Source organism: Taudactylus pleione, unplaced genomic scaffold (genome assembly GCF_031769625.1).
Source record: "Taudactylus pleione unplaced genomic scaffold, aTauple2 ptg001123l, whole genome shotgun sequence".
Lineage (NCBI taxonomy): Eukaryota > Metazoa > Chordata > Amphibia > Anura > Myobatrachidae > Taudactylus > Taudactylus pleione.
Window position 1 is genome coordinate 4,008,073 of NW_028285524.1, and position 576,716 is coordinate 4,584,788.

Genomic DNA, 576,716 nt, shown 5'->3' on the forward strand with positions numbered 1-576,716 from the left:
AGACTGTGAGGTGTGGTCATTTGAAAATCCCTAAATTGAATCCAGTTTTACCCCTGCCTTTCTGTAACAGCCCTGTGTTACTCCCCATTATGCCGGTCATGGGGGAATTAAAAAGATTGGGCGCACACACAAAGGGGTCTATTCATAATGTAAATTATAGGGGTCCGGACCGTAAAGTCTCGGTCCTACCTGTATTCTCTCGGCAACAGATAAGTGTGGTCACCACCCATTGTAAACCAGTTTTTTGCAGATCCCACCATCACTGCACTGATTCAGTGGTTCACCAATGCCATCAAGCTTCATTCTACTATTGTGTGTGTATATATATATATATATATATTATATATACACAATCCCCTACATATCCCACATAACTCATCATTTAGAATCAGGAGTGTTCTCTTACACCACTCATTCAGTCACAGAAATGGGACGGCATGTGCGTATCTGCCCAGCATGTACAGTAAGTAGGGGGATTTCCGAACATTAACCTGAATTGGCATTGGAGGAACTTCTGAGCAATTTGTCGTACAAAACAGGTTTCTTGTTTTTCTCTACCACTGATTACATAGCCCGTATTCAATTAGTTTTGCCTCGGCAAAAAAGTTCCACCTACCCGTCTTTTCGTGTGTTTTGGAGGCGGAAACTTTTAGTGCGCGCTCCCGATTTACTCCGTATTCATTTACCAAACAAGCGAAAGCGGGACCTGGCGAATGTGAAACAGGTGGAAAGTGCAGGATGAATTGGGGGTATCACTCCGTACCCCAGAAAAAGATGGTCTGGCTTCGGAAATCATTATGGTAGTTTAGTTTTAGCCCTAATTGAACTAGTTAGGGTTCTTAAGTTGTAGTAATTGCTTTCTATTAGCGTCTAGGTAAAAGTGGTGAAGAATGGTATAAAGCTGTGTTTTTTGAAGAAAATAAGTAGTCCCATCAAATTTGGGGTGCTTGAAAATGGGTACTAACATATTTTTATGTCTCTAAAGTGAAGTTTTATAAAAAGTGAAATTCCTCCGTCATGCAAGCACCTGCAATCCCCAAAACACTTGGCCCCTTCTTAGAGCACCCCAGAAGCTTATTTTGCTAGTTTTATAAAATGTCCCCCACTTTTTCCATTTTCGCCCCCAAATTTCAAAGGCTTTTTTTGGGGTGTCCTGGGAATTTTTTTTTTTTTTTTTGTGAATTGTCCTTTGTGGTGGTGTAACAAGGGTTCTGAGTGGTTTCCCAACATCTGCACCCCAAAATATAGATTTTGCATTTTTTTTCTCCAGCCATTCAGTGGAAATAAAGTTTTGCCTACTTCAGTGCATTGACTTTTCGCATAGGTGAAAACAGACTGGAATTGAATACGGAGATACATTTTTAGGTGAAAGTTTCGCCAAAAATTGGGGAAAACGGCTTTTTCGCTCCTAATTGAATACGGCCCTTAGTATCAAGCACAGAAGAAGATTACAGTTATTTACTAGGGAAACATTTTTATTTGTTTTAAAGGCAGCATTAATACTTTATTTATGCAAGGGGGGCTCTCTAGTATTAAACTGAGGGGGGGCATATATATTATTACTATAAATAAAGGTGCCATCTATACTAATCAATCTCATGGGCCCATATACTGTATATGATTTCAGCCATATCTGCTATTTATGACTCTAAAAGGGGCCATGTTTGCTATTTATTAATCTTGTGGTGGGTATATACTGTATGTATTATTGTACTTCACTCATTTACTAGATGGATTGTTTTTCTTTCTGCCTTCTGTGTTTTTAGGGATGTATTTATTGTACAGTATATCAGTCAGATTTGTTCGGTTTTCTTTTTGCCCTGGGATTGGGACATGCTGCAGATCTGCTGGCCTCTTGGCATTGGGATAAAATATATACCGAGAATCCATCTTATGCACAGTTGCCGAATGTTAAAATTGAGCTCTGAAGCTCTGATGCAGGTGGGCAGTGCGGGAAGCTTGGCATGGACAATTATGCCATGATTAGTGGCATCGAGCAGCAGTGAGAGACACGATGATGTAATTCATTGTGGTTCACTCATTTCACTGTCCTAGAGAGATTACTAAGATTTGGGAGTCTCCTGGACAGTCCAGGAGAGAAGGCAAGTATGATACTGTGCCTACAAAACACCATATGATTTAGACATCTTGAAAGTAAGATAGGGATTATTGCAGGTAGCCAAATATATATTAATTTTGTTATTATTATTATTATTATTATTTACAACAGGCCAGTACAAAGTTATTACATTTCCTTGGTGCGATGACTCCTCACCTCAACCATGTAATTTCCCACTGACTTCTCAAGTTTTTAACTGTTTTATATTTGGGAGAAGACGATTATGTGGGAGGTAGGGCAGAACTGGCTCAATTCAGTTCAACGCGAATTAAATAGAACATGAAAGGAGCTCCCGGAACAATTAAATTCAGAGCACTGTTCTGTTGGAGAATACTCGTTTTCACACCTCACACATGATGTTTAGTTGCGAGAACCGGCACTCTCCGACATAAGTTGCTGGCGCAATGCTGTTTCCGCCGTGCTAAGGGCAGAAAACGGCATTGCGCCAGCAGTTTTGTCGGATTTCTGCTCGTACCCCAGGAGGAATGCAAGAAGAAATCCTTCAGTTGGGCTACACAGCGCTGTGAATTGAATAGCTTCGGGAGCTCCTTCGTGTTGGCATAAATAACTTCGGGAGCTCCTTCGCATTGGATTGAATAGATCCGGGAGCTCCTTCGCATTGGATTGAATAGATCCGGGAGCTCCTTCGCATTGGATTGAATAGATCCGGGAGCTCCTTCGCGTTGGATTGAATAGATCCGGGAGCTCCTTCGCGTTGGATTGAATAGATTCGGGAGCTCCTTCGCGTTGGATTGAATAGATCCGGGAGCTCCTTCGCGTTGGATTGAATAGATCCGGGAGTTCTTTCGCGTTGGATTGAATAGATCTGGGAGCTCCTTCGCGTTGGATTGAATAGCTCCGGGAGCTCCTTCGCATTGGATTGAATAAATCCGGGAGCTCCTTCGCGTTGGATTGAATAGCTCCGGGAGCTCCTTCGCATTGGATTGAATAGCTGCGGGAGCACCTTTTGCGTTGGATTGGATAGCCCTAGGAGCTCCTTCGTATTGGCATAAATAACTTCGGGAGCTCCTTCGCATTGGATTGAATAGATCCGGGAGCTCCCTCGTGTTGGATTGAATAGATCTGGGAGCTCCTTCGCGTTGGATTGAATAGATTCGGGAGCTCCTTCGCATTGGATTGAATAGCTCCAGGAGCTCCTTCGCATTGGATTGAATAAATCCGGGAGTTCCTTCGCGTTGGATTGAATAGATCCGGGAGCTCCTTTGCGTTGGATTGAATAGATTCGGGAGCTCCTTCGCGTTGGATTGAATAGCTCCGGGAGCTCCTTCGCATTGGATTGATTAAATCCGGGAGCTCCTTCGCGTTGGATTGAATAGATCCGGGAGCTCCTTCGCATTGGATTGAATAGATCTGGAAGCTCCTTCGCATTGGATTGAATAGATCCGGTAGCTCCTTCGCGTTGGATTGAATAGATCCGGGAGCTCCTTCGCGTTGGATTGAATAGATCCGGGAGCTCCTTCGCGTTGGATTGAATAGATCCGGGAGCTCCTTCGCATTGGATTGAATAGATCCGGGAGCTCCTTCGCGTTGGATTGAATAGATCCGGGAGCTCCTTCGCGTTGGATTGAATAAATCCGGGAGCTCCTTCGCGTTGGATTGAATAGCTCCGGGAGCTCCTTCGCATTGGATTGAATAGCTGCGGGAGCACCTTTTGCGTTGGATTGAATAGCCCTAGGAGCTCCTTCGTATTGGCATAAATAACTTCGGGAGCTCCTTCGCATTGGATTGAATAGATCCGGGAGCTCCTTCGCGTTGGATTGAATAGATCTGGGAGCTCCTTCGCGTTGGATTGAATAGATTCGGGAGCTCCTTCGCATTGGATTGAATAAATCCGGGAGTTCCTTCGCGTTGGATTGAATAGCTCCGGGAGCTCCTTCGCATTGGATTGAATAGCTGCGGGAGCACCTTTTGCGTTGGATTGAATAGCCCTAGGAGCTCCTTCGTATTGGCATAAATAACTTCGGGAGCTCCTTCGCATTGGATTGAATAGATCCGGGAGCTCCTTCGCGTTGGATTGAATAGATCCGGGAGCTCCTTCGCGTTGGATTGAATAGATCCGGGAGCTCCTTCGCGTTGGATTGAATAGATCCGGGAGCTCCTTCGTGTTGGATTGAATAGATCCGGGAGCTCCTTCGCGTTGGATTGAATAGATTCGGGAGCTCCTTCGCGTTGGATTGAATAGCTCCGGGAGCTCCTTCGCATTGGATTGAATAAATCCGGGAGCTCCTTCGCGTTGGATTGAATAGCTCCGGGAGCTCCTTCGCATTGGATTGAATTGAGCTCATAGTTGCTCTAAAGTGCAGAAAACTGTATTCTGTTAATGTGGTACTTTGAACATGTTAACATACAGTGGAAATGGACTATTTGATTAAGTATAAATTCAATAATTTCAGGTATATTAAATAGCCTTGATCAATTGCAATATTACAGTCAGAGTGGAAATGAACGTGTGCTCCTCCGCACTCTCTAGGAATAATATCTGCAGAGAAGTGGTAAGATCCCTACAACCACTAGTAGAGGTCTTCACCTACAATATAGCAACTGCCTTCCTCTAGTTCAGACGCCCCAAGGAATTCAGCCCTAGGTAACTTCTGCTACGTTTATTCACTAATGCAGAAATCTAGAAGCATACTGGACCAAATCTGATTTTGCGTTGGACCCACGCATTTTGCAGAGATGACTCCAAATGCGGAAAGCACAAACTTGATAGAAGATAATGTGATACTGGGTGAGGTGCTTGTTTCTATGGCTGGGCTGAGTCTCTTTGTAGTTTATTGCAAAACACTTGTGGTAGGAGGCGTCCTGTGTATAGTATGCACCTGAGGTGAGGGGATTGCTAAAAAATAATTCTTCGAGAACTATAACTGGGTAGCAATAGTAGGAGCCAATAGTTAAAATTGTAGACATCTCTTTATACAAATATTAATGCCAAAAACTTTTTTTTCTTTTTTTTTTTAAAGCAAATTAACAATGACTTTGATAAAGTGCAAAGTTATTCATTTGCAGTTTGGTGAAAGAGGAATATTTTCATGATAACAGAGAATAATTCATCTGACGTTATATTAATGTTTAGCAAAACACACATGCAAAGTAAGTGACTTCCTCCGCAGATAACAGATTATTTTATGTGATATTATACCTTTGAATGCACCAATATATAATGTCGCCTTAAAACACTAAGAAAGACTCTGCGGGGTAAAATGGTCTGCACTTTGTTTATACAGTTAGTTGGGATCCATTAAAATGGAACAGCATCAAAAGCGGCTTTTCTCCCTGAGCTGAGAGACAATTGCGTGATTCTTGTTAGCAATAATTCACTGCACACTAACACGTCCCACCAGGCTGCCCAAAGGACATGCATAAAACAACAACGCTGGTTACATAAGGCAAATTACTATTCTGAGTTTTAAAAAAAGTGGCTTTAATGGGCATGCTCTTATGAGAACTATACTAAGTTAATACCAGTTTTCACTTTCTGTTATTTGGGATGTAGTTGGCATCCAGGCGCACACAATGCTGACGCTAAAAACCCCGTAGCTTAATGTCAATAGCAATCAGAATCCCGGCTCCAGAATCCTAACGGCTGCAATCCCGACAGTAAGTTTTAGGGTTAGGGGGAGGGTCAGGGTTAGGCACTAGGCGGAGGGTTAGGGTTAGGCTGCGGGAGGTGAGGGTTATGGTCAGGCTGCAAGGGGATGGTTAGGGTGCGGGAAAGGTGGCTTACCTTCATGCATTGGGATTTCCACCGCTGGGATTACACTACTGGGATTCTGACCGCTGGCGTCAGGATCGTGTACTCAGCCCTTTTGTTTTGCTTGACCAAGATTTCAAAGCCTTCTAGAACATTTGGTGCACCTCCATCCAGCACTGATATATTTATGACAGCTTTATAACAACAGGTAGAAAAGAAATACATTTGATTGGTTGCCACGGGTGTAACGCCTTTCCTGCACCATTTCCTGTGCAGCAAATTTGTTTGTAAAAAATTCCAACACCTCTAGAGTCCTTCTCAGTGGGTTCATATTATTCTTTTTTGCTACGTTTCATGATGTCATGATCATGGTTATTGGAACACATGTATGGAGGGTCTCCCTCCTCTCTCCCCGGTGGCCGGCCGGGTACTGACTGACCGCAGCAGTAAATTCGGGGCACTAGTCTGTGCCCAGAATCTACTACGCATGCACAGGTCACCAGGAAAATGTCGTGGTCGCCATTTTCCCAGCGACTTCACTGCGCATGCGCAAAACACTGAAAAAATGGCAGCAAGCAACCATTTTCAAGATGTTTTGTGCAGCGCTACAGCTGTCGCGGGACTTCGGAGGGTTAAGTATTAAAAAAATATGAGTGCAGGGTGTGCGGTGTGGCCCCCCAAGGGCCCGTGTGCACTGCACTGCACACCCTGCACCCATTATAAATACGCCCCTGTATATGGATCAATTTATGGGCAGTAATCTATGTGACAAATGGCCCTGTTTGATGCTTTGATGTTTCACAATGAGGCCTCTTTTACCAGTGGAGTCACCAGGGTTATAGTCACCCAGTGTGTACTCCTCGTATCCAAAACGCCCTCGTGTATGATATTTTGGGGACGTGACCGCGTGTCACACCCCTGTTCTTGTCACTCCTCTCCCGACATAGTGTGGATACCACATGCATCACTGTTATTTTGGTATCACCCCCCAGATGGTGTCACCCGGTGCGGCTCCCTCCACGCCCGCACTCCCTATGACCTCACTGCTTTTACTTTTTTTAAGCTGCGTTCACTATACAGTGCCAGCCGTGGTTCATTAGTATATATATAAGAACGCTTAGACCTAGCAGAGTAACACAAGATGATGGCAGGTAGCCAACAGCAAACACAAAAGCTGCTCTCTAACCAAACCGAAATAAAACTCACAGAACGAGTAGATGTGCTATGGAAGGAAGCATACCAAGACATTTACATGGGTTAAAGGAAGTATAAGCGTGATTTAATTTCTCTTTTAATCTTTTTAGTATGCAAGTTAGTACATAACAACCCCCAATTGACTATTTTGTCATTAAGATATTTCTTCCTTTGTTTCATTATCTGACTCTGGAGCCCAAATGTCTTAAATTTTCAGTAAACAGTCATAAAGAGAGATGCAGTTTATTGCTTCTGAACAGGAAAATCCACCAGAGATATGAATACTTCATCATTTTAAATATCCAGAAGAGCGTGAAGCATTCAGATATTTATTTACAATTTGGCAAATATACAGGAAATGTCATACACTTTTATAGAGTATATATAAAACAATCAGGATGATAGAAATGATATAATACAATTACAGTTAATAAACATTTGAAACAATATAGAACTGTAAAAAGCATCACAAATCGCCTCTATATTGGCAGAAATTCCAATCAAGCACAGTCCTGCCGATGGCAGCAATTAATGACCATAGAGAGGATTCAGTCACTGGCTGCACTATTATAACATGAAATATATATATTAAAAAAAATCTTTACAATTACACATTTTTAAAAACTTGTCTAGGTTGTCAGTGTTATTCCCCATTATCATCATATTCTTAGAGGAAAAGCTTTTATATCCTGTCACACAGCAGGGGTCTGTACAGACATGTGCTCCTATCCATAGCAGGTTGTCAAGCGTAATTCTCTATATCTGAAATTTTTTGCAGTATTTTGAGCAGAAAATTCATATCCACCTAACAGTGAGTTGTCATTGTCTGAATATTACCGTGACGTCCGCTGACATCTACTGAGTATAAAGTCTTTGTGTTGCTAAAACTGCTCATACAGAATATTTTGCTACAAATTACGACAATTTAAGCATGCATATACACTTTTATGAATAAATCTCCCTTTCAGGTGATTATTAAAGAAATACGAACAAAATGATTAACATGGAAAACATTTAAATTTCATGTAGAAAATATGCATATATATAATATCATTTAGGTTATTTGGTATGGTCAAAATAATTGTTGGGAATAAATAGGCAAGGTCCTTGCCACTGACTGTAGTCAAGTTTATATGTAACTGATATGGTGCATACACACGGTCAGATTTATTATCAGATATGAATAATAACTATTTTAAAAATCATTCAATCGTTCATATCTTTGACATTTAGGGCATGCATCGACCAACGATGTAGATTCCCGCATGTCAGATAACGATCTCAGACATCGACTGTATTGCACACAGATTTGGACAATTTCATTCATTTTAATACTGTCAGAAATCGTTCATCGTTCATGAAATCGTTAGTGAAATCGTTCATCGTTGACATAGCAAGTGTGACCGTGTGTATGCACCATAAGTCTTCATGAACAACAGCAATACATAGCACCCCTACTGGCTGGGATTATGCACTACCTGTCATCAATGCCTATTACCTATTATTCAGAGACTGAATTGAATTATGAAGACCCTTCTGCAGATGGCGTTACCCACCGGGACGAAGCACCGAAATGCATGGCATTCCGGTGCTTAGTACATATGGGAAAACCGCCAAAAACTGCATTTTCTGGGGTTTTACAGCATTTTTCCATTTAGTACTCCCCGCCCAATAACACAAAACAGTAAAAATTAATTTAGCTGAAAATACAATCCCCCCACCGCCCCCCCCACTCCCAAATAATCCCAGCCCCCAGAGATGCCACCCACTTTGATAACCATTGGCCTAAGGATGTGGAATAAGAGGACAGTGTTGTTTTTTTTAATAAATAAAAATTAGAATCTTTGTAGTATTTTATATCTACAAAGAGTTATTTATTTCTCTTCATTATTTCATGACAGGTAGAAGATAGAGAAAGTAAATATTTTAATATGCATTCTCCTAGCAGGATGAGATATGTTATAATCTGTTGAAAGGAATAATATCTGTATGACAACATTGTGCTCTGGAGATTCATTGTAAATGGACAGTTATACTTCTCCATATATAAACGGAAGGGGTTGTTATTCTGTGTGCGTCCCTGCATCACGTGTTCCGGAAGCAAAGGGTGGTGTTAGGCGGCTTTCCAGCTGGTGTTCATAGAGCTCTGTCAGTCCCATCTAAGCACATCAAGCACATTACCAAGGAGATTGGTCTGGGCGCACTACAATCCCAATCATAACTTGGCCACCGAACTTGGTTATAATGTTATTTCTTGCATTTTAAACACACTTTTGTACTAAATATTTATTTATAATCCAACATTCTGATTAAGAAAAATTCTACTGGATACTAGTTGTTTAAATTTTAAAAGTAGGGACATTTCTTGGAAAAAGAATATATATATCGCAGGAGCAAATCTGGGACTGTCTCTAGGAATTAGCTACAAATGACAAATATAGTTCCCATTATCTGATCAAGCACCCCATAGGGGTATGAAAAGTTTATGTCATTAGGCATACTGTACTTCTTGGGACCCCAAAATGGAAAGCTGGGACAAAATAGGCCATGCACTTTGTCTATAGTCTATTGCCATGGATGGTGTACATGCTGATGATGTCTCAGTCAGTCACATTATGATCCTATGCAGAGTTATTTAAGGAAAACATACTGCCCAGGCATATAGATTACTATATATATGTGCATGGAAAACTTCAAAACTTAAGTGGTGTATCAAACCTTGTACTCGTTATAATGTGTGATACATCCCCTCCCCGCACTCCCATCCTTAGTCTGAGGGAGAGGAGGAGCAGAGGGGAAGAAGGGAGCTGCAGTAATTGGGATGCGGCACATTATTACACCTCTCTACTGTTGTTCCTCTATCCAGCACACAGCGCCCCAGTCGGCAGTGATAAAGAAATGGACTTCATCAATAACATTTACACGACTCAATAATTAACTATATATACTGTATATTTTTAGCAACTACTGGAAATTTACTTTTTTATATTAAAATGCAGTGAAATAACATAACACAGTAAGATGCCCCATATTATCCCACCACTATCATTTATTTATTGTGATTTTACCTCATAAATGACAAAAATCAAGATCTTTTCTTAAAATATTTAAGCATTGCCTGATAACTGAATTTTGTGATGAGGTGACTGGTCTTTATTCCCTTTACTACCTATTCCCTTTATGGCAGCATCATTCGTGAGTTTTAAACATGGCCTGGTCCCTGACATGCTAAAATTACAGAGCTTGGGGTCCCGCACTATTACTTGGCCTCACACCATCTATAAAACATGTAAGATCACAATACAAAAAGGATGGTAGGGTCAGAGATATCACCATTCCTGGGAAATACACCTGTAAATTCTATTTGTTGTGAGAGGAGTGCGCTACTGTGCAGACTCCAGTCTTCCTTCCTGGGAGGCTTCATGCCCTTTCCCAAGATGGCCACTCAGCTCACTACTGAGCATGTGCAGTGGCCATCTTGTCTTTTGCTGTGTGGTGTGACATGGTGGGAGACAGAAGTCTCCTACTAAGCTCCTATGAGAGACCTGCCTAATTACATGCATATGAAGCTATTCCAGCATCCCTGCACTGCTACCCATATGCAACACACACTCACCGGCTAGTGAGCTCTATAGAACCCCACTTCGCTCAAACCTTGCGCCATTACCAGTGTGCATGTAACAGTGAGCACGGCTGTACCTACTATACTTCAATAACCCAACACCACTGGTTGAGTAACCAGGCTGTTCATAGTTTGAGTCATCCGCTGGTGTGTGTCAACATAACTCTGCAATAACAACACCTGCACACACATCATTTTCAACACTATTGTCATCACAGTTTTCCATTTATCCCATGTCACACAATTGGAGGACTGGGCTATATGTGTTGTCAACTAGGCCCCTAAGGCTGTCTGAGACATTGCGAAGGCCTTGTTGCATACGCCAGGAATCAGGACCCAGCCATATTTAATTCCCATAATTAAAGTAAAAGCAGATAGATGTTGTAGAACAAAGACAGTGCTGCATTTTTATATAAATTACATTTCTTCATTTATAATTTAATAGCTGTTTTTTACGTCTGTTCAAGATTTCAATAAAGTTTGTTTTGACACAGAACCCTGAGTCAGTTCTTAATGGCATCTACAGAGACAGATGTAATTGTTCAGGAACAGTTTTGTTGATTATAGGTTTCAGTTAGCACAGCACAAAGTACAAACCATTTTATCTGCAACAATATAGTCTTCTATTTCTGCCGTAATAGGAAAGTTTCCCTTACAAACAACAAGCTACTCTAAAAGCGCCTTTTCTCTCATATGCAATTTAAGAAGAATGAGGTATTTTTGTAGTTTTCTATACATTTGTTTAGACCTAACCAAAGTATGTAATCAGTGATGCAATCAGATTTTTATTATAGGTGCTAAATATCGCAGCTACTGTAGTGATAGGAAGACATATTGATAAGATTCATGGGCTAGGACACATCATTATTATTAGCTGAACACAAGCTGCGCTCAATGATTTAGGGGTCCATTCATCATCCTCTAAGTTTTGTTTTAACGCCCTATTTAACATATTTATGTAGATTTTAAGACAGTGGGCCTGGTTCAGCATGGATCGCTATTGTAATCGCAGCAGCGATTATGCACAGGGGTCTGCTGCGAAAAATATGCCAATGAATGCAATCACAAGGCCGTCACGCAGTCAGTATAGAGACACCCGCTACCGCTCTCTCACATCCGTAATACCTCGCAGTCCTGCATATACATCGGGAACATCGAGTAACATCGGCCCCTCACACACAATTACAGCTGATCTCACCAGCCGCAGAAACTGCCAGTCTTGTTGAACGCAGGGAGTACACAAGCTGCGTATGCCGTCTCAGTGGCTAATTTATGCACGCACATGCAATGGCGTTTAAACGCACAGATACGCCTGCATTTTTCCGACCACTCCCCCGTCACCACCCCCAAACGCACACAGCCGGTCACTCACACTGCGATGACTTTCATTCTGCTTAAGTGATCACAATGCTAACTCATGCACCATTCACATGCGCAGTACGCACCACCGATCGATCTGTGTATGCTGTTGCAATAATGAGTCATGCTGAATCAGGCCTGTGTCGAATTCATGTAGCTTGTAAACGCAGGAGATATCACGGATATCTCCTGGTTACAGCCATGTTGTGTTAATTTCCAAACCCCAATACTTTATTATGAGGATGTGGGAATTGCGCCATGGGTCAAGTTCCGTACAGGTATGCATGAGATGGTGTACAGCCTCCAATAGTCTGCACAAGCTGCCGTTTACACATAGGGATCTTTTCAGATCCCCCTCGTTTCCACCGCTTCCACCACTCCGTGTTCACTGCACCCTCCACCTCCCTCTGTGTCGAATCTCTTCATGTCCTGTTTGCTGAGCTGCAGTGTCCCTGTGCCTTTCCCCACTGCAGCCTCCTCTGGACCCCGGCGGTCAGCGGACCCCATTACCACCGGATCTGGGGGACGGGGCCTGTGTGAGTGACAGCTCGACTGCTGGTGCCCGTTAAGCAGACAGCGGATGTCCATGGCGCAGGAGGAGAGCAGCAGGTGAAAACTCCCTAACTTATGAAAAGCTGTCTCGCAAAATGACAGCTTTTCGGAAGAAATACTTATGTAGAGGAGGGATGGTGAATGCCTCAGTTATTTAGGTATAAGTCGATGACAGTTCTACACTAACACCTCATTTTTAGTTTTGATGAATAGACCCCTTAGTACCACTTCCTACCTAGGTCCTAAACCATGTCAGTAAGTGAGAGCTAGGGCATCATTCATGGGTTCAATCAGGTTATTGTTAGTCTGTCAGTTCATTACTATTACGGTATGTTTGCTAATGTATAACACCTACAGTAAAATAAAGATTGCAATCATGGTGACATGAGGGCACAAAACTACATTTATCTAAATGTAAAATAATACACTGCTGAGCACACCACTTATTTGGGTCTAAGCAGATGTAACAGAACATGAATAGTCACAATACTATGACAGTACGGTGACAGAAAGCTGATGCAAACCATCAGCTTTTTTTATTACTATTTTAAGCACCGATTCCAACACCAGACAATGGCCGATTATTTTATTAACAGCATTTATTTTGAGCTTGATACAGGGGCAGAAGTGCAGTGATAGTCGGGGTGGTATGGGGCCTGGGAAGTGAGGGAGGTCACCTACCCAGCTTCCAGTCAAAGCTGCAGTGGTTTTGGATAAGTTTTTTTTTTTTTGTGTGTGCAAAGGGCTGGGACCGGATTTGCCGCACAGTGGGCCAGTCTATGGGCCAAATGTACAGTAATAGGGTGAGAGTTTAGAAAATATGAGAGAAAACTCACATTTTTAAAACTTGGCCAATGTAATAGGGTCCAGGAACATGCAAAGCCGCAACCCCTCTGAAGAAATCCTAAGTGAAAGAAACACGTTAGGGAATACAAAGTGCTTTTTATCTGACCGCATATCATCTGCTGACACACAGTGCTCCATCTGACCCCCTGACCCCTCCCGCTGCATTTACGGCTCCTGGAACAGCGTGACCCGCAGAACATATCGCTCTCCGGCACAGAGGTAAAGCTCCGCTTGTGCCAGCCCTCTGTTAGTCGTACACACATGGATCCCCAGCCAGCCGCTACATGCAGGAATCCCGACCATAGCGCCACAGCTAACCGCTATCGCCACGCTGTGGGCTCAGTGGCCTGGTGCGCTCGCCACATGGTTATATCCCCCCTCTATGCACACTTGGATGGTAGGGAATGACGTTGGACACTGGCTGATGACATCACCATAAAGAAATGGAAGGGGTTCTATCTCATTCCGTCGCTATACGCACGGACTCCCGGTCCAGCGGCATGGCTGTAATTGAACTCCAACTACCCAATAACTAAAAGTCCCACAGATGAACCTGAAAAATGGAGGTGCTGCATTGCTGTAATAAACACTCTAAACTAAAAACTAGGAGGTTACTTTATTATTTCTACAAGTGTATTTGCACAAAGTGACTTCACTTACTTAAAGGGATCGCCAATTTTTTTCACGCTTTACCTATAAATGGTGGAATAATTTTTAAGCTATATGGGGTCACTTGCACTAAAGTGATTATTAGAGCAGCGTGTTTTGCTAATTATTGTTTATGGATATATTAAATGCTATTATTGGTGGTCAGATATATATATATTTTTTATGCATTTTTATCAAAATTGAGAGAGATATATCTTCTAATGACTTTATAGAAGAGGCACCTCGGACATAATAATTGTTGTTTTTAAACAGCCAGATGCGGCTGTTTCCCTTGATATAAAGAGAATAAACAAAAAGGTTTGGCTTTATAAGAACACACAACTACAGAATTCTCAACATTGAGCTTGAACTGTGATTATCCTGAGAATTGCAACATGAAGAGAAACATTGTGTCAATATTGATGTATTGCTTTGATACATGTGTTCTCATTTCTGTGTTTCTGAGGGCCTGATTCAGACCCGCTCGCAAGCGGGTCAATGGTGGCCCAGTGCGCACGCACGGCGTGCGCAACGCTCGTGCGCGAGCCCTGTAGCGAGTGAGACCTTCACTTGCTCCGGAGCTCGCAGCAGAACGGGGCGGCTGTCGATGTTGATCGACAGCTCGCCCCGTTTTGTAGGCGGGTAGGGGAGGGTGGCTGAACAAACGGAGGCATTCCCGAAGGAACGCCTGCCGTTTGTGGGCGGCCCTACTGACATCGCTCGTGATGTCAGTAGTGGACTTCCGGCTCTATTAGAGCTGGAAGTCCACTTGGCATTGCGAGTGCTGAGACCCTACCAGAAGGGTCTCCTCGCAATGCCGATGGTCGCAATAATCGCGAAAATCGCCAGGCCGCTCGCACAAGCTGCGCGAGCGGCCTGGAGGCCGGAATAAAAAAAAAATACTCCCCGCCCTGATTCAGAGCGAGCGCTCGCAAATAGCGGGTGGCTTTGAATCAGGCCCTGAGTCTTTTTATGAATGGTAATACATTTTAATTAAAATATATACATTTTTACACTTCACTATACTTTGAATATATTTTTTTTACCTGGCATATATTGTTTTATATCTCTGTATCTATACTTGATATATTACTTAGCCTGGTTAAAAATCTTTATGTCATCGCATGTTTTTCAGACTCAAAAAACCAGATGTTTTCCCTTTGTGAAAATACAACTCAACCAAAGTAATAGAGTGAGAGTTTACTGTCACATTTTCTAAACTCTCACCGTTACATTGGTCCCTATGTCTCTGGTCAGCCACATTTGAGAAATGTAAGTCTAACTGTTCACCCTTCTGTGGTGTTCTTAACAGGTGAGAGAGTCAAGTGGCCCACAGGGAACATATGGCCTGATTCTGACCAGCTCGCGAGTGCTGAGCTCCGTCGTGAGCATGCGCGAGACCCGAATAACGATGGCCAAGCCGTCATTAAGGGTCTCGCACCAAAGGGGGCGTGCTGTCGATGGTGATTGACAGCACACCCCCTTTGGTGGGCGTGCCGTGGGCGTGGCTGCCCAGACGGAGGTTTTCCTATGGGAACGCATACCGTCTGGGGCCGGCGGCCCCACTGACATTACACTACATGACACTAGTGATGTCAGTGGGAGTGCTTTTGGCTCTGATAGAGCCAAAAGCACTCCTGGGCTTGCGCGAACGAGACCCTACCGCAGGGTCTTGTCGCAAGCCTGATGGTCGCAATGGTCTTGACCATTGCGACCATCATTGTGGCCGCTCGCTATAGCTGTGGGTGGTCACCCACAGCTATGCGAGCGACCAGGAGGCCGCTTCAAAAAGCAGGGACGGCCCTGATTCAGAGCGAGCGCTCTGTCAGTGCGTCCGGCTCTGAATCAGGGCCATAGTGCAAGCAGAGTGGGCTCTTGACGGAAGCATGCAAATTCCATGTAATTTTTTCCATTTCTATATTCGGGTATCGACACTCTGTCGACAAAGTGACTGCATACCCTCAAAAAGTTATAGTTAAACCACTGGCTTAAAGGTTTCCAAAGTCTGACGAGTGGCTTCATTGCACAATGCTACAGACAGGCAATGACACATGCACAACAGATAATGCAGTCACCTTAGTGGTTTATTTCATTTAGATTCTGTTTTAGTTACTACTGTATACGTGGATAACTTCTTTGCACAACATGATAGTGGTGAGATGGAAGTCTCACTTGAAATACTAAATGAAAAATTGATTAGGAATTAGCATTTTAAATAATACCTTGTAAAAAAGGGGTTTATATTGTAAGTTATTCATTTATTATTATTATTATTATTTTCTTTTTTCAAAAAACCCAACTTGGGGAACGTTTGCTCATCCCTAGTCCTGGCTTTAAAAAGAAATGAAAATATTCCACTTGGGAATCGTCTCCGCCATACTAATAGCAGCCAATAGTACAACATTGCAGAGTGTTGCTCCCAGCTCCCCTACAGATACAGATGTAGCCAGAGCTATCCCAAAGTCAAAGAAAACATCAGGTAATCAAAGTCAGCTACGGCTTATCTGGTATCATCTGCTAAAATGCATTCCTAGGTGTTATGGGGCCCGTACATCTGACACCAGGGAATCGGGGAAATCCATCATGTTGTAAATCATCGATTTACCGATCCTGACCAAAAGATGATGGGGACCAGCGAATCAGATGGTTTTCCCTGATCCGCTGATGGATCACCAATCATCCATGTCCTCAGATCAGCGTTTTTGGGTGCCGGTCGGACTGGTAGAACGGGGAATTGGGCCCATAGATGTATGGCCTTCATAGAATGTTTTATGGCTAACAATGACTGCATCTGCTGAGAAGGGTTCGTACAAAGATTACTAAAACTTCAAAATTGATTACTAATCAACTGATTGGCTGCTCTCATCTTGGCGCACCCTAGAGAAAAACTGGCCCCACTGTTGGTAGGAGTCACACACTTTTCAATATGCAAAGAGAGCTGCAGATTACCTCCTTAGGGGCATATGTATCAAAGCTTGATGTGAGATAAAATTGTGAGATATATATCACCAACCAATCAGCTGCTAACTTACATTTTGCAGTTTGTGTTTAAGAAATGATAATTTGGATCTGATTGGTTGGTGATATATATTTCACAATTTTATCTCACATTAAGCTTTGATACATATGCCACTTAATGTGAGGGAAGGTCCGTCCTATCTGTAGTGGTAACATTCCAAAAACTCATTAACAGACTATTTCAGCTGTGTTTCTGCCCATAGTAATGTTGGTGAAAGCTATGAATTGGGATTATAATGAACATAATAAAAGCCATAGACACATTAATAAATGTATATACATTATGTGCAATGAGCAGATTGCTATCGAAAAATCACAGCAGAAAATGATGGTAATATTAAGAAGTGTGTTTATGCAAAAATCAAGATTTCACAGGTGTCTCTACTTTTCATCCAGTCAGTTCTTTTGGATTATATTGCAGTTATATAAGGATATGTATAAGCATTTCAGTAGCCTCAGAGGAGATTATGACATGTTATACTTGGCTGCTATGCATATACATTTGCAAAACTTTATCTTCACTTAAACATAGTGATGACATGCAAGGAGCTAAAAAACACATTTAACCTCACATTCTGACTCGTTAAGGGACCATGATGGACTGTTTACCTCTATATAATACCAATGTATAATCAGGCGTGGTACAGCTAAAAGAACATAATAATACATGCTATTGTTATTATATAATTAGTAATTACATGTCAAACTCAGGTCATTTAAAAATACACATATTTACAATGCGATTAACCTAAAGTTGTTTCCCAAATATTAATATTTAACAACAAAAACAAAAATGACCATATCTTATTTTTTTCTTATTGTCCATGGCGCAAATTACAGTAACTACTGTAAACACAATTGGTGCAACAAGTAATCATGTGACTTCCCCTGACCATGTGACTGCTGACAAGCAGTTATCACAGTGCTGTTTTCTGTTCTAAGAATAGAGATTTTTGTGCATTTAATTAACATTATGAACTATAGAGGGGTTTGGATTGCCAACACAAAAGGATTGGAATAAGAGAAACAAATGTGCAAAATATTATTTGCAATGCAAGTATGAGTTCTCCAATCACTAGATGCACCTTGTATGCGGTATAAGCATTGCAACTGGGGATATACTATGGGAATTCTATGTATCCTACAGTTTGTGTAACATACAGGTAGCGTACATTTGTAAAGCAGTTTCAGGTGTTTATTTGTCAAGTAAAAGTGCAGATTTTTCTATACTCCAGACCGGAGTTGTGACTAAACTAAACTTTTTGGCATGAAACACGTGTTGAATTTACATGACTAAGGGGCCTATGTATCAAAGCTTGATGTGAGATAAAATTGAGAGATATAGATCACCAACCAATCAGCTTCTAACTTACATTTTGCAGGCTGTGTTTAAGAAATTATAGTTAGGAGCTAATTGGTTGGTGAAATATATTTCACAATTTTATCTCGCATCAAGCTTTGATACATATGCCCCTTAAACACAGATATTGGGTATATTTACTGAAGTGCAGGTTTTTAGAAGTGGAGATGTTGCCCATAGCAACCAATCAGATTCTACTTAACATTTATCTAGCACCTTCTAGAAGATAATAGCTAGAATCTGATTGGTTGCTATTAGCAACATCTCCATTTCTAAAAACCCGCACTGCATTTTTACCCATAATCTCACGTGTGAACAAGCCATTACATGCTGGTTGAAGATAAGCAAAAATGTAGTATGTTGTATGCCTTTCACTGGGGGCACATATATGAAAATTGTTCCCCAAGTTTTTTTGTGCAAAAAAAAAAAATAGTATCAGCCATAATAACCAAACAAAATGTAGTTGTCAGTTTTATAGTATAGCATAACTCCAACATTGGTAGGTTCAGAATCAGGAAGGTCTTTAACTATGGCATACTGGGGGTGTGACTACATCATAGTGGGTGTGGTCATGTCCCCCATGGGTCTGCTTATCAGAAAAACACCATTTATTTGCTGCATGCAGCTTAAGTACATAAACTGCAGGGTAAATACCTCCCAACCGCCTGCAAATCAGGACAAATGTGTAGATCACAGTACCTTCATATCGGGACTTTCCTGACACAATTGTGACAGCTGGGATGTGTGGTATAGTTTACAAAATGAAAACAAATGTCTGATTGCTATGGGTAACACCATCTTTGCCTGTGGCACAATTCCTTTAATGTCTCTATATTTGTTTTGATATTTCCTCTGCTGTAGATCATGCAATAATGTACAGTCTATAGAGCATATTCACAGAAAGAACTGTAACTACTGTACTTTAGGGCATAAAAAGCTAACAGGCTCTGTAAGTTGTGTATTTGTTCCTGGCTATTTAACGAATATCAACACTTGATTAATTGGTCTTGACCATGATCTGGATGAATTGAGCCAACATCAGAAGTCACGGAGGAGAAGCGGTGAGAGCGGGAACACACCGGTAAAGGAATGTGGTAAAAGCTGCACGAATGAGCCATTGGGAAGCACAACAGTCAGCTAATTTGCTGCCTTGTTAGGATGGAACCAATTTCATAAAACAGAACAGTGATTGACCGCTCAGGAAGGCGATAAGTGTCATTCAGTTGGTTCAGCTGAACACCCTGGAGCAGAATTACATTTTTACAGTACACAATATTTTCCCTTACTAAACTCATTGCAATACTGCTTCCTTTCTGTCTCGTTGACACTGACGTGTTTGTTTAAACAGGTCAACGATCTTCCAGATTTATGATACATTATGAATGATGAACAGAGGCGTATATCAGCATTACAGAGGCGAGGAAGGTGCATGCCCCTCCCCTCTCCTCACCCATTAAATTCAAGTGTAAGAATAAAATGTGTTTCCAGGGAGCACTTGTCGGAGACTCTGAGCTGCCGTTAATGCCGATTATTTGCTGCAAAATAGGGCAAAGTAAAAACAGTAGGAAAATGACTGAAGATTTTGTCAGGATGATCTAATCTCCAGATAACTTCACATTCCCAACACTGGTTTCTATTCTTTGTAGACTGTGGGCAATGAAAGACATTGGGGTGTATGGACTAAGCCTCAGAGAGTGATAAAATGGATGGAGATAAAGTACCAACCAATCAGCTCCTAACTGTCATTTTTCAAACAAAGGGGTCGATGTACTAAGTCTTGGAGAGAGATAAAGTGGGTGGAGATATAGGCCCTCATTCAGAGGCGCTCGCAAGAAGCGAGCACTCGTTCTGAATGAGGGCGGCCGCTTCTATTTTTAAGTGCGGCCTCCTGATTGCTAGCTAAGTTGTCAAGACCATCGCGACCATCAGGGCTTGCGACGAGACCCTAAGGTTGGGTCTCGGCAGCCCCAGGGAGCTTCCTGCTCTGATCGAGCAGGAAGCTCCCCACTGACATCACTGCTGATGTCAGTGCGGCCGCCCACAAAACGGCAGGCGTTCCTTAAGGAACGCCTCTGCATGTGAAACCATTCCCCCGCCCCGCCTACAAAACGGGCTGAGCTGTCGATCAACATCGACAGCCGGCCCTTTTGTAGTGAGTTCCGGAGCGAGAGAGTTTCTCTCTCGCTCCGGTGCTTGCGCACGTGCAGTGCGGCCTCTGAGCGTGCGCAGGGCCTAAACATCGACCCGGTTGTGAGCGCTCAGCGCTGTATGTAATGTGTTAATGAGGAGAAGACCTGCAGACATAACTGTGATGAAGCTTAAAGAGTGGAGAATAGTCTCAGGTCAACTAGAAGAGTGAAGATGATGTTGAACAAAGAAGGAATGAGTGCAGGGAGTAACACAGCGGGGAAGCAGAGGCATATCAGTGGGTGAGGTTAGTGAACAGACATTTTAATAGACTGCAGAGAAGAGAGACAATTAAGGTTAAAATGTTTGAAATAGTCCAAATGGCAATATGTCATCCATACATTCAAAGAGCTTTTAGTGATTGTATGTAATTGTTATAGAGCTGATAGATGACAGCAGCGAACAGGATTGGGATGTTTAGACAGTGGTAGAATTGTTGAGCACAACAGGAGTTGGGTGCAGCACAAATGCGTTAGATGGATGAAACACAGTGTAACTAACATATAGGCATTTGGTGTGAATGACTTCTGTAGCAGTACCAGAGATGACACAAAGCAGTGGATTGATTAGTACACAAGGAGGTGGACATGTAGCCATCACACTGACAATGAGTGGCGTAGATGCAGTAGAAGGACAAAGCAACCAGTGGAGAGACATTACTCAGTATGTAATCCTTGTTCTTACACTTTTTCTCCCTTTAAAGATCTGATCTATATGATTTTAACACTAAACAAAGTCAACCAATAAACTCCTTATGCATTCTCATCTTCTAGCCATAGACCTCGATGTACTATGTCCATGACCAACATGTTCAACAATCCTACAGAGCAACTTTATTCACTGACCATATGGGCAAAGTGGTGCCTTCAAACTGCCACTCACCCAACCAATATGCCATCGGATGAGTTCTGCAGTTCAGCAACACATCACCACGACATGCTTGCACCTCACTACTCTTCTCTTCCACACCAACATGTCTAACACTGAGAGACTACATCTCGGCTACAGGTGAAATAACCAAAAGCCCTGGTCCAGTTGGGAACATATTTAAAAATAATTTTTGAAGGCTTTGTGTTAAATAATAGCAAAGTTCCAGAAAAGGCTTTGCCTAGATCAGTGACAAATTATTTAGTGAAACAGGGGTCTTCTTCTGGGGGCTGCTACAGCATCTGTTGTTTCATCTGCACAGCTGGAAGACAGTAATAGATAAACCCACCCAACGAGAATCAGGCACTGTGTGAACGGCTCTGTGGCTTCCAGTCTTGTAAAAAGACAGGGGAGAAAAAATCAGATAGGTAGCAGGGGGTATTATTATTCAACACATGGAGAGTACTCTCAATGTGCAATTTTCTGTAACTACTGTATCCTTTGAAGGCAAAGGAAAAGGTATTAATTTTACACAGTTACACCTCTGGGTCTGACATTTTCCACCAAGCAGGAACACTGATTCTTGTTACCACTGTATGATGGAAATGACAAGACACTGTACAGACCTCATGTTAGAACAGGGTAAACATCTTCATGACTTAGAGCCTGAGTTACGCAATTGTTGCCACCAGTGAAATATTCATATCCATGACATTGGGTATTATACAGTAGAGCATTTAACGAGATCTAGTAGGGGGTTAGGGTTCCGGTATGACACTTGTTTTATATATAGTGCACCATGATGTAGGTAATTATATTTTGACTGATCCTCTTGCCTCATCCACGATTCCAGAAGCTAGCAGGTGCCAGTCAATTCAATTGTTGATTACTTTGTGTTCTTAGATCAAAAGTCTAATCCAACAACAGTACAGTGTGTGCAGTGACTCATTCAGTTTGCTTTTATGTAACACAGAGTCAGTTCCTGAGTCCTAGTTCTGGGTGGGGCACCAGTGACCTTCAGTTGTCCTTGCTGTCTCCATAATCGTTGCTCAAAACGATGAGTATCTGTTCCTCACAGTTCTTCCGCAGGTCTCTATTTAGATCAGTCCAGTTCATTGCGTGGATTTTGGGTTCACTGTATCGACAGGCCAGGTAACGCAGGGAAGTGCGACGGAGGCTGATTCTAGGTTCTCCCAGCAGATAGCTGCACCTTGGACTCAAGGCATCAAGTTGAGACAATACTAAGCCAGCTTTCCTGAGAAAAGAAAACAATACAGACCAACTATGACAATTATGTCTATGTTACATTTCATTTCAAATGGATATATTGCATTTTATATAACTATTTAGTACTCATCTCACCTAAGCATAACAGACAAACAAGTTTTGGTGTAGAACCAAAATCTACATAAACATCTGCAAACCTGTCTTTGTAAGAGATGTAAAGAGGAAGAGAGATTAAATTAAAAACATATTAAAGCTATGAAACAATAAAGTGACCAGGGCTATAGAAATTGGTTAAAACAGAACTTGATAAATGTTGCTTTCTCTATTCAAATCTGCACCCAGGTTCTGTAAGTCTTCTCCTGCTCTTCATATAACATTACAGGGGCGGATTTACCATAAGGCAACCTAGGCGCCGCCTAGGGCTCGTCGGGTCCTAAGGGGCCCCGTGGCCACCCCCCCCTCCGAAATCTGGCCCTGGGGAATAGTCTGCTGCTCTGTGTCTGAACTGCTGCTGCTTGCAGCCTAGGACCGGCCGGGGGGAAATATCATACACACACGTCAGGGCTCTGACTCTGCCTCTACCATGCAGGGGGGAGGAGGACTCGGAGGCAGAGTTACAGTCCTTCAGCTGGCAGACAGCCCAGGGATGTGAGTTCAGCCAGTCTCCTCTGCTGCCCCCCGCATTGTAGCCAGCCCCCCTCTCCGCAGCAAAACCCCCCTTTCTCCCCACAGCCTCCGCTGCTGTACTAGCCAGCCCTGCAGTCACCATACATGTTGTTTGTCTGAGCTGCCTCTTCTATTGCAGCCAGGCATTGTAGCCAGGGGAGGGTTAGGGTTAGGCACCGGGGAAGGGGAGGTTAGGGTCAGGCACTAGGGGGGAGGTTTGGGTTTGGCACCAAAGAGGGGTTAGGGTAGGGATAGAGGGAGGGAGGGTTAGCATACCGACCAACAAGTGTCGGTATGTTAACCCTTTCGAGATGCCGGTATCAGGATTCTAAGTGCCGGGATCCCAAGCCCCGCCATCTCATACAGATTCCATATATATATATAGATAAAATGATGTGTGTATATAATATGATGTGTGTATCTTGCTCCATCGACACCTACTGTAATATATGCACAGGATTTTTTGAGGGAGGGGGGCCCCAAACCACTATCTTGCCTAGGGCCCCATAAGGTCTAAATCCATCTCTGATAACATACAATAGTCATTAGTTTAATTCTTCAGTCTTTACCTTGAATTCACATTATCTGATTTAATATGAATGAGTTCCGCTGTGCATGTGCGAGCTGGGTCACCCGTACGCAGATCCTGCCCCAGAGAAGTGGTAAATTAAACCAGCAAGCCCTGAGCCCGTGTTGCTGAGACAACTGACTATTGCACAGCTGCTCAATCTTATTTTATTCATATAAAAAGCATGGTTATCACTGCTTGTTAGTAAATAGGCCCCTCAGTGATAAGCTTGAGATAAGCCAAGCTAATCACTGGCACACTTAATGCTTACTTTCAGATACAAGTTCTTGGTTTCTTTACTTCTATTAGCTAAGGGTCCTTCAGTAACGTCAGTGACATTTTAACAGGCCACTAAACCCCTAAATGGAAACTTTTAGATATGAGCCATGAAGGTAAAATGCATTGTCCATGTGTTATTCACCGTCTGCTTGTTTAGTAAGAGAATTAACTTTCACCTTACATATAAATCTGCTACAGACCAGTGAAAAAAAGCTGGAAGGATAAATTTAGTTAATAGAAAGACGGTAGCTATTTCATGTATTTTATTTATCAAAGTCATACACAGCATTTGAAATACATTAATTGCAAACATTGGCCTGTCTGGCTATTTAATGTGCATTTCTTCATAAATAGCTTTGAAACCATTTTATGACCTGGTCCAATACTATTAATCAAGAGCCGTAACTAGACTTTTTGGTGCCCTGTGCCAGAAAGACCATTGACGCCCCCCTCATAATGCACCCAAAAAGGGCCAGGGCTTCATGGGGAAGGGCCAGGGAAGAGATATGAGAGGCCAGGAGATGCTGGGGATGAAATAAGAGGAAGCTACAAGCAAGAATGAGAATAAACATAAATTTGTCAGGCGCAAACAGCTCCCCTGACCTGTGGTGCCCTGTGTGATGGCACCGGCTGCACTACCCTAGCTATGGCCCTGCTATTAATATTCATAAAACAGTAACCAATCAATGCGCCTAATCATTTGACCACTGATGAGTCACATTAATTATTCCTGATTAATTGGTAGACTTCATCTTCATCCATGTTGGTTCAGTCACAAAATGGCTGCTTCTATTGTGTATATACTTTTTGCTCATCCATGTTGGTTCAGCAACAAAATGGCTGCTGCCACTGTGCAATACCCCCGCTCAGCTGTGTCTTTGAGAGAAGGAATGAGAAGTAATGGTGCCCACACACATACCGACTTGCTCCCAATCAGCCGATGTACACGATTTCCCCTGAACTCTCCCCAGCAGTCGTGGTCACGATTTGGAGTTAAAAATGTCCAATCTGACTAAAGATCTATCTTGCAGCCAATGCATTGTATCCCAGATTGGCTAATCTGCCCTACAGCACGGCAGATCTGAAGATGCGAGGTACGACGAGCGGGGACGCGCATCGGCATCGTGATCAAGAGTAGAAACTCACGATTTGGCCATTTTTTACATTATCTGTCGTCACGATTCGTCTAAATCGGCCAAACTGGATGAAAAGTCGGTATGTGTGTGGGCACCTTTAGGACTGTTTCACTTAAATATTCTTTCCAGGATTTTGATTGCATTTTGAATGTCTCTAAATATCCACAGGGACTTATTTAGAAGAAAAAAAACCCTAAACTTATGCTTGCGATTTTTAATTTACTACCCAGCTTCCAAAATGGGGTCTCTGTATTTTTTATGGTTGCAAATGCTGTAGAAAAATAAGCTGTAAGTGTTCAAAAGTCCAAGGAAAAACAACCCTGTAAACAAGCCATGACGCATCCACTTCTCTATATTTAAACCGCATTCAACAAGACAAAGCTTAATTGCATTTTCTAAAAACAATAGGTGGCTGTAATTGACAGCAATTTAGTTAGTTTGTTAAAATATTCACGTGCCTCACAAACCTCAATTGAAACAAACTACAGGCATGTAAAATCCTTGCTTTAATGGAACAAAGGACAGAACAAGGCTCTTAGAGGCCTATTTATCAACAAATATTTGTGGGATATCCTCCAAAATATTAGTTTTTGGCAGGTACCCACAAATATAAAGGTATCCCCAGGATGTATGTACAGGGGACAGCGGCAGTTATCGGAGATATCAGATATGGCCGCCCTCCTTTTTTGACCGCAAAAGCACCTTCCTTAGGTTGGCACCGCTAGCTAACACCATCTTCATAATGCACAATTGACCAGGGGAGGGATCCGTTGGCGATGGCCGCCTGCACATGCGTGGTCAGGATACCGCTCATACGTAAGTAACGTGGTAGGATGCTGGAGGAGGAGTGAAGTGACCGCATTAGACATCTCTTCACTTCTAACCAAAGATGGTTTAAGAGAGAAGGGGGACCGTGTGCAGCCTCCCTGTGGGCCCCCTCCTCTGGGGCAGTAGACTATCAGGGGTACTCAATATGGGAGCGAAAACATTGTTTTTGCGTTAATATCGGAAGTATGACGTCATTATCGCAGGTTTTACTTTTACACTGTATTCAATTTCAAAGACTTATCGCAGTTTTGAAAAGTCTTTGATAAAAAACGGGGATAACTTTTCACCATTGAATAGGTGTCGAAAAAAAGTGCAGAATTGGGGTTTAGGGGTGCAGGCTTAAAAAAAATAGCCTGCACCCCTGGGAATGACATTTAAAAAAGAACTGTGTCAAAAAAAGTATTAAAAAAAAATAGGGACACCCCAAAAAATTAATTTAAAAATTGGGGTGAAAAAAAAAATGGGAAAAAATTGTTTAAGAATAGGGAAATAGGTTCAGGGCTATTCTGCATGTAGGCGGCAGGTGTATTCTAGAATAGAATTATAGCGGCAGGTGCACAAATGCAGCATTTTTAAAAACTTACTTTAGGGACTTATGCTAGTACCCATTTTCATGTACCCCAAATTTGATGGGACCACTTAAAAAAATGAAAAAAATAACTTAAGTGCTCTTCTGCATCACTTCTTCAATATCGGGAAAAAAAACACCTGCTGCGGCTATTTAAATCCCCGACTTTCAATTAAAGGCTAAAACGGGGGTGCCCATAGTGTTCCCCCATGTTTTTAGAACTTTAGGAGGGTCTTACAATTTTTTTAAGGAAAAATTCGTAACTTTACGCAAATCCAACTTCGGAGTTTCCCGTTTTCGTTAATTTTATATTGAATACAGGGATAAGCGGGAGCGCGCCCGATACTTTAATGCAGGTAAAAACTCTGATATGAAACGTTAACTTCGACAGTGAAGTTAACGTTTCATATTGAATACCCCTCTATGGCTTGGTGCAGAGTCTGCTGTGCTTGTGCAGCTCTCTGGGAAAATGGCTGCCATACCTTATTCCCTGGGATATCTCTAGTGTGAAAATCACCAGGAAAATGTCCGCTGTGATTTTTGCTGTTGTGCAGCTCCGGGCCGCCAGCAGACGCAGGACTCTGGAGACCGCAGCGTGAACCCATATCGTGCCACGTCGCAGGCAGGAAAAGAGGGCCAAAATAGGCCACACCGTGATCCAAGCCAACCACACACATATTTGATGAGTCCACACCCTAGCCAGCAGGCCATACCCTTTATTTGCTGCTAAAAATCAGGGAAGAACAGAAAATAGGGATTGTGTATAAAAAAGAAATGTAAAGATTATTTTTGTAATTATTTTTTAAGAAGCTAAAGCAGCAACTGCCATTAACAATCTTTTATGACAAAGCACCCACATAAACAGGCCTGAGATGTAAAATAAAGTATATACCTGGGCCCTAGCTCATCTTCACAACGCCAGGTGAACTCCCCAAAACTCTGGAAGTGCTGGTTGTAGTGGAATCGTACACGGTGTAGGCTGGGGGACCCCAGTTCCAGCAGGGTGTTGTATGCGGTCTGCTGTTCTTTACCACTGGTGTAACCATTGAAGAGGTTGTAGATCTTATCAGCCACCTCTGGGAAAGGGGGTAGAGTAATCAACACAACACAGTAAAATATACATCGCTTGCTTAATAGCGCATATCTTGCAATCCATTGCCAGCGTAATGTCCACACGGATTCGGATTAGTTGTTATTTCTCACAATTTTTCCCAAACTCATTTATTTTTCTTTTAACAGCGGAGATTAAAAGTACTACACAAACCGTACAGGAAATGCATCAAGACAAAACAATAACCCATTTTAAATGTTCTCGATCATCTTTAACAGTTTATTAACTTCAGTCTTAATTATATTTAATTGGTTTGCCATAGCAGCTAAACTTCATGGATCGCTGTAACAAGTATCACTGAATATACAAAATATAGCAGTTAAGGTCATGTAACTGAAGGAAGAACATTCAGGCAATTTATAACATTTAATTAATTAGAATTGCCAAGCAATTCGCTCGCAGTTGCTAGAATGTTTTTAGGCGTTTGGGGATTTCATGAGGCAGAACCATTCCTGGGCTAGGTAATCAAGCCTGTCGTGATGAGCTGCTAGTAATGAAACATACATTCTGGGGGCTCATTATATGTTGGGGGTGCTGGATGCAACAGACTTAACCAGGCGTCCTGTGGCATTGCCATAGCGATGGAGCACAGATCTAGGGCTCATTCACCTATTTGCGCTGGTAAAGCACATGAATATTACAGTGCATTTAGTAATGTGTTTTTAACTGTTTTTTTATATAACAATATAATCTATTCTACTGGAGCTGCATTAACACATGAGACATCGCCTGCTGCTTTTTTTTTTATTTTAAATTCAGTGTTACACTTTGAGAATGGAAATCTGGAAACCATGTCTGCACTGTTGACTATTTATTGTCATTTTCATGCATTTACTATTGTATATAAAGGGCCTGATTCAGACCCATGCGCAAGCGCATAGTGCTCGCAAGCGGGTCGATGGTGGCCCAGTGCGCGCGCATGCGAGCCCCGAAGCGAGTGAGACCTTCACTCGCTCCGGAGCTCACAGCAAAACAGGGCGGCTGTCGATGTTGAAAGACAGCTCACCCCGTTTTGTAGGCGGGTAAGGGGGGTGTCTGAACAAACGGAGGCGTTCCCGAAGGAACGGCTGCCGTTTGTGGGCGGCCCTACTGACATCACTCGTGATGTCAGTAGTGAACTCCTGCTCTATTAGAGCTGGAAGTCCACTTGGCATTGCGAGTGCAGAGACCCTACCACAAGGGTCTCCTTACAAAGCCGATGGTCACGATAATCGCGACCATCGCCAGGCCACTCGCACAAGCTGTGGGTGGTCACCCACAGCTGTGCGAGCGGCCTGGAGGCCGGAATTAAAAAATATAGGGACGCCCTGATTCAGAGCGAGCGCAGGCAAATAGCGTGCGCCTCTGAATCAGGCCCTAATTCCAGTTGGGTTACGTACTGTACATCACCGATGGCGTGAGATCTTCGCATGCACTGGTGCCGCATCTCGTTCTGCAAGATCGCTCACAGTGCCCCCTAAGCTTCGGCCATTTGGGGGTGAGAACTGGGCGGCGACGGACAGCTTTCTCAAAAAATGGGGGCATGTCGGAGCTGCTTTCGAGGCATGCCTGCACCTTCCGATGCAGCTTCACTAGCCCAGGCAGCGTGAAAACACTGCCCATCCTGAGTAACCTGAGGGAGCCCCTGTCTCTGCACGTGAATGTTAATATATATATTCAGGCTGTATATAATTTCTTATTGCCTTTGAATAGTGGCAATAAGAAATTATAATTATCAGGTCTGAAACACGATAATTGATAATTATGTCCCTAATTCTTATTCCAGTGGAGATAGTTACAGTATAATGACAGCAGCAATGATGAAAAAAGACACTACCTAACAATACTATAAAGGAAACAGAGACATCCGCTTCTAATAAATGCCAAAGGAATAAATCAGAACGTAAACCACAGTAAATAATTAAACTGCTCAGTGCACATACAGTATACTGTACACTACAAACTCTGATCTCTTAGCAAAAGTCTCCCATGATTGATAAAGACATACTACTTCTATTTTTATTAAATTAATTTGTAATCTTGGAGTGGGAGAGTGCACTGACGCCTGTCCGGGATACCAGTTATCCTTATTATAACATAGTAATCATATTTTTCTTTTACTTCTTAGGTTTGTTCTTTTTTTTGTGATGCATGTTAGATGTTTTTCTTTTAACATCCTCTACCTATTAATTTATTTACAGCCCAGAGCACTTAGTTATGAAATATGTACAAGGTGGTGGATGGTTCGGAGTCATCCTCAGTACAATATCCTAACTTATACTGAGTATGTACTGCTCTGTCTAAGAACCTGGAAATACTCTGAGGACAAACATGGAATCGTATGCAGGAGCACTGTACTGGCTTTAATGTGATCCAATGCATAAGTGTACAAGAAACATTACAGTCATTCCCCTAGATGCCGTGTTGACCTTGTATCGCAGGAGGCTTCAGACAAGTGTGTATAATGTATTTACTACTACATACATAAAACATTTAACAACAACCAGAAATGCACAGCAAAGATAGAGGAATGCATAACAATCAGCACAAATATATCAGCATCCAAAGTTATACATACACACACACACACACATATGCAGAAACGGTGGCACCCGGGTGAAAAAGTTAGATACACATGCAGGTAAACACCAACGTTTTGATGCTCCTTTAATTTATAGTCATCAGTATCACCGATGACGATGCATTAAAGGAGTATTGAAATGTTGGTATTGACCTGCACAAGTATCTGACTTTTTCATCCGAGTGCCGCCATTTCTGCCTGTATATTTGGGCTGCTACTTGGAGTTCCCATGGAGGGCACTGGGCCATTTTTTTTTTTCTAAAAATAGTTTTTGGAACCTTACTGTGGACAATTCTAATTTATATTGAAAAGTGTAGATTTGTTGCCTTAGAAATAAGCCAGGCTTCCCTACTCTACAACTGCATGAACCCATACTGTAAGTAAGCATGGACCAATTAGTATATTCAGCTCCCGCAGTTCTACATAAGCAATGAAACAGGATGAAGAGGTCAAATAAGGAAAGAATGTTCCCTAAAAGCACTAGACAAAATATAAACATTATTGGTTTGCTAGAGACCGTATACCTGTCAACATTCCCATTTGGAATATTAGTTCTAATTAGGCTCTACCCCAATCCACAACTTGGACCACTCATACCAAACCCATTTGAAGGTGGGGTCACAGATCATTCCGGTTGGTCACTGCGGGCATTGCATTTGCATTGGTGAAGGTAGCATTGCTTATGGGTGTGCCTGGTTCTTATTTCAGAAGACCACCATCACATTGCTTATGATATTTTATTATTATTTACTACTTTATGTAAAGCAGGAAATAAAGTCATAATTACTAGAGTCCTATTAGATAAAAGCACTATGTAAATACAATTTTTATCGCTTACAGGGGAAAAGTTAGATTTGACTTTTTCATTAATGGTGTTTTGTCTTGTCACATGGCTTATAATGCATCCGGTTTGGTAAAGCATATCTCATGTATCTGTTAAGAGGTGATTGGAACAAAGACCCACAGATCTCTTGAGTAGGGATGGCCATCAGCCATTGATGGTTAGCAACCATCAATGCTTTATTGCCGATGGTAGATGGTTTCCCTATCATGGTGGAAACCCGAAGCTGCGCATCATGGGGGAAACCAGATGCAGTTACATCGATGGTGAAGGTCCGACAGCAGAGGTGTGCTAATACGCAGCACAGTTTGCACACACGTGAGCACCAACCATCGATGGTACAACCACTGATGTGTTTTTTTTACCATCGTCAGAAAACTATCAACCTTCAATGCTTCTACGTACAACCTTACTCTGTAAAAGTAATTCAAGAAAAGTCTCAAGACTGTCAGTATAAAAACAAATATGAAATTATGTAAAATAAAGGATCTATGATGTTCATTTCTATGATTATATACAAAACTGTCTAACCAGCCTGATTACTAAAGCAAAAGATTCTATACAGACAACTGTGTCCACAAACATAGCAATATTAATCAATGTCGATGATTGAAAAATTAATAAAAGAAATGTGTGTGGACACAATTAGAATACAATGTCCTAGGTTATATTATGCATAATAACGGTTACCTTGCGACTTTACATCATCCACCTCCGGGCAGGGCATGCGTACGGTCATGTGACTTGGCTCGGAGCGCCTGCCTGTGTTATCAACTCCCCATAACGTGAACCTGGTCAGGAGAGGAGATAATCTCGAATTACATTGATCACTGCACATAACATGCTGGGAGACTGACTATATGGAGGAACAATATGGGTTAAGTTATAGGGGGGATTTGAAATAGTCTGTGATGCAGGCTGCAAATGATTACGGACTCCAATTTAAATAGCAGACCCCCCAGGTGGGTTGCAAAGCTTATGATACTTTGGCCAAACCAACACCTCCACTTGAATAAATATTACCAAAGATGATTAAATGGGAGCAATATGAAAAGATTAATTTACCAAACCAGGGTTATTAACAGGCCCACAAGCCCTAAGGCATCAGTATGTCACCCGTTAAATAATACAGGGACTATTAATAGCAAAATCTATTAACCTTTTTTTCCCACAATGCTCCATAATAACTCACTTCAGTGATTCACTTTACTAATGCTAAAGATGGTCAATTTAAATGAAAATAGATTCAGAGCACTTTAACTGGCAGGGTCTGACTCCATTATTTCCCTGGTAATCAAGTAAGTCTGGGATGCCGCAGAGGACTCACATGTAGGAAGTGTCAGACTCCAGGCAGCGGACGACAATCGATATCACCGAGGAATGTTTGTCGGGTACCTGAGCCGGCATCACACATGGAGCTTTGGCTCCTGAGATGATATCTTCCACAAAGCTCAGCACTGTCTCTGTAATATGGAAACGTGAGAGGAGAGCAGGGAGAGATTGGTGTGGGATGGGGTTACAGATGGAAATGACAGCTATGCGTATATAAAACATCACACCAAATAAGAAGTATTTATGTCACTGGTTCTAATTCATGAGGAGTAACAATTTAACGTAATGGGAAATCTTTTTAAAATAAATCAGTTTTCTTCTGATGATTCTCCCCTTTAATATGCCTATATTTGTGGGAATGGTCTATGTCAGACTAATGTCTTCACTAGCAATAGTTATCTTGCACAACCTAACACCTGCAGGTTATAAGGAAATAGACTGACAAACAAAAACAGGTTAAGTGGGATGTACTGTATCTACATGCATGGCAATTCAATATGAATGGGGATCATTAATCCCTACTAACACACACAAATCCTGGTTTACAGTTAAAAGCAAAGATGCTACATTTGGGTACGTGCAAAACGTGACTGTGCACTTATGTTTCTATGGATGGAAAAGCCAATGTATTTATGTATATATATATATATATATATATATATATATATATATACACATATATATATATATATATATATATACATATATACATATACATATATATATATATATATATGTATGTCTGGTGCAAAGATGAGCTGTCAGCATCATCAACTAAGAAACTTGCACCAGGCCTAAGGGAGGCACAAAGATATACTCCTCCTAAAGGGCATATCTTAAGTATACTGTATGTGTAAGTTAAAGTCTGATGCATCCCTAAGGGATGCTGTTAACTAGCATCTCTGCAACCGTACTGTACTGAACCTGCACGTAAACCTTCCTGGCTCTCTCCCAGTGGACACCAGTATGAGAAATGCTCAACTGAAAATACAGAAGTATGATAGCGCAATGCTGCAAATCTTATGCATGTCACAGTTTAACTCTATTCAGGTGGTTGAAGCAAACATAGGGCAGGGACCATGATGTGTTCCTTTGCAATACAATAAACTAAAAAAGTGCTGCCCTGAAAAACAATCTCCTGCCATGGGCGTTGATACCTGTCTCCATTTTGGAATGATCCATTCTATCAGCAACCTTCTCCTGGCTAATGAGATAGTCCACTATCCGCGCTCCAATGGGGGATTCTGAATGCAACCACTCCAGCACCAGGAGTGAACTGCTAGGTTCCTGCAGCATGGACAGATGCAGCCTGGGAAAGAAGGGAGAGAGAGACTTGCAGCCTGACTGACTGAAGAGAAATGAACGATACACTTCTAATTAAGTCACAACATGGCGCACCCACGAAATGAGCAGTTCTGTGCCCAAGCCCGCCAGATACCTGGAAGGTCACATTGGATGGGCTCTGTCATTTAGTGGGTGTTTTGAATGACTAGCCCTGGAGGTTAAAGGTATTCCCATCCCTCCCAGATACATCAAACAGTGACATCAATTTAAGATCTGTTCTGCCAGAAAATAACACCAAACACTGCGATTACACCTTTACCAAGTTATTACTGCTACCTGAGATATATACTGATTTTTATAACTTGACATACACATGCAGAATACAGTAAGTCAGACCAGTGGCATCACTAGGGGGGTGTGGGCCGCATCTCGTTGCACCATTCATGGGGGTGAGACCAACATAGCTAAGCAGCTCCCAGAGTGCAGGGGAAGCCCCCCAGTGTGACCAGAATGGGGGCGTGATACATGGTCACGCCCCCCAAAATGGTATACATCAGGGGGCTGTGGCCTCGTGGGCACAAGTCCACACCCACTTTGACTGAGTGCTGCACCGGGTGTGACCACCACCTGTAGTGATGCCACTATGGCAGACGGTTTGTCCATTTTGATCAAACTAGCCAACCACTTTACAGTATGTAGCCCCAAATGGATTAGATCCAGCAGGACGGAAAAGTAAGCAGTAAGATGACTAACATTTGTGTTTGTGTGGTCACCTGCTGGTAAGTGTTAGGGAATATGTGCAGTCAATTGGCCTGCCACTATGTTAAAGTAGAATATACTGGTTTCTATATATCCTTCTGCGATTTTTAATATAGGGTCCTAACAGGATCAAAAACAGACCAAGACTACATTTCAGCTATGACATCGCAGGCCCAGCCCCTGTGTATGAATATAGCTAGCAATACAGATAGTATTTCCATAGAGCAAGTCTGACAAGCTGTCACTCACACTGTGCCTATTTAACTAACTGTGAACACTGCAGTTATTTCATGTGTATCATTCAACTAGGAATTTATAATATATTAACGTAAATAGTGGTTTGTTTGTTCTTCAGGTACAAAAATCTTTAATAGTGATTGTGAAGTGATGTTTAATGAAGATTATCTAGTCACCGAATAATACAAACAGCTTTCAACTTATCAGATAACTTATCAGTTATTGATATTTCCAACAACAGATCCCATTTACACATGTATTAACGTGTTTGTGGGTTGATTATCCAAATTTACATATAGTAGATTAAATAACTTTAGGGAATCAGTTATTGCTGCTTGAAGTGTTTTGGACGCTGTGTTTGTAGAGGTTTACTTTGTATACGTTGTAAGATGTCAGAGTACATTAAAGTGGTTTTCCATCTTTAGATAACTTTGATTGATTGGCTAGTCCATGCCATTCCTCAACTTTTACTAAATACATTGTTCTATTACTCTGACATAATTCATATCCAAGTGCTACAGACATAAATAACTCTGCCAGGGTTATATAAATCACTTGGTAAAACAACATACAAAGGAAGATAGAAACAATGTATTTAGGAAAAGTTGCAGATGGTGAAGAGCAAAGGAATAGACTGATGTCTAAAGTTGGAGACAAGCTCTGCACAAGCTCTAATGATGCTCTCCAGAACTGAGCGATTCTTCAGACCTCACCTGGTCCATTGCTGTAAAAACCAGTTGTCAGTATTTAAAAACCAGCTTTGTGTATAATTCCTTCAAGGTACATGGGGATCTTTGTAGGCTACATCCAGTGGAATTGGTATGAAATACTGATGGACGGTATGCCGGCTGTCTGTACACTGCCAGCGGCATCCCGATGTTTCAAATCCCGACAGGGGAATGGTGAGTAATGTTACCCTGTCCTATTTAACCCCTAACCCTCCTTTCCTGCACCCTCATACTAACCTTCCCTACTCCGCACACTAACCCTTCCGGTAAGTGCCTAAACCTAACCCTCCCCCCTTAGTGCCTAACCCTAACCCTCCCCCCTTAGTGCCTAACCCTAACCTCTGCCCTGTGGTGCCTGAACCTAACCCCCCCCTGTCTAGAGCCTAACCCTAACCTCCCCCCTCCCGCAGCCTAACCCTAATTCCCCCTGGGGCGCCTAAACCTAACCCCCCTAGCAACTGATACTTACCTTTCCCCATTCTCCTTACGAATTGGGATGCCGTCTGCCGGTGTTCTCACGGCGATTGGGATTCTGGTGCCGGGGTTCCAGCAGACGGCATCCCAGTTGTCGGGATCTTAACCACATCCCACATCCAGTCCCCCATAAAAAAAGAGGCCATGTTCCTTATGGTATAAATTAAAATGTGTTTTTGATTTTAACCTCTCTCCTAGGGGTAAATTTACTAAAGTGAGAGTTTTTAGAATTGGAGAGTGAGAGTTTTTAGAATTGGAGAGGTTGCCCATAGCAACCAGATTCTAGCTATTATCTTCTAGAAGGTGCTAGTTAAATGTTGAGTAGAATCTGATTGGTTGCTATTGGCAACATCTCCACTTCTAAAAACTCTCACTTCAGTAAATATACCCCCTAGTGTTTTCCAATGTCTGGACTTGCTGTGACTCCCGATGTATCCTACATACTGTTCTGGTATGAGGTTCTGCATACAATGTGTGTGGCACTACAATAAAGAAAATCACTGCCAGTTCGGAATGCTAGAGGTCTGTAGATTGCATGATTTCTGGTACAGTCATTGTACTGCTTTGAACTTAGGCCCAGATTTATCAACGAGTGATGTTCTTGTTATCACTTGTTACTAATCTTAGATGGTGCACCAACCAATCAGCTCCTGTCATTTGTTTGCAAAATGGCAGTTAGAAGCTGATTGGTTGGAGCAGCATTTAAGATTAGTAACGAGTGATAACAAGAATATCACTCGTTGATAAATCTGGGTGAAGTTTAAAACAGTCATGGAGCTTGTTCTGACACCACAAGACTATGGTGGGAAGGAAAGTATTGTTTGTGGGTTCCTGATCCAACCTGTAGTGCAGTAGTAAGATATCTATATCTATCCAGCTGTTGTGGAACTACACATCCCAGCAGGCCCTGTCACAACAGCTGGAGAACATCGGATTGCCAATGCCTGCTCTATAAATTGCATTATTGAATAATGTATGTACTTAGTTAATTTATTCATTAACTTATCATTTATCTAACCAATTGAACAACAGAAATCAGAAATGCAAGATCACAGATGAGATCATGGGTAAAACAAAGAGCATTACAGAGAATGAAACATTAATTCGGAGAAGGGGCTCAGTGGCACATACAGCTTACAAAATAGGTTTAGTAGGCTGTGATCCATAACTTAATAAAAAGAAAATGATTGCTCATATCCCACAAAGCTCAGAGGTGTGTGAAACAGAACATGAGAGAGAGAGAACTGTCGGAACATAATTATCAATAAAACATGTTTTATTAGATCATATAAAAGATGAGACGGCTACAAACAATAGTCCGTTAGGGAGTCAGGATCTGTGACATGTCACAGCCCTGAGCCCGCACTAAAGATGACAGCAATCTGAGAGAGGTGGTGAAAGGACTGCGGGAGAGAATTACGTATGTGGATGAATATAAAGGACAGAAAAGAGCCAGGAATAGGACACACATCTCCTGCAGGATAGAAACAGCATGAGAGAGTATGACACGGCAGCTCTAGCTGCAGACATAATCTAAAATGTGGAACCTTACACAGGCTGAGGTAGAGGGGCACAGGTTGGAAGTCCATCCACACCAAAAGCAGTAGAGTCGCAGCGACACCAATCCTCAATTACGTCCCCGCGGCCAGAGCACCAGAGAGAGCTGAGCACCGCTTCCTGCAGCAACTGAGAGACAGACAGACAGACAGCTGAGCACAGAACCCTGCAGTAACAGAAAGACAGACAGACAGCTGAGCACTGAACCTCACAGTAACAGGCAGACACACAAAACAACATCGCATGCAGGTGCAAATAAGCAACCATCTAAACACATAAATTAGTAGTCCTACAGTTACACACCGATAAGTCACCATAGAGCACTACAATGAGATAGCCAGATAAATCCCTATAGAGCACTAAAGTTACATAGAGACAGACAAATCACCATAGAGCCCTACAGCTACACAGTCACACAGGTCACCATAGAACACTACAATGAGATAACCTCTAAGTCACTATAGAGCACTAAATTTACATACAGACAAATACGTCACCATAGAGCCCTACAGTTACACACAGACAGCTAAGTCACCATAGAGCCCCACAGTTACACACAGACAGATAAGTCACCATAGAGCCCTACAGTTACACACAGACAGATAAGTCACCATAGAGCCCTACAGTTACACACAGACAGATAAGTCACCATAGAGCCCTACAGTTACACACAGACAGATAAGTCACCATAGAGCCCTACAGTTACACACAGACAGATAAGTCACCACAGAGCCCTACAGTTACACACAGACAGATAAGTCACCATAGAGCACTGCAGGTATACACAGATAAGTCAACATAGAGCCCTACAGTTACACACAGACAGATAAGTCACCATAGAGCCCTGAAGTTACACACATATAGATAAGTCACCATATAGCCCTACAGTTACATGCAGACAGATAAGTAACCATAGAGCCTTACAGTTACACACAGGTAAGTCAACATAGAGCACTGCAGTTATACACAGACAAGTCACCATAGAGTCCTACAGTTACATACAGACCATACTCATCTACTCTCCTGGAACATCATAGTCAGGAAACTTACAGTTGCTCATGGACAGCTCATTCAGCATGAAACACTGAAGCTGCACATGCTGGTCAATAATAAGTGCTGCAGTTGCACATAAATGAATAACAAGAGGCTGCATAAGCCTGAAGGAAATTAAACCCTGATGTGGTGTTTGATGTATTTACATGGAAAATTGGTTTTAACTAGGAAAGGGTGAATATGTATGTGTGGTGTTTGGTGGAGTCACTGGGATTTAGGGGTGGATTGTTTGGTCATGGTTATATAGGAAGTTGATCACTACCTTCAGGTCTCTTTGTCCTGCTGGATATTAACAAGGAGAAGTTGTTTTTATTGCTTTTCGTTCTATTGATTACTTGCTATCCCAGAGGAGCTTTGTACGGTCACATTTCGTGAAGGCATATGGACGTGGCACCCTGTTGAGAAAGACTGAGGTGAAGCTGGCCTTCCACCATCTGCCATCACATTTCTGTTCCTTTCAGTTTATGGGATTAATGCTTGCTGATAGCTACTATATAGATAAATGGGGATGTACTTAGTATGCCGGCGTACAGGATGCCAGCCACCGAAATCCCGACCCAGGACTAAAGATAGGTGTCGAAATCCCAATGCCAGTTTATATCCCGATGCTGGAATCTTGTCAGCCGCCATCCCAAAGGTACACCGTGGTGTCTTAGCTGTGGGGTGGGGGTTGGGAAGAGTTAGGTTTAGGCACCACATGGAGGCTAGGGTTAGGCTTTGGGGGGGAGGTTAGGGTTAGGCATTAAGGGGGGACAGTTAGGTTTAGGCACCAAGGGGGGAGGGTTAGGTTCAGGGACTAACGGGGAAGGTTGGGGTGCAAGACAGGAGGGTTAGAGGGAAAAGGGGGGAGGGTTAGTATACTTACCCAACCTCTGTTGGCATACTGAGCACCGGGATGCCGCTGTCGGCATTTTGATAGCAGGCAAACCCGACTGCCAGTATTTTATACCCCACCCAGATAAATGCCTGCACCTCTCTTGTGCCTTCTTTGAAGATTTCAATCCCTTCCTCTTTGGACATCATGGCTGGGACAGACGAGTAGGGAGTGGCCAATTATCTTGATGATTTCCTGATGGTGGGGCCATCTGATTCTTCTCTTCATTTGGATCAAATGTTTTTGGACCGTGCTTTGTTCCAGCATTTTGGTGTGCCAATTTCTAAGAAGAAAACTTAAAGGCCTATGACCTAACCTATTTGGGTATCAAGATTGATACCATGGATTGTTGTTCTCCATAGAGAAGTTTATCAGATTGAAGGATTGTGTCACCATCTTTTGTATGTCCCAAAGGATGACCTAGCTGTAAGTCTATTTTTTTTTTACCTTTACACTTTCCTTGCAAGATACCTTCCTTGTCAGGGCTAGTTGATGATACCAACCTTATAGGGAATTTTGGATACCACCCTTTTTGGGATTCAAGGTGGCGTTAAAGTTGAAAGGGGATGGCTGCCATGTTTGCCAGGGTTGTGCTATAAGCACCCTTTTTGTTGATTAGGTAGTGCTTTCTTTGCCACCAATTTTATTTTTTAATAAAGTTTTACCCCTTTTTTCCATTAGCATTTTTCTTAGTCTTTATTTCAACTTTTGATTTTTATTATGTTATTTACATGTTTAGAAAAAGACATACTCCATTAGAGGTTTAATTATACCACATACTTCTGTGGCTACACACAGAGAAACAGATCAACATACTGTAGAACCTGATGTGTAAATAAATCAGCACAAAACCCTGCAACTACTGTACAGATGCAAGGATATGTCAACATAGACCAAAACAAAAAACACCAACATAGAAACCTGCAATTACATATGGAAACAGATGTCAACATAGAACAACACACACAGACACATCAATTTAGAACCCTGTAATTACATATGGAAGGATATGTCAACAAAGACCAACACAGACAAACAAATATATATAGAACCCTACAAGCAGACACAGAAAGATATGTCAGTTTAGACCAACACAGGCAACATGTCTACACAGAACCCTGTAGTTATACATGGACAGATATACCACCATGTATAGGTTTTATGGACATATATTATGTATACACCACACCATACAGTTATACCTAAATGGTCATTAAGACCTAAAGCCATTGAATAAGGACACATAGAACAACCAGACAAACTGGACCTATAACAGATTAACAATACATATGTTCTGGTCCTAAAAGTAGATACAATTGTGCATATGTGGCTGGTGTTATTGGGCTAGGACTGAGACCACAAAAGGCCAAATTCATCTAAGAAAAAAACGAAGCCAAATTGTATTGCCAAATGTGGAACCATTTAGAAAACTTTGCCAATCTCTTCTCCACAATCTTGGATGTAGCTCTATTTGTTAATTGTATGTGGATGAGACTAATGCAATGATAATTATTAGAATTATTAAAACATAAAACTAGCAACAACAAAAAAAATATGGAAATAAATCAGACAAACAGACAAGATTGATTAAATGTTAGTGATTCCCAAAGAGTAAATACGGTCAGGACACCAACTATATAAATATTTATACTGTGTCTTACACTGTAGTTGATGTCTTGACCATTTTACACTTTGAGAATCACTAACATTTAATATACATAAAAAAATATCCTTTTGCAGTTATGCTACATGTATAACCAACTAAACATAATATTGTGCCATTTGCAAATATGGTCTGTAAATTGTACTTTTTGCTGCAGTTTTAGCCTCTTCTCTAGTGAATTTGATGTTCATTATGGGAACTGCACTGGTATGTGAAGCTCCTGTACACAAGACAGGGCCATTGGGAATTAAAAATAAAAAAGGAATTGATTGGGCCATTGTAAGGTTGTTTTAAGCATTAAATGGATAATGCAAAAAACAAGATTAATAGCTATAGCTATAAACTGATAGAGTTAATTATAAACATGTCCTTTATGTCCCCAATTAAAAAAATCTCTCTTTTAATTTATTTACTGCTTAGATGTATTTACTGTTGCACAGATAGATATGAGGAAATATTCCACATTTCAATTTGTGTAATCGTGATATTGGGCCAACGCTTCTACTTTCACCAAATTGATTCATAAATCTTTCATTAATAGTTAAAAAAAATAATTTAGAAAGAAGTTCATTTATAAAATTGTTTATATATGGGATAATATAGCCAATACTGTGAAATATAATTATATTAAAAGTAATTGAGGAATTACCTGAACATGCAGAGAGAGCAGGTATTAGGTGCTTTTATATATCACTCTGAGATGACTTATAATGACCCTTATATTTCAAAGTAGAGGGGGTTTTATTAATAACATCATTTTAGACAAACAAAATAAATAATTTCATATATTAGGCTCCACTGCATTAAATTGTGCTTTGGTATGATTATTTTTGGGCTACCTGTGAAATTTGAGAGGATTCTGTGTTGGTTTGCTGCATATATAATAATAATAATCCTGGCACCAGAATCCCGACCACCGGCATCCCGTAGGTAAGTATAGGGGTTAGGGGGAAGGTTAGGCTTAGGCACCAGGCAGGGGGAGGTTAGGGTTAGGCACTAAGATGGGAGGTTAGGGTTAGGTACTAAGGAGGGAGGGCTAGGGTTAGGCACTGGTGAGGGGGAAGTTAGGGTTAGGCACTAAGATGGGAGGTTAGGGTTAGGCACTAAGGAGGGAGGGCTAGGGTTAGGCACCGGCGAGGGGAAGGTTAGGGTTAGGCACTAAGATGGGAGGTTAGGGTTAGGCACTAAGGAGGGAGGGCTAAGGTTAGGCACCAGCGAGGGGAAGGTTATGGTTAGCCATTAAGTTGGGAGGTTAGGGTTAGGCACCGGCAGGGGGAAAGTTAGAGTTAGGCACTAAGGGGGTAGATTAGCGTTAGGCACTGGGGAGGGAGGGTTAGGGGTAAGGGTTAGTCTTACCTTACTTACCTAAGGGTGTTGGGATTCTGACTGTCGGGATGCTGCTGTCAGTATTCTGACCAGCGGCATCCCGACCGCCAGGATCCCATACCAACCTCTTTTTGCTTTGCTCCTAGCTCTGAACCATCCCCAGAATATGAATAAATGTGACTTATAATGACCCTTATATTTCAAAGTAGAGGGGGTTTTATTAATAACATCATTTTAGACAAACAAAATAAATAATTTCATATATTAGGCTCCACTGCATTAAATTGTGCTTTGGTATGATTATTTTTGGGCTACCTGTGAAATTTGAGAGGATTCTGTGTTGGTTTGCTGCATATATAATAATAATAATCCTGGCACCAGAATCCCGACCACCGGCATCCCGTAGGTAAGTATAGGGGTTAGGGGGAAGGTTAGGCTTAGGCACCAGGCAGGGGGAGGTTAGGGTTAGGCACTAAGATGGGAGGTTAGGGTTAGGCACTATGGAGGACTAGGGTTAGGAACCGGTGAAGGAAAGGTTAGGGTTAGGCACTAAGATGGGAGGTTAGGGTTAGGCACTAAGGAGGGAGGGCTAGGGTTAGGCACTGGTGAGGGGGAGGTTAGGGTTAGGCACTAAAATGGAAGGTTAGGGTTAGGCACTAAGATGGGAGGTTAGGGTTCGTCACTATGGAGGACTAGTGTTAGGAACCAGTGAGGGGGGAGGTTAGGGCTAGGCACTAAGATGGGAGGTTAGGGTTAGGCACTAAGGAGGGAGGGCTAGGGTTAGGCACTGGTGAGGGGGAGGTTAGGGTTAGGTACTAAAATGGAAGGTCAGGGTTAGACACTAAGGCGGGAGGGCTAGGGTTAGGCAACGGCGAGGGGGAGGTTAGGGTTAGGCACTAAGATGGGAGGTTAGGGTTAGGTACTAAGGAGGGAGGGCTAGGGTTAGGCACTGGTGAGGGGGAAGTTAGGGTTAGGCACTAAGATGGGAGGTTAGGGTTAGGCACTAAGGAGGGAGGGCTAGGGTTAGGCACCGGCGAGGGGAAGGTTAGGGTTAGGCACTAAGATGGGAGGTTAGGGTTAGGCACTAAGGAGGGAGGGCTAAGGTTAGGCACCAGCGAGGGGAAGGTTATGGTTAGCCATTAAGTTGGGAGGTTAGGGTTAGGCACCGGCAGGGGGAAAGTTAGAGTTAGGCACTAAGGGGGTAGATTAGCGTTAGGCACTGGGGAGGGAGGGTTAGGGGTAAGGGTTAGTCTTACCTTACTTACCTAAGGGTGTTGGGATTCTGACTGTCGGGATGCTGCTGTCAGTATTCTGACCAGCGGCATCCCGACCGCCAGGATCCCATACCCAACCTCTTTTTGCTTTGCTCCTAGCTCTGAACCATCCCCAGAATATGAATAAATGTGACTTATAATGACCCTTATATTTCAAAGTAGAGGGGGTTTTATTAATAACATCATTTTAGACAAACAAAATAAATAATTTCATATATTAGGCTCCACTGCATTAAATTGTGCTTTGGTATGATTATTTTTGGGCTACCTGTGAAATTTGAGAGGATTCTGTGTTGGTTTGCTGCATATATAATAATAATAATCCTGGCACCAGAATCCCGACCACCGGCATCCCGTAGGTAAGTATAGGGGTTAGGGGGAAGGTTAGGCTTAGGCACCAGGCAGGGGGAGGTTAGGGTTAGGCACTAAGATGGGAGGTTAGGGTTAGGCACTATGGAGGACTAGGGTTAGGAACCGGTGAAGGAAAGGTTAGGGTTAGGCACTAAGATGGGAGGTTAGGGTTAGGCACTAAGGAGGGAGGGCTAGGGTTAGGCACTGGTGAGGGGGAGGTTAGGGTTAGGCACTAAAATGGAAGGTTAGGGTTAGGCACTAAGATGGGAGGTTAGGGTTCGTCACTATGGAGGACTAGTGTTAGGAACCAGTGAGGGGGGAGGTTAGGGCTAGGCACTAAGATGGGAGGTTAGGGTTAGGCACTAAGGAGGGAGGGCTAGGGTTAGGCACTGGTGAGGGGGAGGTTAGGGTTAGGTACTAAAATGGAAGGTCAGGGTTAGACACTAAGGCGGGAGGGCTAGGGTTAGGCAACGGCGAGGGGGAGGTTAGGGTTAGGCACTAAGATGGGAGGTTAGGGTTAGGTACTAAGGAGGGAGGGCTAGGGTTAGGCACTGGTGAGGGGGAGGTTAGGGTTAGGCACTAAGATGGGAGGTTAGGGTTAGGCACTAAGGAGGGAGGGCTAGGGTTAGGCACCGGCGAGGGGAAGGTTAGGGTTAGGCACTAAGATGGGAGGTTAGGGTTAGGCACTAAGGAGGGAGGGCTAAGGTTAGGCACCAGCGAGGGGAAGGTTATGGTTAGCCATTAAGTTGGGAGGTTAGGGTTAGGCACCGGCAGGGGGAAAGTTAGAGTTAGGCACTAAGGGGGTAGATTAGCGTTAGGCACTGGGGAGGGAGGGTTAGGGGTAAGGGTTAGTCTTACCTTACTTACCTAAGGGTGTTGGGATTCTGACTGTCGGGATGCTGCTGTCAGTATTCTGACCAGCGGCATCCCGACCGCCAGGATCCCATACCCAACCTCTTTTTGCTTTGCTCCTAGCTCTGAACCATCCCCAGAATATGAATAAATGTGAAATATATTCTAACTCATTATGTGACAGACAGGATATAAAATAAAATGCCCATGGTAGTGGAAGATACAGTATAATCATCTTTAATGACTTGTGATGTCAAAGAAGTTTATACAAATATTACTACCAGGCCTATTCAGCTGGTGCTTTAAAGCCATCCTGTGTCACGATTTAAACTCGCCTGACAAGTGCTACCTCCACTAACAGCGCAAATAGACTTGATCATTTCAGAAAATGGAATAAGATAGCTCTCTTTGGATGCAGGTGTATCATATAAATGAAGTTCTTAGATGAGGTAGTGGTGTTCCCAGTCTTAGTACAATGAAATAGCGCCACAGGATTAAATTCCAAAATATTTCATGTTCGTTAACTTGAGAATGATCAAATATCTCCCAGATGAATGTGGTAATTACAGCAAGAGGCTTAGCTTTTTAGCGCGTTTCGCTAGCAAACAGCCTGCTTCATCAGAAATGTGTACCCGAAACATCTTGTAATGGACATCAAAGAACATACTTTAGAGATTTAACCCCATTGTTTCAGGTGGTTTAAATTATAGAGTCCAGCATTTGTGCTGCATCTAGGCGGCATTCAAATAGCAGTGTTTGATCATTTCAGAATAGCTTTTTATTTTGCCCCGCCACGGGTTACAGTTTTGTTTTTAATTTTTTTGTGCATTACATATACCTGACTGGACAAGACTAAAAACCTATTTTATTTTCAATGTTGAATTCACAAAACAAATATACTAGCCCTGAAACTCAACATCTCTCTATAGCCTGTATTCCGTGGTAGGGCGCTATTGTGAAATGTTCCCCTTACCTGCTGAGTGGCATTATTGTTAGTGACCAGCTCATATATGGGGACTGTCTTCGTGACTTCTAGAAGTACAGGCTCAGGGGGCGCATCAGGGCTTGCGGTGACGTGACACAGCTGACAGTAAGAGGAGCATCGGCCGCGACTCTGGCACTCCATGCGCAAACCTTGTACCAGCTGCCTGGTGCCAGTGTCCAGGAGACTGGTGATGTATTCAGGAAATGTCAGCACTTTCGGTTCTCTCTCCCGCTCCTCTGACTCATCTGATGGGGTATTTCCTGTGGAAATTCATTTAGAGTAAGAGACGTGGCATTTTATGATGAGGAGTTGTAATGTGTCATTTTTGGGCTTGATTCACTACCGTATGCAACAGCGATTACGCACGCAATCGGGCGATTGTTGCATTCTGCGCATGCATCGCAGTGCGCGAACCGGCCTCTGCGATCAGGTCTGCGATCACAGTAACTACGCAGATCCATCGCAGAGTGATTGACATGAAGTGCCATTTGCGAAAGGTGATGGGGCTGGTCTGCGAAATGCAGGCGTCCCAGTGCGTTTTCACGTCGTTGCGGGGGGCATGCATAAATTAGCCATTGCGATGGCCTATGTAATCTGAGATTTCATAGCGTGCGTGGAAGTTAACAATTTCTGAGTAAGGTCAGAGCTTGTGCAAGTCTGCGTGAAGCTGCGATGGTACGCGATTGTACCAATGGTTTTGCAGTCTTGCTAAACAGTACGTATGTGTGTAAGTAAAGTGGGCGTCCCTGTGTAGTGCTGTGACAGGATAGCAATCGCAAAGGATTAGCATACTATCGCAGTTGAACTGTGTGCGTAATCGCAATTGCATACGCAGTTGCGATCCATAGTGAATCAGACCCATTGTGTCATGTTCCGGTATACGTAATTTATGGTTTAACATAATGTATGTAACTTATGCAACAAATAAAAAAGAAAAACAACTACTGCATGGACCATTTGTGGCCAATAGGTGTAATATTCAGTATTTCAATGGTCATTTGATATTTCAATGGTAATTTACCACCACAGAGAAAAAGTATATACAGGTCTATTAGCCCGCACTAGACTGATAACAAGGTAATTGTTGATTGGCTGTTATAGGCTATTATGCATTCATCATTTGAATTTTGATAACAAATAAAACCCTTTGATGTAAAGTGTACATTACAGTTTCTGCTCTGTATATCTGTCTCTGTTGCCACTAATCTTCTTTCACTTACTTCCTCCTTTGCTTTCTCTCAGTGGACGTCATCTCCCACCCACTGTGGTAGACATTCGCTTGACCAGGTCTTCACTGGATTCTGCTCCAACTCTAGTTTCTTTAACTTGACTTTCACGTTCTCTAACCACAAGGTTCTCTTTCTTTCTCTCTTTCTTTCTTTCTTTCAGGCTCATCTTACTTGATGCCTTCATGCTGTAGCCAAATACACACACACACACACACACACACACACACACACAACGACAACACCTAGATACTCTGAACCCGATGAACTTCTCATTTTCATTAATACAACTGTTGTACTCTTTACGAAAATGTATTTGTCCTGCCCCAATCAGACTGCTTCTTTCTGCAACAAAACACTTACTCAGCTCAAGACAATGCAGCTCCAGCTACCATAAATTATCTCCAGCAATCTAAACCTCAACTATAGCAAGAGTGCCCCTGCACAGCTGAGCGCCGCTCCAGGACATCGCATGCCAAAGCCACTTTCTTCCAGAATAAATGTTTCCTTCATCTTACATTTCTAATACCCACCCAGTCTTCTAACCTGTCACCTCTTTTCCACTGTCAAGCCCCTTCTTTACCCACCTGCACCTCCATGTCCTCTATCCTTAACAATCCATGATTTTGCTACCTACAGATGTGTCCACATATGGTACATCTATCCTCCATGCACTACAAGTCTCAACACACATAACGCGTGAGAGCCGTGTGACACGGTAGCACCGAGCGTCTTTTTATCCGACTTTTTCCCTTAAAATGTGTCTTATTTACAAAGTGATGCAAACAGGACGCACAAGCAACATATACTGTTTAAACTGATATGCAACATGCCTATATTCTGTGTGCGACTGCATGCAAAATACTACGTTTACAGTGTCACAGACGTTGAAGGGAAAAAGTCGCATGAAAAAGACGCTTGGTGCTACCGATGGGTTGTTTAACGAAGAAGTGGGCTAGAAGTATGTGGACACATCTGCATATTAAAGACAGAATCAACACCATTTGAAAAGATATTTCCTCATGAAGCATCCCACCCTCCTTCTGCTACACTCCCCTCACCCACAACTCATTCTCTCTGTAACCCAAATCTCTGTCCTCAACTCACCCTACAACCTGCCCTTTTAACCATTTATCTCCCAACCTCTCTTCTTCCATTAAACGCCCACCTGCAGCTTATCTCTTCACCCTGTTTTTCTCCCCTGGCACACTTCCACACTCTTTTAAACAAGCACTGATCTCACCAATCCTAAAGAAAAGATCTCCCGAACCACCCGCTCTTTTCAACTGCTACCCTATTTCTCTTTTCCTCTTTGCCTCCAAACTGTGTAAGTGACTTGTGCAAAGCCATCTATCACACTCTGCTTTTCTCAGTCCTTTCTCGATGCTCTACAATCGGTTTCTGCATCAATACTCTACAATTGGATTCTGCCCCCAACATTCCACTGAGATGGATCGAGGCGATGCGGCTGCATAAATGAGGACGACTCTGACAACAGACAGAGATCTGCATTTTTCCCTGAGCAAGCAAAGCGGCTGAATTGCGTGTGACTGCGAATCAGCCCCACTGTGTCCGAGATTAATATTGGGCTCATATTCTTCCGTCAAAAGATGAGAAATATACATTTAAATTTCCAGGAAGGTACAGGTTAAAATAAATGCACTATGGAGTTGGCACATTCTCCAGGTATTTGTCAGATGATCTTCAAAATACATCAACATGTTTGTGCAAACCAGCGGCTGTAACACTGGAATATTCTGCAGAAGTCAGTACAGTTCGAGGCGCACGTTCAGCGGGGGAAAAACAGCAGAACCACATTAATTAAATGTGAAGGCTACATTGTTTTCTTCATGTATTTAGCACATGTAAGGGAAAACTAGTTGCACATGCAAATAAAATGCTGATGCAATAGTCACAAATGATTCAGAGACAGATGTACAATATGGACGTTTTTATTTTGGGATCTGTCTGTGTTGAAAACAGTAAGATGTGAGATGTCTCACTGCTGGATACTAGGATTCAGACAGATATTCCAACATAGCAGTATTGAGGCAAATAACCAGAAGTCTGTAACACTGTTCATGTTGTTACAGATAAAGCTGTTTTTTTTTGTTTTGCTTTTTCATGTAAGTAAAGAAGGACAGTTTAAAGATACACTGTAATCAGAATGATGTATTGTTTGCATTTCAGTTGAAGGAGCCTATTGATCAACACCCATTTTCAGGATTCAAATTTTAAGTATCTCCTGGCTGTATCTATGGGAACTGAAGAACTGAAGAAGATATTGTAGATATCTGCTGCAGTTCCTCATATTCAATCACAAAAGCAGCCCCGATAGGTTTCTATGGGGGATGCTTAATTGCCGAATTTATCAAGCAGCCTATGGGATACCTTCCGCAGAATTTGCCAGGAGAGGGATCTGTAGGATCCCTCCCCAGCACTCTCCACTCGCACATGTGTGGTCAGCATCCTATCAGGAACAGTCTCCTGCGTGTGATTATTAATACATCCTGGCAGTACTTAATTTCTTATTGCCATGATAAGCGGCGATAAGAAATTATAATTATATCTAATAATAATAATAATAAACTCTTAAAACGTATAATTGGCTCATTATGACCCTTGCTGCTGCATAGATGAAAGTTAGATTTGCAGAGCTCTAACTAAGGTGGAGCTACGTTTGCCCCACCCAGGCCGAAAAAAAAAAAGGGGGTACAGGCTACTGTATTACATTGACATGATTATGATTTACATTATTTTTATGAGGCAGAGAGGGTGCGCAATGAGCAATGAGGGGCTCAGATGTTGGGGGTATGGCCATGCCCAAGAAAAAAAACTCAATGCCGAGGAGGGGGACATTCTTCTCCCTCGCAATGCTGGCTTTGGCCCCTGTCATGCCCCTCAAACAAGCCCAGGCCAGGATAATTATTACCAATGCCCTCCATCCTTTCGGCATCCTTGTGGGTGTGTGCAACCTGCTCATCAGCACCGCAAGTCCCCCCATGCAGCTCCAGCTCAGAATCTACAATGGTCAGAATAGATCAGATTCTTTTCTCATTCAGGGCACTAAAATATTTAATAAAGGTTCTGATAATATGTTTGCATGGTTCTCTTCAATAAATATTAATGAATAAAACACAGAGACTAGAGGCAGAATAAAAAGGAAGTTTGAACAATCTTCAGTCCCCCTTGTATGCAAGTTGAAATTTTGACTCAGTGACTTCAGCACTTAGGGGGAGATTTATGAAAATGGCGAGTATGTCAGCTGCTACGATACGCATTTTGGGTTGTGAACGCCTGCACTGCTTCATACTGCTCCAATGCGCACGAAGAAAGGAGGACAAAGAAGAAAGGAGGATGGATAAAGAATAATGGAGGAGCAATAAGCTTGCCTTCTCACACTGGATGCCCGTCCCGTCTCTCTTTCAGCAACTAAGTTATAACGGCCTTCAGAAATGGCGTTAATGTTTATTTAAATATGATGAAAAGCTTTTTTTTGCTTAAAAAGTTACAAAATTGGTTGGCCGCTATAGCCGCTGCCGATATTAGACTCTCAGGCGCTGCTGGAAAAATCTCAATCTACATGGAAATATGGAATGTCTTTTGATACATATGGAGAAGCTGTAATAAACACCAACATTCGTTCTCTATTGCTATACATTTACGTAACAGCACATTATTATAAATTAGTGTTAGTTCATTGGTTTTACATTAAATTGAAGCTAGTAAGAGTGCGATAGGGAATTTACAAAGTAAGGAGCTGATGTTGGACAGTAATATGTGCTCCTGCATTGTGTATATTCTCCCTATGCAGAGATATACGTATCTTGCGATGTACCCACACTATGTGCACGCTTGGTTTGATACTAGTACTCATCAGCCTATACTAGGTGTTAAAGATATGCCTGGGTAGCAAGTGATGGTGGGTGGGAACAAAGTACCAGGCCTGTCTGGTAGATAGAGCCAGCCAAGGAGGCTCCCCATCAGCATAGAAGGGCGCATTCTTAGGACACTCTGCACCAATCTCCCTGGCTCCCTGTGACATCATGACTTCACGTGTGCCGAGGGGGAAGTAGTTGAAATCCCGATAGTCAGAATCCCAACGACGGCATCCCGATGATAAGTATTGGGGTTAGGTTTATGGTGCGGGGAGATAGGCATAGTGGTATGGTTAAGATACTTACCGACAGGTGTCGGTATCCTAATCCTGTTGGGATGCCGGTGTTGGTATTCTGACTGCTGGGATCCCGAGCGCCGGCATCCTGTACCCAACCCGTGCCAAGGACATGGGGCAGTGCCAGCTCAGGACGCAGAGGCTTCCTATTATGACACTGGCATGTGCAGTATGAAAACACACAACATACACTCCACAAACAGGCATATGTACAACTCATCAGGTCCTTCGTGTCACTGCAGCAGGACTGATTAAATGCTCTAGGAAAAGCGCTATGTAATATGATGGAGTGAAATAAATAAAGGTTAATAATGATGCTATGTATTATACTTTTGAGTAAAGCCACACAACCCTCTAGTGTGCTATACCAGCACTTCAAGATATTTTGCCACTCGCCGCATTCAATCTATTCACAGTTTTACAATCTAGACAATACTTAAGTATCATGTCACTCACTGATATATTTCATCATATTTCTCAGCCATGCTGCCTCCCGCTTATGGGAAAGATCCTGAAATAAATGTGAGTAGTTCAGTTTGTCAGAATAGCTAAATCAGATCATCTCTATATTCTGAGTGAATTTACTGCCACCGCTAATGAGGAGCAGCTCTGTCTTGTAGACACCTACTTAATATACATAGGAAGAGTCTTTTACTGATATTTACAATAAAAACAGCCTTGTACACATTGTAACCACAGAGGTTCATCCACAGGACTGTTTCCCATCGGCAGAGACTGAGCTTTGTCAGCGGTGCCACATCATCTGGTATCAGGATTAATGAGACGGAGCATCTTAGACAAAGTACAGACAGTCCCAAAGTGGCAGTGTATCCAGTATTACTGGCTTCTGAAATGTAGTTTAGAGATTTATCAAGGGTGCCACTCCATGGTATGTGCTCAGTACGTTACCTAGTAAAGGTAAATAAATCCTCTAAAACTTTTTTTTTTTTTTTTTTAAATACACTCTATACACAGGTAGTATTTTTTCTCTTAAATCTGCCATATATACTGACGGAGCGAGTTAATTCAAACAAGTGGCACAAAGCTGTACATGGCGGTGCAGAGTATGCGCCTCATAGCTCCATCATGTACAGTGTATCTGTGGGGTGGATATGCTCCATGTGGCTTGGGGGGGAGGTTTAGGCTCCAGGGCCGTAGCTAGGGTAGTGCGGCCGGTGCCATCGCACAGGGCACCGCAGGGCAGGGGTCGCTGTTTGGGCCTGTCAAATTTCTGTTTATTATCATTCTCACTTATAACTTCCTCTTATTTCATCCCCAGCATCTCCTGGCCTCCCCTATCTCTTCCCTGGCCCTTCCCCATGAGGCCATTCCCCTTTTTTGGGTGCATTATGTCCCTTTGAAAAATGGAAGGCGCCATTGCTCTTTCTGGCATAGGGCACCGAAAAGTCTAGTTACGGCTCTGTTAGGCTCCATGTGGCTTGGAGGGGGCCCCCACAACTTAGATGTCCCAGGGCCTCCACATGCCTTAATCCAGCCCTGAGGCAATGTGCGCTCGCGATGAGCATTGGCACACATCATTACTGTACACGAACATTGCACATTTCACTGCACACCTCCCTGGTGTAGCAGTTACCATTTTGTGGTAAGGCTTTCCTCTCTGTATTTGTAATTTCACTCTTTGATGAATTTCTATTTAATTGAAACAACTGGGACGACAATGGTCATTTCATTCCAAACTATATTTGGTGATATTGTTTAAGTGGCCATTAATATTATACAATGAATTATAACAGTGCCATTGATGCATTTCATACATTTTTTGCTGTACAATACACATAAATACATAAACAGAATTTGAATCAGAAACAACAGCATATGCATTAAGGACATTTTTTTCTTAGCTGGCTTCACATCCCCTTGGGCAAAGCTACAATTACTTACTGTTAATTAAATGTGATGTGGGCAGAACTTTTGAGGTGCCTTTTGCGGTGACTTCAGTATAATGGCGATATTTTACCCCCAATTGCAGGGGCAGTCAGTCCTTTTTCAATCACCCCATATTTATTAAAAATACGGCCAGTCCTCCAAAATGAACAATCTCTATTGTCACATATCACCATGGCAATAAGGACCCCGGCTCAGATATGAGCCCCGTCTGGCGATCAGTGAAAAGTAAAGTGATCTCACAAATATATTATAAGAAGAGAGGGTGCTCACCAACAGCAGCAATAAAAGCTAATTCAGTGTTCCTTCAATCAAGATACATACTGTGACTTTTTTGACCCTGTTGTGCAGCCGTGAAAGTATAATCCCATCAACAACTCAGGGGGGAGGCTGGGTATATCTTGGGACACCACTTTGGTTTCTATTCACTTACCAGGACCAGGCATTACAAAGTACACTTGGTGCCAACTGAGAGTAGGGGGCGAGGGCACACAGTAGGGGGCGAGGGCACACAGGAATTGGTATCGGAGGCCTGGTGGGACAGTGTAACATTAGTTACTACAGGTGAGATGGGTAAGTGTGTTACTTCGGAGGTGTGGGGGGTAAATGAGTTACTACACAGGTGAGGGTGGCCAGATGTGCCTTATGTCCCTATGGGACATGACCACACTCCATGAATGGGATGGCTAAGCCCCCTCTGATGGGACAAGCTTCTGGAATAAATTCAACCTGTACCCTTGGACTATAAAAAGTTTGTGCATCCCAGCTTTTACTCAATTATCGAAACCCAAGAATATTATGCCACAACTGCATCCCGAGCATAGAGATAGGACTAGAAACAAAATGTGATTTTATGGCTTCATGTTTTGTTCATTACTTATATTTGTATTTTGTACCTTTTTTATTTACATTTTTTTTAACAAAGGAGAATGTTTCTAGTCTCCCCTGTTCCCAGGAATCATTGATTCAGTGCAAAGTGTATCTGACGGCATCTCACACGCTATGTCAGACACAGTTAGGTGCAGCATACAGAGGATCAGTACTGTCATGCAGGGTAGATGGGAGATCGCTCAGTGGGGAAACCACCGATGACATCTTTCTTGTGACTTCATAGGATTCCCTGTAATCAGTGGGGAAGTGCAGGCCTTACCGCTGAGCACTCACTTCATGCACCGTCTACACAGTGTTCCAGTGGCCAAGAACCAAAAGAAACAGATCCTGGCATTTTCCCTAGAACCCAAAGCTGTCACTAACATGATCCAAGCTCTGTGATTTCTATGGTCTGCTACAGATCCGTAACTAGACTTTTTGGTGTCCTGTGCCAGAGAGAGCATTGCCCGCCCCCCCCCCCCCATTTTTCAAATAGGGACTCAAGATAGAGCACCTGAAAAAGAGCCCTGGCCTTATGGGGAAGGGCCAGGGAAGAGATAGGGGAGGCCAGGAGATGCTGGGGATGAAAGAAAAGGAAGCACCAGGTGAGAATGATAATAAACAGGAAAACTGACAGGTCCAAACAGCGCCCCCTGCCCTGCGGTGCCCTATACCATGGCACTGGTCGCAACACCCAGGTTACGTCCCTGTTCTGCTAAATCAAAGCTGCCTATGTCTCTGACCTAAATGTCCTAATGATCCCTATGTCTCTGACCTAAATGTCCTAATGATCCCTATGTCGCTGACCTAAATGTAACTTATTGGGGCTGCGGCTGCTGTAGGAAATGAAGGGACGTGGCAGATATGGAGAAGTCTGCTGCAGTCCCTCTATGGTACATTTGGGAGAAACTTAATATTAGTTGGTACCTCCAAAAAAATTTGTGTTTTCAGGAAATATCCTGCAAATATTATTTGATAAATGTCTAGATCAGTGGTTCTCAAACTCGGTCCTCAGGACCCCGCACAGGTCACATTTTCCAGGTCACCCAGCAGGAGCACAGGTGTATTCATTACTCACTGACATATTTTGAAAGATGCACAGGTGGAGGTAATTATTTCTCTTGTAATTCTGTGAGGAGACCTGGAAAACATGCACTGTTTGGGGTCCTGAGGACCAAGTTTGAGAACCGGTGATCTAGATCTTTAGTGCCACAGAATACATCCATAAATATGAATAAAGGTTATGGTAGAAGAAATCACCTTTACCGGCATTTACAAGGTACAGGTTTGCACAGCAAGGGGCAGAGCCATGATGCAAATCACGTCACCATGTCCCCAGCAATTGTTCCTAGTGATCAGTAGCCTTTTTGATTTGTTTGACCCTTTATATATAAGGGATTTGGTAAAAAATGCTGAATTCAGAAAGTTGACACCAAAATGTTGATATGGTCTGAATGTTGACATTTAGGGGCCCATTTATCATTCAATATTTGAGGTAAAATCCCAAAAAGCACACGTTTTCGGGGGTTTACCTCAAATACTAAGTATCCCCCGGATGTATGAAGGAGGGACTGCAGCAGGTATCTCCGATACTCCGATACCTGCTGTGATCCCTCTATTGCCGCTGGCACCCGCCTCCCCTATAGGTTTCTATGGGGGATGCAATGCTGCCAAATGTACCAATATCCGGAATGCGAAGCATTCTTGATATTGGCCCCAGCAGCTAACGCCATCTGAAGATAGCGTTAGCCGCTGTAGCCTATAAGCACTTAACGCATATCAGCCAGCGGAGGGATCTGCCAGATCCCTCCACCGGCAATGGGCGCCGCTCAAGTGCAGTCCACGGGACTGCGCATGTGCTGCAGCCTTGAATGCAGTTTTCGGAGCCCGTCACCCTGCATGTGTCGGGTTAATACATCCGGCCGCTATGATCGCATTTTGCAATGTGATCATGGGCGGTACTGCATGCCCTGATTGCATTGCAAAATGCGATCATTAATAAATGGGCCCCTTAGAAAGTCAGCATGGGGCTAAATGTAATAGACTGCGAGCCGGTGCCGCTGCGGGAATACATGTGAGCATGCTCGTATTTTTAAAGCAGCAAGCATGTTAAAAGCTATACTAGCTTGGCTTTTAACATGCTTGCTGCTTTAAAAATACGGACATGCTCGCATGTATTCCCGCAGCGGCGCCGGCTCGCAGTCCATTACATTTAGCTTATGGTCTGAATATTGACAAGAGGAAGGTCGACATGGATGTTATGTCGACATGGTGTTTTCATCGCATTTCCCTCTACCCTACCCCGAACTGCAGCCTGTCTGGATGTCAACATTATGACTACATAACATATATTGTTTTGTTTGTTTAAACCATTCCACTAATGCTGTGGACACTTGGTGACGCCAGAATGGGATTGAAATACCAGCGGCTAACCCTAACCTTCCCTTAGGGGTGCCTAACCCTAACCTCCCCCCCTAGTGCCTAACCTTAACCTCCCCCCATGGGTACCTAAACCTAACCCCCCTCCCCGCACCCTAAACCTAACCCTCCCGAAGGGTGCCTAACCCTAACCTCCCCCCATGGGTGCCTAAACCTAACCCCCCTCCCCGCACCCTAAACCTAACCCTCCCGGGGGGTGCCTAACCATAACCTCCCCCCCTAGTGCCTAACCCTAATCCCCCCCTTCCCCTAGCCTGACCCTAACCTTCCTCGGGGGGGGGGGGGTGCCCAGGGGGTCCCTAAACCTAACTCCCCCATCCTCAGCTGCCCCAGTTTACTGTTCCTCTATTACAAATACTCTTTCAATATCAGATGCACCTTCTCTGATATGCACGTCATTCACTATGTACTCATCAACGTGGCACACACCCTTACTATCCTGGTATCGGGGAGAAATGGCCTGGTCTGAGGGTGGTGGGAGAGTCTCCTCAAATTGTCATGGGCCTGATTCACTATGGATCGCAACTGTGAATGCAATAGCAATTATGCACACAGTGTCACTGTGATATTATGCTAATCCATTGTGATCACTATGCCGTCGCAGAATAACATAAGGACGCCCACTTTACCTTACACACATCCGTAATGTTTAGCAAGACTGTGAAGCCATCGGTAACATGGAGTACAATCGCAGCCTCACACACACTTGCACAAGCTCTGACCTTACTTAGAAATTGCTAACTTTCACGCACACTATCAGGCCTCAGGCTGCGTATGGCATCGCTGTAGATAATTTATGCACGCCCCTGCAACGGCGTTCAAACACACTGGCACGTCTGCGTTCTGCCGACCACCCCCCATCACCTCCCACAAACGGCACTTCCTGTCAATCACTCTGCGATGGGTCTGCGTAGTCACCGTTATCGCAGTCCCGAATCGAAGTGGCCGGTTCGCACACGCTCACTGCGATGCATACGCAGAACGCAACAATCGGCCAATTGCGTGCGCAATCGCAGTTACGATCCTTTCTGAATCGGGCCCTCTATCCCTAGTTGGGAAGTTATGATATCAGAACTAGCATTTTTTAAAAGCAGAAGATAAGTTCCACCCTAAATTTCCTTAACCACGTCCCTGATCTGCCCAAACTCCACCCTGCTCGGCTCCTCCATCCACATTTATGTTATTCATTTCCAAATTCACCAAAGGCCATAACCCTTTTTTGGATCTGACAGCCGAGTCAGCCCCCAAAATCGAGACAATTCAATATGGCTGCTTCCACTTTGTTCCTCCGTGATGTCATTGTGTTCCTCCGTGATGTCATTGTGTTTCAGTGAATTGATAGGCTGCATTCTTATTAACATTGTTTCGCTTCTTACATGAGTAGATATAAATGTAATGCTTAATCAAATTGCTAGAATTCAATGATAATTTGGTCATTTACCATGGTAAAGTTATTTATTTGTATGTAAGTCGTGTCATTGGATATTGGTTCAGCCCCCGCAATAGCTTCTACCACTATATGTACAGTACACTATGGTTACACTTTTAAATGGACATATTCACTGCAATATAAACAACTATGACAAACCCATTTGTGTCAAAAAGCCTATTTTTAATTTCTATTGAAACATGAACAGATGAAGGGTTATTATCTATGACCTGAAACGTCGGCTTTATCCTGCCTGATTTGTGTAGCGTACGACCACTGTTAGGATTGCAGTTATTATTGTCACAATTGCTGTTAGTCATTATAGATAAGGATTCAGCTGAACAAAGAGATCTATATCTGTAGAAGACTTCTAGGAGAACAATTAGGGCCTGACCTAGAGGTGGACACAGTGCTGTCTGCGGCAAAAGCCGTCTTTATGCTTATGCCACGACCGATTCTATTCATACTGAGACGCCAACTTGCAGCTACGCTAATCTATCTTGCTGTGTCTTTAGGCGTACCATCGCTTCACCATTGGTCATACCATCCGAGCTTGCACCAGCCCTATGGTAGGTACAATTTCTCCCTGTGAACACGGCATCCTGTATCAGCGCTACTGTCTCTTTAGATGGAGTCGCTATTGGCTAAACATTTACGTCTGCCTATCCACCCTACTGTTACCTCCCTGAAACACCCACTGAAATCCTCGGCTCTAGAGTCCAAATTTGTCCTGCTTATCCTGATGGTCATCGAGACGGATGCGCACGTGCAATGCAACTCGGGACTTAGAACATCAGCCAACTGCGCCAACTAGACCCTTAATGATTTAGAATAAACCTAACGGTTACATACAGTATCTTTGTTAGTAAATGTAGCATGCACTGCAAGGAAGAAAATGACATTATTTAGTAAGAACTTAGAGGCTTCTGCCTTAATGTTACCCTGCAGCAAAAAATGACCCCTTATTGTTCATGCAGCTTTTGGATTCAGATTTTAATAATATGTACAGTACTTGCACCATACTATCATTGGGCTTAAAATAATTCCTCAAAGAATAGTCCAACATAACCTGTTAAGGAAGACAAGTGTTTGGAATGAGCCGTCTTCAATACAGCAATATGTAACATCATACTTACCTACTCTCCTGGAAGTTGCGGGAGACTCACAAATTTTCGGGTAGCCCCTCACACACAACCGAAAGTGTCCGGTTCTCTCCGGGAGAGGAGATATAAAAAGTCAGCAAGCATGTGTAACATGCTGATGTTTTGCCCGGGCTGCCCTGGAGATACCGGAAGGGTTAGCTGAGAGGCCTGGGTGGAGGGGACATAGCACTGTGAATCGTCTTATTGTAGCATCTCCCACTGTTGTACAATACCACGATTCAGTGCATTCTGTGACTGGGGTAAGGGCATGATGCATTTCACGGCGAATCACATCATAGAGCACCCACGAAACCCATTTCACGGCGAATCACATCATAGAGCACCCACGAAACCCATTTCACGGCGAATCACATCATAGAGCAGGATTTGGAGGCCGGTGTACTCTCTTGGGAGGCCAGGTGAGCTCCCCGAAATTCGAAAGTCTCCCCTTCATTCTGGGAGATTAGGCAACTGTGATATGTAAGCATGGGGTCTATTTACTAAGCATTGGATGGAGATAAAGTGAATGGAGGTAAGGTACCAGCCAATCAGCTCCTAACTGCCATGTCACAGGCTGTGTTTGAAAAATGACAGTTAGGAGCTGGTTGGCTGGACCTTATCTCCGTCGACTTTATCTACATCCAAGGCTTAGTAAATAGACCACTATATCTTATATGACTGAAAATATTTAGCTAAGTCATTAATTTCTTTTTCAACTCTTAAAACATATTTGGTTTTTATTTGTCACCTTGTGTAGACGTAGATCTTGGACTCTTTCTTACCTTTACTTATGTCTTCAAATTCAATCCACAGCTGTCTCTGAACTTGCCGGTTGGGGTACCAGATGGAGCAGGTCTCCTCAAACCCATAGACTGCCTCCTGAATATAATGGTTTCCATACTGCTCTAACAGCGGCACAAATTCCAGGCGTGACATAGCTCCGTCAAGTGCATGAAGAGCGTGAGTGAAGGCTGGCAGGAAACAAACAAGTTAATGTATGAACTATGAAATATATAGAGGTAACATCCACAATCTTCCCTATGTCACCTTGTCAGAAGGGTTATATCACTACAAAGAATAGCAGAAGCGAAGGGGAACACCATTTCGGCTTTCAGTACCACTGTGATAAAAATGATTACAGTAGAACAGGAAACCAACACAAGGCACCACTGCTCCTGCAAAATAACTTTTGTGGCGCCATTCTAACCACAGCCATATTTCTGTACCAGCATTCTTTCAGTTCTCTAAAATGACATTAAGGGGGTTTCAATTTTAAAAAATATATTTTGAACCACCCTTAGTTACCTAAAATAGTACTTTCATGGGATCCCTTTCCATTCACCTCCACCATTTGTTGCAGTCAGTATGGTCCCAACACTTATATACAGAGCCAGATTCAATCACCCATTTTCTGCAGCCAGAACGTGCCTATTGAGAGGTGAAGAGAAATAAGGCCACCGGAATTGTATTTATGGGTATAGTGAGGGTCTTATTTAATCTGCCCCATAATTTGGATTTATGTGGTTCACTTACAGCAATTCTTGTGTCCAGGCGAGTAACTAGCAAACGTTGCGCCCCACAATTTTTCTTCCTTTTGACGGGACAGGGAGATGTGTATCAACAGTGCATTGGCTCCTATACATACTCAGAGAGACGCGTGGAGGCCACAAGACCCACTCATCGCCTCCAGGGAGCTATAGCAGTTCCATGGGCTGTCATTGTGGCATTTAAGCCACTGCTTTGGCCTCTTTACAGTAGGAAAGACTAGACCCGCCCTAGTTAGCCAGTGTAGCGCCGACCACAGTGAGTGCGGTCAGCGCTACACATTTACACAGGACCGGCGCTAGGCTTCCAGCGCCGGTCCAGTGCTGCACAGCTGAGCCCCTTCCCTACCCCTGAGCGCTTGCCCAATAGCGCCAGGAGGAGGGTGGCAGGCGGGCTCAGACTGGGCATAACACACACATCGCCGCCAGCACTGGCGGTCATGTGTGTGTTAATCAGCAGCCAATGAGAGTCAGACAGACTCTCATTGGCTGCTGCTGCTGCACACACATCACTGCCGAGCGGCAGCGATGTGTGTGTGAATCAGCAGCCAATGAGAGTCAGATAGACTCTCATTGACTGCTGTGCGTCCACTGCAAGAGCCGGGCTTCCGTCCGGCTCCTGCAGTGGTAATGGGAGAAACGTCATGAATTCATGACGTCTCTCCCATAATGCAGAGCGGCCCGACCCGGGAGGATGGACTTGCAGACGGCGTAGGGAGCAGGAGCGTGGATAAAGGTAAGTATTTCTCTTTTATTTCATTTTAGTGGGTATTTGGGGGGGAAGTGCGCTCTATTACAAAGAAGGGGACTACTACTGGGGGCACTGCTGTGGGGGATACTACTGTGGGCACTGGTTCAGGTGGGGGGGGGGGCCAGTACTGGGGACTACTACTGGGAGGGGGATACTACTGGGGCACTGCCTTGGGGGGGGACCACTACTGGGGGGATACTACTGGGGGGGATACTCCTGAGGGCACTACTTCAGGGGGGGACCACTACTGGGGGGGATACTACTGTGGACACTGCATCGTGGAGGACCACTACTGGGGACTACCACTGGGGGGGGATAATACTGTGGGCACTGCATCATGGGGGACCACTACTGGGGACTACCACTGGGGGGGGGGGATACTACTGTGGGCACTGCATTGTGGGGGACCACTACTGAGGACTACTACATGGGGCACTGCATCAAGGGGGACTAATGGGGGGAGGGATCACTACTGGGGGCACTGTATAAGGGGAACAAATGGGGGGCTGCATAAGGTGGACCACTACAGGGGGCATTGTGTAAGTGGCACTGCATATGGGGGACTACTACTGGGGGCCTGTATAAGGGGAACTAATCGGGGCCTGCATAAGGGGGACCACTACTAGGGGCACTGCATACGGGGGGGACTGTATAAGGGGCACTGCATTAAGGTGCAAATGGAAATAAATGTTCCCAGTTACAAGAAAGGGGTGTGTGTCATGTCGACATGCCCTATTTTTCAGTGGCCATGCCAAGTTTTCGCCGCGCGAATAGGTGTGTGGGTGGGGGGCCCTCCATTTTCAAATTTGCCCTGGGCTCCAAATACCCTAGTTACGCCACTGCCCGCTTTTCCCTCCGCTCAGGACCCATGACTGCTGAGGCACTATTCTCCTGGTGATGTCTGTGTGCATGGTGATATATGTGGTGCAGATCTCCGAAAACATGGTGCTTGCGCCATGTTCTCGGGGGTACCTGCGGCACAGATGGAGATGTAAGCCTTTTGAATGGGTGCGGTGTGCCCATGTATACCACCCACAAGCCAACAAGAACTGAATAGAAATTCATGGGAACAACAACAAAATGATTATAGATCATCTAACAAGAGATTATAAATGCTGTTTGATCATAGATGTATTATTTTGGTGCTACCAAGGTTCCCTAAGCATAAACATAATCCCTTTTACGTATTAACCTTTCTTTTATTTTGATGTAGTTTGGTACAAACAGCTCATTACTGCAGTTACTACTGTATGTTTTATCATTTTTTTTTGTTTTAAAAAGGAAAATATATTTTCTTCTAGTATTAATATATCATAATTGATTGGCCCCTTTCTTAGCGATATTTTTTTGCCTTTCCGCAGCCAAGAACACAAGGTCAATTTTAATGAGTAGCTTTGTTTATCCAATAGCTCATATTCTCATCAAGAAGCCTTAACGGGCCAGGTTACGTGACATATGCAGGCAAAGTTGAACCAATTAGTAGCTTTGACATTTTCACTCATTTATTTCAGTTTTAGGATTACTCTATGAAGATCGCATTATTCCTAGGTCTTGTAAAATTGTATTCAGATTGGTCAAGGTTTAATGAACTCTACACTCCATGCCCCCCAAAAAAGGAGGTCAACTGTGGCCGCAGCCGACGTATCATTAAAACCTAGACAGTCCGTGTGCTCGGAAGGGCTTATTGACAAAATCTCAAAATACTGCTGAATGGGAACTAAGTGCTGCATCTTATCTTATTTTGAATGGCGTTTGTTCAATTCCTATAATACATAATACATATCCATTTCCGATTTTGTGTCACTGTGCTTTCTTTCATTTCCTTACCTTGGGAGACAGTGGGTTGGTTGAGGCGGACGTGATACATAACAGACCGCACGACCCAGTGCTGAATTAAAGGATAACCAGTCACCTCACTGAAATTGACCATGCCTGTAAGAAAAGACAGTGTCATAGCCCAGAGAGATTGATCTTGCAGGTCATGCATCACTTGAAAAGCAGTTGCTTTTTTTTTTTCCCCGTTAAAACACCTACTGTTCTTCTTACAGCCTGGGTTTTATTTACTGACCTGTTACTTAACATTTTATAAAACCTGGTTGTTATTTGGAAGATCAAAAACTCAATAACCTGCAGCACAGGTTCTCAAACTCGGTCCTCAGGACCACAAACAGTGCATGTTTTCCAGATTTCCTCACAGAATCGCAAGTAAAATAATTATATCCACCTGTGGATCTTTTAAAACGTGTCAGTGAGTAATGAATACACCTGTGCACCTGCTGGGTGACCTGGAAAACGTGAACTGTGTGGGGTCCTGAGGACCAAGTTTGAGAACCACTGACCTACAGCAACCAGTTGCTTTTATTGCCTAACACAGAGGTTCCTATACTCGGTCCTCAGGAGCCCACACAGTTCATGTTTTCCATGTCACCCAGCAGGTGCACAGGGTTATTCATTACTCACTGACACATTTTAAAAGATCCACAGATGATAATTATTTCACTTGTGATTCTGTGAGGAGACCTTGAAATCATGCACTGTTTGGGGTCCTGAGAACAGAGGGCCTGATTCAGAGCGGGACGCTCTGAACGAGCGCCTGCTCTGAATCAGGGCGTGTTTTTTTTTTTTCGTCCGGCCTCCTGGACGCTCACATAGCTGTGGGTTACCACCCACAGCTTATGCGAGCGTCCATGATGATTGTCGCGATGGTCAAGACCATCGCGACCATCGGGCTTGCGACGAGACCCTGCGGTAGGGTTTCGGTGACCGCAAGCCCTGGAGTGATTTTGGCTCTATCAGAGCCAAAATCACTCCCACTGACATCACTAGTGATGTCAGTGGGGCCGGACCCAGACAGTAGGCGTTCCCATGGGAATGCCTCCGTCTGGCAGCCACGCCCCCGGCACGCCCACCAAAGGGGGCGTGCTGCCACTCACCATCGACGGCATGCCCCCTTTGGTGCGAGACCCGGAGCGACGGCTTCCCCGTCGCTAGCCGGGTCTCGCGCATGCGCACGACGGAGCAGACTCCGTCGTGCGCATGCGCACTAGGGCTTGCGAGCGGGTCTGAATCAGGCCCAGAGTTTGAGAACCTGTGGTCTAACACAGAGTTTCTCAAACTCCGCCATTACAGGTCAGGTTTTATGGATATCCATGCTTGAGCACAGGTGCCTTAATTATTACCTCAGTCAATTTGATTTAACCATCTGGACTCAAGCATGGCTATCCTTAAAGCCTGGACTGTAATGGCAGAGGTTTGGTAAACTCTGGCAGATGAAAGCAAAGTTTTGATACAGGTTCCTATAAATCTGCATTTCTACTCTTTGTATGGAACCCCACAGCTGTTGTGTTGGTGAATATATAAATCTATATACTGTGAAATCGACCCTTTGAAGATGACACTCACATGTAATTTTGGTTTACTTTTTACAGTCTGCTTAGCTTGTCGGGACTGCAGACAATCTTCACACAAACAAAAATAATTCCCTCTTGGAGATCCCTAGCACTAAGCTAACATAGCCCAACTGACTGCCAGAGTGGCCAGCTGGTGCGGACTCATGGCCTGATTTAGAGCCGGGCGCTCTAAACGAGCGCCCGCTCTGAATCAGGGCGTTTTGGGTTTTTTTGGAGCGTCCTCCTGGACGCTCACATAGCTGTGGGTTACCACCCACAGCTTATGCGAGCGTCCATGATGATGGTCGCGATGGTCAAGACCATCGCGACCATCGGGCTTGCGACAGGACCCTGCGGTAGGGTCTCGGTGACCGCAAACCCTGGAGTGATTTTGGCTCTATCAGAGCCAAAATCACTCCCACTGACATCACTAGTGATGTCAGTGGGGCCGGACCCAGACGGTAGGCGTTCCCATGGGAACGCCTCCTTCTGGCAGCCACGCCCCCGGCATGCCCACCAAAGGGGGCGTGCTGTCACTCAACATCGACAGCACGCCCCCTTTGGTGCGAGACCCTCCGTCGTGTGCATGCGCACTAGGGCACCATCGACCCGCTTGCGAGCGCTCAGCACTCGCTAGCGGGTCTGAATCAGGCCCTCAATTGCCCGCTCACAGGAAACACAAACCTTTACTCTGAGCTCCTCCCACAGCTGTAGCCTGATTGTCAGGTATTAAACCTATGTCTTTTCTCCCTGAGGCTGAGCGCTGCTTACGTGACGCCTCTATATAAACTAATTAGCTCAGGTATTCTGCTTGACTTGCCTGACTGCAACGCCACTGGGCACTCTAACAGCAAGGAAATGTCACTTAGTAAAACATGGTAAGTCACAGGCTTTGCCACCATATATGAAATAATAGAAATTCCAGTTGATCTCTCTTATTATTATTTTTAACACATTCTGGCCTAATTATCTTTGTTTTCACCCAGGGGTGTTTCAAGAGAGGAGGGGGCCCATGTCCAGGATTTGTGTGTAGGCCCCGTGGCTTGAGGCTAGTAGGATCAGGTACTGTGCCAGAGTCTATTGTGCATGGACATACAGATGTGGCCACATGGCATGGATGGCGCAACTACTGTGCCCGCATCTATGGCATGCGCATGCACACGCACGCCATAGACTTCTGGCCGTGCCTAGTCGCAGCCCGGTGAAAGCTCCGCTATGCTGCGATGCGTGATGCTGTTCGCACGCATTGCGGTTACGCTGAAGACGGCTCCATCTGTATCTAAAAAAAAATGGCACCAGTTCTTATTCTGCCAATTCAGAAGAAATCACAGAGAAAACAGAAGTATAGTCTATGGGTGCCTGGTGAAGGGTGCGGGGCCCCCTGACCATTTTGCACACACTCTACACCCATTATAGATACACTACTGTCGAACCACCGTTGATCACTGTAGTTTTCAAAAACCCTACTCTTGCTACAATCTCATCGGAATTTCAGACCCTCTGCTTAGCAGGATTCTCCCCTTGACTCTGAGAATGTAGCTGACTATACTAACTAACTAACTAACATTCTGGGACACCGATAGCCAAGTCTCAGTGTTTGCGACGGGAAAATAAATCAATGAGGTTGCAAATATTTGCCTTAAGGAAAAACTAAACTCCTAAATGAAAAAGATCAGATATGAACTATGAAGATAAAATACTTTGTTCCAAGTTAACCTCACATTTCACTGCAGCCCAGTTAAAAAATATTCCCTTACCAATCTACTACTGTGGCTTCATATGTCTACATTTAAGATATCAGACAGTCAATAAGTTGACAGTCAATAGGTCGACTGGGTTAAAAGGTCGACATGGTTAAAAGATGGAAAGTGAATTATGTCGACAGGGTTAAAAGGTTGGCTTGGTTAAACGGTCAACATTCAAATGGTCGACACAAACAAAAAGGTTACCACATGATTTTTTTTTTCAATTTCTTTAGCCTAACCCTAACCACTATGAAAAACAATGTGTCAACCTTTTTTTTGTGTGTCGTCCATATGAATGTTGACCTTTTAGCGCTATTGACCAATTAACTGTCAACCATTTCACTTGGACGACCCTTTAACCCTGTCAATCAATTGACTGTTGACATTCTGGTGTCAACCTATTGACTGTCTAACTCCTTAATGTAGACCTACCATCTGGATACACTCTGGTGCAAATCTGTAAACCGTTTGGTAGTAGTCCACCAAATCCTGAGGACGGTCCAACATACTGTAGGAGATACCAGGGAACTAGAAAATAAGCTAACAGGGTGCTAAGCCTTCAAGACTGGTTTCCCTCGAGGTGAAGTTGAATATATACTGTAGCTGCACAATGTGCTTCTTAGGCCTGTGCATAGCCTAGTTAATGTTGTTGGCAATGCAGAAGATGCAGGATCTTTAAAATGTCACTGAGAAGTCGAAATAAACCCATCTAAACTTGTTGATATGGGTAGTGCTGTCACCCACATTTTTGCCCAAATGGTGAAAACATTTCTAAACAGCTGGAATTGTATGGTTACAGTTGTACTGTCATAAGTAGTTGGTGATGAAACATCTGTCCCAGCAACGTTTATATGTAGGTTGCCATAACCCATACCCCATACTGTTGGGAAGTATCATTCCAGACTCTTCAAATTTGTTACAAAACTTAACACAGGAAGGTAAACCTGTGGATGCACAGCTAGCTAAGCGTTGTACTGCAGGCCGTGCTAGTGAGGCAATTTTTTTCTGAAGTCTTTAAATGAAACTACAGGATCCTGTATCCTAACCTGCTGAACATAACATAGCCCCAGTTAGAACAACATAAGCATGAACCATGGGTTATTGACAGTATACTCTATAGGGGTTATTTCCCATTGGCTTAAATGGCGCACCTGACACCCGGCCACTTTTCAGTGTTTAATGGAGAGTGGCAGGCGCGCCATATAGGCCAAAGGGTACTTATAGATGGTGTGGTTACAATAACTTTATATTGGACTTTGTGAGAAGTACTATAGCTGCCGCTATAGCTCTTCCTGCTTCACCTCTTATTGCAGAAACGTTAACGCAGAGATCTCACTGACGGATTGGTGGAGAGAAGACTCCCCACTTCGGCGATCTGTGCAAGACCCACAGCGCATCAGCCTAGTGCTCTGTCTTACCTCCTGGCCGGCCCCACTGCGCATGCGTGAGATCATGCAAACATCGCAAGATTTCCTATCTGATAGGTTGTTATGGGCAACATCTCCACTTCTAAAAACCTGCACTTTAGTAACTATTCCAAAAAGTGTAGGTTATTATTGTGCATTTGGCACTTACCACCTCTTCCTACATCTCCCTCTTAGACACTGTAGTTCAAACAGATGTGGGTTTAACAGCTAAACCCATATGTATAATTGGGTTAGGATTAGGCAAAAAAAATAAAAAATCTTATTGACACCTCAATAAAGATTAACAAAACAATTAGCATAAAATAAACAGTACAACAAAACAATCGGGACAGCGCTTAATAACATCCAAATTGTGAAATGGCAAATATAGTCTACAGCAGTCAGAACTGGTCAACAACCTTTGGTTTTAATTGTATATAAAAATAAATACATATAGATTTATAACATTTTGCACAACATACTAATACGGTTGCTCATAAATAAATACTGATCAACCTTTATCAACCAGAGCCAATATTCAATATTTCAATATAAAAAATAATAAAATATACAATCAAGCATGTGAAATGTAAAATATTGTCCCACAAGAACATATGATAAAGAAATCTATATTAGATCTCCTTGAGATACATGTATATTCCTCAATTTGATGTTATAACTCCAGTTAAGGAGATGAAAAGAGAAAAAAAAGGATTTTTAAAAATAGATACAGGAGATCTGTAATAGATGGTGTGCACACGGTTTGAATGTCTCGTTTAGAAACTGGCCGTCTACATAGAATTGAATGACTTTAATTAGGTGTAGTCTCCTGCAGTATCACGGCATCAGCCGTACAATATATACCTGGTCAGCTGAATAGTTCCAGATATCAACCCGATTCGTGTAGCCTCACACCAGCAATCGCACTGGGCTCCCACAGCCGTCCAATGATCTGGCTTTGGAGTGTGCTGGAGACCCGCAATGAATGTAGCTATGAGCGGCGTGCAAATTTACCGCGTCTCCTCCGTCTTATCAGCTGAATGGATCCAGGTGGTAGCATAAATCGGTTAACCTTGCACCAGCAATGTCACTTGGTTCCTGCAGTATTCCAACAGCCTGGCGCTGGATTGTGCTTGAGACCCACAATATACGGCGTAAGTAATTGCCGCATCTCCTCTGTCTGTGGATATATGGACCAGATTAAAACACCAGGGTCTCGATCACAGTTTGGTTATTCATTTTACAGAAGTCCACTGACGCGTTTCGCCCTTACCCATGAGGGCTTTATTAAAGATAAGGGCGAAACGCATCAGTAGACTTCTGTGAAGTGAATACCCAAACTGGTACCCAAATCCAGACACTGGTGTTTTAATCTGGTCCATATATCCACAGACAGCGGAGATGCAGCAATTACTTACGCCATATATTGTGGGTCTCAAGCGCAATCCAGTGCCAGATCATTGGAATACTGCGGGAACCAAGTGACATTGCTGGTGCAAGGTTACCTGATTTATGCTGCCACCTGGATCCATTCAGCTGAAACCGTGTGCACACCATCTATTACGGATCTCCTGTGTCTATTTTTTAAAATCCTTTTTTTTCTCTCTTCATCTCCTTAACTGGAGTTATAACATCAAATTGAGGAATATACATGTATCTCAAGGAGATATAATACAGATTTGTTTATCATATGTTCTTGTGGGACAATATTTTACATTTCACATGCTTGATTGTATATTTTATTATTTTTCTATATTGAATATTAGCTCTGGTTGATAAAGGTTGATCAGTATTTAGTTATGAGTAACCTTATTAGTATGTTTTGCAAAATTTTATAAATGTATATGTATTTATTTTTATATACAATTAAAACCAAAGGTAATTAACTAGTTCTGGCTGCTGTAGACTACTATTGCCATTTCACAATTTGGATGTTATTAAGCGCAGTCCCGATTGTTTTGTTGTATTCTGGTTCTGTATTTAGGTGTTCACACACCTAATAGTGTGGACGTGCAGCTATATACTTAGATAGTCAATTAGAGACCAGCAGGTCCCCCATATTTTGACATATTAACTATAGAGACTCTAAAGAGTTTAATTAGCACCGAGGTCAATTGTTACTGTATAAAATAAACAGTACAGCAAAATGCCATGTGCAAAAAATGGGCAAATTATGATTTTATTCCAATACAATTGCTTCAAATCATTTTACAAGAGTAACAAAAATATGACTTGTCATCCCATCACCATAGAGAAAGAAAAAGAACTGGTAAATGAAAAAAAAGACAAATAATTGTTGGGCTCCTCAAATCCACATTGAAATATTTCAGTGGACTGTTGAGGGACTTTTGTGCTACTAACATTATGAACCAGGGCTGTAACTAGGGTAGTGCAACCTGTGCCAAAGGGGGGCACCAATGCTCTTTCTGGCACAGGGCACCAAAAAGTCTAGTTACGGCTCTGTTATGAACTATAGGAAAGGCTTTCTGCTGTTATAAGAGGTGAGCTAATATTGCACAAATCAAGTTTTGTGTCAGTCTGTTTTGCAGAGGTGCAACGTTCCATCTATAAAATCCTATCATTTGTAGTCTAAAAACTAAAGAGCTGGGATGACGATGGTTAATTCATTCTGCTGTGCAGTGTGGTTTGGATAGGCCTGAGAATACTTAAAACCAGCAGAATATATGGACAAATGTGGAATGAGGCTAATATTTTACAGTTGTCTGTGCCAGAGGAATCTGTACCAAGTTCAAGGAGCAACACTATTATTCATGTAATTGTAAAGTATTTTGTTAAAATAAATAATTGTATTAAAAAAAAAGGCCAGTTGATTTTTTTTGGCCATGACACATGGCTCCTTATCTGTCTTGTTTCTTTTATACTGCTTTTTTTTATGTAATCTTATCGATCGTGCCAATAATTCTGGAGCACACTGTAGATCCACATGAGTTGTATTTGTGGTGTATGGCACCCCTCATTTGGATATGGCATCCATTAAGCAATGTGTTCTAATATGAGCACTTTGCATTGTTTGACTTGGATATAGAAAAAAATTAAAAATATGTAGAGTCAGGTGCATAAATATTGGGACATTGACAAAATTTTCACATTTTGGCCTCTATTCACCACCACAATGGATTTGAAATGAAACAAACAAGATGTGCTTTAACTGCAGATTTTCAGATTTAATTTGAGGGTAATTACATCCAAATCAGGTGAACGGTGTAGGAATTACAACAGTTTCTATATGTACCTCCCACTTTTTAAGGGGCCAAAAGTAATGGGACTATCAACTCAAAAGATATTTCATGGACAGGTGTGGGCTATTCCCTCGTTATTTCATTATCAATTAAGCAGTTGAAAGGTCTGGAGTTGATTCTAGTTGTGACATTTGCATTTGGAATCAGTTGCTGTCGACTCTCAATATGAGATCCAAAGAGCTGTCACTATCAGTGAAGCAAGCCATCATTAGGCTGAAAAATCAAAACAAACCCATCAGAGAGATAGCACACAGCCACCCCAACACAGCTTCCCCCATCTCCCACCTCACACAGAACTCCCGCCTCACACAGCTCTCCTCCCTCACACAGCTCTTCCCACTCACTGCTCACCCATCACACACAACTCCTCCCTCACAGCTCCCCTCATCTCATAGGTCTCCCCCCATCACACAGGTCTCCCCCCTCACACAGCTCTCCCCCCTCATACAGGTCTCCCCCCATCACACAGGTCCCCCCTCACAGCTAGCCCATCACACAGGTCTCCCCCCTCACAGCTAGCCCATCACACAGGTCTCCCCCCATCACACAGCTCTCCCCCCTCACACAGCTCTCCCCCCTCACACAGCTCTCCCCCCTCACAGCTCCCCATCACACAGCTCTCCTTCCTCACAGCTCCCCCATCACACAGCTCTCCTTCACAGCCCCCCCATCACATACTGGAGCTCTCCTCCCTCACACAGCTCCCTCACAGCTCTCCCATCACACAACTCCCCCCATCACATTCTGTAGCTCTCCCCTTCACAGCTCCCCCCATCACACAGGTCTCCCCCTCACAGTTCCCCTCATCACACAGTTCTCCACCCTCACAGCTCCCCCATCACACAGCTCTCCCCATCACAGCTCCCCCATCACACAGCTCCCCCATCACACAGCTCTCCCCGTCACAGCTCCTCCCTCACACAGCTCCCTCATCACAGTTCCACCGTCACACAGCTCTCCTCCCTCACAGCTCCCCCATCACACAGCTCTCCCCCTTCACAGCTCCCCCATCACACAAGTCTCCTCCCTCACAGTTCCCCCATCACACAGCTCTCCTCCCTCATGGCTCACAGCTCTCCTCCCTCATGGCTCACATCTCTCCCCATCACACAGATCTCCCATTTTACACTGCCACATGGCATTCATCTCTCGTGCCTGTAGGGTTGGCAGTCCTCATGGGTTGGATCTGTTCAAACTGGAAAAATGATTACATGCGGGCTGATGCAGAGATGAAGTCCACCGGAATTGCTCATGCAATCATCAGTAAGTACTTGCACCAGCCCCATCCTTATGCACCAGCCCTTATCCGTAATGGATAAACACCTGCATTATTAATGTTGCACAACAAAAAATACAATGTTCTAATTTGTTTCAATATAAGCTAACACCTGTGGAAAGGATATTGTTGGAACCTTTATAGACTCATTTGTATCCTATGTTTATTCATCTATAGATACTGACGACAGCTACAAAGGAATAAGCGCTCATTTTACTAAAGTTGTCTTTTAGCAGCATAATCACGCTACTGATTCGATATTCAGGTTTTATATGTTTGTCTGGTATCACTAGGTTGTTCTGGTGAATGTTTTTTACATATGTGTGTGTGAATTAAATCGCTGAATATTAGCTAAATATACAGAGAGCGCTTCATTATTCTATATATCCTTCTTATCTCAGTAGGGGTCTAGTTTTTGGTTTAATACAAGATAATGAGCTGCCTCTCCTGTCCATGTGTGCTTTGATTGAGCATTATATTGTGGTATGCTTTAAAGTGACATCTTGTTGAAAGGACATGGGTCCTTTTTATTTAGCATATAGGTCAGATAAAATAGATCAGACAAGCACGATGGATTCAGTCCCTTGCTTTACAGTGGAATAGAGAACCCTTTCTTCCATGCGCTGTTTGTAAATAGTAATTGAAGACAAATTGTATGACTCTCATAAACTCATGCTGAAAAGCCACATGACACTTATTCACCACATTAAGCAGTCACATATCAGATACACAGACCAGTGAGGGATCTTTGTTACTGTGTGATGATTATTGTGTGGATTTATGTGAAGAGCTGTGAAATTACCCCTCGGAGCACAAATGCAACCATTAATTTATGACTTAATTGATCAAAATCATCAAATAAGTTACTCTGCAAAGTTGTGATATCACATAATCCATCTGAAACCTGGTAGGTGTCAAATACGGCTAGAGGTGCAATTAATTCAGTACGTAATTCGATTTATGTAATGCCGACTTTGAACACATCAATACAATATATACATTTTTTTTTAGACGAAAGATTATATTGTTCAGAAGTTGATATTGGTAAATAAAGCTGCTATATATATTATAAACCCACACTCCGACACAAGCCAAATAAAAAAGGTGATACTTCATGCATAATTACATATAGTTTCTTAACTTGCAAAATCAAGACAATTTAAAAGAGATTGTTATAATTATCTGCGATAATTAAATTTCAGGACCCCTCCTAGCCCCTCTCCCATCATGGCGATAAGCAGAATTTTTCTACTTAGATTGTTGCCTGCATTTAGCAAAACACTCAGCTGGCCAGGCGTTACTGGCACAAAATGGTAATGGCTGAATTCCTGCTTCCATTGTGCCACGCACACTGACTAAATTTGGACTTTCAATTCTGCTTTTTAAAAAAAAAAAAAAACACACATCATTATATACAATATATAACTTATATACTATTGTTTTACCTTATACATGCATTAATTAACATTACATATATATCAATTATTAAATTAATATTGTCTAAACATTACTGCACTAAAAAATTACAAAAACAAGAGATTAGGCGCTAATGGATAAAAAGATATACATATATATCTCTATAATCTTGCAGTCAAATGACCAAACTATTTTTTGTTAATAGCAGCAAAATGACATGTGTGCTTGTGAATACACACCTACACCATCACATACTATGGAGTAACAAAGACATACAAAGAAAAAAGTCTATATGCGCTGATAAGACACCGTTAATTTATAAAGTAGAATAGAATAATCAGGGGGTCTGATGTTCAATTAAAAAATATATATTTATTGATATAATCTATATACAATATATATTTATTTATTCAGATTAGGATATGACTAGCCAAATTGCAAACATTTATATTTGAACATGTAACACATACATATGTACCAACAAATACTACATATAAAAATACATAAAACTAGTTGAATAACAATAGTGATCACAATGACTCCATGGAGATCTCCAAGTCTAATCTATAAATTACACTGCTATTAATAGGACTCAGTCCATATATTCATAAAATATCGCTCCTGGTTTTAAACCACAAATCAGATGCAAATGGAAACATAAAAACTTGTATAGTCACCACTCTCCACTAATGTTAGTAGTTAGCACTCAGTATGCTGTGCGGGATTAGGCAGTCCTGAATATCTCCCATGCTGTAAAGAGTGGTGCAGCGGCTGTGCTCTCACGCCGCCCGTATATCCACCTGCGGGGGTCCGCCTGGGCCACAAATGCTGATGATAGAATTGGACGTCACTAGCCTCTATATTCCAGATGGTATGGAGGATTCCCCCCAGTGGACAGCAACAACAATGGAAAGTGTATGGCAACCAGTCCCAGCGATGGCGAAGGAGTTAATGCACTAAGATAACGATTGTCCAGACGTGCATTCGCATAGGGCTTTGGATCCTCTAATCGGTTTCGCTCCTCTATAGAAGGAGCTTTTTCACTCTTTGAAAAAGCTCCCTCTATACATGTCATTTATAGATTAGACTTGGAGATCTCAATGGAGTCATTGTGATCACTATTGTTGTTTAATTAGTTTTATGTATTTTTATATGTTGTATTTGTTGGTACATATGTATGTGTTACATGTTCAAATATAAATGTTTGCAATTTGACTAGTCATATCCTAGTATGAATAAATAAATATATATTGCACATAGAATACATCATTAAATATATATATTTTTTTATTAAACATCAGACCCCCTGAGTATTCTATTCTACTCTATAAATGAATGGTGTATTATCAGCACAATTAACTTTTTTCTTTGCACTAAAAAAATGCAGAAAAGGCACAGTACAGAGAAGGTACAAATATGATACTTTATACAACTGATCAATACATCTGCACTTGCAAACTCCATCCGTGTACGTACATATGTCTGATCCAACTCATGCACAGTCACCGATTGCCAATGTGTAGTTTGTAGAAATCCGCCAGATACGTCAGTATTTCCATTTGCATCCGATTCAGAACCAGCCCCACAACATTAAATAATACTTTAGAATAGAACCAGACATGCTGGTAAACATTTGAAAGATGAGGGTTATCATCCTGTGTATGCTGCTATTTTCCTATCACACTAAGGCACTGGTCTCCAACGTTAATTGAGGTGTGAGCTACTTTAGAGAAATTAAACCTCCTGAAGAGCTACTAAAATTGTAGAAAAAAAAAATCTAGCTAAAAACCGAACAATTGTAGGTCATTTAATGACAATGAAAAAATAAAATAAAAATGCATTTAATTATCACAGTTTTATTGTTGTAGTTTGTAAATAAAATTTAAGCACAGGCACATTTCACTGCTAATTACCGGCTCCAAGGAGGTACGTGCAGTAGAGGAGCAAAATATATAGGCAGGGCTGCTGTGTGATTTCCGTCAGGGCTGGGCAGGAGTCACTTGTCGCTGTAGCGTAGACACCGTGGGTGGAACCACGGGGAAGCACGTCAGGTGATTGCTGTAGAGGCTGCGGTAATCACCTGACTTGCTTCCCTGTGGCTCCACCCATGGCGTCGATGCCACGGGGGAGTACACGTCAGGGGTCACTTCCAATAGTTAACTCGGCAGTAATTGAGCTAGGTGAGCTACCAAAATTAAGACCGCGAGCTACTGGTAGCTCACGCACTACAGGTTGGAGACCACTGCGCTAAGGGGTATATTTACTAAGTTGCGGGTTTTTAGAAGTGGAGATGTTGCCCATAGCAACCAATCAGATTCTTCTTATCATTTATCTAGCACGTTCTAGGAAGATAATATCTAGAATCTGATTGGTTGCTATGGGCAGTTCACAGTGAAGTTGGAAGTGACATGACTGCCCGGCCTAAGCATGAACATCTAGAATTCATCAAGTTTGGACAAATTGTTTGTAGCTGATTAGGACAGATAACCCTACAGTATGTTACTTTGCACAGTTTAAGAATAATAGGTGTCAATGTCTTTCACACATGCTGCAAAAATAGAATGCCAGTCTGCAGAACAGCCCTTAAGAAGAATGGAGGGACTTGTGGTAATGCATTGGAAGAAGCAAAGACGTAAAGTCGCTACATTGTAAAAAAAAAAAAAAAAAAATTGGGATAGTGAAGTGCATTTAAAACGTACCCCTAGCCTACACACAGTGATGTCAACCATTGTGTGTGCTAAAATGATATTCATTAGTATACAGTCAGTCCACTAAGGGTGAGTAAATTCACTTAAGCTTGAGGAGGTCATTCTGTGGGCTGAACCAGTCAATATACAGTATAATGCAGAGAATCAATTGACTAGGAACCACTATCACCACCGAGACATGAGTAACAAAGCATTTTTCTTCTGCTAACTTCTTAGTGAATTGCTTGGTGACATTGTCATTCAGAGCACAAATGGCTGTATCCCATCGCATGTAGCCAGTTAGTAAACATCAAAAAGAAACGAATATGCTATAAGCACTAGTCTGCTCTCCAGGTATGTCTGGGGACTCCCAAAGTTTTGGGGAGCCCCATGGACTCCTGGTAGAGTAGGTTGTTGGCATGGGCGTTCAAAGCTGCCTGCATCCATTCCCTGCAAGGTAACATGAGCCCGGGAGTCTCTAGGACTCGCCGCAGCTCAGCAGGGTGCCGGAACTATGACATGAGCTAATAGGCATGAGCGTCCTGTTGGCGTAGCTTTCCTCCCTGGCGTACCAACTATTTGGACGAGACCTGTAAGACTCCCGCAGATAGAGAGCCATACAGGACTCTAGGGGCACCACAAGTACCCTGTATCACAACGCTTATATAATGGGTCATAGTGTCACTAACCACCAGGGTTTATGTCATCCTTTAGCCCGGTGCACTACAACGCCCAGCAATACTCCTGCACTTCAAGATGCACCATATAGTGAATATACCTGTTCATAACTGTGTCTCTATGCTACTTGTTATTCTACCTGGTTAAATAAGCCTAAGATCTGGTCAGTGGCGTCACAAAGGGGGTGCGGGCCGCACCTGGATGTCACCCGTCGAGGGGTGACACCAAGGTGCTGGCTCCCCCTCAGTGACAGGAGCTGGGTGCTGCACTGTATCATTAAGTGCAGCACTCGGCTCCTGTCACAGTGAGGGAGCCGGCACTCCGCACCTCAGAGACTACACTTGTCCGCAAGACCACACCCCTTTTTGACGGCGCGCGCCTGGCATCCCTCCCCGCACCGGGTGTCACATTGGGGAGGGACACCACTGGACCTGGTGAAGATGTACCATGCGTGGACTGCCTGCCACAAGCACCATTCTACTGTGCAACACACTTAACATCCTACACACTCTGAATTGTCCTCTTGCTGGATAAATCTATTTAACACCCAGTGTTCTTCACAGGCACATTCCCCTGCATTCTACTAATAGGTTCTGGACTTCGTACACGATCCAGCAGCCTCCAGGTAATAGCTAATGGACCCCAGTGTCCTACCCTGTGCAATGTGATATCGCTATTCTCAAGGGTTTGTGTTAACTTGGCCCACCTCGTCTTCATGGACCCACAATTTGCGGCATTATGCTGTGTAAGGGTGGGGCCTAATTACAAGAAGTTCTGGCCCTGCCCCCACAGTGTTCAGCTGCAACTACTCCCCTAACTGTGTGGAGTTTGCATATTCTCCCCATGTTTGCATGGGTTTCCTCCAGGTACTTCAGCTTCCTCCCACACTCTAAAAATATTCTGATAGGTTAACTGGCTCCCAACAAATAACCCTAGTGTGTATGTGCGTGTACATGTTAGCAGGGGCACCGAGGGGGGGGGAGCTGGTACTCTTTACCTGGGCCCGGGCCTGTTTGAAGGTCCCATGACCTGCAACCCCCCCCCCCACCACCGCCCCGATACTTTGGGCAGAGAGAGAGCTGACTGATTGCTGCTGGAGCAGCCTCTCTCCCCAGCGCAGCGCACACCCTGCTGTCATGCTGTGTGGTGGACTAGGAAGACTGCATTCAGTCCTCTCCCTGCGTGATGTGCTGGGGGGGGGAGCGATCACACTTGCCCGCCCCCCTTTCCTGAGCATCAGCTTCTCCCCACAGCGGAGGCCACGACTATATTATAATTTTTCTTTTTTGTAAGAAGGTGGTCTGGCCACACCTGCCCGAGTTGGCCATGCACTCTCCCAGTACCAGGGCCCGGCATAGCTCTTGGCGGCCCTGCATGTGAGGACCGAGTTTGGGAACCACTGGTGTAATCTGCTAATTAGGAATTTTATTTATCCATCTAAGCCACAGATTTATTGTGTGAAAATCTATCTTAGATATTATCTTTTATTTATAAAGCTCCAACATTGTGCTCATCACTGTACAATGAGGGGGCAGGCTCCAGGCGAATAACATACTGTATGACATGAAACAGAAGGTATAGATGACCCTGCTATAATGAGCTTACAATCTATGTACAGCTTTTTGAACAATCATTTTCTGAGTGAACAAAGCTGTCCAGCCATTCTAGCAAGGGTTAGACGGCACCGTTCACATGAAAAACATGTTTAAGGTTTCGCTCACTCACTATAAAAGGGATTATTTTGGGATAGGGAAGCGGGTGATTGAGGACCTTTCAGGACATAATAGTGAGATCTGGTAGGGAATTTTGAGGACGTGAGCAGACAGGGGAACCTGCCCTGCCAAAATATTCCTGCTATCCTTTTATAATATTAATAAAAGGTCAACCTTATCTGTTGAAGTCATGTTACCAATTTGCATAAAGGGATGATATGTATGTACTATGTATGCATAAGGTTACAGCGCAAGTTAAAGAGGAGGATACAGACAGCTCTGCAGATAGGTGAGCAGAGAGTAATGACAGATCCTGTTTATCTATGAAGCTGCTAATTAGACAGGGTTCATACAATATCGGAGAGCTGACTACGCGGCATATGTTGGAGTGGGATAAGAAGGTGTCTAAGAAAAGCGTAATGGTTCGATAATGTCACCGTGCTGATTAGTAATGACTTCAGCTGAAACCGTCTGCCTGTGAAATTCTCAGACTGAGCGTTCTGACTTTAACCCTTCGCTGCCAGAGCTCAGTCACAGCATACTGCAACGCCGGCCACCAGGGCACCGGTCACACGTAAACCACGCAGATTGTGTGAGACTGCTCTGTATAACTTAATCATTGCCGACACTGGAAATCCCCTGACCTGACACATACAGATAATAAAAAGCTGGAGAGTGACAAGAACGGTGTTAGAGGATTTGTGGGGACAAATGGGCACATTTTATTTTAAAGTCTGTTGCTTTCATTTAAAGCCTGAAGTTTTCTGTTTCCACTGCCGTATATAGGGAATCTGGACCTCATTCAGAGCCAGACGCTATTTGCGCTCGCTCGTTCAGAAAAAAGGGGTGGCTATTCAAATGAACCGTTCCCTCTTTGCGGTCTGTTCACGCCTCTATGTCTGAATGAGCGAACAAAACATGCAGTAGTTTTTTAGAAAAATACGCCCCCTGGCCGCTCGCATCCTACGTCATGTCCGCTATTTAGTAGATTAATCGAGTACATCGACCAGCGTATGAACTGCTCGCTATTCTTGTGGTTGGTTTTTCCTACCGCAATCTTGCGAGCAGTTCTGACTATAAAATAACCCAGTGACGTGGTCAATGACGCTGCTGTATTAATTATGCACACCCTTAAAACGCCCGTTTTGACCTTTAAGCACGCCTGCATTCGGATCTCCACTCCCCGTTTTCAAGCACCTTCCCCTGTTACCACCCACATACACCTCCTCCTGTCACTCATATTAGCAGGCATTCGCTATTTAGCAAACAAACGATTTTCGGCCGCACTGACTGGTTCACGCATGCGTATTACGATCCGTATGCATGCGCAGTTGTGCAAACATCGTTCGGAACGAACGAGCGGCCACTTACGAGCGGCTCTGAATCAGGCCCTCTGTCTGTTAGCCAAATGCTTTCTATAGACTGCAATTGATAAAGTGGAAAAAAACAAGCAGACACTTTTAAGAGCTACAAATTCGGTATACTAAGGGGCCTATGTTTCAAGCTTTTCTTCATAAAATTATGTAGAAACTTCAGAGCGGCCAAAATGATGGTCGCGATGGTCAAGACCATCGCGACCATCGGGCTTGCGATGAGACCCTTGCGGTAGGGTCTCCCTGCCACAAGCCCTGGAGTGATTTTGGCTCTATCAGAGCCAAAAGCACTCCCACTGACATCACTAGTGATGTTAGTGGGGCCGGCCCCAGACGGTAGGCGTTCCCATGGGAACGCCTCCGTCTGGGCAGCCACGCCCCCGGCACGCCCACCAATGTGGGCGTGCTGTCACTCACCATCGACAGCACGCCCCCTTTGGTGCGAGACCCATAACGACGGCTTGGCTGTAACGTCGTGTGCATGCGCACTTGGGCAATATCGACTCGCTTGCGAGCGTTCAGCGCTCGCGAGCGGGTCTGAATTAGGTCCTCTGTCTCTTAGTATGCAGAAAAATGTCACCTGTGGGTCTATTTATCAATATCTGATACTGCTACAATTAAAACACAGTTAAGGCAGCTGAGTTATTCTCAGTCATTTAAGCACGTGAGTGTCAGGGACTGTGTGCCTGTGTAACCTGGTCTAGCCATTTTGTGCATATGCAGCAGAACTAATAGTCCAGATTTGAGCTCTCAGGGCCTGATTCAGACCCGGTCGCAAGCGCTGAGTGCTCGCAACCGAGTCGATGGTGGCCCACAGCGCATGCGCACGACGGAGCCGGCTCGGTCGTGCGCATGCGCGAGACCGGTCTAGCGACGGGCACTCGGTCGCTCCGGGTCTCGCAACAAAGGGGGCGAGCTGTCGATGTTGAGTGACAGCTCACCCCCTTTGGTGGGCGGGCCGGGGGGTTGCTGCCCAAATGGAGGCGTTCCCATGAGAACGCCTGTCGTTTGGGGGCGGCCCCACTGACATCACAATTGATGTCAGTGGGAGAGCTTCCGGCTCTGTTAGAGCCGAAATCTCTCTGGGGCTTGCGGCCACGAGACCCTACCACAAGGGTCTCGTCGCAAGCCCGATGGTCACGATGGTCTTGACCACTGCAATCATCATCATGGCTGCTCGCGTAACTGTGGGTGGTCACCCACAGCTATGCGAGCGGCCAGGAGGCCGTTCTAAAAAAAAAAAAGCCCGGCCCTGATTTTAATTTATTAAAATAATAAAGTTTTTTTTCAATTATTTTCTCTCACCCTCTAATTGCCATCCTGAAATAGCGATGACAAAACATAGCCTGCAGTGGTAACCCCTAGATAAACAGGGCAAAGTCCTATCTAAGTAAAAAGTAGAGCTTTTCATTGTTTAATAAACAGACCCAGCAGAGAGGTAAGTTTCCTGTCTCAGAAATAAACCATTCCTGATACCTAATGGTACATACACACGGGACGATCGTCAACGATATTGTTAAACGATCTCCTGGGTGTTGTGGATGATCGATATCGATCATCCAGCACACCACCAACCCACCATCGATGGCCAACGACCCGCTATCAACGATCGCGGGTCTCTATAGTACCCTGGTTGATATCGACAAGGTTGGCCTGCATGCACGGGCGATGGACGATATAGTTATAGTCCATACAGGTCGTTGATGGGTTGGAGGCACAGAAAATTGCACAATATGAACGATAACGATATGATCAATATCATTATCGTTCATATCGTGCATTTTAATCGTACCGTGTGTACGCACTTTAAGACTGTAGTTTGCAGCAAAATATATCCGTAAGTGTAATCAGAATAGGACCATGCAGAACTCTACAAAGATTTGCAAGTTAATAATTTATAGTTGGAGACTTTCAGTATCAAGTAGCACATGAATTAGGAAGCAGCAAATATAAGTACCTGCTATACGAGGCAGCAATAAAATGTCTTCATTTAAAATGTAAAAATTGGGACCCTCTTCGAAATGATACAGAAAGCAAACTTAGGGGAAAGCACAGGATTGGCAAAGAGGATTCCAACGTCACTTTTTGGTTCTTTGGGCCAGATTCAGCAGCGATCTTGCACAGAACACAGCTTCGGAATCTGGCCCAATCACAGCTGCTGAATCTGGCGATAATATGGTAATGCTTGCCAAAGCTCAGCCGGGATAAAGACTCCCACTGCTGCTTTCTCATATCGGTCCACTGTCGCTCTTCTGCGTAAACATCGGTACCATCTACACACATCGACCACTCAGGCTGCAGCATTACACCAGGTCTGACCTGCCGCAGACACTGCAAGTCTCTTCGCACACAGTGGGCTCTCAAGTTGCATATGCAGTGGCAGTGACTAATTTATGCGCGCCCATGCAACGGCGTGCAAACGGACAGGCACTCCTGCATTCTCCTACCACTCCCCCACGCTCACAGCCTGTCACTCACTCTGCGATGGATTCCTCTGTGCGTACGTAATTGCAGTGCGATTGCAGCGCACGCACAGTGCAGATTTAGCACATGCACAATGGGTAACAATTTCTCGATCTGCGTACGCAGTTGCATTTGCGATCGCTGTGGAATCAGGCCCTCTGTGTATATATATGAAATGCACAAGATGTTTTGGAACTAGGGCCCTCATTCAGAGCTGCTCGTAAGCGGTCGTTCACTCTTTCCGAGCGATGTTCGCACATCTGCGCATGCGTACGGTTTGTAATACGCATGCGTGAACCAGTCAGTGCGGCCGAAAATCGTTTGTTCACTAAATAGCGAGTGCCTGCTAATTTGAGTGACAGGAGGAGGCGTATGTGGGTGGTAACAAGGGAAGGTGCTTGAAAACGGGGAGTGGAGATCAGAACGCAGGCGTGCTTAAAGGTCAAAACGGGCGTTTTAAGGGAGTGCATAATTAATACAGCAGCGTCATTGACCACGTCACTTGTTTTTTTTTTACTCAGAACTGCTCGCAAAATAACGGTTGAAAAAACCAACCACAAGAATAGCGAGCAGTTCATACGCTGTACGATGTACTCGATTAATCTAATAAATAGCGGACATGACGTATGGTGCGAGCGGCAAGGGGGCGTTTTTGTCAAAATTACAACCGCAAGTTTTGCTCGCTCGTTCAGACTTAGAGGCGTGAACAGACTGCAATGTGCGAACGGATCATTTGAATAGCCACCCCTTGTTTTTGAACGAACAACCGCAAATAGCGAGCGGCTCTGAATGAGGGCCTAGGATTCCAGCTCACATTGTGCTATTCTGAGTTAGTGGTTGGTTCTTCTTTTGATATTTCTTATTCACAGTTACATTTGCAAATATGACAAAGTTATTTTCACTTCTGCATGAATGAGAACAAGCTGTCATCTGCTGCATCACAATTTGTGGAACCCTTCTAGTGCACAGGTCTGTCTTTACAACGCTATCTAGGGAACGGTTATATTATCGATCTGTAGTAGATGTGCTACCACTAAATATTATCGCCATTTAATCGTGCACTAGGCTTTGAAACCTAAATATTATATATATGGGTGAGACTATCATGTGATATCTAATAAAGCAGTTTAACACAACATTGGGCCTGATTCGTTAAGAATCGCAACTGCAACAGCGTATGTAGATGGCCGATTGTTGCGTACTGCGTGTGCGTATGCATCGCAGTGTGTGAAGGCACCACTGCGAACGCACTGAACCACGCAAAGTGATTGACAGGCAGTGAGCGTTTGGGGGTGGTGACAGGGGGGTGGTCGGAGAAACTCAGACGTACCTGTCTGTCTGAACGCTGTTGCATGGGCGAGTATATATTAACCAGTGCGCTTGCATATGCAGCTTGTGTACTTTCTGCGTGCTACTAGGTTAGCAATAAGGTCAGGGCTGCTGTAATTCTGTGTGAGGGGCCGATGGAACTATATGTTACCGATGTTTATGGAGGTTTGCAAGGTATTACGGATTTGAGTTAGCGGCAGTAGGCGTCTCTATGCTGGCAGTGTGACGGCATTGCGATTGCGATCATTAGCATATTTTCGCAGCAGACCTGCGTGTGATTACGGAGCTGCGATCGCAGTAGCGATCCTTAGTGAATCAGGCCCATTGTCCCTTGTGATAGCAATAAGCAAATGATAACACTAAAATGACATAGAAAACACGCATCGCATTAGAGAACACACATCACATTAGAGTGCATAAGTCCTGTAGGCAATATGGGGCCTGGTTCAGAACTGCACACTAACTGCACGCAAGGCTGATGTACACATAGTTGAGCTATTATTTGCTACTGCGCATGCACTTAAAGTTCAGAAAGCCCCTATGACGCATGTGTTACCCTGATTGTACGCATAAATGCGCTGTTGCGTGCGGGACCGCTGCCTGGGTGGCGTCCTGAAGTGAACGCAAAAACCGTGGCATGGGGTTGTTATGATAGTGTCATGGGCCATAGGCAGGTGCAAGCGTCAATAGTGCACACGGTGGCGCACCGATGGTGGAGTGTCTTGAATCACTGGTATGTTGCACCATGCAGCACCACTGAAAGTGGGCGTATCAGTGCTTACACAGACAGGCGCACACTACTACACAGGGGGTAGGCTGAAATTTGCATATTATCTCCACCTCTGCTCCACAGACCTATATAAGACATATGGCTGCAACTGCCTCTGAATCAGGCCTATGATGTTCACACGACCAATGAGCAAGCAATCTCCAAATCTAATTAACCTTCTCTCAATTTGCCCCAGCGGTGAGTGGATCAATAAATGGATTTACTGACCTGTGAGAAAATCAGGGTCGGGAACAGGCTCAGATATCTCTTCGTGACATTGTGTTTCTGACGGTATAGTGGCTACAAGTAGACCATCTGGTAGCTGGTGCTCTAGACCACGCGCAAAGTTATTCTGTCTACAATGGAAGAATACATATCACTGATAACAGGCAGGGTAGGGTAATTCCTCCATTATAAAGGTTCAGAGAAGAGGTTGTAATTGTATTTATACACATATAGCAAAGGAAACTTCTATAGATTTACTGGGGGAGATTCAATTCTAAGTGATGGCCGCATAGTGTCTACAGAAGAATTAGTGATGTTACGGTACCGTAGTGTATTTGTGCTATGATGTGCAGAGCTGGACATGGGGTTGAACTGAATCTCCCCCTGTTATACTCTATTTATCAAACCCCTTATAATACTGCTGAAGCTTTTTTACCTGCAAAACATCTTTTTTAAGCTATTGTTAGTAACAGTAATAATCACACTGGAGTAACAATTAGTAAGAAGTGTCCCACCAGTAGGTTGCCATAGGTGCAATGACCAAGTCCTAGTATCAATAACACAGTGAGTAGTGTCCGATACATATACACCTGTAGGTACACTATGGCCCTCATTCAGAGGCGTCGCAAGAAGCGATCGCTCTCTCTGAATGAGGGCGGCCGCTTCCTTTTTTTTAGTGCAGCCTCCTGGTCGCTAGCTAAGCTGTGGGTTAGCTTAGCTTAGCGACCGACCAGGTTGATGGTCGCGATGGTGAACACCATCGCAACCATTGGGGCTTGCGACGAGACCCTAAGGTTGGGTCTCGGCAACCGCAAACCCCATGGAGCTTCTTGCTCTGATTGAGCAGGAAGCTCCCCACTGACATCACTGATGATGTCAGTGCGGCCGCCCACAAAACGGTAGGCGTTAAGGAACGCCTCCGTTTTTTAAACAACCCCCCCCGGGCCCACCTACAAAATGGGGCGAGCTGTCGATCAACATCGACAGCCGGCCCTTTTGTAGAGAGCTCCGGAGCGAGAGAGTTTCTCTCTCGCTCCGGGGATTGCGCACGCGCAGTGTGGCCACTGCGCGTGCACAGGGCTATCCATCAACCCGGTTGCGACCGCATCGGTGCTTGCGACCGGGTCTGAATGAGACCCAATGTCTCCATGGTGAATAAATGAAAAACAATCTTCACCTAAATGATCCTTTCAGCAGCTGTCCTGGTGCGATTTCCCTGCTCTGGTTATTGTAACCATAAAAGAGCTCTCCAAAGAGTGTCTGGTTCATGGGCACCTCAGGCATATCTCCGCAGTGTGCTCCTCCAGGGCAGGACTCGGTGACCAGGTGACACGACAAGCCATCTGGGCCAAGTTTATAGTCCTCTATGCAGCTGCAGGAGAAACACAAAAAGCGTCAAGTCAGTAATGGATTCCATGCCCTAAACTACAGAGACTTAGGGGCTGATTGTAAGTCGCGCGGATCTCTCTACACAGACGCAAACGACAAGTTTTGCACACAGCTGATGTGCAGAAGCGCATTTTGCAATTTTGCATATGTTCGTCTTATTCTGGGTCGTGCGCAGCTTGCCCTGATCTTCACCTAACATGGGGCTGATGCAAGTGCCAATACTAATGATTAAAGAAAGGGCAGACTAGATAGACCAAGTGGTTCTTATCTGCCGTCAAATTCAATGTTTCTACGTAACGATGACGGTTGCGGCGGCCGGCGCATAGTCAGTGGGCGGCACTGGTTTCCGCTTTTACGCATACAATCCCCCGCATTAGTTGAACAGATTCTGGCATTAGTATAAAGAAGTAAAAAAAGGCTCCCATGGCTGCCCGCAATACAGCCACTTTGCGTGCAACTTAATCGACATAATCGATTATCCTATTATTATATATTTTTTTCCTCTTTGTTTCATTAGGATTAGTGACCTGTAGATCAGCACAGTAACTATGTAATTGCTGGGTGGCGTCCACTGGTCTCAAAGCTAATTAAAATAGAACAAGAGCAATTAAAAGACACTGGACTAAATTAATGTTGACATAACAACCACACATACAGTATAACCACTAGTGGACTGATAATGATGCAATATCGCTTCCCTTTCCATTCATTAAACAGAACCTTTCATGATATTGTATGACTGGCGTCGGCTAACGCTGCACATTAGGCACGCCATGGGTACAGTAGGCACACCATGGGTACAGTAGGCACGCCATGGTTTGCGCAGTAGCAATAGTCTTTCTAACTTTAATCAATCCTTGCTGGGGTTCCACTTTGTCCAAGCAGTAGTAAAAGTTTGCAATAACTTAACAAAAACCCACTAGGAATAAAGTATTAAACACAAATTGTCATTATGTTTGACCTGATATTATGCTTTGTGGACATAAACATTATGTTAAATTCAGTTAAAATGAAAATTGTTCACCCCGGTGTATACAGTGGTGAATTGCCAGCTGTCTGACTATGCCCTTGCTTTGCAAGACAATTAAAAAAAAGGCCAGTAAGCTGCTAAATTTGCTGATGCAAAAAAACAGACAGTGGTTTCATCCCTGTAGAAACATGTGTAAGCATACAAATTATAATAACATACAGGTACTACAATTATCATCTACTTCTGTTACAAAATGAAGCATTGCCACTTGGAGTATGTACACAAAAACATTTAGGGGCCTAAAGAGCAAATTAATTTTGTCCTTTAAACATGTACAAACGTCTGTTTCTGCATCTTTAAGGAAAAATTAAGTATAACCTGTATTTAACAAGGCGGTAAAACATGACATATCTCTTACTGGGCAGATGTACTAAGCCTAGCAGAGAGGTGAAATGGACAGAGATGAAGTACAAACTAATCAGCTCCTAACTGTCATTCTTCGAACACAGCCTGTAACATGACAGGAACTGATTGGATGGTAGTACGGAATCGGTATGAAATACCGATGGACGGGATGCAGGCTATCAGTACACTGCCAGCGGCATCCCGAAGGTTCAAATCCCGACAGGGAAATGGTGAGTACTGTTCCCCTGTCCTATTTACGCCCTAACCCTCCTTTCCTGTACCCTAATACTAACCCTCCCTACCCTGCACCCTAACCCCACCGGTAAGTGCCTAACCCTAACCCTCCCCCTTAGTGCCTAACCATAAACCCCCCAGGTGGTGCCTGAACCAAACCCCCCCCCTGCCCTGACCCTTACCCTAACCTCACCCTTCCCGCAGCCTAATGCTAACACCCCCCCGGGGTGCCTATACCTAAGTCGTCGTGTCCTTACGACCGGGATGCCGTCTGCCGGGAACCCGACATCGGCATCATGAGTCATGTTGGGATTTCGGCGCCGGTGTTGTGGATTCCGATGCAGGGTTTCCGGCAGACGGTATCCTGCTTGTCAGGATGCTCACCACATCCCGGTTGGTACTTTATCTCCATCCACATTATCTCTCTCCAAGGCTTAGTACATAGACGCCAAAGTCTGTAACATGACGTTAAGCTGGGTACACACTAGACCAGTGGTTCTCAAACTCTGGGCCTGATTCAGAGCCGCTCGTAAGCGGCTGCTCGTTCGCTCCGAGCGAAGTTCGCACATCTGCGCATGCGTATGGGTCGTAATTAGGGATGTGCAGGCTCGGATAGGTTCGAGTTTGCACGTTGAGTTCGGATTTTTCCCTCCAAAAAAACGGAACTCAGAAAGAGGCTAAACGTCATCTTACATGGACGAACATCATCATTCCTGGAAACGTCATCTTACATTGACGAACATCATCATTCCTGGACAAAAGTCCAGGAATGATGATGTTCGTCCATGTAAGATGACGTTTAGCCTCTTTCTGAGTTCCGTTTTTTTGGAGGGAAAAATCCGAACTCAACGTGCAAACTCGAACCTATCCGAGCCTGCACATCCCTAGTCGTAATGCGCATGCGCCAACCAGTCATTGCGGTCGGAAATCGAGCGCTCGCAAAATAGCGAGTGCCTACTAATTTGAGTGACAGAATGAGGCGTTTGTGGGTGGTAACAGGGGAAGGTGCTTGAAAACGGGGAGTGGTGATCCGAACGCAGGCGTGCCAAACGGTCAAAACGGGCGTTTTAAGGGTGTGCATAATTAACAAAGCAGCGTCATCGACCACGTCACTTGGTTGTTTCTTAGCCTGAACTGTTCGCATGATTGCGGTAGGATAAACCTACTACAAGCACTGCGAGCAGTTCAGACGCCTTTCGATGTACTCGATTAATCAAATAAATAGCGGAGATGACGTAGGATGCGAGCGGCCAGGGGGCGTCTTTACAAAATAGCGAGTGCATGTTTCGTTCGCTCGCTCAGACATAGAGGCGTCAACAGACCGCAAAGAGCGAGCGCTCAATTTAAATATCCGGCCCCTTTTTCTGAACGAGCGAGCGCAAATAGCGTCCGGCTCTGAATCAGGCCCTCTGTCCTCAGGACCCCACACAGTGCATGTTTTCCAGGTCTCCTCACAGAATCACAAGTGAAATAATTACCTCCTCCTGTGGATCTTTTAAAATGTGTCAGTGAGTAATGACTACACCTGTGCTCCTGCTGGGTGACCTGTGTGGGGTCCTGAGGAACAAGTTTGAGAACCTCTGCACTAGACGATATATTGGATGATTTGTCATTTTGAGGCGATCGGAACGACACATAGTCCACATTGTCCGGTGTGTACGCAGTATTGTGTCCTGACATGCGTCCTTCGTCATATCTATAGATCTGCCTGCAGTGCAGGGCAATCTGAAGATCCGGCAGATAACACCATGCTTCTGGATGCAGCGGAGGAACGATATATCGGGCAGTCGTACACCAGATCGTGCAGTGTGTACAGACCGCCCGATACATTGTCTAGTGTGTACCCAGCATTAGGAGCTGATTGGTTGGTACTTTATCTCTCTCCAAGGCTTAGTACATCTACCCCACTTTGAGAACCGCAGCGCTCACAGCAGCTGTCCCCATAGTTTTCTATGCTGACAGCGCTAAGGGGCTATTTACCAAGATCTAAAAAGTTGCAACTAGGCTGTACTCCCTTGAACATCATTCATGGTCAGCCCATAAAATGGCTGTTTCCACTGAGTGTAGCTGACAGTCACACATCTAATCTTTAGAATAGATTATACTCCATAGAACATTGTAATGTAGAAAACATTCAACACTGCTGGTGGCTCTTACCCACAAAGCATTAAGATGTTGTACATCTCGGGGTCATCAGGGAAAGGAACCTCTTTTTGAAGGCACAATTGTTCACAGCCCCCATTAAAGCCGTCCGAACAGTCCACTCCCACCTGGCGATTATAGCAGCCCGATAGGTCTTTCATAGGACTAAGTCCTAGAGGGCACTGTGGAGAAAGAATAAATGTTTTGGGGTCCAATTATAATGTTCCATCATTTCTTATCATCTCTGAATCCAATTACACTCTGCATATTTGAGAGCTTGGCTTATTCATTTTTACATTTAGAACGTACATTCCAAAAAAAGAAAACAACGGAAGTATGTATTATTTGTGTGTTTATGTGCCCAATATAACACATTTTAATCAAGTTCCTGATAATTGATCGAGTTGTGTACAGGATGTCGGCAATCGGGATGTCGGCGATCGGGATCCCGGCGGTCAGAATCCAGACGCTGGCATCCTGACATGGTTAGGATACCGTCACTTGTCAGTTGGTATCCTAAACCTCCCCCTCTCCCTAGCCCTAACCCTCCTTTCCTGGTGCCTAAACCTAACCTCCCCCACCCTGCACCCTAAACCTAACCCCCCCTCCTTAGTGCATAACCCTTCCCCCTAGTACCTAACCCTAACCCCTACCCCTAATGCTAACCCTCTCTCTATCCCCGCTACTTACTTTCAGGATGCTGGTGGTCGTAATGTCGGCACCGTGATTCTGACAGGTGTCAGTATATCGGCGCCGGCATTCTGAGCGCCGGAATCCCCCCGGTCGGTATTATGACCGCATCCCAATTGATCTACTCGCGGGAGAAGATCACACTTTTTCGTTTCAGTCCTGAGAGTTTGTTTTCTAGAACATAAAGTTATGAACCACTTTTTAGCAGGAGTGACGCGGCTGCTATGGAATATGAGGTTGCTAAGCAATGGACTCCACTGAACAAGACTTCAAGAACAAGTTTGTGCAACCTAAAAATCCTCAAATCCTACAGCTATCACACTGAAACGGAGCCAGCGATCAAAAAGCGCAGAGAAGCAAAACTTGTTTGATAGTTCGGCAGCACAGTTCTATATCATAGGAACTCAGCTGTGCAATTAATAACCGTTTTCACTCATAATAAATAAATAATGGATAAATATGCAGAGGCAGAAGGTTCCGGGAACATAATTGCAGCTCACATGTGTTACTGAGCATAAATGATATTATGTAAAGAATAAGCTTTGCATATAATGGTTTTATGTTGCCTTTTTAATTGCTTCTTATTTTTTTATAATCGGTTGCCAAAATTCTAGCAAGGAAAAGGATTTCCTGTCATGTTCATACTCATTACTATATCAATACCAGGGTTTTATTTATTACTTGCAATATTCTCATTTACAAATTCATGACACATTTGGCCATATCCCAAATGGGTTTCCGACAATCCTTTTGTCCAATGTAACAATGAGACACCCCCAAAGAAAATGATACTTCCAGGGGGATATATTGATAAATATAACATGTTTAAGCTGGGTACACACTAGATGATGTGTGTACCCAGCGGCGACACGATATATTGGGTGGTCCGTACGCACTGCACGATCTGGTGTACGACCACACGATACATCGTTCCCCTGCGGCATCCAGAAGCATGATGTTGGCCGCCAGATCTTCAAATTGTGCTGCACACGGGACCGCGGAATATTGCGTACACACTAGACGATGTGTCGTTCTGATTCGCCTCAAAACGACAAATCGGACAATATTTCGTCTAGTGTTGTACCCAGCTTTAAACCTCTCCATTTTAGAATATGTTTCTGATTTATAGAACTATGTATGGTGATGCCACCCTCAAATAAGAAAAGAAAAAAATAAGATAATGGGTTGTCCGATGGGACAATTCATTAGAATACATTAAAAGGAAATTCTGGGCAGCATGGTTGGTGTAATGGTTAGCATTACTGCCTCAGAGCACTGAAGTCTTGGGTTCGATTCCCACCAAGGCCCTATCTGTGTGAAGTTTGAATGTTCTCCTTGTGATTGGTGGGTTTCCTCCAGGTACTGCGGTTTCCTCCAGGTACTGCAGTTTCCTCCCACACTTAAAAAAATATATTAATTGGATTCTGACAAAAAAAGAGAAACCTAGCCTATGAGGCAAATAAGAATCGCTTTTGCCGTCTATTGCAATATGCTGAACATCGCCATTAGATTTCTGTGTAAAAATCCAATATTTACTAACCATCTGGAACTCTGATGGCGATGTCCTTCATAACTTTCTTGGCTAAAACCCCATTGGATATATCCATTTTTTATAGAATCCACCATCAATCTGCAACAGAATTATAGCACTACACAGATCAATATGATCTGTACAGGATATGTTAGGTTACACTGTCAACAAATGGTTAAACTAACCCCCCCCACACACACACACACACCAAATCAATACCCAGCCCCGTACCTCTCAGTCTGGGCTGGTATTGGAAAATAGGGAGCTAAAACGGCATGGGATTAACCTTATTTTCCAAACACCGGCAATGGCCCGAACCAGCCAGGGGGGCAACGCGTGGGATACCCCTGCCATACCATTAACCAGCCTCAAACTGATCAGCGCAGGGATGGAAATAAGGATCTCTCCAAAAATATGGGGTCCCCCTCCCAAGGGACAACCAGAATGGCTGAGAGCATGGGAGCACGGTCTCATTGATTACAATGGACAGTGACCATGTTGTATGAAAGAAGAGAACCCGGGCCAGGGATTATATGAGTATTGGAGAATGAGAGATGTGTGGGGGAGAGGTTATTTATTAAAAATATGCAACAGTTGGAGTGTTCCTCATCTTTTAATATTTTTTTTTTTTTTACAGGCGGACTACAGGTGCCAGCAGGCCCTTAATGTCTGTGTATGCTGTCACTTGTAGTCCGATAAGTGCCATGGAAGGCTTGCTGGGACTTGTTGGCCACCTGTAAAAAAACAATACTATTTAACACTTTAATTACTCCTGCACCCACTGGTAACAGGGATGGTTGTCCCTCGGGAGGGGGACCCCATATTTTTTTTTGAAGGGGACATGGGAGCGTTCCGACTTCCCACGCCTGGGAAAACGGAGATTTCCTGGCCTCTTTTTACCATCTGCAGCAGCCGGCTTGCTTGACCCCATGGGTCACTTATCCAGCCGATGGTCTCACAGATAATCTAATGTTGTGTTCTAGAATGCAACTCAGATCAGTAAAGCAAGCATGCTAGAGGCATGACGCCACCTGCTACATTACCATATTAGCGCTATCATTGCTGCGACCATGTAAGCAGGTGCGATAGGTACTGCGTCCTAATCAGGCCCCAAATCCTGAGCTAATAACGTCTAAGAAGGCGCATCCTTTGTAAGGGAATACTCCCCTCTCTCATATAACAGTTGATAAGCAAGCAAAAAATACTATAGTATATAATTTCAAAGAGGGGACCCCAATCTTTCAAATATGGGCCCCTAAATTTATGGGTGCCAGGATGGTGGTTCCGTTCCTGGGCTCCACACATTTTCTGTACTGTAGATGTAGAGGTTAATACCCTTATGCCTGATGATTATAATAACTTCTTTGGGACACATAATTTGAAAGAGAGGTTAGAGATATATTCATAAAAATTCAGCCTATCAAATTCACAGGAACTAATGACATCACTATGGCGTGAAGCACTTTAATGCATCAGTGATGTCACTAATAAAAACTTCTTATGATACATAAACTCTGTATATAATATATATCCATAAATAAACCTATGAACATTTAAAGTAGATAACTTTTCAAATGCCGTCAGTTACCGTCTACCCTCTGTTTTATGTTTGTATCTCCTTTGTCAGCCTAATACTTTTGTGCATACTTTTCTGTATCATTTGTATTTGTCATTATTTATTATCCTGACTGTCCAGAGCTGCAGACAAAGATGAAAGCCCAGCACACTATTTCTATCAGATGTGAGATCACTTGTGCTATACATTATATATGCGTTACTTCCTTTGCTCTCATTGAGGTAAACCAAGCGGTAAATGACTGTGAATTAGCACCAATTAATGACCAGTGAACACTATTTGCCTAATGAAGTGATTACAAGCTAGACATGAGGTTCTTGTACTTTAATATCACTTCAGTGTCTTCTTCAATTGTATGACTATAAGCAAATATGATATACAGTAAGTAGAATTGCACATTATATGGAGTCACTCGTCTTTTTCTTTGGGCGCTATGTTTGTTTAATATCTAAAAATACGAAAAAATAATATTTAATGCTGTCACCCCTCCCTCCATTCACTGATGGGGTCAGTAAGAGGTATGTGGAGTAGCTCCTGCACTGCGGCTAAGGGTCCTTCTGTCTTATGTGTTGGGCCTGAGGAGCTTTACATAAGGTATCCATCCACTATGAGAGGACTCTACAAAAGGGATATTGATGTGAATGTATGCCAGCAGGGTAATAGGTTGGTACCGCGTAACATTGCTCAAAAGCAGTAATTCAGAATATTCCAGTCCAAAGTGCCTATGGCAACCTATGTTCCTACACAACTGCCCAAAATTACGCTATGGAACAACCCCATCCAACAAACAAACTAATAGGAACATACAGTAACTCCTGCACTATACAACTCAGCAACATTTATCAACAGCCTCCTCTAACAAGTGCTGCAGGTTACCTCACAGTGGGTCTAATCATGATTGGGGGCTTATCCGTTATCAGAGTGTTATTGGCAGTGACTTGCGGCGGTGGATACCGGAGCAATTTAATTTGCTCCGGCGTTGAGACATTGGCTTCAATTTTCGGAGTTTACTGAATATTAGGCGGTAAAATTAAATGCTAACTTTAGAAACATAATTAATCACAACCCTATCCATTTATGTATATCTCCCAACATTTGGACATAAAACATGTAGCAAAATGTGCCCCACGCCTAATCTGCCTAGACCCTGCACAAAAACGCCTGTGTTATAAATGTTGATTGGTGGATGTATCTACTGTAAGTGTAGAAAAGGAGAAATGTTGATTATGTGGCCATGCAAAGATAAACAAATGTATCACAGTGACCATGTTTATAGCGCTTAGGGGCATATATATCAAGCTGAATTTTACAGAAATTATGCAGATACTGCAGTTTCTGCATAATTTTATGTATTGTTGCTATGTACTAATCAGTGGTGTAACTAGGGTATTTGGAGCAAGGGCAAATTTAAAGAAGGAACACCCCCCCATGTGAAAAATCCGCTCGCGGCCAAAATGGGCTGGGTATGCAAATTCCGAGATCGCACTGTGTGGTGTAAGGATGCCCTCTGTCTTAGAGAGCGAAGGCAGTGAGCAAATGCAGGTGTATAAAGACGCCCACTTTCCTTTCTTAACACACGTCATCTCCAGGAAGTGTATGATTAATCGGTAACATCGAGAGCCATCGGAGCTGCACGCAGCGCTTGAGGTAGTCCCTACCCTGCCGCAAGCACTGCGATCAGTGCTGACTGAAATACAACCAGGTGACGTGTACAATGACGCCTCCATGCTAATGATGGACGCCCTTTAAACGCAATTTTGACGCCCAGACACGCCTGTGTTCGCACCACCACTCCCCCGTTCACAAGCACCTTCCCCCGTTACCACCCACAAATGGCACTGTCACTCAAGGTAGCTCTCAGTCTTTGTGCTACGAGCGCACAATTCCCGATCGCGGTGACTGGCTCGCGCACGCGCATTGCGGTGCATGCGCACAATTCGAACCATCGGCAGCTACAAGCGAACGCTTCTTAGCGTCCGGGTCTGAATCAGGCCCTAAATTCAAGCCACCTGGGTGGAGGGTTTTTACTTTGTTAATCCATTCAGTTTCGTTTCTTGCATTTTTTTCCAAGAAATCCCCTCCTCGCCAGTTTTGTTCTACTTTCTCAATGGCCATAAATTTGAGACCCCTGGGGCTTTTTTCATGGTAGGTGAAAAAAATGGTCTGACACACTGTGTGTCTTTAAACCCCTCTCAATATTATTATATATATGTTTCTCGATGTGCGCCTTAAACTTTTCATTGGTGGGTCCCACATATTGTAAGCCGCAGGGACACTCATATAGGTAAATGACCCCTTAAGGTGCTTTTCTACTGAGTATTTCTTTTTTGTTACGTTTGATATGAAGCACTGTTTGGATTTGGTAATTACAGTTTCAAGATTTCTGCAACCTTTTCAGTTGTTACAGTGGAAGAAACCTTATTACTTGCGATTCCAGCATTACTCTCCAATGGAATGTAACTAGAAGTCAGTGAGTTCTGCAGGGTTTGGTCCTCTCTCTTTTTTTTTTGGTTTCTTGTCTTTGCAAGATTTTGTTCCAAAAGTTCCTTATTGTAGAATCTTTCTTCAAATCGTTGTTTGAGGTTTGCGCTCTGTATTTCTAAGTTAGCTTCACATTAGCAATTTCTTCTAAATCTTTGGATTTGCCCTCCAGGTATGCTGTTAACCCATAGTGGGTGATGGTTGCTTGAAGCCAGTACATAATTATTACAGTCCACCTTTTTAGTTTCAATTCGGCCTTTATCAATCAAGGTTTCAAGGTCAAAATTATGACCACTGTCCTTACCGTAGGTTGAGGTGAAGTCATTATTTAATTCACTGGAATTATTGTAGATCAGGAATGTTTTCAGGTCGTCGTCCCATATGAGCAGAACGTCATCTATACAATGTATCCAAAGGCTTATATTCTTTACAAATGGGTTGTTGCTCCAGACTTGATCGTCCTCCCATTTCATCACAAATCAGTTCGGGTAACTTGGAGCAAAGCGACTATCTATCGCTGTCCCGGTGATCTCCTTATAGTATTTGCCTTCATACTAAAAATAATTATGCTCTAAGATATATTCATTGCTACTCATAATACAGTTAACTCGGCTGTTTGGAAGGTCTTAGTTGTTGCGCAGGTAGTGTTACATGCGAGCGCATGCGTGTCACATCCAAGTATGCAATGGATGTTTGTATTTAACTTAATTAGTACTTTCATTTTATATTTGCATCTGAATTTAATTGTATATTACATGGTAAATGCAGCTTTAGAACTTACTGTAAAAATAACACTGTCCATATGCAGGCAGACTGACTCGCAGAAGACTCTTCATTTAAGTACTGTATTGTGTACAAGTTGGGTTCTGACTGTTGTAAAACGTTTATACCTTTACATAGTCCCCTAAGAGCTTAATGCATCCACTTGCTCCAGCACTAGGCAGCTATGAGCAGGTGCTTGTCAGGTATAACATGCTCAGACATCAGACTGCAGTATGATGCTGGACAATCAGTTTAATTTTGGGACCTTCAAGTCCTGTACTTCTAGGGGTATATTTATTTAAGTGCGGGTTCATCGGAGTGGAGGTGTTGCCCCTAGAAACCAATCAGGTTCTACTTATCATTTATCTAGCACATTCTAAAACATAATAGCTAGAATCTGATTGCTATAAACCCGCACTTTAGTAAATATACACAATAGAGTCTGCCATCTGGGCAGGGTGCAGCAGGAGTGGGCCCCCGCATTATATCACAGTAATGCCATGTTGCCTATAATAGCTGTCTAATGAAAACATGATCAAAAGTCTTTTTCTTCCTAGTATTCACCAGTGAGGTCTGAGATGTGATTTCAGACTTAATGCCAGCGATGATACGGTATAATAAATACACTGTCCTACATTCCTCACACACTGACTTCTGCTATTGCTGATAATTTGCATTTCTACAATTCCTGGAGGGTAATTCTGAATAAGTGCCCAATATATAAAGAGATTCTCAGTACACTGATCACCAGGGAGTGTGTTTTCATTGTAAAGCATAGACCACATGTAGATTTATGCTCTGTGGCCCCAGTGGCAGCTCCTGTGCTGACATATGGGCCCCAGTGAATCTGCTGGTAAGGAAGAGAAAATCTGTTTATTGTTATCATACGCAAAATGCCTTAAATGGGAAGCTGTGCCCAGGGCCCTCTGGCCGGCAGTTTGAATCCCGTCCGCGGCAGGCCGACAGAAGCGGAGATCCCGGCAGCTGAAGCCCGACAGCGCTGGAAATCCCAATCGTCCGAAGGTAAGTAAAAACTAACCTAACCCCCTAACCATAACCCTCCTTAGGGGTGCCTAACCCTAACCACCCCCCCAAGTGCCTAAACCTATTACCCCTGTAAGTGCCTAACCCCCCCCTTCCCCGCTGCCTAAACCTAAGTCCCCCGGGGGGGTGCCTAACCCTAAGGTCCCCCCGGCGGTAACTAATGCTAACCCTCCCTCCCCCTAGCCTAACCCTAACCCTCCCGGGGGGGTGCCTAACCCTAAGTCCCCCCCGGAGGTGCCTAATCCTAACCCTCCCTCCCCCTAGCCTAATCCTCCCGTGGGCGTGCCTAACCCTAAGTCCCCCCCAGGTGCCCTAAACCTAACCCTCCCCCCCGCGGCTGTCCGCTCGAGGCGCCAGGCATCCTTTCGATCGGGATGCCGGGCGCCTGCCTCCTGGCGTCGGGAAAATGACAGGCGTCTAGATATAGATGCTTGTCATTTAACCCTCGCCGGGATAAAGCAGTCAGAAAGCCGTCTGTCGGGATTAAGACAGCCGGTTTCCCGATTGCATCCCGTACCCAGGGACCAGTATAAGGTTACTAGGTCCCTAGGCTCCTACCCCCACCTGGCCACTTCTTACCTTCATTATTTATTGTAAACACAGTCCAAACTAGACAGACTTATATTGTGTATGTAAAACGTAACAACTAGACATAATAAAATATATATTGTCTATAAGGTTTCTGCAAAAGCCTAAACAGAGAGCGCCAAAACAATATGGTGGAGACTGCGCTAAGAACTTGTTATTATTAAACACTAGAAAACATTGCGCACAAAGTGGTTGGGTTTAGTCGCATGAAAGGACTACCGCTGATCAAAGTGCTGGGCGCGATCGCGAAACGTGCTGTTTGGTAGCCCAAACAGGTCAGTTTTTGCCCATTAAAGCTCGCAGTCCCCCTGGGGCAGTGAGCTGAAATGGTGCGATGGCAGCTTATCGCACCCAACAGAAGCAACAATTGAATAGCTCCTATCGGGCGCGTAAAGAGACGAAACAATTGAATACGGACTATAAAATATATCAATATAAAACACTATGCTTAAAACCATACTTATAAAAGAAAGGCACAAATCAGAGTATATTTATCAGTCTACTGTGATAAAACGCTCTTAATTAGTCTTGTATATTAGCCGATAATTGTCTGTACAAAAAGGTCCCAATAACAGTTACTTATATGATGTATAATTTTGGGATCCAAAATGTCCCACTGGCTTAGCTATCAAGTACCATCTACCTTGTTCCAAGTGTCGTAACTAGCAGTCACTACGCCTTTGTCGGACACACCCCCTGACCGGGTGACGCTATGATGTCATGCTGAGGGGGCGGGGGCACCGAGGGAGACTCTACAGGCTGCAGTGTGCATGTCTGGCACATCTGAAAGACACTCCGGGGCGGCACTGCAGCAACGATCCTGGATGCAGGGTGCCGTTCCAGGTACCCTGCTAGCCAGAAACAAGGTCTGTGGGGCAGCAACGGTGCCGCCCACAGAGTCCTGCGCTCTGCACAAAGCACTGCTTGCATGCCCGCAGTTTTGGCCCTGCATGTTCCGTCTATACGAAACTGTTAGGAAATGTGTAGGATTGTTATTGTAGATTGTATTAATGAGAAGACATAATGTAATACGGAGCGAGTGCCATGAAACGGCCCAATCTCAGTGAATATGGCTGTAGATGTAAAATGGCAATAACTTACAATAAAAGGCAAAACCAACTTGTAAAGGAATTCTGCATGTTGTGTGTATGATTGTAAGTCTCACATCAAGGATCTCAGCCAAGCTTGGTGTCTGAATAATATATAGTAATAATACATACACCTAAAGAGTATAAAATGAATTGTAGTTCTGGGTTACCTGGAAATTGCTTATGTGAGTGGCTAATTAATGAGATTAATGGGATTAGTTATTAAATGGTCATTAAAGAGTTTTCCTTCCTATTAGCTATTTAATTTCAATAGGTATAATCATGGGTAGTATCGCTGGCATATCTGATCTTACTGGGCTTTGTCTGACTTGTGGGTGAGGTACTGCCAACTTCATCACGTCGTTGGTACTCATTATCTCTGGTACATTAAAACTTGCTGCACTTTATCAGTGAGCATATTTCACTTTACTGTGCATCATCCATGTCATTTTACTTCTTTAGATTATAACTGGCATATCATATGCAGCGCGGCATTATTGATTGTGTACCAGATCCTGCTGTGCATTATAGGCCTGATTCTGAGTCGCATGCAAAATGCAAGGACTGAGATGCCCACTTTTAGCGCCCATGCACACTGTAATACTAATTTGTGTGTCCTTATACGCCACCATTGGTCACACAAACAAATATTGCACCAGCCCTATGGCGGGTACAGTTTCTCCGCCTAAATACGGTCTCCTATGCTTGCAGCTGTGCGTCTGGGAATGCGGCCGCTTGCACTGACACGCCAGAGACACTCCCATAATATGGCCCAGTTTTGCGTGCACTACTAGCCACCTCCTCCCAGTCACTGCACAGCATTGATTATGCCGCCACCTTTCCGATGCCATTTGAATCGATCCCAACAGCACCTATATGTGTTCGCATGCACCTTAGCGGTTTTCATACATTTTTGCCCATTCGCAGATGGAAATAATCGCAAAGCTACGCGAGCATCTGCATTGTGTGTGGATTACATGCGACTCAGAATCAGGCCCTATTAGTCACATATCCCATTTTGTTGGAATTATTCCTGCTACAATTTGATCATTTTTTTTTGAGAGACACGGAGGGGGCAAAGGGAGAGACTTGGAGGGGGCAAAGGGAGAGAGATATTGAGGGGGCAAAGGGAGAGAGACATGGAGGGGGCAAAGGGAGAGAGACATGGAGGGGGCAAAGGGAGAGACTTGTAGGGGGCAAAGGGAGAGGTATTGTGGGGGCAAAGGGAGAGAGACATGGAGGGGCAAAGGGAGAGAGACATGGAGGGGGCAAAGGGAGAGACTTGGAGGGGGCAAAGGGAGAGACTTGGAGGGTGCAAAGGGAGAGAGACATGGAGAGGGCAAAGGGAAAGAGACATGGAGGGGGCAAAGGGAGAGAGACATGGAGGGGGCAAAGGGAGAGAGACATGGAGGGGGCAAAGGGAGAGAGACATGGAGGGGGCAAAGGGAGAGACATGGAGGGGGCAAAGGGAGAGACATGGAGGGGGCAAAGGGAGAGACATGGAGGGGGCAAAGGGAGAGACATGGAGGGGACAAAGGGAGCGAGACATGGAGGGGGCAAAGGGAGAGACATGGAGGGGGCAAAGGGAGAGACATGGAGGGGGCAAAGGGAGAGACATGGAGGGGGCAAAGGGAGAAACATGGAGGGGACAAAGGGAGCGAGACATGGACGGGGCAAAGGGAGAGAGACATGGAGGGGGCAATGGGAGAGGGACATGGAGGGGGCAAAGGGAGAGAGATGGGGGAGGCAATGGGAGAAAGATGGAGGGGGCAATGGGAGAGAGACAGAGAGGAGAATAGGAGTTAGGCTGAGTGGGCAATGGGAGTGAGACGGATGGGGCAATGGGTAAGAATAGCACAGTTTTCATCTTTCTTTTTAAAATACTTATTACATTATTTTGACCCAACTGCTTATAAAAAGGGACTCCTCAGTAATTATTTTGGCTATAAGGTGCCTTTAAAATATTACTCTCCTGGCATGGGCTACAGGCTGCTGTTATACATTCTTAATACTCTCCATACATGGGCTACAGGCTGCTGTTACATGCCTAATCCTCTCCTGGCATGGGCTACAGGCTGCTGTTACATTCCTAATACTCTCCTGGCATGGGCTACAGGCTGCTATTACATGCCTAATCCTCTCCTGGCATGGGCTACAGGCTGCTGTTACATTCCTAATCCTCTCCTGGCATGGGCTACAGGCTGCTGTTACATTCCTAATACTCTCCTGGCATGGGCTGCAGGCTGCTGTTACATTCCTAATACTCTCCTGGCATGGGCTGCAGGCTGCTGTTACATTCCTAATACTCTCCTGGCATGGGCTGCAGGCTGCTGTTACATTCCTAATACTCTACTGGCATGGGCTACAGGCTGCTGTTACATTCCTAATACTCTCCTGGCATGGGCTACAGTCTACTGTTTCATTCCTAATACTCTTCTGACATGGGCTACAGGCTGCTGTTACATTCCTAATCCTCTCCTGGCATGGGCTGCAGGCTGCTGTTACATTCCTAATACTCTCCTGGCATGGGCTACAGGCTGCTGTTACATTCCTAAAACTCTCCTGGCATGGGCTACAGGCTGATGTTACATTCCTAATCCTCTCCTGGCATGGGCTACAGGCTGTTGTTACATTCCTAATACTCTCCTGGCATGGGCTACAGGCTGATGTTACATTCCTAATACTCTCCTGGCATGGGCTACATGCTGATGTTACATTCCTAATCCTCTCCTGGCATGGGCTACAGGCTACTATTACATTCCTAAAACTCTCCTGGCATGGGCTACAGGCTGTTGTTACATTCCTAATCTTCTCCTGGCATGGGCTACAGGCTACTGTTACATTCCTAATACTCTCCTGGCATGGGCTACAGGCTGCTGTTACATTCCTAATACTCTCCTGGCATGGGCTACAGGCTACTGTTACATTCCTAATACTCTCCTGGCATGGGCTACAGGCTACTGTTACATTCCTAATACTCTCCTGGCATGGGCTACAGGCTACTGTTACATTCCTAATACTCTCCTGGCATGGGCTGCAGGCTGCTGTTACATTCCTAATACTCTCCATACATGGGTTACAGGCTGCTGTTCCCTGTCCTCATGTCCCCTATTTTTATTGAAAGGCCAGAAATGGTGCCAGAGATGCAGAGCGCTCCGATTTCTCTTGAAAACTATTCTATAGCAATGAATTATACATACACAAGCTATTCATTATTATTATTTGCTGTGAAGTGCCCACGCAGGCTGTAGAATTGTGCACAAAGTAACAAGAGAGGCGCCTCACAGTTCTGGCCATCTCGCTTCCGCGTGCTTCTTGCCGTCCGGTATTATCTTTGTTATGTTAAACTGTTATCCAAGGTGAGATCTAGGTTAAAAAAAAGCTTCATGTGGCGCTGAGTCTATAATGCCTATTGATTGATGTGTCCCAGCTAAAAAAAAAAAAGCTGAATACATATGTTTCATTGCAGCAAATGTGTGAATGCTCCCCCTTTCTCTTTCCCTGCACCTGACTTTTATTTTGCCGGGATTTTTTTTTTCTTCTCTTCTGCCATCATTTGAAAGTTGCACGCTGAGCTCTTTTATATTTGCCTGCCACGCAATCCTTCATTCTAAATATACTCTTCTCTCCTGGCGTCTCTTACAATTCTCACCTCCATTCCCCTGTTATCCTGTTCTCTGTTTCACAATCACAGACTGCTTGTGATTCGATTTCTCTTGTTAACAGATCTCTTCCCTCAGAGGGGAACAAAATACCACTGACACCTTTTCTTTCTGCCTTTGCCTGTCTTTCACAGAGCAGGTGCACCGAGGTGTCACGTACTAAATACGGGGCTGTGTGATCGCAAGTCCTCCCTCCCTACCCACTAGCATCAACACGCCAGGTGCTACATTGCAACTGAGGTAGGGTGCATTATGGTCTCCGACTACCCTCATTTTACAGGGCCAAGCATATGTTCCACTGCTTAAACCTAACTACATGCAAATAAGTTAAATCTAAATATTTATAAGTAATGTTTCAGCTGATGTACTCACTCATTTGACTCAATTTTCTGAAAATTCTTTTAACCACTTAACTAGCAAATTTATTTTCACAAAAAAAGTCAGAAATATATATATATATATATATTTAATTGTAAAAAATATATATCTAGGGGGTGTTTTGTACACCCTGTGCCCATAGGCCCCCATTATAAAATAATTTCCCACCCCCCGCCCACCCCAGTGGAAATAGCCCCACCCCCTCTCATGGCAAAAGATACCCAACAATGTTGCCCATCACCTTAATGGTAATAGATCCCAGTGGCAGGGGCCACATCCCCAGTGTCAGGCTCACATGAATTGGTACCCTCCCATCCTTCCCATATGTCACTTGTTTGTGTATATTTTTTATATATATACGACATCCAACCAAAAATCCTTTGTCGAGCATAACCCACCGCCACAGCCCCAATCCCCCCCAGTGCCAAAAGATTTTTCCCCCATCACCCCCCCTTCCCACCATAGTCCTTCCCCCTTATTGCAGGGGGCAGCAGAATGTGATCATCAGTCCCTCCGCTGCAGCTGATCCGTGCATGTCAGTGGTCACTGGGCCTGATTCAGCAGTGCAGATTCTGCGTATGTGCAGAACGGGTCTGCGAGTCCGCTTGCAAACTGGCAGCAGACTGTCAGTGATTGACAGTCTGCTGCCATTTGGGGGCGGGGAGGGGGCGGTGACAAACTTCGTTACCCGAAGTGGAGGCGTGTCACCGCCGTTGGGGGGGAGGAAAGAGGCCAGGATCTCCGTCGGATGACAGAGATTTTCTGGCCTCTTCCTGTAAACGGCGGCTGGCTGCGGGACCCTATGGGTCACAGCAGCCGGCCGATGGTACGCAGATTAATCAATGCTGCGTTTTACAATGCAGCTCGGTTAAGTAAAGCACAGGGGGCATGATGCCTCATGTGCATTACTATATCTGCAAAGGATTGCAATTGCAATGCTGCCTGAGTGCATACATCATATATCTATAGCCTGAGTGCATACATCATATATCTATAGCCTGAGTGCATACATCATATATCTATAGCCTGAGTGCATACATCATATATCTATAGCCTGAGTGCATACATCATATATCTATAGCCTGGGTGCAGCTTTGCAATTACGATCCTTACAGAATCAGGCCCACAGTCCACAACAACACTCCCGGGGAGGAGGAGATCCGTTTTGCACATGTGGAGAACGGATTTCCCTCATAACAGATGTAGCAGGACAGCATGGATACATAGGGCTGTTTCACACCAGCCGGTTCTCCCTGGCCAGCAAAAAACAGGGCACAAGCCGGCCCTTTTTATTTCCGGCAATCATTTCCTTTCACATGCAACGGCTTTGAGACGTTTTTAATGATGTTTTTGTTTTGGGCATGTGCAGCAGCAGCAGTACAGGCTCGGAAAAGCCTGCGTGTGTGCAAGGAAACATTGTATCCTATACTCCACTGATTTGCAGGGACAGCACAGACACTGCGCGGCAGCCGTCCTTCTCAGTGGATATTCCCAGCGGTAACACGGCAGCCGTGCCACGGAACGTCCCATCAGTTTCCATGTTTAATTACATTTTACACCTGGCAAAAAAACGACCAGTCAAAACCGACAGGTGTTAAATAGCCCACAGGATGCAGCCATACAGTCAGGTAAAGGGCAGCTGGCTGCAGTTCCATCCTAAGCATTAGTGGCAGGTACGTGAATAAGAACCCCATTGTATTAAGTCCATGATTCAGATCCGCTCGCTTCCGCAGGGTCTGTGGGCGTTTTTTTTTTCGTCCAGCCCGCTCGCAAAGCTGTGGGTGTCCACCCACAGCTTGTGCAAGCAGGCTGGAGACCTTCGCGATTATCGCGACCATCGGGCTTGCGACAAGACCCTGGGGTAGGGTCTCGGCTCCGGCGAGCCCGAGTGCACTCCCTGCTCTAAGGGAACGCCTGCGTTTGTGAAGCCACCCCCCCTACAAAACGGGGCGAGCTGTCACTCACCATAGACAGCCGCCCCGTGTTGTAACGAGCCCCACAGCGACTGAAGCTCAGTCGCTCATCGGGGCTCGTGCATGCGCTTGTGAGCGTCTCTGAATTAGGCCCTAAGGACTCCATTTACTACAATCCGCATATTGAATGCAGATTGTAGTGTGATATTAACGACTGAATTCACATTGCGAATTCAGGCAATATCACTGGGATTTACTACAAATATCTTGCAGGGACAGAACATGTGATAAAGCTCTGTCCCTGCGAATTCCATCCGCACACTAGTCACGGTATTTTCGTAAAACATACCGTGACAAAGTGCCCGCGCATGCGCCGACCGGCCGCCGCTGCTTCCCCCCCGGCGCTAAGCCCTGCCCCCGGTGCTAAGCCCCGCCCCCATGATTTTTGTGCAGAATGGTTTCCAAAAAGTTGCACAGTAGGGATCATATACCTAATTTCCTAATTTCAAATCATCCTCCTTCCAAAATTATTTTTGGCAAACTATGTTTGCTATATATTCACATTAAGCTCCCTGTGGTGCTGACCTGAGTCACCAGCACTGAGTGGAGGTGAAGGGTGTTAGAGGATCGCTTTGCGCTACCTCTGTTGTGTTGTACAGAGGCGTCGGGCACTAGGATCTGGAGCAGCCTCCGGGAGGTGCAACCTCTGACCTGCACATGAGGGAGTTACCGCAGGTGCTGTCCTTCTATAACGGACATGTTCCTGAGTGTCTGAGACTGACTGTATATAGCCCACAGATACACTGTGCCACCACTGCTGTGTATATCAAAGATCCTGCTGCCACCACTGTATATCTATAGAGAGTGAGTGCACTAGGCGCACTACAGATACCAGTACAACCCTCTAACGCTCCTAGCTGTTACTGGCTCTTCCTTGCATCCTGTGCCTGCTAAAATATACCATTTACCCTTTGTTGTCCTGTCTCTATTTCTACTGGTTAATAAACCATTCCCTGGTTAAGTTGATATACCCTGGGAACTAACCTCCATCGCACACCGCTGCCACCTGCCAAAGTAATGTCTGCCTACAAGGGGAACAGGGTTTCGAACACACTGACAAATGGCTGGGTCTCAGTGCGACTGCAGGGGTGGTGAATGAGAGTATATCCTCCAGACTTACTATAGTTTGACCTGGTGCAATGTGGAACAGGACAGATACATAAGATTATTCCCCCCTCCCCATAACTTTCCTGTCACTCAGTGGCGTAACTATAAATTTTGCTCCCCCCTGCCAAAAAAGTTTCTGACGTCCCCCCCAATGGAATTTTGGTAAAATTAATACAGGGCCATTTATACGCAATTTGGCTCCCAGTGAAAAAGTTTAAATTACCTGCTCGTTGTCAGGGGTCTCATGCTCATTGCCAGGGGTCTCATGATCATTGCCAGGGGTCTCATGCTCATTGCCAGGGGTCTCATGCTCATTGCCAGGGGTTTCATGCTTGTTGCCAGGGGTTTCATGCTTGTTGCCAGGGATTTCATACTTGTTGCCAGGGGTTTCATGCTTGTTGTCAGGAGTTCCATGCTCATTGCCAGGGGTTCTACTCGTTGCCAGGGGTTTCACGGGAGAAGATGCAGCTTTCTGCATTTTCTCGCGGCAGGGCCAGCATTCCTGGCAGAGCCGTAACTAGACATTTTGGTGCCCTGTGCCAGAAAAAGCTTTGGTGCCCCCACCCCCCAATTGCAGACCAAAAAAAGAGCATTTCCACACTATAGTACCCCCAAATAACAGAGCTGGATTAAGCCCTTGGGGGGCCTAGGGCACTTAAGACCCCCTGTCTCTGAAATCTAATTAATTACTGAATATGAAATAGCAACAAGGGGGGGGTCCCAACTCTTTCAGCCTTGCCTATGACAGCACAGCCCCACACTCATCATCAGGCCTGTCCCCACTTGTAAATTGAACAAATTAAAAAGGAGGGGGTAACATTAAAACTGAGGAGAACAGAAGGGTAATGCAAGGCAGTGGAACAGCATACTATCTCTATATATTTATATACATCAGTATATATATATATATATATATATATATTTTGTGACACAGTCAGGTTAGGGGGTCTCTCTCCTGGGTAGGGGACTCCTTCCTTACACACACAGCAGCCGGGAAACAGTACGCCAGACTGGATTCGAGTACAAGCTGGTCGGCGCCAGTCTTGTGCAAAACAGAAATAACAAAAAGAAACCATAAACATAAATCCTAGCCCTGGCTGGGCTCTAACTTTACAGGTGGTTCCCTCACTACCAGAACCTGGCAAGGCCTAATGCCCTCACCAGCAACAAAGGCACAGCACAACACTCACAGATAGGTTTTTCCAGTGTCTCTGAGCAAACTCCCTGTCTGCTCTCCCAGGTGAGACACTCAGCCCTAAACACACTAGGCTTATATTGGCCACTCTCAGGTGGAAACCCTAACAAGCCTGTTACCAGGCTGCCAGACCCAAAACCTGGAGTGGCTGTGGGTGGAGCCCTCCCTCTCCTCTCACCCACAACCCCCAGGTCCCAAACCGGCTTTTCAAAAAGCAGAGACTCAAGCCTGCTACACTGCAGACTTTCTCCTGGGGGTTTAAAACACATAAGACAGGAATCTGGGACAAATGTACCTGCCATAGACCACTTTACCAGTGATCCTATCACATATCCCCCCCCTTTGTTTCGACCTGTGGGGCGGAACAACTGAAGCCCCCAAACAATGAACGCGTGACAACGCGTCAGCATTGGCCAGCTGGCTTCCTGGCCTGTGTTCCACTGAAAATTTAAAAGTTTGTAACGCCAATAACCATCTTGTAATTCTCGCATTACTGTCCTTATTTTCGGACATCCACTTCAGAGGGGCATGGTCAGTGATCAATTTAAACTTTCTGCTTAGATAGAAAATAGGGTGTTCCTCACCCTCCTTGTTCTGGGACGGGACTGCTCCTATACCTACTTCTGATGCATCGGTTTGTACTATGAATTCCCTGTCAAAATTATGAGTCATCAGGACTGGTTGGGAACACAACGCTACTTTCAACTCCTGAAAAGCTTTTTCTGCCTCACGACTCCATTCCACCATGACTTTTTGTTTGCCTTTGGTCAGGTCAGTCAGTGGGACTGCCATGGTGGCAAAGTTGGGTATAAACCTCCTGTAGTACCCCGTAATTCCCAAGAAGGCTCTCACCTGCTTCTTATTCAGAGGCCGCGGCCAGTTTTGTATGGCATCAACCTTATTGAGCTGAGGCTTTATCAGGCCTCTGCCAATGGTGTATCCCAGATATTTTACTTCCTCCATGCCTAGACAACACTTTTTTGGGTTGGCTGTCAAACCTGCCTTATAGATGGAGTCCAACACTGCTTGTACCCTGGGTAAGTGAGACTGCCAATCAGGACTATGAATGACCACGTCATCCAGATAAGCAGCCGCATACCATCTATGGGGCCTTAGAATCCTGTCCATCATTCTTTGAAAGGTAGCAGGTGCCCCATGTAGCCCGAAGGGCAACATCTTGTACTGAAACAAGCCCTCTGGCGCTGAAAAAGCTGTCTTTTGTTTGGCGCTCTCGGTTAACGGTACTTGCCAATACCCTTTGGTTAGGTCAAGAGTGGTTAAATACCTTGCCGTCCGTAGTCTCTCAATCAGTTCATCCACTCTTGGCATCGGGTAGGCATCGAATTTTGAAACACTGTTCAACTTTCGGAAGTCATTGCAGAAACGCACACTCCCGTCGGGCTTTGGAATCAACACAATGGGACTTGACCATTCACTATGTGATTCTTCAATAACCCCTAACTCTAGCATATGTTTAATTTCTTTCGACACCGATTCTCTTTGTGCTTCTGGTAACCTATAGGGCTTTAGATTAACTTTAACCCCTGGGTCAGTGATGATGTCATGTTTAATGACCGAGGTTTTCCCAGATACGTCAGAGAACAGCACCCTATTTCTGATCAGAAACTCCTTGACCTCTTGTTGTTGAATTGCCAACAGGGTTTTTGCCACTGTCACTTCGGGAACTAAGGGCCCTGGATTTACTGGAGGGGCTCGGACGGCCGACAGTACCGTTCTATCTTTCCCCTTCTTAGTCACCTGATATAACAAATCCTGACACATTGCCATGTGGGGATAGGACAAAGGAATATCAGGGTCTACAGGTTTACCATCAACTACTTTTACATTCTCCTGGCTTTTACCAAAGTAGGGTCATTCAACTGCTCCACGGCAAAGACCTCTCTTCTGACCTCTAAATCAGGCAGACGATCAACTGGCCCAACAACACTTCCCACCTCAATGGGAGGCACATCAGTTGGCGGGCCACCGTCACGCTCCGCATTCTCTAGTTCGCCAACCATAGTAGAAAAAGGGAATAACTCAGACGAAACTCCCTCCTCCACTACATCGACAACCTTCACAAATGGATCGGGGTTGTTCACTTCTGGAACAAAACGGCTTTCCCACAACTTCCAGAAGTGAGCAAAGTCTCTCCCCAATATTGCATCGTACATCAGACCATGCACCAAACCCACAGAAACTATAGCAGAACCACATGGTGTCTCGATGTTCACCTCGGCAGTAACATAATATCGAGTATCCCCATGTATGCAGGTCACACCAACAGTTTTCCCTTTATGCCTCAAGGGGTTCACCAGCTAAGCTTTCATAAGTGTCACCAAGCTACCAGAGTCTAACAGTGCCTCTACTCGGTTGCCATCTACAGCGAGTACACACATGTGCTTATCAGTCTCAGCCTGCCGGTCAGCCGTACAGGCTGTCTGTGCAAAGAAAGAAGCCCTGCGGTAGACATGAGCAGTATCACATTGCATAGGTTCAGTTGTAAGTGAACAATTAGCGGCAATATGGCCAAAGTCACCACATCGGAAACACAGAGTCATATTAATGTCTATTCGTTTACGGGGAAAGAACCTTCCTGGCCTGTCAGGCCTGTCTCCAGGTTCTACACCCTCAGTCTTAGGTACATTTCACCGCCCAGCACCCTTCTCCCCTGGAACAGTCTTACCAGTGTCTGTGGGAGTTCGCCGGTGCGCCATCGGGGCTCGGTGGGGCATACTCATCAGCTCCTCAGCCGCCACGTACCTCTCCACCAGCTCGACCAACTGGTCCGTGGACTTAGGGTCTGCATGGCTCACCCACTTGCGCAGAGTCACAGGTAATGATCGCATGTACCGGTCCATCACGACCCTTTCCACGATCTGTGGTCCCGTCAGCATCTCGGGCTGTAGCCATTTTGAGGACAGATGGACGAGGTCATGCATCTGTGAACGTGGAGGCTTGTCCATATGGAACTCCCAGCGGTGGACCCATTGGGCACGAACAAAGGTGGTGAATCCCAAGCGAGTTAGGATCTCCTGTTTTAGTTTTTTATAGTCCTTGGCATCAGCCAGGCATAAGTTGAAATAGGCCTTTTGTGGCTCCCCAGACAGAAAAGGTGCCACCAGACTTGCCCACTGCTCCTTGGGCCAACTCTACCTTTTGGCCGTTCTTTCAAATGCGGTGAGGTAGGCCTCCACATCATCGCCCGAAGTCATCTTTTGGAGGAAGTGACTGGCTCGTATGGAGTGAGTGGTGGTGGGAGGACCAGTAGTAACATCTCTGGGCTGGGCAACCAGGTGCTGTACCACCTCTTTTATGGCCTGGCTGTTTTCCGCTAAGGCCTGGCTGTTTTCCGCTAAGGCCTGGCGGGTTTCCTCGATGGCGACCTGTTGTTGCCTCTGGGCTGTCTCCAAGGCCAACAGTTGCACCCTGGTGGATTCCTGCTGAGCCCAGGTAGCTTCCTGCTGAAGTTTGTTCATCTCCTGCTGAGCTCTGGTAGATTCCTGCTGAAGTTTGTTTGTCTCCTGCTGAGCTGCTGTAGCTTGGAGCAAGGCCTTAATAATGTCCTCCATTTTGTCCTGGGGTGTAGGTTGGAAGCTGAACCTTGCCTCTCTGAGCATTGGCTGACGCCTCCTCTATGGGACTCCAAGGACACAGTGTTATTTCCACACTCACCAATTGGGTGTCTGTCCCTTTAATTTCTAAACGGAAAGTTTTCCTCTCGCTGCAACTTCAGTGTGTGTGGTTGCCCGCATTCTCCACCATATTGTGACACAGTCAGGTTAGGGGGTCCCTCTCCTGGGTAGGGGACTCCTTCCTTACACACACAGCAGCCGGGAAACAGTACGCCAGACTGGATTCGAGTACAAGCTGGTAGGTGCCAGTCTTTATTGTGCAAAACAGAAATAACAAAAAGAAACCATAAACATAAATCCTAGCCCTGGCTGGGCTCTAACTTTACAGGTGGTTCCCTCACTACCAGAACCTGGCAAGGCCTAATGCCCTCACCAGCAACAAAGGCACAGCACAACACTCACAGATAGGTTTTTCCAGTGTCTCTGAGCAAACTCCCTGTCTGCTCTCCCAGATGAGACACTCAGCCCTAAACACACTAGGCTTATATTGGCCACTCTCAGGTGGAAACCCTAACAAGCCTGTTACCAGGCTGCCAGACCCAAAACCTGGAGTGGCCGTGGGTGGAGCCCTCCCTCTCCTCTCATCCACAACCCCCAGGTCCCAAACCGGCTTTTCAAAAAGCCGAGACTCAAGCCTGCTACACTGCAGACTTTCTCTTGGGGGTTTAAAACACATAAGACAGGAATCTGGGACAAATGTACCTGCCATAGACCACTTTACCAGTGATCCTATCACAATATATATATATATATATATATATATATATATATATATATTGTGGTAGAAGCACTGGAGAAGTGTGGAATGGCTTCTATGTATGTCCTAGGTTCCTGTCATGTCGGCTTTAGAGAAAGGCCGGTTTGGGTCCTGGGGGTGTGGATGTGAGGAGATGGAGGGCTCCATCCACAGGCCACTACAGGTTTTGGGCCTTTCAGCCTGGTAACAGGCTCATTAGGGCTTGCAGCTGGAAAAGGCTAATATAAGCTGGCTTTGTTTGTGGCTGAGTGTCTCACACCTGGGAGAGCTGGCAGACTAGCCTGTTCAGAGACACTTGGTTACTTTCCTTGTAAGTACTGTGCATGTGTTTTGTTGATGGTGAGGGCAATAGGCCCTACCATTATTATAGAGAGGGAATCTGCTGTATAGCTAATGCCCAGCCGGGCTAGGACTTATGTTTATGTTTTGTTTATGCTTATATTCATTTGGCACAATAAAGACTGCCGTCGACCAGTTTGTACGAGAACCCCAGACTTGCAGTGGCGTCACAAGGCGGGTGCGGGCTGCACCGAGTGTCATCCTCCAAGGGGGTGACATAAAAAAAAAACACACTTCACCCACCGTCACACAGCTGCCTGCACCCTCCCCCACTGTCAATGAGATACCCGTCCCGCAGGGCCGCTGAGAGAGGCGGAGCATATCAGTGGCCATGCAAGGAGCTGGGTCCCGGGCAGGGGATCCGCCCGCTGCCCGCCCACACCCCACCAACTTTTGCGGCAACCGCCCGTCCCGGACTGTCATGCTGGAAGGTTTCTTTTTTATTTTAAGACAGCGCGCGGCGCGTGACTGCGCCGCCGCTGCTGAAAGAGAGGAGCTCAGGAGCCCGCTTCCCGTCACTACTCCACCCACCGCCACCGCTGCTGGAAGAGAGGAGCCTTCAAGAAGAAGGTAAGTGAAACAAGGTGGCTGTCTGAGGATAAAAGGCTGGCTGGCAGAGGACACAGAAGGGGGGGAAGGCTGGCTGGGGACACAAGTGGGGTAAGGCTGGATGGGGACACAAGTGGGGGAAGGCTGGCTGGGGGCACAGAAGGGGGGGTGGATGGCTGGGGACACAGAAGTGGGGCCTGGCAGTCTGGGGACACAGAAGTGGGGGAAGGCTGGCGTCATCATGCCCCCCGGGTGCGCCCGGCATTCTGGGATGAGCACTGCAGTGTGAGTATTTGACTTTTGGACTGGTAAGGGGGGAGAGAGCGTGGAGCTTCGCACCTTGGTCCTGATTTTGTTTTGGTGGCGGTGGGAGTGTCACCATGAGTTACAGCACCGGGTGACACCAACCCTAGTGACGCCTCTGCAGACTTGTTTCCTGTTTCTACAGCTGCTGTGTGTGTAAAGAGGGAGTCCATCTACCCCAGGAGAGGGACCCCTATTCTGACTGTGTCACATTATATACACATACACACTGATATAGATATATATATATATATATACACTGTACATATACACATGGATCCAGGCTGCCAGTACTAATAAGCCCCTCCTCACACAAGTACACATTGGCTTCTCACTGTGATCCTCACTGACAATATGGCTCATGTACAGCATAGAGTGCAGGGTAAGGAGAGGTTAGAAACGCTACCCTATGCCCACCCCAGCCGTACTGCCCCACTTTAGCTGCTTACCATTCCTGTTCTGCTTTCCTCAGCGCTGCTGCTGCCTGTCTCTTCCCCCTGCACACTTGCTCCTCTTGGATTGAGGCGGCTGAAGGCAACGATCTTCAAAGTTATTGGGGGAGGTCATGTCACCATGGTCGGGGGGGTGGTGTCTTGTTTGATAGGGGCACTATACATTAGACAAGATGAGGAGGAGGCGGAGCGCACGGGGCAACCTATCTACGGCCCTGGTTCTTGGCGCTATGCGCTAGCCTAACAGACGCTAGAGGTCCAGTAGGACCTCTGGAATCTGTCTCCTCCTAGGCGGCGGCCATTTTTGGAGGGCAGTTTTCAGCAGATTTCATGCAAACTGCTAGCCCGCATGGAATCTGCAGTCCCCAAGCCACAGCGCCCCACAAGCCTCCGTGCCCCCAAGCCACCGCAGGGGCTGCTGTCTCCATATTACTAGATATTATGGGCCACATTGTGATGTGGTTGCTCTTCTTTTTAATTCTCCCGGTAGACATAAAAATTTTAACTTTGTTGGTTCACACCTTGGTAACAGAGGTGGTCTCTTGGCAGTGGATTGCTTACCCCATAGCTAAATTTGGTTATGGGACCAGCCAGAGGCGGATCTACTGTGAAATTAAGGAGGCTTAAGCTTCAGGGACCCTAAGCCCAGAGGGGCCTGAAGCAAATTTTGCTGTAATAAGTGAATTTTTCAACAAAATCAATTGAGTTTTTTAAGAGTGTGTTATTAAAATAAGGTTATTTTTAGAGATGTGCGGTTTGGTTCTCAAGAAATTCGAATCCACCCGAATTTCGTGAATCCGGGTAAATCTGAGTCGCGGTTCTAATCTCCTGAGGAGATCCGGGGAAATCCAGGTCGCGGTTCTGATCTTTTTGCGGTTCGGAATTCAGATTTGAAATCCGAATTTTGGGTTTTGATTTGCATAAATTACATGATTTTAGCTGTTTTTAAAACTTTTCTATTATTTTATTATTACAAATCCAAATCCAAAGCCAAAACCAAAACACTTGAGGGTGGTTTGCAAAACCAAATCCAGATCCAAAACCTTAAAGGAGATATAGATCCAAAACCAAAACATGGGTGTCGGCGCACATCCCTAGTTATTTTAGTAATAGAATCATAAGCCTGTGTGGAGTTTGTATATTCTCCCTGTGCTTGCGTGGGTTTCCTCCAACACTCCAAAAATATACTGGTAGGTTAATTTTCTCCCAACACAAATTAATCCTTGTGTGTGCGTATGATAGGGAGTATAGAATGTAAGTTCCACTGGGGCAGGGACTGATGTGAATGGCCAAATATTCTCTGTAAAGCACTGCAGAATATGTGTGCGCTATATAAATAACTGGTAATAATAAATAAAATAAGCCAAAGGGTTGAAGTACTTAATATTGACCTTAAAATATGTTCTACAGTAGTGCATGTAGGGGGGGTTTCTGAGAACCCAGAAACCCCCCTCCCCCCCATCAGTAATGGCCGGCAGACACTCTATCTACAGCTCCTACCAGAGGATGGCTCTTATGAGCAGGCTGGGCGCAGAATAGAGAGCTGCTGTCAGTGTTACTGCTGAGTGCAGTACTGCTAGGTGCCACTAGATGCTCCCATCTCTATTTGTGCTGTCACCTCTGCCAGACGTCGGGGGGGGGGTGGGGGGGGGGTTTCTACATCTATCTATCTTCAGTCTCTCACTCTCTGGGGGGGTTTCTACATCTATCACTCTATAGTCTCTCTCTCTGGGGGGTTTCTACATCTATCTATCTTTAGTCTCTCTCTGTCTGGGGGGTTTCTACATCCATCTACTCTCTGGGGGGTTTCTACATATATCTATCTACAGTGTTTCACTCTGTGGTGGGTTTCTATATCTATCTATCTATCTATCTATCTATCTATCTATCTATCTATCTACAGTCTCTCCCTCTGGGGGGGTTCTACATCTATCTATCTATCTATCTATCTATCTACAGTCTCTCACTCTCTGTTTTTTTTTTACATCTATCTATCTACAGTCTCTCACTCTTTGGGGGGTTTCTGCATTTATCTTCCTACAGTGTCTCACTCTGGGGCGTTTCTACATCTATCTACAGTCTCACTCTCTGAGGGGTTTCTACATCTCTGCCATTTGGGCCTCAAGGTCTTTGCAAGGGCAGCAAGGCCCTTTGGACCTTGTTGGATGTTGCCCTATTGTTACTGGTTGCAAAGGGGTCCCATAACAGTTCAAGCTTCAGGGTCCCAAAAATGTAGATCCGCCACTGGGACCAGCAAAGCTGCTCTTAGTCTAGCCAACCGACCCACACCCCACTTTACTCTCATAAGGGGCCTCTTCTGGGCATACGTGGTCTGCAACAAGGGCTGATTGCCTGTTGTCGGGCCCCCTCTTCTCCTGGTCCCGTATCAGCAGCACCCTGCATCTCATGTACTGGCAACCCTGTCTCTTGCCAGAGAAATCCACATTACTATTTTTTTGTCAGAACTATGGACTGTTCTGTGTTGAACAGATGTCAGTGGATAATGAGACTTAAGGCCCCTACAGACTACACAATATCTTTAACGATTTGGCTGATTCCGACACATCGGAACGACAAATCGTTAAAATATATGTAGTGTGTATGCAGTACATGGTGTAGTGTGCGCTCCCGTGGTGTCGTCAACCTCATCGCCTGATCTTATGTGCAGCATGTAAGATCAGTCGATGCGGCTGACAATCCCATGCAGCGCTAAGCGGGGGGCCAGCATTTTGGGCGGTTGGGCACCAGATCTCCCAGTGTGTATGGACCGCCCGATATGTTGGCGCTTCAACGCTGGGATCGTCGGCGAGATCGCTGGGTACACACATCGTTTAGTGTGTACCCAACTTTATATACATATTTATTTAAAAAGTTCAAATTGCCTGCAAAATGTAATCCCCAGGATGTATGTAAAGTGTCCGACAACAAATATTGGAGATTCCGATTGCACTACTTGCCCCCATAGGATTATATGGGGGCTGCTATAAGCTATACATTTCAAAAGTTACCGGGAGAGGGACTGATAGGATCCCTACCTGCCATGGGCGCTCGCACATGCATGGTCTAATGACCATGCATTCGCAGTAGCACAGCCACCGCCAAACCAGCAAGTAAAATGATCGCATTAATGTTCAGCTTACTTTTACACATCGTAGGGACAGGCCTCTATCAGAGATGCTATCCCTGCGTGATTCCTGTGCCGGCCATACCGAATTTCTTACTGCCATGATAAGTGGCAATAAGAACTTATGATTAATTATAGGGACCAAATCCCGATACTTACTAAACAGGCTTCTTAGGCTTTTGAGGGAACCCTCCCAATGTCTAATATGTCTACTGGTTTGGGGACAGCTGAGAGATATGTCCCACTAAACGTGGCCCCATCAATTCCACACAAAGCAGTGGCAAGTGCTCACAGCACTGAAGGGGTGTGTGTAGGGTTCTGGAAGAGAGTTGGGGGGCATCCCAGTGCTGCCATAGCTCTGTGCATGCCCTTAGTGTGACGTGACAATTGTGTGTACATAGGGCCTGATATAGAGATGTATGCTAATGCTTTCGCAGCTGCTGTGCTAAGAGACATTAATGGCGTAGCCAGCTGGAAATGTACGGAGACGCCCACCGGCAGCTTAGCAGATCCAAGCAAACGCCTACAAAGACGCAGCCACCGTCGCAGATCATTCGATTAATTGGCTATCTAAGCAGCTCTATGGTCATGCAGATTGGCTGCCTGAGCTGAGACACCGGAACCACTTTATATGCATACGGGATCGCAGACGCAGGCTACGAAACGCCCCGACAATACCCGGGACACACCTGTGGTTTTTTTTGCTGCTACTCCCCGTTACCTCCCACAAACGGTCCCTGACTGTCAATCACTTTGCAAAGTCATCCTCACAGCGAGCGGCACCGTAAAGGTACCTTGACGTATGCGCAGTACGACCGTGACGCATGCGCAGTCGGCCGATAATCAGTCGACTGCGTAAATATCGGAACATCTCTGAATCAGGCCCATAGTGCACAGCAGCATACTGTATATCCCAGTGTTGGCTAACCTTGACAGCTGTTATGGAACTACATAACCCAGCATGCACTGCTACAGTTTTTCTATTAGGGCATGCTAAAACTGTGGCAGGACATGCTGGGATATATAGTTCCACAACAGCTGGAGTGTCAAGGTTAGCCAACACTGGTATATCCCAACTTCCCATTGGAACAAAAGTATCTATAACAAGACAGTGGAGAGGTGTGGATCGGATATCGGCTTCTGGCAGTCTAGTGTAATCAGACTAACAACAGCTGATATCTGGATGGTTGCTATGGGTTACAGAGCAGCATTGCCATATGCACCATTAAATAGTCCCCTATAGGTTTATTGCACTGCCCTTGCTTTCAGTCAAGGGACAAACTTTTATTTCATTTGACGGTTTGACCCAATTAATTCACAACCCTTTATGATGTCATACTGAACCCTCAATATAGACAGATGAAGTATGTCCACAATATATAGGTGTTGTGTGTACTGCAAGATGCCTATAAACCTGCATGCAGTTTTGGAGAAATATACGCCCTTCTAAAACTTTCAGACTTCTCATGACCATTAGGAAAGTCTTTGGAAACTATCTGCAATCACGACTCTCGGGACATGAAGAAGAGATTTTTGGCACTGGATAAATAACTAAAATAGTCACTGCTAAGGGCTCAGACTGTGTGATTCCTATCTGTGTAATTCACACAGCATTCAGATAACTCACATTGTGGCAGTCATACATATTTGATGAATATGATTCATATACAATCACTGCAGAGGTGGACTAGATGTTTAATGTCTATTAAACGCGTGTAATGTGTTACAGTGCACCAGATTACTCCTGGTGCATGCCATATGACCCAGTTAACTGAACCAGATGACTGTGATGTATTAAAGCCATTAGGAGCCACATATTGCAAAAGAGTTTGCAGATCTCAGACTTTCTAACCCCTTCAATGTCAAGGGGACGTGGGGAAACACTCTGCAGCTGCTGTGAAGGGGTTAATATTGGCACTTACTAGGTCGGGAGATAGGTCTATTATATGCCGGTAGACTTGGCCAATTCCCGTGATGCTTAGGGACAAATGTTATCAAAGAGCTTTCCCAGCTTATTTCAGTTCAGAAATAAAAAAATGATTGTATGCTGCCCTACAATTACATTCTTCTTGTTCTTTTAGCAGACTTCCATGCCCACTTCATTACTTGTGTGTGTGTATATATATACAGCTAACCGATCACCAATAAGGAGAAGAAAGGAAAACGTTTTGTCGCTGCTGATTGCAGGTTCTGGAAAAGTATATTGTATTAAAGCACTAGGGTGCATAGGCAGCATAGACATTTGCTTATTTAAACTATTTAAAGTAATGTTAAAATATGTAAATTGTATTTTATTGTTATTATTAAGGTTTTTCTTTACATATTATGCAGCGTTGTACAGAGAATGTTTATTCCACCACATTATTCCCTGCCCCAGTCTCAGTTGTCTACCACGCAAATACATACAGTACACTCTATCATCAGAATCCAGTACATTTATAAACCAGGGGTGTGTGAGAGGTGTGGTTACACACAGCGCAGGGCCCTGGGGGTCTCACCATCGCTGCCCCATGGACCCTGCATCTAGCTACCAGGGTTACAGCACTGTTTGGACTATATGAATTGTACCCCCAAACCTCGGTGGAACCAGATACCCTGTTACAACACTGTTTGGACTATATGAATCATACCCCCAAACCTCGGCGGAACCAGCAGTAATGAGCAGACTTTTTACATACATTTTTGTAACGAGTTTGGTATTTATTATACCCTCCCTTTGCAAAATTCTATACCACTCCATTTTTTTACCAAGATTCTGACAACACAAGATACACAAGATTATGACAACTCCACTATAGTACATAGGTTTTTGTTCATTCTGCGCCTGATTCATGTTTGTATGCAATGGCGATGTTCACGCAACTGAGCGATTATCTGCTGACTCTGCATGCACAGCGTTCGGACAGCGCACACGTCAAGTTAACTTTGCGATATCGCTCACAGTAAGGATGTAATCACAAAGTGATTGGCAGAAATGGACCGTTTGGAGGTGTCAACGAAGAGTGGTTGGAAAAACGCTGGCGTGTCATGGCTGTTTTCAGGGCGTGTATCCGTTATCAGCTGCAATCGTGTAATTAGTGAAACATGGCTCCTGTGATGCTAGCGCAGCGGCCAATCTGCGTAGCCATAGGGCCACCCCAGCAGTCCTCTTGCGTATAGTCTGCGTATGTGTATGTATTTGTGAATGAGTTTGCGATAGCTCCGGTGGGCGTCTATCTTCTGTTCTAGGCAGAAGCTTCACTTGCTAAGATTAGCAGTTCCAAAGTCTAAACAAACTGCAATTGCTAATGTAATTGTATACAAACAAGAATTAGGCCCTTGGTGCAGTCCACTCCTGATGTTTTTCCCAATGGGATATTGTGCAATGACTCCAGCTTTTCCTGGGCTCTTGCCCCTGCGGTCCGCCCCTAGCTACAACTCAGTACACTATCATTTCACTAGGTATCAGTGAAATCAATGAGGCACTTCATGACTCAGGCCTTAGTGCTTTTCGCTAGTGCCAAGTGACTCATTTACATCAATATTGATAATACTCAACATTCATCTAGCCCCAGGGTACCATCACTGGGCTTACACACCCATGACACTCCAGCTGGACGGAACAGTTCAGTGCGTCCACATGTTGTGGTCTAAACAATCTGTCATCAGTTGCGTTCTCTGTCCGTGTGCGCATTTCTGATTCAACGCATGCGCAATTGCCGATTTCTTTCTACAGCACATGCACAGTCTGCTGCAATCCGCAAGATGTGTCCTTACACCCCCATTGTGTCCCACTCAGAATCAGGCCCACTCTGTGGAAGTGACAATTATGCTTTAAGCCACAATATAATGCTTATGGCCATCTATACTGGTTAGCTGAGCCCCAAGCTGCAATGCTTGAAGACTAGTTTGTTTCAAGTCGGCCAAAGTGCCCATGTGCGTGGCCAGCTTACGGCTGCCTTTCATAGAGCGGTGTATTTTTAGACGTGGCCTAAGTGAGGAAACCCAACATCACTAGATGACTACGTGAGCTCATTCTTCAACCCGTTCAGTACCCTGTTCTGTGGTTGTCTCAAGAGTGGTGCGATGAAGAGACACTTCTAGTGGGACTGTCCTACTGTTAAGACTTTACAATATAGAACGTTTAATGAAGGGTACATTACAGATACCTGTTAAACCTATGGACTTATACATGTACTTATCCAAAGACATCTAGTACTATGATAAACTTAGCCACATAGATATTGACATGGACTAATTTATGTATCACAATTTTATTACAACATTGCATCTGGGGATGAATGGGACAGGTGTGAGGCGGTGGCCAAACTTAAGTGTTCTACTTTCATCTGTCCCCTTATTCATTTATCTTTCTGCATATCACTGAAAGCATTCCCTCTATGCACACTAACTAATAAGATCCACAAATCTCACCACGCAGCCACTGGAGTCCAGCTTGCGATCGGAAACACAGCGGAAGTTTTTGCTGCACCCTCCGTTCCCTTTGGAGCAATCCCGGACAGGACCAAAGGAGTCGAGCAGAATCTCAAGGTTATCAAAGGAGGAGGAGGTCATCAGCTCCTCTCTGCGGGCAAAGCAAACAATAGGGGAAGGAGGCAGGGAGCAAGATGATAGATAGGAAGAGACAGGGAGGAAATACATCAAATCAAGGAAAGCTAGAATAAAAAGGCCGCATGTCAGTGAAAGGGGCAGGAGAGAGGTCAGTGCGGGGGGGAAAATAGATTAAGGGAGAGGGAAAGGATTGAGACAGAGGCAAAAAGTGAGGGATGTGTTGATAAGAACATACAAATCATCTGGCAGAATTGCTGCCTCTGTAAGATAGTAGCTGTTTATGAGGGCGAGTCACAAAGCATGCATTGCACCATAGAGCCATTATTTACTAGCACTACTTGTCCCTGATACCAGCAGGTCCATTAATCAGAGAACAGGGAAAGGTTCTGTACACTGCCATTATGCCTCCCCTGTGTATCCCCACGCACTCACCTGACCTCCACGGCATCCTCCATGACAGTCATGTCTGTTTTACACTTGGCTGATGGATTTATGGCCAGTTCGGCTGGGGGGATGACAAAGCTCTTACTGAGCGGGAGCCACATCCCCTCTCCCAGAGTGTAAGTAAATCTGTGTCAAAAGACGAAAAAACATGTCAAAGGCTCCTTCTTCCATAGATATGCACGCACAGGTAAAGTACTCTTTATTGCAGCATTTATAGTAGCTCCCTGGGCTCATCATTGAGCATCAGTTTAATAGCTCTTTATGACATTGGATGAGCTATGGCTTGTTGTGACATCTGTAGCGTACACAGAAGCCCATACTCCATCAGTATTAATGCGTCCTGGAGAGTGGGCAAACTGCGCAATAGTTATGAGAATGCAATCTATCAATATCAGAAGGACACTCTGTTCTCAGCACGGAACAGAGGCCAATTATTTGTGTTCGGAGTCACAGCCTCTTGGGGGTATGGACAGTTGAAAAATTGGGGGAATCTAGGCCACGTTCCAGATATTCCTAAATCGCTCTCTAATCCACTCCCCAATTAGTAACGTTGGGAAGTATGGGCACATTTTAGTATGTTTAATGTAGAAGATGCACCTATTATTATTATATATTTTTTATTATTATTGTTATTATTATTATTATTTTATTATTATTATTATTATTTAGGCACCACAAAGTGAAGAGGTGATGATGTGATTTGTGCTGAATCATGTGTTTATGGTCACGCGACTCAAACACAGTTCTGTTGTATCGACAGTTTTCGGAGCATGTCTATGCCTGCACCTGCGATCCTGTACGCAGTACTCCAACATCTCTGTTACGGCGGCCATTCTGTGCGACCATGGGGATGCTCACAAGTTGGAATATCAACTGATCTGCGACCAAAGCTGCGTCCTTTGTGCGGAGTGGGAGTGGCTTGGATTTGCGAAGCAGCCAGTGGGCGTTTCGATACAAATGCCGGCGGCTGCTACGTTTGCATTTTTTTGCGCACAGCCGCTGTGTACAATCTCGCAGCTGCAGGGGCATTAGTGTACATCTCCAAGTCAGGCGCCCTAAGTGCGGTCGCATCGCTTGGAAATAGATCCACATCTTGGCAGCATTTATGCGTCCGCACCGCCCCTCCATCCATCTGCTTATTAATGTAGCAGTTATCACTATCAGCGCGCATATCCAATAGGATGCTCTGGGCAGCCTTACTCACTGCAGGGTGTGTGGACGCAGCACCCTTTGAATGCTCCGTGCAGCACTGCAGCAGGGCTCCTGGACGCAGGATGACGTTCCAGGCAAGCCAGATAAAGGGACTGTGAGACATGACTTAGCCACCCCCAGGGCCCTGCACCCTGGGTGATGGCACCGGGCGCACACCCCTCCCTACAGCCCTGAGTCACTAAGACTGTTTAGAAAAGCAACTCCCCCCTATCATGGCAATCTGCTCCTGTAAAGTAAAAAAAGTGGACATACGAGTTAAATATAACCTCCTTCAATATTAGCTTGTACAGAATTGTATGGATATTCGCCATACAAATGACTTGGACAAAACCTGACTTGTTATGGCTCTGAGGAAGTTCCTGGAGGTCATGACTGAAATTTTAGTCCTTGACTGATGTCAGCCTGCGAGGTGCTGCAGATAGATGTGAGGGATAGTTTTGACTGTGACAAATACATTGCAGTCAGTTGACAGAGGATGCTCGGAGCTGTGAAGGTCAAGGGATGATCTTACTGTAAAGCCCACACTTCCAGAACGTCAGATATTATCACACATTGTCCTATGTACACTAAACCGTATACAGGGCCTGATTCACAGATGGACGGATTTGCAGAGACGCACACAAGCAGCTGTGCAAATCCGTCCATCTCAGATGCAAATGCAGAAAGAGGCGTCAGACACCTCCTTCCTGCATTTGCAATCCCTGCACTGTGACTGACATCGCAGGCTGTGATCACCATCGTGACCGATGCTCGCGTTGGTTGCTCTTTAGGTTAGGCTGCGGGAGCTGAAGCTTCCCACAGCCTGGCCAGTGCCTGGTCACACAAGAGGCCAGGAATTTGAGTCCGCTGACGCAGACCCTGGCCTTGTCTCTCCCAGAAAACGGAAGCGACACACCCCTGTTTCCAGCGACCAGGCACGTCCCCCAAATGCTGCAACATGACAATCATGTTGTGGCTTGGGGAGTCTGCGAGCGTGATTGCAGGACCCGTTCTGCACATGTGAAGGCGCAGACCCCTAACCATCGGAGTTGTGCGTTCATCCTCGGATGAACGTACATCTCTGAATCAGGCCCACAATTCACAGATACAGACCTAGAACGCAGTGCGATGATGATCTTATGATGTTATACCTGAATATCTTATCTGCTGGCTGCTCCCCAAGGACCAGGTCAAATCCCCTCTGGAACATGGTGTAAGGCCATGGGCTGCAATTGAATGGCAACAATAAGTACATAGGTAAGATTAGACCAAATGATGACTGTAGAACCTTCACTCTTAGGTTTCATAATCACTGTGTGTTCTTATAGTAATCATACTTTCTAGGTGAACAAGACTGTAGGGTATGTACATAAATGGGGATTACATGAGTCGCCATCTTTGCTACTTTATCGCTTCTGCCACCTGTCAAAAAGTATTTATTACACAATAATTTTAAATTCTTCTACGGTCAGCTTTGTCAAGACCATTGTATATGGAGTTAGTATCTGTATACATATAGAACTAAGCATTGACACAGTATAATAAGTGTGTAGTCTCAACTACATAAGGAGACGTCATTTCCATTAGTCACGCATGTATGCTAGATCTGCCTGCATGGTGGAGGCTGCCATATTTGTAATGTAGTAACGTCAGTGGTTCTGGCTTCTTGCACTTACCCCTGGTTGGTTCCCCACTCGTTACGTATACAGAGGTGTTTGTGCACTGGATCCCTCATGTATCCCTCATGGCATAAACACTCCCCTGGAATTAGAAACAGGAGTTCTGTACAGTATATGGAGCATGATAATACATGACAGGGTAAGGATACAATTTCTAGGTATACTCTATATCGTCAATGTTCAATTCACATGTACAAGATTGACATGAAACCAATGCATCATAAGAAAGACTCTACTGATATACATGTAATATGTAGCTGGCAGAAAATCCTGCACTGATAGTCACTCGGGTAAATAATATTACCTGTATCGGGGTCACATAAATGCTCGCAGGGATCTAGAATCCTCTTTGCACAGAGATCCAGTGCCCAGGGACCACTAGAGTTCATCTGGGAGAAGAGGACCACCTGGGCAGGATTCAGCCAATCGCTGGCATCTAACTGGCTGCCCTCCAGCAGGATAAAGCGACTTCCTATTTTCAAGGGGAAAGTAAGTGACAGTTATTGAAAACAATACTGGAACATTTCAACAATGATTTAGAACATCGCTTTCACCCCGTCTCCTTTCCTCGCCGGCATCCTGTACCCAACCATTCCGCAGCACTTGGCAGAAAATATTTCATCATTCACATCATTTCCTGCTCCCATATTTTGTCAGAAGCCAATTAACCTACCACAGGGGTGGACCAACTCCATCACTGCTGCGCTGTGGATACACATGAATCTGAATCGCTCGTGGTAGCTGAAAGCTGTGCATGCAAGCTCTGACGATTGCGTAGTTGCTAAAAAGTGTGAGATCCGTATGCAAAGCGGACTTGCTCTGAATCGGGCCTTCTGTGTACAGTATAGTGGTATGTGTGGGTGCTATATAAAGAGTAATACTCAGAAAGAAAACCTGCGGCCGGCATGGCTTCGTACTATAGCTACATATTTGAAGGCTAGAAAGACTGTTAAGCTCCATACACACCGAGCAATCAGACAACTATCAGATATCGTTGTCTGATCGTCCTGTATGTGCTGGATATTCGATATCGAACATTCAGCACATGTACCAACACCCAAACCACTATAACGACCAGCGGTCAATGATCGCTATCGACCAGGTTGGCCTGCATGCATGCGCGATTATCGATATCGACCATCCGAGCCTTCGCATCGACCATCTTTTGGGGGTTGGAAGGGCCCAAAAACAGGACGATATGAACGATATCATTATCGTTCATATCGTCCTGTTATATCTGACCCTGTGTGCGCAACGTTAGGATGATCAATGAGTAAAAATGCCGCACTGGTTCAACTAAGCGGAGTCTGAGAACGGAATCCAGACATATAAAACATTTTTATCATGGGTGATTTTCAGGAGTCATGCAGCAGGCCTGCCAACTGTACAGATATACATATGTTATCCATAACCACACTCTTGGCATTGTATAGGTTGTTCCTACCAACTTTTATGGTATATACTGACCATCAGCAATGAGATGTTCTGGTACATGAAGAGTAATCCTCACAATCAAGGGGCAGCTGATATGGGACGAACACACCAAACCAATAACACAGCTGGTTATACTGAGGAGCGTCAGAGTCATCTTGTTGACGGGACTTCGAGGTGAGCCTACTGCTGAAAACAACACATAAGTATGAAAACGTGAGCAAATCCTACAACTGGCACAGTCTCTATGTCATAGATCAAGTTATAAATTATAGATCACTATAAAAAAAGAATGTCAGTTGCTTATAAAGTTACTAGTTTACACATATATGATGTATTATCTAAAATAAAGAGTTTCTCTATGAGGCCAACCTTTTTTCCTCATGTAGATCAGAGGACATAAATAAAGGCATGTATATTGTGTTCAGGGCCGGAGCTACCATTAGGCAGCTGCCTAGGGTGCCCCAACCTGGGGACGCCTCTTAAACCACCTAGCACTAAAATTAAAGATGTCTTTGAAAGCTGCCGTCGCCTAGTCCCCATACTTTCACTTGGTTCAGCCATTCTTCAGAGAGGCAGGCAATGTCATTCTAAGCTCTGCTACTACAGCACTGTAGCACAGTATTTTACAACTGATCAAGTAATTTGGGCATCAAGGATCAGTCACATCATTCTCATACTAATAGATGCAGATATGCAAAGTAATGTGCTTATGGTACAATGGTTAAAGTAGAACTGACACCTACACGGAAACATACTTTGTACGTGCTCAACTGTCCATTCCCCAAATTCTGCAAAGGGGACCAGTGATGATGTGTTAACACCCAGGTTTGCAGCATAGTCAAAAGTGTAAGGTCAACGCAACAATGAAAGCAGCTACTTAGTGCTTATTGTAAAGTGTGGGTTCTGTATGCATTTGTGACCATGCAACAGGACACGAGACTAACACTTCCAAGCAACATTAGAAATAAAAAATAGCTAAGAGTTTTATATCAACGACCTTTATGGGTTACGTTATGTTTAAACAGAAATTCAAATTACCCACTTTTGGTAACTATGGGCCTGATTCAGAGGCGCTCGCTATTTGCGAGCGCTCGCTCTGAATGAGGCCGCTCGCACAGCTGTGGGTGACTGCGACCATCGGCACTGCGAGGAGACCCTAAGGTAGGGTCTCAGCACTCGCAATGCCGAGTGGACTTCCTGCTCTAATAGAGCAGGAAGTCCACTACTGACATCACGAGTGATGTCAGTAGGCCGCCCACAAACGGCAGGCGTTCCTTCGGGAACGCCTCCGTTTGTGCAGCCATCCCCACTACCCGCCTACAAAACGGGGCGATCTGTCGATCAACATCCACAGCTGCCCCGTTTTGTTGCGAGCCTCGGAGCGAGTGAAGTTCTCATTCTCTACAGGGTTTGCGCACGTGCGCCACCATCGACCCGCTTGCGAGCGCTATCCGCTTGCGAGCGGGTGTGAATCAGGCCCTATGTCCCTTTAACATCATGAACAGATAATCATTTGATAGTGCAGATAGTTAACTTGTTTCTCTGAAACCAAAACTTAACACAAACTTTAGACTTCAAGAGAAACAAGAAAAAAACAAAAGCAAAAGAAGATTGCACAGCAAAACTATACATATATAATATATACCAGCGACCCGCCCCAGCTTTGCATGGTAGCATTTCATCTTGCCACAGCCCCTTGCGTCTCATAACAACCTACGCCATGTCACCACAGTCCCCTGCATCTCACCAGAGCCTCCTGCTTCTTACTCCTACCCCCTGCATTCACCACAGCATCCTATATTTCACCACAGCCCCTTGCATCTCACCACAGGCCCCAGCTTTTCAATCCTGCTACGGGTTCTTACCACAGGCCTCTGCATCTCACCACCACCCCCTACATTTCACTCCTGCCCCTTGCATCTCACCAGTGTCACCACAACCCTCCCTGCTGCTGCCATGCAGCTGGCTGGGGCCCGGGCACTGGGATGTGTTGGGAAGGGCAGGAGGATCATGGATGAAAGATTTGTATTGCAGCTACTGTAAGCATTATCAGCATCATGCCCCTGGGGCTGGGGCACCTGTGCATATTTCCGCAGCCTCCATGCGCATCCCTCCCCAGCTGCCGAACATGGCGATGAGCAATGTCCTCTTTGCACAATGTACCCTGTATTTCCTAGTCTTCCTGTTGAGCTTCCTCGCCATGGTGCCCTGTCCTATAACAGAGCTGACATCCATGGGACATGCCTCCTGTTCACAGAGGCGTGTGGCTGAGCGGTAACATCACGCTGGAGAGGGAGAACTTCACAGTGGAGGAGTGGTGGCTGGATTCCACCCACAGGTTCAGCATAGGGATGGAGATCGGAACCCGATGGTTACTAACCATCAATGTTTTATAACGATGGTAGTGGGTTTACCATTTGATGGCGGTGGTCGCATGTTTGCCACTATCGAATGGAAATCATTCAATGGTGTTCCATTGGCTGTTTTTTTTTATAATTCATGATAGCTATGTCTACCCTAGTCCCTTCCTGGCTACTGTGACTACATCAGGGCATCTTCATGGGTCGATTAGAGGCTGTCTCTCACTCTCTCACACTCTATCTGACTCAGACGACACTATGCCCAGTCCCTGACTCCCTCCCCTCTCTAGGCTACTGCTAAGCAAAAGGACATCATCTAGCTCTGATTGGCTGTCACTGTCTCAAAGAGCCAATAAGAGTGCAGCCCTTGGCCCTGCAGTAGCAGTCACTCACCCACACACACAGCACAACAGTTTTTACTGTGACTTGCTTCAAACGAAGCCTCAGATGCTCTCTTGCTGTTTCAGCACCCTGGCCAGCTCCTATATATCAGCTTGGTGCAAGATTTTTTTCTGTCACCTGCTTAACTAAAATCGTCACTGCTCGACTCTTTGTCACAGATGAATGGTTCATACACCTAAACCTTCCAAGCCCAATGCTGTATAAATGAGTGAAAACCTAATCAAAAGCCGTCCAGTTGTTCAAGAGATTAGCCCAAACAAACAGGCAGACCCCTAAACCGGGGACTTTATTTTATATATAGAGAGAAGAGATATATGTAAAATATAAATATATAAAAAAGAAAAACACTATATACCAGCCTTTGTTAACACTGTAAAAGTAATCTCAACCACAGATAACTGTCTGACTAACCTCGACTGCGTCTCCGGCTACGAGAAGGATCGGTATAGAAGGTTAGCTGAGTCTCGCTATCCATTTCCCCACCGCACTCTGCTTCAGGGTTGAGGAAGGCCGAGCCTGCTGTAAGATACAAGCCAGTGTCTTTGGATAAGCATGATTAAAATAGGATTCAAAGGGAGGTATAGTGTAAGATCAATGCAATAATCTAATGAAATAAACTCTCACAAACATATTCCACATCTTGAGGGGCCAGTAAAAAATAGCAGAATGACATACTTCCAAAGCCGCTGGCCGTTCAGAGATTAAAAGAAGCACAAAAGAATATGTCAAGAAATCTTATGTAGCTGGTAGCAATTGTCTCTTTATTATGTGTCTCCTATTGCATCTAGTTTCCAAAGCAGTAGTTAGAGACGTTCCTGCAGGGTGGCCTGCGGGCTAGTGGAAGATAGCCATTGGCTACTTGTTGGAATGTGAAAATGGCAGGAAATTGTCTTATTAACACATCACAATTTTTCATCTTAATTACACTCAAATCAAGGGCAAAAGAAGGACGATTGCACCAGTAAGAGTCACAGGACTGAACTGGTGAGGAAACTCAGGACACTGAGCCTGATTTAGCAGCGTACGCAATTGCAACTACATATGCAGATCATCTGATTGTTCAGCACTGTACAAGCGTATGCACCCCACTGCGCGTGTGATGCGATCGCACAGCGATTACGCACGCAGATAGGAGTCCATCGCAGAGTGAGTGACAGGCCGTGAGCGTTTGGGGGTGGTGACGGGGGAGTGGTTGGAGGAACGCAGGCGTGCCTGTCCATTTGAATGCCATTTCATGGGTGTGCATAGATTAGCCACTGCGATTGCACACACAGCCTGAGTACTCACTGCGTGCGACGAGACTTGCAAATTCTGCGATGGGTCAGACCTGTTGTAATTGTGCTTGACAGGCCAATGTGCTTTGATGGTACCGATGTATACGCCGGACTGCGAGGTATTATGGATGTGAGAAGCAGTAGTGGGCGTCTCTATGCTGGCTGAGCTCTGGCAGACATAGCATATTTTTGCAGCTTAATTGCGTGCGATTACACAGCTGCGATCGCAATTGCGATCTGTACTGAATCAGGCCCACAGTCATTTAAATAAAACATTGAATTGCTCTAGTGTAAAATACGCTATTGGAGTATATATTTATGAATATTACAGAGTGATGCTTTAAATATATATATTATAAAAATAATAAAGAGGAATAATAAAGAAGATGCATTTATTTTTATATTCCTTTATGACCACAGGCCCCAAAGATAGAGCACATAATGTCGACACCAAAAATGTCGAGAGGTATGATGCCGACATTGTCAAAATGTAGAAAGGCAACAATGTTGATGTAAGCTGTCGATATTGTCAGAATTAGAGTTAGGCTGTGGGAGGAGGTTAGGCTGTAGGCAGGAGGATATGGTCTGGCTGCAGAGGGTGAGGTTAGGGTTAGGCTGCAGGAGGAGGTTAGGGTTAGGCTGTGGGAGGAGGTTAAGGTTAGGCTGTGGGAGGAATTTAGGGTTAGGATGCGGGAGGTTAGGGTTAGGGTGCAGGGGGGAGGTTAAGGTTAGTCTGTGAGGGATAGGTTAGGGTTAGGATGCGGGAGGTTAGGGTTAGGCTGCAGGAGGGAGGTTAGGGTTAGGCTGCGGGAGGAGGTTAGGGTTAGGCTGTGGGGAGGAGGTTAAGGTTAGGCTGTGGGGAGGAGGTTAAGGTTCGGCTGTGGGGGTAGGTTAGGGTTAGGATGCGGGAGAATAGGGTTAGGCTGCAGGAGGGAGGTTAGGGTTAGGCTGCGGGAGGAGGTTAGGGTTAGGCTGTGGGGAGGAGGTTAAGGTTAGGCTGTGGGGAGGAGGTTAAGGTTAGGCTGTGGGGGATAGTTTAGGGTTAGGATGCGGGAGGTTAGGGTTAGGCTGTGGGGTGGAGGTTAAGGTTAGGCTGTGGGGGGTAGGTTAGGGTTAGGCTGCGGGGAGGAGGTTAAGGTTAGGCTGTGGTGGTAGGTTAGGATGCGGGAGGTTAGGGTTAGGCTGCAGGGGGGTGGTTAGGGTTAGGCTGTGGGGGTGGTTAGGGTTAGGCTGCGGGAGGAGGTTACGGTTAGGCTGTGGGGAGGAGGTTAAGGTTAGACTGTGGGGGTAGGTTAGGGTTAGGATACGGGAGGTTAGGGTTAGGCTGCAGGGGGGTGGTTAAGGTTAGGCTGTGGGAGGTTAGGGTTAGGCTGTGGAAGGGGCAGGTTAGGGTTAGGCACTAGAGGAAAGGTTAGGGGCAGGGATTAGGGGAGAAATTCTCAACCGAATGCCTGAGAATCGGAGGTCTGACCCTGAAGTCCCAGTCGGAGCATCTGCAGCCACCAGCTGGTTAGTCATGGCTGGGCCACCAGGCACAGTATGTTGACATAATATGGCAACATTTCATCACTATCTACATGATGAATGTCGACATGGTCAACACTGACATGATGACATGTCGACATGATCTATATCGACATTATGACTGTCGACAGATCATACCCATTGTCCCTGGCATACCTGTCTTTTACTGAAGCTTTTAGCAGTGCCCCTCACATGCCTGGTTACCACTGGATGTCCCAGTAAATCATCAGCATTAACTATTTACTCTTTATTTATTGTTTCCACTCTTTTTTTTTCTTTTTAACTTTTCTGTATTAAACTATTTTGTAGACAAAAAGTCACATACCTCTAGTTACTTTCATGTGAGAGGGGAAGACTATTTAAAAATAAACCATGAGAGCTATGGAAATAAAGGGAATACATTAAACGGTAGAATGGAGAAGGGCAGTGAGACAAGGTGCGTAATGGCGGCATCTTACATGAGCGGCAGTTACACGAGCGGAGGTGATTCATTGGAAAATGAGCAGTTAAATAAAAGGGAGACCAATAAGGAGAACATTGCATTAATGAAAGCACAAAATTATGCACAGGGCATTGGTGGTGAAGTGATTTAGTAATGGTCTGAGTTTGGCAATGTTTGGACATGACAGGATTTAATTAGATTTTTAATATGACCACTAATTTGTCAAGATATCAGGCAATTCCAAGACACTAAACAGTGGGGGCTGGGTGAACTGTGGAGTGGTCAATTGCTATTGAGAAATCTCAGATAAAGATGGCGGGAAAATGATTAATTCAGGTTTGGCTGCATTTAATTTGAGATAATTGGAAGACATCCAGGAAGAGATGGATTTAAGGCAATTTGCAATAAAATAAGGAGATATGATGCAAATGGAAATATACATTAATGTTTCATCAGCATATAGATGGTGATTTAAACCGTAAGAGTTGATTAGTTTGCCTAAGTATTATGTGCAAAACTAGAGGGGACCAAGGACGGAACCTTGATATATTCTGAATTATAATCGTAGGGGAGAGAATGATATTGATATTAGATAAGGACAGCACAGGAAAACCAGTCAAGAGTAATGTCACAGATCCTGCGTAATCCACAAAAGAAAGACGAAAATAACATCCACAAATATATATTTTCCTCTTTGATATAAAGTTGCTTAGAAGATAAAAGCGTATGTTCAATACATCTTAAAGGACTTTTCTGTTAAAAGTGGAGAGAGCTACTGCGCAGCCTCCAATATGGCTCCTCCAGGAATGATGCTTCATTCCCTTACCAAGATGGCCACTAGTACTATTGCTGCTCATACGCAGTGTATAAGTGACATAGTAGTAGATGGGCGTCTCCCCCTTAACTCTAGAGACCTGCAACCTCTCATCCGCATTGACTGCTATTTCAGTACCGGCAACGCTACCGCATACCTCAGACAGTCACAGGCTCGTGATCTGCCTAAGCCATGCTCCTCCTCTACCAGTGTAACAGTAACAGTGAGTACGGCTGTACTACCTATTGCATAATAAACCTCATTGCCTGGTTAAGCTACACTGGACTGGTCATCTTGCAATCCGCTGGTGTGTACATTCAACTCTGCTAGCCACAATCTGTACACACATTTCCAACATTCTCCACTTTTAGAAAACCCCCTTATGTGGCTAATAAGTGGGGTTTCTTCCTTGGGATCTGCACTTTTACTTGGAGCTGCACCTATCTCCAGTCAGCTGCTACAGTTTACAAATCAGGAGAGCTCATTCCGTCCATACTGGTTGACTGATCAGAATAAAAGCATTCCCAGCATGCTATTGAATTGTACTGGAAAGAGTCCTTTTTGCAGCACTGCTTCGGAAATGTTGGGCAGACTGACTCCCTGCTACAGGTAACATAGGGGGCCCCAAAAGTGGACAAGCCCTGCCCTGTAACTTCTACCATGGTATTGGAGCCATTACATACATATTTATAAACAGTGGTCTAATTTTCCTGGTGTACTGCCACTCAACCTACTGCTTTCATTGTAAAACTATCAAATTTCATTCACTAAAGCTGCCCATCCACTAGGCGATAATACCTAGCGATGGAGCAATAACGATGGTCATTATCGTTTGGTAATCGCCCGCAAATCGGGCAGTAAAAGGTTAAAAATGAACAGCGATGCGCGCACCCGCTGGTCGTTTTAACATCAATCATCGCCCGAACATGGCGGTCAACCTGACGACTGCCGTCAGGTTGCCATGTATGGGGATGATTGATCTGCATACACTGAACATTCAGTGTATGCACTTCACCCTGCGGGAGACGACGGCGTTGTAATCGTGCCGTCCCCCCCCCCATCATTAAATGGATGGGCAGCATTACAGTCTCCACACTACTGGCCAATTTCTATACTGGCAGTTTTTCGAAAAACTGATATCATTTGTGTGTTTCCATCTATATATTTCCAAAAAAAAAACTTTTATCCTGAGTTAGTTTAAATACACAACTAATCTATCATAAAATGTCTCTTAAAAGAGATGGCTGCTCCTACTGGAATATCTCTGTCAGTTCAATATCCGAAAATCATCACATACACATACTATAGTGTAGTATATTCAGTTAAAATTCCTTTTTTTTTTTTTACTTTCTTCTTCTCTCATTTGCCTTTTGCCCCATTGTCTCCCTTTCCTTCTCCCCACAAACCTTTGAGTTTATTAGCCTCTTTTTGATTTAGTATTGTAAGTTTTTTTTTTCTTTCTTTTTCTCATATTTTATTTGTATGTAAATCGTGATAAAAATGTTTTGCATAACTCCAAGGAGAAGCATTTGTACAGTAAATAAGTCTATTGTTTCACAACACCACACTCCAGAACAACGAAACGCTTCAGGTGGCTCATGATTGGTTGAAACTCCATCAAGAATGTTTACGTTCATTGAACGCTTACGCAGGCTGGTAGGGAGAGGTGAACATGTTGTACCGTACATCTGATGGAGTTCAGCCACCTGATTGTAAAATTGCAGTTTTATGGTCTATTTGTAGGACCATTCCGTGAAGTGGAATAATCCATAGAGGATTCTCCAGTCTGTATAAGAGAGATCTGCTGGATTGATCTGAGGGCCAAGAAGAAGTAACTGACCCAGATGATTTCCAGAAAAGCATACATACATACGAGCAATTTTGTTAAGTTCATGGTTCAATACAAGATGGAAGTGACAGAAAAACATGGACACAGCTTGCAGTATTTTTGTTCCCTCTATATTCCTATAAGCATTTACCCTACATTGGCCTAAGTGGGCCATGTAAATGACCAAGCAATGGATCTGGTATCAGGGAAAGCATCATCTTGCCACAGTGGATAGAATCAGGAACAAACCAAGGGCAGTGCAGGCAGAAGTAGAACGTAGTTAAGCTGAAGTTAGTACATGTACAATCAAGTAGAGATGTAGTCAAGGACAAATTGGTCTTGTACACAGGCAACAATAGCCATAGTAGCAAGTCGAAGATACAAGTACCACAATTATTAGCCAAGAGAGACAGGAAGCTGCTGGATTTTAGTAGCCCAGTGCTGCTTCTGATTGGCCAATGATTACAAGTACAGGAAACTCAAGGAGTAATTACAAATCCCCAGGATGACAGTTTTAAACTTTGAGAATGTGAGAGAAGACCTCAGTGTAATAAGTATGGCACTGTGAACCATCATCGTTGTCCCATCTGGACAAGGCGCAGAACTATATCATTACTAATGGTCAGATTGGATGCTCCATGAAAGGTGTTACAGGTGCTATAGCACTAAACAAATAATATAATATTGTAATTATATAATAGTGAAGAACTATGTTCCTGCAATTATAACATTCTTAAATGAAGTGCCATCATTTGTGCAGGGAACGGGAACACTGCAAAGCTTTTAAAGATAATGAGAAAAACATTGTCTTCTATTTTCACCTAATGTTACTAAGATTATTCTTTTTCAGGTTTCTAATCTACGTTTCATTTATTGTACACTTCTTATAAAGCAATTCACTGCACCTGAAAACATATTATGTAGAGATTTTCCACTTTCAATTTATATAGAATGCTGATGCCCTCATGCAGCTTTTACTAAATACATATCATTACCATCCAACCCTCCTTCTGTGTTTCCCTAAAAATTTGTATTAGCCAGAGTATTTGTTGTTGTTGCTATCCATGCATTTATTGCTCTGAATATGGCACAACTAAAGCTGGCCACACACATAGCGATATTTTACACGATCTGGCTGAATCCGACGCATTGGAACGACAGATCATGTAAAATATGGCCAAATCGTGAGGAAGTCGTGAGTCCCCACTCACGATCACGATGCGCGTCCCCGCTGGTCGCACATGGAATCGTCAGATCTGCCGTGCAGTAGGGCAGATCTGACAATCTAGGACATGATGCACTGTGACAGTCTGGATGCAGGAGAGATCGTATGAAGATTGGGCACCAAATCGTGTGCAGAGCTGCCGGGGAGAGTTTCAAGGGAAATCGTACACAAATCGTACACATCGGCTGATCATGGGCAGATCGTTATGTGTGTGGGCACCTTTAGTTCTATGTAGTGTGTACAATTGTATACACAGAGCAGTTTTGTGTTACACCCCAAGGCAATTTGACAAACAATTTTGTGCTTATAATATCAACATTTTGGTGAAACGCAGAAGTATTTTGGACCCTTCATTAGTCGTTTTGCTAGTTATCATGGGCAGCGTTGCAGGGGGTTTTATCCCCCGTCCCCATCTCTGTCCCTCTAACCACTCCCCCATCTTCCTGTCTCTCATTGCTGTCCCACTGTCTCCTATCTCTGCCCCCCATCTTCCTGTCTCTCATCCCTGTCCCACTGATTCCCATCTCTGCCTCCCCATTTCCTGTCTTTCAATTCTGTCCCACTGTCTCCCATCTTTGCCCCCCCCCCCCTTACCCCTGTCTCTCATTTCTGTCCCTCTCACCCAGTCTCCCTGGAATCTCATCTCTGGTCCCCATCTTTGTCCAACTACCTCCTTCTCATTATCTCTTAACTCTATCCTCTCGTCTCTTTCTCACTGTCTCTCATGACCTGGGGTGCAAAGGGGGGGAGGGGAGGTGGGAGACTGTTCCCTTCTGGCGGCACCTGCAGGCAGATATATGAGTTTATTTCAGGAAGGTATCATGTGATGATAGGATGGTATGAGGTACTACATTTGATGGGTGCATTGCCCTTTCTTCATGCATAGCAATCACAGTTAAACAATATTTAAAAGTTAACAACATATATTTGTTGCGAAAAAGTGCAACAAATACTAAAAAGCGATAAATGTGTAAATTACACGCAGAGAAATGAAAGAAGCATGAATAATGAACAATTATAAACTTTTACAACTGTCTAATTAGTGAATCCGCTAAACCTCACACCCTGGGTTTCGTATTTGTGATAGCACTTATGCCTTGTATTGCTTTAGGAGCATTTGCAGTTCAGTCTATGCTGGAATTCCCGGATATTCATAGACTGGACTAAAGTGTTGGAATTACGATTCGCCAGACAACCATTTTTTAAGTAATAACTTTCTTAGCAAAATGCTTGTTGAATGATGATTTAATGTAGCACTGATATAATGACTTTTCTTGCAAATCTGTGTCCTTTACTTTATGGTAAAGCAATTCAAATGACTTGATGCTAGAATGTAAGGGTTAATGATTTATCCATTAGCTGAAAAAAATCCTTTTATTTGTTGATTATCCAGGCTCCTTTGATTTTCTGCTGTATTTTAACGTTTTATAGGCTAGTATTTAATGCACATTTTTTGGAACAAATGTATTATAAAATATTGTTCTCAACGTATAATTTTATTGTATGACTGCCATTTCATCTGTTAATTACCATATTATCACTGTTTCATACACTATTGTTATCAAACTATAATTTTATTTTATGACTGCCGTTTCATCTGTTAATTACTATGTTATCACTGTCATATTCTAAAAACTCACACTTTACCTGTGACTGATATGCCTGAAGAAGGTGCCACATTCCCATGGAATTTAATTCTAACAACTGAGTTGGCAATAAAAATAAATCCAATATAAAATAATATTTATTAAAAATAAAAAAATCTAATGGACTGGCTCTATAAAAATAATAAGCTAAATTTAACAACAAGCACAAGTGTACTGTTCTTAACTGTATTTTTTGTGGCTTGAAGTTTTATTAAATTTTTCCTTATTTTGTATAGCCGGTCCATAATAAATTTTTTTAATATATTTATTTTTAATATATTTATTTTATATTCTACTTATTTTTTATTGTCAACTTAATTGCTAGGATCTCCGTTGCTCAGTGCAGTTCTTGTTTCTATTATTAATATTACAGGGACTTGGCAATGTCCCTTTCGAAATGCAGCAAAACAAAATACAGTTTCTAGATAGAAGAGAAGGGCCGCACTTATTGAGTAGCTCGGCTCCTTTTTTCGGTGTGCCCTATGGAGTATAATACCTATGTATAACCTGCAATGGTTGCAAGGTCTAGAATTTACATATTACAAAGCATTTTCTTCTGCTGTGAAACAACTTTAAATTAGAGGACTAACTCTAAATACAATCTTGTCCCTGTGCTGAGACCAGCAATGTTTTGCTCATCAATTACACCACTTAAATATAAGTGTTTGGTGACAAAAGGTTAATAACCCTTTTATAATAAGATATTGCTATGTGGCATGGAGATAATTTTACTCTTGCACAATTGATTAATTTTAATTTAAAAAAGCTGGAGATGTTGCCTATGGACAATTGATATATGCAGCTTTAAACACGAGAAAAAAAAATCACCTTTGTTAACATTATACATCAAAAAAACTCATCTTCTCGAACTAAAAATCCTGAAAGTAGAAATACATTCAGTTTATCTCAGGATAAACACTGATGGACCAATGTCTTTTACTAATGTTGTAATGAATCTTAAATGTAGAGGACATAAGGGGAAAAGGACCAAACTATCTGAAGACTGGAAAGGTAGACACATGGAGAATTTGGCCACTAACCAATCACCTTCTTGCTTGTATTTAAATGTATCAAGTACTTTCTATAAAATGATAGGTATGAGCTGTTTGGTTGCTGTAGGGAAACCTCCACTTTTTCACCTCTCCATTTTTTTAGAAATATTCAAACATCTCCCTCAGAGAGAGCAAATGGCCAATATACATGAATAATAGTTGGCCCCTCTTCACTGCTCACCACTGATCTACCCAGCCTTGTATAAGTTGTGACCTGGCCACTAATGCATGGGCATAACAAACACAGTCACCCAGAAACCGGACAGACCATAGGGCTGATACATAGTGGGTAATACGACTTTTGGCATAGCATATCTTGTGTGAATTTTGCACTGTACATTCCTAGAACCATGTGCATATACATATTACCCCTTGCAGATTTTTTACGTGAGTTTACTACAGCCTGCACTTGGATGGGTCGCACAGGACGAGACAAGGCTTTGTAACATAGGCCAAGTACAGCAAGAGTGAGTTTGTACGATTGCAAACACCTGCAGTCTGGAAATATGACATATATGCGCCTTAGAAAGCCGTAATATTTGCGGGTGGTCAGGGGCAAGTGTAAATAGCAGATGGTGTTGATGGTCACCAGCACTAGTGGCCAGCTTGTGATTGGCTATTTGTGATGCACCTCTGACCCTTATTGGAGCTTTCTCAGTCTCTCAGGTATAAAGTATCCTTTTGCGTACTTCCATCAGGCAGTTGTTTGTTGTATTAGAGTGATTATTATAGTATAATATATGCCTAAGAGCGAATGTGTTTTTATTGGTTTACGATAAGGGCACAAGTTGGACATACTGTAAGTGCTGTGACGTGCCTAGCCTAAATTATACGCAAATGCTAGTTTTATCTAGTTGAACACATCTCAAGCTCTGCATATGGGTGGAAATATGCTGTTTTTGCTTACATTTTTTATTTGGGGGTGTAATTTACTCTTATTTTACAGCCAATCTTGCGCCATCCCTATATATTTAGATTCATGTAAAAAATATGCCCACTTTTCCCCAGCACCAGGCTAGTGTAAACCCAGAAGAGAAAACAATAGGAGTGGGACCAAACCCTCTATCTCACGTTCAGTTGTGCAACTTAAAGCACCACAAATGTACGAGAGATTAACTGGCCATACATCAGGCCAATGTCCCGTTCTGCTGATGCCTGGGTCAGGTCATTGGCAAAATCCAATATATTGGACAAAATCAATTTGCTGATTCCAACCCAAAAATTATCGGAATCGGCGAGTCAGGGATTGTTGTATTTTGCTGATCCCCTAGGAAATTGTCGATCATTGGAGTCCTCTGATTGATAAATCGGGTCACTGATCGGCATTGGGGAATCAGGGATTGTGCCGACTGATGTATGGCCTGAATTACATAAGGGGCATTTAAAATGGTCTGGCTAAGAATAAAGTACAGCTGGATACAATATAACAGCAATCAGAAATGAAAGACATTTCAAGCTAGAATTCTTACATGTGCTGAACAGAAGTCTTTCAACCTGTAGCACCCCCCTCTTGTCACTGATCCGTCTTTCTTCCTGTCTGACTAATAAGACCTGCCGAGAACTGTAAGAAAGTTCATGAATGGTGTAAGGTGTAGAAGCAAATGAATAGACGCCGAGTCGTTCTATTATTTTAGTTCTGGTTTTCTATGAAAATCCCATTTCCATTTGTACTACTAATATCCAGCCTGTCAGCCTTAAAACTTCCCTGCAGGCTCTGTCTCCAGACAAACCTTCTCCAGATTGGATAACAAGCATGTGCAGAGCAGAAGAAAAGATTTTTAATTTAGACAAAGTTTAGCGTTTGCCACCAATACTGATTAAATTAACTGGTTAATTTTCTAAATTTCAGTATAAAATTTTACAAAGCACTAATTTCATTTATTCATAAGATTCTTCAAATAACCCTATGTTCAGAGACATGGGCATTGTACTTCAAGTTCCAAATAATTGGACAAATTTGATTATTTGAACCCTAAATAATCAAATTTGTATATTTGAACCCTAATGCCGAATTGTGACTCGTGATTCAGAAATGCCACAGACGCTGGTGTGACCTGTTACATCCTGTTTGCTTATTATTAGGAGTATTAGCAAGCGGCATAAAGGTACATACTACATCCAGGTATGTTAGAGTACAGTCAGAGCAGCTTCTTATCAACCTTCATCGCCTATTCAGTAGATCAGATCATCGTAATGGTCACAGCAGCAGGAGATGATCTTGTCAGGGCAGTGACCTGTTCACTCATCTGATTTAGTTTGTGTACTTAGGGCTCCATATGAGACGGGCAGTACCATTGGGTTTGGTATGTGAGTTTGACATTCAAATTGACGACAATGAGAATGGGAACACTGGGGACAATGTGATTTAATGTATTTTAACTGTGTTCACTATACAACTAAAAACAAGATGGTATAACGTAACAGATCACCAGGAGAGCAGAGGAGGGCCATTGCACTGTCAACCCCCCCCCCCACCGTTGCCAGCGCAATGGTCCCCCTCTGCTCTCCTTGTGATCTCTATAATGAGATGGTATGGAACAGGGTGTAGGATGGGGGGAGGCTGATGTGGCCTAGCAAATGCCAGATCTCATTTCTAGTACCATAGACACTAAAATGCAAGAGGTCAAGGGATAGATGCCTAGTATTGTGTAGGCCCCCCTCTAGCCCGGCGAAGTGCAGCAACTTGACGTGGCATCGATTCCACAAGTGGACGGAAGACCTCTGGAGAGAAGTTGACTGTCTGCATAGCTTCCCAAGGCTTCCTGATATTTTTAGGTGCAGGATCTTGGCTGCGAACGGACCTCTCCACCATGTCCCATAAATGCTTGATTGGTTTCAAGTCAGGTAAACGTGGTGGCCACACCATTTGTTGGAACTCTACAGAATGCTCCTCAAACCAGTTCTGGACAACTTGGGACCGATGACAAGGTGTATTATTCTGCTGGAATATTCCGTTGTTGTGGGGGTACCTGAAGTTCATGAAGGGCTGCAAATGGTCATCAAGCAATGCACCGTAGCGGTTACCATCAATGAGACGTGCAGGTGGACCAGTGGAACCAATCCATGCCACTGGAACAGAGTGCCTTGTTGACGACTGGGGTCCATGGTGTATGCGCCACACTCGAACCCAACCATCAACCCGAAACAACTGGAACTGTGACTGATTGGATCACGCCACATGTTGCTAGTCTTCCAGGGTGCAATTAGCGACATCACGAGACCAGGAGAGACACTGTGTCCATTGTTGAAGTGTTAACAGGGGCACTCTGGTTGGTTGGGTCTTCTGCTCCAATATCCCATGGAAGCTAAAGAACGCTGTACTATCTTGCTGGATATGCATCTGGTACCTCCTGCATTGAATGTGGATGTGATTTGAGCCAGTGCTGCTTGTCTGTTACCATGTACAATTCTGGCCAGATACCGCTGGTCACGATCAATAAGCACTGTTGGTCGGCTACTGCGCTGTCCATGGTGAGTGGTAAAGCCTTCCATGAGGTATTCCCGATACACACGTGACACCAACGATTGAGGAATGTTGAATGTCCACACAATTTCAGAAATGGAATGTTCCAATACGTCGGGCACCCACTATCATGCCCTGATCGAACTCCGATACTTCATGTCGCCTTGCCATGAGCAGCCTAGTCCATGGCAAACTGACTCATGAGATGTCAGGTTACAATTGAAGCAGTTCAGGGCATTTCAAAGAATGCAAAATACTGTGACGCCACCATTACCGTTACATACTGCTATCCCATGACTTTTGCCACTTCAGTATAGTCTGGTCATGGTAGTCAACTGTATATTGTCGGCATAGGAAAATACTTCCTAACATTGAAAGTCTCAGAAATGGAATGTGAGTGCGGTCACAGAAAAATGCAATTTTTACTGCCAAACGTGGCTCCACAGCATCTAGCAGAGGAACATATTCTGATACCTTGATTACAGGACAGGCCTCCAGAATACAGAGGGGTGTGAGAGGCATAATGTGTATCATATAATGGGGGAGATTTATCAAAGCTTGGAGAGAGATAAAGTAGGAACCAATCAGCTTTTAACTGTCATTTTTCAAACACAGCCTGTAACATCTAATTTTTTAAATACATTTTTTAGTGTTTTCATTTCAACACTATTCAAATGACTGAATGGGAACAGATGAAAAATGCAGAGTGCTACACTGGAAATAGGGCAACATAATATACTGTCATAACAGAGAGGGAAATTATCCTATAAAAGTCAATTAGTTCTGTTTTACAGCATTTCCCATCTGGTTTTAAAAAATGTCCAAAAAAGCTGGAAGCTGGATAAAAAGTGCCTGGCAATGAAATTCTACGTATGAGAGGACCAAGGACACTGCTCTCAGTGCTTATTCCACATGCAATATATGGTCAGTTTTCTATTGCACATGACTCAGAACATATTCCTCACTAAGGGGCCAATGCGGAGTTGAACGTACATCCTTTTGTGAGTTCACACTGCACATGCTCAGAAAATGAGCGCATGCAGGTACAAGAATCCAGAGTCAAACACATTCTGATTACATGTACACTTATGACCAGAGAGAGAGAACTCGGGTGGGGGGGATGTATTCAATCACATAAGTCGCACATAGATCAGCACTTACTGTATTCCCATATACCCCTGCTAAGAGGTGTATCTTATGCACCGGGTACAGAGAAGGTGCAAATACACACTAGGGCTGGTGTAAGTACACATAGATAATGATTAGGACTCTTAGTTAACAAATTCATATACTCAGGGATGTAGAGAGCCTGGCACGGGCCTGGGCAATGACACAGAGGTGTGGCCTAATGTAAGAAAGCATGGCCATGTTTCCTAGCAACCCCCCACCCCCCCCAAAAAAACTGGATTGCCTAGCTCCACAGGAGGGCGCCATTGTGCCCATCAGCCAGGGTCAGACCAGGGGGGAGCACGATCAGTGTGAACGTTCCCCTCATCCTATCGGATGCAGGCAGAGGGGACAGCAGCTGTGCTCAGCGGCAGCAGCCTCCCTGTACTCACTGCGCTGTTGCCACTGGCAGGACTAGGAGGGGGAAAGCGGAGGACCCAGGCCCCTGAATGAGGTCAAAACTGGGAAACACAATTGCACAGAAGTTAGAAAAGAAACTTTCTGCACCATGACAATTATTATACACTTGTCACCTAAAATTTACTTTAAGTGCTTCATAGACTTATGTATATGTAGCCATAAGTATTAAATGCCACCCAATTTTGTGTATACAACTTCATTAGCATGTACACTTAGACATGACCAATATGGGGGCAACAAGTCAATTCAATAATAAGTTATAACAGATATTTAATGTTTTCTTGTAAGAATGATTCATACTGAGGATGTATAGAAACCTAACACAAAAGTAAATAAACTATATATATATATATATATATATATATATATATTATATAAAAAAAAACAGATGTCCTGACTGACTGATCAACGTTCAGCCCAAACCCCTGGACCTCAAAACATGAAAATTGGGGAGTATATGCCTTCCATGACGTAGGTGCCCACTAAGAAGGGCCTTTCGAACTTCGACTCCTAAGGGGGTGAAAAGGGCTAAAATGTTTCCTCCCCAATGTGCAATGTCCTGACTGGCTGTCTCATCGTGGCTGTAACACAGTTCATATTCACACACCAACTGTCACCCCAAGTGCTGCCAAACATCAATGCCAGTTGGTGTGGCTGTTCCCCTATTTGAATAGTGAGAGAAGGGAAATGTGAAACTACAAATGTGTAAAGCTGGGTACACACCTGAAAGATATATCTGCAGATGATGGTTGTTCATACACACTGAACAAACACCACTGCCATCTGGCCAGGGGTCTCACTGGCCGGGGGTCGCCTTGCGGGGGTAATGTGTTATTACAAAGGTGAGGGAGGGGAATAAGGGATCTATTTACTAAGCCTTGGATGGAGATAAAGTGGACAGAGATAAAGTACAAGCAAATAAGCTCCTAACTGCCATGCCATAGGCTGTGTTTGAAAAATGACAGGAGCTGGTTGGTTGGTAATTTATCTCCATCCAAGGCTTAGTAAATAGACCCCTTAGTTACTACACAGGTGAGCGAAGGTAATGTGTTACTCCAGACATGAGGGAGGGGAATAAGTCATTACAGGTGTGAGTGAGGGTAATTTGATACTACAGGTGTGTAGGAGGGATTGTACTTACACAGGTGGGAAAAGTTGAATGTGTTACAACATGGGTTAGGGAGGGAAAGGTGTTACTATAAATGTATGGGAGTGGAATGTGTTAGTATAAAGGTGAGGGAAGGTAATGTCTTACAATGGCAGTGTTGCGTTACTATTGAGGTAAAGGATTAATGTGTTATTGGAGTGGTGAGATGGAAATGGAAACAGTAAATATCTAAGGTTTACCCGGGTGAAACCGGGTTTATCAGCTATTGTAGCCATAAAATAATAAATGTTGCCTCATGATAAAAACTTTTTTTGTAAAACATTAACAATATTGCCCTTTTCATTTACTATAAATAATTACAATACAATTAATAATTATATTGCTCTCTTAATAAAATTAAACATTGATTTTCACCCTAATATATTAATAAAATAATATTACTCCCATAAGAGAACAAAGTGATCACATCACCAAGATTACATTACAATAACCAGTTACAGTCATTACATATAAATATACACATCACAAACACTTAAAACTGTTAATTAAATGCAAACAATAAAGTCTGCTTTTATTGGTTGTCATAGAAATGGGTGACTAGAAACAGCAATCCGGAAATGTTCATCTGATGAAATCATCAGTGTCCGGAACCATTTATGTGTCCAGGGTTTGGGCTTTTTTCCTCAGAATCTTTCTTTTTGCAGAGGACGCCACTCGCCTCACCCATGTGAGTGCAGATGTCAGCACAGATTTCTTCTTTTGCTGCTTTCCAGGCCTAATGCCCACATTACACAGGTCTTGTAGCACTTGTATAAAGTAATGGGGGTCGGTGTTTATCTGCATCATTTTGGCACTGGTGCAGTCTATGATGGTCAGGCAGCGCTTCCAGAAGGCCCCTCTGTCAGTCTCTACTAGGAAGGGCCTCAGTGGGTATGATGTCTCAGCACCCATGTATGAGTAGGCCAAGTAGAGGCAGGTGAGAAAAGTGGCTTGTAACTCATCCTCATCCTCACTGTCCAGGTGGTCACCAATGGCCTCTCTACAGATCATATACACAAACACCACATTGGCTGGGGTGATAAAGCTGTGGACTTGGAAGTGTGGCAGAAGCCAGGATTCAACAATATGGAACCACTGAGTGACTTTCATTGGGTTCAGGTCTCTCAGGTTGGGGCACCGCCTGCAGACATACTCTCCCAGGAACTGCAGGAGCTCTCTGGTGGATGCCTGCACTATAACCGGGTCTTGATGTGATGTGCAGGAGGAACGGACGCTGGACATTCTCTGTACTGCCCCCTGCTGGTGCTGTTCTGGTCCATTGCTGGCTCCAGGCTTTGGGGAACTTCCTTGGCATTATTCTCATCCAAGGTTCCAGGAGCTGGGGACACAGATAGCACATTTTGGTTCTTTTCTGGCCTAATGCCATCATTACACAGGTCCTGGAGAACCTGTGTAAAGTAATGGGTGTCAGCGTTAATCTGCATCATTTTGGCACTGGTGCAGTCTGCGATGGTCAGGCAGCGCTGCCAGAAGGCCCATTTGTCAGACTCTATGAGGAAGGGTCTCAGTGGGTATGATGCCTCAGCGCCAATGTATGAGTAGGCCATGTAGAGACAGGTGAGGAAGGTGGCTTTTAGTTGATCCTCACTGTCCAGGTGATCACCAATGGCCTCTTTACATAGCATATACACAAACACCACGTTGACTGGAGTGATGAAGCTGTGTTCTTGGTCGCGTTGCAGAAGCCAGAAGTCAGCATTGCGGAACCACTGAGTGACTTTCTCTGGGTTCAGCTCTCTCAGGTTGGGGCACCGCCTGCAGACATACTCTCCCAGGAACTGCAGGAGCTGACTGGTGGATGCCTGCACTATAACCGGGTCTGGACGTGGTATGCAGGAGGAACGGACGCTGGCCTGTCTCTGTACTGCCCCCTGCTGGTGCTGCTCTGGTCCATTGCTTGCTCCAGGTTTCGGGGAAATTTCCTTGGCATTCTTCTCATCCAAGGTTCCCAGCATGTGATGTGTGGATGGAGGTCAGTGCAGAGCCCGGGGACGGTGGGGTGCTCCCAGCCGTGTACATGGGCTCTGATGAGCACTTCTCCATACTCAGGGTGAGATCAGGAGCATCTTCCTACCAATCAGAAGCGAGTATCAGAGAAAGTAACTGGCAGCTCGGCATGTCCTAGGCGGCGTGTAAGTGCGGATGTGTACCGCAGAGCCGGGTGATGCACACTGCAGAGCAGACACTTAGTCTAGCAGCCTATATTTGGGGAACTTGTCTGAAGCCCTGTCTGCTCTCCAAGGATTGCAGTAACAGGGTGACTCACAGTGTATCCAGGGGATTATATAGCCAGTTACGTGTCATAGAACACATGCGTGTCACAATGGGCCACTGACGCACTGACTATAGCTGCTGTATGTGCCTCTTGTGTCAGCTCAGGGAAACCCCTATGACCTAAGCTTTGAGTTTGATGAAACTTTGGACCTCATTCAGAGTCTCTTGTAAGATGTGATCGCTCGCTGGCAAAAAGGGGCCGGATATTGTAATTAAGTGCTCGCTCGCTCGCACTGCATCTCGTAAGGACGCCCAGTATGTTTTAGCAAGCTACGGCAAAGTGCGCTCGCAAGTGTCTAAAGACGCCCCCTTGCCACTCGCAACAGACGTCATCTCCAGGAAATTAAGGATTAATCGAGACCATCGAGAGCCATCAGAGCTGCTCGTAGCCATTGGGGTTGCCTTAGCCTGCCGCAAGCACTGCGATCAGTGCTAGCTGAAATACATTCAGGTGACGTGTACCATGACGCTACTTTGTAAATTATGCACGCCCTTTAAACAGCATTTTGGTGGCCTGACACGCCTGCGTTCGCACAACCACTCCCCCGTTCACAAGCACCTTCCACTGTTACCACCCACAAACGACCTTTCCTGTCAATCAACTATCAGGAGTCGCAAGCCGGACAAGCGACGGATTTTGTGATCGCAAGGACTCGTACACACATGCACACAACGAAGTGCACGCATGCATGGTCTGTTAACATCAGCCGCGGACGAGCGAGCGGCCGCTTGCTAGAGACTCTGAATGAGGTCCTTTATCCCACTCCTTCCATATAAACAATACACTGGTAACAATATATAAAACCAATAGTTGCAGAGTGTAGATGTATTTTATTTATCGGATGAGAAGAAAGTTTTCTGTAAAGACAAAAACATTTATAAAACAGTTCAACAGAATTCAGTTTTTAACTTAACTATATATAAAGATATTACCCCCTGTGTGTATTGGCTAGATGACCCTTCTAGAGATTATGCTTTAGGTGCTCTACAACTTACATTATAAAACACTTTAGAAGAACTGTACCTTGGTTATATTATACTGTACTATTTAGGCTAAGTAATGCTGTAAGATAAATGTTAAACATATATTACCATTGTGCTATTCCCTCACTACAGTATCATGCCAATGTCCTTACATATGTACAGTAGCTTCCCCTCCCCAGGGGAGGAAATGGAGTAATATACTGTTCCTGACTCCCCTGTTTAGGTGCTATACAATGTTACCCTAACGCTCATTCATACAACACAATCATACACATACACACACTGTTACATATTTATATTTGTTATCAATAGCCACCTAACGTGAATAACCATAACCAACTGAGTAATGATGCTTTAGGGATCTATGTACTAAGCCTTGGAGAGAGATAAAGTGGATGGAGATAAAGTACCAACCAATCAGCTCCTAACTTTAATTTTTCAAACACAACCTGTAGTCTCAGTTAGGAGCTGATATGATACGAGTTTAATGTCATTGCAAAAGAATACACCGAAATTACAATCCAGAACATCCACATTTGATTTCAAATTACCATTTTGGATAGATTGATTTAAACTGACAATGACAGATGGAAAGCACCTGTTCTTAAATCGTGATGTTCTAGCCTTTATACACCTGAACCATCTTTTAGATGGAAGGAGGGAAAACATGTGGTTAGAGTGATGACAATCTTGTACAATATTATTTCCCTTACGACAACAATTTTCAAAATAGATGTCTTCAATTGATGGCAAATCACAACCAATTGGTTGATACTTTATCTGCATCCCCTTTATCTCCCTCCAAGGCTTAGTACATAGACACCTTAGCACCTTACATCTAGTGTCAGTTGCAATAGAAAATGGTTTATAAATCTGTCAATGTTAGGTGGTATATTCCGGTGCAGCGGTCTCTAGCACACTTACTATTATGTAGTAATATATGACCCAGGTCACTTGCATATAACAAAGGTGACAACCACAGTATCTATCCCTAGATGTGACGTCACACCTCACAGTCTGTATAATAGGAGAGGAGGAGGCCACAAGGCACTCTCCCCCGGCTAGGTGTGACATATTATTAGGTCACTGGGGATTTGGGAAAGTCACTATGTAGTTGGTATTATATCAGATTTGTTATGGCCTCAGTAAACCATCTGCTGATCTGATCACTAGTAGTGGGGTTTGTTATCTGTGCGGGATCCCAGCCTCAGGTGTCTCTGTTATGCTCTAGCTTTTCTCTTCTGTACAGTTCTGTACCCTAAACCATAGCCAAAATGTCTTCTCCACCCTCTCTGGGTCCTCTTTAGGAATCCTCTCTCTCATCTTACAACAACTTTCAATCAGGCTGTTACTATCTTAATCCTCTCTCTCCTCCTTTTCTCAGTATGTTAGTCCCTATATGATAACCTGGCACTGCCAGTAATGGGGACTCTATAACTTTATGTATGTACTGATCAGCAGGCAGGCTGGAGTACATTCATAGTCTCGGTCCCAGCACGTGCCTATCTCATAGTGCCTCCCACAGAGCTCTATATGTGTAATATTTAGGGGTAATGGGGCTTGTGGTAATTAGTTTCCTGTCTGCCGGGCAGAGAGCAGGGAAGTATTCAACTCTCTGTACAGATTACGCCATCCCGAGATGGAGTAATCCTTACAATACTTTCTGTTCTTCTATGAATCGCACTCACCATACAAAAGTATGGTGATGTGAGTCACACACAAAGCGGGGGTGTCGCTGTAGCAGGAATAACCTTCTCTACGGTAAACCCCTGTGTGAATTTCCGAAAGTAGTGAAAAGCCCTGTTTTCAGCTAAATAGGAGTTTTCACTGCTCTATGAATAGACCCCATTGTCACCGTCTGTGATTCTTTCTCAGCACTGGCTCCTCTGCCTGCTCCCTGTGCTCTGAGTGGCTGGGCTGCCTCTGGCTAATCTCTGATAGACTGGTCCCCTCTCTCCTAGATCAGCCTCAGCCTCCTCAGCCCTCTTGCTGGCTCCTTCCCTTCTCCTCCTCACTGTGCTCTCTGGCTCTGCTGCCAGACACTCTCCTCCCACAGCTGCCCAACACTGCTCCCCACTCTCACTCTCTCCCATCACCATAAGTAGGAGAGATGGCAGGGACTACTCCACCTGTCTGTTACCTCAGGATGCTCATAACTCGTCACAGCCAGAGATCTCTACAGAACCTTCCCTCACCGCTCCAGGTTGCCATATTGACCTCTCTTCACATCACTCCACAACTGTGGTGTTTGTAACTGTGTATAAGTGTTTTGTGTGTGACCCCCGGTGTGTGTACCTCCCCAGTGTCTGGGTCCCCCCCGTAATGGAGAACTACATCTCCCATCAGCCCTTAATCCTCCCACCAGCCCCTGGAGCCTCCCAGCAGCACCCTCTCCAGTGAGAAGATGGAGGGGAGGCCACTAAACTAAACCCAATCAGGTATGAATTATTGCATAGCACTATTACTGACACTACAGTTTCCATTAGTGGTGTTATAATACTCCTTACATAGCCTCAGGTACTTGCTTCCTGTATATCTTACTGTGCTATTTCAGGAAGGTGGTGACTGGGTCCAGGGGCGCCGAGAGGGGGGGGAGCGGGTACAGATTACCCGGGCTTCCTGAGGGGCCCAGCGGGGGCCCGGGTCCGACGCCGCCCCCCCCTCCCTCACAGCAGCCCAGTACACAGCGTGTGCTGAGCTGCAGTTGGAGACTGCTCGTGGCTGCTGAGCAGCAGCCACAGCAGTCTCCTATGCCTGTGCGGGGGAGCGGTCACACTGATCGCGCCCCCCCTGGCTTTGCGCCGGGCTGAGGGGGCTCAGAGCGCCCCCCCCGGTGCGCAGCGGCGCTGCAAATCTTTTTTATTTATTTATTTTTCGGCAAGGGTGCGTGGCCACGCCTCCCGATATTAGGCCACGCCCCCTATTACCGGGGCCCGCCTTGGCTCTTGGCGGCCCTGACTGGGTCCCTGACTTACTACTATTAACAGGAGACAACAAGACACTTCAATGTTGTTGATGAACCCTCCTTCCGGAAGGGAGCTGTCAGACTTCCAAGGTGGGTGGGCATGTCGCATCTAAAAGGGGGCGTGGCATGGGGAATGATGCTCCATTGTGGACGAAGCATGGGCATGACCATGCAATTGCATCACCGTGGCCCTGCCCTCTCTTCACAATGCTGAAATTAAAGGTATTATGAAGCAGGGGGCAGGGCCACGATGACGCGATTCAGCGCCAATCGCGTCGAGGCCTATTGCTACCGCGGGGGGGGCGCCAAGAGCCATGCTGGGCCAGTTGAAGGGGGCATGGCCTAATTACAGGAGGCGTGGCTACACCCCCTTAGAAAAAAAAAATATATTTTTGCAGCGCGGCTTCGCACTGGGAGGGGGGCACTGTGAGGCCCCTCAGCCCGGCGCATAGCCAGTGGGATCGCTCCCGCCACAGGCATAGGAGACTGCTGCGGCTGCTACTTAGCAGCCACAAGTAGTCTCCCAGTGCAGCCTAGCACACAGCAGCATGTGCTGGGCTGCTGTGATGTAAGAGGGATGGGGGGGCGGCGCTTGACCGGGCCCCTGCTGGACCCCATCAGGAAGTCCAGGCCTGGGTAATTAGTACCTCCCCTCTCTTCGCCTCTGCGGGTGGCTTGCCTGCCTTTCCGGAGGGTTGGGAGGGTCAGGAGGGTAGGCAAGTCTGCTTTGGGAGCCCAGATATAACAGCTCCTGACAAGGACATAACTGTAGAAGACTTTTCAAAACTGTTCTCCATGACGGGCTGCAGACCTATAACATTGCAGACACCTATCTGCCCCCTCAGGACACAGGATTTTAGGAGGGTGTCACTAAAGACTGGTAGAAGTATCACAAAGATCCAAATCTGTCCTGTCCCAGTAACTGACTATAAATAAAATAGGGATAGCAGCAGGTTAGGCAGAGTCACTGCTTGGAGAGGAGACTCTTTATGGATGTGTCTTGTTGCTGCCTGGACTTGTCTTATATGGCTGGATATGCAGTGACTGACTATCTTGTGTGTGTGTGTGTACGTTGTGTCACCGCTGTATATGCCACATTACAGGCAAACAAAGGGGACTAACCTATAGACATCAGTTAGAGAAAAGTGGGAGTCATAAAGTGATAATTGTAGCACGTTGCAGAAACAATTGTGTAACAGTGATTTTGGGGGGGATGTAGTTAGCATCCCGGCGGTCGGCATGACAGCGCTCAGAATACCGGCGCCAGAATTCAGAAAGCAGTCAGAATCCCGGTACTAGGATCCTGACCGATGACATCCTGACGGTAAGTACTAGAGTTAGGGGTAGTGTTAGGTGTTAAGCACTAGGGGGAGGGTTGGGGTTAGGCTGCAGGAGGGAGGGTTAGGGTACTTACCTATTATAAGATATTTTTCTTTGATGCACAAAGTGGGGTTCTTTCTGCAATACTCCCTGTCCATTTACTGAACAAGTCTAAAAAATACTCAAAACAACTCTACTTATAAACAGGGGTTATGTCTGCTTTGAATTGTGCACTGACAAACCTGTAATCTCTACTTACTACATTCCTTCCTTTGTACTGAGTTATTTCTATACAATTGCAAGCACAGGGCAGACCAATTAGAGGACAGCAAGCTGGGATAATACCAGCTTCTCTCCCACTGCCCCAGTCAAGATATTCAAATTGTAGACAGAGATTAACAGTTCTAAGAAGCTTTTATAAATAGAAAACATGTATATTCCTCTTATGCCTTAATTATTCATTAAAAGGGTAAATGAGCGTGTGTCACTGATATCACTAATGCTGACAGAAGAAAACATCACGCCAATTACATTGTTAGTGTAGGTTACTTACAATATACAGTATATATGACACCAGGAAACGCTGACAAGTCATACCACATGTATCGTATGTCTAAGATTTAGACCAGGGTCACAGGCCATTCCTATCTATCTATCTATCTATCAGTCTGTCTCCTATCTATCTACTGTATCTATCTATCTATCAGTCTGTCTCCTATCTATCTACTGTATCTATCTATCTATCTATCTGTCTTCTATCTATCTACTGTATCTATCTCATATCTATCAATCTGTCTCCTATCTATCTACTGTATCTATCTCATATCTATCAATCTGTCTCCTATCTATCTACTGTATCTATCTCATATCTATCTCTGTCATATCTATCTACTGTATCTATCTCATATCTATCTATCTATCTCATATCTATCTACTGTATCTCTCATATCTATCTATCTATCTATCTCATATCTATCAATCTGTCTCCTATCTACTGTATCTATCTCATATCTATCTCTCTCATATCTATCTATCTATCTACTGTATCTAACTCATATCTATCTATCTATCTATCTGTCTATCTCTCTCATATCTATCTACTGTATCTATCTCATATCTATCTATATATCTATTTATCATATCTATCTATCTACTGTATCTATCTATCTGTCTATCTCTCTCATATCTATCTATCTATCTATCTCATATCTATCAATCTGTCTCCTATCTATCTCATATCTATCTATCTATCTCCTATCTATCTACTGTATCTATCTCATATCAATCTATCTCTCTCATATCTATCTATCTATCTCATATCTATCTATCTATCTACTGTATCTCTCATATCTATATATCTATCTCATATCTATCAATCTGTCTCCTATCTATCTACTGTATCTATCTCTCTCATATCTATCTATCTACTGTATCTAACTCATAACTCATATCTATCTATCTATCTGTCTCTCTCTCATATCTATCTCCTATCTATCTACTGTATCTATCTCATATCTATTTATCATATCTATCTGTCTATCTTTCTCATATCTATCTATCTCATATCTATCAATCTGTCTCCTATCTATCTACTGTATCTATCTCATATCTATCTATCTCCTATCTATCTACTGTATCTATCTCATATCTATCTATCTATCTCTCTCATATCTATCTATCTATCTATCTCATATCTATCTATCTATCTATCTACTGTATCTCTCATATCTATATATCTATCTATCTCATATCTATCAATCTGTCTCCTATCTATCTACTGTATATATCTATCTACTGTATCTCTCATATCTATCTAATATATGTCTATCTCATATCTATCTACTGTATCTATCTCATTATCTATCTATCTATATCATATCTATCTCCTATCTATCTATCATGTCTATCTATCTACTGTATCTCTCATATCTATCTATCTATCAATCTGTCTCCTATCTATCTACTGTATCTATCTCATATCTATCTATCTATCATGTCTATCTATCTACTGTATCTCTCATATCTATCTATCTATCTATCTATCTAATATCTGTCTATCTCATATATATCTCTCTTCTATCTATCTATATATCTACTGTATCTCTCGTATATATCTATCTACTGTATCTCTCATATCTATCTATTATCTGTCTATCTATCTCATATCTATCTATCTACTGTATCTATCTATCTCCTATCTAATGTATCTATCTACTGTATCTCTCATATCTATCTAATATCTGTCTATCTATCTCATATCTATCTATCTACTGTATCTATCTCATTATCTATCTATCTATCTATCATCTACTGTGTTGTTAGATAGCTAAATAGATAGATACTGTAGCTATGCAATAGATCAATATATAGATAGATAGTCTATGTATATTTTGATCTATTGCATAGCTACAGTATTTATCTATCTATCTATCTAATTATCATCTATATATCTCAAATCTGTCTATTGATCTTTCAATTTGTCTATCTATTACATTTAAATTTTATCTATGTATCTATCTCAAATCTATTTATCTATTATATCCATCTATCTTTATCTCTCTATCTATTTATCTATCTAATATTGCAGGTCAACTAAGTTTTTAAATGCTTTGTTGAGCACACAGATCATCATAATTTAGGATTACTGTTTTGGAGAATTCAACAGTTAATTAACCTGGTAGAAGTGTATTTTCAGTGGGAGCAGAAGCTTGTTGTCAAAGAGGGTTGGGCACATTAAATTCTGCTTATCCCTTTAGCGTGAATGGGGTTGCCCGCAAACCATAGGTAGATTAATTTACTGCTGAATGCTTCAGCACAGTACTTCCCATTAAATTATGCGAATTTACATAAAGTACAAAGTAAAATAAAGAAACCAAATACACAGTGCATTAACACAGTATGTGAGTTCCATCCCATTCAATTAAACCTACTGGCTGTGGTTTACACAGTACGTATACAGTTTGAAATCGGCTAATCATTGATCACACTCTATAGCACGAATTAAGACTCCATGGGGCCGTAATCCACATACTGGGTTAAAACCCCTCCATTTGTCATACAAATAAACATAACATAAATATGGGTTTGGTAACCGGAGCCCCTCAGGGCTTACTGGGGCCTAGGCGGGAGCCTAGGTTGCATAATGGATAATCCAGCTATGCTATAACTTATTACACACATGGTAGTTAACAAACAACTGAGCCAGCCGGTATTTATTTGATTGAGGTGCTATGTGTATAGACAAAGCAGTGGCCATAGGGATTAGTGATCCCTACTGTACTTGCCATGTATGCTCTGTTCACCAGAGCACTGGAGCAATGTAGCACAGGCAGAAGTAAACTGCCCATGTACAGTATACTGAGCCTTACCCAATCACAAAGACCATACTACTAACAAAGGCACGCCAAGTAGCACATTTGAAATAAACACTGTTTATTAATGCAGCCTTTTGGAGAACAACAGTAGGAAGACCATTCATTAAAGTATATTTTACCTGGCAAAACTTAACGACAGATGATAAGACGTATAAGACGTATTTTGCACACATAAATACATGCTACATACTACAGTATAAGGATAATATGGAATTACACATATTTACGTAGAGAGTATAACAAATATGTCTTGCACGCACAGATTTTCCCCTGTATTGAACTCAACATATGCACTGAAATTAATTAGCAAAAACAGGCATTTACACAATCCGAGAAATACACCCACGCAGACTCTCTCACACGCGGGCACCTCGCGACTTGCTGTTGATTCGCTTATGCTGGCTGGTAGCACCGTGAGACAGCAGGGTTGTGGGCTTGTTGTTGCTGTCCATTGGGTTATTGGATATCATGCTTTCCTTATACTTGCTCATCAAGGACATCTTGGCATTGTCTCCACCCGTGGATGCGGAATTCAGAGCGAAAACTGACAAAAGGCGGAAAAAAAAATATTTTTAAAATATGTGAGCGGCAGATCAAAACAGATATTTAAATTTGTTCAAGGACATTTGAAATGACAACATAATATGACAATGGCACACTAATATTTGCAGGTACTCTAAGAAAATGTCATCCTAGCAGGTAGTAACTGTAGCAGCCACATAGAACTCCCTAATCGCATATTCAAAAGTAACAATAATAGAAAAACAGGTGCAGATTGTGTCATTATTTTGAATGGTCGCTCGCAGCTACATTTTGTTGGGGAGAATTTTTTTGTTTAGTTATGAAACTAAATTATAGTAAATTAGTCTGTTCTCAAGATATAAGGATAAAAATGATACACTGGACTCTTTACACCCAAACATACCAATTTGTAATTCAGAAATGCATCTTGAATGATAAATAAACTTAAATACACTGATGCAATGGAGTGAGGCATCTTTTTGTTAAGAACTGTTCGTGTGGCTGGATGGTGCTAGCAGAGATCCACAGGAGACCAGTAAAAAGAATCATCTTTTCTTTTAATTTTTTTAAAGGCATTTATTTGATAAATGGCTGCAGAAAGACAATAGCGTGGCCGCTGAAGGTTGCAGCACTGTTGGGGAAAGTAATTCCCTTGGCAGTGCCTAATTGTCCAGACCTTTCCAAAGTGAAGCACTTAGGCATGAAAAGCAGAATAGGTGGGTAGTATCGCCGCCCTCCTCTTTTCCCAATAACTGCAATGGATTGATCCCATCTGCATGGTACCACCGAAACAAGCCTAATGCTTAATCATGTGTTCTGGAGAGGTCAAAACAACAGGGCAGTGCATGTGGCAGGAATAGGGCTGTATTCTTAGCGTATGTTCAAAGCTGCCAGTTTATCATGAAACTTGGGCACACATCTCAGTGAGGCAGAGGAAACTTAATGCAGGTTTACATGCTGCCAGCACTGCTGCAGAAGCAGGGTCCCAAATACCACAGAAAGATTCCATAGGGTTGGGATAACTGCAAGGAAAGAGGAGATGCGGACAATGGGCCTGATTCAGCAAGGATCGTAATTGCAAAGCTGCACGCAGGCTATAGATATGATGTATGCACGTAGGCTATAGATATATGATGTATGCACGCAGGCTATAGATATGATGTATGCACGCAGGTAGCTTTGCAATTGCGATCCTTGCAGATATGGTAATGCACAGGAGGCATCACGCCTCCTGTGCATTACTTATCCGAGCTGCGTTGTCCAATGCAGCATCGGATAATCTGCGTAACATCGGCCGGCTGCGGTGACCCAAGGGGTCCTGAAGCTGGCCACCGCAGTTGAGAGGAAGAGGACAGGAAATCTCCATCAGCCGACGAAGATCTTGGCCTCTTCCCTCCCCTCCAACAGTGGCGATCCGCTCCGTTTCAGGAAAAGGAGGCCACCGCTGCCCCCTCCCCGCCCACAAACGGCAGCAGACTGTCAATCACTGACAGTCTGCTGCTAGTCTGCAAGCGGGATCGCATACCCATTCTGTACATGCGCCTGTGCAGATTCCCAAACATCGGGAATCTGCGTTCAGCGGTGCACTAGCGTGCACTGCTGAATCAGGCCCAATATCCACAATATTAGAATACTGCCACCGGAATCCTGACACCTGTCAGAATCCCGGTGCCAGCATCCCGACCGTCAGTATCTCGAAGATAAATAGTGTGGTTAGGGGAAGGGTTAGCTACTAGGGGGAGGGTTAGGCACTAGGGGGGGGAAGGGTTAGGTTTAGGGTGCGGGGTGGGGGAGGTTATGTTTAGGCACTAGGTGAGGAGGTTAGATTTAGGCATCGGGGAGCATCGGGATTTTAACCGCTGGGATCCCAAGCACCGGCATCCTGAACTCCGGCATCCCTTACCCAACCCGGAAACAGTTGTCCACAACAAGATTTTTTTAAAACATATTATATACAAAACACATGTTCAATATTGGAACCCAAGCGTAGCCATTTTTAAAGTCATGGGGTGTGCTTTTGCAGATCCAATGGGGGCCTGGCTTCGTCCCCTTTACCCCCCGCTAAAACACACTAAAAATGGATTATGGAGCCCATACATCTAGCTATTATGGAGGCAATTATTTATTCTTGTGACACCGGGTCAGGATATCGGACAAATCCAACATGTCGGACAATCTCGATTCCCCGATTCCAACCCAAATATGATCGGAATCGGTGAGTCAGAGAGTTTTAACATGTTGAATTTTTTCTTGATTTCCAAACAGATCGTTGATGGTTGCCGATCAGCATTTTGATTGTCGATCGGCAGATTGGATCTGCATCGGCAGAACGGGGAATCGAGCCGTAGATGTATGGCCCACATTAGAGTAATCCGGGTCCTCACTGCCCACTGGGCTTTAGATTGCCTAATGGATGACCCAACCCTGTTTCTTTGGTATGTGCCTAGATTTGTATGATAAGATTGTAGCTTTCTGACTGCACTACGCAACTGGCTGGACAACAGACAGACGTGTAGCACAAAAAAAACACAATAAGAGGTGTGCAGAGGTCATTGTAAATGTAAATGACCCCAATATGCTTAAATCTTTTTCCTGCGTGGGATGATATAGACTCATTGGGTTATGTTTATGAAGAGGCAGCTTTTGTAAGCATTCAGGGCTTTACACAATGTGAGTACAGCTTTACATTTTCCGCTCCAACCCACCGAAAATCGGCAACTGCTTAGTAAATATGGCCTTTCCTGTGTAAACTGTGAACATATTATTGAGCTATTAAAAATGACTTCATAGGAATTATGCTTGTGTTTTGTTTGGTTTTTCTTTTTGAAGAGATACATTGCTGATAAGTTTCATTCCTTTGCATAATAGCAGTAGTTTGTATATATCTAATATGTAAATAGCTTATTAATGCTACTTTTTATTGCTGCATATTTAGCATATTGGAACTGACTAGTAAATACATTTTAAGTGATATATTCTTGCTCTTAGCGGCTAGTTTTTCCTTATAAGAAATACTTCAGCTGCTCTGCATTATACATACCCTTACAAACTATGGCCCTCATTCAGAGCCGGACGCTATTTGCGGTCGTTCGTTTAAAAACAAGGGGTGGCTATTTAAATGATCCGTACGCACATTGCAGTGTGTTCACACCTCTAAGTCTGAACGAACGAGCAAAACATACGCTCGTTTATTTGTTAAAAACGCCCCCTGGCCGCACGCATCCTACGTCATGTCCGCTATTTATTAGATTAATCGAGTACATCGACCAGCGTACGAACTGCTCGCTATTCTTGTGGTTGGTGTTTGCTACCACAAATTTGCGTGCAGTTCTGGCTATAAAATAACCCAGTGACGTGGTCAATGACGCTGCTGTTTTAAATATACACACCCATAAAACGCCCGTTTTGACCTTTAAGCACGCCTGCGTTCGGATCTCCACTCCCCATTTTCAAGCACCTTCCCCTGTTACCACCCACATACGCCTCATTCTGTCACTCAAAATAGCAGGCACTCGCTATATAGCGTACAAAGGATTTTCGGCCGCACTGACTGGTTCGCGCATGCGTACTAAAAAGCGTACGCATGCGCAGATGTGCAAACATCGCTCGGAACGAGCGTACTGCCGCTAACGAGCGGCTCTGAATGAGGGCCTATGACTGTAATTTCAAGTGTTTCCTATTCTATTTTGCACACTTAAGACAGATAATACATTTTTCAATTAGTTTATAGTTGTACTCAAAAATATTAACAGAAATTGGTAACACAATAATTACACTACAATATCAGACACTGACACAGACTGTCCTGTGGCCTAGCGACATATAAACATCGTAGCACAGAATATGTTTTTGGATTAAGGTGAATTTTGAAGAAGCAGACCGTTATGATATCAGAGCGCTGGGAAGGTAATACATTTAGAACCTGATTCAGAGGTGCATGCCAGGTGTTGTAAATTTACGCATGCGTCTGAGACTCACTGTGTATGTGTCCCGATGGTTAACACCGGCGTCCGCATATTGGAATTGTAGGGAGATCCGTGCAATTTCTATAGGCATTCCTGGTTTGTGTTGGGGTCGTGCCAATATCAGGGACTGCGTTGACAAACCCAGTTCCACTGGCAACAGCGCACATTCTGAGCAACCATAGTGTTGCTCTAATGTCCAATGGTGCAGTCAATGTCCGCCCAATAGTTGGACTTTCAACGATTAGAGCCACAGCTGGCAGGCATCTCAATAGGAAGCCTATCGGCAGCTGTGAGACTAGAATACATTCGCAGTAGCGGCTGCAACAGTACCGCACTTCCGTCCACCTCTGAATCAGAACCTTAGAGAGGTATAGGATTGTGGGGGAAAAGTATCAAACCCTCAAAGAGGACGAGTGGAGCCATCACCCATAGCAACCAATGATAATCTACCGATCATTTTCCCAGTACATTCTAGAAAATGCTAACTAGAATCTGATTGGTTACTATGGTCATGGTTTTTATACATCTCCCCCCAAATATAAAAAATAAGGAAACTGCTAGATAAATAGAGCACTGAGATTTTTCTCCTCAAAAAAGGTTTTGGTTGCTGTGTGTCTACAACATATTGCAAAGCAATACATTGTAATTACACGCAATGGGCAGTAGCAGTAACAGATTATTTCCACATCAGCATAATGGTATCCCCAAGAACAACTTTTCACTTGTTGCTTATAGTTGTTATTTTATCACAACTTGTCAGCAGGCAGCAACTAGCAGAATTTTAGGATGTTCTAAACCCTTCTCCCTTTCCTGTATAAATGCTGAGCAAACACATCCAGTAAGGTGTCTTAGCAGCTAAAAGTAATCTAGCACATAATGGTTTTCACTTACAGTAATACAGCTGACCTATTATTCCAGGTTAGGTGATGCCTTGCTAATTTTATAAAACTGATGAGAAAAATATGATGTAAGGTACAAGTTATAATAACACTACGTTTCCTCGCATCCTGTTATCATGCATTTTATTAATTTCTTTTATGAAAGGTCCACATTCATTTATAATAGGAATCTGCCAAATTATTCATTAAAAGAAAATCCTGTTATTTACTGTAGACAGAAATTATATTCTCTGGCCGAACTCCTGCAGCACATTGTAACAGTGCTGACAGCAATCAGTACGTGGAGATATTAGGTGGGGCTTGTGCAACATGATATTTCATATATGCAGTATATATTATCTCCAGAATTCTGGAAAATACTGGTTTGCAATTAATTTTTTAATTTGGAAATAAAAAATACTGTTTCTTTTTGCTGGTCATACTGTATATAATGGTTTATTAATTCTCCTTTAGTCGCCCACAAGGCTTTGACCTCGGAGTTATAGGAAGGAGCTGTGTAAGAGTTTTAGGGGTCTATTTACTAAGCTTTGTTAGGAGATTAAGTGAACGGTGATAAGGTACCAGCCAATCAGCTCCTAACTGCCATTTTTCAAACACAGCCTGTGACATTGCAGTTAGGAGCTGATTGGCTGGTACCTTATCACTTTATCTTCTAACACAGCTTAGTAAATAGACCCCTTAGAGATATAACTGTAGTGGTGTTGAGTCCCCCCTTCCGCAGCTCATATCTTTGGCTTTGCCCAAACAAACAATATGCACAGGGAATGCTACAAAGAAGAGTTGTCAGTAAAGTCTAGCTTATAATGTAGTTCCCAGTGTACTTGTTTAGTGTCATGACTGTTATGGTGCGTACACACGGTACGATAAAAATGCACGATATAAACGATATCGAACATATCGTTATTGTTCAGAGTGTTCATTTTTTGGTGCCCGATGACTAGCGATGCGCGTGCACGTATGGTCGATAATGATATGCATGCAGGCCAACCTGGTTGATATCGACCAGGCTACATAGGGACCTGCGCATGCAGGCCAACCTGGTTGATATCGACCAGGCTACATAGGGACCTGCGCTCGTTGATTGCTGGTTGCTGGCCCGTCATTGGTGGTGTGCTGGTTGAACGATAACGATCATCCAGCACACCGGGAAGGTGCAGAATGATCAGTCAGCGTATCGTTATCGCTGACTGATCGTACCGTGTGTACGCACCACATTCTAGGCCATATAATGTTGGCTACCAAGACTGTGATTGCCCAGTTTTGGAGGAACCCTCTTCCACCTTCCATGTCCATATACTGTATAAGGTTATCCATAAAATACAGTTTGCTTTTCTAGTAGAAACATTGAACATTCCCTACACTACTACTGGTGCTTCTTCACCATTGATGATATCAAAGTGTCATGAATCTGTTACCGATTGTGAAGGGGCAGATTACTGTAACAGTGTATCTCTCGTACTTTGCTATTTCCCAATGTTTCCTAAGGCTAACTTTTTGGTATTTGTTCATTTACTATGTTATATACTACATTATGATCTCATGTATTATTCTGCTATGTTGGAGTATTTATACATCCCCCCCCTTCCTTATTGAAAAAAAATCTATAATAACTATTGATGGGTGAGAAAAACTTATCACACAACCTAAAAAGTATTTTTAGTGACATTAAGTTAAAGTAACTCTTTGCAATAAGGCCTTAATAGTACTTTTCTATTTTATTTGACTTACCCCCTTTAACATTGATTTAGGTTTCTGAAAAGTATTTACATACTGGCTGATTATTTAGAACGCAATATCCTGCTAATGATGGGATCAATCATACTGTGGCAGATTAATGGGACATGAATGAACATTGAAATCAGGTCTGTATTGATCAGAAAACATTGCAACAAATTTGTAGCATCCGAGATCCGGGCGATTACACAAGAGGGCTTAATAATGATTTATTATTTTTTTTGTATAGATTATTCTCTTAATACCTAAACAGATACTTTAGTAATCTGGACAAATACCAAGAAAGGTGGCACATTATAATATACTGATGTGCAAATTCACAAGTGTGATGCTCTGTTCTGCCATTAACACCTGTATATGTCAATGAAAGGGGTACACTTAGGACTCATTATCACATCATTTGCATCTCATCAAGAATAACATCTGCTATTTCCAAGACTCAGCTTTCACCTCCTGTACACTGCAGTATCGATAATTAGTCCCGTACATAATACTATTATATATGTTGCATACCGTTATCCACATACATTGTTATACTGTTCTTCATAAATAAATAAAATGGAACTTTGCAATGAATCACAAAAGAAACAATTAGACAGAAAGACTTATATTTGTTTTGCAAAGACTTTTCTCTTCTAGAGTATGGTGCTGCCTACGTTATTGTATGGATTACATAAGGCTCACATCCACTAGCAGACCTCAAAATGACTGCATGATTACGACATTGTAATCGTGCAGTCGTTTGTGAGTCTGTGCTGAGCCTACACTGAACAAGCAGTCATTCAGTGTAGGTGCATCAATCATCCCCTCACATGCTCAACCTGACGTTATCGTCATGTTATTCAGCATGTTTGGCTGATGATAGATGTCTAAAATGACCAGCAGGAGCGCACATTGCTTGTTGATTTAGACATTTTAATGAACGATTTGCGAACGATTAATGAACGATATCGTTATCGTTCAATCCCTCATTTTAATCGTGTAGTGGATGTGCGCCTTTAGTCATTAGATAAGTTGCTTCATGGACTATAAAATCAGCATTGATGTACAGTACATTATTAACCAACTGATGAGTTATTGTACCAAACCAGTAAGTTTCCTTATAGCAACATACTGTACAGTATATGGTTGTCACTATGGGGATAATATACACATAAGGTTCAGGAAGGGGGACGTCATGAGCACGATCCCAACCTTCATGCTTTTCATGAACCAGTCCTGATTTTCTTTAGTAAGGGGGGGGTTAGTAATTTGGCTAGTAATTTGTAACTATAGAGGGGAGGGTCTAAGGTGTGGGCCATGTGCTAGAGTGTCAGTATTTTGGAATGGGGAATGTTGAGGGGTAGGAATCTTTTATTTTGGAACATTTAGGGGGGAATTCAATTAGCCCTGATCATTTTTCAGGGGCATAAACGTGACTATTTTGCATTTTTTACATTTGGGAAATCTAGTTAGAGCCCCATTTGTGTGCCAGAAAAATGATCTGTTTTCAGGTGAAAACACATAAGTTCCCAAAGCTGCTGTATGCGTTTTCCTGCCCGATCTGCACAAACGGGGTAATTATCAGGGATTTTTTTTCAGCGCCTGCTCAGGTCCTTAAACATAAAATGTCCCATATAAGATCTGCTGGTGGCCGAGCTTTGGGGCTAATTGGATGGCCCTGAGGGGCCAATTAGCCTGCGGTAAATTATTGCAGCTAATTTAATTCCCCAGTCTATCTGTAGTGTTCATATTATGTCTATAACCATCAGAGAAACAACTGACAAATGGTAATCTTTTTTAGTAAACATATAATAGTTCTGCATATTTGCATTAACATCAGTGAGAAGGGTCTCTGGGCTTGCTTTGTAGAACGAAATTAGATATCCAATATGGAATGTAATAGAATAGAGCCTATATGTTACATCTGACTAAAAGAACACTGTACTTGAATGGTTTCAGAACAAGACATATTTTTTAATCTTGAAATACATCTTTAAACATGTGCTTAACTTTAGTCATTATTTAAAATAAGTAAAGATATTTTGCAGTAGGTATATAGGGGTCTATTTACTAAGCTGTATTAGGAGATAAAGTGAACGGTGATAAGGTACCAGCCAATCAGCTCCTAAGTGCCATGTCACAGGCTGTGTTTGAAAAATGCCAGTTAGCAGCTGATTACCTGGTACCTTGGCGACATTAACATCCAACTCTGAATTAGGTCCACAGTGTTTAAGGGCATATTTAGTAATATACACAGGTACACTGATCACTTTTAAATACATTAAGCCACATTTACAGTTAGGAGAAGATCCAGCTAAAGGGAGCAAATTTAGGGGTATATTTACTAAAGTGAGAGTTTTAGAAGTGGAGATGTTGCCCATAGCAACCAATCAGTTTCTAGCTATTATCGTCTAAAATGTGCTAGTTAAATGTTAAATATAATCTGATTGGTTGCTATGGGCAAGAGCTCCATTTCTAAAAACTCTCAAATTTACCCCTTGGTCTTGGATAAGCCATGCTTGGTGCAAACTGCTATTTCTACGTTTTTATTTTGCATGCAGGGAACATATTGGCTGCTTTTGCATGCAGTACATAAATACTCTGCAGATTTATTTTTAACCTGCAGTTTAGAGTTGAACTTGGACATGCGCCATCTCAACTTCAAAATTTCATCATACTTTTTAAATTGGCTTCCAACATGATTTTGCCAAGGTTCAAAACTGCACATTCTAGGAGGATTTATTCATAATTCTAAATAAGGTCCCGGACTATTAAACAAACCTATTTTCTTAAGGACATTCTTTCACAATTGGCAGGTATTATCTGCACTAGAATCACATCTATCAAGGTATAGCAAACAATCCTGCAATGTGCAAAGAGAGCGTAGGTGTAGGAAAGGCATTACCCAGCAGGGCCATAGCAGGGCACATCTATGCCATGGACCAGGCCCTGGCGCCCTTTGCCCCAAGCACATGTGATGTCATGATGTCACAGAAGAGGGGGCTGAGAGCAGGAAGCTGGGTGTATTATAAGATGCACTGAGTGCCCCTCCAGGTAGTATGCTCTTCCAGGCACCGCCTAAAGGGCAGAAACGGGTGCCATTCCTCATATGGCCCCTGGCATTACCTGGCTCCTGGTTTCAGAGCTAAACATAAGCTCTGAAGACAGAATTTAGCTTTTAATAGAATAAAAGGTATGTTGTTCTTTTAGAACATTTAAAAAAAAAAAAAAACTGAAATATAAAGATTGTCAATAACATTGACATAATGTTCTGTCCTCAAATAATCTAAACTAAATGTAATAAGTAAGAATTTTTTAGTATTGATGGAACTGCAGGCAGGAGACTCGTGTATACAATGAGGCCTATGAGGCATGAATTTTAAGTAGAACGCACAGCACTTGGGCAGCAGAAGCGACACTCTAGATACATGGTTGAAAAAAAATCCCACAGCTTTTGGAGATGCAGTAAAAGCACCAAAAAAAAGTAACGCACACATTTTCCATAAGTGTTTTAGAAAACAGCACAGCTTTTTCCTTTGTACGTGTCACTGACAGCCTTCCAGCACAGCATAACAGGAGACAGCACACTCCAAACAAGGACAGGTTCTAAAGAGCAAATCAGTCAATCTCTTTCAAAAACACTAAATGAAAAACCCCATGCAATTTAAGTTGCTATACATAAAATTCTAAATCCTGCTAAACAATCTAAAAAGTGCCTAGTTTAGCTGAAACCTGAACACTCCAGAATGTTGGGGTTCCCAGTCAAACCTAGTCCCTGTTCGGATCACTTTTGTGGTTCGGAGTAGAACCGAGTTTACCCGTAAGTTTGGAGCTCGGATTTACGGATCTTGGGTTTTGGATTGCATGTAAACAGGTCAAATTACAGGATTTCAGCTGTTTTTATAAATTTTAAACAAATTCAAATCCACAACTGAACCAAAAAACTTGAGGGTAGTTTGCCAAAACCAAAACACGGGAGACCATGCACATCTCTACTGTAAACAACAGTCAATCAAAACTACTCTCAACTTAGAGCCTACAGAAGCATTATTTATTTTGTCATATTTTCTTATATTTACTAAAGGTCGATTTTAATCAATTTCCAATCAATCTAAATTGATCAACATCGATGTTGTGTTTCTGGGGCAAAATCACACATTTACTAACAGACAATTTTTAATTTGGCTTTTTTAAATGTTAGTAAATGTGTGATTAAGCCCCAGAAACAAAACATCGATGTTGATCAATTTAGACCGATTTAAAATTGATTACATTTAAAATTGAGTACTAGTCAGGGGCATAACCAGAGGTATGGGGCACCATAGCAAAATTTCCTCTGGGCCCCTATAGGGGTATCTGTGCACCATGCAGTACCCCTGTAGTAGTGCCCCTTATGCAATGCCCCCCTGTATTAAAGCCCTTTCTGCAATGCCCCATGAAGTTGTGCCCATTATGCAGTACCCCTGTATTAAAGCCCCATATGCAATGACCCCTGTATTACAGCCCCTTATGCAATGCCACTGTAGTTGTGCCCATTATACAATGCTCCCTGTATAAGAGCCCCTTATTCAATGCCCCCTATTAGAGCCCATTATGCAATGCCACTGTAGTTGTGCCCATTATGCAATATTCCCTGTATAAGAGCCCCTTATGCAATGCCCCCTGTATTAGAGACCATAATGCAATGCCACTGTAGTTGTGCCCATTATGCAATGTTCCCTGTATAAGAGCCCCTTATGCAATTCCCCCTGTACTAGAGCCCCTTATGCAGTGCCCCCAGTAATTCCACTAGTAGTGCCCTTTATACTGTGCCCCCTGTAATGCCCCTAGTAGTGCCCTTATGCTGTGCACTCTCCCAGTGTAGATCGGGCCCCATTCCCCTGTGCAGTATTTACATCTCTTCACGCTGGCCGCTGGGCAACGCTCCAGTCTACATTGTCAGCGCTCCCACGACGATGTAGCGGGTGACTAGATCTAACTAGATCCAGCAGGTGAAGGCTCCTCTCATCGCGGGTGATGTCATGACGTCACCCACGCACTGCGTCACTGCTGGCCTCTGAAGCGATCAGAGGTTTCTTTACTCTCTGATCGCTTCAGAGACCAGCGTTCCCCATTGCAGCAGCAAGTTGACGTCTTGTCCGGTCGTGCTACAGAGGGTGCAGGGGGATGCTTGCTGGGCTGGCGGGCCCCTTAAGCCGCCGGTCCCCATAGCACGTGCACACCTTGCACCCTCTATAGTTATGCCAGTGTCTCTAGTAAATATACACCTTGTACTCTTATTTTCCCAGTCTCTATACCTTCCAAGTTCCCCTAAACCTACAGTACTGTATATGGGTTTTCAAACTGCATATTTACACTGGAGTGTTGGCATGTCTTGACAATAATTAAGTGAAAAATTAGTACAGAGAGCAAAAGAACTGCTCATTAACCCATTACCATACTGTCATAGGGCATGGATTGATGTGACACAATGGTGTCTTTAAATGTATTTTTTGCCACTCAGGATAAATGGTTGGGTTTGGTCATAGGAAATCTTATATGATAGGCAGACCCTCACATTTAAGCTCTGGAAAAGGCAAAATGAAGCCCTATTTTGCTCTCTAAGGGTGGTATCCAATTAGTTCCGATATTTTTTCGGGGGCAAAAAAATTGGGATTTTTCACCGATATTCCACGTTTTTCAACAACTATTTTTCACCCTATCCTATTTGTTTCGGACGAACAAATAGGATAATTCGTCCGAAAACACATAGGATCCGTGATAAATTCACGGACCTATGTGTTTTCACCATTGCGCTGGCAAAAAAATTTTACTTTTCGGGGGAAAATTTTTCGCCACACTTCAGGTCCCGAAAATAAATCCCTGATAAGTGCCAGCGTCGGGCGGACTTCGGGGCTAATTGGATAGCCTCGGGGGATCCATTATTGCCCGAATAGTGTACGGGGCTTTTTGGATACCGCTATAAATAGGAGAAGTGATGGTGCATACCTCATACAAGTGAGGTGTGCTGCAGAGCTTTATTCCTGTGCTAATTACTATGAGATAATATACAAAATACATTTAAAAAAATAGTATACAGTACTCACAGCTCTACTTTTCCCTCTATTTTATCAGATCAGTATTAATAAGCTATAATGCATGTATAAAAGCTCATCTCGCAAACAAAAATCATTTACTAAATAAAGAACAATATACTAAATCATTCATAAATATTTTTACCAGATGGTGGTGTGCTAAATTAGAGGGAAAAGTAGTGCTGTCAGGTTAATATTTAATTTACCCTTTCAACATTAAACACAAACGACGCTACACTTGGTGCAATTTTGGGTTCACAGGAGTGTTTTTTTTTAACTGTATCATTAATATATTATATAATATGAATCAAATATGATTTGCCACAAGTAAACCAATATCCTCCAAATCTGAATAACAATGGAAACTGATACAGCCTCAATGTCCTCTTACTGTTCTGAGTTACATTATACCTAAAAGAGGTTCAAAGAAGCAAATGTCTTGCAAAAAAGGAAAATATTACAAATAATGGGATGAGGTAAGATGACCATTGACCTTTCATGCATTAGAAAGGGACAAACATGGAACATTAAGGGCTTTATTTAGGTTGAATCGCTCAGCTGCCTTCACACGCACCCGGTAGCTGTGAAAATATGCTAATAAATGCAATCGCATGGCAACCGCAGCACTATACCAAGACGCCCATCACTGTATAAAGCCGTCCACTTCCCATGACACGCATCCGCAAGTCAGCTAAAACACTGGTAACATCGAGGTTCATCGGAACCATTCGCATAGTTGTAGTTGACCTGACCCTGCTCATAAGGTGCTAAACTTCCTGTCGCCATCTAGACCTCTGCCTGCATCTGCAATCGCAAGGGCTTAATCATGCACGCCCCTGTAACGGCGTTCAAACACACAGGCACGTCTGCGTTCCGCTGACCACCCCCCCTCTCCATCCCCAAACGGTCACTACATGTCAATCACTCTGTGAAGGCCCTGCATGCTCACTGCAATCGATTCCCGATCACAGCGGCCAGTTCGCGCACTGTGGCGCATGCACAGTATGCAAACATCGTCCGGCTGCGTGCGAACGCAGCCATACGATCCAACCTCAATAAGGCTCTAAGTGCAACTGCACATATAAAGTAGAGATGAGATTTTGCTAAAAAAAAAAGCAAACACACGTGAGCTTTGGAGTTCTGAGTCCCGGCTCGGGTCACATTGGGGGCTTAGAGTAGGACCGAGTCCCGACTCACGTCTGCCAGCAAGTTGGATCTCTGAACTAAAAAAGGATCTTGTCTGTTTTTGATTGCATGCAAATCCCTCCCTCGTGATTTCAGGTGCCAAAATTGGTCAAAAGTTACTGAAAATAAATGTTACTGATGTTAATAATAATATAGAAATAAACAAAGTCCAAGCTACCTGATTTTAGCTGTTTTTGGGCCTGATTCAGAGCCGCTCATAAGTGGCCGCTCGTTCGCTTCGAGCGATGTTTGCCCAACTGCGCATGTGTACGGATCGTTATACGCATGCGCGAACCAGTCAGTGCGGTCGAAATTCATGTGCTCGCAAAATAGCGAATGCCTGATAATTCGAGTGACAGAATGAGGCGTATGTGGGTGGTAACAGGGGAAGGTGCTTGAAAACGGGGAGTGGAGATCCGAACGCAGGCGTGCTTAAAGGTCAAAACGGGCGTTTTATGGGTGTGCATAATTAAAACAGCAGCGTCATTGACCACGTCACTGGGTTATTTTATAGCCAGAACTGCTCGCAAGATTGTGGTAGCAAAAACCAACCACAAGAATAGCGAGCAGTTCATACGCTGGTCGATGTACTCTATTAATCAAATAAATAGCGGACATGACGTAGGATGCGAGCGGCCAGGGGGCGTATTTATCCAAAAAACTACCGCAAGTTTTGTTCGCTCGTTCAGACCTAGAGGCGTGAACAGACCGCAAAAAGCGAATGGTTCATTTGAATAGCCACCCCTATTTTCTGGACGAGCGAGCGCTAATTGCGTCCGGCTCTGAATCAGGCCCTTTATCCATTTAAAAAAAAAATAAAAATCCAAAGTCAAAACCAAACCAAACACTTGAGGGTGGTTCTGCCAAAACCAAACATCACGAAGATTTAGAACCAAAACCAAAATACGAGGGTCTACACACATCTCTAATATAAAGAAACACTGTATAATGCTATACTTATTTAATAATGTTTATGTTCTAGTTAGTTCATTTTGCCTATCATTACTTTCCATCACATGCACCTGTGTGAGCATTTATATTGGATGAATTGAGACTCATCCATACTTTGGATGACATGGAGATAATCTGCTAGCGGAGCCCATCTCCTCCTGCTTGCTGACAAAACAGGCCAATTGCTCAATTAAATAGCGGCTCATCAAACATGGACACAAAACCAGCTAAAAACCATCAAATCCCACTGCATGGGATTTGTTGGCTTGTGGCTTAATGCAATGGGTCCTGCCACTGAGCACACACCAGGAGTGAGGTCCATGGTGTTCTTATCATTGCATCCCTGAAGGGAGTCCAGAGTACGGGACATCTGGCTGCCAAAGTCTTCCCCACCATTCATGCATTCCCGCTGGAGGTGGTGTCGTAGCTCAGTGACATCATACTCGTAACCGTCAAGGATTGGGGTTTCGCGGATGCCGAGGGTTCCTCCTGGGTGGGTGGATTGTCCGCGAGCATTGCGGAGACTCTCTCGCCCATGGCTGCCTCCAATGAGCACGGATGGGATGTAGTGGATCTCATTGGCTGCTTCCGCACTTGCGCTTTTCTGTGGCTGCGGCGCACGCCTCCTTTTGCACCAACGGCGTCTCGTATACAAGATGAGGAGCAGGCACAGGATGCACAGCAGGAGGGCAATCATTCCACCCTAATATATTGGGAGAAAGAAAGAATATGGAAAAATATTGAATTAAGAATGGAACAAATCCACTGCAAACTGGCAAGTTAGGGACAATGAAGACGGGCACAATAACTGCATTTCTAAAATCATGTTTTGCATATTACAGCCATATAAAAATCTTTTGATATCCGGGTAGAATGAACATGAATAATAGAAGATAAAGAAAAGTCTGCTTGAACAAGATTTATTATCATATCACTTTATTTCTGTATTACATGTTAAATTAGTTCTCAGGAATAGCCAAACAATTCTCTGCCGGCTGTTTACATTAAATTAACAATGGAGCCATTTTATGTAAGTTCTGCAAAGGGGAAGCGCGGGCTATATTATTCCGGCACATTTCATATTCTGTTACCGTACATCATATTTCTTTCTTTATTTTTCTATTCCAAAATGAAAAACGCAAGTTTGGGCATTCACACCTAAAAATCAATTTTGGAAAAAAAAAAAATATATATATGTCTTTGCCGAATGCAGCTAGCAAGACAAAAGCGGCTGCTTACGCCAAAACAAGATATTAGCTCCTGTTTATATACCCAGCAGAATAAAATATCCAATCTTGTTAACTTCTCCACATGAATGCTGCTGCAAATAATTTGACACTGTTAGAAATGGAAGGTTTTAGGTGTACAATATGGCAGTAGTATAGTAAACGCTAACCGCACACAGCCCATGTCAGCCTGGCTTGTTTTTGGTCCCTTGAAATAGATGGTGCTATAAACTGTACTGATTAGCAATCTCTATCAGATTGAAGATTTGTTATTAAAAAGCGTTTCACATCTGACCCCTGCAGCTAGCAGTAGCCGGATTCTGAAGAGGAAAGAGATCTGATAGGGCTTGGCATGGTTTATGTTTAGCCTGGGCAGTTTTTAGTACATTACACTGCAAATCCAAAGCAATTTGGGTATTTTAATTAAACATAAGATAGCGTTAAATCGCACAGAAACAAAAAGAGATGGAAAGTAAATAAACTGATTTCCATGAGCTGGGGGGGGAACTGTCCACAGAGGTTGGTGCTGAAATTGCTCTCTGTATGATAAGTGGATATTTAAAAACTATTTACTCCAATATAATGTTTCTGTAATTATATTCTTCGTACAAATAGGTTTCTATGCTGTCAGCAGTAATGGTTGGATGGTCTGAGAAGAAATGGGAAGCTTTCATTTCAAAAGAAAATTATGGTTAAAATAGAGCTTGTTCCAATATAATAATATAGTAGAGAGAGAGAGAGAGAGAGAGAGAGAGAGAGACAGTCATATGCAAGAATAGAGGTTAGGATAATATGCACTTGGAGCTGGGGAGTGACAATAGGAGGAAGGGAACAAGGAAAATGGAATTGGAGGACTCACTGTGATGAGAAATGTGGCATTGATGGAGTTAATGAAAAGTGACAGTGACTGGTGTTCAATTGCTGGTGTGCCCTTGGCGCTGCGCAGCAAAGACTCTGCTCTGTCTTTATTCACACAAGTGGAATGAGTGTACGGAAAATTGATCCATTTGCTGCACATTATAATTTTGTGTCCTTTACAGCTCTCAGGAAAAGGTAGAATATCCTACATTGCCCAGTATCAAGAGCACTCAACCTAACTTGCCTCCATTCCTCTGAGTCTACCTCTCCCTGCAATGCTGCCTCGCCCTCTTGTATATATTCTTAAAACTTTTGCAGAGTAGACCCAGAAGTAAGAAACGCCAGAGCTCCTTTCCCTGGGAACTTTAAATAGGCATTCTGATGGCTAATGACAACTGAGATAAGAGGGCAAAATGAAGCCATGCTGTGTGACTGGTGGTTTGCTAGGACCCAGTACATCAATAGCTTAACTGTTCCTGCATCACTGTCTGTTACTGATCTAACATGAACAACGATGGCTGCACAGGAGGAGGTCAATGGGTATAGCATTGCTCTTGGTGTCCCTGGACTGTTCACATCACAGAGGGAAGATTGTAATGGAGTTGTCATAATGTTGTAGCTTTTAACATAACATGTGCGCAATGCAAAGAAACAGTTATATAGTGCAGTATGTGAGAAAAGCATTGGTTCCCTGTGGTCTGCCCTGAGGCAGTAATCAGTGATAGTGCACTGGTTGTAGACAGTGGAATACAGTATGACAGGCAGCTATGTACAGTAGGAATGATCAATGTGACTGGGAACTTTGGGTTAGTGCTGGTAGTGGCGTGGACTGGCCCTGCTTGTAAGAGATGACAGAGGACAGTTACTGACCTCACAATAAAATGGGAAAGCAGTGTATTTAGTTTTGTGTAAATGCATAATAGTGTATTTCTGCAGACCACAATGCATCTAGATATCATATCATATCATATGCACTTACTAGCAGGTGAATATACATTAATGTGCTGGTCTACATGGATTGTCAACACACCCTTACTGAGCTATGCCCATGGGGGAGAGCAGAGGTATAACACATTCTAAAGAGGAGAGGTGGGGACTTTGGCCATAGCAACCAGATTCTAGGTTATATACTTACTGAAGTGCAGGTTTTTAGAGTGGAGATGTTGCCCATAACAACCAATCAGATTCTACTTAGCATTTATCTAAAAGCGTATTTCTAGAATATACGGCGCATATATGCAATGTAAATTAACCAAAAAAAAAAAGAGAAAGAAAAACCAACATATATAAATGTATCAATTAGTAATAAAGAAATATATACTGTGTGAGCGACCTATACAAATATATAACAAACAAGTTTAATAAACATATTAAGCAATCCAAATATTATAACAAGCACAAACATATGGTTATAATATAGTAGTAAGAAGAAATTATGTAAAAAGCATTGTGAATAGTCAATGGAGGCCCCAAATATAATCACCGGGTGCCTGCTCAGTCCTATAGGGTGCAGTAGTAAAGATCCAGCAGGGTTGGAATAGCCTGCAGCTGGTGCAGTCCTTTGGCTGTAAGATGCTCCTAAATGGTAAGGTTCCAGTGAGGCTTTAGCTTGTGATTATCTGGTTTTAGATGGAACAAAGTCTCAGTCCCAAGATGGTAGGCAATAGGGGTTCCAGTAGGGTGCAAATCTCAGTTAATCGGCCGATTACCAGAGATTTGTACCTTACTGGACCCTCTATTGGGACTTACTGGACCCCCTATTGGGACTGAGACTTTGTTCCATCTAAAACCACATAATGCCCAAAACAACCGCGGGATGATCCGGGGAGCTGTAAGGGCAGCGGTGTGACCGTCTGAAGCGCCCTAAGTACACTCCAGGAAGCACTGCTGCATAGATTCTGCCTGCTGGGTGCCATTCTAGATGACCATACATCTCTGAATCAGGCCCAAAGTTCTATTAAAAGCAATTTTGCAACTAAAAGTCTGTAGAGGTTAGTGCATAGTATGTTTACAGTGGCTCTGTCTGGTTATTTGTGTATAAGAGGTATGTAAGAGTGATAAAAAAAGGTGCTGCAACCGGAATGAAATGTAATTTTCCAGTACAGTTTAAAGTATAAAAGCAAATGTCTCATTGGTTGCTATGGGATACGACATCAACAGTTCCCTGTGCACAAGTTTTCATAAATATCCCCTAAAACAGGGGTAGGCAACATGGGTCAATCCAGCTGTTAAGCAAATATACATCCCAGCATGCCCTGCCACAGTTTGCTGTTAGGACAGGCTGTGCTGGGGAGTAGGGTGAAGAAGGGGAGGTTGAATAATATGGGGGGCTTCATTAAATCATTTATGCTACTGATACCATGTCTTAAGAATGCGTTTTATACTATGCAGAATATTTTCTATTGGCAATGTAACTGATGCAAATCAGCAGTATAACAAGTTCTATAATAGATTGGCTCTACTGAGCAATACTATACAGTCTTGTCATTGGGTCATTTGAATGCATCAAACCTGCTAAAGAGTAGATAAGTGGACAAGTTGCCCTTAGCAACCAATCAGCTCCTAGTTATCATTTATCAAGTACATTCTATAAAATGATAAGTAGAATCTGTTGCTTCCTGAACTAGACCAACCCCTCCCCTCTGCTAGCATCTCCGTGCAGTGGCCTAAGAGACGGGGTGTTCTGTGTACTAGGACCCAACCAATTCCCAATGGGGTGTGCCCCTGGGCAGCAGTAAGACTGAACCTGGTTTCAAGTGCCAAAATAGCTTAAAAACAATGAGAATAGAATGGATGGCCAGCACTTTTCCAGAATTTACCTAGACACCAAGAAAAATGAGAACCCCAGCTGGCAACTGCAACAAGTTGGTAAAGCTGCAAGAGCAGGAATGATATAACTTGCATTGACCTTGTTTATTATATGTACAATTTATTGTTGTATGGTTGTATGGCTAGTGTGCCCAAGATGGCTGCCTCATCTCATTTGTATCATGTTTCTGAGTTACTGATTTCTGTGATTTTCTTGTATTTCACATGCTGCTTTCTCAATATTTCCTCATTATGAGGGGAATTCAATTAGAGGCGAAAAGCCGTATTCACCAATTTTTTTGCAAAAATTTAGCCTAAAAAAAATTAGCCAAATTCAATTCCAGGACAATTTCGCCTATGCGGAAACAATTCTCCAAAAAAGATTCTCCAATCAATAGCTTGTGAAAAGAAATGCAAAATCTTTATTTTGGGGTGCAAACATGGGGAAACAACTCAGACCCCTTGGGACAGCCCCCCAAAGGACAAATCTGCAAAAAAAACAGAAACAAAAACCTAAGAACACGCCAAAAAAGACATGTCATTTTTGGGGTGAAAATTTTAAAAGTGGGGGGATAAATATTAAAAGTAGCGAAATAGACTTCTTGGGGGTCCCCAAGTATGGGTCAGGTGTTTTTGGGATTGTAGGTGCATGCAGCAGGTGGATTTTTCAAGTTTTTTAAAAGTTCACTTTAGAGACATAAAAATATGTTAGTAAACATCTATATTGATTCCCTATGTCAGTGCATCTTTTTCTGGGGTACAGTCTGATTTCCCCAATTCTTTCAGTACTTTTCGCCTGTTCTGCATTCGACTATTTCCGTTTTCGCCTGTTTTTCAATTGAATTAGGCGAAAAGCGGGGACGAGCACGGAATAAATTCGCCTCCGAAACAGCCGAATGAAGCGAAAAGTCGGACAGGCGAAAACTTTGCCTCTAATTGAATATGGCCCTATAAGTCACAACTCCATTTACTGCTTATCCCGCCCATTGTAACCTCTGTAGTGCTCCCAAAATGGCTGCCCTGCCTGGTAATTTTGTGGGTAGGGTGAACAACACTGATGATTCTTTTGGGTATCTTGCTGCACCCTTATTTGATCACGTAGTTTAATGTCATTATCAACATCAGTGCAAACTTACACCAGCCTATACTTGGAGAACATGACATGCCTGGAATCAGGGATATAAACAATTTAGTAAACTATCCAATACCCCCAGTTGTGCCGACATGCTCTCTTGTACTTGAAAATACCACATTACAGCCCAGTTATGCCCCTTCTGTATTAATTGGAGATGCAATTGAAATGCATTATGAGAGGAGGTTGTGGCACTAGTCCATATGAGTGGGCTGCTCTTCCTGCTTCTCCCTTTTTGATTTCTGGTATCTTCCCTCCCGCCCTCCCCATTGTTTTCATCACTGGTTGTTTTACTGCATTTGGGGATGTATAGAAGAATTTTGGTGCAATTGAATGTTACTTGTTTATACGGTTTTTGGGTGCACCCTCCCTCAGTTTGGTTATGCTGACAGCCCTGGACGGGCACGGGACACTGTCGTTACAGAAAGGCATACCATTAGGGGCTTCTAAGGGAAGGCGGTTCACCAAGGAATGTTTACGTGTTTGGAAGTTATTTATAGCCGTTTCTCATTGGTTGCCACCAAACTTTCTTCTCCCCAATGCCCTTACTGATTCATTTTTTTTGGCAAAATAAAATGTTACCTATGTTTTCACCAAACCTCTGTGTCCATCTCTTTATTGGATGTTAAATTGATATTGGTTAGATTTACATGTGTCGATTCACTGTAATAGTTAAGGTGTTATGCCAGGGTTTTGGTACTGTAACATGGTTTGTGTCACTAAGCAGCCAAACCTGGCGGCCAATTATCAGGTCCAGCAGCGCTGGGGTCTCTGTCGGCGCGGGCAGGGATACCCCTGGCTCCTTCCTTCATGAGGGCTGCAGTACAGGTGGCTGCGGCTCCCCTAGAGGTGTATGTGCCGACCTGCAAAAGAAAGTTACAGGCGCGCCAAACGTGTCTTCACGTTTGGCGAGAAAATTGAACTCCTCCCTATAAGAGAGAGTCTCTGGCACTAGACAGGTGCCAGAGTATAGGCTTTCAACCATACTCCAGCATTCCCAGTGACTACTACTGCTCGTTCCTGACCCCCGGCTTCGCTGTGACCTAATTCCGTCTCCTCCCTGGTACTGCAATTGTATTCCAGTTTGACCATGGCTATCCTCTGTGACCTGTTTTCGTCTGCTCCCTGGTAACGTCTTGTCCATTTGGTTCTTACCCGGCTCGATGATTACATGGTATGCCTACATCGCATTCCACTCTATCCAGAGTGCACCAGCACCTGTACAAGGGAACCAAATCTGAGGGCCGCGACCCAAAGCTAAATTAAAGCCCACATGGGCCTGGAGCTGAAATTTATGAAGGGTCTACTGTGCGCTACTGCAGGGGGTGTGACAAGCACTTTTTTTTTTGAGGGATCAGCTTGTGGTCCAACCAGTTGATCACTGCGGCCCAGCTCCTGGCTCTGCTCTGCCTGTTAGAGCAGAGCAGGAGTCGGGGAACTGGGGGACCCCCTGGATAACGCCATCTCCAGGTGGCGTTATTATCACAGGGCTTCCCCCGGTATTTTTTCACATTTTATTTTTAGTAACACTGGCCTGATCACATTTCCCAATACAATAATGGGAAATGCGATCTGCTTATTAAAAATATGTGATAATTAGGGCTTGGAGTAGAATTTTACGAATTCAACTCCAATTGCCCTTTAGTAAATTTATGTGAAACTAAAATGTTGTAATAAGTGTGTGAAAACACCCTTTTTCACTTTATTTTAGTAAAAATAATGGTAATAAATAGAGCCCCTTGTACCTTGAAATCGCACTCTCTGAAAAGGTTTTTAACTTTTATATTCTTCATATTTGACCTTTGTATGATGAAATGTTTATTATCTACCGTACAACCTGCATATCAAACTTTTTCTGAACTTCCTCAAGCAAAACATAGCACTCCTATCATATTTAGGGGCATATTTATTGAAGTATATATATGCGGAGTATCCCCCAAACAACCATTTTTGGGGGGTACCCGCAAATATTAAGCATTCCCAGGACTTAAGAATGATGGACCGCGGCAGATTTGAGGTCTGCTATGCTGTCAGATTTAACAAGCTCTGTATACAGTATATATGTGTGTGTGTGTGTGTATACCCTTGTATATACACCTATTCACACATACATACATATGTTATTAATAATATGTGGAGTCTGTTGGGGATTTTATATGTATATATACATATATATCCACACATACATATAAATACAACATACATGTGAATGTATAAATATCCCCTCTAGACCCCACATATTTTAACTCCCTCAGGTGACAGGTCTCAATCAGTCAGTCACGAGGAGGCCGCCTTCAAGGAGCTGCTCTGCCTCTGTGTGCTGATGCTGTCCCTTTGGGGGTGCAGTGGGGCATAACACTATACTGCACAGAAGAGGTATTGAGGTAATCTTCCATATCAAAGCAATTTAGGCTCTGGTTTCCTATGTGACCCCTTAAATGTGCCTGAAGCTCTTGTACCCAACCAGTTTAGCACTGTATGTACAGTATGTACTCATATGTATATAGGGGATGTAGTTATGAGACCGGCGACTCTCAATCCCGACACAGGAATCCCAGCAAGGGATTTAACATAGGCACTGAAATACCGACGCCTATGTTAATCCCGACGCCGGAACACCGAGAGGACGTCGGACACTTAGCCGGGGATGGGGGGGTCAGGTTTAGTGACCCCCGGTGGGGACTTGGAGTTAGGCACACTCCTGGGAAGGTTAGGGTTAGGCTAGGGGAAGGGGAGGTTAGGTTTAGGCACTAGGCGGGGAGGTTAGGGTTAGGCACCTTCCCGGGAGGGTTAGGTTTAGGGTGCGGGGAGGGGGGGTTAGGTTTAGGCACTAACTGGGGGAGGTTAGGGTTAGGTACTAGGGGGGGAGGTTAGGATTAGGCACCCCTAAGGGAGGGCTAGGGGGGGGAGGGGGGTATGGATAGTATACTTACATCCGCTGTCGGAATATTGAACCATCGTGATGCCGGCATCAGGATTTGAACCGCCGGTCATTCATACTGATTCCGTATATAGCATAGCTTAGGACAGCCAGTGGTGAATGTGTGGGGCTACAGAATGCTGCTGGTCGTGACAAGAAACAAAATTCTGTCAATATTGTCTGCAGAGGATCCTGTGGGCCTATTTTCATGGGAGACCTGGAGCTGCAGCTCCACCCGCCTCACTTTTAATCCAGACCTGCCGCGATCTGCATGTCAGACGCAGCTAACTCCAATCCACCTTGCGAGGGGTCCCTGGTAAATACCGCCGACACGTTAGACTCCGCGCCTCAGTACTGGGTCTCGTCAATCCCAAAGTATTGGACTAGCATCCACTACCACTCCATGACTTGTGACAGTTTGCACTCAAGGATATCAGCCATTAGGACATTTAAGCATGCAAGAAGGCGTACGTCCAACTCTGCCCATCATTTCCTTAGTACAGACTTGTTTTCACTAACGTTATATAAGTGATTTGGTATTTATGTCTCAGCGCTGCTTGGATTATTGTTCTGCTGAAAATGCAATGTAAATGTAATGGTCTCATGTGGGAGAATACTGTATGGTCGCATTTCCCCTCTGTCTGACCCCGTCACTTCTTGGCACAGTCTCATACACTAGACAATTCAGCACAATGCCAGCATTGCCTTTTATTTTGACATTTTTTGGCATTTTGTGAAAACAGTACAGTTGATGGACTATGAAACATTAAGACCTCTGAAGACAGTCAGTATGTCAAAGGAGCAAAAAGTTGGTTTATTAAGTATTCACAGAGTTTGCTTATATTTTTCTTCAAGCCGAACGCTGGAAAAAAATATACATTTTTTATGTAAGAAAATAAAACCTTTAGTTAAAGTAGTAGCAAAATGCAGCATAGAAGATGCAGGGACATATACTTTGATGGGTATCCGGTCATTAGGTCTACTGTAAAAGGTAGACAATGTTTGGGAAGACAATGGAAGTTAGACAGGTAATAGGTCGACAGGGTCTGAAGATTGACAGGGTCTGAAGGTCAACACACTAAAGGTCGAATAGTAAGAAGGTTGATAGGTACAGTAGGTTGACAGGGTCATTAGGTTGACACACAAATGGTCGACACATGTTTTTTGTGTTTTTTTTAGGGTTAGGCACTTACTGCAGGGTTAGGGTTAGGCACTTACTCCGACGTTTAGGGTTAGCTACTTACCCCGGTGGTTAGAGTTAGGCACCAGGAGGGAGGGTTAGGCACTTACTGGAGGGTTAGGCACTAGAAAGGACGGTTAGGGTCAGGCACCTACTCCGACAGTTAGGGTTAGACACAAGGAGGGACAGTTAGGGTTAGGGTGAAGATTAGGGCTAGAAAAAAAAAATCATGTGTCGACTATTTCTGTGTCGACCATGTGTGTGTCGACTTAATGACTCTGTCAACCTTCTGTACCTGTCGATCTTCTTACTAGTCGACATTTAGTGTGTCAACCTAACTTCCATTGTATACCCAAACATTTTCTACCTTTTTACTGTAGACCTAATGATCCACACCCACTTTGATGCCAATATAGTGTGTGATAAGGGCAAACGCTTGGCTGCTTTAGATGCTGGAAAATGATTTTGAGGTGATCAATAACAGCTGCATACTGAGAAACACAGGGTGAAGGGGAGGCTGAGAGACACAGAGTGGGGTGGAGGCTGAGAGACACAGGGTGAGAGGGAATCTGAGAGATATAGAGTGACAGGAAGGCTGAGAGACACAGGGTGAGGAGGAGGCTAAGAGACAGGATGAGAGGGAGGCCGTGAGACACAGGGTGAGGGGGAGGCTGAGAGACACAGGGTGAGGGGGAATCTGAGATACACAGGGTTAGAGGAAAGCTGAGAGACATAGGACGAGGGGGAGGCTGAGAGACACAAGGTTAGGGGTAGGCCGAGAGACACAGAGGAGGAGCCTGAGAGACACAGAAGACTGGAAAGACAGGAGACGGGAGTGATGGGGCAGGAGCCTGGAGTGACAGGACAGGAGGCTGGAGTGACAGTACAATAGGCTGGAGTGACAGGGCAGGAAGCTGGAGAGACACAAGGGGCAGGAGACTGAGGGGATACAGGGGGCAGGAGGTGACACAGAGGGCAGGAGGTGACCCAGGGGGCACGAGTCTGGTTGAACCTGATGTATGATATTGGTTATTTTTCTACACAAACATACATCTTCTGGACCATGTGATCTACTACATGAATAGTGAATACCAACTGAAGACACTGGGCCTGATTCTGACCCGCTCGCGAGTGCTGAGCGCTTGCAAGCGGGTCGATGGTGCCCAAGTGCGCATGCGCATGATGGAGGCGCCTCCGTCGTGCGCATGCACGAGACCCGAATAACGACGGCCAAGCCATCGTTAAGGGTCTCGCACCAAAGGGCTCTGATAGAGCAAAAAACACTCCTGGGCTTGCGGCAGCGAGACCCTACCGCAGGGTCTCGTCGCAAGCTCGATGGTCGCGATGGTCTTGACCATCGCGACCATCTTATTGGACGCTCGCATAAGCTGTGGGTGATCACCCACAGCTGTGCGAGGAGCCAGGAGGCAGCTCCAATAATAGGTAGGACGGCCCTGATTCAGAGCGAGCGCTCTTGTCAGAGCGTCCGGCTCTGAATCAGGCCCACTGTCTGCCCAGGGAGCACCAGTTTCTTCAGTGGTTGCCCGTTGCAGAGAAACCATGACATAAGCAAGGTTTATTTGGAATGGAATGAAGAGGAATGCTCCCAAAGTGATGTTGACATGCCACCATTTCGAGTGGCAATGCCCATTTTCGCATAGAGTGCTTCTAAGACATTTTCTCTACTTACAATGCTAACATTACCCAGTGGGATACCGAGCCAGCATTTCAGCGCTAATCGCGTCTTCAAGCCCCCCGACTGCCCGTTAGCAGAATCAAGGGGTATATGTCTACTTTACTGGGATGCAAGAAATCTCTTCAAAATTCTGGAGTCTTCCGGATATCCCAGGATAGTAGAGACTCATCCACAGTATAAGCAATGGTAGCAGACCATCTAATATGTAAGGAGAAATAGTTATTACCACAGTCTGGGTGCATAACCCAGAATTTATCTTCATTAGATTCCATCTGTCATTTCACTACCCAGTTGTTATTTTGTCTGAACCATTCTGTAGCAAGTTACGATCCTAGTCTACGTTAATAACCCTAATAACATGTCATCAGCAAATATGGGCACTTGGGATCTAATTTGACCGTTTCTCTGGCACCTCCTGACCACCAACACTGCAGATTTTTCCCCCTTAGAGGTGCACAGGAAAATCTGCCATGTTGCTGTTTCGGAATTATTGGTGATGTGCACAGCTGCACATTGTGACTGCACATCATTGATAACTGAATACCCCCCTATAACATTACATCCAATGATAGAATAGATATTAATGTTATATGTACAGTGTTAGTAGTACATAATATAATAATACAATATAGTATCATGTACACAAGAGAATTGTGCCTTGACAATGTTATTAATCATATTAATAAATATGAAATTTGCAGTTTACATATAAAATGTAATTAAAATGAACTAAATACAAACACCAGCACATCTGTTGTTTTCCCCTTTGGAAATCACATGGAAATCATCTGTTCAATTAAATAATGTGAGCGGATAGCTGAGACATGATATAACTGGTCCACTGCACTAATGATTTAATACTATCAGCTGGATGGGTCAATATGCAATTAACCAATCAGAAGCAGCTAGATATTTCTGCTAATAGTCATCATCATCATCGTGTATTGTTGCACAAGCCCATGTAGTAAGAGATGTCTCCTAAAATGCGCACTGTACGTGGGGATGCGTCCACATCCAATTGTGGGACAATACTACTATACTCTGTTTATACTTGCCCTGCCCCACATGGCTGCTCAGTCTGTAAGGGGACTCAAATCACGCCGGCATCCTGAAGGTAAGTAGCAGGGTTAGGGGGAGGGTTAACGTTAGCGGTTAGGTTAGGCACTAAGGGGGAGAGTTAGGCACTAAGGGGGGAGGGTTAGGTTTAGGCTGTGGGGGGTGTGATATCTTGGGGGTAATTAGCTCGGCAGAGGGTGGATTGGTGCAGTGTTTAGGTGCTTAATGAGGATCCACACACAGCTTTTCAGTAAAATAAATGAGATGGTGCTTTACTTCTAACAGGGAAAACAGGTACAACACAAAGGAACAGAAAATAATAAACAACCTAGCCCTTGTTTAGGTCGTCTAACTCACTTCTTGAGCCCTCTCTATCGTGGTGCAGCTAGTCTGCCAACAAAGTCTCTGCCTGCTTCTTGCAGGTCTATTGCCGGCTCCAGTCTGGCTTGGCTTGGCTGCCACAGCTATACAAATACAGTCTGGGTAGCCTTCCCTGTATCCTACAGATTAGGCCCTGGCTTCCTCAGTCTGCAGCTTCACTGCTTTCTTGTCACACAGTCTGAGAGTTTGTGGTCCCCCCTTGCCTCCTGCAAGGTCTAGACACAGGTCTCCTGGCCCCCAATGGCTCGATTAGCTTCACTGGGCTCTCTGACTGGTCTGCCTTCTCATCAGCCCACACCTGACCTCTATCCACAAGGCAGCAATTAGGCATCTTCTCACAATGCTTTTCTAGTCTGCGTGAGCGGATCTCTCCTGCCCCACACAGAATCTACTGCTCACCAGTGCCACCTCTGGTGATACTGCCACAGGGGGGTGGTGGTTAGATTCAGGCATCAGGGAGGGAGGGTTAGGGGTAGGAAGAGGAGAGTTAGGATACCGATTGACAAGTGTCAGTATCCTAACCTTGTCGGGATGCCCGCATTGGGATTCTGACCGCCGTGATCCCCACCACCGGCATCCCATACCCAATGCCTCCCCCAGACCTAGTACACTTGCCTTATGCACCAGACAATATTTAGTGCTTTTTCAAAGCCCAAATCTAGATTCAGTTTAAAACTTACCCTCATCAAAAATAATCATATTTGTTAAACATGATTGGTGCTTTTGGAAACCAAGTTGACACTGGTCAATTCAATTATTTTAAGTTGTTTTAGAATTGCAACCCTTGAAAGCACTATTATTATTTGAACAATATATATATGTGGAGCCAGCACACTTCACGTATTTCCTAGTTCTGGTTTTATCCTCTTTTTAAAGATTTGCACCACATCTGATGTATGACGGTTGTCACATTAACCCAATTATGAGGGAGTCCATAAATACAAGAAATAATGTCCATCAATTACTTACCTTAATGCCTCCAGTACACATGGGTGGATGCCACCACCGTTAGATGTAGGGAGGCCAATCCCAGGATTTTGGCCTAAAAATGGCCTTGTTTGAATCCCGGGATTGGAAGTCTGCAATCCTGGGATTCAGGATTGGCCATAAATGTTGTTTTTTTACATGCCAGACAGTGCTGAGCACCTCCAGCAGAGTACTCAGACGCAGCCCGGATCCCCCTTCCCCGGCTGGCACTGCGCAGCGTGACGTGAGGACAGAGGTCACGCTGCGCAGTGCTGGTTGGAGCCCCCGCTCACTCACCCCTGTCCTTGGTTGCTATTATTTTCTTCAAAGCCCTGCACGCAGCACGCCGCCCGGTAAGTAACCGTGGAGGCTTGGCGGAGGCACTTTTTTTTTTAATTCCAGGCCAATCCCAAGTATCCCAGGACTGAGGTTTTTTTTTCATTCCAGTCGCACCTCTGAAACTTTCACCAGCCCTATGCTAGGTGCAGATCATCCGTCTAAGTATGGCCTCCAATGTGAGCGATTCATTGCCTCTGAACACAACCAATCTCAGCAACACGCCCGTGTTACTCCAATAACACACCTGTACTACGCTACATCTGTGTCTGATTAGCCAACTCCCTGTAACTGCTCAGGAATGTCCAACACATTTCTAATACACTTCTTTGTGCGCGCATCTGAATCTGTGCTGTGGCTCTGTAGGAACACCATCGGGACGCATGCGTAGATGAAAAAATATTACACAAGAAAAATATAAACTGCATTGGCCACTGCAGGAAAACAATAAAACACATTGGGCCTCACAGGAAAAACAAACAAACACATTGGCACGGACAGGAAAGCAATAAAACACATTGGCACCTACAGGAAAGCAATAAAACACATTGGCACCTACAGGAAAGCATTAAAACACATTGGCATCTACAGAAAAGCAATAAAACACATTGGTACCTACAGGAAAGCAATAAAACACATTGGCATCTACAGAAAAGCAATAAAACACATTGACACCTACAGGAAAAAAACAAACAAACACATTGGCACCTACAGGAGAGCAATAAAACACATTGTCACCCTACAAGGAAAGCAAAAAAACACATTGCCACCTACAGGAAAGCAATAAAACACATTGGCACCTACAGGAAAGCAATAAAACACATTGGCACCTACAGGAAAGCAATAAAACACATTGGCACCTACAGGAGAGCAATAAAATACATTGGCACCTACAGGAAAAAAACAAACACATTGGCACCTACAGGAGAGCAATAAAACACATTGGCACCTACAGGAAAGCAATAAAACACATTGGCACCTACAGGAAAGCAAAAAAAACACATTGGCACCTACAGGAAAGCATTAAAACACATTGGCATCTACAGAAAAGCAATAAAACACATTGGTACCTACAGGAAAGCAATAAAACACATTGGCATCTACAGAAAAGCAATAAAACACATTGACACCTACAGGAAAAAAACAAACAAACACATTGGCACCTACAGGAGAGCAATAAAACACATTGTCACCCTACAAGGAAAGCAAAAAAACACATTGCCACCTACAGGAAAGCAATAAAACACATTGGCACCTACAGGAAAGCAATAAATCACATTGGCACCTACAGGAAAGCAATAAAACACATTGGCACCTACAGGAGAGCAATAAAATACATTGGCACCTACAGGAAAAAAACAAACACATTGGCACCTACAGGAGAGCAATAAAACACATTGGCACCTACAGGAAAGCAATAAAACACATTGGCACCTACAGGAAAGCAAAAAAAAACACATTGCCACCTACAGAAAAGCAATAAAACACATTGGCACCTACAGAAAAGCAATAAAACACATTGCCACCTACAGAAAAGCAATAAAACACATTGGCACCTACAGGAAAGCAATAAAACACATTGGCCCCTACAGGAAAGCAATAAAACACATTGGCCCCTACAGGAAAGCAATAAAACACATTGGCCCCGTTAGGAAAAGACAAACAGATTGGCCCCTACAGAAAAAAATTTAATAGTTTAAAATATTTCATGAACAAATTTCACATTATTTCAGTCAGACATTTTCGGACAGCGTGTATCCTGAGCTTTGTGCCACCTGGTTAGATAGATTAGATATAGACGTATGCATACTATTAAGGGCAGACTAGATGGGCCAAGTGGTTTTTATTTGCTGTCAAATTCTATGTTTCTATATATATGCATTTATGCATGCTATAGAAATTATATAGGGGGTGATTCAGGCTCGGACGGATTTGCTATCGCAGCTGCTAACAGGGTAGCAGCTGCGATGGCACTGTTATGGTAATGCAGCGGGAGGCAGTACGCCTCTTTCATGCACTACCAGTGGCAAATGCATGACTTCTAGAGGGGGATTTCCGAATGTTTGATTTTAGAGCGAGTGTGGGCAGTCCATGAAGAGGGTATAATTAGCATTTATCCAGCTTTAATATGCATCATACAAAGTATATAGTGTGTCATAGTTCCAGCATTTACAGGACCAGCAATCACAGTAAGCCATTAGATGCAGCAGTAGGGCCATCCTGCCTGAGCTGAATGTTTTATGTTAGATGTGGGCACCATTCCTGAGCATTGGAGCAAGTCCGGGAGTCTGGGGCAGCAGCAGAAGGACATAACACTGCCCTCGACATATATGTACATATTGGTCTCCTTATGTACTGGATAGTGTATTATTATACAGCATTAATAATTAACCCTATTGATGGTCTATAGCATGTTTTCCACATCTCCCAGTTGGTGCACAGGTATATTTATTACTGGCTGCCACATTTTAAAAGATCCACAGGTGTTGTTAATTATTTCATTTGTGATACTGGGAGGAATATGCAGCACTAGTAACATTGTATTATATTACTATTTCTATTATGGTCATGGTGTGTGCTGGGAGGGGGGTTTCCAGGCAGACGGAAACCCCCGCAATAATTTGAATATATGTAAGGAAATTTATCACATACTGCACTTCCAACAATGATCAGCATAAGGATGTCTCATTAAGTTTACATTGCTAACATACTCACTATACATACTGAACTTTCTTAGGTTAATTCTCAACAATAAGAGACAAGTTAATGTCTTGTGGATATTTATGAATATGAGATTCACCTATGTATCTATTTATTAGAGTATGACTCTGTTCTATATGTATGTAGTGTAGTATTACTAAATATTGAGAGGAAGATTTGAAATAATGACATAAACTAAATGAAGGCTACTGATACCTTATTAATATACGTACGTTCATTAAACAGCAACCAATAGTGACTCAGTGTGTATTTTAAATATTTTTATACATTTTTGGTTATTTTGGAACAAATGTTTTAACATTTCACTTGACAGGCTTTTTCATTAATACACTAATAAAAGTTATATTTTATATATATATATATATCATACTTGTTGTGCGCCGGAGCAGGACATTCTCTCTCCGTCTTTGGAAATTTGTATTTGTATATGCTCATTGTCCTGGGCAGCACCCCCATCTATTGATATACAGTGAATTTGAATGTATGATATTGGGGTATTATCTTAACTAGTGCAGTGGTTCCTTTTCCTTTCCTCCCTTCCCTAATTTTTCCCTTGAATTTATACTTATTTTATTCTTTGCCATTATTGTTGTTTTTGCAATCACTCCCCCTCAGTGGCATCACTAGGAGGGTTTGCGGGGTACAGACTACAATGGGTGTCACCCTCCAAAGGGGTGACCCCAAAATACCGGCGCCTCCTTAGTGACTGTCAGGAGCCGGCAGTGCAGGTAGAGTCTCTGGGACAGCCCGACATCTCCGAGAGTGCTGTGCACACACCCATAGAGAAAAAAACGGGTATGTGCAGTAAGACCATGGCCCTTCCCCATGATGATTAACCCCTTTTCGGGTGCGCGCAGGGGGTCTATTTCTAGCAACTGGTGTCACCAACCCCAGTGATGCCACTACTCCCTCTTTCAGTATGCTCCGTCCTCACCGCTCCCTTTAGCTCCTCCCTCCCCTGCGGTTCCTCACCGCTACTGGGAGGTTTGCCCTTGTCGCTTATGTGGCTATGCCCTGGCTCTCTCCCCCTGCTGGGTCTGCCACATCTGGAGCTGGCCGGACTCTGGCTGTAACAGGCTTCTAGTTGGCATGTTTCTGCGCACAATTCCCCCCTATTTCCCAATATCTTTTTATAATATATTAATAAAGGCAAAAAAAACCCCATCATTTAAAAGTTAGTCCCCTTTGTGTTTATCTTCTGCAATTATGTTTCCTACTTTATCACTTAGTGGCTGAATTTTATAAGTTTTATTTTTCTTGTTTTTTATTTACTTTCTAAAACATTGCGGGATTAGATTTGCTATCTCTAGAGATTTGTTTTTCAGCTTTAATATTTGCAGACCTGATTTCCTTTATATATATATTTTGCTATATTCCTTGTATTTCCATAATAATTTCAATCTCATCAGTTTTAACTATTTAAATGTACTCGTACTGTATTTCCTTCAATACTTTTTTATTTAACCACATTTGTTGCCTTATATTTTCAAAAACATTGTTTATTAAACGTTTCCCTTCAATAATTCAGAAACTTGAGTCCTACTGTACTGTACGTTACCGTGTTGTGATTACTGTTCCCTATAGGTCATCTTCACCTTTATATTAGATATAGTATTTGTCCAATTACATAGAACTATGGCCCTCATTCAGAGCCGTTCGCTATTTGCGGTCGTTCGTTCAAAAACAAGGGGTGGCTATTCAAATGATCCGTTCGCAAATTGCAGTCTGTTCACACCTCTAAGTCTGAACGAGCGAGCAAAACATACGCTCGTTTATTTGTTAAAAACGCCCCCTGGCCGCTCGCACCATACGTCATGTCCGCTATTTATTAGATTAATCGAGTACATCGACCAGCGTATGAACTGCTCGCTATTCTTGTGGTTGGTGTTTGCTACCACAAATTTGCGAGCAGCTCTGGCTATAAAATAACCCAGTGACGTGGTCAATGACGCTGCTGTATTAATTATGCACACCCATAATACGCCCGTTTTGACCTTTAAGCACGCCTGCGTTCGGATCTCCACTCCCCATTTTCAAGCACCTTCCCCTGTTACCACCCACATACGCCTCATTCTGTCACTCAAAATAGCAGGCACTCGCTATATAGCGTACAAACGATTTTTGGCCGCACTGACTGGTTCGCGCATGCGTACTAAAAACCGTACGCATGCGCAGATGTGCAAACATCGCTCGGAACGAGCGTACTGCCGCTAACGAGCGGCTCTGAATGAGGGCCTATATTCAGCAGGGCTCACCCCAACTTTCGCTGGTTCTTCTAATACGTCTGAAAAGTAGTTGTCTTTTAAAATAGATAAAAGTTGGCGTCCTTTGCCAGAACTGCTAATTTCATTGTCTCGATTTATATCTGGATAGTTAAAGTCACTCATGAGGAGCACCACATTTGTGCTTGCTGCCCTTTCAATTTGTAATAATTGAATTTCATTGCAAACGTTTATACTAGGTGGCCTATAACAAACCTCAATCAGTACATTAATGGTGTCTGTTTCTCTTAGCCATAAGGTCTCTACGTTGCATATTTATCAACATCGGAGGTCTCTAGAGCAAGACATGAGCATAGCCGTGGTTCACGGTAGGCGGTTAGTGAACCACCTCCCAAGTTTCCACAAATCCAATTTTGAATGCAGCTGCGAGGCTGATCTTCCTCGCCAAACGTTCATCGTCTGAGGAGCTGCTCTGTCAGTCCCTCCACTGGTTGCCAGTTTTCTTTCGTATTCAATATAAAATACTTTTACTTACACATAAAGCTATTAACCAAACCACACCAACATACATCTCTTCACTTATCTCAAAATATCTCCTAACCCAACATCTACGCCTCTCATCCACATGGATTACTTGTTCCCATTCACGTTTACAGGACTTTTTTGGGGCTGCACCCACTCTGTGGAATACCCTCCCAGGCACAATAAGACTTTCCGCTGGTCTCCAACCTTCAAGCGTACCCTGAAAACTCACCTCTTCTGCAAGCTTATAAGATTCCAGAACCTCTCACATAACCTTCATAGCTTCCCTATCTAATTACATCCCTTCTTATAGTCCACACATAACCTCACATATTTTTCTTTCATCACTTTCACATCCTCGAGTCCCAGCCCTAGGCCAACATTCCTTTGTGACTGGATCATACAGCCCACCAAGAACCTCTGCAATCTGGCTGCACCAATATGCAATATGTAGCACCTATTCTTTCTTGTGTATCAATACCTATTTCCCTATGGATTGTAAGCTTGCGAGCAGGGCCCTCTTACCTCTATGTCTGTCTGTTATTACCCAGTTTTGTTCTATTAATGTTGTTACCAATTGTAAAGTGCAACGGAATATGCTGCGCTATATAAGGAACTGTTAATAAATAAAATAAATAAATTGGAACAAACATCCAGATGGGACACCCCTCCAAAGGCGGGACAGTTGCGTGGTATGCATTGTCATTATCTGCACGGATATCCTCCAGATGGGCAGGCTGTAGACATGCTTTATATGGGCAGAGCCGTCCACCTTTACAAACATGCTATAACCTTCCAAATTCACTGCGCAGACACAACATTTATCCTGCCAAGTCTCAGCCATACCAACTATATCATAATTATCTCCCAACACCTTTCATTCTGGTCCACCTGTTGTGCCTGGCAGACTCCCAGCATTTGTTACCACACATTTGATAATTTTGCAGGCACTTAGCAATCACCTCTTGCCTCTGCTTCGTATGGGGAAGCCTATTTTAGAAAGAGCGCTGGGTGGTATGTATGGCCGCAAGCCTTCTAACGCTATAGCCATCTCAGGATGATGCAAGCAGAGGCCAGAAGTGGCAAAAAAATATTTAATAAACTATATAAAATTTTATCTGAAAAATAAAATGTATTAGGCTTGGAATTGCATGTGTTACGGATTATTCCTTGTTCTATTCTCTTAGCCCATAATCTGTTGTCTACACCAACCATTATAGGCATAAAACGGGCTTTTAAATGACTGTACATTTGCTTTAATAATGTTGCTGCACAATCAATGTTGCACTGCGACGGACGCAAGTGCAAACATTTCTTGCATGCTGGGAAAATACGGCAAGCACTTTCATACTGTACACACTGCACTCTACATCTGGACTAGGCAGCACCTTATGGGTTCCAGACAATATGGTGACATTCAGAATTTTGGCACCACAGCACATGCGTTCCACTGAGTGGATGCTGCTGCATATGGGACTGCTGGTATTAGGACATATTTCCTATTCTTCTGGCTGGTGCGAGAGCCTCTCGATTTTTCAGGTAGTCCCCCGTATCACTGAAACAGTGGCCGCATCTCCTGCCTACTTCCTAGTGAAGTTGGCAGGATGGGGACATAATTGGCAGGAATTACGGATCCGTAGGAAGGGCATGGAGCTAAAATGCAGAGAATGTGTCATGTTAGATCCACCCCCTTGTCACAGACCTGTGATTCGCTGCATTTTGCTGTGACAGGGGTGGGGCCTAATGATGTGAGGGTTTGGTCCCCGCCCCTTAACGTGGTCAACTGCGTCTCTTCTCTGGGCTTCTCCCGGAGAGGAGAAACTAAAAGTAGGCAAGTAAGCATTAGGAATGACGAGGCAAAAACCACGGGTGTTCCTAGATGGTGACTGGGAGGTGACCTGAAGTGAACACAAAAAAAGGCAGTCTCAATGGCGTGTTATGGGAGTGTCAGTGAATGTGGCTGCGTTCTTAGACGCAGAGCTGCAGCCAAAGAGGCAATGTTTATATGAATTTAAGGAGACACTACACCTACCATGGGCTTGTGCAAGGGTCGATGGTGCGCTGATGGTGGAGTGTTCAGAACCACCGGTTGAGTTGCACCGATTGTGGTAATTGAAAGTGAGCATTTCCAGGGCTTGCACATTCCGGTACGCACTAGTACACATGGGGAAGACTGAAACTAGTATTTGCATTTTATCACTGCTGTGACTCCACAAAAAGCTGCTGCAACAGCGGCCGCCTCTGAATCAGGCTCTCAGTCTCCTTTTGCTCCATATGAACTTCCTCATTCTGACTCCCACCCCCGACCAGCTGCATGACATTTGCTGTGACCAGTGTCAGTCTGGCTGAGATGCTCTCATTCGTGTGGGATCACCCATCATACATGTTACTTACATGCAGCTAAAAGGAACAGTGACATGTCACAGCTCGTTTCCAAGTCTGTATGCAGAGCCCTTACACCCATCACAACCTCCATGACCTGTCCATAACACATAAATGCCTACCCTCCAGATTCCTTCGGGAGACTCCCGGTTTAATGTAGAGTCTCCCGCTACCCTGGAAAATTTCATAAAATGCCCGGATTCCCAATTGCCCTGCCGGAAATCCGGACCGCGCATTCGCAAGGTGAAGGGGACAGTGTCTGGATGACAGGAGGCGGCCACGAGACTACATCTCCCATCAACCCTCAAGGCTGCGTCTGTCGATCTCACCCCACAGGCAGCAGTTCAGCCCAGACAGCTCCTCCCCAGCAGTTCTGCCCAGGCGCCTCCTCCCCCAGTCACACAGCAGAGGCAGCCGTAGAATGGGGGCAGGCAGCCGGGGACTCCCAGCAAGGTCTGCAGCACCAGTCAAACCCCTCTCTTCCTCCACCCATGGCGGATGACACTCTGCTTGGTTGGGATGGACGCACTTCCAGCAGGTGGGTGATGCTGCTTGGTTGGGATGGCCGCACTTCCAGCAGGTGGGTGATGCCTGCTCTGCAGTCCGCGGGATCCATGAAAGCAGGGTGCGTTATGTGACAGCTGGCCCTGCCTTGGCTGTCAGTATATGGGTGGGTAGTCGGGAGACAACTGCTAGCTGGAATGGTGAGGGCGTGTTCAGTGGGAAGTGGGTGTGTTTCATACCATAGTGGAAAATTAAAGAAAAATGTACTGTGACTGTCATTGTCATATAGTCAAGTCTGTGATGTGCTATAGCAAAGCAATGCCTGTAATGTGCTACAGTCATGTCCTCAGTCATGTATGTAGTTTTCTATAGTCATGTCGGTCTCAGCTTTTAGGAATATATATGCCCATAGGTTGAGCTAGACATGCGTTTTGGACGGAGTGGACCACGCCCCCTTCTACTGCCATCTGCAATCTCCCTGAAACTATTTTTCAAAAGTAGGCAAGTATGCCATAACAACACTATCTCTCAGCGCTACCTCTCAATACTACCTCTCTGCCCTCTCCATATTCAACACTACCTCTCTGCGCTACCTCTCTGCCCCCATACTACCTCTCTGACTCCTCCATACCCAACAAAACTTCTCTGCACTACCTCCCTGACCTGTCCATAACAACACTATCTCTCTGCACTACCTCCTTTACCTGTTCATAAAAACACTATCTCTCTGCGCTACCTCCTTTACCTGTTCATAAAAACACTATCTCTCTGCGCTACCTCTCTGCCCCCATACTACCTCTCTGACTCCTCCATACCATACCCAACACTACCTCTCTGCACTACCTCCTTTACCTGTCCATAAAAACACTATCTCTCTGCGCTACCTCTCTGCCCCCATACTACCTCTCTGACTCCTCCATACCCAACACTACTTCTCTGCACAACCTCCCTGACCTGTCCATAACAACACTATCTCTCTGCACTACCTCCTTTACAAGTACATAACAACACTACCTCTCTACGCTACCTCTCTGCCCCCATACTACCTCTCTGACTCCTCCATACCCAACACTACTTCTCTGCACTACCTCCCTGACCTGTCCATAACAACACTATCTCTCTGCACTACCTCCTTTACCTGTCCATAACAACACTACCTCTCTGCGCTACCTCTCTGCCCCCATACTACTTCTCTGACTCCTCCATACCCAACACTACCTCTCTGCACTACCTCCTTTACCTGTCCATAACAACACTACCTCTCTGCCCCATACTACCTCTCTGACTCCTCCATACCCAACACTACCTCTCTGCACTACCTCCCTGACCTGTCCATACTCACCAGGAGGACAAATGTTTCCTTTTGCAGGACACGCTACCGCTTGCACATAGTATGTTTCATTGATTTTTCAGAGGGGATTTGGCTTTGTTAATTGATAAAAATAAATTTTGAACACTTCTATTTTTGAAAGCATTTTTACTTTGCAGCATTATTTCCACACTGGCCTAAAACTTTTGAACAGTATAAATGGAATCGGTATGACTTACCACCGGACCTAATCCTGGTGGATGAAATACTGATGCTGGATGGTCAGCACCTGAAGATTCCGACAGAGGTAAGTAAGACCCCTAACCCTCTCCTCTCCCCCCTAACCCTCCCTTAGGGATGTCTAACCCTAACCTCCCCCCTAGTGCCTAACCCTAACCTCCTCCCAGGAGTGCCTAAACCTAACCCGCCCCTCCCGGCACCCTAAACCTAACCCTCCCAGGGGGTGCCTAAACCTAACCTCCCCCCAGGGGTGCCTGACGATAACCCCCCCTTCCCCTAGCCTGACCCTAACCCTCACGGTGGTACCTAACCGTAAGACCTCCCGGGACTTCCTAAACCTAACCCTCTCCCCCCCGCGGCTATTACCTCCCGACGCCCGGCTTACCTACATCCGGTATGCTGGGCGTCGGGATTTTGGTGTGGGGCTAATGATAGGCATCGGTATTTAGATGCCTATCATTAGTCCCATGCCAGGATTTCACTGTCGGGAAGCCGGCGATCGGCATTTCGACCACCGGCTTCCTGACTACATCCCGTATAAATATATATATAATGTTAATTAGCAGCATGAGTTTTATAGTACCATTTTATAATATACCAACATTTCTGGCCATTGAAAAACCACATTAGGGCAATGTGGGATTTACAATCAAGGGCCCTGATTCAGACACACTCGCGAGCGGCTGTCCGCTCGCAAGTGGGTCGATGGTCTGCACTGAGCATGCGCACGACGGAGGGAGCTCCGTCGTGCGCATGCGCCAGACACGACGAGCGAAGGACTTTCCCTCGCTCGTTGTGTCCGATCAAAGGGGGCGTGCTGTCAATGTTGATTGACAGCACGCCCCCTTTGGTGGGCGTGCCGGGGGCGTGCCTCCCTGACGGGGGCGTTCCCACGGGAACGCCTCCCGTCAGAAGCCGGCCCACTGACATCACTAGTGATGTCAGTGGGAGTGATTTTGGCTCTGATAGAGCCAAAATCACTCCGGAGCTTGCGGTTGAAAACCTCAACCGCAGGCTCCGGCTCGCAATTTCGATGGTCGCGATGGTCACGACCATCGCGGCCATCAAAATGCACGCTCGTATAGCCTGTGGGTGGTGACCCACAGCTATACGAGCGTCCAGGAGGACGCTCCATGAAAATGGAGCCCGGCCCTCATTCAGAGCGTGCGCTCTGCTCAGAGCGTACGGCTCTGAATGAGGGCCAAGGTCTTTAAACATCTATATTTGTCAATAATAACTTTTTTTGCACTACAACTGTCTATGATAGTATATGAAATTAATACCTGGGAGAAAAAAATATATAGTAATTACTTTTTACAAAATACTATCGTTTGCTAGAACTCGCAGAGTAATATTTAATTTTTCCCCATTAAGATACATTAATATTCACAAGAAGGTAATGGGACAAAGTGACACAATATTATTCTAAGCAAACAAAGGCTTAATCCCAAAGACAGTAGAGTTGAGAGAGACAAAGTGAACTGCATTCACTAATATAAGGACCTGGAGACGTGCTGACAGCTCATTGCTTTTGTTCTAATTATTCACATAATATATTAAGATGTGAGCTGGGAGTGTGATGGATGGAAGGGGAAATAGAATGTGGAGAGGGGAATTCAGACAGCTTGTTATCAAAATTAATTATCCAGGAAATAAATATCCACTGAGATCGCCTGAGAGAGAGTGACGAGGGGATCTTCCAGTTTCAGGAGGAATAGGAGAAGTCACTTAGAAGCCCCCAGGCTCTGACCTATTCTGTAAATGACAATACTCCGTGTCCCAATTTATTATATGCAAGTGTGTCTACAGGGCATGCATCCATCATACACTTCACGGTTAGAAGATTATTGAAGATTATTAATGTCATTAGAATCTTCACCCATTCAGAGAATGCTGCGGCGACTTCAGATGAGTACAAAAGGAGGAAGGCTGGCAGAGAATGGGCAGCACAGAGAGGGCATAGCACTGCAGTGAAAGCTGGCACATTGAGTTTATTTTTATGTAAATGCTCATTAAGAGTATCGACTATGATGCATAGCCCTGTTCTTAAAAAGTAACAGACACACTGCTTAATAATATAACACAAAACAACTTAAATGTTCAGATGAGATTTTTCTTTTGGGGGTTGGAAGGTTCAGCACAGCTACCCCCCCCTCCCCTCTCCAATCTCGCTAATAGTACAAAACCAGACCTGCAGATCACGTATAACATTATAGTACCACTGTATCACTATTGGTGTAAAAATCAGTCCCCAGGCCTGTGGGGGTGACCCAACTGAATGACTTGCTCCCTCTGCGGATGCTCACTGTCTATCAGAGAAACCTGCCCCTCCTAGGGTACCCCACTGGATTAGCCTCTGGCACTACTATATCTGACATGCTGTGTATAACATGTACTGCTTGTTGAAGCTCTGCTAGCTTTCTACCATTCTCATTATGGTTACTTTATCTTATTTCCTATTTATCCCAACTTTAGGGGAGTCCCTATGGACCCCCGGGACAGTAGCTCACCCTCTTGCATCCCGCACACTTCCTAGTAAGAAGAGAATCGCATCATCTTGGCACCCTCTTCATGGTCGTGGGCATTGTGCCACAGGGGAGGGGTCTATTGACACAAAGCGCCCCATCCACTACAAGGACCACTTGCATCTCCTCCCAGGGACCTCGCCTGGAGGGGAAGCATAAAATGTAGCCAGGTTCCTAATTCCTAAAATTCCTTAATATAATAAATGTAAAGGTTCTTTAACCTGAATTATTTTAAAAATGTATTTTTGTGCTGTGTTCATTAATGCAAATGTAATAATACTGTCTATTCCAATATCTGAATGTTTATATTAAGGCCTTACCATGGGGGAGTAAAAATAGATTATGCAGCTGCAGATATATAGCATTAGGTCATACTTGCCTATTTACTGTATGAGTTCTCTCTTTTGGGAGAATCACGGAGGAGCGATGAAGCTAACTGGTTGTGGAGGCAAGGACGAACACTTTGCGTCATTAGGCTCTGCCCCCTTGCAGGAAAGTGCCTCAAATCACGGGTCCACTATGAAAAGGGGGTGAGACCAAAATGACATGATTCTTGTAGAATGGAGTCATATTGGCCCCGCCTCCTCCTCAGTGGAACCCAATTCCTGGCAGTATGCTCCCCTCTTTGCCCACTTCACTAGGAAGCGAGGGGATGGGTACGGGATGCCGGTGCTCGGGGTCCCGGTGGTTAGAATCCCGACGCCGGTATCCCAACAAGGTTAGAATACCAACACTTGTTGGTCAGTATTTTAACCCTCTCCCTACCCTAACACTCCCTTCCCGATGCCTGAACCTAACCTCCCCACCTAGTGCCTAAATCTAACCTCCCCACACCGTAAACCTAACCCTCCCCCCTTAGTGCCTAACCCTAACCCTCCCCCTAGTGCCTAACCCTAACGGTAACCCTCCCCCTAACCCCGCTACTTATCTTCGGGATTATGGCGGTCGGGATGCCAGCTCCGGGATTCTGACAAGTGCCGGGATTCTGACAGCAGTATTCTGAGCACCAGAATCCCCGTGGTCGGGACACTGACGGCATCCCCAAAGCGAGTATATAAGAGGTGCCTGAGGGCAGCCTACTCTTTCATACATCCGAGGAACATCCTGCAAATACGACAAACTCCTGGATGTTCTGGGAGAGTAGGTTAGATGGAAGAATAGATGCAAAGCTGAATTCTTTATATATTATTTATAACACCCCTTCCTTACTTCCACCTTACCATCACAAAAGTGCACTTAAATGTACCCATTTGATTGCTCAATTCTCAGCATTAGAGATATTTTCCTGCAGATCAGTTTGTACCATTTATTGGTAGGAATACCCTAAAAATACTGTACATACCTCCCAAACATTCAAAATTTGGTGGAACAGTCCCACTTTTAAGGGACTGGTCTGCATCCCCATGTTTTCCCAATAGGCAGGAGGTGTGGAGATATTCCAGTGCTCCACACAGCACAAGTGCCTCCCCTCACTGCGTGCAGCAGCAAAAAGAAGGAAAAACATCAACTGTGTTTGGCGTGACCATGCCCCTGTCCCAGTTTAGACTCAGGATATGTTGGGAGATATGACCTAAGTGTAGCTGTCACCATCTGCAGGTGGATGTAGTCTACTCAAGGCAAAGGGAGCCATTTCATACCTCATTCCTCTCCTTCTTCCAGCATCAAGTTGTTGGTGCAATAACAAAAAGTAAACCTTCACTGGACTGGCCTAAGAGGTCTGGCACTGAATGACACCTCTTGGGTGTGCATGGTCATCATCATCATCATGGTATGCTTCACCATTGTAATGTGAACACCTCTGCTGTGATGGATCAAAGTCCATAAGCTCCACTTGCTCAATATCTTCAGACTCTTCAATGACTTTTGTTGATGTCAGTCATTTCTAGTAAATTGGTAGTCAGGGAGTGTGCACCTAAGGACTGTCTACTCTTTATACACGTTAAAGATGTCCATAGGAAAACATTGAGACTGTGCTGGGAAACTGGCAGGATATTTCTGCGTAAAGAGGGATAATATGAATAAAAATATCTTTGGCCCATGAATATACCCAAACCTCTCATCTGACTGTATTTGGGGGTCTCCCAACCGTACACCACCTCTTTACCGACAATAATTTCTTATTCTAGTCAACCACAATGATTGACTACCCTTTTCCCCTGAACATGTGATGCTTTACATTACGTACTTACAAGATTCTTTCTTTTTATTTTGTTAAACTGACCCAAATCTGTATCTGTGCTTTTATTTACACAACTGCACTTTCTCAGCCTACAAACTTCAATACTTGTCTGAAGTGACTGAACTTTGCCCTTCTAAAATCAATAGGTTTTATAGCTCCCTTCAGAAAAACAGTTATTCTCAGATGTACTCAAGTAAAATGTTACCATGTTGTGATCACCAGTCCCGAAATGTCAAGCCCAACAGTGATCCGCCTCTCGTTGGTTCTTCCTCCTTGTGAAAGGTAGTTCTTTTTAGAAATGCCAAAATAATCATCTTCCTTTGCCAGAACGACTAACTGCCTTGTCCCAATTTATATGTGCATCGGTTAAATCATCCATTAAAAGAACTATATTTTTCTTTGCTGGTCTTTACATTTTTTATAACTGATTAATTTTAGCACAATCATTTATCTTAGGTAGTTTATAACAAAATCCTGATAGCTATTTTCCCCATGTACATCTACCCATAACAACTCTACATTTTCATAATCTTTCCAAATTTCCTTCTGCTGGACAGGCTAAACAGGTTTTAGCCACTGAAAAAGCATCTATGCTGAAAAATGCATCTGGAAGGTTTGGGGACCTGTTGGAGTGCAAGGTGGAACAAAAAATTGAAATTTCACGCTACGGTTTCTAGCAATGACATGATCAGCTCCAAAACAGAGGTTGTGGCAAAAAAACGCAACATGGCATACAGATGTGCCCACATACATCTATCCTCCGTCGCACCACACATACCGCAGGAGCTCAGTGTGCCTCGGTAGCGCCGAGCATCTTTTCGTGCGACTTTTTACCTTCAAATGCGTCTTATTCGCACAGCGATGCGAATAGATAGCACAAGCAGCTGCTGCTGATTAAAATGATACACAGCATGCCTATGTTCTGTGTGTGACTGCCGGTGTATCTACATGCGAAATGCTACGTTACAGTGTTACAGCCGCTGGCACTGTAACATGGCATTTTGCATGCAGATACACCCGCAGATGCACAGAGAACATACAGTAGGCATGCTGCATATCATTTTAATCAGCAGAAGCTGCTTGTGCTATCAATTCGCATCGCTGTGCAAATAAGACGCATTTGAAGGTAAAAAGACGCACGAAAAGATGCTCAGCGCTGCCAAGTCACACCAAGGCATTGTGCGACTAGGAGGGCTGTTTAACACGCCAGGAGGCTAGATGTATGTGGACCCTTAGTATTTTTTAGGAAAAAACTTCCTCGTAGCCCTTTGTCAATGGAACCAATAGAACTGCATACATAGCACCAGATGTACGCCAGATAGAATAGCCAATCAAGAAACACATACTGGCTGCAATTTACTTAAGTTACAATATATGGGAATTCTTTCATCATACTTCCCAACTTTCCTAGTTTAAGCTGTTCTGTCCCGATTGGCCCAGAAGGTTGGTAGATCAATAGATGTTTTTCTTTGGATGAGAACAGCAGATTGGTGGTCCAGTGTGTAAGAAGTGCTGGACACTCCCCTAAATGACACAGAAGTCTATGTACTAAGCCTTGGAGAGAGATACATTGGATGGAGATAAAGTACCAACCAATCAGCTCCTGTCACTTTACAGGCTGTGTTTGAATAATGTCTGTTAGGAGCTGATTGGTTGGTACTTTATCTCCATCCACTTTGTCTCTCTCCAAGGCTTAGGTTTGCACTGATTCCATTACTTTAACATTTCAACATGTTGCCTTTATTAGCACAGAGTAGGGATGGCCATTGCAAGGTTGAATGGAAATGTTCCCATCTCCTCGCCATTGGAAAATACCTATTGATGGTATATAATCATAGCTTGGAAATCATTGGGCCTAATTCTGAGTTGGACACAGTGTCTATGCTGCTGGCAGTTGGCCAATGTTTTGAGTCTGGGCATGCGTCTGAGTGGAGAATCTACACCTGCCATAGGGATGGTGTAAGGTTTGATGGTGCACCAATGGTGCACTTAAAGATGCACCAAGCTGTATTTCAGCATCTACGGACACTGACAGTGGGTTTTGCAAGGATGTACACCAGAGAAGGGCTTTGTAGTGACATCATCATAAAGACGCAGGCACGACAGCAGCAAAAGAGGCAAACGCTTTCATTGATACGCTTCCGACACTGCCGTGAGATGCAACATCTCCGTGAGTCTTTATAACCATCCCCCAGTTACCTCCCAGTCACCGTCCAGGAATGCCCCTCACATTTTCACTACCGTGCATGAAAAGCTGTACTGTGACTCTGTAAAAACAATATTGGGGCACATGTGCAGTGCGACTCAAATGCATCAGTATACAAAAAAACACTGCTCCACTGTATCCTAATCGCGGGAGGCGAGGCCACGCCCCCTTGAGCAAAAAGTCTCCAAAAAACATACTTTTGCAATGCCAGGGAGGGGGCGCTGTGAGCCTCTCAGCCCGGCGCAAAGCCGGGGGGGCGCGATCAGTGTGAACGCACCCCCCCTCAGGCATAGGAGATTGCAGTGGCTGCTGCTTAGCAGCCGCGAGCAATCTCCCACTGCATCGGCTACTACGAGGGAGGAAGGGAGGGGGGGGCGACGCCAAACCCCTCTGGAAGCCCGGGTAAATTCTACCTGCCCCCCCCCCCTCCCTCTCGGCGCCCCTGATCCTGAGTCTCACTGATGTCCAACCTGCAGACGTATCTACAGTAGCAAATATCTGCAGACTGTGCGTGCGCTTGCTCCATACTGTACTTATGCTTATTGATGGAGGTTACGAGAGCGGCTGTTTGTCTCTGCGTGTGGTTGGAACTCACCTTCTGTGAAATGGGCACTTCTGGATGGCAACCGTTCAGAGACTTGGCAAAGATCCATCCCGTGGGAGCGCCATGAGCATGTAGCCAGACTTCTCTGCTTATGTGAGAAGGGACGTCTGTGACGGAACTTTCGCACCCGGCATGGGGTAACTGTAAGTGTTAATACTAATGATGACAGTCAGCATAATAATTTTATAAAACTGTCTGTGCTCCTGAGTATTCTGAAGATCCCATAAATTACAAGTATCCCCGCAGGCTTGTATACTGAAAAATGTCCAGAATTTAGGAGATAAATATCAAGGTGTTCAGGGGGAGATATATAAGACTTTCTAAATAAGAAAAGTTTAGAAGTTGCTATAGCAACCAATCAGCGTCTAGCTATGAATTATCTAGTAGTACATTCTACTAAATGATTGGTACGATCTGATTGGTTACTATGGATAACTTCTCTACTTGTTCCCTTTTGAAGGTTTGATACATTTCTTCCTTAGACACTGGATTACATTTAAAAATAGAGCATTTGTGGGCAGATTGTTGCAGACAGTGTACAGTAGTGTAGTGTGTGCCCCTTTGTACTGTGTGTCCCCTTTGTACAGTGTGCCCTTCTGCACAGTACCTTGAACAAACTCATGTCTAAGTACAACCTATTCCCCAGTTGTTCAACTCCTCATTAAATTTCCTCTAATTGGCAGTTGTACCATTCATTTGAACTGGATAGTAATATTGAGCTATTTTTGCAGTAGGATGCTCAATTTAGGTGTCAAGTATGCTCCATAGTCAGATGTCTGCTATAATAAAACATATTGTTTTCAATTCATTAGCTATGGTGTATCCTGCTGCAGACATATGTCAGGATGGTGGCTGCCAGGCAGCCAATTAACGTGCCAAATCTAGATAATTGCTACTGTTTGAATACCCTCTCTTCAAAGATAAAGAGGGGCCCCACCAAGGCAGGTTTTTTTGGATGTACATTTCAGATAGGATAAAAGAGGTGCAGATTATAATTGTCTCCCCCTCACGGTTCCGACTTTAAACTGTGGCTAACTCAGCGTCTCATTAGGGAAAATTCGGAGGGGTACACCTAAATGTGCTCTGTACACGTGAAGTGTGACTCTCATAACTTATTCTGAAATAAGTCTAGAGAAAAGTAGATATTGGCTAAATCTTTCATCTCCAGTCAGCTGAAATGTTTGGTATCTATAAATACAACAAAGCACAGAGAGAGGCTGGCAGAAGAGGTTCAAAGAGAAGCCGGTAATGACTGACTGGCGAAGAGAATTTTTTTTATTTGTTTAAAGATTTCTTGACAATATCATGCAGTAGAAGGTGTCTCTTAACCCTGCCACTCTCATTTACTTATTTATTCTGCTTGATGGTGTTTTATCCCTACAAAATGAATCTCAAACTTAAATTAAGCCCTCCTAACTTGAAATTAAAAATTGAAAAAGAATTATACATGAGCATAGAGCATATTAATATATTCCCCTGCTATAAAACCGCTGCACTATGCATTAAATTGCACGGTAGTATGGGGGTGCTCAGTAGGGGGCACCATGTGAACATAATTGTGCTCTAGCTTAATCATATCAAAATAAAATGAAACGCGCTCTGAAACCTTCTCAAATTAGGGTGTGTTTCTTAATACACCATTAAAGCCCTGAAAAATAACATTCCATATTGCCAAACACTTGTGGTGATTTGGGATATTTTAGGTTACTGTAGCTGTTTATCAGTCCAGGACTCCTCATTAAGCCACAGTGAAAATTATTTTCTAAGTAGTGGTTTTCTCACCATCACTAGCAGTCTAATGTGGCCAGCGAGGAATTCCTGAATTATGTTATATGAGATACAGTTGTTCTCACTGTTATACACTGGTTTGATGGAGCAAAGCTTGAGCAGAGCAGAGTGATATGCAACTCACTAGCTGGTGACCGGGTAGCGGTACAGGGATGCTGGAAATGGTGGGTGGTGGTAATACCAGGGTCTCTCTGGCTATGTGGGAGACTACTGTCTCCCACTGTGACACCACAGTGACAAGATGGTGCTGTGCAGTAGCAAAGTCTGGTGGCCATCTTGGCAATGAAAACTCCCTGGAGGAAGAAGCATGTGTGCAGTAGCGCTATCCACTTTCAACAGATATAGCTAATGGGAGTGCAGAAAATGGCTGCTGAAAGCCATGTTGTGAATGTATCAGTCATTAGATAATGGTCACTTATTATGTGGTGGTCAGGCATTGTATTAGATGGTACAGGAATGTGGAAACTAGACAAGCCATAAATCCGCAAGGCATTGTCTTTAGGTATAAATATGCATGAGTAGCTGTCTTATCAGTATTTAACCAATAGAGTAGTTGGAAACCGATTTATACCCATATTTGTAAGTAGTGTCTAAGCCTGATGACAGGATGGTATAAAAGTTCAGGACAAAAGAGATTCAGTAGCCTTTGACTTTCTCTCGATGTGCGAGATTCCAGCTCCAAGGTGTTGGAGGGGGCTCCTGGAAATGAAACCATTTATGTCCTAAGTAGATGAGCTGACAAGCAAGTTAAGTGTTTATAATATATTTTCTTTTACTTTGTAATAAATGTCTTTTTAACTGATATTTGTTTGTGTGGCTTGATTAATGTCTTTGTATCCAAGAATCTTATCTTGTTCCACCGAGAACAATACCCCATCACAACCTAAAAATACATACTGTACCTTGAAATATATGTGGGTACATTTCTATATAAAAAGAACACAACTCACTTTTACTAGTCATAACAATGGTGAAGGAAGACATTTTATTTTTTCAACTACCATAATAGAAGCTTTACCTATACAGTATATGCATATGGAAAGGCTGTTAGGAAATACATTTTTTTTATTAACTAGGCATACAATAAATCAGGCAAATCATGCCCTTTTTCAGGTCAATACAGTTCACTCATACAAAAGGAGGGGTCAATACTCTAACAACACAGAATGGTATTCAAACAGCAGCCAATTAGAGGCAAGCCACTGGCTGACTATTCATGTACATGCCAGTTTCCATTAATTTATGTTGCAGTTCCGCTAGTGGCAGTTTCTTGGCATCCTATAAGGACTTCTTTCTTTCCCATATTGGATGACTTTTGTAATACTACAGGATGAAAGAAAAGAAGCTTCGCTATGGATTTGGGAATAACACAAACTGGAAAACGATGGATTTATTTCCTATAAAGGATTATGATTCGCAATGTGTGTGTCAATGTGTAGTTTTACATGTGCCAGCAGGCTCTGGTTTTTTAAGCAAAACCAATGTCTGGTAGGCAGGAGCAGTGGTTGTCATAACCAGGGAGACAGGTAGCGGGGAGGTGGGGTTCTTTGGGCACATGGCTACATGTGCTGCTCTATGCAGATGCTTGTTCCAAAGTGGGCATGGCTACTCAGTCATTCATATACCTTCCCTGCACTCCCAGTACCCCAGAAAGAGCCAGCCAGAGCATGCCCAATTAGTTCTAAGCTGCCAGGGATCGCTATTGGAAGATGTAACCCATAAAATGATTAAATGCTTTTCAAAGTTTTATCCATTACCCTCACAACCACAGCCTACAGTTGCCAGGAAAAAGACCCACTGATATTGAGGTTTGCAGGCCTATTTCCATATGGGGTATTCCACCCTTTTTGAGTCTCTCTGTTGTAGTGTGACTCGCCTAAACTGGCATGACCAAATGCTAGTTGTCACTTTTTTGAGGAATACCTTGCTCTTTATGCCCCTATCACCGCTGTACCCCCTGGCACACACACGCACACAAACACACATTCCATTATCGGTATTCAACCCGTGCTCTTTGTTTTATTTCAGCAGCAGAAAACATATGTACAGTACTGATGACCATCACACGTTTCTTACACCAGTCCTTAGGGATGCACATTACATTCACCTCTTTAAAGAATTCTGAAATTCCAAACTTCAATTAACTGATGTGCCCATCTCTATTTTGCATTATGAAAAGAGAAATCAGGAGAACGTCAGCTCATAGGACCAATGTTTCTATACTGGCCTAATTTTATTATTTGCAAGTGCTGCAAGCTATCAGTAAATCACATACACAAATAATTATAGGTATGCTGCATAAATATATATATGTATTTTATTATCTGCATGTGCTGCAAGCTATTACCAGATCACACACACAAATAATTATACGTATGCTGTATAAATATAGATTTTATTATCTGCAAGTGCTGTAAGCTATTACTAAACCACATACACAAATAAGTATACATATGCTGCATAATATATATATATATATATATATATATATATATATATAATAGATATTATTATCTGCAAATGCCGCAAGCTATTACTAAATCATATACACAATTAAGTATACGTATGCTGCATAAATATATATATATATATATATTATCTGCAAGTGTTGTAAGCTATTACTAAACTACATACACAAATAAGTATACATATGCTGCATGCATAAATATATATATACTGTATATTTTTTATTATCTGTAAGTGCTGTAAGCTGTTAGTAAAAAAATCACACAAGTATACATATGCTGCATATATATATATATATATGTATATATATATATATATATATATACTATATGGTATATGGGGATGGTGGGTTTAGAGTTTAAAACTCACGCTACATTCTGCAGTACTGTATATAGAGTGAGTCAGCAGCAGAATTTAGCAGTTCACAAACCAGTGCAAGGAGCATTTACTTATAACTTTCCTCTCTTTTCACAGAGACCCTTTTGCTAATACTTTCCTCGTTCAAAGCTTTTAAGCTTGGTTACTGCTAAGCTACAAAAGCACTTACGCGCACAGTTCTGTCTCGCTCTACAGAGCTAGTCATCGTGTTATCAGTTAAAAACTTTAAATCCTGATTGGTCCAGAAGGACGGCTGAAATTCTTTATCTATTATATGCTAGAAATTGCTAATTAGTCAAAACTGATTGATGAGTAATAACTCAAAAGTATCAAGACCTTTTACCAAACCTATAACTTATTATAAAGTAGGATGCTTACATTATATGGACATGGTTCAGTGAGCATAACCTGTTTTCATAGAGGTTACATGGCAAAATTCAGCAATCCGCTTTGAAAAGTCCAGGACTAATGAAAGCATATGTCTGATTGGTTGCTATGGGTGACTATACATGTACATTCTTATCTATCTTAAAACTATCTCTTTCAGAAGTCTGTCCTGTGCTTAACACCCGTAACACCAAGATATACATATACGGTAAATCACTCTCTTTCTTTTTTAATGAAAAACAGTTATTGGCATTTGGAAAATGGAAATGAAAAAGGAAATCATGGGATGATGAAATTAAAAAGATGTACACGTTTCCCATACTACAGTAGGTGATACATATAATTCGATTTACTAAAACCTGTAAAAAAGCAATATTATGTTACCTATAGCAACCAATCAGAATTCAGCTGTTATTTCCTAGAATGTATTAAACAAAGGTTAACTAGTATCTTATTGGTTACTATGGACAACACCTCCATCTAGTAAATCTACTCCATAGTCTTATTGTACAGCTTTCATGTACCTAGAAACAGCTTTTCCTCAAAAAATTAAGAACAAGGTTTCTCAACCTAGTTCTCCACACGGGATGTAGTCGGCATCTTGACAGTAAGGATGCCGACAGTTAGAATACCGGCTCTGGAATCCCGACGGTTGGAATCCCAATGGTAAGTATCAGGTTTAGGATTAGGAGTTAGGTTTAGGCACTAAGGGGAGGGGAGGGTTAGGCTGCGGGATAGGGGGCTAAAGCGGTTACACACTGGAGTGATGTCGGCACGATATGTAATTTCCAGCCGAATCAGAACAACATATTGGCGGCATCACTCAGTGTGTACGGCCAATATGCGCGCTCCCGTGGATGCTTGCGACATTGTCTGGTCGGCTGCGCTGCACGACCAACCCGTCTGTCGGGATTCTGATTATCGGGATGCCACTGTTAGTATTCTGACCATCGGCATCCTGGCCGTTGAGATCTCATACCCACCCCTCCACATACTCTAGTGGGGACATACATTAAAAGTGATGCACTACAAAAAAGTTGGCGTAAACCATAGCACCCAATCTGAAATTGATGTTATTTTTTTTAAATAAACTATGAACAAGAAAGTTATTTTGGCTTATATGAGTTGAAGAACCTACTTTGGGCTCACATATGTAGACCGCTACAAGATTTGGAAGAAATATTCTTGTTGGTTAATCTTATATAATATTATAAGAGATTGTAGGTTTGGACATCCACTCACCATAACAGAAATGTGCAGTATCCTTAGTTCCTCTTCAGCTGCCTCACCTTGAGGTTCCTCCGTGGGTTCCTGTCCTGGCAAATTTGACGAACCGTCCTGGTGGTGAATGTGGAACAGAAGAGTCCCATTCTCGAGCCACTGCTGTCTCCAGCGCACCAGCGGGATATCATCCGTATTTCCTGCGATTTCTGGAAGAATAAAATGAGTATTCAGTCATAAGCTGTTATAATGTGCCCCACAAAATAAAAGCATATTCGTTATTCAGCCAAGCTGACGCTAGCAGTAGACTTGGTAATCACTGACACAATTCATCAGCCCATATGTTATGCTCAGGGATCCAGTGACAAAAAGGAGGACAATAGATGAGTATAGACTTCCAGCAGGTTAAATGTGGACCAGGCCTGTCCAAATGACATCTACGGGACATCTACGGGCCTATCATTAGTCCCATGCTGGGATTTCACTGTCGCTGGCTTCCCGACAGTGAAATCCCAGCATGGAACTAATGATAGGCATCTAAATACCGATGGTAATTCATACCGATTCCGTTGACATAGTCTGTTCAATTTCTGCATGTGTGAAACATTGTGCTCCATCTGATTGGCGGGTGGTGGCATTTGATGCCTAAATTTAAATTGGGTGCACTCATCTGCAAAAAAAATGATTTCGGGGTACAAGCTAATTAAATGAGCTTTAAGGGGTGCAATGTTTCCTGGGAAGCAGGTGCCTGCACAATCTGTTTCCTCCCCAGGAAAAAAACAGGTGTCGGCAATCAAGAGTTGTCCTATACTTTGGAGAGGACAGTTTTGTATCTGCCAGTCAATATGGATACCCCCATTTCTATGATCACACATCATACTGTAATAAAACATCAGAGTAGATCAAATATTGAGAAGTGGTATAGGCATCACCAATGTCCACTTACTCTGGATTTATATGCCCCATGCCAGAGGCTCAGATAAACTGAACTTGAGCAGAAAAATGTATGGTGTACATTTACAGTACTAACCTGCAGGCTGCCCAAACTGCTGATCATCGGCGGCTTTGACCAATGGGTTTAAAATGGCGATATAATTAAATAGTAAATCAGGCTTGTTAACATTTACTGTAATGCTATTGCCATTTTAAATCTAGCAGTCAAGGCCGCTGATCATAATCGGCTTTTACAACCCACTGGTCAATAAATATACCCCTAAAAGTTGAAGATAATGGGAAAGATGTACTTTCTTGGGGAGAGATAAAGGGGACAGATAAAGTTCCAACCAATCAGCTCCTGTCACAGGCTGCGTTTGAAATGACGGTTAGGAGCTGATTGGTTGGTACTTTATCTCTCTCCAAGGCTTAGTACATAGACCCCTATGAGAGGTGATGCTAGAATGATAGCAGGTAGGATTTTAAAGTGACATTTGTACTCTTTCCACCAAGTGCTTTTACATCTGGATTTGCAATTAAGGTTGGCACAGAGCATTTTTCTAAGTAAACTAGTGAAGATATTTCCAACACTGGTAAAGTATCTTGATTTAGATAATGTACAGGCACCGATCTCGATTGTTTGATTTGACCAATGTGGGGCCATTGCTGAATGAGTATGACGCCAGTTGGCTAAGCATATGTTGTGTGAAATCGCCCTGCACGTGCCCATTAAGGAGACAACACGTACATAGTTACTTCCATGTAGATTTGCAAGATTCTGACATTTACACTAAGACAAGCATGACTGAGGTGTTCTATCATAGGCCATGTACAGTCCGTGCATGTTCATGCAATTGCAAAGAGTTGGCAACTAGGACAAAGATGCATTTACGCCTGAAAAAGTCTAATTATCTGCCTGTGGAAGATGCCAGTGCTGACAATAGCGACTGTTTCCATCAATTGCAAACCACTTGTGATTGTCTGTTTGCAAATATGCTGCCGACTGGCGATTTCTTCATTATTTGAGCATACAGTACATCATGTTTTTGTGTGCGTATTTAGGGCCTGATTTTTAAAATCCACCTCCAGGCCGCTCGCATAGCCCACAGCTTTTGCGAGCGACCTGGCGAAGGTCGCGATTATCGCGACCATCAGGCTTGCGACGAGACCCTTGTGGTAGGGTCTCGGTTCCCGCAAGCCCGAGTGAACTTCCTGCTCTAATAGAGCAGGAAGTCCACTACTGACATCACGAGTGATGTCAGTAGGGCCGCCCACGAACGGCAGGTGTTCCTTCGGGAACGCCTCTGTTTATCCAGCCACCCCCCATCCCCACCTACAAAACGGGGCGAGCTGTCGATCAACATCGTCAGCCGCCCCGTTTTGTAGCGAGGCCCGAAGCGAGTGAAGTCCTCACTCGCTCCTGGGCTCGCACGTGCACATGCCGTGTGTGCACACTGGCCGACCTTCGACCCGCTTACGAGCGCTATGCGCTCGCAAGTAGGTTTGAATCAGGCCCTTAATCCATACTTGCCTACTCTCCTGGGACTGCCAGGAGCCTCCGAAAATCGGGTGCCACTCCCGGCACCATACAAGAGTAGGCAAGTCTCCCGGAATGTGCTCCGCCCCCCCCACTTCCGCACATGAAAGTAGGCGGTTCAGGAGGGCGATGGTGCGATTCATGCTGAATTGCGTCATCGTAGCCCCTCCCCCTGCTTTACAATGCCGGTATTATAGGCATTATAAAACGTGTGACAGCAATAGCCAACAAGAATCAGGCTGATTCTTATTGGCTGCTGCTGGACATCACTGCAGTCTAGTGTCCACGCCCCTGCCTTACATGCTCTGCAAATGAGTATAAGTCAGGTACCCACAGTGGACAGGATTCAGTAAAAATGCAAAACTGTCACATATTTATCCTCAGTGATGATGGCTAGCAAGAATGTGGGTCCTCCATAAAGGCATACAGAGTGCTTAATAACATAATGTATATATCATCTTATAAATAGGTAGAATAATTCTTAGTTCCGGCTTTCTCTACAATATCTATACCTTACAGTGTATAACAGCTCTGCATCCATAGAAAAGCAAAGCACATTGTTTAGTGAATAGCTCCCACAATGCCTTTCAGCATGTCAAGCAGAGACAGGATCAAAGGACTAAACATTATTGACAACATCAGCCACCCGACATTTTGGAAAGAGCAAGCAAAACCCATTTTATTTCCCTACAAACTTTGCATTTCCATGGCGCATTTTACCTCCTATTGTTTAAGCCCTGCTTGATAAATCTTGCATATTTCTTTTAGAATATGACATGCTGTGTGACATAATGTAAATATAAGAAAAATCGCACCCTAGGTAAATATCATAAACAATCATTTATTTTTTATTTTTTTTCAATTGTAAAATGTAGAAAAGTTTGTATTTCCCAACATCTGGCATGTTGGCACTCAGCCTAATTATCAGCTACATTATTAACTTATCTGGATAAAACTGAGCATTTTCTTATCAACATTGTATAAAGAGACACAAGTCATTTGTATGGCGCAGAAACTGTTATACCCGCCACTGCGGGCAATTTCTAAGGAGACTTATCCATACTTGCCGAGTTTCTGGCTGCCCCATCCGGGAGGGTGCAGACAGGCTGGCGCAGCAGGGGGCGTGGTGACGAGATTGCATCATCGCGGCTCTGCCTCCGCTATACAATGCAGAGATTACCAGCACTGTAAAGCAGGGGTGGGGCTACGACACAATTTAGCGCAAATTGCATCATTGGCCCCCTCCGGACTGCCCACCTTTGCCAGGTAAGTGGGGGAAAGAGAGGGGTAGTGGGAAGTGCGGGGAGGTGGCGGACTGTCCGGGAGCACCACACAATTTTTTGGGCCTCCCAGCCATTCCGGTAGAGTAGGCATGTATGGCATTATCTAGACATAAAGGTCCTGATTTAGAGATGGACGCTGGTGCGCCTGTTATCGCGGCTACGATAATATGAAAATGCTAGTTTCATCCCTCCCCTGGTGTAGTAGCCTGCCTCTGAATGTGCAAGCACTGACATGCCCACTGTCAGCGTTTATGCACGCTATAACACTACCGGTGATTCTTGACACGCCACCATCACGTGCACCAGTCCTATGGCAGGTGCAGAACATGGCCTCTGTGGCTGCGGCTCTGCGTCTAAGAACGCAGCCACACACACCCGTGACACTCCTATAACGTGTTCATGAGACTGTATGTTTGTTTTTTGCATTGACTTCAGGCCACCCCCCATGAACGCCCATCACTGCCGCCCCATTTCTGATACGGTCTCTGCAATAGAATCCTAGAGCGCACGACCTGTGTAACGCACTCGTCATAGGGGTTTCCAGAATCTTTTTCGAGCGGTTATTTGCATGCGCAGTGGCAAATAACCGCTCGACTGTGAATTTCAGCATTGCTATCGAATTGCGCTCATCTCTGAATCAGGCACCAGTATATTCAGTAACATTTTTCTTGTACAAAACAAAACAGAAAATATGCTACATAAAACAACCAGGAATACACATCCTACCTTGTTACAGTAAATAAGATAGTGGGGTATAAACTATAAAGCAGATACTTCTGCAGGATGAGTACAGAACCTAATCAATACGTCCAGTGGAGGAGGTTAAAGAGCAAAGATTTGTTTCTATGTGACAAGACCCCAAGGGACTTCTTATCTGTCACTATTGTGGCAGGCTCAATTCCGAGCCACTACAACTGAGATACACTCTAAACTAATTACCCTTTGCAATGCTGCCTGCTTTATGTTATCTAGATGGTTTATAATGTTCTGGGCCAGCACGGAGGTTCATGTGCATAGAATCAGGGGCGAATTGGGCCACAGGAAGCGCAGGACAGTTCCTACTGGGCCAAGCCCCGTGCTAGCCTCAGTGGCATTGCCACAGTCTCTGGCTATCCCCCACCTGGCAATTCACAGGTCTGGTGATAAACGGGTAAACTAAACCTGTACTTGTGCCACTGCAGTCATCAGCAGAGCCCAGGCAAGTCCAGTGATTTGTTTGTGTTTATTGTGGCGCACTGCTAATTAGAGAGAAAGATTTAGCATTATAAATGAACTTGCATCTGGGGAATCTTCATTCTTTGTTAAGGTGTACTCCGGCCAGAACGCTATGTTGTCACTATGGAGAGGAAACACCCTTTTGGTAGTGTGACTGGGTGTCTGAGGATTCCACCCCGGGGTGTGACAGATGCAGCGAAATTACAGCTTTTAAAAGGACAAACTCCAATCATGGGGAGAGGTAGCAGCTGTTTAGTGCATGTGGGAGTGCTGAGTTAGCTTGTGTTTGAGTTCAGGTTTGCATTAGGACTTTACCATGACTCTTCTTATATAGTGAAGCCCAGTAAGCTGACAGTCAGTGACAGGTTAGTGCACAGCTATTCTGTGTTCTGAGAGGGAGACTCTTGATCCCAGCGAGTGCTGTGAGGAGCCAATGAGCTACAGTATTGTGTCTATGTCTATGACATACTTGGCTACTTTTGAAAAAGCATTTCAGGGAGATTGTGAAAGCAGCACCTATTAGCGCATTGGTAAAGTGGGCGTGTACTGCTACATCTGAGGGGCGTGTCATAGATTTTACTTACATCCAAATGTAAACGAGGCCAAAAGCAGTAAGTAAGATCTACTTGTTGATGAAAACTTTTCAGAAACTGCATGTAGCCATAGGGATCATTGTGCCTTATTATAACCAATGCAGGGAAATTATACTAATGATCCCATTTGAATGTATATAACTCAGTTTTTTTGTTAATATAACAGCTACATAATAGGGGTAAGGTGTAATCAGGGAGATTGCTACTATTTCAGGGAGTCTCCCTGACAATGAGGGAGAGTTGGCAAGTATGGTCTATGAGAGCTCAACATAGGAGACTGGTACATATAACCTGTCAGAGGGAATCAAGTAATGAGGACTGAAGCGTCCAAGTGTGACAGCTAGAATACAGTGAGACCTGATGGTGGTGAGAGCAAGGATATGCTGCAGAACGATCACAGTATACGAGAGGTCAAAATACAGAGTGAGCCTCTAGTAAGAGAGTGTCAGCTCTTGTGACTATCTATTTAATCCATCGCCTTCATGTGTTCTCTATCAGAGAACTCTGGGTCTGATTCAGTGCGTTTCGCAATTGCGATCACAGCTACGAAATCACAAGCAATGCAGCTGCGGAAATATGCTAATGCTTGCTACAGCTCAGCCAGCAAAAAGACGCCCACTGCTGCTTTCTCACATCTGTCCAACCTCGTACTCCAGCGTATCCATCTGTACCATCAATGCACATTGCCCCGTCACGCACATTTACAGCAGGTCTGACCAGCCGCAGAAATTGCAAGTCTCGTCGCACGTAGTGAGTACTCAAGCTGCATATCGCAGTGGCTAATTTATGCACGCCCATGCAACGGCGTTCAAACACACAGGCACGCCTGCCTTTTCCTGACCACTCCCCCATCACCACCCCAAGCGCTCATGGCCTGTCACTCACTCTGCGATGAATGGCAGCGCACGAGCAGTGCAGCTTATAATCATGCGCAATGGCTAACAAATGCTCGATCTGCGTAAGTAGCTGCATTTGCGCTCGCTGCTTAATCAGGCTCTCTGACGGAGAGAGGAAACTGTATATATAAAAGCTGTGAGTTTATTGCTGATCAGATTGCCTGGCGCTCATTTATTTAAACAACGGTATTTGTATTGTGCTGCTACACATGAGTCTACATGCTCACTTACTGACTATACCTGCATGTGCGTCTGCACCACTTCACTTTAAAGCAGCACAGCCACCTAGAGTGGGAGAAGACCGTTACTCGTCCAGCCAATCCCTGGAACCAGAGGACAGAATAACTGGGTTTCTCTGGGCTCTGAGGTTAATCTCATTGCCCCAGCTCTAAACTGTGTAAAAGGTTATGTAAACCCAACATATACCCAACATTGGGTGAAAGCTATGAACTAATAGGTACGAACGAGTCCCCAGTGAGCTGCTACAGAACCCAGGACTTTCACGTTCACTTTCAAGGTTTTTATCAATTTGAATTACTTTTGATATAAGTTTCCCCTTCAAAATTGTTTTACAGTCGACGTTTGTATATCAGAATTGATTACCTGCAGGACACATGCAGCACATGCTGAAAATTTAAGTGGGGCATCATGAAACCTCATATTCTCAACAGGGAACGTGGACCTACTTAAAGTCTCTATGGAGCTATATCTGGTTAAATATAGAAGTATATTCGGAGGTTTACAGAAATCGCAACGGTTTATTGCTTCAGCATGGACAGGGAGATCCCTCAAATTACAGAGCCTGTTTTATTAATAAAAAAAAACACTGAATGGAATTGAACAAATAGAAAACATCACTAAATATGGTAAATCTCTATTTGCCACTTTCAAAATGACCAATTATGTCATATGCCGTCATAAATTTACGTCATGGATAAACTTACCATATGGAAGCACTATTTTCCCTTGTGCCTTCACACAACCAGATGCACATTTGTGAGATGATATACATTCAAATGGGATCATTAGTATCATTTCCCTGCATTGGTTATAAGGCCCAATGATCCCTATGGCTACATGCATTTTCTGAGAAGTATCAGTGTGTTTTCAAGTAGATCTTACTAACTGCTTTGGGGCTCATTTACATTTAAATGTAAATGAAGTTTATGACACGCCCCTCAGATGTAGCAGTACACGCCCACTTTACCGCCGCGCTCATAGGTGTTGCTTTCACAATCTCCTACTTTTTTTTAAAAGTAGCCAAGTATGGCCTAACAGCAGAACTGAAGTGTTTCAGAAGTTTAAAACTAGGAGTAAATTTTCTTTATGTACAGTAATATGAATAGAGATGTGGGTCACTGTCTACCAGCCAAAAATAGCTTTTTTAAATACTGTTGACTAAATGTGTTATTTTACACAGATGGGACATGGCAAAGGCTGGCGCCACGGAATCCATGTGATGGGAGTGAAATGCCCGTCACATGCTCTAGTCAAAAGAATCAGCACTATCTCCAAAATGAGTCTCTTACTACTACTTTGAACCCTGTGAAATCATAGTTTCAAAACCTTTCAACAACGGATTATTTGCAGTAATCAAAATCTTAATTAGTACCTCAGTAAATTTGATGTCACCATCTGTGCTCAAACACAGATCTCCTTAAAACCTGTACTGTTAGGGTGCCTTGAGGACCGAGTTTGAGAAGCATTGTTCTAGGGAAAGACTTGAGAAAGGTGCTGTAAATGCTAGCTATAAAAGCTCAGCGCTCATAAACCCTCAGTCACTTCTGTCACGTCAGTCGCATGATGGCAATAAAGCCCAGAACGTGCTACATGTGGCTAAAGCAAGCAAAACATGTACGTACTAAATTTTAAGGTAATATAACAATGTATGTACTAAACACAATCAATTTTTTTGTTCTCCAAGAAATGCTGCAAAAATGGAGACATTTCGCTCCATCAAGAATGTTATTTATAAAAGGCTATCACATTTTGAACACCCTTCACAAGATACTACTCTATCTATTACCCAAAAATTCTGGCCATATACAGTATATATAGTCTTTTGATTTTAATGATGAGCAAAAGAGGTTCCATGGGACGATTACTGTAGGTGAAGATTTGCATAGAAATCATTTCTTGGATATTGTAATGTGGACACAACGTATATAGATGTATCCACTTGTGTCTTTCCCTTCCCGTGTTTGCAAAAAAATCTCGGGAAGCATAACGCAAAAAGCATGCCAGGTGCTCGCAACCGCGATCCAAGGTATGAACGATCCCGCGGCTTAACTTGCACGCGATGCATGCGCATGTTTGCAGCGATCATGTCAAAGTTGTAAGTGGACACATCTCTATGTATCTGTAAATCAATTAGCGCTGGGCAACTGTGTTCACTTTTAACCATGTCGGTACCTGTCATATGTAAATTGCTCCCACAGCCGAAATATATAACTGGTGCTGACTGCTTATAAGCTCTTTTGGGACATGAGCCGAAGTACTAGAATAAAGCTATCTGATAGAACAGCACTATATAATATATAAAGGCTAATAATGCACAAAATCCCACAAAACCACCAATCTCACATAGACAAATGAAGACCTTCCATCACAGGTTGTTCTGCATCTGTTTTCCCAAAGTATTTCCCTACTTTAAAAGCCTAGCGTGAATTAAATAATTGATGTTAAAGCTGTTTTCATAATATCAATGATTTATCATCAACTGCAGTTATTGCGATTAAAAAAAAGAATTTAACTTCCAGCACAATACACTCAGTGATACTTTGCTGCAGCAAGGATGATATATGTGACGTTGGAAAGGCAACTAAAACTTTGATTATATAAAAATATTATTACTATTACTTTTATTATCATCATTTATTTATAGGCCCCTCAACAGTCTGCAGTGTTGTACAGTAGGAGAGTAGCACACAAATAATACTGATAACATAACATGAGATACATAACAAACCACGTTATATAAGAGACAGCTACACAGCTAATATAACACAAGATACATAACAGAGTACAGACAAAGAGTAGGACATAAAAAAAGCATAACAGCATGAAAGAATAAAAGCAAAATACAGAGCATAAGATGGGAAAGGGAAGGGCTGTAATAGATGACTTAACAAACTTGCAAGAGGTAAAGGAAGGGGAGGCACGGGTGGATGAGATGGGACATGGTAAGGTGACAAGAGGATGGAGGGCCTTGCCTGTGAGAGTTACAATCTATAAGAGATAGTCTGATTAGGTGATGGTTAGCATTGCACATGCAAAGTGTGAAGTCTTGTAAGAACAGAAGTCTTGTAACCAAGACAGTTACTAAAAGGCAAACCAGGGCTGTCCAAGCCCTACAGTATACTTAATGCCAAAACAGATTATCAAGGGTGCATAATTACAGTTAACCTGAAAGTGAGAGTGAACCATGATTGTGAACCTATATGTCCCAATAAAGTAATATCTTAAGCACAATAAATGGAATGAATTTCACTGAGTTATGTGAAGATTACAGTGTTCCACAATAAACAGATGCAGGTATACGAGGAACAGCAAAAAATAATAAATTAAATTATGCTTAAACAACAGAGCAATCTTGCAATCAAGAAAAATAGGGCCTGATTCAGAGCCGCTCACTATTTGCGAGCGCACGCTCTGAATCAGGGCGGGGAGTATTTTTTTTTTCCTGTCCGCTCGCTAAGCTGTGGGTGCCCACCCACAGCTAGTGCGAGCGGGCAGGAGATGGTCGCGATTATTGCGACCATCGTGCTTGCGAGGAGACCCTGTGGTAGGGTCTCAGCTATCTCAAGCCCGAGTGGACTTCCTGCTCTAATAGAGCCGGAAGTACACTACTGACATCACGAGTGATGTCAGTAGGGACGCCCACAAACGGCAGGCGTTCCTTCAGGAGCGCGCCGCCTCCGTTTGTTCAGCCAGCCCCCCTACAAAACGGGGCGAGCTGTCGATCAACATCGACAGCCGCCCCGTTTTGCTGCGAGAGCCGGAGCGAGTGAAGGTCTCACTTGCTACGGGGTTCGCGCATGCGCACTAGGCCACCATCAACCCGCTTGCGAGCGCAATGCACTTGTGAGCGCGTCTGAATCAGGCCCATAGTCCTTTTAGGTGAAAATCACAGTACCTTTTAAGCAAAGTGTAGCAGTATCCTTATGTTTTAAACCTTCACCCTCTTGGGCACGAACATTAAAGAAATGTATCAATTGTAGTTTGTAGTGTAAAATGTAATGAAGCACAGGGTCACTTGCACATTAGTACAAGTTACTAGTCCTATACAGTACAAAGTTTTTATGCAAATATTTCTTGCTTTATAAAAGCTGGACTTTAGTCTGTTTCCTAGTTGCATTCTACAGCGGTACACTGGATGAATCCTGGTTATGGGAACCTTGCATAGCGTACAAAAGTTTAAAGTGTCAACGCATTTCACCGAAACAGTCTTGACTTCCCCAGGGAATCAATAGACAGCATACACTTTTCCTATAAGGGACTGTGATTATCATATCTAGAGCCTAAATGGACTATTCATATTAATTGTTTAATTTATATATAGTTATATATTTATATTTTGTGCTGTTCATTTTCTTTTATCGTTGTAACGGTTTATTGTGAAAATACTTGATCTACAATTCAGGTCATTTAGAGAAAGTCATTCAGTCAATTATTGCGATTAATGTGTTATTTGGGACTAATTTAGTTCACAACTATGTTCCACTCTCACATTTAGAACAACTGTGATTGGTGCGCACTTGCTGATTGTTTTGGCATTGCTATACTTTGATTAGAAATAATAAAATCTCCACCACAATGCTAGAAACTGGTGGTGTATGAAATGTTGACATTCAGAATGTCGACATGAACATTATGTTGACATGTGAAATGTTGACATGAGCAATATTGATCATAATGTCGATATAGCCCTAATACTAACCCTAAAATACAGGGACCTATTATACCTATTGTTAAACAGGAGGAAGCGGCAATAACCCCTTTTCTCTGTCAAAAAAAAAAATGGAGAAAGAGGTTATCACAGCTTCATGAATAGATTTGTATGTGCCAATAGAAAGTCCTGCCTAGCTTTTACAGCCAACAGAGTATTGCTCTAATGTATGCACAGTTATTTCAGCTAATTACAGTCTTTACAGGATGGAAGCAAAAATAATGATGTCACCTATTTGAAAGACAAAGAAATGTTTTTGGCAATTTAAAGCTGGGACTTTTGCACTATACTCAGACCTAATAGCAGCACCGCAGAGACATGATGTGAAACTTAAAGTACCAATCATTTCATTTCTACTATTTATAATGTCATAGTTATGCTTTTGCACAACATCCCTTTTTCTTTGTTTGCACAGATATTTTGCAACTTATTAGTTTCATAACCTGGAGAACATTGGGTCTCATTCAGACCCGGTTGCAAGCGCTGAGCAGTCGCAACCGGGTCGATGTTAAGGCCCTGTGCACGCGCAGCGTGCGCAAGCCCCAGAGCGAGAGAGAAATTCTCTCGCTCCGGAGCTCACTACAAAAGGGGTGGCTGTGGATGGTGATCAACAGCTAGTCCCATTTTGTAGGCGGGGCGGGGGGTGGTTACACAAACGGAGGCGTTCTTGATGCAACGCCTGCCGTTTTGTGGGCGGCTGCACTGACATTAGCAGTGATGTCAGTGGGGAGCTTCCTGCTCGATCAGAGCAGGAAGCTCCCTGGGGCTTGCGGTTGCCGAGACCCAACCTTAGGGTTTCGTCGCAAGCCCCGATGGTCGCGAAGGTCTTGACCATCGTGACCATCACCCTGGTCGGTCGCGGAAGCTGTGGGTGGTAACCCACAGCTTAGCTAGCGACCAGGAGGCCGCACTAAATAAGACAAGTGGCCGCCCTCATTCAGAACGAGTGCTTGCTTCTTGCGAGTGCCTCTGAATGAGGGCCATTATCCTATTACAACTTGATTATGACAGAGTGCCTCGTGCCTCAGTGATGTCTCTGGTTCTTGATGGTTATGTATTAGTATTAGTTCCCTTTTAGCTTGTTGAGTTTCTGTAGGTGCAATTGGATTAGGGATCTCAACACTGAAGGTTAAATGACTTTTGAAGTGCACAACAGGCTTCCTAGTAGGATATTACCAAAATATAAAAATATATATCATTTAACCAAATAGAAAATAAAGCAGACATACATCTTGATATACTCGATTTTTTTTTTTAATTTAAAATTTCTGAGTCGAGTGTTACGATGACTTTACCATCAATGCGTCACGTCAATCTCAAGATTCAGCCAGATATGATTACATTCAAGTGTTCTCTCGAAAATGTGCCTGATGTTGTAATGCTTTGCCTTTACTTAACATACACTGGCAGCTTGGATTTAGGTCAAATTAATTACCCAACTGAGTTGCTACTACAGATTTATATATATATATATATATATATATATATATATATATATATATATATATATATATATAAACACACAACTGGAAAGTGTTTTTGTGTAAAGGGGCTGTGCCATGGAAACTGAGATACATATCCCTTAGGGACACACATTCATCTTCCGACCCAACACTGATAAATGACTGCTGCTTATACTGAAGATTATTGTACCCAAAGGGTTCAATCACAGTGGTCCTTAGCCAATAGCCAAGATCACTAAACCATTAGGTCCTGGGCACCAGCGTAGGAAAATTCCTTAAATTGCAACTACCTGTATGAGCGTACCCATTGGGAGGTTACTTGAAAGCATTAAAACTTTGTAGCAAATCAGAATGTGTATTAGGAACAGAAGCTGCAATCTAGAGACTGAAATTAATGGAGACAAATTTACCAAAGGATACGCAATTAAAATATGCGCATATTTTATGGACAATCACCGTTATCAAAGAAGACCTGTCACATGTAAAGCAATAATACAGCACAATTGTGCATTAAATTATACTTTGCCTGTTACTGTTTACAAACGTTCCGTTTACACTTTCCGCACCCTACATCAAACACCAGACACCCTTATTAATGACATATAGTAATAGAACCAGCAATCACAGGGGAGAGCCTGTCACAGTGAGACAGCAACTGCTGCTATCCAAAATAGTATTGTCAGTCACTGTGAAACAGCTTGTGCACATTATAGATGTGCCGTCCGGTCTTCCTTAACACTGATCACACCTGAACTTTGGGGTTCCAAGTCGAATTGAGTCCCGACTCGGATCACTTTTGGGGTTCCGAGTAGAACAGAGTCCTGGCTCGGGTCAGCTGTAAGTTCGTAACCTTGGATTTAAAAACCCAATCTCGTGTTTGGATTGCATGTAAACAGGTCTCAATGGCTGATTTTAGCAGTTTTTTATCAATTTTAATGAGATCAAAAACTAAATGAAAACACTTGAGCATGGTTTTGCCAAAACCAAAACACGGAGGTCCGCGCACGTCTCTAGTGCACACCAACAAACTTATTATGGGGGACGTTGGGTGGTGGCAGTGGTAGCGGGGCAAGGTTGGTGCTTGAAAATGCAGTTATATGTACAAGGAGAAATTTGGCAGAAATCATCTACAGTATATTTTAATACACGAATAAATCAACATGGATATTACCCAGTTACATTTATACCATCCATCCTAGCCAGGAAATATATCATTAAAAAAAGGTTTCTTGAAACTATAGGAACCACAAAGCTGGAGTGTCAGCTATAGACTAATTTGACAACAAAAGCGTAGTAAAATGCACCTTAAAAAAAAATTCCATGGGCATGTAGAGCTGTATGCATCTCAAAGCGCGTCCATCGCTGCGCCAGTAGTATATGTGCCAGGAGAACATAGTAGCATATACGCTAGGTTTACACCGGGAGTAACAAAAACATAGAGATGTGGTTCTACAGTGTTAATAGTAAATGGTAAAGTCACATTATCCATTTTGTCTACAATATGACACTTTATTGATGTGTCAAATACATAAGATAGAATAATGCAGAGCCATAACTGGAAGCGGGCAAGTGGTGCTGCCACAGAGGGCATACGACTTAGGCTGGGCACCGTCACTCCCCCGTGCCACCAGCACTTGGCTTTCAAAGTGCATGGAATGGCACAGTGCAACCTAGGATACTCAACGCACTCAGCTCTTCTTTACTGGTTTCGGCGGCCCTGTGCGCTCATTATGATGTCATGACATCCCAAGTGCCAGGGACGGTACAGGCGCAGAATTACGCTTTGCTATGATCGTGGAATAATGTCTGGACAGTGTTATCAATAAATGTAAATGTCACATTTACCATGTAAAATACAAATAAACACAGATTCTACAGGCGGACCTGGATAAGTGAGCACCTTGATTAGACTGGGTACCATCTCATCCCCCCCCTTGCAGTTCTCCGGCACCTTGTCGCTGTTCTTTACCATAAGGCTTCCAAAAAACAAGCATTATTTATGAACCATATTAAGAAAAAAAGAGAAACTAAATTGGTGTCTTGTACAATAAGTAAAAGAAAAAAGTTTCATGATCACAAATGTGGATGAATTGTGCTTGCGCTGCTTAGAAATCACTTTTACCTTGTATGCTGAATGCAGAATCTCTTATGATGCTTTATGCTGTTAAATTGGTTGCTTGATCTCCTGTTTAGATATGTTTTGCCTTTCACTGATCCAGCTTTGTGTTTCATTATTTTGCAAATTGATTGTTTTCCCTTGGAGGAACCTGTTTGAGTGCATACCGCCAGACAGATAAATGGTTTGGAACATCTCAAGTAAAAACCATTGTCTCAAATTATAGCAACTAATCAAAAGAATCCAAGCTGCATGTATATAAAACCCTAATGTACTAATTTACTTCCTTCTAAGCCCAGAATTGCATTTATATATAATTCTACCTTACCGCCACTAATTTTTCAATTCTACCTTAAAAGATGTCATACTTTCCAGTTAGCACCAAGCTGTGCTCTGTAACAGGTGCTGATTTATATAAAACACTCACCTCTTCTATCCTCTCATCACACACTGTGCCCCGAGCCGGGTCAAAGTGCCTCTCTTACCGGCTGCACGCCACAATTAATTACTTTGCCACCCAAGACCCTGATCTCTTTGGCCTCGCAAGAAATCCAGCATTGCCAACTGAACCATTTATTATCAGGTTTGTTTGACTTTAGCTATGTATGACCATTTTATTATTGCAGTCAATGAAGAAGCAAACACGTATATTGGTCATTGGAGTTCATGTATTAGTGATCAGACTCTTCTTTAATGTGTGGTGTGGAAAAATAACATAAAAAATAAAAAGCATTTCACATCTACCAGGCTTTAATGAGGGCATCTTACATTTTGCAGATTTTTTTTATCATACTGTCCTTTGTACTAAGCCCCAGATCTATCAATCAGTGATATTTTTTTTATCAATTTTTGTTATCATTCATTATTAATCTTAAATGGTGCTCCAACCAATCAGCTCCTAACTGTCATTTTTTCAAACACATGGCAGTCAGGAGCTGATTGACAGTAAGCGGTAAATTTGCTAAATGGGGGTTCTATTTAAGAAGTGATGTTGCCCATAGCAACCAATCAGATTCTACTTCTCATTTATCTAGGACCTTCTAGAAGATAATACCTGGAATCGGACTGGTTGCTATGGGCAACTTCACTTCTTAATAGAACTCCCATCTTAGTAATTGACCCCTAAGGATCTGATTGGTTGGAGCACCATTTAAGATTAGCAACGAGTGATAACAACCACTCGTTCATAAATCTGGGCCTAAGTGTACAAAAGAAAAAGAAACACTAGCTTTTCTTTATTGCCTCAATGACAGCCTATGAAAAGTGCTGTAAATTAAGCCACAGATTGCTCAGCAGAGGATGTTCGGGGAGATGTATCAAGCAGTGTAAAAAGTGGAGACGTGGACCAAAGGAGAAGTTGCCCACAGCAACCAATCAGCTCAGATGTAGCATTTATTAAGCACAGTCTATAAAATGATAGGTATAAGCTGATTGGTTGCTATGGGGAACTACTCCACTGGACCACTTCTCCACTGTTTTACATTGCTTGGTACATGATGAAGGAACTGCCCAGGAGAGACCATGCTGTGCACTGCCCGCCTCTCAAGCCAAGTCAGGGCATTTGCAAATGGCGCACAGTGTTTCCTATGACCTGTCTTGGACAGATGAAGCATGATGGGTATAGTTATAAGGTATTATGTAAAAATCAGCTGATCTAAAAAAAATTATCTTTACTTATGGACAATATAAAACACATAAGTATTTATCAAGAATATAATAAGATTTTTTTTCATTGTTACTAAGCTAGTTATATTTATATTGCTGTTGAAACATAACTCCCAGGATTCTCAGCAACAAAGCGAGTATGAAGGGGGAAGACTCATATCTGATGTGAAGGAGGTACAGAAAGGAATATATGCCACAGAATGTTCTCTATGCTCATATTTACATGCAGAATGAGTTTCACCTTCCTGAGGCAGAGCCCACAAATACATTTCTGGGGTATGCTGTCCTCACATATTGTCAGGGTTGGACTGGCCCACAAGGGTACATGCGAAATCCCAGGTGGGCCACACTGCCTAAGGGCCCAGCCCCTCTTCAAGGTGTCAGGTTCCAGACCTCAAATTATACATTGTTACTCTATTAGATGGTCAGTTATCTGGTGGGGCAGTACCAATGATCAATATAGGTGATTGGTTCCCTTCTACAGAATCTACACCTATTGATTAGCCAAGCATTTTGGGTGACTGGCCACACCCCCTCTGATGGATAACTACACCCCTTAAGCATGGGCCCCTACCACTGCATTCCTCGGTGGTCCCTTCATTCCCCAGTCCGACACTGCCTTTTGTAGTTCTGTATATCTCATTTCATAATTAGCTTAATGAGCAGACCAATGAATGTGCAGCACGGACTGATGAACAAGTAATAACAAGAAGAAATCTGCCTTTAGCACACCACCTAACAAGTTCAACCTGGATAGTGCACACTTACTGTAGGGCCAGTGGTGTTCCTCCCCGCTGCGATCAGGAAGCGAACGCAATGAGCACACAGTCCCCTCATAAAGTGATTGATAGGAAGTGGCCGTTTGTGAGTGGTGACGGGGGATGGTCGGTGAAACGCAGGCGTGCCAGTGCGTTTGAATGCCGTTATGCAACTGCCTGAGGGCGACAAAAATCCGGGCGTTTTTTCCCTGTGGATATTTTTCTTTCACACACAACGGTTTTGTGTGATGGTTTTGCTGTGGTTTTTTTTCCCCGTCTTTAACATTGAAACATGGACAACAGCCGTCCATTTTAGTGGATATTCCCAGCTGTAACACGGCGACCGTGCCGTATCCGTGCCTATCTGAAAGGACCCATCCGTTCCCATACTTAATTCAATTTTACACACGACAAGAAAAAGCCCGGATTTTTGCCGTCTGGTGAAAACTGTCGTGTTTGAAATAGCCCTAAAGCTGCCTAATGGTAACGCCTGCCTTGATTGAGAGTACTGTAGAAAAGCCCTCAGGGGCATTGTATATATTGATAAGTTTTCATGTGAATTCCCAGGAAGGGCGTCAGAACGATTTTATGTTGGGGGAGGGGGGAGGGGGGGCAAGAAATAACTTAATTTTGAAGCCTGACAACTAATTCTATACATCGTTGGATTTGGGCAGCTAAGAAATATAGGTGACAGTTTGGTAAACTTTTAAAAATAAACTTTTGTTTCTACTCATATCAGTTGGGTAACCATCTTGTGTATTGGTATAAATATCGCTGGGGAAAAGAGAATTGGTGAATGTGAAAAAAAAAAAATAGTTGACTTTACTTAACACAATTATCTGTATTAAGTTTATCTTCCCAAAAATTGAAAATGAGAATACAGTATTGCCCAGGTAATTATTTTCAGTTTATTAGTATAACCAAATAAGGTTAATGATGCAGGAAATTTTTTGGAGAAGTTTTGGACATGGGTGATCCTGGGACTGATTCAGAGGTGCACCCTATGTGCGCATTCAATACAGATGTTCACATAGTTCAGGATGTTCACGTAGTTCAGCGAGTATTTGCTACTGCGCATCCGCAAAATATTCTGAAAACCCAAGCATTACCCTCAGTCAGGGGTAGCCAACCTCGGTCCTCATGACCTACCAACAGTTCACGTTTTCCAGACCACCTACCAGGTGCACAGGTGTAGACATTACTAACACATTTGAAAAGATCCACAGGTGGAGCTAATTATATCACTTGTGATTCTGTGAGGCGACCTGCAAAACATGCACCGTTGGTAGCTCTTGAGGACCAGGGTTGGCTACCACTGCCGTGAGTGTACACACATATGTGCTGTTGCGTGTGGGGCCCGCTGGTATCAGAACTGGCAAGGGAAAATCTAGTTAACGCTACTGCATTCTCAGCCGCAGAGCCGCAGCCACAGAAGTCACTTTTAGATGGAAAACTGCACCTGCTATAGGACTGGTGCAAGTGTTGATGGTGGATATGATTTTGGATTGTTCAGAACCACCGGCGGTGTTGCAGTGTGCACGGGCATTGAAAGTGGGTGTCTCGGAACTTTCACATCTTGGTGTACATGGTGAAGGCTGAAAATAGCATTTGCATATTATTGCTCCACAAAAAAGACATGGCGATGACTGCGTGCATCTTTGAATCTGGCCCACTGTGTCCTCTGTCTGTAAAATTCTCTAATTTAACCCTGTAGGACGGGTCCTGACTTTTTCCATGTCTTGCCTTACTGGAGTCATTTTTCTTCTGTATTGATTTGTTCATTCAGTGCAAAATAATATATGGAACTTGATTGTAGAGCATCAGAAATTGAATGTTCAGGAATCACAGGCAATGGAGCTTCATCAGTGTCCAGTTCTACTATCAGCCGCTTTGAAATTCTCCAAATGATCATTCTGTTCTGCACCATATTTGAGCTCTGAGACCTCCAGTTTACGTTCCTACAGACTTTGCATTTGAGAGCAGATTTTTCAATTAGGATGCAGTGCTGATTTAGATCTCTAATTGTGAACATCTGTTCACATCCTACCTGCACTCCCCATTTGTATTTCTATTCATTTAGGCTACAGTAAACATGTTACAGACTTGATAATAACAAAAAAAGAGTGGATCCCGGAATGTAAGTCTAGGAGAGATATATTGTATTCCCATGTACAGTACCATGGACAGCGCCAATTCATAACACAGCCCTGGGCATTCACTTTCTCTTTAGAATCTGAGCCTAATTGTGCAACAGCTCAAAAGGAGAACTACTAATTAGTGATAAGCTGTCTGGTTGTAATAACCCCTATAGAAAATCAATCTATTGTTCACAGATAATAAGATCTCTGTTTGCACAGAGCATAAGCTGGTATCATTAGTCTAAGTCCTTCGTATGTTAGATGCCTTGGAAATTGCTCTTTAGGACCCATCTGTTTACAAATTAATGGAGAACGAAGGAACAGAAAACAGGAGACCTATGTGCAGAGAGAGAGCAAATTGGAGGATAGAAGGAGGAACAGGAAAAACAGAGAAGTGTCAGGATCAGTGAGGAGGAGTAATGAGGCAGTTTGCTGGCAGCATATATCAGCTTGCTGCAAATTTCTGATTGCTTTTAGGTCCAATAATGACAAAATGGTAAATTCTTGTTTTGTGATGTACAATAAATTCAATACAAAAGTTTATGGCAATAAAACTAATGTGGGCATGGCTGCCATGAGATCTTATGGGCCTGGTAGTAGCAGGGGCATGGTCGAGTGTGTAGGTGCAGGAACACACCCTGTTGCACATTTGTCCATCAGTGGGTTAACTATTGGTGGTTCTGGTCTGCCCATGCATAAACTGATGAGGACTGTGGCTGCTCATCAGCAGTACTGGTGACGGTAAGGGACGTGATTTTGCCATCAGAACTTCCTAATGGTAAAACTATTAACCAAAGGGTGGTTGGGAGAGGAAAAATTGATGGTTGTTAAACAACAATCGCTGATGGGTATACCTACACTGGTCTACACTGGTCTATACAACAGCATGCTGTGCCTCCCTAGCAGGTCTGGTCTTTTTCTGGCACCCATTACCAAAATAGTATACCTAAGTGCTACTGAGTGTACATACCCACATACATACATACCGAATCGGTGTGACATACAGACGGAGGAGATGCCGGCTGTCAGTACATTAACAGCGGCATCCTGATGGTTCGAATCCCGACAGGGTAATGGTAAGTAATGTTCCCCTGTCCTATTTACCCCCTAACCCTCCTCTTTTGTACCCTAACACCGACCCTCCCTACCCCACACCATAAACCTTAACTAGCCTAACCCTAAGTCCCCCTGGTTGCCTAAACCTAACCTCCCCCCCCACTGCTGATACGTACCTTGCCCTGGTCTCCTTACGATCGGGATGCCAGCTGCCGGGATTTTGGCTTCCACAGACAGGTTGGGATTCCGGCGCCAGTGTTCTCTCGGTGATCTGGATTCCGGTTCCGGGATTTCAGCAGCCAGCATCCCAATCGTCGGGATATTAACTACTTCTCATACATACATACATACATACATACATACATACATGGGGATGTAGCCCGCTGTTGTCCAGCACTCAACTCCACTATATGATTATAGACCTGGGTGCCAGACTTGTAGTAATCATATCCAGCCCGCAGTGAACAGCATTACAAAGGATTTATCAAGTGAAACAAAACAGACTATGCTGCTTCTGCCAACGTTTCAGAGGGGTCAACTCTTTTATGTTTTGATAACCCCTCTGAAATGTTGGCAGAAGCAGCATAGTCTGTGGGATTTTTTTTCACTTTGTAATGCCGGGCTAGATATATCTATCTATCTATCTATCTATCTATCTATATATATATATATATATATATATGCTGCAATAAGACCTGCACTCCAGCACAGAAATAAACATATACCCGGGTGCTCACCACGATGCGGACGTGCCAACATGCACAGAATTCGATACAACAGGTCGCACTCCTGGGCTGTATACAACATGTACTCCGGACTCTCTCCCTTTTATAATAAAAGGGAGAGAATCCGGAGTACATGTTGTATAAAGCCCAGGAGTGCGACCTGTTGTATCGAATTCTGTATATATATATATATATAAAGACCAAATCGGAATGGCACTCACCCTAAGGGTTTTCAATAACTTCGGTGCCCTCCGGAAAAATCCATCCACTATATCAGCACAAACAAGCGGCGGCACTCGGAGACTTTGGTGTCACATGTATATATATTCCTAAATACACGTTTTTGATACTCTTGAAAAAGTCTCATGGAGCCACCTCTAGTTTGTACTGATATATATATATATTATACACACACACAGGCACACACACACGGGATGGGGGGAGGGTTAGGCACTAAGGGTAGAGTTGGGTTTTGGGTACGGGTTGGGGGAGGTTAGTATCAGGAACTAAGGGGGGATGTTAGGGTTAGGCAGCACAGAGGGAGGCTTAGGGAGAGGAGGAGGGTGCGCATACAAACCAAAAAATATCGGTATGCTAATCCTGTCGGCTTCTGACCATCGGGATCCCGACTTGCGGCATCCCATACGTGTGTGTGTGTGTGTGTGTGTGTGTGTGTGTGTGTGTGTGTATGTATGTATGTATGTATGTATGTATATATATATATATATATATATCAAACATGACAACATTACAAGTTTCTTCAGTATCCAAAATGCAACTAAATAAACATTCTGGTGCTAGTACTGAACATACATAGAACAAACGATAGTTCTTACCAATTATTTATTTATTATTTTTATTTATTTATTACCAGTTATTTATATAGCGCACACATATTCCGCAGCGCTTTACAGAGAATAGTTGGCCATTCACATCAGTCCCTGCCCCAGTGGAGCTTACAACTATATTCCCTACCACATACACACTAGGGTTAATTTGTGGTCGGAGCCAATTAACCTACCAGTATAGTTTTGGAGCGTGGGAGGAAACCGGAGCATCCGGAGGAAACCCACGCAAGCACAGGGAGAATATACAAACTCCACACAGTTAGGGCCGTGTTGGGAATTGAACCCACGACCTCAGTGCTGTGTGGCAATTATAATATTAATCATTTTATTTTCCCATTTTAGTATTGCAGACAAAAAAAAGAATTGTTTCAATCTGTACCTTTCTGTAAAATTCATTTCCATGGGCTGCAACCATCACCCCATGACTATTTGCACTGAACTGTGACTAGTTTAGTAACATGCCCTCACATGTGGCACTATGGGTGATAGAGGCTGCCAGGTGGACCCTTCTCCAGGATGCAATCCCCATTGATGAGATAGGTGATCCCATATCCAGATAGTTCCACGCACTCCCAGCCTGCGGACCCTACAACTGCCGCGGATGAGTGGGCGCCGACTAAGTCCCGGGGATGCCACTGATATTGCCGCACCTCAGGCTTGGAGATTTGCAGTCACTGCCCAGTCACTGTCTGATCCCTGAGTCATCACTCGCGGCCATCTTAAATGAAGCAAGAATGAGCTTCTGCACATGTGCAGAAGCTCATTCTGACCGCTGCACTGCCCGATCGGAGCTGAGTTCCGATCGCTGCGGGGAAACTGGCGAGGAACCTGTAGTCGCCGCGGCATCACTATGGCGCAGGCGCAGAGCAGTGGGATGCCCCTAAGGCATTCCAGATGCCCTAGGCATTGGCTTAGAATGCCTATGCCTAGGGCTGGCTCTGGCCGGCATGCCGAAGGAAAGTATCGGGGAGATGGGGGGGGGAGGGTTAGGTTTAAGCACTTGGGGTAGGGTTAGGCACTAAGGGGGTAGGGGTAGGCACTGAGGAGGGAGAGGATAGGTTCAGGCACTAGGCGGGAGGTTAGGTTTAGGCACCAAAGTTCCAGGGTTAGGGTAGGGAGAGGGGGAGGGTTTGCATATCGACCAACAAGTGTCGGTATATTAACCCTGTCGGGACCCCGGCGTCGGGATTCTGACTGCCAGGATCCCGACTGTTGTTATTTCATACCGATTGCCACACATGCAGGCTGCAAGCATGACTTCCACACCTGCACATGCAAAACTGGGAGAAAGCGTATTCTCCACACAGCGGAACAATATCTGTTATTATTCCTTCTCTCAGTACACACAATACAATATCATCTACTTTCAAGCACATAATTATGGAAGCTCTCTGTCAGCAGAGGCTGCAATTACAAAACCAATGTAAGTCAGTAGATAGAACACCCATTTCACATGTGTTAAAAGCTGCTTCATATGGATGGGGTTATTTATTTAAGTTCCACTTAGATTGTGCTATTTATATAAGCAGGTGGCCACATTTACTGCACATTTATTTATTATTACGAATTAAATAAAATGTTCTGTGTATCTTTCCACCTGCTTGTTGGTGCTATATTTAAACTGCACAGTAGATGGTGCTGTCTATTCTGGCTGTGAAGTTTGTATCCAGATGTCTGGTTGTTTTCTTGGTGCAGGTTGTTGCGTGAGTAACATCACCAAAAAGCGAATGGCGGGTGTCTCCTAATGTACCGCTCTCCATAGTTTGGTTACACCCCCTGATGCTTTACTGATGATTTTAAAAAAAAATTGATAATAGAAATATGCCGGAAATTGATAATAAGGAGGGCCCAGCTTTTGTAAGGTTCATGGCATACAAACAAAATGTGTACAGCCTGAAGATTCATTATTCCTGTTGATGTCTTCTAACAGAGAACCTGCTTCTAGGGCTAACACTTTGCGTATTCAATGTCCATCTACAGCACACTACTTGTTGCCTACAGCAGACTGAGTAACTCTACCCTCTTATCAGACATTTATTTAGAGAGAAGAGTGGGGTTGAGGGGAGCTGATGGCATCTCTGATGATAACTTATGGCAGCCAGATGAACATAAGTCAACTTAATGTCTCCTAAAAAATTGGCTTTACCCAAGTAGGGAATATAAAACATGATAGTATCTTCAGATTTATTTTCCTGCACATCCTCACATACATGACAATATATAAAGAAACACATAACATTCAGAAATGTTACCATGGGACATGAAACCCCCCCCACTGTAGATCAACCCAATCACACCACCAATCTGCCACCATCGGACATAAAACCCCCCACTGTATTTCTGCCTAAGTACACCACCAATCTGCCACCATGGGACATGAAACCCCCCACTGTATTTCTGCCCAATCTGCCACCATGGGACATGAATCCCCCACTGTATTTCTGCCTAATCACACCACCAATCTGCCACCATGGGACATGAAACCCCCCACTGCCCAATCTGCCACCATGGGACATGAAACCCCCCACTGAAGATCTGCCCAATTACACCATAAATCTGCCACCATGGGACATGAAATCTCCCACTGTAGATCTGCCCAATTACACCACCAATCTGCCCAAACTACAGTATGCCTATATACGTCAAACTGTGATCATAGTCCAGCAAGGCCATATCCACTTACAGGTAGAGCATATCCATTTAAGGCTCTACTAACAGAGATTTTCCTGCCCAATTACACCACCAATCTGCCCAAACTACAGTACGCCTATATACGTCAAACTGTGATCATAGTCCAGCAAGGCCATATCCACTTACAGGTAGAACATATCCATTTAAGGCTCTACTAACAGAGATTTTCCTGCCCAATTTGGGACTGATAAAAAGAAAATGTTGGAGGTTTTTACAGGGCTAATGGAAACTCCATGGAGATGCCCCTAATCATCTCATAAATGCATACAGTACATGTCTACTCAGCCGGCCGCCCGGAAGAGTTGGCAAATCTCTTGGAGCCAGCCCCACAGCTGCTCACACTTATTGAACAAAAGTTGGTGGTCCGGGAGGGTCGATGACGCGGTTCGCGCTGAATTGCGTCTTCGTAGCCCCGCCCCTGCTTTGCAATGCCTAAGATCTTGCCACTATATAGCGGGGGCGGCAATCATGCCGCCACCCCCCCCACATCTCCCACCTATGCTGCTGCTAAGCCCCCTGCTGTGCCAACCTGGCTGCCCCCTCTCGGAGGGGACAACTAGAAAGTTGGCAAGTATGCATAAATGGTGCCCCTCTCTCTTTGGAAGCTGTGGGCGACCCGCTCACCTACCTACTTCTTATCTCAGCGGGTGGGAAGAACAGGTAAGAAGATACCAGCTGCTTCTTATTCTGGGGAGATGTAAAAAAACCTTCAAGAGAGATAAATAAGCTTCTGTCATTTTATAGACTGTGCTAGATAAAATAATAGCTAGAAGCTGATTGGCTGCTATGGGAAACTTCCCTTTATCTCTTTCGAAGGTTTGATATATCTCCCCTCCCAGTGATATTATTTAAATTATTTATATAACACCTACATGTTACGCAAAGCTTTGCAGAGAATATTCACACCAGTCCTACCACATGGACCAAGCACACACACCAGGGATAATGTTATAAGAAGCCAATTAACCTACCAGTACAGTATGTCTTTGGGGTGTGGGAAGAAACATGAGCACCCAGCGAAAATACAAATCAGGAAAGCAAGACAGCAGTGGTATCCACTGTGCCTATTATACATACTGTGGTATCCACTGTGCCTATTATATCACTCATTAAGTTTTTTAAATGCTCCCAAACCTTTTTCACCTTACGCGTGTGCCAGTTAGCAACCCAGCCCACGACGGGCCCATAACACTTTATTTTTGACTGATCATAACTCCATAAAAAAGTAAAAAATTATCTCATTGTGGAAAAAAATTAAGGACCTGATTCAGACCTGCTCGCTAGAAAGCGATCGCTCGTTGCTGGTGATGTTTGCAAATGTGCGCATGCATATGCATCGCAGTGCGCAAACCAGTACGAACGATCGGGATACGCTCGCTCGCCCTGCAAAGACAGCCCAGAGGAATGAGTGACAAGAGAGGCCGTTTGTGGGTGGTAACAGGGGCAGGACTCTAATAATGGGGGAGTGGAGGTGCAAACGCAGGCGTGCCTGAGTGTTTAAACGCCGTTTCAGAGAAGTGCATAATTAACAGCCAGCATCATAGGAGACGTCACATGCTACAAATATACACTGAAGTGCTCGCAGTGATTGCGGAGGTGTATAGTCAACCTCAAGCTCTGCGATCACATCCAATGGTGCTCGATGTACCAATGGTTCATGCACTTCCTGGAGATGACGTACGCAAGTGGGCATCTTTAGTCAGGCTGGTGGGCTTCTACAAACAAAAAGTTATCGCTTGCCAAAACAAAGTGGGAGTGCTTATGACTTGCCCTGCGAGCCGCTGCCTTGACGTCACTTAGCCGAATTTCCATATGCTCGGAGCGAGCGATCGCATCTAGCGAACGGGTCTGAATGGGCTCCTAAAAAAAGCATGGAAACCAGTACTTTTTAAAATTCAAATTACAAGTAAGGATTGGGGCAAGACTTTTTATATGCAACATGGTACAAATTGTATAGTCATTCCATCAAAGACATAAGTACATTTTATGATTCACTCACTTTTACAGAATAGCCCTGTCTGAATAATTTAAAATCATAGTTCAGAATAGCCCGTGGGGCCCTCGATTGTTCAATGCCCTGCTGGCACCTGCCTTTGGCTTACATGGTGCCTGGAGATCTGCATGAGAGCTGTCTGGCGTGTCTTTAGGACCTACTGATATTCTGAGAAAGGCCCTTGGACACCCTGGAACCTCAGGTAATTGCCTCAGCTGCCCTTGAGCCTGTGCTAGAACCTAGTTATTTTGGGAAATTCTTTGCAATTGTTCAAGAATTAAGAGTTCCTAATATACTTTAGTTTCTAAGTGTATTCTGATCTACCAAATAAGTTAAAAAGCCTCATAATAAATAGACACACTAAATACAAAAAGTGTAGCCAGTTTTCAGAGGATTGGCCGCAAACCTAGTTTAAAAAATATGCCCTTATACAAAAAAACACAAATCTGAGTCGTGATAGGGACATGAGGGGGACAAGAGCCGATGCCGTTACAATGGCAACTCACTGCCCTCGTGTGCAGGAGTGTGTTACTTGGGTTGAGTCTATAGTGCTCAGTACCTGTAAGAAAAATGCAATTGAACCTTTAGCCAAAAGGTCTGCTAGTGGATTTATTTACATTACATAGGGCGCATACATTGCCTACCCTCCCGGTTTTCGCGGGAGGCTCACGATTTTTCGGATAAGCCCCCGCACCCCCGGAAGGGTAGGCACTTCTCCCTAGTGAAGTGGGCAGAATGGGGCGAATATTAGCAGGGATCAGCGGTTCTGAGTATTGGGGGCGGGGCCTAATGACGCGATTCTATGAGAATTGCATCAGATAGCTCCGTCCCCTACTTAAATTATACATAATCGCAGTGAATTCCCATGAGGGGCGGGGCTTAATGACATGATCCAATCGGCCCCGCCCCCAACTCCGCCTACCTGCTTCACCTTCCCGTCCTTCTCCCGGGGAGGAAGATTTAATTGTCGCCAAGTATGCATAGGGGTTTAAGTATCAAGCAGTGATAATTGTGGAGAAGTGGACCAGGGGTGAAGTTGCCCATAGCAACCAATCAGCTCCTACCTATTATTTTATAGGCTGTAGTTGATAAATGCTACTTCAAAGCTGATTGGTTGCTATGGGCAACTTCTTCACTGGTCCACTTCTCCACGCTTTTCACTGTTTGATACATAAACCCCATAGTAATTTTTTATAACTCCTGATGTCTTAGGCTACAGAGGCATAATGGTGTCCCACAGACAGCAGGTGTTCTGCCTCAATAAGGCACTAAAGCTGGGTACACACTTAATTACATGTGTAACCAGTGATGCGGCACATGATACCCCGCCAACGGGCCGACATATCGGGCGGTCCATACACATTGGGCAATCCAGTGCCCAACCTGCCACATATCACTGCATGGGATCGTCAGCCGCATTGCATGATTTGACTGCATGTACAAAAGATCAGGCGATGCAGCTGACGACCCCACGGGACCGCGCACTACACGCTGTAGTGTATACACACTGCACAATGTTAATGATTTGTCGTTCCGATGCGTCAGAATCGCCCAAATCGTTAAAAATATTGTGTAGTGTGTACCCAGCTTAACGCATGCACTTCCATACACTCTAATTATTATTCCTTACATTCACCCAGACGATGCTTCCCTCACTCCAGCCTGAATTTCTTCTTTATTAGAATTGACGATAATGGGATATAAAGAGTTTCTCCCAGCATAAACCAGTCAAGAGCAATCACACTCTGAACATAATCCTACCGGGGTTTCATCCCGCACTGAGGAAATGGAATGAGACATCCAACAGCATCAAGGGACAGTGTGCAGGACTCCATTATAGGAAATTAACAGGGAAGCAGTAAAAATAAGAAAAATAAATACAAAAACAACTGAAAACAAATGTTGCATTGTCGTTGCTCCAGAATAGAAAGTAAAAAAATAACAATAATGTGTTTACTTAGTTGATTTTTTGCTAAAACTTTGGTTCAAGACAAATATTAATACTAGAGGGAAACTACACTACTAGCTGGCATTGGGTATGTGGGCGTAGGTTCAGAAAACCATAGCGGTTACTCATTGATGTTAATATGATCTCACATACTTTTTGAATGCCACTGAGCTCGGATGCTTACATGCCACTCTGAGGTGATCATGTGCCAATCTGCGCTGGCGTAATCATAAGCAGTAAAAGTCATTGCTTCTGGTGGCATGCAGAATACAAGTGCGGGAGGGATACAATAGAGGGGCATCCCAGTGAACACAGACATGGTGCAACTTTTTCATTTAAAAAAGGTCCCACATGCTTTCATTATGCCATTTATTCCGTATGACGGATCACTCAGGAGCACATGCTTTCATTATGCCATTTATTCCGTATGACGGATCACTCAGGAGCACATGCTGAATTGAATGCAATTTGCAACTAAATCGCAAGCGCAAAATCCGCCACGGCATAGGCACATTGAGCTTTGCTTGAGGGGCTGACAGTATACATACGATGGATCCAGCTAAAAAAGAGCATATGCACCTACTTTGTTCCTGGAGAGAACAGGAGTATATGCTCGGCAGGGGCGCTGAGAGGGGGGGGGGAGCGGGTACAGATTACCCGGGCCTGGGCTTTCTGAGGGGCCCGGCGGGGGCCCGGGTCCGGCGCCGCCCCCCCCCTCACAGCAGCCCAGCACACAGCATGTGCTGAGCTGCAGTTGGAGACTGCTCGTGGCTGCTGAGCAGCAGCCACAGCAGTCTCCTATGCCTGTGGGGGGGAGCGATCACACTGATCGCACCCCCCCTGGCTTTGAGCCGGGCTGAGGGGGCTCAGAGCGCCCCCCCTCCCCAGCGCGCTCCGCCGCTTCACGGCGCTGCAAATCTTTTTTTTTTTTCCTCTCGGCAAGGGGGCATGGCCACACCTCCAGCTATGAGGCCACGCCCCCTATTACCGAGGTCCGCACGGCTCTTGGCGAGCCTGATGCTCGGGATCCATGCTCAATTACATTTTTATTCTTATGCTGGATACACACTAGACGATATGTCGTCCAATCCCGCGGATCGGAGCGACATATCGGGTACATCGTCTTGTGTGTACCCATGATATGCGCGCTCCCACGGGTCGTTAGCAACATCGCCTGTCCTGTTAGCGACAGGGCCGGCGGGGGGTGTCGCTAACGATGACACGTCCCTCCCCCCATCAGACCTGGCATCGGCAAGTATGTTAGCACTTGCCGCATGCCGGGTCCTGCCGCCGCCGATGCCGTGCTGGGTACACAAGTGGCCAGTGTGGTAACTGGGGTGATGTGAATTACATCATCATGGCTCAGTCATGTGAGGTAATGCCTCCAATGCCAAAATGCGGGAGTCACCTGGCCATTCCAGACGAGTAGGTAAGTATGCCTGGATCACATCAAGTTTGTGCCACTCACTGATATACAGTAGCACCAACAGTACGTGGATCCAGAATGCCGCGTTCACTGCACTGTCTGACTAATGGTTAACGGAAGAAAACAGCAGGAACTAAGAGCAAATTAGGCCCTCATTATTGCATCTGATTTTTGCTGTAAAGAATAGATTTTTACAAACCGCCCCAAATCCTTTTATAATCAATTTATATGTGTTATTAAAATACGCTATGGCGTCACTGCCTGGACCGTAATCAATGCAAGATGAAACAATGGGAGAAGTTCGCAAAATCAGTATTCAGGTTAAGATGTGTCAACAGTAGCTACAGTATATAGCGGAACAGAATTGCATACATTATATGGGTATCGCATTACTGTGCTTCTAGATGTCATTTTTTTTAAATCTATTGTTAACATAAAATCTGCTAGGTCTGCGATGGTGTAAATTTCCCTGGGATACAGACACACAGAAATAGGAGAAACTCGATTAACGAGATGCTTGCACTCAGTGCAGATGTAAGCAGGAAAATAGAATATATTTTGTTGCTACACAAGAAGATGCGTGGATGCGGAATTTAATAAATAGATAAACCATCGAAAATCATGAATTTATTTATTTATATATTTATTTATTTTTATTTATTTTTTTCCCTCCGCAGGCCTATGAATAATCTTCATTTTCGGTAGAGTTCTGGTGATAATGTATCAAGCAGATAAATGAAATTGTGTTTGAGAATCCATGAAGAAAACAGTCTTTTATATATGTTTCAGACATTATAAGAGACAAGAGTGTCAAATGAAGCTAAAAAATGACTGTCTTAGGGGAAAAGAGAGCTGTTTAAGAGATTTCAAGATTTAATATTTCAATACAGCGTGCTTGCATTACTAGAGGGCGAATTCACCCCTGACTGCGCTCAGTGTTATATATAGTTTGTGGATGTGCAGCGGGATACATAAAACGTGAGAGAGCAAAGATACATCCTAGGGTAACAGAATCAGAGAATGGTAGCAGATAGGACTCTGATGACTGGTAGGAAGAGGAGATCTGCCTAACCCCTGGAGGGGACCCGTATGCAGACTGCGGGCCCCCTCCTGTCTCTGGCGTGCCGCTGCGGGTACAGTAGATTCTGGCTAAGCGTCCGCCGCCATTTTCCAAGTGATTTTTGCTGCACTGTGCTCCGACCCAGCGCTGTAAAGCAGCCCTCTGGAGACAACAGACAGGTAAGTATAAAGACTATAATGGGTGCATGGTCTGCGGTGTGGGCCCACCTGAACCCAGGGGCCCATGTGCACCGCACACCCTGCACCCACTATAGACACGCCCCTAATTCCGGAGCTTGGTAAATTCGTCATTAAAGTGGCCCCTGTAGCAACCTATGGGGGCTGCATTTGTGGATGAAAATGGGGATCGCAGCAGATATCTCCGATAACTTCTGCAGTTCCCCTGACATACAGTAAGGCAGGGCTCGACAAATCCCAGGGGCCAGGTCACCATGGCTACCAGATTTTGCTTCCTGGCTACTATATTTTGCAGTGAGGGAGAAAGCAGATCCTCATCAGCTCTAGCGGAGATTCGTGCCTATAGTATTGCGGTGTTCATATGCACAGGAGTGCATGTGCTGAGTGTCGCCTGCGGTGACTGCTGTGCCTGTGTCCGTCCCGGCCTGCACTGACGACTTCTCTCCATCCTGGCCTGCTATGATCCCTGTCTGTCCCATTCTACGCTGATCCTCCTGTACGACCCAGCTGTCTACTGTCTCCTATCTCCGGCTGCATAGAGCTCTCCGGTAGTAGGGTCTATGCGTGTCCAGGGATTGTGGAGTGGCTTCAGAGGGATAGTGGTGTGACCACGAGGGGAGGGGGGTTTTGTTGTACTTTCTGGCACCGTTGTTTTATATGAAATGTGGTCCGTTATTACTGGAGGGTGGAGCAGGGGAGCTGTGCAGAGCAGTGAGGGCACCTCCATTTTACTGTATCCATTCAACTGTGACCATTTTGTGGACTAGTATAGTGTGTATAAAGGTTGCATAACACACAGAGCTGTGCTCCTCACTCACTCATGTAATTTTTTGGGAGGGACGGTGGTCTGGCTCCTACACTTTCATCCTGGCTCCTAGATTTTAGAAAAATTTGTCAAGCCCTGCATTAATGGGATACTTAATATTTGCAGGTTTTTCTGAAAATTGTTGTTTTTGGAGGATATGCGACAATTATGATTTGATAAATAGGCCCTTCTATAATCTGAAGTGTCAGCTGGATCCGCCTATTATATTGCCTGGCCAGGGAGCATGGTGTCATGGGTTTTTGCATAGTTAATGTTAGAACCTGCGTTTACTTATTCCGCAGCACTTTACAGAGAATAATTAATTCAACACTGCCTGAGGAAGCGGCCAGGTGCTGTGAAACGCGTTGCAGTTTTAAGTGAGAATTTCATTTTTCTTTTATGCTTTATTTTTGGGCCTGATTTTTTTAACTTGTGGTATATTTTTTAATTATTTTTAAATTATTTGTATTTTTAACTATTCCTCTAACCATTGCTGTCTACAATAGTGAAAAAATTTGTTATTTAAAAAATTTTATTTATCCAGGAGGCCGCTCCAAAAAAAAAAAAAAAACCGCCCTGATTCAGAGCTAGCGCTCTTTCAGAGCGTCCGGCTCTGAATCAGGGCCTATATTCCCTACCCTATCATACACACACAATAGAGTATTTTTTTTGTCAAAGAACAATTACCCTACCAGTATGTTTCTGGAATGTTGGAAGAAAGCACACGGAGGAAACATATGCATATTTACTAAAATGTGGGTTTTTAGAAGTAGATGTGTTGCTCTTTGCAACCAATCAGATTCTAGCTATTATCTTCTAGAAGGTGCTAGATAAATGTTAAGTAGAAACTGATTGGTTGCTATAGGCAACATCTCCTTTTCTAAAAACCTGCACTTTAGTAAATATACCCCATAGTGTGTATAAAGAGGAATCTGTAGTGACTGTAATTGACCATCCAGAATGGGTGTACAGTACAGCTCATGTGGCTGTACCATATTTCATACGTGACATACTGGTCATCACAATATGTACCTTTGTGAGGTACACAAATTTCCCTGCTATAGGTTACAATATAAGTTTGAAATATATCTGGCATTTGGCAATATGTCCACTCACTCCGGCGTAGGTAAAATGACAGGCGTCGGGATATCGACGCCTGTCATTAGACCCTTTCCGGGATTATACAGTCGGGATGTCGATGGTCGGGATTTAGACCGTTGGCATCCCGACTGCATACCCAAATACGGTTTAAAAATATATATATTGTTTTAAACAAGATTTGGGACATAGACTTCTAGGCAGTACATAAATAGATAAAAGTCACTGACTTGGGAATGTGCGGGATATTTGATGAAATATGGCAGCAGCTACATTTTCCTTCCTTAGAAAAAACAACCCTTTTCTCTAAGGGGCCTATTTAGCATCAAACCTTAATACAAGCGGCATATTTCATTTAGTATCGCAGTGATGCTAACAAATATGCAGTTGGTATTTACCATTACTTACTCCTCCCGTTGCCAGCGATGGGCGGCTGTGTCATACGCACGCTCAAGGGCCAGTCTGCGCATGTGCATGACACTATTACCCAGCGTGGACACAGCAAAGCCTGGAAGACTTAGCTGAATCCGGAAAGGCTGTTGCTGGGTTAATGGGGACCATATCACTGTCGCCATCTATAGATGGCGCAAATGATACGGTGACAAACAGCTGTAATCTTAGTTTACTGCTGTTTGTTAAATATTGAAAGGAGGACATAACCCTATTAGCGAGTGCTAAAGGGGTTATGTATCATTGTTAAATGGGACCCTAAGTGAATTGTATTTTATTCCAGTGATAATACATAGCAGAGAAGCACAGATATCGGGAATATTTAGACATTTTATGGACTGTTCCATATTTCTTTAGAAATGGTATTATGCACTAAAACATAGTGGCTTGTCTGAAACTTGGGTTATATTTCAATGTTTATTACATTTACGCTGCTTATCCTGACCTTGCTTCTGGGTTCTTTCAATCCCTGTACCAATCTTATCAATGTGATTTTTACGGTTAAATTTCTATTGATGCAGGTCAGGGCTGCAGGAAAACAGAATTATGATTGAAAAGATAGAGTGTGGCTCCAGCGCAATTAGAACTAACAGACAGACAGCAATGCGGAGTAAGATACTGAACAGGGTATAGGGTTGCTATACTTTTATACAGTGTACACGTGTCTTATTCCATTTCCTGGCTATAGGTATGATGTTAACGATGCCTATTTAAATGAACAGAGTGTGGCAGCTGATAACAGCATGGTATACAAGCAAAGGCTATTTTATGACAGTGCAAAACTTTAAACATGTTTGAAAAAGAAAAATCTATCTAGTCCATCAGACAGTCACCCAGCACTTTTAACCCCTGCTTCATTTACACTTTCATTTAAAATTTTTTAAAAACACTGTCACTACAACAAAAACAAACACCACTGGTACTTTCTTGCAAATACATTACGAGGCAGCCAACAGGTCGTCATGTATGGCTTAAAGTAATCATAGCCCTACGCCCGCTATGCGATGCCATGATTACCGGAATTGTAAGGCGGGAGTACGCGATTCAACGCGAAGTGCGTCATTGGCTACCTGTGCTACCAATTTCACTAGGGAAGTGGGCAGCCATGACTGGGTGGCTCCAGCCTCTGGAAGACTTGGCCGCTTTTCCGGGTGGTCGGGAGCGCTAACCAAATTTTGGGAGCCTCCTGGGCCGTTCTGAGAGGGTAGCAAGTAGGTCTTAAGCTAAAACACAAAATGTATAATCTAATAAATTCAAATATAAAGATGAAGTAATAATTTAAAAAAAAATTATATTCATCCCCATTAATTTTGCTCGCTGTTACTATAGGTACGTGTAGAGGTACGAGTGACTAGGCCTAGTCAGATCATGTCCTTTTTCACAATAAAGCCCAATGGCCACGCATGTGCCACATGCATGGGCAGATCAAGGGGCCCGCAGGCGGGCTGGCTGAGTTAATGCCCAGGGCACCTCAGCCTGGAAGAAGCAACTATGGTTAGCCACCGGCGGTCTAATTTGACGGCCGAGCACTGTCTATCATTGACTGCTACGGTCTTATGCTGCAGTATGGATGGCCACAAGTGATGACTCTAGTTTCTAGAAGGTTCATTGGATTCATCAATCTTTATTTATAGTAGTTGTCCATCGAAGCCATTGATGGGAGGTCACCATTGGAGGGAAAATGTTGATGTCTTTAAACATCGATGACCAAAGCCCTCGGCTGCCTACCTCATGGCCCTGGGAGCCCATCACAGTGGAGAGTCTGTTGTGTGAGTAAAATAACAGATTCTCTCTGCCAATATTACTGAAATTCGCAGCTTGGCATACTGTACCATTGCTAAACCATTGATGATATGAAACCATCGGTCCTTCACTATTGTTGGCAAAACATGGGCTGGTCGATGGCTAACCCTAACTCATATACATCAACAGGAGCTCGCTAGCAGAGGTCCTAGCTTATTGTATGGAAGGGACCACCCTACCAAAACCAAAGTTGTGAAGTCTGAGGGTTAAAGAAAAATTCAAAATAAAAACCTCTAAGTGCAGTATACCCACCACTTGACCTGCTTCTAGTATGACTGGTCACTATCCCTGGAGCAAACTTTGATTGCGATTAAAATGTGTTTTTCACCTTTACATGGGACAATTATGTGCAATTCAGAAAAGTCATTACCAACTTGGTTGGCTAGAAGGTGCTATCAGCCATTATAGAACAAGAACGGATTCCAGAGGTGACCCACAAAGGAAAAGTAGCTACTCCTGCAAATGCTATTATTTTACTACAGGTTTTTTCTTGTATTATAGAAAACTGCTGGAGGTCACTATGACGTCCGGCAGGAGAACACTGAAACAAACGTGAAGCCAGTGACGATAATGAGTTTATTTTAACTCTCATATATCCACAAAGTAACTTCCTCAGCACGGGCACAGCCCACATGCCAAATGCCCTCTTGGATAACGTATTTTATTAAGACAAACGGTGACTAAATGATGTCCTTATAACAAAATAATACTTTACATGCTTTGTGGATGTATATAAAGTACAAAATGTATCTATTTTATCAGTGCACCACTTCCTATATTTATTAGAGGTGTGTGCAGACTCCCGTGTTTTGGTTTTGGCAAAACCACCATCAAGTGTTTTGGTCTGGATTCACTTCTAGAGTTCTTTAAAATTGATAAAAAACAGCTAAAAGCATGTTATTGGACCTGACCCGGGCTCAGAACCCCAAAGATAGGGTGTGTTCCAGGGGTCTTTCTAGAGAGGAGAGGGCCCGTGTGCAGTCTGCAACACGGGCCCGCACAATCTACCGGGAAAATGGCCGCAGTTGCCATTTTCCCTGTACTGCGCATGCGCAAACGACGGGAAAATGGCCACGGTGGGAGATAAAGTGAATGGTGATAAGGTACCAGCCAATCAGCTCCTAACTGCCATGTCAAAGGCTGTGTTTAAAAAAAAAAATGGCCGCAGTGGCCATTTTCCCTGTACTGCGCATGCGCAAACGATGGGAAAATGGCCACGGTTAGGAGATAAAGTGAATGGTGATAAGGTACCAGCCAATCAGCTCCTAACTGCCATGTCAAAGGCTGTGTTTAAAAAATGGCAGTTAGGAGCTGATTGGCTGGTACCTTATCACTGTTCACTTTATGGTGGTGCTGCCACCACCATGTTCCACTGTGGGGTTTGCGCCAGACATAGCGTTTTCCTTGGTGGCCGAAAAGTTCAATTTTAGTCTCTTCTGACCAGAGCACCTTCCTCCATACATTTGGGGAGTCGCTCAAATGCCTTTTGGCAAACTCAAATCATGTCTTCTTATTTTTATCACTAAGTAATGGCTTTTTTCTGGCCACTCTTCCATAAAGCCCAGCTCTATGGTGTGTATGTCTTATTGTGGTCACATGCACAGATACACCAGTCTCTGCTGTGGAACTCTGCAGCTCCTTCAGGGTTACCTTTGGTCTCTGTGCTGCCTCTCTGATTAATGCCCTCCTTGCCAGCCTGTGAGTTTTGGTGGGCGGCCCTCTCTTGGCAGGTTTGTTGTGGTAACATGTTCTTTCCATTTGATGATGATAGATTTGATGGTGCTCCGGGGATCATCAAAGATTTGGATATTTTTTTATAACTCATGCCAGAATTGTACTTCTCAACAACTTTGTCCCTGACTTGTTTGGAGAGCTCCTTGGTCTTCATGGTGTGATGCCTCTTGCTTAGTGGTGTTGCAGCCTCTGGGACCTTTCAGAAAAGGTGTGTTTATACTGACAGATCATGTGACAGTTATATTTCACTAATTATGTGACTCCTGAAGGTAATTGGTTCACCAGAACTTTTGAGGGGCTTCATAGCAAAGGGGGTGATTACATATGCACATGCCAATTTTCAGAATTTTATTTATAAAGATTCTTTTTTATATATATTTCTCTCATTTCACTTCACCAAATTAGACTATTTTGTGCAGATGCATCACATAAAATTCAGATTAAAAAAAAAAAATTACAGGTTGTAATGTAACAAAAAAGGTAAAAAAGCCAAGGGGGGTGAATACTTTTGCAAGGAACTGTATATATATTTTGTAGCTCCGATATGTGGAAATAGAAAAAGGGACACCTGTTTGACCCAAAATCTGCTCAAACCGTAAAAATAAATTCTGGTTTCAAACAAAGCACAACACGGGCATACAAATTGAATTCCCCATCAGCCTCTGTGGGTTAGGCACTGGATCCCGGTGGTCAGAATACAGACAGCGCCATCTCGACAGTCAGAATCCTGACGCCTAATGGTAAGTATCCCTACCCTCACTCCTAACCCTCCCCTCAAGCAGCCTAACCCTAACCCTCCCTCCGTAGCCAAACCCTAATCCTTCCCCTAGTGGCTAACCCTAATATTTACCGTTGGTGATGCCGGCGGTCTGGATTCCGGCACCAGTATTCTGAGCGCCGGCATCCTGACCGTCAGGATGTTGACTACATCCCTGTTGTAGCTGAGCTTAACCAGAGGCAAATAGTGGCCGCTGAGCCTGCTGGTCCACAGGACTGATGAAACCTCACAACTGACATTTTCAGAACTGAAAATGGTCAGGAAGACAACTACATCCCGCCTCTGTGAGTTCAAGGTTTCTAATGGCAAACAAACAGACTGTCCTGGGAAAACTGGCATTCATGTATAAACAAGTTGATTCTGTATTACAGGGGTATACAAAAGCTCCCATATATGAGATTACTTTACATCCTATTTACAATTGCTATTCAGCTGGACGTAAGCTATTCTTCTGTTTTCTGTCAGGAAGAGTCATAAGGAAATATGTCTCCTAGGTCCTTTAAACATCCCAGTTTGATCAATTAAGTTTGTGCTTGTCAAGAAATTCTGCAGTAGCTGAATATGGGTTTTCTATGCCTGCCTATTTATACAATAGCATGGAGAGGGCTACTGATGTCCTGATATCAGGGCCACTAAAATTCATTTGCTCGGTCTCCAAAATAAAATGCCTGCAAGTCCCTGATTCTTGCTCCTTATTAGTAATTAAAATGATTCTGGTATGTAACGCTGCACACAGCACGGGAAACAAATGGTTGTTAACAAAGGATTGGAAGTGCAGTGTGTATGGCACTGGGGGCAAGAGAGGATTGAAACAAGAAATGAAGAGGAAAGAAGATAAGGATAACAAGAAGAGCTGAGGGAAAGTACAGACAGAGGCAGGGAGAGGAGATAAAGAGCGCTGGGATAGAGAGATGTAATCAGAGGTGAAACGCTCGCACAGTTCAGTCAGATACTACTAAAAACCAATAGGATGTGGAGAAAGGCAAACACTAAGCAGAGAGAAAGGAGCCTGAATGGGTGCACTTAATGGGAGTTTGTGGGAATCCATTTCTGCAGAGTTTATGTTGTGTTTCATGGACACATTTCTAAGTTTCTTTTATTTTCTCCGCTCCTGACTTTCTTTTCTTTTCTGTTGCTATCTAAAACATTTTATGGAACTGTTGTTCTGAAATATTATTATTTTTTGCAGTAACACAAAAATGGAAACCAGCTACAGGCCCGCACATTCCTATTATTATATAGACAAGCCAAGTTATACAAACCAGCAAGGTCATAAGCCCCCGGTGACGTCTGTAGTAGTGCATGCTATATCCTTGGAGGTGACGTCACATGGTGACGTGCTGAACCATGTATTTGCAAATATATGCAACAAACATCTCTGAATTTCTATTATCATGTAGTGTTCAAGTCTTTTTGCTATTTTATTTTTTTTTGGCAGTGTACTGGAACATTTCTTTCTTATTTTCTAGTCTAGAGTAACCTCTCCCATTACAAGCACCTGTGAATAACAATTAAGTTGATCATGAGAAACCACTATTTTGTATTGCTGTTCTGAGAGGCATGGATGGGAGCAGCACTGGCAGGGTGTGCTGGTTCCCATAGTGCTATTTGGAGGTCTCCGGGGTACCTTCAGATGAGTTGGCTCTCAACTTTATATATATATATATATATATATATATATATATATGTATGTGCTGTTATCATGTGGCACAACAGTATGCAATTATATAACCCAGAGTGGGTGCTGTTATCAAGTAATGTTAGGGACGCCGGTACACAGAAGCCTTAATGCTTAACCATGTATTTGCAAATATATGCAACAAAGATCTCTAAATTTCTATTATCATATAGTATTCAAGTCTTTTTGCTGTTTTTTTTTGCTGGAGGGAACACTTTTAAATTTTTTTCTAGACGTCTGTAGTAGCGCATGATATATCGTCAGAGGTGACGTCACAGGGTATACTCCTTGTAGCGATGTAGATATGATATTTTGATATACAGGTAGGAATGGCCATTGTGATAGCGTGTAGCCATGGAAAGGTAACTAGGCAATGATTTAACCATCGATGGCTATTAGTGTGCATGCTCAGTGGCACTTGTGCATGCGCAAAGGAGCTGTGCTGCGCACACTGCTTACAGGTATCCGCAGCTGAAAGGACATAACTAACCATTGGAACAAGCTTGCGATGGTAGCAACCATCATAATCCCGGCACTGAATGGAAAAAGCTTCTCCATAGAATCGTGAACGTCGATTTCCGATGGCTGCCTCTACTTTGATGTGGGAGATCCTTATGGCCAATCTATTCACCAATGTGGTATCAGTATGATTGTGGACCAGAAAAAGGGGAAAAGTTGGAGGTTAATTCCTAAATCCCTTAATGATGGACTTCTAGATTCTATTTGTAATCTGCTTTGACTGAGTAGAAAATATCGAAGCTCCATGTAGCTGCAGAAGTTATTAATCAGCAAAATGTGCACACAAACATATTACACAGCTTCATCCAGAGGAATATTTCATTTATTAACTTTGGTAACATCGTGGTCTGTATTTACTGGGCAACTTAACTCTCTGATGTATTGTGCCTGGCAATACATCTCTGTAAGCAGGATATTTATTGTCTTATTCAGCATAGGGAGCTGTGTTGCTTCATAATTACAACTGAGAATGTGACTGATTGACATTTGCACAGGTGCAGCATGCTGTATATCTTATAGCTTAGCCTTGTTGCTCTGTATTTGCAAGAGGAGGCTAAGGATGTTATCGTGGATGTTTGTTTTGCTTTTTCTTGTAGGTAACATTATCTATTTTAATTATCTTTTTATGACAGCACTTTCTTTTTTTTGTATCAATAATTTTTCTTTTTGATAAAAACAGTTTCTGTAATAATGAGCGTTATTATCTGGTTTCTGCTGTTATTGTTCTAGGGTACAATTAAGTTACGGTTGAGCATATAAAATGATGTGATGGATCGGTATCTGCATAAGATTTTGTTCTTCCAAACTGAACATGTTTCTGATATTTTTATTCGCTAGTGCAGAAATGGATTAAGAAGATCACCTCTGAATTCTGATATTTCCTTTTCTAAAACACAATTTGTTCAGATCTCTTTACATCTGGAGTCCAAGTCCTGGGTTTTGGCTCAGTCTCATTAAGGTTGGAAAAAGCAACAAGAGCAACATAAAAAAAAAAAAAACGCTTATGTTCAAGCCCAACCATTCACTTGTTCCTAATAAAACAAAAAATAAAATTTGTTAAGGAACTATTGGCAGGATTCTTATTTTCTCCTCCTGCTAATAAGTTTCCTATAACTCCTAATAGTATTGAATATATTTGTTTAGATGTCACATTGTTGCTATTTCTATTTATAAGGGGTATATTTACTAAAGTGTAGGTTTTTAGAAGTGGAGATGTTGCCCACAGAAACAATTCAGACTCTTGCTTTTATTTTCTAGAAGGTGCTAGATAAATGTTACGTAGAATCTGATTGGTTGCTATGGGCAACAGCTCCACTTCTAAAACCTCGCAATTTAGTAAATATAGCCCTAACTCTCTGATTCTGAATAATAAAGATAATCTGTCACCAAATTCTACAATTACTTTGATGTGCTTATTAAGCAGGCATATGTGTGTTATATATTAAATCAAACCCCCCCATGATCCTGTTGGATTGCACAAGATTAGTTAATTGAGCACTTATTCTATATTCTTGTAGGAGGACAGCATATAGAATAAGGCCTGGCCTTTAAGAAATTATCTTGGCCTTTAAGATATTATCTTGTATTTCTGAAGAGATGACATATTACCATTATTCCAACACTTCATCAGAAGCTTTTATATACTTTTCTTTTCATGGGTACTGAAGGTCATTTTTGCATATTTTTCCAGGATTCTGGTCCAGGTTGTAGTCCTGTCCGAGCAAGAAAAGATAACCGCTTTGGTGGCATCTACTGGTTCCATCTAGTAGATCTCCTGACCAAAGGTAAAGGTGATCTTCCCTATTCAACAATAACTGGATCATCCATAAAAACTTAAATTTAATTTTCCTCTTCCTCTGCTGGTGGTTTTTGAACTTCGTCTTCAAGATGCTCTGCTTGTGTAGTTTCAGAAAATGATCCATACACTGAGTTGACATCAATAACAACACTTATGCTTATAGTCACCTGGTTGGTATCTTTATGCAGAATTCTGTAATGCGATTCTCTGTAGTCTACAAGCACTCCTTTCCACTTTGAGCAGTTCTCCTTTGGAGCATGTGTGTACAAATGATGGTGTAGGTCAGGTTTTTAATGGAATCTTTTCCATTGATTTTCCCAATAAATGATTTTGCAGACAGCAGGCTGTCGTTACTACTTCTCCCCAGTAAATTGCTGGCATATCTGCATGAAAGCGCATGCTCCACCCACTTTCGCAGAGTGTCCGATTCATCCTCTAAGCGACATAATTTTTCTCTGGACTGCATGGCACTGTTATCTGGAATATAATTCCACTTCTTTTCAGAAGAACTTGTGTCGTGCCACCTGTATTGTCTGTCCCATTATCTGCACGTAGTGTTTTTGGAAAATGTCTGAACTTGTTCTTCACTTGAGAAACATACTCTTCAGGTTTTTTAAGATGTTATCATTACTGTGCAGCAGGTAAGGTTTTGTGATCTTTGAGTAATCATCAATGAATAGTGGAAAAATATTTATTTTGTCCTGGGGTCACATTTCATTGGTCCATATACATCTGTGTGAAATAGGTCTAGGCACTTCTTAGCTCTGCTATTACTGGATTTTGGAAAACATTTTCTTGTAATTTTCCCTTTTATACAGCTTACACATTTCATTACTTGGGTGCAGGGAACAATCTTTATACTACTGCATGCTGTTCTTGGGCTAGTATGCTTATGCCTTCTGTGCCCTAGATGATACTGCCATACATGAATATAATTAATATGCTCTTGCTTATCATTATTAACAGCTTCATTAAAGCTTAACTGTTACAGTTGATTTGTAATTTTCCCTTCTGCAATTGTGTATATACCATTTGTAATAATACATTTATTGCCTTTAAATGTCACAAGATGTCCTTGCTTGCTAAGCTTTTTCACAAACAACAGATTGATGTTAAGATTAGGCACATATAAAACATTCTTAATAAGTATCTTTCTGGTAAAAATAGGAGAGACTGGACAGTAAATATAACCTTCTCCATTCATTCTGAGACCATATAATGAACATTAGCTTTGGCTATTCTTTCTGATACTTTGGTCTGAGTAAAGAATTTCTTATAATTTGCCATATGACTTGTAGCTCCTGAGTCAATACACTAAGAATTAATCACTGTGTCTGTATTGAAAGTACATTAAGCATTAGAAGTATTTTCCCATTATTTTATAGCGCTCTTTGCTTTGCATCTTGTTTGTTTAACTGATTCATGCTGGCTTTCCAGACTCTGTAATCTGCCTTTAAGTTAACAGGTTTCTTTCACACAAACCATTCACTTGTTTCTGGTCTCCAACTAATGCTTTTATTAATAAAGTCCTGAACTCCCAATCTTTTATTTCTTTGACTATGCAGTGCAAATATTCTCTCATTTCTAGCATATATGTTATGTAATCCTGCATGTGCTGGCCTTTGAGCAGTTCAGTTTGGTACAGCTTCATTTTTAAATACAGCTTATTATTAGCTCTTGCTTGCACTTTCTGCAGCACATCCGACATTTTTTTCTTGCAGTGTCACACTTCCATATATGCACAATCTAATCATCATCTACACTGAGAGATATTGTACTCTGGGCTTTCTCAGTTCATTCCTCTGTGACTGGTAATGCTTAGCCTCTATACATTTCCACATACCTTCCTCTTATGAGCAGCATCTTTGTCATGACCCTGTCTAGTTGTCACCTTTTTGCCTTGAGAAAACCTTTTTACCTTTTTGCCCCTGTCAGCTGCCCCATGGATCTGTATGTGTAATTTGCCTGGAGGATTTGCTCTGATTATTGCACCTGGTCTCTCCTCTGTCTTTGAGCACTGCTAGCCCTGATTGGAATCGCAGGTGTGGTTCTGATTCTCAGAGCTGCAGAGATGAATACTCCCTCTGCATGTTGTGCCTTCCACCACTCAGAATGCTACTACCAGACCACCTGTCCGTATCCACCAATTGCTGCCAGACCCATGGTATATATATCCTCTCCTGATAGCATTCTGGGCCTGAACATCTCGTCTTCCCGTGGTGTATGGTTCATGCTGTTTTTGCATTCAAGTATATCCCTGAAACCTGCTACAGCAACCCCTGGTGCAATCCAGAAAACCTGTTACAGCTGTACCTGGCAATCCAGTAAATCTGCTGGCAGCAACCCCCGGTGCTTCCAGAAAACCTGCTACAGCTAAACCTGGCAATCCAGTAAATCTGCTGACAGCAACCCCTGGTGCATCCCGAAAACCTGCTACAGTAACACCTGGCATCCAGTCGTCCTGTTACAGCAATACCTGGCCTGTGCTCTGCTGCTAGTCCTACTCCTGGTTGGTCCCTGGCACTCTGTAAACCTGCATCATGTCACCCTGCCTTGCTTCCTGCTGTGGATCAACTCCTGCTCCTTTTACCTACCTACTCCCTCCCTGAACCTAAAATTCCCAAACCTACCCAATCCTTCCTGAAACCTGTTATTCCCTATTTTACAATCCAGCCTGCTCCTGAGTTCCAGCCTTTGTCATAGAAATTCCAGATTACCCTGTTTAGCCCTCGTCTCAGCATTACCTGACTTCCCTTCAGCCATTGTCACATTCCAGTCCAGAGTCAAGTTCCAAGCTCATCAGTTCAGTCCACGTTGTTCCAGTCCAGAGTCAAGTTCTTAGTTCATCAGTTCAATTCAACAAGTCTTCCTGTTGGTCCCAGTCCGGTTCCTCCAGTTCCTCTCATTTATCAACAAAGACAGTTTTCACTGCTACACAAGTCTTGTAAATAGAGCTATCTACATTATCTGTGATTCCAGTCATGCCGGCCTCCGTTGAAACCCGATCACCACCTGAGACAGGTAACTCGCAGACACCAATTGTGACAATCTCTGCTTTAAATTTCATGTCTGATAGTTTTGATTAATGAGACTCATCAATGTGTATTTGTTTGAAGCACTGATAGCAGCAGCCATTTCCTCTGGTCTCTGTATTTTCTCTTTCACTGAGGTTCTGACTTTTATAACTTTTTTCTTTTCTTACTGCAGTCCTGGGCCCATAACCTGTTAGCAGATACGGTACTGTATATTGGAGCAGCAGAAAGTATAATCAAACAGGGGGCCTTTATTTCAGTAGAAACAGGATCAAACAAATGCTGCAAACTGAACATGCTGATTTCAATACGAAGGATGAAAGTAAGAAAAACCTTCTATAACAGAATCTGGATAAAAACATCCCCTAGCAATACAGTGGTTGCAATATCAAATTGACACGTCTATCAGTGGCATTCTACAGTGGCGCATAGTGATGTGATTCACAGCGCCAGTTCCCCCTCCTCCCTACGCAAACTTTTCATCTGGATCTGCCACTCTAGGATTGCACAGGCGATAGATGTAAAAAGTCAGCAAAATTATGTATTGAGGTGACAAATTTCTCTCTTTTCTGTTTAGTTTATTTTGTGTTTTAAATGCCAATGTAAAGAACTTTGGGCCATATTCAATTTTCGGTCAAAAATCCATTATAGGTGATACTTTTTCGCCGATGATGTAATTTCACCAATCTGAAGTAATCACCGTATTCAATTGCGGAGATGCAATGCAAAAGAACCAGCTAAAAGTTTTCACCTGTGTATAGGTGTCAAAAAAAAGTGCAGAATTGGGGTTTTGGGGTACAAACTTTCACAAATAACCCAGCACTCCTTGGACAGTCCCCCAAAGGTAAACTGTGTCAAAAAATTTTACAAAATTTACACAGGACACCCCAAAAAAGTACTTTAGTTTTGGGGGCAAAAAAAAAAAAAAAATTGGGGGACAAACTTTAAAACTAGCTAAATAGACTCTGGGGGGTCTCCAAGTATGCGCCAGGTGTTTTTATGATTGCAGGTGGTTGCGGCAGGTGTATTTTTCACATTTTTTAAAAGTTCACATTAGCCACTTTAAAATATGCTTGCACCCATTTTCAAGTCCCCAAAATTTGATGGAACTACTCATTTTTCAAGAAAAAAAAAACTTGCTAAATGCTATTCTTCACCAATTTTTCAAATACGCAAAATAACAGCTATTGAGACCATTTAAACACCCCAAATACCTTCAGCAGGGCTATTCGGGGGTACCCATAGTGAAACCCCATGTCACAGCATCTATTAGGGGTGTCAGGCTGATTTCCCCAATAATTACAAAATTTTTCGCTCATTCCGATTTCGGTGGGTGCCGGTTTCGCCGATTTGGAATTGAATACGAGGGGACGAGCACGATACTTTTTAGTACCAAGCGATGTTGGCGAATAGTCAACTGACTTTTCGCTGCTAATTGAATATGCCCCTTTGAGTCCTACTGGGAAAAAAGTGCTATATAACTAAATTTTGTATTATTATTATTAAATAAACAAATTACATACAAATAAGTTTACAATCCAGGAGATTTGGTTAATGCTTTATATATAAGGTGATAAAAATGAGTAGCCATAGCTATTTGCTTAATATACTTAATTATATTACAGGCTTGTAAAAAAAAGATGTTAGGACCCCAATGTGATAAACACAAGACAACATGTCATAGACAAATAAAAAGTACATACTATATAACATCTTTCTAAACTTCCTCCAAGCCCAATGGATGAGCAGAATTCATTGTGGAGATCGGCCGACGTGTGAAAAAGTTTTCTAAACTTTTTATTTATTTATTTTTTACAAATTAGACCCATATATACAGTAGTTTTATAGCTCATTCTGTGCACAGAGCTTGTTTTTACTGCTAACTTGCATTAGTAATTGGATTGAGAGCAGTTATACTGTGTCTCCCATGGAGCTGGAATTAAAAGTCAATTATAACCATCAAGAGGACAGTGAATTATCATGAAAAATGGCTTTATCAAGCAGTCAGGTTTGAATAAATTATCCCTCAAACATTGAAGTACCCTACTTACTTATAATACAATTACAGATACTAATGCAATATCCATCATAAATTAGTCAGAAAGATGCTTTAATCTAATACCAATTCACTACAGCAATATATAATAGAAAACAAGGTATCTTTCTGGACCTTGTCTAAGGAGGAGGACTATTAGCTAAATCCGGGTTTATGCACACAAAGACCCACTGTTATACTGGAAATGTTAGTGTGCTATATGGACTTGACAAAGTAGACAATATTGGACCATTAGAGGGCTACATTACTGAGCTGTAAGCACTGATAATTCTCACTCCCTCTCTTCCTGTCAGGCCTGGTTGTTTAATGACTTTGCAACACCATGAGAAATAATTGATGGGCTCCTTGAGAACATGGCGTTTATATTGTGTAATTAGAAATTGATGTTAACCAGCTACAAACAAGTGATAATGAGTGTTGCAGAGCGGTATGTTATATTAGTGGTAAAGACACATATATAATGAGGCAGATAGCATACCCCTGCATTGCAGGCACTTTGTTGCTGATTGGCAATAACATGGTACATGGGTTACTTGCGTTGTACTGTACAACTTGTAGTCATTTTGTACGATTACACAATACACAAGTTTCATAGTTTTCAAACCGGGTGGTATGAGGATGTGTGTACTGTGTTTCTTTAATATTTTCTTACAGGTGGTCTACATGTGCCAGCAGGCCCTTAATGTTCGGGCATGTTCCCAAACAATTGTGTGGATCTCCCAGAGTGGACAAGTCTCCTGGAGTTGTCCGCCATCCGCCACCCGTTCACTTCTCCCCCCGTAGCCTACCCCTCCCCCCCGTAGCAGTCGCCGATTTACCGAGCAAAAGTGGGTGGGGGTGATGATGCAGTTTGTACTGAAGCCCTGCTGCCCGCTTTAAAATGCAGCAAGATAGTTGGCAAGTATGAGTTGAGGCATCTATTTTGGAATCTGAACCACTATTCCTGAGAATGTAGCCTTACGGAACCAGCAATCACTGAGGCCTTTTGGAAGGAGCACATTACAGGCAGCCATTTTGTATACACTAGTAAGAACCAGTAACACTACTGAGGCACTTTACTTCAGGTGCTTCAGTGATGTCCCTGGCTCCCAGCAAATGTATAGCCTCAGTTCAGCTACCAAAATGGCTACCTCCAAATGCTTAAGGTGCATTTTGAAGATCTTAAGTACACAATTACTATACCCAAATAACACCAGCCACCTATAAATTAAATTGTCACCAAAATATTCTAATTACTAACTTCCTTTTCAGATTGTCAGTGCTGGCAGATGACCTGTCTGATAAATGTTTTGCACATCCCCATACATCCTGCCAAATAAATGAATCTAATTGTAATAGCCTATAAATCAAAGGGTCTCATACGAGATAAATAGAATTTCAACCAGCTTGGTGGGGTTAACTCCTGAGACGTTCATCAGTGACTGATACAATTTATTGCTGCAGATCCATATAACAGTGATTCAGTCACTGCTGGATGAATTAGGCTCTTAGAAAAACACTGTTTGAATAGATGTTTATCTCATGTGCGATAAATATCACATATTGTTATACGTGCCACTAAATCTTTCTGGAGTATAGATATATGGCTCTCGTCTTGCTAGAACGACACCCATGCCAGTAGTTTCCACTGAAATGCAAAACATCATTTTATGAGAAAATAATTTAAAGTAACACCAGGGGTGTGAACAAGGAAAAACTTAAAATATAGAAATCAATAAAATGTGTCTTATCTAAATGTAAGTGTTTTATGTAAAGCTATTTATTTATGCTTTCATGGAACGTAGAAGTTATACAGATTTGTTTCCTCAGAATGTCACCTACACCAGAACAGCTCTGCGATCAGTAAATAGGGCATATTGATTGGCACCAGTGGTGGATCCTACCTAGGGGCTGCGAGGCTGCAGCTCCCCCAGTAAAATCCTCCACTGTTCAGAGAGCCAGTGCAGTCCGTGACAGCACTGGCTTCACTGTGACTGGGGGTGGCTTCCTATTGGAAGCGCTACCTGCCAGTCACAAGGAAGACAGGCAGCCAGGGGGAGGTGTCTCCTCCACCTGGGATTGCCAGTACGGGCTGCAATCAGTAGAGAGCAAGCGCTGGGACCCAGGCCAGCAGCGGCAGCCCCCCTCAGGTAAGAGGGCGAGAGCCGCTGCTGATTGGCACCCTGCCATAGTAAAAGTAAGTCCCATTTTTAGATGTGAAGGTAAACTAAAGATGCCACAGTACTCTGGAGATAAGTAACAAGTGTTAACAAACAAATAGTACAATTTATGGAATATTTTAGATATTTTCTATAACATCAAATGTAAATTTAGGTATTAGTATATAAATAGTGGTGCACATCCACATTTACTGAATTGTTAATAGAGATGTCCACCAAAGAGTAATAACTTACAAACCCGCGTCAATCCTGAGATCTGTTTTCCAGAGTGACCTCCCGCTTGCACTGGCAGTGACAGTCACTTGTTTAAGGATGAGCCTGTAGGAGGTTTGTACAAATAGTCCTCTCTGCAGTCTGTCAACAAATCTGATTAGATGAAATACTTCAACCATCCTGTCAGTTTAATTGAATAAAGCAGCATTTACATTAACACCTCACTCGAGTATCAGCCCTGGAGAAGTGACCATTACCAATGCTGGAAGACTGGTTTTCTTTCTGGCACTGAGGGGGAGGGAGGGGGCTCTCTGACAATTCATGAAGGTCCATTATAAAAGTTCACTTCCATAATAGCTATGAGTGCTGTGGAAGCAATCACCTCTGTACTGTAGACCCATTTTAATGCAAAAATCCTGTGTTATTTATTCCTTGGTTTAGGCTGGGTACACACAGGGCCTGATTCAGAGCCGGACGCTCTGAACGAGCGCCCGCTCTGAATCAGGGCGTTTTTTTTTTTTTTTGATGCGTCCTCCTGGACGCTCGCATAGCTGTGGGTTACCACCCACAGCTTATGCGAGCATCCATGATGATGGTCGCGATGGTCAAGACCATCGCGACCATCGGGCTTGCGACGAGACCCTGCGGTAGGGTCTCGCTGCCGCAAGCCCAGGAGTGATTTTAGCCCATGGGAACGCCTCCGTCTGGGTAGCCACGCCCCGGCACGCCTACCAAAGGGGGCGTGCTGTCACTCACCATCGACAGCACGCCCCCTTTGGTGCGAGACCCCAAGCGACAGCTTCCCCGTCGCTCGCCGGGTCTTGCGCACGACGGAGCAGCCTCTGTCGTGCGCATGCGCATTTGGGTACCATCGACCCGCTTGCGAGCGTCCTGCGCTTGCGAGCACGTCTGAATGAGACCCACTGTGCCAACGGATCTGCCAACGGCCGGATCCACCGGCACAGCGATCGATCAGGTAAGCTACTATATACAGAGTTACCGAACGGCCACTCAATTTGTGTTCCCTCACATCACAACTGGGTGGGCATTTGAATTTGCCTGCCCAGTGGAGCTGTGAGTCACCAGCGGTCCCTGCAGCAAGCGTGCGCCGATATATTTGCAGGCCATCTGCTCTGCTGCACTGTATGAAAGAGGCCATTCACAGACATATAGGCGGTACACACCCGCTGTGTGCAGTGTGTACCCAGCCAGGGCCGTAGGGAGGGTGGGGCGGCTGGTGCCTCCGCACAGGGCGGAATCCTGCAAAGTCACCGGCCGCTACCTACCCGGCTCCAGAGGTCTGCAGGAAGAGACCACCTGGTGTGCTACGCGGCTCTCACAGAGCAACGGTAAAGAAACCCCCGCCCGCCACCTTTCCGCTGGCTATAACGGTATGTCCATACGGGGAGGAGGGGGCTGAGGGGAGCGGCAGTGCAGCACAGAGCACACTGCCATCCTGCTACAGCGCTGTACCCAACTTAACCATTTGGTTAATTTCTTAACAGAGCAAGGCTTCCCCAATGTACACGTTGTCAATCCTATAACTATCAGGCCTGAGAGGTTTATGTAACATGATATTCTTGTCCGTAGCAGTCATTGGTTGTCACTATTGCAAAACTCATTTAAGATATTATAATTATTTCTCCTTTTGATCTGTTGGCGTTTCTCTGCCAGATGGTGCATTTGGTAAAGGTGAGCAGGCATTCTATAGTTTACCATAACTCAGTGGTTAGCACTGCTAGTGTTTTAGCATGGCTGGATAGTTATGCCATTTACCAATCATGTTATTAACGTTCACAGGTAATTGATCCCTGTTTTGCTCACCTGCTTCTTAGAAAGATGCAGTACCGATGCTAATAGCGTACAACTTTAAATCAGGCTCACAGTCTAATGTTGCAAGCTTGTTCTGTCTGTGGGTACCATGGACATTGGTCCGTATACAATATTGAATAGTAAAGGCAGTCTCTCTTGAAACAAGGGGAGTTTATGTATCAAGCAGTGATAAGCATGGAGAAGAGAACCAGTGGAGAAGTTTTCTCATAGCAGCCAATCAGCTTTGAAGTAGCATTCATCAAGTACAGTCTATAAAATAATAGGTAGGAGCTGATTGGTTGCTATGGGCAACTTCTCCACTGGTCTATTTCTCAACACTTTTCACTGCTTTATACATAAACCCCTAAGGGGTCTATTTACTAAGCCTTGGATGGAGATAAAGTGATCGGAGATAAAATCCCAACCAATCAGCTCCTAACTGCCATGTCACGGGCTGTGATTGATAAATGACAGTTAGGAGCTGAATGGTTGGTGCTTTATCTCCGTCCACATTATCTCCATCCAAGGCTTAGTAAATAGACCCACAGGTCTCAAACTTTGGCTTCTACGTTTCAACTATGGTGAAGTTACTATTGGTAAAGGAGTAAGGTCAATGGCTGGGGAGGCACACATGTATAAAACACTGGCCCTCATTCAGAGCCGCACGCTATTTGCGGTCGTTCGTTTAAAATCAAGGGGTGGCTATTTAAATGATCCGTACGCACATTGCAGTGTGTTCACACCTCTAAGTCTGAACGAACGAGCAAAACATACGCTCGTTTATTTGTTAAAAACGCCCCCTGGCCGCACGCATCCTACGTCATGTCCGCTAATTATTAGATTAATCGAGTACATCGACCAGCGTATGAACTGCTCGCTATTCTTGTGGTTGGTGTTTGCTACCACAAATTTGCGTGCAGTTCTGGCTATAAAATAACCCAGTAACGTGGTCAATGACGCTGCTGTTTTAAATATACACACCCATAAAACGCCCGTTTTGACCTTTAAGCACGCCTGCGTTCGGATCTCCACTCCCCATTTTCAAGCACCTTCCCCTGTTACCACCCACATACGCCTCATTCTGTCACTCAAAATAGCAGGCACTCGCTATATAGCGTACAAAGGATTTTCGGCCGCACTGACTGGTTCGCGCATGCGTACTAAAAAGCGTACGCATGCGCAGATGTGCAAACATCGCTCGGAACGAGCGTACTGCCGCTAACGAGCGGCTCTGAATGAGGGCCACAGTTTTTATATCAAAACTCTGGAGCATGACAGGTGGCATGATAGGGAGGGAGTATGACAGGGGAGGCTCAGCCTCCCCTGCCTACCCTGACTGCACGTCCCTGGCGCGCACACACACACACACATATTTTTTATATACAAATACCCTTTTTACAATGAAAAAAGTTTAGTTTGTGAAAATTTCTTAATGTAAGATATATGTGCTGTTGTACACTGCTGTAGACAGAAATCAACAGAATGGAAGTTGCTGAAAGTATTTCTGAGTTAATTTACAGCTGCAAAGACAAAGGGAGTAGTGGAGAGAGTGCCCTCGGCAGGCTGCAAGGGAAGAGACAGGGTATAGCAGGAGATTAAAGACAGAACGCAGCCCGGTCGCGGAGGACACAATATCACTGAAGGACAGAAGCTAGCCTGGCTGCTGCATTTTGAATGTATAGAAGAGTTTCTAGTTCAGTGGCAGGAAGGCCAGAGAAGGATTTATTTGTGACAGAGCAGATGGAAGTGCAGATTTCAGAACTGAAGGATAAGCGGAACAATTCTTCAAGAGCAGCAATGTAAGAAGATTGAGGAATGAAATATTACACACAGGCAATGTGCTTCGGTGACTGGTGATGGCGGTTATATGAAATGGCACAAGTGATCTGGGGACATGGGATGATAAATTCATTTCTGACAAGTTATTTTTATGATAGTATAGAATCCTCTGGTCTGAAATGGCAGAAAGACCATTTGCGTCCAGTTATCAGATGAGGATTGTTATTGAAGTTCTACTTGGTAGCATTAAACACACTTCTGTACACTTTTGATTGTGGCTGAGTAATTAATAAAGCTCTTGAACAGCTTTGAAGCCTGTGTGGCTGTTGCTCAGTTGGACGCAATTCCGCCCCAAGTGTCTGACATTTATTGTGTTCCATAAAGAGGCTGAAATTCTGTGCAAATAGAAAGCTGAAACTATTGCAATATACTTGGACACTCGCCCAAGTTCCATATGAGCCAGACATACTGTACTGTATGTCATATTCACCTACAGCCATGTTTTACTTTTACCATTTTGTGCCTAGATATACACATTTGCTATTAGACTTGAAAAAAAAGATTAAAACCCCTCTAATGCAGCATATACAACTTGAATTTATTTAAAAAAAAAAAAAAAACCCCACTGAAATACATATTGGGGCTTATTCAGATATGGGAGCAAAGAAACAAAATCTGCAAGTGGGACAGATGTAAAATGTGCAGAGGGATTTAGATTTGGGGGGGGGAGTTTCCAAACTGAGGCCCTGATTCAGAGCCGGACGCTCTGACAGAGCACTCGCTCTGAATCAGGGCTGTCCTTCTTGATTATTAGAGCGGCCTCCTGGCCGCTCGTATAGCTGTGGGTGACTGGGTATAGCTGTGGGCTATCCGGGTCTCGCGCATGCGCACGAGGGAGCCAGCTCCGTCGTGCGCATGCACACTGGGCCAACATCGACCCGCTTGCGAGCGCATAGCGCTCGCGAGTGGGTCTGAATCAGGCCCTCAATTCTAAATTGCAATGTAAAATAAAGCTGCCCAGTATTTGTGGGCTACATGCAAAAGTAGCCAGTATTTACCCTGCATGCTGGGACAGAGGGCAACGAGAGGGGTGGCAGCGGGTACTACTTACAAGGGCCCGGACTTGTTGGAGGGGCCAAGCGGGGGCCCAGGTCCGACGCCGTTCTCCCTCCCTCTTACCTGTCAGCATCCCAGCAAATGCTGCTGTGTGCTGGGCTGCAGTGGGACTAAGGAGACTGCTGCCACTGAGCAGCAGCAGCAGTCTCCTCTCCTCTGAATTTGGGAGGGGTCAGGGGAGTGATCACATTGCTTGCACCCCCCCTTGGGTTTGCTCCTGGCTGAGGGGCTCACAGTGCCCCCCACCTCAGTGCGCAGCTTTTTTTTTCTAAGAGGGGTATGGTCACACCTCCCGATACTAGGCCACGCTACACCTCCACCAAGAGTAACGGGGCCCTGTGCACAGGCAAAAATATTAATGTATTTGCGCCCCTTGCATTGCAACATGGTTTGTCCAGGTGCTACAGTTCAGTAGCAAAGTAACCCTGAAAAATATGTTACAATGTTGGGAACTATGGTATACTATCAACTAGAGATTAGTGTTTCGGTTCTATTTGGTTTTACTTGGTTATGCTAGGCACCATATTGGCTATCCAGCTCTCATGTAGAGAGGACAAAAGGGACATGGTAAAACAACTCCCCCATAATTTAATGCCAGGGGTTTAGAAGGAGTAGAAGTGAAATAGGGTTCTTGTTATCTGCTTTTATAAAAATGAAAGCAGTTCTAAAGGTGCATACAAACACAACGATTTTTTGATCGATTATCGTTAAACGATAATCGTTTGAAAAAATCGTTCACTTTCTGAGTCAAACGGTGAACGATTATTGTTCATGCGCGTTCACGTTTGTAGTTTGTAGTTCAGTCAGACTTGTCAACTCAACGATTTTCATTAAGTTAATATGCAAAAATCGTTTGTAGTTCATAAAAATCGTTCAATACATTTAAATGAACATAGTAAATGAACAACTTTAGTAAACGATTTTAGTTCATTTTTTTCAAGGTAGAAAATCGTTTACTAAAATCGTTCATTAGCTCTATCGTTGTGTGTGTATGCAGCTTAAGTGAAAATTCTGCGATGCACTAACACACAGGAGCTGGTCATCTCTCTGATCACAAAAATTTAGGCTGTCCTGCATAATGACCATACAGTAGTGCAATGGTCAACATGTTTTTTTTTTTTAATTAGTTATCAGTCCTCCTCTACTAGGAGCACCTGTATTGCATTCTAATGACCTGCCAGTATTTTCCTTTAACCAGCTCATGCAGAGTTAATCAATTATAAGCCTGACGCAGAGTAGCCAAACACTTTGCAGACTGGCTCTTTATCTGAGGGAATGACTCAGAGGACGTGGGAAGACAAAAGTCGACATTAATAGGTCTTACAGATTTAATTGAATAGAATTGGATACAACAGTGTGTGAAACAAATTTATTACAGTCTTATTTATCTATCAGCATTTTCTCTCTAGGGGGCCTGTGTAATAAGGCAAAAAAAATGGGTTTTTATTTTTAAATGGCTTTTAAGAGATGCAATATCATCGTCGCGGGCTGCTAGTCATGGTCTGTGGTTATAAAATTGTCTGCAATTGAGCGCATTAGTTCATTAAAACATTTGCAACCCATAATGCACTATTCGGTTACCTAATTACTCTTACTTAACACAGTAACCTAGAGAGGGGAAATAATGAACTCCTACAGACTTACCCTTAACCCCTGGAATGCCAGAGGGAGGGCAAAAACCCAATATCTAGAGCCCACTGTGATCTTCTGATTACGTTCCTGCTGAGCTCATCTAATGAAAGGAGATTCTGTGAAATCTTCCTCGCTACATTTTAAGCAGTTTATATTATCTGAGCTTCTGTGAGAGCTCATCGGGTTTTAGGCTTCCCTACAGCATAAAAAAACCATCAAGCCTTATCCGTCCGTGCCTACCTATTCATTTCTTTATTGGATGGCGGCAACTCGCAGAATCCATCCACATATAATGCTGTTAACACCACAGAAGCGGGGAAGGTAAATCCATATATCAGGGTTTAGAGAGATCTATAATGTTTATAGCACTAGGAAGCTTCTGGGAGGATAAACCTATATGTCAGCGTGGAGCAATATGGGAAACATTTATAATGCACACAGCGTCGGAGACAGACCTACGTCTGGCAGCGCAGCCCTGTGTGCAGTGTTTATGGTGCTGTTGGGAGGTGCAGAATATAAATTGGGATTGCACTGGCTGGTATTTTGTAACAGAGCAGGCAGACTGTACATCATGCTATGGGTGTACATCTCACTGTTGTGGCTCTCACAGCCAGTGTAGTAGGACAGGTGCTCCATGACAAAGCTCTATTGGAAAAGACAGCAGCAGTGAGATGGAATCATGAAGTGGACATGTGTCAGGTCTGTTAGAGTGATGCAGTAACAGAAGTGCCCTATGGAGTGCAAAGTCCAGTCAGAACTGTCACATTGACTAACAGCAGAGCAGCAGATGAGTCCAGCCCTGACAACTTCCACACACCCTCGTTACCCTCGGAGAGGCCTGCTGGGCACAGGAATATTTTGTCCCTCCATTGCTGCTTTCCTTATCTCATCGTTACATGTCACTATGTGTACTGCCATGTCTCCTAGTTATGTGTTCTATTCTCTTTACACATTAGAAAAACAAAGTCTTCCCCAAAGGCAGACCCTATTGGGGGATTACATAGTGCAGCACTCTGGCCATGCAGCCCTGGATGTTTAACATGCTAATGGATTCCACTTTGAATTTTTTAAATGCTCCACGGCCACAGTAGGATGAGAGTCTGTATATGTTTAGAGGAAATCATTATGGACCAGAAATGTACTTTCGTGCGGAATAATCTCAGGTCAGCCTATGTTAAAAGCCAATTAAATAACAGAACCAATCTAAAGCACCTCTTAAGCAGTTAAGTGCATCAGGGAGGCCAAACGATTCTTCCTATGTGTGTGTGTCAGTGTGTATTTATAGATAGATAGATAGATAGATAGATAGATATGGCTATTAAATAACCAAGGCTTATGAGAGATGTCACGTGCATGTGTGTTTGAGTGGCACAAAAGATTTAGTGACTGTCGTGAGGATGTCGAAAATGATTAACGTCCCAAATGGACTTGCACATCAAAAACACATGAAAATGTGTAAAAAATTTAGAAGATTGCTCAAATTGACCGTCGACTCCAAATGATGAATCAACATGACTACAAAAATGTTCTAGCAACTTTGTGGGAATCAGAAGAAAGAGGCCAGAGATGTGGAAAATGATTTCATCCTCCATCAGGACAACGCACCAGCCCACACATTTCTCTCTGTGATGCAGTTTTTTGGCGGAGAAACAGATTGCAGTGCTAGAACACCCTCCATACTCCCCAGACCTAGCACCGTGTGACTTCTTTCTTTTCCCTAAAGTCACATCTGTACTCAAGGAAACCCGTATTGTATCAGTTACTGAGGCAAGGAAGAAAATGATGGAGCTGTTAAGACAGCTGACAGATAATGAGCTACTGCGCGGCTTTGACCAATGGAAAACAAGAACGCAGTGGTGTGTGGATGCAGAAGAGGAGTACATAGAAGGGGAACAGAGTTAAAATGTACTTAATATAATTAAATATGAATTATAGCATCAGTATATATATATATATATATATATAAGCAAGAATGCGTGTCTGTCTGTCTGCCTGTCCTTTATGCACAGCCAGAGTATTGGACCTAGCTCTTCCAAATTTGGCGAGGTGAACTTTTTGGGCTACTATACATCTTAAAAGGCCCCCCCAGACGTAAAAAAACACATACATTTGCACACTGAGCCCATTCAGGTTATGCCACATAGAACCCATTCAGCTTATGCCACACAGTAGTACCTCTTATACACATTATGCCACACAGTAATGTCCCTTACACTACACAGTAATGCCCCTTACACACTATACCACTTTATACCCTTTACAGATTATGCCACAAAGTAGTAGTGCCCCATATAACACATTATTCCAAACTTTAGTAGTGCCCCTTACATATTATGCCCTCTCAGCAACTCACCTCCCCGTGTCCCTCCAGCAGCCTCTCGTGTGTCCAATCAGCAGCAAGCAGGTGTGGATTTGTGGTGGTGGACATGGACAGACAGTGCTGGTGCAATTTGAATCTGGTGCTGGTCGCAAGCCAAATGGAGCTCGTGGACCATCAGATAATCAGGAGCTGCCACTGTTGATTGGCTGCCAGTCCACAAGCTCTGATTGCCTCGCGACTGGCAGCACTGTCTCTTCATGACTGCCTGCCAGTGCGCCAGCTTTTTACAAGGACAAATAAAACTGAAACGTCGGACATTACTGCTGTGGTAGCAGTCTCAACTGTTTGTATTAGTTCCATTGAGTGCCGCCGCTGCTCCACCGGTTTGAATGTCTCTATATTGTAGGGCACCTGGGCAAGTTGAAATTATTTATATGGCTAGATTGTGAGCGCTGGACCTGGGAACTGTATGTATATATATTCTATGTTTTTTATGGTTATTTATATTTTTAATAGTGGAATTTAGCAGACAACGTTTCTGCATTCTCAATACTAGACTGTATTGATACTTGTAACTAATATACAGTATCAGGATCAAGTAGTAAAGCACCAAGACTTCTTTATGTGGATGTGTTGACTTTTTAACCAGGCCCAATAGGTGGCGCTGTGAATCATATCTTGGTGGACCACCCCTTGCTGTACAGTGCTGCAATTCATGGCATTTTACAGATGGGGTGGAGCCAGGATGTGATTCACAATTGCATCATCAAGCCCCAAGACCACCCACTTCTCTGGGAAAGTGGGAAGATATGGGAGGCTGGTCTACTCTCTCTGGAGTTTAGGAGAGTGTAATGAAATTCAGAAGTCTCCCAGACATTGTGAGGGAGTAGGCAAATGTGTCTTACTGTCAAAATCTTCCAAGGCAAAGTAATGTAACCCTGCAACTCAAATGGAAGTTTGGAACAGTTAAAGTTAAAAACTTCATCTGAATAATTACTATACTTGGGGGTATATTTACTAAATGTTGATTTTAAATCGATGGAAAATGATCAAAATCGATCAACATCTATCAACATTAATGCTGTGTATCTGAGGCTAAACCACACTTTGACTAACAGACAATGGGCCTGATTCAGACCCACTCGCGAGCGGCTGTCCGCTCGCAAGTGGGTCGATGTTCTGCACTGAGCATGCGCATGACGGAGGGAGCTCCATCGTGCGCATGCGCCAGACGCGACGAGCGAAGGAAATTCCTTCGCTCGTAGTGTCTCTTCAAAGGGGGCGTGCTGTCGATGTTGACTGACAGCACGCCCCCTTTGGTGGGCGTGCCTCCCTGACGGGGGCGTTCCCACGGGAACGCCTCCCGTCAGAAGCCGGCCCACTGACATCACTAGTGATGTCAGTGGGAGTGATTTTGGCTCTGATAGAGCCAAAATCACTCTGAGCCCTGTGGTTGAAAAACTCAACCACAGGCTTTTGTACGCAGTTTCGATGGTCGCGATGGTCACGACCATCGCGGCTATCAAACTGCACGCTCGTATAGGCTGTGGGTGGTGACCCACAGCTATATGAGCGTCCAGGAGGACGCTCCATAGTTATGGAGGACGGCCCTCATTCAGAGCGTGCGCTCTGCTCAGAGCGTATGGCTCTGAATGAGGGCCAATGTGTGATTATTTTTTAAGTATTAGTAAATGTGTGATTTAGCCCCAGATTGATTTTAAATCAATTAAAATCGATCTTTAGTACAGTAAGTATAGCACTTACTGTATAGTACTCAGTTACACTACAAAACAAAAGGTCGTACTCTGTCCTATCTTTTGCATTACATATAGTAAGAAAGGACAGTGAGGATTGCTCCCAGTCGCAGTACAACACAACAGTGGTACTGGACAAATGTTCAAACATATAAAATAGGGATACTGAGAGATTCATCCACTACACAGAGAAAGAGTAGTGGTGCCGTACAGTATCCCTACTTACAAACCATTTAAAGCTACTGAGAATTGCCCCCAGCATAGAAAAACGAAACCCAGAAGAATGGTTTTGATTGATTTTTTTTTTTACTGTAATAAAATAAATAATTAAATACACTAAAGCTAAGTACAGTAGCAATGTCCTATATACGCTCTACTGCTGTTGTATATTATAGCTCTGATTTCCCTCTGGACCTTTTAATGCAGTGAAATTAACGGCTAGCTAGGTAGAACAACAATGTGTTCTTGTTTTATCAGTACCTTTGTGTTTACAGAAAGCCAGGAAACAATGCATTGTAAATGATTGCTATATTGTAAACACGTATCATAAAGCACAATTACTAATACATTATAAGAGAGTCATAAAGCATAGCTGTACAGTGCAGCATCCGAATGACTAGAACATGAAATATGCTTTGTTTAGTTTGGCTGTTATGCTTTGATTGCTTTATCTATACTGTAACGCAAAAGCTAATTATTTATATTAGCATGAATGCCGTGTTTTCTCCGTTTTTTTAAAAGGTATCTATCATATAATTGTTTCATACATCACAGAAGTGTTGTGTAATGCGGGTCTTTTGCAATTATGTGTCAGTTTTATGTTCTTTAAATGTTTTATTAGCTACCTGGCAATACTAATTATAGAGATGCATTATGTCTTTAAAACTTCAAATTTCCTTTGCTCATTAAAGCGCAACATTAAAGTTCCAGTTTAGGGAGAGAATCGTGTTAATATAACTGGTGACTTGTTGTTAGGTTAAGATACAACTAAAGATTTTATTTAATTGGGGAGGCTTAATTGCTTTTGTGTTAATTAGCATTTGCATGACAGGAAACCATATTTAATAAAATGTAGAAGCAAGTGCATAGCCTATATAGGGCAAACATATTTAATGAGTGCTCATGTTATGCATTGTAAACCAATTTCAATATGAGGATGTGATAGACTTGTACAAGTGTAGCCATTATTTGGCATTAATATATCTCAAAGGCTGAGTATTGCTGAGCTTAATAATATACATAAAATATCATGAGTGCTTATACTTAATTCAATATATCCAACAAGCACTCTTTTGCTACGGTGCAGCCATACTTGATTTCTGGAACTTTCCCTATGAGAAATCCCAAAGCGGAGGAGCAAGTGGCAGCCTGATTTACAGCTTCAGAGCCCTGGTTGTAATGCAACAAATCACAGCGTGATGCAAAGTGGGCGGGATCTCTGAGGTTTCTCTGCTCTCCTAGGTGTCTGGAAGTTCAGGAGTCACTTGGCGATCCCAGAAGGTTAGGTAAGCATGTACAGTATGCTGCAGGTTTTCAGGTTAGCAGCAGGGACAAATGCTTTTTGTAAGGGGGCTCAAATATTTGCATTTGGAGCAAAGATTTCAAATGAAAAAATCTGCAACAATAATAGAATTAGAAAAGAAAACTCTTATATAAAAAGGGATGCATAAAGTGAGCTGCCCATGTAAAAAAATCCACATTATTTTTCACTTTATTTATATATATATATATCTGGCCTTCTTAACATCTTCTCAAATGAATATACGAGTTGAGTCTCCCATATCCAAAATGCTTGGGACCAGGGGTATTTTGGATAACGGAATATTCCGTATTTTGGAATAATTATCTTGGGAATAGGACCCAAATATACACACAGAATGCATTTATGTGTTATATACACCTTATACACACAGCCTGCAGGTCATTTTATACAATATTTTAATAATTTTGTGCCTTTGACAAAGTCTGTGTACATTGAACCATCAAAAATCAAAGGTTTCATTATCTCAGTCATCCCGAAAAATTTCCGTATTTCGGAATATTCCATATTTCGGAATATTTGGATATGGGAGACTCAACCTGTAATACTTTTTTTAATACAAACTCTACATAATTAATATTAATTTCCCCTCACGTCAAATTAAAATATTTAAATTACTGTTATATATACTCACCAAGTATCTGCAAAAATAACTTTTTTACATTTTCCTTATTCCTATATCCAGAGAATAACACTAGAGCACTAGATATATTTAAAAAATTTTATGTCTCCCTTCTCACCCATTCACTGGGAAGTGGACAAGATGTGGTAAATACTCTTCTGGAGACTCCCCCAAAATTCAGAAGTCTTCTAGATTTACCTAAAGATTAGGTAAGGCACTAGATAAAAACATAAATAATAATTATGCACTAGAGCCAAAAGTTAAGAATAAAAAATGGTGGCCATTTTGGTGAAGCTAAACTTCATTAGATTAAAACATAGGGGTAGTAAGATAAAGGCAAATAGCCCTCTTGCTGGTGAAAATGGGTGTTACTGTCAAGGATTGGGCTTTTTTTTTAAACTTTATCCCTGTATAAAAAGATGGAACAGTAACCCCTGCATGCATTTGTAGGTGCCAGTCTATTTAGTAAGTATTGCAGAGGTACTTTTAACACCACAATATCTCTTCTGTTAACACCTTCTGTTCTAACCTATAGAGCTGTCGTTATTCAAATGTAGTGGAAATTAGAGGAATTTCCCCCGTAGTGTGCCATGAGTAGGCAGGAGATACTCTAACACAGTACACACACAGAGTGATAGACAGGTTTTCAGGTCTGCTTTTTATAGACATATAATATATGGATTTTAATATATACAACTGTTTAGCATCCAGTAAAGTTGGATCTCAGTTAAACCTCTAAATATCTCTAAAAATCTAAATCGTCATAATTGTTTTTGCCACTATCTTTCGTTTTCACCTCGAAGATCATGTATTCATTTTTATACATAGCATACTAATGGTTTATGTTATTTTTATAAATTTTTGCAAGAGAGTATTTTACAAACACTCACGAGATCTCAGTTACAGGAGAAATTTCCTTTAATACAGTATCTATTCCATTATTCCCATTCTTGCAAGCCATGAGTTATATTCATACTATGGCCCGTATTCAATTAATTTCGCGTACGCGATAAAGTCTCGCCTGCCAGACTTTTCGTCTACACCATGTATTTTAGCCGCGGAAACTTATCATGCGCATACCCGTGATTCGCCCTATTCAATTCCAAAAGACACGTAAACGGAGACACGCAAAGTCAGAACAGGTGAAAGTGGTGTCAGAATTGGGGAAATCAGGCTGAACCCCCCAAAAAGATGCAGAAACAATGTAGTAGTGCCCGATTAGCACTAATAAAACTGGGGTACTTAAGTTCACACAACTGCCTCTAATTAACGGCATTTGCACAAGTGGTGAAGAATGGCATAAAGCAGTATTTTTTGGAGAAAATAAGTAGTCCAGTCAAATTTGGGGTACTTGAAAATGGGTGCTAGCATATTTAGGGCTCGATCCAATTAGGTGCGATGTACTCGTGTGTGCGAGTCATAGCAACAGTGGCCATGCTTGACAGCCGCCCGGATTCGCCTGAAAGTGCTCACTGCCCCATAGGGCAGCAAGCAAATTCAGGCGAATTCAGTGGCGAGTCGGGCTGCGAAGGGTGCGATGTGGCGGGCCATTGCCGGCATTTTAAAGCCTTTGCAACGGAACATCGCTCCTAATTGGATCGAGCCCTTAAAATTCGATAAAGTGAAGGTTTAAAAAAACGTGAAAAACGCACCTTAAGCAAGCACCTGCTATCAAAAAAACACCTCACCCATACTTGCAGACCCCCAAAAAGTCTATTTCGCTACCTTTTATGTTGTTCCCCCACTTTGTACTTTTTTGGATGCGAAAACCTGTACTTTATTGTATTTTTTACTTTCTGGAAATTCAGTTAGAATCCATTTTTTGCGGCTAAAAAATATCAGTTTTCGGGAGAAAACACATATAATTAGTGATAAGTTCACAGACCTATGTGTTTTCACTGACAGATACGCGGAAACGTGATAATTATCGCAGATTTTTTTTGGAGCCTGCTGAGGTCCCAAAAGAAAAATCCCAAATAAGTGCCGCAAGCAGAGTGCTTCAGGGCAAATTGGATCGCTCCGTTGGATCAATTAGTCAGCGGTAATTTACCACAGCTAATTGAATTCCCCCCCGTAGACTCTGTTTAATATGCAGACATATATCTTAAAATATTACATAGAGCATATTTCACTCCTAAATTAACATATATTATTGGCAATGTCATCAATTCAAAGTTGCTATAAGTGTAAAGTCCCAGATGCAGACATCATTCATTGTTTAGTGTCCACAGAATAGATTAAGGCTTTTTGGGGGATAATTAAATTATTAGTATAAGAGATGTGTTTTTAAAAAAATTCAGTTACTACAGAATGGGCTTTTTGGAATATATACAGTAATTATTTCTACTTCGAGATTAACGAAAGGGAAATCGACTACTTCTTACTAAATTGCCTGTGGCCTTAAAGAAACGATTTTATCGCAATGGATAGAATCATGTTCACCCTCGTTAACATTAATGTGTCCTAGAATATTATACTTATTTATGATGATTGGATGGAAGCGTCCATAAATAAAGAAGGTCGCACTGAAACATTTTTTAGTATTTGGTTATATGTTCATTCATTATCCTTAACAGTTAAAGCTTTTCATTCCAGCTCATGGTATAACCTGGAGATTCTTGAGAGGGGTACTCCATTTTGAATTTCTAATAATGGTACAATTTTCATTTTCTCGTTTATCATTAAAGATTGGATAGTCAATGGTTAAAGATTGATATTTTTTTGTGGACAATTCAATTTCTAAAGCTGGCCACACACTAGACCAAATTACATCCAACCAGCCAACTAGTTGATTGGTTGGAATGAAAATCTGGTAAGGAATGCAATCAGCAATTTGCTCCCAAACGCTGGAAAATGGACCAAAACTGTTCTTTGAACAAATAGTTTAGATCAAACATTTAACAAACTTGTCTGAATGACCATTTTCATCTGTTTTCTGGCATTTAGGAGCAAATTGCTGATCATCATTTACTCCCATACGTTACCAGATTTTCATTCCAACCAATCAACAAGTTGGCTGGTTGGATGTAAGTTGGTCTAGTGTGTGGCCAGCTTTAGTGTTAATTGCAAGATTATCTAATAACTTTTAATGTTATTATAGTATCATTGATATTATGTCACCCAATTGTATAGTATATTAATGAACTTGCTAAAAAAAATATGAATTAAAAAAAGGAAAACTGATCCGTAAAGAGACTCATTCTTGGGTACTTTGTACCTGCCTTACCACCTCTCTGTGCCCCAGTCTTCTTACTTGTTATAATGTAAAATAAGGGGCTTCACTGAAAGTAACAATGAACTTAAAATATTTAAGGCAATATACATTATTTAAATGGTTCTTTTAAATTGAGCTTAATATTGTTCCTTGTCCTATTAAGCCCCACACCCCATAAGTGATTTTTCTATATATTGTTTGCATATTCCCTATATACATTAATTCAGTTGTGATATGTATATGCAGCATCAGTGCCCAATAACCAATATCTATCATTTATCTGATGTAAAATACAATGCAATGTGGAAATACTGTAAAAAGGAGCTTTAAGCTTGCAAATACAAGTAGCAACCATGTAGAACAAGGTGGAAGCATATACAGTGCCATAGATTACTGCTAGCAGGGACATTTATTGTCTCACCACAAGTCAGTGACTTGGCACACGGGACAGTAGCACACTATTCACTTACCAGTTACTACAGTTTTATCTCTGCATATTTATAGTATTTATTTTTTAATGCGATAATCGTCCATTTCTAACTTGTCATTCTATGAATAAAGTCTTTGTAAACAGCTACGGGAACCTATGACTCTATGAAGATGGCTTACCGAACTTACCTCAATATAAGATCTGATTTTATCTCAGTACAACCTTCCTTCCTTGTGGGTGGTCATAGGGTTTTGTGGCTTATAGTCTGGTAAATATGGTATGTAGCTGCTGTACTTTGTTTTTTAATATTTGGGGTCTGCAGTTTTATGCTATGACCAATTCTGTTGCGGACTAGAGGCCAGTGGCGGACCTAGCGGCGGTGCAGCCGGTGGCTTGTACCGGGGCCTTCTGTGGTGCAGGGGCCTATAGCCACTGCTGCACCCACCGCTAGTGTCCCCCGGGCCCCACGAGTGTAGTGCAGACCGCAGTGACAGGGGTCAGCACTACACAATAACAAACACACCGCCGTTTGTTATAGCAGCCAATGAGAGTCAGACAGACTCTCATTGGCTGCTGCGTCCACGGAGGGAGGTGGCTTGAGCTCACTCATGAGCTCCGCCTTCCAGCTTCCCATCATGCAGAAGAGCGGGCCGGGAGGAGCGGACAGCGGTGGTTGTGGCAGGACCAGGGATTCAGGTAAGTTGTGGGTTTTTTTTGTTTTTTGTGTGAGGGAGTACGGGAACTGACACTGGCACAGCAGGGGGGGAGCTACTGGGGGTACTGTATAGGGGGGGTGGCTGCTACTAGGGGCACGTATAGGGGGCCCACTACTGGGGGCACTGTATAGGGGGGGATTACTACTGGGGGCAATGCATAGGGGGACTACTACTACTACGGGGCAATGCATAGGGAGGAATACTACTGGGGGCAATGCATAGGGGGGATTACTAATGGGGCAATGCATAGGGGGACAATGCATAGGGGGGGACTACTACTACGGGGCAATGCATAGGGAGGACTACTACTGGGGGCACTGCATGGGGGGACCACTTCTGTGGGCACTGTATAAGGGGCACTCCTGGGAGCACTGCATAGGGGGACCACTACTGGGGGTACTGCATAGGGGGGACCACTTCGGGGGGCACTGTATAAGGGGCACTACTGGGGGCACTGCACAGGGGGGCCCAAAGCATATTCTTGCACCTGGGCCCACCACTCTCTAGTTCCACCACTGCTAGGGGCCTAATTCAGAGTAGTACACAAACCTGATGGTTTGTGTACTACTCTATTGTGAGAGACCTGCGCATGCACAGGATCTGTACTGCGCATGTGCAGGTCTCCTTCTGCAAGATTGCTCGCGGTTACCCAAAGCCGCAGAATGATGAACATGCTGCAGCATTTGGGGGGCGGGGCAGTAACTGGGACAGTTCTACGAAATGGGAACACATCGTATTTGTAGGTGTGGCCAGGCCAGAGTCTGCGACTCTCTGGCCCCTGGCTGAGCAGTTCCTCCAGTCACTCTGAGTAAGCTGAGGTTTACAGATGGCCAGTGACTGCGCGCATTGCTCCCGATGGTCGCAATGGTGAACCAATGCTGCAATGCAGTCATAAGGCGTTTATTTACACCAGACGCTGCCTGCTGCATCAGCATAGTAGTTGTATGGTATTGCAGTTTTTTTTGTTTTAAATGTTTTTAAAATGTTTCTTTGAAGACAGAGCACTGACTGACACAAGTTTGTCTTTAATATTATGGGGTCTATTTACTAAGCAGTGTTAGGAGACAGAGTCAAAAGTGACAAGGTGCCAGCCAATCAGCTCCTAACTGCCATCTCACAGGCTGTGTTTGAAAAATGACAGTTGGGAGCTGATTCGCTGGCACCTTATCACTTTCCACTCTGTCTCCTAACACTGCTTAGTAACTAGACCCCTAAGCAATAAACAGCCATGATTATTACTGGTGAAAAAATAAATCATCATTTCATATAATGATTATTTATGTTTAATTACACTTTCTGAGTGTTTATATGTTTATAAGGTCTGTCACTTGTCTTGGCTAACATATACGTACACAGCGTTGAACCGACCTAGTTCTGCCATGCAAGTTAGCTCTTAATAAAATGGAAAGGGTTAATCAAGTTGAATAATCAAAATGATTTCATTATTCTTCAATATCCCAGTATTCTACCTATGTCTCCTACATAGCACAGTAGACTCCCTGCTAGCCAGATTCACACATCCCAATAAGGTGCTATTCCACCACCTGCTGTGTCTTCTTCCTCGGGGGGCCTTTTATGTTCTCGCCTTTATAACTGACTAGCACTATTCTGTAACTGTTTATCTCCAGAACCTAAGACTGTTCTAATCTTACCTTCCAATGCAGTCATAGACATACAGTGAAAGACTGAGAGAGCGCAGCCGAGACCGCTATGTGATTGCCAAATAGGGTCCCTCTCTCCTCTTTGGTGCATTTTTACAAACTTTGGGAGCACCTACATTATGGTGGGAGTGGAAACTCCCTACACAGACATGACGGGGTATATTTAGCAACCAATCAGATTCTACTTAACATTAAAACTAGCACCTTCTAGACGATAATAGCTAGAATCTGATTGGTTGCTATGGGCATAAATAGGTTCACTAGTAAGACAGAATTAGAGGTCAATAGAAAAATAAATGGATTTTTATGTAAGAAATGGTTATGACTATATCTTACTGGCTGCATTTTTGCAGTAATTAACATCTGTTAAATACTCTTTGATTTGTTTCAGATTAAAGTCGAGCAATCAGACTGCAAGGATGTGGCTGGATTACTTTTCACCAAACTTATTGCTTAAACTTGAAACTGGAGTTCAGAGTGGTAGGCTACAGCACATCCTCCTCAGCCCTATCCAGTAACAATACGGTCACCAGCTCCACATTGGTGTACCTCCAAACATTTGTCCAATTAGGTACACTGAGGTGTGACTGGGCTATTTTAGGGGCATGTCTCGTAGGCAGGGCTGTAACTAGGTGGTGCGACATGTGCCACGCACAGGGCACCGCAGGGCAGGGGGCGTAGTTCGAGCTTGACAGTTTGTACACTTGTGCCTTTCTCTTCTTTTATCCCCAGCATCTACTGACCACCCCTGACTCCTCCCTGGCCAACTCCCTCTCCATCTGGCCACCTTCCGAATCACATTCAATCACATCCTCTTTTATTTAACACACACATTTCAAAAATACCCGGGACTCAAACTTGTCACCTCTAACTTTGCAGTCAGACACCTTACACATGGAGCTATCTGCCCACAATTTCTGAAGGCAGCCCTAAATACAGCCACCGATTCCTGACACAGGTGTTGCAAGCATACCTTGAGTACCCTTGGCGGTGAGTTCAGCTGTCAGAGCAGGGTACATACACAGATATTTGCTGCATATATAAGTAGCAATCTTTCTATACCTTCAGTTGGTGATCTACACTGCAGGCTCCAGGCTTGTGCACAGCTGTACTGGTGGACAAATCCTACTTCACCAGCGCTCTCCTACATCTAGAGGTGGTGAGTTACTGTATACTGCATAATTATTGTTTATCATCACTGCAGCCATTGGATTCACACTGTATTTGGCAGTGACACCTGGATACCAGTAGTACAAAGATATCGATACCCCTTCATCATTGCATGGGACAAATGATATTTGTCACACCCTTCCCCATGACGCCATGCCCCTTTTCTGGCACATGTCTTAAGTCCCGATTTGAAAAATTAGGGGTGGGAGCGCGCCACTGCTCTTTCTGGCCCTGGGCATCAAAAAGTCTAGTTACGGCTCTGTTTGTAGGCATGGCTATGCCCACAGCAGAGCTGGCTCTAGGCACAGGCAAAAGCCCATCTAGGGCCGGCGAAGGTTTGGGACAGGCATGACCAGGGCACCTGTTGCCAGATGGCAGCTGTTGCCAAAGCGCAGCGTCCACAGGTCGAGCTCAGCTGATAGCTCTGATAAGAGCCAGCAGCAGATAACAGTGAGCGGGGCACCTGGAAAAAGGCTAGTGGTTAGCGCTGGGGCAGCATACACTTAGACCCAGCCTGAGCCAGAAAAAGTGGGTACCTGGAGTCGGGCAGCTCTGCAGGCTGTAAACTCTGTGCTCAAGTAAAGTGAGTTTGGAACTGGGAGAGGGCCGCCTTGTGGTCCTCACTGCTTGGAGAGGGGTGCTGGGTGAGGTGAGATGTGCCATTGTACTGTTTTGGGAGAAGGGGGTGCTGTGCTGGGTGAAGGGAGCTGCTCCGTGAAAGGAGGGGCTACTAACTACTAACTGGGTGCTGTGATGGGAGAAGGGTGATGTGTGCTGTTATCTGTGCTGTACTGGGAGAGGGGTGATGGGTGGTGTGCTGTGCTGGGTGACGAGTGCTGTGGTCTGTGTTGGAAGAGGGGTACTGTGCCGGCTGAGGAGTGAAGGGTGTTGTGCAGGGGGAGGGGTGAAGGGTGCAGTGATATGTGCTGTGCTGGGAGAGGGGTGCTGTGATCTGTGCCTGCTGGGAGAGGGGTGCTGTGCTGTGATCTGTGCTGGGATATGGATGCTGGGAGCACAGCACATTGGGGGAAGGGGCCACAGCACAAAAAGACCACACCCCTTCTGTGAGTCCACACAGTGGACTTTCAGGATCCCACTATGGGGGCACCACCTAAAATCTTGCCTAGGGTGCTAATTTGGCTAGGGCCGGCTCTGGCCCCCAGTGCTTTTGAACTGTAAGTTCACCTCCAACTGCACTTCTTTCCTCCAAATACACCACTGTACTGCCATAAACACTAGAAGCACCTGCCTCTGTTGTGTACGATGCCCACTCACCACCAGGGAAATACCTCCTACTGCTCTCTGGCTTGGTGCTTGTGTATTACACCATGAAAGCACTCTTCCAAAATGCACCCGAGTCCTATGGTGCATACACATGGTCAGATTTTCTTTCAACTTTGAACGATAACGATTTTAAAAATCGTTCAGTCGTTCATATCTGAAAGAAAATCTGACATGTGAGCCTGCAACGATAAACGATGCGCATTCCCGCATGTCAGATAACGATATCTGACATCTGACGTGTTTGCAGTCAGATTTGGTCGATTTCATTCATTTCAATACAGGCTAAAATCATTCAAATCGTTGGAAAAATCGTTCATCTGACACATCGGACCGTGTGTATGCACCACTACACGCAGCGGAGGTAGCCATTTTGTAGGCTGAAGCAATATTAGCAAAGATGAAAACATGTATAAAAGCCTGTTATAAAGATAAAATAATAAGTGTATACCATTATGCTTTCTACTAAGCTGTTAAAATGTTGCTTATAATCTATTTAAATATCTCCAATAATTCACTGCGACATCACCTATACAGAAATTCCTGGCTGGAGTCTATGAATGTAAATCTTTTCACATGTGCAATGTCAGATTTTATACTTAAAATATTGAAGAATGATGTTCCATTAGATAGCTACCTGTCAAATCCAATTTAAGCAGAGAAAATATCCCACTGACTTATCTACACCACTTAAAGCTTCACAATTGTTTGAGATTTGTTTTTTCCTCTCCAGACCTTTCTATGCTGCATGCACATAATACCTGTGCCCGTTGCCTGCGTTGCTCCGCGGAGCACAAAGTCCCCTCTCTTAGACGTCATGCTCTTTAAACACTTATAGCCACTTCTCCCAGCAGTCATCAGTACCTTTACCAGTTCCGACAGCTAAATCTATCTTGCTTATCTCGCCTCTTACCTTTTCATTTGTCTTGTGCTACCAACTGTCTCTGCTTTCTCTCTCCTTCTTGTCTTGTTAATTCTTTGTTTTGTATAACAAAAATTTAAACCAATTATCTTACCCTTTACACTGTCACTTTTAAGCCCATGTCTAGCATTGGTTACCGCACTACAAGAAGCACATTTTCTCTGGTGATATCATTTGCACTTGGGCAACTGGGTATCCACCAAAGTATATGGTAACAGAGGAAGATATCGGCACTTGTGGGCAACCGAACTTCAGCGGCTGATGGGAGGAGTTGGGCGCTGTTTGCCAAATGTGGACTAGGTGCTCTGCTGTGCAGGCGGGGGTGGATACAAATCTTTTCAGACAAACCAGTTTAACTCAATGTGGGTTCATTTCCACCTCTAACTTAAAACATACCCACCGCCTGTAAGGTTAAATATTTAGTTCCTAATAAAATTAATTTATCATAACACTTCTTATCTGTCCACTACCGCTGACTGTACAGCAGTACAGCCGCACATCGTGCAGGGAGCTGCTGCTCAGGGTTCAGGGAGGCTGTCTCCCTGCATGATGTGCCGATGTGGCTGCAATACATCAGCCAGAAGTAGTGCCCAGACTACAAGAGTTATGGGGGGAGTGGGGGAGGGGACGCCAACTGGTAACAACTGGGCGTTTGTTTGTAGTTTATTAAGGGTGTGTTGAGGCCATGTGCACATAAATTTGTATATTAAGTGACAGCTTTGTGTATGCAGAGATTCCTCTGTTTTGTGACGCACGTCTTGCACCTAGTGTAGTGCTGGCAAGTGCACACTGACAACAATGACGTATATGAAACCAATGTATGTATAGATGTGTACTCGGCAGACAGGCATTTAGTTCTGTGCAAGACTTGTGTTCAACTCTACATCAGTCCCTTAGAGAGAAAATATAAAACACCCACACAGATTATTTAGCCACTTTAGCCATTGTATATAACTGTTCCTGTTTTTTACAGCAAGTGTATTCTCAAGTTTGCAACAGCACGTACACATTCATTTGACCACTAGGGGAGCTCCCTCATTGGCATCTAATCCATAAGTGACAGCGCCGCGAAGGGGGGGCCCGGATCAGCACGAATTTAGTGGGCATGCAGCTGCAGCCCTTTATACACAGCGCAACCTTCATTATAGTCTGGCTCCGGTCACAAGCCAATCAACAGTGCCTGCCAGTCCACGAGCTCCGATTGGCTCGCGACCGGCACCGGTTTTGAATGACAGCGGCGCTGTCTCCCATGACTGCAACGCGTCTAGACTCACTCTGCATGTTGGGGAGCTGGCGGGCAGCCAGACACCTGTTGATCTAGCACACAGGGGGAGCACAGACTGAGGCTGCTGGGCACACAAAGAGAGAGGTTAGCGGCTGTAGGCGGGACACCAGGGGAGGGTGGGGTGGCATAATGTTACTTTGTGGAGATAATGTTATAAGAGGCATTACTATGCGTGACTTAATATGCATGGGGCTTTACTGTGTGGCATAATGTGTTAGAAGGGGCATTACTGTGCATGGCATAAGGTGTTATAAGGGACATTAATGTGTATGGCATAAAGTGTTAGGGGCATTACTGTGTGTGGTATAAGGTGTTATAAGGGGCATTATTGTGTGGCATAATGTGTTAGAAGGGGTACTACTACTGTGTGGCATAATGAAATACTACTGTGTGGCATAATGTGAATGGGCTCTGTGTGGCATAACGTGAATGGGTTCTACTGTGTGGTGTATTGCGACTAAAGGGCACTACTGTGTGACGTAAAGTAAATAAAGGACACTACTGTGCGGTGTAATGTAAATAAGGGATACTACGTGCGGTGTAATGTGACAAAGGGGCACTGCTGTGTGGCATCATTTGAATTGGGCGTACTATTATGTCATCAGGCCCTTTTCCAGCAAAAACCAAACCTGTTTTTTTCGGCACATACTCTCCCTGCTACAGTTATGGGTGGCGGCGCCAACATGTGTAGTTAAGGCTCTGCTTTGGTGTGCACAGATGTGTCATCCTCTGGGTTCAGCAACCCTGCCCTAAAAAATTCCTACAGTGAACACTGTCTAATCCTCTACAACTGCTAAGCCAGGGCTTGGTCATTTAGAAAAATGCCTTCCCTTTCTTTGTGTGTGACCTCCACCAATGTAGTGCCAGCTTTACCTAACAGAACCAACCAAATACCAAATGTCTGACTACGGCACATGTTTGAATCCTCTGCAGGATGTGTGTTGTGTGTATTTTAATACAAAGCATGATGTACACTTGTATGTTGTTATAATATTAATTCTATTTGTAAGAGTATAGACTAAAAAGTGGGAGGAGTCAGGAATAGTAAGGGGAGGAGTCTATGCCAGGAGCCAGATGCTGGCGCGAGGTGGGCTTGTGTGCTTTAAATGCCAGGGCCTATTTTTAGTCCCAGTCTGGCCCTGATAAGTGATGTTAATGTTCTGATGTCAACCTTTCTGCATATCTCCAAAATGAGTCACAATTTAAGGACTTCAAAGCGAGCAGGGTTTAACTCAAAGTGGGTGTTTTGGGGCAGATCAGGCTTTGTTTGGAATATAGGGCGAGCGATTAAGAGCTTGTTAGAAAATCGGGTGTATTAAACAGAATACTGCATCCCTACTGTAAATTATTATAGCTATTAGAAATCAGTTCTAATTTCTGTGACCCATATGAAAGCACTCGATCTACAGACTTGAGAGTTAATATGATCAAATACAGTAAATCCTCTGTGACTTCTAATATCCCTATATTTTACAGTAGTGCATTATCTAATATATAATTTACATTTATGAAACAGAACGTGTTAGTTTCACTCAAATGAATAAACATAATGAAGAGAAATTACCTTCAATTTACAGAACAATTCCTTGGTGTTATAATGAGTATTTGCAGGGGAAAAAAAAACGACAGAAAGAAAAATAAAACCCTCTATGAAACAGTGTACAATTATTTTTTTTGAGAAATGCATTTGTTTTGAAAACTATTGGAACAAGATATGTGGACAAAGTATAAGATTCACACAAACAAAAAGTTTAAATGTAAATAAAGCAGCGAGCAGTACAAGGCGAAGGACAATCAGAAATAGATTTACTTTCCTCTAGCACCTGATGGACAGTCTGGTTTGACAGACTAAAACTGATTGAGTCCCCCCTGGGGATGGTCTCCTATCACTGCCGAGCTGTTTGCTGGGAAGTTAAGCAAGTCTCTGATTTAATTAAAAGTCACATTGACAGACAGCACGAAAATAAAAAGAGAGAGAGAGAAACACAACGGCACCATCTCAGAGATCCTTTCTCCATCTGTGCGTGGAGGAGCCAGTATGAGGGCGTTAAATAAAATGTGATTTCATTACTAGACTGGACAAACATTACTTCATAGAAGGAATTTGTGCTGAGCTATAAACAGGCAAGAAATACAGCTACCTGCATTTGTTTTAGTACTGATTTTACATAATTTACTAAAGAGACTCTCAAGAGTAATAGTAACTGTGATTAGGAAAGCTGCTAAGGCAGAACTACAACACCCAGCATGCTCTTATTCTGAGTCACCGGCTGTTTAAAGTGATACTTAAACGGTTTATAACCCTCCAGATAGTCCTACCTATACATCAAATGATACTGCCTTGAATTACTTTTGTCCATTATTGGTGAAGTAGACTATTGCTGGGGATCTCCAGTGATAGGTTTCCGTCAATGACTCTACTCTTTACTCCATACCCCATTCCTCTAGTCTCTATCCTGCCTTTAGCTGTGTCATAGTGGTAATTATTGCCCTATGTTATCCAGGCCCGATGACAGGAGGGGAAGAGGATCAGAAGGGCCCCAAGGAACAGGGCAGCAGCACCTAGTAAACCTTTTAAACAGCTACTGTACTGTGACAGCAGCCGTCCAGCCGAAGCCCCGTCTACTGACACCTTCCCATGGGCTGCATCCCCCTGCACCCATCTCCAGCATCAACTCACCCTTCTTGCTTCCTTCCTGTTCCTCTCCCATCAGCTTCCTTCAACTTCCCTCACTACCCCCCCACCTCGCGGCACATAGCGCGACCCCGCCCCTTGCGACACCCACTGACACCCCCCCCCCGATACACACACTGTCTTTGGGTCCAACTGGTCCAGCTGAAGAGTGCAGGGACAAATCCAAGTGTCATGACTGTCCAGTGCCTCAGTATGAAGGTAAGCGATGGTATTGTCATTTCTCATGTGTGTATATGTGTGTGTACGCATTTCTCTATCTGTAATAATTGTGTGTGTATGTGTGTTTGTGGACCCAACATGTGTGTTTGGAGGAGGGATCAAGGAGGGGGCACTGGGAGGGTGGAGGGTTAGGGGCCCCAGAGATCCAAGTGTACAGGGCCCCAAGATTTCTGTTGCTGGCCCAGATGTAATTCCATGTATTGTTGTATAATCTTGTACAGTGCTGTGGACACCATGTGGCACCATATAAATAATAATAGTAAGAGAAATCTATTCATACATAAATGAAATATAAAGTGATAGATTAGTGTTTTGATTAGCAGTTTTGAAGCCTGCACTATTTATGCTTTAAGGTAATACGTTCTAATGATAGAAAATGGTCTCTGGTTAAAGTGGTGGACTTTACCTAGTGACTGCAGGAGCCCCCCAGTAAAATCCGCCATCCCCAGTGACTGCCTAGCAGTGACAGTGACTTTCCCTTGGAAGCGCTCTCATCTAATTACAGGCTGTCCCAATGGGAGGTGCTTTTTCCCCCTGGGACTGCCAGTCCAGATTGCAATCACCAGACAGCGCTTCCAATGTAAATACACTCCCCTGCTATTACGGTATCCCTAACTGGCTTTCAGGGTCTGCAGCCAATGCAGACCCACCAAGCTGGATTGTTGATCTGTGAGCATGCACTTACCCAATGAGCAATATTTCTTGGGGCTCTGAAAATCCACCCTGGAGGGTCCACTTTGCAGTTCTGAGTATGCATATCATATCAAATGCCAAGTTACTACGGGATGTAGTTAGCAGAACGGCGGACGGCATGCCACCGGTCTGAATCCCGACGCTGGAAGTCTGACACGGGACTTTAGATGGGCGTCGAAATACCGATGTCTATCTTAATCCCAACGCTGGAACACAGTCGCCAGCCTTAACCAGGTAAGTCCGGGGCGTCTTAGCTGTTAGCCGCAGGGGGAAGGGTTAGGTTTAGGTACCATACCGGGGTTAGCGTTAGGTTTTTTTGGGGAGGGTTAGGGTTAGGGTTAGGCACCCCTAGGGGGGGTTAGGGTTAGGCACCACTGGTGGTGGTTAGAGTTAGGCACTAAGGGACAAGGGCTAGGTTGATCTTCCAGCCACAAATCTGTGCTGCCTTGGATCATGCCATTTGTGTGACTTTAAATGGTCAACAATATAATTTGTTTGTGATCCCTTTAACTTCACTTCTAATGATGTGAGACCTACAGGACTACTATTATTGTACTCTTGTCCACTGCATTTATTGTGTAGAGAAACTGTATTTCCAGTCTTCAATCACGCGGAATTCTACCTGTTACCAATGATTGGATACAAAGTTTGGTTAATGATGCAGTAAGTACTAATCTCACTTCTCTTAATACCCTTGGATGTACGCCATTTGGATACATTGACTACTTTTAATTGTGAGAGTTCATTTGACACCTCTTCTTTAGTAAATATGTCTGTGTCTGCAGGTCAGTAGCTAAAATATTTCCCCCTCTAGTATAAGGGAGCGTTTAGAATTTTTGATAGCACTGAATATACATCAGTAAAATAATTATTTAGGCAGCCTGCCATTTCTTTCTCTCCTGTAACAGATCTGTACAGCTTTTTTTCTTTTTTTTTCTTTTTTCCTGTCACTAATGGATATAAAGAATGTTCAGTCGCCCTTTTTATTGACTGTGCAAGCTTTTTTTCTGTTTGCACTTTAGCGTGTTTTAAGTGTTTTTATTTTACACTAGTTTTATGTTTATATATTTTTTTTTATCCTCCGCTGTTTGCTTGAAACATGACAGGGATAGCGAACCTGAAAATCACTACTCCTGGCTGCTTTGGCAATTGATCCCAGGGCATGCTGAGATCTCCCATAATTATCTCTCACCTTTCATTAACTTATTAGAGATTTTCTGTAAGGCCCAGTTCCGCTTCTTGGGGCTGATGCAGGACTGCAAGACAAGTCATTTTACAGAGAGTATATTGTGTGTTTTTGCTCCGCAACGGTAGAAACATACACAACTACTGGCACTGCAGCCGTACATGAAGTGAATGAGCGTTCAGTGAGGACATGCTGAGGGAACTATGGGGGTCATTCAGAGCGGCAGTACGCTTGCAAGCGGGTTGATGTCCCCCACTACGCATGCGCACGACGGAGGGAGCTCCGTCGTGCGCCTGCACGAGACCCGGAGAGCTCTCCATCGCTCCGGGTCTCGCACCAAAGGGGGCGTGCTGTCGATGTTGATTGACAGCACGCCCCCTTTGGTGGGCATGCCTGCCAGACGGAGGCGTTCCCATGGGAACGCCTACCATCTCAAGCCGGCCCCACTGACATCACCAGTGATGTCAGTGGGAGTGATTTTGGCTCTGATAGAGAAAAAATCACTCCAGGGCTTGCAGCAGCGAGACCCTACCGCAGGGTCTCCGTCGCAAGCCCGATGGTCGCGATGGTCTTGACATCATCATGGACGCTCGCATAAGCTGTGGGTGGTAACCCACAGCTATGCGAGCGTCCATGAGGACACTCCTAAAACAGGTAGGAGGGCCCTGATTCAGAGCGAGCGCTCTGGTCAGAGCGTTCAGCTCTGAATCAGGCCCTATGAGCTTTGCACAGTTGTGCATATATGTAATTACATCCTATTGTCAGACGCATCTTTTCCGTCTAGTGCCACACTACTCCCCCAAACCTCAGGTGGCTTTCCTAGATGCCTGGAAAGGCGAGCAAGTCTCCCGAAAGCCCCATGCGGATGCCCGCTGACACCCACTCCCTGAAGATGTGGCCGGTAGGTATGATTTGCACTGAACCATGTCTTTGTGGCCCCGCCCTCTGCATTACAATGCTGGTAATTGTGGCATCATATAACGGGGGGTTGGGGGCACAATGCCATGATTGCAGTATCACGCATCCCACACTGTCCACTTATTTGCGCCTCACCCCTCCCCACTGACGACCACGCACAAAGTCAGCAAGTATGGCTTGCGCAAGTTTGAACTGATGACGGATCAAACCAAATGTACAGATAGACGCAGTTAGGCCGCAGAGGTGCGTACAACACTGGCTCAGCCCCCTTGTCTATAAATTGCTCCTACTTGGAAAACCTCTCTGTCCCCAGGTTCGAGAGATACCCAAATGCTCTCAAAGTGCCCCATACGTGTACCAGAGTAACTTTATTACATCTATGTTTACATATAAAGCCAAAGCCCTGAATGGGACTTCTGAAACCCTCACAAATAAACTGTTATCCTAGTACAGGATCTGAGCAGTCTTTATGTAGAACCTCTCATACATTCAAACGCCAAAGCTACGACTAACAAATCCAAACCCTTCCACTTTACACCATCTTTTATAACCAAGTGTGTCTGATGTGAAGCAATCTTATGAACAGGAAAAACATCTAAGAAGAACTTAAGGGCCTATTCATCATCGAAGGCTGTATGGCCACCGATGATTTAGTATTGGTCTCGCTGCAAGGGATACTTAAGTATCCAACTCGCAGCGGGGGATAGATTACGCTGGAGCAATTCATCATTGCTCCAGTGCAGGGACAGCTGCTCCGAAAAGCTGCTGTCCCCTTGGTTAGTATCGCAGCTATAGATGTGACCCGAGGTCACTCATGCGCACAGCCGCCGGGGAGTCTGTGAGAAGGCGGCGGAGGGATCCACTCGGATCCCTCTTCGCTTCCCCGGAACTCTTTCACATAGGAAGGAGCGGGGCTACGAAACCAAGCGCCGTCTGAAGATGGAGCTTGTGCTCGGCAGCAAACTCCGAAAACTTTCAGTTTTCAGAGTTTGCTGAATATCATGGGGTATCATGGGGTCCTGTCGTACCGTAAATATCCTAAGTAAAATATCATGGGGTCCCTGTCGTAAAGTATCCTAAGTAAAATATCATGGGGTCCTGTTGTAAAATATGCGGAAACTAGTTTTTCCACATGGTTACCGGGCCATTTATCGATGATGAATAGGCCCCACAATCTCTCTACAGTGTTCCAATATCATTAGTCTCAACAAGTACATTAACATCTACCGCTACCCCTTGACTCACTCAGAAATCTTTCATATGCCTAACACCTACAGATGTGTCCACATACATCTTACCCCCGTGCACATTAAACAGCACTTGTAGTTGCCCCATGTGGTGGCGTGACTTGCTAGCGCTGAGCGTCTTTTTGTGCAACTTTTTACCTTCTAATGTGTCTTCTTCACAAAACGATGCTTATAGGACACATAAGCTGCTTCTGCTGATTAAAATGGTATGCGACATGCCAATACTCTGAGTGCAACTGCGGGTGTGTCTGCTACGTTACTGTGGGGCCTATTCATCAACACTCATAACGTTTTTAAGGACATTTTCCTTAAATAACGTTATTTTGGTATTCATGAACAAACTTAGCACAGGAGATATCACAGATATCTCCTTGCGAAGTTCCCCTGCGTTAATTTCCACACTCCCCATACATTAGTACATTAGTATGGGGATGTGGAAATTGTGGTATTCATCAAATTCCGAAAATTATGAATTTTTGGAATTTGATGCAGTTACTATACGCCACTGTGAGGTGGCGAATAGCAGAATCGACTTACCTGTATCCGCGTGTGCAGGTCCCCCGACGAGTCCCTCCGGCGCTCTGCTCCGTCCTCAGGCTCCGGAGGCTGGTCTGTCATGTGTGCTCCCCAGCAGAGCACAAGAAAGTTTAGAAAAAAAAAAAGTTGTTTTTTTCTTCTAATCTGTCATGTGGTCTCCTGGGAAACCACATGACAGACCAGCAGGACGGAGCCGGAGGCTGCTGCGCGGACAGGTAAGTCGGGGGGGGGGGGGGGGGGGAGGTGAGCGGAGGGGGGAAGGGGGCGGGGGGGGTACACAAACTTAACGCATCTGTAGGCAGTGCTGCGCATGCGCTGGTTTTACAGATGTAACAGCGCATTCGCAGCACTGTTTCCAGATGCGATAAAGTAGTGTAGGCAGGGAAAAGTATCTATTTCCCGAAAAGCTGTCATCGCAAAAATGACAGCTTTTCGGAATAGATACTTATGGAGAGGTGGAATGATGAATTCCACCTATAATTAGGTAGAACTCCATGCGAGTTCTAAACCTAATTATCTCTAGAGAATTTTTAGGTTTAATGAATAGGCCCCAGTGTCACAACTGCTGGCACTGTAATGTAGCATCTCAGGTGCAGATACAGCTGCAAAACAGTGGGGCACTTAAACAGATCATTATGCACTGGCTGAACTGGGTTTTTGTATTAAGGTAAGTAATGTTTAGCAACTAAAAGTTTTACGTTAATATATACAGCCAAACAGCTGCTATAGTTATGGTATCCACCTCAAGAAAAACAGAACTTTATAAAGCACAGTTGATTGTTCTCTTAAAAGATTTTCCTTTGAAAAGCCTTCATTTTCTTTTTGCATAGACTAGAGAAGAAGTTCCAAATGTTTTGCAGCTGCAAACTAGACGTATAATTAGTGTACAAATACTGTAGGTATAGTAGGCTTACTAGTATTGTCAGAATTGTAGCTTTTGTGCTCTACCAGAACTGCGGAGCGGTACGAACACCACGTGATATATGAAAGAAGCTTCGCTCAGTTGACAGTAAACATCTTTATCTTTAAGGTAAACTTCTCTGTACACAAAGAGACGTAATTATCATAATTCCTTACATGGCGATGCAGGAACATTGTGTTTGACTTATGATTTTATAAAACAAGGACAGACACATCCTTCATTTCAGGAGCACAGTCACAGATGACAGCATTTATATACTACTATTCCAGGAGGAACTTTCTTGCGGCTGTACAGCACATCATTAGGGTACGGACACATGGGTGCTTTGAATGCGACCAAAAGTACATTGAACTGTTCAAATGATGTATACGGCTTGAATTGATGTAACAATGAGGAATATTTATGCCTACGAGTGATGCACAATCTACATTGGATTATTTCAAATGCATCAAAAACAAAAAATGAAGCAATCAGGAGTTATGGTTTGCCATCCAATGGCGTATCTATCATGGGTGCAGTGCACATGAGACCATGGGTCCAGGGGGTTCCTGCACTGCACACCCGGCACCCAGGACGAAGTACTGTGCCTCCCCTGCGGTGTGCCGTTGTCTCCCTATGCTTCCTGCGCTGCGCCATCTTGTTAGTAATATATTCAGAAAGATGTCGCCGCACACAAGCTAGCAAAGTCTCTGTCACTGTGCCAGAGTCTCTGCTCTCTTCTGCGCACGTGCCATCTTTTACGAATTTATCGCCAGAAGGATGGATCCGTGAAAGAAGCTTAGGGACCTTGCGCACCGCTTGGGAGGACCATTTTATCAGGTATGGGGGAGGGGAGAGAGAGGGTGCTGGCTTCATGTTGTGGGGCCCACTGCACACAGCCCCCTCCCCCCTTAGTTCTTAATATGTCCCTGCTGCCATCATTTTTAAAATACTGACCGGGTATAGAATAGGGGTTGTCAGTGGCCAATAGGGGCCAGATTTGACACATTCCATACCTTCAAAACCTCCCAATTTCAGCTGGACAGTACTTATTTTCTGGACTTTGTCCCACTGTCAGGATTTCAACTGTATTATCTCAATCATCAGCCAGTTAGAGGTAGATGTACTAAGCCTTGGAGAGAGATAAAGTACCAACCAATCAGCTCATAACTATAATTTCTCAAACACAGCCTGTACGGTGACAGTAATGAGCTGATTGGTTGGTACTTTGGGGTTTATGTACTAAGCTTTGAAGAGAGATACAGTGGACAGAGATAAAGTACCAACCAATCAGCTCCTAACTCACTTTACAGGCTGTGTTTGAAAAATGACAGTTAGGAGCTGGGTGGCTAGTACTTTATCTCCATCCACATTATCTCTCTCTAAAGCTTAGTACATAGACCCCTTGGTTTCTAACCACTTTATCTTTCCAAGGCTTGGTACATCTCCCCATTGGGAAGGTATGCCTGTTCACTGTTGCTCTGCATAGCAGAGCAGCAGTGGCCTACTACCACAGACACCTGCCGCTGGTGGGAGCAGCACAGAAAGGGTGATAAGATAGGATCTGGAGAGGGCAAAAGGGACAAACTATCACTTGTAAGAGGTAAGCTGTATACACACGTAAAGATTTTCTGTCCAACCCTCCAACTAGTTGATTGATTGGAATGAAAATCTGGTAATGTATGGGAGTAACTGATGATCAGCAATTTGCTCCTAAATGCCAGAAAACAGATGAAAATGGTCGTCAGACAAGTTTGAACAAATAGTTTAGATCAGACATTTAACAAACTTGTCTGACGACCATTTTCATCTGTTTTCTGGCATTTAGGAGCAAATTGCTGATCATCAGTTACTCCCATACATTACCAGATTTTCATTCCAATCAATCAACTAGTTGGAGGGTTGGACAGAAAATCTTTACGTGTGTATGCAGCTTAGGGCATTCCCCCATGGACAGGGGCACATCCCCCTCCGTGACATAGATACGCCCCCTCTGTGACTTGGACATGACGCCTGTTGTGATCACCTTCAATGTTGGGAGTTATGAATTCTCTTGATTAACAAATCTGTATTTAAGTATTAGAATCGCAAAAGACTGGCATGTGACCACTGAAGACTGAACTTTAGAGCAATTGGTGAAGACAGTAATGTCTAATATAGGGATAAATTATCCTTATTTGTCATAAGCTTAAAATGCATTTGTGGGTCTGTAAATGAAATGCAGCGCTGAATTATATTTCTTCCTTTTCTTACTCAAACCAAATAAAAAACTGTAGTCTAACACCCCTCTCCCCTCAACTGGCAGACTACAACCAGAGATACTCACCATGACTAATCGGAAGAGGCAGAATTGGTCTAGAATTCAAGTGCTGCAACACCTCAGTCAAGAGCAGCGAGTGGATGTCTTTGCAGCTGTCCAATCAGTGCTTCTGACACAAGGGTTGTCGCAGCAACTGATAATCAAACCTCTCCACTTAATATAGATCAGCTTCAGGGGATGACCACTCACAAATCACCAGACCCTCTGCAGTTCTGTTATTGGGAAGAGGCTTTTCTCCTTATATAAAATATTTAAATGATAAGATACATTACATTTCTTCATCAGGTACAAAGTACAGTAGGAATATTTTATGCTTAGTACAGTGTCACCATAATCTGCTCACTACTATTGTGTCTATTGCAAAATAGTTGACCAAGAACACAATATAAATATATAATGTCGAAAACTAAATACAGGCTCTGATTGTGAGTCAGAAGCTATTCCGATATTCACACAAACCTCCGATGTTTTTTTTGTCGCGCATGCTTCTCGTTTTTGTTTGTACAGAGACGCAGAACAAGTTTATGTAAGGGGCGTTCCTGTACACTGACTGGGTAACAGGGCAGCATACTTGCCGACTATCTGGCTGATCCTTCCGGGAGGGAGCAGCCAGATCGGCAGGGGGCATGGCCGGCAAAAGGAGGCGTGTCCGGATGGGCAGATGTCATTTGCGGGCGCGACGGTGGCGGGGCCACACGATTGCGTCATTTTGACACAATGCCGATAAAACATGTATTGTGAAGCTGGGAGCGGGGCTAAAATTACGCGATGCCGGGGGGGGTTAACAGGTATTAGCGGGGAGGCCGGGGGTGATCGGCTGCTGTCGGGAGGCTTGCCTGCCTTTCCGGGGGGGCCGGGAGCTGCACCTGTTTATCGGGAGGCTCCCGGACCAATCGGGAGGGTAGGCAACCCTGCAGGGCAGTGAATGGTTTAATAGGATGTAGTGGGTGTGTTCCTGAAAGCTGTTGCGTACAAGACGCAGAGCCACTAACATGGAGAAACCGTACCCGCCATGGGGCTGGTGCAAGTATCGATGGTGCGTCTAAAGTCACACCAGACAGTAATGCAGCGTCTATAGATGATGCCAGTGGACATCCGAGTCCTTGCACAGGGCTTTCTAGTGGCATTAGCATAACGCATCAGATGCAAGACCGGCAACAGGCGCTGCAGAGTCCAAATCAGACTCAGGCCCCTAGTGTCAACTATTACTAAATACCAGGAACTGGATACAGTAACAAATAACAATCCTCATATTTATTAAATAGAATCTCTGTAAGATGATAACACATACTTGCCTACTTTTTTAAAAGCATTTCCGGAAGATTGTGGAAGCAACACCTATGACAGCGGCAGTAAAGTGGATGTGTACGGCTACATCTGAGAGGTGTGCCACAACATCTAAATGTAAACGAGTTCCAAGGCAGTTCGTAAGATCTACTTGTTGATGAAAACACACTGATACATTTCAGGGTTTGCTCATGTATTGTGTTTTACGAGAGGCTCCATATAAGTGGCCACATGAAAAAGCGTCAGGGCCGGATTATAGGGGGGGGTCAGACGGGGGGTCACCCAGGGGCCCCCACACTGCCCCAAACATTGTCCCCTGTCCATTTCCACCGCGCAGTTACCAGCACCAGCCGCTACTACACCACTGTGACAGGTTGCCGGCGGCTCTGAACATTAGCTGCACCCGCAGTCTAAAACAATGCCAACAGCAGCCGCTCTGTCAGTGCCTGGCAGCCGGTGAGGTTACAGCAGCTGCAGCCGCAAGAATCCATCAGCTCAGCCTGATAACCGCAGCCCCGCTGGAATAAGTCACCTATTAGTAGCAGCTACAGCGCTTCTAGGTTGATTGGAAGCACCACCACAGCCTACACAGCCTATAGCAGTAGTGGTGACTGCAGGTATGTGGGTGAGGGGTGGAGTGTGTATGGGGGGGATTCAATATTATTGGGGGGGAGGGGCAATATTATTGGGAGGGGCCCACAAGCCTTAATCCGGCCCTGATGCATGTAGGGATCACTGTGCCTTATAACCAATGCAGGAAAATGTCCCTGATTACAGCATTTTAATGTATATATCTCTGATTTCTTTTTTTTCCAAGTACATAACAGCTACATATTGGGGGTAAGGTGCAATCAGGGAGATTGCTGGACTATTCAGGGAGTCAGGCAGATTGCTGCTATTTCAGGGAGTCTCCCTGACAATCAGGGAGAGTTAGCAAGTACAGTATGTGAAAACATCACACGTCATGCTCTACAGATCCATTTCCATTGTATTGTAGCTAGAGAGATCTAGTAGTAAAAAACTGATAGTTGAGAGAAAAATGCCTGAAACTTAATAGTTCGTTCATTCTGTTGTTTGTTGTATAACTTGATCCATCTGGCTTGTCGTGTTATAGAATGACTGCTGCGATTGGGAGGTGGGAGGTGCCTGTGTTGGTGAGCTTGCCATCTACGCTGTGACACTTGTTTAAACTGTATAACATAACATGACTCAGGAATTTCATACAATCGCCTAATGCAGTGGTTCCCAAACTGAGTATCATGGCACCCTGGGGTGCCATGGTGCACTTGTAGGGGTGGCACAGGTTTGTGGTCCAGGGCCAAATCAAATTATTATTCTAATTTTTTTTTTTTATTATTGAAGCATCGCATGTGTAAAGGTGCATATCCACTACCTGAGTGTAGAACGACATCGTAGTCGTTCAATTGTTCATCATACTGTGCAGTGGATAATGTGCCCACACTGAACGATATGTCATTCAGTGCAGGCACCCTCCCTCATCCTCGAACATGCACAACCTGTCGATATCGTCAGGTTGGCCTGCATGTGCAGGCGATGACAGATGCTGACCAGCGGGAACGCGCATCACTGGTCGTTGCCGGCATACTCACTACACGATTAATGAATGATTGAACGATAACGATTTCGTAATAAAACAATCGTTTAATTTTAATCATGTAGTGGACATGCGCCTTAAGAATACGAAGCAAAAGTGTGATACATAGCAAGAAGTCGGCATAAAGAAAAGGGAAAACAAAACAATAACACATCAGTCAAATAGTAAACAAATAGAACGCCAAACAAATCAAATTATTTATGGGCAATGTGAGCGGTAAAACCAGAGCTAGCCGCTGCCAATCATAAAATATGTGGACAAACAGAAGCCCAGCCCTAAGGAGGACAGATAAGCACAAATGTAATCATTTTTGTCTGCATTTCTCCATAGGAGACTTTTGTCCAAGGGGTAAAAAAACAAAAATATGCTGATACTATAGGCGTCGTGCTTCAAAAAAGGTTTGGGAACCACTAATGTCTGACCTATATAACCATATCCAGGGAGGAATTTTATCTATTAAACAAGTACTGAAATGCCTAAAGGGAATTGTATCGTTAATGGCAACCACCCTCTTTACTATGGAATTCTAGCAATTGCAGCAACTGTATCCTTCGTAGTGGTTACTGATAACTGCACAGTAAGACAATGTTCTTTAATATCTGCTGGATACAGCTTTCCCCTTGGGGTACACGTCTTCTCGAAAAAAAAAAACATAAAAAAATGAAAAAAATCAGCCATATTTTAAAACCATGTATTAATTGGTCTGTATCGCTACAAAACCATTTCCATTTTAAAGCTGCATGCCCTGCACTACTTCCCCTACACCTAAAGGCTCTGCGGCAGCATTAAAACAACCCATCAACAGTAATACTGTGCTCCATGAAGCTTATAGCAGGTAGTAGCATTTTTGTAATTTCTCTTATAACTCTGTAATTAATTGACCTTCCTGAGATGTTAGACCTCGTACTCATTGTTGTTAATTAATTGTATTTCAAAACCCACATATTACACAGCGCTTTACAGAGAAAGTTGAATCATTCCCATCAGTCCCTGGCCCAGTCTAGGTTACAATCTATATTCCATTCCAGACAGACACACAAGGGTTAACTAGTTGGTTGGAAGCCAGTTAACCTCCATGTCTACGGAGTATGGGAGGAAACCCACGCAAACACAGATAGGTTCCTTGTTGGAATCCAACCCATGACTACACCACTATAAGGCATCCATGCTAACCACTGTGCCACCCATTACATGCATTCAGATAGCCTTTAAAAAGCTAGTATAAGTACGTTGGGCCTGATTCAGAGTTGTACGCTAGGGATGGACATCGGAAGCCCACCATCATATGATGGCAGTGTTTCCACCATTGAATCTTTCGATGCAATGGTAACTAACCATCACATCAAAAGCATTTAATGGTAAAAACTATTCAAATGAATAGTAAAGGGCCGGAGTTAGGGGAGGGGCTCAGACACAATGTTAAAGAAAAAAAAAAACCCAGGCACGCACAGCTGATTTAGGATGAGGAGGAGAATGGGAAACACTGCCATGCAGCTGCTCCTGCTGTGGTACTTAAAGCAAGAAGAAAGTGAAGTGTAAAAACATTATTAAATATACTTATAACACATAGAAAAGGAACCTCTTACAGCACCAGCAGAGACATCACTCCCTATCTCTGCTGGTATAAACGTTGTTAGCTGTCACTCTGTGTGTGTCTTTGAGTGACAGCTGCTGCAGGGCCAGGGCTGCACACTGATTGGCTCTCACTGTCTCAGAGAGCCAATCAGAGCTAGCAGAGAGGGCTGGGAGGGCCAGGTCTGAGGCAGTGACAGACAGCCTCCAACGATCCCAGCAGCATGAGCCAGGAAGGTTATCAGAGGCAGAGCCACAGCGCACAGCAGCCATGGGAGGCATAGCTTATAGTATTTAAAGAAAAGAAGCCACCATCGAAACACCATTGAATGATTACCATTCGATGGCAGCAAACATCGGAATGCTGCCATCGAATGGTAAAACTCTAACATCGGAAGAAAACATTGATGGTCGGCAAACATTGACCATCGATGTCCATCCCTACGCTATGCCAATATTTTCACAGTTGAGCGATTATCGGTAAACTGCACATATATGTCAAGGTACGTTACCGTAGTTGCTCGCTGGAACTTTTATGATTGACAGCCAGGGAATGTTTGGGGAAGGTAATGGGGAGTGGCGGCAAAGAATGCAGGCATGTTGCGACCTTTTTGGAGGCATGTCACTGCGCCTGCCATCCTGTACAGCAGTGGTTCCCAAACTTTCTTGGTTCATGGCACCCTTACCAGTGTTTGAAGTGGGAATACTGAAGTGGGGGTATGGAAATTGTATAGTTGAAACCCCCCCCCCCCCAAGATTTAGGGATTTTGACAATGAGATACAGCCTCTGCACCTCAGAGCACAGCCAATGCGATATGACTGGAAAGACGTCGTTCACAGTCATATCGCTGGTACACACTGGCCGACGGACACGCAACATATCGGCCTTTCAATTGAACGGCCGATATGTCGGCCCGTGTGTACCCGGCATTAGAGTAGGTGCTCTGCTATCTCCAGGTGGCGTTATTATCACAGGGTCCTTCCCCCGCCGGTATTTTTTCACAACTCTCTTTAGCAAGGCCGGATTACGGCTTGTGGGGGCCCTTTAGTCACACGGAGCCTACCCCCCCTTCCCCGAGCCTACCGCCCTCCTACCCCCAAACCAGTCGAAGCCTATTGCTCTGCCGCTGATTACTCACCTGAGTGACGGCGTGCGGGCGTGACCTCCCGGCAGAGCTGCTCCCTAATCCTCTAATCCTCTCATCAGTGTCATGGACGTAATGTGTCACGTGACGCCGATGAGAGGACTGGGGCGCCGCTCTGCGATGTATGCAGCAGCACTGACTGTGCCGCTGCATACAGTAATACCAGATTGTGGCAGTGAGCCTCAATCTGGGAACAGGTGCCACTGGACACCTGTTCTCGGCAGGGTCACACTGACCCTGTGTGGGGGTCCCTCCATGTGCAGGGGCCCAGGGAGGACTGCCCGTCGCCCCCTCTTTACTCCGGCCCTGCTCTTTAGTGCATTTGGAGCAGCTTACTTTTCCCATTACAAGTATGGGAAATGCGTTCTGCTAAATAAAATTGTGCAAATTTAAGGGCTTGGAGTAGCTTTTTACGAAAACTACTCCAATTGTCCTTTCATACATTTTCTGTGAAACTAAAATAATGTGGTAAAGGTGTGAAAACAGCCGGTTTCACATTATTTTAGTAAAAAGATGAGTGATAAATAGGGCCCTTAATGAGCCAGTCTATAATGAAGAACTGTTATCACTAAATCTAAACATATTTACGGTAAGTGAACTACACAGGATGTTTGTAAAATGAATTGGTTCAACAGTATTAGCATATATTGCGGCTGAAACACCCTGTATTAAGTCCCCTGTTGCTGCACATAAAACTCACCTCTGAGTCTAGAATAATTATACTTCAGCATAATTTAGGCACAATATTGCAAAGAATAGAACATAGGAATGCTATAGATCTGGATCTAATAACGCCTCCTATAAACACTGTATACATTTAGAGTGGGATATGTACAGACTCTGCATATTAATAATACACAATACTGTGCAAGCCATAATGTCAGACTTCTGTGGACATCTCAGATATCACGTGTGTCAATTAAGCAGGTAGGAATAGATTTAAAGATATTTGTTACTACTGACCCACAAATGACTATATTGATTGAGGGGCCTATTCATCAACACTAAATTAACGGTTTTAAGGAAATTTTTCTTTAATTACCGTTTTCTGGTATTCATTGGTTAAGTGCCTCTGCGGGGAACACACAGAGGGGAGACGCTGCCCGACAGCAGCAGCATTGTGGCAGGGAGAACATAGTAAAGTAAAATAAATAAATAAGTCTACAGTGCCCTCTTCCTGGCTGTCCTGTCCCCTTATAGCCGCTGCAGACCAGGCCCGGGTAGGAGGTCGGTGTCCGCGCCAGTGGCTGCAGCCTTTGACAGCCGGCCGGGTGGGTAGGGGGTGCGGGGACATAGGATGTGGAGGGTGGCCGGAGCAACCCCCGGAGACGACAGAAATTTGTACAGTGGTTGGAGCGGGGAGCGGGTGGCGGAGACCCGTAGCATGCAGGCAGGGAGGGAAAAGTATCTATTTTCGGAAAAGTTGTCATCGCAAAAATGACAGCTTATCGGAATAGCTACTTATGGAGAGGAAGAATGATTAATTCCTCCAGTAATTAGGTAGAACTCCATGCAAGTTCTAAACCTGATTATCTCCTAGGAAATGTAAGTATTAATGAATAGACCCCTGAAACAGAAATCCCACTCTGGATACAATTGCTTGTACAGATGGATGCACTAGAGGGCAAATATACAACACTGGAATTAGAGAGTTCAAAAACACAAAGAAGAGTTACAATGTTATACCCCTGTCACACACAGGGCCTGATTAAGAGATGGACGCTAATGTGATTGCCCATTCTATGGATGAACGATACAGTATATTGGTGGTGGCTCGGTGGGGGTGTACACTTGCTGCAGGGACTGCCGACAGATTTAAATGCCCGCCCCTTTGTGATGTCAGGCCAGACATATCGAGCGGCCGATTGGTAAGTGTGTATAGCTGACCAAATTGCCCGCTCTGACAGCAGATCAGTCTGCTGACCGATCCGGATGGGCCTTCTGCCCAGGTAAACAAAGGGTAGTCCCAGTCCTATAAGGGGAATCATCTGAAATGTATGTTGCTTCCCCTACCTCCATTTAGAGATGAGAGCCTACGGAACCAGCATGTATTACAGAGAAGCATAACGTGCCAGCTTCCCTTCCCTAGCTTGATTAGACTCTAAGAAGCATCATCATGATGCTGTGAGTAATTACAAGCTCCAGATGTACAGTAATGTAACTTGAGTTATTGTATCAAATGATGAGGCTAATTGTTCCGCCTATGCCACTCATCAGCGCGCTCCATTCATCGCCAGCCACTCATTTCCGACAGAGGTTCGCAATAATGAAGTGCGACAAACTGACGCTTGCGGCGTGTAAATACATTACAATAAATCAAGCTCAGTGTGTACTGCCACATAGAGCAGTCAATGAGACAACGTAGACAGTCTGTAGAGTGCCTCTACCTGCTCTTTATTTCCTGTCATTGGAAATGAAGGTCTTGTAAGACATTATCTGCTCTTCAGTGAAAATGATAAATCGCTGGCTGATTAAATCCGCTTTAATCTTGCTATAATGTAACATTATTGGAATGCCAGGTTCGTAGCTAAGCAGGAGGGAAGTAGAACAGATGTCTTTGACATGATCAAGTATAGGAAGAGGGAACCTTTTAATAGAGCTCATTTTTTAACACTATATGCACCTTAGCAGACACACAAGTAGGTCCTCTTTCGTTTTTATATAATCTTTATTTAAAACATAATAAACCATTAAACTTTGCAGATCAATAGGTCTCCAGGGTCATCCTTTCAGGTTACAACAATGAGAATATAACATTATCTTTTCACATTAACTTATATAGTGGCAGCGTATTCCATCGCACTTTACAATCGGGACACAATAGAGAAAAATAAACAGCGGAGGATTAAAAGGTCCTAACAAATTACACAGGAGACATGGGAATAGAGTATGGGTAAGGTATTATTAGCGTATAGTCCACATGTCTTTTTAAACCATATAGTAGGTTGGGGTCCCATAAATTAATAACGTTTAATTAAATTTGTACACTATGGGCCGTATTCAATTAGCGGCGAAAACTGACTTTTTTTTGCCATAGGCAAAAACGGACGTTTTTCGCCAAAAAACTGATATTTTTGCCCAAAAAAACAGGTGAAAACGCAATTGGCGAAAAAAAACTGGAGATATGTTTTCTCCATCCCAGACCAGGCTAAAAAAAATGCAAAATCCCTATTTTTGGCTAAAAATGTGGGGATTTCTTTCAGAACCCTTTGGACCACCCCCCCACTAGTGATAAATTACCCCCAAAAAATGTTGTAAGTTGCGCACTTTGGCGAAAAACAACCGTGCAATTTTGGGTGAGAAAATGATAGGAAGCTATTTTTTTTCCAGGAAATGACTGTTCCACGTAAATCGGGGGTACGTTAAAATGGGTGCAAGTATATTTTCGTGTAGTACAAACGCAATTTTAAAAACCGTAAAAAAACGCCTGCTGCGACTGCGTGTGATGTTTAAAATACTTCACACATCTATAACGTCCACCGTAAAATTAGACCCAATACATTAAAACCATTTTCAAAGGTTTTTTTTTTTTTACCCAAAATTTTCGCTGTCGTTTTTTTGCCAAAGTGCGCAACTTACAAATTTTTTGGGGGGTCATTTATCATTAGGGGGGGTGTCCAAAGGGTTCTGAAAGAAATCCCCACATTTTTAGCCAAAAATAGGGATTTTGCATTTTTTTTTCACCTGGTCTGGGATGGAGAAAACTTATCTCCAATTGCGTTTTCGCCTGTTTTTTGCTGAAAATATCGCTGTTTTTTTTGGGAAAAAACATCCGTTTTCGACTTAGGCGAAAAAAACATCCGTTTTCGCCGCTAATTGAATATGGCCCTAAGAGCAAAAAGAAAAACACTGTCAGCGTTTGAATATATATCTTAATCAATAGGGAATATAAATGCATGAAGAATAACAATGTGAATTATTGTTGTAAATAGACAAATTATAGCGTAAGGAGCCATCGGACAGTCATCTATTCCGGTGTGTACACACTCACTGCCTCGGACTTTGGCTCCTCTAAGGACAGTCATTTCTAAAAGGATACTCTAATACTCAAGATACCCAGGGACTATTCTCTGTTCTATACGTGCTGCATATTAATTCAGACCCAGGCACATTCGCGTGCAGTCCAGCAATCTTTGTTGCACAGTTATGTTATATTGTTTACTGTATTTTAACTAGAGATGGGTGTTTCGGTTTTGGCTGGGATCTTCCTGCCAAGTCTGGATCTCAGAACGTGGCACAGCGTCATTTTCCATGGACATCTCGACACAGATGTGCGTGAGAGATGACGTTTATCCTCGTAGCAACTGAACTTGGAGGGAAGATTCCAGCCAAAACCATATCGCTCAACTCTAGTTTTGACATTACCAATGTATGTTATAACAAGCTAATAACTATTATGCTACATTGTGTTCTTTAACACTATTATCAAATGGTATATATAGTTGGTTATTATTATCCGTTTTATTTTTGAAAATTGCTTTTTAGAATAAATGTTTAGACCTGTTTGCAACGACTATTCACAAGGTGATTCTTCATACTGTTATATTGATCTTTAAGGCTGGATACACACTACGCGATTCAATGTTCGTTCAGCCGATGAACGACATATGGAATAGTGCATCTGTCCATGTGCACAATCAATATGTCTGTGAATTACGTTGTTCAAAGACATAGCGGGTCAACCGTGTGGCACAGCCGATGCCTGTGTGAACAGACGACCTGCTGACTGCCCGTACACTGGCTGCAGGGACTGCCGACACTGACATCTCAACTGGGTGGCGAATTTAAATGCCCGTCCAGTTGTGGTGTCAGGCCAGATAAATCGAGAGATTGGTAAGTGTGTATGGCCTACAAATCGGCCGCTCAATTGGCGGATCCGTGGGTCGTCGGGCAAGTTGGCCAGGCGTGTACCCAGCATAAGAGTAATCCAATTCCCTATTGATTAGGATATATAGTCAAGTGCTGGTACTGTTTTTTTTCAATGGATAGTATACCTTTAACACTTAGCTCCCTACTTACAGTATAACTCTTTTTAAAATGTAATTCGAATTTTAATACCCCAGTATTTTGATTCAATCAGCACTTGCATGTCCAAAACCATTCACGAATGCAGACTGGTAATTGTTTATATGCTAAAGCTGACTTCTTCAATTCCAAAGCCTAAAAGGAAAGATTAGACTGGTTAAAAGCAGAGATGAGCGGTTTAGTTTTACTCGGTTCCTTCTGCCAAATCGGCATAAATTTAGATTCACCTTATTGGCTATCCAAAATACGTGATAGCCGGAGAGCCATATAAGAATCATTTTTCAGATCCGAACTTAACCGAGCCAAATCTGAACCGCTCATCTCTAGATAAAAGTCATGGATCTACAGTAAGGTCCTCTACGGTTTATGTAACAGATTATACAGTTATAAGAAGGTAATATAACATACATATAGTATACCTCTCCAAGGCTGGATTAACATAATTAGAGACTGCAGTCAAACAATCCCTGGGATCCTATGCCTGGCTCATGCACTGACCACTCACCTCTTTCACACAGAAAATCCTTTACGTGCACCTGTCCTATCACGGAGCTAAACCTAGGACGGCCACCCCCCACAATTCATCTCCTCACTTAAACTATCATCAAGTGATTTTTCTCATTCTCTCATTTATCTTTACAAATTAAAGTGGAAAGCGGTTGACATGTTGTAAAGTACAAGAGCCGTCTTTCAGCTTCTGACACCATTGGGGGCCTAGTTATGATCTGTCACATTTTTAGCCATTAAGTATCATCTCTTATATCCACAATTTGCAGCAATAACAAATGAAGAAATTGGAGCCATTCATTAACAAACGGTTGCCAGTTGCTACGGTGAGAGCCTGTCCCATTGAAGAGTCTATAGGAAAGTGATAGCTAACGCTGTAATTTTACTTCCAGGTGCTGTCTCACTGCACTTGTTCGGTCATTACACAGCGCATGTGGAGAAACAATCACTGCTGGGATGAAGGAGAGGAGAATGTAGAAGATCCCTCTTCCACCAGGCATTAAGCATAGGCAGCTCCTGATAATGCCATAATAATACAAGCTATGAAGAGCTAAGATAAGCTTTTGGCAGTTTGTTACAATACTCCCATTTTGCCATTCCCTTAGAGAACTATGGGGACAGCGCCTACAAGCATTTACTGTATGTATTGGATGCAGCAGATATCAGATATATCTTCTGCATTATAGTATTGTTACATAGTACTTTTCAGGGACAACTGAGGCTTAAATAGACCCCGACATCCCTCCTGTGCGCAGACGCACAAGCACAGAAAATAGGGGGCATGGCCACGCATCATGGGAGACATGCCACGAGTCACAGGTGCATGGCCTCGCGGCATACCCCATCTAAGCATGCTGGCCGAGCAGAGCCCTGGGGAGGTAGAGTAACTTGGCCAGGTATTCAGATGGCCGGACCTGTCCATCAGGCAAACGCCCCTTCTGGCATTTGATAGAAGTGCCAGATGGCCAAGCCGTGGTGACGTTACTTCCTTTTGCCTTGAATAATGCTGTTTAAACATTGATTAAACATTTGATAAATAGGCCACTTAGACACAGTAATGTTTTACAATTAACCATGGACTATCTGTGCGCATGTTTTTGTGGCCCCCTGCTGCCGACCCCCACTGGCGACACTGTTGGCACCCTGCATTGAGGACACCACCGGCACTCATGCACTGCCAACACCATCAGGACCCCCACACTGAGGACACCCCCACTCTGCCAACACTGCCAGCACCCTGCACTGAAGACACTGCCAGCACCCCTGCTCTGCTGCCCCATGTACTGAGGACACCGTCAGCGACCCCACACTGCCGGCACTCCCACACTGAGGACACCACCGGCACCCCTGCACTGCCGACACTGTCAGCACACATGCACTGAGGACTACGCTGGCACCCCCGCTTTGCCGACACCTTGCATTGAGGACACTACCAGCACCTCCACACTCGCCACGTACTGAGGACACCGTCAGCAACCGCACACTGCCGGCACTCCCACACTGAGGACTCCACTGGCACCCCTGCACTGTCGACACTGTCAGCACACATGCACTGAGGACACTGCTGGCACCCCTGCTTTGCCGACACCACCGGCACTCAGCACTAAGGATACTGCCAGCACCCCCGCACTACTGCCCCACGTATTAAGGACGCCATCAGCGACCCCGCACTGCCGCTACTCCCACACCGAGGGCATCCCCGTACAGCCGACACTGTCAGCACTCCAGCACTGAGGACACTGCTGGCACCTCCGCTCTGCCGACACTGCTGGCACTGTGCACTCAGGACCCCCACTCTGCCAACACCACCACACTGAGGACACCTCCTCCTCCTGGCATCTCCGCATTGAGGACACCACTGGCACTCTCGCATTGATGACACCGCCAGCATCCCGCACTGCCGACACTGATGTCACAGTAAGTGCACTATTGGTGTATCCAACCCACACTGCCACATGTTAGTGCCGCCCACTGCTGTCGCTTAGCTCAGTCAGCCAGCTAGCTGGATGCAACCTTTTGGCCCTAAACTAGATGAAAAAAATCAATATTGTGAGGTGGTCAAAACTGATTGGAAATGCTATTGGGGTTAATAATACTATAGGAACACAAATAGGCCCAAATTATGTGATTTTAGCTGTTTTTATAATTTTTTTAAAGAAAAAATACAGATCCAAAAACCAAAGAACAAAACACGCAACGGTGGTTTTGGCAAAACCAATCCAGATCCAAAACAAGAGGAGATACAGATCCAAAACCAAAACACGGGGGTCGGTGCACATCTCTATTTAAAGGATTGACACTTTAAATATATAAACTAAATCTGAAATCTAGTGGCTGCCTGAAACTCGCAGGCTATTACATTTGTCCCTTTCCTGTGTCTTCATTCAACACAAAATATGGTGCTACTTACCTTTAAGATTTGTACACACCGTCTGCAGTATATGTGAAAAGCTGGTTGGTTGTGAGCGCTCAAGTGATCACTGTGACAATCAAATGCTGCTCCTGATAACACCTGACAGCACTGCATAGTTCCCACAGCTCCTCTTCTGCCTGCTTGCAGTGAATTCAATAGTTAAGCATTTACTGCAAAGTCTATGTACAGCCAGGGGCGTATCTATAATGGGTGTAGGATGTGTGGGAACACGGGCCCCTAGATCAAGAGGGCCCACACCGCACACCCTGCATCCATATTTTTATTACTTACCTCTCGCACACCCTGCGTCCATATTTTTATTACTTACGCCCCCACGTCGGCGCTATCAACGCTGTAAAAATCGCCTGAAAAATGGCTGCCGCTGCCTGCCGTTTTGCGCATGCACATTAAGGAAACCGCCTGGAAAATGGCGCGGCAGTAGACTCTGAGCACAGACTAGTGTCCAGAGTCTACTGCTGCGGCACTGCATTCAGTGCTCTGCCGGCCGCCGGAGAGCGAGGAGGGGGCCCCGGACAGAGACTGCACACGGGCCCCCTTGTCTCTTAATACGTCCCTGTTTACAGTCCTTTAATTATTTGCAACAAATGGCATTTTTCTGCCATTTCTGCCCACAGTATATTTATCTAGAATAAAGATGCTATATGAACTCACAGCTTCAAACTCCCTGTGATTAATAGGGATAATCATGCATCAACTGTATCTCACAAATTAAGGTCTGGGTTTTATTTTTAACCAGGATCATACTGAATTTGGGCTTCTGTACCTGCTTGTTCCTGCATGGTACCCCAACCTCTAAACTGAGCCCTGCAGAACCTTTCCTGTTGCACCCCAAATACACTGCCACAGGCAGCAGCAGTTCCTATTGTAATATGCTTATTGTATTCACATGTGGTACTTTAGAAGCGATTTCTTTGTACAGGTCATTCCGGGGCTTATTGCCAGTTCCCAGTATACAGCATTGCCAAGGTTTTTAATATCTAAGCTTTTAAAGTAGATAGGAATATGGACAGATTAATGGGGCACTTGGTTCTCATCTGCTGGCTAAGTCTGTGTGTCTGTGTACGATGGCACCATTTTATGTTGTATTATATTAGAAAGCTCAAACAATTTTTGACCCAAAGTTTAGCAGTTAGAAAATTTCTTTTATGGAACCATAACTCTGACAAATCTCAAGTAATATATTCTCAGCAGAATCCCAATGTGCCCAGTGAAAGTGAGCAGGATGCTGAGGATAATAAGGGTTCTGAAGCGTTGATATGAGAGGTCCTACTTAGAGTACAGTATTTAAATCCAGCCACAGAAATATAATTGTGCAGTCAAATTCATTGTACTTTTCCTGACAAAGATTAATGAATGGTATGTATTTTTATACGCTATAAGATTGTATTAGAGGCTGGTACATGTTGCTATATTCAGGTGCAGGACTAAACTTTTATTTTTAGCTGTGAATTTGCAGTCGATTTGAATAGAAAAGCTAATAAAGTCTTTTTTGCCTGCTTTTATTGTTTTGCTTAATGGAATTTTTGGCACACAGATAATACTGACCTTGAGCTAAGGCTGCACTGCTAACTAGTATAGATATTTTCCGGCAGAAGGCATTTTTCCTGGGCCTCCAACGGTTCAGGCAAAGGTATATCGCTCATCATTTTAAAACGGTGGCGCTGGAAGGTTGTGAGCGTGAGAACCAATCAGAAGCTGCAGTTCATTGCTAGAATGCAGAACAGCCAAAAATAGTAGAGCTAAGATTGCATTGCAGGAACAACCTGCTTCACTGCGATATGTGATTTGGGTGCGATTCTGGGGCCTGATTCAGACACGGACGGAATTAAAACATCCGGCACAAGCGCCCAATGTTTTACTTATGTATATGTGTCCAAGACGCACTGCGCATGCATCCCGATGGTCACTGCCGGTGGACGCAGATCAGAACTGCATAGCGATCCATGTAGCTCCGATAGGTGCTACTGGGCGGTGACAGGGTATACAATCGGGAAACCGGCTGCCTTAATACCGACAGCCGGCTTCCCGACTGTCATATTCCTGCGAGGGTGAAATGACGGGCGTCTACATCTAGACGCCCGTCATTTCCCCGACGCCTGGAGACAGGCGCCCGGCATCCCGATCGAAGGGATGCTGGACACCGCGAGCGGACAGCCGCGGGGGGGAGGGTTAGGTTTAGGGCACCCGGGGGGGACTTAGGGTTAGGCACCCCCCCGGGAGGGTTAGGGTTAGGCTAGGGGGAGGGATGGTTAGGCTTAGGCCCCCCTGGGGGGACTTAGGGTTAGGCGCCGACTTAGGGTTAGGCGCCCCCCCGGGGACTTAGGTTTAGGCAGCGAGGAAGGGGGGGTTAGGATTAGGCGGCCGGCGGTATTTCATACCGATTCCGGTGACAGAGGGGTGGCTCAAAGGCGGCGGGCGTGTCGCCTTAAGACACAGCCAAATTCTGACGTACTGTACATTCTGAGCAAACATATGGTTGCTCAGAAGCAGGGGCGCCGAGAGTGGGGTACTAATTACCCAGGCCCAGAATTGCTGGAGGGTCCGGCACCGCTCCCCCCCTATTACATCACAGCAGCCCAGCACACGCTGCTGTGTGCTGGGCTGCACTGGGAGATTGCTCGCGGCTGCTAAGAAGCAGCCACAGCAGTCTCCTATACCTGTAGGGGGAGCGATCATGCTGATCGCGCCCCCCACTGGTTATGCGCCGGGCTGAGGGGGCTCACTGCTGCAAATTATTATTATTATTTTTTTACCTAAGTGGGCGTGGCCACGCAGCCACAATTCAGCCACGCCCCCTTTTACCCGGGCACGGCGCGGCTCTTGGCGGGCCAGCTCAGAAGTCCGATGGTGCGACCTATTTCAGCTCAATGGTGCACTTTTGTGCGCACCACAGTGGTTTAGAGCTGCAGCGGATGGGCGACTCAATGAACAGCCCATCGGCTGCAGCATTAGCATAATTTCGCAGTAGCGGCTGCTCCTGCTTTGCGTCCACATCTGAATCACCCCCATAGAAAGAAATCACAAATTAGAAACTTAAAAATTCCATATGATATATACATTGAGAACCATATTTACTTTGGGTGCAGGGTGTGCAGTACAAAAGATCCCTTAGGTCAAGGGGTTGATTGGGATAATCCCCCCTTCCCCTAAAATACATACCTGCGTCGGGCCCCAGTGGGATTTTTAATTCCTTGACCATGGCTTACTTGTTGCTAGGGGGAAATGCGGTCAGCTGCCGGGAGCTCTCACTAACTAGCAGACAGGCCTGCATGGCACAAGACCGGTTTGATTGTTCAGGTCAATGTGAGCAGCAGCATATAGAATACAGGGCAGCACTGGGATAGGAGGCCCATCATGAGAGGAGCTTACAGATACAGAATTGCCAATGAGATCTGGGTGGTCTGACCCACAAGAAAAGACTTGGGAAATGGAGCAGGGAGAGGTGGATGGGAGTAGAAAAGAGAGATTTTGAAAAGAGAGAGCAATTTCCTGTTAACTATCCCTTGGTAAAGCATTTCTATGTTTCTAGCACACAGAATATAGGCATGCCGCCTATCATTTTAATCAGCAGTGGCTGCGTTTATGTCCTATTCACATCACTTTACGAATAAGAAGCATTTAAAAGGTAAACAGTCACACAAAAAGACGCTCGGCACATCCCAGTCACACATGGCGCAACTGATGTCATCCTAGACTGTCCTGGGTGCTTATAAGTTCTGTCTAGTAGCAAAGTGTTACTGAAGACATATTTCAAAATGATAAAAGTTTCACAAGAGTTCAAAGGGGAGATTTATCAAACTTTGGAGGGAGAGAAGAGAGAGAGAAAGTATCGACCAATCAGCTCCTTTCATTTTTCAAACGCAGCCTGTAAAATGACAGAACCTGATTGGTTGGTACTTTATATCTCTCCATTTGATCTCCCCCCAAGAAAGAAAGCTGCAAAAGTTATGCTCTACTCCACCCAACTGTCTTGACTGCAGTGGGACAGTCCTGATTTGCGAAACCAGAAAAGAGTGGGGCTTATAGAAAAGTGGGAGTGGTATAGTTGGAAAGTGGGCATGTAGAGTGTGTCTGGGGTGAATTGGGGGCATACTATGCTCAGATCATGTTGAGTGATATTCATGCCTATAAGAAATTGCAACCTTTTTGTGATTTCTGTTAGGGGCCTGTTAAATGCAAATATGTACTAAGGTGGTCTGGTATCATAGGACCAGTGGCGGAACTAGCGGCGGTGCAGCCGGTGGCTTGCACCGGGGCCCGCTGTGGTGAAGGGGCCCATAGCCACTGCTGAACCCGCCGCTAGTGTCCCCACAAGTGTAGTGCAGACCGCAGTGAGAGTGGTCAGCAATACACAGTAACAAACACACAGCTGCCGCTGGAGAGTCAGACAGACTCTCATTGGCTGCTGCATCCACGGAGGGAGCCGGCTGGAGCTCACTCATGAGTTCCGCCTTCTGGCTCCCCCCGCAGTGGGTGATTCCCACTGTGCAGAAGAGCGGGCCGTGAGGAGCGGAGGCATCGGTCAACGCAGGAGCGGGGATTCAGGTAAGTTGTGTTTTTTTTGTGTGTGTAAGGGGGCACGGGAACTGGCACAGCATAGAGGGGGTGCCACTGGGGGCACTGTATAGGGGATTGGCTGTTACTAGGGGCACTGTATAGAGGGGCCGCTTCTGGGGGCACTGTATGAGTGTGGGGAGCTACTGGGGGCACTGTATAGGGGGGCTACTACTGGGGGCAATACATAGGGTAGTCTACTACTGGGGACCCTGCATAGGGGGGACGATTACTGGGGGCAATGCATAGGGGGGACTACTACTGGAGGCAATGCATAGGGGGGACTACTACTGGGGGCAATGCATAGGGGGGACTACTACTGACGGCACTGCATGGGGGGACTACTACTGGGGGCAATGCATAGGGGGGGCTACTACAGGGGGCAATGCATAAGGGGGACTAATACTGGTGGCAATGCATAGGGGGGACTACTACTGGGGGCACTGCGTAGGGGGGACTACTACTGGGGGCACTGCGTAGGGGGGACTACTACTGGGGGCACTGCGTAGGGGGGACTACTACTGGGGGCATTGCGTAGGGGGGCCCAAAGCATATTCTTGCACCTGGACCCACCACTCTCTAGTTCCGCCACTGCATAGGACATTTATTAATGTTGCTCTGCTACCTTAATTAGCATCATTAATAAAACAGCAATTAGCTTTAATTTACCAGTGTAAATTAAGCTATGGATTAGTGCACTGACTTTGCATATTAATGTATTGATGCGGTATAAAGCAAAATGTAATATGATCAGATATAATAGTATATATAATAATATAGCATTAGTATTATAATAATAATAATAATAATAATATAGCATAGTACAGTATATAATAGTATATCATTTATATAATAATATATTTCCACATGGAACTAACTTATTGTGCAAAGAGGAGAACTAAATTTCTCAGTATATTTGCATTGATTAACTTGAGTGGAAAGGGACAAGTGCTTGCCAAGACTGGGTAAAATGAACAACCCTCAGGTCATTCAAAAATTGACATAACCTCACTTGTAAGTTTAGAAAATTAGCCCAGCAGTCGATGCTAACAAGATTCTAAATAACATACACAACAAACCAAGAACCACTTCTGCAACAGCTGTTGCCTTTGCTGTTCTTGTTTCATATAACATCTATAGGCATCAATAAAACATTGCCATCTAATGATCTAATTATCATGAAAAGTTGCAGAACACTTGATTTTCCCAAATGAAGCATTGCATAAATATCCTGCTTTTAATTAGCAAGAAAATATTGAAGCATCATTTTAAGTAGAGAAATTTTACAATTGCTTGATCACTGAGATTTCATAAAAGTGCTAAGGGGTCTATTTATCATTAAATAATTGTGGAATATTCCCCAAAAACAACTGTTTTCAGGAGGGGGGTACCAGCAAATATTTAGGATCACCCAGATGCACTATGGGCCCGATTCAGACCCATTCGCTAAGCTGCATTCGCACGCAGCCGTCAGCAGACAAAGTATGCAAATCCAGCGATCGCTAGAAATAGACATTAACACGCCCACTATGTCTTGCCATGCGATCGCGGTATGTATTTAGACGCCCACCAGCCTGGCACAAGACGCCCACTTTCCCTTAGTAACATACGTCATCTCCAGGAAGTGTATTAAACAATCGGTAACATCGAGTAACATCGGACCCATAAGCACCACTTGTGGCTGACCATACCCTACCTCAAGCACTGCGAGTGCTGCTGTGTGTAATTTAGAAGAAAAATAAAAAAGAAGACAGAAATGTCCCTTGGTTGGCGCACTAACAAGAAATGTGATAAAATGTAACTTTTATTAAATAACATTTAATAAAAGTTAAATTTTATCACATTTCTTGTTAGTGCGCCAACCAAGGGACATTTCTGTCTTCTTTTTTATTTTTCTTCCATGTTGTATCTTGTCCTTGGCAGCACGCCCCAGACGTCGCATAAATATTGAATTTATTACTCTTTTTATTGGGGTTTCAAACTTATTTTTAAATAAATATTTACTGGTGCAGAAGCTTTCCCCAGATTCCTTTCCTTCTATTCTAATGTGTGTAATTTAGTCATGTGATGTGTAAGCTGACAATGCGTCTTAATTATGCACGCCTCTGAAACGGCGTTCCAACGCACAGACACGCCTACATTCGCACCACCACACCCACGTTACCATTGACCACCCCCTTTCACCACCCACAAATGGCACTTCCTGTCACTCATGCTTGCGGTGTGTCTGTATATAGGGTGCCAACCCTTCCCGATCGCATGGACTAGTTCGCGTACGCGCACTGCATCTTGTACGCATGCGCAGATTGCAACATCGGCAGGCTACGTGCAAACTCAGTTTTGCGACGATAGGATAATGCCATCTCCATATGCGGTTATCCAGTGACCTGCGGCGAGGTCAATGACTGGAAGCCTGTTTCACCCCCTACTCACTGTAACTCTCCCCTCACTACACTAAGCTTCAGTGTCCATTGATTCTCCTACCTGCATTACTGTATCTTCTCTTGCTTCTGCTGACTGAGCTCCGTTCTCTAAACCCTGCAGTGCACTTCCTGGTCACATGACACATCCAAGGTATCCATCAGTGCTCACGAGACGCCACCCATACTCAGAGGCATGCCTCTATTAGTTCTCTTTCTGTGCATCTTACTGCCTGTGGTGTGGCCCGCCCCCAGCTCTGAAAGCAATGTCTGACTATACAGAAGCAAGGCTTAGCTGTTGCCTCATCTTTCATTTCCCTGCAGTCCCGGGGAGCTCCACAAAGCTGGTGAGTGTTAACTATAAAAATGATTACAATAAACAAAGACGACGTTTATAAATTATTATTATTCTAATCATTTGTATATCAAATCTCCCCTGCCTACCATGACTGCACGTCCCTGGTGTAATCCTATGGGCTGCTACTTCACATATTTTCTCGTAGACCTCTTTGTCCCGTCCACCCTCCCTTCCCCTTTGTGATGCAAGCGCCGGCTGGTGGCATTTGCCCAGGGTGAATTTGTGTAAAAATATTAATTTTCACATTGCAAATTTACGCAAAAAATAGGGTTCATTTCTGAAAGTGTAAGCCTGCAGGCTACTAATAAAAAGGATTTAATGTGATATCATGCCGCTATTTATCCACCTAATTTTATGCATTGCAAATGGAATGGGACACATCGAAACTACGGTGTCTACACTGGTGTGACATTCTTATTCCAACCTAAACATGGGATACCCGTACTTGTGTGCCTCAATGTGAACCCTCATAAGCTCTTTTTTAGTGATATCTGACACGCAAGTTGGCCATAGGTTCTGTCATGTGCTATGAAATAAGGGCCTGATGCCGAGCTGGGCGCATCCTGCAAGTACTTGCAGACTGCGCGTGCACCACAAAAAGCAACTGCACACTGCGCACGCCCCACACAATGCACACGCACCTTGCTGGACGATACAATAGCGATCAGTTTGCTTTGTGCCTAGCCAGATCTCTCCATCTGTGAAATGGTTGTTTCTGGGCGGCAATTTGATGGCGGTGGCTACCTTGCAGATGCACGGAAAAGATCTTAATTGTGGGAGTTTCATAGGCGTGTCATTGGCGTGTAGCCAGGATTCCAGGTGTACGTATGGAGAACGGATGCTTGTTTCAGACGGATCTTTTGCTCCCAGCATTGGGCAGGTGAATGCTAATGATGATGACTGCGGCTGCAGACAGTAAAACAGTGGGCGGTGCGACTGCACGCATGTAGCTGTACAGATACTCGCATTAGCATGAAGTCATAAATCTGGCTGCCGCTTTACATCTGACTCAGAATCAGACCCTGATGCGTATATTCACCAACATGCACAGCTGTACGCATTTTTGCAGCGCACCCTCTTCTTAGCCGTAAATTTGGTTTTACCCTCATCATCATGTACACTTGCAACAGACTATACTTGGAGCAAATGATACACCTGGAACGAGTCATATGGGCTCTATTTATTAACATTATGTTTACTAAAATAAAGTGAAAAAGGGTGTTTTACACCCGTTTCACATTATTTTAGTTTCACCTACAGTTACTATAGGGCAATTGGAGTAGAATTCGTAAAATTGTACTCCAACCCCTAAGTATCACTTATTTTTAGTAAAGCAGATCGCATTTCCCATAATTGTAATGGGAAATGTGATCCGACCAGAGTTACTAAAAATAAATTGTAAAATAATACCGAGGAAAGCCCTGTGATAAAAACGCCACCTGGAGGTGGCGTTATCCAGGGTCTCCCTCGGTTACCGGACTCCTGCCCTGCTCTAAAGGGGAGAGCAGAGCCGGGAGTCGGCCCCAGTAATCAGCTGTGTGGTCTAAACAGACTGCAAGCTGATTACTGTAAAAAAAAAGAAAAAAAAAAATGTACTTACCTGACTCCAGGGACCGCTGGTTGGGGCTCCTGGTGAAGTCCTCCCTCCGGTCAGCTGGTCTCCCATGCTGCACTGCGGCCCGGTAATCAGGTGATCGGGTCCCAGTGCAGTATGGGATAACACCTGACCGGAGGACATGGAAGACATCACCGGAGCCCGGATCATGCAGGTAAGTGTAATGAAGGGAGTCACGGGGGGGGTCCGCGATCGTGGGGGTGGGGCTTAACGACGGGGCTGGGGCTTAACACCTGGGGAGGTAGCAGCGACGGTCGGTCGGCGCATGCGCGGGGCACCGGTCACGGTATTTTTTGGCAAAAATACCGTGACTAGTGTGTGGAGGGGATTCGCAGACACAGAGCAAGAGTAAATCCCTGTGATATTGCCTGAAATCGCAATGCAAATTCAGTCGGTAATATAACACTACAATCTACATTACCAATGCGGATTGTAGTAAATAGAGCCCATAGTCACATAGGCACAACTCTACCTAGGCCAAGATTCCATCAACACCCTATATGAAATCTGTCTATGTGGGAACAGGACAGTTACATCTCTTTAGTTGAATGTGGAAATGCAACTGAAATGCGTATGACTCTGCATCATGCTTGGTACATGCGTAGTGCAAAAACGCACGCCCCACCAATAGGCGTACTTTCAACAAATGCACTCCCCACCAAGAGGTGGCAATCGCAGAAGTGCAAAGGCACGTCATCTTACACCCCTCGCAGCACGCTCCGAGCCCGAATTCGCATAATTTTGCTTGGAGCACTAGCGGCCTTCGAGCACTATTATGTGAATTTTGGCTGCCGTCAAGTGAGTTAGCTTATTTTGCAATGACTAGCACCTGCCAGTACATCGCGTGTAATCGCTGCACAACACCGTAATATCTATTTTACAATATGCACCTTTGTAATCTGTGAAAAGTATTGAAAGTATACTTGCTGACTGTTGCTCTCTCCCCTACACCTCGGACATGGAAGAGTCCTGGAGAGGGCGGCTATGTGCGAGGTGCGGGGGAGGGAGGGGGCATGACGCAGTGATCATATCATCATGGCTCCACTTTGATGTTTGTGGCATTTTACTTCTGGTGTGGAGCCACAATGACGTGATACAATGCTTATCGCAAAATCTTACCCCCCGCTCTGGAAGGGGGTGGCATACGGGAGACGAGCCCACTTTTTCAGGTGTCTGGAAGAGCCAGAGGCGTCACTTACCTGGGTGACACCCGGTGCGGCTGCACTGAGTTCTTTTGCGAGCTGTTGGTGCGCACTCTCGAAAGGGGTGTGGCTTCATGGAAAGGCGGCATGGTCGCCCCACAAAGTCACACCCCTTTCTGTACTGATCTTGGGGCGTTACCGCCTTCTGTTCTCGGCACACAGTGGGCTTCCTCAGCGCTCCTGCAGCTGCAGGGGCAGCCCACAGTCTCTCCCCTGACTCTTTCCATGTCCTGGCTTCACGGTGACATCATCTGACGGGGTGACCCCAAAATAGCAGAGCAGCTCTGCTATTTTGGTGTCACCCCCTCGGATGGTGTCACCCAGTGCGTCCCGCACCCTCCTAGTGACGCCAGTGGGAAGAGCCCCCTAAATTCTTAACTCCCCCCCCCCCCCCTCTGCTGCTTCACAATGTTGTTATCTGACACGCTAGGTAGAAATTACTTGTGTAAATAGTAAATCAGACAACAAGTGTGAAGACATCACAATTAAAGGGACAATACACACAGTGTATGTTATTCCTGTACTGCGGACATGGGAAAACATCCATATATTTTCTGGTATGCAGCGTTAAACACATCTGGTGGTGCACACGTATCCTATATCTACCCTTCGTTTGCTACTAATCCTCATTATCAGCGTGCACTAACACCTGCCCTATACTAGGTACATTTCCAACTATATGTAGCCTGCAATTGTGACATCACCTAGGTGAGAAGTTCCCGTTACAAGTCAGGTACTCCTCTTCAGTTGTTAATGTAGATGCCACTGAAATGTCATTGCCAATACTTGTGAATGCTCAGTTTCCAATGGAGTGCAGTGCGGATACGCCTAATCTACACTCTACAAACAGGCGTGCTCCCAACACAGCATCAGCCCCACAGTGCAGAACTAACTCCAAGTGCGTATTTGCCTCATGATGACCCACCATTACTTTGCAAGTAATCTGTGGCTCTTCTGATGGCTTTAGAACCGCATGTTTTCTACAATGCTAAATTGATGCAGGCATGTCTATATAAATAGGTAATCTCTGAATTGCCGTTGCTATGGACACTGTTGATCTAAGTCAGAATATACTGTTTACACCTCCTCTTCTGGCAAACAAAATTGTTCCACTGGATCTTTGATGTATTTCTAATGGTGACACATACTATATTTATAAACAGTTTATCTTGTCCAGCTGTTCTGCACTTCAAGTTAATACAATTTTGCCATCAGTAATGATAATAAAAAATGAATGATTACACGATGATATTACACTCTGTAGCTTTGCCTGTATACATGCTGCTGAAGATTAATGACACAAATATACTGGGGACAAGCAGGCTCCCTTATCAGGTGCAGCACCACTGAATATTACCACGTGCACAACCCTGTGAGAACCATAAATCATATCATCCAAATTCAGCTGTTGTCTACCTGTCCCGGGCTTACTGTAGGTAGTGTCATGGGGCAGGTCAGCGAATCCACATACATATGGTAATCTAGTCCCCATAATGTCCTATATGGCTTTAGGGACAGGCCACAATGACACTACTCACTGTGCTATATCACCTGTGCTTCCCTCCAGTATCCCCACAGAGAAAAGGTCAACAACTTTACAGTAAACTTTATGTTTTACATGTATATAGTAACTATTGGTGGTTTAATGGCTAAGCGCACTGAACTGGTTCTTCAAGGGAGACTACAGGGTATATTTACTAAAGCGCAGGTTTTTACAAGTGGAGATGTTGCCCAAGGCACCAATCAGATTCTACTTAACAATTTTTCTAGCACCTTATGGTAGATAATAGCTAGAATCTGATTGGTTGCTAATTGCATCTCCACTTCTAAAAACCCGCACTTTAGTAAATATACCCCTACAAGTCAGTTTTCCCTGCAACGAGGGGAGCTGATAGGGAGTGGATACAAAGTACTGTACCAATGCCTGGGCATGTCAAAGAGACATCATCCATGTCCCCAACATGTTATGATCTCGACCCCTTCAGTGGCGCTGGCAGTGCAGCATCTATGGATGGTGTCCCAAAAGTCCCAATGTAGCTTGGCCATGCCCACAGGGCCAACAAGGCATTTTAAGGGCCCAAATGACACAGGGGTGGCCGTACCCATTCATAAATAAATTGAATGTGGGACATCGAGGGGGGCATTGCTCTGCCTCCATAGCTATTTTGGGGCCCCCAGATAATCCCAGGTCCGGATAATTAGTATCCACACCACTCTGCTCTCATCGCCCCCGCGCCCACACAACATGACCATGCCCCCCTTCATATCCGGGCCCAACTGTTCTAATGCCGGCAGCCCAATTCCTGACCTGTGAGTCAGTGAGCTGGTTGCGTCTGGTAAAAGGATTCTGGGTCAATGTCTAATAAATAGAATAAAAATTGTATTACTGCAGATGATGGAAACTAATGAACCATTTATTGCTTGATATGGTGTTATTTTTAATGACTATACTTTCCTTAAGGCCCCCATACACAGTGCAATTCAAAGTTGGTAAGATGTGTTGTATGATTGCCCTTGAAATTCTTCCCTTAAAATTCTTCATACGATGTGGTCACAGGTGTACGATTGATCATTACGATCATAGGATAAGATGCATAGAAGTGTATCACATTGTACTCAAAAGATCGTAGATCTCTCTGCAGAACCATCTGATCTGTGATCCAACTATAGGACGGCAGGGATTGGTCTGTCCAACCTGTTGAAACTGTCCATATTGGGTAAAAAATTGTACCGTGTATGGGCACCTTCACCCCATTGTAGAAGATAATCTCCCTCAAGCCCCTTTAGCATGGCAAACAGAATATAGGGCCACAAACTGTTACTGAATGGCAAGAATTAGAATAAAGCTCTGTGTCTTGGTGCTATCTATATAAACACGTCTTTCCCACTACATCATTATGAAGTCATGGGACAAGATAAATGAATGAGCGCAGAGCAAGATTGCAAAAAGAACATCTCCGTACCCATGGTTTACAGCACAGAGTGAGGTCCAGCTGCTGCTGCGTTCTCCATACCCTTGAATTAAAGTGCACAGCAGCTGTCACACTGCTCTGTACTCTTACCGTGACCTGAAATGAAAGTATTCAGTTACCTGCCCTTATCTCATGCTTAGATCAAGCTGGGCACTGTCTAAATAAACTCAGTGGCAAATGCAGATATGATGCTCAGTGATTCCTACATTCAAACCCAAAATGCAATCTCATTTCATTAACATCAGAAAAACTGTTCTACAAACGATATTACAGTACTACTGTGCTACTTCCTGGCACCTTGTTTTAGCTATTTGGCTAAACAGTGCAAAATTTAAATAACGCATACATCAACAATGGCTGGCAAATAATTCAAAATATCTAAGTCCTAAGAGGTCTATTCATCATCATTTCATTTCTAAAAAAGCAGCTGACAATTAACATTTTCTACTACTTTTTTAGAAATTGTCAGGTCCATTCATTATAAAGGTAACGCAGAAGGTATCACGGATTTCTCCTCCATAACTTTCACTCCCGATGTGGCCCGCTGTCCCCGTACACTAGTATGGGGACCTAAATTCATCAAGCTCCGAAAATACAATATTTCCTTAGCTTGATTGCAGAAACCTTCTCCATCTTCAGACGGCTTTTTTTTCCTGCACCCCCGATCCTTCCCTATGGGAAGGAGTGCTGGACGCGAAGAGAGATCCTGTTCGGATGCCTCCGCCACTGCTCAGCTCCTTCCACCGGAAGTGCACACATGCACAGTAGCACTGCTGAGATTAAAGGTGTCTACACACTAGACGATATTTTACACGATTCGTCCCATTTCGACGCATCGGAACGACAAATCATGTAAAATATGTCCAAATCGTGTCCACTCACGTTGCCGATGCGAGTACCCGCTGGTCGTACATCGCATCTTCAGATCTTGCCTACTGCAGGTAAGATTTGCCAATCACATACACGATTTTGTGCAATAGATAGATTTTGTGCAATAGATAGATCTTAAGTCAGATTGGACACTTGTTGGGGAATCGGTATGATTTACCGCCGGCATCCCGGCAGAGGAGGAAATCCCGATCGTCCTAAGTTAAGTATTGACTAACCTATTTCTACCCCCTAATCCTAACCCTCCCTTAGGGGTGCCTAACCCTAACCTTCCCCCCCAGTGCCTAACCCTAATCCCCCCTCTAAGTGCCTAAACCTAACTCCCCCTTCCCCGCCACCTAAACCTAAGTCCCCCCGAGGGGGTACCTAACCCTAAGTCCCCACCGGGGGTGGCTAACACTAACCCTCCCTTCCCCTAGCCTAAACCCAACCTCTGAGGGGGGTGTCTAACCCTAAGTCCCCCCGGGAACCCTAAACCTAAACCCCCCCGCGGCTATCTGTGATAGGCGTCGGCATATCGATGCCTGTCTTTAGACCCTTGCCGGGATATGACAGTCAGGAAGCTGGCTGTCAGGATTAGGTCTGCCGGCTTCCCGACTGCATACCCTTTTTAGCACCATATCATGTCCTGGAGTGCCGGGGATTAGCCGGGGAGAGTTCAAGGGTAATAGCTCATGATATCGCATTGTAAGCACATCGTCTAGTGTGTACGCACCTTAAGTTTCACCACTACTAAAGTAGCGGTGAAGGATTTGCGGGGACAGCTGATCTTGGGATCAGTTGTCTCTGCCTCGGAGCAACGTTTCCACCTGGTCCCCTATAATTAACATTATGAATAGGCCCCTAAAGCCTTAATTATAACTGGCTATCATTTTTTTTAATATATGCATTAGGAAAACTGCTGTCTTATGATTACACAGCACCCGCGTTCTGCTTATTCTTCTTGCAAACAAACTGTTCTTTTACTTGTTGTGCGGTTTTTTTACACCTTCTTTTACGCACCTAAGAACCATTATATTTGGAAAACGTCTTAAATAAGCCAAGATAGCAGGCTGTTTACGGAGTTGTAAATGCTCTTCTGTCAGAAGACCTACTGACTCATTACAATTGTGTTGCTGCAAAAAGGTTAATCAGAAAATCCACGTTAAGAAAAAAAAAAAACTCCATCTCTGTCTATTTCTATCCTGCTTTCCCAATTTAGCTCGAGCTGACAAGCTAAGCCACACTGGAGCACTAGAATGAGAAGCAATATGCAGTAACCATGGATACCCAAAAAGTAGTTAAGGAGACCTGCGTGGATCAGCAGAAATCCCAGCGAGACACACTGCTGGTTCTGCCTCTTTCCCTGAAAGCTGGGAGAAGTATGTTGAAAAATGTAATTATTTCCTTCCAATTTCATCCTGTGTCACCTAGCGCTTATTTACAGAATTAACCATTCCAGCATCTGTATCTTCACATCTGTTTACGGCTCGCGCCAGAAAAATGTTCTCCTCTCTCGCACTCATTATTAAATCACGGGAAGGTGACACATTGTAATTTTTTTCAAGGGGGTGGCGTGTGCTCTCCAAATGAGGCGACAGTCACCGGCACCCTGCTTTGTTTTTGGTCAATTATTTGCATTTTAGCAGACCATTATTTTAGCGGGACCTGTAAATATTTATGCTTTCCAAATAAATCCAGGTCAGCAGCGCGATAATGAGCGAATCTGTGCTGGGCGCAGCTTTCTGCCAGTTTGTAAACAACTTCTGATGTAACAGTGCGAAAGCTGAAAGAAGCCTAAAATCTGTATTATAATGATGACTGGTTTTTTTGAATGCGAGATGAATGCCCGTTGTAGACGAGGCACTCTCATCTCACTGAGCTGGCAAGGAATACTAGGCCGGGCATGGTCAATTGCTCAGTATCTTTGCTCAACTGATGTACACGAGCAGCAAATGAGAATATAGGGGATTAGAGGGCAGGGAATGAATTGAACTCTGTATTATGAAATTTGGTGTCGGCTTTTTCTTTGAATTGAGGCTCTCTGATGCAAAAGTCAAAAAGTATTTTTTAACTGAATATGTTTTTTTATGCTTGAAAGAACGGATAGACTAGAGGAAAATACTGGATGTAACTGACTGCTTGGTGTTACTGGATACTTTTGATAAAGGAAAAAAACCTCACAAATTATTTGTGAGAATAATATATATATATATATATATATATATATATATATATATATATCCGAATTTATGCTCACGTGGTTTATCTGGTCCACTTATCCACTCTTCACTGCTTGATCGACCCCTATGTACCAAACACTGAAAAAAGGGGACAAGTGAACGAGTGGAGAAGTTGCCATAGCAACCGATCACCTTTGGGGTAGCATTTATCAAGTACATTCTATAAAGCGATTCACCTATTGATACATCTGTGGTACCCTGTAAGTTGTAATGGGCACAGGTAAGTTGACAGATGACAGCGCTAGTGGATCTTCCTTCTTCTATGGCAGTGTTGGCTAACCTTGACACTCCAGCTGTTGTGGAACTATATATCCCAGCATGCCCTGCCACAGTTTTAGCATACCCTAATAGCAAAACTGTAGCAGTGCATGCTGGGTTATGTAGTTCCATAACAGCTGGAGTGTCAAGGTTAGCCAACACTGTTCTATGGCAATGACTCCATGAGCTTTACCCACCTCACGCTCTAGCAGAGAGGTTAGCCCCAAACACACAGTAAAATTACATAACGTGACGGCCTTGGTGAATAGAATATTTCTGGAGATTTATTATAGGGGGAAGGAGGACGTCGGTCCAGGGAGGGTCACTGCATAAAAATAAGGATTACCAAATAGATTGCAGCAAAAAACGGATTTAGCAATGTCAATACAGTTGTTCGCAATACAGTAGTGAAAAGATAATGGACAATAACTCTTTCCAATAGTTAAACAGGCTTCTTTATCTTTACTGCTGCAGCACCTCTTCAACTATAACTAGGGAAAATGCAATTTCTTGGTTGTCTCAATATACTATACGTTAAACACACAATTAACCTTTGCAAAACATAGATATTTAGTAACACTGATAATTTCTCAGCTGAATTAGCAAAAACCTCAACTGTTCAGTATTTAATCTAAAGTACACACACACTTCTGTAATTGGAGTACTCTGTTGCTGGACAATCACTGACCTATAACATGCATGTATTTGTAATCCACAACTGGTAATAGCAATAAGTTTAGCATCTAATGCTGTTCTTTTCTGATTCCAGGGAGCAATAGCTTTGGTTTTCCAATAATCAGGCACAATAGACACAATTCCACTTGCAATATATTACAATTATCTTCAGCACTCTACAATAGCAATAGCTCAGTCCCAATGTGCATTTTAATTCAGCTTAGTATTTATACAAAATGACTGGTAAACTCAGACACTGTTTATGAATATCACACTGTTTACTCCAACTCCAACAGTGGCATTTCCGACAGCGCAGACTGTCACAATCAGACATATCGCTGTGTTGTACAAAACTCTGAATGCAGAACTCGCTTGTCATGATTAGACGGCTGACAATTGTCGCTACATAACGGACTAGATTACCCATTGCCCGTACTGCCTACAAGTAGCCGGGGGATGGGAGATGGAAAAGGGCTCAGTGATACTTTCTTCCTAAAACTGGAGGTAGCATCTTTCCAATTTAGGGTTTGTTAGCCCAAGCATTCATAGTTTGTGTTCCTTCAAAACTGGGACCCCCGCCCAGAATTTATATTGCTGTTATCTTGTTTTGCCTAGTTTGTAAGCGCTGCAGAACTCTTGTGGCACCTTTAAAATAAAGTATGATAATATACTGTCGCAAGATCAGGTTAAGGATTGGCATTTTCTTTTGTAAATGGCCGCATTCTGCATGCAACATCCAGTCAGTATCACACCAGTCCAAGGGCTTGGTACAAGTGACTGCAGCTAGTTTTATTTTTGTAGCAAAATAAACAAAATCATAACAATAAATCCTCCCATTCTCCAGCTACTTGTAGGCAGTCAGGACAACGGGTAATTTAGTCCGTTATGTAGTGAGTTCTGCATTCAGAGTTTTGTACAACACAGCAATATGTCTGATTGTGACAGTCTGCGCTGTCGGAAATGCCACTGTTGGAGTTGGCGTAAACAGTGTGATATTCATAAACAGTCCTCTAACTAAACAGAAGTATTCCTCTCTGTGTTAGGACCTAATGCATAACTCACACAAAACAGCATTTAAAAAAAACATAAAGCCATAGCAGTATTTTTCAACAGGTGTGTCAGCCTGCTGCCCAGGAAGTGAGAGACTGACTAAGGAGACTGACACACCCTTTATCAGCCTCTCACAGGTGGTCTGGCAATCAAGGCTGCTAATAAGCTTCTGTCTCCCAGACAGAAGCTAAAAATCTGAGGCATATATATCTTTTTCATAATTTTCCCACTGTTTTTGTCGCAATATATATGTCACCACTCTGAATCAGCTTGGCCATGCTACTCATCCAGCTTCCCCACTAATTTAACCAACTATTTTCTCATAGACCTCAATCTGGACATATTTTCTATTGCCAATTATGCACACAATGACATACAATATATATACAGTCAGGTGCATAAATATTGGGACATTGACAGAATTTTCATATTTTGGCCTCTATTCACCACCACAATGGCTTTGAAATGAAACAAACAAGATGTGCTTTAACTGCACACTTTCAGATTTAATTTGAGGGTCATTACATCCAAATCAGGTGAACGGTGTAGGCATTACAACGGTTTCTATATGTGCCTCCCACTTTTTAAGGGACCAAAAGTAATGGGACAAACTAAACAATCCTAAATCTAACTTTCACTTTTTAATACTTTGTTGCAAATCCTTTGCAGGCAATTACAGCCTGAAGTCTGGAATGCATAGACATCACCAGACGCTGGGTTTCATCCCTGGTGATGCTCTGCCAGGCCTCTACTGCAAATGTCTTCAGTTCCTGCTTGTTCTTGGGGCATTTTCCCTTCAGTTTTGTCTTCATCAAGTGAAATGCATGCTCAATCGGATTCAGGTCAGGGGACTGACTTGGCCATTGCATAACATTCCACTTTTTAGCCTTAAAAAACTCTTTGGTTGCTTTTGCAGTATGCTTCGGGTCATTGTCCATCTGCACTGTGAAGCGCCGTCCAATGAGTTCTGAAGCATTTGACTGAAAATGAGCTTATAATATTGCCCGAAACACTTCAGAATTCATTCTGCTGCTTTTGTCAGCAGTCACATCATCAATAAATACAAGGGAACCAGTTCCATTGGCAGCCATACATGCCCACGCCATGACACTACCACCACCATGCTTCACTGATGAGGTGGTATGTTTTGGATCATGAGCAGTTCCTTTCCTTCTCCATACTCTTCTCTTCCCATCACTCTGGTACAAGTTGATCTTTGTCTCATCTGTCCATAGGATGATGTTCCAGAACTGTAATGGCTTTTTTAGATGTTGTTTGGCAAACTCTAATCTGGTCTTCCTGTTTTTGTGGCCCACCAATGGTTTACATCTTGTGGTGAACCCTCTATATTCACTCTTGTGAAGTCTTCGCTTGATTGTTGACTTTGACACATATACACCTACCTCCTGGAGAGTGTTCTTGATTTAGCCAACTGTTGCGAAGGGGTTTTTCTGCACCAGGGAAATAATTCTTCTGTCATCCACCACAGTTGTTTTCGGTAGTTTGGTGTTGCTGAGCTCTCCGATGCGTTCTTTCTTTTTAAGAGTGTTCCAAGCAGTTGATTTGGCCACACCTAATGTTTTTGCTATCTCCCTGATGGGTTTGTTTTGATTTTTCAGCCTAATGATGGCTTGCTTCACTGATAGTGATAGCTCTTTGGATCTCATATTGAGAGTCAACAGCAACTGATTCCAAATGCAAATGTCACACCTAGAATCAACTCCAGACCTTTTACCTGCTTAATTGATTATGACATGAGGGAATAGCCCACACCTGTCCATGAAATAGCTTTTGAGTTGATAGTCCCATTACTTTTGGCCCCTTAAAAAGTGAGAGGCACATATATAAACCGTTGTAATTCCTACACCGTTCACCTGATTTGGATGTAATTACCCTCAAATTAAATCTGAAATTCTGCAGTTAAAGCACATCTTGTTTGCTTCATTTCAAAGCCATTGTGGTGGTGAATAGACGCCAAAATATGAAAATTCTGTCAATGTCCCAATATTTATGCACCTGACATATATATATATATATATATATATATACATACAATTGCACGTCATTGTATATATATAAATATATACATATATATATATATATATGAATCCATCATGACTTAGACATGGACAGTGTGAGCCAGGGTGCGCACCTTCCACCAATGGCTCCCACTGCCGGCAAGACATAAAAGAGAAGGAGGCCATTGGAGAGTAACGGCCCTGGTCTGAACTATGACCTCCCTCCCACCGCTTGCATTACCTGACAATTCCAACACCTACTGAGAATGTCAGAGACAGGATGGATTAAAGCCAATTATTATAACAAGTAGTGCTCCCCCAATGTATTTGAAATATCATATAAGTTAAATAATAGTGCAAATTAAATAAGTAATATGCCCAGTAAGATATGGAATAAATAATGTTGCTCTTCTGGATATGATAGTTTGAAAATAAATATTAATTATCCCTATTATTCCAATCGGACACTGGGCCTGATTCAGACCCGCTCGCGAGCGCTGAGCGCTTGCAAGCGGGTTGATGTTGCCCAAGTGCGCATGTGCACGAGGGAGGTGGCTAAGTCGTGCGCATGCGCGAGACCCGAATAACGACGGCCAAGCCGTCGTTATGGGTCTCGCACCAAAGTTGGCGTGCTGTCGATGGCGATTGACAGCACGCCCCCTTTGGTGGGCGTGCTGGGGGCGTGGCTGCCCAGATGGAGGCGTTCCCATGGGAACGCCTACCGTCTGGGGCCGGCCCCACTGACAACACTAGTGATGTTAGTGGGAGTGCTTTTGACTCTGATAGAGCCAAAAGCACGCCAGGGCTTGCGGCAGCGAGACCCTACCGCAAGGGTCTCGTCGCAAGCCCGATGGTCGCGATGGTCTTGACCATCGCGACCATCATTTTGCCGGCTCGCTATAGCTGTGGGTGGTCACCCACAGCTATGCGAGCGGCCAGGAGGCCGCTCCAAAAACTAGGGTCGTCCCTCCTGATTCAGAGCGAGCGCTCTGTCAGAGCATCCGGCTCTGAATCAGGGCCACTGTATAAACTGTGCATTAAAAAAACAAAAAGGCAAAACTACCTCTTAATAAATATGCATTAAGTTTCTCATATTTGTATCTATCTATCTCTCTATCTATCTATCCACATTCATTTTTCTCCCAAACCTGTAGACTTGACATATTTTCGGAACTCCATAGTGAACCTTAAGTGCTCCCAAAACTACCAGAACTGCATCACAATGAATTGACCATTATCGCACCAGCTCTATTCAGAGTCTATAAACTCCGCACGATGACAATTTACCAATACAGTGCTGAATGGAAATTACATTTTGAGATAGCTTTGTGAATCTCTAATGCATAATAGAGAGAGAGAGAGATTCAGAGAGGAAAGAGAGACAGAGAAAAAATATATACTATATAAATTATATGATCTGCACAGATATTACCATTTCATAAAATAATTTTGTCGCTCATAACCATCTACATTTTACTATTTTTAGCCGTTTAGAGGTTGTATATAAAAGGTCTGTTCCTGCAATGACACCATGCAAATCCATCATCTATTTTTTTTTTATTCTCAGATCAAATTGGTTTTCAAGATGCAAATTCATTCGAACATCCTTTTTTAAAACATGAATGTGCCCAATTCTGAAAAATTTCACAGCAACTAGCTCAGTCGCTTGATGTAGCAAATTTGATCAAATTAATTTGCAAAATTCAATTTGCCTAGTTCAACCTAGCGAGACTGAGCCACTAGATGTGAATTTGCCACAATGGAATCAAACGTGCTTTATTTATTAGATGTTTGATTGATTTTCTACCTGAGTGCTTAGTTGTCTGTTTAAAGGGATAGTATATACCCAGGACACTAGGCAGGAAAGACATTCCCAATAAACATAACAGAGTGAGAGGATTAATATAAAATGTTACTACTTGGTATTAAAATGCTATGTTAATTAGAAATAATTTTTTTATGCCAAGGTTTATGAAAACAGATGTCTACGAAAATAAAAATCTCAAGTATATAAATTTCACAGTCTTTATGGTGCAAATGATGGAACACTTAACAGTATGTCAGTCCTGTTCAGATTGAGGATCTCCTGGGACAGGTAAGAGATGAAAATATCTTCTAGGGGACGTTAAGTGCGTCAATGAACATAGATCAACCATTTCTAACTTTTGAGAAATAGTCTCTTTAATAAAGGATATAGGGAGTCTGCAAGAGTGACAACCCTCTCAAAATGTCAGCACAGACTAAAGACATGCAAATGTTGCCTATATAGCATGTGTCAAAGCATACCAGGATAAGTGACAGCGAAAAGAGCCTCAAGCACAAGATGTGCTGGATATACAAAAACTCCAAATGTTGGCTCTGATATTACAGTATAATATAGACTATGTTGGACAGGTTCCCATACTTTCCTTTGTGGTTTGTAAACCTGTTGCGTTACTAAATCGATTTGATAGCTTTATTTTTATCTTTTTATTTTTTTTTTAAGCCTATTATAACAGATTTTGATGATTATTATAGGATACGGACCATTAACATGACAATCAGACAGATTGCTGTCTTTTGGCGCCGGCTATCGTCTGACCCCACCGTACCAGAGACTATTTACATTCGTGATAAGAGCCTATTATAGAATCTTTGCCCTTGTTGAAGGTGTGCAAGAACTAAAACAGCAATTTTAGAAATTAAGTCTTTGATAAGAGCTGCGCTAAATTTTAATGGACAAATTTACTAAAGTGAGAGTTTTTAGAAATAGAGATGTTGCCCATAGCAACCAATCAGATTCTAGCTATTATCGTCTAGAAGGTGCTAATTAAATGTTAAATAGAATCTGTTTGGTTGCTATGAGCAACATCTCCACTTTTAAAAACTCTCACTTTAGTAAATATACCCCCTATGGATGTACTGTAGGATGGCAAGTTCCTTGTCTTCTTCCTGTCTCCCAATTGCTTAGATCAGGGATGGGGAACCTCAGGCCCAGGGGCCGTATAAGGCCCCCAGAGTCATTAAGTCTGGGCCTCTGAGCTTTTTTCTGCTAGCCTCACCTGGATAACAGGGAACCTAGAATGGCACCATGCGGCCAGAACCTATGCAGTAGTTCTGCCTGGAGCGTCCTTAGGACGCTTCAGACGGTCACACCGCTGCCCTTACAGCTCCCCGAAGCATCCTCTGGATGCTCCAGGCATTGCTGTAATCACTGGCGATTGTGGCCCCGTCCCCGTGTGACATCACACGGAGGGGGGCGTGGCCTGCACCAGGCCCAGCGAATGTTATATATATCAAAATGGCTCTCGGCAGAAAAAAGGTTCCCCACCCTTGGCTTAGATAATAATGCAAAGGGCTCTTGATTTTGTAATGCAGAAAAACCTTAGTAGGAACTATAGCAAATAGATTGTCTTCCCTTGCATGGCTATTTTTTCAGCTTGTCTCCGCTTAAATGGATCTGCGCAAATCTAGAAAAAAAAATGTAATTTGTCTTGGGATATTGAGACATGTTGGAGTCTCATAGATAACATTTCGAGGATGCAAACAAGGTTTGCTAATGTCTACTTTCCATCTGTACTTTGCCTAACCTTTACTGCTTGCCGCTGTCTCCATCTCGTAGTCCATCATTGTGACGTTAGGGTTCATGTTTTTCATTAGGCAATAACATCTGAGTGCACACACTGACATCCTCTGCATCTGTTACTCTCCCCATCCGCTAAAATTGTGGTTTAACTGAAGATAATTTAATAAAAGTTACATTTAATGCCATAGATGAAGTCAGCCTGGTTCCAAGTTTCCTTGCCATCGTCCAACTGTCTAATAAATTGGCCATAAAATATGTGGGTTACACAGAAAGAGCTTCCAAATCTTACATATGATCTTAAATGTGATGTTATGATACATGTTCTCTTTTCAACAGTAACATGAATTGTTTTGCTATTAAGTACTGTATACAATTATCCTTGGCTGCTATGTTCTGCACAGAAAATATGAACTGCATCTATGGAATTCAGTGTAGCATTGCAGTAAAGCTGCCATCTGGTATATACATACACCAAGGGGCCGATACTGACTGGCATGCTTTGCCGATGGATCTTTGGCAATGTAGCTGAGCGCATGCACCTACATGCAATTCCATGTTGTACAAAGTAGTTGCATCTCCACTTGCAGCTGATTGGGTGTAACTGTGCCAATGGGACATTCCCAAGTAGGCTAAGGCTTAGCGGGGCCATGTCGAGGGCGCATAAACGCAACTGAGAAATAATTCAGGCTCATCTCTTGCTTTAGTGTAAGGTTTGAAGCAAGTGTGCTGATAATGATGACGGGTATTTAAGCAAGAATATAAATGGGGCCAGTGCAATTGCGTAGATGCCTACAACTCTGCATCTGTGCACCCGGTAGGCCTGACTCCGAGCCGGATGCTTCTGCGACATTTTGAACAAAAGACATTGCCAGTCAATTCAAAGGAACCTGTATACACCTATATTTACTTTCATATGGCTAATGCGACAATGCAACATGGGTTTGGGACTTACCAAAGTAAGTCCCAAACCCGTGTGTCTGAAAGTGCAAACATATCCCGCCCACTGTTCTAGCGTCCATAGGTGCAACCATCATTAGTAGCAGTGCTTGTGCCAACCCTATGCTGGAGGTGATTCTGAGTCTGATGCTCCTGTGAAAGCGGATGCAACTCCCAATATCGAACAAACTGCGAATGCGATTGAATTGCAACACAAGGCGCACGCATGCGCCACATGACGTGTCCAAAGTCACAAGCAGGTATATGCATGTCGCATCTTGTGCAAACAGAGACTAACTAAAGCCGCGTGCGATTCTGAGTCAGGCATATGGGAAAGAGACGCCTGTGTCTAACGGATCTCTGGCACCTAGAACAGAGATCGGGATAGGTTTGTACTTTTAGATGCACGGATTTCCAACTTACTTTGGCAGATCGTCAAATTAACATATGAAAGTTAGTACAATGCCGCTGGCGTAGGGAAAACCGGATGCAGAAGTGTCCGACTAAGAATCAGGGCTGCTAGGTGCAAAAGATCCATCAGAAACAGGAGCCCCGGTACGCACAATGCCCCGATAGCAAGGACCTCTAGCCCAGAACACTCCCACCACAAACAGCCGTTCTGTGCATCATGATACTCGCCACCCAGGTGCTACATGAACGCATGTGCACGCCATGTTTTCTAATGCAGATGCATGAATAGTTGATTCAGCCCCACAGTATACATAATGTAATATCTCAGCGCAGCTTTCTCATGTCTCTCTGCTAACCACAATGCAAAGCCCAACTGTCCTCCATATCCCTACTAAATAATACCAACATTGCACATACCTCCTATTGCAAAGATACACTGTAGTACAGATGCTATAGATCATCGATGAAGAATCAGTGATATGTCTCCCCTCTGCAGAAGTGGGATTCGCAAACTCAAAGACCTGCAATAATTAATATGAAATCTGTCTAATACCCTTTTCTTATAACAAATGTCAGGAAAAATATCTGATTGGTAATTCCTATGGTGCCTCCTGAACATTGCCCCATAAGCATATGCCTATTTGTATACCTACAGATGTGCCCACATACATCTTTGCTCCGTGTGCTACAAGTCGCGCTACACATAACGCAGGAACTCTGTGTGACTCGGTAGCGCGAGCATCTTTTCATGCCACTTTTTACCTTCAAATGCGTCTTATCCACACATCGATGAGAATATTTAGCACAAGTGGCCTCTGCTGATTAAAATTATATGCAGCACGCCTATGTTCTGTGTGCGACTGCAGGTGTAACTGGATGTGAAACACTACGTTACTGTGTTATAGCCGCTGACAAGTCGCACGAAAAGACACTCGGCGCTACCGAGTCACACCACGGAATGGCACGACTGGAAACACTAGTGCACGCAGGGGGGGTATCTGAGAACCCAGAAACCCCCCCTGACGGACTGGAGAGCAGTCACCATCTTCTTAAGCCCCGCCCCCTCGCAAAAAAATGCTGCGACTCGCAGGTCAATCGGGAGGAGGCGGAGCCAATATGACGTGATTTCATTAGAATCGCATCATTTGGCTCCGCCCCCTCCCAACTGAACCTCGGATCACGTATTTTGCCGCTAAGGGGAGGGTCCTAATGACATGGTGCCAGCCTGCCAGGTCCCATCCTTATCAGGTCTACAACCTGCAGCTGCTGCAAGGTAAGTGTGTGTGTAATGTATGTGTGACATACAGTAGGCATGTGTGTGTGTGTATATATATATATATGTAAATAAACAGCGGCACTCACAGGACCTTGATGAAGAAGACTCACGACTCCAATAGGTCTGCGTTTGACGTTTTCAGTCAGGACGACTTTTATAAAGAACTTATTCTTGATAAAAGTCGTCCTGACTGAAACGTCGAACGCAGACCTTTTGGAGTCGTGATGAAAAAAACAAACTATTATTCTAGGCGCGTATTAACTGTAACAGTTAAATTACTGTAATCTCAATACAAATTAAATTGATATATATTATGTTGAATCTAGAGCTGCAGGTCCTTAACTAAGGGATTTGTGAATACCCATTATTTGGACTACAAGAGAAAAAAATAGAAAGAGAGGACTGCGCTAGTATTGTCCAACCGTTGTGAAATGGCAGAAGGTTACATGCAGCACTCAAAATAATACATTTATTTACTCACAATTGATATTAAATATAATATGCAAATATATGTTCAATACACAATAAAATATGAGATATGGTAAGAACTTACCCTTGTTATCTCTATTTCTACGAAGTCCATAGGGTTCCACAGGATACCTTGGGGTATAGGTGTGACGTCAGTCGCAGGGCACCAAAGAGTTAAGCTTTCAGCCTCCCAGGATGCACTAGGTCCCCCTCCTATACCCCGCCCCCGGGCCAAGGCACCTCAGTTAGTTACCAAGCCATAGGCCGGAGGAGGAGAAGGAAGAGAGAGAACAAAGATCTGGACACATACAAGAATCACATTCTCACCAGAGGGAGACGGAAAACCGGTGACCAGAGCAAAGCCCATCTGCAGCACAGGTGCGACAGGGCGGGAGTCCTGTGGAACCCTATGGACTTCGTAGAAATAGAGATAACAAGGGTAAGTTCTTACCATATCTCATATTTTCTACTTCAGGGTCCATAGGGTATCCACAGGATACCTTGGGGATGTCCCAAAGCAGTATCCTTTAAGGGTGGGGACGCTCCTGTGCAGAAAGGAGAATCCGCCGCCCGAAGGAAGCATCCTGAGAGGCTAAGGTGTCAAACCTGTAATACCTCACGAAGGTATGGACAGAAGACCACGTAGCAGCCTTGCAGATCTGAACTGCCGAGGCACCACGTCGAGCTGCCCACGAAGGACCCACAGACCTAGTGGAATGAGCCTTCAGAGAAGGAGGGACCGGTAGGCCTTCATGAAGATAAGCTTCAGAAATAGCCATACGGATCCAGGCTGCCAAAGTTTGCTTTGAAGCAGGCCAACCCTTTTTACGGAAGCCATAGAGGACAAACAAAGCGTCCGACTTCCTAAACGAAGAAGTGCGGTCAACATAAGTCCTTAAGGTCCGCACAACATCCAAAGAGGCCTCACCCACGGAAAGACCCGGTGAGTTAAAGGCCGGAACAACGATTTCCTCGTTAACATGAAACTGGGAAACAACTTTGGGAAGAAACTCGGGCCGAGTGCGGAGCACTGCCCTGTTCCCATGAAAAACCAAGAAAGGGGGTCTACAAGAAAGAGCCCCTAACTCAGAAACACGTCTGGCCGAAGCAATGGCCAGAAGGAAAACAGTCTTAGCTGTTAGCCATTTAATATCCACTGAGCCCAGTGGTTCAAACGGCGGTCCTTGGAGAGCCCTCAGGACCACAGCCAAATCCCAAGGCGCCACAGGTGGAACAAAGGGCGGCTGAATACGGAGAACACCTTGCATAAAGGTGCGCACATCCGGGATTGTAGCAATCCTACGGTGAAACCAGACAGATAGGGCCGAAACCTGTACCTTCAAAGAAGCAAGGCGAAGCCCATGATCTAGTCCCGCTTGCAGGAAGGCGAGAATCCGAGACAGACGAAACTCCCGCGGTGCATAACCTCTCGGTCGACACCACTGGAAGAACGTATGCCACACGCGATGGTATATCCTCGCGGAAGACGGTTTCCGAGCTCGTAACATGGTACGCACCACAGAGCTGGAAAACCCCCGGGACCTCAGCATGGCCGTCTCAACAGCCACGCCGTCAAAGACAGCCGAGTCAGGTCCGGGTGAAGGCAAGGACTCTGAGACAGAAGGTCCGGTCGTAGCGGCAACCGCAGAGGACTGTCCACGGACAGACCCTGAAGGTCTGAGAAGCAGTGCCGTCTGGGCCACGCGGGAACTATCAACAGGAGCGTCCCTCCTTCCTGTTTGAATTTCCGGATTACCCGTGGAAGAAGGGAGACCGGAGGGAACAGGTATGCGAACCGGAACGTCCACCGGACGGACAGAGCATCCACCAGAGACGCCCCTTCGTCTCTTGTGCGAGACCCGTACACCGGCAACTTGTTGTTGTGCCGGGACGACATGAGGTCGATTTCTGGAAGACCCCACCTGTCCACCAGTAGTTGAAAAACGTCCGGGTGCAGGGACCATTCCCCTGGATGAACGTCCTGGCGACTTAGAAAGTCCGCCTCCCAATTTAGCACTCCCGGGATGAAGACCGCTGATATGGCCGGAAGATTGCGCTCCGCCCAAACCAGGATCCGAGAGACCTCTACGAGAGCCGCCCGACTGCGAGTTCCTCCTTGCCTGTTTATGTAGGCCACGGTGGTAGCGTTGTCCGACTGGACCTGCACCGGGTGACCCTGGAGAAACCGCTGTGCCTGCAGGAGAGCATTGAAGACCGCACGGAGTTCCAAGATATTTATTGGAAGCTCCGCTTCTTTCGGCGTCCACCTGCCCTGGAACAAGTGTGGACCCGAAACTGCTCCCCAGCCCCGAAGACTGGCGTCCGTTGTCAACAGGACCCAATTTGGAACCCAGAACGGACGTCCCTTGTTGAGGTGGGTCGTCTTTAACCACCACGCAAAGGACAGGCGAACCTCCGGGGTGAGCACAATCGTCTGGAACTTCAGAGACTGAGGCAGCCCGTTCCACTTGGACAGGATCACGTGCTGCAGAGGTCTGGAGTGAAACTGGGCGTATTCCACCATGTCGAACACCGACACCATGGAGCCCAGTAACCTCATCGCCGAGTGTAAGGACACCCGGCGGCTGTGCAGACAACTGCGCACCCTTGACTGTAAAGCAGACATCTTGTCCTCCGTCACGAAGATCCTTTGCTGTCCCGAGTCCAATAAGGCTCCAAGATGCAGAATCCTCCGAGACGGGATTAGAGTGGATTTCTGCCAGTTGATTAGCCAGCCGTGCCGTTGCAGCAGTGCAATGGTCAGGTCCAAGTGGTGTAACAGGAGCTCTGGAGATCCTGCCACCAATAACAGGTCGTCCAAGTACGGCAACATGCGGACTCCTTGCAGCCGCAGAGAAGCCGCCTTGACCGCCATCACCTTGGTGAAAACACGTGGTGCTGTCGCCAGGCCAAAAGGTAACGCCCGAAACTGGAAGTGGTCGCTGCGGATTGCAAACCGAAGGAACTCTTGATGGCGCAAAAGAATAGGGACATGCAGGTAAGCGTCCTGTATGTCCAATGACACCATGTAGTCCCCAGGTTCCAGCGCCAGAATGATGGACCGTAGGGTCCCCATCCTAAACTTCGGGACCCGCAAAGACTTGTTGAGTGCTTTGAGGTTGAGAATCGGACGATATGACCCATTGGGTTTCTGTACCAAAAATAGATTTGAATAGAAACCCTGGTCCCTCTGGGAGAATGGAACAGGCACTATAACTCCAGCCTGGAGCATAGTGTGCAATACCTTCCGCAGCTCCGTAGCCTTGTTCCGGTCTGATGGTAGACCCGTGGTGAAGAAGCGAGCCGGGGGTCTGTGCCGGAAGGAGAGGGCGTACCCGTGGGAGACCACCTCCAGAACCCAAGTGTCTGTCGTAGTGAACGACCAACACCGGGAGAAATGCAGCAGGCGGCCTCCCACCCTGGGATCCCCCAAAGGGAGGCCCGGACCGTCAGGCCGCAGGCTTGTCATCTGGCTTGGGGGCCGGACGTCTGGTACTCCATGCCTGTTTCCGGGGCTTGACCGATTTCTTAGGGCTAGCCTGTCGAGGAAACTACTGTGGTTTGGGCCTGCCCTGGGCCCTAGATGACCGAAAGGACGATGGTCCAGAACCAGAAGGAGCAGCGGCCGACGGGAGACAAGCAGATTTGGCTGCCGCCAGCGTGGCCACAATCTTATCCAGATCTGGACCGAAGAGAACTTCTCCGGTAAATGGCAACGCTTCCAGACCTTTCTTGGAATCTGCGTCCGCCTTCCAGGATCGCAGCCACAAGGTGCGACGAGCAGCTACCGCTGCTGAAGAAATTCTAGACACCAGAGTACTAATGTCTAGAGCCACCTCGTTGATGTAGGTGGCCGAATCACGGAGATTGCCAATCAACTCCGCCTGTTCGGCCGGACAGTCGGATTCAAAAGAAGCCTCTAATGAATCCGCCCAGCGCTCCATCGCTCTGGCAACCCAGCAAATGGCCATAGCCGGCCGTGCTGCCCCCCCTGCAAGGGAATAAGCGGACTTCAGGCAGATTTCTACCTTGCGGTCCGTAGCATCCTTAAGGGAGGACATGGATGGCATCGGCAATGTGGCACTACGGACAAGACGGGTCACGTGAGAATCCACCTGTGGAGGGGATTCCCACTTAGCAAAATAATTATCCGCGAACGGATAAGCCACCGCCAGGCGTCTCTGCGGCTGGTATCTTTTGCCAGGTTGTTTCCACGCCTCCTCTAAATGGTCCACCAACTGACCCGAAAGAGGAAAGACTGTGGCATCGCCCTTCACATCCTTGAAAAAGGCATACTTAGATTTAGCCGCTGGGGGAACTTCGTCCTCAATCACCAAGGCTGTGCGGACCGCCCGAATAAGTCCAGGAATATATACTTTGGACTTAGCATCAGCGTCCTTAGTATGGAGAGGTTCCTGATCGTAAGGATCCAGAATCTCCCCATCATCAGACGTCCCTTCGTCATCCTCATAAGGAGCGGACAGAGACGCCACCGGCCTTTTATGAGGCCGCATCACAGACTCCCCTTGCAACACATCCGACAAGTGCTGTACAGAACTCGTCAGGGAGTTAACCCACGCTGGCTCCTGAGAACCCGGGAGCGGGGAAATAGGGAGACTGTGGGGTACCACCAATTGTCGTGGGAACCCCTGCATGAGTGACGACACCACAGACTGCTGGGACAAACCCATCGGAGTAAACGCGGGCTGCGGAGCTAACTGGCCCACTAAAGCTGTTAACGTCTGAGCGAAACAAGCCCAGGGCGGCTCCTGTACCGGTGCTGTAACCGTAATAGGCCGCGCCATGGACAAACCCTGCCGGCAAAGGCCCTCCGCGCTACCCTCCCCCTCCGCTAACGGTACTTTGTACGTGGTACACTGTAGCCGGAGGGGAAAATCACTTTCAGACATGATGGCACCACGTATGTGACCTCTCTCACCAATTAAGTATTAAATAGGCGAGAGACCACCCTGCAGCACCGCACCGCAAGGGCTTTAGCAGAAAGAACAGGGACAGTAATAAAGCTGACAGTTTTGAGAAGATAAAGTTACAGGCAGCAGCGCTAGCACAGTCACATACAATGCAGAGAAATAACAATTCCTGCACTAACAGCGCTGATCACTCAACTACACAGACACAGGGCCTGGTAGGACACAGCGCTGCATACACAGACCTGAGCCACAGCGGAGGAGAGGTATGCGGGGGGACCCAGACCACGATGCTTCCTTCCAGGCTTCCAGCAGCGTTCACCATGCGTTGCAGAGAAGATGGCCGCCGAGGAGCAGAGAGAAGCTGGCCTGGGGGAGGAGCGCTGACGCAGGACCAGTCAGCACAGTGCAGAGAGGGCTGTGTGCAGCGGGGGAGGCGCCGGCTGTGAGACAGGGAAGGCGCGCTCCCCTGGCATGCATATAACCCCTGGGACGCCGCAGCGCTACCGCTCTGCTGCAGTCCGCTGTCCCAGGGGGTAGTGGAAAGCGCAGGTTCAGTACCTGGCTCCACGCTGCAGCCAGTCCCCAGGGAGCCCCCTGCCTGGGGACTTAGGACCATGTGACCAGCGGGGACCCACCGCGGGACCCCGCTGCTTACCTTTGTCCCCCTTGGATCCGGCCATGGTCCGGAACATCTGGGGTCACCGCTAGCTGTGACCCCAGATGCTCACCAGCATCCCCGGATCGGTACCGGCGTTCTGGTACCGGCGGGGGTGTAGGGAAGACAGCATGGACGTCAGGACTGACTGTCCATGCTGTACATCCAGATGTGCAGGCAAAGCTGCACTGAAGAAAGCTTCAGGGGCTCTTCTAGCCCCCACTTCGACAGGTGCACCCGACGCCGGCCGGGCACCAAACTAAACTGAGGTGCCTTGGCCCGGGGGCGGGGTATAGGAGGGGGACCTAGTGCATCCTGGGAGGCTGAAAGCTTAACTCTTTGGTGCCCTGCGACTGACGTCACACCTATACCCCAAGGTATCCTGTGGATACCCTATGGACCCTGAAGTAGAAAGTATAAAAGTTACTGTAGTTTATCCACATGGATCTGGGAAATTATGCAAATTATACAATGGTGATATAATAAAAACAATCCCTCATGTGTGCACACATCACATTTGATTGCAATATTGCGTATTGTTGTTAACTTGATAATAATTGATCCAGTGAAGGAGTTCCACATATATGTCCAATAGGACTAGTTGGAATTAGGCATGTCAAGATGTATCAAGGAATAACTTCCCAAGTACCTGTACATGTAGTTGATAATGTAGCGCGTGTTGTATAACGCTATTCCAGCTGGTGGATCTAACTGCTTGTATCTCTGAGGCAGCCGCCGGGGCTGGGTGGACCCTGCACCGGCAAGTCCTCCGTCTCCCGTGCTCACCAGCTGAGCATGCCGTAGTGCTTGTGCTGGAGCTTGTATGTAGATCCAACTTGGCTGGTGTGCGTGCTCGTGATTATTGAGCCGCTTAGTGGAATATGTACCTTCCGGGGAGCTTGTCCCATGTAAAGATACTGTCAGCCTGTGGGTCCACCTGACGCGCTTTGCCCCTAAAGAATGGGGGCTTTATCAAAGAGTACTCTTTCAATTACATTGTGGCTAATCGCACGACAAACGTGTGCACTCATCGCACCATGCGATTCCCCGCGCTCCATATGCTACGGTACGCTATGGTGTGCACTGTGATTGCACCATTCATTCCTATGGAGCTGCGGTCGCGTACGCAGTGCGCGTACCCGATCGCAGGCGTGCGTCTCGCGCTTTGCGAGGCGCGATTTGTAGCGTCAGCAGCAACAATATAGCTGGGCATATATGTAGTCCCCTGCACCCCTGGAAGAGAGGATGGCTCCCCAGCATCCTAGTGAAGTGTGCAGAATAGGGAGATAATTGCTAGGAATCGTGAATTCGCACGGAGGGGGTGGGGCTAAAATTATGCAAATTGTGGGGCCCAATAACATGCGAGCCTGGCCCCGCCCTCAGAATGGTCAGCTTCATCTCTTCTCCAGGCGTCTCCCAGCCCTGTTTTGCCTTTTAAATGGCAGCAACTTCAAATCAATTGACTCGTCTTCCAGCAGCAAGCAGCATGGTCAGTCTAAAGGTGCCCACACACATAGCGATACTTTACACGATCTGGCCGATTCCGACGAATCGTGATGACAGATCGTGTAAAATATGGCCAAATCGTGAGTCCTAACTCACGATCACGATGCGATGCGCGTCCCCGCTGGTCGCACATCGCATCGTCAGATCTGCCGTGCAGTAGGGCAGATCTTACTATCTGGGACAAAATGCACTGGGGAAAAAAAAAAGTTAAGAAGCAGAATAGATCTTATGCTTTTTACTCCAAATCGTGTGTAGGAGCTGCTGGGGAGCTGCCGGGGGAGAGTTCAGGGGAAATCGCACACATCGTGGGATCGGGTGCAGATCGGTATGTGTGTGGGCACCACTTAGCCATAAGACACCATTTCATAAGAGCTGATAGATGGTGAATTGATTAGTGTTAAATATGTGGCAAGTGAGGAGAACCTTGCTGCTATGTTGACCAAAGGTCTAACATCACATGTGCTAAATGTTTTTCTACAAAAATGTGGACTGGAAGGTATATAAAATGTTAATATGGCATGTTATGTTTTATTTTGTATACCGCCCTGTGTTTCAGTTACAAGTGAGACATGCAAAATGCGGAATGCTTATGTTCTGTAACCAGAGACAGCCTTGTGCGAGGGGGGGGGGGGTTTAAGAGGGGAGTGAGCTCTGCGCTGCCTCTCCCTCTGGTGCCGCTGGGTCCAGGTACTCCATACCTTAGATAGAGGCTTCTTCCTCAGTCCTCCATTAAGACAAGACGTCTCTCTATAACGGAGACTGTTTGCCTACTTAATTGGTGCCATACCAGCACTGATGGGTAGTATATCCATATGGGGCAGGGTTGCACTAAGCCTTGGAGAGTGATAAAGTGAATGGAGATAAAGTACCAAGCAATCAGCTCCTAAATTTCATTCTTTTTCAAACACAGGCTGTATTCAATTTGGAGCGAAAAGCCGTTTTCGCGTGTTTTTGGCGAAAACTTTTCGCCGATGACGTCATTTTCGTCTGTTTTCCTTTTACCCCGTATTGAATTTGAAAGACTTTCCGCCTAGGCAAAAAGTCAATGCAATGTACTAGGCGGTAAAGTATCGCCTATGAATGGCAGGCGGAAAAAAGTGCAGAATTCTGATTTTGGGGTGCAATGTTGCGGAAACCCCCGTGCAGCCTTCAGACAGTCCCCCAAGGTAAACTGTGTAAAAAAAAAAAAAAAAAACAAACACTTAATGACACCCCAAAAAATCACTTTGAATTTGGGGGCGAAAAAAAAAAAGTTGGGGGACAAAGTTAAAAACTAGCAAACTTTACTCTGGGGGGGGCCCAAGTATGCCCCAGGTGTTTATTTAATTGCAGGGGCTTGCGGAAGGTATATTTTTTTTATATTTTTTTCAACTTAACTTTAGCAACTTAAAAATATGCTGACCCCCATTTTCAAGAACCCCAGATTTGCTGGGATAAGTTATTTTCTGCAAAGAATATTCCTGAATACTATTCTTCACCACGTATAGAAAAACGCTATTTAGAAGCTATTGAGCCCATTTAAAAACACCACATACCTTCAGCAAGCCAAATCGGGGGTAACCATAGCTAACCCCCATGTCAGAGCATCTTTTGGGGGGTCTCAGGCTGATTTCCACAAAATTGACAGTACTTTCCGCTTGTTTAAGTTTCGCCGGGTCCCGTTTTCGCATACTTTCAAATTGAATACGGCAATACTTTTCCGCTTGCAAAACACGTAGGCGAAAAGTCCGGGAGGCGAAAAAGTATCGCTGCTCAGCTCAAATTGAATACGGGCCACAGCCAGTATCTTGACAGTTAGGAGTTGATTGGTTGGTGCTTTATCACTCTCCACTTTATCACTCCCCAAGGCTTAGTGCATCTCCCCCACAGTAACTACCACTGCCCCCGATGTGTATATGTTCAGGTGTGTGCATTATTATACTGTACATGTTCCTGGGTGGATCTGTTGCACCTGTTTTCCTGCAATGTGTATCTATGGCCTTTAGCCTTCATCCTGTGCTCTACCTGGTTAATAAACCAATCCTGGTGGCTTATCGTCTGGATGGACCACCAACACACCGCTGACACCTGTAGGTTCTGCCTATATGTACCATAAGAAACAAGCACTAGTAATACCTATTAACAATAGATGAAGTAGGTGTTTATATTTATTTCCCATGAGGGCTCCCGAAACCTTGCTCAGACACAGATAATGGGGGGGGTCATGGTCACTAGATGGGACTTTGCGTCGGGGTTACATTACTATGGTGCACACAATGATGGCATGGTACTAGCATCACAAGGGACATGAGTAGGCCCCCTTCTCCTGCACTCCGGTGCCCCTACAGAGCCCAGGTCCAGCTAATTTGTAGCTGCCCTTTCCCCCTCTTAGTGCCTCTGGTTTTCATAAGAAGTTACTTGGACCCCCAGAAGAAAGTGATACTTTACCAAGTTTATTAAAAGCTAACAATATATAAGGTATAATAAAGGAGAATGGAAAGATTGTAAAGAACCAATAACTGTATACATCCATTGCAGTAAAGCAAATCTAATGACTTTTTAATGAGCCATGTATTGCTCTGTGTACACTTTATACTGAGCTATGGCTCCCATCTATCTGCGGTATTTATACGTTCTCTGTCCAGGAATGTTTCCCCTCACTGTCTGCCTGATATCTGTATTATACTCCAATCTCCCACATGTTGTGATGTTCGAATAATTCTACTGTAAATTACCATATACACAATTAACTGATCCGAGATACTAAAACCTCCAAGGACCAAAATCAGTGAAACAGAATGGAAGTCTAAGGGACCGTTAACAGGAACGAATACATTAACAACAATAATGTTGTCCCTATGGCAACAAGCTATTAATGAGAAAAATAATTAGTGATATCTTAACTACTAAAGTTTAGTACGGATTTCAAAGTCAGAGGTACAGACAGCTGTTCATCAGCCTTTACACTGTATAGCAGAACAGACTCAGCAATAGGCTTATGCATGTGCTCTGAATTGTTTCCAGCATATTGCCAGCAGCGTATGTTCAGTGCTTAGCGCTTAATAAGTTCATAGCTGCCAAATGTCCCTAATTTCCAGAGATGATCCTTGGTTTTAAATAATTATTCCTGGAAATGTCACTATTTTTCAATATGGACCAATTATACAGTACAAAGCAATCTTTCTTTTCCTCCGCACTGGAGGCAGTTTTCAATCAGTATTCATATTTTGCAACATTTATAAGTTACTATTTAAGAAAGGTGTGAATACATGGTGCGACGCATGCCAAGTCTACTGATAATCGGGAGGAGTATCTACACCCGGAGCTTCGTAGGACCATCATTTTTAAAATGTATCATAATTTGGACGGGCTGCTAACTAGTATAGTGTGTGTGTGTGTGTGTATATATGTGTGTATATATATATATATATATATATATATAAAATGATTACTCTGGATGCCCTCCGCAATAATGAAATAGTCGGTAATTGAAGAACGGCAGCACTCTGCCAAAAGAAGTAGTTGTCGGACCCAGCTATAACTGTGTCTTTTGATGGAGTGCCGCCGTTCCCCAATTACTGACTACATATATGTATATATACACAGTCGATACACATTATTATGACCATCAGCTAATAGCCAAAGTAACCGCCGTGTGCAGCACGGACAGCAGCTAGATGGGCTGGGGGTGACACAATAAGGTGCTGGTAGTTTGGCACAGGTATATGGTGCCATGCTGACTGCAGTGCATCCCACAGCTGCTGGAGGGTGCAGGTGGAGTATCCATAGAGCAAACACAACGATCGAGGTGGTCCCACAGATGCTCAATTGCGTTCAAGGCCGGGGAATTAGGGGGCCAGGGAAGTACTTGGAAGTCTTGGTCATGCTCGTCCAACCACTGTCGGACATTTCTACCCTCGTCACATGTCGCATCGTCTTGATGGAAGATCCCATCCGCCTCAAATAAGACAATCAGCATGTATGGGTGTACGTGCTCTGCAAGGATGGATTCATAGCCAAATTGGTTGAGGGTGCCTTCCACATGAATGAGTGTATCTTGGTCTCACTGGTTTCTACCAGTTCTGAGCTGAAGGGCTTGAGAGCGGTACAATAATGAGTGTCTGCAGGCAACAGTGGAGCATGGTGGAGGTTCCTTGCAAGTTTGGGGCTGCATTTCAGCAAATGGACTTGGGGATTTGGTCAGGATTAATGGTATCCTCAATGCTGAGAAATACAGGCAGGTACTTATCCATCATGCAATACCATCAGGGAGGTGTCTAATTGGCTCCAGATTTATTCTGCAGCAGAACAACGGCCCCAAACATACAGCAGGTTTTCAGATCCGAGTTCCGAACTTGGCAAGAAGACCCGAGTCGGGACTTGGTGCTACGCAGATACCCAAAGTAATCTTAGCTGGAACATCGGTTTGACTTAGAACCCCAAAGTTCGGGTGGGTTTGGTTTTCAGCAGAACCCTACCGCTCATGACTAGTCAAGGGTATAGTTCAGATTTTCTGTTATCTTCATAGCAGACTTGATTGATCATCTGCTCATATACGCCACACCTGCGCATGCTCAGAACATGCCCCTAATCTTCGAAGAGGAGAGTGACCTCGAAAGGTTATTTATGGGTCAAAAAAGCTGCAATTCAGATAATTTTCTCTTTTTTTCACAATCATGACATCTTTATCCTATAGAGAGTAAACATATTCCAGAAAAAAAAGATATAAAGTAGGTCACTCTAAACACTAAAGACACGTGTACCTGTACATACATAAAAAGATAATCATGTGTAGAGGTACTGTAGCGGATGAAGACATTAACCAGCTCTTCCTCCATTTTTTGGTACTACTGCACAAAATGGCAGCACCCATGAGATTCTGGTCAGATAGGCTTAAGGAAATCTGTGCTCACACAGCAGTCTTCCAACCATTGATAAACATAAGAACAGCTTTTAAAGAAAAAGTAAATATACCCAGGGACACAGACAGGGTAATGCTAGTTAAAAAAATGTGAAGTGAATTAGAAATATAAAATTCAATGCATTCTCAATCTCTGCAGTACTTGCAGTTTCTCCAGGTTAATGTGTGTGTATTCTTATTTATACTGTGCCAGCAATGATTCACAATCTCAGACATTGCAAAGAAGCACAATAAGTGACTATACAGACAGTGGGAACGTGTGTCTCTGCAGTAAAGAAAAATTAAATTGTCTGGATGGGCTGGGAGAGGTGGGCAGAATGCAAAGGATGGGATAATAAACTGCCAAATCCATACTAGGAGGAGAGGAGCTGCTTCTTCTACATGAGCAAATATGACAATGCCACATTCTGATTCCTATTTATTTGACAATATGGATTCACAACATCATTCAGTGGAAAATGCTACAGCATACATGCTTACTCTCCCCAAGACCCAAAATGTAGGCAATTATGTGATACAGTACTAGGACTAGTATTTTGCATGCGATACACATGTGTACATCATTTTCGTTTAAATGCAAAGAAATCATACTGTCATGCCTTTAGCATAGGGTTTGTTATGTTACACTAATTCACATTAGCAGCCCCACCTAGTGGTCAGGACAGCAGCAGTTTAAATCTTACCTATTTTGTCCTTCTTAACATTCCATAGCAGTCTAGCAATGCATTCTGGGCTAAAGGAGCCGTAAGCAGCCATTTTCCTTTTCACATGGTCCCAGACAGTCATCATTACATATGCTCAACCTGGTACAGCATCCGATGGTGAGTTCTAAGCTTCAACCTTGCCATCATATTGTAGATCTGTTTAGCCAGTTATGTTATGCATGTTAGCTGTACTATGTGACACTACAGCCTATAATTTGCATACTGTATGTTTCATGTTGTTTGCATATCTCATGTTATGTATATGTTTGCCTTGCATTCCCATGTACATATAGTAATTGTTTATCATTGTTTGTTTACAGTTTTACTATTACTTATCATCACTCATATCATCTCATCATCACACATGCACACACATGCATATTTGTTTATACGTATCGATCTGTGTACATCCACGCAAGTTCCTCTATCGAATAATAAACTCAGTTCTTCAGATCACATCTGACTGGATTATTGGAAGATAGAGTATTGGTTATGCTGGCTGCTCCAAATTTTTCAGACACTTAGTGCAGGGCAGTACACATACAATGAAGTAGTATAGGCTAAAAACTTGAAGATCCAAATTGGATGAGGCAATCACACTGCAACATGTTCGACCTCTTTCGTCGCCGGCCAATGGTCTTACGCATGTACCAATGGGAGTCATTGGTCAACCAGATTTTCTGTCCTGCATAACCAAATCAGATTCCATTTTGTTGATTTTAATAATCCTTTGGCTCACTATAAACTCACTGGAATAGGCACTGTCCTTAATTTGCAGTAACAGTCCCAGATTTGATAGATTTGGCTCAATGCGTTGAGGATCACCCAGTATCTACTAGCCACAGGAAGTTCCTGTCTGACTTTCAAATATCCATCTTTTGCATTTTCTACTGTATATAAACCTTTATGGTCACTAAATGGGAGACCCTTGGGGGGGATGTCCCAGGAATAGTTTTTACACAGCACTTAACAACCTTAAAGGAGCTTTATACGTTAAATGAAGTGTCTTTTAGTACTTTGATGGGGGGCCCTCCTCTAGAAACCTCTAAGGCTTGCTAAAATCATGAAACCCTGATACGTATGATCAACAGTGACCTCTGCAGGGTACTGTAGACTCCTATGAGTACCAAAAGAAGGGTAAAACCGACAGTTAGCTCATCAGCCAAATGTCATTTTTAGATGATACATGGGATCCCTTCCTCTTCTGATGGTCATAGACGTTTACAGAAGCTTACCAGCAGATGTCCCCACTGAGTATCAAGACTCAGATAAATTGGGCAAACTGCAAGAGTTCAAGTGGAAAACCTCTTTAATATTCCAATGGGTATACTAAGCATTTATACCAAGTGACATCATAACGCCTCTGGAACTGCTTCAAATGGTTATTCAGCCACAGAATATAATTTCCTAATTATTTGCTAGATATGCCTGTACACTGATGGTCTCTAACAGAGCATCAGGCAGTTTCAGTAAGCTACCTGGAAAATCATTTTCCTTGCCACAGATTCATGAACACTGAAAATTTTTAGCAAAACATCTGCATTGGAATGAAATGAGAATCAATTTGCAAATGTTCCTTAATGATTTAATGACCTTGGTGAAAAGAACGATAGGTGATTTATTTTCTGACTGAATTAATAGCATTCAGACTACCTCAAGTAATTTCTGATTAAAAAAAAAAATTACTCTTTTTTTTTTTGTGTGCAAATTAAAAGTTGCCCATTACACAAACCACGAAGATAGAGGAGACTTTATTAAAGGGGTTTTGCTCACATTTTACAGCATATCACATGTAACTGACATAACCTGGGCAGCTGTCCTGGGCATAGACTAAAGCCACCCCTTCCCAGAGAGTGTAATATCATACTGTAAAACAAATAATTGAGTGCAGAGTTAAAAAACAAAAAAAGAGAATGAGAAAAATTGAAGTTGCCCATAGCAACCAATTAGCCTCTGCTTATCACCATCAAGTTAATTCTATAGAATGATAGCTAGGAGCTGATTGGTTGTCCTGGGCAACCTCTCCATAAGTCCTCTTAAGAAGACTGGATACATCTCCCCCATAGGCATAACTATAGTGGGTGCAAGGGGTGCCATTGCTATGGAGCCCAGAAGTTTTGGGGCCCCCAGACCCAGCTCATATAGTTGTCTACCAAGTTCCTGATATTGCCAGCTAAGAAAGGGGACATGTCAGTGGCGATCTATATCTCCCCTCTCAGTAAAGCTCTACACTGATATCATCCATCCCCCACAATCCTGTCTCGCGCTCACAGACACAGCTGAGCTAGTCAGTGAGTCCAGCACGGTCAGAGAGAAGGCTTCTCCTTGTTAACAGCCTTTGTGAATCTATAGGGCAGGAAATGAGCTCCGAGAATAGGACTGTCACAGAAAGGGACAGTGTGCCTAAATTAAGAAGTTCTCCACTCAAAATGGAATATGCTGCATTAGGAAGTTTCCCCCACAGGTAAGTTAGTCCTTGCTCCCTGCGTGGCATAATGTGACCTGGAGCCACTGAGTAACATAATGGTAAATATTGCAAACTGGGGGAATACAATGTGGAATAATATGTACTGGTGGTACTGTGTGGTATAATGTTACCTAGGGCACTTCTATGGGGCATAAATTGAACTACAGTAGGGCAATATTTGGTGCATAAATTTAACTAGGACACTATTTGGTGCATAAAAATAACTATGGCAATATTTTATGGGGCATACATTTAACAACCCCTGAGGAGATAGATGTCTAGATACATAGGGGCGGGGCCCACTCAAAATGTTGCTATGAGGCCTCCAAAGTTTTGGCTACACCCCTGACCTTAGGGTAACTGCAGTGTGACAGTACAAGGGTATATAATTCTTCATGTACTACTTTTCTGTATGTATGGTTGGCTGCACACTCTATGACCCATCATAGGTCCTGATGCAGAGGTGACGTAAGTGGTGTTGGTGCTGCGTCTTTGGTAGCAGCAGATCTGAGAATATATGCTGCTACCTCTGGCTTCTCAGATCTACTGCATGTGTCAGAATATGAAGCATCGGTTTACCATTGGCAACATTGTGTGACATTTGAATAACCCTAAGGTTATTCAGAATATCCACTGCTACTAAGCTGCCAAGGCATGTGAATCTGCTTTGGAAGGTGCAGTCGCTGGCTTCGGCATGCCTCAAAAACGGGGATGACAGTCCCATTTTCTGAAGCACTTCCCCCTCCCCATCCCCAAATAACTGCAGACTGTCAACTTACCGACGTCTTCAGCTGCACTGCGTCCCACGGCGCAGGACCAGATCTGCACATGCCCGTTGCGGCTCCTATGCATGCGCAGATCTTAAACCATTGGGTCTAACGTGTTGCAAATGTATGTGTGTATGTTGGGGGGAAGGGGTCAAACTTTACAAAAACTCCTAGTTGCTCTTCTGGAGTCTTTTCTACAACCATTGTTATTGATTGGCAAAGGTGTGACACTGGGCTATCTAGCTGGTGAGAAATGACATATGCATAAATGGGCACTATACTGAAAAAGTAATTTGTACAATATTTTAGCATGAACCTAAACTAGTGTATCTAGATGATTTGTTCTGTATTTATTCTGTATAGTTACTGTATACAGAGGTTTTCTCTGTATTTCTGAAAAATGTCAAATATGTCCTGTTTCGTATTGGTCTCTATTTAATTTGTATCTTTAGAGGATTTGTCCGCTGGTGGCAGCTATAACTCACTTCGTAAATATGGATAAAACACTTCTCAATCAAATAAAGCAAAAATAGTCCATACTTACATTTTTCCCTCTGGAGGGAATTAAAGAGGATCCCTACCTAAATAAATAATTTTGACAATAACCCCTTACCCTTCTCTCAGCTCATAGAAACATTTAGCTGAGTTGACAACCATTAACAGCTCTCAGTTTTAATTTCAAACTTCTTTCACCTGTCATAATAGAATAAGTGTCTATTACAGTGCCAGTAGGGAGTGTATCTACTGAAACATAATAAGATTTATGTGTATTAATAGTTCTTCAGGAATCGCAAAGTAGCTAATGGTTAGGTCAAGAGATCATGGAGGACTTGGGGCTCCTAATTTAGAACAATATTTTACGGCAGCATTAGTAAACCAAATACCAGTATTACATAATACATCTACAACCCAGCTTATTTGGTGTTCTATAGAGTTGTTAGTGCAATTCACTTGTAGGACATTTTTTAGTTGAAAAGAAGACGTCGGCGCTCAGAATTCTGGTGCCGGAATCCTGACACCAGTCAGCAACCCGACCGTCGGCATCCCCATGGTAAGTATTGGGGTTAGGCATTTGGGAGAGGGTTAGGTTTAGGCTGCGGGGAGGGAGGGTTAAGTTTAGGGGTAGGATACTTACCAACAGGTGTCGGTACACTAACCCTTTTGGGATGCCATCTTCGGGATTTTAAATGCCGGGATCCTGAGCGCTGGTATCCCGTACCCAACCCAAAAGCAATCACAATATTAATCTTTTTCCAACTACAATTAAAGCTATTAAAAGCTGAGACCAGCTAAAATGTGTCTTACATCGTAACAAAATTTGAAGTGGCCTAACACCATTATGGAATATTACCACTGTACTGTTATGCTGGGTACACAGTGGCAGATATATTGCCAAATCAACTAATCGGCCAATATATCTTGTTTGCGTATCGGCCAGTGTGTACCAGCGATATATCTGTAAACAACGTAGTTCACAGACATATCATATCGGCAGTGCTGCACATATACATATATTGGGGTATCGTGCTGTGTGTACGGGCGATCAGCTGACCGCCAGTAAACTTGCAGCGGAGGTCGCTGGGAGGGGGGGCGTGAGATGCCCCCCGGCCAGCGCGACCTACAGCTAGAAGACAAATTATAGTTGTTCAGTGTGTATGAACAACCATCATCCGCAGATATATCAGCACATCACTCGATCTACAGATATAACTGTTTGGAGATCCAAGGGAATAAACTATGCTACAAACCTCATTGAGGATGGCAGATGGTTATCCAGGGAGAAGGTGCAAAAACTTTATGACCTACACATGAAATATCAAGATAAAGATTTATCTTTATTAGCAAGTCGATTTCCATATTACGGTAATTCCCTATAGATAGCACTGACACTTTTTAAACTCATGACCATACATAGGAGATCACAAAAGGAGACGATTTCAAGGGTAAATAAATTATTTAAGTAATCATAACAAAGAGAGCAATATTAAAGCATGCTCAGAATGGGAACCTTAAACTGCATACACACGTAAAGATTTTCTGTCCAACCATCCAACTAGATGATTGGATGGAATGAAAATCTGGTAATGTATGGGAGTAACTGATGATCAGCAATTTTCTCCTAAATGCCAGAAAACAGATGAAATGGTCGTCAGACAAGTTTGTTAAATGTCTGATCTAAACAATTTGTTCAAACAACAATTTTTCTCCATTTTCCATCGTTTGGGTGCAAATTGCTGATTGTCATTTGCTTTCATACCTTACCAGATTTTCATTCCAACCAATCAACTAGTTGGATGGTTGGACAGAAAATCTTTACGTGTGTATGCAGCCTTCTGCTTGCCATACACTATGCAATTATCTGTCAGATATCTGTCCAATCTGGCTGGTTGGAATGAAAATCTGGTAATGAATGGAGCAAATAACAATAGAAATTTGCTCCCAAACACTAGAAAACGGACCAAATTTTCCTTCCCACCAGACAGATTGGACAGATATCTGACAGATAATTGTAGAGTAGTCTTGTGAGAATCTGGAAGATTAAACTTGGCAGAGTATTCTTCAAACCACTAAAAATGATTATGAGGTGAGCGCTTCGGTTTTGGCTCGGATCTTCTAGCCAAGTTTGGATCTCAGAACGTCATCTTTCACCGACATCTGTGCGGATATGTCCGTGAAAGATGACGTTTTGCCTCGTTCTGAGCCAAAACCAAATCGGTCATCGCTAAATGCCAACAACTCGTAACATTTTAGTGAATGAAAAATCTGCTTTAGGGGCCTATTTATCAAAGTAATTTTGGGGGAAATCCCCCATAAACAGCCAATTTCGGGCGATAACTGTAAATACTAAGCATCCACAGGATGCATGTATTTCCGATTGCAAAAGCAGCCCCCATACTTTTCTATGGGGGATACTAAATTGAGAAATATACCAACTTGGACCCCAGCAGCTAATGCCATCTCCAGATGGCATTAGCCCATAGTAGCTTATGGGATACTGCTCATGCATGTACTGGTACATGAGCTGCCTGTTAGTCGCACATGAAATTACACCATTCTTGCCAACTCTCCCTGATTGGGAGATATGCTCTATTTGTACCCCCCGCCACCATCAATACCTGTCACAAGTACCATCTGCATAGGAATGTGTACTATCTCTTTAAGAAAACAAATACTGTCGAAATTATGCTCTATCTAGCAATATTATGCACAAATGACACAAACCACAGTTGCTGGACAGCAAACACCCTTATATAAAAATACACAGATGTACAACCAGCAGTTTAGAGTGCACAGGGCAGAGGAAGAGGAGACAATCACCCACCCTCTCTGCAGGTGTCCTCCATGCCAAAACCCAACTAGCTTCTCAAAATACAATAAACCTGAACTCAATCACCCAGCATAAAGCAGGCATAGGAAAATTCCAGCATATGTACAAGTTATACCTGCAAAAACGAGCGCTATTGTAATATATACATCTCTGAAAAATGTTGCATCATTTTTTCAGTGTTAAATTCCCTTGAAGTCTTACTTATTTATGCTGCATAATTAGCTTTTAACAGTCAACATTTTACCTAGCGCACAATATCTTGAGGATGCTCAGAAAATAGGAGAAAGTGCATTACGCTATGCAATACATTTAAATATGCAAATGAAATGGGAACATAAAATGAAATGAGAGGGGTGAATGACATGAACGGATCCAGCTGGTTTGGCTCTATGAAAATATGAGCAGTTCCCGACGCTTGTGTCTTACAAAACTGCTGCAAAGACTTTTGAATATATACCGGCTTCTGTTTTTCTGTGGAATATAATCACCTTAATAAAAGAGTGCTATTATTCTCTACGCTTATCTTTCTAACAGCAAACATTAAGATCTGTGCACAACATCTCATATACTGTTCTGCAGCACATTCACCCTTTTTCCCATTTAGATGGGGAAGTTTTTATGTTTCTTCTGCAGAATTGCCCCTATAATTTTTGCTCTGCCTGGAGTCATGAGTCCAAGTCAGGGTTGCCTACCCTCCCGATTTTAGCGGGAGTCTCCCGTTTTTTAATAAACCCTCCTGCTCCCCCGCAAACATTAACTAAACTCCTGATTTCTTAATCCCCCTAGGACTGCGCATGCGCGAACCGGACTGTCGGGGGGCGGAGTCAGCCGAGGGGACGTCATGACGTCACAACGCGTGACGTCATGATACTTAAAGGCCGGCCACCGCGGGGTTGTGGGTAGCGGTGAGAACTGTCTATCGAGTCACTGGGACTTTCCGGGCAAGTAGACAAGCATGATTATTTCCTACAGATGAACTGAATATAAAACATAATTCACCATAGAAAGATGGTTGTACCACTGCACAGAAATACAACTAAACAAAATAAAGATAATGGGAAATTATGCAGAAATACAATTCTCAGTGTACAGTGTACAGAACTATAAGTTCTAGCATGCCTTGCCATTCATAGGCTGGCAGATTATGCTGGCAGATTTGTTGTATTATGGCATATGGCGAGGGGATGTAGTTGGCAGACCAGCGCATGGCATACCTCTGGTCTGAATCCCGATGATGCAAGCCCGACACGGGACTTAATATAGGCGTCGAAATACCAACGCCAATCTTAATACCGATGCCAGAATAACAATGCCACTCCGAACGAGGTAATCCGTGGCCGTTTCAGCTGTTAGCCACAGGGGAGGGGGGGGGGGGTCAGGGTTAGGTACTAAAGGGGGAGGATTCGGTTTATGCATGAAGTGGGGAGACTTAGGTTTAGGCACTTAGGCCCTCATTCAGATCCGCTCGCAAGCTGGTCGATGGTGAGGGCCTGCGCACGTGCAGCGCTCACAGTGCGCGTGCGCAAGCCCCGGTGCGAATGACAAATTCACTCGCTCTGGGGCTCACTACAAACTGGGCGGCTGTCGATGTTGATCGACAGCTCGCCCCGTTTTGTAGGCGGGGTGGGAGGGGTGGCCGGACAAACGGAGGCGTTCCTGAAGGAACGCCTGCCGTTTGTAGGCCGCCCTACTGACATCACCAGTGATGTCAGTAGGGAGCTTCCTGCTCTGTTAGAGCAGGAAGCTACCTGGGGCTTGCGGTAGACGAGACCATACCGCAAGGGTCTCGTCGCAAGCTCCGATGGTCGCGATAGTCTTGACCATCGCGACCATCACCTGGTCACTCGCTAAAGCTGTGGGTGGTCGTCCACAGCTTAGCGAGTGGCCAGGAGGCCGGCTTTTAAAACAAAAGTGGCCACCTTCATTCAGAGCAAGCGCTCGCTTTTAGCGAGCGGCTCTGAATGAGGGCCTTAGCGTTAGGGTGCGGGGAGGGTTAGGCTACAAGAAGGGAGGGTTAGGAGGAGAAGGAGTGGGGGGTAAGTATATTGGGATGTCGCTGGTGGTATTTTGATAGGAGGCATTCCGACTGCCGGTATTACACACCCATTCCATGGCAAATTCCAGGTTGCCTACCTGTAGTTTAGATATTTTATTGATGTGTTTCTAGATATATATTTTAAAGAATTGAAATAATAAAATTAAATGCGGTTGATGCAGAAAATTGTTAGACCCAAAGAGCTTACATGAACAGAGGAAGATGCCATAGGCTACTGCAGACACCCAATAAAATACAGATTGGCAAAGCAGTGAAAATAGAGTACAGTTTCCATATACACGGTAATAGTTTCCGTGCCATGGTCGAACCTGTTGACATAATACAAACAAGGAAATCCTGTTGTGGGAGATGAATTCCCACAATGATGCAACATAACAGCAAGGGGGCAATTATTTCCTTTCTATGGTTCAGCTTTTCAGTCATAGTTAGGAAAGAGAGATCACACCAGATATTACAGCTCTTATGCCATATACAGCACATGGTACAAACACCATATACAATAGTGCAAGTTTCCCAGAAGGTCTTTGGATTAATCCTGTTCCTGGGGTATGAACAATTATTGTGATGGCAGAATGAAGTCTATAAAGAAAAGATTTTAAACAATGGGAAGAAGCAAAGATCAGGAATAGATGGATCATATAAAATAATGCAATTCAGCAGTTGCAGTGTGCAGAAGCTATAGGTAGACAGCACAAAGGAATAGGAGTCAAATTAATTATATGCAATTTTCTCCAGATTAAGGAGATAATGTGTCTGTAGTTTGATATGCACATCATTTATAACTAGAATTTCTACTTTACTTATCATTGTATTACAGAAAAGCATTCCTAGGGGTAAATTTACTAAGAATCGAGTCTGATTGAGTTTGTTTTTTTTAAACTCGATTTGCATCGCTGAAACTCTGGTGATTTTCCAGTTTTTAAACTCGCAATTTACTAAGACGTGAGTTTAGCTGAAAGTGTGTTGGCCGATGGTGAAGCAGATCGAGATTTCTCCCCTGAGTAGCAAGCTTAGATGAGTTTACTCACGCGAGATTGCAGTGTTTTCTCTCTGCAAAACTCTCCCGAGCAAGCAGCCTGCACATATCAGTGAGATATGTGAAGGCTGCTTGTGAGGTCTACCTGTTAAAGAAGGGTTAAATCTTTTTTTAAAAATGACGTAGGGTCCCCCCCCCAAAAGCATAACCAGCCCGGACTGCACAGCCAGTCCCGGTTCCTAAAATTACGGGGGGGAAAACGAGTAGGGTCCTCCCGAAATGTAGGAACAAGCACCTGGTTGCAGGGCCAGTGCTGGTTTTAAATATAGGGGAGGGAAAATGCATAGGGGTCCCCCTATATTTAAAACCAGCCCCAGATCCAAGCCGACAGGGGTGTAATGCCACAGCCAGGAGACCCTATCACTGGGTCTCCATGGCCAAAGCATTCGCACCCCAAGCCGGGGATCTCAGGGGAGGTAGGGACCCCCCAAGAAGGGGTCCCCCATCTCCCGAAACCCCAGACTTAGGCTGAAGCCCGGGGCTCTTCCCAGCACTACTGGGAACCAGGAGTGGCTGAGCAGTCCGGGGCTGGTTATGCTTTTGGGGGAGGACCCTACGTAATTTTTTTTTTTTTTTATAAAAACAATTAAGTACAAATCACAATGATCTGTGTATGTTTCTGCAAAACTTGCAGCTCAGGAGGTGGAGTGTTTGATACTTCAATTTATCAGGGAGCTTGCTACAATCTCACCCGAGATTGTAATCTCGATTCCTGGTAAATGCCCGAGTTGCATTTTTTTCATTAAAAGTACTTCAGAGTTTGACCGATGGTGAATTGATTTGAGTTTGCGATTTTACCCGAGTTTTTCAGTGAAAATTGAAAACCCTCTCCCAAACTTACCCAAGTTTGTCTTTAGTAAATTTGCAAGATGAAAAACATGCCTAAACTCACCCGAGATTGCAATCTCGACCAAACTCGATTCTTAGTAAATTTACCCCCTAGCCTAATTTAGAATCGGCCATTATGCCGATATTCACACCAACAGGCGATATGTCTGAGTTGCACCGCGCATGCTACAAGATTTTGTATGTACTGAGTTGTGGTACAGATTTGGGCGCATAATATCAGAAATGTAGGGGCATTCTTGGACCGTGAGTGGGAGGTAACAAGGGGGTGGAAAAAAGTTTTTGCATGTAATGGGAGTGTCCCAGTCATTTTGTGATTGTGGCACTGAAACCGGTTGTGTGCAAAGACGATGAACAGCATACATAGGAGGCTTGTGTTCCTGCTAGGCTGTTTCAGCAGGGCACCATGCCCTGCCTGATTTTAATATAACAAAATGCGCCCTGCCCTTATGGTGTAGCTCCGCTGAAACAGCCTGCCCTTAGCCATAACCACCCGCAGAGCGGCAGTGTCCTGCGGGTGGGTAATGTTGCAGTTTAGTGATCATATGCGCATGTGCACTGCATCTATTCACAATGAGGGGAGAGCTTGGGGTCAAGTGCTGGGCATGCTCCCTAGAGTTTACAAACAAGGGACATGACATGAAGCCACACCTCCTCCTGGAGAGGCCACACCCCTTTTTCGGGAGCGCACACACCTCAGGTGCTCGTAGAAGTGCTCCTTCTCACTGTAGAGTGAACACTAGGAGGCCATACTCAGAAGAAGAAACTGCACCTGCAATAGAGCTGGTACTGTAAAAGTTTCGATGGAGGCACCAGACGATAACGCAGCATCTATAAACTCTGCGAGTGGTCTTCTCAGTCCTTGCACATTCGGACGCACAAATGTGCGCCAGAGAAGGCCTTTGTAGTGGCATTGGCATAAAGTCCCACTTTGAATCAGTGTGTCAGAAATTCATATATGTGAAGGCAAAGAGGAGAAGACAAGTGAGGCACGGCATTACTCTTACTGTTCTTATAATTCCTGTTATCCACAGTGGATGAAGCTGGATTATGTTTATGTGGTTAGATGTTATATCATACAGATGCAGGGGCAGAACTATGGGAGACAATGGAGGCGCCTGCCGCCGGGCTCCAGCTCTGAAGGGGCACCTCCTCCATTATCCACAACATATTCACCAAACTTAGGGCTGTAACTATGTACGTGGAGTGTTCACCGTCACGGCCGCCCAATACATGGCACCTCTTCCCGGCACCTGAGAAGCCACCATACACTAGTGGAGAGCTCCATGTCAGACCATCAGCTGCCGTCCCTGTCTATCTATAGCCTGTCTGCATGTGAAATGCTACATTACAGTGTCAGCGGCTGTGAAAGGGGGGGGGCACCAAATTATAACTTGCCTCCGGGCGTCTGGGATGAATTTACGCCACTGTACAGATGTGTCCTGATACACCTAGCCTCAACACGACATGTGAGACGCCGGACTATGACTTTAACCACAGATTTAAATATGTACAAAGTCACAGAAGAAACACAATGAACCTTGGGGTGAAGAAAAACCTGCAGCCGCTGTATCATATCACTTTCTATACAGATTTAGATTAATTCGCACACAGATGCTCAAGTGTCGCATATCCAATTAATCAGCGCTGTCTCATTAAGCGGTGTTGTCGCATCTGATTATTTCATTTGTGTGACTAAGTCGCACATTTGGAGCGAAAAATACGCTTGGCACAATCCAAGTTGCACGGGACCTGGTGCTATGAAGAGCTGTTTGACGCGATTGCGGTAACAGTGTAGTGAAGACGCATCTGTAATATCGTATATTGTAGTGATCCTAGAGACCACAGGGTATAATCCAATAGAGTCAGTGTTTTCAAATAATAAATTACTGCATAGTTCTGTTACCTGTGTAATGATAGGTCAGACTTCATGGCTATCCAAAAAAAGATCCACTACAAGGATCTGTGAGGAGAACACATGCTGCTGGTAAATGGCGGCTATTATTTTATTGTTAATAAGAGCTTGAGATGAGTTTACAATTGCAGCGGTTCCGCACCAGAATAGCTTCTGATTTAAGTATAAATTGGTAAAAGTACAGGTCTGATGCTTCCTACATTTGTGTTGTAATTACATCTGAGATGCTATAAGTATGTCACCAATGTAATCTCTGAGGAACTCCAAGTTTCTGCTCTGACAAGATCCAAACTACAGAGAGTCAGAGATGGAAGGAAGAAGTCAAAGATATGGAAGGGGAAGGATTTATTATACTCACTGGTGGGAGGCAGGTGACTACCAGCCATAGATATAGCCTTTGTACTATAGACTGATCACTGCTGTAGCAACAGGGGACTGACGCATACAGATAACCAACCTTCTCACAAGGGTGTTCTCCTGAGGACATCATCCATAAAACAGTTTCTCCTTTCAAGTAACACATTGGGATATAATTATAGAAACTATATATATATATATATATATATATATATATATATATATATATATATATATATATATATATATGGGATAATGTACTCCTTACTGATATTATGTCTTTGTGGAGTTCCATGGCCGCAGGCAAATTTATAAAGGTGAAGAGAAGCTCTGCAACATATTTAAGGCACAAGTAAACACATATACAGTATAAAGTAGCAGCAGTCAGGCTCAGGATACAGCAGGTGCTGTAGGGAGCCCCTGTGGGCTAGATATTATTGGTATTAATATTATTGGTGGATCATTGCCCAATACTGTTACTGCTGGATTTTTGCTGAACATTATCTCACCTCCCAGCACACAAGTGCCAATTCGGCAAAAAATAGGCCCTGTTGCTCATAAACGCCACCTCTCCTAATCCGCGGTGCGGTCACACAGACACGTACAACTCTGTATTCCAGCGAATATCTGCACGTTTCTCCGTGAACGCAATGCATGTGTAATTACGGGCATCTTGCCTTAGGCATTACTACATTTGCTGGCGTTTTACTTTTTCTCTATTATTACTGCAGAGATTTTCTTGTGAGCTTCAGTACCACAAGTATCAGGGGCGTCTTTATAATGGGTGCAAGGAGTGCGGTGCACACAGGCACACCCTGCACCCATAGGTCATTATGCTTACCTTTCCGCAGATTCCAGTTCCCTGCTCTGCAGCGCCGGTCCGGCGCTGCAGAGCAGAAAAAAATCACTGGGAAAATGGTGGCGACATTTTCCAAGTGACCTGCACATAAGCAGAAAGGATGTTCCTGAGAAAAAGGCGCTGGCACCATTTTCCCGGAGACTCGTTCATGCGCATTAGATTCTGGCACAAAGCCAGAATCTACTTAGCTGACAGCGAGGAGGGGGTCCAAACAGAGACTACACATGGGCCCCCTCCTCTCTTAAAAACCCCCTGACAAGTATCATATAATGCGTTGACTTTCAGTGGAGATGCGAGTCACAAAAGAGGCTTTAAAAATCTAGCCTATTGACCATCACTGCACTAGTTAGCCCTCGACATATACAGTATATATTATAAACTGTAAATAATATACAATATAGATACATTTGGGGAGGTGGGGGGAGCGATGCTTGCAGAGAACTTAACCCATCTCTAGCACCGTACTACAGGCGTAAGTTTATTCATATATGAATTACCGTCATTATGGACCCACATGGGTTAGCTGTATAGCTGAGGAAGAGATTCTCCATGTACAGAATTATTTACGATTGATACTTTCTTTAATCTTTAATCCAAATGCTGAGATTAGTGGAAACATTCAGCATTCTTGTAATCAGCCTTTGCCAGCCAGGGAACCTTTACTAGTAGAACAGGACGATAAAACTGATTTAAGAAGCTAAAGCCCTGCTGTGCATTTCATCTCTTGTCGTGGTGGAGTTTTCCTTTTTTTGTTTCAGCCTTCAGTCACATATGTTTGTTTCTAAGCTAGAAATTATGTACAGAATGTTGCCTGCTCATATTACAGGGCTACTGAATGGAAATATATGTTTGGTTATATACAAGAGCTACTAAAAAATGCTATAAAAAAAAAAAAAGACTGTGAGCGTATTGCAAATTATTGTTATAGGAGTTGAACTAGCCAAGTTATTGGCCAAATTTGCTCAATCGCAACATTGCCAAAATTCATTAGTCATAATATACCAAAAAATTAGCCTCCATATTAACTAAACTTAATTAACAAAATATATACAGCAATTGCCAACCAATTCTCCAATATGACCTTTTTCCATTTTAAAAATGTGAGAGCTAATTTATTGCTAAAAATTATGCTGTCACTACATCTTCCCAAAATAATTAACCACACCACTGCCTAAAATTAATCGGCTAGTACACTGCTCCGAATTAATTTGTTTCCATATTAACCAACATTATCTGCCCATCATGTAACTAGAGGAAAAAAAAAACAATTATTCAATGTGTTGCCCAAATGGAAACAGCCATCTAATTAGAAATATTTTATTAACTATCTTTAAAGTCCTTTCATAAGAATATTTTTTTTACTACAATCATCCCCCAATATTACAGTTGACAAATACAAAAAGACCAAAAAATAAAATGAATTAATTAAATTATCCCTGCATTACTCAACATTAGTCATCCATTACCTAAGCTGCATTTGATATGTGGCTAGTAGTGCAAGCAAAATGGTCCACTTAGTGGGCGTATCATGGAAGTGTCGCGGCTGCGTCAATGCAAGTGTTGCAAGTTTTGATGGTGCAACCGATGGTGGCGTCTAAGGACATACCAATCAGTATTATTGCATGTACAGCGCTAAAAGTGGGCATCTCAGCCCTCGCACAATCGGCTGCACGTATGTGCACAAGGGAATGAATTTTTTTGCCGTATTTGCATTTACAGCAAAGGGGCAACCGCCAATAAAGGCTGATGTGTTCTTTTTTGCCCATATCCCCAAAAATCTGTTAGCTACCATACTGTGCAAAATTCATTGCCCACCACATTGGACAAGATGCACTTACTGTAGTTACTACCTTGTTCACAATCACAGCCGATTAGCCGACAAACTTTCCAAAATGTTTTATCAGCCACAGAATTCATTGCCCAAAATTCATTAGCTGCCCGTTGCCAACCACCATATTACCCAAAATGATGTAACCATACATTGCAATGATGTAATAGCCTTCACATTGACCAAAAACCATTAACCACCGTATACCGATGTGTCCACATACATCTACCCTTCTTGCACGTTAAACAGCCCTTCTAGTCGCGCCATGCTGTGACGTGATTTGGTAGCGCTGAGCGTCTTTTCGTGCAACTTCTCCCTTCAAATGCGCATAATTTGTAAAGCAAGGTGAATAATACGCACAAGCAGCTTCTAATGATTAAAATTATATGCGGCATGCCTATATTCTGTGTGTGACTGCAGTTGTATCTGCATGCCAAATGCTACGTTACAGTGTCACAGGCGTTGAAGGGAAAAATTTGCATGAAAAGATACTTCGGAGATACGGATTTGCACAGCTCTTATGCATTATGTGTAACGCGACTTGTAGTACACCGAGGATAGATGTATGTGGAAACATCTGTAGCCCATAGTTCATTATCCCCCCATACTGGTTAAAGTTCATAAGTTGCTACGATGTAAGAAATAAATTAGCCACCACAAATTCAGATAATGGTTTGATCAAACAATCATTGGCCCCGCCTCTTTTGGAATCATGTCCATCAAGTTATCAATCAGGCCATTGGAACTGGATTCATTTTGAAGCCTGGGACAGACCTACTGAATGCCCCACCTACTGGCATCTCCAAAATCCAAGACAAACTTATAACCCATATTTGCAATGCCACCAAAACCCTTATAGCCAAACATTGGAAAGATCACTATCAACTATATTGCTTCCATGGAATATATTACCAGCTTACAAAACAATCTGACTGTTCAATACCAGGCCATCTGATCCTCAAGGTTTTAAGAATGTTTGTTTACACATCATCCTCCAACTAACCTCTCCTTAGGCAGGCCTCACGAAAAGTGTGACAAACTTCCCCATCAACAGTCCTAAGGTCTTCGAAGGAAGTAGGACCTGTAACGGTGTAAAGCAAAGAGCTTCTGTTGCTCTGATACCAGGATGACCATCTACAGCAACTCCCTGTTTTCTGCGCAGAAAAACTTTGGGAGAATCATTCCATGTGTAATATTTTGGCAGCTCACAGTACAGCAGGGTCCTTGCAAAGTCATCATTTTGACACAGTTGGTAGAAAGAAGTAAATGTTGTTGCATAATTTGGTATAGTCAGAGAGCTGAGAATGCTGGCAAAGCCTGCTAAAGCTCTCTTCAATAATAAACATTAAGATCATGACAAAACATGACAACACAAAACGCTTGCTCCGAGGCCCTACCCATAAGCAGTGAGGCCCCACAATGAGTGTCCAGCAAAAATTGTGGATTTAAATTAATTAAAAATGAACAGTTATTTCGATTTAAAATTTTCTTAGTTGCCTCCGCAGTGTTTTAATATGCTCGTATGTAAAATGTAACGATCTTCGCTTGTAAACTGTGGATTTGTATAGAAAGACAGAAGTACAGAAGGATACATTTTCGCTTTGATATAGTAGAGAAGATAGAGAAGAAAAAATAGTAGATAAGCTAAATCCTTTTGTAATTCCGTACCTGACCTGTAGAGGGCGAATACTATGCAAAAATTGTGTTTTTTCATTAATTAAAAATTAACAGTAATTCATTTCGATTTCAAATTTTTTTAGTTGCCTCCGCCGTGTTTTAATACGCTCGTATGTAAAATTTCACAATCGTGGCTTGTAAACTGTGGATTTGTATATAAAGACAGAAGTACAAATTTTCGCTTTTATATAGTAGATGAATTATTCATTGCATTGGCAAAACCTATTTAGCAATCATACTATGAAAATATTTTGTTTTGGGTTAAATTAGGCCACTTAATATACTGCCTCTGCAGGGGGTTGTGCCCCTATTGGCCAGGGAGTTGAGAGACTAATGGGCTGTACTGTGCATACTTAGGCCCTCTTTCATGCTTAGAAGAGAACAGGAAGGCAGCAATATACAGTACACAGGAAGGCAGCAATATACGCCAATGAGAGTACTGGAAAATGTGTATTGGGTATGCAACACTCCAGTTGATGGGTAGCACTGGTACAGTGTGGTTCACTACTGTATATGTAAAAGTTGATACTAGTTAATAATAATTGACCAATCAGAGTATTGAATACTCACCTAGCCTGCTCTTGATTGGCGGATAGCAACAGCCATTCACCTACAGTATTGGAATGGTAGAAGCCATGTAGAGGTTATCCAGCATTTTGATTGGTGTAGTTTGACCTTTAATAAACCTATGGTTTGATCAAACTGCAGTTTAGTCAATTTCTTTTAGTGAAGTCCCCCTTTGTGTGGTATTATTACAGGTTAAGTAAATTAAATAAGCTGTAAAGAGATGGTGCTGGTGAGCAGTGGGCGGACACGGTCACTGCAACCTAAGATCTCTTGTCCTGCTAGTTCCAATAAAGAATATAAAAACTATCTTATATGCAAGTATCTCTCTCTCTCTAAAAGCATTATTCCTGGTATGATAGAAACAGGCTCTTCAACCAAATAGAAACAGTTATGTCTGAATTGTTGCTGCACAAATCTGAAAGGACACAATTTACGAAGTGGCTAAGGTTAATCAAAAATAAATTTGTTTTGTTTTCAGTCAAATCAATTACTACAGATGGGATCTCTAACTGATATATGTAGAAATGGAACACGAATAGTAATGAGATAAATAATAGGGTTTTCTCTTTACACAGTCTGATCTGCTTCTTAGGTGACAAGATTGTAACCAGTGAGTCGGCTGAATGCAAAACTCAGGTGCATGTTGGAGAGCATGGTGGATAATAAATATCACTCTGGGTGGGCTACATGCCACAATGTTTTCTTGTGACGGCCGCATGCCACCATTTTCCTGTCACCAATTAAGGATGCACTTGTTACTGACAGATAAAAAAGGCTTATACATGCAGCACAGCAAGTTTTTTGTTTGTGTCATCAAAATGCATTAGACAGCGTCAGCTCGAACGATGAGCAGGAAATCCTAATATTTACTTGTTCAAATGTTGTAGCATTCAGTAGGTCAGACAAAGGAAACGCCGCTCCCCAAACATTACCAGTTTTCAGGAAAACAAACTCAGGAGATAGAAAATGGATGTTTCAACGCCTTGATTTTTTAATTATCACTTATTTATATAGCGCCATTATACTCTACAGTGCTTTACAAGAGGAAACAAATGTCTTTGCTTCATTGAAGTGCAGCACTTGCCCACACATAGTAGAGGCAGCCATTTTGTGACCTGTTACTGCAGCCTGTCATTTTATTAGGAAACAGTGATATTTCTGAAGTAAAATGTCCCCTTGTGATATACGGTAGCAACTTCTTAGTAAATGTGAGGCCTATTTATTATTATTATTATTATTATTATTATTATCATCAGAGTATTGGTAGTTGAGACTTGAGACTGCTGGGCCCATAGTCTATTAGCAGAACTGTGTAACAGTGCGGTCTGCAGCAGTGATGCTGGATGTAGTAGTCCCTGACTCTCTCAGACAATTTACCCACCAGGTTCGAATACACTTGTCCAAAGTATATACAATGTTGATTGTATTGCGCAGCTGTTTTGTGCTGGTGGCGGTTTGTCTCCACATGGTACAGTTTTACCAGTTCTTAGGTTTATTGAACCAGATAAAACAACTAATAACATAAGACACAGGGATATGACAGGTATAAATGTGGCATATAAAAGCAACCTCGAGCTTTAGGGTATAAGTGGGCGATGTAGTGCACCGGGCGGAGGTTAGCTATATACCCTCACACTATAGCGGTAGTGATAAAGGGGTCAATGCATCATCATTTAATTTCTACAAAAGTAGGTGAAAATTAAGGTGAAAATTAAGAATTTCACCTATTTTTGTAGAAATTAAGTGCCAGGGTAATTCATCATTAAGGTAAAGCAGGAGATATCACTGATATCTCCTGGTTACAATTGTCCCCTGATAATTTCAACAGTCCCCATACTTTAGTATGGGGATGTGGAAATTATGAAATTCATCAGTGATGCTGTGCGCCATCCTGAGATGGCGTACAGCATCCGATACAGCAGAAGGATCTGAAAATATTCCTCCCTGCTGTGTCGTCATACCTTGCTGGAGCTGCCTCCCAGCTCCCTGAGTTCTCCTCCAATGAGCTGGGAGCAAGGGAGAGGGCTCAGCAGCGGCGGTGGGGGACTGGAAGTGCACGGCTGCATGGTGTCAACGGGAGTCTGTGACTCCAGAGGCGGATGCAGCTCTGCAGCGATGGGGGTCGGGGGAGTCAAAGGACAGGCGGCGGGGTCGGCCAGGCACCAGCAACGGGGAGCGACGAGAGGAGCAGTGTAGTGAGTGCTTAAGGGGGGAAGGGGGGGCTGGACTCCTGCTGCTTCACTGTCTCTTTGCAGTCTGTCTTCAAGCTGCACATGAACATTTATCAAGCCTAAAACCATGAGGAAATGGCTGCTTAGCACTTCCCCGTATTCTGCTCAGCCAGCATGCTGAAATGGGGCGTGTAGCTAGGCTATGTCCCCGTGACTCTCGGCACGAGACTGTGTTACGCGGCCATGCCCCTTTTTCCAGGCGCACAACTACAGCACGCACAAAGCATGCCAAGGCCGATTCTTGCCCCCAGTCCGTTCCTGCTCTTTACTTATGATTTAGGCGTTTTTTGGTATCTGGGCTATTCAGGACTGGTGCAAGGTTTCTGGGGGCCCTAGGCAACATTTCACCAACCGCCCCATCTCCCTCCAATTCATAATATGCCCCGCATCAGTCTCCCCAGTTTATAATATGCCACACAGCGGTGTCCCAAATTCATAATATACTACATAAAATATGCCACTCAGCAGAGTGCCAAAATAATAATGTACCTCGTAATAATGCCGCAACATCATAAAATGCCACAGCTGTGCCACAAATTCATTATATGCCTCTCAATGAATTACAGTATGCCATTCATTTTTTTTATTGTGGACTCAGCGGCCCTGAGGCCATTTGAGAAAAGTGTAAAGGTAAGTAAGCAAACACAGAATGCTGCAGTCCACATAATTCTCTATGGTTGCTTTTTTGGACTGGGAGAGTGTTGCCAGAGAAGGGTTTTCTGACCTTCCCCTGGCAGGCTACAAGCCATCACAGATTGCCAATGCGCAGTGAATAGGGCTGGTGAGAACTCGGAAGAAGTAAAGAGATAATGATCGCTATCATTTTGTTATAGAAACTTCGCCGCAATAGACTTAATAGGAGTTACTGTACTGTACCGGCAATTATTTTTGTTAAATTGCTCAAGTAACTAATCTCATATTAAGGGGTCATAAATAGGCCCCTTAAAAAGCTACATGTGATTATACATGTAAGTTTGACACAAAATGATTACCTTATGTGCAATGGCACCAAAATATTGACAGGAAATGCTAATGTCTTAAAGCGCTCTTTAAACCAATGGTAGCTCAGAAGCTTAATATTTTTCAGGTGATTGTAGAGCATAATGCCGGGTATCCACTACCCGATTACATAGAGCGATTGCACGATTACGACATCGTTCAGCAATCGGGCACAGACCGGGGATGTAAATGTCTGAAACTGCACTGCAGTGGGACACAAGAATTCAAAATTTAAAAGTGTGAAGATAAAACTGCCCAGAATTTGTTTCCTACATGCAGGCAGTATTTTCTTTCAATGGTATTTGCTCCCCTTCTAGCAGAACATAGGCCCTGATTCAGAGCCGGACGCTCTGACCAGAGCGCTCGCTCTGAATCAGGGCCCACCTCCATTAAAATGGAGCGTCCTCCAGGACGCTCGTATAGCTGTGGGTCACCACCCACAGCATATACGAGCGTCCAACAAGATGGTCGCGATGGTCTTGACCATCGCGACCATTGGACCTGCGAGTGAAACCCTGTTATCGGGTTTCTCAACCGCAAGGCCAGGAGTGATTTTGGCTCTATCAGAGCCAAAATCACTCCCACTGACATCACTAGTGATGTCAGTGGGGCCGGCTTCAGACGGTAGGCGTTCCCATAGGAACGCCTCCGTCTGGCAGGCACGCCCCCGGCACGCCCACCAAAGGGGGCGTGCTGTCAATCAACATCGACAGCACGCCCCCTTTGGTGCGAGACCCGGAGCGATGGAAAGTCCTTCGCTCACCGGGTCTTGCGCATGCGCACAACGGAGCTCCCTCCGTCGTGCGCATGCGCAGTGGGGAACATCGACCAACTTGCGAGCGTACTGCCGCTCGCGAGTGGGTCTGAATGACCCCCATAGTTTATCCAAGTGCAAATTTTCACCTTTTAACTGGATTTGCTATTAACTTATTTATGGGCCTACTTCATACATGCCGACTTCACAGAACTCCCCCCAGGGAGCAGCCCAGAGGGGAGATTCTGCAAACATCTTCGGGGGGCAGGACCGGACTGTAGACGATATGCGGGTCTGCGAGGAGGAGGCGGGGCTAAATGACTTGATTCTTGTCATTTTAGCCCCCCTTCTCCCCCCAACAGACCCGCAAATTCCTAGTAAAATCTCCCCATCCTGCACACTTCACGAGGAAGTGGGCGAGTCATGGTAGATCTGCCTACACTTTCAGGGGTACGGGGGGCTACCCGAAAAATCAGGAGCCTCCCGCAACTTCCAGGAGTGTAGGCAAGTATGGACTACTTACTTAGAGTGGGCAATAAGAAAAGGTTTTCTATTGCCGCATAATGCAGAACTTGAAAACAGGGCCGTAACTAGGGTGGTGCGACCTGTGCCATGGCACAGGACACCGCAGGGCAGGTGGCGCTGTTTGGGCCTATCAATCGGGCGTATCTATACTTTGACCAGGATGGCACTTGCCAGGGGAACCGGTCGCCAGGGAAAAAAAATATTTATTTTAATAATATATTTTTCCAGAGTAATAGGACAGCATGTGTAATTGTGCTTCCCCAGAAAGCCCTGGCAACAGCTACCATGGCCGCGGGATTGGTAAATAGACAGATGCCCTACAAGTACCAGCATGCACTGGGAGCACATGTCAGCCCATGAGTGTTTTTGTCCTTGTAGAACTAGAAGTGCCAGCATGCACATGGACGCCATGGTTGGTTGGATTTTTATACAATGATTAAACATTTGTATCGTGCACCTTTTAACGATTGTTTCTTCTCTTCCCACATTAATAATCACTTTTACTTTGTGTAGACTGCGGAGTGTGCTTCATAAATGACATCATCTGTGTTTTTATGTTATAAAGTATATACAGAAATTAATGGAATATGGCTACTTATCCCTTCATGTCACATCTTTTCCTGACAGCAATTTCCACTCTCATATTACCCCTCTATTTCCTCTGGTCCCTTGGCCTGTTCCCATCCATGCTGCATGTCACTCTTTTAGACACAGAACCATCGCTCCCTCCCAACCTGTTCTCTTTCATCACTACTGTCACTCTTGGTCGTACAGCTACATCTACACTCTGCCAATCTCCTGTCATCTGTTACTTGTTTGTCCAAAAACCATGGGTCAGCCTACTTATTAATGTATATCAGGTTTTCTCAGCTGAAAATTTTCTTTACTTTTGATTTATTATATTCTATCTTTGTCATTTTTCTAATACATGTTATACGATTTAGTCTTTTTTTTGTAGGTTTGTCCAGAAGCAGTGTTCCAGATTAAACACCAAGCACATCCAACGGAAGACTGAGTTACACTGGATTCCATATCTATATATAATAAGCGTGTGTGTGTCTGTTTATCCATCATGCACGGCCAGAGTTTTGTACCAAGCTCCACCAAATTTGGCAGGGTGATGTAGTTTTACCAGGATTAGGTTTTTGCCTAGGTTTCAATTTCGTCAGCGCCACACACTGTCACACAATCCCAACAAATCGGGACACTCTTTAATTACACAGGTTCTGGGGGCTGGCTTCATACACACACTGCCACACTCTCATCTCTTCCAAAGTGCTGTGCTATCACTTTTCCAACAGCCGCATACATGAAATATGACGTTAGTCAGCCCTCTGTGTTTGCATGATAAATTTTGACTTTAAACAGTGTGCATTATTAGCATTTTACTCACTGTCTCATTTTGCAGCAGCTGCCCCGGGGGTCTTAGAGTGCCTGGCAGACTCATGAGCAGCTTAGCACTTGATACATTCAGACTGTGGAAGACAACATAATCAATCAGTGGCACTGCTGGGGGGCCCCCTTCTGTCCGGGAATGGGACTCCAGTCCCTGCATTCCCCCCCTTATGGCAGCCCTGTTAGACATGGGGACTGATTCAGCAGGGAACGCAATCGGTCGATTGTTGCGTACTGCACATGCATCGCAGTGCACATGCGCGAACTAGCCACTGTGCTCAGGACTGCAATCGCAGAGGATACACAGACCCGTGGCACACTGATTGACAGGAAGTGCCATTTGTGGGTGGTGACGGGGGGAGGTCAAACGAACGCAGCATGGCAGTGCGTTTCAACGCCATTGGATTGGCGTGCATGAATTAGCCACTGAGGAACCAGACGCCGCCTGAGGACCCATAGCGTGCGCTGAAGTAAGCAATTCCTGAGTAAAACAAAGAAAGAGAAGGAGGCGCTATACTCAAATGTGTGTTAATCTAAGCTCTCGTTGTCTTGCAATCCTTCCCCTAAGCTAGAAAATGACAATATGAAATAAATTGAGAATAAATAATGTGATAAATAGCATGTATAAATGGGGGCCCCACAGTACTTGTTTTCACAGTACAAAGGATACAAAAGTATCTCTTGTATTAATCCACAGGTGTAGGATGAGAATAGTATTACTAGTCGCCACATAATTGAGACAAAGTTCCTGATAAGCCTGTTCACGTTTGAAATAAATGCTTGTTTTCCAAAAAGGCTTAAAATAACTGTGCTTAAGCCACAGTATGATTATCATAAATTGTAGGTAAATGTCTCTAATGTCCTAAATATATCCATACACATGCATCCCGTGTACTGCCGCCTGGTTGACACTATCTCTCCTGCCCGCAGCGGTTACCACTAACCGCGGACCCTACCAATCCCGGCTCAGGACACAGAGACGAGACTGGAGGGGAGAGATTGTGACTGTGACTACAGCCGCCCGGTTGTCTCCATCTCTCCTGCCCGCGGTGATTACCACTGCACCGCGGACCATACCAATCCCGACGCAGATATATATATATTATTAGAAAATCATTAATGTGGCTTGCAGTTCTACACCTTTCGCAGCGCCCCACATTCAATCACCTTTTTTTAAAAATAATTCCTGAGTGAAGTCAGGGCTTTATTAATTGTGCATATGGGTCCGATGTTACTCGATGTTACCGATTGTTTCTCTATGTTGGCTTTGTATACGGATGTGAGTAAGGGGAGGTGGGCATCCTTATGTCAGGCTGCGATCGCAATGCGGATGCAAACACTTACATATCACCGCTGATATTAGCAACTGCGTTGCGTGCGTATAAGCAGAATAGTGATCTGTAGTGAATCAGGCCCATGGTCTTCAATGTTGGTCTGCAGAGTGATTTCAGGATGTGATTCAGCTGCGGACGCAGTGTCAGGGATCACGCAGATTCCCGATTACTGGGAATCTGCGCATGCACCGGACTGTACTGCGAATGTGCAGTATGGGTCGGTGGTCCCGTACGCAGTCTGGCAGTAGACTGTCAGTGATTGGCAGTCTGCTGACATTTCTGGGTGGGTGGGGAGCGGGCAGCGACAGCCTCCGTTTCCCCATACAGAGGCGTGTCGTCGCCGTTGGGGGTGAATGGAGAGGCCAGGATCTCTGTCGGCTGATATATTTCCTTGCCTCTTTTACTCATCTGCGGCGGCCGGCTGGCGTGATCCCATGGTCACTCAGACGGCCGAAGGGATCGCAGATTATCTGTTGGTGCATCCTTGGAAGCAGCTTGAATCAGTAATGCATGCAGGAGGCGTGATGCCCCCTGCAGCATTACAATATTAGTTATCGCAGCTGCTAACATGTTAGCAGCTGCGATAACATATCCGTGCGCAGCTGAATCACCTCTTCTGTTCTGCAGTGATTTCTGAAACTCAAGTGATTTTGGAAGCTACACTGATTTCTGTTCTATATGTCAGTATGAGAATATGCTGCCTGCACTGTCACTGACTCCTACCTCGCATAGTTATCCAGGTTATAGGCGAGGACAATGTAAAAAAAAAATAAAGGTTGCAGGTACTTCAGGGTCCAGTCTTCAACTCAAGCAACACTGGGTATCCCAGCTAGTAACATATAAATACTTGCATGCAAGGGAGGGCCAAAATCAATTTAGTCAGAAATACAGTATACAACAGCTTATCTTCTATGGGAATCGGTATGAATTACCACCGGACTGCCCAACATGGGTGAAAATCCTGATCGTCCCCAGGTGAGTATTTACTAACCTAACCTCCCCCCCAACCCTCCTTAGGGGTGTCTAACCCTAACCTTCCCTCCAGTGCCTAACCCTAATCCCCCCTCTAAGTGCCTAAACCTAACCCCCCCTTCCCCTAGCCTAACCCTAACCTCCTGGGGGGGTGCCTAACCCTAAGTCCCCCCCGGGAGCCCTAAACCTAACACTCCCCCCCCCTGCGGCTGTCCGCTCTCGGTGCCCAGCATTACTTCGATTGGGATGCCGGGCGCCGGTCTCCCAGCGTCGGTAAAATGACAGGCGTATAGATTTAAACGCCTGTCATTTAACTCTCGCCGGGATAAAACAGTCGGGAAGCCGGCCGTCGGGATTACATCCGCCGGCTTCCCGACTGCATACCATTCTATGGGACTAGCTACACGTGTTACACTCTACTTTGTCTGTAGGAAGAATTTACTGTGCACAAACAATTATGGACCAAGAAATATACTTTTCCAGCAGATATTGGTTGCAAGGAAGTTAAAAAAAACTCAGGAGGCCCAACACCAAGGGTACAAGCTAAGGGGCTGATCCAGCACCGAACGCAGTCCCAATTTGGTCACTATTGACCAATGTTTTTGGAACTGCGCATGTGTAGGGGATAAAGTGCGCATTTACCGCAATGCAGTTGCGGTTCTAGTCGCAGGGTGGGGGAAGCCGCAGCCTGATTGACAGGCTGCAGCCATTTGTAGGCAGGAAGAGGGCACATTTGAGTAAACGTAGGCATGCTTCTGGGGCGCGACGAAGCCAGCGACTGCATCTTCGGCACAGCTTCACTGCCGGTCGGCAGATGGAAGTGCTGAGCAACCTTAGGGTTGCGCAGATGTCCAATGGTTTGGCCAATGGTTGTATACAAATTCAGACTCAGTCGTACACAGTGATCAGTGTAATCTAGACAGTAGTTTTGTCACTACCAGTTGTTTTATTTAACCTAATAAGATGCACATTTTGGGCTCTATTTACTACAATAGGCATTTAGAATGCAGATTGTAGTGTGATATTACCAACTGAATATGTATTGCGAATTCAGGCAATATCACAGGGATTTACTAAAAATCCCTTGCAGGGACAGAGCTTGCGATAAAGCTCTATCCCTGCGGATCCACTCCGAATGCTTATCACAGTATTTTTCGCAAAAAATACAGTGACAAGTGCCCGCACATATGCCAAACGGCCGCCGCTAAGCCCCGCCCCCCGCGATCGCGCCCCCCCCACATTAATTACACTTACCTCCGGTGATCGGGCTCCGGTGTTATCCTCCGTGGCTCCGGTCAGCTGATCTCTCATCCTGCACTGTGAACCGGTCAGCTGATGACGGGTCCCGGTGCAGGATGGGAGACCAGCTGACCGGAGGGAGGACATCACTGGAACCCCGATCTCCGGTCCCTGGACTCAGGTAAGTTATTATTTTTTTTACTTTTTTTTTTGCAGTGTGTCAGAGTGTGGTCTGTTTAAACCAGACAGCTGATCACTGGGGCTGGCTCCAGGCTCTGCTCTTCCTGTTAAAGCAGAGCAGGAGTCTGGTAACCAGGGGAGACCCTGGATAACGCCACCTCCAGGTGACGTTATTATCACAGGTCTTCCCCCTGTATTTTTTCACAATTTATTTTTAGTAACTTGCACACAGATCACATTTCCCATTACAATTATGGGAACTGCGATCTGCTTAATAAAAATAAGTGATAATTACGGCTTGGAGTAGAATTTTACGAATTCTACTCCAATTGCCCTTTAGTAACTTTAGGTGAAACTAAATAATGTGAAAAGGGTGTGAAAACACCTTTTTTCTCTTTATTTTAGTAAAAATAATATTAATAAATAGAGCCCTTTGTGTGAAAATGATGCTCAGAGCGGCCGGTTCACCCGGGACCTGGCACACCGAGAGGGGCTGTTTGGCGCAACTAAAGCCACATTGTATGAGGACACATCAGTGTTGTTGATGCCCCCGGCAAAACTTCCTTTTACAATCTCCCATGAATAATAATGCCTTTGTTGGGGATAGTTAAAAGCTCCAACTCCACCTGAATCAAGGAAACATACAATTAGCTGTACTATTGATGGTACCATACACCCGTGAGACTCAAATAAATGTTTCCTTCTGCCCCAGCCCATTTGCTGGAGAAACTATAACCTTTGGGGCACCCTAGCCCATATTTGGTGAACTTGCCCAGTGATTTGGCCCCTACTGGACAGTGGTTCATGGCCTGCTGAATAGCCTCATTGAGGCCCCAATACCGAATGCTCTATGGATGTTTCTCGTATGCTCTCCTTCCTACTCAAATCTCAGCAAACTATCAGTAAAGCTACAGTAGCTTTCCACTTGGCTGCTGCAAGAAACCTTGTTGCGAATAACTGGAAGAATCCTCTCCCTCCATTCGTTCCTGCCCTAAATAAGCAAATCTGGCAGATTGCAGATGTGCAGAAACTCACACTTACCTGTATCATGACAGGGGCCACATGTCTGCCCAGGTCTGAGCTCTCTGGCTCTCTGTTGGAGGCATATCTCTGTCTCTTCTCTCTATTGCTTAGCGTACCAATCAGACCCATGTGTGATGCAAAGTTATACCTGTCCTACTACAGGAATCGGTATGAATTACTGCCGGATCTAAGCCCGGCAGATGAAATACCGATGCTGGAGGGCCGGCACATGAAGATCCCAACAGAGGTAAGACCCCCTAACCCTCCCCTCTTCCCCCCCTAAATCTCCCTTAGGGTTGCCTAACCCTACCCTCCTCTCCTAGTGCCTAACCCTAACCTCCTCCAGGGGTGCCTAAACCTAACCCCCCCTCCCCGCACCCTAAACCTAACCCTCCCGGGGGGGGAAGGGGGGTACCTAAACCTAAACCTCCCCCGGGGGGTGCCTGATGCTAACCCCCCCTTCCCCTAGCCTGACCCTAACCCTCCCGGGGGGTGCCTAACCCTAAGACACCTCGGGAGTCCCTAAACCTAACGCTCCCCCCCGTGGCTATCACCTCCTGATGCCCGGCTTACCTACGTTCGGTATGCCGGGCGTCGGGATTTCGGCGTGGGGCTAATGATAGGTGTTGGTATTTAGACGACTATCATTAGTCCCATGCCAGGATTTCACTGTCGGGAAGCCGGCGATCAGCATTTCGACCGCCGGCTTCCTGACTACATCCCCTTCTACAGTTTCCCCCTATTATGGCACTTTCAACCTCTATATTGTTTCCTCTAGTCTTGGCACCCTCCTTTTGTACCTTTACTTTAGAACATATATATATGCACACCTGTTTCTCTTTCTTGCTAGTCCTGTTCCCCCTACCATCCCCTTCCCCACATAAAGGATTATGTAGGGGTTCATGTTTGGTTTCTCTGTCTGCGCTCATGGATCTTATTATACCTGATCCTGCTGTAAAATAGTTCACATCTACTATACACGGTTGTACTGATGTACAGTTTGTATCATTCATTATTTGAGAACAACTAAAAGAATGACATAATAAGGATAATAATGGCTTTGTACTGTATGTGAAAGACACCCACCCTAGAGCAAGAGAGGAAAGCAGAGCTGAACCATTGGTGACTTTTGGGAACATCACAACCCAGGTAAGTGGAACTTTAGATTTTCTAATGACTTAATGAACTCACTTAAAACTATTAGGGGTATTCAATATGGAGCGAAAGGTCTTTTTTTTGCGATAATTTCGCAAAAACTTACGTCATTTTCGGTGGTTTTGGTTTTACACCGTATTCAATTTCAAAGACTTTTCTCAGGTTCGAAAAGTCTTTGAAAAAAAACGGGGATAACTTTTCACCACTGAATAGGTGGCGAAAAAAAGTGCAGAATTGGGGTTTAGGGCTGCAGGCTTAAAAAAAATAGCCTGCACCCCTGAGAATGACATTTTCAAAACCACTGTCAAAAAAAGTAAAAAAAAAATAGGGACACCCCAAAAAATTTATTAAAAAATTGGGGTGAACACAAAAAAAATGGGAAGAAAGTGTTTAAAAATAGGGAAATAGGTTCAGGGCTATTCTGAAAATATGCGGCAGGTGTTTTCTAGAATAGGCTATTAGCGGCAGGTGCATAGTTGCAGAATTTTTTAAAACTTACTTTAGGGACATAAAAATATGCTAGTACCCATTTTCATGTACCCCAAATTTGATGGGACCACTTTAAAAACCGAAAAAAATAACCTAAGTGCTCTTCTGCAACACTTCTTCAATGTCGGGAAAAAACACCTGCTGCGGCTATTTAAATCCCCGACTTTCATTTGCAGGCTAAAACAGGGGTACCCATAGTGATCCCCCATGTTTTTACAACTTTAGGGAGGTCCTACAATTTATTCAAGGAAAATTTCGTTTTTATACACAGATCCCACTTCGCAGTTTCCCGTTTTCGTAGCTTTATATTGAATACTGGGATAAAGTGGGCGCGCGCATGATACTTTATCCAAGGAAAATCTCCGATGTGGAGCGAAAAGTCCAGCACGGACTTTTCGCTCCCATATTGAATACCCCTCTTAATGTGTGTTGATTTTCATTTCAACTGTAGATAATGCATCAGTAACACTTTACCCACCCAATGTTCTGCATTGACACCAACCATGCTGCTTGGGTCAATTTAGTTGGAGGACTAACTTTAGAAAACACCTCCAATAATGCATCAGACACATTTATCTGTATTCAGTGAGAAAATGTTGTACTTTGTCCTCTGTGTTATTAGTATAAATTATTTGCGCCTCTTTGACTTAAGACTCTTTTATCAAACCATGTGCCAAATTGTGACAGAGGATAGCAATTCGTCTTGTTTGCTAAATGCCGGTCACACCCGGTATTTCTTCACACGTCCATCCCAGGTGCGACCCAGCTGAGACCCCTTTCAGACTGGCGGCCCGAGCCGGCACTTGGAGATATGATCATCTCCAAGTGCCAGCTCTCCCTATGCAGTGAACGGAACACAGGTCACCTCGATCCCGGTTACCTGTTCACCCTGCACTGCAAGTCGGATTGAACTCATATTCAACCCTGTTAGTTACCCAGGTTGAAATGCCAGGTCGCTCGACCCGGGTTATTTCAACTTTGCCCTTTCACACTGCACAGTTGCTGGGCACTCATGTGCAATAACCCAGGTTATTTGCTGGCAGTGTGAAAGTGGTAAGAGAGATAACAGTATTCCTCTACCGTTCTAGGCATTATATACGAGATGTATTTGTACTAAAATGAGAGTTGTAGTAACTACAATAATTAACTGATTTTGTCATGCACATATATTAACTAGTCTGTACCTCACTGCCAATGACAAACAGTTAATGGCAGCTGACATAATTCAGCTATAAAAAGAATATTACAAATGGTGCCCAATTAGGACATCTTTCCTCTAAACGTCTGTCAATTATTTTCTTGTTCCAAGACTCCCTTAACTGTACTTCCTCCTCACTCATATAAAACGCCCACCACTAAACTTTATTGTCCATTCGCTATATGTACACTAAAAGCTGTCATCCATCCTCTCTGTTTTGAAATGTCTCATTCTTTATTTCAAATCCCATCCCGACTTCTCCAAAATACTTTCATTCCCAATCCCTCCTCTCATGTCAAATCTCAGCCATCTCGTCAAACCTCAAACATATATCTGCTCTGAGAAAAGCTGTTGTCTATTCTGGTTTCAACAAAGCTTCTCTCTTGAATCTTTACACTGAAACGCCTCCTGTAAAACAGTGAATCTCATCCGGCACTCGTAAAGTTCGAATCACATAACAAAGGTTTATTATCCTTTCCAACTAATTTCTTACATAACATGAAAAGAGCATATTGAATACAAAGGTAAGACATTTATACCACTTTCTGACAGAAAATGGCAATAAACCAAGCTTTTACCCGGCATTTTGCGTGCCAGGAGACCCGGGAATGTAGTCTTGGGATGACCCTTTCACACATGGAAAAATCCCGGCTTGTTTAGCAAATTACCGGGTAAAAGTGAATTACCCGGGATTTTCATTTTCAGTGTGAAAGGGGTATTAGAGGAGCAAGAAATAGGGTAAGGGATGCGAGTTTAGATAGAGGGAGGATAAGTGACATACTGCTGGGTACACACTTTGTGGTATGTCGTTCAATCAGTCAACGAACTACATATGGCATAGTGCATCTGTACGTGGGTACAGAAGATATGTCTGTGAACGACGTTGTTCACCGACATAATGCATGGGCCCTGCAGCACTGCCAACCCCCCGATGGAGGCTGCGTGTGCACCGACCGCCAACATGAACATCTCAACTAAGTGGGCAAATGTAAATACCCGCCCAGTTGTGATGTCAGGCCAGACATGGCAATGGTCACTACAAGCCCTGGTTTCCTCTTGTAAAGAGGATTGACATAGTAAATCACGATGGCAGCCAGAACTGACAGAGATAACAAAGTGTTCCACACATAACATATAGCCTAATCCTGAGGCAGCAATGGAAAGGGGAACCCAGACTGGCCACTGTCATGCAAAGCAGAGCCACAACCTAAGAGCAATCCACCTATCAGACCACTAAAGCAGACAGCATAGTCCATTCTGGAGGCTAGCACCAAATGAATAGATTAATGCACACACCTCCTCTTGACACAACCAACAAAATGTCCACTATGAGTCAAAGTCTAACAGTCTGCACCCTGACAACTGACAAGCTGTAGCCGTGAGCTGGGAATACTTACGCCAGCCAGCCTTGATGAGGGGCAAACTGAATGGCACACTCCTCCTCCTGCATCAGGGCGAGTGTAGACCAAACAGCGTTGCAAATGGGGATTTGGAAACACCTGTTATCAGGCCTCAGGAGTGTGTGTGTGTGGGTACACAGAATGGTGGTGTGTAAGCAACCAGGCCTGTATTGCAGGGCTGGGGGGGGGGGGCATGAGGGGAATGTGTAAATCAGGTGCCTGGGGGACAGATGAAAAAAGTGCAGGGAATAGGTGAAGGGGGCAAAGTGTAAAAAGCCAAGGAAAATAGGAACATTGGTGGAAACTGACAGAGAAGAGGAGAGAGTCCCTGGGCTTATGCAGCCTGCCACCAACTTTAGGATATTCAAAGGTTAAAGCCTTATAACCAAATGAAAAACACAAAAAAGGAAACTTCTTTTTAGAGGAGCATTTTAAATGCAGATCTACCACGTAATGCTGTCCAGTGATGATGTACAGTAACAGCCGATGTGCCTAACAAGCTCTCTCACCGAGAACAGTAACTTCTAGCATTGGGTGAAGCTAATAGGAAGCAATCTCTGCATCTCATATTTGTTCTCCTTGAAGGTTGTGTTACCTTGAGTATACTTCAGCCAGTCAATGTACAATATATATGAACAGTACAACTTTACTATTGTAACCACTGAACTAAGTGATTATAGTCATCCTTGCCTAGTGGACGACACTGTGTTGTTTAAGCATGGTACTGTTATGGTGGTATGGGGGGATATGGCATAGGGCTTTATATGCTGGTATGATCTGTTTTGCTTGGCGGGCATTTGTAAAAGCTGGAATATGTTAAGTGGGCAAGAGACTGTAAGGGGTAAGTTTACTAAAGGTCGATTTTGATCGATTAAAAATCAATCAACATCAATGTTCTGTTTTAGGGGCTAAATCACACATTTACTAACACACAATTTTTTTATATCGATTTTTGAGTGTTAACAAATGTGTGATTTAGCCCTGAAACACAGCATTGATGTAGATCAAGTTAGATCGACCATTAGTAAATGTACCCCTAGGGGTAAAATTAAAGTGAGAGTTTTTAGTAGTTAGTTTTAGAAGAGATGTTGCCCATAGCAACCAATCAGATTCTACTTAACATTTAACTAGCACCCTCTAGAAGATAATAGCTAGAATCTGATTGGTTGCTATGGGCAACATCTCTTCTAAAACTCACTTCTAAAAACTCTCACTTTAGTAAATTTACCCCCTAGTTGGTAGGTATTGGAGCCATACATCTATTTTATGTGCTCAAACTAAAACTATGCCCCCCCCCCAAAAAAAAAATAGACACTTTTTTTTAAAGATATCAGATTACTATATAGATTACATTTGCCTTAAGTATCATAAATGTAGGATTATTGCTCATTCCTAAAAGGGCACCATATATTTTCTGATATTCTGCAGTGCTCTGAGATATATGTTGCGTTCTAACACTATTCTGCCAGTGCAGTTTTGTGGGACAGTCCCGCTGTCCTGACTGCATGGGACTATTGTGAGGTAATGTAACGGTAACCGCTGAACCAGGTGCCGCATGCAGCTGCCACTGGTGTGTGTGGCAATTCAGGAATTATTTCACAGAACGTTAGGGACGGCCAAGCTCCTTTTCATTCGCACACCAACTTTTTTCTGCCAGGTAACCACTAAATGTTGGGCGGTATGCTACTATAAAACATTGACCTGTCTATGCATTTCCTCTGGGTTAGGTACGGGATCCTGGCGGTCAAGGCATCCAGACAGTCAGAATCCAGACAGAATTTGGTAAGTATTATAACCCTTACCCACCGTTCCTGCAGCCTAACAATAACTCTTCCCTCCTGCGGCCTAACCCCAACCCTCCCCCCAAATCTTAACCCTAACCCTCCCCCAAGTGCCTAATACACGCCATCGGGATGTCAATGGTCAGGATTCAGACACCGGGATACTGACTACATCCCGATTACACTCACCTACATCTCTAAAGTCAACTATTTGTAATCTAAGGAATAACTAGGTGTAGGAAAATTGCAATACTCAATACAGGTTGAGTCTCCCATATCCAAAATGCTTGGGACCAGGGGTATTTTGGATAACGGAATATTCCGTATTTTGGAATATTTGCATATCATAACGAAATATCTTGGGAATGGGACCCCATTATACACACAGAATACATCTATGTGTTATATACACCTTATACACACAGCCTGTAGGTAATTTTATACAATATTTTTAATGATTTTGTGGCTCAAGCAAACTTTGTGTACATACATGAAATTCAGTTATGTTTCATATACACCTTCTACACATAGCCTGAAGGTAATTTTATATAATAATTTAAATAATTTGTGCCTTTAGACAAAGTTTGTGTACATTAAACCATCAAAAATCAAACGTTTCATTATCTCAGTCATGCCAAAATTATTCCGTATTTCGGAATATTCTGTATTTCGGAATATTTGGATATGGGAGACTCAACCTGTATATATATTTTTTATGATATAAAGGGGCTGTGGCTTATAATTCTGCAAAGCGGCTATAATTACAGAACCCTGCCCGGTGGCAAACGTTCTTAATAATATCTCTGATGTTAAGTATGGATGTATTCCAAACACTCACAAAATCCAAACCTAACTACAATCGACTCTTTCTGACAGTCGTGTCCATGAATAGTGTCAGACTATTGTTCCAGAGCTTGCTCCTCCTGCCATTAAGGTCCCAGCAGAACTGATAAAGTAAATCTGGCATAAATACTAGCCTGCAATATGGAAAGACCGTACAGCAGATTGTATATGGTAAAATGTAACCCCCGCTGTCCATTATGTACCCCCTACTGTACACATTATTAGTCCCAGCATCTCTTCAGCTCTCCGGATGCTGAAGCGATGCTGGGACTAAATTTGCCATGACCATTCCTCTCCATGCATCTTCTGTAGTAGCAAGTAACTTTCATTTTCACGTTCCAACAGGACAGACAAATGCCCCTGAATATCGCAAATTAGTTTCTGTTTGTATAATGCGACCTATTCCTTATGTTAGAGAACAGCAACATAAAAGACAAGCATAAGCTACAAATACAGACACTGAGAGGTTCAGTCACAGCCAATTTATCCCCAGGCTCCTCTGGAGGTAGGTTTACATGAGTGGCGCATGCAGTAACGAGAGCCAGTAGTCACTAATATCCTCACCTGGTGGGGAAGGCAACTTATATACACACTTCTGTAAATCATATCAGTGTAAAAGATCAATTCTGATGCCACTACTTATAAATCTGTATACTTTGGTGTTACCACGCCAATGTTTAGAAGGAAAACGAGTGTATTATAAGGAATAGCACACGCCCCTACAGTATCTTATTACCAACAAGTGGGAATTTAGAAGTGGAGGTACTGTATGGTACATGGAATTGAATGTCAGGGGGCTTACTAGCCCTCAAAGCTTCAGGGATTTTGATACGTTTAAATTTATTTAGCTTGAATTTTACATGGATTTTTTTTACATTATTTAAAAACAAAATAAAAATAAGTAATAGCACATATGTATATGTATTTTACTAAAAAGTGTTAAAACACACCTAAAATTATGGCTCTGTGTCCATCAATGTCATACTGGGGCATAAAGGACTCACCAGGGGAATGCAATGGCAGGTGCCCAGTTTTGTAATGGTGCATGATGGGTTCACTGGAGAATGAATGCTAGGGGCCCACTGTCACACCCAGTGGCAGCACACTACTAAAGGGGAGGTGGTCATCCTGTGGAGGAGGCAAGATCAGCCCATGCAGTGCAAAACTAGTGAACAAATATCACAGACAGCAAGAATATAAGGGCAAATGTCAGAAGCCAACAATTTTGTTAGTAAATATTTATGTTGTACACAGTACGCCATCATAAAAGAATAATGGTAAACTGCATGATAAGTCAAATAGGCCAGCACCAATGTTGGCCTATTGGTGCTGGCATCATCCCCATACAATTTATACCACTTTTTCCATAGTATACTAGCATCAATGACTGCACATACCAGCATCATCCCCATACAATTGATATCACTATTGCCATAGTATACTAGCATCAATGACTGCACATACAGTACCAGCCTATACCCTAACAGTACGCTACCACCAGTGCACTCACACATCAACCAGTGCTCCCACATACTTATCATTGATCTCCAAAAGCAGCTGATAAATTACCAATAAAATTGTCAAAATTATATACGGGTGATGTAATTAAATAGAAAGTATAATGTGTAAATTCTCCCAGCAGGGTAAATGTGTTGAACACACTGTAGTGCTCTCTACTCAAATGAAAAACACACAGTGCACCTTATTCACATTATGCCATGCTGTAGTGCCCCCAGTTCACATTATGCCACACTGTAGTGCCCCAGTTGACATTATGCCACACTGTAGCGCCCCCAGTTCACATTACACCACACTGTAGTGCAGAGCTGGTTAAAGACTTAAGGGGTTCTGGGGCATTTAAAAGGAAGTAGGTCTCGCCGTCGTGTCGGAGGGAGAGAGGCCAATAGAAGAGGTAGGGTTGTGCCCTGCAGCAAGAGACAGTATAGCCCCAGCCTTTACGCCCACTTTTTTTTTCTTAAATGCATTCTTAGCTGGAGTGTAGGGAGAACAGAGCTGATAACATGGCTATAATGAAAAATAAAAATCACAGTGATACAGTCTTCGTTGATACAAAAAAGTATCTGGGTCATGTAACTCTTTCCAGCCTTGCCTGATATTATCCCTGGGGTGTGCACAGTCAGAGCCCTGTGCAAGGCTGCCCCTCTGAGAGGCTCCAAGTCCCCGAGCCAGATTAAGGCCGGGGCCACATGAGAACGACGTGTATCCCAGTCGACCCGACACCCGATGGAAGGATGTATTGGGCGGCCGTGTCTCTATCAGTAGAACATTCTGCTTAGGGGAAATTCCAATACAAAGTTTTGTCAGAACATAAGTTTCAGATAAATATTTAAGTGTGCCTCTATCTACCGATCTGCATTTATTCACATAACTTGTATATTATAACAGTATAGTATTACTCAGATACTGATTTATATTTACTCTAATTATCTATATAGAAGCACCTTGGGCCTGATTCAGAGGTACACATAGTGTCGCTGTCGCACATAATGGACGGTAATTTCAGTGTACGTATGCGTCCGAATCGCACTGCGCACGCATCCCGATGGTTACCGCTCTAAGGGCCTGATTCAGAGTCGTACGCAAACTTGCATACAACTCGGATGGTTGTGCATGAGCAGGATCTGTACTGCGCAAATGGCGATCAGCTGACAATGGTCACAGTGCCCCCTAAGCCGCAGCATGGTTGGCAAGATGCACCAATTTAGGGCCGGGGATGAGGTGGAGAAGGCCAGTGTTTCAGATAATGGGGGAGTGACTTCTGATGCAGCATCACTGGCCCCATCAGCGTGATTTTCATGGCCATCCTGAGTGACCTGAGGGTTACTTAGATGGCCGATTATCATTCCAGTGATCCGATGGCTGTGTCACCGGACGCAGCAGACCACAGCTGGGGATTTCAGAGGGCGTTCCTGGGACGTAACATGCGGGTGGCTAGCCAGAAGTGGTCATGTTGCAGTCAGCAACTTGCACTGACAAAGGAGGCCATATTCAGACAGAGATTCTGCGCTTCCATAGGGCTAGTGCAATCTCCAATGGTGCGACTGATGGTGCGTCTCAATACACACATCGGATAAGCTCCGCAGATGGTGGGCGTCTCAGTAGAAAGACCATCGTCCATGGCATTAGTATAAATATGTAGTAGTGGCTGTGGCAAAAGACACAGTCACGGCTGCAGCTGCATCCACCTATGATTCAGACCCTTTGATTACAGCCTTGTGCTTTTCTATGGTCACATAACTGCATGCAGTACTTGCCTACCCTCCCAGTATGGCTGCGAGGCTCCCGAAAATTGGTTGGTGCTCCCGACCACGAAGAAAGGTGGCTGGGAGCGCAATTCTTGTCAAACCGCGCCATTGTGGCTCCACTCCCCGCTCCCCAATGCCGGTAGTCTCTGCATTGCATAGCAGGGGGACGGACATACGGGGAGAACCGCCCACCTCCACCGATTCCCACGTACAGTCTCCTCCAGACCCACCCACTTCTGCCAAGCTCCCCCCCCTCCCACTGTGCTGATTTGGCTGCCACCTTCAGACAAAAAGGTTGGCAAGTATGCAAAACTTCTAGGTCATGCTTGACAACTTTTCAACGGTGCCTTTTGGGAGATTCATTGCGGCCGGGTCTACAATGCCACAATTTGCAGGGGAATGACTAGGATCTGGGAGGCTAGTCTCAACAGGTAGCACCTCCTATTATATATATATTCAGGGTGTGCAGTCCAGGACCCTTTCCTATAATAGTCTCAACAGGTAGCACCACCCATTACATATATATTCAGGGTGTGCAGTCCAGGACCCTTTCCTATAATAGTCTCAACAGGTAGCACCTCCCATTACATATATATTCAGGGTGTGCAGTCCAGGACCCTTTCCTATAATAGTCTCAACAGGTAGCACCACCCATTACAGATATATTCAGGGTGTGCAGTCCAGGACCCTTTCCTATAATAGTCTCAACAGGTAGCACCTCCCATTATATATATATTCAGGGTGTGCATTCCAGGACCCTTTCCTATAATAGTCTCAACAGGTAGCACCTCCAATTATATATATATTCAGGATGTGCAGTCCAGGACCTTTTCCTATACACTCCATTTAGTGTGCTTCTTTGCACACCTGAAGGCTGAGACACCTTCAACCTGGACTAGCACCCCTCCCTTATTGGTTTAAAGCATGGAGTCTTGTATTGTGAATGCACACTAGTAATAGGCGCAATTTTAGGTAAATCCTAGAAATTATATACCGTAGTGCAACTTTGGATTGATTTTTGGGGCGTGGGTCCCCTGGATTGCTTTGGTTGGTCTGCTTCAGGGCATTGCATTATAACACAATTTTCCTTTTTTGCACATTTTAACACTTTTACTGTTTGTTTTTATTATATTTGTATAATTTTATTATATTTGTATATATTTTCACTTTCCTATCCTATACATGCAGCCGCAGCTGCTCTTACCTTTCTTACTTTACACTTCACCTTTCTCATTAGAGCGATGCCCTGGGGTGGCTCGGCTGCACTCTGGATTTGAACCTTAGTATGTTAGCAACCTACCCTACAGACAGGGGCGTAACTATACCTACAGGGGCCCCATAGCAAAAAATTTTATGGGCCCCCCTCTCAGCCCGCGGCCCCCAATCCCGTCCCGCTCTTGCCCCCCCCCCCCGGTCTGAGGCCCCCCGCCAGTGGCGTAACTTCATCCCAGGTGCCCAGAGGCAAGATAAATGTTGGTGCCCCCCCCCCAAACTAAAACTAAAATGTACCACCCCCCAGCACGTATGCCAGCCCCAGCTGCCGCCGCCCCCCTTATGCAATTCCTTTTATTTAATGTTGTGCTCCCCAGTAATGGTCCCCCTATGCAGTACATCCAGTAGTGAGCCCCCGGTAGTTTCCCCCAGTAGTGAGGCCCCTTGTAGTTGCCCCCAGTAGTGAGCCCCCTGTAGTTGCCCCCAGTAGTGAGGCCCCTGTAGTTACCCCCAGTAGTGAGCACCCTGTAGCTGCCCCCAGTAGTGAGGACACTGTAGTTGCCCCTGTAGTTGCCCCAGTAGTGAGCCCCTGTAGTTGCCCCCATTAGTAGGCCCCTGTAGTTACCCCCAGTAGTGAGGCCCCTGTAGTTACCCCCAGTAGTGAGGCCCCTGTAGTTGCCCCCAGTAGTAGGCCCCTGTAGTTGCCCCCGGTAGTGAGCCCCTGTAGTTGCCCCTGTAGTTGCCCCCAGTAGTGATGGCCCCCACCGCGCGTGCGCACACAAAGAAAACAAAAACAAACACTTACCTTATCCCCGCTCCAGTGCTGCTGCCGTCCATCCCCGGCGTCCGCTCCTCGGCACTATGGGAGTGACATCATTAAGTCACTCCCATAGTGCACTGCGGGACCCGGAAGACGGAGGGAGCTCCGTCCTCCGGCTACCGCCAGGAGGATAGGAGCCGGGCGCCCGCTGGTAACACACTCAGCGGGCGCCCGGCAAATGGAGGGTGCAGGGGTGCGACCGCACCCCTGGCACCCTCCGTAGTTACGCCAATGGAGGTGGAGCGCCGATCAGCGGCGCTCCTTCTCCATGCAGCTCCCGGAGCAGGTAAGTGCAGTAGAGGGGAGTGAGGAGGGTGCGGAGGGAAGGGCAGCGGACAGCGGCCTGGCACCGTAGGTGCAGGGGGAAGGCCGGGCCCCGGGTTGGTCCGGACCCCATAGCAGCCGCACCCCCTGCACCCACGGTAGTTACGCCACTGCCTACAGAGGTTACCTGGATATGGTGGGTAGGCCCATAACCTTGGCCATGATTATGCTAAAAACCTATATTTATTGCAAAATTTTATTGCATAATGTATTTCTATATAATCAGTAATTTGGAGTTGAGCACCTGTGATTTGTCTGTTTCTAGGCTTATCTACCCTCCCTGGAGTGGGGGAGAATTCTACAAAATTCGTTAGTCTCCTTGACATTCCCAGAGAGTATGCAGTAGGCAATTTATTATCCTTTTTATAATGTACCCAGGAGTGCTCATATTCTATACTAAAGCGTTTTTGGACTTTTTAAGGGCCCAAGGTCACTGATTCCATGGCCCAGATACCTGGTACAAAATCTGAGATCTGCTCTCCTCTCACTAATAGCAATTTTCATATATACTTGAATACTTATGTGCCCAATTAATTACTTGTCCTGATTACAACAATGCAATTTAGAGAAGAATGTACTTTAAAGAAATTGAGTGCAGCAGATTATAATGGTTGTAAAGTTCATTTACATATTACAACGTAATTAATGTACTGTGATTTGGATTAAGGTGAATAACCCATTGTTCTTAAAATATTGAGGCTAGAATCTCATCAGAGTAGAGTGTCCATAAGTTCAACACTAGTGTGACAGCCAGCTAGATTATCATAGCCAACATAGAGCGCAATGCAATTATACTGTGGCTGAGAATTGGAGCACATGGCAAACAATATTTCTCAGGGGCGCAAATGTCTTGAATAGCCACGTAATTAATGTATTCTGGTGTTGGCTTATTAAATAAGGAAGAATAACATGCCCGTAAATTATTTATAAACAGAATACAAAAACAGTAATGAGGTTAGAAACCTACAACTCAACTAAATTAAACTGTCACCTGCAGTACAATTGGGAAATCCGGTTAAATACTGAAGCGGTAGACGAAGAAACCCCAATATGTGTTTAGAACAACAAAATGACTGAAAACAAGATAGCATCAGTGGAATAAGTTATTCAGTTTGACCAGTGGTCCTGAAACTTGGTCCTCAGGACCCTACACAGTTCATGTTTTCCAGTTCACCAGCAGGAGCACAGGTGTATCCATTACTCACTGACACATTTTAAAAGATTTACAGATGGAGCTAATTATTTCACTTGTGATTCTGTGAGAGGACCTGGAAAACATGCACTGCTTGGGGTCCTGAGGACTGAGGAGCTCATTGAGACCCGCTCGCTAGATGCGTACGCTAGCACCCAGCATATGCAAATCTGGCATAAACCCAGCAAGGCAGATGATCACACGGCAAGGCATAAGCACGCCCTATATGTCTTGGCGTGCGATCGCTTTGTGTATGTAGACGCCCACCAGCCTGTCTTAAGACGCCCACTTGCGCACGTCATCTCCTGGAAGTGTATGCAACCATCAGTACATCGGGTACCATCGGAAGCGAACGCATCGCTTGAGATTGACTATACCCTTCCTCAAGCACTGCGATCACTTGAGTGGGAAAATCAGCCAGGTGATGTGTACAATGACGTTGCCTCTTAATTATGCACGCCTCTGAAACAGCATTGAGGCGCTCAGGCATGCCTGCGTTCACACCTCCACTCCCCCGTTATTAATGGGCAGCCCCTGTCACCACCCACAAACGGCTTCTCCTGTCACTCCCTCTGCTGGGCTGACAATGCGCAGCGAGCGACCAATTCCCGAACACTCTCACTGGTTCGCGCCCATGCACCGCGATGCGTACGCATGCACAGAATGCGAAAATCGGCCAGCTACGAGCAAACGCATCCTAGCGAGCGGGTCTGAATCAGTTCCTGACTTTGAGTACCTGTGCTTTAGTACAAACCACACTAAAGCTGGCCATACACTAAACCAACTTACATCCAACTAGTTGTACATCCAACCATCCAACTTGTCTGAACAACCAATTTCGTCTGTTTTTCAGTGTTTGGGAGCAAATTGCTGATTATCATTTGCTCCCATACATTACCAGATTTTCATTCCAACCAGCCAACTAGTTGGATGAAAGTTGGTCTAGTGCATGTCCAGCTTTAAGGGGCATACACACAAGACGATATCGTTGAACGATAACGATATCGTTCAACGATATATCGTTCCATGTATATCCAATGAACGACAAACGATGCGCGCTCCCACTGGACGATAACGATATCTTTAGTCATCCGTACATGCAGGCCAATTTGGACGATATCAAGAATTGCCTGTTCAGAGATGTGCAGGATGACTTCACTGAAAGATATCTATCAGTGTGTACACCCAATACCGTGTGTCCTGCAGTACAGAATGTTCAAGGGAAATCTCTCACCAATATCGTTCATACAGCACATCGTCCCATGTGTATGCGGCTTTAGGCAACAGTGTCCTTCCAGCAGCTATGGAACTACAAGTCTCAAGTTTGGGTTTAGCTTTATAAAACTATCACCTTCCAGCAGCTATGGAACTACAAGTCTCAAGTTTGGGTTTAGCTTTATAAAACTATTATTTATGAATGAAAAGTCTCTTAGATATTAAAATATCTATAATTGAGACCAAATTCATTTGCACAGCTCAGTGAAAGGAATTTTCATGTACTGTACAAAATGGTGATTAATGTCATTCTGCACATTGTGGACCCTTTAAAACAGTGGCAGGAAACAGGCAGCCTCAGGATTGCATGTGACTTTCACTTACAGCCCCCCAGCTCATTCCTGGTTTACTCTTATATTTATTTCTTATATCTTTATTATGCTTGTTAAAAAGCCTGCTGATATGTTATTACAGGTAGGAGTCTCTTTCAACGATTAGATGTACTGTATTAATTTAACATTCTTCCGAGATTAATTATTGCACAGGCCAAAGATTTTAGGGGTGCCCCATGCATCCCCAGAAATGTATCAGGTTACCAGTCACTGCTTTAAAAGTAAAGGTGCATACACACACAACGACTTTTTGAACGACTATCGTTAACGATTTCGTTTATCGTTCAATAATTTAAAAAATCGTTCAGTTTTTGAGTCGTTTGTAGTTGGTAGTTCAGTCAGACTGACCAACTCAACGATTTTCATTAAGGGAATATGCAAAAATCGTTTGTAGTTAAAAAAAAAAATCGTTCATTACATTTAGTAAATGAACGATTGTAGTAAACGATTTTCGTTAATTTTTCCCTTGAAAAAATGAACGAAACTCATTTACTAAAATCGTTCATTTACTAATTTGTTGTGTGTGTACGCACCTTAAAGCTGCATACACACACAACGATTTTGTTACCAACGCTTTTATGAACGATTTTCTGTCAGATTATCTTTCAGATTTTTTTGAACTACAAACGATTTTTGCATATTCCCTTAATGAAAATCGTTCACGTTTGTAGTTCAGTCAGACTGACCAACTGAACGCGCATGACCGATAATCGTTCATCGTTTTAACTCAGAAAGTGAACGATTGTTTTCAACAATTGAACGATATGGTTATCGATAATCGTTCAAAAAATTGTTGTCTATGTATGCACCTTAACTATTACTCCAGTGGTGATGGTGGAATTTGATTTATAAATACAGTATGTAGGTGTCTCTTGACCTTGAGATCAGGGGCCGATTCAAACCCGGATGCTAAGCCGCATTCGCTCGCTATGGGCGATAGTCTCCCGTCTGCGCATGCAGCAAAATACGCATGCGCGATCCAGTATGTGCGATGGGGAAGTGCTTGCTCGAAGCCCGCAGACGGGCCGCTCCTTTGAGTGACAGATAGTGCCGTTTGGGGGTAGTAACAGGGGAAGATCCTTGAAAACGGGGGAGTGGATGTGTGAATGCACGCGTTTCTAAGCGTCAAAACGGCGTTCTTTGGGCGTGCATAATTAGCATGTCAGCGCCATTGTACGCGTCACCTGGTTGTATTTCAGCCCGCAGTGATCAAAGTGCTTGCGGCGGGGTAGGGTCTACCTTAAGGGCTGCGAGCAGTTCCTATGGCTCTCGATGTTACTGAATAATCACACACTTCCTGGAGTTGACGTGTGCTAAGAAAGAAAAGTGGGCGTCATTACATCAGCCCGCGTTCACTCTGCCGTCGCTCTCTAAGACATAGAGGGTGTCCTTGAGCCTGGCTGTACGATCATTTGCATATCCACCCCCTGACGGCTGCGAGAGAGCGCAGATTAGCGTCCGGGTCTGAATCGGCCCCTTAGTTCACCCCTCTGTACTACAACATTAATGCAACCAACGTTTGAGATTCCATGTATAGAATATAAAGAAAAAATAATATATATTTTTAAAAAAACAACTGATAAATGCAAACAGGAAGTTTGAAGTGCAGAATTTAAAGAGCAGCAGATGACCAGGGGTGCGGCTGCAGCCAGGGGCGGATCTAGACTCCACCCACTTTGAGTCCTTATCTCTTCCATAAAAACCCCCAAATCACTGGTGCTCTATGTACGTCAGCATGCACAATTCAGAATAATTCTTAAATTATAGATCATAGAACACCTTCTTGTCACTGGCCTACGTATAGTAATAACTATGGGCCTAATTCAAAGCCGGGCGCTATTTGCTTTTTAAAAAAAAACGCCCCCTGGCCGCTCGCATCCTACGTCATCTCCGCTATTTGATTAATCGAGTACATCGAAAGGCGTATGAACTGCTCGCAGTGCTTGTGGTAGCATTTTCCTAACGCAATCATGCGAGCAGTTCAGGCTAAAAGACAACCAAGTGACGTGGTCGATGACGCTGCTTTGTTAATTATGCACACCCTTAAAACGCCCGTTTTGACCGTTTGGCACGCCTGCGTTCGGATCTCCACTCCCCGTTTTCAAGCACCTTCCCCTGTTACCACCCACAACCGCCTCATCCTGTCACTCAAATTAGCAGGCACTCGCAATTTTGCGAGCACACAATTTCCGACCGCAATGACTGGTTCGTCCATGCGCAGTTGTGCGAACATCGCTCGGAGCGAACGAGCGGCCGCTTACGATACGGTGGTGCGCAGGGCTGCGCTTCTTTTTATCCACATGTTTTGGTTGGCAGCCACCAGCACTGGTTTTGCCTATCACACAGAATATAAATTATTTTATTTGGTACTGGACTCGCTACCTGAGGCACCCAGTTTAGGAACCTCAGGCTTATATGATATGGTTTGTACAGGACAGAAGACCACACCAGTGCCCATCTATGGCAATAAATAACAAGTTTACCACCAAAGATTAAAAACATGACATGTCTCCAATGTTGCAGGAATCTTTTCTGCAATCACCAAAGCAGCACTAGTATGAGTCTCATCCAAATGGGCTTCCACAGTTGAACCTTTATAGCAGGGGTTCCCAACCACGGTCCTCAAGGCACACTAACAGTCCAGGTTTTAAGGATAGCCATAGTTGAACACAGGTGACTTAATTAGTACCACAGTTTTTTTGATTTAACCAATTGTGCTTATGCATGGATATCACTAAAACCAGGACTGTTAGTGTAGTGTGCCTTGAGGAGCGAGGTTGGGAATCACTGTTTTATAGTGTGTAGCAGCATAACAATACTGATACTATTCATCATATCTACAAATGGATGTAACCTGTGATTGTCAGCAGAGCAAAGGAGTAAAGGTGCTGTATATTTAGAGCTGTTGAAAACTGCATTTCTAAGTAATAACTTGTTGTAAATCAAAAAGGAAAATACTAAAATCACAGCATGTGACTATTTTATAGTCAATTTAACACTTACTAAGTGGGATTTTTTGCATCTATTATAAAAATGAATCTGAAATAACTACTAATGGCTGATGCTACAACTACAAATTCCAGCATGCCACAGTTTGGGACTTGTTGTGCTTATGAGCTGCAAACAGTGTGAATTATCCTGCTCTGATCACACTGTCTGCCCTAAGCATTGCATACAGTTGTTTCAAGTGTTGCAATGCTCCACATTGTCATGAAACGTTCTGCAGTGCAAAAGCACATTACTCACTGTCAGATCTCTTCCTGCATGTAGTGATACATATGCAGTATACCAGAGCCGCTGGCTGCCACAGGGTGGATGTCCTAGCAGAGTGCCGGCTAGCTAATGAGCAGCTCAGCACTCGACAGGTTCAGACTGCAGCAGACCGTTTAATCAATCTGCGATCCGTGATCCCGACAAAGTACTGACGGTTATGACTAGAATAGAGGGCTGCAGGGGACCTGTGATGTCACACCCACGAGACCTGGCATCTAAGGGGGTGGGGCGGGGTAGCTAACAGTGGACCAAAAGTATCCCCTCGCAGGCTCGCTATGCTCGCCACGCTTTGGGCACGGTGGCTCGCTACTCTCGCCACAAATATTTATTCCCCCTCTATGCCCTCGTGGATGGTAACGCAGGAGCGGTCCAGCCCTCCAGCAGCGGTCACGTGGTGGAAACGTCACAGAGGTCCTTTCACCACATAGGATCTAGCATCAACCAAGTACTGACAGACACAAGGGACATGATTGCAGCTACACAGTGCTACGGGGGGCGATCGCCCCCCCTGGATCCGCCACTGGCTGCAGCGCAGACCAAAATTCAAATAGGGGAGCCACACCAACTGCCAGTGAGTCCCGGCCATACATGTTTGGCAGCATGTGAAATGGCAGTTGGTGCTGTTCCCCTATTTGAATTTTTGGACTGCGCTGCAACCCCACCTCTGGAGCCGCCACTGATCAGGATTATAAGCGGGTCGATGTTCCCCACTGCGCATGCGCACGACGGAGGGAGCTCCGTCGTGCGCATGCGCGAGACCCAGCGAGCGACGGGCTCACCGTCGCTCCGGGTCTCGCAGCAAAGGGGGCGTGCTGTCGATGTTGATTGAAAGCACGCCCCCTTTGGTGGGCATGCCGGGGGCGTGCCTGCCAGACGGAGGCGTTCCCATGGGAACGCCTACCGTCTCAAGCGGCCCCACTGACATCACTAGTGATGTCAGTGGGAGTGATTTTGGCTCTGATAGAGCCAAAATCACTCCAGGGCTTGCGGCAGCTAGACCCTACCGCAGGGTCTTCGTCGCAAGCCCGATGGTCGCGATGGTCAAGACCATCGCGACCATCATCATGGACGCTCGCTATAGCTGTGGGTGGTAACCCACAGCTAAGTCTGTCTATGAGGACGCTCCAAAAAAAGGTAGGAGGGCCCTGATTCAGAGCGAGCGCTCTAGTCAGAGCGTTCAGCTCTGAATCAGGCCCTGTGAGCGATCACGCTCATTCCGAAAAATGTGCAGAATGGGTCCTGTGCATGCGCAGATCCACATCAATCGCATATATTTACAGACATACCTGAATCAAGCCCAATGTCTGAGTATTAAATGTAGTAGTCAGTCATTTTTTTGGCAAAGATCATTCATTTAGATCGAGAGATGTTGGGCGCAGTTTAATAAATTCCGCTAATTTAAGAAAAACATTGATGGATATAGAAAGTAAATCCAAAATATGTGATATGGTCATGTATATACAATATACTATTATTTACTTTAAAATAGTCCAAAAATAGCTTTTGGGAATGTTTGGTTCAGGATTGCAAAACCCATTTACATCAGTGAAATAAACATTCCATTTTTACATATCAATATTTTTTGTAATACAGATAAAACATATACAGTATATTATTTTTATTAATCTAATTAGTCTCTTACCCTCCCCGAAAATAATTCTTACTTAATATACATCATCTCATACTTCCTGTGATTGGCAGCTGTCATACTTCATTGTTTTTTAAATCTGTGAGTTGGTTTAAAGAGAACTTTGCTGAAGTGATGAGGATTATGTTTAATCAAAAGGGATGAATGAATTGTCATCACAGTACTCCTAGAAAATTACATCTTTAATTGGTTGTGGCTACATTTATTGGGGTTCAAAATGTTCAAATGGCAGAAACTGTAAGGGAATCCAAAAACTGGAGAGCCACGTTACACCGCTGGCTATAAGATATCAAACAGAACTCCCCCTTCCCCTCCATAACTCACTCCATACTATAATACTAAAAGGTTCCCCTCCCCTGGTCTAAATAGATGCCTAGAGGCACTAGATACTACTACTTCTAAATAGATGCCCAGGGGCACTAGATAGTAATTGTTCATTAATGTGCACAATTTGGCTTTTAGCTATCAGAGGTGTAATTATAATTTTTAAGCCTCCTAATTTACAGTTTTATAATTATGCATCCCCCTTTTCATACCCTTTTCTTACTACGCTATTTCACCCAAAGCTAAAGCTACGGTACAATATAACATGTATAAAAGTAATATACAGTAGGATTTGTTTATACCTTATACACCTTCATTGAACTATCATTTTATAAACACCACACTGTGCACGCCGACTCCATTGCAATTTCATATCAATAAAGGTAATTTGTCTTGTGTCTCAGAGAAGCCATTTAGTTAAGCTGCAGGTTGCCGATCATCAGTCTGGAAAAGGTTGTAAGGGCATTCATAAACAATTTGATGTCCATCATTCTAGAGCGAAAACGATTATTTACAAATAGAGAACATGGAAGGCAATTACCGACCTTCCCAGAAGTGGGCCATCCTAAGCCACACCGTAGAAACTGAAAGAACCCAGTTTCCTGTCCACACAGTAAACGTTAACGCTCACGAGTCAGGAAAATAGGTTTTTGGCTTTCATGGAAGCAGCGCCAGAGCAGGACTCTGTACCCCCGAACATGGGACACCATGATGTCACGCCGAGAGAGCAGGGCCACTGGAACTAGTAAGTAGAGCACTGACTGGAGCATCTTTAGGACATTCCAGGCAGCTCTCCAGGCTGCAGGGTGCGCCCAAAGGATGCTCTTGGCGGCTTCGTGCTGCACCCACAGCACCGCTCGCCTACCCCTAGTTATGGCCTTGCATGGAAGATTTGCTAGAAGAAAAATCCTTCTGAAATACTTTAAACAGTACAAACTATTACAATATAGCTCAGGATTACAATGTTGCATGTGAATAAAGCATGATTGGTGTAGTTGTTGAGTGTTAATACATGTTTGGCAAAAAAAAAAAAAGTAGACCCCCATCTTCACAAGAGCAACATACCAACGGTGAAGCACGGTGATGGATGAGTGATCGTTAGTGAGAAATTTAGAAAAAATGTAGTAAAGTAGTAAATTGTGTTTACCTGTCATCCTTAGGCTCAGTTATGTGGTTGTGGACAGGTTTGCGCTTCTGTTTGTGAACATGTTTACATTATCTTGACCTTAAATAATTTGAATTGGAAAATAAACAATAGAGACGCGCTGTTACAAGAGCCTCTGGTATAGGGAATGTCAGTCCTATGGTGCTAATCATTTCTCATTTGGGACTATGTGAAAAGAGCCCTAATACAACAACTGACTATCATATCAGAAATCCTGCAGTTAGACTTAACAGCGTGGACAATTGAATTGGTCCAGGAACTCCTTCCCGGGGATATTCAACATCATGCTGAATTGAATCGCCCCCATAAACTCCTACTGAAGCTGCTGAATTATAGGGCATACTCACTATTTCTCACTTGGTTTCTTTGTTGTTGTATAAAAAACTAAAATATAAAATATACCATGTGTTATTTGTCTCACAAATTAGATTTAGCACATTTTAGAGGGTTAGCTGATTGTTAAATACTCGATAGTATAACATCAGATGTAGAAGAAGGCTATATGGTTTTTACTCCATATATACTTATGGTAAGTTCTGTTACGGACAAGAATTACATAATTTTCAGATAAATGAACAAACACTACATTCAAAAAGAACATAATGGGGGGGGGGATTTGATTCGTTGCGGAACGGTTTGGCTGTGCACTTCCCGGTAGCCCAACATTGCTAATTTTCCAACTGAACACTATAGGGCACATAGGAAAATTGCTGATGTCAGTACTGCAAGGCAATTCAAATGTCCCTATGGCACTTTGCGAACATAGATGATATATGAAATCCTGTCACAATGTACTGTATGTAGAGAAAAGGGCTGTTTCTAAGTCTGTGATGTCACAATCAGAACTCACAGCTTTGTCTTTCCAACCAGAAATCACGCTAAATTGTTTGTGAATTTACCCTGACATATACTGTATTACAGCCTGAAAGAGAAACGATATAGAGAATATTATTTACAGTAGAACATGTTAAATGCACTCGAAGGTTTAACAAGGCAATGATTTGAAGAGGGTATCCCTGAAATACCAGAACTTCAATAAGAGGCTTCGGACTTTGAATGCTGCTAACAGCCAACAAGGAACAGATAGATCAATCAAAGTGACTGTGCCAATGATTGATTCACTAGTGCTCAAGCTATAATTCCCTTAAAGGAATCTAGAATGTGTTCTCACATGAACTTGTATATATATATATAATATGACTTAGGCCCTGATTTAGAGCCGGACGCTCTGACAGAGCACTCGCTCTGAATCAGGGCCGTCCCTCTGAATTTAAGAGCGGCCTCCTGGCCACTCGCATAGCTGTGGGTGACCACCCACAGCTATAGCGAGTGGCCAAAATGATGGTCGCGATGGTCAAGACCATTGCGACCATCAGGCTTGCGGCGAGACCCGTGCGGTAGGGTCTATCAGAGCCAAAAGCACTCCCACTGACATCACTTGTGATGTCAGTGGGGCCGGCCCCAGACGGTAGGCGTTCCCATGGGAACGCCTCCGTCTGGGCAGCCACGCCCCCGGCACGCCCACCAAAGGGGGCATGTTGTCACTCACCATCGACAGCACGCCCCCCTTTGGTGCGAGACCCATAACCCGTTATTCGGGTCTCGCGCATGCGCACGACGGAGCCGCCTCCGTCGTGCGCATGCGCACTTGGCCAACATCGACCCGCTTGCGAGCACTCAGCGCTCGCAAGCGGGTCTGAATCGGGCCCTTAGTCCATTTAACATACTGGTAATGCAGATCTGCACCCTCCATCCTTATCACTTTCCCTCATTCTTGTTTTTTCGTTGAAAGTCAGTGACAGCTTTTGTGATGCAGTAGGTTATAGACCAAGTAGAATTCAACCACCTGTGACTTGGCAAATCCAAGCGACTGCGTATTTTCGGTCTGCTTCATAGGTGGAAGACAATCCCGTTGCAGCTGCAACCTTGTACGCAGCGGTACTGAGAAGCTATGCTAATGCGGCACCCGCTGTAATATGTATGGAGGAGCCCAGCGGCTGAGTATTAAATCTGCAGCTTGCTTACAAAGATGCACCGCTGATCGCACATGGAACTTCTGAGCAACCCCTATGAATGCTCAGAATGGCCATCAAAAGTAAGCCGCAGGGGCCTTTGAAGCTGCATACAAAGGCAGCAACTGCAACATGCCTACAAAACAGTTGCGATACTCCCGCGTTTGACTAGACACCCACAATTACACCATACTTACCTACTCTCTAGGAAGTTGCTGGAGGTTCCCGAATTTTCGAGCAGCCCCCCGCAACCCCAGGAGAGTGTCCGGATCTCTTACATCCCACCTACCTCCTAGTGAAGTGGGCAGGATGGGAAGATAATTGCCGGGAGTCGCTTCTCTGTATGGAGAGGGCGGGGCTAAATGACGTGAAAACACACCATTTAGCCCCGTCCCACCTTGCAGTCGCGCCAGTTTGCCATGACAAGGATGGGGCCTAATGACATAGGAGCCCGGTCCCACCCCCCGAATTAGTCAGTTGCATCTACTCTCTGGGCTCCGGAGAAAAGTCGTCAAGTGAGAATCACACACACTGACTGTCAATCACTCCGCACCCAAATGATCACTGCAGCCGCCGTCAGTAATCCATCGCAACACATGCGCAGTGCGACTCAGATGCAGGCGCAGTACAAAAAACATTGACTAACTGCACAAACATCGGCGTTGTGTCCACCCCATAATGAGAAATTCATTTTGCATCAGGAAGGTTAAATTCTATATATTTTTCTAATAAACACATTACATAACTGTATATATAATATACTACATCATTCTGACACTTTGCCGTCATGGCAATTTCATTGTAAAAAAAAATGTTTCACCAGCAAAATTAAAATGGACACATTTTAATAGTCGATTCAATAGGAATTCGGGTGTTAGCAGACACCCCCTCCTTCTGTGCTCATTGCTACTTAGGGTAAAATCTTTAATCAAACAACAACACATTCAATCACATTTGTCAGGAATCCATTTGCTTTCCTAAACAGCGTAATGTGTGCATTTATAAGTCAGAGATTCCCACTCCTTGCTACCATGGCAACCGGGTAATACAGTAATCTGACCTCCAGATTCTGTATATTACAGCCATACTGTAGACGGGACAGTCGGGAAACTTGCTTTGGTAACTCACACAACAGAGGCCCCAGTTCTTCATAAACTATTTTGCACCATGTCATACTTTTCTAATATCTCCGACTCTCAAATTTGGGAGAGTTCTCCCAGACCAGTGATGGCCATTAAAGGCTGTACCATCAATGGTCGATGGTTTAAACCATTATTATTAAAAAAAAAAAACATTGATAGCTGAGTGTTTCACATGCTTTCGGCCATAGGGCCTGATTCAGAGCTGCTCGTAAGCGGCCGCTCGTTCGATCTGAGCGATGTTCGCACAACCGCGCATGCATAATGATCGTAATACGCATGCGTGAACCAGTCAGTGCGGCCGAAAATCGTTTGTTCGCTAAATAGCGAATGCCTGCTATTTTGAGTGACAGGAGGAGGCGTATGTGGGTGGTAACAGGAGAAGGTGCTTGAAAACGGGGAGTGGAGATCCAAACGCAGGCGTGCTTAAAGGTCAAAACGGGCGTTTTATGGGTGTGCATAATTAATACAGCAGCGTCATTGACCACGTCACTGGGTTATTTTATAGTCAGAACTGCTCGCAAGATTGCGGTAGGAAAAACCAACCACAAGAATAGCGAGCAGTTCATACGCTGGTCGATGTACTCGATTAATCTAATAAATAGCGGACATGACGTAGGATGCGAGCGGCCAGGGGGCGTAGTTTTCCAAAAACCGACCGCATGTTTTGTACGCTCATCCAGACCTAGAGGCGTAAACAGACCGCAAAGAGCGAACGGTTTATTTGAATAGCCACCCCTTTTTTCTGAACGAGCGAGCGCAAATAGCGTCCGGCTCTGAATGAGGTCCATAGGCCGATGTTTTCTCAACATCAGGTACCACCATTAATGGCCATGTGCATGCGCACTGCGTCTATTCACAGTGTGAGGAGAGCTTGGGGCAACACTGCATCTCCGTAAATGCACAATTGCTGGTACCTGACCCTTGCACCAGCTTGCGGACTGGATTGGCGGAATGGGGGATGAAGTGGTGGGCTACCGTAAGTCCAGTTCTATAGTTCACTTACTTGCAATTTAAGAAGAAAACAAACATTTTATTTGATGTGTTAGAACTTGAAGAAGCAAAACGACTAATGGGATTCTTTGAAAATTCAAAGCCTTCTGATAAAAATGGTGTTGGTGTTGCAATACAAAATAATGATGTTAGGTGATGAGAGCAACATGTGGAAAATGGGCTCAGCATGGGAGTGAGAAAACTCAGCAGAGAAAGGGTTAAAGAGACAACCTGCACTCTCTGGTGCTGTATTCGCAAACTGTAAGTTATCACCTTCGTGGATGGAGAGGTGGAAAAAACTGAGAAAAAAAACATTTTGCAAAAGTGTTTATATTTTTACTTTATATAATAATAATAATAATAATAATAATAACAGCAATAATAATGTCTATTTATATCAGTGGTCAGGGAACAGGGGGTAAATTACCCCACATGGGGTAAAAATGAAAATCCTCAGGTAATGGATGGACAGCCAGGCATGCACATGAATCATTCTATAATATAAAATGATTCATATGTATGCCCGGCTATGCCGCAGGGAGGCTCTAAGCCGGACGGCCGCTGAGATGTTATTACCAGCGGGCGCCCGGCTCCTTCCCTCTAGCACCGCGTTAGCCGGAGGCTGGAGTTCTCTTCTGAACTCCAGCTTCCACCTCTCTCTATGCGCACTATGGGAGAGACGTCATGACGTCTCTCCCATAGTTCCGAGGAGCAGCCGGGCGGACAAGACGGCGGCGGATGCAGGAGCGGGGATTAAGGTAAGTGGGTTTTTTTGTACAAGCGGCACTGCAGGGGCATTATATGGGGGCACTACTACAGGGGCATAACTATGGGGGCACTACTACAGGGGCATAACTATGGGGGCACTACTACAGGGGCATTATATGGGGGCACTACTACAGGGGCATAACTATGGGGGCACTACTACAGGGGCATAACTATGGGGGCACTACTACAGGGGCATAACTATGGGGGCACTACTATATGGTTTCCTTCCTTTCAAATCAAGGGGGTAATGTTGGCGTATCTAAATATATTTTGGGATAAAAGGTAAAAAAGTTCCCTGACCCCTGATTTATATAGTGCTTTTCTCCAGAAGGATTCAGAGTGCTTTCCCATTGCAGGAAAAAAAAACCCACTAAAAACAGTTACAGTTGATAAATACAAAATATGCAAAACAAAGTACAAGATACCCACTGGGCTAAATGTAGTCGCAGGATATTATATTTACCCCAGAGAATCAACAGTTCTGCTGATTGATCACCCCACCTGCAAATGTACCAGACTAGCAAGTTCCTTCCATCGGTATTACTGTAACTCCTTCTCTGCTAGCACCATGAACTTGCTCCATACCCATGCGCTTTGTCACACATCATTACCAAGGAGGATTTTGCGCTGTGACTTAACCGTTTTGCATGGGTGCCTTGACCACCCCTGTGTTCAAGTTCTCCATTTACACTGTTCCTGGTTATCCTTGTACTCGGCAAGTTGCTAATCAAACCTGTTGCTTACTAACGGATGGATTAGTAATAGGCACTGGGGAATGAATCATTAGGGGCACATTTCAATAAAGTCGTTTATTGCCCAATTGTTGAAATGATAAAAATGCAAAACAAAAAGTTGTGGAAACATGCCATATATATCTAGTGCAGATAAATCGCTGCTCAATATTACGGTTCACCTGCAGGAAACAAAATAAATAAGAGGAAAATGAAAAAGAAAAAAAAAAGTTATATAAAATAACGCAGAGAAATTGAAGTCAAGTTCGTCAGAGCTTGTCCTCGGCAATTAGGTGCCTGCTACAAGAATGCTTTTATTATACGGTAAACTTGATAAATCTCACAAGTGCCTGCCCTTAGCACATTAGCATAAAACACTACTTATTTGTAGTGTCCACCCCATTGTAATGCTAAAGAGATGAGAGAAGGCTTTCTCCCTTCAGTAACCAGGACGGATTATTCATGTCAACTACAGAGAGTTCAAAAATCCCAGTGTAATCACCTGGATTATAGGAGCCTGGAGGGAAAACATGCTGCAAACTAACGAAAAACAATAGTTTCTGTTTTGCAATTTCATTTAAACGTTCACTTTCAGGTACAGCAGGGACAGGTATGAAATATCAGAACAACAAGTGCGACCCATTGGTTACAGTCTACACTGGGAATGGACAGTACTCCAGCTAATACCCCTTTCAGATCGCACGCATCCATCCCAGGTGCGAGCCGCCTGAGACCCCTTTCAGACTGGCGGTCTGACCCAGCACTAATGCCGGGTCGATGACATCACCGCCATCGCTGCTGAGCCAGCGCTTGGAGATGAGATCATCTCCAAGCGCCGGCTCTCCCTATGCAGTGAACGGGACCGGGGTCGCCACGACCCGGGTTACCAGTTCACACCGCTCTATGACCCGGGTTGAACTCATGTTCAACCCTGTTCGCTACCCGAGTTGAAATCCTCGACCTAGGCTATTTCAACTGTCCTCTTTCACCCTGCCCAGTAACCCGGGTTGCTGTGCGTTCATGTGCAATAACTCGGGTTACTCGATGGCAATCATTTCCTAAAAACCTTCCAGAATCCTCTGTAAGAATCCTGGCAGCAGCAGTGTACCTCGCCGACTGTAGTTTTACATCAGACTCAAAGATCTGATATTTCTATGTGTTGCTGACCAAAACATCCCAGATTCCTCCATTCACAATGTAGCTCAGCAACAAGTGGTGCCTATGAGATCATCACATGTGGGCAGGAGGTAGCTTGTGTTATTAAGTCGTGCTCCTTCAGCTATATCTCAAAATGCAAGTTAATGGCAATGTGGGTCCTAATGACATGATTTGCTCCATCAAGCTGCACAGGTTATTGCAACGCACACATAGAGTAATTATTGCCACCAGATGTTCAGTGAAATGATATAGAGATTTCAGCATATTTCACTCAATCTAACGAATCGCTCCCCAGAACAAATCAAGAGCAATCAGCTCTGCTCTAAATAGTAGTGAATCCAATCCCCGCCGTCTTTCTGCAGAATATTTAGCAACATGAACACTGAACCAAAAATATAGCCTATCATCCTTCGTATAACCACAAGCCCAATCTGAGATTTTCTAATCAGTGGTTTAGCTGCAATAATCTATTGGCTGCTGTTATAGGAACCATCTTTTACACATGATTGGGGTGCTCTTAAAACAATATACTTAACCAACTATTGGATATTACCAATAACATTGTGTTATACAAAGCTAAGGGGTCTATTTACTAAGCAGTGTTAGGAGACAGAGTGAAAAGTGATAAGGTGCCAGCCAATCAGCTCCCAACTGTCATTTTTTCAAACGCAGCCTGTGAGATGACAGTTGGGATCTGATTGGCTGGCACCTTATCACTTTTCACTCTGTCTCCTAACACTACTTAGTAAATAGACCTCTAAATAGTATATCGGGAGTAATTGAACATCTGAATTGACTCCAACAGCCTATATCTATTCTACCCAGCATGTTGTTGTTGTTTCATTAGGTCAATAAAGAGCACATACTGTATCTTCCAATGCAGATATTTTGGGGAATTCCTTTCAGCACTCTGGAAGGACTAGTATTCCAAGTGTGGCAGGTGGAATGATACAAATTTTATTGCTTCTGAACTTTTGGGCTCCCTATATTTCCTGTACATAAAAATTTGCCAAATCAAGTTATTAGAGTTGAAATTGGATTGGCCACACGAGAAAATTGAGTGATACCCCTTTCAGACTAGCAGCTAAAACTCAGGTCATTGCCGGGTTGACCGGGGTTGCTACTAGGTGTAAAAGGGCCCAGGGTTGGATGCCCAGGTCGAGTGACCTGGCAATTCAACCCAGGTAGCTTGCAGGGTTTAACACGGGAAGGACCCGTGTAACAATGCAGTGTACATGTGTAACCTGGGTCGTCCAATGGAGAGGTCCGGATTTTTCGGCGGTTCGAGATCATGTCATCTCCAAGCACCAATAGGCCAGTTCCACTGCACCCGTGTGCGGTGTGAATGGCCCCTACCCAGGAATAACCCGGGTCGGTGCTGCGGTCTGAAGGGGTATGTCCCAGTTCTGACCCAGTTTGGAACCTTGTAAAAAGGGGTATAACACATCCTAATTTGCTCTGTGAATACCAAAGACAAAAATAAGTATTTCTGTACCGAGATCTATAACATATGATCCAAAACCCTTTTTATATTATTGGGGAGGTTTTAAGCAGCGGTGAATATAATAGAGCACATTAGAAGAGTTAAGTGCCTCATTAAAGAGCACTGAAGATCTAATATACCTGCCTGCATAAATGTCAGGCAAACGGAGGAGCATCTGAAAACTATACAGAAACTTGCCCAAATAAATCATAATTTTTATACATACATAACAAACCAATAAAAGTTAAGAGACCGTGCTCTAAAATTAAAAGATTAAAAGCAAAAAGCGAATCTAGCTTAAAGTGCTCACAATGCAAGTGTTGGCTACTAACCGGATAAGCGAGATAGATGTATGATAATACCGATGGTGCTTCCCTGAAGGTTTAATTCAAAGGCCTGCAATAGGAAGCAAGCCAAATGTGAACTCAATAATATGTCTGGGTACTCGGAAAATTAAAATGACATCCTCTTATCATTATTATAATAGTTGGGTAACAGGATCGATAAAATAAGGACCTACGGCTAGACATGCAAATAAAATAAATCTATTGGATATTTTGGGTAGGTCATCTATTTATAATCATTTTTAAATTGGATTAAAACAAATGTCTGATTGATTTCATGTCATTTTGGTGCCCTGTTCTAAAAGACGCAAGCTGGAAGTTACCAGTTACAATGTAATCACAGGGAGTCATATTCTGTTTGTAAAACAACTGAAAATAATCTCCCCCTTGTTTTGGCGGCTTCCCCCAGTGAAAACTTCACCATGCAAAATGGGCAATCCTGTTTTATAGGGATTGTGGTGGGCCGATCATCAGGATGGCAATCATAAGATAGAATGTGAGACAACATATATGTAAGAAACAAAGCAATCCTACAACTCATACCATATCAGATAGGAGACCTATAGCTGATTTACCAGTTTCCCACAGAAAAGAGCATTTTGTTGCATTCACACTAGTTGTAATATGCAAAAACACATCAATAAATTGCAGTCCACAAGCAGTTCAAATTGTATTGCAAATATTATAAATACACTTCTATAGAGCAGAATAAACTATTGAAGAAGCACAAATTAAAAACATGCACAAAAAAAATACACACACACACACACACACACTCTGACTATTGTGTACGTTTTTTTCTTTCACTCTACCTGAAATTTTTAAAACCTAGAAAGTTATTTACTAACAAAGGTCAAAGCTGCAAATATACACCAAAACTTTAGCAGCCAATCACAGCAAGTTGGACAATGAAAGCAAATGTCTGGTTGGTGGTTTAGATATTAGTGCATATTTGGGCAATGATGGCAAATAGCCCTAAATCAGGCCCGGCCAACCTGGGGGCTCTCCAGCCATTGTAAAACTACAAGTTCCAGTATGCTATACCAGCTGATCGGTGGGAAGGTAAGCTGGGACTTGTAGTTTCATCACTGCTGAAAGGCCACAGGTTGGCCAGGCCTGCCATAAACTTACTGGCATATGTAGTCGATAATGTTCCAAAATATAAACAAGGCTTTAAAAACCAATCACATAACAAGAACCTTTTCCACAGCAACATGAAGACACTGTAACCAGATGAGATGCCAAGCAGAGCAAATGTCATCATTTTACAATGGATCATTAATTGACGAGGCGTGATAGACCCCAGACCCAGGCATACCCTAAAATGAGTTAAAAAATGATTGTGGAAGCTTCCCCTGTGACAATTCATAAAGAATATGCTTAAAACAGACGCTGTTAACTAAACGTATTCTAAAAATATTTTGAACACTTGGTGTAATTCGGAATTAGGAGCACAGCTGGAACTTCTCATCAGAATGAGATAAGTACTCACAGCGGAATTACTATAATAAAAAAGTCTTTAGTGGACTTGATCTGACAAAAAAACAAAACACACAGACCAAAAGAGAAGCACAAGGAAGATCTGAGAAAGCCGGTGAGAGGGAAAGATACCAAATGACTAGGCGCTTACTTCCGTATTCTAAATTGCACTAGAAATATGAGTTGGAATCTGCATTGGGAAACCTTTGTCCTGTGCATCATTTTCCTTAGGTGTCCTCTAGTGTGTATTATTGTAATCATAGGCACCGACACAGAAAGTGGGGGTCAATGGGTGCCCCCCCCCCAAACACTTCAAAGGCGCCAGTGAAGTGGCAGCCACGGACTGTCAGACACTGTGCATTACAGCAATAGGCTGCACAGCCCTGCACTGCATGGAGAGTGAGGAGGTGTAATGTACAGTCATAGATCGCACATTACACCTCCACCTGCGTGCTGTGCAGCCTATTGCTACAATGCACTCCCCCTGCTGCACTATGGTGCTCCTGCCTGGTGGTCCCGCCCTCCTCGTCTTCCGTGGTGCCCGTCTCCTCCGCCGTGTTACCTACCAACCTGCGTACTCCCATAAACAGGTACGTTTGAAGCGGATGGGGGGAGGGTGCCAAAATTAGTTTATATATTGCTCCCCCGCCCAACTTAAAATCATTCTGATGCCCCTGATTGTTATACAAATAGGAACAGAGATTAAAATTCAGTTGTGCTCACAGGCTTGAATGAGCTTAGTGGACCAGACATATCACATAGTGATACCCTTATACCTTATGGGATGTAGTCAAAAGGTTTGACGATGACAATGTTGACGTTCATAATGTCGACACCACAATGTTGACATTTACTATTGTTTACATTGTTAAATGTCGACAGGCAACATGCCGACATGTGTTCCTAATTCCGAATTACACCTGTCAGAATGTCGACATTAGGGTTAGTCTGCTGGTAGGAGGGATAGGCTGCGAGGCCGGGGGAGGTAAGGGTACGGCACTAGAGGGTGGGTTAGGAATTAGGGGAGAAATACTCACCAAAACGCTGGGGGATCGGAGGTCTGACCGTAAGTCACAGTCACATGACCGCCAGCTTTCTCTAAAGTAAGACATTGGGTGTATCAGGAGCACGTGTTGTAAATGCTAACCTCATCCTATAGAATATATAGCCAAACTGGTCTAATACCAAGGCCCATAATGATGGGAATATCCAAGAATTATCAAATAAAACTGAGCGCATTTTCAGAATCAATGTAAGCCTATGTGATCCACGGGTGACAAAAATGTCAGTGTGTGACCAGCTCAACTCTGATTGCTTCAAATGTAAGGTGATTTCTATATGCAGGAGTCATGGAGGCACTATGTTTTCCTTTGCACAATCATCTTGGACTATACCCGGCTGGCTAAATGTGTAATGAAATATATGAAAAATAATTATGTCTAAGAACTATAATCTAATACATCACCTACCAGCCCTGTCTGACAATACAGAGACTATTCTAGTGAAATAAATAAATTATAGGAAGCAATATAATTTACAAGGACCACCTCCCACAACCACTTCAGTATCTACCTCAAAGCACCACATACTGCCCCTCACATGTTATCCATGGTCTCACAAAGGCCGACTGCCTGCACCTACTTGTCATGTCAACAGTAAAGCATCCTGAGACCATTCATGTGTGGGGTTGCTTCTCAGCCAAGGGAGTGGGCTCACTCATAATTTTGCCTAAGAACACAGCCATGAATAAAGATGGTACTAAAACATCCTCCAAGAGCAACTTCTCCCAACCATCCAAGAACAGTTTGGTGATGAACAATGCCTTTTCCAGCATGATGGAGCACCTTGTTATAAGGCAAAAGTGATCACTAAGTGGCTTGGGGAACAAAACATTGAAATTTTGGGTCCAGGGCCAGGAAACTCCCCAGACCTTATTCTCATTGAGAACTTGTGGTCAATCCTCAAAAGGCGGGTGGACAAACATAAACCCACAAATGCTGACACACGCCAAGCATTGATTAGGCAAGAATGTGCGGCCATCAGTCAGTATGTGGCCCAGAAGTTGATTGACAGCATGCCAGGGCGAATTGCAGAGGTCTTGGAAAAGAAGGGTCAGCACTGCAAATCTTTGCATAAACTTAATGTAATTGTCAATAAAAGCCTCTGACACTTATGAAATGCTGTAATGTTACTTCAGTATACCATAGTAACATCTGACTAAAAGGTCTAAAAACACTGAAGCAGCAAACTATGTGAAAAACAATACTTGTGTCATTCTCAAAACTTTTGGCCATGGCTGTAATTATCATTCTGGCCACATTTTATGCTGCTGGCTGTAATAATGAATATTACTTGCAGTACACAAAACCAGAATATCAGTAAATGACTGAGATTGTGATATTTGAGAAATTACCTGTACCTTAGATAATGGTCCATAAGGTATGCCTCAGAGGGGGACATGTCTGTAACTGAATACAATGCTGTTAGGAGTCATAGCCCACCAGTTACTAGTTACTGTAGCCGAGGTGTAGTGGTGTGCCCAGCAGGGCCTTAGAGAGCCGGCCCGGAGGAAGAGGGTGTGGTCTTTTCGCGCTGGGGAGGGGGGCACTGTGAGCCCTCAGCCTGGCGCAAAAACTATGGGGGTCCCCCACAGACAGAGGAAAGAAGACTGCAGTCTCCCTGGTCTCCCATTGTAGCCCAGTACACAGCAGCGTGTGCTGGGCTGCTGACAGGTAAGAGGAAGGGCGGGGCGGCGTTGGACCCAGGCCCCTGCCGGGCCCCTCCAACAAGCCCGGGCTCAGGTAATTAGTACCTGTCCCCCCCATCTCGGCGGCCCTGGTGCCCAGTGTTGCACAGCACTATGGTGTGCCCAGTGCTACAGAGTACTATGGTGTTCCAAGTGCGTGTTGCACAGTACTATGGTGTGTCCAGTACTGCACAGTACTATGGTGTGTCCAGTGCTGCACAGTACTATGGTGTGCCCAGTGCTGAATATTACCTGCTGTCAGTGTGCTGCATTGCTCCTCATGGACTGCTCTGGTGGCAGCAGATACTGGGCCAAAGTCAATTCAGTGCGATGTTGAATAGCTGCGGGAGGGATCTGCTGCAGCTATTCAATTCAACGCACTGTTTTGGCGGCTAAAGGATTTCTTCTCGCATCCCCCTGGGGTTGCGAGGAGAAATCCAACAAAAGTGGCGGGCACGCAGCTGTTTCCCAGCTTAGTGCGGCGCTAACAGCTGCACGCCCAGCACTTTAGTCAGAGAATGGCGGTTACCGCGCCTTAACACCCAGTTGGCACCGGGTGGCACTGCACTATGCTACTCAGTCAGAAGGCAGCGTCATTGTGGAATGACGCCATGACGTGTCCGAGGTCCAGGCACCTCCTGTGACCCAGCAGCACTGTACTCAGCGCCACTGGCCCAGACCGGGAGGAGGCAGGGCAAGCCTTCCTATAAGCTCCATCTCCCATGCCTTCAGAGCAATGGGAAATCAGCCCATGTACGAGCGCGACGTGACGTAATGTCGCACACGTGTGCTCGCTCTCCGTTTTCAGTTAAGAAGAGCGGTGGAGGAGCAGAACAGCAGTTCACGGAGGAGGACGCCTTTGAACAGTAGTGAGCAACTAGTGACTAGTGAGACTGTGGCAGGCTGACAGGCACTTTCTGACAACATAAAAGAGGAGAGGGGAGAAAAGCAATTGAAAGTAATGGACAGAGGGGACACACAGGCCAGGTGGCTGGAGTGACAGAGGGGGCTGGGGGGGGACACACAGGACATGTGGTTGGAGTGACAGACAGCTGAGGGGGGGGGGCACACAGGGCATGTGGCTGGAGTGACATAGGAGACTGGAGGGGACCCACAAGGCAGGTGGCTGAATTGACAGAGGGGGCTTGAGGGGACACACAGGGTAGGTGTTTGGAGTGACAAAGGGGACACTAGGGGCATGTGGTTGGAGTGACAGAGGGGGTTGGAGGGGATACGGCATGTGGCTAAAGTGACAGAGGGGGCTGGAGGGGACACAGGGCATGTGACTGGAAGGAACACCCAGGGCATGTGGCTGGACTGCAGTGACAAAGGGGGCTGGAGGGTGCACGGGGTATGTGGCTAGAGTGACAGAGGGGGCTGGAGGGGAGACATGGGGCATTCGGCTAAAGTGACAGAGGGGACTGGAGGGGACACACAGGGCATGTAGCTAGAGTGACAAAGGTCACTTAAAGGGGCACGGGGCATGTGGCTGAAGTGACAGAGTGTGGTGGAAGGGAGACACGTGACAGATGGGTCTGGAGGGGACACATAGGGCAGGTGACTGGAATTACAGAGCTGGAGGGGACACACGGCATGTGGCTGGAGTGACAAAGGGGCTGTAGTGGACACATGAGGCATGTCTCTTGGATGAAAGAGGGCACTAGAGGGGACACATGGGACATGTGGCTGGAGTACAGAGGGGGCTGGAGGGGACACATGGGACATGTGGCTGGAGTACAGAGGGGGCTGGAGGGGACACATGGGACATGTGGCTGGAGTGACAGAGGGGGCTGGAGGGGACACGTGACTGGAAATACATAGGGAGCTGGAGTGACACAGTAAGGAACGAGGCACTGTTGTATGATGATGACACTGTCCAAGCAGGATCAATTTATTCAGTGGTCACCTGTTGCAGAGAAATCACCATACAGGTAAGGTGTATTTGTATTTAGTATACACAAAAAAAACCATAGATTTTCTTTTTAAAGGGGGCTTTGAGCACTAGCATTAGGCTGGTAAGTGATACTCTGAGGAGACTGCAGACTAGCAGGTATAGTATAGAGAGGCGGTATTCATTTAATTATCAATTCCCATCATACACAAAATGGGGGCTATTTTTATTATTTATAGTGGAGGGGACTGTACAGTACTATATGAGGAATAAAAGAGCACACACTGATATGTGGGATTATCATACTAGTATTTTGAACCCATTTGCTGGATCACTAGCTATTGCAAAGGTTTTTTGCCCTCTCTGCCCCTCCACTCATATCTCTCTGTCCCCCTAGTCTCTCTCTCTCTGTCCCCTAAGTCTCTCTCTCTCTGTCCCCCTAGTCTCTCTCTCTCTCTCTCTCTCTCTCTCTCTCTGTCCTCCTAGTCTCTCTCTGTCCCCCTAGTCTCTCTCGATCTCCCCATTTCTCATTCACATCTCTCTTTTCCATGTCTCTCTCTCCTCCATGTCTCTCCCTCAAGTGTCGTAGGAGGCTGGGCAGTCAGCAGCACACGGATCGGAAGCAGTTCCTGGGGAGAGGTGAGTTGCTGTTCATGACTGTTTCGGCATAATGTGTTCTGGGACATTACTGTTTTGGCACAAGATTCTGAAGGCATTACTGTATGGCATAATGTTCTGAAGGCATTACTGTATGGCATAATGTTCTGGAGGCATTACTGTATGGCATAATGTTCTGGGGGCATTACTGTTTTAGCATAATGTTCTGGGGGCATTACTGTTATGTCATGATGTGTTCTGGGGGCATTACTGTTTTGGCATAATGTGTTCTGGGGGCATTACTGTTTTGGCATAATGTTCTGGGGGCATTACTGTTTTGGCATGATGTGTTCTGGGGGCATTACTGTTCTGGCATGATGTGTTCTGTGGGCATTACTGTTTTGGCATGATGTGTTCTGGGGGCATTACTGTTTTGGCATGATGTGTTCTGGGGGCATTACTGTTTTGGCATGATGTGTTCTGGGGGCATTACTGTTTTGGCATAATGTGTTCTGGGGGCACTACTGTTTTGGCATGATGTGTTCTGAGGCATTACTTTTTTGGCATGATGTGTTCTGAGGGCATTACCGTTGTGGCATAATGTATTCTGGGGGCATTACTGTTTTGGCATGATGTGTTCTGGAGGCATTACTGTTTTGGCATAATGTGTTCTGGGGGCATTACTGTTTTGGCATAATGTGTTCTGGGGGCACTACTGTTTTGGCATGATGTGTTCTGAGGGCATTACTGTTTTGGCATAATGTTCTGGCGGCATTACTGTTTTGGCATGATGTGTTCTGGGGGCATTACTGTTTTGGCATGATGTGTTCTGGGGGCATTACTGTTTTGGCATGATGTGTTCTGGGGGCATTACTGTTTTGGCTTGATGTGTTCTGGGGGCATTACTGTTTTGGCATAATGTGTTCTGGGGGCATTACTGTTTTGGCATGATGTGTTCTGGGGCATTACTGTTTTGGCATAATGTTCTGGCGGCATTACTGTTTTCGCATGATGTGTTCTGTGGGCATTACTGTTTTGGCATGATGTGTTCTGGGGGCATTACTGTTTTGGCATAATGTGTTCTGGGGGCATTACTGTTTTGGCATAATGTTCTGGGGGCATTACTGTTTGGGATAATGTGCTCTAGGTGGCATTACTGTATGACACAATGTAGAAAGGGCACTAATACTGCGTGGCATAACGTGAATAAGAGGCACTACTGTGTGACGTAACATGAATAAGGGGCTCCACTGTGTGGTGTAATGTGACGAAGGCGCACCAATGTGTGGCGTAATTTGCATTTGGGGTACTACTGTGTGGTTGTGCCCCTTCCCAGCGAGACCACATCAGGTTTTTTCGGCGCACTCTACTTGCTTCAAATGTGGATGGGGCACCAATGCTCTTTATGTACACAGGGATCCAACATGTATAATTACGGCTCTGCTTTGGTGTGCACAGATGTTTCATCATCTGCGTTCAGCACCCCTTCCCTAAAAAATTCCTACAGTGAACACTATCTAATCCTCTACAACTGCTAAGCCACGGCTTGGTCAATTGGGAACTTGCCTTCCCTTTTCTTTGTGTGCGACCTCCACCAATGAAATTCCATCTTTACCTAACAGAACCAACCAAATACCAATTGTCTGTTTATGGCACATGGTTGAATCCCCTGCAGGGATTTTGTGTGTATTTTAATACAGAGAATGATGTACACTTGTATGGTGTTCTGATATTAATTATATTTGTAAGAGTATAAACTAAGAAGTAGGAGGAGTCAGGAATAGTAAGGGGAGGAGTCTATGCCAGAAGCGGACGTGAGGTGGGCCTTTGTGCTGTGAATGCCAGGGCCTATTGTAAGTCCCAGTCCGGTCCTGCTCCGGCCTCTTGGTTTCCTGGGAAAGGAAACCTGACTCCCCATTGGTTGTTGGTGGCCATCTTTTTATTAGCCCCTGCTTTACAGCTATATCTAATCTTTCCTAGCTGACTGGCCGGGGGTTATACATGTTATAGCACAGAGCGTCAGGGGATCCAGGAGGCCCTGGATCACTAAAATTGTATCGGCCGGGGGGGGCAAATTGCACCCTGGCCCAACCGGCCCGATAACTGATACCACTTGCACTGGTTTTATAGTTTTTGGATGGACAGAGTAAAACTGTTTTAAATTTTCATTGTACTGTAGATACTTTCTATATTCAGTCAGTGGAATGAGACACCAAGCTGAATGCTATATGTATTGCCCTTCCTTTTATTTAGAGCCTAGTTGTAAGTATAAGAAGATGTAAAAGCGACTCTCTGTTTAAATGGCTTTAACAAAGGAAACGTTATACATGACGGAACAACATGATGTGTCTGTTAGTGATGTATTGGAGACATGGTCTGGAGTGTCAATGTCTGCAATCTGTGCTCTTCATTATGGAGACTACAGATATAGATAAAGCAACGGATTTCTCTCCGACTGTTTAACTGAAGCCCTGTGGAAATAATTGTGCTGTATAGCTGCCAGGAGAGTCTGTCTCACTATCGCATTTAAGTGGGATTTCCACTGACAGTAAATTTACTGATAGACAGTAAAAAAGAAATCACATTTCCACCTGGTAGTGAAATAAAAGCTACAATAATTGTGTGGGGGTTGTGAACCCCCCAAATCATAGCTGCCGATGTTCTAGATCTCCTCAATGCTGTAGGGGGAGGGTTCTCAGAAGAAACTGCGGGGCAACATGCTGTCGTGTAATGCATCATCACCACCCCACCATGAAAAACTGCAATTTGCGGACTTTTAACATGGGAGGCGGACTCACGATAACGTGATGCAGAGCTAATCACATCATCATAGCACGCTATTGCAGAAGTGGTCTGGATGAGAGAGGGTGGTCTCCTCCCGGGATAGATCGCCAAAATTCAGGAATCTCCTGGACATATTTGGAAAGAGTTGACAATTACGCCTTATTTACAATCCCCGAGACACGTTGTTGTAGTTATACTTTTGCATTCAGTTCAAGTCAAATCTTGAAATATCATAAACACATGTCTGTAAGAAAATAGGATAGTGGTCCCCTCTGTACAAAACATTTTTTTTTCTTGTGATTGAAAAAAATTCTTCCTATGTTGGCAACCCAGGTGTGTGGTATTATCATAGGATCTGGAAAAGGGGATACCCCGCTGGCGCTGCGTTACAGTTATTAAGCCTGGTTTTGAACAGCCAGATCAGTGACCCAGTCAGGAAGAAAAAAAGTTTACAGGTCTTAGGTGACGACATGGGATTTACATATTAATAAAACATATTTATGTAAAATCTTGATGTTCACCACTAACATAATACAGACGTCAAATGTCTGATCTGATGACATGTAATTTAACAGACCATAGATCCAATTATTAAACATTATATAGCAAGCCTCAGATATAGATCTGGGACTATTGACACATACCTAAATGGGAGAATGAGTCAAGTGTGCAACACTAATGGTGGCCGCACACATATCAACTTTTCATCCAATTTGGCCGATTTTCGACGAATCGTGACGACAGATCATGTGAAAAATGGCCAAATCGTGAGTTTCTACTCTTGATCACGATGCCTATTCGCGTCCCCGCTCGTCGTACATCGCATCTTCAGATCTGCCGTGCTGTAGGTCAGATTAGCCAATCTGGGATACAATGCATTGGCTGCACGATAGATGTTAAGTCAGATTGGACATTTTTAACTCCAAATCGTGACCACAACTGCCTGGGGAGAGTTTAGGGAGAGTTCAGGGGAAATCGTGTACATCGGCTGATTGGGATCAAGTCGGTATGTGTGTGTGCAACACTAACATTAATGACTAATACATTTGTACGTAATGCATAGTGTACTATGCAAGTATGTAACTGCAAGAAAACCCCAAACCATCTCCCTGTGCACCCTTTGGAGCAGAGGAAGTGTATAGAAATAGCGGGCAATGGTTTATGTACTACTCCGATATTAGGAGATTGGCACAAGATTGTCTTAGCATGCAGCTCTCAGATCTGTGAGGAGGCATCTTTTCTCCTCAGATACCTCCTGTGGCCTCCTACATCCGCTGTGCAATACTGTACATCAGGCCCAATGTACGTAAATGACAATGACATGAGAGTGGCTACACAAATTGCTCTATACTTCAATGAAAAGCCATCTTTATTAGTAATGAAAACACTACAGTGTTAAATGATATAATTATCTTACAGCAGTGGTTCCCAAACTGGATGCTGGCCATACTTGCCTACCCACTCGATTAGGCCGGGAGCCTCCTGAAAATTGTGTGCCTCTCCCGGCCCCTCGGAAAGGCAGGCAAGCCTCCCGACCCTTCCACGGTAACCTGAGAAACCCCCGCGGTGGCCACGGGGGGAAGTGGGGGGGGGGGCGGTGATGCGATGCATCATTTTGGCCTCGCACCCTGCTTCACAATGCCTGTAATATCGGCATTGTGTAGCCTTGTGCCGGTCACGCCCCCTGCCATGATGATCTGTCTGCTCCCTCCCGGAAGGGGCACTTGAAGGGGTGCCACGGGTTGGTGCTCTAGGGCCAAATTAAATGACTTAAGTTCCATGTGAGGTAAAACCAGTGCTACAGGCTGCCAATCATCAAATATGTGGATGAACAGAAGAGCCACCCTTTCCACTACCACATAACTGACTCTTGTGACAGGTGAGCACAATTTACTTCATTTAATCATTTCTGCTGAACTTCTCAATCAAAAAAGTTTTGACATATGGGAGCCGTGGAAAAAATGCTGATACTGGCGCCGTGATTCAAGAAAGTTTGGGAGTCACTGTCTTACAGGACTAGTTTTCTCAGATAACTCAACTATAAGGATAGGTTTTGTTTTCAGAACAGTTGGAGGTTTTTCTTACTGTACAGGATTTTTTTATACAAATTCCACAATATGAAAATGTGTTAACCACAAGTGTTCATTGCAAATTGCTTTACATGCTTTTATTCTTATTTTAGTTAATGTTTTAGGTATTTTACACTTTCCCTCACTGTGCACCAGTGTTTCAATGGGGGAAAACATAACAAGCCTTTGGGGCACATTGATCATTGTATATTTGCGGCTTAACCCCCAAAAAGGACGGAAGTACTGTGGCAGATATCTCCTGTACCTGCTGCGATCCATCCATTCCCACCGGCAGCAGCAGCCTCCATAGGTTAATTACGCCGGTATATACTTAGAAATGCAATTGAAATCACAAAGGACCGCTCTTCCAATAAGTAGGTGAAAGAGTGGAGAGGCGCTGTCAGGAATGGTACTATACTATATCGTTGCTGGATAATCATCCGGATTGGCCTGAAAAATGTACTCCATATTTTTTTACACCAATGCTGCTATTGAATATATGACTTTATCACTGTGACTTTTATCGTTATCATCACTTTCTTTATGGACAATGGACTTAATGAGACTGAGCTAAATTTATCCATCCACAGGATCTGATTACCATTGCTTTTTTAATTTCTATGTTTCATTTTATGCATTAATTTATGTTATGGTTTTATATAATTAAATATTTACATTTTGAACCAAGCCGTATTAGATCTCTGAATAGGAGAGCCATCTATTTATATATTTTTATTAGGTATTATCTGGTTGTTTATCTATACCCAACATGACCAATGTATTAACTGTTCGAGTGGAAACTATCACAGTATATTTATTTATTCTTTTTATTGATATCATTGATACTAGCACTGTTCATTGCCTTCTGCTCTTAGAATAAGAGCTGTCCTTTGCCATAGGTAGATGCTAGAGGAACTTCTGGTTTTATTACCCATAAGTCTCTCTGAGCAGGCGCAGAATGGCACGCGCTGACACTGGGAGAATGGCACGCCCTGACACTGGGAGAATGGCACAGGGGACACTGGGAGGGATCCGATTGCCCAATAAGAAGTCCATAGGTTTCGATTGGATAATGCCATCCATGTATTGCATTCCGGAGCTTGGCACATATGGAAATGCTGCCAAAACTCCGGAAATGGCTTTTCGGAGTTTGCCCGTATTTTCATGCTTAGTGCATCCCGCCATAAGTACAGCAAACTGCACAAATTTAGGAATATTAAACGAAACATAAAGGTAAATACACAAGGTAATGAAGACAAAAGAAATATGTGGCACTGATTCATACTAAACCATACATACTCATCTACACAACACCCCAAATATATACAGTAAATTCCTGATCAACTGCTATTCAACTTATCAGGTTGGGTTAACATTGGCTCCAATACTGAGCAGCTAATTTTATCCGATCACAGTCTTTTACCTTCATTATTATGTATGAGAATTTTATATTTTGGAATTAAAAGACTTATTTCTGCTTGATAAGAATCTTATGTAATTCCACAATGTTATGTGTTTTTCAGTCATGTTATGTTTCATTTAAATGCAAAATCATAAGTAAATAATGTATGGAAAAATAAAGCGACTATGTATAAAAAGAAATGTTTCAAGTTCTGTAACTTGGCAATGCACTTTTGTACCATAACATAACTTGCATACCAAGCAGAGTCTGTTTTATAGAACCAGACTTAGCATATTATTCCAAGCATCCCTCAATTGCTGCATCCGCTGTTAGAAGAGAAATCTAATTTGCATAGACACTCTGATTTAATGTGCTCTGTAAATGTAGGCCAAGCATACCTGTAGGCTGCATACATATATGATATCAGAACTTCTGTTTTCATAACCGAACAGAGAGCAAAGCAACAGGGAAGACTCAGCTGACGTGATAATAAAAGAGCTAGGTTAGTCCAATTCCCTAATGAAACCACCACAGAATATGATGCAGTTTGATTATTTCTGCCTAAAAATGTATCTTTGCAGAAGCGATCGCAGTCACAGGACTATTTGTTTCAATGTGGTTTAGGCTGCCATTCTATCATCATAAAGAGGTAATACATTTGATGGATAACTATATTGGAAACCGAAGGTGACTTAGGGGTATATTTACTAAAGTGCGGGTTTTTAGAAGTGGAGGTGTTACCCATAGCAACCACCGCTTCTACAAAAAAGCACTTTAGTAAATATACCCCTTAGAGCCTTGAAAGATTGCAATGATTGCCAATACAGTTAACTATTAAATGTACCAAATATAAATTACTTTGTTGTTTGGAATTTTTAAATACCAAAAAACCATCTATATAACACACTTTATCATAACAGGTGTGTAAAATTTCCTTTTTTTTAGTTTGTATAAGCTATCAAACAATTAATTAATCTTTGTTGTTAGTTACCTACTGGTTTTGCATTGACATGACATACAGTAGCCAAACTAATTAAGTTGGCCCTTGATGTTTAGGTAGAGCAGAAACACATAACTAGTCAGAGTGCACACTCAAAGAATGAATGAATATTTTACAAATACTGATCAATGAAACACTTTGGCCATCATATCTATTGGTGTATTATTAGTGGGTACAGGATGCCCACGTAGCACGCCCTACACCCAGAACTGTATGCTTGTAGCAGTTCCTCGAACCCTAACTTTTGCCAACTTTTGCCATCAGTGCCATCCAACCGCAGGTTATATGAAAGACTCTGGCACTCTGGCAGAGCTTTTTCTATCTACAGTGCATGCGCCTGCTTCCAAAAAAAATTACACGGAATATAACACGGAAGGTGGTCTTGTTGACAAAACGTGTGTGGAGGGGGGCACTGCACATAAGCCCCCCAGGCATTAATATGCCTCTGATCCTAAATTGTGCTGGGCTGGGGAGATATAGTTGTGAAAAAGATTAATTAGAGATATGTCCTTTCTCGTCTATCCTCCGTGTGTTATGAGTCGCGTTACATAGGGCATATAGGAGCGCCAGGCATCTTTTTCACTGCAATTGTGCCTTATTTGCAATGGGATGCTAGCAAGCCGCACGAGTAAAATGATATGCAGCATGTGTATGTTCTGTGTGCGGCCAAGTCTGTAACAGCATCACAACGGAACATGGTGCGAAAAACAGCCGCTGACACTGTAACGTAGCATTTCCTATACAGATAAACACAAAACATACACATGCCGCATATCATATTAATCAGCAAAGTCTGCATGTGTGTCTACAAATTAAGGCACATATCCACTAAACGATTAAAATGAATGATTGAACGATAATGACATTGTTATCGTTCAATCGATCATTAATCGTGCAGTAATTATGCCGGCAATGACCAACGATGCGCGTTCATCGTCTGAACATGCAGGCCAATCTGCCGATATCGTCAGGTTGTGCAAGTTCAGGGATGATAGACGATGCCTGCACTGAAGGACATATCGTTCAGTGTGGGCACATTATCCACTGCACAGTATGATGAACGATTACGATGTTGTAATCGTACAGTCGTTCTACACTCGTGTAGTGGATATGCACCTTAAGATGCATTCGTAGCGAAAAGGACGCACAAAAAGACGCTCGGCAACGAGTAAACTCACACGTGACTAAAAGGGCTGTTTAACATGACTGCAGTAACAATGACGGAGGACACATCTGTAATGAACATAAATAGAGCTATCTAAATAAAAGCCTAATTCCAGTGTACAGTCAGCAGGATCACAAACCATAAAAAAATCAGCTATAAAATCATGCAGCCAAGGGCTTGATTCAGAGATTTACACTAATGCACAGGTTCTCAAACTCGGTCCTCAGGATCCCAAACAGAATCGCAAGTGAAATAATTAGCTTCACCTGTGGATCTTTTAAAATGAGTCAGAGAGTAATGAATACACCTGTGCATCTGCTGGGTGACCAAGAAAACGTGATCTGTGTGGGGTCCTGAGGCCCGAGTTTGAGAACCACTGCACTAATGCAATCACGCAACTGCATAATTTCATAGATCGCAGTTGCTAAAATATACTAATGCCTTCCAAAGCATAGCTGAGCATTGGGACACCCACTGCTGCCTTATCATACCCATACAGTGTAAGCACAGCCCAGTATAGGGACGCCCACTGCTGCTGTATCGTACCCGTACAGTGTAAGCACAGCCCAGTATAGGGACGCCCACTGCTGCCTTATCATACCAGTACAGTGTAAGCACAGCCCAGTATAGGGACGCCCACTGCTGCTGTATCGTACCCGTACAGTGTAAGCACAGCCCAGTATAGGGACGCCCACTGCTGCCTTATCATACCGGTACAGTGTAAGCACAGCCTAGTATAGGGACGCCCACTGCTGCCTTATCGTACCCGTACAGTGTAAGCACAGCCCAGTATAGGGACCCCCACTGCTGCTGTATCGTACCCGGACAGTGTAAGCATGCGCAGATGTGCGAATATCGCTCGGAGCGAATGAGCGGCCGCTTACGAGCAGCTCTGAATCAGGCCCAGTGTAATTACAGCCCAGTATAGGGACGCCCACTGCTGCCTTCTCGTATCTGTACAGTGTAAGCACAGCCCAGTATAGAGACGCCCATTGCTGCCTTATCGTACCCGTACAGTGTAATTACAGCCCAGTATAGAGACGCCCACTGCTGCCTTCTCGTATCCGTACAGTGTAAGCACAGCCCAGTATAGGGACGCCCACTGCTGCCTTCTCGTATCTGTACAGTGTAAGCACAGCCCAGTATAGGGACGCCCACTGCTGCCTTCTCGTATCCTTACAGTGTAAGCACAGCCCAGTATAGGGACGCCCACTGCTGCCTTCTCGTATCTGTACAGTGTAAGCACAGCCCAGTATAGGGACGCCCACTGCTGCCTTATCGTACCCGTACAGTGTAATTACAACCCAGTATAGGGACGCCCTCTGCTGCCTTCTCGTATCCGTACAATGATGTACAACAGCTTAAATGTCTGTAATATCGACACGCATCGGGCAGTCACACAGCATGTAAGTCAAGTCTGACCAGCCGCAATCACTGCGGCTCTCCTGACATGCAGAGAAGTCTCATACTTCTAAGGCGATCGCAATGGCTAATTATGTACGCCGTTCACACGGTCAGGCACGTCTGTGTTTTTTTTACCCCCCCCCTGTAACCATCACCAAACGCAAACTAACTTTGACTCACTTTGCGAGTGATTCCTGTATACGAGAGTAATTGCAATGCAATCGCTGAGTGTGTGCAGTGCGGCCTTAACGCATGCGCAATAACAAACAATCGCTCTTTCTGCAAAAATATTGGTGTTGCATCCATCTCTGAATCAGGCCCTCAATATCTGGGTTGTGTCATAGACATTATTTAAATGAGGTTTCTGTGACACTTGCCATGTGATCAATTAAAGCCAATGCGCTGAAAGCTGGCAGCTTGTTGGTGTCAACACTGAGAATGCCCCTGCCAGTAAGATGGTTTCTCACACACTCATTAGTACTCAATGAATATTCATGGCTGCCGAGAAGATGGCTACCTTCATGTGGACAGGAACTAACTAACTGTAACACATCGTAAGTGCAAACAAATGTTTAGTAACTGTACGTCTTGCATAAATTCCTTCCTATAAATCCTTTTCTGGAAGCAGCCCTCCTGCAGGTCGGTTAGGGGGGCGGGGGCCGGACCATTGATGCAATTAGGCCCGCCTCACGGGAAAGTCCACAATTTACAGGTCTGTGAGGGGGCGGGGCTAAATGACGCAAATTGCTCCATTTAGCCCCGTCCCCTCCTCACGGACCAGCGAATTCCCCAGTAAATCTCCCCATCATACCTCCGCCTACACTTCCGGGGGTGCAGGGGGCTACCCGAAATATTGGGAACCTCCCGCGACTTCCAGGAGTGTAGGCATGTATAATGTCTTGTCTATTTATACACTTGTTTAATGTGTGATGAGATACAAACAGAAATGGCTGAACCTAAAACCAAGGTAAGTTTCAGTTTTAAAGTTTCCTTCACTTATGTGTAGGTGACAGTTGTCTATTTTACGCTAAAGGCCAGTAAATCTAAAATTATAGTTACCTACTATCACGGAAGGTGTGGAAGACTCACTATTTTTCGGGTAGTCCCCTGGGGATGTAGTTTGGAAGCCGACGTTCTAAATGCCGACCACCGGCTTCCAGACTTTCTAATCCCTGCGTGGTACTAATGACAGGCGTCCAAAACTCGACACCTGTAATTAACCATACGCCAGAAGACCGACGCCCGGCATACCGAACGGGCGTGGACAGCCGCAGGGGGGGAGGGTTAAGTTTATGGCTCCCGGGGGACTTAGGGTTAGGTATCCCCCCGGGAGGGTTACGTTCAGGCTAGCGGAAGGGGGTAAGGGGTTAGGCACCCCCTGGGGGAGGTTAGGGTTAGGCAACCCCCGGGAAACTTAGGTTTAGGCAGCGGGGAAAGGGGAGTTAGGTTTAGGCACTTAGAGGGGGGATTAGGGTTAGGCACCTGGGGGGATGTTAGGGTTAGGCACCCCTAAGGGTGGGTTAGGAGGGGGAATTAGGTTAGCGATACTTGCCTTAGGGACGATCGGGATCTTCACCCTTGTCGGGCTGCCACTGTCAGGATTTGCGGCCGGCGGTAATACCTACTGCAACCGTCCCCTGGACCTGGAAGAGTGGGTGAATTTACTGCATCCTGCCAAGGTTACTAATTACCCGGGCCCAGGCTTGCTGGAGGGGCCCGGGGGGGCCAGGACCCTGGAAAGGCACCCTGCAGCCTCTAGCGCTGATGCAGAACTACCCAGGTTGTTCTTTGGACTCTCTGGACACGCACCCTGTATCCTGTTCAGCCGTCCACAGCATCTGAATGGTGTATTTCCTGGTGTCGGTGGCCCCGCCCTTCGCAACGTGACATCATGACATTCCCTGTTCAGGGGTGACACAGAGCGCAAAATTGTCTTGCTCTGACACTGTGTGTGACCTATTGACATTTACTAGTAAAGTTTGGCTCTCTGTTATGGCTCAGAGCGGCTCCACTGCAGTTTCTATCCATAGGATTAAACATTTTAAAACAAACGGTTTTCTATAATGATTACCCCATCCCATGATGATAAGTTTATTTAAAATATATTTAATTTCCAGTACACTCCAAAAACTTTTAAATAATGTATATGTCAGTAAAAGCTATTGGAAGCTCTTTTATTAAAGGCAAATTGTATTTTAGATTTAGTACTACCATAAAAGTTTATCCAAGTTCAGGCATTGGATAGTTTATGACCTATTGCAGCTGTTACTACATTCATGGTTGTTTTTTTTCTGGCTTCTGGTATTTCCTCCAAATCATTTATATATTCTATATAGTTATTTAGATCTGCTATCCTTGAATATGACACATAATTGCTATATGGATGTACATGTGTATAAAGCATTCTGTTCTAAAGCATAGAACAGAACTGATTTGTGTCATCTCAAAGGGCAAAACAGTAAACTCTGACATTCTTAAGATAAAACAGTATAGTCAATTAAACCATAAAGGACTATCAATGTTATCTGAAAGTGGAAACCCACTTTAGTTTATTATGAATTCATAAATGTTTCAACAGTCAACCCAAACAGAACAAAAGCCCCAACAAACAGTTTTCTTTTTAAGTATCAAAAGAGTAATCAGTCCTGTTTGATACAAAACGCAAACAATGAGTTTAGGGGGAAATTTAGTTAGGCACTGGGGTTTACCCTTCAGCTAATTGAACGCGCTGCCTGATTCAATGGCTAAAATTCAATCTAATGCAATGTTGAATAGTCCCGGGAGGGAGTTCCTGAACCTATTCAATTCAATGCGATGTTTGGTTGGACTAAAAGATTTCTTCTTGCACCCTCCTGGGATGCGAGAAGAAATCTGACAAAAGTGCCGGTTGTTTGTCAGCTTAGAGCGGTGCTAACAGCCTCGCGGCCAGCACTTTAGTCGGAGAGTACTAGTTCTCGCGACTAAACACACAGGTTAAGTTGCGAGAACCGGCATTCTCCAAATTAACAGTGCGCTGAATTGGATAGCTCCGGGAGCTCCCTCCCGGGGCTATTCAACATCAACATCGCATTGTATTGAATTGCGACCAATTAGCTGACAGAATTCCGCGCTAAGCCCCAGAATCTGCATTTCACCGTGTGGGAAAACCCTTAGATTCCAGCACTTTGCACGGAAATCTGTTGGCTAGCGTATGATAAACCATGATTTACAGCGCAGGGCAAATGCAGATAAAATGAATCATTCCAGGCGTGAAACCCGAAGCTTTTCCCTGCGTCTAAATGAATTGTCCCCTTAGATCTCAAAAGATCCAAATATATACACGTCCTAAACAATGTGGTAAGTTTGTATTTTAAAACAAATGTTTAAGTCAAAATATACATAACAATGAAGTTAACAAAAAGGAAAGACTTATAAGAAACTAAAGTTCATTTAGAATTATACCCCTTATAAACCACAGCTAAGAACTGGGTTATTGCAGGCTTAACCCAGGTTGCTGCTACAGTAGGTGTAAAAGGGGCAAGGGCTGGATTCCCAGGTCGAGTGACCCGGCAATCCAACCCAGGTAACTTGCAGGGTTTAACACGGGAACGACCCGTGCAACCCTGCAGTGTAAACAGATAACCAGGGTCATCCGACCCGGGTCGTGTTTACAGCATGGGGACTTCTGGGTTTCTCTGCACTTGGAGATGATGTCATCACCAAGCGCCGGGAGAAGTGTTCCACTGCACCCACATGCAGTGTGAAAGGTGTAGATCCGGGAATAACCCATATCGGCGCCGCAGTGGAAAAGGAATCTGTCCTGGGTATGACCCCTGTTTGAACTGTGGGCCTGATTCAGAGGCGCTCGCAAAAAGCGAGCGCTCGCTCTGAATCAGGGCGGCTGCTTTTTTTTTTTAACCGGCCTCCTGGCCGCTCGCTAAGCTGTGGGTGACCACCCACAGCTTTTGCGTGCGGCCAGGTGATGGTCGCGATGGTCGCGACTATTGGGCTTGTGACGAGACCCTTGTGGTAGGGTCTCGTTCCCGCAAGCCCCAGTGAGCTTCCTGCTCTAATAGAGCAGGAAGCTCAACTACTGACATCACGAGTGATGTCAGTAAGGCCGCCCTAAAATGGCAGGCGTTCTTTCAGGAACGCTTCCGTTTGACCAGCCACCCCCCCCCTCCCCGTCCTACAAAACGGGGCGAGCTGTCGATCAACATCGACAGCCGCCCCGTTTGTAGCGAGCCCCGGAGCGATTGAATTTCTCACTCGCTCCGGGGCTCACGCACGCACATTGCGAACGCCGGGTCTGAATCAGGCCCCGTGTTCCAAATGTCGGACCAGATCTGGGACTTTGGTGGAAAAACTGTATTAGTTTGCACTCTGCTCAGACCTACACCACCCTCTTAATTATCACCCAATATGTGACAATAAGAACACAACTGTTACAAAGGTACCTAGAGTTAACTTTTGAATGATAGTAAGTGAACTTCTACATCATCCCATCATGAATGAATGAGACATATGGCCTAAACCAAAGTGACCTGTTACTAATTGATCCTCATAGATTAAATGAAACGCAATTGTGTGTCAGTGAATTGCTCAATTGATCAGAAGATCTTTCATGTAACCTCTAGCCTGTTACCGCTGAGCTGGCTGAGGACAGATTTTTGGGATAAGAAGATCAGATGGACATTTAAAGTTGACATTCTTCTCTCCCTGACTTTCGGAGCAAGTTCTCACATCAATCGCCCCCAATTTACCAATCCTGCCTGTGGCCAAATCCGACTGATCTGAGGATTTTCGATAGAGATGCACCTGTCTTCTTTGAAGTGTCAAGACAGATCCAGCAACTTATACTACACAATGCATGTCTATGGTGTTGCTATAATTGCTTTAATTAACCACTTGCAAAATGACAAGAGAGATGCAGGGAGCAGAGACTCTTTGCAGAGTTGACACAGACACACTTTAGGACATTCCATTAAATTCTAAGGCTCTGCAGATTATTAACATTATTATTGACATTTACTTATACAGCGCCAGCAAATTTCATTGAGCTTTACAATTGGAAACAAAAACAATAGAACAGTAATAAAACAAGACTGGGTAATTACGGACAGACAAAGTAGTAAGAGGGCCCTGCTCGCTATCTTATAATCTATAGCTGAAACACAATAATAATGTATTTATGTATTATTAATACATCCTGCAAGGCCTTGCAAAGTACAGTGCCTATGATGTATGTGTAACAACAGTGGATGATGAATGATGCTCTGCAACACAGCTGCATGTGAATTACTGGAGAGGGAGTTTGTTATGTGCTAGGGGACAGGATGCAGGTTACACTCACCCAGCACAAAGTAAGGCAGCTCAGTGTTCTCCAGGTCATCAGCTACTGCGATCTCCCCGGGGAAGTCATTCCGGACAGAGAACAGGAGCTTGGGCTCAGAGGCGGACGGGCTGTGCATGATGCTGAGGTCGTTCTCCCGGAGGAACGGGAGAGCCGAGACTGTGATGCTCTTCATCTTGCACTCAAGCTCCCTGGAAGAATCCTCCTGTCCACCACTTCTGGCTACGAGAAGGGAACCGGCTAGCAGTACCCATAATGCAGGAGCCATCTTTAGTCTTCCAACACTTCCTATGGTCTGTGGATCCTAGCTGCAGACACACACACAGAATCTACAGTATCTGGCCACACAGATGTATCACAGGCAGAGCACACTTCGCTAAAACCGGCCGCTGCAAATGTGCGCAAAGGTCAACTGACGCAGCAGAGGTTAGAAGTGTGCACAAAGACGCACAGACTGTCCAATGAGCGCACGCGTCTTCTTCCACTCTTACTGCTACTTTGCAGATGTGCGCACACTTCACTTCCTACCTGACAGGCAGCAGGCATCTGGCTGACACTCAGTGTACACAGACACACTTGTCATTTGCCTTTGTGACAGCAAGTGCAAACCCAGCTAGCGATTCATCCCTCCTTTGAAGTACACAAACGCATGCTGTATTCCCACAGAGAGCATATACAAAGCACTGCTACAATCCTTCACTGCAGGCACAAACACACAGACACATGCAGCCCTCCTACCTGACAGCTTGTGTAACCCTTCACTGCAGAAATCCCCTTCAGTACATACGCATGTCCAAAAGAGTCTCCCTTCCTATGGGCAGCACCTCCACTTGTCCTGTTTAGAAGGTTTGATAAATCTCCCCTTTAACTCCTCACTGCACCTACAATAACAGCACAGAGGCACATCCTAAGCCACATCTGCCTATCACCTCTGCCCATCTGTCTTCCTTTCTATCTCTTCCCTCCTCTGGCTCCCTTATCCTTCCCCTCCCTCCCTCCCTGTGCCTTTCTTCCTAGATTCCCGTCTCTCCTCTACTCGGGTGGAGGAAGAAAGCCATTTTTTCCCAGGGCACAGCAACAAGAAGCAGCTCAGTGCAATGAGGACCCTGAGCCCGACTGTGATTTCTTTTGTCTGTAGGCAGTGGGGATTGGAGGGAGATGAAAGAAGGATGAGATAGAAGAGAGGTTGGAAGGAGGAGATGGATGCGAGAGGGAGGGATGAATGGAGCGTGCTTGGAGTGACTATAGATGCAGCATAATCCTGCCTCTTACAAGGGATGCTGAATTCTAAGTACTAAATCAGATTGGGGAGGGGGATTCCAAGTTCACACCTTGACTTCTGTTTTTTAAAGAGGGATGGATGTTGCCAACCATGACATGATAAGCAACTTTACTGGTCATCCCCAAACAACTTGTATCCCACTCACTCTACAAATAATACCTGTCATTGCGTCACTGTTGCCACAATATAGCTGCATGCAGTTATTGTATTATAAAGTGTTGATAAGGTTACTAAGTGTCATTTAATTGAATAACTATGATTCATTTTGCAAACAAAGGCAAAATTCAAATCTTCGTGATTGAATATGCAAATTGATCCCTAGTTGCCCAACATTTAGTGATTAATGAATGCACGCTGGAGGATCAGGCTAATCAAACTGCATGGAACTTAAAGAAGCCAATCAGCAACAAATGTCAAATGACTATCGTCTTATAACAGAGGTTCTCAAACTTTCTTGGTTCATGGTTCTCTTAAGGCTAAAGGATAGATTAAATTAAGTTAAGGTTCTATTGGAAATTCTCATGCTAATGTAATACTAGCAAAGCAAGTGAGGTTCAATAACCTCTTATGTGTGCATAAGATATGCACATACATACATAGACAAATACATACTGTACATACATGCAGGCAGGGTTACACATACACACACATATACAGGCACGGTCACATATACATACATATAGGCATGGTCACACAGACACATACATAAAGACAGGGAAGATCACACCAGTGTCGTCCCTCACTGTGGTGACACCCAATGCGAAGAAGGTTGTGGTGCATGCAGAGAAACTGGCAAAAAGGGGATGTGGTCTCGTCACAGTGGGCATGACTTTGTGGCCCGAACCCCCATTTCAGTCATCCTGGGAGTCCCGGAGATGCGGACTACCCCCAGAGACCAGTCTCTGCAGTTCCGGCTCCCTCACTGTGTCAGGAGCCGAGTGTTGCACATAATCCTACAGTGCAGTCAGCACTTTGGTGTCATCCCTCGATGGGTTGGCACCCGTGTGCATCCCGCACCCCCCTTGTGACGCCACTGGGTCACACAGAAACATAAATACAGGCAGGGAGGATCACACATAGACACAAACATACAGGCAGGAGGGTCACACAAAGGGGCAGATGTACTAAGCTCTGGAAATTGATAAATTGAATAATGATAAAGTATCAACCAATCAGCTCCTAACTGTCATTTTTCAAATACAGCCTGTAAACTGACAGTTAGTAGCTGAATGGCTGGTAGTTAATCACTTTCCAAAGCTTAGTACATCTGCTACATAGACACATACAGTGTCGGACTGGGGCATGAGGGGCCCCCTTGGGGAATCAGTGGTGGGGGCCCATGCTTAAGAGGTATGGTCATCCACCAGAAGGGGTGTGGCAAGCCACCACAGACCCTTGTCTAACCATTAGGCAAATCTTGGTGTAGTTTCTATAGAAGGGAACCAGGCCCCCATGTTGATCAGTGGTCCTGCTCCACCAGGTAACTGCCTGCCTAATAGAGTTACAATCTATAATTTGAGGTCTGAAACCTGACACCTAGAGGAGGGGGTGGATCCACAGGCAGTGGGGCCCACAGGGGATTTCCCCTGTACCCCTGTGGGCCAGTCCAACCCTGGACACATACAGACAGATAATCAATAAGGGTCACACATACATACATACATACCTACAGACAGAGAGGGTCACACATAGACACATACATACAGCCAGGAAGGGTCACACATAGATACATACATACAGGCAGGGAGGGTCACACATAGACACATACAGGCAGGGAGGGTCATACATAGACACATACAGTATGGGAGGGGTCACACATAGACACATACAAGCAGGGAGGGTCACACATAGACACATACAGTAAGGGAGGGGTCACACATAGACACATACAGGCAGGGGGGGTTACACAGACATACAGTGCATCCGAAAAGTATTCACAGCGCTTCATTTTTTCCACATTTTGTTATGTTACAGCCTTATTCCAAAATGGAATAAATTCATTGTTGTCCTCAAAATTCTACAGACAATACCCCATAATGACAACATGTAAAAATATTTTTGAGATTTTTGCTAATTTAATAAAAAAAAAAACTAAGAAATCACATGTACATAAGTATTCACAGCCTTTGCTCAATACTTTGTTGATGCACCTTTGGCAGCAATTACAGCCTCAAGTCTTTTTGAATATGACGCCACAAGCTTGGCACACCTATCTTTGGGCAGTTTTGTCCATTCCTCTTTGCAGCATCTCCCAAGTTCAATCAGGTTGGATGGGAAGCATCGGTGCACAGTCATTTTCAGATCTCTCCAGAGATGCTCAATCGGATTCAAGTCTGGGCTCTGGCTGGACCACTCAAGGACATTCACAGAGTTGTCCTAAAGCCACTCCTTTGATATCTTGGCTGTGTGCTTAGGGTTGTTGTCCTGCTGAAAGATAAACCATCGCCCCAGTCTGAGGTCAAGAGCACTCTGGAGCAGGTTTTCATCCAGGATGTCTCTGTACATTGCTGCATTCATCTTTCCCTCTATCCTGACTAGTCTCCCAGTTGCTGCCGCTGAAAAACATCCCCACAGCATGATGCTGCCACCACCATGCTTCACTGTAGGGATGGTATTGGCCTGGTGATGAGCGGTGCCTGGTTTCCTCCAAACATAATGCCTGGCATTCACGCCAAAGAGTTCAATCTTTGTCTCATCAGACCAGAGAATTTTGTTTCTCATGGTCTGAAAGTCCATCAGGTGCATTTTGGCAAACTGCAGGCGGGCTGCCATGTGCTTTTTACTAAGGAGTGGCTTCCGTCTGGCCACTCTTCCATACAGGCCTGATTGGTGGATTGCTGCAGAGATGGTTGTCCTTCTGGAAGGTTCTCCTCTCTTCACAGAGGAATGCTGTAGCTCTGACAGAGTGACCATCGGGTTCTTGGTCACCTCCCTGACTAGGGCCCTTCTCCCCCGATCGCTCAGTTTAGACAGCCGGCCAACTCTAAGAAGAGTCTTGGTTGTCCCGAGCTTCTTCCATTTACGGATGATGGAGGCCACTGTGCTCATTGGGACCTTCAAAGCAGCAGATATTTTTCTGTACCCTTCCCCAGATTTGTGCCTCGAGACAATCCTGTCTTGGAGGTCTACAGACAATTCCTTGGACTTCATGCTTGGTTTGTGCTCTGACATGTATTGTCAAGTGTGGAACCTTATATAGACAGGTGTATGCCTTTCAAAATCATGTCCATTCAACTGAATTTACCACAGGTGGACTCCAAATAAGATGTAGGAACATCTCAAGGATGATCAGTGGAAACAGGATGCACCTGAACTCAATTTTGAGCTTCATGGCAAAGGCTGTGAATACTTATGTACATGTCATTTCTTAGTTTTTTTTAATTAAATTTGCAAAAATGTCATAAAATCTTTTTACACGTTGTCATTATGGGGTATTGTGTGTAGAATTTTGAGGACAAAAATGAATTTATTCCATTTTGGAATAAGGCTGTAACCTAGCAAAATGCGGAAAAAGTGAAGAGCTGTAAATACTTTTCGGATGCACTGTACATACATACAAGCAGGGAAGGTCATACATAGACACATACAGGCAGGTCGGGTCACACATAGATACATACATATATACAGGCAGGGAGGGTCGCACATAGACACACATATAGGCAGGGAGGTTCACACAGGCACAGACATACATACAGGCAGGGTGGGTGGGTCACACACAGACACACATATAGGCAGGAATAATCACACAGACACATAAATACATACAGGCAGGGATGGCCACATACAGACAGAGAGGGTCACACATAGACACACATATAGGCAGGGAGGGTCACACAGACACATACAGGCCGACAGGGTGGCCCACACTTAGACAAATACCTGGCAGTGAGGGTCACACATAGACACATATATACATACATACAGGCAGACACGCATTCAGGGTTACACATATATACATACATACAGGCAGACACGCATTCAGGTTCACACATAGACACATATATACGTACATACAGGTATTCAGAGTCACACATAGACTCATATATACAAGGGCATCTTAAGAGAGGAGGGGACCTGTGTACACTCCCCTTGCGGGGCCCTCACCTCTCTCCCCAGTGGCCGGCAGCCGACTGACGCGGCTGGCCAGCCACCGGAGCATTAGTAGACTCCGGGCACTAGAGTATATCCAAGTCAGATAATTGGATATGATCGCTTGCAATTATCTGACAATTTAGTCGTCTATGGTCTGATGACGAATTGCTTGGACGCTACTTTATGGTCAGCGCAATTCCGATACGCACAAATATATATTTATATCACTGCAGAATTTGGTCAGAGTGTGGAAGACAGGTTTAATGTGTATGTCTGTGGGTGTTTGCATATGTTTTGAGAGACTCCGCATACTGACACAGTATGCCTGTAACAATTAATTAAAAATGTAACACAGTCTAAATGCAAGGTTGGGAATCATTGTCGGGAACCTGTAGATCGTTAACAATTGAATACCTTTTCGTTCGGTGCTGTTTTGGTTCATAGGAACTGACATCTGCACTTTAATTAAGTGGAGAGGGGCCTGTCGCAAGCTACCAGACAATGGGCCTGATTCAGACCCGCTTGCGAGCGCTGAGCGCTCGCAAGCGGGTCGATGGTGGCCCCTTTGCACGGGTCTCGTACCAAAGGGGGCGTGCTGTCGATGTTGAGTGACAGCACGCCCCCTTTGGTGGGCGGGCCAGGGGCATGGCTGGCTAGACGGAGGCGTTCCCATGGGAACACCTACTGTCTGGGGCCGGCCCCTCTGACATCACAAGTGATGTCAGTGGGAGTGCTTTCAGCTCTGTTTGAGCCGAAAGCACTCTAGGGCTTGCGGCAACGAGACCCTACCACAAGGGTCTCGTCGCAAGCCCGATGGTCGTGATGGTCTTGAGTCTTGACCATCGCGACCATTTTCCTGGCCGCTCGCTATAACTGTAGGTGGTCACCCACAGCTATGCGAGCGGCCAGGAGGCCGCTCTAAAAAAACAGAAGGACGGCCCTGATTCAGAGCGAGCGCTCTGTCAGAGCGTCCGGCTCTGAATCAGGCCCAATGTGGCAACAGTCTCCCCCTGCTTAGAAATAAACCTTGGTTCAGGCAATGTCTAGATATTAAAATAATGGCAGTAAATAGATAAAGCTAGGGATATGTATATATATATATATATACACATATTAATCATATTAATCCATCACAAATACACTGAATTACATAGCACACACACTTAGACTTACATGGTTACACATCTCGTATGTGTAACTATATGCACGCACCTTTGAGTGCGCATGCACCCACATATACACACAACGCATACTAGCGAATTTACATAATTATCTTACACTCACATATGCACATACTTATAGAAAGGTTCCTTAACATTAAACATGATATTAGAGGTTTTATTAGTATATAATTATGTTGTGAAATGTATGTATATGATATTTAAGGTACAGAACTATTAGACATGTTATGTTTGATACCATTCTAAATCCCTGTTTATTTGCAGATCATTGATTCCATCCACAAGGAAATCGCATCATGTATCTGCAAGATATGAATTATAGGTTAGAGTGTATCTCTGTATGTAGTGTCTTTTTATTAGTTCTTCGGAGGGAAACCTACACAAAGGGCCAAATGTAATAGGGTGAGAGTTTAGAAAATGTGAGAGTTTAGCAGTAAACTCTCACATTGGTTGAGTTTTCTCTTCAAAATGGGAAAACATCTGAATAAGATTTTAAATCCTGAGAGTTTTTTAAGTCTAAAAAAACATGCAAGTTCGCTCTGTTACTTTGTTTTTGGACTTTATTACATTGGCAAAGTTTAAAAAGTGTCAGAAACTCTCACTTTTCTAAACTCTCACCCTATTACATTTGGCCCAAAGAAGCAGTTGGAAAGCTGATCCATACATCTGATGACACCATATGAACTAACCAATGAACGGAGTGACCTGAAGCAAGAACCAATGAGCATCTGTTATTCTGTGCCTTTGATATCTCTGAAACCTGTACTGAATATAGGCTTGTGAGCTGGGGCAGTAGGCAGTCATTTCCTCCATATCCTTGGGTGATGGTGACCGCAGATTCAGGATTGAAACATTGCATATTGGGCCAGTGCGCATGCGTAAGTATCAGTTTGTACCTTTTGTATTTGCTTGCTTTTTGCGCTAATTGTGCTAGATGAAAGCGTGTAACTTTCTTTTATTGCAATAAGAACGTTTTTGTGCGTTGGAACCACATTTGGATTGGACAGCAATTAACAGTGACATTTAGGGTGTATAGATTTAGGGGCATTAATACGTGTGCCCGGAGTCTACTGCGCATGCACAGAACACCGGAAAAATGGCCGCAGCGGCCATTTTTCGGTGTTCTGAGCAGCGCTGACTCCCCACGCAAGACAACAGACAGGTGAGTTTAAAAAAAATGGGTGCAGGGTGTGCGGTATATAAGCCACTGCGTATATACAAACAGACAGGCATTCTGGGTCACACATAGACACAACCAGACAGATTGAGGTACCTCTCATCTTGTGGAGGTTCCTCCATGCTGCCAGGACTGTTGGGGTCAGAGGAACATGTGCTGTGCTCCACCAATCAGGGCTCAGCACACGCTCCTCTGACCACGGAGTCTCACCATAGAGCAGCAGGAAGGAAGGTCTGGAGCTGCTACTCTGTATTTTATACTCTGTATAATGGGAGGTGCTACCTGTTGAGACTGTTAATGCAGACACAAAAAAAACCAAATCACAGATGCACAACTCCAAATTACTAATTATATATAAATACAGTGTGCAATAAAATTTTGCAATGAATAGAGGTTTTTAGCATAATCATGGCCAAGGTTATGAGCCTACCCACCATATCCAGGTAACCTCTGTAGGGCAGTTTTACTAAAACTCTCTCAGAAAAGGAAAGTAACAAATTTTTATAGAAATAATGCAGAGAATTTTTGAAAAATAAGATGAAGTGACACCAAATTCTGTCAGTTATGCACTGAAAGTGGGGGAGAATACCTTATTCTGCGCTATGGATTTTCGATAGTGACGTGCTGCAAAATTGGGTGAATACACTTGACCAGTAACCGAAATTACCATTGAAATACTTCTCCCATAATTTAATTTCAAAGTGCAGTCAGAGATTTCCTTAAAATGTGTAAATGCCAGGGGTGTAATTAGGGGTGTGCGACCTGTGGCAAACGCAAAGCACAGGGATCTGTGAGAGGTACCGTTGCTGCCCCATGGCCCTTGCCAGTGGCTAGCAGGGTGCCTGGTACAGCACCGTGCAGCCAGTAACGCTGTGACGGTGCTGCCAGTAGCCTCATTTAGACATTACAGATAGGCACACTGCTGTGTATACAGCTACACAGAGCATTGTCTAGATGCTCCGTGCTCTGCCACGCTTCCAGGTGCTGGCTGGCCCCCGGCCCCTACACGGAGTGAGGTCAGGCACAGCGTGCATTAAAGCATACTTGCCTACTTTTGGAAACCACTTTCAGGGAGATTGTAGAAAGCGCCGCGTGTAGCGCCGTTTTGGGGGCGTGGTCTGCTCTACTCAAATGGCGTGTCTAACTCCACCTATAGGTGTGTATATTCCTACAATCTGACACCCTAGCTCCCCCACTGACATTCATATCTGTCACACACATTCACATTACTACAGTAGATCTCACTACACACACACACACACACACACACATCACTCAATCTCACTACACACACACACATTACTCGATCTCACTACACACACACACATTACTCGATCTCACTACACACACACACATTACTCGATCTCACTATACACACACACACTTTACGCGATCTCACCACACACACACACATTACTAGATTTCAGTACACACACATTACAAGATCTCACTACACAGTACACACATTACTAGATACAGTGCGGGTCAGATACAGTGCAGGTCGGATTCAGTGTGGGATACAGTGTGGGTCAGATACAGTGTGGGTCAGATACAGCGTGGGTTGGATACAGTGCGGGTCAGATACAGTGCGGGTCGGATTCAGTGCGGGTCAGATACAGTGCGGGTCGGATTCAGTGCGGGATACAGTGTGGGTTGGATACAGTGCAGGTCGGATACAGCGTGGGTCGGATACAGTGCAGGATACATGGGTTGGATACAGTGTGGGTCAGATACAGCATGGGTTGGATACAGCGCAGGTCAGATACAGTGCGGGTCGGATACAGCGTGGGTCGGATAGAGTGTAGGATACATGGTGGGTTGAATACAGTGTGGGCCAGATACAGCATGGGTCGGATACAGCGCAGGTCGGATTACAGTGTGGGTTAGATACAGTGCGGGTCGGATTCAGTGTGGGATACAGTGTGGGTCGGATACAGTACAGGTCGGATACAGTGCGGGTTACAGTGCATGTCAAATACAGTGCAGATTGGTGCAGTGCTGGGGTGCCAGTGATGTCGGTCATGCAGGGGTGGTGGTGGTGTCCTTAGTGTGGGCAGAGCCGGATTTAGACCTCATATGGCACTAGGCAAGACACCAGTTTTGGGGCCTCCTCCCTCAAACAATCCATAGCACTAAATTTTAACTTCTGATTCATTCCCCTGTACAGCACCATGAAGAAAAGTTCCGCTGCGGCCTTGAAACGTCGGCTATGTATGTATGTATCGGTTGGGTACGGGATGCCGGCGCTCAGAATCCCGATGCCGCACCATGACAAGGTTAGTATACCGATACCTGCTGGTAAGTATCCTAACCCCACCCCTAAACCTAACCATCCCAACCTAACCTTCCACCCCAACAGCCTAACCCTAACCCTTCTCAGCACAGAACTCCCCTCACAGCAGACCCCCTCTTTCCTCACATCACTGATCCCTCTCAGCACGGACCCCCTCATCACACAGTCCCGCTCTTTCCTCACATCACTGACCCCTCTCCCGCCTCAGCACAGACCCCCCCATCCCCTCGCATCACTGACACCTCTTTCTTCACATCACTGACCCCTCTCAGTACAGACCCCCTCCTCTCACATCACTGACCCCTCTCAGCACAGGCCCCCCCTCCCCTCTCAGTACAGACCCCTTCCTCTCACATCACTGACCCCTCTCAGCACACAGTACTGCCCTTATAAAAATTACAACACGCCGTAATGCCACTAGAACACATTATGCCATACTATAATGCCCCTTACAACACATTATGCCACACAGTTTATAACACATTATGCCACACAGTAATGGCCTTTGTAACACATTATGCCACACTATGTACAGTAATACCCCTAATAGCACACTGTGCCACACAGTAATGCCCCTTACTTATTATGCCACACAGTAATGCACATTACATCCAGTGGCGGACTGGGCCGGGGGGCAGGGTGCCATCTGCCCCCCGGGCCGGTACAATGTTTGCATTCCACGGCCGCCTGACTGTCAGGCAGGCAGTCGCAGATGATGCTTCAGCTCCAAGTCCGACAGTCTGCTGCCCAGCCACGCTGCTAGAGAGGTCTGAGACTAGCTACAGAGGCTAATAAAAAATGGCTGCCCCCATACAAAGCTACAAAGAAATGGCCGCTGTCGACCAATGGGGAGCCAGGTTTCCTTTCCCAGGAACCCTAGAGGCTGGAAAGTGGAAAAAAGGGGGCGGGGCTTGTCGGGGAATCTGTCAGGGAAGAGGAGCTGAAAAAGAAGTTTGATCGATGTCACCCAGGAAAGAGAGAGACAGAGGGCAGAGGTGAGTAGTGATCCAGAGTGCAGAAGATCCTGTGCTACCTGTCTTCTCTACACTTTTAAAAACCAGGTAAGTGAAGGGTGGAGCTAATATATATAGTGTGTGTGTCTATCTATTTGTCTATCTGTCTGTTTATCTCTCTCATATCTATCTATCTATCTATCTATCTATCTATCTATCTATCTATCTATCTATCTATCTATCTCATATCTATTTATCTCTCTCTCTCTGTCTCTCTCATATCTATCTATCTAGGCTCCGGGAGCTATTCAAATCAGTTTGCTGTTAAGTCGGAGAATGCCAGTTCTCATGACTTAACCTGGGTGTTTAGTCGCGAGAACTGGTATTCTCCGACTAAAGTGCTGGCCGCGCGGCTATTAGCGTTGCGCTAAGCTGGCAAACAGCCGCACGGCCGGCAAGTTTGTCGGATTTCTCCTCGCATCCCCAGGGGGGTGCGAGAAGAAATCCCTTAGCACGACCAAACACGTCAGTGAATTAAATAGCTTTGGGAACTCGCTCCCGAGGCTATTCAACATCGCTTTGAATTGAATTCCCCTGCATGTGTGTGGACTTAGGGCCTGATTCAGACCCACTCACTAGATGCGATTGCTCGCTCCCAGCGTATGGAAATTTGGCTAAGTGACGACGCTCGCAGGGCAAGTCATAAGCACACCCACTATGTATTGGCGAGCGATTACTTTTTGTTTGTAGACGCCAGCCTGTCTTAATACGCCCACTTGCGTACGTCATCTCCAAGAAGTGCAAGAAACCATTGGTACATCGAGCACCATCGGATGCGATCGTAGCGCTTGAGGTTGACTATACCCTGCCGCAAGCACTTCGATCACTTCAGTGTAGTTTTCAAGCAAGTGAAGTGTCCTATGACGCTGGCTGTTAATTATGCACGCCTCTAAAGCGGCGTTGAATTTCTCAGGCACGCCTGCGATCGCACCTCCACTCCCCCGTTTCCAATGGCCTGCCCCAGTTACCACCCACAAACAGCTTGACCTGTAACTCATTCAGCTGGGCTGTCTGTGGTTGGCGAGCGAAAGTTTCCCCATCGCTCATACCTGTTTGCGCACGCGCAATACGAAGCGTATGCATGCGCAGATTGAAAAACATTGCTCGCTCCGAGCGAGCAGCCGCTTGCGAGAGGGTCTGAATCAAGCCCTTACACCCGTATTCAATTAGAGGCGAAAAGTCGGAAATTTCTCGACTGTCCGACTTTCCGCCTCATTCGCCTGTTTCAGAGGCGAATTCATTCCGTGCGCGCTCCTGTTTTTCGCCTAATTCAATTGCAAAACAGGCGATAACGGAAATAGGCGAATGCGGAACTGGCTAAAAGTACTGTCAGAACATAGGGAATCAATATAGATGTGTACTTAAGTTGTGTAAATTGCTTGCTATTAGCGTCTTTGTAAAAGCAGTGAAGAATGGCATAAAGCAGTTTTTTTGGGTGAAAATAAGTAGTCCTGTCAAATTTGGGGTACTTGAAAATGGGTGCTAGCATATTTTTATGTCTCTAAAGTAAACCTTTTAAAAACTTGAAAAATCCACCTGCGGCATGCACCTGCAATCCCAAAAACCCTGACCCATACTTGGGGACCCCCAAGAAGCCTATTTCACTAGTTTTTATGCTTGTCCCCCCACTTTTTACATTTTCACTCCAGAAATTACGTATTTTTGGGGGTGTTCTTAGGTGTTTTTTTTTTTTGCAGATTTGTCCTTTGGGGGGCTGTCCCAAGGGATCTGAGTCATTTCCCCACATTTGCACCCCAAAATAAAGATTTTGCACTTCTTTTCACCTGCTATTCACTGGAGAATCTTTTTTGCTTAATTCAATGCATCGAGTTCCTGCTTAGGCGAAATTGTCATGGAATTGAATTAGGCAAAAAGTTTTTAGGCTATATTTTCCCCAAAAAACAGGTGAAAAAGGCTTTTCGCCTCTAATTGAATATGGCCCTTAATGTGTCTGTATGTATATAAATATTAGTGTTCCCACTAGGTACTTTTAGCAGGGCACTATGTCCTGCCCATTTTGTTAACTGTGAAATGCATTCTGCCCGTTTTGTGATTGATGAATTGCACCCCTCCTTTTCCAAGTCAGACACACACACTGTGGGACGGAGCTTTAAGGGAAGGCGGAACAAAGGGCTGGGCGCAGCTACTCAACCCAGCCCCCAGGAGACGCACACAATAGATGGTATTTATTTATAGCTCTTTGTCATAACAATTTTACCCTCATATATTTCATTTGCTATTTATACCACGCGCACATTACGGCAACCATGCCACCAGCATTGTTGTCACGCCCATGTTTACATTGCATTCGCTAGTAGAAAAACTGGGCCACTTGCTTGTGTCTGCCCCCCAGGCTGAAAGCTGCCAGATAGCCCCTGATTACATCCCACCCTGAAAGATCTACTTCACCAACCCTCCTATCCGCACCTGCCAGTCTGTCACCTCAGCTCAAGACAGGTTGCACAGTTTCTATGTCCATATAGAACCAGATTATTCGGAACATAGCTTATAACATGTAAACTGCGTGTATCAAGTTAGTGCCCCTTATGCAATGCCCCCAGTACTAGTGCCCCTTATGCAATGCCCCCTGTTGTAGTGCCCCCTATGCAATGCCCCTGTAGTAGTGCCCCTTATGCAATGCCCCCTGTAGCAGTGCCCCTTATGCAATGTCCCCTGTATGAAACATTAATGTATGACAAAAAGGAGCAAAGTAGTGACAATTTAATAACGCAAGTTAACGAAAAAACGGACGTCCAAGCGCTCTCTTAGCGTATTCTGCCTAAACCATTAAAGATACATCACTGCGGTGGACTTTATTTTATACCATGTATAGATTGATACATATTATCCTGTTTCTCCAGAAATAAATTGATGTAAGCCCTGTTTATTGATACAAAATTTTGGTTTTCCCATTTTTACTGTTCCTTTTTAATTTATGTGAATAACAATTATTTAATTTCAAACGAGTCCAATTCCCGGTAAGAGTCTGCTTTGGAATGACAATAAATAAAGCACAGGGACAGACATGTAACGTGGCAGTTGTTGACCTACAGTAAGTGGAGACTGTTTTGCTCATGGACAACTTTACACGGCCCTTTTGCGTGTCACGTCAAAACCAAATCTTTTTGCGTTGACGTCAGAAGGAAGAAACGTCTAATGTCATCTACAAGGGAGTTTTATAAAACCACGGCTACAAAAGACTATCGCCGTAAATTCAAATTTGCTTCTTGAGAAGCCGGGGTGGTCCGCTAGTTACAAATACAATTATTTTGCAATAGAACCATCTTGAGATATGTTTATACTATTAGGAAGTCAATTAAAAGATGCAAAACTGCTGAGACACAGTAAAAATCCTCTTTAGCAAAGTTAGGCCCCCATTTAACAACGAATGATAAAGTAAGTGTTAATTATCTCTAACGTTTGCTGCACTATTTTACATATCTGTACCTGTAGGATATCTATGCTTGACCACAGGTGACTTAATTAGTACCTCAGTCAATTTGATTTAACCACATGTGCTCAACAATGGATATCTCAAAAACCTGAACTGTTGGGGAGCCTTGAGGACCGCGTTTGGGAACCTAGGAATTAAAGAAAGATCTGATTTGTTTTACTGTTACATATACTGTATTATATGTAATTTTGACTGCCTGGATTTCTACAATTGCAATCTATTTGGAATAACAATATTATTTATAATTTAAAATATTATAAGTATACTAAATAGAGACAAAAGTCCATGAAAGATGATGTTTGTCTATGAAAGATGACATTTTGCCTGTTTCTGAGACCTGAAATTTGGCGGGAAAAATCAGAACTTGGCGGGAAAATCCGAACCGAGTCTGCACATCTCTAATACTAAATATAAATACTGTTTATATTGAAGTATTAATATTTTCTCTCATATGTACTGTAAATATGAATTTACTGTAGGGTCTATTCATCATAACTAAAATTTCTCTGGAGGTAATTAGGTAGAACTCGCATGGAGTTCTACCTAATTACCAGAGGAATTCATCATTCCTCCACTCCATAACTATCTATTTAGAAAAGCTGTCACTTTTGCTTTTACATCCGTAAAAGCAGCGCATGCGCAGCACTGCCTACAGCTGCGGTAATTGTGTCCCCCCCAATTCCCCCTCCGCTCACCTCCCCCGTCCCCGATTTACCTGCCCGCTGCCGCCACCTCCGACTCCGGTGGCTGTTCTGACACGTGTTCTCCAGGCAGAACACAGTAAAGTTTACAAAAAAAATTTTGTTTTTTTTCAAAACTTTGCTGTGTTCTGTCTGGAGAACACGTGTCAGAACAGCCACCGGAGCCGGAGAAGAGACCAGGGAGCGCCGGAGGGAGCGGAGGACCTGCCCACGCTGACACAGGTAAGTGTCACCTACTATATGCCACCTCACAGTGGCAGATAGTAAGTCCATCAAATTCCGAAAATACATAATTTTCGGAATTTGATGAATACCATAATTTCCATATCCCCATACTAATGTACTAATATATGGGGAGTATGGAAATGAATGCAGGCAGACTTAACCAGCAGATATCAGTGATATCTCCTGTGTTAAGTGTCTTCATGAATACTAAATTAACGGTAATTAAGAAAAATGTCCTTAAAAATGTTATTTTAGTGTTGATGAATAGGCCCCTGTGGGCTGTGTCTGACAATAAGCAATATGACTGTATTTTGCCCCAATACATGTCTGAATTGCATCGTAGGCAGCGTAAACTGCTGTTTCAGAAGCTGTACCTGTTCTATGTGTTTTCATACAATGCTGCCCAGTGCTTTGAAACACATTTTATTGTTGTGGGATTTCAAGCTTCTGAAGATAATTCATCTTTTATTTTTGTTGGAAGTCTGTGTCGACAGTGGCGCTGTCTTAAAAATTGAATGATTTTCTTCATGTGGATAGAGTGCTGTCCCCTGGCACATTTTGCAATATAATGTCATTTCTTCAGTGGCCGATATCAGCTGATGTTTATTGTACCTCAAAGTAAAACAATTTCATTTTGTCCATTTAAGCACAGAATCCACAGGTGCGCAAAGTGAATTCAGCCAAAGTGCACCGCAGAGGACAGCTCTTTGGAGTTATGTACTTAGCAGCTCGGGCTGAATCCTAGAGGGCTAGGAAGGAAGATGTGCATAATATACTGCTTTAAACAGAAATATAAAAACCAGTTGTGACTTATGCAAACATAACAAAATATGTGTGTTTTATTAGAACAATAAAGCAAGGCACACACTGACTAGCAGGTTACATTTCTATTTGCAGAATTAAATTTACAAGCACAACAAAACGAAGGTATCACCTGCAGATAAATTTGATTCATTCATATAATTATGTCCACTTTTTTTTTCACAATAGTTTATTTTATTTGCCTTTGGATACAACACAAAACTGCTCTGTGGATGCAATTATAACCTGAACTGAGCTAAGGGCCTGATTCAGAGAAGGACTGTAATTTTGCCCCCGCTGCATCTTTCAAGGCAGCGGCTGAGCAAAATTACTGTATGCAAAAGCCGCAGGAAGTGCCTTAAGTAAAAAGACGCCCACTGCCAGCTTCTCTGATCGGCTCCTGCACCTGAAGATGCAACATCGTATCACCTGCATGAACATCAGACTTCTGAGTAACCCTCAGGTCATACTTGCCGACTTTACAATTCTCCTCTCCGGGAGCAAACCCAGAGAGGACATGCTGCGGACAGGTTCGGGGGGTAGGGCCAGATGGTAAATGTCATTAAGCCCCGCCCTGTCACAGCAGGAGGGGCTGGGCTAAATGACACAGTTTGCATCGTTATAGCCCTGCCACCTCCATACTGACTCGCAAATTCCCCATAATATCTCACTATCCTGCCCACTTCACTAGGGGGTGCGGGGGGCTACCCGGAAAATCGGGAGCCTCCAGTGACTTCCGGGGGAGTAGGCAAGTATGCTTCAGGTTACTCAGGATGTCCGGTTAAATCACACAGCCGGGGTTAGGGAAGCTGCAACTGGCTGGCTTCAGCACGCCCAAAAAACGGAGCCGACCCCCCCGTCTTCTGAAATGCTCCCTATCGCCACCCTAAATGCCAGCAGCATGCTGAGGCTTTTGGGGCACTGCGACCGATGTGATGTGACCAGATCTACACATGTGCAGTGCATCTCCTGAGCCTGCCTAGATCATTAAACATCAAAGATTTACGTAAATATCAAATTTATGTAAATCTCTCAATCAGACCCTAAGTCAAGGTCAAGATAATCTAAAATAGAAATGTGACTAAATTATATAAGGCAGCAATTGGCAACAGATGGCCTTAGGACCTCATGTGATTCTTTGTGGTCCTCCAAGTCTATACTTGTGGGCCCCAGCTCCTTCCTGCTTTGTAGTCTTATTTGTTTTTATAGCTTGTATGGACATTCCCGAGGATCAACAACAGGTTGATTCTCAAAACTACTTTATTTACAAAAGGTTAATTTGACCTTCTAAATTAAACCCACTGTCAATGTTCATCAGTTTTTAAACCCCAATCCCGCCAGGAACATACCATAATACTGCCACAAAAACAGCAATCAGAGCCTTCCAATGCATTCTTACAGTATGACAGTGGTGAGAAGTGAGCTCTCATTCATGGCAGGGCCTCATTGGAGGTTCTGTAGTAGTGCGTCATCCATATTTTTTTTTTTTGGGGCCAAGGTTCCATGGATGCTTACATGAAACGATAAGTACCCTATAGATATATGTGAGTAATGAAGTGGTAAATGAGGGTGTGTGGAAAGCTGATGCAGTCCCTAGAAGCTGGTGTTTTACGCATGTGCAAGGCCACTGGCGCTTGTGCACATGCATCGTTCTCTGCACCTGCCAGATCTATTGCGCAGGCCCTGGGACCTGGCCGGCTGGGACTGTCTCCTCCTCTCCTTTGGCAGCAGCAGGCCCCCTCATCCAACAGGGTAGGAGCCTCTGCTGCCCTAACTGTAATCATTTGGAGCTGATTTTTTTTCCCGGTGGGGCCTCCACATTTTTTTTGGAGGCCCAATGGCAGTTTGTCACTATGGTGGGACAGAGAAGGGGTACATGCCACACCCCATTTCCCCACTGCCAGGGCCGACACCAGATTTACTACTACCCCATGTGAAACATTTTGGAGCGCCACTCCCAGTCCATCTATATCAATAATTAATACTTTAATTAACTGAAAACAATAGTTTAAAAATAATTAAAACAAATTATTCCAGAGAAGAGAAACAAAGGAATACAGAGGAATCAGGAATAACCAAAATACACACATTGGCCCCTACAGGATAAAAATACAGTAATTGTCCCCCACAGGGAAAAAGGGAGTTGCCCATATAGGAGATACAGGTGGGGGGCGGGGCCAGATGATTAGTGTCATTAATCCCCCTCCGTCGCAATAAAATGCTACAAATGCCGCATATTTGAATAGGGGCAGGGCTAAATTACGCTATTAGAATCGCCTCATTAAGCCCTGCCCCCTACTCACAGACCCGCCAGTCCGCGAGGCAATTTTCCCCATTTTGCCCACTTCACTAGGAAGACGCCGCATGTCCCGGGAGGGAAGGCAAGTAAGGGTGGTGGTTGGGTTAGGGTACTCACCGGCTATTGTCGGGACGCCGGTATCGGGATTCTGACCACCGGGATCCCAATCTCAACCCAAATACAGTAGGAACACTTCTTTTTGTGTGTGTAAAAAACAATACCTGCCAAAACATGCACACAAAATACATAGGAGGTGTATCAAGCCTTCTAAAGAGGACTAGTGGAGATGTTACCCATAGAAACTAATCAGCTTAGAGCTATCATTTTAAATGTAATTAATAAATGATAGCTACTGTAGCAGCAGATTGGTTGCTATGTGTAACTTCTTCACATGTCCTCTTTAAAAGATTTGATACATCTCCCCCATAATGTGTGAAGGAGTATAACAGAAAGCCCTTATCAGCTTCAAAAAGGTATTCACAATCAGCCAATCAGATGTGGACAGAGGCTAGTGCTGGCAACTGTCATCGTCATCATCAGAATGTTTGCAAAATAATGCAGCTTGGACAGAGGTATCTGCTTCTCCATACCAGTCTGCATCTGTTCACAAATGCACAAAGACACACCTTTACTGTACTCGGTCTACCTTGACCAGCCCCAGCCATCCTCCGTCCCACCACTCCAGGTTCAAGTGTCAGATTCATGCAAATATGGGCATGCACAGAAGGATTTTGTGACTTTTGCTAAGCAAACGTTCATTGCAGGTCAGTATCAGTCCCTAGGTATGCCGTTTCTGTAGTAATGACTAGTGCAGGATTTTATCTAGGGGCTGCAGCTCTCTCCAGCAAAATCCGCCAGCCCCAGTGAGTCTGTGCACTGTCTTCACTGTGAGTGGCTTCCCATTGAAAGCGCTACCTGCCAAACACACACAGGACAGGCAGCCCCAGGGGGAGGCATTTTCACCCTCTGGGGCTGGTTGTCTGGGCTGCGATTAACAGTAGGAAGCAATACTTCTGCCTTCCTACTCGGCTTCTAGGGGCTGCAACCGATGCAGTCCCAATAAGACAGTGTTTACCACATGCGCGGTCCCACTGCTGCTTATGTGTATGTGACTGTCCCGACACCTTCCAGATCCATTGAGCCGGTGTTGCGTGAAGGCAGCAGATTCACATTAAAGAGAGCCTGAAATATCCACAAGGTATAGAATGGTCTATTTATAAGACAAGAATTTGAGTGCTATATACAAGTGAACCCTACGTCTTTTGTCCCCCGTGTTTTCACAACCAGGACTGGCTCAGAAAAGCCTGGTGCTGATTGCGCTTTTAGGGGGGACCTCATGTTATTATTAAATTTTAACAATTTACAAACTTTCACACACAGAAGCCTGCAGGGATCTCACTGACCTGTGCATGCATCTGTGTAATTCGTACCTGCTCTTGCTAAAATCGCCAGTATGAAGCAGGTCTATTATTTTGGGTATTTGAAGTTTGATTTTGAGTTCGATTTCGTGTTCCTTTTCAAATCGAATAGTAAATCAAGGACTTGTATGTTGGTGTATGAGTTTCATTCGATTTTGCCTTTAGTAAATCTCCAAATGCCCCTAAATCTCTCTGCACCTTTTAAATCTGCCCCACCTGCAGTGCAACATGGCGCCTGATTCAGAGATGGGCGCAGTAGCTACAGCTGCTGCAGCCACAGGAGGCATCTTGTGTAAATATATACCTCCTGCTGGCTTCTCTAATCTGCCACTGCGTCCGAAGATGCAGCATCGGATCATCTGCGTGACCATCGGTAAGCAGAGTAACCCTCAGGTTACTTAGGATTACCAGTGAAATCACGCTGCAGAAACCAGTAACGCTACATCCAAGGACGCAGCCACTAGCTTCAGCACGCACAGAAAATGGGGCCGACACGCCCCTTTATCTGTAACGCTGGCCATCGTCACCCCTAAACGGCTGCAGCATGTCAATCATGTTACGACTTACAGGGCTCTGTGACCGTCATCACAGACACAGATCTACACAGGGACAGATCACCAACCATTGGAGATGTATATAAACCATCCGGTGTGCGTACATGTTTGAATTACTGTAGGCCCATGGTTTTATCAAGGTCAAAAGTGACTTGCTCTGTTTTTGCTTTGCTCCCATGTACTGTACCACTTTATCTCTCTCCAATGTTTGATACATCTCCCCTCTTATACTGTACAGAGCTACTCTTAGGGACGTGCATTTTTTGCCACTTTTTGTTATTTGCCTGCTTCTGGTGTTAAATCTTGTTCTCTCCGTACATAGACAGTCATTGTACGACTCTTCATATCTTTGCTTAGCAGTTGCTCTGAGTCTTTTGTGAAATCTGAGTTCCCTTTGTGGCCAATCAAGTCCCAAACAATCGTTACCTTTCTCCCAGATGATCCTTACAAGAGCAACAGGTTATCATGCTGTGCAGAAGAATGTAAACTTTGGTTATCGACCATGGCTTCTACCTTGATGCTTCATTCCTGCTGCTTGCCCCTGACCTTGTTGTCGGATTATGGGCTTTGCCTTGTATTCTGGTACTTAGCTGCCTGCTAAGTATATTTTGGAGTCGTTATACTCTGTGATGCATAGAGCCAGTGACAATTACCAGAACAGAAGCAAAGGTTTTCCACTTTCTATGCTGAGTCTTACATGCCCTAAATCAGTGGTTCTTATCTCAGTGTGAGCGATGCACTTTCATCAGTGCCAGGTCATTACAGATCTGTTTACATTGTACAGCATTACAAGCACAGGTATGAAGGTAAATACATTTTGGTTTATATAACCATTACAATCTAAGCATACTTGCTTAATTCCAAAAAAACATTTCAGGGAGATTCCAAAAGTAACATCTATGAGTGTGCGGTAAAGTGGACGTGTGTTGCTACATCTGAGAGACGTGCCATAATACTGACTTACATCCAAATGTAAACTCATACTTGGCTAATTTTTAAACTGCATTTCAGGGAGATTGTGAAAGCAGCACCTCTGAGCGCGGCGGTAAAGTGGGCGTGTACTGCTACATCTGAGAGGCGTGTCATAAACTGACTTACATCTGAATGTAAACAAGCCCCAAAGCAGTTAGTAAAATCTACGTGTTGATGAAAACACACTGATACTTTTCAGAAATTGCATGTAGCCATAGGGATCATTGTGCCTTATAACCAGTGCAGGGAAAATAGCAAAAAAGCTTATACTTAAAAAATGGATTAAGAGGACAGCCCCTTCCATTGAAGAACTAAAAGCAATGATATTGGAACATATCTAATTTAATAGGCATAATGCTCTTTCTGATATTGGACAAGGTGTGCGGAGATTGTATACTAAGTGGGAGCCGTACCTTCTCACTCTACCATTACAATTGCAGACTGGTATAAACAAAGTATTTGAAAATACGATCTGGTATCTTCTCCAACATGTTGTATGATAGAGTGCTATATCCCTTGATATTTCCATTTGATCCTTTCAATATCCAGACATATCTGAATGGTTTATTAGTATGGGCAATACTAATGTCGCTTTTTTTTTTTTTTAATTTTTACCCCGGTTTTTATTTTTCTTTCTTCCCTCAGACTGACCTCCCTCTTCCTTTGTTCCTATTTTCAATTTATTTGGTAAGCTCAGCTGATAATATCGTATTGTATTATGTAGGAAACAAGTTAAAAAAAATAAATCAAAATGCACCTTATTTTGATAGTATATATGAGGTTATATCTGTTTCGAATATATTCATATTTATTTTGTCACTAATAATCTTGTGAATTCTTCAGATGTTTCAATAAAATGTTTTAAAAAATAAATAAACAAATAACTAGTGCAGGAAATTGATACGAATGATCCCATTTGAATGTACATATCTCTGTTTTTTTTCTTTTATATGACAGTTACATAATGGGGTAAGATGTAATCAGGGAGATTGCTAGACTCATCAGGGAGCCAGGGAGATTGCTGCTATTTCAGGGAGTCTCCCAGACAATCAAGGAGGGTTGGTAAGTATGTGTAAACTACAGTGGCCCCAAAGCAGTTAGTAAGATATACTTGTTGATGAAACACACTAATACTTTTCTGAAAATGCATGTAGCCATAGGGCTATTTCAGACTGAACGGTTTTATCCGGACAGCAAACATCGGGACATTTTTTTGCTGTACAGCATTGTCAATCAAGCATGTGAATACATGCATGCTCTCAGATGTCATGAACACGGCACAGTCGCCGTGTTACAGCCGTGAATAACCACTGACAAGGACGGCTGCTGTCCACGGTTTACGTTGTTAAAAATTTTAAAGAAATTCAAACACGCGGCAATAACATCACACACGGCGCAAAACCATGTGAAAGGGCCAGATCTACGGGAAAGAAACCGTCCAGATTTTTGCTGTCCGGACAAAACCGTTTAGTCTGAAACCGGCCTTAAGGATCATAGGCCCTCATTCAGAGCCGTACGCTCTGAGGGCCGGCCTCCATGAAAATGGAGCGTCCTTCTGGACGCTCGTATAGCTGTGGGTCACCACCCACAGGCTATACGAGCGTGCATTTTGAAGGCCGCGATGGTCGAGACCATCGCGACCATCGAAATTGCGAGCCGGAGCCTGCGGTTGAGGTTTTCAACCGCAAGCTCCGGAGTGATTTTGGCTCTATCAGAGCCAAAATCACTCCCACTGACATCACTAGTGATGTCAGTGGGCCGGCTTCTGACGGGGAGGCACGCCCCCGGCACGCCTACCAAAGGGGGCGTGCTGTCAATCAACATCGACAGCACGCCCCCTTTGATCAGACACAACGAGCGAAGGACTTTCCTTCGCTCGTCGTGTCTGGCGCATGCGCACGACGGAGCTCCCTCCGTCGTGCGCATGCTCAGTCCATAACATCGACCCACTTGTGAGCGGACAGCCGCTCGCGAGTGGGTCTGAATCAGGCCCATTGTGTCTTATAAAAGGGAAATGATAATAATTAACCTATTTGAATGTATATATCTGGGGGAGTTTATGGTCTGTTTTTTTATATAACAGCTTCATAATGGGGGTAAGGTGCAATCACGGAGATTGCTAGGCTCTTCAGGGAGTCAGGGAGATTGCTACTATTTCAGGGAGTCAGGGAGATTGTTACTATTTCAGGGAGTCAGGGAGATTGTTATTATTTCAGGGAGTCTCCCTGACAATCAGGGAGAGTTGGCAAGTATGAATCAAGGCCGGAACGAGGGGTGTGCCACCTGTGCTGCTGCTACACTGACAACTTCTTTTTCAAGTTTGCAGCTGCATAGAAAAGTGCGGCACCATATTCCTGCCCCCTACACTTGTTCTGTGACATTTTTGTCGCTTGGCCACTAGCACACAGCACCATCTGAGGGCATAGTAATACATTGACCCCTATATCCTGTTCCTCATTCAGGGACTGATGCTGAGTTGTGAGAGCAGCCATTTTGTTCTCGTATAATATACAAATGGTTCTGCACAGGCTCCTAAGTAACATTGTTAGTCTATATCCATATTGTGAATTGGGCGTATATAACATTTGCGCCTCCTTATGACGGGATAAAAACAATGGAGGGAAGGAGCGAGCAAATAACCAAGTACAGAATTATGAACTGAGCATAGGCGTTGGAACCAGGGGGGGAGGGGGACGGCTCCCTCCAAAAAAACATTTGTAAGGCACCGGCTGCGCTATATCGCAATAGACTGCATAGCCCCTGCAATGCAAGGAGGTCAGAGGACGTGGAGGTGTACACCTCCTCCCCTCTGTGTGGTTCAGGGGAGCACAGCAGCTGACCGCCCGCGGCCGCTGCTCCAGTCATGACACAGGCTGGATGTGACGTCGTGTGAGGGCAGAAGTGCGGTTCCATGGGCACGGCGGGGTTTCATGCCCACGAAGCTCCGGTGCATCAGGTAAATTGGGGTTGGTGTTGGGGGTGGGGGGCAGCGGCGAGGGGAGGAATGATTTTATGTTGCCCCCCCCAACATAAAATCTTTCCAACGTCCCTTGGACTGAGGCAGACCTGGACAGAGATGCAGAGACGCCTGTCAGCAGCCACATCACATGCTGGTGCCTGAGAGTTTTAGGGGTCTAGTTACTAAGCCATGCTAGGAGATAAAGTGAACGGTGATAAGGTAGCAGCCAACCAGCTCCTAACTGCCATGTCACAGGCTGTGTTTGAAAAATGGCAGTTAGGAGCTGATTGGCTGGTACCTTATCACCGTTCACTTTATCTCCTAACAAAGCTTAGTAAATAGACCCCTTAGTCAGTACACACCAATGATGATGACAGTGGCCAGCATTAGCTAGCCGCATGTGATTGTCTGATTGTGGCATCTCTTCTCAAGCAGATGCTAATTGTTTATTTCTCAAAGTCGTACATATGATTTATTAGGCTGATTTTAGCTATACTCTTTTTTTTTACTTTTATTTGTAAGTGATAAAGAAGATTATAATCACATATTATAAATGTATTCTTCTAATATAAATGAAAACTAATACAGAATGTGTATTTGGCTATCAAAAAAATATGGAAAAAAACAGCGAAAAACATTTCTTGTGCTTATGACGTAAATCTGGTGCGTACGCTACTGACGCAGAGCCAGGTGCATCTTGCGCGTCCACCAACTTATGTGCACGGTAGCGGTTTTTAATGAATGGATTTTACTTCTGCAGTTTGCACGCTACTGCGTTCACGTCACACTCAGCATGAGCCCAGCAGCATTTAGGAGTCATAATAGCTAAATTTATTTTTCATATACTTAATACATACAGAGAACAGCTACATCTTGTCGAATCCTCCTCTAGCACTTATAAAGCTGTTCTAAGTGTCCCGCTGCTGATATGCTCTTTCAGGCTGTTGTACTTTCCCAGCCTGATTACTGTAATCATCTTCTTACTGACCTACCCAGCTCCTGACTCTCCACCCTGCAGCCCATTCTAAATGCAGCTGAAGGAGTTACCAACTCTTCTCTGGTCTGTTTCTATCGCTCCAGTCGTTTAACTGGTCAACACAGATGGTAGAAACTTCTACCGACGCTCATTTAGTTAACATAAATTATCTATAATGACTAGCAGCAAATGTAAGAAGCTGGGCGCAAACTTCAATATGAACAAACAAGAAAATAAATGGATATACAGTGTGCTTGGTCCTAAAGCTTAGGATAAATGCTTGAGGTGTACAAAGAAACTAAATCAACCAACGAATAGTACAAGAGTTTCTTTACAGCATAAAATATACATATATCTGTTGTAACGAGTATTTTAAAATGACAAACACAGAAAAAAACATTCTAATAAAATTTACATCTAAATAAGAAACAATATTGCACTTTGAATGTTAAAACAGTAATTGTGAACAATGTATCTACTGTATATCTTACATAGATCCCAGAGTGGCAGAGATGTGCTCAATTAAATATATATATCAGTTCCGTTGGTGCAGGCACTCCGATTCAATATATTCTGGCCGTGGTGCTCACTTAAGAGGATGAATAGTAAAGCCAAGAAGTGTCACTCTCCGGACTTGACAAAAGAACATCACAATCTTGTCACATGCGTCAAAGTTTCGAGTTTTATCACAACTCGTATGTCCTGATGATGAGTTGTGATTAAACTCAAAACGTTGACGCATGTGACGAGATTGTGATGTTCTTTTGTCAAGTTCGGAGAGGGACACTTCTTGGCTTTACCATATATATATATATATATATATATATATATATATATATATATATATATATATTGTGACACAGTCAGATTAGGGGTTCCCTCTCCTGGGTAGAAGGACTCCTTTCTTACACACACCCACAGCAGCAGGGAAGCAGCACACCAGTCTGGATGCAAGTACAAGCTGGTCCGCGCCAGTCTTTATTGTACAATGTCAGAAATAACATAAAGAAAACATAAACATAAATCCTAGCCCTGTCGGGGCACTAACTTCACAGGTAGTTCCCTCACTACTAGAACCTGGCAGGGCCTAATGCCCTCACCAGCAACCAAGGCACAGCACAACACTTACAGATAGGTTTTCAGTGTCTCTGAGCAAACTCCCTGTCTGCTCTCCGAGGTGAGACACTCAGCCCTAAACACACTAGGCTTATATTGGCCACTCTCAGGTGGAAACCCTAACAAGCCTGTTACCAGGCTGCGAGAACCAAAACCTGGAGTGGCCGTGGGTGGAGCCCTCCCTCTCCTCTCACCCACAACCCCCAGGTCCCAAACCGGCTTTTCAAAAAGCAGAGACTCAAGCCTGCTACACTGCAGACTTTCTCCTGGGGATTTAAAAAAAATAAGACAGGAATCTGGGATAAATGTCCTTGTCACAGACCACTTTACCAGTGATCCTATCACAATATATATATATTTACAGTATATATATATATATATATATATATATACTGTATATATATATATATATATATAGCAGTCGTTGGTGTAGGTAAGTCTTCTATCTGATGCTTAGCAGAATTCAAATACAACACAGGATTCTCCAGCTATCTTTCGAGGCACCTCACCCATGACACACAACCAAAATAAATCTGCAATTCAGCTCGTTCCCTAAACTTTCTTTGTGTTTAGCTGGTTTTATGTTTTCCCATATTAACATGTCTCTGGGGCCTATTCATCATACATAAAATATCGAGGGAGGTAATTAGGTTTAGAACTCGCATGGAGTTCTACCTAATCACCGAAGGAATTCATCATTCCTCATCCCCATAACTATTCTGAAAAGCTGTCATTTTTGCGATGACAGCTTTTCGGGAAATAGATAGTTTTCCCTGCCTGCTCTAACTTACCGCAGCTGGAATCTGTGCTGCGCATGCACTGTAACAATCGTAAACCCAGCACATGCGCAGCACTACTTACAACTGCGGTAAGATGGTGTGCGCCCCCCAACCCCCCTCCGCCCTCCACTCACCTCCCCCCGTTCCGCACTTACCTGCCCGCTGCAGCGCCTCTTGCTCCGTCCTGCTGGTCTGTCATGTGGTCTCCCAGCAGACCACAGTGCAGTTTAGAAAAAAAAAAAGGTTTTTTTTTTGTTCTAAACTTTATTGTGTTCTGCTGGTAGAACACAGTGGGCGGAATTCAATTGATTTCGCGGCCCGCATCTCCCGTCTAAAGTGACAGGAGATCGCGGGCCGCTATTCAATTGTGCAAGCGTTTCACGCTGATCGCACCCAAAGTGGTCGGGTTTAGCCGCGTAAAATGGCTAATCCCGACCAAAGTGCTGGGCGCGATCGCGAAAAGTGATGTTTGGGCGCCCAAACATGTCACTTTTCGCACATTTCAGCTCTCATCCCCCAGCTGATCGCGCCCGACAGGAGCAAGAATAGAATAGCTCCGTCGGGCGCGGTAGGGGATGAAAAGAATTGAATTCCGCCCAATGTCAGCATAGCAGACGGAGCCTGAGGACGCATCAGAGTGCCGGAGGAAGACTCTGGGGGACCTGCACAGCTGGAAGCAGGTAAGTCTGTCCTGCTATTCGCCAGCTCACAGTGGCAGATAGTAACTCCATCAAATTCCAAAAATGCATAATTTTCAGAATTTGATGAATACCATAATTTCCATATCCCCATACTAATGTATGGGGAGTGTGGAAATTAACGCAGGGGAGCTTAGCAAGGAGATATCAGTGATATATCCTGTAACAGCATTCCTGAGAGTGCTGCCAGGCCTGGACTACAACCACCAATAAAAGGATCCCTGTAAGTGCTGCCAGGCCTTGGCTACAACCAACAATAACAGCATCTCTGATAGTGCTGCCAGACCTGGGCTACAACCAACAATAACAGCATCCCTGAGAGTGCTGCCAGGCCTGGGCTACAATGAAATAATAACAGCATCCCTGAGAGTGCTGCCAGGCCTGGACTACAACTGGCAATAACAGCATCCCTGAGAGTGCTGCCAGGGCTAAACTACAACTGGCAATAACAGCATCCCTGAGAGTGCTGCCAGGCCTGGGCTACAACCAACAATAACAGCATCCCTGAGAGTGCTGCCAGGCCTGGACAACAACTGGCAATAACAGCATCCCTGAGAGTGCTGCCAGGCTTAGACTACAAGCGGCAATAACGGCATGCCAGAGAGTGCTGCCTGGCCTGGGCTACAACTGGCAATAACAGCATCCCTGAGAGTGCTGCCAGGCCTGGGCTACAACTGGCAATAACAGCATCCCTGAGAGTGCTGCCAGGCCTAAACTACAACTGGCAATAACAGCATGCCTGAGAGTGCTGCCAGGCCTGGGCTACAACCAACAATAACAGCATCCCTGAGAGTATTGCCTGGCCTGGACTACACCTGGCAATAACAGCATCCCTGAGAGTGCTGCCAGGCCTAGGCTACAACTGGCAATAACAGCATGCCTGAGAGTGCTGCCAGGCCTGGGCTACAACTGGCAGTAACAGCATGCCAGAGAGTGCTGCCAGGCCTGGGCTACAATCAGCAATTACAGCATCCCTGAGAGTCCTGCCAGGCCTGGACTACAACTGGCAATAACAGCATCCCTGAGCGTGGTGCCAGACCTGTACTACAACTGGCAATAACAGCATGCCTGAGAGTGCTGCCAGGCCTGTGCTACAACTGGCAATAACAGCATCCCTGAGAGTGCTGCCAGGCCTGGGCTACAACTGGCAATAACAGCATTCCTCCTCACACCTTGATCCCTGGCGCATGCACTCCACAGTGTTGTTTGCACGCCATTCTGGGGTTCGATTCTGGTAGTGATGTTGGTGATCACAAACTGCCACATAAGAGGCGATCCATTCTGCATTTGTGCAGAAAAGATCTCTTCTCCTTCAGCCAGGGCACAGAGCAGGCAGCGCGGTTGTATGTGATGCGACCTTGCTAGCTGAAACACAGCTGGCTCCGGTTGCATCACTGACTACGTAGCCTGGTAAGAGCTTTATGGTAATAGTCTCAGGAAGTTCACTTTCTAATAAGTATTATTATTTTGTTTTCAAGAAAACAAAGGCAAATTTACAATGCAATGTCAACTGTTTAGTACATATTCAAGTCATCATACATCAGAGCCGTAAGTAGGGGTGCGCGACTGTTGCTTATGACTAGCAGGGTACCTGGAATGGCACCCTGCAGCCAGTATCACCGTCCTTTGGGCGCTATAGGCAGGCACCTTGGCATAATTACAGCTCCCCGAAGCATCTGTAAGACGCTACGGCCACTGCTGTAGCACCTGGTGTTGATGGCCTTGCCCCCTGTGTGTGACATCATGACGTCATGCACAAAGGAGGCGGGGCTGGCACTGGGCGCCCATAGCCTTCGTTAAGGCATGATCATACATATATAAATCAATACAATAATACAGTACTTCTAAAGAAATAAAAAATGTATATTCATGATTTCCAGTACAAAAAAACACAACTTTTTAGGTATAATAAAACAGATTAAAGGCATAAATATTATAATAGCTCACTATTGATCTTGCATGTTTTTTTTCAAGAGAGAATAAGGCTTTTCATCTGCTTGCTCTGTCTTGTGGTGTAATTGATCATGAATCCGATGGCTCATCCCTGTCTGATCCTCAAATGATGATTCTATATTTGTTACATAAACTGTATCAGGATTCTCTCCATCCCCTAGGATGACCAATTGTATCAAGAGGGAACCTATTTTACAGAATTTATAAACAGTACATTTGCCAAAGTATTCAGACACAATTCTCTCAATTTACAAAATCCTAAACTGGAATTTAGTTGTTTGTGATATTTTTATTTCAAAGTATTGAGGCTCACAATGACTTTCCTTAATATGACATTGTTTATTTTACAAAACCTGAAATATTATAATATCCATAAATGTAATTGACATCAGTTTTATTCTATAATATCATAAGTGTTTTACAGGGGTGGATTACTACATCACTGGGTCCTCTGCCAAACATAAGATAGGGCCAAGCAATACGGCTCCACCGCACCAGCCCTGATGCCCTGTCTGCTATGCTGAGGCTACGCTGCACATGTGCTGGACCCGAGCATGCTCAGAGGAGCAGAGTAAGGGCCTCAGAAGGGAGACCTGGCATTGCTAAGCCCCCCACATCTGCGCCCCATAGTTCCTGTACCCCCTTCAGTGGTGGGAGAGATATCACAAAGCATCCATACTGACAGTCATTGTGTAACCCAAAATCTCAGCAAATGTCTATATGCAGGTTCCCCAACATAGATCAGTGGGATTATTTCTATGGTATAGTGAGTTTGGTCCTCGGACAAGTGAATACAAAACCTACAAATCACATAAATAATAATTGTAGATTGTCAACAAATATATTTTATTAGGATGTAAGTTAGTAAATCAGTGGTCATAATACAGCGACTCCCAGATGTTATATTTGTATTCATACGTTATGTGTGAGTGCTGCTTCTGCAAGAGCTGTCAGATGGAATTGCTGCTCTCCGGCTTATAGCTTGGTATACAGAACCTGTAGTTGTTCATGAGGAACTTTAGCTCCATATTTATCATATAACTTTGCATAAACCTCAGGCACAGACTTCTACACCCCAGCAGGACAGCTGCACTAATCACCAGTCACTTGGCCAGCACTGGATACAGCCTCCTTCATAGCCTGTTCCTTGTGTTCATGAGAAGCTTCTGTGTGATGTTCCGCAGCTGCATCCTCCACCGTGCTGTAGGAACGTTCCTCCATACTCCAGGTATAGGTGCAGCATACAGGTCACATTCAGCAACATGTAGAGGAACTCACAAGGAAGCCGGAAGACATATTTCTTTGGGTGATACCTGGAACAGAGGTTATTATTTTAATGTAATATATTTTAAAACACTCTGCATCTATGAATATTTAGGAGAAGGGGCGATGTCTCCAGGTGACAATTTTCTGAACAAACGAGCTTTAATTTACCTTCATATTTATTCAACCCTACTATTAATTGTTAGAGGGTACAAACACCCTGAAGCAAAATTCAGGCTATTACAGACTATTTTGCCAAATTATGATTAAACTTTTGCAATTTTGTTTTTTGGGGCAAATATTTACAGGCCATCCAAGCACTTTATTATAAATCTACATTGTCAGTCAATGGGATGAGATCATCCTTATTTATCTTCGCAAGGGCACTAGAAAGGCTTTCATTTGTCCTCCTAATCAATGCCCTCTGTATAGAACTACTTGTTTGTCCTCAGGACTTAATCTGGAAGAAGTAATAGTTTATTAAGTGCAGTGTCACTAAGATGATAGACTAGGTACATAAGTGGCTTACCTGGGGTACCGCTCCAAGGCACTAACTGATGTTACGGTCCAGGCGGCGACTCTGGAGGAGCTCTCTGATGGTCTTACTGCTTACAGGTCAGATAGTATAGACTGCAGCTGCTGCTTGTGAAACTCGTCTCTCTGCCTGTTAGTTCTCCTCACCATGCAGCAATAACATGAGCAGAGAGCCAGCAGCAGGAGAACTACAATGATGACAATCCATTTTGCCAGCCTGGAAATGCCCTCAATTATGGACCGGCTATCAGTTATGGAGCAGCCCATAAGGGTGTCCTCTCTGGTGGTGCAGAAAATAATGGTCCTGGGGGCCTTTGCCAGATGGTATTGGCGCAGCTGGGATTCCGCTCACCAGCACCGGGATTATAAGAATTTTCCAATACATGTCTCCACCTGGAGCAGAGGATAATACATTAATATAATACAGAGATTACTTTTTAACTAATCTGCATAATATAACCAATTATTGCATTAGATGGAACACATTATCGTGAATATTGACATACTATAATGACAGTTACAGAATTTTATTTGTTAGCTATATATATATATATATATATATATATATATACATACACGTCAGAAGGAAAACCGCACACATACTTGCATTTGGGTGCTGCAATCACATATAACTAATCTAATCATCCAACTTCCAGCTCATTCAAAGCAGCTAAAAAGTGACCAGCACACCACCATATATTGTAAAAGTTTCAAAAAGTGCTTATATTGAAAAAGGTAGCAGAATATTGTTCACAGCAAGTATTATAACAGACATTATCATGATACTCATCATGTCCAAGGGGAGGCTTGGTATAGAAGCAGATACCGCCTTCTGCCTGACAGCTGTTTCGGTGGAATCCCACCTTCCTTGAGGAGCTTTGTCATATTAATGTAGAATAATCTATTTTATAAGTAAATGTTTTATAAATTAACTACCCCTATTTTTAGTAAATTAATACTATTTATAATACTTTATAATACTTATTAATGTACCTGATATTGTATATACCTAATCTTAAAAAGTATATAGGGCTCTATTCATTATCACTTAATTTCTACAAAAGCAGGTGAGCATGAACATTTGTATTTATATTTATATCTATTCTTCTCTATATTATTAGTAATGTTTACAGAACATTTTTGGGCCCTGTATTACAATTTTAGGGAGGACCTAGGGAACACCAATTGTGACAATCTGTATCAGTAAGTGGTCAGGACTGAATATAATACATCAGAGGTTCCTCAACCATGTTATGGGGGATGCCATGGATGGCTCTTACATGGCCGGTGACACTGTGACGTAGCATTTTACATGCAGATACACCCGCAGTCACACACACACAATATAGGCATGCTGCATATCATTTTAATCAGCAGAAGCTGCTGTGCATTCTATTGGCACACTTGCAAGAAGACGCATCTAAAAGTAAAAGTCGCACAAAAAGAAGCACGGCACCGGCAAGTCACATGGCACTCACGCGTTATGTGTAACACGACTTGTAGTGCACGGAGTATAGATGTATGTTGACACATCTGTATTTGGAACACCATGTTTGTAGGCTGGGCTGTGCACTGTCTGTAGCATTAGAGAGGCAGCATGTGCCCTTTTACACAGTCTGCACATAGGCAAACGCAGGGGGGGTTTCTGGCTGCCTGGAAACCCCCCTCTCCAGCCCACACCATGACCACAATAGATATAGTAATATAATAGAATTTACTAGTGCTACATGTTCTTCTCAATATCACAAATGAAATAATTAGCACCACCTGTGGATCTTTTTAACATGTTTCAGCCAGTAATAAATAACCTGTGCACCAACTAGGAGATCTGGAAAACATGTACGGTTAGGGATGCACTGCTATAGAACCCAATATGTACATGTATGTCCATATTGCAGTGCTAGGTGCTTCTGCTGCTCATCCAGGCTCCCAGACTTGCTCTCATGCTCTAGAATTATGCCCACATCTAAAATAAAAACATTGATCTCAGGCAGGATGGCCCTACTGCCGCATCTAATGGCTTACTGTGTTCGCTGGTCCTGTATATGGTGCAATTATGACACACAATACACTTTGTATGACGCATATTAAAGCTGGTTAATTACTAATTCTGCCCTCTTCATAGACTGGCTACACTCAATCTATAATCAAGCTTTTGGAAACCTCCCTCTAGAAATCCTGCATTTGCCACTGCTGCACTACTTAGTGTGTGACCATGTGACACCCCCCTCCTCCATTCTACTCCTCCGTGCAGCTTCCTAGGGGTCTATGTACTAAGCAGTGATAAGTGACAGAGTGAAAAGTGATAAGTCTGTGATAAGTGCCAGCCAATCAGCTCCCAACTGTCATTTTTCAAACACAGCCTGTGAGATGACAGTTGGGAGCTGATTGGCTGGCACCTTATCACAGACTTATCACTTTTCACTCTGTCTCTTATCACTGCTTCGTACATAGACCCCTTAGTTCCTTCCTACACACAGAGTCCTGGTTCCTAGCGGAAGGCAGATCTCAATATAAATAACTGAATAAGAGGATTGTGTTCTCCTCTTATGTCACACAGGGTGATATACAGTATATTACAGCCTATGTCCATATATTCACAATAATAATAATAATAACAATATTATTATTATTATTAATATTGTTATTATTATTAATTATTATTATAATTATTATTATGATTATTATTAAAAACCCTCTTTACTTCTTGGGTCTACATGTTCTGTCTTTACTAAGAAATGGCACTAGAAAATACTTTTTTTGTCCCCTCTAATCAATGCCCTCTGTATAGATCCTTTCGCTGACAGGATTAATTAAATCACAGGTTCTCAAACTTGGTCCTTAGGACCCCAAACAGTGCATGTTTTCCATATCTCCTCACAGAATAACAAGTGAAATAATTAGCTGTATCTGTGGATTTTTTTTTTAAATGTCTCAGTGAGTAATGAATACACCTGTGCACCTGCTGGGTGACCTGGAAAATGTGACCTGTGTGAGGTCCTGAGGACCGAGTTTGAGAACCACTGGATTAAATAATAATTGTTTTATTTAAACAGCACGTCTTCTCATAGGACTCAAAGTGCTTTACATTTACAAATTAAAGAACACATGATACAAAATCAAGATTGTCTCTAAGAAATATAAAATCTTGCTATTTGCAGATAAAGGATTATCATATAATAATATTTAGGTTAAAATCTTACCTTATACTGAAGTATCAGAAGAAGGAGAGTTACAGCAATAAGCAATAAAGCTCAGGCTCAGCTAATAACTCAGTGTCCTGTACCAAGCAGGTACTTTTATCCCCTACTGTACCTCAGTGACATCACAAAGGCTGCGTGTCACATAGTCAGCCTCACTCTGCCTGCATTTCCCAGTGACTGTAAGGATACCTGTGCTTTATTGTACAGTGTATTTACCATTAGCAGGTTCAAATGTAGAAGCAAATTCCTAAGAAAAAAATAAAATAGATTGCATTTGAGCTCACCTGTGAGTTATAAATCTGGTTCATAGATACATGATGATGCCATAAACATCTACTGTATATCACAGGTTCTCAAACTCGGTCCTCAGGACCCCAAACAGTACATGTTTTCCAGGTCTCCTCACAGAATAATAAGTGAAATAATTAGCTCCACCTGTGGATCTTTTAAAATGTGTCCGTGAGTAATGACTACACCTGTGTACCTGCTGGCTGACCTGGAAAATGTGAACTGTGTGGGGTCCTGAGGACCGAGTTTGAGAACCACTGATCTATATTGTCACCCATTGCCCATAAACAGTCAGTAAAGTGAAGGTCCCTGCTTATGCTGTACTCCTGGAACATATAAACACTGCATATCAGCTATGTGCGTTGATACAAATTAGATGGATTATGCCACGCCCACTAACGTTTTAGAGACTTTTATATTAATGGAATTTGTATTACCTAAAGATTAGTTACCTGACACACCATTTAGAAAGTGATAAATGATGTATAATTTTTACTAAAGGCAAATATTTCCAGGCTTTAAATATCACCAGATGACGCTGATGGTTGAGGCCGGCGTGGATTCTTTCATTTTTATAAAACTTCTTTCATTTTTTAAATAAAGTAATAAAAATATGAACAAAAAATATATATAAAATGAATTAAGAGCAGTGGCAGCTCCAGAGGTGGGGCTGCAGCATGGTCCAACATTCAAATAGGAGAGTTACACCAACTGTCACCCCAGCACCTGGCAAACATCACTGGCAGTTGGTGTGTCTCCCCTATTTGAGTTTTGGACCCTGCTGCAGCACCACCTCTAGAGCCACCACTGATTGACAGGTTTCATAGTTATAGGTGATAACAGACATGAGGCTAATAGGGGAATTCAATATGGAGCGATAAGTCAGTTTTTTGCGTTAATATCACAGCTATGACGTCATTATCGCAGGTTTTAGTTTTACACCGTATTCAGTTTCAAAGACTTTTCGAAAAGTCTTTGAAAAAAAACGGGGATAACTTTTCACCACTGAATAGGTGGTGAAAAAAGTGCAGGATTAGGGTTTAGGGATGCAGGCTTAAAAAAAATAGCCTGCACCCCTGGGAATGACATTTTAAAAATAACTGTGTCAAAAAAAATAAATAAATAAATAGGGACACCGCAAAAAATTAATTTAAAAATTGGGATGAAAGAAAAAAAAAGGGAAAAAATTGTTTAACAATAGGGAAATAGGTTCAGGGCTATTCTGCAAGGATGCAGCAGGTGTATTCTAGAATAGATTAATAGTGGCAGGTGCACAGTTGCAGAATTTTTAAAACATTACTTTAGGGACATAAAAATATGCTAGTACCCATTTTCATGTACCCCAAATTTGATGGGACCACTTAAAAAAATGAAAAAAAAACCCTAAGTGCTCTTCTGCAACACTTCTTCAATGTCGGAAAAAAACACTTGCCGCAGCTATTTAAATCCCCGACTTTCATTTGCAGGCTAATAACGGGGGTACCCATAGTGATCCCCCATGTTTTTACAGCTTTAGGGGGGTCCTACAATTTTTTTAAGGAAAATTTCGTAATTTAACGCAAATCCCACTTCGCAGGCTACCCTTTTCGTAGGTTTCATATTGAATACGGGGATAAGCGGGCGCGCGCCCGATACTTTATCCCAGGTAAAAGCTCCGATATGAGACGTAACTTTCGACAGCGAAGTTTACGTTTCATATTGAATACCCCTCTTAATGTAATAACCTCCGAACTTCCGAAGCTGCGGGAATACGGGGAGATTTGCATAAATCCCCGCAGTTCGGAGGCTATTACATTAGCCCACGGGTCCTAATCCCTAGGACTTCTGGAGACTGGACGTAAAAATTATTATTTCCCTGGTTACTATAACTAGAATACCAGATTCAGCATTATATTGTTGTTATATTTTATTTTTAATCTGGCTCTGGATCTGTGCAGTTTTTTTGTTTTACTTATGCTCCTCTGGTAGCTAGCCACACCCCTGGCTGACCACACCCCTTCATCTTTGCACCGCCTCCCTTCAGTGGGCCCCTACATTCCCCCTGTGGCCTTCATGTCCCAGTCCAACACTGGTGCATGTTATTTTCCAGATTCAACAATGTACAAATAAGGGCAGCCGGGAAAAAAAAAATTAATTCGTTGGATAATTAAAAATTTTTATTTTTAGTTATTATGTCTGTACTTTGTTGAACGTAGCTTGAAGTCTTTTTGTGTTATAAAATTAAATAGACACAGAAACACTAACTTTTGCCCTTGTAATTTGCATTATTGAATGTTTGCCTGTTTTAAAAACCATATTCGAAATGTATTTAAAAAAGTTTTCTTAATTAAACCTGTAATGCTTTACATAAAAGTTCTACCTTAAATAGTCTCACACATTTGTGCATAACAAGTACTAGCTCTAGGGACAGTAATTGAAAAGATCTTTGTAATAACGATTTGATCATGTGAGGCACTTTTTTACATACAGTATACCTTTATGTCAGTAAGCTCATACTCATACTCAAATTTTTATTTCCCTCCAAAATTTCCGGAGTCCCCGGACATTCTGGGAGAGTAGACAAGTATGCACTGCATGGTGTGTATAATAACTGATGGCATTTCTCTTCCCAGTGTGTCACAACTGGCTGTCTGCCGCTCCCCTTTAGATTGCAAGTTCTCACTAGCAGGGCCCAATTCCCTCATGTGCTTCTCCTTCCTTCCCTTACTTGTACCACCATCTCTCGCCCACTGCCTCCAATGTCACCAAACCTTTGGGTTCTGCCACCCTGCTGCTTATTTGGATTTTATGACAGCCAATACACCAATGTTTATACACCTTGTCCATGTCCTGCAATATTTAATACTGTAAGTCACTTTATTCTTGTTTTGTTCATATAGTTTCTCCTTATTTACTTTTTTACGGCGCTGTGGACCTCTTGTGGCACCATAATAATAATAATAATAATAATAATAATTAGCTTGCAGTGAGGTAGGCAGGAATTTAGATGCATTGTCAACATTGTACTTAAGTTACGAGATCCAGTCACATTGTCAACAATTATCGATACTAGAAAATCTACGGTACATGGTTCAACATGTCGACAGGCACCAAATCAACATCCTCAGATTATTGACATTATAGATGTGCGCAGACCCCCGTGTTTTGGTTTTGGATCTGTATCTCCCCTGGTTTTGGATCTGGATTGGTTTTGCCAAAACCTCCCTTCCGTGTTTTGTTTTTTGTTTTTGGATCTGGATTTTTTTCTTAAAAAATCATAAAAACAGTTAAAATCACATAAAATTGGCCTGTTTTTGTTCCTACGGTATTATTAACCTCAATAACATTTCTTTCCACTCGTTTTCAGTAAATTTTGACCACCTCACAGCTCACTATATTGTTTTCATTCAGTTTAGACCCAAAATTTTCACCAAGCTAGCTGGCTGACTAAGCTAAGCGGCAGCAGTAGGCAGCACAAACCCGTGGTAGTTCAACTTCTAACATGGTGCATCAGGAAACAAATATTTCTATTTTTCAAGAAAGGCCTGAGGGAGTTGGAGTATGTATGTAGTTGAAGGCAGGGACAGGAAGGGTTGATTGGTAGTAAATGTAATTTATTTTTTTAATTCCGAAGTAAATTTATGAGGGAGGAGAGGAGGGAGAAGGGAAGGGAAGGGGAGGAGGGGAGGTATTAACAAAAAATATTTAAATCATTCACATCAGTCCTTGCTCCAGAAGAATCATTGAGCACTATGCCTGCTGCTGCTGCTGGAAGAAGATTTTCATCCCAGAAGGGGACCAGGAAGACTACTAGCAGTACTTTAAAAAAACAATTGACTGTTAAATAATCCTTTGCAAAGCTTTCACATGAAAAGCATTTCCCAACCTGTACAGGGACATAAAAAAAACATATTTAGTTAGTGGCCTCACATAACCAGCACAGAATTGTGGACAAGCACAAGATTTAAAATTTAAGGTCTTACGTTGTATCTTTCTTGAGAATCCTGCACCAACACTTCTGCTGCTAGGAGTGGATTTTCATTCCAGAAGGGGACCAGAAAGAGTGTTTTCCAAAACAACTGACTGTATAATAATCCTTTGTAAAGATTCCACATGAACATTTCCCAACCTGTACAGGGACATTAAAAAAAACATAGGGCCTGATTCAGAGCCGCTCGTAAGCGGCCGCTCATTCGCTCCGAGCGATGTTTGCCCAACTGCGCATGCGTACGGATCGTAATACGCATGCGTGAACCAGTCAGTGCGGCCGAAAATCGTTTGTTCGCTAAATAGCGAATGCCTGCTATTTTGAGTGACAGAATGAGGCGTATGTGGGTGGTAACAGGGGAAGGTGCTTGAAAACGGGGAGTGGAGATCCGAACGCAGGCGTGCTTAAAGGTCAAAACGGGCATTTTAAGGGTGTGCATAATTAAAACAGCAGCGTCATTGACCACGTCACTGGGTTATTTTATAGCCAGAACTGCTCGCAAGATTGTGGTAGCAAAAACCAACCACAAGAATAGCGAGCAGTTCATAAGCTGGTCGATGTACTCGATTAATCTAATAAATAGCGGATATGACGTAGGATGCGAGCGGCCAGGGGGCGTATTTTTTCAAAAAACGACCGCAAGTTTTGTTCGCTCGTTCAGACCTAGAGGCGTGAACAGACCGCAAAGAGCGAACGGTTCATTTGAATAGCCACCCCTATTTTCAGGACGAGCAAGCGCTAATTGCGTCCGGCTCTGAATCAGGCCCATAGTTAGTTAGTGGCCTCACTTAACTAGCACTGATATGTGGACAAGCGCAAGATTTAAGATGTAAGGTCTTACGTTGTATCTTTCTTGAGAATCCTGTGCCAACTTCTGCTGCTAGGAGTGGATTTTCATCCCAGAAGGGGACCAGAAAGAGTGTTTTCCAAAACAACTGACTGTATAATAATCCTTTGTAAAGATTCCACATGAACATTTCCCAACCTGTACAGGGACATTAAAAAAAACATAGTATCCTTCAAACTGTCGTTGTACCCACTGTCCACTTAACCAGAGCGGATATGTGGACAAGCCGAACAGAGCAGCAAATGCAACATTTCAGATTTAAGGTATGTAAGTCGTACGTTGTGTCTTCTTGAGAATTTTTGAGTGCTGTGCCTGATACTGGGAGTGGATTTTCATCCCAGAAGAGATGAAGACATTGTTTTGTCTTTCCAATGGACACCGATCTGAAGAGATGTAAGCAAATTGCCAGCTCAAGTGGCACATGATGCTGCGATGGCTTCTTCTTCAGTTTCTCCAGCAAGTGTATCTGGTGAGAAAAAAACAAACTTTAACAACATCCACTGGTGATGCAGTTGAGTCAACACAACCAAGTTTAGATATCTGGTCAGGTCAGACTAAGAATTGCCGACAATTAATGACACCTCTACCGGTGATACGGTCCCCATTCAAAGAATGGTTGAGGACTATTTAAAAAATGTTAATGATAGCATCCAAATAGACATGTCAGACAGTCCGTTTGACTACTGGCAGGAAAAAAAGGTAATTTGGAGGCCCTTGCACAAACTGGCTTTGCTTTGCTTGAGCTGCCCTCCCTCCCGTGTGTACTCAGAAAGAGTTTTCAGCACAGCCGGGAACCTTGTCAGTGATCGGCCTGAGACTACTTCCCCAAAATGTGGAAAAGATGATGTCCATCAGAATGAACTACAAATTGTACGAGAAAGACCTTTACCGTCAATTACTTGCAAAAATTACAGAGGCACCTGTAATGGTGGATTCCAGCGGGAACAAATGAATATTGTGTGAAGAAGATGATGTATACATCACCCCAGATTCTACCAGCACCCAAGCCTATATTGTCATCCCATCCTGTGTTGTGTATAAATTACAGCTGCACTCCATTAGATTAGGGATTCATTGTACACATTAGTGGATGTGAGCTCCATTTTAGTCCATATCATCACCACACCCCCTACACATCTTCTGTCCTGTGCTACAGGAGGAGCAGCTGCACTCTGGAATATGGTTGCATGGAGTTGCACCTCTGACTTGCTAAAATTCAGGTAGAGGGGCCATGGGTAGGAAGTAGGGTCACTATAATTAGAGAACACAGTTTTAGCTGCTTTATTCCATTTTTTCAACCATATCCTCTATTTTCACCTTTTGAAAATATTTATGCAAATCTCAGCTGAGGTGTTTGTGATGTCAGTTTTCACTATTCTATAGAGCATTGGCAGAGGAAGGTTTGGGTGTATGAAACATTAATTTATGACAAAAGGGAACCGACCAGTGACAATTTTAGTGAAGTAAGCCAATGAAAAAACGGACGCCCAAGGGCTCTCTTGGCTTATGCTGCCTGAACCATTAAAGATACATCACAATGATGGACTTTACTTTATACCATGTAGAGATTGATACATATTAACCGGTTTCTCCAGAAAAATGTATGTAAGCCCTGTTTACCGATACAAAATGTTAGTTTTCACCTTTGTTTACAGTTCTTATTTCATTCATGTGGAAAACGCTTCTTTAATTCCTGGTAAGAGTCTGCTTTGGCATGACAATAAATAAAACACAGGGACGGACACTTAACGTGGCTGGAGTTGACCTACATGGAGACTGTTTTGCTCATGGAAAACTTTATGTGGCCATTTTGCATTTCCCGTCAAAACTACAACTTTTCTTGTTGACATAAGGAGAAAACACAACTAATGTCATTTACATGGCAATCTTACAAGACCTCAGTGAAAAAAAACCTGTCGCTGCAAATTTGCTCCTGTGCAGGTCGCTAATTAAAACTAAAAAGAATCCCAAGTAGAGATAGAGTAATAGTAATACAAAAATCAGCAAGATATTAGAGAACAATATCAAAGTCTGTGGATGTCCCAGTGGGCATCAGAAAGGGAGATGCTACACCAAGCCACCACAATGCTGCTTAGAAAAGGACGTAGCTCAAACTACTGTAACAGTGCAAAGCTAAGAGATTCGTGGAGGAAGCCACAAGAAGACCAATGATCAATATAAATGAGCTACAGGGCTTGATACAGAATCGCATGCAATGCCGATGTTCATGGAGTAGAACGATGATGATCGCAGTGCCACCTAAGTTTGGGGGCAGCGGTGATGGCCAGCGTCCCAGAAAACTAAGGTGTATTGGCTCTGTTTTTTGGATGTGCTGAGGCCAATGTCTGCATCTTCCAACGCTGCTTCACTGGCCACAGAAGTGCAAATTTCAAGCCCATACTGAGCAGCCTGAGGGTTACTCAGATCGTCGATGTTCAAGCAAGTGATCCGATGGCCATGTCCTCAGACACAGCAGCAGATCACAGAAGTCGGCAGGAAGAGCCTATACACACAAGGCGCCTCCGGTGACATTAGTATAAATTTACATTGATGCAAATAGCGTACCACTAGGAATCAGGCCCAATGTACCTACAATGAAAATCATTGTACTTACAATGTACATACCAGGCCTGATACAGAGGTGCATGGATTGTCAATGCCACATGCAAGCGGACAATGTTTTCAGTCTGCGCGTGTGTCTGAGCCAAGCTGCTCATGCGTCCCGATGGTTACTGCCGGGAGTCACAGAACGAAATTTGGACGCAGAGAGAGGCAATTTGAGTGGGCGAGTCTTTATGGCAGCAGGGGGTGGATAGCCACACACAGACATATCACAGTCAACGGCTGCATCTTTTGCAGCCCCCCCTCCCCCTATGTGCATGTGCTGAAAAAGTGGGCATGGTCACATGTCACAAGGGGTGTGGCGATTTAAAATGGGGCATGTCAAGATGTTCACTCTGGGAACATTAATTTTCATTCCATATGCACCTTAATGCCCCCCCGGTAGTAGTGCCCCTTATGCAATGCCCCTAGTAGTAGTGCCCCTTATGCACTGCCCCTGCTAGTAGTGCCCCTCATGCAATACCCACTGTAGTAGTGCCCCTTATGTAATGTCCCCAGTAGCAGTGCCCCCTGCAATGACCCTTGTAGTAGTGCCCCTCATGCAATGTCCCCTGTAGAAGTGCCCCTTATGCAGTGCCCCCTGTTGTAGTGCACATTATGCGGTGCCCCCAGTAGTGCCTGTAATACATTGCCCCCAGCAGTAGTACCACTTATGCATTGCCCCCATTGTAGTGGCCCTTATGCAACCATTTTACACATCACCATAAACCTACATGTGGAGAAGATAGACTGGGTCATGATGGCGTGCTGTGCGCTGCATAACTTTCGTCGAAGGAAAACTACACAACGAGGACCAGTCCCAGCTAGACCAGAAGATGTAGGAGCTGTGGAGGAAATTGCCCAGTTTACATCAATGTCTGCACTAACAAATGCAACAACATCAACAGCACGTGCCAAAGAAGTGAGGGAGGAGTATATGGCCTATTTCAACGGACCAGGTGCGGTGCCATGGCAGCAGGGCTGTCTGTGAGATAAATGACTATAGTGGACAACTGTGATTGAGCAACAAAAAAAATTAAAGGTTTTGGTTCATGAACTGTGTTTCTACTTACCAACAAATCCTCAGATGGTGCAATCACTTCTGCCGCCTCCTGTTCACCCTCTCGCTCAGCCATCAGGACCACTGACTGGCGTTGTGGCTCTTGTTCGCTTATGAAACTTATAAGGCCTTAGTACCAGAGTGTAGGCTGGTACACGTCTTCGCTGCCTGCCCCGGAACTTTTGGACTCATCCACGTTTCGCTTTTCTTTTATATACACGGTACGCAGGTTCTGTATTTTGTGCCATAATGCTTTAAGGTCATCATCCGCAATTAACCTTTTTGTGTACTCCAAAAGGACCCCCAAAGCTGCCAATTCTGCCGACTTGTGGAGGTACTGTCGACAGGATATCTGCCATAGACACTCCTTTTCCTGGAGGATCTCTAGGAATCCAGTTACAAACTCCCATTCACTATTCACAGACATTGCTAGGAGGAAAAATAAGGACATTTTAATAATCTACAAATGTGAATTGTTTTGTACATTTTTAATGTATATTTTTACATATTTCAAGATTTTTGTATATTTTATTTGTTTTTTAATATTATATCTTTACAGGAATTTAATGTTTTTTCAAATGTATTTTAATCTTTTATATTACAGGAATGTTCTGTGTTTTTATATGTATATTATCATGCTTTTTTCCAAGGAATGTTGTGTTTTTAGATGTATTCTAATCTGTTTTTATCCAGGGATGTTATGTTTTTTTAAATGTATTTTAATGTCTTTTTTTTTACAAGAATGTTCTGTGATTTTATATGTATTTTATCATTCTTTTTTTCAAGGGATGTTATGTGTTTTTCATTGTATTTTGCCAGGGATGTTATGTGGTTTGTCTATGTATTTTAACATGTTTTTTTTTCCCAGGGATTTAATGTCTATTTATATGTATAGTAATATGTTTTATTTTTGTTGCTGCAATATATTTGTTTATGTTGGTGACATACATTGGTTTATGGTGGTATATTCAAACATCATAAACTAATGTATCACAGCAACAAAAACAAATGTTATATATGTATTGATGTTGTTGTAATGTTTTAATATTTGTTGTTGAACTAATTTTTTTTAATCAATTTATAAAATTTTTGAGTGATTTTTTATTGTGAGGTTATTTTATAGGTGTCACGTTACATTAGTGGGTAGGTGGGTGGCACACATTGGTGAGCCATGGGAGGTTAATGCATGACCCAGCCACTGCCCACCTCATTCCGGTGGGCGGTGGCTGGGTCATGCATTTATAAATGGCTGGCACACTTTCGTGGGTAGGTGGGTGGCATACATTGGTGGGTAGGCACACATAGGTGAGCAGTGGGAGGTTAATGCATGGCCCAGCCACTGCCCGCCTCATTCCGGCGGGCGGTGGCTGGGTCTTGCATTTATAAATAGCTGGCACACATTGTGGGTAGGTGGGTGGCACACATTGGTGAGCAGTGGGAGGTTAATGCATGGCCCAGCCACCGCCCACCTCATTCCAGTGGTCGGTGGCTGGGTCATGCATTTAGAAGTGGCTGGCACACATTGGTGGGCAGTGGGGTTGCATTAAATACTGTACCAATACTCACCAAACTGCTGTAATCCAGACTTCACTGTGCAGGTTCTATCATGCTTCCTTCTTCTTCTATCCACAATGCTGCACAAGATGGCGATTGGGCGTGTACAGGATCCTGTCAGTCAAATTCCCCAAAGTACGATGAATTGCGAGATACATCGTGATTAAAAAAACCTCACGATTTGAATCAAATCGTATCCCAGTTTGGCATATCTGCCCTACAGCACGGCAGATCTCAAGATGCGAGGTACGACGAGCATCGGCATCGTGATTAGGAGTAGAACTTCATGATTTGGCCATATTTTACACGATTTATTGTCACGTTTCATCAAAATCGGCCAAATCGTGTAAAAAATCACCATGTGTGTGGCCAGCTTTATACAGTGCACATCAGTAGTGCTCCTTATGCAGTGCGCCCAGTAGTGCCCATAGTTCATGTAAAGCAGTGCCCAATATATAGTGCCCCCAGCGGTGCCCAATAGATAGTGCATCCAGTAGTGCCCCTTATACAGTGCGCCCAGTAGTGCCTCTTATGCAGTGCCCAATATACAGTGCCTCCAGTAGTGCCCCTTATACAGTGCCCCAGTAGTGCCAAATTTACAGTGCCCCCAGTAGTGCACAATATACAGTTCTCCTTATATAGTGCCCCCAATGCAGTGCCCAATATACAGTGCCCCCAGTAGTGCCCCTTATGAAGTGCCCCCAAGAGTGCCCAATATATAGTGCCCCCTATGCAGTGCCCAGTTTACAGCGCCCCCAGTAGCACTGCCATTGACATAAAATACGCAGACACAAACACACACACAATATTACACTTACCAGAATCCCCGCTCCTGTACCCGCCGCTGCCCCGTCCCGCTTGGCACTATGAGAGAGACGTCACAACATTTCTCCTTTCACCCAATGCGGGAACCAGAAAGGCGGAACTCATAAGTGGGCTCCAGCCCGGCTTCGGCCCTGGCTGCAGCAGCCAATAGGAGTCTGTCTGACTCTTATTGGATAGCTGCAGTGCTAAAAGAAACACACCGCCGCTGCCGGCGTGTTTGTTTTAATGTGCCCTGCTCGACCCCCCCACATTACGCCAGCGGTCATAAGTGTAAGGTGAGACAACACTGCATACGGATGCACACACATTTTTGGTGACCATGCACATGTAAACAAAACAGAAGTATATCTAACTCTCAGAGGTGCAGCACGTAGCCATTGCACCCGGAGCACATGCATTCTAAGCTCCCCCTTCCTCCATCCTGAAGTGTGCCAGTTAGCGGGGCATATCCAGCATGTATGGGGAAGTTAAAAGGAAATAAAATTAAACATTAGGGGTAGTACTGGATTCTGGCCCATTAGGGACGTAGGCATAACGCCAATGAATCCTATTTCCCGAATAAATAATATTATGTTATTGTTTGCCTTTATAGGGGATTTAACATCTGGGTCATGGACCGTGACTTATGGTGTAAAAATCTTCCTGCTGTCTCCGTCACTCAGTGCTGCACTGCTGCTCCCCTAGGGAACTTCAGGGGCAGTCAGATCATACGCTCATGCCTCTGCTCTGATAGGCGGAGTCGGGAGCATGCACATGACCCGGCTGCTCGTGGCTAGGGATGGCCATCAGAGGGGTGTCCATTGATGGTTACTATAGATGGCATAAATACAATCTATGGTTAACTATGGGTGGGTTGCACCCCTCTATGACCACCGCTGCAGAGGGGAACGGCGGGTCGTGGGACAATCAACATGAAGATAAAAAATCGGCAAATCCTTAGTAAATGGCGCATACAAAAAGCAGCCTATAGTGATTCAAACATACGAAATCTCACCAACATTTCACTATACATAAATAAATAATAGAGTTACGTGACTCTACCAAAAGGCGCTCATACAAAAAAATAATCTAATATCAGAAATGTGATATAAGAAAATGTGATATAAAAAAATTACTTTCCTTAAAGACAAAAATTAGTGTCCGTGACAGAAGCCTGGAGAAGCCTTATTCTCCAGTACATACGTGATATCATGAAAAAAAGAAACAAATATGTGTAACACAGTTTTGAATCTGAAAAAGTTGTGAAATCTTTTAAGAGAAAGTGATTAATTCAAGTGGGTGCAGGCGTACCCTAACTCACACTCAGTGGTGTAATTTCATACATCAAAAGGTTTCTTTTTCTTCCTCCCATTCACCTCCGTGTTAAAGGGATATATAGCCTATAGCAAAAGTTTTCAAGAAAAGAAATGTACCCCACTCACTGTTAGAATGGGAAATATAAGCACATCAAGGTTTCTTTAATAGTTCTCACAGGTGGAAAAAGGCGTACCCCACTCACGGTAAGTATAGAAGACTTCAAGCATGTAAAGGTTTCTTCTATGGATTCCCCTGATCGTTTAATCTTCATGCAAAAAATATTCCCTCTGTGATGTATTTTCCCCGGAAAAACAACCAAATGTATATATATATATAACATCCAGTTTTTATTGTAACTGATCACCCATAAAGAAATATAGCAGCAAGTGATCTGTTTTTTTTTTTTTAAAGAGTATAATGACCTACAAGTGGTCAATCATAACAATGGAAGACTTTTGACAAATCCATAAAATATGCAGACAAAAAAAGAAAAAATGTAAAATATAAAAAAATTCCAAAAAAAAGGTTTTAAATAAAAATGATGCAAACATGATAATTCAGGATAAGGCTGTTCACACTCGTGGTGCTGTCAAAGCATTTCGGCCAGTAGTGGACCTTTATCAAGACATGTCCAGAGTGTGAATGAGCCCAGTATTTAAACCATGGACAGCCAATCAGAAAATCCAGGAAATTACATCAGTAATTAAATTATGATTAATACCAAATTACATACTAAGGACCTCATTCAGAGTCGGTCGAAGCGGCCGCATGGTCGTACGCCACCGATGTTCGCTATACTGTGCATGCGTAGAGTTCGCAATGCGCGTGCGCAAACTAGCCGCTACGATCACAAATTTCTCTCTCCTTGAACACAGCCAGGTCAGTAGTTTGAGTGACATATTGAGGCGTTTGTGGGTGGTAACAGGGGAAGGTGCTTGAAAACGGGGGAGTGGAGATCCGAACGCAGGCATGCCTAATTATGCGAACGGCGTTTTATGGGAGTGCATACGGTTTATGGGAGTGCATAATTAACAAAGTAGCGTCATGGCACATGTGACATGGGAGGTTTTTACACTGACATGATCGTAGAGCTTAAGAGAGGGTATGGTCAACCTTAAGCTCTACGACCAGTTCCGATGATTCCCGATGGTCTCAATTAATCCTTATATGCCCGGAGATGACGTGTAATGCGTACGAGAAGGGGGCGTATTTTTTTGTCTTCCGGCCGCTTCCTCCCCTTGGTCGGCCAGCTACCGATCCGAACTTAGGGACGCAACTTACGAGGGAATCATTTGCATATCCGGCCCCTTTTCCCTTTCGACCGAGCGGCCACTTCGACCGACTCTGAATGAGGTTCTAATTCTCATATATACAAAGATACAGATACAATAAAACTCTCCTAATCGTGGTACAAGTATTATCAATCTTATATAAATCAATAAATAGAAAGCATACATTGTGTTTGATCCGTTGCCATGGAAACTCCCTGCATGTCACAAGAAGTATACATCTCTACTCGAGGGGATTAACATATCAAATTATGTAAAATGGGGATGGAATCTAGCAGATAAAATCTGCTCTGTTCAACTATTCCTGATAATAAAACATCACCCCTAAAATTTGGAAAGAAGTGGCTTCACTCCAGGGTTCAAAAACCAGAAGTGATGTCGCGACATATCTGACTAAGTTTCCAGGACTCATAATAGAGCATAAATACTCATAAGACCTCTGGAGGTGGTGGGTGTACTTATCGATCTCCCACATAAACTAAAGATGAACTAGAGAGTTTGACTCCACGAACGCTGTGGTCCACCCACAGGATCCCAAAGCATAAGGTGGAACGCAGATGTCACATCCGGGTGGGATAGACGGAAACGTCTACCCTGTCTACTCCAGGGGTCAAAAACTCCGGACGGGGAACCAGAAGTACCCTTGTGGCCATTATAGTAAAGGAAAGATATGCTAGTTTAGAAAGTACAGATTTCAAAAAATGTCACACGAACCATTTAATCTCGAAATCGTTATTCAAACCCCCCCGGTATTAAGGTTTTACATTACAAAATTAGGTTAATTTCAGTTTTCGCCAAAACTTTAGAACAATCCCAATGGCGTGGATTTCCCTTAATAGCTTTTAAAGCACAAAAGTATGATATGCCAGAAATAGCACTTGTGGCACTTTTTAAAATGTGCTGGAAGGGACTGTGCCTCCAGGCCCCTCTTAATGTTCCGTATATGTTCGCCTAGTCGGATTTTGAGGGGCCGACAGGTCCTTCCAATATAGACCTTCTCACATGTGCAACGTATTGCGTACACCACATTTTTAGTGTTACAGGTGATAAACTCCCTATTTTTTTATCTCCTTCCCATTGATATTTGTGGACTCGATCTTATTAATACCTACACTCTTAATATTTTTACACCCAAAGCAATTTTCGCAATGGTAAAAACCTGTTGAAGTTGTATGGAATAGAGACTGTGGGAGTGGTAGAGTACTAGACACCAATTTAGATTTAATATTGGGAGCTCTCCTGTAGATATGTTGTGGTCTTTCTGGTAACATAGATATCTTAATATTGGATCACGTTTTAACAAAGGCCAATGTTTTCTAAAGCCATTTTCAATCAATCTGTGTTCACTACTGAATTCAGTTATAAATGTAAATTCAACATTTTTCCTTTCCTTTGGGGATTCAGTTCTAGAGAGCAACTTTTGCCGATCCACATTTGTTATACCCACATGCTTTCAATTTATCTCCCATGGTAACTGCCTGTTCTACAAATACCTTTTAATTTGTACAGTTTCTTTTTAGCCTTTTTAGCTGTCCACCAGGAATGGAATTAATCCAATTAAAATGGTGACAGCTTGTTGCTGAGAGGTAGGTCCCAGAGTCAGTTGGTTTTGTGAATGTTTTGGTATTTATTTTACCATCATCAATATAGACGGTGATATCAAGGAAGATAATTATACCCTCCTGTATATCAAAGGTAAGTGAAATATTTTTATCATTGGCATTAAGGAATTTACAAAAGTGATTTAAACTATCTCTACCTCCTCTCCATATAAAAAAAATATCATCTATATAACATGCATAGGACACCAGGCTTGCTCCAAATGGGTTGTTATTCCAGATATAATTAAGCTCCCACAAACCCATAAATAGGTTTGCGTAGCTTGGAGCAAACCTGGTGCCCATCGCAGTCCCTTTTTTTAAGGAGAAAATCACCCTTGAACAGAAAAAAAATATTAAATAAAATAAATTCAATTCCTTCAATAAGAAAATCTTGTAAATTTTGAGGTAAATTTCAAAGCCCCAAGAAATGCTATGTTGCCTCTACACCATTAGTGTGTTTGATGATGGTGTAGAGAGAACTAACGTCCGCAGTGACTAACAGGAAATCCTCTTCCCATGTAATGGTGTTCAACAGTATCAAAAAATCCCTGGTATCCTTAAGATGTGACTTGTTAAGAGTCACCAGGGGTTGAAGAAAAAAATTGATGAAGCTTGACAAATTTGATGATATTGAATTCACACCCGATATAATTGGTCTACCGGGAGGTTGGTTCAAACTTTTATGCACCTTGGGCAGAATATAAATTACTGGGATCAAAGGGTCCTCAATTCTAACATAATTTGCCTCCTTCTCTGTGATAACTTTTTTGTTTACTGCCTTCTCTATAATTTGGCAAAGTTTTAACTGGGTGCATTCTGAGGGATCCCCCCTTAAGTTCTTATGTGTTTTAGTATCTTGTAGTTGCCTCATGATCTCTATTTCATAATCCTTGCTATTCGTAAGCACAATCCCCCCCCCTCTATCGGCTGGTTTTATATCCAGGTCTTTGTTGCTATAAAGTTCTTTTACGGCTTTCCTTTTTTTATTAGTCATATTGGAATTTTTCTTTATTATTTTATTGAGATCCTCCAACACCAATTAAGCAAATGTTTCAATATAAGGTCCTTTTAAATGTTGTGGGAAGAAGATAGATTTAGGCTGGAATGGGGTGAGTGACCTCATCTCCATTTCAACCTCTACCACTTCCTCAGGCTGAAAGGTTTCCTGATTTACAAAGCACTTTTTCAGTGTTAATTTACAAATTAATTTTTGTATGTCCACAAAGATGTTAAACGGATTAATATGGTTGGTCAGAGCATAATTAAGGCCTCTTTGTAAAAGTGAGGTTTCTTCCTGTGAGTGAATATGGGAATTTACCTTAAAAATCTTAACAAGAGATTATTTTTCATCATCTGTCTGTCCCATTTTAAGAGTGTTACCTTTGTGGTTATTTCGTGTTGATGTTTTTCTTGTTTTTTAATAATTCCTATTCATGGGAATTATTTTTCTAGGTTTTTTCCTACCTCCCCTTTTTCCCCTTTTATAGTATTGTCTCCCTATCAATACGGTACTATGTTTCTCTCTCTCCCTTTAAAATCAGACCTTCTCTCATCAGGGACAAAGGAGTTATCATTATCGTCTAATGGAAGGAAATGGTTGGTTAGAAACATATTTTTCCCAGGATCCTCATCAGAGAAATGTCTACTTCTAAAATTATTTATTTTTCGTAGACTCTCCATTCAGGAATTGTTTCTCTATTTGTTTTCCCATAATACCAATTTCTATTAAAATTTCTATCTGGTGTTCTCTCCCTTCTTATCAATTTTTGTTTATAGTCTCTGATATGTAGAGAATCTATTTTTAAGGATTTCTTAACTTGGGCATCTCTTGAGTAGTTGTAATTATAGTAACTCGTATTATATCTTGAATTAAGGGAGTATCTATGATTTAATTGTGTAGATTCCTCAATTATTTTTTGACTGTCAATTATGGGATTCAAGGATTCCTCTTTATCCCAATTGAACTTTTTCACTTTTTTCTGTATTAAGATCCTTTCAGATTTTTTTTAAAATGGACTCTATGGACTCTTCCAATTCACTCAAGTCAGCCAAGTTAGAAAATGGTTGTTCTAGGGATTTCAGGATTTTTATTTCCTCATCTAGTTTATTATGATCTATTTTCCTTTCCTGAACAGTTAAGTTCATGAGGAAAAAGAAACAACTTTTTAAAATGTTATCTCCTGATGTAGAAAAAGTGGATTTTTAATGATTTTTAAACCCCTTGGTATTAGATTTTGTGACAAATATTTTTCCAAAGTCGCCACTTCCCACCATATTTTACTCTCTCTCATTAGTATATGTTCTAGTTTATCCATTATTCCTTCTAGAACTTCATCTATAAATTCAACAGTGTCGACGCCTTCATTAAAGGCCTTATCAATGTGATTGTGTCTTTGGTCCCTAAATAGGAACATTTTTTAATGTTAAATAGTGTGAATGAAAAAATTGCTGCCTTCACACTAGGATTTTAAATAAGTGAGTAAAACAACAGAATAAAAAAGTGGCAAATCCTTAGTGAATGGCGCATACAAAAAGCAGCCTATAGTGATTCAAACTTACGAAATCTCACCAACATTTAACTATACATAAATAAATAAAGGAATTATGTGACTCAAATCAAAGGCACTCATACAAAAAGAATAATCTATTTACAGAAATGTGATATAAGAAAATGTGATGTAAAAAAATTACTTTCCTTAGAGACAAAAATTAGTGTCTGTGATAGAAGCCTGGAGAAGTTCTTCTCTTCTATATTCTCCAGTACATACGTGATATCATGAAAAAAAGGAACAAATATGTGTAACACAGTTTTCAATCCAAAAAAGTTGTGAAATCTTTTAAGAGAAAGTGATTCGTTCAAGTGGGTGCTAAATTATAGAGAAGGCAGTAAACAAAGAAGTTATCACCGAGAAGGAGACAAATTATGTTAGAATTGAGGACCCTTCAATCCCAGTAATTTATATTCTTCACAAGTTGCATAAAAGTTTGAACCAACCTCCCAGTAGACCTATTATATCGGGTGTGAATTCAATAACATCAAATTTGTCAAGCTTCATCGATTTTTTTCTTCAACCCCTGGTGACCCTTAACAAGTCACATCTTAAGGATACCAGGGATTTTTTGATATTGTTGAACACCATTACATGGGAAGATGATTTCCTGTTAGTCACTGCGGATGTTAGTTCCTTCTACACCATCATCGAACACACTGATGGTGTAGAGGCAACACAGCATTTCTTGGGGCTTTGAAATTTACCTCAGAATTTGCAAGATTTCCTTATTGAAGGAATTTATTTTATTTAATATTTTTTTCTGTTCAAGGGTGATTTTTTTCCTTCAAAAAACAGGGACTGCAATGGGCACCAGGTTGGCTCCAAGCTATACAAACCTATTTATGGGTTTGTGGGAGCTTAATTATATCTGGAATAACAACCCATTTGAAGCGAGCCTGGTGTCCTACGCATGTTATATAGATGATATTTTCTTTATATGGAGAGGAGGTAGAGATAGTTTAAATCACTTTTGTAAATTCCTTAATGCCAATGATAAAAATATTTCACTTACCTTTGATATACAGGAGGGTATAATTAACTTCCTTGATATCACCGTCTATATTGATGATGGTAAAATAAATACCAAAACATTCACAAAACCAACTGACTCTGGGACCTACCTCTCAGCAACAAGCTGTCACCATTTTAATTGGATTCATTCCATTCCTGGTGGACAGCTAAAAAGGCTAAAAAGAAAGTGTACAAATTAAAAGGTATTAGTAGAACAGGCAGTTACTATGGGAGATAAATTGAAAGCCTGTGGGTATAACAAAACCAAGGTGGATAATGAGATCATCTCTACAAGAAATGTGGATCGTCAAAAGTTGCTCTCTAGAACTGAACCCCCAAAGGAAAAGAAAAATATTGAATTTGTATTTATAACTGAATTCAGTAGTGAACACAGATTGATTGAAAAGGTTGTTAGAAACATTGGCCTTTGTTAAAACGTGATCCAATATTAAGATCTATGTTACCAGAAAGACCACAACATATCTACAGGAGAGCTCCCAATATTAAATCTAAATTGGTGTCTAGTACTCTGCCACTCCCAAAGTCTCTATCCCATATAACTTCAACATGTTTTTACCATTGCGAAATTGCATTGGGTGTAAAAATATTAAGAGTGGAGGTATTAATAAGATCGAGTCCACAAATATCAATGGGAAGGAGATAAAAATTAGGGAGTTTATCACCTGTAACACTAAAAATGTGGTGTATGCAATACGTTGCACATGTGAGAAGGTCTACATTGGAAGGACCTGTCGGCCCCTCAAAATCCAATTAGGCTAACATATACGGAACACTAAGAGGGGCCTGGAGGCACATTCCCTTCCAGCACATTTTAAAAAGTGTCACAATAGTGCCATTTCTGGAATATCATCCTTTTGTGCTTTAAAAGATATTAAGGGAAATCCACGCCATTGGGATTGTTCTAAAGCTTTGGCGACAACTGAAATGAACCTAATTTTGGAATGTAAAACCTTAATATCGGGGGGGGGGTTTGAATAACGATTTTGAGATTAAATAGATCTTGTGACATTTTTTGAAATCTATTATTCTGTACTTTCTAAACTAGCGTATCTCATTGGTTTATATTATCTGCTTCAATTTTGATTATATTCGAATCATATTCTAATTGGTGTTTTTTAGTTTCTTTTAGATGTTATACTGATGTATTTTGGATTTATAGATAATTATTACAATGCATCCAATTGCAAAATAAAGAACTACAAGCTGTTTACGATGGAAAAAAACATATGTTCAGTTTACATTAGTTTTGTTATTATTATTGTTTAACATTTCCGATGTCTGTATAATATGCTTGTAATGAATTATATTGTGTGGGTATATTTTTCCTTTACTATAATGGCCACAGGGGTACTTCCGGTTCCCCGTCCGGAGTTTTTGACCCCTGGAGTAGACAGGGTAGATGTTTCCGTCTATCCCACCTGGATGTGACATCTGCGTTCTACCTTATGCTTTGGGATCCTGTTTGGTGGACCGCAGTGTCACTTCCTGCTCCCGATCATGGAGTCGAACTCTCTAATTCATCTTTAGTTTATGTGGGAGATCGATAAGTACACCCACCACCTCCTGAGGTCTTATGAGTATTTATAATCTATTATGAGTCCTGGAAACAACGTCACTTCCGGTTTTCGGACCCTGGAGTGAAGCCGCTTCTTTCCAAATTTTAGGGGTGATCTTTTATTATCAGGAATAGTTGAACATAGCAGATTTTATCTGCTAGATTCCATCCCCATTTTACATAATTTGATATGTTAATCCCCTCGAGTAGAGATGTATACTTCTTGTGACATGCAGGGAGTTTCCATGGCAACGGATCAAACACAATGTATGCTTTCTATTTATTGATTTATATAAGATTGATAATACTTGTATCACGAATAGGAGAGGTTTATTGTATCTGTATCTTTGTATATATGAGAATTAGTATGTAATTTGGTATTAATCATACTTTAATTACTGATGTCATTTCCTGGATTTTCTGATTGGCTGTCCATGGTTTAAATACTGGGCTCATTCACACTCTGGACATGTCTTGATAAAGGCCCACTACTGGCAAATGCGTTGACAGCACCACAAGTGTGAACTGCCTTATCCTGAATTATCAGGCTTGCATTATTTTTTTTTAAAACCTTTTTTTGGAATTTTTTTGTATTTTTAATTATTTCTTTTTTTTGTCTGCATATTTTATGGATTTGTCAAATGTCTTCCATTGTTATGATTGACCACTTGTAGGTCATTATACGCTCAAAAAAAAAAAAAACAGATTCACTTGCTGCTATATTTCTTTATGGGTGATCAGTTACAATAAAAATTGGATGTTATACATTTGTTTTTTTTCCGGGGAAAGTACATCATGGAGGGAATATTTTTTGCATGAAGATTAAGAGATGAGGGGAATCCATAAAAGAAACCTTTATTATATGCTTGAAGTCTTCTATACTTACCGTGAGTGGGGTACGCCTATTTCCACCTGTGAGAACTATTAAAGAAACCTTGATGTGCTTATATTTCCCATTCCAATAGTGAGTGGGGTACACTTTCTTTTCTTGAAACTTTTGGTATGGGCTATTTATCCCTTTAACACGGAGGTGAATGGGAGGAAGAAAAAGAAACCTTTTGATGTATGAAATTACATCACTGAGTGTGAGTTAGGGTACGCCTGCACCCACTTGAAGGAATCACTTTCTCTTAAAAGATTTCACAACTTTTGTGGATTCAAAACTGTGTTACTTTTTTTCACGATATCACATATGCACTGGAGAATAAAGAAGAGAAGAACTTCTCCAGGCTTCTATCACAGACACTAATTTTTGTCTCTAAGGAAAGTAATTTTTTTATATCACATTCTCTTATATCACATTTCCGTAATTAGATTATTTGTTTTGTATGAGCGCCTTTTGTTTCAGTCACATAATTCCATTATCAATCAAAAAGAGGGGTGGGGCTCAGCCGGTTCCAGGGGTGGGGCCAAGCTTTGCCCCACCCAGAAAAAAAAATCGGCTCCCACTCATCCATCAGTGGCAGAGAGCCATTGGTTCTCTGCCATCGACTGTGAAAGTATTCAACATCAACCATAAATGATTTAGAATCATCGATGGTCAATGTCTATTCCTACTCATGGCTGTCAGCACTTTGTTAGTGATGACAGTTGGAACTGCCTGTGAGTGTGTAGTGGGACCATACAGGTGCACCTGGCTGCGTGTGGCTGTTCTCAGTGGTAGCGTGGTTTGAAGCAGGCGCGCACAAAGGGGGCTTTTTCTGAGTACCCAGAAACCCCCCTGTCTGCCGATCACTAAGTGTGGTGTGAACCGCAGTGAGTGCGGTCCGCACTACACGCTAACAAACACACCGCCGCCAGCACCGGGTACTACGCTCGTACTACTCGGTGGCAGTGTGTATATTTTAGCAGCCAGTGAGAGTCAGACAGACTCACATTGGCTTCTGCATCCACGGAGGGAACCGGCTGGAGCTCATGAGCCACCTCCCACCTGTTTCTGGATGTTTTTAATTAGCAAGGAGTCCTTGCCCTCCAAGACTGCACAACTAATAAGGCACAATGAGGGTAAGACCTGCTAAATATATGCTGTGTGTTACTTTTTGGGATTGCGTCTGGGGCGCGGGGCTCTCTGGGCTGGTGTGGCTGGACTGTTTCATGGCATCATAATGTACACTTTTTTATCACCTTTTTAGTTTGTTTATTTATATAGGTAGCACTTCTTACACTTTTAATTATAAACTCTTACTTATGTAGGTCTTAACACATAGGAGTTTCTTTATAATTCTCTAACTATTACTTGTAATCTCACACTAGTGTGACGCCATGGGGCGGTTCTGTTGGGTTGCCCTGGGGGGTCCCGTGCCCTGTACTTGTTCCATAGGAGTGTTAGGGACCTGCATGATAGAGGTCACCCGCATGCGGTGGGTAGGCCCATAATTTTGGCCATTATTATGCTAAGAACCTCTTTGATCCAATTTAGCAGAATTATTATAAGATTTAGCATTGTTAGAGTGTGCACTTGCAATTTTTCCCTTTTTTAGCTTGAAGCACTACAAGTCTCAGCAGGTAGCACTTCACATTGTGCTTAGGATGTGCAATCTAGGGCCTCTCCCCTATGTCTCTCCCATAGTGCAGAGCGGGCCGGAAGGAGTGGACAGCGGCGGTCGCGGCAGGAGCGGGGATTCAGGTAAGTTGTGTTGGTTTTTTTTGTGTGTATGTGTGTGTATGTAAGGGGCATGGACACTGACACTGCATGGGGGGTGCTACTGGGTGCACTGTATAGGGGAGGTGGCCACTACTGGGAGCACTGCATAGGGGGGTCGCCACTAGGGGGCACTGAATAGGGGGGTGGCCCGTTCTGGGGGCACTGAATAGGGGGACTACTACTTGGGACACTATATAAGGGGCACTTCTGGGGGGACTACTATTGGGGGTACTATATAAGGAGCACTACTGGGGTGACTACTACTGGGGGCACTACATAAGGGGCACTACTGTGGGGACTACTACGCACTATATAAGGGGCACTACTTGGGGCACTGCATAGGGGGGGACTACTACTGGGGGAACTATATAAGGGGCACTGCATGGGGGACTACTACTGGGAGCACTGCATAGGGGGGACTACTACTGGGGGCACTGCAAAGGGGGAACTACTACTGGGGGCACTACTACTGGGGGCACTATATAAGGGGCACTACTGGGGGCACTGCAAAGGGGGGGCTACTACTGGGGGCTCTATATATGGGGCACTACTGGGGGCACTGCAAAGGGGGGGCTACTACTGGGGGCACTATTGGGAGCACTGCAAAGGGGAGACTACTACTGGGGGCACTGCAAAGGGGGAATACTACTGGGGCTCTATATAAGGGGCACTACAGGGGGCACTGCAAAGGGGGGCTACTACTGGGGGCACTATTGGGAGCACTGCAAAGGGGGGACCACTACTGGGGGCACTGCATAGGGGGCACCACTACATAAGGGGCACTACTGGGGCCAATGCATAAGGGGTACTACTGTCGGCACTGCAAAGGGGAGACCACTATTGGGGGCACTATATAAAGGGTAATACTGGGGCCAATGCATAAGGGGTACTACTACTGGGGGCACTGCAAAGGGGGGACCACTACTGGGAGCACTATATAAAGGGTAATACTGGGGCCAATGCATAAGGGGTACTACTACTGGGGGCACTGCAAAGGGGGGACCATTACTGGGGGGAGGGGGGTATTTAATAAATCATGCTGGCTGTATTTATTTGCCTGCTGCATTCATGTTTTTTAGTGATAGAGGTGTGTGTGTGTCTGTGTCAGTCAGTGTGTGTGTACCCCGTCATAGGCTGAGTGGTATATTTTACTGCAGTGGTCCTAAATCCTGTGTAAGCTATTTCTATCTGTCTGTCTGTCCGCCTATCTATTTGTGGCTAGATGTTTTTTTATTGGTTCGGTAACCAAGAGTGGCAGGAGGCAGCAGGACGTATTTGCCCACCCCTAGGCTAGGGTGACCTAGCCAGCAGTAAGCAGAACACAGCAGAATGGAGCCAGGGGGAGGCAGGATGGAGCAGAAGCAAGGAGGGACATAGCCGGGGGGAGGTGGGACGGGGCAGAGGAGGCTGGCAGCCAGTGAATTCCGAACCGAAATGGGGACATCTCTACTATGTACTGCTGAGGACTGGAAAACAATCCCCTGTGATCAGTGGTGGCAAGAATAATAGAATGTGACTCCGTTGGTGCACCTGGCCGGAGCAGGTGCCCGAATCATGCTACGCCCCGTGCTGACTCTACATGATGTGTAAGGGGTTGCCACCACCAGTCATTGCCACCTACATATGATATTAATGTTTCTAATATGTTTTAATAGAACAAAAACACTTTTGGAAAAAGTAATCATACATATATTGTAATTGCTTACATGTATTATTTATGGTATTTACCCGTATGCGTATGATGCATTTGATAGGTGAGTGTTATATCATATTAGAGGTACAGTATAGTGAAATATTTATACTCACCTTTCACTGTATGAAAATGTCCTGTTGAAGAAAGATTGTTGCATTATGCCCCTTTCTGTACAAATAGAGGACCTGATTTAGCAAGAATCGCTATTCTGCTTATACGCACTCAATGCAGTTGCTAATATCAGCGGTGATATGTAAATATTTGCATTCGCAATGCGATCTCAGCCTAACATGAGGACGCCCACTTCCCCTTACATCCGTATACTTCCCCAATATAGCGAAACAATCTGTAACATCGAGTAACATTGGACCCATACGCACAGTTAAGGAATGTCAGACCTCACTCAGGAATTGCTAACTTCAGCGCCCGCTATGAGGCCACTGTGATGCATGCGTAGATCACTAATATCGTCTGACTGTGTGCGTCTTAGCACTTGCGATCCTTGCTGAATCAGGCCCAGAGATTGCTACCGGAGTTGGTGTTGCATCACCTATCCCTGTTTTCACTCTATGGGGCAGATTCAATTAGCTGCGGGATTTACCTCATGGCTAATTGCCGCGCTGGACCTATTCAATTGGTGGGGATTCCTCAAGCGGGAGTCCCCGAGAGCCTGCGCGTGGGTCCCTGCAGTCAGACTTTACCTCGCACCTCATGTAGGTGCGATGTAAAATCCGTGTTAAAACGACCAATCGGCCTCGCTCTCGAGAGAAAAACACTTTGATTCTGCAGTTTACGCGGAATCAGTGTGTTTCCACGCGCGAATCCTGATTTTACGGTGTGGGAAAAAAGCTATTTAATTAAATAGCTTTTCCCAGCACCACGGGAATTTAGGCTGGTAATTAGTGGCGGGGTAAATCCTGCGGGTAATTGCATCTGCCCCTATATACTGTATATAAACACATTTTGCAAATCTCTTCTTTAAATACACATTTTTTCTATATATTGTAAATGGCCAGCAATGTGTGCTATCATCCATATTGATGGAAGAGTTTTTTCTACGTATGTCATGGCTCCAGCACAATGGAGCATTACAAATCAATGGCACAATCTTATTTTAGATCATTGCAAATTGGTAGATGATAGATTAGATCAGGTCATGTCAAGTGAAAGACTGACAGCTATTGTAAATGACAGATTATAGCAATTCCACTTGACCTAGGAACCCTGGCTCTCAAAAAGAGTAACCCTTCGTTACCTCCTGCCTATGTCTTATATCTCATTATTTTGGCCTTAATGACAAGAACTTACACTGCAAGGTCAACTGCTACAGTATACTGACTCTACACCGTCCCCAAGCACAGAATAACATGTATGGACAATAACATCTTGCCAACGAAAAAAGCTTTAATTGAAATATGTTTTAGTAATCTATTTCATATCCATTTGAAATTTGCAAATAAGTTGTTAAAAAATAATGAACCAAGTAGTTATATAGGGAGGTGACGGGTGATAAAATTATTAATTCTTTCACTGCTTGCATAATACTTGAGACATATAAGAGGGAGTTTTAGTAAACTGTGTGAAGAGGCCAAGTGAATGTGTTGCTGTAGCAACCAAGCAGATTACAGGTAACATTTATCTAGTGATGATAGCTAGAATCTGATTGGTTGCTATAATTCTGCCTCATAGAATTTGTTGGAATTTGTGTAATGTTTTCTGGGTGATGGGGAGGTTTACTTTCTAAACAGTATATAGGTCTGAATACAATTCTTTCCTCCAAATCAAAGTGCATCTAGTTCATACTTGCCGACAATCAGCCCCCTCCTTCCGGGAGGGAGCTGATTGTCGGCTAGCAGTGGGGGGCGTGTCCAGATAGCTGTGACACGTTGGGGGCATAGCCGGTACAGGGCAGCACGATCGTGTCATCATGGCCCCGCCCCCTCTTCACAATGCCTTTATTTTCGGCACTGTGAAGCAGGGGGCGGGGCCACAATGACGCACGAATCGCGTCACCGACCCCCCCACTGCGGGGCTTGCTAGTGTATTCTGGGGGAGGTCGGGAGGGTTGGGGAATGTTGGGAGGCTTGCCTGCCTTTCCGGGGGGCTGGGGGCAGCACCCGAAAATCGTGAGGCTCCCGACCAAATCGGGAGGGTAGGCAAGCCTGATCTAGTTATATGTTTAACTATTTCTAGTACATCCATTTCAAGCTCCATAGTTACTCTCGATATGCATGTGCATAGAGCACCAACCAGGAGAGCATGATGGAGATACAGATTCAAAATGGAGATGGTGACTGTGGACAACATCTGCAATCCGCCATATAACGGGATCATCCACAGGACTTAGTGCAAATAGAAGAAGCCAGAAAAAGTAGGAGTAAGAGTGGGAGGGGATACTTGGTGCAGACCAAATTAATTAGGCTTGGGCTGACCCTGATAATATCACCTCTGTCCAGGGGCTGGCTGGCAAATTTTAGCCTGGGGGGCAAATGCATGCAGGCGGCCCTGGCAGAGGAGTAGCGTGTAGCCAGGGTGCCCGGAGCATGGAGCAGAGGAGGCGGGTCCATATGGGATTAATGTAAAGTAAAAATAAAGATTAGGGGCAGCCCCCTGTAGTGGTGCCCATATGCAGTGCCCCCCTGTGCCCCAGGAGAGGACCCCCTTATGCAGGCCTCCAGTAGTGCCCCCAGTAGTGATCCCCCCTATGCAGTGCCCCTTATACAGTGCCCCCAGTAGTGGTCCCTCCTGTGCCCCCAGTAGTGACCCCTTATATAGTGCCCCCAGTAGTGGTACCCCCATGCAGTGCCCCAATAGTGGTAACCCTTATGCAGTGCCCCTTAAATAGTGGCTCCAATTGTAGTCTCCCCCCTATGCAGTACCCGCAGTATTGCCCTTTATATAGAGCCCCCAGCAGTGGTCCCCCGATGCAGTGCCCCCAGTGGTAGTCCCCTCCCCCCTATGCAGTGCCCCTAGTAGTAGTCCCCTTCCCTTGTAGTGCCCCTAGTTGTAGTCCCCCCTTGTAGTTCCCCCAGTAGTAGTCCCCCCCCTTGTAGTGCCACCAGTAGTAGTCCCCAGTAGTGGTCTCCCCCTTGCAGTGCTGCCAGTAGTGGTCCCCCCTTGTAGTGCCCCCAGTAGTTGTCCCCCCCAGTAGCCACACATAAGAAATAAAAATAAAATAAACACTTACCTGAATCCCCGCTCCAGCCGCTGCCATCCGCTCCTCCGTCTGTCCTCCCAGGCTGGCCCGCTCTGCATTATGGGAGAGACATCATGACGTCTCTCCCATTACCCACTGCAGGAGCCGGAAGATGGAGCGGCTCCGGCAGTGGGCGCAGCAGCAGTCAGTGAGAGTCTGACAGACTCTCATTGGCTGCTACTTAGAACAAACACACTGCTGCCAGCGCCGGCGGCTGTGTGTTTGTCAGTCACAGTGTAGCGCTGAACGAACTCCGACCGGTCAGCGCTACATGGCGCGGTGCAGGCAGCTGTGTCACAGAGACAGACTGACCGCAGCCCGCTTGGCGCTGCGGCCCGGGGGGCACATGGCACCCTGATCCCCGGCCCAGCCCGCCTCTGCCTCTGTCCCTTCTCTCCTCTAAACTCTACTTGTTCAGCTCTTCAAGTCTTTCTTGATTAGTGTTGATTTACAATAAATAAAACTCTGTTCACCTCTTGTCTGTCTGTGTGTGTTGAATGATAAAGAATTTTTTTTTTAAAGGTTTTTTTTTTATAAACCACTTTTTTTTATTCCTTTATCAGTCAACATTCACAGGGCGGAACATGCAGTACATCCCGCCACTTATTTTGTACATCCCACCACTTATTGTGTACATCCCGCCACTTATTGTGTACATCCCGCCACTTGTTGTGGTCGTGTACATCCCACCACTTATCGTGTACATCCCGCCACTTATCATGTACATCCCGCCACTTGTTGTGGTTGTGTACATCCCACCACTTATCGTGTACATCCCGCCACTTATCATGTACATCCCGCCACTTATCGTGTACATCCCCCCACTTATCATGTCCATCCCGCCACTTATCATGTACATCCCGCCACTTATCATGTACATCCCACCACTTATCATGTACATGACGCCACTTATCGTGTACATCCCCCCACTTATCATGTACATCCCGCCACTTATCATGTACATTCCACCACTTATCATGTACATACCGCCACTTATTGTGTACATCCCGACACTTGTTGTGGTTGTGTACATCCCACCACTTATCGTGTACATCCCGCCACTTATCATGTACATCCCGCCACTTATCATGTACATACTGCAACTTATCATGTACATCCCACCATTTATCATGTACATACCGCCACTTATCATGTACATCCCACCACTTATCATGTGCATACCGCCACTTATCATGTACATCCCACCATTTATCATGTACATACCGCCACTTATCATGTACATCCCACCACTTATCATGTACATACCGCCACTTATCATGTACATCCCGCCACTTATCATGTACATACTGCCACTTATCGTGTACATCCCCCCACTTATCGTGTCCATCCCGCCACTTATCGTGTACATCCCGCCACTTATCATGTACATCCCACCACTTATCATGTACATACCGTCACTTATCATGTACATACCGCCACTTATCATGTACATCCCACCATTTATCATGTACATACCGCCACTTATCATGTATATCCCACCACTTATCATGTACATACTGCCACTTATCATGTACATCCCGCCACTTATCATGTACATACCGCCACTTATCATGTATATCCACCACTTATCATGTACATCCCAACACTTATCATGTACATACCGCCACTTATCATGTACATCCACCACTTATCATGTACATACCGCCACTTATCATGTACATCCCACCATTTATCATGTACATACCGCCACTTATCATGTACATCCCACCACTTATCATGTACATACCGCCACTTATCATGTACATCCCGCCACTTATCATGTACATACCGCCACTTATCGTGTACATCCCCCCACTTATAATGTACATCCCACCACTTATTGTGTATCTCCCGTCACTTATCGTGTACATCCCGCCACTTATCATGTACATCCGCCACTTATCATGTACATACCGCCACTTATCATGTACATCCCACCAATTATTATGTACATACCGCCACTTATAGTGTACATCCCCCCACTTATAATTTACATCCCACCACTTATTGTGTATCTCCCGTCACTTATCGTGTACATCCCGCCACTTATCATGTACATACCGCCACTTATCATGTACATCCCACCATTTATCATGTACATACCGCCACTTATCATGTACATCCCACCACTTATCATGTACATACTGCCACTTATCATGTACATCCCGCCACTTATCATGTACATACCGCCACTTATCGTGTACATCCCCCCACTTATAATGTACATCCCAGCACTTATCGTGTATCTCCCGTCACTTATCATGTACATCCCGCCACTTATCATGTACATCCGCCACTTATCATGTACATCCCGCCACTTATCATGTACATACCGCCACTTATCATGTACATACCACCACTTATCATGTACATCCGCCACTTATCATGTACATACCGCCACTTATCATGTACATCCCACCATTTATCATGTACATACCGCCACTTATCATGTACATCCCACCACTTATCATGTACATACCGCCACTTATCATGTACATCCCGCCACTTATCATGTACATACCGCCACTTATCGTGTACATACCCCCACTTATAATGTACATCCCACCACTTATTGTGTATCTCCCGTCACTTATCGTGTACATCCCGCCACTTATCATGTACATCCGCCACTTATCATGTACATACCGCCACTTATCATGTACATACCGCCACTTATCGTGTACATCCCCCCACTTATAATGTACATCCCACTACTTATCGTGTATCTCCCGTCACTTATCGTGTACATCCCGCCACTTATCATGTACATCCGCCACTTATCGTGTACATCCCGCCACTTATCGTGTACATCCCGCCACTTATCATGTAGATACCGCAACTTATCGTGTACATAACGCTATTAATTATGCAAAATATTTATATCGCAAAAGACAGCTCTCCCAATAAGAGCTGTCGTTTCCAATAGACTTGGATAGAGGGACTTCAGGGTTCAGCCCCCATAAGTCCCTCTGCTCATGTTCAGAATGTCGTGCGCTGCTGTGGGGAGGGATCCCTCTCAGTGTCCCCATATGAAATGTGTCCCCCTTTGAAATGTGTGTTTCTCGGCGGTGACAGGGCGGCGATCATGTGAACGTGCGGATCTGTCTCATTGCGGTGCTCCCGACGATTTGCGCAGCAGAACTTCATGGATATACCTCATGAAGAATTGACTCTACTGTATAACTAAAAGTCCCTTTACTCTGTTTTTTATTGATATTACATCACCATTCTATATGCAGTCTTTGGATTATGTCTACTATGTGCATTATCTTACATTTTGATGTATTGAATTTAAAATTCCATATTTCACTCCTCCTTTTTTTGCTTTCAACCTATGTAGTGTGCCCAAGATGGCTGCCTCATCTGGTACCTTCATGGGCAGAATAAATAATACTTATCCAAAATGGCTGCCTGTATTATGTCTATTGGTTTCTTTCTGTATCTCCTGCAAATCTAAACCTCTGCATTCTGTTCATGATTTCTGTAAAGTGCCTTAAGTCCTTCTGGAGAAAAGCGCGATATAAATAAAATTATTATTATTATTATTTAATCACTGTACATTTGTTTTACGTCTTCTAGGGAACCAACCCTGTTATAAATCTTTGTTTCATCTGTAACAAGAAACTTTCCCTTGTAGATCACAAGTAATATCACTAATGAATATGTTAATCAACACAGGACCCAGGACTGATCCCTTAGTTACACTACTGGTTACCTTCCCTTTATCTCAGCTTACACCATTGAGTAGAACACTCTACATTCTGTTGTTAAGCCAAATCTTTATCCATTCCACTATTGTTGAGTTTCTTCGCTCCTGGTCCTAGCACAAGATTGACAACATAGGGAGGGGGCTACCGGAAGGGTTCTTCCCAATCCCTTAAAAAAAAGTGTCACACCAATGAAAAAGACATCCACCTATGATGGACTTGAACTTTGCTAAACTATCCAAAGCTATGATCACTTCAGATGCATTAAATATGATATAGAACGAAGGGCAGAATGTCTTTGATGGAGAACTTACAGTCAGGTGCATAAATATTGGGACATTGACAGAATTTTCATATTTTGGCCTCTATTCACTACCACAACGGCTTTGAAATGAAACAAACAAGATGTGCTTTAACTGCAGACTTTCAGATATAATTTGAGGGTAATTATATCCAGATCAGGTGAACGGTGTAGGAATTACAACAGTTTCTATATGTGCCTCCCACTTTTTAAGGGGCCAAAAGTAATGGGACAAACTAAACAATCCTAAATCTAACTTTCACTTTTTACTACTTTGTTACAAATCCTTTGCAGGCAATTACAGCCTGAAGTCTGGAATGCATAGACATCACCAGACGCTAAGTTTCACCCCTGGTGATGCTCTGCCAGGCCTCTACTGCAAATGTCTTCAGTTCCTGCTTGTTCTTGGGGCATTTTCCCTTCAGTTTTGTCTTCATCAAGTGAAATGCAAAAAACTCTTTAGTTGCTGTTGCGGTATGCTTCGGGTCATTGTCCATCTGCACTGTGAAGTGCCGTCAAATGCGTTCTGAAGCATTTGACTGAATATGAGCATATAATATTGCCCAAAACACTTCAGAATTCATTCTGCTGCTTTTGTCAGTAGTCACATCATCAATAAATACATGGGAACCAGTTCCATTGGCAGCCATACATGCCCACGCCATGACACTACCACCACCATGCTTCACTGATGAGGTGGTATGTTTTGGATCATGAGCAGTTCCTTTCCTTCTCTTCTCTTCCCATCACTCTGGTACAAGTTGATATTTGTCTCATCTGTCCATAGGATGTTGTTCCAGAACTGTAATGGCTTTTTTAGATGTTGTTTGGCAAACTCTAATCTGGTCTTCCTGTTTTTGTGGCTCACCAATGGTTTACATCTTGTGTTGAACCCTCTATATTCACTCTTGTGAAGTCTTCTCTTGATTGTTGACTTTGACACATAGGCCCTCATTCAGAGCCGCTCGTAAGCGGCCGTACGCTCGTAGCGGTCCGATGTTGTCAAACCACGCATGCGTCAGTGTAACAGTGTGCATGTGCGTACGGCTGATTGCGATAATTTTTCCAGTCGTTCGTCGAATAGCGAACAGGAAGTGACATATCAAATGTGATTGACAGAACAGTCCATTTTGGGGCGGTGACGGGGGTGGAGATGGGAAAACGCAGGCGTGTCGAGGCGTTTTTTGGGCATACATAAATTATCTCAATGTGAACGGAAAAAGTCATACGTCACTGTCTGATCCACTTTCCATTCAAACTGCTCGCTCAGCTTGTGGTCTCGTATTCTCTACCACAATGGCGATGGTCTCTTCATCCCTCCTGAGTCTCATAGATGGTTTTCCGATTTATCAATTGAGACCACAAAAACAATCAACTTAGAATTGCAAACAAGCTTGTAATGTGTTTAGCAAATCGTTTTTTTTTCTAGCACAAAACCATACGCAGGTGAACTACTCAGCTGCTAATTTCTGGATTAGACAATCAATTAGCTTACCAATTTTTGTGTTAAATATGTGTTGTTGTTTTTTTTATGCAACAATATTGTCAGCATGTTTAGGTTATTGCTTCATTTTTAAGGGGCCAAGAAAAATGTTTTTTTTTTAGGTTTGCAAAGTGTTCTTTAAAACTCCTAAATGGATTTTAACCCTTTGGTTTCGAATTCCAAAATAATGTTTAGATTTCCCTTCTATTGTTTTTGAATTTTTATGCAGGATTACCTATTAACCAGTTTTTGAAAAATTTCACAATACAATTGAGCAGATTTTACAGATGTTTTATTTTTGATACACATTTTGTTTTTAATGTGTAATTTGCATATTTCACATCTGAATAACGTAAATAAAGCTAAAAAATAATAACAAAACACACAAACACAAATAGTGGCAGTTGGCCAACACAAAATAACACAAATTAAAAACAATTCACAAGAAAGGAGAGGGAAGTTTTGGCCCTTAAGGAATATGGGGCAAGCACAGAAGGATTGTGGGAAAATTAGCCAGTGCTGTCAGCGCCTTTTGCCACGTTTGGCCGGGGTAGGGAGGGAGCCTGACCGTGTCCGGGAGGTCCTTCGGCTGGCCTGTCCAGAAGCAGATGTTGTGGCCTCTGGACCAGGCATAGGGCTAGGCACATTTGGAGGGATGGCTGTTGTTGTGCCCGAGGGTCCTGATGTTCCGGCAGGAAGGGAGGCCGGCTCCAACATGTGCTGGCGAACGAGCTGCTCCAGGGCATTTGCAATCCTGATGTTAGCCCCAGCATTGTCGGCCAGGGCCTGAGCAATGGTCACGTTGGCCGCAGCATTTTGCTCCATGGCCTCCGCCACCCGTAGCAGACTGGCGTCCATCCTCTGCAGAATCTCCGTGTGGTGATCCGATTTAAAATTGAGATCCGTGAGGAGGGCCACTGCCTGCGAGGGGGATTGCCCTGGACTGGCAGCTGCAGGGTCCCCAGCCGGATCTACTGCTTCCTCCCCTGCAGAGCCAGCAGAAATTCTGCGGCCAACGCTCCCCTCTGGAGCAGACTCATCCGCCTGTGTCTCTGTTGGAAAAATGAGAAAAGAGTAACATTACAATCTACATAGTGTCACAAACACATTTCTGAGTTGTTAACATTACAACATTTACCTGGGACAACATGAGGAGCTGCAAAGTCTGGCATGTCCGTATCCATGTTGGACACGCCAAACACCTCCTCAGCCTGCACACACCCCTATGCCAGCTCCTCCAAATCATTAAGCTCCAATGACACAGGGGTGGGACCCCCACCTGTCCCCCTTGCATGCCTAGCCCTATCAGACAGTTTTTGCTTCAGCCGATATTTGAAGTCGCTCCATCTGTGGGTGACAAAGTTGGCGTTATTCCTGCAGTATTTGGCCCTGTAACCACTTTTTTTTTTAATGTCGTTTTTACGTACCGGCGTTTGACCTCCGGGATTGTACGGACCAACTCACCCACCCTATTGACAGCACTGGCTATATCATCCCACATTTTCCACTTTTGGCTTGCACCCATATTCCTATCGGCCTGTGGCAGGATGTCAGTGCACATTTGGACTAAAACCTCCATCTCCTTTCTTGTGAATTGTGGCTGCCTTTTTTTTGGTAGCTTTTGTTGGCCTACTAGGCCCAGCAGCCGCTGACATGGTATCCTCCACTCCTTGTGTATAAAACATATTTTAATTTGTGATGTCAAACGTTCACAAAAGTAAGGTTTAAAATAATCCTTTTACCCCAAAAATACAAATACTTACCGTGCGCCTCTTGGCCCGTGCTTTGCTGCTCATTAGACATTTTTGTTTTTCAAGTCTCACTACAGCAGACCGTTTTGGGATTTCCGTGACGTATTTATACCTGCGTCCGCATTACTCATCCGCATCATTGATTGTGTGCTCCTATTGTCCGTCCTTAATTTGAGCGGGAAAATAAACACTATTTATGGCTTTGGGTGACTCGAGTCGTGGCGGCGGGTGGCGCATGGTGGATTGTGGTTGTGGATTTCGGAGTATTTGGCGTTATTTGGAGTCTGTTGGAGAAGTTTAGGAGTTGTTTTTTTTGTTTTTTTTTTGGGACAGTTTATTTTTCTTTCCGTACGCTGTTTGCTTTTTGGATTTTCATTTTTGTTTCTTATTTCAGTAAGTATTTTCTAAAAACTCCTTTAAAACTAATCGTATTTGTTTTTGAAATGTTAGTACTTATGTTTTTTTTTTTTCTTTTACCAGTTATTTTGGCATTGCCCCCGTGAAGTTTTTGGATTTTGGATTATTTGTCAGTTTTTGGTAAGTAATTTTTAATGCCTGAAGTTACAGTTTCGATGTGTTGGTGTTTGTATATTTTTGGCTAAGTTATTTGTAATTGTTTCTTTAACCAATCCTGTCTTAACAGGAAATATAGCGTACTCTTTGGCATAATATTGTTTGAGTTGTACCGTATATACTCGAGTATAAGCCGAGTTTTTCAGCACATTTTTTGTGCTGAAAAAGTACCCCCTCGGCTTATACTCGAGTGAAGTGTAGCGCTGACCGGACGGAGTTCGGTCAGCGCTACACAGCACAAACACACAGCCGCCGGAGTCTGTCAGACTCTCAGCGGCTGCTGCTGCTCCCACTGCGGGAGCCATCTTCCGGCTCCCGCAGTGGGTAATGGGAGACACGTCGTCATGACGATGTCTCTCCCATGCAAAGCGGCCGGAGGAGCGGATAGCAGCGGGACCAGGAGCGGGAGTTTCAGGTAAGTGATTTTTTTTTTAAATTCTTATCACATCTCTCTCTACTAGGGGGGGGACTACAGGGGGAGATTACTACAGGGGGCGATTACTACAGGGGGCACTACCAGGGGGCCATTACTACAGGGGGCGATTACTACAGGGGGCACTAAAAGGGGGGATTACCACTGGGGGAACTACCAGGGGAGGATTACTACAGGGGGCACTACCAGGGGGGGATTACTACAGTGGGCACTAAAAGAGGGGATTACCACTGGGGGTACTACCAGGGTGGATTACTACAGGGGGCACTACCAGGGGGGGATTACTACAGGGGGAACTACCAGGGGGGGATTACTACAGGGGGCACTACCAGGGGGGGATTACTACTGGAGGCACTGAAAGGGGGGATTACCACTGGAGGCACTGAAAGGGGGGATTACCACTGGGTGCACTACCAGGAGGGATTACTACTGGGGGCACAACCAGGGGGAATTACTACTGGGGGCACTACCAGCTGCTGCCATTTCCCACACTAGGCTTATACTCGAGTCAATACGTTTTCCCAGTTTTTTGGGGTAAAAGTAGGTACCTCGACTTATATTCGGGTCGGCTTATACTCGAGTATATACGGTATGTAATTTTGACCTCCTTAAAAAATTAACGCACTAATGTCTTCTTATCCCCCATGCAAAAATGCGAACTATTTAGCGCACTAATGTCTCCTTATTCCCCATGCAAAAATGCAAACTATTTAGCGAACTAATGTCTCCTTATTCCCCATGCAAAAATGCGAACTATTTAGCGCACTAATGTGTTTTTGGCTTAAAAATTGGACAGTCTTGTTTGTCCACTAAATGTAGCGTGCATTTCCTAACTAATGTGTGCTCCCTTCTATCTTTTAACGCATATAAAAAAGTGTTTGGAATCAAATCTGACAAACAAAAATTCTAAAACGAATTTCTATTTTGGAAATGTAGGTTGTTGGACTCATGACAATACCCCGGCCTGTAAGCATCTTTGGATTTTTGGCAAAAGATAAGTAGATTTTTTGTTTCACATTTGACTCAAACATTAACTACCTGGCTTACCATTTCAGGTTGATGTTGGTCGTATTATCTTGGCCATGCTTCCGGAACCCGACCAACCTCAACCTCATCCGTAGGCATCGTAGGCGTGCAAGGCCCCAGATATATAGAACACGTGTCACCCTTTTTGGACTGCCCGATGATGAGGTTTTAAGACGATACCGTCTTCCTCCACAAATCATCATAGACACTCTCTCATTAATAGTGATCTTGAATGGCAAATTGACAGTCCTACAGCAATACCACCACTTATGCAATTAATGTCGGTGTTACATTTCTGTGCCTCAGGATCCTTTCAAACCACGGTGGGAATAGTTGCCGGAATATCCCAATCCTTCTTTTCAAGGATCCTGAGGGCCCTTTTCAAACACCTCCATCATTTTATTAAAATGCCATTGGATATGGGTTCTCTTAGTGTGGCAAAGGCCAATTTTTACCAAATAGCTGTCTTCCCACACATCATAGGGGTTGTGGATGGCACTCACATACCACTTCAGCCTCCAGCAAGGCTGGAGGCTATATTTAGGAACCACAAGCACTATCATTCACTGAATGTAATGGTGGTATGTGATGCCTCCCTCCAGATCCTGTCCCTGAATGCCAAATTCCCCGGGAGTGCACATGATTCCTTTGTCATCCGGCAATCAGGGATTTGGCCTAAATTAGACAACCTACAAGCTGGTGATGCGTGGCTTCTGGGTAAGTGGACACCTTTAGTTGAAACCAATGCAAAGCTTGATACACAATGATTCTGATTGTTGTATTTGTTTTTTCACAGGAGACAGTGGTTACCCTTGCACGCCCTGGCTGCTCACTCCTTATTTGGCTCCCACACCAGGGCCACAAAGTGAGTATAATTCCACACTTACAGCCACCAGGCAGGTGGTGGAGCGCCTTTTAAAAGGCCGATTCAGATGCCTCCACCGCTATGGTGGCGAACTCATGTATTTGCCGGATATGGTTTAGAAAATAGTGGTCCTGTGTGGGATATTTCACAACATCGCCATAAGGAGTGGTGTCCCAATGCAGCCAGAGGATGCCTTGCCTGAGGATGGCCCCCCCGAAGTTGGTCGGAGGTCAGTATGTGGGGGGGCCATACGCGATGATGTGGTGGCCAGATATTTCAGGTAATTATTGTCAAACATTTACTTAATTGACACAATGTTGACATGTACGATTGTAATGTGCCTTTTTAATATTTTGATACTTTTTTTTTCTTGTCTTCCTTTAAAATCCACCAAAAACCGATGCCTACTACCTGCTCCACTAAATTGTGTACATGTGGCCACATTGGATCTAACTTTGGGAACAATTATTTCATCGCCTCATTTGTGGATTTATGTTGGCCTGCTACTTATTTCAACAGTTCTTGATTGTTTCTTTTGTTGTTTGCTTTTGGTATTGTTTGTTTTTTGTAGTGTCTTTTCACTGTGTGAATTGCTTGTCAATATTCACTTTCTGTATGTGTTTGGTGTGTATTAAATTTTTGTTTGCCATTAAAAAGACTGTTTTTTTAAAAAATTACAAGCACGTGTAACCTGGCACAAAAAATGCCACCTTTCGTAATGCCTAATCCTGTAATGTGTGAAATGGTTAAGTCTTTGAACATGCTTTGTGTCTTTCAAAAAACAACAAAGGTATTATGTTGAATCAGTAGGTTTTCTAAACTAGGCCTAAGCAGGTTTCATTTTCTATTTACATTACCCACCCAAAGAAAAACAACAAAATGATTGAATTTCTACAAAACTATTGGTATGGTGAGGTGTTTTATGTGGCAGCTTACATACTTACTAGCGCTTTGTACAATCTACTTTACCTTACTTTAAAGAACATGATCAAATAGTCGACTTATGGAAGGTTAAACAATGTAATATTTTCAGACAAGGAATGCGACTCGATAAAATACAACGCAATTTTATTTACTAAAACAGTTTGAGCATAATACAAAATTTAAAAAAAATCAGCTCCGAAGGACCGCCACCATGTGGTCAAGGACCACTAGCATCCCTATGACGTGGCCACGCAAGGCGGTCAATCCCTCCTGCATAGAATGCAGCCGCCTCTGGTCCTCTGTTGGAAAAAAAAGGGATCCTTAATAAAATGACACCTTACATTAGAAGTTTACAAAACAAACTAAACAAATAGATCTAGTTTAAACAAAGATCCAGTTGTGCTGAAAAAAACAAAGTACTAGCAAATGCAAAGATGGTATAAATACTAAATTTAAAAAGAACATACAAAAAGGCGACCACAAAAAGGACGAAGTACCCTTGTTAGGGTAAACAATAAATACCCAAGTATGAGTGTTTGGACATGTGTGATATGTATCAGTGGAAAATATCCAAGACATTGTCTATGAAATTAAAAATGTCTCCAAAAAAAAAAAAAAATACTTTTAAAGGGAAACATACCGGTCATTGGGTTAGCGGGTCTTTGAGGCCCTCCATCCTCCTCCTCCTCGGAGGTGGGCCAGTGCTGGTGGTTAGACGGAGGGGATATTTCTGATATGGTGGACGGTGATGAAAAGCGCCGGGGGGGGAGCGGAGGGTGAAGAAAAGAGGGGGGGGTGGAGTGGAGGGTGAATTTTGGGGGTGGTGCAAATTGGGAGAGGGAGGGGCCTCAGGTAGTGGCCGGTCAGGGGTGGAGGGGGAATTGGGGTAAGGTTGGGGAGATGTGTTTGGGCTTGGAGTCGGCGTCAGGGGACGAGCCCGGCGTCTTATTCGGCGGCGAGCCCGGATTCTGCGTTCAGCCCCTAAATGATGTTTGAAAAATGTTTGGTCTTTTTTTTGGGGGGGGGGGTTTGGCCACAAATTTAGAACTCCAAAAATGTAAAAACATAAAAAAAAGGAAAACATGCACACGCAGGCCTGTCCAAAAACATGCACACGCAGATAGGGGAACAATAAACAAACAGGGCAAGACTGAAAACATGCACACGCAGATAGGGCCACAATAAACAAACAGGGCTAGACTGAAAACATGCACAAGCAGATAGGGCCACAATAAACAAACAGGGCTAGACTGAAAACATGCACACGCAGATAGGGCCACAATAAACAAACAGGGCTAGACTGAAAACAAGCACACGCAGATAGGGCTGCAAAAAACCCCAGAAAATACAAAAAAAAAAACTTACTTGCAGCGATCCGCAGCCGCAAACAGGCCAGCAAGCGTGGCGTGCGGTGGCGCAGATCCGACCACCTGCGCTCTAGCTACCCAATATTTCGGCGTGAGCCAAAGGAGCGCAGGCGGCGGCGAACCTCCGCATAGGCCGTTCGCTTCTGGCGGTTGCTGATGGGGGGAGGCTGGCTGGTGATCCGCCGGTCCATCACCTCCGATAGGACCAAAAGCTCCCGCCTGGTAAACGCGGAGGCTCTCATGATGGCAATGATTTATTTTACACCAAACAGTTTTAATAAAGGCCAGAGAAAAAATTTGATTGGCTAATGTACTTGGTAAATTAACAGGAACCATTCTATTGGTTATTGTATGAGTCATGTGTCCTCCAGCCTCAAAAATATAATGTGAGTTATGATAGGCTTGATGCAGTGACCTGCGTAAGCTAATTAAAATAAAGAAATGAAAAAGCTAAAATATGCCTATCACAAACACAGGAAAACAATAGGATCATTGGTTAAAACATGTATTTTTGATAAAGTAAACCATTGGTGAAACCGTACGTATTCTGCAGGAAAAATTACACACACGGACAAGAATAAAGTTTATTGAAAATTTATAAAAAAACGGATTGCAAACATGTGAAGAGCAATTAAGCTAATTAATATATTGATTGGCATGAAACGATTAAAGTATGTATGCAGAATGAACGAGCAGGTAATCGAAATCTGACAGGTCCACTTCCGGAATTGACTTGTGCGAGCGTCCAAAGCAACCAAAGAGGAGACGAACGGTCGCTATTTTTAACGGTCGCAAGCTAGGGGAGGGGTTGGGAGAATATGGGGCGGAAGGTTAGCTACGAGCGAACATACGAGCAAGCGCTTAAATTTAAATTTTTTCGCTCGTACGGCGGACGAGCGAACGGCCACTTGCGTCCGGGTCTGAATCAGGCCCATATACCCCTACCTCCTGGAGAGTGTTCTTGATTTGGCCAACTGCTGTGAAGGGGTTTTTCTTCGCCAGGGAAATAATTCTACTGTCATCCACCACAGTTGTTTTCCGTGGTCTTGCGGGTCTTTTGGTGTTGCTGAGCTCTCCGGTGCGTTCTTTCTTTTTAAGAATGTTCCAAACAGTTGATTTGGACACACCTAATGTTTTTGCTATCTCTCTGATGGGTTTGTTTTGATTTTTCAGCCTAATGATGGCTTGCTTCACTGATAGTGACAGCTCTTTGGATCTCATATTTAGAGTCGACAGCAACTGATTCCAAATGCAAATGTCATACCTAGAATCATCTCCAGACCCTTTACCTGCTTAATTGATAATGAAATAACGAGGGAATAGCCCACACCTGTCCATGAAATAGCTTTTGAGTTGATAGTCCCATTACTTTTGGCCCCTTAAAAAGTGGGAGGCACATATGGAAACTGTTGTAATTCCTACACCGTTCACCTGATTTGGATGTAATTACCCTCAAATTAAATCTGAAAGTCTGCAGTTAAAGCACATCTTGTTTGTTTCATTTCAAAGCCATTGTGGTGGTGAATAGAGACCAAAATATGAAAATTCTGTCAATGTTCCAATATTTATGCACCTGACTGTATATAACTACTATTTCTTTAGGCTTCTATCAATATATCAGTGTCCAAAGCTCTAAGTATTTGGATCAGTCAAAAAGAAGATGACTGATGATGGGGACCCAAAAGATGAAATATAAAGATTATTATTGCACTGCTGACACTGCAGGCAATCATGAATGCAATGTGCCACTTGGAACTCACAGTGTGTGAGCTAGAACCGTTTAATGATCCTCCATTAGAAGATGAGCATTGCAATCTCAAAATGATGGAGAACTAGATGACAATGAAAAAACGTTCCACCAGCTGGATAGCAATGGAGACAGAGGGCCTGATTCAGATCCGGACGCTCTGACCAGAGTGCTCGCTCTGAATCAGGGCCCTCCTACCTAAAAATGGAGCGGCCTCCTGGCCGCTCGCATAGCTGTGGGTGACCACCCACAGCTTATGCGAGCGGCCAAAAAGTTGGTCGCGATGGTCATGACCATCGCGACCATCGGGCTTGCGACGAGACCCTGCGGTAGGGTCTCGCTGCCGCAAGCCCAGGAGTGATTTTGGCTCTATCAGAGCCAAAAGCACTCCCACTGACATCACTAGTGATGTTAGTGGGGCCCGACCCAGACGGTAGGCGTTCCCATGGGAACGCCTCCGTCTGGGCAGCAACTGGGTCGTGCTGTCACTCACCAAATGGGGCGTGCTGTCACTCACCATCGACAGCACGCCCCCTTTGGTGCGAGACCCATAGCGACAGCTTGGCTGTCGCTATGCGGGTCTCGCGCATGCGCACGACGGAGCTCCCTCCGTCGTGCGCATGCGCATTAGGGCACCATCGACCCGCTTGCGAGCGCTCACGAGCGGGTCTGAATTAGGCCCAGAGATCCAGAAACATCTGGGAAGACGAAGAGGCAGAGATACATAGGAGCCATAATCCTGACACCGGCAGTCCTTTGCTTCATGTACAGTATGAGAGCAAGAAGTATCAGAACATTCTTTAACAATCTACTTTGCAGCTCTTATTACAGTATTTCGGAAAAAATACTTTTTATACTCATATTAACACAATAAACAAAACTGTTCCTGGAGTTCTATAGCGGTATATTAATATTTATTTATTTGTTACACCGAATATCAATGTACCTAGATGTTTTTGCTTAGGACATTTATAGTACAGTTATGTTTGCCTACTGTAAACACACAACTGTCTTAAAATGTTATCTATTTTTTCTCTTCCCCAGATTTTGTGTGCTTTGGAAATAAAACATATCAGTATTAGTTCAACTAATTAATTTATTTTTGTCCAATTCTAATTACCTTGCAAACGTTATTTAATATTTCTCTTGCAAATGTATAATATATGTTTCTGTGATTACATGCCTGTGTACAGTAGAGGTTTTTATGGATTTTTAGCTATTTTACGCAAGATTGATACAGTTTTTTATAAATGATTTACGTTGTAATTGTTAGTAATATTTTAAAATAAAATGTATTTGTTCCCCTTTTTCTGACCTATAGGATATTCTTGGTCCAATCACATTGTACATTTTACAACAAAGGCACCTGGTGTGTGTGTACAGCTCATGTGTAAGCATCTTTGGGTTGTTTGGGACAGAGGTGAGAAGCCAATTTGGGCTAAGTCACCCTAGAAACTGTAAAGATTATGCAGAGTAACACTGAGCCTATGACTGGCATCTACACAGCAATACCACCACTGACTGAAGTGTTGGCTGTGCTAAGTGAATTATATGGTTAAATTAAAATGTGTAAAAATTGAAGTCTGCTCTCTGTGAAGTGAAACAATAAGGCTGAGGTATAACACTAAAACATGTTTCTACTAAAGAAAATACTCATATATACTACATATGACCATATATAAAAATAAATATTTGCCATAAACACAAGTGATCAATTTAACAGCTTTGGGGATGCAAAGTGAAGTAATTACAAAGTATCTTCTGTAGTAGAAGTAGTAACAAAGTAACATCAGCTGATGTTGAGAATATATGTAAAACAGTCGGCCTATGAGCTGGGTAAACATCAATGTGATCTGTGGGTACGGAATAAAATCTGTGCCTATTATCCAAATGCAATCTCATTCTTCTCAGGTTAGGCTGTTAGTGATGTGATGCCGCAAAGTTAGTAAGTATGGGGGTCATTCAGACCCACTCGCGAGCGGCAGTATGCTCGCAAGTGGGTCGATGGTCCCCACTGCGCATGCGCACGACGGACGGAGCTCCATCGTGCGCATGCGCGAGACCCGGCGAGCGAAGGACTTTCCATCGCTCTGGGTCTCGCACCAAAGGGGGCGTGCTGTCGATGTTGATTGACAGCACGCCCCCTTTGGTGGGCATTCCGGGGGCATGCCTGCCAGACGGAGGCGTTCCTATGGGAACGCCTACCGTCTGAAGCCGGCCCCACTGACATCACTAGTGATGTCAGTGGGAGTGATTTTGGCTCTGATAGAGCCAAAATCACTCCTGGCCTTGCGGTTGAGAAACCCGACCACAGGGTTTCACTCGCAAGTCCGATGGTCGCGATGGTCAAGACCATCGCGACCATCTTGTTGGACGCTCGTATATGCTGTGGGTGGTGACCCACAGCTATACGAGCGTCCAGGAGGACACTCCATTTTAATGGAGGTGGGCCGATTCAGAGCGAGCGCTCTGGTCAGAGCGTCCGGCTCTGAATCAGGGCCTATATGTTAAAGTCCAATGAGCTATGGACCTGATTCAGACCCGGTCGCAAGCGCTGAGCGCTCACAACCGGGTCGATGGTTGCTCACTGGGCATGCGCACGATGGAGCCAGCTCCATCTTGCGCATGCGCGAGACCCGACTAGCGACGGGTGCTCCGTCGCTCCAGGTCTCGCACCAAAGGGGGTGAGCTGTTGATGTTGAGTGACAGCTCGCCCCGTTTGGTGGGCAGGCCGGGGGGGGTGGCCGGCCAAACGGAGGCATTCCCAACGGAATGCTTGCCGTTTGGGGGCTGCCCCACTGACATCACCATCGATGTCAGTGGGAGAGCTTCCGGCTCTGTTAGAGCCAGAAGTTCTCTGGGGCTTGCGGCCACGAGACCCTATAAGGGTCTGATTGCAAGCCCGATGGCCACGATGGTGTCGACCATCGCGACCATCAACCTGGCTGCTCGCTATAACTGTGGGTGGTTACCCACAGCTATGCAAGCGGCCAGGAGGCCGCTCCATAAAAAAAAAAAACGCCCTGATTCTGAGCGTCCATCTATGTCCAATGGACCATAGCACATTTATACAGGGATCAAGGGATGCCAAAAATACAGGCTATGCTGTACTTGTTCATGTTTAGCAGTTTTTGTTACTAAGAAAAATAAATTATATCATGTAATATAACTAATAAAATATAACGCAATCAAATGTAGCATGACATACAGTAGGACTCTGTGACAATCGAATGGCAGAGTACTCAGGGCCTGTTTCTAATATGTATGTTTGCAAACCCAATGGTTTATGTACATATGTCATGTTTGGGGGTCTGCGCATGTGCAGGACTTATTCTGTGCATGTGCAGAATGAGTCCTCTGTAATCGCTCGCAGTCCCCCCTTAGTTGCAGCATGATTGACATGCTGCAGCATTTGGGGGCCAAACTAGGCGCAGCGACCAAGACTGTTGTACAAAATGGGACATAATGCCCTTGTTTTGTAGGTGTGTCATGCCCAGGGTCTGAATCATCGGACACAGACTTCCTCTACCTGGCCGAGGGCAGGTTTACAGACACTGCTGTCAGATCGCAGATGCATGCAGGAGGTGTCTATTTAAGATAAGATTAGTCTAATATGTGACAGTATTACATTTACTCTTGAAAATAATTACTTTTGGGCTAACGATAACTATTTTTTATGAATGAATGGTACCACTATGTGTACAAAATTCCTGCTTATGCAAATATGTTTATTGGGTTATGGAAGGAACTTCTCTATTTGGAATAACAATACTTTCATCAACAATATATTAAATTGGTATAGATATATTGATGATATCTTATTTATTTGGGCTGGTAACAAGACAGATTTAGATACTTTCTGTAAATACTTGAATTGTAATGATTTTAATATTCAGCTTACTTTTAATATTAGGAAAAAGGAGATTATATTTTTAGACCTAGTTCTATAAATAGAAAATAATACATTTTACACTAAGAATTATTGCAAACCGACAGACAATAACTCCTATATCAACATAAATCATCCATCATGGTTAAAGAACATCCCAGAAAGAAAATGCAAAAGATTGAGGAGAAATTGTTCTGATGTCAAAGTCTTCAAGGAACAGGCAGATAATATGTAACAAAAATTCCTCATGAAAGGTTACTCTAAGACAGCAATTTTACAAACCATTGAAGACATCTCCAACTTATGTTGGCCATACACTAGTACGACCAGCATAAGATGCAATTCAGTATACAATTTTACTTGAACTACCTGGCAGCTCCCTGGCAGTCCCGGCCACACAATTTGGTGCGTTTTGACACACGATGTGCATACGATCTCACGTATGATCATTCACCGATATACGATGGGTCGGGATACGATCGATCGTGTGCCTCACTAAAAACATGTGATCTTATAGCCTTGGCCTTAATTTAAATAAAGGGCTGGGCTTCACTGAGGGGTATTAAAATTGGCAGCCATTTTAGCTCTGCGCACTTCTGTTTCCTCTGTGATTAGTGAGGCTTGGTTTTTACCCTGCTGAATGTTCCACATTTGATAGCTACTGTGCATTGCTTTGTATTGCCTGGCTTTACAAAGTGCTTTATCCTGCTCTATTTCCTGTGCTCTATCCTGCTTTTTGTGGTGATGGATCCCAGTCATTATAGAGCTCTGCTGTTCTATGCTGTGGTCAAGTTGAGTGAGGAGAGGGAGAGGGCCCAGCGTAGGAGGAGGATGAGGACCTTCTGTACCAAAGATTGTCTGCTGGAGAGGGAGAGTCGATCCTACATGCCCATGCTATCGATCCTTGATAAAGACTGGACACAGTTGAAACACATCGGTGGAGTAAGGAGATCGCTACTTTGGGGGACTTTGGACAGGTGAACCATCTGAAGCCTCGAGGTGTTGATACCCGGGATTTACCCCTTCATGCTTTCACATTGCCTTTGGGAAAGGCCCTCTCCGGTATGCGGTCACTTTCACTGATGGAAGTGAATTTTTTTTTAATGTTACTATGTTTTTAAGTGTTTGATTAAAATATACAGTTTTACACTATGGAAAGTTTCTATCTCTGATCTTTTCCTGAGGTTTCAAGTGACGTGTGGAACCGGTTGTCAAAAAGGATTTTTTCTGGAGAATTGAAGATTCATCTTTGTGTGTGGACTAATACATTTTTGTCCTGCTATTTATAGAAGGTTTTATTATCCCAATAGTGGAGCGCTTGTTCACTCATATTTTTGTTGTATATTCCATATTTGGATGTTGTGGGATCCATTGTGAATTCAAGCTGCACCTGGGTCTTACGACGGATAATATGGGCTGCACATCTGATTATAAGATATGATATAAGAGCGGGTGAGCGCACATCGGATCGTATTACTACCTAAATACTACACGATTTACACACAATGCATCGTAAGAGGCGTCAAAAATAGTGCAATCGGCACAAAATCACGCTAGTGTATGGCCAGCAAAAGAGTGTGATTCTCTTTTAAAATACAAGAAGAAAATAGAAGAAAAAGCGGAGTTAAGATAACTTTTATCACAACTTTTAATGGTCAACATAAAGTGCAAAGTATTTTTAAATATTATTAGTATATATTAAGAAAGGACCCAGTACTGGGATCCTTCATTCCACCTCAACCTAAATTTATTTACATAAGATCACTAAATTTTAAGAACAATTTGGAGAAAAGTGCATTTCAAACCAAGGGCCGTAATCAATTAGAAGCGAAAATACATTTTGCATGGTTTTTAGCTATAATTTTGCGGGTTTTTCTTACGCCGTATTCAATTCCAGGCCGTTTGCGCCTATGTGGAAAGTCAAGGCACTGAAATAGGCGATACTTTTTCTCCACGGAATAGCAGGAGAAAAAAAAGTGTAAAATCTATATTTTGGGGTGCAGATGTTGGGAAACCATTCAAAACCCTTGGTACATCCCTCCAAACGACAATTCACCCAAAAAAAGAATAAAAAAATTCCCGGATCCCCCCTAAAAACGCCATTGAAATTGGGGCGAAAATGACCAAAGTGGGGGGACAACTTCATAAACTAGTGAAATAAGCTTCTGGGGGTGCTCTAAGAAGCGGCCAAGTGTTTTGGGGATTGCAGGTGCTTGTATGACGGAGGATTTCATTTTCTAAAACTTCACTTTAGAGATATTAAAATATGCTAGTACGCACCCCAAATTTGATGGGACTAATTATTTTTACCAAAAATGCCATTCTTAACCACTTTTGCAAGGACGCTAATAACAAGGATTTTAAAGAACTTCAGTACCCCAAATAGTTTTATTAGGGCTATTGGAACACTTCTACATTGATCCCCAATGTTAGTGCATCTTTTTTGGGGGGTAAGGCTGATTTCCCCAAGTCTGACAGTACTTTCCGCTTGTTCTGCATTCGCTGCTTGCCGTTTTCGCCTGTTTTGGAATTTAAAACAACGGAAAGTGGGGAAGCGCACGATAAGTTTCCGCGTCAAAAACACGCGATATCAGGCAGGTAAAACTTTTCCGCTGGCGCAAAACTAATTGAATACCACCCCAAAAGGGAAACTAGAATAAATACAATAAGGTTCTATAGGTGTGGATTATGCCTAATGTGCAGAATGCACACTAAACAACCGGGTAAAATGGAGTATTATACTTCTAAATGTTTAAGATCCAGGAGTTTATTACCTGTAATAGTAAGAATTGCATATATCTTATTGAATGCAATGTGATCTACAGTACATAGGCCGTACATCCCGAGCATTAAAAGCGAGATGGGCAGAACATGCTAGAAATATTAAAAAAGGTTATGACAAGCATTCACTATCTAACCATTTCAAACTAGAACGTGATTGCTCAGTCAAATCCATTAAATATGTTGTGAGTATTAGAAAAGGTAATTGGAGAAAAAATGTTTAAGAAACCTTTTTAGTGAGAACAGAAATTAAATCTATTTACAAACGTAAGATCTTGATTCCTCAAGGATTAAATTGTGATTTTGAGATCAAATCGATCCCTTCTCCATCTGTTAGATGTACTGATATACATATATATATATATATATGCCGTTGATCTGACAATTTTTTATTTATAGATATTATGTATGCGTCCAACATGTACTGCATGAGCACCTTGGGCCTGATTCAGACCCACTCGCGAGCGGCTGTCCGCTCGCAAGTGGGTCGATGTTATGCACTGAGCATGCGCACGACGGAGGGAGCTCTGTCGTGCGCATGCGCCAGACGCGACGAGCGAAGGAAAGTCCTTCGCTCGTTGTGTCCGATCAAAGGGGGCGTGCTGTCAATGTTGATTGACAGCACGCCCCCTTTGGTGGGCGTGCCGGGGGCGTGCCTCCCTGACGGGGGCGTTCCCCCGGGAACGCCTCCCGTCAGAAGCCGGCCCACTGACATCACTAGTGATGTCAGTGGGAGTGATTTTGGCTCTGATAGAGCCAAAATCACTCCGGAGCTTGCGGTTGAAAACCTCAACCGCAGGCTCCGGCTCGCAATTTCGATGGTCGCGATGGTCTCGACCATCGCGGCCATCTAAATGCACGCTCGTATAGCCTGTGGGTGGTGACCCACAGCTATACGAGCATCCAGGAGGACGCTCCATGAAAATGGAGCCCGGCCCTCATTCAGAGCGTGCGCTCTGCTCAGAGCGTACGGCTCTGAATGAGGGCCCTTATCCCATTCCTGGGTTCTTCATGTTTTAACACATGATATATTCTTTTGCAATTGGTTATGTTTTGCCCCCTATTATATATAGATATTCTATCTCTATTTTATGAGATGATTTTGATTGGACCGCTATCCTTAATATGTTTTTTATAGATTTATATACAGTATATACATACCAATCCTTATTGACTATAAGGTCCTTTTTTTACTATTAGAATAAGTTTTATAAATATTCCTCACACCTCCCTCCTATTATATGATACTATATATCTTTTACATCTTTTGCATAACTGTGAACAGCATACCGGAAATTCTGTGCGGTCCAGCCGTAGAATGCATATCTACATAGTGGATGTTTGCATTCCAGCGGTGGAACGCTACATGTGATCGGAGGTCATATTGTTTAGTCCGCCAGAAGTAACCGGCATTCCGGCTACAGCCCATTTTTCACCTAAAGGGGTCCTCTGTTTTTATACTTTACAGTAGATGTCCCTATTAAACAATCAACTGGCTTTCAGATGTTCAAGCCATTTATGTTCATTATTAAGGTAATATACTACATTACTTCCTCCAGACCATTGATGCCAAAAAACGGAAACGGAAGTAAGATGCGTTCCAGCTGTGGAACGTACACAATTAATTCCCCATGTTCTCAATCACTATGTGTCTATACTGGGCCGTAGCTAGGGTAGTGCGGCCGGTGCCATCGCACAGGGCACCACAGGTCAGGGGGCGCTGTTTGGGCCTGCCAAATGTCTGTTTATTATCATTCTTGCTTGTAGCTTCCTCTTATTTCATCCCCTGCATCTCCTGGTCTCTCCTATCTCTTCCCTGGACCTTCCCCATGAAGGCATGGCCCTTTTTTGGGTGCATTATGTCCCTTTGAAAAATGAGGGGGCGCCAATGCTCTTTCTGGCACAGGGCACTAAAAAGTCTTGTTACAGCTCTGTGTCTATAGTGGAGTGTTTGAGCCCACCAGCGGATATGCATTGTCCATGGGCATTGAAAACATCTCAGGACACTATCTGTCACACATGAGTACACACATGGATACGGCTGAAACTAGCATTTGAATCAGGCCCTATGTAACATCTTATCTGATCTGTAAACACATTTTATTTTTTAGGCATGACATAATGATGGTAAGGCAGAGCTGAGTATGAATAACTTCTGAGAGTATACATGTGTTGGAATAAATGCAACTTTATTTTCTTATGATTTAACCTAGTTGCATAAAGAAGAATCCCCAAGCTGTATTTACTTACAGAAATTGTCAGCCACAAATGTTTTTTTCTCTCTATGCTCTATGTGGCAAAATAGTCCAATCCATAGAGGTTTCTGCATTTTCTGGCTGCTGGGACAGGGTAGATGTATTCTGCTTAATAAAATAGAGCTATATTTAATATTAGCATTTTTACATAAGCATATAAAAGAAGATTGTATAATCCAAAGCCTATAAATAAGAAATAAAGTTATTAAAAAGTATAGTTATAATGTAGTTTATGCATTTGTAATAAATAGTGTGATTCGTGTTACACATTAGTGTTGCAGTGACAGACCACAATACATATACCTAAGGTTATTAAAATTCAAGCCAAAATATGTTTATTATTTCAAATGACTAACATGGTTTTGCCTTTTAAATTGTTGCCGCTTTAAACCTACAGGCTGCTAACTTGCCCAAATCACACCTGCAGCTCGCAGGCTGTCACATAACCCCCATAGCAGGGCTGTAACTAGGGATGTGCGACCGGTGATACCACAAAGAGCACAGGCCTCTGATGACAGCATCATCGCCGCCCCATGGCCCTTGCTTCTGGACAGAAAATGGGCGCACATTTTTGGCCAAATGTGCTAAGAACCTTATTTAAATTCCATGTTAATTGTTAAGGTGCCCATACACGGTGCGATATGCACCTTGCTATGCGACGGCCAACATATCGGGCGTTCCCCACACACAGAGTGATTGGGTGGCCGACCATCCGATATGCCGGCACCCCACATCCCCACCCACATAGCGCTGCATGGAATCGTATATCGCATCCCCAGATCGAGTGAACATGCAGTAAGTTCTGGAGGAGCGATGTACGACCCCACGGGAGCGCGCACTGGCCGATATCATGCCCACACACGGTACGATATAGCAGCAATATCGTACCAATCTGTCGGATCGGCTGCTATATCGTGTATGGGCAGCATTAGAGTTTATTATAAATGTTTTGATTATCAGTAATCTTAGTGCTTAGAGGGCCTGATTCAGAGCCGCTCGTAAGCGGCCGCTTGTTCGCTCTGAGCGATGTTCGTACAACTGCGCATGCGTCGTAATGCGCATGCGCAAACCAGTCATTGCGGTCGGAAATCGTGCGCTCGCAAAACAGCGAGGGGCTGCTAATTTGATTGCAGAATGTACCATTTGTGGGTGGTAACAGGGGAAAGTGCTTGAAAACGGGGGAGTGGAAATCCGAACGCAGGCGTGCCTAACGGTCAAAAGGGCGTTTAATGGGAGTGCATAATTAGTAAAGGAGCGTCATCGACAACGTCACTTGGTTGTTTTTTAGCCTGAACTGCTCGTAGTATTAGGGGAAAGAAAATCCTACAGCAAGCACTGCGAGCAGTTCAGATGCCTTTCGATGTTCCCGATTAATCTAATAAATACCGGAGATGATGTGTGTTGCGAACGGCAAAGGGGCGTCTTTACAAAATAGCGAGCACATTTTTCGTTCGCTCGCTCAGACATAGAGGCGTCAACAAACCGCAAAGAGTGAGCGCTGAATTTAAAAAGCCGGACCCTTTTTTGGAACAACCGTCCGCAAATAGTGTCTGGGTCTGAATCAGGCCCAGAGTGCGCACCTGCATTTTTTTCTCTTTTTTCTGCAGCCGTAGCTGTCCTCATAAGATCAATGGTGCCGCAATGTGGCATCTTTGTACACAAGCTGCGTATTTGAGACATCGGCGGCGGTCATCTCTGTACATAAGACAATGGATATGACATTACCATATCTTTTCAATTCTGCTGCTTACAAATGCACAGAGGTGACAGGATTTGTGTCCCCCTTCTGAATAAGGCCCTCTGTCATCCATTCCTCTTTCTAGCTACATACGTCTACAACTCTCCCTTACACATCGTTAGGGGCCACATTTATCCACGTTGTCTTGTGAGATTTCCCCCGAAGCATATATATCTCCAAAATCTGTTGTGGTCCTCCATTTTCATTCACAAAAAGCAGACTACATATTGTAGGTTTCTGCTCCCCCCTCCTCCCCATCGGTGTATGTTTTGCTCTCTACCCCCCTCCTCCCCATCATTGTCTGTTATTCTGCACTATCCCCCTCCTCCTCCCCATCGGGCTCTCTTCCCCCTCTCTACCCATCGGTGTCCGTTATTGTGTGTCTCCCACCCCCGTCACTGACCTTACCAGCTTCTTCTCTCTTCACATGTTCCCCTGTCTTCTCAGCTCCTCCTCCACTGTCAGTGCACCACCGCAGGTCTTCGAAGGGCTGGCTGACTGACGGTGCGGCCGGGCAGACAGGCAACACAGCTCGCGTGACCTGTGATGTCACGCCGCCGTGTCTAGGAACAGCCCAGGCGCATCTGAGCTTACCAGAGGAGCTCAGCGGCAGTGCTGCCTGGTCCGTTCTATAATGTGGCCGGTAGCTCTCGCCTCTCGCGCCGTGGCACAGCAGTTGAACACCTCTACTGTACACAGTCCCTGGCAGCAGACTCAGATGAGCCAGAAGACAGCCCTGCCAGTGTTGTTACAGGTAAGTGTAGGGGGGGGCGGGGCATGGGGTGTGTGGAAATTAATGTTAGGAGGGAAAAGCACTATGTTGGAGTAGGGTCAGGGGAAAACACTTTGATGGGGGAAGCACTATGTGGAATTGGAGGCAGAGGATAGCACTACTGTACGTGGGAGTGTCAGTGGAGTGTTTGCAGACAGCTAATTAATTACAAGTTGATTGCTTGTGACAGTGAATGTTCTCATTTGCTATTAGCACCTGACTACCCACAAACAATACAGCTTACCCAGGCTTTTATGCATCCCAATTCCATTCCCAGCTTATTTATATTTACAACTGTGCAAATATGTCATCACTGTACTTGGCCTATAGTACAATACCTCAGGCTCGGCCCTGGGCATAGGCGACCTAAGCACTTGCCTAGGGCAACCTAGCTGTAAAGGAGATGCCCAGAGGCGGGCTGAGAAGGAGATGCCCAGGAGCAGCACTGCAGAGATGTGCGCTGCAGCCAGTGCTGGGACGAGGCTTCCAATTTCAGTGCCGACAGAGGTTTCAAATTTGGAGCTAATCAGGAGTGACCAAGGCAAGTCAATCGCGGCTTGTTGCGTCATTGCTCCGTCCACTCATCGGGCTTCTATTAGTCGGTGCACAGTCAGTACAATGATGGAGGGGGAGCATAGAAGAGCTCCAGAAGAGGCAAGTAGAATATCAAGGCACCAGAAGACCAGAAATGGTGGCAGAACAAAGACAGAAGATGCCGTATCAAGCCAGAAGACTCTAGGATGCCTAAGGCCTTGAAGCAAAGAACTCTCCCAAAAAACAGCTTATTCTGGCCCCCTTGCTGTTCAGGTAAAGTGCGGCGAAAGTCAAGTAGCCGGCTTAGTCAAGCCAGCACGAGAAGCAAGAGAGGATCCGGAGCTTGGCAAGCTGAAGAGCGACTCTGACCCAGTGGGGAAGAGCTGGCAAGTTTGGCAGAGTGGGTAAGGTCCCAGTTGGACATCCTGTCTTTATAACCATCACCCTAGACCTCCAATGTACTGGCAAAAGGGGCTCTTGTGCTAAGCCCGTGCCCCCCGTAATAGGACGGACACTAGGAGGAGGGCAACATTTAAATCTTACCTAAGGTACCATATTGGTCAGGGCCTGCCCTGATACCCCTTATCCAGCCCTCACCTGTGCATCCAGGCACAGGCATTCACGCAATCTGCCTAGGTGTACTAACATGCTCCCTCACAAGATATGCTGCTTCAATTGTCCCAGGACTAACTGCATCAGCCCCAAAATGTTTTCAAACCATTGTGATCTACAGAGAATAACAATGAGGGGGATGTAGTCTGGAGTCCGACGGTCTAAATGCCGACCGCCGGCTTCCAGACTACTTTATCCCGACTAGGGACAAATGACAGGTGTCTAAATCTAGATGCCTGTCATTTGCCCGATATCTGCAGACCGGTGCCCGGCATCCCGATCGAGCGGGATGGGGGAGAAATAGGTTTAGGGCTCCCTGGGGGGACTTAGGGTTAGGCACCCCCCCGGGAGGTTAGGGTTAGGCTAGGGGGAGGGAGGGTTAGGGTTAGGCACCCCCGGGGGGAGGTTAGGGTTAGGCACCCCCCGGGGGGAGTTAGGTTTAGGCAGCAGGGAAGGGGGGGTTAGGTTTAGGCACTTAGAGGGGGATTAGGCACAGGGGGAAGGTTAGGGTTAGGCACCCCTAAGGAGGGTTAGGTTAGTAAATACTTACCTTTAGGACGATTGGGATTTCTTTCTTTGTCGGGCAGCCGCTGTTGGGAATTGAGGGCCTCATTCAGAGGCGGTCGGAGGATGCAAGCGGTCGCTCAGAAACTGGGCGGCCACTTGCATCCTGACCGCCCGCCTCTGTTTTCGTCGTTAGGCTGTGGGTTTACACCCACAGCTCTAACGACCGCTAGGGTGATGGTCGCGACGGTCAGAGACCATCGCGACCATCGGGGCTTACGACGAGACCCTAGGGTAGGGTCTCACTTGTCGTAAGCCCCGGAGAGCTTCTGGCTCTGTCAGAGCCGGAAGCTCTCCACTGACATCACTAGTGATGTCAGTGGGGCCTCCCCCAAACGGTAGGCGTTCCCATGGGAACGCCTCCGTTTGGGCTGCCACCCCCCCGGCCCGCCTTCCAAACGGGGAATATCAACATCGACAGCTCGCCTCCTTTGGAAAGAGACCCACTACGACCGGCGCTGTCGGTCGTAGTGGGTCTCACGCATGCGCACAAAGGAGCCGGCTCTCTCGTGCGTATGCGCACTTGACAAACATCGAGGTGGCCGTGCGGTCGTAGACCGTACGGCCGCCTCTGAATGAAGGCCTGAATGCGGCCGGCGGTAATGCATATCACACCCCAATGAGGAATGGTGTAAAATGACACAGTGCCATGCTTGGGATCGTACATTAAGATACACATCAACACATGAGTCCAAATACATAAAGTTTGTCAATGCAGTTATAGGAAATAATTTGCTCACCATGGGCCTGATTCAGAGCCGGTCGCTATTTGCGCTCGCTCGTCAAGAAAATAGGGGTGGCTATTCAAATGAACCGTTCGCTGTTTGCGGTCTGTTCACGCCTCTAGGTCTGAACGAGCGAACAAAACTTGCGGTAGTTTTTTGGGAAACTACGCCCCCTGGCCGCTCGCATCCTACGTCATGTCCGCTATTTATTAAATTAATCGAGTACATCGAACAGGGTATGAGCTGCTCGCTATTCTTGTGGTTGGTTTTTGCTACCACAATTTTGCGAGCAGTTCTGGCTAAAAAAAACCCAGTGACGTTGTCAATGACGCTGATGTTTTAATTATGCACACCCATAAAATGCCCGTTTTGACCTTTAAGCACGCCTGCGATCGGATCTCCACTCCTCGTTTTCAAGCACCTTCCCCTGTTACCACCCACATACGCCTCATTCTGTCACTCACAATAGCAGGCATTCGCTATTTTGCGAGTACACGATTTTCGGCTGCACTGACTGGTTCGCGCATGCGTATTACGATCCGTATGCATGCGCAGTTGGGCAAACATCGCACGGAGCGAACGAGCAGCCACTTGCGTCCGGCTCTGAATCAGGCCCCATATCCTGTTTTAGTTACTATTTAGTATGGAGCTAAAAGGCTACTTTTCTAGTGAAAAACTTTGTAAATTGTGAAATGCCCCCTTTCACCGGCAGTCTAATCCAAATAAATCATTGTATTCATTTCATCTCCTGGCACTCATAATAAATTGAAAAATGGATAATGACAGTATTACACCGATGTTTCCTCTCTCTCGCAGCAATATATTGTAATCATTTTTTATTTATAGAGAGACTGTGAATAAATAGAGCAGCATATACATGCACATAGACGAGGAACATCTGCTATGACACAACGGATCTGTTCAGAGGTGCAAGCAGTCCGCTGCGGCTGTATATTCTTGCGGAGCCGCGGCGGCTTTAATATGCAAATGCTAGTTTCAGCCTTCCCCTTGTGCATTAGGGTGCGCCCTAATGTTCAAGACCTGATATGCCCACTATCAGTGCATGTACACGCTGCAACTCCGCTGGTACTTCTGGACAATCCACCATTGGAGCACCATTACATGCGCCATTGACACTTGCACCATCCCTATGGTTCTATGTGAATATGGCCTCTGAGACTGCGACTCTGTGTATGAAATCGCCGCTGCTTTCACTGACACGCCATAATTCTCCAATAACATCAGTAGGAGGGTGCAGCGGGTGCGGACTGCACTGAGTAACACCATCTGAGGTGTCACCTAGCAGCGGTGACACTGTGCCGAGAGTCAGGAGAGGCAAGGGGTTCTGTTTTTTTGGTGTCATCCACTCCAATGGTGTCACCAAAGTGCTGACACTGTGTTGTGAGTCAGGAGAGGCTAGGGCTGGCCAGCAGCTCCTGGAACAGTGGGCAAGCCTCAAGCGTGACGTGAACGGGGGTGTGAAACACGGTCACGACCCCAAAACGTCATACACCTAGGATGTGGCCTCGTGGGCATGAGGCCACACTCGCTTAGGCACGCAGTAGAAATACACAGTGGCGTACTGGGTGACACCAACCCCAGTGATGCCACTGTGCCCACGCAATAGATTTTTTGCGGTCTCTTCATGGCCACCTCTCAGTCACCACCCTGGAAGCGCCATGGTTTTACCTCACCAGTGCTGATGCCAACGGTCCCATTCACAACAGCGTATTTGTGCATGCACACAGGGTAACACGTGCACCGTAGGGGTCTTCAGAATGTTTCGCTCATGCGCAGTAGCAAATAATTGCTTACCTACGTGAATATTGGCATTGGGTGCAATTAGCGTGCACCACTGAATCAGGCCCCAATGGGGGCATTGTAGGAATGTCAAAATCTTGGTGCCAGTCCTGTACCACCATGTACCAGTCCTTCTACTGGAAGTAACATATAAATCAATAAGTACTGAGAGTACATTACCAATATCTTCTATGTAGCAGATAATGTCAAAATCAACCCTTATCTCTGGGCCTGATTCTTTACGGATCGCTATTGCGATGGCAGCTGCGATTACGTACGCAATCCCACTATGAAAGTATGCTAATAATTGCTATTGCAATGCCGTCGCAGCCTAAAACAAGGACACCCCCTTTACCTTACACACATCCGTAATACTTTGCAAGTCTGCGAAACCATCAGTAACATCGAGTACAATCGCAGCCTCAGGCACACTGGCACAAGGTCTGACCTAACTCAGGAATTGCTAACCTCATTGCACGCAGTGCAAGTCCAAGCTGTGTGTGGTATCACAGTGGCTAATTTATGCACGCCCCTGTAACGGCGTTCAAACACACTGGCACATCTGAGTTTCTCCCCCCCATCACCACCCCCCAAACGCTCACTTCCTGTCAATCACTCTGCGATGGGTCTGCGTAGTCACTGCCTTCGCGCACTGCAATCCGTACGCATGCGCAGTACCCAACAATCGGCCGTCTGTGTGCGTGTGCGCAGTTGCGATCAGTAATGAATCCGGCCCTCTGTCATTATCTAGGAACTAAACACATAAGAATAATTAAGGTTAAAGTGGGATTAGCTGGTTAATTTCCTCCCAGGGCTGAATGGCGCAGGGTCAAATGTTTTCAGGTACCGTTGTTTAGACCATGAAAAAAATTATACATGTATAAAACCTAATGAGGGCACAAAACTGTGGCTTTATCTGTGCCCTCCTTTACCTAGTTCTTACTTGGAGCTATGTGGTAACATCCAGCTGGAGTACACAAATTAATTACAGTGATAGGAGGGCATTGCATTGTACGAAACCATCAGGGGATAAAGAGGCAATAATGTGTTGAGCCTTGTCAGCCTGGAATTATGGAAAATAATATTTAACACTGCTGGGTAAGATTCTGACATACTTATGGAACTTATTTCCAATTAATGTCTGGTCATCTCCAGTTTCTAATACACAGGACAAGATTAGAAAGCGCAGTTAGAACATAGGGCCTGATTCAGACCCAGTCGCAAGCGCTGAGCGCTCACAACCGGGTCAATTGTGGCCCAGAGCGCATGTGCACAACGGAGCAGGCTCCGTCGTGCGCATGCGCCAGACCCGGATAGCGACGGGCAATCCATCGCTCCGGGTCTCGCACCAAAGGGGGCGTGCTGTTGATGTTGAGTGACAGCACTCCCCCTTTGGTGGGCGGGCCGGGGTGGTGGCTGCCCAGAAGGAGGCGTTCATATGAGAACGCCTACCGTATGGGGAGGCCCCACTGACATCACAAGTGATGTCAGTGGGAGAGCTTTCGGCTCTGTTTGAGCCGAAAGCTCTCTGGGACTTGCGGCCACGAGACCCTACCACAAGGGTCTCGTCGCAAGCCCGATGGTCGCGATGGTCTTGACCATCGCGACCATCATCCTGGCCGCTCGCATTAGCCGTGGGTGGCAACCCACAGCAATGCGAGCGGCCAGGAGGCCACTCCATAAAAAAAAAAAGACGCCCTGATTCAGAGCGAGCATTCTGTCAGAGCGTCCGGCTCTGAATCAGGGCCATAATACATCCATTGTTCCCTATAGTACGTAGGATGGCGCACACTCCTGGCACCATCTTTATTTTATCCCCTATAAGATGTAGAGATGAAGGGCCTCATTCAGCACGGATCGCAAGTCTGCAATCGCACGCAGCCGCACGCTGCAAAATTATGCAAATGAATGTGATTGCAGTGCGTTCGCAGCACTATACCAAGACGCCCACCACTGTATAAAGGCGCCCACTTCCCATTACATACATCCGCAAGTCAGGCGAAAACATCGGTAACATTGAGAAACATCGGACCCATTCGCACAGTAGTAGTTGAGCTGACCCTGACTCACCAACTGCAAAACTTTCTTTCGCCATCTAGACCTCTGGCTGCGTATGCAATCGCAGGGCCTTAATTATGCATTCCGCTGTAACGGCGTTCAAATGCACAGGCACGCCTGCGCTCCTTCTACCACCCCCCTCTCCACCCCCAAACGGTGCTTCCTGTCAATCACTCTGCGATTGCTCTGCGAATCAACTGCATTTGCTTTCGCAGTGGCCGGTTCACGCACGCGCAATGCGGCGCATACGCATGTGCAGAACGCAGACATCGACCATGTCCGTGTATCCGCAGACTTGCAATCCAAGTTGAATGCGGCCCTAAGTACATAGATCCTGATTCAGATGTGGACACCATATGCAGATTTCCACGCAGATTAAACGATTGTTGCGTGTAAGTCGCACTGCGCATGTGTAGTGATGGAATTGCTATTTTGCTCACACAGACGATTCACTCTCAGAGTGAGTGACAGGTGGTCGGTGTTTGGGGGAGGTAACCAGGGGTGGATAGAAAAACGCAGGCGTGTCACGTCGTTTAAACACTGTTTTCTGGGCATCCATAAATTATTCACTGCGTCCTTCCTCACAGCAGAAGAGCCCCTTGCGTGTCTGGAGACAGCTTAGACTCGCTCAGAAGGCTGATGGACGCCTGATCTGCGTTCGATGTTTCCGATTTGTGCGTGAGCAGCGGATGCAGGATGCTTTCAGTGGGTGTCTCTAAGCACTGGATGGCGAGTGGCTCATTAACATATTTTCACAATTGCAAATCCAAGACAGATCGCAGCTGCGATGACATTTGTATTCACATCTGAGATAGGCCCATAGCTCTTAATAACATTAAATAAAATAATTTTAACAGTTCAGGCGCCTACACACTAGACAATATTTTGCATGACAAATAGTGTCAAATATGTCCAAATCGTGAGTGTCCACTCACGATGCCGATGCGCGTCCCCGCCGGTCGTACATTGCATCTTCAGATCTTCCCTACAGCAGGCAAGATCTGCCAATCTTGTTAACAAGATTCAGGTCGTGGTCAGATCGTCTGTCAGATTGGACAGTTTATGTAACATACCGTGTGTCTGGGAGTTGCCGGGGAGTTCAAGGGAAATCGTTGATGACATTGCATCTTTTGCGAGTCGTCTAGAGTGTACGTACCTTTAGTTCGGGCTTACTCTACTGAGGGGCATGCACAGTCCTTTGTACAATTAGCACATTATGGGCCCTCTTACTACCATTTTAAAAACCAAGGCCCCCCATTTACCAACGAAGGCAAATACCAGCGGAATGTTTTGTTTAGTATCACTGATACTAACGAAAATTTCACTGGTATTCACCAATACTTACCCCTCCAGTGAGGTCCAGCGAAGTCCTCTTTAACGAAGTAACGCTGCCAGCAACGGGGCTCTGGTGTTATGCGCATGCACGATGGTCCATCTGCACCTGTGCATGACACGGGGAAACAGTGCCTGCAAGGCTTCGCTGAAGCCGGAAAGGCACCACCAGGTCTCCATTGCTGGAGATGGCGAGAGCGATGCTGTGACCAACAGCGATGATCTTAGATTACCGCTGTTTGTTAAATACAAAAATGAGGACATAACCCATTTAGCGAGCGCCGAAACGATCATCCAACACATGCAGGACGATCAGATAACGATCGTTATCATTATCTGATCGTCCCCCCGTCGTACCTTGTGTACGCACCATTACCTATCATAGGGCCCATAAGATGTGTGTACTGCAAAGCAAAGATCCATGCCAATTAAAATCACCTGGGGCAGGTAGGAGGAGTGCTAGCCCAAGAGAAGAGGTCTCATCTTCAAATGTACCTTAAATAAACACACATAGGAAAAAGGAGGGGCTGAGCATCCTAATATTAATAAACATGATAATAGGTGCTACTATGCTGAGACCTGTAGTTCTACAGCAGAAAAGAAGGGGAAGAGAAGCAGGTGCACACTAAGGAGCTCATTCAGACCCGCTCGCTAGATGCGTTCGCTCGCTGGCAAAAAGGGGCCGGATATTTAAATGAAGTGCTCGTACTGCGTCGCATAAGGACGCCCACTATGTTTTAGCGAGCTACGGCAAAGTGCGCTCGCAAGTGTTTAAAGGCGCCCCCTTGCCACACGCAATACACGTCATCTCCGGGAAATGTAGGATTAATCGGGACCATCGACAGCCATCGGAGCTGCTCACAGTCCTTGAGGTTGCCTTAACCCACCGCAAGCACATCGATCAGTGCGGCCTGAAATACATGCAGGCGACGTGACCAATTAAGCTACTTTGCTAATTATGCACGCCCTTTAAACAGCGTTTTGGCGGCCTGACACATCCACTCCCCCGTTCACAAGCACCTTCCCCTGTTACCACCAGTTCAATGCTGCAAGAATTGTTCATATATCCTATATCCTTCTCCTTGTAAAATAGTTGTGAGTCTTATAAGACTCACAACTACTTTACAAGAAGTCAACATGAGGTACTATTCCTCACTTGATGAAGGATATTGCCTCTAAATAAATGACTAAGAGACTATCAACTTATACTCCATAGGTTTATGAACAATTCTTGCAGCATTGAACTGTTGCTACCTTGAGTGAGATTGTGAAAAGATAATGATCAGCTGCTTGATACAGTGGTCTTTAGATATACTATCTTTTGTGCCTACTTGTATCAGCAAAGTGGGGTTATTTCAGGATATTGGGCCTGATTCAGAGCCGCTCGTAAGCGGCCGCTCGTTCGCTCCGAGCGGTTTGCCCAACTGCGCATGCGTACGGATCGTTATACGCATGCGCGAACCAGTCAGTGCGGTCGAAATTCATGTGCTCGCAAAATAGCGAATGCCTGATAATTTGAGTGACAGAAAGAGGCGTATGTGGGTGGTAACAGGGGAAGGTGCTTGAAAACGGGGAGTGGAGATCCGAACGCAGGCGTGCTTAAAGGTCAAAATGGGCGTTTTATGGGTGTGCATAATTAAAACAGCAGCATCATTGACTACGTCATTGGGTTATTTTATAGCCAGAACTGCTCGCAAAATTGTGGTAGCAAAAACCAACCACAAGAATAGCGAGCAGTTCATACCCTGGTCGATGTACTCGATTAATCTAATAAATAGCGGACATGACGTAGGATGCGAGCGGCCAGGGGGCGTAGTTTCCCAAAAAATGACCGCAAGTTTTGTACGCTCGTTCAAACCTAGAGGCGTGAACAGACCGCAAAGAGCGAATGGTTCATTTGAATAGCCACCCCTATTTTCTGGACGAGCGAGCGCTATTTGCGTCCGGCTCTTAATCAGGCCCTTTGTTCTAATATATTCATTGGTATATCTACTACTGATAGAATTGTGTGGTGTATGTTTGTATAAAAGCCTAGCTGAAGGATAGGTATTTTATATCATATTATCAATTAAATACTGACTATTTTTTACATCTGTGTCTCAGTTAATCTATGATATCGCGCACCCTCAAGTGGTGTAGTTTATTCTATTCCTGTTATATATTTTCCAGTTCCCTTAGGAACACCTGGCGTTTGTGGGCGGCCCTACTGACATCACACGTGATGTCAGTAGTGGACTTCCTGCTCTATTAGAGCAGGAAGTCCACTCGGGCTTGCGAGAGCTGAGACCATCGCCGGGCCGCTCGCAAAAGCTGTGGGTGGTCACCCACAGCTTAGCAAGCGGCCTGGAGGCCGAAAAAAATAAATAAATCCCCGCCCTGATTCAGAGCGAGCACTCGCAAGCAGCGAGCGGCTCTGAATCAGGCCCTTAGTTTTGCATGTGGCAGAGAGCTGCAATTCTTTCCTTTCAGGAGAACAAAACATTAACTACTGCAAGAGTGAAAGTTATCCAGTTCTTAGACTTTGATGACTCTGGATTGATAATTCAGATATTTAACCCCAAAAAGCTCTCAGCTTTATAACCTGTACCATTGTGGCCAATTCAGCTGAACTGAGTTATACAGTATATCTTTATGGGGACCCGTGGTAGCCAATATATGTGATTTCATTTATATATTATGTATGAACCTGGTAATGAATAAACATTGTTAAAGTGTTATATTTACAGTTTATTACCTAAGTGTTGTGACAATAAAGTTGAGTTCTCAATAGTAAAGTCCAATTGTGACTGTTTCTGAGTTAAAGTAGACCCCTTACTATTCAACTGGAAAATAAAAGAAATGTCGGAAGGAAAGGCCACCAAGTCCTGGGTATCACACATATACTGTACATAAATACAGTCACTTATACACAGTCACACACTTATACACCATACTTGCCTACATTTTTTATCTCCTTGCTGGGAGAACCCGGGGAGGAGAAAGATTGGGTTGTGATGGGGGTGGGGCCTAACATATTGCATCATTAAGCCCCACCCCCCTCATGACAAATTGCCATGATTGACAAATATACATAAGGGGCGGGGCTAAAAATGACGCGATTCATGCAGAATCGCGTCATTAAGCCCTGCCCCTACACGGGGACCGACGATCGCCATGGAAGTTCTCCCTATTCTGCCCACTTCACTAGGAAATGGGCAGAAAATGGGAGAAGTGCCTACCTTTCCGAGGGTGAGGGGGGGTTACCCGGAAAATCTGGAACCTCACGCGAATAACGGGAGGGTAGGCATGTATTTTATACACACACATACATAAATACAGTCACTGATACAGTCACACACTCATACACGCATATACAAAAAAATAGTCACTGATACATAGTGACACCCTTATACACACACATACATAAATACTGTCACTGATACACAGTCACACACTTATACACACACACACACAGATACATAAATAGTCACAGACACACATACACTCACTTCTACATACACATATATAAACACAGTCACTGATACACAGTCACACACATATACACAAACACATACATAAATACAGTCACTGATACACAGTCACACACTTATACATAAATACAGTCACTGATACATAGTGACACCCTCATACACACATACATAAATACTGTCACTGATACAGTCACACACTTATACACACAGATACATAAACAGTCACAGACACACATACATACACTCACTTCTACACACAAATACATAAATACAGTCACTGATACACATACACAGTCACACACTTATATACACATACATAAATACAGTCACTGATACACAGTCACACACTTATACACAAACACTTATATAAATACAGTCACTGATACACAGTCACACTTATACACACATATACATAAATACAGTAACTGATAAACATATGCAGTCACACACTTATACACAAACACACATACATAAATAGTCACTGATACACAGTCACACACTTATACACAAACACTTACATAAATACAGTCACTGATACACAGTCACACATATACATAAATACAGTCACTGATACACAGTCACACACTTATACACACATATATAGTCACAGACACACATACATACACTCACTTATACACACACACAAATAAATACAGTCACTGATACACATATGCAGTCACACACTTATACATAAACACACATACATAAATACAGTCACTGATACACAGTCACACACTTATACACACACATACATACACTCACTTATACACACACACAAATAAATACAGTCACTTATACACATATGCAGTCACACACTTATACATAAACACACATACATAAATACAGTCACTGATATACAGTCACACACTTATACACACACATACATACATAGTCACAGACACACATATATACACTCACTTATACACACACATACATACAGTCACTGATACACACACACAGTCACACACTTATACACAAACACACATACATAAATACAGCCATAGACACACATACATACAGTACAGTCACACTGTATGTATGTATGTCAGTCTCTCACCTTACAGGGTACACAACATTCACTGGCAGCGATGTACTAAGCATTGCATCCACGATGCGGTACATCCCCCCTGACTTTGGGTACATACCACGGTACATTACCACGGTATGTACCAAGAATATCGCAAAGGACAGCTCTCCCAATAAGAGCTGTCCTTTGTGATGGCCCCAGACAGAGGGGTGATGGGAAGGATCCGATTGGATCCCTCCCAGCCTGAAGCATTCCGATAAGAAGCCCATAGGCTTCTATTGATTAATGCTGCATTCCGGTGCTTAGTACATTTGGGGAATGCAGTAAAACCCCCAAAAACTGCATTTTCGGGGGTTTTGCTGCATTTTCCCTGTTAGTACATCCTGGCCACTGTCTGTAGCACACCCGGTAGCTCCCTGTCCCCTCCTTTCTCTCATATGCTCCTGCCACTGACTGAGTGCCATGTAGCCCCGCCAACCCCTGCCCCTACTTCACCTCCCTTTCAGCCTCCTACAGCTCGATGTGCATGTGCAGTCCTGCTACACTAGGGATGACCATTGGTTTGATTACCATTGATGGCAATATAGCAAGCGGCCATTGATGGTAACAAAATATGCAATGGATGTCCATTGATGGTTTCACCAATCGATGGACATTCCTGTTCTTTGACTGTCTGGCCAGTGGGCCAATCATAACCTGGGGGTGGAGCTTCAGTTATGCGCTGCCATCGATGGAGGGAAATCGTCTGGTTCTCTACCATCGATGGGTAAAGCATTCAACATCGGCCATAAACCATCAATGATTATGAATCATCAATGTTCGATGGCCATCCCAATGCTACACTGCAGCTGTAATCAATGGCCTGAGAGAGGGGGGCCCGGGGTGACGTACCCCGAGCCCTCCCCCTTAAAGGGGGGTATCCACTAGACGATAAAGTTGAACGATTGAACGATAATGATAAAATCGTTCGATAATCGTTCAAACATCGTTTGAACATCGTTTGCAAATCGTGCAGTAATTGTTTCTAACGATGTACGATGCGCGCTCCTGCTGGTCGTTTGATCGTCTCCTCCATCGACTGAACATGCAGGTCAATTTCACTTGATTGCTTACAAATCGTTTACACATCGTTTACACATCGTTCACGCTGAACGATCAAACGATTAACCACTATCTGCCCACTATAGCTGAAAGCTCTCAATCACAGATTAAAACAACATAGTTTATTGTTAGATCTTTTGCAAATCGTTTGCAAATTGTTCAGAGTGGAAGATCATATTTCAAGGGAAACTTCAAGGGAAAATCGTTAAGAGGTTGGACAGGGATAAAATCGTCTAGTGGATGCCCCCCATAACCCAGCTCTGATGGCATGCATGTGCCTCAATAGAGGAAGAGGAGGTGTGTACTACTTTACAGGCGATCGAAGGGCCTGATTCAGACCCGCTCGCGAGCGCATGGCGCTCGCAAGTGGGGTGATGTTTGGCCCCTGCGCATGCGCCAACTCCGGCATACACTCCGGGGCTCTCTACAAGACGGGGCGGCTGTCAATGTTGATTGACAGCTCGCCCCCTTTTTGTAGGCGGGGAGGGGGGGTGGCTGCACAAATGCAGGAGTTCCCTTAGGAACCCCTGCCGTTTGTGGGTGGCCCTATTGACATGACTCGTGATCTCAGTAGTGGACTTCCTGCTCTATTAGAGCAGGAAGTCCACTCAGGCTTGCGGGAGCCGAGACCCTCCCGCAGGGTCTCGCCGCAAGCCTGATGGTCACATAATCGCGACCATCGCCAGGCCGCTCGCACAAGCTGTGGGTGGTCACCAACAGCTGTGTGAGCGGCCTGGAGGCCGGGAAAAAAAAGAATGCCCTGATTCAGAGCGAGCGCTCGCAAACAGCGTGCGCCTCTGAATCAGGCCCTAAGTACAAGTGTTGTATTACAGGGCATGTGTGCTGAATTGCATGAATCTGGTGGAAGGGAGAGCGTTAGAGGGGTAATTTTGGGTGATTGAAAAGAGTGTGTGCAGCATCTCAGTTAGACCTAGTGTAAAACATCTCACGTTAGGGGGTTCATGTGCTAAAGAACAGATTCAAGTGAACTCGAGCTGCTGTAGGCAGCTTGCATTGTGCATTTTTCCGCCTATTACAGAAGGCTGATTCTGCTCGCACTTCCATAGGCTGCGAACAAAACCAGCCTGTCAGTTAACTTGTGGAAGCCACAGAGACGTTTTCTTTTCATTATTTATTGTGACAACAGTGTATCGAATCCTGCCACCAGGGGCGTCTTTATAATGGGTGCAAGGTGTGCAGGGAACATGGGTCCTTGGGTCCAGTGGGGCCCACACTTCACCCATAGTAAATTATACTATCCTTTCCGCAGATTCCGGTGTGCTGCTCTGCAGTGCCGAAACAGCGCTGCAGAGCAGCAAAAAATTGCTAAGAAAATGGCGGCCATTTTCCCGGTGACTCGCGCATGTGGCAAAGCAGTACCCACGAGTCCCACACAATTTTTGTCATGCTGGAGGCATGCCCAGTGCCCTGGGAGCTGCTGATTATGCACCCGGTCCCTCTGTCCAGTGAATAGATGCAGCATAATTCTGGATAATTATTCATCCATCGCACAATAAATCACCATGTTGGTGCCTAGTCATTCTGTCCCACTCTCCCGCAGGGAAAGCTGCTCCCCGGTACATGGTCACAGCAGAGGTAGGAGTGTGCTGCACAGTGTCACCCTGCATGTGCTGGACACAGCCAGGCAGCAAATGGGAGTAAATACAATGGGGGATCTTACGTGTACTGAGGTTACAGTACTGTCCCTATCACTCCCAGGTAACCGCACAAAGCTGTAACACAGGCTGAGGCTCTCTGCCAAGTGTCCGCCTGTGTAGCTCCCCAGCAGCAGCTTACCTGGCTATGAGGAAGCCTTTTGTGTGCTAAGGTAAAACGTGCCGCCGCGGCTCCCAGTCTTCCCATATGCGGTGTCCAGCCCGCCCCTTACGAGCCAAGGTAAAGGCGCAGGTCATAGTGACAGTCTGCCTGAGGCATGGTCGAGCCAGGGCGCCCTCCTCTATGTAGCACCCTACTCGGCTGTGCAACCAGCGTACAGGAAAAAACGGCCCTGGCAAAAGGCTGCATGGTCTTGTGCCTGTGGGGCCACGTCCCCTAATGTGTACCATTTTGGAGGCATGACCGCGTGTCACGCCTCCATCTTCATCATGCTGGGGGCTTGACCAGCGCTCCGGCAGCCCCCAGCCTCTCTGGACAAAGGGGGGTGTGGATGACACATGCATGCAAACGTCATCCATCACCGCTGTTGCAGTGCTTGTCTGGTGACACCATCCGAAGATTACGACAGTGCAATAATAAAGCAATGAAAAGTACCGTTTACTCTTCAGCTTTTGAGCATCCATTGGTTCCTAGTGCCTATCTATATACTATACACTTTGGGTAGCAGTACCTGAGGAGCAGTGATTATTGGTACACAGCACCCATGATGATGTCACTTCTGGTTATGAGAGACGCCATGATTCCCTGCAAGTTATTTTACTTCAGATAACTGCATTTGTTTTCATCCTTTCTATGAGTTTGTATTGTCTTGTAATAAATAGTACTTTCATAAAGAGATTTTCATACGTGGAGGCACTTTTGGCCTTTTCTTTTCCCATAGAGATCTCCATCTGCATCATACTAACAATTTACCATAGGATATACAGTGTGAACAACATCTATTGTCTGCAAACTACAATAATGATAAGCTATCAATTATTTACACAAAATACACGCATTTCACTGTTTCAACTGGTGATGTTTACACACCCCATCATGAGCGCTCTACTTTTATTTTATGACTTTTAGATATACTGCTCCTTGCGGGTTATGAAATCAAAGATAAAGCTGCCAAAAATTATGTGTTTTATATTTAATGCATTATTGAATCCATATTGTGCCTCTGGTGATATCGATTGGTTACATTGGTATTTACATTTATATATAGGTAAATAGATATATAGTAGATATATATACACTGTAGTAAATTCTGCAGTTCACACATACCATATATACTGTATAGTAAACAATGGGGAGCTGAATATTTTAAGAAGTTAACTTAATTTCACCTAAATTGTGTTATTTGTACCTGCACGTACCAGGATCCCACTACGGAGACTTAAAAAAAAATTTCTCTTGTTCATTGTGCACATCCCCATGGGTTCTGGGCTATATATTGATTAGAGCAGCTTGCCTCGGTGGCCTACAGTATATACAGTATAAATATGTTTGTAAAACTGTTGTAATATAATATTTATATTAGAGGTAGATTTTTCCTTCTTTTTATTATTTGCCTGAGGGTCATTTCTCTTGTGAGTTGTGGAATTACGCTCCAGCTCGCGAGCATCGTGTATGCTATCTTTTATAGATTCTCAATTTGTGTTTTGCTTTTGTTTTTTGTACTTGTTTGCAGAATACTTCCACTCAAGTCCTGGTTCTGATGTACAGCTTGTTCTTAGAATTTAATTGGAGTTATTGGTTGACTACAGTACACAGGCAATCCTTTCTGCACATCAATAGTACACAAGATCAACACCACTAAGCATCATATTCAATAATAATAATAAACACCTACTCATAAGCTTTAATTATTCATTGAGTCTTGCAGCATTGACTATAATTGCATACATTAGATCGTTTAAACAGCAATACTCCCCACAGTTTGGTGGCCAACTGCAGCAGACAGCAAGGATTATTGAGAACCTGCAAATAGTACCCTGCTGCGATTCTGTATTACCATGCACCAATTTTGCGCAAATACATCTGTTATTACGGGAAGCATATGTATTAGTACATCGAGAGACCGACATTTCTGGGTTACATTGTTTTAAACATTATCACGGGTGAAGCTGAGCAAGGATATCCCTAGCTAAATGTGGGCTGGGCACATGAGTACGACCTTAATTACATCCACCTGTAGAATATAGATTTTATTTTGCAGATCAAGATATTTAAATAGACTAAAATGGTGACGTGGACCCTTGTAAAGATTAATGCTGAGTGTCACGACCAGGGGTTCCTTACCGGTAAGTCCGCGGTCTTTGTCCGTTAGGGTGCTCTGGCGTGGGCCATACGGTGGCAGTGCTGGAGTATGGAAACTGGCATAGGGTGCATCTGGTGGTTCCTTGTTGGTAGGCCGTGCCAGCATGGGAGTGTTGCACAGTGTCCAAAAGCTGTAGTTCTATGAGTCCCGCCATCTTGCATTGGGCCATGTGACCTAGGGAACCAATCCCCTAAAGGTCAGCTGTTCTGTCTGGCCAATCACGCTCTGCTGTTGGGGATTTAAAGGAGTTCACAGCTTCCTTACTTTGCCAGTGCAACGTGTATTAGCCGAATCTGGTCACACTTATTTGAGCTCCTCTACGCAGCTGACTTCGGTTCTGCCTAGCTCATAGAAACTTAGAAACCTGCCGGTCTCAGGTAGCCTCAGGATTCCCAGCACCTACCAGCAACTCCTCCTGCCGCTGCTGTTGTAATCCCACTCACCAGCCAGACTACCTTCTTACCGCATCAACCCCTGTCTACTGCTTGTTTCCCTCTGGACATACCTAAACATTATTGCTCCACTCCTGTTACCTTCATTCCGTATTTATTATTTCCTGCTGGACTTATTATTTGACTCTGACCAATATCCACTTTTGCCCTGGACTTGGTTTTTTCATGTCTACCATTCCATTCATTAAACAACCCAAGTCTTTCTACAGTTCTGATTCTGTGTCCACTCCTGTATCCACCCCGGGTCCATGAAAAAACCAACCCCTGACACTGGGTACACACTGGCAGATATATTGGCCGATCAATTGATCGACCAATAGGTGCCCGTCGGCCAGTGTATACCAGCGATATGTCTGTGAACGACGTAGTTCACAGACATATCACGTCAGCTCTGCTGCAAATCTGCAGATATATTGGGGCATCGTGCTGTGTATACCTTGCAGCAGAGGCCGCAGGGAAGGGGACGAGACACGCCCCCCGGCCAGCTGGACCTGCGGCCAGAATACAGATAATGGTTGTTCAGTGTGTATGAACAACCATTATCTGCAGTTATATCTGTTGTGTGTGTACCCAGATTAAGCCTTGGAGAGAGATAAAGTGGACGGAGATAAAGGGCCTGATTCAGACCCGCTCGCTAGCAAGTGGCCGCTCGTTGCAGACGATTTTCGCTAATGTGCACATGCGTGCAGTTCATAGTGCGCGTGCGCAAACTAGTACGAGGGATCAGATTTTGCTTGCTCAGTCAACCGCAAGTGCTGCGGTCAGATCCGGTGGAACCCGATGTACCGATGGTTGTATATACTTCCTGGAGATGACGTATGCTAGTGGGCGGCTAAAGACAGGCTGGTGGGCGTCTGTAAACACAAAGTGATTGCTCGCCAAGACATAGTGGGCGTGCTTATGCCTTGCCGTGTTATCACCAGCCTTAACGTCACTTTGCAAAATTTCCATACACTCAGTGTATGGAAATTTTGCAAAGTGACGTTAAGGCTGGTGATAACACGGCAAGGCATAAGCACGCCCACTATGTCTTGACCATCGCGACCATCGGACTTGCGACGAAGACCCTGCGGTAGGGTCTCCCTGCCGCAAGCCCTGGAGTGATTTTGGCTCTATCAGAGCCAAAATCACTCCCACTGACATCACTAGTGATGTCAGTGGGGCCGGCCTCAGACGGTAGGCGTTCCCATGGGAATGCCTCCGTCTGGCAGGCACGCCCCCGGCACGCCCACCAAAGGGGGCGTGCTGTCAATCAACATCGACAGCACGCCCCCTTTGGTGCGAGACCCGGAGCGATGGTGAGCCCGTCGCTCGCCGGGTCTTGCGCATGCGCATGACGGAGCTCCCTCCGTCGTGCGCAGTGGGGAACATCGACCCGCTTGCGAGCGTACTGCCGCTCGCGAGCGAGTCTGAATGACCCCCTTAGTACATAGGGGTCTAATTGCTTAAGAGGTGCCACTAATTGATAAACTACAGTATAATTTATAAAAAAAGTTATTTTACACAGATACCAAGGTAATAAATATAAGCAAAAACACAAACAAAGAGAACAGTGGTGTTTCCTCACTGACTAATTTGAGACATAATTGAGGCTGTAATAAGCTGTATATATAGGTGTAAAATAGAAAAGGCTCATTTAATAAGCTGTGACTTTTTCATTCTTTCCATCATACTGTGTAGGATTCTGGCCGCACCTGCAAAAGAGAAGCACAGTTGAAGAAAAGATACACGATGTAGCTGCTGACAAATTGCATTTTAATGAATAGGGAACATACTGGGTATGACAGTCCAGACTAGTATATTTTCAAAGTCATTTGGTACATTAGCTGATGGGCCAAACAGGGATTTCTAGAGAGCAGTTTGCAGCAATACCTGTTCTACCAGATAAGCATCATTAAAAAGTACTTTATTCTTTTCTTTTCTTTTTTTTTTGATCAATGGATGTTTTTGAATATGATTAAAATAAATTGAATGCATTTTTTTTTCCTGCATACAAGCACAATAGAGGCAAAGAGAACACACCATAGTGAGACAGGGAGAGAGAGAGGTACACATGCGACACTGGAGAAGGTAACACAGGAAAAGGAGACACTGGCGAGACACACAAAATTGAGGGGGGAGGATGGACTCAGGGGTGGGCTGGAGAAAATGTAAGTCAAAAACTGTACATGTGCCACTTGCCTTATTTGATTTATATATCTGTTCGCTGCCTTTATGGTTATAGGCAGCGTGCAAGTACGTAGAAGGAAAGATGCCTTTTAAAAGCTGGAGCCGCGACAGTAGAGGTAAGGGGCCACCATTACATTTGGCCCCGGAGATAGAGAAGGGATGTGACCAATGGTGACCTGTGCCCCAGGTAATACGTTCCCGCCCCACACCATCGGCCCATGACCATTGATGGTGGAAAAACATCCATTTTGCACTGTTGATGTAAAAAAAAAAAAAATCAGACATCAGCCACAACACATTGCTGATTGATTTTGTCTGAGAAACTGGCCCCAATCAGAATCCAGAAGCAACCAGGACGTTGAATTAGAAAATACACTAGTACAAAACCATTGATAGTGGGGAAACATCGACCTATCGCTATTGGTGTGTGTGGGGGGGTGGATAACAGACATCAACTTCAAAACATCTATGTCAATGTCCCATCTCTAATATGATGTATGACTCCTGCCATTTTCTGGCAGCCCCTTGTCATCAACGTGGATACTAGAGGTGGAAAGGTGGATATGGTAGGGGGGAAATTGATGGGGTTCTGGGCAATCAGAGACCCCCCAAAGTGTGTGTCTGGTCACCATCTCTTGAGTAAATTGGTTATAGACAACTTTTAAAAAGGCTTGTTTCCACCAGGAGGCAGCAGATAGATTCCTAACAACAATTTTAAATCATCTTGTTATCAGTTGGGGGATGTTAATTAGAATGTGCAGTTTCCCCTTACTATACTGTATGTGCAGGCTCACATTGCTCAAAGGATGACAGGAGCGCCACTCTACATTTATGTTGGCCACTGTGTTATGATCTATACTCACGCATTGATTAACTCTGTCCTTTGAACAGAAAGCCTCACATATATGCCTTCCGGTTTAACTTGTCCATTGCAAACATCACCTAAGGGGACTCGGTAAAAGGCACCAAGCTAAACCGCTTGAGAGATCCCTAAGAAGCCATTTAAAACCTAAGATTAAAGTCAATTGTGACTTGTCACGTATTTATTTATTACTGGGTCTGTAGCCCTAGTCGGTTTCAAACCGTCTCTCATCTCTTCATCTTCTTTATAAAGGGAATCGAACATGAAATATTAAAAAGTCCTGTCTGGCTTTTGCACACAGAGTTATGCTACGTGGTACTGATAGAAAATTCAACTGGGCCCTGGCTCAGCTGTAAAAGATGCAAGTTTGCATCTTTTCTGCGATAGAAAAATCACCATATTGGCTTCTTTCCTTAGCTTGGCTCATTTCTTCTCCCTCTTTAAGAAAGGACATAGGCCACCGTTTTGCTCAGCAGGTCAACAGTATGAGAATGCGCCCACTAATTCTTCTACAGCTCCAGTTTTCTAGAGCATCGTTCCAATCAGGGAGAGGGCAAGAAAGGGACAATATGACAATTTGCAATCACTGAAGAGTTACTGTGTCTTACAGCCACACTGAGACCTCTTTGAATTTGTTAACAGCACTGGATGGTATATCTCCATATAAAAGGTAACAGGTCATCTTTATTCTTGGAACTGAATCCCTGCAGCTGTCTTTCTCTCTCTGTTCTCCTCCCCACCCTCTCGCTATCAGTCACACAGCTTCTAACCCCTGCAGCATTCATATACACAATACACTTCTTGTATATGATCTGCTTTGATATATCTATCTTTTACCAGGCTCATTTCAGTTACATTTTTTAATTAAGTCATTTTTCTCTTTTACATGAAGTGTGATGTTAATTCCTTCTTAATATCGATCGACTGGTTACATTACTTACTGTATTCAGCGGATTACAAGACACATTTTTCTGCTGAGCAAGCAGCTGAATACTTGAGGGACAGGAGAAAGCTGGCAGGAACAGGACACATCTAGAGGGAAATAACTGGAACAGATGACGGTTGGGACTTAGACCTTGATTCAGAGAATTACGCTAACCCGATGGTAAAAGTACATCGCCGATGTTTCCGGGTCTGCGCTTGTGCAGAACGGTTCTGCGATCACACTCGCAGACCCCCCTCAAGCTGCAGCATGATTGACATGCTGCTGCGATCTGGGGGCGGAGTGGGGAGGTGGCTGGTCACCGTTCCTGAACACAGGGACGTTTTCCATTAGGGAAGAGGCCAGGGTCTGCGACGGTGAACTCAGGGAAGTGTCCTATCTCAGGTGAAGACTCCCCATAATAAAGAAGACCCATTGCCTTTTAGGCCAGCCTGTTAGCTAACATAAATTTATTTGTGACTATTTACTTTGAGGTCAGCAATAGTGTACATCCCATAAAACATTTTACCAAAATTAGGGGCAGTAAAATAAAAAGAAATGAATATAATTTAGAAAGAGCAAAAGCTAATTTCTATTTACCAGGAGGAACTGCAAACCAGGAGCCACTATGGAACCTAGGACAAAGAGACGCAGAACCTCAAACTTTTTCCAGAGTTCTCTTCTCTTTTTATAGAGACATTTCTCCAGCAAACAGTCAGGTAGGCACGGAAATAAGTGAATCAATAAAAAATGCAGTTTGGAGCTTTTTATGTCCAAATATTTTATCTGTTTATGCACCTAATTATTTCTGTTTCAGATACTAAGAAATGTATTTAGTTACACTTTAAATGAAATAACACTGATTAAAAAAGAAAATGGTAATGATAGCAGAATAAGGTAAATAAAGAACACCTGTAAAAACATTCAGCAAAATACATAAATATAGCATAAGATAAATCATAAAGATCTGCACATACTAAATGCTAATGCATCTTAAAGTACAGCTCGAGAACAACAAAAATAATCTTTATACATATTTAATGTACAGTATAATACTGATTGATACAGGAGATAGAGTAGGGTATAGTTTGGGCATAAAAGTAGACACCAGATATGGAAAGACACGAACACTACAGGACAGGCAGTGCTAACATGTGGCTCTCGAGCTGGGATAGAACTACAAGTCCCACTGACTGCAGTGCATGCTGAATCTTGCAGATCCACAGTAATTTGACTATTTGCATATGTTGCTGCCCCCAGATAAACCTGCAACAGACAGCTGCCCCCCCCCACCCCCGGGTCCTCCTGCAATATACAGCTGTCCCCTCCGATCCTCCTGCAATATACAGCTGCCTCCCCGGATTCTCCTGCAATATACAGCTGCCCCCTCAGATCCTCTTGCAAAATACAGCTGCCCCCCCCAAATTATCCTGCAATATACAGCTGCCCCCTGGATCCTCCTGCAATATACAGATGCCCCCCAGATCCTCCTGCAATATACAGCCGCTCCCCGGATCCTCCTTCAATATACAGCCGCTCCCCGGATCCTCCTTCAATATACAGTCACCCCCCAGTTCCTCATGCAATAGACAGCTGCTCCCCAGAGCCTCCTGCAATATACAGCTGCCCCCCCCGGCTCCTCCTGCAATATACAGCTGCCCCCTTGGATCCTCCTGCAATATACAGCTGCCCCCCCCCGGAATCTCCTGCAATATACAGCTGCCCCCTGGGTCCTCCTGCAATATACAGCTGCCCCCCTCGGATCCTCCTGCAATATACAGCTGCTGCCCCCAGATTCTCCTGCAATATACAGCTGCTCCCGGATCCTCCTGCAATATGCAGCTGCTCCCCAGATCCTCCTGCAATAGACATCGGCCACCGATTCCTCCTGCAATATACAGCTGCTGCCCCCTTGGATCCTCCTGCAATATACAGCTGCCCCCCCCGGAATCTTCTGCAATATACAGCTGCCCCCTGGGTCCTCCTGCAATATACAGCTGCCCCCTCGGATCCTCCTGCAATATACAGCTGCCCCCCTGGATTCTCCTGCAATATACAGCTGTCCCCGGATCCTCCTGCAATAGACATCGGCCACCGATTCCTCCTGCAATATACAGCTGAACCCCCCCCACCCCCGGATTCTCTTGCAGTATACAGCTGCTCGCCGGATCCTCCTGTAATAGACAGCAGCTCCCCGGATCCTCCTGCAATATACAGCTGCCCCCCGGATCCTCCTGCAATATACAGCTGCCACCCGGATCCTCCTGTAATAGACAGCTGCTCCCCGGATCCTCCTGCACTAGATAGCTGCTCCCCGGATCCTCTTGCAATATATAGCTTCACCTCGGATCCTCCTGCAATATACAGCTGGCCCCTGGTTCCTCCTGCAACATACAGCTGCCCCTGGTTCCCCCTGCAATAGACAGCTACTCCTTGGATCCTCCTGCAATATACAGCTGCCCCCTAATCCTCCTGCAATATACAGCTGCCCCAGATCAACCTGCTACAGACAGCTGCCCCCCACCCCCCCTGGATCCTCCTGCAATATACAGCTGCCCCTGGGTTCTCCTGCAATATACAGCTGCCCCCCGGATTCTCCTGCAACATACAGCTGCCCCCTGGGTCCTCCTGCAATATACAGCTGCCCCCTCGGATCATTCTGCAATATACAGCTGCCCCCTCAGATCCTCCTGCAATATACAGCTGCCCCCAGATCCTCATGCAATATACAGCTGCTCCCTGGATCCTCCTGCAATAGTCAGTTGCTCCCTGGATTCTCCTGCAATATACAGCTGCCCCCCCCCCAGATCCTCCTGTAATATACAGCTGCTCCCCGGATCCTCCTGCAATATACAGCTGCCCCCAGATCCTCTTGCAATAGACAGCTGCCACTGGTTCCTCTTGCAATAGACAGCTGCCCCACGGATCCTCCTGCAATAGTCAGCTGCTCCCGGATCCCCTGCACTAGACAGCTGCTCCCCGGATCCTCCTGCAATATATAGATTCACCCCTAGATCCTCCTGCAATAGACAGCTGCCCCCAAGTTCCTCCTGCGATATAGTGTTGCCCCCTTGTTCCTCCTGCAATAGACGGCTGCCCCTGGTTCCCCCTGCAATAGACACCTGCCCCCTCAGATCATCCTGCAATATACAGCTGCCCCCAGATACTCATGCAATATACAGCTGCCCCCCCCAGATCCTCCTGTAGTATACAGCTGCTCCCCAAATCCTCCTGCAATATACAGCTGCCCCCAGATCCTTATGCAATAGACAGCTGCCACCGGTTCCTCCTGCAATAGACAGCTACTCCCCGTATCCTGCAATATACAGCTGCTCCCCAAATCCTCCTGCAATATACAGCTGCCCTCAGATCCTTATGTAATAGTCAGCTACCACCGGTTCCTCCTGCAATATACAGCTGCTCCACAAATCCTCCTGCAATATACAGCTGCTCCACGAATCCTCCTGCAATATACAGCTACTCCACGAATCCTCCTGCAATATACAGCTACTCCACGAATCCTCCTGCAATATACAGCTGCTCCCCAAATCCTCCTGCAATATACAGCTGCCCCCAGATCCTTATGTAATAGACAGCTGCCACCGGTTCTTCCTGCAATATACAGCTGCTCCCCAGACCCTCCTGCAATATACAGCTGCCCCCCCGGTTCCTCACTACATGTACAACTCTGGATAGTGGGGTTATTCAGTGGATCTATTATTAACACATAAAGCGCTTTAATCTCACATTAACATCAAATACAGATCTGCATAGAAAACTGTGTTTCAGAACCTGTGCAATTAATCATTTTTCATTAATCTCACAGAAGTGACGGTGGCGAGGTCTTTCATTTTACACTACAAGGGTGCTCCTTACATTTGTGCCTCCTTGTTCCTTTTTAAATATTGCCAGTGGCAAAGAAGTCTAAGGAAACAGATGAAAATGCTAAATGTCTAAAAGGAAACCAATAACATTACTTTAAAGAGCATCTGTCATCCTACAAATTTTCAAAAACATCATGAAAGAGAATAAAAAATCCACCATATGTTGTGTTTATCATTTTTTTCTCTGTAATGTTCCATATAACATTCTCTACATAGACACGACATTCTTCAATGCTACTCTTAGCACCAGGATGCTAAAAGGGACCAGTTTGCTATTTACAGTACCTGTCAGAAAGAGTCATTTCATCACCATGTGCAAATGTGTCTTCCATATACTAATAAATGCAGAGAGGGGAGCTGGTACTACTTTCCCGGGCCTGGGCAGGCAGGAGGGGCCCGGGTCACTAGCACACTAGGCAGGGAGAGGGAGTTAACTGCCCCCATAACATCCTCCTCTGAGTCAACATAAGTCAACAATTCAACTCTTTAGATCCTTCACAACCTATTCTCCCTTATTAATGTCCAGTCCAGTATTTATTACAGGTCACCCTGCTCACCATGCCACTGTGGCTTTGCCCTACATTTTGTTTGAGGCTACTTATATGGATCAGGGGTAATTATACATCATTAACAATGACATGTCACTTCCCTCTGGCATAAAGTCAAAGCTGCAACCTACATTAACACTGGTAGCTGCCTACGATCAAAGAAACAAACATGTTCTACCCCCCATCGGTAATCTCTGTCTAGCTTACTCATGGGAGTTGGGTGGCTGTTAACAAACTTTCAGGAGACAATGGGCCTGATTCAGCAAGGATCGCTGATGAGACTGAGGAGCTCATTCAGACCCGTTCGCTAGATGTGGCTGCTCGCTCCTAGCGTATGCAAATTGAGCTAAGTGACGTCAAGGCAGGAAATGGCATGGCAAGGCAAAAGCACGCCCACTATATCTTGGCGAGCGATCACTTTGTGTTTTTAGACTCCCACCAGCCTGTCTTCATCCGCCCACTAGTGTACGTCATCTCCAGGAAGTATATACAACCATCGGTACATCGGGTTCCATCAGATCTGACCGCAGCGCTTGCGGTTGCCTTTACCCTACCGCAAGCACTGCGAGCATTTCAGTGTAAAAAACAACCAGGTGACGTGTACTATGACGCTGCATGTTAATTATGCACACCTCTGAAACGGCGTTGAAACACTCAGGCACGCCTGGGCTCGCACCTCCACTCCCCCGTTACTACTGCCCTGCCCCTGTTAACACCCACAAACGGCCTCTCCTGTCACTCATTCCATTGGGCTGTCTTTGCTGGACGAGCGAGCGCTTCCCGATCGCTCAAACTAGTTTGCGGCAATACGCATGCGCAAATGCATAGCATCGGCCGCGTACGAGCGAGCGGCCGCTTGTGAACGGGTCTGAATCAGGTCCTGAGTACGCAGACGGTCGATTTTTGCATACTGCACATACATCGCAGTGTGCGTGTGCGAATGCCTCACTGCGATCGGTACAGCACAACAATATATGCATATTAATAAGCAAAAGATCAACATGTAAAATTGAAGCACTAGAAGGTAGTCCCACTATGCTCATACCTTGATTCAAATATATAATGGGGATTCCACAAGCCGTATTCTAAGTGAAATGATAATTGTAATGAATTCTGGAGTAGCCTAAATGTAATAGAAGACAGTACTCGCCAAAATGGCAATTACAAATAGATGTTATTTACAAACAGGATACAGTTGCTGGGGATATTTAGTAAATATTATCTAGCTCCCAAATGTCTGGTCGCTGAATTGTTACAGCTGATAAGTGCAAAAATGAACATGTTTGCAGGTACTGACGCTTTTCCATCACCCCTCTAACTAACCCCATAGTAATTCGATAAAGTACAGCACAATGCAGAGTCTTGCCGGGAAAAACAGAAGACGTAAATGAAAAAATTAATGAGGGTCTAATGGAGAGGGCAAAGGGGAAAGGGGACATGATGAGAAATGGCAGTGGGTGAGATATTGTAAATGGAACACAGTATGCCCCTGTATGCTATTGTATGTACAATTCAGACACACAGCTTAGCTTCACATCTATGTATACAGAATGCAACTACTACAGTATAAATTGCTATATAGTAAAACCCCATTGTCCATTATAAATGTATCACTATTGTACCATCTAAGGCTAAGCCAAAACATTCTTGACTCTGGTATTTGATAAATGAAAATGAAATTGCAAAGAGGTATAGACAGATCAAAGCCAGTGCTATTCTTCAGCAGTAACAAGCAGGAACTCAGGGCCTGATTCACACCCGGTCACAAGGCTCCGTTCCCACGCAGTCTGTCGATGTTTGCATTCTGCGGATGCGTATGCATCGCAATGTGCGTGCGCGAACAGTCCGCTGCGATTGGGAATTGACCATAGCGAGCAGGCTGAGCCTTCACACAGTGATTAATAGGACCTGACCGTTTGATGGTGGAGATGGGGGGTGGTCAGAGAATAGCAGGCGCGACTAGGCGTTTAAACGCCGTTTCTGGGGTGTGCATAATTAGGCCCTAGCAATGGCATACACATCCTAATGTCTAGTTTACACACACACACAAACAATAGCAATGTCTGCAGTAGGGTCATGTCAACCAAAACTTGTGCATGTGGGTCCGATGGCTCTCGATGTTACCGATGTTTCGCTGTCTTGAGAGAACGCAAGTGAAGGGAAGTAGGCGGCATTATGTAGTGTTGGGTGTCTACTTATTGTGCTGTGGTTACATTGCATATGGGGTGTTGAAGCCGGATGGTTGGCTGAGACCTAAATTGTAAAATTAATATCTGAAAACATCATGTTTGCATTGTCTGCATGACGCCATCTGGCGCTGTCGGTATAATATCATTGTGCACGGCGCTATTTTAGCGATGTGTACATCTGCTGTGTCACTGCACACTGTTAAAAGTATATATAATGCGCACGGATACAAATATATAAATATATTTTTAAAGACTTCATATATTCAGTGATGGCAGACATGTCTTGTGGACATGTTTGTGACAAATAATTAAGAATACACAAAGATACTGTGAGTGTTTACTTCGCATATAGAAACAGTATGTCTGTGGCAATTGAAGTATAACACAGACACTGATATGCTCAGAGAGAGTGGATTTAGAAAATATTGTCAGACGTTTAGCTATCGTTCCAAATTGTAGGCCTTGTGTCCCATGCTGATGTGGTTAAGAGGGACTGACAATTGTATTCTGAATAAACATAGGAAAGTCTTTTGTTAAAATTATCAGACTGTTTGCTAAGGCCTGCTCCATCTATGAACAGGACAAACTCCATTGTCTAAATTTTTTTTAGCTCAGACAGAAGTAATATTGATAGTAGCCAGTGACTGTTTGAAGCTATATATATATATATATATATATATATATATAGCATATGAATACACAGTCAGGTGCATAAATATTGGGACATTGACATAATTTTCATATTTTGGCCTCTATTCACCACCACAATGGCTTTGAAATGAAACAAACAAGATGTGCTTTAACTGCAGACTTTCAGATTTAATTTGAGGGTAATTACATCCAAATCAGGTGAACAGTGTAGGAATTACAACAGTTTCCATATGTGCCTCCCACTTTTTAAGGGGCCAAAAGTAATGGGACTATCAACTCAAAAGCTATTTCATGGACAGGTGTGGGCTATTCCCTCGTTATTTCATTATCATTTAAGCAGGTAAAAGGTCTGGAGTTGATTCAAAGTGTGACATTTGCATTTGGAATCAGTTGCTGTCGACTCTCAATATGAGATCCAGAGAGCTGTCACTATCAGTGAAGCAAGCCATCATTAGGCTGAAAAAATAAAAACAAACCCATCATAGATATAGCAAAAACATTAGGTGTGGCCAAATCAACTGTTTGGAACATTCTTAAAAAGAAAGAATGCACCGGAGAGCTCAGCAACACCAAAAGACCCGGAAGACCACAGAAAACAACTGTGGTGGATGACAGAAGAATTATTTCCCTGGTGAAGAAAAACCCCTTCACAACAGTTGGCCAAATCTAGAACACTCTCCAGGAGGTAGGTGTATATGTGTCAAAGTCAACAATCAAGAGAAGACTTCACAAGAGTGAATATAGAGGGTTCACCACAAGATATAAACCATTGGTAAGCCACAAAAACAGGAAGACCAGATTAGAGTTTGCCAAATAACATCTAAAAAAGCCATTACAGTTCTGGAACAACATCCTATGGACAGATGAGACAAAGATCAACTTGTACCAGAGTGATGGGAAGAGAAGAGTATGGAGAAGGAAAGGAACTGCGCATGATCCAAAACATACCACCTCATCATTGAAGCATGGTGATGGTAGTGTCATGGCGTGGGCATGTATGGCTGCCAATGGAACTGGTTCCCTTGTATTTATTGATGATGTGACTGCTGACAAAAGCAGCAGAATGTTGGGGCAATATTATATGCTCATATTCAGTCAAATGCTTCAGAACTCATTGGACGGCACTTCACAGTGCAGATGAACAATGACCCAAAGCATACTGCAAAAGCAAACAAAGAGTTTTTTAAGGCTAAAAAGTGGAATGTTATGCAATGGCCAAGTCAATCCCCTGACCTGAATCCGATTGAGCATGCATTTCACTTGATGAAGACAAAACTGAAGGGAAAATGCCCCAAGAACAAGCAGGAACTGAAGACATTTGCAGTAGAGGCCTGGCAGAGCATCACCAGGGATGAAACCCAGCGTCTGGTGATGTCTATGCGTTCCAGACTTCAGGCTGTAATTGCCTGCAAAGGATTTGCAACAAAGTATTAAAAAATGAAAGTTAGATTTAGGATTGTTTAGTTTGTCCCATTACTTTTGGCCCCTTAAAAAGTGGGAGGCACATATAGAAACCATTGTAATTCCTACACCGTTCACCTGATTTGGATGTAATTACCCTCAAATTAAATCTGAAAGTCTGCAGTTAAAGCACATCTTGTTTGTTTCATTTCAAAGCCATTGTGGTGGTGAATAGAGGCCAAAATATGAAAACTCTGTCAATGTCCCAATATTTATGCACCTGACTGTATATACTTAAACGATCGCATGTGTGTCCACAATGCGTGCACACATATACACAGTTGGTATTGTAAATAGAAACACACACAGAGCATGTTTTGCGCTGTACAGCGCACCTTTTTACGCTACATGTAGACACACAACGCATACTTACATATAACCATAAATATACACGCACTCATATAGGGTTCCTGCACATTATGGTTTCTATTAAAGTTATTAATTATGATGTAAAATGTATGTATTTGATATTAATGGTATACAACATGATAGACATGGCATGTTTGGTACTAAACTGACACACTGTTTATTTCCAGATATCTGAATCTATCAGAGAGGGAGTCGCATCTTGTGTTCGATGGTTATGGAATATAGGAAATTATTGGTTAGAATGTATACACTGTAATGTAGTGTCTCTATCTAGTTTAAATCAATTAAAGAAAGACAATGTAATCTGGAGAATTGGGACATACCCCTAGTGAACTGTCCTATGAACTACAGCGTACTACAAAGACCAAGAACCAATGGAATTATGTTTGTCTGTCTACATTGTTGTTATCATGATCTGTTAGGGTATATAGCCTGTGTCCCGGTCCCAGTTAGTAGCCATTCTCATGGATGACCACAGACCTCAGGATTGATGACTGTAACTGGGACCGGTGCGCTTGCGTATGTATCAACTGTACCTTATGTATTTAATAATCCTTTGCCCTCATTGTTTAGATCAAAGTGCGTAATACTCTTTTATTGTAATAATAACTTTTTGTGCTTTGGAACCACACTCAAAGTCTGGGAAGCAATTATTTCTTGTGCAACTTGCAACGCTAATTAGCGATATTTGGGTATAAAGGTTATTAGGTATTCATAGGGGTCATTAGCATATTTTCACCTCGACAGGCTGCGTTTCTGAACCTCTCATTAAGTATGATGTAATGTCCTGGACCAAAATTTATTTTCTATAAGATACATTTTATTTTAATGTCCCTTTTGAGCCCCTTCTTTTCTAAATACTATGGCGGCGGCCATTTTCCAGGTGTTTTGTGCAGGGCTGTGACACCTGATGCGGGACTTCAGAGAGGTAAGTATTACAGAATATGGGTGCAGGGTGTGCGATGTGGGCCCCCCTTGACCCAGGGGCACAGGTGCACAGCATACCCTGCACCCATTATAAATATGCCCCTGAGCTCCGCCCAAAGTTCCTGAACCTATTTGATCATGAACACTCCTATGGCAGGGGCAGATTTTCCGTCTGAGTATGGCCTCCAGAATGAAGTATTGAGCGTCTGTGTACACAAACCGTACTTGCTTACTTTTAAAGTCTCCTCTCCAGGAGAAGCTCAGAGGGGAGACGCAACTGACCACTGTAGGGAGCAGGGCCGGACTATCACTTCATTAGGCCCCGCTCCCATAATAGCAAAATGCAGCGAATCCCAGGTCTGTGGGGAAGAGGTGGAGCTAAAATAATGCGATTGTGTCATTTTAGCCCCGCCCCCTCTCTACGGACAGGCGATGCTTGGTATTATCTCTCCATCATGCCTACTTCACTAGGTAGTGGGTGCGATGTAGGAGATCTGGCCACTTTTCTGGGGGTACAGGGGACTACCCGAAAAATCAGGAAACTCTCGCATCTTCTGGGAGAGTAGACAAGTATGATGCAAAGACTTCAGCGATGCATATGTGCAGCTGGAAAAAAAATTGTTCAACTATGTGCAACATCAACATTGAAGTATTAATGCCTGCGGTGTCCCTGATGCAGCTATGACCCAGGATCCTGTGTGCCCAGTGCACCCTGCACCCATTGTAGATATGCCAGAGTCTACATTAGGTCACATATCCAAGTTTTTTACCTAAGAACTAATGACATGGAAATTGTTCAATCAATATATAAATTCACAGCAGGGGCTATAAAGCGAGGTGCTATCTCGAAAACAGAAAAACCCCTCTGCACACAGCTGCAAACTAGTATAGAGCTGATCTTTCTATTTCTACAGTAGGACTCTCAGTTACAGGGGTCTCATTCATTGTTCTGAAAATGTATTGGGTGCTCTTATGCAGTGACTGGGAGGCGTAGACACACGGAGATGATCTGAGTGTGTTATGGGAATGTCTACAGAAGCAGCAGGTGCTACTTCAGTGTCTAAAGGTTTCTAATGTGGGTGTCTCAGTCCTCGCACATTCAGGTGCATTAGCATAAAGTCGTAGATTTGCAGCTGACAAAAGGCTGAAACTCAACTCAACTGAGAATCAGCCCCAATATGCGTAAATGAGACGCTGGCATTTTATGTACAACTAGAATAGCAGCTCTTTACTGGCTCACAGCAGTGTGCTGAAGGGTTTTTATATTCTTCCCCTTTATTACAGCTGTCAGAGCAGAAAATGGGCTTTGTCTCACACATTTTTTACAAAATTTGTGCAATTCAGAAGTCACTAGAAGAATTAATTCAGCAGGAAATAAAAATAGTGAAGTTCTGAGAGAGGATCCAGGTTAAGGCGCACATCCACTTGCCGATTTCTATGAGCGATTGAAAGATAACGATATTGTTCAATCGCTCATGAATCGTGCATGATTCGGGCACATTAATGTCGGAAACTACCAGCGATGTGCGCTCCCGCTGGTCGCTTAAGACATCAATCATCGTCCGAACATGCTGGTCAACCTGACGATAACGTCAGGTTGAGCGTGTTAGGGGATGATCGATGTGCCTACACTGAACAACTGAACGTTCAGTGTAGGCACAGCACAGACTGTGAAACGACTGCACGATTAGCAGGTTTTCATCCAGGATGTCTCTGTACATTGCTGCATGCATCTATCCTACCTAGTCTCCCAGTTGCTGCCACTGAAAAACATCCCCACAGCATGATGCTGCCACCACCATGCTTCACTGTAGGGATGGTATTGGCCTGGTAATGAGCGGTGCCTGGTTTCCTCCAAACATAATGCCTGGCATTCACGCCAAAGTGTTCAATCTTTGTCTCACCATGGTCTGAGAGTCCTTCAGGTGCATTTTGGCAAACTCCAAGCGGGCTGCCTTGTGCTTTTTTACTACGGAGTGGCTTCCGTTTGGCCACTCTACCATACAGGCCTGATTGGTGGATTGCTGGAGAGATGGTTGTCCTTCTTGAAGGTTCTCCTCACTTCACAGAGGAATGCTGTAGCTCTGACAGAGTGACCATCGGGTACTTGGTCACCTCCATGACTAGGGCCCTTCTCCCCCGATCGCTCAGTGTCGACGGTCGGCGAACTCTAGGAAGAGTCCTGGTGGTTCCGAACTTCTTCCTTTGGGACCTTCAAAGCAGCAGATATTTTCTGTACCCTTCCCCAGATTTGTGCCTCGAGACAATCCTGTCTCGGAGATCTAGAGACAATTCCTTGGACTTCATGCTTTGTTTGTGCTCTGACATGCACTGTCAAGTGTGGGACCTTATATAGACAGGTGTATGCCTTTCAAAATAATGTCCAATCAACTGAATTTACCACAGGTGACTCCAATTAAGCTGTAGGAACATCTCAAGGATGATCAGTGGAAACAGGATGCACCTGAGCTCAATTTTGAGCTTCATGACAAAGGCTGTGAATACTTATGTTCATGTGATTGCTTAGTATATTTTTTTTTATTAAAGTTGCAAAAAATCTCGAAAAATTTATTTTACAGGTTGTCATTATGGGGTATTGTGTGTAGAATTTTGAGGACAAAAATTAACAAAATGTGGAAAAAGTGAAGCGTTGTGAATACTTTCCGGAGGCACTGTAATCTGATCATTATGAGAATAGCCATCTTCCTAGTGAGAATTAATATCCCACTAAATTTGCTAGTTGCTCTGTGCATTGTGACACAAAGGGGTAGTTACTGCAGGAAGGGTGGACTCACAATTGGATGATACTATAGAAAAAGTTGTTGGGTGATGAAAAAGAATTTCATGGCATACAACTGAAGAGATAAAACATTTATATTGCCCTCTATGCTGCAGGCATATTGCCTAATAAACATTTTTATTACTGAAACAGCATGTTATGAAATTTTCTCTTTTTTGTCTTTTGTTTATGCCTTTTATACTTTTTTTTTTCTTTTATTATTTATGCCTGATGTACTGCCACTGGAATTTAAAATGGGTGAATTAAAGGGGCACATACTGCAAGACATATTGTTGCTTAAGATTTATGGTCACACTTTATAGCAAGTTGCATATTGCCTTTGTGCCAATTGTTAGTGATCCAGCCAGATGGATTATAACTGATTGTCCTGTATTCCTGTTTTATCTTCACCACTAGAACTGAGATCATGCACAATTTTGTTGTCTATACCAATAAATGACATATAGGAAGTTTAGGATAGCAAAATATGCTGGCGCACATATCAACATATCGTAGTTGATTTTTAAAAAAAAAAAACAAAGTATTTTACTTTGCTGTTAAAGGGACTACCTATTATTGCTATTTTTGCTTTGTATGACTTTTATCGTTTCCCCACGCTATTAACTACTGTATGTTTTAACCAATACTAAGTAGTACTTCATTCTGTACTGTATATCTGGAGCACTGAATTGATGGACTGCGCCAAGTATGGCTTCGAAAGGGTCTTTCTCCCTGATTTTTGTCCGTCACAGACACTCGGCAAGGTAGAATTTGAGGTGGTGACTTGCTGCACCTCTGTTTTTGTTGAGCCACTTGGCCAAACCCTATATCCTTTCTACGTGCTGTGAGTGGGCGCCGCTATATGGATCCATGCAATGGTACCTGTGATTTATTTGGATGAGCTTGAAGCCTAATTCTTCTTGTTTCTTGGTCTTGTAACCGCGCCAAGAATCTGAATGAACTATGGAGCCTTCGGCTATTTTGTCAGCACTTCTGTCCGGCACATTAATCAGGAAAACGTTCCAATTAAATAGCTAAGGGGGGCGGAGCTAGGCAGCAAAATGGATTAACTGCATTAAAACAACAAATCTGAAAGTCCAATAACTGGTAGTCCCTGTTATGTTTTGGGGTCCAATTAGAGATTCCCTTCCTTAAATCTACATAAAACGAGCTAAATAAAAACCTTAACATTATACTTGCCTTTCCCCCCAAATGCAGACAAGACTCTAAATATTTGGGGAAGTCCCACAGCAAAGTAGACCAGCCTCTGGGATTAATTTCACCTTCAAGACTCCGATGCTAAACGGCACAATTACGGCATTTACCAGTGGAGCATGAGCATTAAATGTCAGCAAGTATGCTTTACATATACTTTTACAAAATAACCTACAATGAGCACAAATAAATAATCATCGGACACATCTACAGTAGATATCAGATTCTACCGGTATATGTAACACACTTCAAATGCCAATTTTTAAGTTCTGTGGTGTTACCTGTATGATGGATACAAAAACGTACAAATCAGTACTGTTGGATAGTTAAACAAAAACAATAGATCTAAAAGTGCATTTTTTTTTAAAACTGGATACATTGTAGACAATAAACATATTCATGCCAGCTTAAAACAAGGTTGCATGTTCCAGCAACCATACAGAAATCTAATCAATCACCACTCATGTAATCCCATAGAAGTGTGAAAAAGGCCAAAGACAATTACTCAGCTGTGATGAAAAAACAGTCGAAGAAAACAAGAAAAAATATATATATTAAAAATATTAAACATTAGAAAATTAAAAATCGAGAATTGTTCATGTTGAAAAAAGAAATCTACTTTTTTAACTCTGAATAATTTGTTTGCAGAAGTATATCAGAGGCTACTTAGAATATTTTTCATTTATTTATTTTATAGGCTTTGAAAGCTCTGTTGACATCTTCTTGCTTTGATATATGATACATAGAACATAGGTTGAAATATTTGATCTATGCTTACAGTTTGACTATCACATGTAAACATCCTCTAACATGAAATCCATAAACCTGTAGGTTTCCCTACACTTTTAGTGGCCACACTACAGAAAGTGTGGCCAGTGAAATTTTAAGCAGAAATTTTATACTAACTACAATTCAGTAGCCTAAACTGCCTACAATTTCTGTAGCATATACTAACTGCAATTCAGTAGCCTACACTGCCTACAATTCCCTGGCATATACTAACTACAATTCAGTAGCCTAAACTGCCTACAATATCCCTGGCATATACTAACTACAATTCAGTAGCCTACACTGCCTACAATTCCCTGGCATATACTAACTACAATTCAGTAGCCTAAACTGCCTACAATATCCCTGGCATATACTAACTACAATTCAGTAGCCTACACTGCCTACAATTTCCCTGGCATATACTAACTACAATTCAGTAGCCTACACTGCCTACAATTTCCCTGGCATATACTAACTACAATTCAGTAGCCTACACTGCCTACAATTCCCTGGCATATACTAACTACAATTCAGTAGCCTACACTGCCTACAATTTCCCTGGCATATACTAACTACAATTCAGTAGCCTAAACTGCCTACAATTTCCCTGGCATATACTAACTACAATTCAGTAGCCTAAACTGCCTACAATTCCCTGGCATATACTAACTACAATTCAGTAGCCTAAACTGCCTACAATTTCCCTGGCATATACTAACTACAATTCAGTAGCCTAAACTGCCTACAATTTCTGTAGCATATACTAACTACAATTCAGTAGCCTAAACTGCCTATAATTTTAAGCTGCACACTGCCTTTACTTTCAGTGGCCACACTGCCTACACTTACAGTGACCACACTGCCTATACTAACTACAATTCAGTAGCCTACACTGTCTACAATTTCAGTAGCCATACTGCCTATACTTTCACACTACCTACACTTTGGTAGCCTACACTTTCATTGGCCTACACTACCTACACTTTGGTAGCCTACACTTTCATTGGCCTACACTACCTACACGTTCATTTAACTACACTTTGGTAGCCTACACTTTCATTGGCCTACACTACCTACGCTTTGGTAGCCTACACTTTCATTGGCCTACACTTTCATTGGCCTACACTACCTACACTTTGGTAGCCTACACTTTCATTGGCCTACACTACCTACACTTTGGTATCCTACACTTTCATTGGCCTACACTACCTACACTTTGGTAGCCTACACTTTCATTGGCCTACACTACCTACACTTTGATAGCCTACACTTTCATTGGCCTACACTACCTACACTTTGGTATCCTACACTTTCATTGGCCTACACTACCTACACTTTGGTAGCCTACACTTTCATTGGCCTACACTACCTACACTTTAGTAGCCTACACTTTCATTGGCCTACACTACCTACACTTTGGTAGCCTACACTTTCATTGGCCTACACTATGGTAGCCTACACTTTCATCGGCCTACACTACCTATATGTAAATAGAAACTCTTCGCCACTTATTGCATGGATAGCACTTGCTTAGTAAACTACCCCAGGAAATGTGGGGAAGAGCTGTAATGAATGCCAAGATAACAACTGATATACACAAATGAGTGAAAACACCCCAATCCTTGGCGCTGACTGTTAAACGGGTATGGAAAGTGCAAATTGCATTTCACAATCAATAGCAAACAGTTTTCCTCAGAAATTCATAAACAATGAGTGATTAATACGATGAACACATACACACATGTGTAGAGGCCCACCTGAGTATACATACACATACAGTATATATATATATATATACACACATACAGTACATATATGCTCCACCTGCAGAGTGTCTTTAAGGTTGGAAGGCGGCTGTCTCTCACCATCCACCGCCGCTTCCACTGTGCACAGGATTAGTGCAGCGTCTGGTGAGTATTGGATACCAAAAAAAACCTTTCTCAGTATTAACAAAGTTAATGTTTACGTACTTTGTACACTGTAACAAACCCTCAAACAATTACATGTGGATTTATATTGGAGTCCATTACTTGAATAAAGACTCTTTTTTTCTGAAAACAACTATACCGTTACCCCAAGGAGACGTGATTATCTATGAATTGTTATATACTATTTACAGGAGTCCCCGATGTTCTAATACCCTACACGTGATTAATCAAAAGACTTTCTTTCCACTATCTTTGTGTTTTTTTTAATATAGATATATACTTTTTTATCTTGTATATTACCTTATGCTGCTATCTTTATTGTGAGTGTTATTTTTGATTGTATACATGATTAGTAATAAACGGTTATGTTGAATTTAGCCATTCTTCTCTTTTGAATATGTTATTTGATTCTCTTTAGCTGTATGTTACACTGTCAGTCTGCCCTCTAAAAATGAACGCTAAGATGCAATAAAAGTTTTAACGAGAACTTTAATGTCTCCAATTGTACATGCCAGAGATTCCTTGTATTTCTGACATTTCTGTGACTTGAGTGATCGCTTTCCAGAGTGACACTTTTGTATTTCAGCAAAAAGGGCCATCGGAGAAATTAATAGCAAAGGAAACAGAACCCATAGCAACCATTCAAACATTTGATTTGGCCAATCCAGTGCATATCAAGCTACAGTAATTAAAACAAAGACCCCTATTGGTTAATACAGTTTTATTTTAAATTGCAAACATGTAGCTAATTTTCCTAATTTTTCAACATTTCACATCATCTTAATACGAGGCCCTCAGAGTGCAAAGCCAGCAAACACACTTTCAGACAGCAGCGGATCTTGTCAGGCTGAGGTTTCTCACTACTAATGAGTCTTCAGACCAAGCTCATGTCCTCACCCGTACTCTCTAGATGCAATGCAGTATAATCATTCTTCTCCCTGTGGGACCGCAGGCTCTGAACATGCCTGGTCTCTTGATACTATTACTGGGATTTTTATTTTCTGTGCACTATGCAGTCAAAGATTTTCAGTCATCTGAAAACACTCTAAAAATAAAAAAAGAAGCAATCATAAAATACTGTTAGGTAAACAGAAACACCATGAATTTCTTGTTGACACAGGACAGCTTTGGTAGTTCCAGACCATTTGTATGACAGATAAAGTTATTGACGAGGATGACTTTTTTCAGCAAATGTGTCGCAGCAAGTTCACAAACAATAACATTCATAAAGTAAAACCACACATAAAATAAAAAAGTTATATTGCAACTTTATTTAAAAATGACATTAAAAAATAATCGCCAATGTTAAAAATATTTGACCTACATATTAAAATGTACCCATTGCACATAGAGTTTATGTTTTTAGATTAATGCATTTACACCTGTTTTTGGGGGAACTGCTTGGATCTGTGCTTTTGGTGTTTGTAGCAGGATGAAGTCGGCATCCCGGCGCACGCAATGCCTACGGTCAGAATGCCAGCGCAGGAATACCGATAGCAGTCGGAACCCCCGGCTCCAGATTCCAACGGCTGTAATCCCAATGGTGAGTATTAGGGTTGGGTTAGGTTTAGGACTAGGGGGAGGGTTAGTGTTAGGCTGTGGAGGGGAAGGATAGTCTGTGGGAGGGGACGGTTATGGTTACACTGCGAGAAAGGTGTGTTAGGGGAAGGGTTAAAATACTTACCTGCATGCATCGGGGTTTCCGTCCGGTATTACACAGCCAGGATTCTGACCATTATCAGCGACGGGACCGGGTACCCAACCCTTTGTAGCGGGTGCAAAATTACCAATTTTCCATTTTAGGAGCTGGTCAGATTGGGGCATTCCAAATAAAATACAGACAGGGAGTGTGAGTGCACCTTTCATTTTCTCACATGGGGTTTTATTTTAGAGGATGAGAATTCTAAATGTGATTTGATAGTTTGAAGAGATGCTAAAAAAAATTGTCACAGAATGGAGAGAATCTTACCAGCGATCTGCGTTCCGTACAGAGGGGGCGGGGCCTAATGACCCAATTAAATGAATCAGTTATTTGTCCCCTCCCCTATTCAAATATATGCGATTCATGGGATTACTCACACAAGATAACTGTGGTGCACTGAGTGACAAGCATAGTGAGCGATTCCACCAAGACATTTCAGCAATGGAACAAAGATATCAGGGTAGGTGAATCACTACTGTTGGACAGCGACAAGAGATGCCCCAGAAGAGTAGTACAAGCGACAAGCAAAGAGAAAGCACCCCCATGAATAGGCCACTATATTAGATAGTACTTTCATATGCTGTATGTTTGTTTCGTATGCTGTATATTTGTTTCGTTTTGTGTTCTTATTTGTGATTGTTTGAAAATAAATAACAGTTGTTTTAATTCAATCAAGGAAATATCAGATTATTTTAAAATAGCTTTTCACTATGACTATATTACTAATGTACATACAGTATAGTGCAAGTAGTGTAGGTCAAAAAATAGAGCTAGTAAAAACATTCTGAAATCATTTTAGTTTTTCTTGACCTCAAATTAGTAATGTATGACTATTTTTAGAAAGGAAACAAATTAAAAGTATTTATTTGTTGTACAGTGTTATGAGAAGCAGATGAGATGTGACCAGTGCTGTGTGGGTGTGACCAGTGCCGTGTGGGTGTGACCAGTGCCGTGTGGGCATGTATACCCCTACATTATTAGCCCCAATGTCTCTCTAAACAAGTTAAGTATAAAATGTTAAACATTTTTTGAGGAAAATAGAAATATAAACCATTATGATATAACCGTGTGGCCAGCTGGTGGCTGGTCATCATGCTGTCACGATGATGGGCCTATTTTTATAGGGAGACCTGGAGCTGTAGCTTCATCTGCCCCACTGTTAATCTGTTCCTGCAGTTATTGTGTTTTCTTTGGTGACAAATGGAGAGGGCAAAGGGGGCCCTTAAACAGTATGTTGCCTACTGTTTAATATAAAGCAGCACTACATACTGTACATGCCCCTTATGTGCACTGGAATTCATAAACTGGGTGGCACAGGATGGTATTTAAAGGGGAATCGGTATGAAATCCCAGCAGTCGGGATGCCTGCTGTCAATATGTCGACAGCGGCAACTTGATGCTCAGGATCCTGACAACAGTCTGGTAAGTATAGTAGCCCATCCCCTTTCTTCCCCTAACCCTCCTTTCTTGCATCCTAACACTAACCCTCCCACTTAGTGCCTAATCCTACCCCCCCCCCAGTGGTGCCTAGCCCTAACCCAACCTCGGGGGTATCTAACCCTAACCCCCCAACCCTAGCCTATCAGTAACCCCTTCATGACACCTAACCCTCCCCCCTCCCCGCTGCTAAGACCTAAAAAGCGTAGCTATACTTACGATCGTCATCCCGGCTTTCCTGGATTCTGGCATTGGGATGTCCACTTCTGGTATTCCGGCGCCGGTCTTCTGGCCGGGTAGTGGCATTCCGGCGTAGGAATGTTCTCAGCCAGGATGCCGGCTGTAGGTATCATAACTACATACCATTTAATGGTGCTGTTAGTCTAGGCCATGTGCAGGAATAATTAGAGATGAGCGGTTTGTTTTTGCTGAATACCGAACACACCAGAACTTTGGGGCTCAGAGTAGAACAGAGTCCTGGTTCAGGTCTTCTTGCCAAGTTCGCAACTCAGATCTAAAAACGGGATCTTGCGTGTTTTGAATTGCATGTAAGTCCCTCCTTCATGATTTCAGGTGCTGTGAGGTGGTCAAAATTGACTGGAAATGAATGTTACTGATGTTAATAATGCTACAGGAACAAAAATAGGTTCAGGTTATGATTTTAGCAATTTAAAAAAAAAAAATCCAAAAGCAAAACCAAACCAAAAGGCTTGAGGATGGTATTGCCAAAACCAAAACACGGCGATAATTTAGAACCAAAACATGGAGGTCTGCGCACATCTCTAAGAATAATTTCTTTGTACTATAACCCTGTAGCCTCTTCCTCTCTGACTCGTATATAACTTGTATATACCAAATAGCAAAAAGAGTTACAAAGTAAATAGAAATGATGCAATAATATGAGATATGGTAAGAACTTACCCATGTTATCTCTATTTCTACGAAGTCCATAGGGTTCCACAGGATACCTTGGGGTATAGGTGATGACGTCAGTCTTCAGGCACCACAGAGTTAAAGTTTTGAGCCTCCCAGGATGCATCTGGGTCCCTCTCCTATACCCCGCCCCCGGGCCAAGGCATCTCAGTTACGTCACAAGCCATAGGCCGGAGGAAAAGAAAGAGAGAGAAGAAAAAATCTGGACACTCACAAGAATCACATTCTCACCATAGGGAGACAGAAAAACCGGTGACCAGAATAAAGCCCATCTGCAGTACAGGTGCGACAGGGCGGGAGTCCTGTGGAACCCTATGGACTTCGTAGAAATAGAGATAACAAGGGTAAGTTCTTACCATATCTCATATTTTTTACTTCAGGGTCCATAGGGTATCCACAGGATACCTTGGGGATGTCCCAAAGCAGTATCCTTTAAGGGTGGGGACGCTTCTGTGCTGAGAGGAGAATCCGCCACCCGAAGGAAGCATCTAATACCTCACAAAGGTATGGACAGAAGACTACGTAGCAGCCTTGCAGATCTGAACTGCAGAGGCACCACGTCTAGTTGCCCACAAAGGACCCACAGACCTAGTGGAATGAGCCCTCACCAAGGAGGGAACTGGAAGACCTTCATGAAGATAAGCTTCTGAAATTGCCATATGAATCCAGCCTGCCAAAGTCTACTTTGAAGCAGGCCAACAAACAAGGCGTCCGACTTCCTAAAAGAAGAAGTGCAGTCAACAAATCCTCAATGCCCGCACAACATCCCAAGTGGCGTCACCCACTGAAAGTCCAGGTGAATTGAAAGCCGGCACAACAATTTCTTCATTGATGTGAACACTGGATACCACTTTGGGAAGGAATCCCGGACGAGTGCGAAGCACCGCCCTATTCCTCTGAAAAATCAGCAAAGGGGGTCTACAAGAGAGAGCCCCTAAATCCGAAACCCTTCTGGCCGAGGCAATGGCCCGAAGGAATATGGTTTTAGCTGTAAGCCATTTGAAGTCCACTGAGCTCAGTGTTTCAAACGGCGGTCCCTGGAGAACTCTGAGGACCACAGCCAGATCCTAAGGCGCCACCGGTGGAACAAAAGGTGGCTGAATGCGAAGAACACCTTGCATAAAGGTGCGCACATCAGAGAGCACAGCAATCCTATGATGAAACCAGACTGACAGGGCAGACACCTGCACTTTCAGAGAAGCCAGGCGAAGCCCATGATCCAGTCTAGCCTGTAGGAAAGCCAACACCCTAGACAGGCGGAACTCCCTAGGGGAATACCCTCTAGGTCTACACAATCGGTAGAAAGTATGCCACACACGATGGTAGATTCTTGCTGAGGAAGGTTCACGAGCTCTTAGCATGGTTTGCACCATAGAGCCAGAAAACCCTCTGGACTTTAGCATGACCGTTTGAACAGCCACGCCGGCAAAGACAGCCGAGTCAGGTCCGGGTGAAGACAAGGACCCTGTGACAGCAGATCCAGTCGAAATGGTAACCTCAGAGGAATGTCTACTGACAGACTCTGGGGGTCGGAAAACCAGTGCCGTCTGGGCCACTCGGGAACTATCAACAGTAGCGTACCTCCTTCTCGTTTGAATTTCCGTATTACCCGCGGAAGACCCGTGACAGCTCCCCAGCCTCAGAGACTGGCGTCCGTTGTTAACAGGACCCAGTTCGCCAGCCAGAACGGACGACCCTTGTTGAGGTGGGTTGTCTGCAACCACCAGGTTAGAGACAGGCGAACCTCCGGAGTGAGCACTATCGTCTGGGACCTGAGACACTGATGCAATCCATTCCACCTGGACAAGATCAATAGCTGCAGAGGTCTGGAGTGAAATTGCGCATACTCCACCATGTTGAATACCGACACCATTGAGCCCAATAACCTCATTGCCGAGTGAATCGACACTCGACGACACTGCAGACAACTGCGCACCCTCAACTGCAGAGCCAAGATCTTTTCCTCCGTCACAAAGATCCACTGCTGCCTGGAGTCCAAGAAGGCCCCGAGGTGCAGGATCCTCTGAGACGGGGTGAGTGTGGACTTCTGCCAGTTTATCAACCAGCCGTGATGTTGCAGTACCGCAATCGTCAGATCCAGATGGTGTAAAAGAACCTCTGGAGAACCTGCTATCAATAGGAGGTCGTCCAGATAAGGCAACAGTCAGACTCCCTGCGTCCACAGGAGAGCCGCCATGACCACCACGACCTTGGCGAATACCCGTAGAGCAGTCGCCAGGCCAAAAGGCAGCTTCTGTGCAGATTGCAAATCTGAGGAACTGCTGATGGTGCAAAAAAATAGGGACATGCAGGTAAGCGTCCTGGATGTCCAATGACAGCATGTAGTCCCCAGGGTCCAGTGCCAGAATAATGGACCGCAGGATCTCCATCCGAAACCAAGGCCCCTTCAATGACTTGTTGAGGGCCTTTTAGGTTGAGCATTGGACGGTAAGACCCATTGGGTTTCTGCACCAAAAATAGATTGGAATAGAAACCCTGGCCCCTCTGGGAAATTGGAACATGCACTATAACTCCGGCCTGGAGCATAGTGTGCAAAACCTTTCGCAGTTACGAAGCTTTGCTCCGATCTAGCGGAAGGCTTGTGGTAAAAAAAAACGGAATGGAGGCCTGTGCCGAAAGGAGAGGGCATACCCGTGAGAGACCACCTTCTGAACCCAAGTGTCCGTCGTAACTCTCAACCAGCACTGGGCGAACTGAAGCAGGCGGCCCCCCCTATGGGGTACCCCAAAGGGAGGCCCGGACCGTCAGGCCGTAGGTTTGTCATCTGACCTAGGGGCCGGACGTCTGGTACTCTAGGCCTGTTTCCTGGGCTTGGACGATTTCTTGGTCCCAGTCTGTCGTGGAAAGGACTGTGCTTTAGGCCTACCTTGGATCCTGTGAGGCCGAAAGGACGACATACCAGCACTTGAATGCATCGTAGCAGACGGGAGACATGCAGATTTTGCTGCTGCCAACTTAGCTACTATTTTGTCCAGATCTGGACCAAATAGGACCTCTCCATTGAAAGGCAGACCTTCTAATCCCTTTTTTTGGAATCAGCGTCCGCCTCCCAAGAACGCAACCATAAGGTGCGACAAGCAGCCATAGCTGCAGAGGAAATCCTAGAGGTGAGCATACAAATATCTAAGGCTGCTTCATTGATGTAAGTGGCCGAGTCTCGGAGAATGCCCACCAACTCGGCCTGTTCAGCCGAACAGTCAGAGTCCAAAAACGCCTCCAAACTATCCGCCCAGCGCTCCATAGCTCTGGCTACCCAACACACGGCCATAGCCGGTCTGGATCCTCCCCCTGCCAGGGAATAAACGGATTTGAGGCAGATCTCCACCCTGCGGTCTGTGACATCCTTCAAGGATGACAGCGAAGGCATAGGCAACGTGGGACTTCTGACTAGGCGTGTGACGTGAATCCACCTGCGGAAGGGATTCCCACTTAGAAAAATAATTGTCCGCAAACGGATAAGCCACGGCTAAGCACCTCTGGGGCTGATACCATTTTCCTGGATTTTTCCACGCCTTCTCTAAATGATCCACTTTGATCAGAAAGAGGGAACACCGTAGCCTCGCCCTTAATATCCTTAAAAAAGGCATATTTGGATTTGGCCAACGGAGGATCCTCATCCTCAATAACTAAAGCCGTGCGGACTGCCCGAATAAGACCAGGGATATACACCTTCGACTTAGCGTCCGGCTCTTTGGTACGGAGAGGTTCTTGGTCAGATAGATCCAGAATCTCCCCATTATCAGACGTCACGTCGTCATCCTCATAAGAAGCAGACAGAGACGCCACCGGCCGCTTATGAGGCCGCAACACAGACTCCCCTTGTAAAACATCGGACAAATGCTGAACCGATGTATGCAGGGTATTAACCCACGCAGACACCTGAGGAACCTGGTGAGGGGAATTGGAGAGCCTGTTGGGTACCATCAGTTGTCTCGGAAAACCCTGCATGGGTGATGACACCACTGACTGCTGGGACAGACCCGTCTGGGTAAACACAGGTGGCGGAGCTAGCTGGTCCACAAGGGTTGTAAGCGCCTTAGCGAAACAAGCCCAGGGAGGTTCCTGTACCGGAGCCGTGACCATAATTGGCCGTGACAGTGCCGGGCACTGGCGACATAGCCCCTCCGCGTTACCCTCCCCCTCCGCTATCGGTACATTACATTTAGTACACGAGCTGGAGAGGAAAATCAGTCTCAGACATGATGGTAAAGTATGTGACACTCACACCTATACTATTGGTATAGTGTGAAAAACGCCCTGCACTCCGCGCACCGCAAGGGCTTTGAGCAGCGCAAGATCAGGGACAGTTATATGGCTGACAGTAGAAAGTGAAAGTACAGACAGCAGGGCTAGCAGTTGAGTCACATACAATGCAGAAGAAACAAATCCCTGCACTATCAGCGCTGATCTTCAACTACGCAGACCCTCAGGCTGGTAGGACTCAGCGCTGCATACACTGACCTCTGGCAAACGGAGGAGAGGTATACTGGGGGACCCAGACCGCAATGCCACCGCTCACAGGCTTCCAGCAGCGTTCACCATGCTTTAAAGATGGCCACCGAGGAGCAGAGGATGAAGGAGGCCGGCCTGGAGGAGCGCTGACACACTATGGCCAATCAGCCTAAGCAGAGAGGCTGTGTGCAGCAGGGGAGGCGCCGGCTGTGAGACAGGGAAAGCGCGCTCCCCTGGCATGCATTTAATCCCTGGGACACCGCAGCGCATGCCGCTCAGCAGCGGCCCGCTGTCCCAGGGGGTTGTGGAAGCGCAGGTTGGTCGCCTGGCTCCACGCAGCAGCCAGTCCCCAGGGAGCCCCCTGCCTGGGGACTCAGGACCATGTGACCAGCGGGGAACCACCGCGGGACCCCGCTGCTTACCTGCATCCCCTTGGATCCGGCCATGGTCCAAAACATCTGGGGGCACCGCTAGCCGTGACCCCAGATGTTTACCAGCATCCCCGGATCGGTACCGGCGGGGTGTAGGGGAGACAGCATGGACGTCAGTACTGACTGTCCATGCTGTACTCCCAGATGTGCAGCCAGCGCTGCCTTTAAAAGAAACTTCAGGGGCTCTTCATAGCCCCCCTCTGCACAGTGCCTCCGACTCCGGCCAGGCACCGACGAAACTGGGATGCCTTGGCCCGGGGGCGGGGTATAGGAGAGGGACCCAGATGCATCCTGGGAGGCTGAAAACTTTAACTCTGTGGTGCCTGAAGACTGACGTCATCACCTATACCCCTAGGTATCCTGTGGATACCCTATGGACCCTGAAGTAGAAAGTATTTCTATGCTGATCGATGAACAGCACAGGCCACCATGGGTCATGATTTATAGCGGCTTATTTCATATATTTAAACTGTTGTGTGGTGTCTCAATAACCTCCTGAGCAACTGTATAATAAGCTTATTGTTCTCTCTATTATAAGTGTATAAAGGACATATTTATTCAATCGGTTTTAGACATGTTAATTATAATCTCTTATTGCCGCTTATCGATATGAGCCCGTCACTGTGATGTGCTAGAAGTAAAGAGACCGCTAATGCCATCACTTTCCTTTTTTGGGAGTCTGGCGAGCTACTGCGCATTCATGGTCTACTGACAGCACTTGTGCAAGTGATCATTGCTGGGGCAGGATCCTACAGATCCCTCTCCTGGTAACATTTGCAAGCTGTAGCCTACAATGGCTAACGCCATGTGAAGCATGGTGGAGCTTGGTAAATTCGGCAACTAAGCAGCTCCTATAGCAGAGTTGCCATCTCTCCCGCAATGGCCGGGAGTCTCCCGAAAATCAAATGGCGCTCCAGGCCCCCCGCAAGAGACGGCACGTCTCCCGGTTTGGGTGCTACCGGAGGAAAGTCGCGTTGGATCGTGTCATCGTGGCCCCTCCCCCTTCTTTAGAGTGCCGGAGACTTCGCCATTGCTTTGTGGGGGATGGGGGCGCACTGATGTAATTGCACCGCCACGCCCCCGCACCACCCCCCATTCCTGCTGACATGCCCCCTGCAACACCGACCAGAATGTCGTCATGTATGTCCCATAGAAACCTATGAGGGCTGTTTTTTGTGGTTGAAAACTGGGAATCAAAATAAATATCGGCGATATTTGCTGCGGACCTCCCTAGATACATCCGGGTGGTACTTAACATTTATGGGTATCCCCAAGAAATGGGTATTTTTGAGGGATATCCTACAAATATTTGTTGATAAATAGGCTTCTAAGTGTGAGGTTAGAAGTGCAGGCCACGCCCCTCTGTGTGACATCATGGAGGAGGAGGGGCCACAAACACTGGGAATTACAGCAATGCCTGTAGCATCCTCAGGGTGCTTCAGGGGGCTGTAAGGGCAGCGGTGTACACCTCTGAAGCATCCTAAGGATGCTCCAGGCAGCACTGCTGCAGAGAATCTGGCTGCAGGGTGCCCTTCACCCTGCTAGCCATATGCTGGGGCTGTGGCTCTGCGCTCTGTGTGGTGGCACTGCTCCCACACCCCAAGTTACGGCTCTGGTTATTGATATTCTTGCCCATTAGGTTTTGAGAATTGCACTCTATCCCTGGAGCAAGGCCTGTGAATTTGTACTTATAGAGCACATCTTCTAACACCATAAACAGCTCTATCCAAGTCCTGCGTACGTTAGCTAGAGTTCATTTTACTGTTCTAAAATTGTAATTTACTATGTACGTACATGTAATGCAGTGTGTCTATTAAATCTGCAATCACTCTGCACACTGCTTAATCCACAGTATGTGAAAAAAATCTTTAGTAGATGCATTGATTGACTGAGAACCAAGTAATTTTTGTAAAATATTGAATCATTTCCGTATGTGATTTCTGGGACAGGCCATAAGATTGATGCGCGTTGAGGAGTAATGCATTTTCAAGGCATGCGATAGAAAAGAGTTTTCGGCCTCAGACCACTACCGATGTGAATATATGTCAATAAAAAGGGATAAGCATGACTGAACTGAAGGTGAGTGCTGGGGTATGGCCAGATCAAAGCAAAGCTAAAAGTAGGAGCCGGCTATTGATTAGTCCTGAAAGAGAGGAGATCATATAGCACAGGGAGAGAGGGAAGTCACTGCTTTAGTTGTTTTTTAAGATGGATGGGTGCGGAGAACATCATTAGTCAGGGGGTTGGAGTGGCTAAATCAGGTCGGCCTGTGCTGTTGTTTGAAATATAATAATGATCACCTCTCTAGGAGCCTGGATGCTGGTGTGATTCCATGATACAGAAATGGGATCTTTCCTCGCCATTGCCACTAAATACGTTAGTAAGATTTACATGTGCTTTGTTCACAAAGGGAATTAAATGTGCTCATGTAGGATTATCCAGTGAGGATGCCCAACGCACAGCGTGGTGTACTGTCTATCTACATATGTCACAGTTATAAAGGCCATTTGTAACCAAAGGAGAGACAATAAAACGTGGTACCACAGTTTGTCTACATTCTACCCCGAAAGAGGAAAACTACTGTAGTAAACATTTATCTCCCTTGTGGCCGAGAAGAGGCCCCTCTGATAAGGAGTGGAAGCGAGAGGACTGTCCTCCCAGGATCTGGCTTCCAGCCGTCTAGCACCAGATAGAGCTTGGAGGCAGTGTTAGACCCTGGGGACCAAGTCCTGGAAGTCAGTTTGGGTGTGATATGTAAAGGTAAAATAGAATCCAGTTATCTATAGGTAACTGTTATGCAGTTGTTCTGTTGATAACATTTATTTTATTGAACCATCGCAATTTTCCCAGTGGCTGCTGGTGCCTTACAAACAACTCTTTCTAGCTGTGTCCTGTCATTTCTGCATACTGCTAATGGCGAGTCACGTTATACGGATGTGTCCTCATACACCTTTGCACTAGGCACGCCAAATAGCCCCTCTTGGCACGCATGGGTCCATGCAACTTATTTTGTCTCAAAATTTAGATCTTTTTTTCACACCGGTAAATCAACAAGAAGCGACAAAACTACATTGCTGTCGTACACTGACCACTGGGACGTACTTGTACATTTGTGTACGTCTAAGGAGTCTATGTACTAAGCCTTGGAGAGAGATAAAGTGGACGGAGATAAAGTACCAACCAATCAGCTCCTGTCATGTTACAGGTTGTTTTTGAAAAATGACATTAGGAGCTGATTGGCAGGTACTTTATCTCCATCCACTTTATGTCTCTCCAAGGCTTGTATTAGGGGGAGATGTATGAAGCGTCGAAGCTGTATCCACGCACGTTATGTGCGCTGATACCGCTTCTCCCCGATGTATGATCAGGGGGTTTGGCGGTAAATGACAGGAGCACTATGCGCCCCTGTCATTATCGGCGCTACTATCTACAAGATAGCAGCGCTGATAGCCTGTGAATGAATGTTCAGTCCCCTGACCGTCCTGCACGCTGCAGCTGACGCTATCGACAGCTACAGCCTGGCGATGCCCTATGCCCACAGCAGGGACAGCACTGTCCTTGCTGTGGGGGCTGCATGTGGGATCTCGCGATACTTGCAAGATTCCCACACATGCTCAGTGGAGCCGGCCGGGACTGAGACACAGCGCATCAGCAGTAGGCAGGGATAGCCGGAGGGGTGAGTTAACGCTCCCCCGCTCCGGCCATTGAGATGTTCGTACATCTCATCGTTAGTGCTTCCTGCCTCGCCTCGGTAAAGACATCTCCCCCATAGACCCCTATGACACTAATCTATGCAAAACAAAGTTCCAATACGAGCAGCCGTTCCTTCCGCCACGTTTCATTAGGCTTAATCTGCGACCTAGCCTGTCTGGCACACTGTGAGTGGCTTTGTGTGTGGCTACGATATGACTAAGACATAAATGTAGGGAAAAAGTAGGCTGTGCTACCCGTGTTCTAGTGTCTTAACTGCACCAAACATCTCGCGTTGTATGGTATAAAGACGCTAGAGGTACAGTATGAGGACACATCTGTAACACAAGCACCATCTTAGTGAAGTGAAAATACACAGAATATTGTAACTTTAAGATAAAATGGTTTCTCAATATGTAGCTAACAAATCTCCCTTTTAAAAGTTCAATGGATTTTGAGAAGCTCCTTTCTGAACACTATTACAGTTACAGTTATTATTAATACCATCCCAGTATCCTAAATCAACACTAGTCTTTTGGATATTCGGTCTGCACTTCTCATTACACAGAGGAATAAGGGGTATACCCTAAGGGGTATATTTACTAAAGTGACAGTTTTTAGAAGTGGAGATGTTGCCTATAGCAACCAATCAGATTCCGCTTAACATTTAACTAGCACCTTCTAGGATATAATAGCTAGAATCTGATTGGTTGCTATGGGCAACGTCTCAACTTCTAAAAACTCTCACTTTAGTAAATAGTATATTTGGTTTATAGAAGTGGAGATGTTGCCTGTAACAATCAATCAGATTCTAGCTATTATCTTCTAGAAGGTGCTAGATAAATAAGTAAAATCTGATTGGTTGCTATGGATAACACCCCCACATCTATAAACTGGCAGTTTAAATATACCCCTTAAGGGTCACATCTACTAGCAGACATAGAAACGACGTCACGATTACGACATTGTAATCGTGCAGTCTGTTTCACAGTCAGTGCCGTGCCTACACTGAACAAGCAGTCGTTCAGTGTAGGTGCATCAATCATCCCTTAACATGCTCAACCTGACATTATCGTCAGGTTGACCAGCGTGTTCGAGCGATGATTGATGTCGGAAATGACCAGCGGGAGCACACATCGCTGGTCGTTTCTGACATTAATGTGCGTGATTTGTGACCGATTATTGAGCGATTGCACAATTATGATGTCGTAATCATGCAATCGCTCAGCAATGTCACATAGTGTGTACGCGGCATTAGAATCGTTAGCACGTATGTCTTCATTAAACAGTAATCTAAACAGTATAATGTTTAAAACTAAAAACACTTAATGTAATAATATCAACAAGTAAACCTTGATAATTAATACGGGATGTAGTTATAAAGCCGCCGGTCTAAATCCCGACGGCTGAAGCCCAACAAGGGACTTAGATCGGTGTCAAAATACTGACGCCTATCTTAATCCCAACGCTGGAACACAGAAAGACGCCTGCACGAACGAGGTTAGTCCAGGCCGTCCTTAGTGTAAACCATGGGGGGAGCGTTAGTTTTAGGTTACATAGCGGGGTTAGCATTAGGCTTTGGGGAGGAAGGGGATTAGGGTTAGACACCCCTAGGGGGTAGAGTTAGGCACCACTGGGGGGGGGGGGGGTTAGGTACTAATGGGGGAGGTTTAGGCACAAAGGAGGGAGACTTCGGTTTAGGCACTAACGGAGGGTTAGGGTGCGGGGTAGAGATGGGTTAGGCTACAAGAAGGGATGGTTATGGGGAGAAGGGGGGAGGGTAAGTACACTTACCTGACCCCTGTCGGCATCGTGACAGGAGCAGGGGCATTTTAAGAGAGGAGTGGGCCAGTGTGCAGCCTCCGTTTGGGCCCCCTCCTCTCTGATGGCGGCTCAGCGGCACTGAGTGCTGTAGATTCTGGTTTCATGTTCAGGCGATGGACAATGTCGGAAACGACCAGCAGGAGTGAGCATCGCTGGTCGTTTCCGACATAAAAGTGCACGATTATGATGTCGTAATCGTGCAGTCACTCAGTAATATCGCCCAGTGGTACCCACCATAAGCCTTGGAGAGAGAGAAAGTGGACGAAGATAAAGTACCAACCAATCAGCTCCTAACTGCCATTTTTTAAACAGAGCCTATAAAGTAGGAGTTAGAAGTTGTTTGGTAGGTACTTTATCTCCGTCCACTTTATCTCTTACCATGGGGTCTATTCATTATGTTAATTATCGGGACCCTGATAATTAACATACTAACACGATGCGAGCGCCGGAGCAGAGACAGCTGATCCAAAAATCAGATGTCTCCCTAAAGCGCTTTACTGCTCCTTTCGGTCACGCATGCGCGAAAAACCTCTGGCGTCCCGCGGAAGGAGCCGGTCAGGAGTGGAGCGATTTGAAAGGATCCCTCTTCATAACCCGGGACTCCTTCCCATAGGAAAGGAGTGGATTGCAAGCCGCGAGCGGAAGCAAGCGCCATCTAAAGGTGTCGAATGCTCCCACTGTCAAACTCAGAAAATATTGTATTTTCGGAGCTTGATGAATTCTGTCCCCATACTAGTGTATGGGGACAATGGGCCATTCCGGGAGATAAAGGTAAGCAGGAGATATCTGTGATCCCAATTATTAACACTGTACTGTGGGCCTGATTCAGACCCGCTCGCAAGCTGGTCGATGGTCAGGCAGTGGGCACGCGCAGCGTTCGTGAGCCCCGGAGCGAGCGAGAAATCACTCGCTACGGGGCTCGCAGCAAAACGGGGCGGCTGTTGATCGACAGCTCGCCCCGTTTTGTAGGCGGGGAGGGGGGGTGGCTGGCCAAACGGAGGCGTTCCCGAAGGAATGCCTGCCGTTTGTGGGCGCCCCTACTGACATCACTTGTGATGTCAGTAGTGAGCTTCCAGCTCTATTAGAGTAGGAAGCTCACTGGGGCTTGCGGGAACGAGACCCTACCACAAGGGTCTCGTCGCAAGCCCGATGGTCGCGACCATCACCTGGCCACTTGCAAAAGCTGTGGGTGGTCACCCACAGCTTAGCGAGCGGCCAGGAGGGCAGTTTTTTTAAAAAAAAACTGCCGTCTTGATTCAGAGCGAGCACTCGCTTTTTGCGAGCGGCTCTGAATCCGGGCCTGTGTAAGAAGGAGAAGCAGAAGAAAGTTCCATGGCTTCATCTTCGACTTTGTATGTGTGTAAAACTAATTCCTGTGCTATAGCGCCTAGCCTAGCCTAGTGGCTTGATGTGACTGCAATACGACTAACATGCAAAATGTAAATAAAATGACGGAACGTTACTCCTCTCAGTCACACCGGCCGTCTCAGTGACAGCGGGCGGTTCACGCTTTATGGCGTCTGGACAACCAGTAAGTGAGGACACAGCTGTACAGTGATTAATATTCAGTTGTTGATGACAATTAGCTTTCAGTTTCCATAGAATGTCTTTAATCCATTCTGCAAAAATAAATGGCAATATCAATTATCATCATACAAAAAACATTTTAACAAAATAACACTAATCAATATGCAGTTTTAAAACGAATGCATTAGTTTACTCATTGCATTAGCATTATTAACTATAGTCTGCACAATAACAAAAACTCAATTATCCAATTTTTTTCCATATCATTTTCATCGTACTGTTCTAGAGAACCCAATTAATCTATTGATAAATTAAATAAGAACTGTCAGTGCTTAGTACATGCTGATGAAAATATTTACTTTTTACATTATTTTGACAAACATCTTGATATTCAGCACAAAGTCTCCAAAAATGTACAATTTACATTTCATAAATGATTTATACCTTTATCACACCCATAACTACATAATTGTCAAACTTGTATTTGTTTGTGAACCCGGCGTCTGATTTTCGTCTGTGTTGGTGTCTGTAGGCGTGTAAAGAAAGCTGGCAGGCCTAAGGAGACCTCCTGGCATGTAATGAAGAACACTTCCTTGACCGGGAATCGAACCCGGGTCTTGGCGGAGAGATGCCGGATCGTACCCACTAGACCACCAGGGACGTCAGTGTTGAAGACAAGTTGTTATGTGAATCAGAGGAGAGTGTGGCAGTAGATTGACCAGGCTGATACTGGATTAATACTGTAGAAATATAATTGTTACTGTAACCGGAATGCTGTAGTAGATCTTAGCATCGTATTCACCAGGCTGAAACTGGGTTGTCGCTGTAGTCCAGGATCCAGGAGCACTCAGATGGTAGCAGGACCGGATGCAGACCAAACACCAGAATGGGTAGTAGGTGATGATACCAGGAACGGTATCAAATGGAGCAGGAACCAAGAACACTCACCATATAGTGAGAGTGGTATACACAGGCGAGTTGTAGGTTCGGATTACAGGATCAGGGAGAGATTCTCTGTACAGCTAGTGGGATAGCTGCCTCAGGCATAGACAGAACCGGATGCTGACCGGACAACGGAATGGATAGTGGATGATGATACCAGGAACGGCACCAATGGAGCAGGAACACTCACCATACAGTGAGAATGGTATACACAGGCGAGTTGCAGGTTCGGAAAGCAGTACCAGGTTGAGATTCTCTGTGCAGCCGTTGGGATAGCTGCCTCAGGTGTAGATCACATGCAGGAATTCGTATAGCAGGAGAAAGAAAAACTGTATAACAGGATATAGGTAAGCAACAGGAGCTCAGTATAGCTCACTAAGTAGGAACTGAGGTTAGACATTGTACTGGTAATTAGGTAGAGTCAGCAGCTGGGATATATACCCCTGGGTTACCTGGGATAGGCTAGAGACAGGTGGTACGGATAGGCTCAGGCTGTCACTCGATTGATCGGGACTTGACAATGCAGTACTTTGTAGCAGGCTTAGATATTGCGGAGCCTGTGTTTCTGGAATGTGACAGAGAATGCTGGCAGAATCGGTAAGTGAAACGGCGACAGGGGAAACAGACCCGGGTTGTGACAATAATTAAGCTCAACTATATTTTTTTCTATTACTTTAATGAGATCAGAATATGTATCTAGCAACTTTAATGTACCTATGGCTAAAGTAAAGTATGCCACAATATAAAAACAAAAAAATGTAGTGTGACTCATAACCCTCTAAGGGGTATAGTACTAAGAGACATCCCTTGATCCTTATCACTGACAGTGCTGTAACCATTAGCCCTTTAAGTAATATACTACCGATATGTCCTCAAACACCTATCCTTATGGCAGGAAGCTCCTGGCTTAATTCCCGTGCTGTGCACTTTTTCCTTTTCTTTGCTACTTTTTCCTCTGTTGTGCTACTTTTTACTCAATATTTTTGTCTTAGTTCTCTTACATGGGTCTAATCATCTTTACATAATTACGACTTGTGATAATTATGTTTTGAACTCGCTGCGAGTTCAAAGTACCGTTCGGAGACATTCATCATGCCTCATAAGTATCACTTCTGAAAAACTGCTCTTTTTGCGAAGTCAGCTTTTCAGGAAGCTTCTTCTTTTAGCTATGCTGTCTCTGCTTCCAACCTGAAGCCACTACCCTGTGTCTCCTCTCTCCCAGCCCATAGCCACTACCCCGTGTCTTCCCTCTCCCAGCCCGTAGCCACTACCCTGTGTCTCCCATCTCCCAACCCGTAGCCACTACCCCGTGTCTTCCCTCTCCCAGCCTGTAGCCACTACCCCGTGTCTTCCCTCTCCCAGCCTGTAGCCACTACCCTGTGTCTCCCATCCCCCAGCCCGTAGCCACTACCCTGTGTCTCCCATCTCCCAGCCACTACTCTGTCTCCCCTCTCCCAGCCCGAAGACACTGCCCCGTTTCTTCCCTCTCCCAGCCCGTAGCCACTACCCTGTGTCTCCCGTCTCCCAGCCCGAAGCCACTACCCTGTGTCTTCCCTCTCCCAGCCTGCAGCCACTGCCCTGTGTCTTCCATCTCCCAGCCTGCAGCCACTATCCTGTGCCTCCCGTCTCCCAAGCCCGTAGCCACTACTCTGCCTCCCCTCTCCCAGCCCCTAGCCACTACTCTGTGTCTCCCTCTCCCAGCCTGCAGCCACTGGCCCATGTCTTCCCTCTCTCAGCCTGCAGCCACTGCCCTGTGTCTTCCCTTTCCAAGCCTGTAGCCACTGCCCCGTGTCTTCCCTTTCCCAGCCTGTAGCCACTGCCCCGTGTCTTCCCTCTCCCAGCCTGCAGTCACTGCCCTGTGTCTTCCCTCTCCCAGCCTGTAGCCACTGCCCTGTGTCTTCCCTCTCCCAGCCTGTAGCCACTACCCCATGTCTTCCCTCCCCCAGCCCGTAGCCACTACCCCGTGTCTTCCCTCTCCCAGCCTGCAGCCACTGCCCTGTGTCTTCCATCTCCCAGCCTGCAGCCACTATCCTGTGCCTCCCGTCTCCCAAGCCCGAAGCCACTACCCTGCCTCCCCTCTCCCAGCCCCTAGCCACTACCCTGTGTCTCCCCTCCCAGCCCGCAGCCACTGACCCATGTCTTCCCTCTCCCATACCTCCCCCCACCGCCTGTTCCAGCCCACCCGCAGCCACCCGTCTCCCGTTGGTTGCCACTGCTGCTCTAACCACTTTTCCCCTTCCATAGCTGGTGTCCGTCCCAGCTCAACACCCCTTCCCCCGCGGCCACCACTACCGCTGTATATAAACCCTCCCCCGATGTCTGTCCCCCCGCGGCCGCCCTTCCCCCATCAGCCACCACTGCCACTCACCACTCTCCCTCTTCCCAGTCGGTGTCCGTCACACTGCCGCTGTGTGTAACCACCCTCGGCGTCTGTTCCCCCGCGGCCGCCCTTCCCCCACCAGCCACCACTTTCCCCCTTCCCCGCAGGCATCCACCCCAGCTCAACACCCCTTCCCCCGCGGCCGCCATTACCGCTGTATGTAAACCCTCCCCCGGCCACCCTTCCCCCATCAGCCGCCACTGCCACTCACCCTCTTCCCAGCCAGTGTCCGTCACATTGACGCTGTATGTAACCACCCCCGATGTCTGTCCCCCTGCGGCCGCCCTTCCCCTGCCAGCCACCACTGCCACTCACCACTTTCCCCCTTCCCCGCAAACGTCCGTCCCACTGCCGCTGTGTCACGACCCTGTCTAGTTGTCACCTTTTTGCCTTGAGACTTACCCGTCAGCTGTCCCATGGATCTGTGTTTGTAGTTCTCCTGGAGGATCTGCTCTGACTTCTCTATGCATTCCTGTCATAGTGATAATTGCACCTGGCCTCTCCTACCTGTGAGCACTGCTAGCCCTGATTGGAGTTGCAGGTGTGGTTCTGATTCTTAGTGCTGCAGAGATGAATACTCCCTCTGCATGTTGTGCCTTCCACCACTCAGAATGCTACTGCCAGACCACCTGTCCATATCCACCAATTGCTGCCAGACCCAGGGTATATATATCCTCCCCTGATAGCATTCTGGGCCTGAACATCTCATCTTCCCGTGGTGTATAGTTCATGCTGTTTCTGCATTCAAGTGTATCCCTGAAACCTGCTACAGCAACCCCTGGTGCAATCCAGAAAACCTGTTACAGCTATACCTGGCAATCCAGTAAACCTGCTGGTAGCAACCCCCGGTGCTTCCAGAAAACCTGCTACAGCTAAACCTGGCAATCAAGTAAACCTGCTGACAGCAACCCCTGGTGCATCCCGAAAACCTGCTACAGTAATACCTGGCATCCAGTTGTCCTGTTACAGCAATACCTAGCAGCAGAGCAATACCTATGCTCTGCTGCTAGTCCTAATCCCGGTTGGTCCCTGGCACTCTATAAACCTGCATCGTGTCACCCTGCCTTGCTTCCTGCTGTGGATCAACTCCTGCTCCTTTTACCTACCTACTCCCTCCCTGAACCGAAAATTCCCAAACCTACCCATTCCTTCCTGAAACCTGTTATTCACAATTATCCTATCCAGCCTGCACCTGAGTTCCAATCTTGTCACAGCATTTCCGGATCACCCTGTTTAACCCTCGTCTCAGCATTACCTGATTTCCCATCAGTTCAGTCCACGTTGTTCCAGTCCAGAGTAAAGTTCCAAGCTCATCAGTTCAGTCCACATTGTTCCAGTCCAGAGTCAAGTTCCAAGCTCATCAGTTTAGTCCACGTTGTTCCAGTCCAGAGTCAAGTTCTTAGTTCATCAGTTCAATTCAACAAGTCTTCCTGCCGGTCCCTCCAGTTTCTGTCATTTATCATCAAAGGCAGTTTCCACTGCTACACAAGTCTTGTAAATAGAGCTATCTACATCATCTGTGGTTCCAGTCATGCCGGCCTCCGTTGAAACCCGATCACCACCTGAGACAGGTAACTCGCAGACACCAATTGTGACAGAATGTTCAGGCCCAACGATGGTGGCGGATCAAGCACCTATTAAGGGACTAGGGACCTCATTCAGAGTCGGTCGGAGCGGCTGCACGGTCGTATGCCACCGATGTTCGCTATACTGCGCATGCGTACAGTTTGCAATGCGCCTGCGCAAACTAGCCGCTACGATCAGAAATTTCTCTCTCCTTGAACACAGCCAGGTCCGTAGTTTGAGTGACAGATTTAGGCGTTTGTGGGTGGTAACAGGGGAAGGTGCTTGAAAACGGGGGAGTGGAGATCCGAACGCATGCGTGCCTAATTATGCGGACGGCGTTTTGTGGGAGTGCATAATTAACAAAGTAGCATCATGGCACATGTGATATGGGAGGTTTTTAAACTGACATGATCGTTAAGCTTAAGAGAGGGTATGGTCAACCTTAAGCTCTACGACCAGTTTCGATGGTTGCCGATGGTCTCGATTAATCCTTATATGCCCGGAGATGATGTGCAATGCGTACGAGAAGGGGGCGTAGTTTTTTGTCTTCCAACCGCTTCCTCCCCTTGGTCGGCCAACTACCGATCCGAACTTAGGGACGCAACTTGCGAGGGAATCATTTGCATATACGGCCCCTTTTCACGTACGACCGTGCAGCCGCTTCGACCGAATCTGAATGAGGTCCTAGATGCTTTCCGTACCAAGCCATAGGCCGGAGGAGGAGAATGAAGAGAGAGAAAAAAGATCTGGACACACACAAGAATCACATTCTCACCAGAGGGAGACGGAAAAAAACCGGTGACCAGAGTAAAGCCCATCTGCAGCACAGGTGCGACAGGGCGGGAGTCCTGTGGAACCCTATGGACTTCGTAGAAATAGAGATAACAAAGGTAAGTTCTTACCATATCTCATATTTTCTACATCAGGGTCCATAGGGTATCCACAGGATACCTTGGGGATGTCCCAAAGCAGTATCCTTTAAGGGTGGGGACGCTCCTGTGCTGAAAGGAGAATCCGCCGCCCGAAGGAAGCATCCTGAGAGGCAAAAGTGTCAAACGCGTAATACCTCACAAAGGTATGGACCGAGGACCATGTGGCAGCCTTGCAGATCTGGACTGCAGAGGCACCACGTCGTGCAGCCCATGAAGGACCCACAGACCTAGTGGAAAGCCCTCACAGAGGAAGGAACCGGAAGGCCTTCATGAAGATAAGCTTCTGAAATGGCCATACGAATCCAGCCTGCCAAAATCTGCTTTGAAGCAGGCCAACCCTTTTTACGGAAGCCATAAAGGACAAACAAGGCGTCCGACTTCCTAAACGAAGAAGTGCGGTCAACATAAATCCTTAAGGCCCGCACAACATCCAAAGTGGCCTCACCCACTGAAAGAGTTAAAAGCCGGCACAACGAGTTCCTCGTTGATGTGAAAACTGGAAACAACTTTAGGAAGGAAACCAGGACGAGTGCGCAGCACTGCCCTGTTCCTATGAAAAATCAGAAAAGG

At 44.2% G+C, this 576,716-nt stretch overlaps 1 protein-coding gene and 1 pseudogene across 2 annotated transcripts; both read right to left on the bottom strand.

Moving 5' to 3' along the window:
- Window positions 1-20,399: 20,399 nt before the first annotated feature.
- On the bottom strand, window positions 20,400-428,564 carry ASTN1 (astrotactin 1). Of its 2 annotated transcripts, none has more exons than XM_088461906.1 (23): window positions 427,426-428,564; window positions 210,147-210,334; window positions 172,219-172,615; window positions 156,971-157,144; window positions 130,072-130,179; window positions 126,932-127,081; window positions 125,769-125,936; window positions 125,462-125,546; window positions 124,937-125,011; window positions 122,583-122,720; window positions 122,013-122,163; window positions 90,381-90,547; window positions 86,403-86,597; window positions 85,229-85,356; window positions 63,325-63,429; window positions 59,985-60,173; window positions 46,006-46,277; window positions 37,635-37,768; window positions 33,758-33,909; window positions 32,596-32,731; window positions 31,959-32,059; window positions 27,649-27,832; window positions 20,400-22,739 (listed from the first exon to the last, which is right to left on the bottom strand). In XM_088461906.1, the coding sequence occupies exons 1-23, from the start codon at window positions 427,691-427,693 to the stop codon at window positions 22,502-22,504; spliced, it is 3,903 nt and encodes a 1,300-aa protein (XP_088318032.1). In that variant the 5' UTR covers window positions 427,694-428,564; the 3' UTR covers window positions 20,400-22,501. The 2 variants fall into 2 exon arrangements, with proteins under 2 accessions (XP_088318032.1, XP_088318031.1); XM_088461905.1 differs by having other exon boundaries at window positions 126,932-127,084.
- Window positions 146,278-147,638, bottom strand: LOC148453663 (uncharacterized; annotated as a pseudogene).
- Window positions 428,565-576,716: the final 148,152 nt, after the last annotated feature.

What these genes read in the sequence shown, in the direction of transcription:
- ASTN1 (XM_088461905.1), bottom strand. Translation starts at nt 427,693, where the DNA reads ATGGCTCCTGCATTATGGGTACTGCTAGCCGGTTCCCTTCTCGTAGCC. An exon ending in CACCATGGACCTCACTCCTG is followed by an intron (nt 157,145 to 172,218) that starts GTGTGTGCTCAG and finishes GCCTTTTGTCAG; the next exon opens with TTTTCGCTCTGAATTCCGCA. An exon ending in CCAGCAGATAAGATATTCAG is followed by an intron (nt 122,721 to 124,936) that starts GTATAACATCAT and finishes CTTTTGACACAG; the next exon opens with ATTTACTTACACTCTGGGAG.